Source organism: Bos taurus, chromosome 14 (assembly GCF_002263795.3).
Source record: "Bos taurus isolate L1 Dominette 01449 registration number 42190680 breed Hereford chromosome 14, ARS-UCD2.0, whole genome shotgun sequence".
Taxonomy (NCBI): Eukaryota; Metazoa; Chordata; class Mammalia; order Artiodactyla; family Bovidae; genus Bos; species Bos taurus.
In genome coordinates, this window is record NC_037341.1 from 8,555,760 (window position 1) to 9,083,090 (window position 527,331).

The 527,331-nt window shown below is 45.5% G+C and overlaps 4 protein-coding genes, 1 long non-coding RNA gene and 1 other non-coding gene across 18 annotated transcripts; 4 read left to right on the forward strand and 2 right to left on the reverse strand.

Annotated features, from left to right (window-relative positions):
• The first annotated feature begins 2,661 nt into the window (after window positions 1–2,661).
• Window positions 2,662–32,388, forward strand: TMEM71 (transmembrane protein 71). 8 transcript variants are annotated; one of them, XM_005215338.5, is made up of 11 exons: window positions 2,662–2,825; window positions 4,243–4,324; window positions 5,754–5,814; window positions 8,282–8,494; window positions 10,386–10,558; window positions 19,041–19,226; window positions 23,352–23,427; window positions 27,611–27,672; window positions 27,797–27,857; window positions 30,064–30,125; window positions 31,334–32,388. In XM_005215338.5, exons 2-11 carry the CDS (start codon window positions 4,279–4,281, stop codon window positions 31,360–31,362), a joined length of 969 nt encoding a protein of 322 aa, XP_005215395.1. In that variant the 5' UTR covers window positions 2,662–2,825; window positions 4,243–4,278; the 3' UTR covers window positions 31,363–32,388. The 8 variants fall into 8 exon arrangements, 7 of the variants coding, with proteins under 7 accessions (XP_005215395.1, XP_010810240.1, XP_005215397.1 ...); XM_010811938.4 differs by having other exon boundaries at window positions 30,064–30,121; XM_010811940.3 differs by lacking the exon at window positions 2,662–2,825 and adding an exon at window positions 2,832–3,567 and having other exon boundaries at window positions 30,064–30,121.
• A 13,463-nt stretch (window positions 32,389–45,851) lies between these two features.
• On the forward strand, window positions 45,852–116,911 carry DNAAF11 (dynein axonemal assembly factor 11). 5 transcript variants are annotated; one of them, XM_005215336.5, is made up of 12 exons: window positions 45,852–45,989; window positions 57,657–57,824; window positions 65,929–66,006; window positions 74,546–74,718; window positions 77,769–77,995; window positions 83,476–83,667; window positions 85,355–85,432; window positions 88,844–88,909; window positions 90,839–90,908; window positions 91,701–91,796; window positions 110,596–110,681; window positions 116,511–116,869. In XM_005215336.5, exons 1-12 carry the CDS (start codon window positions 45,980–45,982, stop codon window positions 116,686–116,688), a joined length of 1,422 nt encoding a protein of 473 aa, XP_005215393.1. In that variant the 5' UTR covers window positions 45,852–45,979; the 3' UTR covers window positions 116,689–116,869. The 5 variants fall into 5 exon arrangements, with proteins under 5 accessions (XP_005215393.1, XP_059749266.1, XP_010810238.1 ...); NM_001075904.1 differs by having other exon boundaries at window positions 45,907–45,989; window positions 116,514–116,911; XM_059893283.1 differs by lacking the exon at window positions 85,355–85,432.
• Window positions 68,709–68,780, reverse strand: TRNAC-ACA (transfer RNA cysteine (anticodon ACA)). The gene has a single exon. It is a non-coding gene; the product is annotated as a tRNA-Cys (tRNA).
• Window positions 116,912–182,294: 65,383 nt separating the features above from the next.
• KCNQ3 (potassium voltage-gated channel subfamily Q member 3) lies at window positions 182,295–474,251 on the forward strand. Of its 2 annotated transcripts, NM_174374.2 has the most exon segments (15): window positions 182,397–182,807; window positions 429,149–429,239; window positions 430,855–430,981; window positions 435,900–436,072; window positions 442,134–442,289; window positions 443,539–443,649; window positions 445,484–445,579; window positions 446,967–447,061; window positions 453,139–453,165; window positions 463,802–464,004; window positions 464,819–464,921; window positions 467,445–467,576; window positions 469,465–469,563; window positions 471,333–471,417; window positions 473,490–474,251. In NM_174374.2, coding segments are annotated over 15 exon segments (2,601 nt in total). In that variant the 5' UTR covers window positions 182,397–182,421; the 3' UTR covers window positions 474,207–474,251.
• Window positions 418,975–421,152, reverse strand: LOC112449604 (uncharacterized). The gene is made up of 3 exons (XR_003038201.2): window positions 420,880–421,152; window positions 419,299–419,393; window positions 418,975–419,145 (listed from the first exon to the last, which is right to left on the reverse strand). It is a non-coding gene; the product is annotated as an uncharacterized lncRNA (long non-coding RNA).
• A 21,274-nt stretch (window positions 474,252–495,525) lies between the features above and the next one.
• On the forward strand, window positions 495,526–519,824 carry HHLA1 (HERV-H LTR-associating 1). The gene is made up of 15 exons (XM_059874520.1): window positions 495,526–495,604; window positions 496,750–496,809; window positions 498,349–498,408; window positions 500,519–500,599; window positions 501,092–501,175; window positions 501,541–501,624; window positions 504,850–504,933; window positions 505,142–505,198; window positions 505,307–505,415; window positions 510,311–510,678; window positions 511,811–511,879; window positions 512,151–512,279; window positions 516,154–516,310; window positions 518,504–518,586; window positions 519,781–519,824. Exons 1-15 carry the CDS (start codon window positions 495,526–495,528, stop codon window positions 519,822–519,824), a joined length of 1,548 nt encoding a protein of 515 aa, XP_059730503.1.
• Window positions 519,825–527,331: the final 7,507 nt, after the last annotated feature.

Consider the following 527,331-nt stretch of genomic DNA (forward strand, 5'->3'; position numbering starts at 1 on the left):
CTCAGTCATGTCTGACTCTTTGCAACCCCATGAACAGTAGCCTGGGAAGCTCTTTTGTCAGTGGTGATTCTCTAGGCAAGAATACTGGAGTGGGTTGCCATGCCCTTCTCCAGGGCATCTTCCCAACCCAGGGATCAAACCCAGGTCTCCCACATTGCAGGCAGGTTCTTCACTGTCTGAACCACCAGGGAAGCCCAGGAACTGCTTACAAATACAGAATCTCTATTGCTACTTTAGACCTACTCACTTCTACAAAATCCCCAAGTGATTCACAGTACATTAAAGTTTCTGAGACACAGACTTAGGACCAAGTTTTATGAAATGTTATGTGACCAAAAGGTTTCCAAGGAATATTATTTTCATAAATGATGAGAACAGGTGTTTTTTGAGTAGTTTCAAAGCCCATTATTGCTTAAAGAATTTATAATGATTTCTATTTTGAAAACTTATATTTTCCAGAAGCTTTTTTTAAAACTACTTTAAAAAAATTACTTTACAACCATACTGAGGCATGATTGACATAGAAAAAGCTGAACATATTTAATGTACACAATCTAAGTTTAGAGATAAATATACACCCACGAAACCACCACTAAAATCAATGCCAATAAATATATATCCATCACCTTCAAAAATTTCCTCCTGCTCTATTTATCTACTATCTATGAATCTATCATCTGTTTTGTGATAGGTCACTTAACATAAGATCTGCCTTCTTAGCAAGTTTTTAAGTATGCGATGTAGTATTGTTAATTGTAGATATTATGCTGTTCAGTAGATCTCTAGGACTTATTTATCTTTGCATAAACTTTGCATCTTTTGACCAACACTCCCCTGTTTTCTCCTCCTCCCAGTCTCCGGCAACCACCATTCCACTTTTATAAAGCTCACTGACCTGGTTGTTGGCTGCATTCTTGGCTCATGGATTCAGGACAACTTTTGAGACAACTTTCAGATCCTTCTCCAACATGACAGCTTGCTCCATCCAAGTGTGTAAGACAAAGTGGTAAGACAGATGCCTCCAACTTTTGTAACCCAAGCACAGTAGTGGCAACCCATCAGTTTTGTCTTGTTCTATTTAGAAGAGGCAAATTATTCATCTCGGCCCCCACTGAAGGGGAGGGGATTTTGCAAAGGATTCTTAGGGGACAGCTTTGAAAGCTGCTGACCACGGACTAGATGGACTTGCCTCCTAATAGCTTTTCCTGCCTGGGGGTGTTCTACAGAAGACTCTGCCTTTGGCATAACCTCAGGGGAAAGGAAACCCCCAAGAAAGAATGAGATTGACTTTTGTGCAGCCTGGTGACTGGTGCCTCAGAAGGGAAGCTGATTTACAGAAAACAAACAAGGAATCCATCTTGGACATATGAGCTGAGGACTCACTTAAGTCTCATTTTTTTAAACCTCATTTAATGTTCCAGGCCATCCAGTAACATACGTATTATTACATTTATAAACGTAATGAGAAAGTTACAACTCAGAGGTTAAGTCATAAACTGGGGGCACAGCTAGTATGGCAGACAGAGTTTATTTGTCTGTCTGGGTGACTCTCCATTACCCTATGCAACTCAGTATTGATGGAAGTTCTATTTCTTTTATCACCGACAACTGCAGGCTTTGTAGAGACCCTACAATAGCATCTGGTGTTTCCCTGGTAGTTCCAATGGTAGAGAATGTGCCTGCAGGACAGGAGACCTGGGTTCCATCCCTGGGCCAGGAAGATCCCCTGGAGAAGGGAATGGCAACCCACTCCAGTATTCTTGCCTGGAGAATTCCATGGACAGAGGAGCCTGGGAGGCGGGGGTGGGGGGGTGTGGTACAGTCCATGGAGTTGCAGAGAGTTAGACACGACTGAGTGACTAACACTTTCATGTACAATAGCATAAGAAGTTTTATAATAGCTGAAGAGTTTTCAGCTCCAGAAACATTTAAATATAAAATTTAAAATGCCACTCACAGTTTCTTGAAAAGTCCAACCTTTGTTGGATAAACATATTGGCACTGCAGACACTTTCAGAAGATCAAGCTCTGGAATTTGATAGTCTTCTGAATTGAATAGCATCAATGTCTGGTCACCAATAACGATTTGGGCAAAGCATTACAATGCACTAAATGCATGCATACTAAGTTGCTTCAGTTGTGTCCAACCCTTTGCAACCCTATGGGCTGTAGCCCACCAGGCTCCTCTGTCCTTGAGATTCTCCAGGCAAGAATCTTGGAGTGGGTTGCCGTGCCCTGCTCCAGGGAGTTTTCCCAACCACACACGACTCATACTGAAAATGGCCAGAAGATGATAAGTGAGAGGTGCTGCTTCTCTGAAAGTTTTTCTTTTTTTCTTGCAGCTGGGGTGATGAGTTGGTGCAGAAGAGCATCCCTGGTGTGCCTGTGATGCGTCCAGCTGGTCTGATTCATCCCCCACTGCCGGTCTAGGAGACCGCTTTAATCTTCACCATGTTCCTCAGCGTGAGCGCCACTGATGTGAGTCGCACAGGAAGTGTGACCTCATTGTGCCTCTCAGCCTCTGGTTACGCAGGCTGTTTTTAAAAGAAAACAAGAGCAGTTGTAGGCTGCTTTCCAGAGAACTACATGCCCTTCTATTCTCAGAAACAGCCAAAAGAACAAGTGGCTACTGAAGACAAAAGTTCCCTGCAAAAGCCTGCACAGGGAGATGTGTGCAGCTATCTATTAGGAGGAGGGAAAGACGGGGTTTCTCTTTCTTAAGAGACTTCTGCACCTGTTGATATGCTGGCATTATTTTCAGCTGAAGACCTGCTAAGTCCTGGATCTCTCTGCTGACTCTCAACCACAGGAAGCATCATATTTCAGTAACTATTTTTCATTTATCAATTAGAAGAAGAGGTTGGGAACTTTCTTTGGAAGGAAGACGGACGGACGCATGGGCAAATTGCTTTACAGGACAGAGGAGTTGCTTTCGTAGAACTGATAGATAGGGTCTGTTTTCTTGAAAAGTCTTAGAGCTGCACCGGAAGTCTTTTTCAATGTTACTAAGATTTGATTGACTGTTAGCTAACCGTAGCCTGTTGTATTTCCATTAATAAGATGTAGCAGTAAGACCTTACTTTCTGCTGTGCAACGTGTTGGCTTAAAATTGAACTTGATGATTGGGGGAAATTAACATAGGGTAACTTGGGCTGAACAAAAATGGAAAGGACTAGTGACATTGTACAGTATTGTAGAGCAAACAGTATTATTTTATATTCCAAACCATTGAAATCTATGCGTATGCTTTGATTTAGAGATCTTTCAGGGGATGGCAGAAAGTTCTCCTGATTTCTCTTAAGGTCCCTATAAGGCAGGATCTATATTATCTGGCAGGTTTTGTGTCTAGTTTATTGAAAGAATCAATTTGAATATATAGAATTATTCGGGTTTGTTTTAATTGTGTGACAGCTACAGAAACAATCCATTAGTAGTTACCACATTTGAAAAAAATGTGAATAGAGATGATGAATCAGAGAAGAATTTTGTCTTACCTTACTCTGCTGCTAGGATAATAATGTATACAAAATTGAATGATCAGTGGAAAGCAGATCCATGCGATGAGTGGTAAGTGATGAAAGTTTACATAATATACACACTTGTATATGTGTTTAATTTGTAACTGAGAAAGTAAATTATATGTTCATAAAAGGTGAGTTTTGAAATCTGCCCAGCAATATACTATTTTTAGTGCAATGCTTCTTATGCTACTTGGAAATGTCCAGGCTGATAGTAATGATAAAGACCACCAGCCCTCTCTGTAGCTACCTGTCAGTGGTTTGAGGTGTTAGGCAAAAGACGGTCCCCAATCTTCTAGCATTGTTTGAACTTGATAATGAGGTTGAAGTGTGGTGGACGATAAAAATACAAATACATCTATTTAGAGAATTCTAAAACCAATCTTTTTTTTTTTCGGATTTCTTGACCAAATAATTAATTTTCGTTATTTTATTTTGAATACAAGTCAACCTTTGTAAGTTTTGCTTTCCCAAATAAAATGTTATCTTTATTTACAGAAAAAGATGATTTAGATGCACTGAGTGAGACAATGGAAAATGAAATATAAAATCATCGAGGCAGACACAAACTCAGTGGTCCTTCAACTCTGCCTTCATTTCCATTTATCTCTGTATTCTTTCAGTAAACAAATCTGACTAGTGCAATGAGTAGATGCCATCTGTTTTGGCATCATCTTTCTATTTTTAATACATAATCCACCTTTTTTTTAAATGTCTTGTGCAGAAAATCTGTGAAGTTTGAACAAGCAGCCGTCCCAAGATGTACCAAATATCTCAACTGATGTCAACACCAGTAGCAAGTAAATGTAAGAGAACTGCTCTACGCAATTATCTTTTGAACGATTAGATTCCTTTTAGCAATTTCCCTGCTTTGATTTTGCTGATACTCATACCATTAACCATCTGTCAGTAGCTTGTGCTTCTTAAATGCCAGCGTTCACTTTGGCAATGATTTTTACTTCATTTCTTTCCTTGAGAGAAATGTGGTATTTTTCCTTTTAGTAGGAAAAAAAAAATCACTTTTTTAGATGCCTGTTCATAAACATGAAAGATTGTTTATCAGCTACTATTAAGATGCAAAACGGTTTGTCTATAAAAAAAATACTGAATGATTTTGATAGCTACTTACAGAAAATATGGGCGTTGTTAAAACGGTAGTGGTTTCAAATTTCTTCCTTCCTCTTGTCATTTGTTTTTTCCCCAAACCCTGCTTCTAACCTTCCTTCACACACCTACAATTTTCTCCTTCAAATCAGCCAACTCAGTCTGAAAGTCTAAGCTCCTTTCTTTGTCTTAGATATTAATTATCAGTAATGGAACCAAGTTTCACTGAGGCTGTCTATCACAAGTATTCACACCATTTCTATACAATATAAAATGCTGCAATAGCATTTAGAATATTAATCAACTGCAACTTTTCCCAACTGAAATGTGTTGCCAGCCCTTTGGTTAAACCGGAATGAATAAATGCACAATCTTTTTAAAAAATTAAGAATATTCACAGGTGTCATACACTGGAAAATCATTTCTAGAAAACAGACATTTTTTCCTCCAACAATGTCTTCTGCTCGTTATTTTGTAATAGAAGTGCCTTCAGATGCACTAATGAGAGAGAATCTAGGCAGATGATTGAATTCCTCAAATGAGTAAGCTAAACGAAACAGCACATTGGGTAATTGATTTGGGTTTTCGACAGCTTCCCACAAGATGTTTTCTTCCTCCTTTTCATGGGTCAGTTTGATGCTAATGGTTTATTATTTTTGTTGTTGTTCAGTTGGTAAGTCATGTCTGACTCTGCAACCTCATGGCCTGTAGCCCCCCAGGCTCCTCTGTCCCTGAGATTTTCCAGGCAAGAATACTGGAGTGGGTTATCATTTCCTTCTCCAGGGAATCTTCTCAACCCAGGGACTGAACCCTGAGTTTCCTGCATTGGCAGGTGGATTCTTTACCGCTGAGTCACAAGGGAAGCCTGGTTTATTACTGCCTCGTCCAAACTAAGGAGTCTCTCAAGGAGTGTTGAAGGAGAGATGAGACAGAATATAGAAACCCCTGGATTAGGTCTTGCTCCCGTAGAGTCCTGAGAATGAGTTATGTTAGTCATGAGTCACTGGAGGGTTGCACCTGTTGAAATCTGCCGAGGCTGGGACATCAGCTAGTCACACCCTCCACTGTGTGCAATCATGCATGTTGATGCAGTGTGATAAATTTGTATTTCTCTCTCATTTGCTTATGCAGATTCTTCCCAGTCGGAGAAAGAGTATGCTGTAGAGCCGTCTCCCCCATGCATTCTCCCAAGGTATTCTAGGGGACTTCTCTTGTGAAACATCAGTCAGATTTTTTTTTCTGTATGCATTATTTTGTTGTATTCTTGACTTGGTGATCCAGTAGCTAAGACTCTGTGCTCCCAATGCAGGGGGCCCGGGTTACATCCTTGGTAGGGGAAGTAGATACCATATGCCACAGCTGAAAGATCCTGCATATGGCAACTAAGACTTGGCACAGCCAAATAAATAAGTAAACAAATAAATACTTTAAAATACTGGAAATTCCCTCTCAGTTTAGTGGTTAGGACACTGTGCTCTCACTGCCATGGCCTTGGGTTCAATCCCTGGTCAGGGAACTAAGATTCCACAAACCGTGTGGTGCAACCAATATATATATATACTGGTTTTAGCTTTCATCCAATTTTGATATGGAAATATATTTCCAGTCTCATGCACATATGAACTGAAAACTTGCCTAACCTAACAATGGAGATTGGAAGGGAGAGGAGTGTGTGGGCAAATGTGAATTGCTCTTGTTTGGTGCATACCAAATACTGATGTATTGTTACTTTTTCTCTTAAATTGATATTCTCTTAAATATACTTTTACTGCCTTATTTTATAAGAGCCATGAGAGTCTATACCAAAGCACAAGCCAGCCAAATCTCATGTTCCATGAAGACATGCTGAATCTGCCATTTTGTTCAAGTTCTGCAAAGAAGTCTCTATCTTTTCCTTCCTTTGCTTTTCTTTTTTCCCTGGTCTCTCTGTCTTTTATTCCTTACACAGGCATCAGTTGATGTTTCCTTTAACATTTTGTGAATCATGCCAGTAGTATGAAGGAATCATGCAGTGATATTAGAACCCGCCCCCTCTTATAAATTTCGGGCCTCCTGCTACAATCAAATGAATCAGCCAGAGGAACAAGCAGCTCTTATGGAAAGAGCACGTGCCTTAGAATCAGATAAACCCAGATTCAAAATCTTAACTCTGACACTTACTAGATGTGTCAAATACCTGATATATTTACCATTCTCCATCTCTCTCTCTCTCTCTCTTTTTTTTTTTCCTGCTGTACTATGAAGATACCAATCTTTAACTTTTAGGGAGGTTTGTGAAAAGCAGATAAAGTGTGAAGTAGGGGCCAAGCTCATAGTAAGTTTTCCATAAATAACATCCATTTAAAATAGTGTTTTGCTAACTTTAGTGCATGTAAGTGTGAGTAGTCTTTTTTCTTTGATGGCACCAGTTATTTTTCTAAGTTTTTAAATTTTTTTATTGACGTATAGTTGATTTACAATGTTGTGATAATTTCAGATGTACAAGAAAGTGATTGAGTTATATATATTTTGAATATATAGATATGTGTATATTCAGAGTGAATATTCAGAATATATATATATTCTTTTTCAGATTTTTTCCCTTAGAGGTTATTACAATATATATATTGCTCAGTATATTACACAGTACACTATCTGTGTACTATAGTACACAGATTTTTGGTTATCTATCTTACATATAACATAAATAAGCTTTAAACTTAAAATTTTTTTCAGAATTTCAGTAAAGGGTGAGGCACAAGGTTGCATTTCAACCATATAGGCATGTGATTGTTTTTCAAACCTAAGGCAATTACAGATGAGCCTGACCAAGTAGAGGACTTCCCTGGATAGCAGATCAGGGAAGGTAACTGTGTGATCACGTATGCAGCTGATCTGAGGGAAATTGGCAAAAGCCAAAAAAAAAAAAAAAAACACAAAAAACTCTTTAAAAAATATTTGTGTATTTATTTGGCTGCATCAGGTCTTAGTCGCAGCTGCCAGATCTTTCCTTGTGGTGGTCAGACTCTCTATTGCAGCACACACGCTTAGTTGCTCTGTGTAGCATGTGGGATCTTAGTTCCCCAACCAGGGATGGAACCCATACCCCTTGCCTCACAAGGCAGATTTTTTTTTTTCTCTTTTGCAAAGCAGATTCTTAACCACTGGACCACAGAGAAATCCCCCAAAAGATCTCTTTGACTGCATGTTCTCCTATAACTCATTAGTGTCTGGTCTGTGTAGTTGCAATTTCCCTACTACAGTGACAAGAGTAAGGATGTAGCAGTTGGAGGGCTCTTCAAAGAAAGGGTGGGGAGTGAAAGATGCTTGGAGCTTCCAGCATCCCAGGTAGGCTGTTTTGCAATTTCTTACATCCAAGAAAATGGACCATGTCAAGGACGGGGTGGAGGGGGCATCATATCTCAAAGAAACCAATTCACCCTAAGTTTTCATCAAAGTGTTTAAAACAGGAAGAAGCACTAAACGTGCTGTAGTTCAGTGGTCTCACAGGTGAAGAGATGAAGCTCAGAAGATTAAAAGAGACACCATCAGAAGTGCAGAAGTAGTTGGTCATCAGGAAGGCAAAGAGGTGGTTTTCCTTCATGGTGACTACATGTGTGGTTTGTGTGTGGCTGGATGAACCGGATACAGGCTGAAAGGGCTTAATCGTCCCCCTGTAGCTCTGTCTGTGATTTCCTCAATGGTGACAGTCCCTTTGAGGGCCACTCCGGAGATCCCCTGACGGACTCCCCGTTCACCTGTCGACGAAGTCCCAGACTTCTCACCAACGGCTACTACGTCTGGACAGAAGACAGTTTTCTCTGCGATGAAGATGGAAACATAACCCTGAGCCCCTCCCAGACCAGGGTTCTCTACAAGGAGAACTTAGTCAGGTAAGTAGAGGAGGTTAGGTCAAAGGATCTGCATTCCAACCCATCTGTCAATTATTCATTCACTGGTTCATTGAACATTGTGTATAAGCAGCCTATTTCTGCTCCACATCATGGAAGTACACGGGCTCATAAGAAGCAGGGGTGGCTGACTCATGAAAACGAACAAAAGTTATGAACTGGGATGTCCCTGATGGTCCAGTGGTTAAGACTCCCCGCTTCCATGGCAGAGGGTGCAGGTTTGATCTCTGGCCAGGGAACTAAGATCTTGCATGCTGTAACGTGTGATAAAAAAAAAAAAACACCTTTTTTGGGGGGGGCTGGTGTTTAAAGTAATGAAGATGGGCTTCCCTGGTGGCTCAGTGGTAAAGCATCAGCCTGCCAATGCAGGAGACATGGGTTTGATATCTGATCCCGGGAGATTCCACATGCAACTAAGTTCAGGTGCCACAACTATTAAGCCTGTGCTTTAGAGCCTGGGAGCTGCAACTCCTGAGCCTACGGGCCCTAAAGGCCATGCTCTGAAACAAGAGAACCCACCGCCATGAGAAGCCCTTGCACAGCAACTAGAGAAAAGCCCGCACAGCAATGAAGACCCCGCACAACCAAAAATTAAAAAATCAATTAAAAGAATGAACTAGTTTTTTTTTAAAAGTAATGAAGCAATAGAAGTGCTGGGATAGAAGCCTGGATGGAGGGTAGCGGAGTAGAGAAGGAAGAGAGGCCCATTTTCTTTGGCGGGATAGATTAAAACGAGCTTCCTTGAGATGAAGATGGTTGATTGGATGTTAATTAAGAGGGATGTAGAAAAGAGGACTACCTGAGAGAGGGTACAGGTATGGAGGCCTAAGAGACCCTGATACAGTGTGAGGAATGGCAAGTCGTTTGGAAGAAACACAGTTTACGGTGGAAAGACTGCTCTCCACGAGAGGAGACTAAACCCAGAAGCAGGGCTGGATGGAGGGGGTTACGTTCCAGCCTGAGGAATCTGGGCTTTATTCTGTAGATTGACAGGAGCCCTTGACAAACTGTCAGATTCATCCTTAGCAAGATAACACTGCTTATAAGGTAGAGGATGGATTGTTGGATTGTGGGGAGTGGGGACACATGGAGAACCAAAATCTTTGGAAATGCAAACCCAATCAGGTCACCACCATCTGCTTGTCCTTGCCATACTTCAGAGCCCTTTATGTTAAATTCTAACTCCTTCACGTAATAGTCAAGGTTATCATTGGCCCTCTTTTTACCTTTCCTGCCTCAGTTCCTAGCATGACTCAATATGAGACTGTTTGTTTGTTTACCCCAGAAAGCCTTCCTTGTCTCCAGATTAGCAATACCTCTCCTGGTGCTCTCAAAGCAGCCCTAGTTGACACTGCCAGAACACACGTGCACACAGCACTCACCAAGGGCAGAAACGATGGAGCCAGACTGCCTGCGTGTGCATCCCAGCTGTGTCAGCTACTAGCTGTAAGACTTCAGACAAGTTATTTAACTTCTTTGTGCCTCAGTTTCCTGATCTGAGATATGGGGTAGCAGTAGTACCTACCTGTGAGGCTGTTCCAAGGATAATGTGAGTTACTGGGCATAAATCACTAAGAAAGACACCAAACACAGGATGAGGTCAATGAAAGTGTTCACTATATCTGCATTACTTTTGTCTTTCGACCCAAGGTTTTGTCTTTTATCTCAATATCCTTGACATTGATGCAAACGCCTGGCACATACAGGAATCTAAGAAACTTCTCTGGAATTAATAGAGGAAAAAAAAGAAATGCGCTTCATGGACCTGGGCGACAGACACGGGTCCCATGTGTCTGCTTTCACTGAATTCTCTGCTTTGCCCGTGAGTTGACTGCTACTTGTTATTCACCTTACTACTTTCATTTCTCTCCAGAATATTTAGAAAGAAAAGGAGAATCCGCCGTTCTTTTTCTTCTCTCTTCAACCTCAGTGCCTCTGAATCCTGGCTGCGTGGAAGTATCTTTGATGATGTTGACTCCTCCCCCAGTGAGGATGTCTGGTTGGAGGGGGTCAGGAGGCTGGAAACAAACCACTGCAAAGAAAATGGTGAGTTGAACCTCTTTTTTCCATGGTGAGGTAGCATTTCCAAATGGGCAGTAGCAACTTTTAAATAATCACCTAAAGTCCTCTCCACACTACTCATGTGATCCAAATGTATTTATCTGCATCTCATGCAAAATAACCTAATTTAAATATGCAAATTATTAAGCCAATAATACCTGGAACATATCTGCATGTCTCCAATGGATCTTTTCTGTACAGGACATGGATAGACAAAGGTTACTGGAATCAGAATTCAAGTCCTAGTTTGGGCACACTGTGATAGTTACTTAACTTTGCTAAGTCTCAATTTCCTCATTTTAAAAATAAGATATGTATACATGCTGCTGCTGCTGCTGCTAAGTCGCTTCAGTCGTGTCCAACTCTGTAAGACCCCACAGACGGCAGCCCACCAGGCTCCCCTGTCCCTGGGATTCTCCAGGCAAGAACACTGGAGTGGGTTGCCATTTCCTTCTCCAATGCAGGAAAGTGAAAAGTGAAAGTGAAGTCGCTCAGTCGTGTCCGACTCTTAGTGACCCCATGGACTGCAGCCTACCAGGCTCCTCCGCCCATGGGATTTTCCAGGCAAGAGTACTGGAGTGGGGTGCCATCGCCTTCTCCGATATGTATACATAGTGTAACACATATACATACTCCTATCGAAATTTATGCTATATGCATAATTAGATATATAATATATACATATTATATGCTGCTGCTGCTGCTAAGTCACTTCAGTCGTGTCCGACTCTGTGTGACCCCATAGACGGCAGCCCATCAGGCTCCCCCGTCCCTGGGATTCTCCAGGCAAGAACACTGGAGTGGGTATACATATTATATAGTACACATTATATGATATTAATATATCTAAATATGTATGTGTAGATACATATATAAATATAGTGATAGGAACTCAAAGCACATCTTTTTTATGGTTATATATTTTTATTTAATCAAGAAATATAATAAATGTACTTGTATGTGTACTTATATACACATACAAGTATTTTTAATACTAATTCACACCATATACAAAACCCAATTTGGGGTGGATATTAGACCTAACTGCAAAAACAGGGTCTATAAATCTTCTTGAAGAAAACTTAGGAGACTATCATCACAACCTTTACCAAGCAGATTTTTTTTTTTGGATAGGACCCAGAAAGCACTAATCAGAAAAGGGAAAAAGAAAAGTAAGATAAACTTAAAATGATTTTCTGAAGACCCAGTTCAGAAAATGAATACAGACAAAAACCATTTTACACAGCATATTAAAGAGTGGCAATGGACTGAAGAAAATGGGAATGGCTAGGAGGAAGCTGCTGTGTTACACAAGGGGCTCAGCTCGCTGCCCTGTGATGATCTAGATGGGGGCAGTGGGAAGGTGAGAGGAAGGCTCAGTTCAGCTCAGTTCAGTCACTTGGTCATGTCCGACTCTTTGCGACCCCATGAATCGCAGCACACCAGGCCTCCCTGTCCATCATCAACTCCCAGAGTTCACTCAAACTCAGGTCCATGAAGTAGGTAATGCCATCCAGCCATCTCATCCTCTGTCGTCCCCTTCTCCTCCTGCCCCCAATCCCTCCCAGCATCAGGGTCTTTTCCAATGAGTCAACTCTTTGCATGAGGTGGCCAAAGTATGGAGTTTCAGCGTTAGCATCATTCCTTCCAAAGAACACCCTGTTCCAAAGAACAGGGCTGATCTCCTTTACGATGGACTGGTTGGACCTCCTTGCAGTCCAAGGGACTCTCAGGAGTCTTCTCCAACACCACAGTTCAAAAGCATCAATTCTTAGGCGCTAAGCTTTCTTCATAGTCCAACTCTCACATTCATACATGACCACAGGAAAAACCATAGCCTTGACTAGGCGGACCTTTGTTGGCAAAGTAATGTTTCTGCTTTTGAAAATGCTGTCTAGGTTGGACGTAACTTTCCTTCCAAGGAGTAAGCATCTTTTAATTTCATGGCTTCAGTCACCATCTGCAGTGATTTTGGAGTCCCCAAAAAATACAGTCTGACACTGTTTCCACTGTTTCCCCAACTATTTCCCATGAAGTGATGGGACCAGATGCCATGATCTTAGTTTTCTGAACGTTGAGCTTTAAGCCAACTTTTTCACTGTCTTTCACTTTCATCAAGAGGCTTTTTAGTTCCTCTTCACTTTCTGCCATAATGGTGGTGTCATCTGCATATCTGAGGTTATTGATATTTCTCCTGGCAATCTTGATTCTAGCTTGTGCTTCTTCCAGCCCAGTGTTTCTCATGATGTACTCTGCATACAAGTTAAATAAGCAGGATGACAGTATACAGCCTTGACATACTCCTTTTCCTATTTGGAACCAGTCTGTTGTTCCATGTCCAGTTCTAACTGTTGCTTCCTGACCTGCATATAGGTTTCTCAAGAGGCAGGTCAGGTGGTCTGGTATTCCCATCTCTTTCAGAATTTTCCACAGTTTATTGTGATCCACACAGTCAAAGGCTTTGGCATAGTCAACCAAGCAGAAATAGATGTTTTTCTGGAACTCTCTTGCTTTTTCTATGATCCAGCGGATGTTGGCAATTTGATTTCTGGTTCCTCTGCCTTTTCTAAAACCAGCTTGAACATCTGGACGTTCACGGTTCACGTATTGCTGAAGCCTGGCTTGGAGAATTTTGAGCATTACTTTACTAGCGTGTGAGATGAGTGCAATTGTGCGGTAGTTTGAGCATTCTTTGACATTGCCGTTCTTTGGGATTGGAATGAAAACTGACCTTTGCAGTCCTGTAGCCACTGCTGAGTTTTCCAAATTTGCTGGCATATTGAGTGCAGCACTCTCACAGCATCATCTTTCAGGATTTGAAATACCTCAACCGGAATTCCATCACCTCCACTAGCTTTGTTCGTAGTGATGCTTTCTAAGGCCCACTTGACTTCACATTCCAGGATGTCTGGCTCTAGGTGAGTGATTACACCATCGTGATTATCTGGGTCGTGAAGATCTTTTTTGTATAGTTCCTCTGTGTATTCTTGCCACCTCTTCTTAATATCTTCTGCTTCTGTTAGGTCCATACCATTTCTGTCCTTTATTGAACCCATCTTTGCATGAAATGTTCCCTTGGTATCTCTAATTTTCTTGAAGAGATCTCAAGTCTTTCCCATTCTGTTGTTTTCCTCTATTTCTTTGCATTGATCACTGAAGAAGGCTTTCTTATCACTCAGAGAAAAGGAATATATGTATACACATAGCTGATTAACTCTGCTGCACAGCAGTGGGAGCACAGAGCCCGAACCACTGGGAGTTACATTACTCTCTTTTAACAAAGAACAGGCTCAGAGCTTTCCCCTACAAAAGTATTTAGTGCAAATTAAATAAGGTCTCATGTTCATTGTACTTGTTCTTACATTTACTTTTTCTTTAGGGCATTTAAATGAGTGATATAAAGTTTCCTTTAAAGTAAAAGACTAAGGTGAAACAGTCTAAGAAAATTTGAAGTGGCTAGGAGTTAAGAAGGCTCTGCTGCTGCTGCTGCTGCTGCTGCTAAGTCGCTTCAGTCGTGTCCAACTCTGTGCGACCCCACAGATGGCAGCCCACCAGGCTCCCCCGTCCCTGGGATTCTCCAGGCAAGAACACTGGAGTGGGTTGCCATTTCCTTCTCCAATGCAGGAAAGTGAAAAGTGAAAGTGAAGTCGCTCAGTCAGGTCCGACTCTTAGCGACCCCATGGACTGCAGCCTACCAGGCTCCTCCGTCCATGGGATTTTCCAGGCAAGAGTACCGGAGTGGGGTGCCATCGCCTTCTCTGTAAGAAGGCCCTGGGAGGTGGCAAAAATCGGGTGAACTATCCGTGGATGTTTAAAGTTTGGGAATCGCCACTCTAAAGGCAGAGTTTCACATATTTGGAAATTCACATGTTGTTTTTCCCATTGCTGCCTCTTCAAAATATGTCCAAACAATCCGAAAGCAATTGGACCGCAGCAGTGCTGCACGTGCATGAGGTATCTTGTTAAAACTCTCATGGTTTCAGAATGTCTTCTAAATATAACAAAATCAAGTACCCCCACCCCCAATCAGTAATTAGTCAACCCGGGTACACATGGGGCTTTGAAAGCGCTCATCTCTGCTGTCAACTGTAATCAAATCTTCCCCAGACTTCTTGTTTTCCAGATTTACCCAAAGCCCCCTGACTTTTATCAGCAAATCCTTTTTCTCTGGAAACATCGCCGAGTTAGAAGACTCGAGAGAAGAATTCAAAATTAAATTGTTCTGCCGTTTTCTCTCTGGGAAATGGATGCAATCAAAACTTACTTCCTCTGATTTTCTTTTCCTTAATTTTTCAGGCTAAAATGGGCTTTTTTTGTGGTGTTGGTGTTGTTGCCTATTTTGTTTATCCTCAGCTCACCCCTTCCACAGCTGCATCCAGACACCTTTCCTCATTAGCTGCAATTCATCTTCTAGCTCTGATGTTTCGTGGCTGCCCAGATCCAATGCTGCAATTTGGACTGCATCCTCAGAGTCCATGAGTCATACTGATAGAGGATCCAGGATCTAGACAGGGAGGACTCATCAGGGCTTCCAGCTCTGTTTCTGCCAGTCCAAAGAAAGAAAGATACGATGACCTCAGACAAGGCACCCCCGTCTGAGGTCTACAGTTTTCTCTTAATCTAGTGCCTTCTCCATAAATGTCTTTGATGGCAACATCTGTACATGGCTTTGCGTTTCCCTCTATAGCAAATGATAATGCCTATTTTGTATGTAAGGATAGGGAACTTGCTTGGAAGAATTAGATTCATCCTTGTAAAACAGAAGCCAAAAAAAAAAGAAATCAGAAGCCAACCACACAATTTAAATAAACCAAGAGAAACAGAATAAAATTAATATCTTCAAATATAATCCCAAAGAATTATTTATTGATACGTTCTCTGGATTATGCAGGGCTTCCTTCATAACTCAGATGGTGAAGAATCTGCCTACAGTGCAGGAGACTCAGGTTTGATCCCTGGGTTGGGAAGATCCTCTGGGGAAAAAATGGCAACCCACTCCAGTATTCTTGCCTGGAGAATCCCATGGACAGAGGAGCCTACTGGGCTACAATTCATAGGGTCCCACAGAATCAGACGTGGCTGAGCGACTTTCACTTACTTACTGCATGATGATTCTTTCATTTATTATTTTTAACATGTTTTCTATTTAATTTTGGCTGTGCTGTGTCTTTGTTGCTGCCCATGGGCTCTCCTCTAGTTGCAGCAAGCTGGGGGCTACCCTAGCGGCAGTGCGTGGGCTTCTCACTGTGGTGACTTGTCTTGTTTCGGAGCACGGGCTCTAGAGTATGAGGGCTTCAGCAGCTATGGCATGTGTACTCCATAGTTGCAGCTTCTGGACTCCAGAGCACAGTCTCAATAGTTGAGGCACACTGGCTTAGCTGCTCTGCAGAGCGTGGGATCGTCCCGGGTCAGGGATCAAACCTGCGTCTCCTGCATTGACAGGTGGATTCTTCACTACTGAGCCCCCCCCAGGAAAGCCCCTTTCATTTATTATTAAGGTTAGAGGGGGAAAAAATGTCAGTGAAGGGAAGTGTGAATTGGGGGAAAACCATGTCTTTTCAGAGATGAAAATTCCTTGATCATTTTTTGTTAAGACTCTTTTGTCTGTAAAAATTTTTTTATCTTTTTTTCTCTTTTTAATGCCATCTCTTCTTTTAGAATTTTCTTTTAGAAATTTCTGTGCAATATTTCCAGAATTCTACATGAGATACATTTTTATCTCATCTAACTCTCAGCAGCAAAGCGTAAGTTCAACAGAGTAGCTTTGGGCAACAGCTCAGGAATATTTTTACTGTTGTCACATCCTCATCACGTCTCCCCAGATCTTAGTTCAATGCCATGCTTGAATACATAATCAGCCACAAAGGTACCAGTTCCTTCTTACTTCCATGTGAATATGACCACATAGCTTCCTCTCTTTTTTAAAAACAGCTTTATGGAGATATAGTTGAGATATATATATATATATATATATATATATATATATATATATATATAAAATATATAAAGACTTCCCTGGTGGCTCAGATGGTAAAGAATCTGCTTGCAAAGCAGGAGACCTGAATTTGATCTCTGGGTGGGGAAGATCCCCTGGAGAAGGAATTGACAACCCACTCCAGTATTGTTGCCTGGAGAATCCCAAGGACTGAGGAGCCTAGAAGACTACAGTCCACGGGGTCACAAAGAGTCAGACATGACTGAGTGACTAACATGCCACACCACACACATTCTATACGATTGTGCCAATTGGACATTTACAGGAGGTTTTTAAGGTCAATATTGGCTGTCTCTGATCTTTACTCAAGATATCAGAGCCCAGCGTCCCTCCAATACTGCAAGATTCAGAGTAAGAGTAGTATAGTCCATGGGGTTGCAAAGAGTCGGACATGACTGAGTGACTAAGTTTTGTAGAGTTTTGGGTGGGGTTTTTTTTGGTCTTTTGTGTGTGTGTGTGTGTGTGTGTGTGTGTGCGCGCGTGCTAAGAAAAAAAAATCTACCTTCTCAACACATTTTGAAGTACATAAAATACCACATTGATATCTATAGCCACATGTGTGGCAGAGCTCTAGAACTTATTCATCTAGCATCACTGAAACCTTATATCTGTTGAACAATTCCCCTTAGCCCCCTGCCCCCTCACCCCCAGCAGCCACCCTTTTATTCTCTGCTTCTCTGATTTTGACTATTTTAGATACCTCGTGTATAAGTGTAATCATGTGGTATTTGTCTTTCTACGACTGGCTTATTTCACTTAGATGAACCTCCTAGTTCATCCGTGATGATGCAAATGGCAGGATTTTCTTTATTCATTTGCCTATTGATGAACATGGGTTCTTTCCGTATCTTAGCCATTGTGATTAGTGCCTCAGTAAACAAGGTCCAGGACCTCCTCTGCAGTCTGGGCGTTATTGGATGCTCGGCATGGTTCACTTCCTACCATTTCCTTTTTCTGTGACAACAGGCAAAGATGCTTCTGCAGACTGCTTTATCAAGAGGCAGCAAGTTGTGGGCGGGAGGGTAGGAAGGAGCCTGCAGGGTTGGCGGAATTCCCATGTCCAAAAGCATCAGTTCATTGGTTCAGTATCCAGGCCTGTCCTGTGTATATGGTATCACAACATCCCTGGGCTTTATTCCTTCAGATACCAGTGATACCCTATCCCTTTTTCCCTGCTGAAGCTGTGACCATCCAAAATGACTCCAGACATTGTCAGATGTCCTCTGGGGAGAGAAATGACTTCTGGTTAAGAAGCACTGCTATATGAAGGCCCCAAGAGTTCTTGGAGCTCCTCAGTCACTCCCAGCTTCTAGAACAGGGCTGGGACTCTCTCCACCACTCACACCGCTGAGTGAGCACCTCAACACACAAAGCACCTCTCAGTACTCCCATCCTCCAAGTTGCCCACAGGATAAATCTGAGCTCCTGAGTGAGCATGACCCATGAGGCCCTTCATGATTTTGATCCCCATTGAACAATCCCAAGTAACTCAGCTGATAAAGAATCTGCCTGCAATGCGGGAGACTCCAGTTTGATTCCTGAGTTGGGAAGATCCTCTGGAGATGGGATAGGCTTCCCACTCCAGTATTCTTGCCTGGAGAATCCCATGGACCGAAGAGCCTGGCAGGCTCCAGTTCATGGGGTTGCAAAGAATTGAACATGACTGAGTGACTAAGCACAGCACTAACAATCCAGCCAGAACCATCTTCCAGGACTGCCCACGCTCAGGGGCTCCTGTCTGGCCACAAAGGACGGCTTGTTCTTCTGGGAGCCCACCATATTCTGTGCGGGGACTGATGTCTTTCTTTCTTCTTTCCCTTCTTTCTTCCCCTCCCCCTCCTCCCCCTCCTCCCTCTCCTCCTCCCCCCTCCCCTCGCCCTCTGTCTGTCTCTTCCTGGCCTTTGCTCTTCCTTCTGTCTCTCTGCAAGTCCTCCTCCTAGGCCTTCAGATTTCCGCTCAAGCACTCAGACACTCCCTCCCAGGCTCCATCTGGACACCTCCTGCCAGGTTTCCGTGCAGTGATGACCTCTTTGCCTCCTAACTGTGATCCGGTGTGCCTGTCCCTCCCCAGCCATGGATGGCACACAGCACTTGTCTACTCTGACTTCTGACGCCCAGCCTCCCGAACTGTGTCTCATATGCAGTTATACAATAATTCTGCACTGAATGACTCCACAGATCCGCCTGCCCCAGGCCCGTGAAGCTTTGGCCTTCCCCTCAATGCTGGCTCCCCTTCCCAAATGTCTCGGGCTTGGCGCCTTCTTGGGGGGCTCAGTCACCCGTGGGCTGCCTCCGGCTCTCCTCTCTGCTGTCATTTCCCCTTCGTCACTTTATGCTCCATGGAAATAGAGGTTAGAAAAAAATGTTTCTGCTCATTCAGTTCCAATTCTCTGTGCTTCTTGAGACTATTGCTGTGATCATTAGAGTCATGGAAATCACACACACACACACTGAACCCCTCTGCTCTTCCAGGAGGTGATTTTGACTGTTCTCTGACTGATGACTGGGAGTCACAGAAGCTGAATGCAGAGTCTGTGAAAGCCTCCTTTTCTGGCCCTGTTGCCTCTCAGAGACCCAGAGAAAACTCCTACGACTTGTCTCCTCAGTCCCAGTGGACGGCTTCTGAACGTTTCCAGGAAGAGGCGTTGGATCATCCAAGTGAGTTTTTTTAAACCTTTGCTGCACCCACATAATTCCTCCTTTCAGGGCCCGGAAGTGACTAATGTCCCCTTAGGAGCTGGCATCAGCCTGCAGCCAGGTGATGCATCCACAGAGGAGGTGACTGACCTGGAGGAGTCATCTCAGAGGTACTAGAAGGACTGGATTTGCGGTGTTTTCTTTGTTTTTTAAAAACCCTGAAGACATTTGGGAAAATGCTAAGTGTGACTAAAGCTGAGTCGTGCTCATACATAGCTGTCCGTGATCATCGTCTTCATATCTAGCTGTGTGTTTGATATATGCTAGAAGAAGAAAATAAACAGGAGAAAGAACATTCTTTCATGATATGCCCCTGGCAAGGAAAGTCAAAAGATACCAAAGTCTTGATGCTTGCTGTCAGTAGTAAATCTGAAATAAATTCAGCAAGCATCTCCCTTAATCTCTATGCTAATACGGGTGGACCAGGTTTGCACAGTGTTGCCTCAAGGTGCTGTCTTGTCCCCAGCTTGCCAAGTTTCAAAGCCCAGTTCCCACTTCAGTTTACCCAACACTCCAAAACGTCACATTTTCATCTGTAAAGGGAGATACTCATAATTCCCACCCTGTATCGATAAATGATTGAAATAATCCTCATCAAGCACTTAGCATCATGTGCCATGTGTACTAAGCGCTCCAAAAATGTGATGTTACGATTACCTAAGATGGAAGGTGAAACGAAAAAATAATGTCTTCTCTTTCTTCGCCTTCCTCAAATCTTGAATATTTATCTCACTGACCACTTCTACTCCCAAAGACCAACGTGCCCTGCTTCATTTTGTTCCCATTGCAGCTATTAGATAGGTCTTGAGGATTTTTTAAATTCCCTTTCCAGGGGTCAGGATGACCGGGACAGCATTGTTTATTGTTTAAACAGTTTCCAGCTGACAGTTTCATGTCCCACCTCCTCCAAGGAGTCCACCCTGTTTTCTGGGGAAGAGATCTTCAGTGACCCCTTTTTGTATTCCTCCAGCTCTCAGGACTCCCCTCTCTCTTGCCCATTTCTTGTACTGTTCTTGAATGTTTACTTTTGTATCTCCTCCATCAGGCCGTCAGCTCTTTCAGGATGATGGTGACCATACCTCAGGCATCTGTAGAATCCCAACTGCCCATGTAGTGCCTGGCACAGAACAGGGGCTCCAAGACAGTGGTGGGCCAGTTAAATGAGCTGTCTTCATTTTACAGAATAGAATACTCAAGTTCCGGTAGGCCAAGTCAGCCTTTGCACGAGTTCTTTGTTGTGTCTGGAATGTCTCCCACGGGCTATATGCCTGGAAGACCCCTACTCTTCCTTTAAGGTCCTGTTAGAGGAGACTGCCTCTGTGGGGCCTTCTCTGCCCCATGCTGGTGGGTGGAGGTAGCACTTGGTTTCCCCAAGATGCTGTAGCACCCGGCACCATGTATCTCTCTCTTGGGGCCATCTTCCTTTGCTTCACTTGGCTATAAAGCCCTGAGGGGATGAGGTCTCCATCTGATGGAGATGATGCTGTTTTATCTCCTTCATGTAGGTTTTGAGTGTGCAGATTGTTTGAGGTACTGATCCATATGCTAAAGGTATAAGTGTGCCTGGCATCATTTTATCAGTCAGGGTTTTTTTGAGTTCCAGCAGAGGAGAACCCAACTCAAAATGGATTGATCAGTCATTGAATGTATTGGTTCATATTAATAAACATTCCAGGCAAAGATTCCAGGTCTCTGTCAGTCTCTTCAAGTCTCTTTTCCTCTGTCCACTTTATTTTTTGAAATGCTCTTTATTACTCCATGGTAGTTCTGCTGGCTCTGTGCCTGCAACTTCCCCCAGTCAAAGTCAGCAGAAACAAACTCTAGACTTAGGACAAGAGGGCTGGCTACCTTGGTTCTGGAAGGGTCCCAATTACACAACAAAACCTATCCCTTTGTCACTAAGTATATGAAGATCCAGGGGATTGCCAGGTGATGCTAGTGGTAAAAAACCTGCCTGCCAGTGCAGGAGATGTAAGAGATGTGGATTAGATCCGTGGGTTGGGAAGATCCCCTGGAGGAGGGCATGGCAACCCACTCCAGTATTCTTGCCTGGAGAATCCCGTAGACAGAGGAGCCTGGCAGGCCTATCTATGGTCCATAGGGCTGCAAAGAGTCGGACATGACTGGAGTGACATAGCACACATGCATGCATGTGAAGCTCCAAGTGGATTGGAGCGCATCAAAGGCTGGGAGGGAAATCAGTCTGTTCACTGGAACCACACACTAGGAGGAAGGGAGAGGGGACTTCTCAAGGAAAATATGGGCACTGCTGCTGAAGAACAGCAAATAGATGCCAGCTATTGTCAATAGTCTGATGGGAAACATAGAGAAATAAAACAACAATTTTAATTCAGTGTGGAAAGTTTGTTGATGGAGACATGCATGAGGTATAATGGGATTTCAAAGACAGAGCAGCTAAGGGCCAAGGGGGAGGTGAAGACATCCAAGACTTCCTGAAGGAGTTTACACTTGAGCCAAGCCAAAATTCATGCTAAGTGAATGGCTACTGATGGAATGAAGCAATGACCACCTTGTCCACAATCACAACGCATGTCTTTACAGAACTTGAGTTTAAACCCAGTCTTCCTTCAGTATTCAAGTCTAGGGATCTTTGCAGTTTGTCAACCTACACTTATTTCTGGGAGAAAATATGTTTCAAATTCCACATGAAATCAGAGGAGGCTAAGAATAGAAACACTTTAAAAGATGGTTAAGTGTTTGATTGAACCCACAATAACTTATTTAAATCTCTGTATATATTAATATGAAATACTGTATATGTGCAGTGATGTCATTCACAACTGCTATATTTTGCATTTGCCCATCTTCAATGTTTCACCCATATTATGGACTAAGCAGGTTCTTGTTAGCTGACTCAATCTCAATTCAGAACGTAAATAGCAAAAATAAATACATGCAGAGCTCAAAGTCCTTACAAGTTTTAAACAACTTGCAAAATTGAGCTTTGGAAGCATTTGGCAAAAATGAAGCTGAGATCTGTTCTATTTTCCTTTAGATCTTTACGTGGTCATCCTTAAAGCAGCTCCGATTCCTTTTAGGCGGTTAAAATAAGACTCAGAGTCACAATTGGTTTAACTCTTCCTTTTTATAACTGCTGGATGATTTGCAGTCATTTCCACCATGGCTCAGTAGCGCTGAAGTATTTTAAGACAGCAAAGAGTTTTGCAAGGACAAATAGTTCAGACTATTTATTCTCTTGTTTAGCCCTTTAGAGACTCCCAGTATGCCAAGTTGCCATTCTTTTACCCACCCTATTTCGGACAAAACATGATGTTCTGGCTGGACGTGGTTTTTCAATCTTGGCTCTGGCAGCACATAGCTCCGTGACCTTGGTTGAATTTCATCACTTGAAATTTGGTCTTCTCATTTGCAGAACTGTGATCATGGTTCCTGCCTCCCAGTCTGGTCATGGTGATGAAATGAACTGATGTATGAAACCTCTTTGTGAGTTATAAGGCACTCTACAAAATTTAGACTTTAATATTATAATCATCATCCCAGTTAGATTTCTGACATTAGCATCAAGTCTACAAAGCCTTTTGCCAACATTGAGGTAAAAGGCAAGCTCCAAACTGTCTATGTAGTACAATCGCTTATGTTTTAAGTGTTAGGGAAAAACTGATAATTTTCAGAAAATTTCTAATGAAAGGCCCTAGACAGCATTTGATAATTTGATCTTATTGCCATGCCGTGCCATGTCACTTCAATGGTGTCCAACTCTTTGTGACCCTGTGGACTGCAGCCCGCCAGGCTCCTCTGTCCATGGGATTTTCCAGGCAAGAATATTGGAGTGGGTTGCCATGACCTTCTCCAGGGGATCTTCCTGAACCAGGGTTCAAACCTACATCTCCTACAGCTCCCACATTGTACGCAGATTCTTTTCTGCTGAGCACCAGGGAAGCTCTTAATCATATTACTTAGGACAAATTACTTGAACTGACACACATTTAAAAACATTTTTTTTTTTTGGTGTATCAAAAAAAAGTTTTAGTATGATTTTGTTGTTCCAAGACTACTTAATCAACAATGATTTCTAATTCATTTATTTTTTATTTTTCCTGTTAGAAACCAGTTTGTTACGAGAGGTCTCCTTTCAAGCAATTCTGCTTGCTGCATGCTTAATCATTTCTGCCTGTGCAAGGTAATTTAGCTTTTTATGTTCATGCAGTGGTGTTTCATAATTAATGAAGCTGTAATTGATTGATGATTTCCTTGCCTTATTCCACAAAGCATTTTAGGTAGCTCTGCGGTTAAGATTTGTCCATTTTTCTGTCCATTGGCTTTTTATCTACTACCTCCCTCTTCCCATTATCTCACAAAACACACCAAAGGCAGTGGATCTTGCTAGAAATTGGATTTGTACCATGCATTATCCTTTGCTTAAATCCTCAGTGACCCCTTGTTACAGATATAATCTAAGTCACCCTACATGGAGTTCAAGGGCATATGACATCCCCACTAGGGCACTTGGAGTTCCCACTGGGACTCCATCTTTCCCATTATATTTTCATAACCTCACATAAAATGTCTTCTCAGCATCTCAGAGGACATAATGCTCTTGGCTGATTATAGGCATGTTTCTGTTCTACCCTCTGTCCAGCGTGTCCTTCCTATTCTTTTCTTACCCAAGTCTCCAGGGCAGTCATCAAGTCCCTTCTGTGCTAAGCCCACTTGGGCCTCAAGGCCTTTGCACTTGCTATATATTCTGCCTACTACAGTCTTTTTTCCCTGGAGAAACAATAACTTGTGCCCTTACTTCTTTCTGGTTATCTGTTTAAATGTCACATCGGCAGAGAGCCCTTCCCTGACAACCGTAGATAGACAGAATACCATTCTCTATCACGCACATCTCGCTTGGCTTTTCTCCAGAGCATTTATCATGACCTGACCTAGTCTATGTTCGCGGATTTAAAAGTTAATGCTCTATCTCTCCCTACAAGATTGTAAGTTCCCTTGAGAACAGAGATACTGTGCTAGGGCCTCATCGATACTTGTTGAACCAATGAAACGGGAATGAATGATACACCCTGGGGTCTTGTGGTCCTTGCGCTCCGGTTAGTGCGTGCTGCTTCTCCTCAAGTCCTTCCTTTTGATGGTCAAGTGCCTCACATCACTTGGGAGAGTTATATTTTTAAATACAAAGTCCTGGATCCCATCCCTGGAGATACCAATTTAGATCTAGTGAGAATCCGCACTTTAAAACAGCTTCCCAGATAATTATGAGGTTTGGAAAGTATTTTTAGATCATAATGGGACCAAATGAACAAAAAGGGGTGGGGGGCAGTCCTGTAGTTAAAAATAATGTTGCAGAATTCTGTATTATATATCCCAAGTTGGGGGAAATCACGGTGTACATTAGCATAATAAAGGCTCAGTGAAATAACATGGTGAAGAAACCTGTTCAGCTTTGCTTAACTTAGCTTTTCCCAAACTTAGCTGATCATGGAGACTTTTCTTTATTTCACAGGACTATTAATGGAATGTTCCTCTTAGGTTAATTTATGTAGAAACTTCCCCCTTAAGAGGAGAACTTGACTGCCTTTGGAAACTCGATTCCAAAGAATAGTGTTTGGATAGAGGAGGAAAAGGAAACTTGACAGTTGAGAAGCCTGACAAACACTACCTTGATATGGTAAGAATGGCATTTCACCTCTAGGGTCTTCTAAACCCCAGTCTGAACATGGAGGTTGTGGTAGTCTAGAAGCTAAGTCACGTCTGACTCTTTCGACCCCAGGGACTGTAGCCTGCCAGGCTCCACTATGCGTGTAATGTTCCAGGCAAGAATTCTGGAGTGAGTTGCCATTCCCTTCTCCGGGGGATCTTCCCAACCCAGATATCTAACCTGTGTCTCCTGCACTGCAGGTGGATGCTTTCCCATTGAGCCACCAGGGAATCCCAATCACAGGAAAAACCCACCTTGAGGGACACTCCACATTATCTGACCAGTACGCCTCAAAACTGTCAAAGTCATCAAAACTGTGGAGAGTCTGAGAAATTGTCACAGCCCAAACTAAGGAGACATATGACTAAATCTCATGTGATATCCTATGTAAGATGCTGGAAAATGGATCAATTAGGGAAAAGCCGTAAAGTTCAAATGAAGTGTGGAGTTGAGTTATTAGGGAGGTACCAGTGTTGGTTCCTTTTAATTATGACAAAGGTACCATGTATTGCAAGATGCTAATGACAGGGGAAGATGGATAAGGGATATTTGAGGACCCCCTATATTATTTTTTTGCAACTTCTCTGCGTATCTAGTTATTCTAAAGTAAAAAGTTTAGTTAAGTGATTTTGTTTTTTTTTCAAAAAAGCACTCTTCCTATGGGCAATAGCGTGGATGAACCTCAGAAATATGATGTAAGTGAAAGATGACAGACACAAGTGTATACACAAAAAGTTCCAGAAAAGGCAGAACCAATCAGTTCCTATAGATGTAGGCATAGTAGTTAATTTGGGAGGGTAAAGTAGGAAGGATCAATACAGGAAAAATTATGAGGTGTTAGAAATATTTTATTTCTTGATTTGAGTGATTACAGGGTTTTTGTTTTTAAAATAACACTAAAAAACCTTTATATGCTTTAATGTACATTTGTTAAAGCTCATTTTTTTTTCAGCAATAAAGTCTTTTTAAATTAAGGTATAAGGAAGCTTGGGACTGGTGCACTGGGATGACCCAGAGGGATGGTATGGGGAGGGAAGAGGGAGAGGGGGTTCAGGATTGGGAACACATGTACACCCGTAGCAGATTCATGTTGATGTATGGCAAAACCAATACAATATTATAAAGTAAAATAAATAAATAAATAAACACACACAAACTCATCTAAAAAAAAATAAATAAATAAAAGGCAGTGTCTCTCCATAAAAAAAGATTAAGGTATATACATTTTTTTAAGATACAATGTTATTGAATACTTAACAGTTTACAGTATAGTGTAAACATAATTTTTATATGCACTGGGAAACCAAAATATACACATGATTTGCTTTATTATGATATTCACTTTATTTCAGTGGTCTTTGAAACTGCAATATCTTCAAGGTACACCTGTACTGATTTTTTTTTTTAAGCAGGCAGTTAATTTGCCTGAATTCAAACTCTAAACTATTTCTCTTGCATAGGCAGGCAGCAATTAAAAATCTTTGATGAATTATTTTAGCCTTAATTTGAGTGCCTGAAGTTTCCCCATATATGTTTTGGTAGCAGGTCAGCAGTGTTGGAGTTTGGAGATTTTGGCAGTTTATATGTAGAAAGCTCAATTTTTGAAGTTTTTAAAGTGCCTATAAAGAGATGTCTGAAAGGATATTTGTCAGATTTTAATAATGCTTCAGGGTGGTGGGATTTTTTTCATGATATTTTCCTTTTGCCTTTGTACTTATTTGTAATATCTTTCAATATTCATATTTTGAGCACAAAACTATGAAGATATTATTCTTTAAAAAGAAAAAAAATCCACTCCGTGATACCATCATCCATTAGATTGACAAAAACCTGAAAGTGTAACACCCTCATTTGTCAAGGTTATGAAAGCTTAAGCATACAAATTTTCTCCTTTGTTTTTTTTCTAGAAGTTTCACACTTTTGTGGCTTACATTTCGGTCTATGACTCATTTTGAGTGGAGTTTTATGTTAAGGTGTGATGTCTATGTGGAGTTTCATGCTTCTGCATGTCCAAACAACTCGGCAGCATTTGTTGAAAAGAGTCTCCTTTCTCCATTGCATTGCTTTTGCACTTGTGTTAAAAATCACTTAACTTGGGCTTTTCCGGTGGTTTGGTGGTAAAGGAGCCACCTGCCAATGCAGGAAACACAAGTTTCATCCCTGGTCCAAGAAGGTCCCCCGTGCCTCGGAGCAACTAAGCCCCTGAGCCACAGCTACCGAGTCTGTGTTCTAGAGCCGAGGAACCGCAACTCTTGAGCCCATGTGCCACAACTCCCGAAGCCCCCCTGCACACTAGAGCCCACGCTCCACAGCAAGAAACCTACAGCACCGAGAAACCCACAAACCACGATGAAGAGCAGACCCCACTCGTCACAGCTACAGAAAAACCCACAGGGCCATGAAGACCCAACACAGCCAAAAATAGATAAATACAATTTTTAAACATTAAAAAAAAAATCACTTAACTTGTATCTATTTCTGGGCTTTCTATTCTTGTCCATTCAGCTATATTTCTATCCTTTTGCCAATGCTGCACTGTTTCAATTACTGTTGTTCTATAGTATATCCTAAAATCATTCGTCTATAGCGAGTCTAAAAGAACATCTCATGTGTTGGAAATATATAATCAGTTTGTTAAGCCTGAGCAATCCTGCTGTTTCAGGTGGTTTCTGGGAGGAATCATAGCCAGTGTCTTCTCGTGTTCCTTGGTGATAATCATTGCTTGTAAGTAACCATTTCCCACATCACTGCTCTGATTCCCGTATTTTATTCCAGTTTGAGGCATTTAAAAATATTTTCTCAAAATTGAAAAAATAATAATAAAAATATTTTCTCTTTCTCCTCCAAGATGTTGTCAAGTCATCCTTTTTCAGCCTTGCCAACTATTTCAAAGCCACCACGGGCACTTGGTAAGTATTTCTTGTGTTATCCTTGTTTGTACAAAGATAACCATAATCTGACATCTGAGAAAGCTTTCTGCTGAGCAATGGATGGCAATGACTACATGCAGGAAAAGTCCTGACTCTGTCCTGAAGAATAATTTCTATTACCAACTTGTCTCCTAAATACTTATACCAAAATAGATAGAATTAATTTTTAAGGCAACAAAACTTAGGAAATAATATGAGTTTTGAATTTTTTTAAATAGTCTTTGAAGGGATTTTATAGATTATATAGCTCTGTACTTCACAAATACCTCATATTAAAAGGGCTTTATCTTAAAGTTTCCTAAAGAGCTGGCAAACTGCCCATGAAATGATCTCAGTTACAAACTGATTTCTCCACCATCTCTCACCCACTTAACGATCCCCCTGTACACTGACTGCATGGTTCAGCATATTTCAAAAGGTTACTGGGGTCTGGGTGAGACGCTCACAGAATCTCAAACAGTCTCCAAAGCGCCCTCCCCTTGCAAGACGGATTGTCTTAATTACCTTCACTTCAATATGGCTCTCAGAGGCAAAGTCCCAGAGCTTGGAGGCTGAGGTCTGTAATTCAAATTAGTTTACTGGCCTTCGCTCTTGACACTCTGTTGCCCTATTTATGAAATCCTTGTATTTAACTCTGAAATCACAGTGGGGCTTAGCAAAGATTTATTTTGTTTTGGACTCCAGCCAATATTGATTTACTGACACCCTGAGCAATGTTTTCCTTCATTTCCTGGCATTCCAGGTTTCTAGGGACAGGCGTTGGTAGAGCTAAGTTTTGTCTAACCTGATAGGTAGAAAATTGGGTCCTGAGGTCACCAGAGAAATCCTTATTCTTTAGCCCTTGAAAATTAATGTTGTTGCTGTTCAGTCACTAAGTTGTGTCTGACTCTCTGCAATCCCATGGACTGAAGCACACAGGGCTCCTCTGTCCTCCACTATCTCCCAGAATTGGCTCAAATTCATTAAATTAGTGACATTTGTTTGAAATCTTCCTAAGAGGGACTTACCTGGCGGTCCAGTTGGGGAATTAAGATCTCACATGCCACATGGCATGGGCAAAAATTTAAAAGAAGTAAAATAAAATAAAACCTTCCTGAGATACCCAATTTTCTCCTTCTAGCTATGGGGCTGCACACAGGCCCACCTCACACGAGGTTAACTGTCAATGTGCATGGGTGCTCAGCTTTTGGTGCAGGCTGGACTGGACTAACATATAATGTCTGAACAAAAGACTCAACGGCAGAGTTGTTTTGTAACCCAGCTCACAGAAATGTCAGATGGTGTACATTGTATAAATCCATTTTCTTTGGGTTTCAAGATGAATATGTACAATTAATCAGAACAAGTGTCATCTTATTAGAAAGCTCTGTAATGAGGGCAGAGTTTCTCAAAGCACAGCACTGGGGACATCTGCTCTAGAATCAGCTGGGTAGTTTATTTGAAACCAGTTGTATGGATTCCAATTCCAGACTTCTGAATCCAAATTTGTGGGGGAGGGGCTCTTTATTTTTAATCACCTCTTCAGATACTTCTTTGCACATTAACTAAGAAAGTTTTGGAAAGATGGTCTGTAAAAACCTTTATCCCTTGATTTCTAAAGTGGCATTGCTTAACCTAACATTATCTTCATTTAGAACTCACAATGTGTTCTGCGCTGAGCTAGGTGCTCAGCAGACGTTTACGGAGCCTCTGCCAAGGGTCAGACACCGTTGCTGAGTGCCAGGGTTACGATGCCAAGGCCTCAAGATTTGAGTCTAGTTAGAAGGACTTGTGAAGGGCAAGGTGAAGTTGTGTTTTTAAGTCAATAAGTGCAAGTGTAGAGTTAGCACAGAGGCTGTGGGACTACCTGGGGCGATGTTTGGCCAGACCAGGAGAGATGAGGAGGGTGGGCAGGGAAGGATGGATGGATCAGCCAGTGTCTGAGCTGCAGGGGTTGTCATCTGTTGCTTTAAGGACATCGCCCATTGTTCTGTGCTCCTCCTAAAAGAAATTATATCAAGACCAGGATGATACTTCCATTTTAAACATTCTCATCCATAGTTTCATTTATGGAACAAGATCACTTCTTTGATTACTTGTATACACACTTGAACTTGTTTTTCTCTCCTTCCCTCTCTGTTTTTTTTTTTTTTTTTTTTTACCCTGTTTCCCACCCTTCCGACCTCATATCCACACACTCTTGCAGTCAAGATCTGAAAACAAGGACTATTGACTTCATTTCCGTATCTGATGCCTTGAAAAGAGTAGGTACTGTACTCCATAAATATTCATTGAATGTATTTGCTGCATCATTTCTTAAAGTACTTCCTTTAGAGCCAAGAGCTCTGAGCCTGTACATTAAAGATTTTGCAACTCTCTTCCTTACATATAAACATATCCAGAAACCAATCAGCCAAAGACATGATTATTAGCATCAAGAGTCAAGAGTGACTCATAAGTTTCCTCTAAGAACCAAGGATAAGAATCTGAGGGAGGTGAGGACAAGTGCTGTACTTGGTCCAACATCCTGGGGCAGCCCTTCCATACCTGTCCTGCACTGCACATAGTTAGATAGATAGCATGCCGTTTTTTTTTTAACATTTTATACTTCTCAAGTCACATCTCTCTTCATAACATTATGCAGTTCTTACTCAACTGCCTTCTTGTTTAAAGTCTTTGAGTTTGGGGACTGTCTGTACTGCTCACCATTGGCTCAAAGGCCTCCTTTCCAATGAAGGTCATCAGAGGTACCCATGTCACCAAAAACAAGTTAGCATCAGAAGGGTCCATTTTGCATTTATGACGTCATAGTAGCAAAATGGGTAACATCTCTTTTCCTACTTTCCCATGCAGGAATGGATGTTTATATAGTTGGTGAATGAGTGAATCAATTTTGTTATTGTTTAGTTGCTAAGTTCTTTGCGACCCCATGGATTGCAGCTCTCCAGGCTTGTCTGTCCATGGGATTCTCCAGGCAAGACTACTGGAGTGGGTTGCCATTTCCTACTCCAGGGGATCTTCCCTACCCAGGGATAGAACCTACATCCCCTGAATTGGCAGAGGGACTCGACCACTGAGCTACCTGGGAAGCCTCCAATCAACTTTAGGGAGTAGAAATACAGGGAAAACTCACTTGTTACTCTGTAGGGATTTCTATCCTAGAAGGGATGGGGAGAAAAGAAGGACAATATAAAATAGTAGTTAACTAAGTACCAAGCTGGATTTAGGGACAAAAAGCCCTGTAGCCTGTCCCAGGAAAGAGAGAGAACTGAGAACTGGGAGTAGGAAGGAAAGACCTGGGGCTCCCCTGTCCTAGTTCTGATTATTTAAGGTAGCTGCGTTTGTGTGTGTGTGTGTGTGTGTGTCTGTGTGTGCCTACACATACACACACTCACTCATGCAGTAATTCAAGTAGATACTGCATTTCTTGTGTATGTGGATAAATGATGAATTTGTTTTCTCCTTTCTCTGATCAGGTTTGCCAAAATCTGACAACCATTCATGAGGGCCTCTGATGAATGTCTTCAATCTGAATATCCAGAAATTGTCTGATTTGTGGTCTGCTTGGAATCAACTGTTTATTGGAGAGAGTGAACAATTGGATAGTTGAGGGAAAAAAAGGATTTTTATTTGGTTATGTTGGTTTTTTCAAAAAATCTGTTTTGCCCTCACAATGATAGTATGCTCATGAAAATAGCATTAATTTGTCTTTCCTTTGCAAACACTAGCAGTTGGAAGGGAAAGGACTGGGAAATGTGACAGAGAACAAACCACCTGGATGAATGGTCTCCTATTATACCTTATACCTTAAGGCAATGGTTCTCAAACATTAGTTTTTGTTAGAGAAGTCTATGAGGAGCTTATAACAAGGCAGGTTCCTGGGCCTGCCTGTCTATACCTATCCTTTGATGAACTGCTGCAGTTGAACAAAGAAAGGGAATTTACATAATCAACACTGACTCGAAAGTAAATAAATGTGGTCTGTACATAAAATACAACGTAGAAAAAGTTTGCTTTTTCTTTTTTATCCTTGGTTCTCCCCAAGGAAACCTTGTAATTGAAGGTGGTGACAGTAGATAATGGTTGATGGAAAATGGGCAGGAGAGAGCCATTTTTTAGACAGTTCTTCTTTTGAACCAATTTCTTTACCAAGTTTTCAATCATCCTGGGACTCATGACTACTTTTCACTCAAATTGAAATTCAAGCAAAGATACAACAACAACAAAATCCTTTAGGGGCAAAATAAAGGCAAAACACCATAGTGCTTTAAAATATGTAAAAAATGGTATGGTTACACATGCATTATAGGAGATGTTCCCTCTCCATTCCTCTTGCTTCATATATATTCCCAAAGCAAACGTGGCCTGCAATTCAGACTTACTTTGTATGGTATCCTTTAACTAGAAATTTGTATGGAGAAAATTGCCTGTGTTTAAAATGGTAAGGTCAAAGTATCACTTTTTCTATTGATTGTACTTAGTGTATTTTTTTGTGGAAAAGTATTATACTAATAAATAAAAGCAATCATCACTGACTTGTTTTGATCAAATACTGGTTGATATATTGCTCTGAAGGTGTTTTTTGGATGTAATTAACATTTACAATCAATTAATTTTAGGTAAAGTAAATTCGGAGAAGGCAATGGCACCCCACTCCAGTACTCTTGCCTGGAAAATCCCATGGACAGAGGAGCCTGGTAGGCTGCAGTCTGTGGGGTCGCTAAGAGTCGGACACGACTGAGCAACTTCACTTTCACTTTTCACTTTCATGCATTGGAGAAGGAAATGGCAACCCACTCCAGTGTTCTTGCCTGGAGAATCCCAGGGACGGGGGAGCCTGGTGGGCTGCCGTCTATGGGGTCGCACAGAGTCGGACACGGCTGAAGCGACTTAGCAGCAGCAACAGCAAAGTAAATTACCCTTCATCATGTAGGTGGGCCTTGTGCAATCAATTGAAGGCTTTAAGAGAAAAGACTGGAGTTTCCTGAGGAAAAAGGAATTCCGCCTACAGATTGCAACAAACAAATGCTGCCTGCATTTCCAGCCTATAGACTCAGGACCACAATATCAACTTTTACTTGAATTTCAAGTTTGCTGGCTTGCTTATAAATTCTGGACTTGTCAGCCCCCACAACTGCATAAGATAATTCCTTAAAAGCTCTCTAGATAGATAGATATGTCTAAATATATCTATAGATATCATACCATATGTATTAATATGCCATACTGGTTCTGTTTCTCTGGAGAATCTTGACTAATACAGCAGGTGTTATAACCAGCATTTGATCGATAACCTTAGTAAAGTTTGGTAACTTTCCCCAAGCACCCAAAGGGTAGGGCAAACTCGGGTCTGCGTGATTTCACAACCCTTACTCTTCCCGCCGCTGATTGCTGCTGAGAAGGGTTATAGGGGAGAGACATGCACCTTGAGGATCAAATATTGCCTGAATCACTCTCTCTGGAAATTCCAACCCAGGAAATATTTTCCATGAGTCGAAAGATTAAGTGGAAAGAGTTATCTTTCAGGGACACCCGTGACCTTTACCTTTTTTCCCCCACATGATATGGTTTGTATAGTATTTTATTTACAATTTTTCAGAATTATTCAACCTCTTGATTTACTTTTTTAAAAATTAAGGGTATAGTTGCTTTACAATGCTGTGTTAGTTTCTGCAGTATAACAAAGTTAATCACCCATATGTATATCTGCTCTCTCTTTGTGTTTGTGTGTGTGTGTGTTTGTTTCTGTTTGGATCTTATATCTCAAATCTAGTCCTGCAAAGATTTGGTGTGAATGAGATGACAGAGAAATCATCTAATGCTGTCTGGTTTGCTTTAGGACCTCTGCTTGTAGAGGTTTCTTTAGCTGCAGTCAGCTCACATTGGAGCCTTTACTTTGTGCTAGATGTCTTATCTTCAGTTCAGTTCAGTTGCTCAGTCGTGTCCAACTCTTTGCGACCCCATGAATCGCAGCACGCCAGGCCTCCCTGTCCATCACCACCTCCCGGAGTTCACTCAGACTCATGTCCATCGAGTCAGTGATGCCATCCAGCCATCTCATCCTCTGTCATCCCCTTCTCCTCCTGCCCCCAATCCCTCCCAGCATCAGGGGCTTTTCCAATGAGTCAACTCTTCGCATGAGGTGGCCAAAGTACTGGAGTTTCAGCTTCAGCATCATTCCCTCCAAAGAAATCCCAGGACTGATCTCCTTCAGAATGGACTGGTTGGATCTCCTTGCAGTCCAAGGGACTCTCAGGAGTCTTCTCCAACACCACAGTTCAAAAGCATCAATTCTTCGGTGCTCAGCTTTCTTTACAGTCCAACTCTCACATCCATACATGACCACTGGAAAAACCATAGCCTTGACTAGACGGACTTGTTGGCAAAGTAATGTCTCTGCTTTTCAACATGCTATCTAGGTTACCTGTAATCCTTACCATAGTCCATAGTTGGGTTTCAATTGTTACAATAGGCAAATCCATGTAATTCCTAATGTGGTCCAGGCAGCTCTCTTTCTGCTTGTAACCATGCCATTGGCTATCTCTGACCTCCAAGCTTTTCTGCTTACCTGCCTCGGGCTGACGAGGGACATGTGCCAGAAGTGAGGGACAGTCATATGATCCCACTAGTGGGGGTGGCTGGGAAATGCAGGGAAGCATTTGGATCTTTGGTGAGCTCAAGCAGACCCTGTGAGATCTTCATTTTAAAGAAGAGGCAGGTAAATTTCACAGAGAATGCATGACTTGTGCACCCCAGGTCTTTAAGGCTCCTGTATAAACTCTCCTGCCAAGTAAAAATCTACTGTAGTTACTTCAGAGCAACTCAAAACGATCTGCATATGCTATAGTGGATGCCAACCATCTCCCCCTCCTCGCCAAAAGGAATCCCACTATTGCTCATACAATACAGCAGAGCGGACACCTGCTAAGTTGGCATTCTTTGCCTCAATGCCACATTTCCCTACCAAGCTTTGATGAAGGTCTGATCATGTATTAAAAAATATCTATCCCGCAGTGATGGTTGTATCCCCTCCATCTGTCCCACGCTGGGTAAAATCTGCTACAGCTGTAAGCGACACCTGCTAGAGAACCAGACGGGGTACCTCGGGGGTTGGGGGTACAATTTAGCAGGTGGATGCTAAGAGCTGGCAAACACTCTACCAAAATTTTCTACCATCCTTTTGTAGCCTTAAAAGAAAGAAAAACAAAGAAAATGCAAGGCAGGATGAGAGATAAAGGCTGGTACCCCAGGATTTTGATTTTCAATGCAATTGGTGTGGTGAAGAGAGAGTGACCCGCCCACCACCCTAACCTGAATTGCACTAGCATATTTCTGTGTGGGTGAAACTGACATTCAGGCTGTAAATGATCTGCTGTGAGGGAGGTGGCGGAAGCTCTATGCCAGGGACTCCCTTTTTCTCCCCCCCACTTTTTTTCAGGGAAAGGAAAAATCAAGGACCACATTCTAGATCTTTCCACCTTCCCCATTTCATTGTTTCTTCCTCTGCTGAGTCACATCCTTTGAAAATCAGCAAAATAGTTTATAGCACGATATTCCTGCTCTGGAGTCAGGCTGGACCTGGGGCTGAGTTCTGACCGGGCTGCTTACCTGTTATGTCACTTTGGACAAGGTGTTTAATCTTTCTAAGGCTGAATTTCCTCATCCATAAAACAGGATAAAGTATTATTTAATTCCTAGTATTTGTATGAGAAGTAAATGATTGCATGCCAGCAAGGCACTTAAAATTTGACACAGAGCTTAGGTACATGCCAAGCTCTTCCAAAGTGGGATCTGCCATTGTTAGCAACAGAAGTAGTAACATTAGTAGTTGGGGGGGTGGGTAACAGTTTTTCTGATTTCTGGGACCATGTGAGTTTTTCAGTTAGTAGATGAGATGGTATAAGAATCGGGTGAGATGTGGGCTGAAGCTTGGCCAAGGACATGTCAATCTGGCTGAATAAATGCTTCTTCCAATATTTAACACAAGGTGGAGTGATTATAAAGCCAATAAGCCTTAAATTTTTTTTTAATATTTATTTTTCTTTATTTGACTGTGCTGGGTCTTAGTTGCAGCATTCAGGATCTAGTACCCTGACCAGGGATCGAACCTGGCCCCACCTGCTTTGGAAGCAAGACTCTTAGCCTCTGGACCACCAGGGAAGCCCCAACAATTGGGTTTTGCAGTTAGACAGAGATAGGTTGGACTTGGCTACTGTCATTTATGACCTTGTGACGTTGGGCCTGTACTTCAGCTTCTCTGAACTCCAGCCGTAAAACAGATACGTTCACGTCTCATGGTTGTACAGTATAGGGGTGGGTGGTGGTGGTGGTATCACTTTAATGACAAAGAGGAGACAGAAGAGAAAATGAGCTTATATCTTGGCATGAGAAGGGATTCACTTTAAAAATAACCGGCTAAATTTTCTTCATTTTGTAAGCGCTTCACCCTCATTTCATTTAAATAAAAAAAGAGAAAATTCAAATATGCAAAAGAGAAAAGGCAACCCGGGATTCCTCAACCCAAAGACAGCCACCGCCAACATCTTGGTGTTCAGCCAAGAAAACTGTCTTGATGGCAAGGTTGATGAGACATGGAATCAGGCCCCCCAGAGAGGAGGACTTTGGACATGGAAGCAGCTACCATCTGGGGTCAGTCGTGCGGCCATTGCCCTGATGGAAGCAGGGAGCTCCAGCGATGACAGGCCCAGCCCCCTGCTGTGCTTTAGTGTAAGGGCCATGCCATCAGCTGTCACCCCGCAGGAAAGTTATCTCTCCCCTCCCCCAACATGGGGGGCCAAGATGGCCACATAATGGAAGTGAGTTTTGAAGAGCCTTTATCAAAAGGGAAGCAGGAATAAATGAAAATCTAGTGCATTTGGGACGCCACTGTGCCCTCACTCCCTTTCTCCCTCCCTGTTTTCAAATCTTAACCCCAGTGGCAGCTCTGAGCTCCACACAGCTCAGGGCTCACAGTTTAATGGGTGAGGCAGACACAGAGGCAGTGACATCATCAACCTGATGGGCAATAAGACAGAGGGGACTCCAGGTAGCCATGGGGACCTGAAGAGGGTGGGATGCTCCCACCTCCGCCTGTATCATAGAGTCTCCCAGGTGTCCTCTACACCCCCTGCATAGCACTCAGTGGCGTAAGTCCAGCATCTGTCGTTCCTCATGAGTATAAGCTCCAGTAGTGCAGGGACCACTTCTTTCCCCAGTGCCCAGCCAGGGCGACTAGGGAGGTGCTCAGTGAATACTGGAAAGACAGATGCTGGTGAAAGAACACGTGTCCTAGGGGTGTCTATAGTGGGCACCAGCTGTCTTGTTCTGTCCAGTATCCCTTCTTCCCCCTGTCTGGTTCCTATAGCACCTTTCTTAGTCACCCCTACCCCAACCCATGGGTTTCACTGGGGCTGTAATCCCAAGCCCTGGAGGAGGTGGAGGTACAGGACACAGCTTGGCCAATCAGATTCTTTTTCTCCCAGGGACAGAGGTGATTAGAAGCAGGCTGTGAGAGAGCCTGGAAGGAGGGCTGCACTCATCCTGTGGCTGGGTCTCCCCACTCCGGTTGCCCAGTTCTTTCCTAGAGTCTCTGAGAAACCTCAGTGTTTTTCCAGTAGAGACTTCCTTTTAGCTGAAGTTAGTCCAAGTACATTCATCTTGCTTGGTAGAAAAAAAAACCTAGTATAGTCTTTTTTTCTTTAAAAATTTCAATTGAGATGAATTTCACAAATGTAAAATAAATCACATTAATCATCTTTCCGGCTCACTATCTTTCTACCTCCTTCATTGCTATCAGAGTCAAATTATATCAGTCCTGACAGTCTGTCTGTCTCCCATCTTCTATCATGTCATTTTTGTTCTTCTCCACCTGGGGTTCCATGTGTACATACTCAGTCATGTCTGGCTCTTTGTGATCCCACGGACTGTAGCCCACCAGGTTCCTCTGTCCATGGGATTTCCCAGGCAAGAATACTGGAGTAGGTTTTCGATTCCTCCTCCAGCCGATCTTTCCAAACCAGGGATCAAACCCACGTGTCCTGTGTGTTCTGCATTGGCAGGCAGATTCTTTACCACTGAACCACCTGGTAAGGCCAAGATTCCTTGAGTTGTCATTACAGTCATTCATTTGCAGTTATTTATGTTCATTGTGCTTTCCTGGTAAAACTGCATCTTTGGTTATATCCAAGGCGACATCTGTTATGCATCTTTGCCCACACACTGAACATGACTTGAGAAAGACCATGCAACCAGGCCTTTCTTTAAATTCATGACCACAACCCTCAAAGTGTGCTTGGTGTTGCCTGGCAAGCACCATACCCCATCCTATGTACGGACTCTCCTACTCTATAGGTGACTATTTCATACCTTGTCCTTTCCCTCAAATCTTTAGGATATCTTTCTGAGTCTCATTCTTAGCTGATGTCCTTGCTTCCTATTTTGCTGAGAAAATAGAAACAATTATGAAGACACAACTAACCATATCTATCCACCTACCAGCATCTGTTCCTGCTCTCTTCCTTCCTGTTCTCTGGATGGAAAGTCCTTGCTGCTATCTAAGACCAACTCACTGCTCATGCACTGAAACCCACCCCCTCTTATCTATTCATAGAAAAGGCTCCAGGAATTTTTCTCCCTTCTGCAGTAGCAGCCTTGATTATGCTGTCATAACTCCTGCCTTAATTAAGCCTTTGATTGACTCCACACCCCTTAAAACCCTCTTCTTCCATTTCTCTGCTCCTAGTAGTAGAACAATTCCTTAGTAGGCTTGTCTTCTGTACTTATTTGTCTCTAATTCACCTCCTCCAAGTCTTTCTTGAACTCAATCAAGATTTCACTCTAACCATCCATCATAGCAGCCCCTGTCAAAGCTGCAAGGACTTTCAATGTTGCTAAATCCAGTGTGGGTCTCATTTGACTTGAGCTATAGCAGCATTTCACATAGTCGCTCCCTCCTTCTCAAAGCACGTTTCTTACTTGGCTTTACCTCCTACCTCACTGGTTTTGTCTCTCCCATTGAGGCAGTCTGAGCACGGGTTGGAAGAGAATTTCCAGAGACAGATCATTTCAGAAGGCAGTGAATTTATTAAGAGCAAAGAGCAGAGATAATGTAGGCACTGTGAGCACAGGAGGGTGGCACCTCCTGACAGGCCAGGGAGAGCTGATGCTTTTCATGGGTTAGTAGCCAATTTTTATAACCTCAAGAGAGAGAAAATTTCTGCCAGAAGGTTGACGTTAGGTAATCGGTTAGGGTGCTATAGGGTGACTACTGAGGTGGGCATTCTTGCCTAATTTGGGGTCAAGAAGCTGGCTGGTGATGATCAGGGGGTCTTTTGGCAATGGTTGCAAAGGGGCTCAGTCAGCTTCGGAGTGACCTTGATTCTGGGCTCCGCTTCTGTGGCCTTAGTACCAGGCCTCGAACCTGTGGCCTTGGGGCAGGACTCCACAGCTCCTTTGCTAACTCTTCCACATACACCAACTTTCAAATTTTAGAATATCTTCGGCTTTGTCCTTGGACCTCTTCTCTGTCTAAACTCCTTTCCAGAGTGTCTCATCCATGCATGCGAGTGTAAGCACCTCTACAAACCGTGACCTCTCCAACTCTGTCTCCAGCTTGGAGCTCTGCTCCACATTCACATACTCAGTTGACCTCTCACAATTTCCACCCAGATGTCTAAAATACACCTCAATTTTAACATGTGCAAAACAGAGCTTCCGAATCCTACCTCCTCCAGATCTTCCCTATCCACTGACTTCACCATGTCAGTTCATGGTAATTCCATTTTTTGGCTTTCCCAATAAAAAGTCCAACAGTCCTCCTTGACTCCTATATTACTTTGCTGGGGTTGATGTAATGACGTGTCACAAACTAGGAGGCTTAAAGGACAGAAAAGTATCTTCTCAATTGTTCTGGAGGCTAGAAGTCCAAAATCAAATGTCAGTAGGCTTGGTTTCTTCTAAGGGCAGGGAGGGAAGGATCTGACCCTAGCTTGTAGACAGCCATCTCATCCTTGGGTCTTCACGTGGTTTCTATTTGTGTCTATGTCCATCATATTTGTAATAAAAGCCTTGCAAGGTCCTGCATGATTGTCAGCCTCCTTCCTGCCCCTTAGCCCTTGTTCTTTGCTCATCTGTTCCAACACGCCAGTCACCTTTCTCCACCCCTTTAGCAGGGCAGGGTTCTCGCCATCTGAGAGCTTGACCTCTTCTCTCTCCCTGGGAAAAATCTTCCCTTAGTTCTTCATGTAACCGACTCCTTCTCATATTCAGGTCTCTTCCTAAATGTGACCTATGTGACTGCCCAAGTAGCCCTCCTCCGAACTCATTCCATCTTCCATTTTTCCTTCATAATCCACATTATCATATCAAAATGTCTTATGTAGTCTTTGTTTACTTGCTTACAGTCTGTCTTCCCCTATGTGTATATAATTTTCCGAATGGCCAAAACTTTTAAATCTCAGTCATCACTGTATCCCCAGCCCTAGGGATTCAGTACATGCTTGTTAAAAGATAAATAAATGAGTTAATGGGACCCTTTAATGCCCACCCAGATGAAAAATTTTTTCACCAACTACATAGTATTCTTGAAACAATTATTTGAGTACACACAGGCACGCACACACACACACACAACACAAACACATTCAGGTAGGCAAAAGGAGACAGAGCAAATAAAAGATTATATTAAGATCAGAATTTGGAACAGACAGGGTCAGTCCTCTGTTCATGTAATCAAGGCCTTTGAACATATACTTTTCTCTAAGTTGAAATGGGAGGTTATGAATTCTAGAAGATTTTGTGGGCAAGGCCTCTTTCTGCCTTAGGACAAATGGTGCTTGTGTGATAAGGAAGGTGAGATCATTTCCAGCAGCTGCCACCCAACTTGCAAAGGGTTGACTGATATGACAAAGTCTTTTCAAAGAACATACATCAAAGGAGATGACTGACAGTGAAGTAAACATTTTAGAACTAGAGTAATTAGGAATATATTAGCAATTAAAATAAACTTATTATCATTAGCAAAATTGGCAGTTACTTGCAGTTTCCCCAGGGGCCTCATTTCAAGTTTATCTTTGTAGATTACATTAAGGGAGGATTAATGTTTTTTGGGATACAGTTTTAATTTTTGTGGATTTTGATTTTTTCATATCCCTGTCCATAGCTAATAGAGCTCAGTGGTTCTCAAATAAAAGTCTTATTCATCTTGGGACTTCTATAAGCTGAACCCAGGTGTGCTAACACAAACCTGAACAAAGCTGCTGCTTAGCCAGTTCTCAGAGAAAATTAAATAAGTAGATACAATTTTTTATTTTCCTCTTGTATACAATCTTTTAGGCCTTCACCCCTTGCTAGTGCATGTCTTCCAGAAGGTACTAGAAAATGACGGAATTCCTGAGCTTGAAGCAAATAAATAAACTAATCAGGGAAAAACTTTGGTCACCAGCCTTCTGAGATCAATGTTTCTTCCTTCTACGGACATATGTATTGATGGTTTGCACTCTTTGGATGGTAACAGAGGCAGGATTGAACCCTCTATCTTCTTTACCTTTTGGTTTCTGCTCATTATCCCAATTAGTGGAAGGGTATCTATTAGCATCATAATCATCAAAGTTGTATCAGTTAGGGTTCTTTGTTGACAGTAATGAAAACTGACCCTGGCAATAGAACAAAAGGGTAGTGTGGGTAACTCTGGCTTCTATATCAGGAAGCTGGCACCTTAAATTACCCTCCAACAAGATCCAGAGGAATAAATATGGAGACAAAACAAATGTCCACTTCAAACATAAGGTTATAAGTGACAGCTGGGAGCAAGATTCTACTCTGTGTTAGAGACGCTTTACTCAGAAGAATCTGGAAGACTTAATCTCCTCCCACTGAGGCTGGAGAGGGTCCAGAAACAACTAATGTCCATGGGGCATTGCAGGATGGAGCTGGGAGGCCGTGGGGAAAGATTGGGCTGGGGGCAAGTAAGGAAACATTTCAGGAGATCAGAAAGGGAGAGGGCATGCCGATGACCATCCAAGAGGGGCTGGCCTCATGGGAAATGAAGAAAATATTTTATTCTATCTTTCAGACCCTGAGCTCACTTGTGACCTGCCACTAGTAAGACTGTGCTCTTCATGGCAATGACTAGCTGAATCTGAACCCTTTCCCATGGGTGCTGTAGGATGTAATAGAAGGATTACCCAAACAGCTGTATACTCATCTGCTCTGACAGTGAAGGATTTCAGTTTAATTAATGGGCTTTAAAGCGCACATCAATGTTTTATACTGCTTTCCTTTTCAGGTGAGAATTAATTATTGGTCTAGTTAAGCAGAAAGAGAACTCACAGGTGTGGAATTTTAGACTCTGGAGACCACCTAATGGGGCCAAGGAAGGTGGGCTGATCTGGGCACAAAAAGAATGGACGGCACATAGTCTTGGAGTCAGGGGGAGACTTGAGCTCTGTGGTGTTTCGAACCCTACTTCTGGGAGTTTCCCATGGGCTGGGCCTCTAAGAGCAAACAGAATCAAATGCTGTTTTTTTGCCCAGGCTTCCCCGATGGCTCAGTGGTAAAGAATTCGCCTGCAATGCAGGAGATGAAGAGACACAGGTTCAGTCCCTGGGTCAGGAAAATCTCCTGGAAAAGGAAATGGCAACCCACTTCAGTATTCTTGCTTGGGAAATCCCATGGACAGAGGAGCCTGGGCGGCTACAGTCCATAGCGTTGCGAAGAGTCAGACATGACTGAGCATATGAGCAACACAGACAACCTATTGAATGGTCTCAGTTTGTATGAGATTAGTGCTCAAGGACACTGACACCTGCTTTAATGAGAAAAAAGCCTCAGAGGACTGAAGCTGCTCAAAAGGATGTTGAGAAACCACTGAGTCCAGATTCCTGCCTAAATGAGGCATCTCCTTCTACAGAATTCTGCACAGATCAATCAAACATATTCCAATCAAGTAATTGCAAATAACGAACTTCATTTATTTGGACACCATTAAACCATTCCAAAAACATGCAGTGGAAAGGACCTGTCCACCCTTTGAATCTAGGTGTGTTTCCCCCCACTTTGACCAATAGAGTACAAGGGAAGAGACTTGTCCATGTCCCACAGCAGTCGTGACCACCGTTTCAGTTGTCTCCTGCTGTATGAAAATTACTCTCAAAGTTATCTCATGATTTTGTGGGTGAAGAATTGATGTAGGGATCAGCTGGATGATTCTCCTGTACCATGTGGCATTGATAGAGATCAGCCACTTAGTTACAGTTAGAGATGGATAAGGTCCGAGACAGCATCACTCAATATCTGCCATGTGAACAGGGAGAGCTGGAAGGCTGGGGCTTGGCGGGCAGAGGTACCTATTCTTGGCTTCTCAAGCATGGCGGCCTTGGGGTAGTCAGACTTCTTATGGGAAAGCTCAGGACTCCATAAGTCAGTGTTTGGCAAAGTGGAAGCTTCATGGACTTTTATGAACTAATTCTGCAAATCACACAGCACCTCTTTCTCTGTACCCGACTGGTTCAAGTGGGCAGAAGCATGTCCAGATTCAAGGTGAGGGACAGTGACACTGCCTTTCAATGGGAGGAATGTAGACTAATTTCTACCCATCCATGTATGCTTTATTGCTGAGTCATGTCCAACTCTTTGTGACCCCGTGGACTGTAGATCTCCAGGCTCCTCTGTCCAGGGGAATTTTTAGGTGAGAATACTGGAGTGGGTTGCCATTTCCTCCTCCAGGGGATCTTCCTGATTCAGAGAAAGAACCTGCGTCTCCTTTGTCTCCTGCATTGCAGGCAGATTCTTTACCTGCTGAGCCATTGGGAAAACCCAATTTCTATCCATGCATGTTTAAACCTTTCCATCCACCACTGGGAAATTCTGGATTAAAGAAGAAAGAAAGGAAGAACATGAAACTTTAAGTGCTGGTAAGCATGGATGATTGGTTTACTTGTTATAAAGCTGCAATGAGGAAATTCTTCAGAAGGAAAATTAATGCAAAGTTAATTAATGCAATGGAGCTGTAACCAAAGTATTTGTTACACATCATAAAAATACTGAATTATATAATAAGAACCCAATAACTTTCTAGGTCAGTGTCCTTGGAATTTAGCCAGCACAAAAGAAGTAGGAGGCCTGTTTTGCTGTTACCAGAATTTTTTAAAACTCTCTTTAAAATTTATTTCCACTTAAATATAGAATATGTTGCAGCAGTTTTCTCAGGAAGTCCCGCTCATCTTGCTACATTTCCAAGAGCCAAAGAAACAAGTCTATTTTGAATAATGGTTTGCATAAGCAGACACACACCAAGGCTTTTTAAACTACCACGTTCATTTGGAATGAAATGAACTTGACTTCACTTGGAGCTGTCACACTGTGATTTATTTCCCAATTTCCCTTCCTATCAGTGGACTGTAACAATCAGAGCACACTGTACACCTGTCCTGCATGACCCATGGGTCCTCTGATTCTAAGAAACACAGTGTCTTGTGATGCTGGGTGGAGAAAGAACACAGAATAACCACCCCAGCCTGGCCCATAACATATTATGAAGTAAATATTCCTGGTTTCCCCATTTTATCACCCACATCTCTTCTCTATTCCACCAGAATGTCAGTCTAAGACCTTCCTCTTATAAGAAGGATTTCTTACCCTAGACTTCTGTAAAAATGTCTCAAGATGAAGAAGTTATTTCAGAGAATGGGGCACCTTTCCTGGGTAGCCTGCTTGATCCCCTAAATACTGAGTCAGCTGTTTTTTTTTTTTTTTTAAGTGTCTTTCATTCACTTGAATTATTTCATTAAAGCTTCACAATGATCCTTGGAGGTTATTATCAGTACTCATCGAACAGGTGGAAATTAAGGTTAAGAAAGTTTAAGGTCACACCTCTGGGAAACGGGAGTGTGGGCCGATTCCAGTGTCAGTTCAGTTCAGTTCAGTCGCTCAGTCGTGTCCGACTCTTTGCAACTCCATGAATCGCAGCACGCCAGGCCTCCCTGTCCATCACCAACTCCCAGACTTCATTCAGACTCACGTCCATCGAGTCAGTGATGCCATCTAGCCATCTCATCCTCTGTCATCCCCTTCTCCTCCTGCCCCCAATCCCTCCCAGCATCAGGGTCTTTTCCAATGAGTCAACTCTTCACATGAGGTGGCCAAAGCAGCTTTAGCATCATTCCTTCCAAAGAAATGCCAGGGCTGATCTCCTTCAGAATGGACTGGTTGGGTCTCCTTGCAGTCCCAGGGACTCTCAAGAGTCTTTTCCAACACCACAGTTCAAAAGTATCAATTCTTCGGCACTCAGCTTTCTTCACAGTCCAACTCTCACATCCATACATGACCACTGGAAAAACCATAGCCTTGACTAGACGGACCTTTGTTGGCAAAGTAATGTCTCTGCTTTTGAATATGCTATCTAGGTTGGTCATAACTTTCCTTCCAAGGAGCAAGCGTCTTTTAATTTCATGGCTGCAATCATTATCTGCAGTGATTTTGGAGCCCCCCAAAAATAAAGTCTGACACTGTTTCCACTGTTTCCCCATCTATTTCCCATGAAGTGATGGGACCAGATGCCATGATCTTAGTTTTCTGAATGTTGAGTTTTAAGCCAACTTTTTCACCCTCTTTCACCTTCAAGAGGCTTTTTAGTTCCTCTTCACTTTCTGCCATAAGGTAGTGTCATCTGCATATCTGAGGTTACTGATATTTCTCCCGGCAATCTTGATTCCAGATTCCAGTGTGGAAGGCCTTAAATCAAATACAAAGAGAAAAGAGCAAAGGACAGGCTAAGGGGACTCAGGAGGCAGCTCCCCTCAGGAAACAGAGTGTCCTGTGGTTCTGTGTTTAGTTTGGCCAGCTGATCTGTGGTCAGGGAAGCAGTTTGCCGAGATGGAGGATGGGGCCGTGGAGGAGGACTAGGTCTGGGTTATGGGACACCCGGATCTTCTCTGGGGCAGACTCTCCTCCCAGCCCCTCCAGAGTCGGGAAACGCGGCCCCGCCTGGCCCCGCGCGGCCTCCGTAGAGTCCCCGTTGCCATGGTTCCCAGGTGCGGACGCGCGGAGGAGAGACTGCGAGGCGACCCGGGAGTCCTGGCGGGTCCTGGTGGAGCTTCCCGGGCCCGAGACCCTCGAGGGGCGACATGGGACGGAGTAAGCGCCCCCTCCAATCTTCCGCTCTCGATCGTCCCCATTCTAGGCATCGTCCCGGGCCTCTCGGGACTCTCGACGCCCCTTCTGCCCGCGGATCCTAACCCCTCCGGCCCTTGGCCCTCTGCAGACCCGGCTGGGGCAGGCCCTGAGCCGACTGGCTGGGCTGCTTGGCCCCGGCGAGACCCAGGTTCCCGATCTATAAAGTGGGGCAGGCGTGGGGCTGGGGGAGAAAGGCATGGCACTTGATGGAAGGGCTCGTGGCAAGTCTAAGCGTCTTGGCGTCAGACACGCCCGGTTCGAGCCCGCGCGTTCCCTTGCCTGCAGCGTGGGCTAGTCGCTGTCTCTGAGCCCCACTGGGAGCAGTGTAGCCTCGTGGTTGAGGGACCCGACCCCATGGCCTTACCTCGTGCACCTTCCTGCCACCAGCTGTGAGACTTCCTCACCTCCAAAATGAAGGCAGTAATAGCATCTGTTTACAGTCAGTGTTGTAAATATGATTATGAATATACCAAGACACTGTGAAGTGGCAGAATTAGCAGTTACTTATATATATTTTAGATTGTACCAATTATTTCAGGCTGAACTATTCCAATACCGACACTATCTTTGACCTTTCCAAATTGCACTTTTATACAGTTACCCTGAATTTATCACTTGTTGTAGAAGTGTCATAGTGAATACTTCTAAATCAAGAGACTGTGGTAGATGGTGGGGTATTTTCCCTGGAAGAGCTGACAGTCTGGTGGTGGAAAGGGGATGGTGATTTTAAATGTTTACACTGTCCCAAATCTTGAGAGTGTTATTTCTTCTCCCTTCCCTTATCCTCATCCCATTGTTTTCTTTTTGCTTATCAATATTTTTTACTTTTCCGTGGATTATCCTTTGCCCTCTGCCTTTGAATCCTGTCCACTTTCATTTGTTAAATCATTAACATATCAGACTCATACTGTAGTTCCTACCCTGTGGCTCAGACGGTAAAAAAAAACCTGCCTGCAATGTGGGAGACCTGGGTTTGATCCCTGGATCAGGAAGATTCCCTGGAGTAAGGAAATGGCAACCCACTCCTGTATCCTTGCCAGGAGAATTCCATGGACACAGGAGCCTGGCGGGCTGCAGTTCACGGGGTCACAAAGAGTCAGACATGACTGAGCAACTAACACTGATACACCTCGTGTCAGATGCTGCGGGTGCAGTGGTGAGCAAAAGAGGAGGGCCAGCCCTTTTGGAGCTTCTCCCTTTGAGGAAGAAAGCCAACGCTTATTTTAGAATATCAGTCACAATGGAATAAAAAACTAAGATACAAGCTCCTTGGCTTTTACTGCTCTTTCCACAGTTCTGAACTCTCTACCTCAGAAGAAAAAACTTGAGCTTCCGAGAGAAGATGGTAATAAGGGCTTATGATCGTCATGTTCTTGCTGCCTTCTAGGCAATGTTCTGAGTGGCATCTCTGTGTCAACTCCTCGAGTTCTCACAAAAATCTTGTGAGACAGACACTACCTCCATTTTGCAGTTGAGGAATCTGAAGAACAGAGAGGTTAAGCAACCTGCCGATTGTCACACAGTCAGCAATGTATCTGGGATGTGAACCTGAACAGAGCTGGCTTTCTTTAATCTGTGGCTACACTGTCTCCTGAGAATAAGGGAAGGTCTGGTGAGGAAAAGAGAGGCCGTGGTGTGAGCTCTCATGTTGAAAGTCAAAGAAAATACTTTTAGTGTTGATGTCTGCCCAGAGAGAGCAAGGTCAAGCCTGGGAGCAGTGAGTGGGGGAAAATGAAATAATTAGTGCCTCTCTGCACTAACCTCTCACTGCAGATTATGATTTAGAGAAAAAAGAACTCCTTTCTTAAACTTAATATTGAATTCATTTTGTATTGATACTACTGTGACTATCAAATTAGGGTGGCTAGTCTCCTGAGATGTGATCTGTGTATGCATTTGCCAGGGGAAGTTAAGTACCCTCAAAGCCATAGGTTGTTATTGCTGGAAGGATGCTCAGCGGTCTCTAGTTCACACCATCTTTAAAACTTTATAGATGGACTCTGTTATGCAGAAGGTTTAAGCATCTGGTCTCAAACTTTATACTTGTTATGTGATAAGTTAGCATTCAATTTGAGGTCCAGCTCAGTGGCTTTTCATAGTGTCCACATTTTCTTAAAGGCACGTAGAGGAAAAATCAGTTTTATATTATTTCCTCTCAGTTCACCTTAAATAGGAAACTCCAGTTAGAATCATCTTCCTAATGCATTGCCTGTTATATTGTAGACTTCATCAGCTGCTTGTAACAAATCCTTTAAATCGCGTTTCCTACTTTTAAGTCTTAATTCATTTGGTGGACAGTGTTGTTTACCATTAATTTCAAGCTCTCTCTATTTTTTTTTTTTTGACCACACCTAGCAGCATGTCCAGTACTCTTGCCTGGAAAATCCTATGGACAGAGGAGCCTGGTGGGCTGAAGTCCATGGGGTTGCTAAGAGTCGGACACGACTGAGTGACTTCACTTTCACTTTTCACTTTCATGCATTGGAGAAGGAAATGGCAACCCACTCCAGTGTTCTTGCCTGGAGAATCCCAGGGACGGGGGAGCCTGGTGGGCTGCCATCTATGGGGTCGCACAGAGTCGGACACGACTGAAGCGACTTGGCAGCAGCAGCAGCAGCAGAAACATGTAGGCGGAGAAGGCAGTGGCACCCCACTCCAGTACTCTTGCCTGGAAAATCCCATGGATGGAGGAGCCTGGTGGGCTGCAGTCCATGGGGTCACAAAGAGTCGGACACGACTGAGCGACTTCACTTTCACTTTTCCCTTTCATGCATTGGAGAAGGAAATGGCAACCCATTCTAGTGTTCTTGCCTGTAGAATCCCAGGGACTGGGGAGCCTTGTGGGCTGCTGTCTATGGGGTCGCACAGAGTTGGACACGACTGAAGCAACTTAGCAGCAGCAGCAGCATGTAGAATCTTAGTTTCCCAATCAGGGATTGAACCCAAGCCGCCTGCATTGGAAGTTCAGAGTCTTAAGCACTGGACTACCAGGGAAGTCCCAATTTCAAGCTGAGATATGTTGTTGATATCATATGGCTAGTTCATCACACACCTATGAATAATTGAGAAATGCTTTTTATAAACATTTTAGCTACACCAGAAAAAGCTTTTTGATGAAAGGATGCTTCCAAGAAAAGCATCCTTTAAAGAAATTGCATAGATTTACATCAGTCAATTCAGTTCAGTTGCTCAGTTGTGTCTGACTCTTTTCGACTCCATGGACTGCAGCATGCCAGGCCTCCCTTATCCGTCACCAACTCCCAGAATTTACTTAAACTCATGTCCACTGAGTTGGTGATGTCATCCAACCATCTCATCCTCTGTCATCCCCTTCTCCTCTCACCTTCAATCCTTCCCAGCATCAGGATCTTTTCAAATGAGTCAGTTCTTTGCATCAGGTGGCCAAAGTATTGGAGTTTCAGCTTCAACATCAGTCCTTCCAATGAATATTCAGGACTGATTTTCTGTAGGATGGACTGGTCAGATCTCCTTGCAGTCCAAGGGACTCTCAAGTCTTCTCCAACACCACAGTTCAAAAGCATCAATTCTTTGGCTTTACATACTAAGCACATAAAACAAAGTTTCAGAAATAAGAAAAAACAATTATGGATAAATAGAGGATTTTTAGTTTGTTTTATTTTTTATGGAGTGAGTGAAAATCCCTTAGTCATGTCCAACTCTTTGTGACCCCATGGACTATACAGTCCATGGAATTCTCCAGGCCAGAATTCTGGAATGGGTAGCCTTTCCCTTCTCCAGGAGATCTTACCAACCCAGGGATCAAACCCAGGTCTCCCACATTGCAGGCAGATTCTTTACCAGCTAAGCCATAAGGGAAGCCCAAGAATACTGGAGTGGGTAGCCTATCCTTTCTCCTGCAGATCTTCCCGACCCAGGAATCAAACTGGGGTCTCCTGTATTGCAGGTGGGTTCTTTACCAATTGAGCTATCAGAGAAGCCCTTATTTTTTATGGAAGACCTAATTTTCAGACTGAACTGTGTACTAAAGACTGTGCTGATTTGCTTAACTTTGTTTTTAACTTAATTTATTTGACAATATAATGCTTTACGGCTGGAACAGTTATTTCCTTTCTGTAATTATTCATTAATGTAACTGAAAGAGGAATGGTTTGGCACATGTTCTCTGCCTTAAGAAAATTAAAATAGTTTGACTATTATATTCATTTAAGTTTATATGAGTGGTCACAGTGAAATTGCTCAGACAGCGCACTTGAACATTGATGATTTAAACTTGTGCATAATTTGTCTTTATCCAGTCTTCCTTGGAGAGTGTTCCATAAGCCTGCTGAATGCTTTACCTGCATAGGATGCTTAATCCTCCCTGTAAGAGTCTGAAATAAGTACCACAGAAGCCCTCTTGAGACAGGCCATTGGAAAAGCTTGGTTAAAGTGCTTAGTCATAAATAGGAGGCATTTTAGGGCTTCTTTCTGCAGCGCTGATAGAGTAAGTGGTATTGGAGTTAACCTTCCTCTGTAAAGAACTGTGAAATTGGGCAACATGAATAAGGTAGCTGTTTTCAGGACATAACTGTGCCCCTTGCGAGAAGGGAAATGCAAAAGTTGTGCCCCACTGTTACCCCAGTTTTCTGTCTAGAGGAACTTTCCTGCTGAGGTAAAGGGAGATAGAATTCAAGCAAACTTCTTGAGCTGGGGAGGCAGAAACTTCTGAGCTGCTGAAGTTGCTATAATCTGGGGGGCTTTCAGCTGAGAATCAGCAATAAAATGAGGAACTCAGTCCTATTACTGTAAGGAACCAAATTCTGCCAGCAACTCAAATAAGAAAACGGGTCCTCCCCTGGAACCTCCAGAAAGGAATGTAATCCCCCTGACACCCCAATATCAGGTAGGCGAGACCCATATCTGACTTCTGGCCTGCGGAACTGTCAACAGCTAAGTTTGTGGTAATGTGTTACTGCCACTGTAGGAAACCAACACAGCTGCTTGAAGGTTCTCGTGTGCTCATTCCAGCATCTTTGTCATCTTGGGATCTGTTTCTCAAAGAGGAAGCGGATATTTGGGACCTCTTTTCTTTCTTGCTATAGGCATTTAGTGCTATAAATCTCTTCGAAGTTATGTTTTAGCTGTACCCCACAGATTTTGATATACTGATTATTTTCTTCATATTATATTCTGTTCAAAATACTTTTTTTCCTTTCGACTTCTCAATGACAAGTTTAAAAAAACAACATTATTTTCCTGTATTTTGTCTTGGTTTTTAGTTATCATAGGCTGGAGGCTAAATCCTGTGCCTGTGACCCCAGCGTGTCTGGAACCTGAAGGCTCTGCTTCTCTAGTGATTTAGTCCCTGGCCTGGTTCTCAGCTCTCTCTGTCCTTCACTTTCAGGGAGAAAACCTCTTTATTTGCTACCAGTATAGGAGTCTGGTGTTTACAATCAGCTTTTAATGTTCGGTTGTGACTCTCAGCCTTACCTTGTAAATTGTGTTTTCAGTGGTAGCCACCCCAACACAATCTTCCTTTAAGTTACAATTTCCCCTGTATTTCTCTAATGCCTGATTGCATCACTCTTATCCGTGTGTTCCCTTCCACTAGTATCCATGTTTGTTTCCCACCAAAATTCATAAGTTGAAACCTTGACCCTCAAGGTGATGTTATTAGGAGGTGAGGCCTTTGGGAGGTGATTAGGTCACGAACACAGAATCCTCGTATTGGGCTGATGGTCCTTAGGAAAGAGGACCCAGGGACTGGCTCGCACCTTCCGCCATGTGAGGTTGCTGTCAGTGGGGACCAGGCGCAGAGTGCTCTGTGCAAGGCAGCGGCTGCTCTTGTGTACCACCTGCGGTGTCCACTCTTCCAGGCTGGGTTCCCCAGGAGTCAGACTTCTCAGTGGAGGCAAGTGTGCAGGAAGTGTATGAGGAGGTGTCATTGGACAAGAAAGCCAGGTCCAGCAGAGAGGGAAATCGGGTTGGGATGCATCTTAACAAAGGCGTTAGCTAACCAGCCTGGAGCTTGTGAAAGGAGCTCTGAACTTGGACCTCTGGTTTTTCCCAAGTTGGGTTGAGAGGGCTGGGCCTTTATAGCCCCATATCACTCAGGCTTTCCTGGGAGGAGGGGCATGATTTTGGTTGAGATGTCTCTGCAGCTGGGGTGACTTCAAAGAAGGTGGGCAGCTGAGGGCTGCCCTCCCAGCAGCAGGAAGTCATCTTCGGGCCGGAAGCGGGGAGCTGGGCCTCATGGCATCTGTCACGGCCTGTGGTGTGCTTTCCTTACTGGTACATTTGCCAAATGTCTACTTGCGTTTCAGGATTCAGCCCAGGCTTCTCCTCCATAATGCCCTGTTTGACCTTCTTCTGTCGCTCTGTAGCATGGGTCACTCCCTCCTCTGAACTCACAGTACTTTCTGGATCCTTCTGTCCTTGCCTTGTATAGTCTGTCCGTATTTGTAACTGTCAGTGCCCTAACTGTGTGGTGGGATCCCTGTGACCACCAACAATCAGATAACCCTGAGTCAGTGAGAAGAGGCAGGGCAAGTGACTGAGAAATCCTGTTTCTAAAAATTTCCATGGAAAACAAGAAAAGGAAAAAAGTTTAGATGCTACAAGATGAAATCTTTACCTATTTGTGACCCCGTCATTTGGGTTTCCCTGGTGGCTGAGTGATTTAAGAATCCACCTGCTAATGCAGGAGGTGGGTTCAGTCTCTGGGTCAGGAAGATCCCCTGGAGAAGGAAATGGCAACCCACTCCAGTATGCTGACCTGGGAAATCCCATGGACAGAGGAGCCTGTTGCACTACGTCCATGGATTTGCAAAGAGACACGACTGAGGGATTAAACAACAGCAACAACCCCTTTCTATGTATTTATGTTAAATCTCTGTTTCATGTATGTGTCCGCTGGTTTTTCAAGATGTTTAAAAATTCTGCAGAATCTGCTTTAAGCATACATTACTGATTTTTCTGTACCCTGGCAAGAAAGGGTGAGTTGTTTACAAAACATGATACAAAGCCTGAAGGACAAACACTGCATTGTTGGCTTTGTGAGCTTCTAGAACCTTGTTCTAGAAAAGCTCTGTCATAGCAAACACAGCGTGACAACCTCTGATATTCCTGAAAACCTCTCCTCCTGCCCTCTGCCCTGCCCACCCTGTAGGGTCTTTTCATGGATGCTCTCTCGAGGTATCGAGAACCCAGTCATATTAAGGAATTGAAAAGAAGCCTCTGCACGAGTTTCCATTAAACCTTTTTCTTTTAGTGAGATGAGTATGAATCTGTGGTTATAACTGTCAGTATCCTTCATCAACCGCTCATTCAGATATTGGTTACAGCCTTCTATAGGTGAGATACTTCTCCGTGTCTATCTGTTGCTGCTGCTAAGTCGCTTTAGTCGTGTCCGACTCTGTGCAACCCCATAGACCGCAGCCCACCAGGCTCCACCGTCCCTGGGATTCTCCAGGCAAGAACACTGGAGTGGGTTGCCATTTCCTTCTCCAATGCATGAAAGTGAAAAGTGAAAGTGAAGTCGCTCAGTAGTGTCTGACTCTAGCGACCCCATGGACTGCAGCCTACCAGGCTCCTCCATCCATGGGATTTTCTAGGCAAAAGTACTGGAATGGGGTGCCATTGCCTTCTCCGGTGTCTATCTGAGTCTTGTATTTTACTGTTTGAATTTTCCCCAAGAAGGAAATGAAAGCAATATGTTTTATATAGTAAGTGCCTTGGCATGTTCTCCTGTACCATATGATTATTGTTGTTCAGGCACTAAGTCGTATCCGACTCTTTGTGACCCCACGGACTGCAGCACACCAGGCTTCCCTGTCCTTCACTGTCTCCCAGAAATAGGCATTGTATTACCATCTGTCTTGAGATAGTCTTATGGGGATGCATTAATGCTTCCAAAGCCTTTTTAAGTGCCTCAAGTGATTTATTCATAAATGCAGGGCTGTGTTATTTGGAGTAGGGCTTTCTAAAGGTACACAATACTGCTTGGAGTTAAAGAATGTTTGGTCTAAACTGTACATAAAACTGCAAAATGTTTTCTCCTTTAAAAGTCTGAAGCACTATAATCTCCATGCACCAGGTAGATACTCTGACACATTGCTTCTCGGGGACCCTGGTTTTTGTACTGATGTTTGCCATTACAGGTGAGGCAGTATTGTGGAACAATTTCCTGAGCACTCTGAAACAGTAGGCTGCACAGTGGTTTGCTTAATGTAGAGGAGTTCAGAAAAGGGCCTCTGGGAAACTCCAGACCTTCACAGTTCTACCTTCCTTTGTGATTTTCCATTTTCTTTTAATCTATCCTAGTTGTGTATAATTGTTGCCGTTGGGCAAAACTACTCAGTATGCTGAATGAACCTTAGCCCCCCCTCTCCCATGTGTGTGTGTGTGTGTGTGTGTGTGTGTGTGTGTGTGTGTATCAATTTGTTATTTATGCCAACTCCTCCACCCCTCCACACCGCTTTCAACTAGGAGTGATTTTTATCTTCTTAATTCTCATGATTAGGAGGTCTACATAATTCCTTCCTAATATCTACATGCCTCTGAAAGGGAGGATTTGATAATTGCACACAAATGATCCCTTTAACACACATAATAGTGTAATAAAAAGGATCTCTTAGATTTTTAAGACACGGGCAGCAAGAGAACACAGGAAGGACATTCGACATCAGTGGGAACTCAGTCAGCAGTTGGAGGGACCAGCAAGTCTCCAGGGTTGGACAGATCAGAAAAGCCTGCACAACTGTAGAGCAGGAGAAACCTGTGACACCTTTCATATCCCCAAGAGGCAGCACGTGGCCTGTGCAGATGCTGGTGTAGCTGCCTCAGGCCGGAGACCAGGCGAGGCTTCTCCAGATGCAATCAGAATGCCCTGCACACATTCACCTTAACTATATCCTTGGATGACAGCTCTTGCAGGGTTCGAGTTAGGCTGTCTTCAAGCTGGGTACCCAACCAAGCCTTCAGCCAGGGCAACTGGGGAACTGGGGCAGGAATATAAGTGGAGGCACATGTATCAAGTTATACATCAAACTGCTAAATAAAACGCATCTTCTTTCCTTGACGAGTATACCTTCATAACAACCCAGAACGCCACATTCAGTATATGTTTCCCAAGCTCATTGGATTCTGTGCCAGCTCCCTTGCCCACACCTCCCTCCTCTTGCCATCCCTGGCTCTAGCCTGGTCCTTCCTGCTGACATATGAGGGCAGACACTCCAGCCAACACTTCCAAGCCATCCATGTCCCCAGAAAGCAGCCACTCCTCGGACACCTCTGGGTGAAGGAGTGCGTGCCCGACAGTGTGGCCTGCAGAAGCAGCCAGTGTGGGACTTGGAGGCAGAGGATTTCCTTGCTCCGCCCGGGGGCAGTGGTCTGCAGGGGAGGGCACGGGCTCTGGAAGGGCTCATCCTCCTGGCCCATTGACTCCAGGTCTAGTGGACGCAAGGCCTCAAAGTCCACTTCCTGCCCCATGGATTTGTGTCATTTGAGTCACATACACACCGTTAGTCATCAAGGGTCTGTCTGCATCATCACAGTGCGTCACTCCCATGTTTCATCAAGTTAGCTGACGTAACATTGGTAGTGTCATCCCAACCCCTTAACCCACGTTGCATCCTTGTAAAGAGCATTCTTAGACATCAACTGCAGAGGCAGGTAATACGGTTGACTTTACACAGCAGCTTTGATGTGTCCTCAACTTGGCTGTCCCCAGCTGATTCCAGCTGTTAGAACCAACTTTGGTAGTGGGAGGTGGGAAGAGTAGTTTTAATTCCCTTCTCTTAAAAATTTGGTTTTCAGAACATGTATTGTCTTTCTTTTCCTTGACTAGAGCAGTCTTTTTAAGCCAGTTTAATGACAGCAGTGGTGTCCAGAGATGGCAGAGTGCAGCCCGCGGTAGGGATCCCAGAGAGCAGGGCTGCGGAGGCTGCCCCTTTAGCCTCCTACTTGCCTCTCTGGCCTGCCCCCTCCCAGGACCTAGCTTGCAGCCAGCTCTGCTGTTGCATGCTCAATCGCTCAGTCATGTCCAACTCTTTGCAACCCAGTGGACTATACCCCACCAGGCTCCTCTATCCATGGGATTTCCTAGGCAAGAATACTGGAGTGGGTTGCCATTTCCTTCTCCAGGGGATCTTCCCAACCCAAGGATCGGACCTATGTCTCCTGTTTGGCAGATGAGTTCTTTACCACTGTGCCACCTGGGAAACGAATCTCTCAGCCTCTGCATTGCCCTGGTCTTTCTTCCAAAGAACGGTCATTACACGCACCCCACCTCTCACCACTGGATGTGGCAGGGGGTTCAGCTAACTGCACGCAAATGATGGAGTTCGTACATGTTTTGACATTGTTTAAAAAAGGCAGACTTCACCTGTAAGGATGTGACGCAGAAGAGGGGCACCTGGAGAGCTCTGTCTCCACTAGAGGAGCTTGTACGTTCAGGAAGCTTGAGGCTTTTTGAGAGGCTCTTTTTTGCTCACGCTTGGGGCAGTGGAGCATGGTGGTTCAGAGCACACCATCACTTGGCTCCAGCACTTACTATAATAGCTGGGCCCTGGCAAGTTACTTAAACTCTCTGAGCCTCAAGTCGTCATCTAACAAATGTAAATAACAATGGTCCCTACTCACATGTTCATACACACGAAGCATTTAGGACAACTCTTGGCACCCTGTAAATGGCAAGAGGAGAAGCTTTATTATCCTGTGGGATGGATGTGATTATTTCCACATTCCACCTAAAATGTAAGGGTTCAAATGGATTCATAGTTTTTTTTAATAGCACTGGAAAGTACAAGTATTCTCTATTGTGATTGCCTCCTTGTTTTTATTATATATTGGGTTGGCCAGGAAGTTCATTTGGGTTTTCCATGTTACAGAAAAAGCTGAACAAACTTTTTGGCCAACCCAAAGTTTTTACAACCCAACTGTGAAGAGGATTCGTATCCTGTTCTTGGCTGCAACCGTGGACACAAGTGTTGTCCCCAGTCCCTTGGCACCACCATCATCATATGTTCCTGGCCTGTGGCATCAGGCCAGCCCAGTGCTATGCATCACTCTTGTCAGGGGGGAGTGGGGCTCTTGCAACCCCTCCCTCTGTGATCAGCTTCTTTCATTCCTCCTGGAAACAGATCCAGTGGTGGTTGCTTTATAAGATTGCCCTGTAAAATCTAGGGTTATTTCTCTTCTGTCTCTTCCACTCTAGTTAAATAAATACCAGGTGAATGAATGAATGAGTGAGTGAACCTTTCCTTACGGGATGGTTGTGGCTATTGAATGGAGATGCTGTCCTGTTTCTGCCCTGTCAGCCGTGCCATGCCTCCGTCTTGGATTACTTAGTGGGTCTCACCCAGTTTGATGTGATACCACCTCAGGATCCCAATCCTCATGGTCATTACCAATCAACTTGGTCTCCATCCATCCAGCGAAATGTACGTAGATTCCAGCATAAGACAAAATGGATCATCGCCTCTTTCTTCCAAGTTACACTAGTGTCATAAAAACTTCCAACAGGAGGCAGCACTTCTCTGATCTCTTTCCTTCAGAAAAATGACTTGGGCCTGGAGAATTCACATCTCACTGCGAGGAAAACCCAGTGCATTAATAGCTTAATATTAATGGGGATGGAGATGTAATATGTAACACATTTTCTTTCAGTCACAGAAGATCTCATTAGACGGAATGCCGAGCACAATGACTGTGTAATTTTTTCCCTGGAGGAACTCTCCTTGCATCAGCAAGAAATAGAAAGACTAGAGCATATTGACAAGTGGTGCCGGGATTTAAAAATCCTCTATCTTCAAAATAACCTCATCGGAAAAATTGGTAAGTCTTCAGGACTTTGTTCTCATAGTTTCTTTAACATTTTGAATGGCAGAATATTGGCAAATGCAGTGTTATTTCTTAGAGGAAGAAAGAGAATTGCATGGAGGAATAGACGCAACCATCTCTCAGTGGTTGTTGATGAAACTGGTTCCCCGAGCCTTTCTGTGCCCGGTCTGTCTCTTTTGCCCCGGGGATCTCCATCGAGGAGTCAGGAGGACCCGTTGATGGCTGAGAACACATTAGTTGACCTATTCCTTTAAAACCTGATTTTTAAAAAGTGTCAAAGAGAGGAATCCAGGCATTTGTCATGAACCTGAAAGGATTATGTGAGAACTGAGGAAATCCTTGTCAGATCCCAGCCTGGGATAGCTAGGTCTACTGCTATCATGTATCAAGAAAGTCCGTGTGCCAGGAATCGTGCTCAGGATTGGGTATTGAGAGGGGTTCACAATGACAGCCCTGTTTGCTGCTCCAGTTTGGAATGAAATGAGAGGTAAAAATAAACAGGTAGATGGAGAACCCAAAATCAGCAATATAGCTAGTAAAAACTTGAGAGTATGGCTTACTCTTGCAGTGTCCCCAGAATTAAACATACACACCACCCAGCTGCATGCAGAACTCGATCACCACAGGCTTCCCTGTGTGATTTGTGGCAGGAGGGGGTGGAGACCCCAGACCAGGAGAGAGTGGACGGGTACGCCCAGTTCCTTCTCCCATGAGGTGAGTCGGCCCTCCCCATCCAATTGCCACCCCCACCCCTGGGAAGAATGAGTTAAGGGAGCAGAGAGAAGAGAAGCCTGTGGAGTCCCACTAATGGGGGGTCCTGCCACATGGAAACAGGAGGAGTGCCCCCCCCAACCCTGAGAAAAGCCACAGAGAAGCTTAGTGGTATGAGCACGTAGATCCAGGTTTGAACCCTGCCTCTGCCACTAAAAAAACTGTGCCATTGGGCAAGTCAGTTAACTGTTGATCTGTGTCTTAGTCTTGAATCTGGAAAAGGAGCCAACAGCATCTGACACACAGACATGTGTGGTATCAGAGCTGAACGGAACCATGTGCCTAGGCCTGTGCCCGCCTCACCATCCACCAGAAAGAAGTACCTGGCCCCCAGTGGTAGCATCGCTGTGGTTACAAGCTCTGGTGATGCAGTTAGTCACCTGAAGCTTACTGGATAACCAAAAATGGGCTCTAGGGAAACAAAAAGTCTAGAATTTGCATACTTTTAGAAGATTTATTAAAATTCATTATATTCCTTCAGATACTTATTTTTGGCATCTTGTACTTTACCAGAAATTAGAAACTCTGGCACATTGTCCTATCAAAAAGGCTGTTACAGAAAACCACCTGCTTTTATCACGAGGGCATTAGAGAGTTGTCCTAATTGTGCCTCTCTAAGAGTTCCCGAAATCTTCATCTCCACAGCTGGTCCGTCACAATCACTAATTAGCAGCATAGTGTTTCAGTCCTTTTCAGAGCTGTGAGAAAGCTTGAATTTTTGCTTCCAAAGTATTCTTAAATTAAACATGCTGTTAAATCCTAATAATGGGATTTTTCAGCACAACTCCACCCATAGGCGTTTAGGTGCTAATTTAGCAAGTACAACTGTTTCTGGAGGATTCAGACGTGCTCTTGGGCCCTAGAGGGAGCAGTTTGCAAAACACTTGCCTTTGCTGAAGCTCTGTTCTTCCCAGGGAGCTCCAGACGGGCTGGCGGTGGGGTGGGGGGTAGGTTCTGCTTGGTGTGGCTCCAGGGGTCACCTGAGGCCTGTCCGGGGTCTGTTAAAATGGGGCCAGGGTCTCACCCCAGACTTACTGACTCAGAGCCTTAGAGGATCTGCTCGCAGAATCTCCATTGGTCACAGTCTCTCCATGAGCCTCAGGCCTGGCCAGAAGTTGAACGGCTCAGGGCGGCCTGAACTGGGGGGTGGGTTTGTTCAGTTCAGTCACTCAGTCATGTCTGATTCTTTGTGACCCCATGGACTGCAGCACATCAGGCTTCCCTGTCCATCACCAACTCCCAGAGTTTGCTCAGATTTATGTCCATCCAGTGGGTGATGCCATCCAGCCATTTCATCCTCTGTCATTCCCTTTTCCTCCTGCCTTCAGACTTTCCCAAAAGTCAGGGTCTTTTCCGGTGAGTCAGTTCTTCGCATCCGGTGGCCAAAGTATTGAAGTTTCAGCTTCACAATCAGTCCTTCCAATGAATATTCAGGACTGATTTCTTTTAGAATTGACTGGTTTAATCTGGAAGTCCAAGGGACTCTCGAGAGTTTTCTCCAACACCACAGTTCAAAAGCATCAGTTCTTCAGTGCTCAGCTTTCTTATGGTCCAACTCTCACATCCACACATGACTACTGGAAAAACCATAGTTTTGACTATATGGATCTTTGTCGGTAAAGTATGTCTCTGCTTTTCAATATGCTATCTAGGTTGGTCATAACTTTACTTCCAAGGAGCAAGCTTCTTTTAATTTCATGGCTGCAGTCACCATCTGCAGTGATTTTGGAGTCCAGGAAAATAAAGTCTGCCGCTGTTTCTACTGTTTCCCCATATATTTGCCATAAAGTGATGGGACCAGATGCCATGATCTTAGTTTTTTGAATGTTGAGCTTTAAGTCAACTTTTTCACTCTCCTCTTTCACTTTCATCAAGAGGCTCTTTAGTTCCTCCTTGCTTTCTGCCATAAGGGTGGCGTCATCTGCTTATCCAAGCTTATTGATATTTCTCCCTGCATTCTTGATTCCAGCTTTTGCTTCATCCAGCCTGGCATTTCTCATGATGTACTCTGCATATAAGTTAAATAAGCATTACTTTGCCAACAAAGTTCCGTCTAGTCAAGGCTATGGTTTTTCTAGTAGTTGTGTATGGATGTGAGAGTTGGACTATAAAGAAAGCTGAGCACCAAAGAATTGATGCTTTTGAACTGTGGTGTTGGAGAAGACTCTTGAGAGTCCCTTGGACTGCAAGGAGATCCAACAAGTCCATCCTAAAGGAGATCAATCCTGAGTGTTCATTTGAAGGACTGATGCTGAAGCTGAAACTCCAATTCTTTGGCCACCTGGTGCGAAGAGCTGACTCACTGGAAAAGACGCTGATGCTGGGAAGGACTGAAGGCAGGAGGAGAAGGGGACAACAAAAGATGAGATGGTTGGATGGCATCACCGACTCAATGGACATGAGTTTGGATAAACTCCAGGAGTTGGTGATGGACAGGGAGGCCTAGCGTGCTGCAGTCCATGGGGTCACAAAGAGTCAGACACGACTGAGCAACTGAACTGAACTGAGCTGAACTCCACATGTAAGTTAAATAAGCAAGGTGACAGCTTTGACGTACTCCTTTCTCAATTTGGAACCAGTCTGTTGTTCCATGTGCAGTTCTAACTGTTGCTTCTTGACCTGCATACAGATTTCTCAGGAGGCAGGTCAGGTAGTCTGGTATTCCCATCTCCTGAAGAATTTTCCACACTTTGTTGCCATCCACACACTCAAAGGCTTTAGCATAGTCAATGAAACAGAAGTAGATCGTTTTCTGGAATTCTCTTGCTTTTTCTATGATCCAGCAGATGTTGGCAATTTGATCTCTGGTTCCTCTGACTTTTCTAAATGCAGCTTGAACATCTGGAAGTTCTCGGTTCACATACTGTTGAAGCCTCACTTAGAGAATTTTGAGCATTACTTTGCTAGCATGTGCGATGAGTGCAATTGTGTGGTGGTTTGAACATTCTTTGGCATTGCCTTTTTTTGGGACTGGATTGAGAAGTGACCTTTGGTAGTCCTGTGGCCACTGCTGTGTTTTCCAAATCTACTCACATGTTGAGTGTAGCACTTTCACAGCATCATTTTTTAGGACTTGAAATGGCTCAGCTGGAATTCCATCACTCCACTAGCTTTGTTTGTAGTGATGCTTCTTAAGACCCACTTGACTTTGGACTCCAGGATGTCTGGCTGTGGGTGAGTGATCACACCATCATGATTATCTGGGTCATTGAGATCTTTTTTGTATAGTTCTTTTATGTATCCTTGCCACCTCTTCTTAATATCTTCTGCTTCTCTTAAGTCCATTCCATTTCTGTCCTTTATTGAGCCTATCCTTGCATGAAATGTTCCCTTGCTATCTCTAATTTTCTTGAAGAGATCTCTAGTCTTTCCCAGTCTATTGTTTTCCTCTATTTCCTTGCATTGACCACTGAGGAAGGCTTTCTTGTCTCTCCTCGCTATTCTTTGGAACTCTGCATTCAGATCGGTATATCTTTCCTTTTCTCCTTTGCCTTTCTCTTCTCTTCCTTTCTCAGCTATTTGTAAGACCTCCTCAGGCAACCATTTTGCCTTTTTGCATTTCTTCTTCTTGGGGATGGTTTTAGTCACTACCTCTTGTACAATCTTATGAACTTCTGTTCATAGTTCCTCAGGTACTTGAATCTATTTGTCACTTCCACTGTATAGTCATAGGGATTTGATTTAGATCATACGTGAATGGTCTAGTGGTGGTTGTCCCTACTTTCTTCCATTTAGTCTGAATTTGGCAATAAGGAGTTCTTCATCTGAGCCACGATCAGCTCCTGGGGATGGATTTGTAGGTCTGGTTATATAAAGCCTTTGGGTGGGAACTGATCCCAGGATGGTTTGGCCTAGAACAGTAACCCCCTGTTCCAGGCACCTAGGAAGCTCTGTATATTTTTCCTTATAGAGATTTTTGGGGTTTTTTTGTTTTCTAATCAGTTTGGCCCATTGTCCTTGATTTAATTTAATCTAGGAAACCCTTACAAAACAAATCTTAACTTTTCTTCTACCAGTTAGCATTTAGAGGTTATACAGTTTAGCATTTAGTGGGTTATACATATAACAAAAATGGAGAAGGAAAGGTATTTTATTGTGCAGTTTTAACAATGATAACTTTATGTATTTCTGTTTGGGGTATGGACTCTATTACAATCTTTGGCACCTCTGTTATAATCTTTGGCATCTCAGTTCAGTTCAGTTCAGTTCAGTCACTCAGTCGTGTCCAACTCTTTGCGACCCCATGAATCGCAGCACGCCAGGCTTCCCTGTCCATCACCAACTCCCGGAGTTCACTCAAACTCATTTCCATTGAGTCAGTGATGCCATCTAGCCATCTCATCCTCTGTTGTCCCCTTCTCCTCCTGCCCCCAATCCCTCCCAACATCAGGGTCTTTTTAATGAGTCAACGCTTTGCATGAGGTGGCCCAAGTATTGGAGTTTCAGTTTCAGCATCAGTCCTTCCAATAAACACCCAGGACTGATCTCCTTTGGAATGGACTTGTTGGATCTCCTTGCAGTCCAAGGGACTATCAAGAGTCTTCTCCAACACCGCAGTTCAAAAGCATCAATTCTTCGGCGCTCAGCTTTCTTCACAGTCCAACTCTCACATCTATACATGACCACTGGAAAAACCATAGCCTTGACTAGATGGACCTTTGTCGGTAAGGTCATATCTCTGCCTTTCAATATGCTATCTAGGTTGGTCATAACTTTCCTTCCAGGGAGTAAGCATCTTTTAATTTCATGGCTGCAATCACCATCTGCAGTGATTTTGGAGCCCCCCAGAATAAAATCAGCCACTGTTTCCACTGTTTCCCCATCTATTTCCCATGAAGTGATGGGACCAGATGCCATGATCTTCGTTTTCTGAATGTTGAGCTTTAAGCCAACTTTTTCACTCTCCTCTTTCGCTTTCATCAAGAGGCTTTTTAGTTCCTCTTCACTTTCTGCCATAAGGGTGGTGTCATCTGCATATCTGAGGTTCTTGATATTTCTCCCGGCAATCTTGATTCCAGCTTGTGCTTCTTCCAGCCCAGCGTTTCTCATGATGTACTCTGCATAGAAGTTAAATAAGCAGGGTGACAATATACAGCCTTGACGGACTCCTTTTCCTATTTGGAACCAGTCTGTTGTTCCATGTTCAGTTCTAACTGTTGCTTCCTGACCTGCATATAGGTTTCTCAAGAGACAGGTCAGGTGGTCTGGTATTCCCATCTCTTTCAGAATTTTCCATAGTTTATTGTGATCCACACAGTCAAAGGCTTTGGCATAGTCAATAAAGCAGAAATAGATGTTTTTCTGGAACTCTCTTGTCTAGAGCTCTACAAATCTCTGATGATCAAATACTCGGATATTGGTTTGAAACTCTTGTCAGCATCAGTATCGCTTAGGATGGTATAACTGCTGAGAGAAGGTTTTTGTTCAAAAATCCTCATTGAAAAAAATGAGTAAACTGAGGCTCGGAGAGGTGAATTTTTATTCTCAGGTCTATGGGAACAAATATGTGATATTTATAAATTTTAGATGAATATTGATGATGATAAAGGTGATGGTTATAAATCATCATATTTGACTGTCATAATATCCCTGGAAAATGGTGCAGAGGAAGTGTTGAGTGAGCCTGCCCTGATGCATGTTTCTTAGCAGGATTTTCTGTATTCATGTCATCTTAGAAAGGACTCTCCTCTAAAAGTGCAATGTAATGATTTAGTGCCAGGCTCTGCAGTCAGATTTCCTGGCTCTGCCACTTAACCTTGAATAACTGGATTAATTTTCTGCACCTTGATGTTCTCATTTGTATAAGGGAGACAACAGTAGTTTTTACTTCATAGGGTTATTAGGAAGATTAAATGAGATAATATGCAGAATGCTTAGAAAATTGTATGGCTTGTAATAAGCACTCAGCAGTGTAAGCTATGGTATTATTTAAGCTGTTTTTAAGGGGCCCCCCTCAAGAGATTCCTTATGCTTTTGCTTTGCCTATATGGGCTTACATATTTATTTAAAACCATAATCCTGTATCAGAATGATTTTGACTTCAAGCAAAGGTAAACACAACTCAAAGTGACTTAGCAGTAAGGAAATTTATCCTCTAACCCAACTATTAACTCTAGAGACTGTCCAGTCTCCAGGGTTGGTTGGCCAGTTCATTCTCTCTGCTGCGCCAGCCACTGTGGGCTTCATCCTACAGCTGATTCCTTCAGCTTTGCAAGATGACTGTGAGTTAGTAAAGACAGTGTTTCCATTCTCGCCTGAAAAATCCCATGGACAGAGGAACCTGGCAGGCTACAGTCCAAAAGGTTGCAAAGAGTCAGACAAGACTGAGCGACTGAGCACACAAACAGGAAAAAGAGAAAGGCAATTCACAAGCATGAAATACAGGCATTCCTTCTCATCTGATCAGGAATACAGGGTGCGCACGCCCTCTTCTGTACCGCAGTTGCCAGGAGACTGCCCTGGGCAGGTTGACTTAAGCCTGGCCTCCCGAGCTGTCACTACCAAGGAACATGGGATTGCCGTGCACTGGGCCTGCTTGGTTAAGCCTAACCCCAGAGTTAGGGCTGGGTAGAGACATGAGTGGCACCCCACTCCAGTACTCTTGCCTGGAGAATCCCATGGATGGAGGAGCCTGGAAGGCTGCAGTCCATGGGGTCGCTGAGGGTCGGACACAACTGAGCGACTTCACTTTCATGCATTGGAGAAGAAAATGGCAACCCACTCCAGTGTTCTTGCCTGGAGAATCCCAGGGACGGGGGGGCCTGGTGGGCTGCAGTCTATGGGGTCGAGCAGAGTCGGACACGACTGAAGCGACTTAGCAGCAGCAGCAGAGACATGAGTAGAACTGGGTTCCCTCAGGAAGAAGAGAGGGAGAAATGGATGCTGAGTAGGCAACCAACCATGTCTGATGTACAGATACAGGTTTGGAAAAGCAACATGATTTTGGATAACCATAATGGAGAAGGCAATGGCACCCCACTCCAGTACTCTTGCCTGGAAAATCCCATGGACAGAGGAGCCTGTTAGGCTGCAATCCATGGGGTCGCTAAGAGTCGGACACGATTGAGTGACTTCACTTTCACTTTTCACTTTCATGCATTGGAGAAGGAAATGGCAACCAGATCCAGTGTTCTTGCCTGGAGAATCCCAGGGACGGGGGAGCCTGGTGGGCTGCCATCTATGGGGTCGCACAGAGTTGGACACGACTGAAGTGACTTAGCATAGCATAGCAATGGTTCTTAGATTCTTGTTGTCATTTTCATAACAGATTATGTAAAAATGTCTTTTATATCGAAGGTTAACTAATTCCATTATATGTATGTTTCAGAAAATGTTAGCAAACTCAAGAAACTTGAATATTTGAATTTAGCTTTAAACAACATTGAAAAAATTGAAAATCTGGAAGGTAAGAACTTTCTTCTAATAATGTATTAGTAATTAAAATTGATACTTAAAATTAGACTTAAACAGTATTGCTTAAACAGTAGATAGACTTTTCAAATTAACATTTTTACCTCAGTTTTATATTTGTTATTCTTGTTGGAAAAAGTCAGACGATAATAAGATACATAAATTCAAAAGTGGAAGTCGCTTTGGCCCCTTCCTAACCCAGCTTCCTTCCCCGAGTCAGTGGTATTAACCCTCTGGTGTATAGAAGGTTATTTTACTACATTTTGCTTTCTATCAGTGGGATCATACTATGAATATTGTTTTCAAAATGAATTTCTTTCATGAAATTGCCTTGTTTTTCTGATATCCGGGAAAGGTGGGGAGGTCTGGGTAATGGAATGATTGTAGACGGAGTTATCCAACCATTGATCTGCAGATGGACACTTGGGTGGTTCCAGCATTTTGCTCTAACAGCTTGGCTGCAGTGAGCATCTTTCTACATTGCACTCTGTGTACATGTGTAAATTTTTTTCTAGGGTAGATTCTTAGAAATAGAATTCCTTGGTTTTAACATGCATAGTTTTGGAAAATATTGTTCTCCAAAAAGGTTGCATTGATCTCCACTTGTGCTGGTGGTCAATGTGAATACCCATTTCCCCCCAGCTTCACTAATGCTTTTTATAAGCAATCTTTTCTTAATGATCAGAAGACATTGTTCTCTAGCAAATTTTAAAATTTGTACCTCACTTATTATTATTGATCTTCCATATAACCTTTCAGATGTTTATTGAATATTTATATTTTTTCTTCTATGAATAACTGTTTCATAGCTTTTGGCCATTTTTTCTACTGATTTTTCTTCACATGCTCTTATACATTCCAGATGTTAATACCTTGTTATATATGTTATAAATCTTTTCTCTTGAGTCTGCTACTTTTATTTCAATCAAGATGCTGGTATTGTTCAGAAGTATTATTTTTGAAATGGGTATACTCCAATTTATCAGTCTTTTTCTTTCCTGTTTATGATTTCTGAATACAAATATATTCCATAAAAGTTCTAAGTATAATAATTTTATTCTTTACATTTAATCTCTCTAATGTACTTCAGATTTATCATGTAAATGTTTCTAAATGGAGATATTTGGACCACTTAGTACTTTGAAATTGAGACATAATTTATGTAACAGTCTATGGGGTCACAGAGTCAGACATGACTTAGTGGCTGAATAACAACATAAAATTCACTGTCTGAAAATACACGATTCAGTGATTTTTAGTATATTTGCAAGGTTGTGGACCAATCTGCTGCTGCTAAGTCGCTTCAGTCGTGTCCGACTCTGTGCGACCCCATAGACGTCTGGCAGCCCACCAGGCTCCCCCGTCCCTGGGATTCTCCAGGCAGGAACACTGGAGTGGGTTGCCATTTCCTTCTCCAATGCATGAAAGTGAAAAGTGAAAGTGAAGTCACTTAGTCGTGTCCAACTCTCATCGACCCCATGAACTTCAGCCTACCAGGCTCCTCTATCCATGGGATTTTCCAGGCAAGAGTACTGGAGTGGGGTGCCATTGCCTTCTCCGTGTGGACCCATCATCACTATCTAATTCTGGAACATTTTCATCACCCCCAAAGAAATTCCCATATTCATTAGCATTCACTACCCATTCACTTCCTATCCCAGCCCCTGACAACCCCTCATCTGCTTTCTGTCTCCATAGATTTTCCCATCCTGATCATGTCATGTAAGTGGAACCAAACAATATATGGACAATATTTGGTCTGCTGACTTCTTAGCCTAATGTATCCAGGGTCCATCCATGTTGTAGGATGCATCAGTACTTAATCCTTTTAAGGGCTGAATAATATTCTAATAATGATAATAATATTCCAAATAATGATAATGATATTCAATAATATTCCAATACGGATACACCTCATTTTGTTTACCCTGTTCATTAACTGATGCATATTTGAGTTGTGTCCACTGTTTGGTTATTATGAGTATAGCCTCTGTGAACATTAATGTACGAGTTTCTGCATAAACATATGTTTTCTGTTAGTTTAGTATACCAGGAAATGGAATTTCTGGGTCATATGGTAACTCCGTGCTTAATTCTGTTTTCAGGAGCTGCCAAATGTTTTCCAAAGCAATCACACCATTTGCCATTCCCACTAGCAATTTATGAGGGCTCCAGTTTCTCTGCATCCTGATGAACACTTGTCATTTTCGGTTTTTATTTATTTGTTTTTGTGGTAGCCATTCTAGTGGGTGTGGAGTGGTATCTCATTGTGGTTCTGATTTGCATTCACCTAATGACTAATGAGTTTGGGCATTTTAAAAAATGTGCTTATTGGCCATTTGTGTGTCTTCCTTGGAGAAATCTTTATTCAAAATCTTTGCCCATTTTCTAACCAAGTTATTTGTTGTTTGACTGTTGAATTGTTAAGACTTATTTTTATGTTTTGAATGCTAGAGTCCAATCAGATAAATGATTCGTTGATATATTCTCCCATTTTGTGGGTTTTCTTGTCAACTTTCTCATTGGTGTTCTTTGGAACCGAGTGGTTCTTTCTTCTTAAATAACTGTGTGTGAAGTCGCTCAGTCGTGTCCGACTCTTTGCGACCCCATGGACTGTAGCCTACCAGGCTCCTCCATCCATGGGATTTTCCAGGCAAGAGTACTGGAGTGGGTTGCCATTTCCTTCTTCAGAGGATCTTCCCCACCCAGGGATCGAACCCGGGTCTCCTGCATTGTAGGCAGACGCTTTACCGTCTGAGCCACCAGGGAAGTCATTATGTCAATGTGTAAATAACTTTATTGAGGTTTAATTGATGTACAGAACCCTGCACACGTTTAATGTATACAGTTTGTTGAGTTTGGACCTGTGCACACACACGTGAAACCATCACCACGATCAAGGTAACAGGCATGTCCATCACCTATTTTCTCTGATCTCCCCTAGAACCTCCTTTAATCTAGTAGAACCTCTTACTAGATTCATCTTCCATGTCGCTTCACCTGTATTCCTTATTTAAACCCCGTTGTCTTGTTGTTCTATGTTCTGGGAGGTTTCCTGTGTTACTTTGGAGGCTTCTATTTTGTGCTGTTATTTTTTTCCCCTCAGTGTCTAGTAACACTCTGTGTCTGCTGAAACCGCAAAGGGTTTGGTTGATTAGGTACCTGTGTGGGCTTACTCTGCAGTTGTGAGGTTGTGTTTACACATCCAGCCTCTTGCCTAGCTGGCAGCACCACGTGGACTCGGTATGAGTGGGCAGGGGCGTGGAGCAGGCAAGCTGCTCTCCCCACTCTCCTCCCATCTGCCAAGAGCTAAAATTAGGAGCACATTGCTTAGGTTATGTTGGATTTTAGCCTATTTGTCTCACAGTGTCGACATTGGTATTTCAGTGGCCTTCGAGGTTGTATATCAATAAAGACATAAATATTCGTTATACATTTTTAATGTTCATCCTCAAAACCTACAGCGTCATCACTAAGAAAGTCCCCAGACCATCATCAGTGCTGGAGCTGAGATGGTTGTTTCCATCACTGGCATCTTTCTGCCTTAGGAATGGGGCCTTTGCTCCCTCTCAGATACCACTCTCCAGCCTGCTTACCATAGTCACATGTGAACACATGAAATAACAAAATCTGCCTTATATCTATGTTCTGTAGTAGTGAAGTGTCAGTCTATGATGTCAGAGAAAATTTAAGCTCTCGCTCTCAGTTGACTTGTCCAGGGCTTGTTCTTTTACTTAGCAAAGAATCCGAAAGGAGGTGGAGAGTTCTGGGTTTTGCGGTGTGTGTTGGCCACAGACCACTAGAGGGCAGCATTGTCACTATCGTCTTGGAGCTTTGGGAGCTTGGTCCGCAGTGGACACTTCCTCGTTTGGTGCTCTGCCTTCCAGCTCTAATACAGATGCACTGGGCTCAGGGTTGCCTGTGGAGCTGGGCAGTAGGCAGGGATGGGTGCCTTATCTTCTGGCAAATGTGTACTTTTTGTTTAATTTAAATGTTTGAGGTAGAGAGGAGGGTGTATATACGCAGCTCACCTACTTGAGTCAATCTCAGTGTGATCTTAAACGTAAGCTGGGTTTTTGTTTGTTCGTTTTGCTGGATGGCAAACCGTAACTGTATCCCTCTTTCTTTTTTTTCTTATTGTGGATTCACCAGGATAGAATCAAGTGCCTATTTTTTCCCATCGCTCCTCCTCACCCACCCTAGCCTGGGAAGACAGGAGGGGCTTCTGTGAGGGTCAGCTCTCCCCCTTGGGAAATCACCGTGTTGGTTTCAGCGACGTTCAGACCCCTGTGGTCCACTGAGCTGGATCTTCTCAGCACAGAGGATAAAGGGTGGGATTCAGCTGCAGGCAGGGGTACCCTAACTCCAAAGAGGAGGTTTTCTCTGGCTGGCTAGTTCAGCAGGAATTGTTCTTTCAAATGGCAGATGTGGCTTAATTGCTTATGTGTAAGCCTAGCAGAAGAAAAATTAAGATTCATCACTTTGAAAAACATAATGAACATTTGGAGGGTTCTGCATCTACAAAATTACAGCAAAATCCAAAAATTATCTGAATTTTTTAGTTTGTTGGAGTCTTCCAAATGTCAGTCTTTTATTATATGGAAGAAACTGTAGTGAAAATATCTCTCAAGTGTCCTAAAGTAAACTTAAGAAATACCAGGCAACCTGTATCTTAAGTCAGACTACCCCAGATATATCCTTTACACTTCACAAAATCCATCTGACATTTTCTTTTTGCTAATATAAACAAACCTACAGGCACAGAGATATAAACTTAATTATATTTATTTGTCTAGTTGCATATTCATTCTTCATATAGTGGCTGAGTTCACATTATTATGATTTAATGACTGAATTATCAAGTATATTGATGTGTTTTAAATAACTTTATTTTTTGGCACTTGAGGTGTTTTTAATTATGTTTGCTCTTGTGAATAGAACTGTTCTGAACAGTTTTGTACAAATTACCTGTTCCCAGTTGATGTATTTGACCAGGACCTTTTCCTCCCCAATGAAATTCTGGATCAAGAGAAAAAAAAAACAAAAACACCTAAGAGCCTATTTTATGTATTGATAGGTTGAATGCTGAAAAAATATATATATTTGTATATGATAACCTTGTCAATATATTTAAAATTCAGTTTTGAAGATAAGAAGTTACTGAGTTTCCTTCACCTATGTAGCTGAATCTCAAATATATAAGAGTGTTGAGTTGTTCTTGTGTATTTTAGATATTCATCTTTTTAATAATTCATATTTTACCTCAGTAATACAACACAGTGACGTCAAAGTGTATCACAGTGTATCAAAGTGATACAGTCTGATACAAAATGAAACAAATCATGTCTAATACAAAATGGTGATGACATCAATAAACTCTAGATGTAAAGAAGGCAGAAAAGCTGTTTTGAGGAGTAGAAAGTGAGAGAAAATGTGGAGAATTCAGTCTGGACATGTTGAATGTGGAGTATCTTGCAGACATGTAGAAACAGGAGTGTGATGTTCAGTTGGATGGTCAGATATGGGTTTCTTGTTTGGGAGTCATCAGAATCTGGGGTTAGTAAAACCAGTGAACATGACTACTGTCATCAGGACCATAAGGAGAGGGGAGTATTGGGTCATTGATGGAAATCCCCACTGATGGGGTGGAAAAGCCTGTAAAAGATCAAGAGGAATAAACGACATTATAAAGGAGAACAAGGAGAAAGTAGTATCCCTGTTTCAAGACAGTTGGAGGATTTATAAGGGACAGTCCATGATCAGTCCCATGATATGCAGCAGACTCTTCGAGTGACATAGTGTGTTGAAGAGGGTCTATTAGATCTGTCAGTGGGACGGTCTTTGGTCACCTTTAGAGGAGCAAGTCTACTAGAATAGTAGAATGTTGGAGGTGGAAGCCAGCTACTGTGGGCAGAGCCCACGGGGATTGAGATAGAAGAACCAGTGAACGTAGAGTCAAGGTGGCTTGCGATGTCTCAGCAGGCATTGCCTACCTCTGAGTTCTGCCTTCCTCTCTAGATTCACTTCTTGGTGCCTTTGCACATTAAAATTTTTTTTCTGCAATTTTCTTCTTTATTCCACACTGTACATAAGTTTAAAGTGAAATACCATGGGTATTTTTATCACTTTATCCTGAAGACCTGGGTCAGCAACTTATACATAGGTACCCAGTAACTTCTGAATAGATGGATGGATGAATAGAGGGTAAGAATCTATATCTGGAAGCGCTAAGTTAGAACTAACTTATTTGGAAGAGACTGGTTTTGGGTATGACTAGAGAGGAGGGACGGAGAAGGTGATGGCACCCCATTCCAGTACTCTTGCCTGGAAAATCCCATGGACAGAGGAGCCTGGTAGGCTGCAGTCCATGGGGTTGCGAAGGGTCGGACACAACTGAGTGACTTCCCTTTCACTTTTCACTTTCATGCATTGGAGAAGGAAATGGCAACCCACTCCAGTGTTCCTGCCTGGAGAATCCCAGGGACGGGGGAGCCTGGTTGGCTGCCATCTACGGGGTCGCACAGAGTTGGACACGACTGAAGCGACTTAGCAGCAGCAGCAGCAGCAGCAGCAGAGAGGAGGGACACGTGGGATTCTAGACAAGGTGGAGACAGGTGCTAAGATCAATAAGAGGGTGAGAACACTGTCATTCAGTGGGATTGGCTCCATCATACAGCCTTTAGAAATGAGAAGCACCTTGCCATCAGCGACACGATTGCAGAGCTCTGAACCAATCTGAATTCTGATTGAATTCAGAACCAAGCTGGTTCATATTGGTGAAGTTAATATAAGATATCAAGAACTGAAGTTTACCCTAAGTTTTATAGCCACAAAATGATGACAGAAAAGCAGTGTATAATCAGGAAGCCTGTAGGAAAAGTGGAGTATGTAGAAGTTTGAAGAAATGAGCACAGAGCAAGATAGAACTGGGTTGTCAGCTGGCGATGGTTCTCTAGATATTGATGCCTACCAAATCTGCCATATTAATCCAGCACCTGTGAGCTGGTCGCTTGGGGAGACAGCCTTATGTGAACCTCTCCCACAGGGCCGCCGTAGAAACGAGGTCAGCTCTTCTTTGGCTGGTAGTGAGGAATGGTAAACTCACTGCCCACGGAAACTGTAGGCACGTGTGCTAAGAAGCCACGTGAGAACCAGGCAGGTGATAACTGGGCTGGTTCTCATCCTGCTGCTGCTGCTGCTAAGTCGCTTCAGTCCAACTCTTTGCGACCCCATAGACGGCAGCCCACCAGGCTCCCCTGTCCCTGAGATTCTCCAGGCAAGAACACTAGAGTGGGTTGCCATTTCCTTCTCCAGTGCATGAAAGTGAAGTCGCTCAGTCATGCCCGACTCTTCACAACCCCATGGACTACAGCCCACCAGGCTCCTCCATCCATGGGATTTTCCAGGCAAGAGTACTGGAGTGGGGTGCCATCGCCTTCTCCAGTTCTCATCCTAGCTCATGGTTATCAAAGCTTCCTAAGTGGCAGGCACTGTGCTAAGTACTTCACATGAATCATCTTTTATTGTCTTCACAAGCATCTCTGAATCGGGTACCAATACTATTGTAATTGCAGATGAGAAGACTGAGGCTTGTGACTTTTGCAAAATCACACAGCAAGGATGTGTCAGAGTTAGCACTTGAACTCAGGTCTGTTGAATTCCAAGGTCTCCACTCCTAACTACCAAGTGCTCATGGAATTCAGATGAGAGGAGTCAATTCAAACTTGAAATTGATTCAAATTTCTATATCATCTGGCTATCTGTGGGTCCCATTTACTACAGAGTCTGCTCAGTGACTCATCCTTTTTCCTGTCATCCCTCTGAGGACCACACTTGTTACATTTGTTCACACCTTCGGTTCAGTGCTTGGTGATCTTGGAGCCATTGCGTCTCTTTGGTGACTTTATAAAGATGAATTCTGAGGCTTGATTTTATGAAATGCCTTCTGTTTGGGGGAATTCTTGCCATCACCCTTTGTGTTGAGATGAGTCCTAACCACTGTACCTGGTAAAATTCTCAGGGGGCAGATTCCAGTGCCTTCTTTAAAGGGACGTTTGTTCTGATGCAGCACCCACCCCAGCAGCAGCTTATACCTGACCTTCTTCACCCCAGTTAGTAACTGAATCCAAATGTCAACAGCCCAGAGTTTGCAGATGTGGGCGGGAAGAGGATTTCCTTCGACCTGAGGGACTCAGGGATTGAAAGTAAAGGGAGACACAGAAAAGTGAATCAAGACTAAGCCTTTTTTTTCTTTAACATTAAACAATTTTATTTATTTTAATTGGAGGATAATTACTTTACAACATTGTGATAGTTTTTGCCGTACATCAGCATGAATCAGCCACAGTCATGCATATGTCCCCTCCCTCTTGAACTCCCTCCCACCTCCCTCCCCACCCCATCCTTGGTCAGCAGTGCAGTTAGTGAACAGACTTCAAATACCTGCAGCTGTTACTTCTGTGATGTGCTACTGTACACGTTTTAGTATCTGGGTGATTTTTCGGGCTTTGTTTTCTTTTCCTTTCTCCTACCAGGCTGTGAAGGGCTGACAAAGCTTGACTTGACGGTGAATTTCATCGGAGAGCTGAGCAGTGTTAAAACCCTTCAAGGCAACATCCACCTGAAGGAGCTCTTCCTCATGGGAAACCCCTGTGCTGACTTTGACGGCTACAGACAGTTCGTGGTGGCAACTCTTCAGCAGCTAAAGGTATGCTTTATCTCCATGATATGAAATTCTCATAAAAAATGAAAACAAGAAGCTACACAGTGATTCCTGATTTATTCCCAGCATTTTCAGAGAATGTGTTGTTTTAGAGAATGGAACATTCCAGAAAAATCAAAATGAATTCTTTGGCTCACTGAACTTTAAAAGTTTTTTTAATAACTCTAATAAAGTTTGGAAAAATAAATGGGCATATTTTTCTCCTTTCTCATTCAGAATGCACAGAGTTGAATTGAACTTTCTTGATGAGTTCAAGTCATTGTTATAGAGGGCGTCCATTATCACTAAGAGCTCACCAAAAGCTCAGGGCTTTTGAGGTGGCTACATGGGCTCCATCCCTGGGTCAGGAAGATCCCCTGGAGGAGGAAATGGCAACCCACTCCAGTATTCTTGCCTGGAGAATCCCATGGACAGAGGGGCCTGGGTGGGCTACAGTCCATGTGGTCGCATAGAACTGGACACATCTGAGTGAGTTCATACTCTTAAACTCCTGTGCCTTTTTTTTTTTTTTTTTTACACTATTGCTTTTTATTAACTCACTCCCTATGTTAATTCTCAAGCTCTCATATACTTTGGAATACTTAGACAGGTTTTGTGTTCACTGCTCCCCTGTCCCCGCCGTCCCCCTGCCGAAGTACCCCATTTGGTGGGTCTGATGGGCACCCAAGAGTTTGCATTCAGAACAGGCTCTCAGGTGACTCTGATGCCACTGGTCCAGGGACCTCATTCAAGAACTGCTACTTGGTGTGTGAATTTCTTCTGCCGCATCTCCCCATATCTGATAATTTTGCAAACCAGGAAACAACACAGTTTCTACAGAAATCCTACACCCGAGAACATTTAAGTAATAGTATTAATGTTTATGTGTTATAACTCCAAGAGCTCCTGACCTGCATGTGTTGGTCTGAAACCTCTCGACTTCTCCGGTGAAGTGTGGAACTGGCCTCTGTATGCAGAGGGCAAGGAGAGGCTGGAGAAAGGGGCAGCCTCTCCGGAGACAGACTGGCAGGTGGTGGGTCTAATAAGCAAGGAAGCTTCCTTACCAAGCTTGTTCTGGGCAACAAGATGAGTAGGGCTCTGCACCTGCCAGCTAGACTCTCACAGGTTTGTAGAGAGGCCTTCACTGGGTTCAGTCCAGAGGGTCTCAACAGAACCTTCCGCTCTCAAGGCTGCGCCCCTGGAACAGCTCCTAGTGTGGGAACGATGGGCAGAGCATACCTTGCAGGACAGGGGAGGGTGAGGAGCCTGTGATCGTCCAGGTCCAGCTCGCAGGCCAGCAGTCGCATCCTCTCGGTGACCCACGCCCCCAGCAGTGGGAGCAGCATTTTGCCTCTGCAGAGAACTTGTGGAGACCCTGGCTTTCTCCCAGGCCTTGTCGTCCATCCTCAGAGGACATTTGTGTTTAGACTGCTATCTTTCTGTGTAGGCAAAATTGCTGGATTAATAGAACGCATTTTTTTTCCCTAATGTAAAATGTCTTTGATTAAAAGAATAAGCAACTCAGATAATTGAATCTAGAACATATATTTAGAATGAGTGATATAGTAGCTCAGACATCGTCCAGGCCAGTTATCATTGTACAAGCACTTCCTGAAAAAATGAACTGATGAGAAGCAGAATTTTAGAGACAGGGATGCTATGCGCCCTCTCCCAGGAAGGGTGTGGGGCCGTTCCAGCTGGGCCTGGTCAGCCCCGCAGTGTCAGGCTAGGAGTGTGTGAGCCACCAGACAGGAGCCTGAATCATGGGTCAGGGCTGTTCCAGGGGCTTGGCACACAGCATTTCTGATGCTCCTGGACCCTTGCAGGGAGGTGATTAGAAGCATCCTGAGATGAGGAAGCCTGGCCTTGGAAAGCTGGGGCTCCTTGTTTAAGGGGACACACCTGACAAGTGGCCTCAGTGGGATTTGAGCCTAAGCGCCCACCATTCTACAATAGCCACACTCCCTGCTTCTCTCTGGGTTAATGTACAGGTCTCAGGTCAAGTCTTTCCTCCCAGAAAGACTGTGTGATTCAGCTGCTGCAACAGGCAACAGCCTCTCTTTGGAAAATGGTACTCATAAATGTGTTTACTAGTATTTAAAAATAGGCTGATAAACTTCAGAATCTTTTTTTTTTTTTAATTGAGGGAAAATTGCTTTTCCCCCAATTAAAAACACAACAATGTTGTGTTCCTTTCTGCCCTACAACACCGTGAATCAGTCATAATCAGGCATATCCCCACCCCCGTGGGCCTCCCCGCCCCATCCCTTCCCACTCCTCTAGGTCATCACGGAGCACTGAGCTGAGTGCCCTGTGCTGTCTGCAGCTCCCCACTGGCTGTCTGTATACACCGTGGTGTATATATTTCAATGCTACCCTCTCAGTCCATCCCACCCTTGCCTTCCCCCAGCGTGTCCACAAGTACATTCTGTACATCTGTGTCTCCATTCCTTCACTGCAAATAGATTCATCAGTACATACCATTTCGTTGAAAGCTTGTTACCTACTTTGACAAGAGTTGTCCTAACAGATGTCGTATTTCCTAGGGCTATGATGACAAAGTTCTACAAACAGGGTAGCTGTTTGTAACATTCCTGAACATCAGGAATTTATCTCATTGTTCTGAAGGCTACAGTTGTAGATCAAGATGTGGGTTGGTTCCTTGCCCATTTGCATTAGAGCTCAGTTTTGTGTAATATACAAGGCCCCTTCTCATAGAGAGCATTTGGGACTTCACCTGAGATATTGAAATTCTTAACACAATGAGCAGTTATAAAATTAATATATTTTGAGAGCTTGTCATTAATAATCAGTTTCCACAGAAGACCTACTTATTGTTATTACCAGTAAAGATGCTTTGTAAACGGTATTAATTGTGTGAAGTAAAACACTGATTATATTTCCCACTAATTACTTTGCTTTCAATTCCGTATCACTAAGGTGTATTATTTATTATTTCTAGTCTTGCAAGTAAAGTCCTCTTGGGGCTGATTCAAATTGCAACCTTGGGATAAATGCACTGTGTTGGCTGGTTTTTGTTGTTGTTGTTGTTCCAGTGGTTGGATGGTAAAGAAATTGAGCGGTCAGAAAGGATTCAGGCACTACAGAACCTCCCAGTAGTTGAACAACGAATCAGAGAGCAGGAGAAAGCTTACTGTCTTAAGCGAGCCAAGGACAAGGAAGAGGCTCAGAGGAAACTGGAGGAGGAGGAAAGCAAAGGCGAGATGGGGCGAAGTCACACAGGCTCTGGCGGACACTGGCACGCGGACCTCAGTGCTACCCTGTGGGTAAATGGAGTGTACCTTCCGGTTAACTCACGTTAAAAGCAAAACTTAGGTTAAAAAGTTCTCTTCTCAAGGTGTTTACAGTACCACTTAGAGTCCAGTGATTGATTTGAAGAATAAATTATGATGTGAATTCTGGGGAAGACCATGTATGATCATCTTATTGATTATGACCATTCGGTGAGGTTTTCTTCCCTTGAGGCGGGGTGGAGGGGGAGCCTTTATAAACTAGCAGCTTTAATTCTCATCTAAAATTATCCTCAGACAAATCTCTCTGAAAGATGCACAGGAAAGCTGAATTAGCAGGTGTACTTTGATTTATAAAGTAGGAATATTTTAGAAAAGTTAAATGCAAATCATGTTATTATAAATTGAGCAATTTTGATTGCAAAAGATGTTCTGTTTTGTGAATTATATAATGAATGCATTTTTAATGTGATTAATATGCCCCTAATTGGTCGTTTTTACAAACATTAATTTTTCATGCTTGCTTATTTTAAGGGAATTGCAACTGTACTCAGTTGATTTGATTCCATACAATGAAATCTTTCAATATTTTGATAACAGAACCTCTTAAACTTGGGAAAATAATAATTATAATGTATTTCAGATATACATAAATGTTAAACAGATAAACAGGCAGCTACAGCTATTGTGTGCACCACATCCACACTTATTAAATGTTAATAGTTGGCATGTTTGCCTTTTTTTGTTTTAATAAATAGAATATCGATAGAGAAGCTCCTTCAGTGTTTCTCCCCCATCCCTCTCCTCCTTTCATCCTGTGGCGTCCACCATTCTAAAGTCAGTACTTTAGTAGTGTTTGGTATAATGTCGATCCCACTGTATTGTCATATATTTACCCACATAATTATGTAAAACTTAATACTGCTTAACCAGGAGTAGTTTTATGTTTTGTTTTGGTTTTTTTTTAGCATGAATGATATCTTTCTACAGCTTTGCTTTTCATTCAGTATTATGTTTTTGCTCTTTACACATATGAAGACACATAAGACATTCATTCTAGCTGTGGAATAAAATTCCATTGACTGAATAAATCACAATTTATCCCAGAGCGGGCATTCAAAATATTTGACAGTGAATAATTCTTTGGCCGTGACAGATCAGAATAAGCACCAGCTCCAGCAATCTGTGTGGCCCTAGTTTGAGAACATGGGAAGGAAGGAGGAAGAGAAGGAGGAAGGGAGTGAGGCAGGAGGAGGGTCAGCTGAAGATCAGCCCTGATGCAGCCATTCCTCCTTGGGTGGCTGTGTAAGTGGTTTTCCATTTCTCATTTTTTTCACACAATGGTGCACACGTCTCCTTGTGCAAGTACGGAAGTTTCTGTAGTGTATATTCAGCAGTGACATTGCTGCATATTAATTGTAAACATCTTTTCAGCTTTATCGGAGAAGGCAATGGCACCCCACTCCAGTACTCTTGCCTGGAAAATCCCATGGATGGAGGAGCCTGATGGGCTGCAGTCCATGGGGTTGCTAAGAGTTGGACACAACTGAGCGACTTCACTTTCACTTTTCACTTTCATGCATTGGAGAAGGAAATGGCAACCTGCTCCAGTGTTCTTGCCTGGAGAATCCCAGGGATGGCAGAGCCTAGTGGGCTGCTGTCTATGGGGTCGCACAGAGTTGGACACGACTGAAGCGACTTAGAAGCAGCAGCAGCAGTTTCAACTTTATATGCATTGCCCAATTGTTTTTTAAAGTGTACTAATTTAAACTCATATATCAGCAGTATTGGAGAGTTCCTAATCTTTTGTCAATAGTAGATAATGTGGTTTTTAAAACATTGGCCAATCACATTGGTTGTTAAATAGCATCTCATATTTTAATTTGCATTTCTAGAAGTAAGAGTGAGTTTCAGTATCTTAAATGTCTTCTTATATGGTTATTAGCTATTTAGATTTCTTCTGTTCAGGACTCCCACCTATCTTAAATAAGTTGTAAGGTTTTTTCTTACTAATTTATAGCTCTTTTATATTCTAGATGCAAATTCTTTAGTGGTTATGAGGTTTGCAAATACCTTCTTGCAATCTGTCTGTGACTTGTCTTTAATTTTGATAAGTGCTTTTGTTTTCTAGAATTTAGACATATTAATGTAGCTAAACCTATTTTATACATTTTAATCTTATTTATGAAATTTTTCAATACCCCAATGTCATATCTATCTATCCGGGGTTAACTTTTGGCAACAGTGTGGGGTAGGGTGCTAGTCATTTCCCGCACAGGATTGTCATGGGCATAGAATTCAGCCCATGTATTACAGTGCCATTCTTTTCCTGGATTATATTCCCTGCTCTTATGAGTTATGGGCCAATTTCTGGACTCTCTAGATTCTTCCATGGGAGTACTCCCACATGGTTTTAATTTCTATAAATCTTGATTTTTGCTAGGAGATATTCTTCTGTTTCAAAATCATCTTGATACTTCCCATCTCTTTTTTACTCTTTTGTGAGAATTTTAGAGTCAGGCTTTCAAACTCCGCCCAAATCCCTAGTGTAATTTTGATTGAAATTGCATTGAGTTTATACATTCATAAGCGGAAAGTTGACACCTTCAGGACATTGATTCTTTCCTTGCTGAACTTTGGGATAGCTCTGTTTATTTAGACCTTCGTAGTCCTTCAGTAAGTTTTTATAATTTTCTCTATAAAAACTTTACATTATTTCTTATTAGATTTATTTCTAAGTATCTTGTAGAGTGGGATTTTAAAGATTGATTTGTTATTGGGTCTGTCTGATGTGTATAGAGGCAAATAGCATCAAGAAATCTTGTTGGCGCTAGTGGTAAAGAATCTGCCTACCAATGCAGGAGACTTAAGAGGGACAAGTTCGATCCCTGGGTCAGAGGATCCCCTGGAGAAGGGAACGGCTACCCACTCGAGTATTCCTGCCTGGAGAATCCCGTGGACAGAGGAGCCTGAGGGGCTACAGTCCTCAGGGTCACACAGAGTTGGACACAACTGAAGCAACTTAGCACTCATGCAGTCTTGCTGAACTTTTTAAAAAGATGCAGTAGTTAGTCTGTAGATCATCCTGTATTTTCTATGTAGAAAAACACATTTTTAAAAAATAAATAGTAACTTTAAAAAATTTTCCAATCCTTCTACCTCTGCTTTTTATTTTTTTAATGCTAAGCCTCCAGGAATGGGTGGAATAGCAACAGTAAGAATGGGTATCTGTATCTTGTTCCCGGCTTTCAAAAGAATGTTCCCAATTCATCATCATTAAGTATAGAGATTCCTGGGAGGCTTTTGAAGAGTTGAGTTAGTTTCCTTTTATCCCAAGTTGATGAAAAGCTTTTATCATCATGGATACTAGGTTTTTGCTAAATGCTTTTTCTGTATCTGTTGAGATAAGCATATTTTTCTGTTGATGTGTTGAATTAACATTGATAGATTTTTCAAAATTAAACCGTCCTTGAAGTTCTAGAATAAACTCACCTTGTCCATATTTTATTTTCAGTTTGTTATTGAAATATAGCTGATTGACAATGTTATGTAGTTTTAGATATACAGCAGAGTGATTCAATAATATGTGTGTGTGTGTGTGTATTCTTTTTCAGATTATTTTCCATTATAGATTATTACAAGATATTGAATATAGTTCCCTATGCTACACAGTAGGTCCTTGTCTATCTATTTTATATATAATAGTATGCATCTGTTAATCATGAACTCCTAATTCATCCCCCACCCCACCTTTCCCCTCTGGTTACCATAAGTTTGTTTTCTGTGTCTGTGAGTCTGTTTGCCAAACAAAAATTTGTAATGAGAATGAAACTAGTGATTTCAGTGATGGTTAACTAAAATCTTGTAGAATATTATAGATTCCTTTTTTTTTTTTCCCATACCATAAAGAACCATGGCTATATGACAAAGCACTTATTTTCAGTAATTTGCACAATTTTGTTTATTAAACTGTCTAGTTGCATTTTATAATACATAAGGTGTTTAAGCAGAATTTTACTGTATATTCTGTTTGTACTCTTTAAATTTCATATTTTGGTCTGTCCTTTTAAGAAGCATTTTATTTGAAGGTCACCTAAATGAGCATTTTGTGTTATTTCAGTAACAAGAATAATAACAAAATCTAACATTTAATGAGTCCTTACCATTTGCCGTCCTGGTACTAAAGGCTTCTTGTACTTGTTTTCATTTCATATCATTTTGTAACAGTGCAAATTCTAGGGAGAGCTGAGGGGGGAGAGCCTATACCTGTTGTGTACTGCTCGAATGATATCCTTTTCTCTCTGCTAGAACAGTCTTCTGTCTCTCTAGCGCCTGACACACAGAAAGACATTCAGTAAATACTAGCTGAATCCTTGCTGAATAATGTTGACTGTCATGGAATAATTCTTTGATGCCCTATGGAGACATCGTTTACTTCTCTGACAGTCCACAAAACATGAATGGAAAAGAGCATTCCCATACCGTTGTTGTTTAGTCACTCAGTTGCATCTGACTCTATGCAACCCCATGGGCTATAGCCCACCAGGCTCCTCTGTCCATGGGATTTCCCAGGCAAGAATCCTGGGGTGGGTTGCCATTTCTTTCTCCAGGGGGTCTTCCTGACCCAGGGATCAAACCTCTGTCTCCTGCATTAGAAGGCGGATTCTCTACCACTGAGACACCAAGGAAGCCCTTTACCGTATAAAGGTACAAAACCCAAAGTCATCCATGAAAAATGGGGTGGATAGAGGCCGTACCATGGGCAATGTCACATAGCCCACTGAAGAATTTTAGACATAGAGAATCATTAAAGAACCTGGAATGTGCTTAGTTGCTCAGTCGTGTCTGACTCTTTGAGCCAGGTTCCTCTGTCCATGGGATTCTCCAGGCAAGAATACTGGAGTGGGTTGCCATGCCTTCCTTCAAGGGATCTTCCCAACCCAGGGACCCACACTGAAGGCAGATTCTTTACTGTCTGAGGCACCAGGGAAGCCCCTAAAGAACCTGGAAGACGTGATCAAATTTTTTAGAAAGATTCCTCTGGGAGCAGTGTGAAGGATGAAATTGAAGGGTGCAAGACTGAAAGATTGATGACCAAGGCCCAGTGGTCCCTGAGTTTGTTTCATCATCAGAACCTCCCATGACATATTGTAAAGCAAGAGTCCTAGGCACCCCTCCAAACTCACTGGATAGACTCTGGTGGGAGCCTGGAGATCCATACTGTGTATGAAGCTCCCCAGATGACTCATATCAGCCCAGTCTATGAACCATTGAATCTGATTACTGCAGCATTCCTGGTGGTGGGTAAGGTGGGCCTGTCCCAGTGCTGTGGCACTCATTTCTCCGACTTGGCTCAGATAGGCTTTCTTTCAGACACATTTTGTTATTCAAAGCTAAGAAGATAATGTATTAAAAAAAAACAAACAAACATATAAGGTGTTTCAGGGGCAGTGTTCAGGATGAAACTCAGGTATCCATTACTGGTCTTGATGGGTCCTGTGTTTGTCCCTAGCCCATCTTTTGAAGAGAGTAAAGACTACATCCAGGCACCAGAAATAGAAGAAGGGCAATGCAAGGGAAAGGAATTTGATGACAGAGAAGACGACCTGGAATTCTGGAATAAGCCCTCTTTGTACACTCCTGAATCTAGATTGGAAACTCTGAGACATATGGAAAAACAACGGAGAGACCAAGAAAGATTAAGGTATTCCATTTGTTCCTATCATCAAGAGTGATAGAATATATTTTCATGATTGCAATTGTTTTATCCATCATCTGTGTTAAATCTGTGCTAGCTATCACACACAGACTTTGCTTTTCCTAATTTTAGCTTTTTGTTGACATGTATCTACTAACATTTATTAATATCAGATTACCTTCTTTAGGTTGTTGTGAATAATGGCATTTTAGGTAGAGTTTTGTTTGTATGTCCCTAGCTTTTTAACAACTTTAAACGTGTCAAATATTATGGCCTGGTTTAGAGATACCAGTCCTCCAGGTCATTCTGTTCAGGTGCTGTGTCTACCCCATCTAATGAGTTTCTGAGATGTTTGCCCTTAATTGTCCGGGATCATGGAGAACAAGGGCTTCCCTGATAGCTCAGTTGGTAAAGAATCCGCCTGCAATGCAGGAGACCTGGGTTCGATCCCTGGGTTGGGAAGATCTCCTGGAGAAGGGAAAGGCTACCCACTCCAGTGTTCTGGCCTGGAGAATTCAACGGACTGCATACAGTCCATGGGGTCACAAGGAGTCAGACATGACTGAGCGACTTTCGCTTCACTGTGGAGAACAATGTAGCTCATGGAAACGTGAACTTAATTGGACCTGGCAACCCAGTTACAATGCAGAAAAATGTGAATAAATGTCTATTACAACATAAAGTTAACTGACACAAAATCTCTATTAAAAGAACAATAGAAGTCTAAGGCAAAGAATCGCCTGTAGTTCTGTCATTTTAACACATCTGTCCATCTGATCTAAAACTTGTCCGTATATGCCTTTTTAAAGTTTTTATGTATTTTTAACAAGTGTTTTAAATAAATATAATTTGCATCCTACATTTTCTTTCATGTTATTCCATGAATTTTTCCTCTTTACTCCATTCACCTCCCTCCTGTCTCTACCCTTCATGGTAATGAGAATTAGTTAGCAGGCTTGGGTCCAGCCCACCTCTACAATCATATGAATGATTTCTGCAAATGTGGGATTGGGGATCTTTTTTAAGAATAAAAATGGACTTATATTTTATATGTTTGTTCTCACTAAATCGTCATCAACAGTTTTCTACAACTTTTTAGATGACACTTTAGTAAAGAGTGAACACGTTTTTTAATAGATGCACAATATCTCATAGTGTGAACGTACCACAGTCAGTCTAATTATTCCTCCATTGACGGACATTCACAATGGTTCCAGCGTCTTGCCTTTGCAGATGATGCTGTGATAGGCATCCTTTCACATAGATCCTTATGTACTGGTATTTTTATTTCTATAAAATAGGCTCTGTTTGGCATTTTAAAAACTATAATTTTAGCTAAAGTAGAAGCTGTATACACAAATGGAAAATTGACAGTTAGCTGAGTAAATCATGCATAAAATAGACTCATTTAAACATTCATGGCTATTTCATAAAAAGGAGTTTTCTCCCGCATTCAAATGATCTGGCAAATTGTCTTGGTCACATTTTTGCTTTACAGATATGGGTATAATCACACAGAAATCTGGCTCGATTGTCAGCTCCCAGCCATGGACCTCATCACAGTGAATTGATGTATTCACAAATACGCCATTAATTTTTCTGAAACTGTCTCACACATTAATTGCTTTTATATTATCTTTGTGTATTTTTTTTCTCTCCCCTGCCCCTTGTTCCCACCACCCCCAATACTAAGTGAAAAGAAGAAGAAAGTGAAGCCACCTCGGATGTTGGTCACCGAGGACGGGAGAGCCCTGAACGTGAATGAACCCAAGTAAGTGGGATCAAGTGGAGACTTGAAGATGCAAAACATGTGGTATTGGTCATACCATGGCTTCATGGACACATTTGCTCAGATATCTGACCACTCTAAATAAATCAGAAGAGCCTAATGAGAATGTCATTTTGTGCATATTTAAAAGCAGAGTGTCATTATGTTTTCAAGTACATAATGTTACGTTTCATTCTCTCAGCATACAAAAAGTGATCTAGACAGAAGGAAATCTTAGTTATTTCTGTATCCCCTGAAACTTTGGACCGTGTACAAGTTTTTCCCCCAAAATTTCAAGTGTCCCATTGTTGTGTTTTTTAATTTTTAAAACTCTGCCGTGAACAAGCTAGCTGAGAATCCTGATCACCTGTACACCTACTTTATACTCTGGAACTCATCTGCAGAACTTTCGAGAGCGAAGACAAGAAATTGATATAAATTCCTCAATGGAGTTGATGAGAGGGAAAAATATTCCAACTAGAAATCCTCATGTATAATAGTATCTTTTGTTGTTGTTCAGTCACTAAGTCATGTCCAATTCTTTGTGACCCTGTAGACTGTAGCCTGCCAGGCTCCTCTGTCCTCCACTGTCTCCCAGAGTTTGCTGAAATTCATGTCCATTGAGTTGGTGATGCTGTCTAACCATCTCATCCTCTGCCGCTCCCTTCAATTTTGCCTTCAATCTTTCTCAGCATTAGGGTCTTTCCTAATGAGTGGGCTTTTCACGTCAGGTGGCCAAAGTATTGGAGAAGCCCGTAGTAGTATCTAGCTATTTAAAAATTAAAACTAGAAAGCAGGCAGAGAAGGCCTTTTGTAGTCAAAATGCAGGTCAACAAGCCTGTGAACTCAATCTTGTTGGCTTCATTTCATTACTCAAAATGTCTGTTTGACCATTTCAAATGGAACCATTTGTTGTGCCATTACCATGATAGAGGTGGTACAGTCCTGATCACTCTTGGGTGTCGTTAACTCATCTTCACAGCAGTCATATGTGATAGGCGATATTTCTTCTTCACAGGTCCAAAACCTGAACTGAGAGGTGAATGACTCACACAAGGTCACATAGCCAATTGGTGGTGTGTCTGACTTGCCTGTGCTTGCCTAATTCTAGTGGTGTCCATTATCAAGTTTGTAATCTCACCCCAACCCCACCACACACACACACACACACACCCACCCACACACACACACACACATATCCACCCACCTTCTTTATATAGCAGGCATGAATACATGATGCTAAGCCCTGGGGATGCAGAAGTGAATATGACAGATTTCTGCCTTCAAGGAACTTAAAAATCTAGTGGGGAGACAATCCCTCTTCAACCTACAGCAGGGCTTGAAGGAAACCCTCTGGACTCTGTATGCTCCTAGTAAGACCCCAGAAGCTTCTTCAGTCCCATCATTTTTATATTCTGCATTCACGATATTTCTATATTCGGTCACATCTTTTCAAGTCTCAGCCATGTGCTCGATGTAACACATTTGACCAAACTGATCATTCCTTTCCTTCTCAAAGCACTATCTTCCCCTTGCTCCTGATTCTTTGACCCTCTGACCTTCTCATCATCCTCTGCTTTGCTGACCTCTGTCTGTCTTGTCTCCTAAATGCTCTGGGGCCAGCTCCTCAGCTGTCTTCTCTTTCCTTATCCTCTCTCTTAAGATCTCACCAAATCCCATGGCTTGAAAGATGTTTTCATTCCTCACAAGCAGACCTGATCTCTTCCCTGAGCTCGGGACTTATGTATTCAGTTAGCTGTTTGAGATCCTGTGTGGACATAAGTGAGGTGTGGTAGGCTCATCCTGACTAAAGCAGACGTCCTTGCTTCCACGCCCACGACCACTTCCCATCAGAGCCTGCGTGCCCGTCGGTGTCCTCTGGCTTGGGAGTGAGCATCCACTGGGTGTCAAGAGCAATACCTCAGATTCATCCTCCATCCTTCTCTCCCTCATGTTATCAGTGAGCCCACGAGCTCTTCCTCCAGAATTACCAGAATCCCACCCCTTCTCGTTCACCCCCTCACCACCTGTATAGCGGACGTCAGCCTCCTCTTCCCTGGACAGTTACAGTAGGTCATTGAGTGCTCTCCATGGTCATTTCTAGGCCACCTACCACCTTTTCTACTCAGCGGAAGAGAGAGGGGGAAAAGAGGGATAGGGCACTCAGTCCCCCTCTTAAGGAAAGCTCCTAGAAAGATGAACATTTTCCTTCAGAACTGAAGCATATGATCTCATTCAGCAGCCAGGAAAGCTGGCAAACGTAGTCTTCACCCTGCAGAGCCGTATTTATCACTCAAATCAGGGGTCCTGTTACCATGGGTAAAGCAGGAGCAGACAGTGGGGAGTGAGTATCAGTGTCTGCTGCAGAAAAAGTGAAAGTCACTCAGTCGTGTCCTACTCTTTGCGACCCCATGGGCTATACAGAAAACCTCTCTGAAATTACTTTCCAAGAGATACGTGAAGGGAGAGTTTAAGTTGGTGGCTGGAAAATGGGGCAATAAGCAATCAAGGCAGATGGGAAAACACCTATAATAAAAGTCCCAGAGATGAGATCAAAAATGCATGGGTGATCTGTGCACCCGAAGGAGTACCCCCCGTCAGGGCTGCTGGAAGTAGTGAGAGCGAGCAGACCCCTGCTGGCAGCAAATCTAGGGCTAGTGGTACATCTTCCCAAACAATTTAGCCTGCATTCTTTAACATCGTTGGGTTATGTACTTTACAGAATACGGCGATAACTGAAATACTTAGAATGAAATTGACCAGGTAATTCTGAACAGTGCATCAGCAGTATGGAAGTTACACCTAGGACTCAACCTCACGGTCCAGCTAAAAGACTTGGGGCTTTGAGATCCTGCCTCCCAGATTCATGTGACCTCTTTCCCGGCTATGTCAGCCCTCTTTGAGCCTCTGTTTCTTCTTCTATGAAATGGAGGTGATGGGTCACAGGCAGCACTTCTGGGGAAGTGGAAAGGTCACCAATGAAAGAAGAAAAAAGAAGACAAGACTGTTTAAAAATGAAGGAATCGTGTGCTGGATAATGGCAAGCAGATGCAACATGTGGTCCTCCGGCAATAATTCCGCGTTTCAGTTTGCTTCTAGCAAACAGGAATGAAGAGGGGAAAAGAAAACTTTAACCACCAGATGTCTCTGTCTCTGCACCGATGCTGATTTTTTGTATCTAGTTTAAGATTCTCATATGGAAACCATGTAAACAGAAATAATTTATAAATATGTTGTAGGCTTCTGTTGAAATTGTTAAACTCTCAGACATTTTATTGACCAGCCACAAAAATAAGTGTGCCGTTGAAGATGAGGATATAGTTACTAGTAAATTTCCTTTTAATATTGGGATGGGGTTATCAAGTATTGCTAAAGACATCCTTTTTTTTCCCCCCTAAATGGATTGTTCCTTAGACTTGACTTCACTTTGAAAGATGATGAAAAGCGTAACCAGATTGTCTTGGACTTGGCCGTGTATAGGTAAAAACATTTTATCATGTGTTTAAAGGGTGGCATTTCTTTCTGTTTTCCTTCTCAATCACAGTCTCTTGAGTTCTGAAATGCGAACACCAGCCTCTTTTTCGCATCCTGAGTCCTGGCTGGTTTCACCCACCACACTCCCTTCCTGCCCCTTGTCCCTGCATCCTGACTGCTGCTCTCCCCACCCCAACCCCACCACAGCTGTCCTTGGCTGTGACACTCGCTCCACCAGCCCGTGTCACCTTCCACCCTTCCTTGCTAAAGTCACTTAAAGACACTCAGCCATCTGCCTCAATCCTCAAAGATGCCAGGTTCTGCCTCACTCCCTCTATCCAACTGCTTAATTCGGGATCTACATACATGGTGTTTCTGCTTCTCCAGCCCTTTCAGACCCATTGATACCCGAGGGCCGCCGTCCAGGCGCCTCCCTCTGCCTGTGTTGCTCTCACCCCAGGTCTGCCGCCCCAGGGCCTCTGTGCAGGCGCCTCTCTCCCACTGCTTGTGTCCCTGTCACCTTAGGTGTCCTCATGACCTTCTGGCCTCCATTCAGATGTCACTTTATCAAAGAGGCCTCTCTGCGCACCCCGACCATCCAGTCTAGACCAGTACCTGCCTGCTCCAGCACTTCATTCCACCTTGCCCTGCTTCTTGATTTCCACCTGACGAACTCTAAATTTCCTTGTAGTTTGAAAACTGTGACGTTGAGGCAGAAGCCTGTGTGTGTTCCTCCCTGTTCATATCTCCAGCACCTAAAGCAGCTCCTGACACCTGTCAGGAGCTCAATAACAGGACTGAATGAATGAATGATTACTGATGATGCAGTTGGTGGACGTTTACACTGTAATAAAGGCGTTTCTCTTTTTGAGCGATTTTGCTACATGCTCTGTCTTATTTAACCTCTCAGTAATCCAGTGACCTGGGAGGGATTGTTATCCTGGAGTTACCCAAGGTGGGTTGGGGAGTGAGTCTTGTCAAAGTAGACACAGTAATTGCAGAAGTCAGAATGTGACCCCTTAGGCCCAGGCCCAACACTGTGTTTTTTAATTGAGATAAAATACACATAGCAATCTTAGGAAACAGGTGCTATCTGTATCCTCATTTCACAAGTGAGACTACAGAGGCTTAGAAAGGTTAAGGCGTGTGCTCCAAGATAATGGAGCGGGAGGGAAGGGGAGTCAGTCCTCCCAAATCTGCGTGGTCAGTCTGCGCCCATCACCCTGTATTTGTCCTTCCTGCCTCACTGAATGTTTGTGAGTGTTGAGTCATTGCCATGTTTTCACACATTCACAATCAGTATTTTGACATGTATAAAAATAATCATTTGGCCAAACTTCTCATTTGAATGAGTGGTGTGGAATCTAAACCTTTCCCCTCTTGTGGAGTTGAAAACGATGGCCCCTCGATCCTGGGGTCACTGTCACGGTTGGGGGGGAGGTGGGGTGCTGGGCTTTCTGGGCAGGACACACCTAGTGGGGAGAAGCTGAACCAGCCTTCCAGGATGGTCGTGTAAGGACAGCTGCACAACTGGTGTGGAAATAGAACAGAACTCAGCCCCAAGGAAGCAGGAGCTTAGTGGATTCAGCATCCCTGGCTATTCACATTGGTCTTAGGGGCTTAAAATAAAATATTCATGAAAGAGCATGGCAAGCCATTTTCTGTGAACCTCTGGTATTTCAGGCTGCAGATATTTTGGGGCGAGGGGCAATCAATGCCAAGTGTACTTGTGGGTCTAAAAATGAAATTGCTGATATGTTGGATTTCCTGCGAGATCTGGGGATTAGTTTAAGATGGATATTCTAAGACCTGTGTATCATGGAAACTGTGAACTTTCTTCAGTTAAAATGGCCCCATAAGTGCAACCTCGTATTTGCTCTTCTTTAAACTTAATGTCTTTGAAAAATTACAAGACTTGATTGTTGAATTTTGAAGGTATATGGACACCTCTTTAATCGATGTTGATGTACAGCCAACTTACGTGCGAGTGATGGTCAAGGGAAAGGTAAGTGTGACCCTGTAGGCTGTTACTACTGCAGAACTCAGCCTAAAACCAAACTAACTTGCCTCAAAAAAAATTTTAAGCCATTTTAAAATAGAAAAAGAGAAACCCAGTGCTATTTGCTTTAGACACACGATTTTACAACAGAAGGGGTATTTAGCAGAAACGGTTGCTGACCATGGCGTACCTTGATAAAATTAGTATTTTTAACCTGTATCTATTTAGTTAGAGTTTTCCCAGACGTGATAAGATGGTCTATATGGGTAGCCTGTGCTTGAAATTGTATTTCAATATTATACACATTTAAAATGGTTAATGATTTCATTCATGAGAGTGAAAGTCACTCAGTTGTGTCCAACTCTTTGTGACCTCACGGACTATACAGTCCATGGAATTCTCCAGGCCAGAATACTGAAGTGGGTAGCCTTTCCTACTGTAATTTTATCATTTTTGAAATAGCATGTTTTGCCGATTCTAAGTATTCATGTGAGATAGCCTAAAGACTTTAAAAATGGAAATATGTTGATATTTTATGATAGGACGTTTTATCTATAAGTGCTTTATCAGCCATGTTATCATAATTGGACCAATTATGATTTATGACTGATAATTGTTCTTTAGCCACTCATTAAAATTGGTAAAATAGTTTGTGCCTATGGAGTATAGCCCCATATATTATTTTTTTCTGAATAAGTCTAATTAGATTTTTGTTAACAATTGGTAAATTTTAAATATGTAACAAAAATGCCTCTTAAAGGAACTCCCTCGTGTAATATGCTTCCTGTCTACTCTCAGCCATTTCAGCTCATCCTCCCTGCAGAAGTCAAACCTGACAGCAGTTTTGCTAAAAGATCTCAGACCACAGGGCACCTGGTCGTCTGCATGCCCAAGGTAGGCAGCACCATTTACATCCATCTCAAGTCTGGATAAGTTTGTTCCTGAAGGAACCTGACCTACTAGGGCTCCTGATGACTTCTGTTCAAGGTCCTTTTGGCTGAGAGAGCCAGAAAATCTTCTCACTCCAGGTCAGGTAGGAGAACAAAGGTCAGCTGACTCCTCCTGCCAGCAGTTCTTGTCTCCGCAGCCTTCTTCTGCCTCTCAGACTAGAATGAGGATAGAGTTGGGGGGTGTGGATCACAGGGACCACTGAGCATGTCTGTCGCATGGCAATCAGTGCTTTCCTTACAGATAACTTTGGGAGGATATGTATTGGCCTACCTAACATAGGCCTTGGGTCCCTAAAAATTAAAAAAAAAATGTGATTGAATTCCAAATACTGAGCTTACTGGTTTTGTGACTTTGGGCCACTTATTAATCTAACGCTGGGCCTCTGTTTCCTAACATTGCTCTTAAGAAAGATAATGACGCTAGTAAGGATTGAAGGCAAAAGGAGAAGGGGGCAGCAGAGGATGAGATGGTTAGATAGCATCACCAACTCAGTGGACATGAATTTGAGCAAACTCTCTGAGACAATGGAAGACAGAGGAGCCTGGCGTGCTGCAGTCCATAGTATCACAAAGAGTCAGACATGACTTAGTGACTGAATAACAACACAGAGACAGATAATACACATAAAATTCATAACACTGTGAGCACTCAGTGAATACTGATGTCATTATTATTTTTTGTATTATTTTTATGAAACAGACTAGATAGTATTTTAACTAAAACTCTTTTTTGTCTTTTATTTGAGGGAAGTGTTGTATATGTATTTTTTCCAGTTTTTTAATTTGAAGTATACTTGATTTATAATATTGCACTAGTTTCAGGTATACAGCATTGATTCAGGTTTGTTTGTTTTTTGCAAATTACTTTCCATTATAGGTTTTACAAAATGCTGAATATAACTGTGCTTTATAGTAAATCCCTGTTGCTTGTCTATTTTATGGATAGCAGTTTGTATCTGTTAATGATATCCTCCTAATTTGTTCTTCCTCCTCCCTCTTCTGCTAAATGTCTTATAGAGAAAAACATATATATCACTTATGTTTTTCTCTAACATAACATATATTGAGTTATGTTAGACTCATATATAGACTCAACATACAGAGTCTTGAAAAAAATGTAAAGGAATCTATATACAAAACAGGAACAGACTCACAGACATAGAGAACAGAAGTACATGTCCTTTAGATATGGCTGACTTCTGAAGACTGACAGCTTCCCCTCACCTGGCTTTCAGACTCCTTAACCTTGATCTCAGAGCTGAATGTCTGAGACAGAAGCTCTTTAGAAGCCAGAAAAGACTTAACAGGGACAGGTGACAACCCTGAAAGAACTTAAGGAAATTAAACTTAAAAAAATCATTTGTCTGTACAGAAAGTTTGGATTCCTCAATACAGACTCTGTGAATGAGTTAGGATGTTTCATGCTGCAAGCTGCAGGAAACCGCAAACAAAACTTTCACCATAAAGAAGCATTCCTACATCTGGAAGGTAGAGAGGGTTCAGGCAAGGGAAGGTTAAGACCCTTTCTGATGTAGCTTTGTCCTTAAGCCAGCTTCCTTCCTGACCTGAGCACTAGCAGTAACTAAGGTGACTTGATTTCTTGTTCTTACCTTGCATGAATATAGAGAATCAGAGAAAGACACAGAGAAAGGCCCTCTCCTATCACCATGGAATAAAAACTCTTCTTCACTGATTTGGTCAATTTAGCTGAAGAGTCCAACAAATCTTGATGAGCTTGACTATGGGCAGTGGAACATCTCTGGTCAAAGAGATGGTCATCCTTTCTTCATTCCTATTATTATATGTTTGGTTACTATTATCTCATGCCATGGGCTTCCCTGGTGGCTCAGTGGTAAAGAATCCGCCTGGCAATGTAGGAGACATGGATTCTATCCCTGGGTCGGGAAGATCCCCTGGAGAAGAAAATGGCAACCCACTCCAGTATTCTTGCTTGGGAAACCCCATGGACAGAGGAGCCTGGCAGGCTATAGTCCATGGGGTCATAAAAGAGTTGGACACTACTTAGCTGCCAGACAACAAAGACAGTCTTATGCCTTGAGCTGAGGGTGGGGTCAGCTTTGCCCCAGTCACTCAGGTTTCAAAGCGGGAAGAGGAGGTTCTTTTGAGGAAGAAAAGGGACCCGGGGGGCACAGAGATTATAAACTTGATTAACCAATAAGGTTTCTATAATGATTTACTAATCCTTCATTATCCCAAAGCCAGTTTTGTAACAGATTGATTCTGAGTAATCAATTATGTATTTTTACTCTGAGGCCATAAGACAGCAAATACAATTTGTTGTCAAGCAATAAGACAACAAACACGACTATAAGAATCTCATTGTCCTTGTTGACAACAACAAATGAAGGAAATGCTTCTGTGCTGATTAGAATATCCTATAGGGAAATCTAAGAGATAACTCAATTACTTTGGTGTTTCGACAGAGACATTTGAATGACACTGTGATCAGCACTGTTCTTTCTTTCTTGTTTTTTTTTTTTTTTTTGGAAATTTCCATTGTGAGAAGCCACAGATTAAAAGGTAATCGCTGGTTTCCTAAAAGAAAATCAAGATGTGCAATTTGTGTACCTTTTACAGGGTGCCAGGCCATTGATCAGAAGACCTCTGCTCTCTTTTCCCATGAATCTTTTAAATAAATGCAGCATTCTATTTCCATTACCCTTTCTGTTTTTATATCAGTTTAAATTTTTCATGTTAAGTATATATGCAAAGCATAAAAAATGGCTTATTAGAGAAAAAGCATTCTAGAAATGCTTAGTTGAAGATGGATAATTTACACAGAATCAGAAGATTTCTTTTTTTCTCAGTAATAAACTGAGTAGCATTTTTTCCTTTGAGATATGTACTTTTTAAGATTTTAGGGACTTCCCCAGTGGTCTAGTTGTTGAGACTTGGCCTTCCAGTGCAGGGAGTGTGGGTATGATCCCTGGTTGGGGAGCTGAGATCTCACATGCCTCTTGGCCAAAAATCCAAAACAAAAAAAGAAAAAATAAACAAAAAACAGAAGCAATGTTGTAACAAATTCAATAAAGACTTAAAGATTTTAGACTACTGTGTTAAAGTAACATTGATGTCAAGCTATCCCTTTCATTAGTCCTTTGAAATTGTAATTAAATTATTAACTAATAATTATTACCTTTTATAATTTCTTTTATATACCTCTGTCATTATTCCTCCTAAAACATAGCTAGTCGATAAAATCAACCTTTGGAGAATACCTACTTGCCCAGAATTAGTTGTTTTTCATTTATGAGTTAGGTATTTGCAAGGACTATAAAACTCAAAGAATAAAAGCTTTTTTCTTAAAAAATCATCAAAAATTAAAAATAAAAATTCTAGCTTCACTTATGGTTATTATTGAAAATAAGTATTACTAAAAATTAGCATCTTCATAGTTCCTATTGATTTAAACAGTTGAAGTACTGAAGTTTGACCCACTGAACCATCTTGTGTGTCTAGGAATTGTCGGTCTGACCCGCATTATAATGACTGAGGCATATTCTTAGAGTTTTAAAGCATAAAAATCAAGTAGACACTTAGGTATACTTTTGATTCATTCATAGGAAGCAGTGTTGTCAATATATTAAGTGATAACTCAGTACTTCAGATAACTCAGTACTTCAGGAAATATCTAAAATTGACCTTGGTAGTTTATAATACTTGGATACTGTAAATTAATGAAAAGAGATCAAATTTGCTGTTTAGTTGTTCCTTCTTTGTAATAGTATTTGTAAAGATTATTTGTGAAAAGCCAGTCTATTTGATGATTTCTGTGATGGGACGACTGCAACTATGTTTGTGGAAATTCAGCAATGAACTTTGTATACGTTTTTTCAAGGATGCAACATTTGTAATGGAACCCACAAACTGCTCAACTATTTCTTATTAGCCACTTCACTCAGCATATTGTCAGAGATGTCAAATGGATCTTTTTCCCTTTCCTGCCCCTGAATGAGGCTGGGTCTGTACAGACTGCGTGCTGATAAGCAGGCAAGTTTCACGTCTGTTCTTTGTCACAGGGGTCGTGGCTGAATATTCCCCTGCTGACCTACTGGTGGGTTCTCCCAACTCAGCACCACACCCAAAGGCTCTTATCTCGTGCTAGCTCCATGATACCAGATGCTTCCCAACATCTGGTACGGAGTCTGTATCTGTGGGTTGGTATAATACCCAGACATCACAATCCCTACCATTCCCTGTAGAATTCCCATCTCCATTGGCCATCATTATAACTTAACTTGTGGGTCCCGCGTCTCCCTGAAGGCCATCTCCTCCACTGTGATTTCAAGGGTTGATACCTTAGCTGGAAGAGTTGGCTGGGGTTGTGGATGGAAAAGTACTCTGGCTTTCTCAGAGAGTGGCATTAGGGGACTTCCCTGGTGGTCCAGTGGTTAGGAATCTGCCTGCCAGTACAGGGGGCATGGGTCCGATCCCTGGTCTGGGAAGATTCCACATGCTATGGAGCAGCTAAACCCGTGGGCCACAGCTGAGCCTGTACTCTCGAGCCCGAGAGCTACAACTGCTGAAGCCTGAGTACCTAGAGCCCGTGCTCCAAAACAGGAGAGGCCACCGTGGTGAGAAGCCCACACACCGCAGTGAAGAGTAGCCCCTGCTCGCCGCAACTAGAGAAAGCCCGAGCAGCAGTGAAGACCCAGCACAGCCAAAGATAAATAAAAGTTAAAAAGAAAGAAAGAAAGTGACATTAGGGAATAGGAGGTCAACTGCCCGGGTAACAGAGGAGGACGAAGCATTCTGCGTCTCATGAGGTTTTTCTCAGTCCCGCTCCACGGGTCGGTGGCATTTCCCGCTCGTTTCCAGAACTGTTTTATTCCTTAATCTTAGCTTTTGGGATCCGTGTAGAGAGTCTCCGTCTCCAGTGCCCCTCGCCATTTATTCCATTAGGTATATGCATTCAAGAAATGTGGACTCAACGGTGTCATCCGTCTACCAGAAATTCACTATTCTTCTTTGGGGAAGAGTCATTAATCCTTTTCTCAACACAGCAGCCAAATGATCATTTTACAGTGTGTGTAAATCAGACCAAGTCATGTTTTCTAGTCAGAGTTAAAAGCAAGATCCCCCCAAGAATCTTCTGCCACGATCCCTCTGACATTATCTTCTGCCGCTTCGCCCTCTCATCATTCCAGCCACCTTGGCCTCCTTGCCATTTCACAAATATGACGAGCATCCTCCTACCCTGGTCCTCAGTACTTGCTGTTCTCTCTGCTAGAATGCCAATCTCCCAGGTATCCTCATGGTCTGCTCCCTCCCTTCTCTTGGGTTTTTTTTTTCAAGTGTTATTTCACCCTGAGTTCTTTCCTGATCCCAGTATTTAGCAAGCTTTCCCTTTCCTACCTCGCTGTTCTCTATCCCCGGTTTCTGCTGTATTTTTCTTCATAAGAATGTGTCACCAGTGGACAGTCATGTATTTAAATGTTTCTTTGTCTGTCTCCATCAACAAAAATTTAAGCTTCATGAGGATAGGGACTTTTGTCTGCTCTTATTGCTACTGCGTCACTGGTACCTAGAACTGAGCCAGGCAAAGAGTAGGTGGTCAATAAATTTTTGTTGAGCAAGTAAATACGTTAAAGCAACTTTAAAATACATTTTAATATTTATAACAAGAATCTCCCCTAATTACTCTTCTCCCTCCTCAATCATTTTCTCATTATTTTTCCATGCATGTTATTCCAGGTTAACTTTCAAATAATTTCATTCAATTCTGCCTCCAGGAATGCCATTTGAATTTTTATTGCTGTTACCACTTAGAGACAGTGAAAAGAGATGGTCTCTGGAGCCAGAGAACCTGGGTTAAATCTTGATACTTCTACTCAACAGCTGCATGACCTTGAGCAAATTATTTATCCCTCTGTGCCTTAGACTCCTTGTCCATACAATGATATTAATGATCAGTGACACCTCTAAATGTTGTATTGAGGATTATATAAATGAATATGTAAAGCACCTAGGTGACCTCTTGGGGCATAATACACCCTGAGCTCATGTTACCGTTAATTAATATTATCCATTACCCTGATAGCTCAGCTGGTAAAGAATCTGCCTGCAATGCAGGATATCCCATTCAATTCATGGGTCGGGAAGATCTGCTGGAGAAGGGATAGATTACCCACTCCAGTATTCTTGGGCTTCCCTGGTGGCTCACCTGGTAAAGAATCTCCCTGCAGTGCGGGAGACCTGGGTTCAATCCTTGGGTTGGGAAGATCTCCTGGAGAAGAGAATGGCTACCCACTCCAGTATTCCAAAGAGTTGGACATGACTGAGCGACTTTGACTTTCACTGTATGTATGATTTTAGTTCCTATTCTGAGTAGAATTATTCCCTGTCAGATTTTCTGAAAGTTTATGCTTGTCCTTCGATATATTTTCTTAAATGTGTGGTTAGACTCACTGGTGTGTCCATGAATAGTCTTATCATCATCAGCCTGGGAGTACCTGGCATATGATCTCATCACAGTCCAACTTAACAAGATTTAACTGAGACTTTGCATTCACAGGGAAACTTGCATAGTCATTCAATTAAACTCCCATCTAGATTCTCATCTGACAAGTTCCAGGAGCATTCCAAGAATATGCTTCTTGATTTCCTTAGGGTGTTCTTTCAGAATAATTAACTGAGATTAAAGAAGGTGCCATCTGAACTGAACAGCAAAATATATTTACAGCTTCACTTGGTGAACATCCTGCTTGATTCTGCTTTATTGAGCACAGGAGACGAAGGTCACATATTAAAGGTCAATATTACAGACCATGATTCTAGAAAACAGTCTCAGATGCCCTTTCCCTTATTATTTGAACACATTTCTCAGTACTTTATCTCTACTCAAATATGCTTATGATATGCCCAACATAAACTCAGTCTTACTCTCTGAATGTTAATTGCAAGATGGTCTAGAGTGAGGGCCACCTGGTCATCTTGCTGGGTTTTTCTGTTCGTACTTCTACTCTTGTAGAACATTCTCTCTCTTCCTCAGTTCATTCCTAAAAACTTGCAGTGCTGAAAAACTAGAAGCATCAAAGGATAATTTCCACATACCCCACACATCATACCTTTCCCCGCTTGGCCTCCTTGGCTATCCTTATCCTATGAATGAACTGTCTGTGCTCTATCTGAACTCTCCAGATATGTGTTAGCTCCTATTTCCACTTGCCTATGAAAGGCAATTGACAATGCTCTCTTCTGCATCTTCACTGAATTTTCTCCACACACAACTTATATTAGAAAACATGCTAAAACGTCTCCCTTCTCCAAAATAAAACAATACAAAATAAAAACATCCCCCTCCACTTAACTGCTCTGACCTGATTCACAGCAAAACTCTAAAAGAAGACATCTATATTTTCTGTTCCAATTATTTTCTCACAGTTTCTAAAACTAACCCTAATGAGGTATTCATCTTTTCTCCAGCGTCCCCACCCCCATCCATGAAACATCTCTTTTTGAGGTCTCCAGCCCTCTCTAGGTGAGTAGATCCAGCAGGCAGCCCCCTTCCTCTTCTTCTCTGACCTTTCAAGAGGCTTTTACACCATTAATCAGCCCCTCCATTTTTAAACAGGTGTTCCGTTGGCATTAGACACACCTCTTTGATTCGGTTCTCTTCTTAGGTCGTGCTCACTGGATGGTCTCTGCCAATGGATGCTTCTTTGCTGGTGCTTTCTCCTGCCCAGGCCTCTGAAAGTTGGCATATCCATCATTCAATCCTGGAACCTCATTTCTCTTCTCTACACTCACTTTCTACATAGTCTCATGACTGTCAGTAACATCTCTAGAGCTCCACCATCTGCTAGTTGCCAAGTAGGTCATTAGGAGTGTCAGTCACACTAAAGAAAATTTAGGAATATAGACTACATATTTTAAAAACACCTTGACAGTGATGAGATAATGAACAGTTACTGCCCACTGATCGAAGGAAAGACTAAGAGAATAAACCATGCTTTCAGTGACCACACAAGGGTGAGAAGAAAAAAGCCAAAGTCCAGAGCCTAGCAGGGAAGCTATGCGAGGTGGGCTCTAGGAAGCCATGCCCACTTTGAGATGCGACTCCAAAGGACCGTACCCAGAGGAAGGTGAGTGAGAAGCCAGCCAGGCCTGGAAAAGTCTCAGCCTGTCTAAACAGCTATCAAAATGGCCCCAAACTGGGCCGTGAATTTGAGCGACAGCAGTGAGTACCATCCACACATGCCTGGCAAAACCCAGGCATCTAGGCATTAGCATCATCTGTGGACTCAAATTATAGGTAGATAGGTAGTAGGTAGATAGTTTTTTTTTAAGTACATATTCAGCCCACACTGAAAATTAAATGAGGTGTTCACAGAGACTTGAGTGGGATCCCAGTAGTAAGTTACTTGGTGTTTTGGAATCTGACTGCACCAGTTTCCTACTCTTCCTCCTTAAGGGAAACCTGAGCATCCCAAAGTTATTGTTGTTCTTGCTGTTCAGTCGCTAAGTTATGTCGGACTCTTTGCAACCCTATGGAGTGCAGCATCCCAGGCTTCCCTGTCCTTCACCATCTCCCGGAATTTGTTCAAACTCTTGTCCATTGAGTCGGTGATACTCTCCTACCATCTCATCTGTCATCCCCTTCTCTTCCTGCCTTCAATCTTCCCCAGCATCAGGGTCTTTTCTAATGAGACAGCTGTTCGCATCAGGTAGCCAAAGTGTTGGAGCTTCAGCTTCAGCATCAGTTCTTCCAGTGAATATTCATGGTTGATTTCCTTTAGGATTGACTGGTTTGATCTCCTTGCTGTCTATTAAACTGTGAGACACAGACTCACATTTGACCTGTAAAACACTTTAAAATTTGTGGCCTCCGTGAAAGTGGAAGCTACCTGAAAGATATTAGTACAGTGGTTTATTTGAGAAGTAAGAGGGTGCTGAACAGGAATTAGGGGAGGCAGGCAACCAAGAGAAGTGCCAGCAACCCCAGGGGGAAGCTCTGGGAGACTGTGCAGAACATGTCGTTCTTGTTGAGTCTCTTGAGCCATGTCCAACTCTTTGCAGCCCTGTGGACTGTAGCCCACCAGGCTCCTCTGTCCATGGGATTTCCCAGGCAAGAATTCTGGACTGGGTTGCCATTTCCTTTTCCAGATCTTCCCAACCCAGAGATCGAACCCTTGTCTTCTGCATCTCCTGCATTGGCAGGGGCATTCTTTACCACTGAGCCACCAAGGAAGCCCATCTGCTCTGTGAAAGTGTAAGAGTTAGTTGCTCAATCATGTCTGACTCTATGTGACTCCATGGACTGTAACCCACCAGGCTTCTCTGTCCATGGGATTTCCCAGGCAAGAAAGCTGGAGTGAGTTGCCATTTCCTTCTCCAGGGGATCTTCCCCACCCAGGGATCAAACCCGAATCTCCTGTCTTGGCAGGTGGATTCTTTCACCACTGAGCCCCCCTAGGAAAACCGAAAAACATATACTTCAGAATAACTCTACCTAAGGGGTGATGGAACTGGGACAGTAGTAACCAACCCCTGAGAATATGTGGTTGATGGCTGTCCCCTGTCGTGGGAGGTGGAGAGTGGGGTGATATAAACTAGCCAGCACTTCTGAACTATCACTGGCCCAGAAAAAACAAGAATAATCGTGAACTTGTCCAAGTAAATGTAGGATATTTCCCACTGAGACGACGTCTAGTAACATCACAAAAGGATATTTTCTTTTCTTTTAAAACATCCTTATCATTCTTGATGTTTGTCCTAACCTAATAAAATATCATTTTCAAGCTTAGGTTGTGTGTGTGGATGATCCTCCACGGGAAACTGTCAGATAAGATTGCGCTTTTCAAGTATAAAAGAATTTTGAAGGAACTGTTTGATATTTAGATTTGTTCTCCTTTTATTTCAAAGCCATGAAACTGTGTGCAACTGTCAGTATTGATTGTACATATAAATATCAGTAATTACACCCTTAAAATTTTTCCTCAGATAGGTTGGATATCTTTGGAATCAAAGTCAATACTCTTATCCTTCCTATTTTTCTGATAAGTTTTTCAAAAATCTAAATTTTCTTTGCTGCCAGTTGTCTTTATTTGAGATAGAAGGTACGTCAAAATAGTTGACTTATACAGGTATTTTTATCTGTTCAAAGAATTTTAAATAATGTACCAATGGTAATTTATATATTTTCTAATTAGGACTAATGACCTTTTTAAAGAGAAAAAGAAGTAGCTTGTATTCTTTAAAGGAATCTTTTTTTAACGGGCTCAGTGAATTATGTGCCTTTCTTAGTGAAGTCAATCAGAACACAGTTAACAAATCATGAAGTTGTTAAAATGTCAACAATAAATCTGGGTACGTATATTAACTTCCTCTAATGCCAGAGGAAAATAAAAAAGTCTTATTGATCCTGAAGTTTTATATTAAGAATATTCCTTGCTAGGAATTTGAACTTTGAATATTTAAATGGTCAATGCCAATATTATAGATAATTGATTAACATGAATGCCAGAAATATATAAGAAAGTGAACAATATACAAGTGTCCATTTCTTCTAAAGTTGAGATATGCTTTGCTAGATAATAACCTGTTTCAGTTGTGAGGGACCTCACCCAGTAACTGGCTCAACCCCCCAAATCAAACAACTGGCTTATGTCAAGGCAGGTTGGTGTCTAATGGGCTTAGACAGTTTGGAAGTTTTATAAAGAAAAAAAAGTAGAGACATTTTTAGAAACTACTTAGGAGGCATGGGTGAAGATGTTAAATGTGTGTACTGAAGCAAAATAATAGCGGAGGAAAAACATACTGCATCCATAAATAAATTATATGGAAGTTATTAATATCAGATGAGGGAATTATTTAGCAGGTTTGGCTTGCCACAATGTGGAAGTAAGGTGCTAGAACTCAGAAATGGAAAACGTTCTGCAAAATTCTGAAAAACTTTAGACAATGAATGTTTAATGACTCAATTAAAATATTTATTCAATTTATCAAAAATTTATTAAGCACTTAGTATAAATATAAAGCCAGGCCACCAGGCTCCTCTGTCCATAGGATTTCCCAGGCAAGGATACTGGAGTGGGTTGCCATTTCCTTCTCCAAGGGATATTCCCGACGCAGGGTTCGAAGTCCATGGGGTCACACACAGAGCTGGACACGACTTAGTGACTAAACAACAGCAAAATGAATAAAGTACAGTGCAAATTGCTGTGGAGTGAAAAATAAATGAGAGGTCCTTCCTCCAGTCTCCTCCTTCTTGAAGTCACTGACCCAGACCGGCCCTCTGCCTCAGTTTCTAAGTCCCAGTTGCAAACAAGCTCAGATACTTGTTAAGTGACTTAGCTTTTCATTCTTCTGCTTAACTTGAAATGATGTTCCTAACTCAGAGACAACTGTCATAGTCATAACTATGGGGGTCTTCTATGGTTCCCTAAGTCTCTCCTTCACTGTTGGACCCAGCGCAACAAGAGCCAGCATGCAAGAAGCTGCCGCCCACAACACCCCTGCCTCTCCCTCATTTGTAGACAGAATAGGCAGGAAGAAGCAGCTCCAGGGGTCTTTGCTCTTAGTTCTAACCATTCGTCACTTATTCAAATATTCTGTACATGTTAATGAGTACCTACAGGTGGCTCAGTGGTAAAGAATCCGCCTGCCAATGCAGGGGACGTAGGTTTGATCCCTGGGTCAGGAGGATCCCCTGGAGGAGGAAATGGCAACCCACTCCAGTATTCTTGCCTGGAGAATCCCATGGACTGAGGAGCCTGACGGGCTACAACCCATGGAGTCTCAAAGAGTCAGACGCAACTGAGCGACTGAGCATGCACGCACTGTGCTCTAGGCAGTGCTCTACCCTCTACCTAGGGTAGAGTCTTAGAAATGCAAAGAAGAAGGGAGACGAGTACTAAGTTAGATACCTCAGGGATATCTGGCAGAGTCAGGACCGAGGCTATGGTATCTTCCTGCTGTGTCACGTTGAGCTGAGGACGTAATGAGGGCACAGTGGGACCCGTTCCCCTGTACCCATTACCTTCCCTCACCCACGGGTCAGTCCTGAGACACAGTCATCTCTCTAAAGTATTATTCTCAAAGTCCATAATCTTATAGAAATAGCTTTAATTATTTTGAGTAATGTTTCAGAAGGATTCAAAAAGTCATTATTGCCTTGAAAGAAGTGATGTAGGTGGTACAAAAAGGACAATTATTTGATTTATAAAGATTAGATTAAAACTTGAAAAGAGGAAAAGTATGAATGGGGAGAGCCTACTAATATATACTTTTTATTTCACAACCCCCAAATATATATATGTTAGTTTATTCACATTGATATTTAATATAAAATGTTTTTAGGGAAGTTGAGTAGAATTAAATAAAAATATGTAAATTACAAAGCATTACAGAAGTTAAGTGCAAACAAAAGTCAGTAGAGTTACATGGAATCAGAAAGCATGAGGAAGGAAACTTTAAATGCAGAAAATCTGTAGGGAAGTTAATGGTTGTAAAATTGGCTCCTCTATCTCGTTTATAAAACTCTAAAAGACAGGAAATATATAAAGAAAAGAATGAATAAAGCTGTATTAGCTGAATTCTAGCAAAATTAGAGTGGTTATGACAAAACTAATATTGGATATGATAAAATTTAAAGCACAAAAGCATTTAATGGGACAAAGCTTATTCTGTAGTAACAAAAATAGTATAAAATAAAGATTTAACTATATTTATTAGACTGTACATTATATAAAATACAAGTTCTCCCTGGTGGCTCAGTGGTAAAGAATTCACCTGCAGGAGATGCAGTTTTGACCCCTGGGTGGGGAAGATTCCCCTGGAGAAGGTCATGGCAACCCACTCCAGTATTCTTGCCTGGGAAATCCCATGGACAGAGGACCCTGGCGGGCTACAGTCCATGGGGTCACAAAGAGTCAGACATGGCTGAAGTGACTTAGCACGCACACATGAGTTAAAATAGTAGAACACGTTGGGACTTTCCTGTTGGTCCAGTGGTTAAGACTTTGCCTTCCAATGCGGGGTGAAAGTTTGATCCTTGGTCGGGAAGCTACGATCCCACATGCCTGGCAGCCAAAAAACCAAGACATAAAACAGAAGAAGTACTGTAACAAATTCATAAAGACTTTAAAAAATGATCCATATCAAAAATCGTTTTTTAAAAAAAAATGTAACACTATTAAAATGTTAATCTGTACCTGTGTGCATGTCCCAGAATTGAATTTTCAAGCTGTTGATTACATTTCCCTCTGTGGATTCAGGAAGCCAGTTGGGCCACATTATGTAATTTATTAGACATATTTTGGTTCTTACAGCTTTTCCATTAGTCATCCCTAAACACACTTTGTACAAATGAGTAAGAAGCTTGAAGTTAATGAGCATCGTTTTCTAGAGAGGAAGTAGCACTAGGGCTGCAAAGAGAGAAACCACACTGCACTATTTCAGTACCTTGGACCTCTGAACCCACGGTCCTCTGCCCGGAAAAACTAGATCTCTTATCAGAAGAGTTTTTCTTGCTATTCATATGAATATTGATGTTAAGATGAATGTTGGTATTAATATGAGTGTTGGTGTTGATATTTTTCTCACTGCTGATTTCTTAATTCCCTCTAACTTTTAAACTTAAAAGAACCTGTGAAACTAAATGAGCTGAAAATATCTTTAAAATAAGCAACACATTGAGATTCCTGTACACAGCAAACTCCCATGAAGAAAAGTTCCAAATTTGTGATGCTATTTGCATTTCCATAAACACAGAGAATCTCTGTCTGAGCTTATTATTATGGGACAAATAACAGTGTTAGAAATGGGGGTACTTTAAGACTCTAATTATGCATATGCTCCCATTCTGATTAGTGCATTTATAGCACAAAGCAATACAAAACCTGTGCTTTTGGCTCCAAAGCTTTTATTCTTAAGGTTGACATTTTCATGAATTTTAACTAACACTGGTTTCATTTGATGTAATTGAAAAAAGTTTTTTAAGTGCTCAGATGCCACTGCTCTGCAGGAAGCAGACTCCAAGACAGAGATTCTCATGTAAAATGTTTATTAGGGAGCAGCCTAGGGATCCACTCCTGTGGGAGGGGAGGATCCAGGATTGGGAAGAGGGAGAAGCTGACGGGTGATGCTGGCCTGCCAGAGGCCCCAGCTGATGCCACAGTGAGGTCTGAGGCTCACGTGGTTCTTTGGAGTCGTCCTGAATCAGGCTAAGGGAGCAATCTTATACCCTACGTTGACCAGAGAGACTGAAACACAGGCTCTGGGTTCTCACACTCAGTGCCAGGCCCCAGGCATGTCAAGGAAGGAGCAGAGAGTTCCAGAACTGAAAAGGCCATGTGGTCAAGGCCCACAGATAAATTAGGGGTAATTGGTATGGGTAGATGACCTTCACTCCTACAGAAGAGTTGAGCAGCTCACAGTTGGGTTTGGGGCTCACTCTGGCTTGGTCAGTAGAAATTAACATTACTCTAAAGATGAAATAAAGTGAACACTTTGATGTCTCAGTTACACTAATTGTATCTCAAGTCCTCAAGTGCTCCAGGGTCAGCCTGGAACATCCCCATCATTAGAGGGCATTCCCCGGGGAAGCACTGCCCTCCACACGATGCCACCCTGCCTCTCAGAGAGAGGGTCTGCTGCCCCCCATCCCAGGAAGAAGGTGCCAGTTCTCATTACCCCAACACCTACAACCTCTTCTGTTCCCCTCACTGGGAAGCATCTCTGTTTAGTCTCCTCAACTCTTTCTTTGCCCTCTTATTTGACATTATTGTGGTTTAGTAAACCAGTGTGTGTATGCTCAGTTGCTTCAGTCGTGTCTGACTCTCTATGACCCCATGGACTGCAGCCTGTCAGGCTCCTCTATCCATGGGATTTTCCCAGGCGAGAATACTGGAGTGGGTTGCCATTTCCTTTTCCGGGGGATCTTCCTGACCCAGGGGTTGAACTGCAAGTCTCTTGCATTGGCAGGCGGATTCCTTACCACTGGGCCACCTGGGAAGCCCCTTAATGAACCCAGAACTGGCATCAATAGAAACTGAAAAGTATTTCCATTTCTTTAAGTATCAGCCAGGAACACAGGGGAAATGTTTGTATCCATTACACTAATTCAATTAGAGAAAAGAAAAAAAAAAAGTTTTCACATTAAAATAGTGTAAACATGTCTACTCTGCCACATGAACATTTGAAAATATATCATGGGCCAGCAAGAAATGAATGGAAAACAATGCAATTGGCAAGAAATAGACTTTAAAACATAACAAATACACCATTTTAAGATTAGCTTTCTCCAAAACAAATCTCATTTGATGATAATAAAAACCTGCTGCATTGGGCAAACCTTTGCGTGAGTCACCTCATCTAATTATTTAGTGAACACTGCATTGGCAGCTTTTGTTGTTGGTTCTTCCATGGTTTTCTTCTACAAGTTTTTGCTATGCAGAATACACCTTTTTAAAAAATGTTTCAGAACAACTCTTCCAGCCTTGTAATTTCCTGTGTTTGGAACATGCAGCTCTCGTTGTTGCTGTTATTTTCCTCTCTTTTGAAGTCTCAGCAAAAGTCTGCCCATCACACAAACCATCAGTGATGCTTGAAGGTATATTTTCCCTAGTGGGATGTTCAATACATATAATGAAAGGGTGGAATTTAAGCAGATCTTTTATTTCTGCATTGCACATAGGCCCTCCCATGAGGTCTATGGGGATGGGACTGAAGTAAATCATACATACACAAATTGAATTTTTATAAAATATGGTAGAAAAGTATACAACCACACTATCCAAAAAAAAAAAAAAAACAACTGGTCTATATACCACCATGAAATTAAAAGACACTTGCTCTTTGTAAGAAAAACTATGACCAACCTAGACAGCATATTAAAAAGCAGAAACATTACTTTGCTAACAAAGGTCCATCTAGTCAAAGCTATGGTTTTTCCAGTAGTCATGTATTGATGTGAGAGTTGGACTATAAAGAAAGCTAAGCACCGAAGAATTGATGCTTTTGAACTATGGTGTTGAAGAATACTCTTGAGAGTCCCTTGGACTGCAAGGAGATCAAACTAGTCAATCCTAAAGGAAATAAGTCCTGAATATTCATTGGAAGGACTGACACTGAAGCTGAAGCTCCAGTACTGTGGCCACCTGATGCGAAGAGCCAACTCATTGGAAAAGACCCTGGTGCCGGGCAGGAGGAGAAGGGGACGGCAGAGGATGAGATGGTTGGATGGCATCACTGGCTCAATGGACATGAGTTTGAGCAAGCTCTGGGAGTTAGTGATGGACAGGGAAGCCTGACATGCTGCAGTCCATGCGGTCACAAGAGTTGGACACAACTGAGAGATTGAACTGAACTGAACCATTATACAACCACAAGGAGATGGATTACCATCAAGGACAATAAGAACACTCACCTCCCTGAGTTTGATGCTACAGCCCCCAGACTAGGATGCATTGCTTCATTTGTTCATTCATCATCCTTGTATTGAAGCATACATATGATGAACAATGGACTGGGCTTTCTGGTGTTCTAACCAGTGTGGCTCATGCAGTCAAGAATCACTAGTCAGATGGGAAACACACGACCCTATCTATCAGTTTGATTCAGTGTTCAGCACACCAGTGCAAAGGTCTAGTAAGGATTGGATTGGAGAATCTGGTTGAGGGTTGAGGCTAACCTGGGGTCCCTAACTCCCTCCCCAAATACAGATAATTAGTCCAGTATGCCTGCCTGGCCAATGGATGGGAGCGGAGCTGGATCCTCAGAGTCCAAGCCTAGTGTTTTTCCTTCATCATCAGTTGCACAGATCTGATCACTGCTGTGTGGCAGTAAGTCTCAGGCAGGATGGAGAAAGGGTGGCCGGTGGCACTCACCTTTCAGAGGAGTGACCCTGCCCTCCCGTGAGATGTGGCAAGTAAATGAAGCATCCCGTCATCTGAGAGAAGGAGCTGGTGAGGGTGGAGGAGAGAGGAATGTACACCCACTGCAGATCTCCCTCTTCCTTGAAAAGGAAGGGTGGAAGTCCCCTACCGTGGTCAGGGGACCAAGGAGAGGAGTTCTGACTTGTTTCTTTTTTCCCTCTGTGCCTACCAGTAATCCCTGTCTCATAGGAAGATTGGCAGGTGGGGGCTAAATAAAACACATACACAGCCAGCTCAGGTGGGCATGTGCCCAGCAGGTGGCCTCCTCCTCTTCCCACCCTCCCTGGACAACAGTCTTCTGTCTCTGAGCTTCCTAAGGGAAGGTGCCGGGTCTGAACGCTCTCTGCTGGAAGTTTGTTGAATTAAGTCACTCAGTCATCTTTTTTGAGACCTTAACATGCTTAGCCCTGAGCTTATTCAGTTTAAAAGATAATGGAGCTACAGAATTTTTCAGATGGAGAAGAGTCCCTTGCGACTGATTTTATCTAATTCCCTCACTCTACAGTGGAAGGAGGCGGGGTCCAGTGAGCTTCCAGCTCAGACCATTTTTGTCCACAGCACATTCACTGGGAGCTCCTCAAAGGCAGTGTCTCTGTCACCCCCATGTCCTCAACACCCCCAGAAGTGTCTGGCATGCATGGGGTTGGCTCTCAGAAAATATTTGTCAAATGAATGAATTCACTCTGTCCCCCTGCTTGGCCTTGGGCAAATGAAGTGTAGCCTGTAGCTTTGCAAGACTAACATGAATAGTTACAATTTGTGGTCTAAGTAGTTCCCCCCCTTATCCAAGGTTTCCCTGTCCTTGGTTTCAGTTATGCACGGTCAACTGTTTCTAAAATATTAAATGGAAAATTCCAGAAATAATTCATAAGTTTAAAATTGTGGGCCATTCTGAGCAGCATGATGAAATCTCGCACCATCTCGCTCCGTCCCACCCAGGATGTCAAAAATAATCCCACTCATTCCTGAGTCAGTATCTGCCTTGGTTATCAGGTCAGCTGTGCTTGGGTTCAGGCCACCCCTATTTTATGTAATAACGGTCTCAGAGTGCAAGACTAGTGATGCTGGCAGCTCAGATATGCCAAAAAGAAGCTTTCAGGTGCCTCCTTTAAGTGAAAAGGTAAAAGTTCCCGACTTAATAAGGAAAGGAAAAAAAACCCATATGCTGAGATTGCTAAGATCTAGGGTAAGAAGGAACCTTCTATCCATGAAATTGTGAAGAAGGAAGAAGAACTCTGTGCTGGTTTTGCTGTTGTACCTCAAACTGCAAAAATTCTGGCCACCTTGCGTGAGAGGTGCTTAGATGGAAAAGGTATTAAATTTCTACAACTGTGTAACATACAATATATTGTTAGAATTGTTCAATTTTATTACTAGTTATTTTTAGTATCTCACTGTGCCTAATTTATAAATTAAACTGCATCACAGGTATATCCATAAAGGAAAAAACAAACATACCCTATGTAGGGTTTGGTGTGTCTGTGTGTGTGTGTGCATGCTCAGTTGGGTCTGACTCTGTGGACTGTAGCCCACCAGTCTCCTCCATCCATGGAATTCTCCAGGCAAGAATACTAGAGTGTGCTAGAGTGTGTTGCCGTTTCCTCCAGCAGGGGATCTTACTATCTGTGGTCTCGGGCACACCCTGGGAGTCTTGTAATGTATCCCCAGGGATAGGGGGGACTATTGTACCTTTCTCCTCTGCATGTAGGGGCTTAAAGTCATAGTCTTTCATGGAATATGCAGTGAAAGTTTAAGTGTTTTTGCATTTGGGAAACATATAGTGTATACTTCTGAAGATGTATCAGAGAGAATGTATCACGGACTGTGCTGTGCTTTTATTTTCAGGTGGGCGAAGTAATCATAGGCTGTCAACGAACATCAAAGCCTGTGAAAAGCACGCCGGACAGCAGCAAAGAGCAGACAAGCAAGAGGTGCCATCCCCGCCCACCCCCACCACCCATCTTTAGCTTTGTTTAGAGTTCTCTCCATTGTCTTTTGGTGGCTAGAATGCACCTGCCCACCAGGTACAGGGACTGCATGTTTAGAAAGGATTCATACCCTGAACGTTTATTCCCCAAACTTCAACTCTTGATTTGTAGGGCTCAGACACAGATCTGTGCGTGTCTAGGTCCCCATTTCCCATGATACTAATAGAAGTGGCAACATCTGCACCACTGACAGCTACGTTGACCAGGCACTTGCTTCCTATGAGGCCAGTCTATGTGCTTTACCCATAGCAACACATTTGATCCTCACAAGTTTTATCCTCAGTTTGCAGACAAGGAATATGAGGGAGGGAGGCATTTGGATTGTCCGGAGGCCATGCAGCTGTGATTCGTTGCGAGGACTCTGCTGAGTGCTGCTGAGCGCTCTGCTCACATTGCCTCTCTTTTATGACTCCCCTGGCCTGTCATAGCATCCAGAACTCTCAGGGCTGCAAAGACTGAGAGATCCCGTTTGTGCCCTCCTGTCAATCATAGGTCATCTTCCTGCCTTGGCTTAAGCTTCTTTCCCTACATGACCCTCACCCTCTCAGGAGAATTTCTAGTAGTCTTGTGAGAGTTGGACCATAAAGAAGGCTGAGTGCCCAAGAACTGATGCTTTCAAACTGTGATGTTGGAGAAGACTCTTGAGAGTCCCTTGGAGAGCCAGGAGATCAATCCAGGCAATCCTAAAAGAAATCAACCCTGAATATTCATTGGAAGGACTGATGCTGAAGCTGAAACTCCAAGACTTGGGCCACCTGATGAGAAGAGGCAACCCGTTGGAAAAGACTCTGATGCTGGAAAAGATTAAAGGCAGGAGGAGAAGGGGGCGACAGAGGATGAGATGGTTGGATGGTATTATCAACTCAATGGACATGAGTTTGAGGAAGCTCCAAGAGATGGTGAAGAACAGGGAAGTCTGGCATGCTGCAGTCCATGGAATCGTAAAGAGTCGGACACAACTGAGTGACTGAACAACAACAATATTCCCCAATGTCAGAAAGCCTAAAGATTCCCAACTGAAGGTTCTAGCTCTGCCCCTAGAAACCCTCGGAACAATGCCTGCCCCCCACAAGTGGTGACAATCCTTAGAGCATTTCAAACAAAGCTCTCATTCCTTCTCAATTCATCCTTGGAATGAACATCTCAGCTCTTTCAACTTTCCTTCTCCTTTTCAAGATTTCCAGACTCGTACCATCCAGATGGCAAAGTCTATTTTGGACGTAGGCAAACTATCTTTGTGATACAAATGTATATGCCAGAATTATCACTATAAAAATACCTGAGCAGGAGCTGTATTTATGTCTTGCATAATACAAGCAGTCAGGCATTCTTTTATTCAAAGACAACTGTCAAAGTTTTGTAGAGGTTTTCAAACATGCGATTTGTTTAAACAACAGGTATGGAGCTGAATTCCTTCTGAAAAGCAGGTTGCTGTTTTTAACCTTGGGAAGCCACTCTCATGCTTCCCAGCTTATTAATTTCCATTTCAGATCATTGTTGTTCAGTTGCTAAGTCGTGTCTGACTCTTTGTGACCCCATGGACTGCAGCACTCCAGGTTCCACTGTCCTCCACCATCTCCCGGAGTTTGCTCAAATTCATTTTGAATCAGTGATGCTCTCTAATCATCTCATCATTTAAAGAGATTCAAGGGTATTAGGACTCCTGTGAATCTTCATGGTCATAATTAAGCCCCAGCAGCATCCATACTTGTAAAAAATCTGAATCTAATTTGTGAGGAATCACAGGGATTGGAAACCAAGTCATTGTCAACGGTTTGGAGCTGGTTTTCAAGACTCCAGGCTAACTGTCATCTCCATGATTATACTTGATGATTAGAAACATCTTAGCACAATTGTTTATAGAAGGAACTCCTGCAGTATTTTCACAAAGCCTTTCTTTTTCATTTTTGTTACTGAGAAAGGATCACCTCATGTCTGCTCAGGATACATCTGTGGGAAGGTTGTTTGTGGTGCTCTTGAATCATTGACAGAATTTATTATTCCCATTATATCAGCCTCTGATTGGGCAACGCATGACCCAAACAGCCACCTAAAAAGGCTGCACGTGGGCATGAGGTCAGACAGCTTGTTGGTTTGGGGGAAAGGCCTCCAAGGGGCAGGACACGGGGCCGGGGGTCAGAACAGGCCCCTCAACCCCCTCTCAGCCTGCGTGGTCCTTTCCTTATGTGGTGGAGACAGTTAGTGGAGCAAGTAGATCGAGGGGAGGAGGGTTTTGTTCATCGGACCAGATGGGATCATGTCTGGGGAGAAGGTCACGGACCCAGTGAACTCTTGTGGTCCTGTGACGACTTCCTCAAAAATGGTTTTATTGAGTACTAAGCGCCTGCACTGTGCTGTGTGATGCTGTGCATTATCTTTAATCTTCAAAATAACTACAAATAAATCCTCCTCCTATTCCTAACATAGCGAGGTTCACAGAGATGGGGTCATTTGCCCAAGGTCGCAAAATTGGTAAGTGAGTGGTGGATCCAGGATTATAAAATGTGGCCCATTCTTGGGCTTGCCTTCTTACTCTCCTCATAGTGTCTTTTTTTTTTTTTTATGGACTTTTAGCCCAGTCTTAGGGTCACAGCAAAATTGAGTAAAAGGCACAGGGTTTTCCCAAATATCCACTTTCGCTACAGGTGCATAGCCTCCTTCATTATCCACACCCTCTACCAGAGGAGAAGGTTTGTTACAACTGATGAAGCTGCCTTCCTGCATCATTATCACCCACATCCAAAATTTGCATAAGAGCTCAGTCTTGGTGCTGTGTGTTCTTTGGATTTCGACAAATATGTAACAGCTTCCCAGGTGGCTCAGCAGTAAAGAATCCACCTGCTAATGCAAGAGACGCAGGAGACGTGGGTTCAACCCGTGGGTTGAGGAGATCCCCTGGAGAAGGAAGTAGCAACCCACCCCACTATTCCTACCTGGGAAATCCCATGGACAGAGGAGCCTGGCAGGCTACAGTCTAGAGGCACAAAGAGTCAGACACGACTGAGCAACTAAGCAACAAGTAAAGAATGACATGGTCCACTTCTGTAGGGTCCTGCAGAGTGGTTTCACTGCCCTGAAAATCCTTGTGTTCTTTAACAGAGGACTCAATCTTTGATGTGGTTTACGCCTACTGGTTTTAGACATTTTCTTTTTTTCTTGCATTCTTCCATAATGATACATTTATTCATGCCGTCTTCCACCTGTTCTTACTAGGTGCCAGAGGTTCTTGTCTGACAGCCAGGTGACGGGTAAAACCTGCAGCGGGCATCTGTCTCTTCAGGCCTCGATGTGAGGCAGGAAGCAGCAGGGGGAAAAATTCCCTCTCCTCTTTATTTTGGGGATGAGTGTGGTCCTTGAGTGCCCCAGGCCTTGCTGTTCACTGCTTTTTACCCCCAGGGATTCATGAGTAATTAAAACCCTTCACACAAACCATTCCTCAGAACATCTGAAGTTGGGGCGCTGCAGATAACCGAATACTAAGTTCACTGTTTATTACTGTTGTCCAGAAACTATAGCCCGAGAGATATGCCCAGAATAGAGATGGGTTGCTTTTCTTCAAAGTCAAGGACAACATAATTATCATAGATGAATTTAGATATTTACTTAATTAAGCCATAGATATCACAGCCTGTTAAGTAAGAACAGAATAATTAAGAAGTAGAGCTATAGTTAATAATGACTGTAATGTAAGTCTTTGAAAACTGAAACTCCCTGCATAGTTTATAGTGTATAATCTGGGACTTCAGAAAATGCCATTTTAAAATCCAATTTGTGTTTTTCTTCAGCAGATTCAGGTATATTAATCAAAATACTTCCAACCTAGGGACTGAACCCGGGTCTCCCGCATTGCAGGCAGATTCTTTACCGTCGGAGCTACCGGGGAAGCCCAGCCAAAGTACAAAGGAATCAAAAAGTCAGATCCTTTCAAGGGCTGAGCAGACTACAGACATGACGGGGAAGGGTTGCCAGAGAAAAAGAATTTACACTTTCCAGAGAAAATCGAACCTCCCTTCCCCACCAGGTTGTGTCTGCTGCAGGAATTTGGCCGGAGGACGTGGGTTTGGAACTCCTGGAGTAGACTGTGATTTTCTTTAACTGAAAGGGTTAGTTGCTCAGTCACATCTGACTCTTCGCAACCTCATGGACTTGTAGCGCCCAGGCTTCTCTGTCCATGGAATTTTCCAGGCAAGAATACTGGAGTGGGTAGCTATTCCCTCCTCCCCGACCTCCTCTGGTCAGGGACCTTCCTGACCCAGGGATCAAACCTGGGTCTCCTACACTGAAGGCAGATTCTTTACGGTCTGAACCACATAGGTCAGAGCTAATTACCTATTTAATTGCAGTATTCCACAGTAGTGAATTTTTTCTACTTATGCAACAGCTATTTATTCAGTGAAGCTGTATGCCAAAGATATAAGGTGAAAGAGACAAAATCTTTGCTTCAAAGATGCCAGTCTGACAGGGGGAACAGGTGGACAGCGAGACAGTTACATGATGACGAGATAACTTTCCTATTGAGCGCTACTCTACGCCCCTAGATATTCCCAGGAAACTTGTCTGTCTGCACAAACCATGGTATTGCTAATGTCTAGCACAGCTACTTGAGTGCTGTAGGCTTTTAATGTATATCTGTCAAATAACTGAATGATTAGTACCGTGATTCCAAAATTATTTCAGAATCATCCACATTGTGGGGGAAACTTGACATAGCTACAGCTTACTGGGTCCAACTCCAAGCCTATGGAATGGAAATGGCCAGAAAAACAGCCCTGGGATTGTGTCATTTGGAGTTTTCTACATGACAATGATCGCGGGATTCCTTGGCCAGCAGAGGGGCTTCTGGGTTCCCTTTCACTCCAGCTGTCGCCACGAGCACTGGGTGCAGGTCCCCACGGGAGGGAAAGAACTGTGGGCTAAGCTTGGCATGCACCTGAACTTGTAGTATGAATGTCCCTGCCAAACCACAGGCTTCCCCGATGGCTCAGCAGTAAAGACCCGCCTGGCACTCAAAGCCGGTACACTGGGACAACCCTGAGGGATGTGATAGGGAGGGAGGAGGGAGCGGGGTTCAGGATGGGGGACACATGTACACTCATGGCTGATTCGTGTCAATGTATAACAAAAACCACTACAATATTGTAATTAGCCTTCAATTAAAATAAATTAAAAAAAAGAACCACCTGAAATACAGGAGATGAGGGAGACACGGGTTCAATCCCTGGGTCAGGAAGGTCACCTGGAGGAGGAAATGGCAATCTACTCCAGTATTCTTGCCTGGAAAATCCCATGGACTGAGGAGCCTGGTGGGCTACCATCCAAAGGGTTGCAAAGAGTCAAACACAACTGAGTGACTGAGCATGCCAACTGCAGCAGGCTGGATTGGCTGAAGCAGCAGGGTCTTAGGAGCCTGATTAGCTCCATTCAGGAGTGAAACCTGCCAGATGTGATTCTATTATTGCTCCTGGCTGTGGGTCTTGGCCTACCGTACCATATCAGTTCTCAAAAAAGTCTTAGGTAAGCAGAGTCTGCCAACTGTCCTGTCCTCAACCTGCCTGTGTGTTAGCCCTGCAGCACCCTTTAACCCTTTATTTCTTCAAGGGTTGAGTCCTGCTTCTACAAGGCTTTAAGCCACTTGAATCCAGGAGCAGTCACCTATACTCCAGGGAGAGTACTTGCCGATGTTTGCCAAACGAATGAATGAATGAGTGCAATCTACTTGAAATTTATTTCAAAATGATATCTCTGTTTCCTTTGCCCTTTTTGTTGTTCTAGAAGCCAGCAAATGGAGAGACTAGAAGTAGACCCCAGCAAGCGTTCCATCCCTGATGTGGCCAACATAGTTCAGGAGAAAAAACACATGCCCAGAAGAGTTTGCGCTGAACCCAAAATTATACCAAGTGAGGAAGATCCCGACTTTGAAGATAATCCTGAAGTGCCTCCTTTGATTTGAAATCTCAGGCCACACTGCCTGTGACCTGCCAGACCCAGATTTGCTCCATACAGAGAGTGTGTATGTATTATTTACGGGGTAGACACAGTTATTTTCAGTATTAGTACTCCAGTGCATTAGCTTCTACTTAGTACATTAATATTCTAAAACCAGTTTACAATTAAAACGTGTACCTTCAAAATGCTGTATAATTTTTTTGTAATAAAGCATTGGTTAGTTAAAATGTATAGTAAATCGTAGAACGATTACAGAAACATGCTGATTGTAAATCCCAGAACCATGGACCTGGGCAGATAGATGAAGTCAAGGGTTAAAGAAAGCACTGATCATTAAACTGGTACCTCTGCTTTATCTAGGAGAAGGCAATGGCACCCCACTCCAGTACTCTTGCCTGGAAAATCCCATGGGCAGAGGAGCCTGGTGGGCTGAAGTCCATGGGGCCGCTAAGAGTCGGATACGACTGAGTGACTTCACTTTCACTTTTCACTTTCATGCATTGGAGAAGGAAATGGCACCCCACTCCAGTACTCTTGCCTGGAGAATCCCAGGGACGGGGGAGCCTGGTGGGCTGCTGTCTATGGGGTCGCACAGAGTCGGACACGACTGAAGTGACTTAGCAGCAGCTTTATCTAGAATATTATTAACTCAGTATTCCAGATACAATACAGGAAAACTGTCATTACTCTGATCATGACTTAATAGCATTTAAACCAGACTCCTCCCCCAACCCCTCTCCCCGCTTCCCCACAGTACACACACACAAATCAACAAATACATAAGTAGCTACTGAGTCCTGGGACCTGCTCTGTTCTCACGGAGTCGGTGGTAAGAAGGCAGTGAAATATGCACAGATGTACCACCTCAGGTGGTGACAAAGCCCGCAGTCAGAAGGAAGTGGAAGTGCTCTTGCCTCCAGAACCAATGCTTCTAAACCAGCAGAGCCCAGAATTGCAGAAACAGGAGTAAAAGTGGCCTGTTAATCATTAGGGGTGTTAGTGAGAGGAACCTCTCGCATTTCGATCCCTGATCCCAGATCCATGCTCCTTGGCCCTGGGAGAAAGACCACCACATGTTGAATAGGAATTCAGAATCTATACTTCATCCTTGGGAACATTATCTCACCCACACAAAGTATTATCACCCAGTTGGCACTGTGGGTGAGTCCGCAAAAGGCCACGTCAGTGTTCTAGCAGGCCAGCTGCTCCAGTGATGAGGAGCGTGGTGAGTCCAGTCATTCCATGGATACAGCTCCGTGGGCATGCTTCATTTGTTGTAACGAGTTCCCTGGTCAGAGGCGGTGCTCCGTGAAGTACTGCGGCAGTGAATATGGCTGCCATTACGTAAACCCACAGATGGTGGTTTTGGCAGAAGTGCTATAGGGAAGGAAGGCAGATTCATATTCGGAGTAAATGTATATTCCAGTGAGAGCAAGGTACCCCTTCTTCCACGATGGATGGAAATGTTCCAGTGTAATCAACCTGCCAGGCAAAAGCAGCTGATGGCCTGTCCCTGGGGTACAGTGCCATATACGGAGTTCACTGTTGGTTTCTGCTACTGTCGAATCGGGCACTTGGATGTCTGCAAATTGTATGACACTCCTCCCATCAAGAGGTGGATTCTCTGATCTCTCATCTTGAATATGGGCCAACCTTGGTGACTTGCTTGTGACCTGTAGCATAATGATAAAATGATGTTACGTGGTTGTCAAGGGTTTCCCAGATGGCTCAGCGGTAAAGAATCCACCTGCAATGCAGGAGACATGGATTTGATCCCTGGGTTGGGAAGATGCCCTGGAGAAGGAGACGGCAACCCACTCCAATGTGGTTGCTTGGGAAATCCCGTGGACAGAGGATTCTGGCAGGCTACAGTCCATGGGGTCACAAAGAGTTGGACGTGACTTAGCGGCTAAACAAGAACAACATGGTTATCAGGGCTAAATCAGAAAAGGCGATATCACTGCCATTTGATTCTCTTGGTACATTCCCTCTGGGGAATCCAGATGCCATGTAAAAAGTCCAACTTCCCTGGAGCTGCCATGCTGGAGATGCCACAGTAGGTGTTCCTGCCCACAGCCCCAGAAGCACTCTCAGCTGATGGCGTCATCTACCAGACCTGTGAGTGGGCCATCTTTGACGTCCAGTCCTGGCCACTGTCTGGCTGCAACTGCGTGAGACAAGCCAAAGTAAGAATGGCCCAGATGCGCCTTTCTAAACTCTGACCCGCAACACTATGAGCAAAATAAAATGGTTGTTGTCACCCTATAGACATAGGGAGAGTTTGTCCTGCAGCAATAGCTACCAGAACCGGATTTGGCACCTGGAAGTAGCACATTACCATAACTAAAACAAAGACTTACAGTCATTGCTTGAGGCTGTCAGAAGCTAGAAGGACCTTGAGGAGGTTTGTGACAGTTGGCTCCCTCCAGGAAGCAGACACCAAGAGAGAGTTAAAAGTGTGAGAGATTTATTGAGGGGAATGGCTTAGAATGCTGAAAAGAGGGAGCTGGAGTAGGAAAGGCTTCAGACTTTAGGTTTTAGATACAGGCTTGACATCCGTAAAACGAGGAAGGGTGAGGATGGAGGAGGATTGGCTAAACGGAGCCTCATACTGCAATGCAGCGCTGAGAACGTCTCAGCCAACCCAGCTGGCAGCTCCAGGGCAAGACGGCCCATAGAAGGAAGACAGGCATGCTGGACAGAAATGGCTGTGCCCGGCAGCCCCTGCCACGTTTCGTGGTTGCAGGGAAGCCAGGGAGAGGGAGATGGCCAGAGCTGGAGAGCTGGAGCAGGTCTTGGAGGTGCTGCAGCTGGAGGCTGCGGGCTCTTTGCTCTCCACGTGGCTGATTCTCTCTAGGAGAAGCTGAGCAGCACCCCTCCATGGCCGATGACAGAAACTCACCTCCAGGTGGCTGTCAGTGGAAAGAGGAAAATGCTTTTTAGTGCTTGAACAAAGGAGACCTTCCTCCTGTAGAGAAAGTTTAGCAAAACTGTTGCCTGGGGGTAACATGGAAAAATGTCCCTGATGACTTATTGGGGTTAGTGAAAGAGATTTCCAAGTAGAATGCCAAAAGTATCCATCAGCTCGTGCCTTTTAGCTGCAAAATCTAAAGGCACACGAAGTCCATTTTCAAGCAGAATTTAGAGGAAATACGAAGGAACTAAACGGACTTCGTTCAAACATAATGAAACCTCGTATAAACCAAAGTGGTGTAAGGTGAAGAAGCAATGGCCTGACGTCGAGATAAAGCACAGATGCTCACAGACACGGTTCACAGCCCTGGCGGCTGGATGCAGAGATGCTGAGTGTGGTTCCTGGGGAAGAAGCTTGGCGGCAGGGCTTCTCTCACTGCCACTCTACATGGCAGATCACTGGAAAAGAGACGCTGAACACAGTAGTTGCTCTTCGCCTTTTCTCGTGAAAGCCAAAATCATCCTGATTTCTTTCATTTAGAGAAAACATACTACGATAGGTCTTTTATAAAAGCAAACTGGCATAAAAGTGAGGGACATCTGTGTACTAGGAGACTGAATGAACACCTTGGCACTCACTCTCATGTTTTACAGGGTTTTTTTTTTAATTTATTTATTTTGGTTGCACTGGATCTTTGTTGCTGTGAGAAGGCTTCCTCTAGTTGCAGAGTGGGAGCTACTGCTAGCTGTGGTGCGTGGGCTTCCAGGGGTGGCTTCTCTCGTTCCGGAGCCCAGGCTCTCGGGCGCGTGGACTGCAGTAGCCATGGCTCACAGAGCTCGGATGTGGTAGTTACGGTGTACGAGCTTAGCTGCTTCCCAGCATGTGGAATCTTCCCAGACCAGGGGTCGAACCTGTGTCCTCTGCATTGGCAGGCAGACTCTCATCTACTGCACCACCAGGAAGTCCCCATTTTACAGTATTAACAACTGAGACTCCCAAAGGTCAAGGGACTGGTCCTAAAATAGTGTAGCAAGTTGTTAAAATAGGATTCTTTTAAAATCATTTTTGACAAAATTTCCAATATGAGTTGTTTTTTTTTTTTTCTACCAAAGTGAATGAAACAATTCACATGACAATATTTTCCAAGGAAATAGTCACAAACCTACTTTCTCTGGTCTTAAAACTGCTCCCTCCCTTTGGGAATGTGAAAAGGGGATCTCAGAGTAGAGGGGCTTCGTGGAGGGTTATATCTTTGGGGATAAAGCTGGAAGATTCTTGGGGTGGTGTTGTATTCTCACTTCATCCTACTGGATGAGGGGCTTTCAAGGGACTTTGAAGGTGAGGGTAGACGAACACATGTCTTTGGAGAGCACCGTCGCCTTTTATGTCCGCTTTAGGGTCCTTCCTTGTAGTCCAGGCTTAGTGAGAAGTTCTCCAGGGAACCTCACTGGAGAGCTTCGAGAAGGGTTTCCCGAAGGTGGGGGCACACAGCTGGTACCGTACTCGTGCCTGAGAAACCTGAGGCTGGGGGAGGCACTGTACACATCTTTCCTAAGGACCGGAAGTGGGAGATGATGGCAGCTCGCACGGCTGTCCATCGGGGCTCCCTAGGGGGTTGAGAAGCCCCACGGCAGAGGCTCAGGGTGTGCTGTTGTGTGCAGAGGGTTGAGGAGGAGGACCCCGCAGCCAGGGCTGGGGCATGCAGGGGATGGACGAACTGGGAACCTCTCTGGAGTTGATGAAAAGGCCTCCAGGGGTAGAAAAGTCAGTTTCAACCCTCCGCCCGGCCGACAGAGCAGCAAGCCTGACCGAGCTGTAAGGACTTATCTACAGCCGTCAAGGTCCTGGCCACTCAGAGTTTGGGGCTCGAGTGGGAAGAGGAGGGAATGGTCACCAGGACCAGAGAGGGTAGCAGACAAGTGACAGGAGCCCCACCTTCTTCCCAGGGAGGGAGGAGGGAATAAACATCTGGACCTTCCTTACTCCCTGGCTACAACTCCCCAGTGGCCAAGCTCAACTGAAGGCCAGGGCCTGGGGAGCCTGCTGGTGGGGACCCCAGGGTCAAGCTCCAGGACACTCAGCGTGGTGGTGGGGCTGCACTCCCCTCCGCCTGGCTTGTCTCACCCTATCCCCCCAACCCGTCCAGGATGGAGCTAGAGATCCTGGTGTCTGGGAGGGGGGTAGCAGGAGCAGGGGAGCAGGATGAGAGAACAACCTTCCGCCAGTTGCTGGTTTCCATCCTGATCAGCCTGAGAAGGCGGCAGGGGAGGGAGAGGAGTTGATGTCATATGAGGGTTTGGACCTTGATGGGGACAATCTCATTACTGAGTGGAGACTGAGGATAGGATTCAAATGGCTGAAGGGTCACCTAGAAATACAAGGAAGTATCACTGGATCTGCTTAAATTTTCATCCAGGGGCAGGAAAAGACCACCCACATTGAAGAAAGGGCAACCTAGAGCATGTGTTGATCACAGCTGCAAGGTGAGCACTCAGTGTTAAGTGTACACTAATCGGGGACTTCCCTGGTGGTCCAGTGGTCAAGAATCTGCCTTCCAATGCAGGGGAACTAAGATCCCACATGTCCCAGGGTAGCTAAACCCGAGTGCCATAACCAAGACTCAGGACATTAAAAAAAAAAAAGTGTATACTAACAGTAACCCATGATGCCAGAATCACTGCCCTGGCTGTTTTTCCAAATTCTCTTTTCATCGCCCTCCTCTCCCTCTGCCTGTGCTCATCTCTCTCTTCGAGAAGGCTCACTACTTCAGCCTTACATCAGCTCCCCCCTGGGGACAGCGGAGGGCGTTTTTCCTCCTCAGTCCCCAGGAGAAAGGACACTGCATGGCGTGTGATGTCATCCTCTGTCTCCAGGACCCAAACACGCCAGTCCCTGCATTTTTTTTTTCCTCCCACTTTTTTTTTTTCCTTGAGCAGCACAAACTGGTCCTTCTGTATCACTGGCCGTCCCACCGGCACCAGCACAGCGGTCATGTCTCTGCATCCGCGCCCAGCTACAGTGACAAGCGCTGCGGCAGAAGCCCCTTGCATGTGAATAGCCTGCCAATGTCAAGAGGAGGCCAGCAACCGTGACTCTGATGGGAGGTGTGTGAGCCATGAGAGACCCGGGTGTGGTGCCCTGGTGCTCGCCCCTTCCCAGAAGGTTGCCCTCTGCCTGGCAGCTGGGGCTCCATGCACAGCGCACACCAGCCACTTTTCACGGTCTGTTGCAGCTTGCCTGACACATCAGAGGGAAAGTGTCACCCCGTCTCCAGCTGATACATGTCAGACTGATGCATCTGCACTCTCACAGCAGACCTCAGCTCAGCGACACGCCTATTTCCTGTTGTTGCTCCTTCCCTTGGGTCTGGTGTCTTCTTTGAGCCTCAGTTGGATATGCTCATGGGTCTCTTCAACGTATGCACGTTTCCTGAGTACCTACTAAGTGCAAGGAACATATCAGGTGCCAGAGAAGGTTCTCCCCTGAGAATATTCTCTCCCAGTTCTCGCTCCCCTCCTGCTAGTAACCTATGGTTCCTCCTCCTTCATCACGTCGGGCCTGTACCCACATGACCCCTTTGGCATGTCCTCTCCATGAGCACACCCTGCCTTTCTGGGACACGTGGGCACACCCCTGTGGCTTGTGCTGCCAGTGCTCTGCCCCTGGAATCCCCATCTCAGGTACACTCCTCGAATTCAACCGACTCGTCTGGGCTATCCGGAATCTTCTCTGGCATTGTCTTCGCTCGTCTTTCCTGCCACTTTATTTATTCTGCTTCTTGTGTTCTGGCTTTTGTTTCATGGATTTACTTTCCAATCATCCAGTTGAGAAAACACCATCACTGCTTCCTATGTTCAACCTTCTTGAGAGTCCCTTGGACTGAAAAGAAATCAAACCACTCCATCCTCAAGGAAATCAGTCCTGATTCTTCATTGGAAGGACTGATGCTGAAGCTGAAGCTGAAACTCCAATTCTTTGGCCACCTGATGCGAAGAACTGATTCATTGGAAAAGACCCTGATGCTGGCAAAGATTGAAGGCAGGAGGAGAAGGGGATGACAGAGGATGAGATGGTTGGATGGCATCACCGACTTGATGGACATGAGTTTGAGCATGCTCTGGGAGTTGATGATGGACAGGGAAGCCTGGCATGCTGCAGTCCATGGGGTCACAGAGAGTCTGATGCAACTGAGTGACTAAAGTGAACTGATGTTCAGCCTTCAGTTGGTAACTCAATCCCATCAATTTTCCTGCAAAAAGAGCTCCTCTAGTCTTCTCCAAAACCACTGTTAGCGTCTGTATGCCATCTCTCTTCATCTGCTGTGTTGGTGTGACCATCCCCCCACAGCCCGTGACTGTTGCCTAGAGAACAAGTCTGAGCCCATCAGATGCAGGCCCCTACCTGCTATGAGGCCACATCTCACACCATGTCCCCCCAGGCATCCAATCTGCCCTCCACACTGAAGTGGTCACCATTCCTGAGAGTTACATGCATGCTAAATCCCTTCAGTCATGTCTAACTCTTTGCAACCCCAGAACTGTAGCCCACCAGGCTCCTCTGTCCATGGGATTTTCCAGGCAAGAATACTGGAGTGGGTTGCCATGACCTCATCCAGGGAATCTTTCCAACCCAGGGATTGAACCTATGTCTCCAGGGTCTCCTGCATTGGCAGGCAGGTTCTCTACCACTAGCGCCACCTGGGAAGCCTCCTGAGAGTCACATGAGGCTTATGTGCACACTGACCCTCTGTCTGTGTCATCACTGACCTGAGGTGGGTGATGTGCTGGGTCCCAGGGTCCAGGTGAGCCCTCTCAGTGTTGGATGGAAGCAGGGTGGTGTTACCAAGGCCCAGAGACAGAGCGGAGGCCCTTCTGGTGAAGGGGAAAGCAGGACCAAGTGCACAAGGCCCCTATTCCTGGCTAAGACCATCAATTGTTGGGATCATTATAAGCACACAGAGACTCTTCAGAGGGAAATTAAATCCAACATGGAGGGCCGTCATTCTGTATTGTCTGCACTGGGAAAGTGGATCCGTCCATGGTCCTGCAGGGACCACTGACTGTGGTGCCAGAGGCTCCGCCTCAGCACTCTGGGTGGTGGAACACTGTTACTGAGTCTTCTGACTTCCGCCATCAAAGGAGAAAAGAACGCCTACCCTAGTTATTACACAACATAACCAACCATGCTTAGAGCCATGAGACAGCCACTTTAGCACGCTCACAGTTTCTGCAGGCCAGAAACACACACCAACACACTGAGGACAACACGTCTTTTCTCCTTTGTGTCTGGAGCCTCAACTTAAGACCCAAAGCCGTGGATAGCTTGAGATCCGGAGGCTGGATGACCCCCGGGATGACTTCACTCACACCTTTGGCAGCTGAGGCTGGCTCTTGGCCAGGACCTGAGATGGCTGAAAGCCAGAACACCCGCATGTGTCTATGAGGTCTGGGCTTCCTCAGCAGTGACCATGAGGGTCCAAGACTGAGCTTCCAGGGAGAAGGGTGACCAAATGCCTGGTATTTCCATGGCCTAGTTTCAGAAGTGACTCAGCTCTCTTCTGCCACATGCTACTGATCAGGGCCACCCCAGAGGCCAGGAAGAGAGGATTTGGTCTCACCATCTCACTGGAGGAGTGGCTGGCTTCTACAAGAGTGTGTGAGATGACAGATATTGTTAGGACCTTGGGAAAATATGGTCTACCACCTGCCCTTCCTCCTCGGTGAAACTCAAGTTCTTTTAAGCAACATTTCCTGCCCCTGAAAGAAAGAGGAGGTGGTTCTTCCCCATTTGTTGTATGAATAAAAGATGTGGGCAACGGTGGCAGGGGGTGGGGAGGCATCCTTAGTTTTACCGCAGGGTCATTTTTATAACGTATACCACTGCCTGCCTTGCCTCCTCGCCTTTTCTTGGAGGTTTCTATAAATAAAAATATTTACAAATCGATACAAGGCCAAATAAAGATCGTTGGAGGTGATCTAAGAGGCCTGTTCAGAGTTATGAATTGAATTCCACTTAATGTTCCTTAGGTTATGCAGATAAAAATAGAAGAGAATTTTTTTTTAAATTTCCTTTGGCCATATTTCTTTGAGACCAGCACTGACATTGTATTTGCCTATCTACGAGTTAATGTTTTTTCTGGTATTATCTCTGCATTCTATCCTTGGGTCTCAGTAGGTGGGTTCACAGGCTGAAACCACTGGCTCTCGCTCCACCAACTGAGGACGGAGCTGCAGCTTTTGTTCCAGGCATTTCTGGGGATCATTCACGGTGCCAGGGCTCCTTTACCCAGTGAGACAGAACCTTCTGGGGACCTCCTCTCTGCCGAGCTCCCATCTCTGCTGCTTTCCTGGGGTCACCGCCCATGCCCCAGGGCCCTGACCCCAGCACCCCCAATAGCTGCCCATGATCCTTTACTAGAAGGGGACCCAGAGCTGTTCCTACTGCACTCCAGGACTGTACAGTCTTTTATTTTTCATTGGAGGATAATTACTTTAATGTTGTGTTAGTTTCTGCCATACATCAATATGAATCAACCATAAGTATACATAGGTCCCCTCCTTCTTAAAACTCCCTCCCATCTCCCCCTCCATCCCACCCCTCTAGGTTGTCACAGAGCACTGCCTTTGGCTGAACTCCAAGACTTTAGATAATAAACTCTAGGCACTTTTTGTCTTATTGTACTTTATTTTATTATACTTTGCAGATACTGCCTTTCTTTCTTTTTTTAATGTTTTTTTTTTTTTACAAATTCAGGTTGATGACAACTCTGCATCAACAATGTTTATCAGCAGCATTTTTTCCAACCATATTTGTTCATTTAGTGTCCCTCAGTCACATTTTAATGATTCTTGCACTATTTCAAGTGTTCTCATTACTGTTTGTTACGGTGATCTGTGATCAGTGATCTTTGATGTTGCTATTGTAATTGTTGTGGGGCGCCACTGTGCCCATATAAACAAACTTAATCGGTAAATAGTGCATGTTCTAACTGCGCCCTTTCCCTCTCTTCAGGCCTCCCCATTCCCTAAGACACAACAATATTGAAATTAGGCCAGTTAATAACCCTACAACAGCCTCTAAGTATTTAAGTGAAAGGGAGCATCTTACATCTCTTTCTTTAAATCAAAAGCTAAAAGTAATTAAGTTTAGTGAGGAAGGCATGTTGAAAGTCAGGGTGGGTTGAAGACCAGGTGTCTTGAGCCAGTCAACCAAGTGTGAATGCAAAAGTACAGTTCATGAAGGTCATTCAAAGAGCTGCTCCAGTGAACACAGGAATGACCAGAAAGCAAAACCACCTTATTGCTGGGCTGTGTGTGCTAAGTCACTTCAGTCATGTCCAACTCTGGGCAACCCTATGGACTGTAGCCCGCCAGGCTCCTCTGTCCATGGGGATTCTCCAGGCAAGAATACTGAAGTGGGTTGCCGTGCCTTTTTCCAGGGGATCTTCCCCACCCAGGGATCGGACCGAAGTCTCTTAAATCTCCTTAATTGGTGGGCAGGTTCTTGACCACTAGTGCCACCTTGGAAGCCTGTATTGCTGATAAGAAGATTTGAGTGTCTAGATAAAATACCAAAGCAGCCACAACATTCCCTTAAGCCAAAGTTTAAGCCCTTCACTCTCTTCAGTTCTCTGAGAGAGGTGAGGAAGTGGCTGAAGAAATGTTTGAAATCAGAAGAGACTCGTTCCTGAGGTTGAAGAAAGAAGCCATTTCCGTAAGATAAAAGTGCAAGGTGAAGCAGCCAGTGCTTTCACAGAAGCTGCAGAAAATTATCCAGGAAATCTGGTATAAGGTAAATAATGAATGGAGGTGGTTATGCCAAACAACAGAGTTTTCAGTGTAGACAAAAGGGACTTCTATTGGAAGAAACTGACGTCTAGGACTTCCATAGCTAGAGAGGAGAAGTCAATGCCTGACTTCAAAGCTTCAAAGGACAAGCAGGCTTTCTTGTTATGGGCTAATGCAGCTGGTGACTTTAAGTTGCAGCAAATGCTCACTTACCACTCTGAAATCCTAGGGTCCTTCAGAGTTATGCTGAATCTACTCTGCTTGTGCTCTATAAAAGGAACAACACAGCTGGATGGCAGCACATGTTTACACCATGGTTCAATGAATGTTTTATGTTGAGACTCACTGCTCAGACAAAGTGCTTTCCAGGTGACGCTAGTGGTAAAGAACCCACCTGCCAATGCAGGAGACACAAGAGACTCAGTTTCGATCCCAGGGTCAGGAAGATCCCCTGGAGGAGGGCACAACAACCCACTCCAGTATCCTTGACTGGGAAATCCCATGTAATAGGGCCCACATGGGGTCTCATTGATAGGATGGCTCGGTATGTCAACCTCACAAGCAAAGAATAAATCACAGTGATCTGTGAGACTGACCAAATTGCCCAAATGGCATCCTGTTATCTCACTGGCGCCTATCTTCTCAAAGCTGCGAGACCACCAGATTCCAGACCTCCAGCTACATGACCATCCCTTCAGAGAATTTTTCATTGGTGGGGTATAAGAAGGACTCCGTCAGAAAGGGAGGATGCTGGTTCTCCTTAAGAGCCAGTCACCCTCTCTTTTCCATCTAATAAATTTCCTTTTTCTTGCCTGACTGCCTGGCTTGCTCTCTTTTTCTCTGCACTCGCCTTACACCATGTACAGAGGAGCCTGGCAGGCTCTAGTCTGTAGGGTCACAAAGAGTCAGACACAACTGAAGCGACTTAGCCCAGCACGGTAAGTCAAATGTTTCTCTGAGTTCTGTGAGCTGCTCTAGCAAATTAATCAAACCTAGGGAGAAGGCAGTGGCACCCCACTCCAGTACTTTTGCCTGGAAAATCCCATGGATGGAGGAGCCTGGTGGGCTGCAGTCCATGGGGTCGTGAAGAGTTGGACACGACTGAGTGACTTCACTTTCACTTTTCACTTTCATGCATTGGAGAAGGAAATGGCAACCCACTCCAGTGTTCTTGCCTGGAGAATCCCAGGGACGGCGGAGCCTGGTGGGCTTCCGTCTATGGGGTCGCACAGAGTCGGACACGACTGAAGCGACTTAGCAGCAGCAGCAGCAGAAGGAGGAAACCACTGGAAATTCCAGTTTATAGCCAGTTGGAAGTGGATTGGCAGAGTTGAGAAGGTAGGCATTGTTGCAAGACTGGCTTGGTGGAGGGGCAGGCTGTGAATGGGAAGTCATCCTTTGAGGACTAGACATGGTTTGTACATCGATGTCCAGATGGGAAGCATCATTTTTTGCAAGCCTAAAGTAATCATGTCTTGGCCTTTCCCAGATGGCTGCCAGCGGTCCCAAAGCCTTAGGTGGGAAAAGCCAAGTGGACCAGCCCGTCTCCCATCTTAGCATGTCCACCTTGGGCTCCCAAGGGTGCACAGCACTTGGACCTCTCTGAACCCAGCTGTGGCCCACCTGCCCCACTGAGCTCCCTGTTAGCTGGCCACACATCAACTCAGTCCTGTTTCCTGGGGTGGCTCCACTGTTTCCTCACTGGCTTAACTTATGGAATATGACGCTCTCTCCAGGTAGACAGTATCAGAATCGGGTTGATATGAAGGCCAGCTGGTGCCGGAGAACTGTTTGGTCATGTGGGGACAAACCTCTCCACACGTTGTCATTGTTGGCCAGAACCATTTTATCCAGCGTGGCCTCAACTGCCCATTTCCTTGGAAGTACCAGACCTCTCTATTGAAATGATCAAATTCCAAACCTCTTCTATCTTAATTGTGTCACCTCCACTGACCAGGGAGCCTTGGAGGAAAGGGTAAGCTCCATATCACTGAAAATGATTCTGTGAGGCTTGATTGGCTCCTTAAGAGGAAGCTCCGCCTCTTAGGCCAAGGCAGGGGGTGGTCTTCCACTTCCACTCTTCCACTCAGACATGCAAAATGAAATCCACCATGAGAAGTCTTCCCCCAAACCCTCATTTGGACTCCTTGCGATGATCATACTCTTTCTGGTAACATAACTCTGGCCTCATTTCTTGTAAACAGCCCTGGTCTTCTTTTGTTTAAAGATTGTTGACTGAAAAGAAAATGCACAACCTAAAGGTTGAGAATCATGTTTTGTCTTATTTAGCTGACTTTCTGAGGACTTCAAGCCTGGAAGACAACTTCTTACTTAGCTCTGAGGGACTGCTTATAGATAAGGTGTTTTGCAACAAAAACCAGGTAGTCGGAACATCAAAAGATTACCATTAAAGAAGCAATCTCAAGTTAATGGGAATATGTAAGAGCCTGGGCTCATTGAAATCATTCCTTTGATGTGTGTCTTAGCTATCTGGGGCCAGTGCCCTGTTCTTTTCCATCCTGAGTCCCCTCAGGGTGCACTGTTGGCATGGCTGCAATGACTGAGGGTTTTAGCAGTCTCAGTGGTGGCTGTAGTGACTTGATAGCTGTAGCATCCTTGTTTACGGGTATGGCAGCAACATTTTTCATTCACAAGACTGTTCACATAATCTCACCCCTGGTAACCAACAGAGCTGCCCTCCTTCATCAGGCAACGCTCTGCCCAAACCTCTTCTCCTGAATTCTGCTGCTGCTGCTAAGTCGCTTCAGTTGTGTCCAACTCTGTGTGACCCCATAGACAGCAGCCCACCAGGATCCTCTGTCCCTGGGATTCTCCAAGCAAGAATACTGGAGTGGGTTGTCATTTCCTTCTCCCCTGAATTCCCAGGCTTTTTATTTAAGTAGGCTGCATTGTGCAAAGCCCTTTCTCTCCTTAGAACTAATCTGGTTTCCCCAGGCTCTGCTAAAGACAGAATTGGCAACAGTCACCATGTTATACTCTAAACCCACCTTCCCTCCTCGAAAGGTTAGTCTATTTCTGGGACAGCCCATCAAGAAAACCCCTCCTACTATCAGGACAAATTCCCTCCCAAGAGGCTCCTTGTGAGAAAAGAGTTAACACAGAAGACCTGAGACTGCTATCCTTAGATTATAAGATTGGCTGTTGCCTGGAGTCTGGGTCCTTGGATTTTGAGAGGGTCCCACCATCCCCTAACTGATAAGAGAGCTCCCAGATGTTAAATGGTTCATGCAGACAGAGTGGTGGGTACTGAACACTGCTTTCCTTCAGGGAGTCTGGAATTTTGGTACATGCCAGGCAGAGGCAGACGAGAAAACCTTGAGTCTTAAGTTTCTAATGAGCATCCCTGGTGGACAACATTGCACAACCTGTCACAACTTGCTGCTGGAGGAATTAAGTGTATCCTGTGTGGTTCCACTGAGAGAGGTTCTGGAAGCTGCAGCTGAGCTCCAGGCTCTGCCCCATGTGCCTCTTCCCTTTCCTGACTTTGTTTTGTATCCTTTGGCTATAATAAATCACAGCCATGACTGTGACCATATGCCAAGCCTTGTGAGACTTCCAAAGTGTGTTAGTCGCCCAGTCATGTCCAACTCTTTGCAACCCCACAAACTGTAGCTCCCAGGCTCCTCTGTCCATGTGATTCTCCAGGCAAGAATACTGATGATGTTTGCCAGGCCCTTCTCCAGGAGATCTTCCCCAACTCAGGGATCAAACCCGGGTCCCCTGCATTGCAGACAGATTCTTTATCATCTGAGCCACAAGCAAGTTGCCAAACTTGGTGGCTTACAGGGATGGCCACCACACTGCTCCATCCTATTTTCTTCCCCACCCCATGATAAGACCTTTTTTAACCACTAACCACTTTCCTAAACATGCCCAGATATGTTGGGGTACCCAGAACACTGGAGTGGGTTGCCATTTCCTTCTCCAATGCAGGAAAGTGAAAAGTGAAAGTGAAGTCGCTCAGTCGAGTTCGACTCCTAGTGACCCCATAGACTGCAGCCTACCAGGTTCCTCCTTCCATGGGATTTTCCAGGCAAGAGTACTGGAGTGGGGTGCCATTGCCTTCTCCTAATACAAACCTAAATACACACTAAGATCTGCTTTATAATGTGCTTTCCCATGATCTAAGTCTCCATTTACATATTTATATTGTATTATACTTCATATGCCTTTATACTGTTTAATTTTATATAAATATAATAAAATTATATATATACAATAAAATTCTCTCAAATTCAGCAATGGTGAATTCAACTAATGTTGACTGAGCCCCTGTGAAACTAAACTAGGTCTTTTCATACTGAGCATCTTCTTATTCCTCATAACAGCATTTAATGAGGTAGAAATCACATACAATCTCCGTTCCACAGATGAATGAACTGAGGCTCAGCGGGGGTGGGATGCTTGCACAAAGCCACACAGCTCATGTGAGCTTGGTCAGCCACTGGATTTAGGCTTGACTCCAAGCCCAGACGGGGCTTCCCCAGTGGCTCAGTGAGTAAAGAATCTTCCTACAGTGCCAGAGACACAGGAGACATGGGCTCAATCTCTGGGTCAGGAAGGTTGCCTGGAGAAGGAAATAACAACCCACTCCAGGATTCTTGCCTGAAAATTCCCATGGACAGTGGATCCTGGTGGGCTACAATCCATAGTGTCGCAGAGTCAGACAAGACTGAGCAAATAAGCGCACATGCATAGTGCCTGATAAGGATTCTGGAGGTCCAACCATCACATCCATGGTCTAGCTAGACAAAGGAAAAAAATACGTTTTCACAATTAGCTGTCTGTAAGAAACTTCCCTGGAGTTTCTACCTGCATCTACTTCTCACTGGCCAAGACTTAGTTAATGGTGACTCTGAAATCCAAGGCAAACCAGAAATGGAGTCTTTGTTCTGCGTGACAATCTTCCAGCTAAAATCAGAGTTCTTCTATAAAATAAAGACTAGAAGTCTCCACCAAATCTGGCAGATGGCACCAATCCCTAGGGGACCAAGCTGAACCACAGCTGGCTAACTTTCTCCACGGCTGTAGTCCAACAGCTTGAACTCAGTCAGTTATTAGGGACTCTGAACCCTGGTTTCCTTCTTTAAAAAATGAAGATAACTCCATCTTTTTCATTCAGAAGTCCTGAGGGTAAAATGAGTTAATAGCGGCAAAGGGTCATCTTTGTTCAGCCACATTCTTGGGCAGGCTGCCCGATCTTGCTGTACAGACATGGTCTGCCCAGGTCCAGGGGGCAAGTCACGTGTGGAATTTTCCTCTGCCAGGTTAGCTGTCTTTAAGAAGCCTTGTAGGTTTGTAGGAGTTCCTACACACTTCTACGTACTTCATGGCCCCATTTTACAGAGAAGGAAATTGAGTCTGGGTTGGTTAAGGAATGCACTCAAGAACGTGACAGTAAGCAGCATAGCTCAGGTTTGAATCACTGCATTCTGTCCCCCTCCTCATTCCTCAAAGGATTGAATGTGCTCATAGGTTTTCATTCTTTCAGATTCCATGAGGTTTCAAACACTCTCTCTTCCAGTCAGATCATTTGTGCAAACTTGTGTCTCCACCTTTGTTTTGAAAATGGCCACTGCCTCTGAGTCCGGTGTGAAACTCAGATCTAACGGTGCAAATCCATGCACCTGCCACTGTACACATTCCTTTTGTGCTATGCCGCACTGATTTATGATGAAAACAGACCAAACTCTGTATGTGTGTAGTGACAAGCTCATAGCTTTACCTCCAATGACATAAAAACAATCCCAAACCCTCTCCTTGTATCCAAACATTTGCAGTGAGCACTGTTTCATTACCATGTCTCTTTAAATCAGCCCCTTATGCTTTTTCCCCCTGTTAATTAGCCAGCTTGCTAAGCTGGCACAATGAAGTGGTGTGAAAGTGTCCCCAGACTAATAGTGCCTCATCAGTGCCCAGGCCAGGCGTGAAATTACCTTCGGAAGTGTTACCTGAATGCAGTTAGCACCCCCTCGGCTCCTGACTTCAGACAAGAATGGGAACTCAGCAGAAATATCAGCAGGGCTGCATTAGGCATCAGCAGAATCCTGGGGTCAGGGAAGGTGAAGTCCTCCTGGTCCCCAGTGCCCTTCCATCACTCTGCTCCCCTCAGCTGTACTATCCTTCAGGCCCTACTGCCTCTCAACTCTCACAGCTCCAGGCTTCTGGAGCCAGTTGTTCCTAACTGGCATTGCTCTGTCTCCAGGTCACCCCTTGCACAGAGCATGTGGCATCTCCAGGAACTGAATAGAGCAACTGTGAGTTCTGCTAATGGGATAGGATCAAGGCAACTCCCTGGCACCATGGAAACACTGCCCTGTGTAAAATGCTGGGTCTAACCTGCCGGGAACCCACCCCACCCACCATGCTGGATGGGAGAGGAACTGGGGGTGGGGCAGAAAATGGGGAAGCTCAGTGAGAACCTCTATATAGAGCTTCTATATAGGTCTTTTGGAGAAGGCAATGGCACCCCACTCCAGTACTCTTGCCTGGAAAATCCCATGGATGGAGGAGCCTGGTAGGCTGTAGTCCATGGGGTCATCGCTAAGAGTCGGACACGACTGAGCGACTTCACTTTCATTCTTCACTTTCATGCATTGGAGAAGGAAATGGCAACCCACTCCAGTGTTCTTGCCTGGAGAATCCCAGGGACGGGGGAGCCTGGTGGGCTTCCGTCTATGGGGTCGCACAGAGTCGGACACGACTGACGCGACTTAGCATAGCATAGCATATAGGTCTTCAAGCAGCTCAATCATTGGTTATCCTCACCTGGATTGTGAACTCCTCCCCAGGCCAATCTGTCTTTGGAAAGCTATGACAAACCTAGACAGTGTATTAAAAATCAAAGACATCACTTGGCCGACAAAGGTCCGAAAAGTCAAAGGTATAGTTTTTCCAGTAGTCATGTACAGACGTGAGAGCTGGACCATAAAGAAGGCTGAGCACGGAAAAACAGATGCTTTTGAACTGTGGTGTTGGAGAAGACTCTTGAGAGTTCCTAGGACTGCAAGGAGATCCAACCAGTCCATCCTAAAGGAAATAAATCCTCAATATTCATTGGAAGACCTGATGCTGAAGCTCCAATACTTCAGCCATCTAATACAAAGAGCCGACTCATTGGAAAAAACCCTGATGCTGGGGAAAATGGAAGGCAAAAGGAGAAGGGGACAACAGAGGATGAGATGGTTGGATAGTGTCACCAACTCAATGGACATGAATTTGAACCAGCTCCAGGAGATAATGAAGGACAGAGGAGTCTGGCATTCTGCAGTCCATGGGGTTGCTAAGAGTCGGACATGACTTAGTGACTGAACAACAAAAATTCTATAAGAGTTTAAAATCCCATTTGAGATGAAATTGACTTATTCAGCTGTTAATCAACTGGAGCAAACTCAGGTCAGTTCCATCTGTCCCATGACCTGAAACAGCCATCTCTAGGATACAGAGGAGGCTTATAATTGATAGGAAAATTGTATTGATAGCTGAGGGAAGCACTCTGGGGAAATAGAGAGCCCTGGTAGACCAGAGTTCCCATGAAGATGGGACCAATTCCTGCTCAGCCACTTACTAGACGTGAAATGTTGGGAATGGTACCCACCCACTTCAAACCTCCATTTCTTCATCTGTAAAATAAGGTTTATAATCATGCAGATCACATAGAGCTGGTGTGAGGATTAAATGCATGTGAAGCTACGGCACGTAGTAAGCACTCCAGTAATAGTCATCAAGATGATGAAAATGATGATGATGGCGATGGTAATTGTGTTGATGATGTTAATGATGATGGTGATGTTGGTGGTGGGATAATGGAGGTGGTGATTATTTTGATGATAGAGAAGAGCAATGTATGTGAAATATTTAATAATTAAAACAGTGCAGTATTGGAACTGAATAGAGTCCAGGGACAGGGCCACCGCATATGGACACTTGATCTCCAACAAAAGAAGAGACAAGAGAGCAATAGGAAAAGGATGGCTTCTTCAATAAACGGCGCTGGATCAAGCACACATCTGTATGGAAAAAAGTGAAACTGATTCCCACTTCACACAAAACTCAACACCTAAGGTTATTTTTATATTGAAATGTGAGAAGTAATATAAAAAGTCTTCTAAAACCATGTCACCTGGCTTGGAACTTCCTGACTGATTAATCAGTCAGGCTGAGCAGGCCATTCACTGAGCACATTTTAATAGTGAATGAGCTAGTTCTTCCTCTTTCATTTCCCTCAATCATGCAGCAGAAACCTGCTTTTCTGTTGTCACAGTAGGGAACTGGCCTGAGCAAAGTTTGGGGTGAGTCTGGACAGGAAAACCTTTCTGCTTGTCCCATCTGTGGCCAGGTCTGTGCAGCAGGCCTGTGATCTGAGTCCTTGCCTCCAGGCGGGTGAAGAGTTTCTTAATCTGTCCTTCAGGACCATTCACATCCCTCCAGACACCACCAACATCCCGGTCTCAGAGTCTAGATTCCCAGCACAGTCCTTTTCGAGATGGTCCTGCTTTGAGAGACGAGAAATTTGAACAGAGAGATGGAGCCGATTCTTATCTCCTATATGGCGCCATCCACCCCTCGTAGCACAGGGGATAAATGAGGGACTCTGGTGGTCCAAAAGCCTGTTTGAGTTGTTGTTTACTCCCTAAGTCATGTCCGACTCTTTGTGACCCCCATGGACTGTAGCCCACCAGGCTCCTCTGTCCATGGAATTTCCCAGGCCAGAATACAGGAGTGGGTTGCTATTTCCTTCTCCAGGGAATCTTCCCAGATCAGGGGTGGAACCCACATCTCCTGCTTCACAGGTGAATTCTTTACCACTGAGCCACTTGGGAAGCCCCCCAAAAGATTGTGGCTAACAGTCTCCCGAGGGCCAGCTACCCACTAAGCATTGGCAAGGAGTATTCAAACCTCGCCTTTAACCTGTGGATCGATTCTACGAGGTCCTTATTCTACAGATACACAGACTGGGGAGAGAGTCACGTTACATAACTGGGATCCCACAGCTAATGGGCAGAAGAGCCAGGATTCAGACTGGGGCCTGGATACCTCCTCAGTACACGGGCTCCGCCATGAATACAGCTGGAGAGGAGGCCGACCATCACAGCCCAAACAGGAACACTGCCAACTCCTGCCTGTATCGAAAGGGAGAAATAAGACTTTTCAGAAGGCCAGTGAGCAGTGCTCTCTCATTGTCTTCCTCATTATTCTGTCCCTCCATAAGATTTTGCTGGAACTCCAGAGAGGAGAGAGACAGAGTTATGCTTGCAGACAAGGGTTGCCACTGTTTGCTCATCAGAACTGATGAAGGCCATCCATCAGCTATGAGTGGTTTTTCTTTTTTTAATTTTTAAAAAACTTTTATATTTTGTATTGGGGTATAGCTGATTAACAAACAAGTATTGTGATAGTTTCAGGTGAACAGCAAAGGGACTCAACCTTACATATACATGTATCCATAATATTTTTATTTTGTATTATAATATGGTTGATTAACAATGTTGTGGTAGTTTCAGGCATATGGCAGTGATTTGGTTATACGTGTCCATGTATTTATTCTTTTTCAAATTCTTTTCGCATGTAGGTCATTACAGAATATGGAGTAGAGTTCCCTGTGCTGTACAATAGGTTTTGGTTGGTTACCTATTTTATATGTAGTAGTATGTATATGTTAATCCCCAGCCTGCTAATTTATCCCTTCCCTCCACCACCCCCCCACAATTTTTCCCCTTTGGTAATGATAAATGTGTTGTCTATGTCTGTGAGTCTGTTTCTCTTTTGTAAATAATTTCATCTGTATCACTCTTTTTAGATTCCACGTATAAGTGATACCATATATTTGTCTTTTTCTAACTTCGTTTAGTCAGACAAATTCGGACAGACCTAATCTCTAGGGCCATCCATGTTGCTGCAGATGGCATTATTTCATTCTTTTCTATGGCTGAGTAAAGCTTTGAGTGTTAAGTAAGCAAGTAAGAACCATTTTCATCAATCCTTACTTTTAGGAAAAGATTATTCTTAAAAATGCAATGTAAAATGTACTGTTTCATCAAAAATGACTTAATTCACAATAAACCAGAAAATTAAGTTCACCATCATATCCTTTTCAAGACATATTTGGTTAAGTGAGGCTAACCTGACACTGTAAAGATGAAAATAATAATAAATAACCTTAGTGAAGCATCTTGTATGGCTTTCATTTTATTGTAGCAAATATCAGTCGAGCACGTGCTACGTTCTGGGTTGAGGATACAGTAATAAACAAAAGGGACAGAAATCTCCATCCTTATAGAGTTTACATTCTACTGAAGGGAGATAGAAAAAAATTAACAGACAAATAAATGAGGAGGCTAAAAATATGGTGTAAGAGGCATGGAGAAAAACCAACAAGAGACAAGGACAGAGTACCCCACAGACTGTGATGTTAAATGGTGAGGTCATTTAAGCAAATAGCTCACTGAGTTGTCAGACTCAGAATGGACTTCTTAGTGGAAGAGGGTACCAAGTCAGTTTAGCAAAAAACGTGAAGGCTCCGTGGTGGGAAAGAGCTGAGCTCCTTGGAAGGGTGACCTGGAGGTCACGTGTCTGGAGAGAGTGATGGACGTGCAGGCAGGGGTCAGTGAAACCGGGTGACACAGCAGCACCAGGGCTCTGTCCACTCTGTTTTCATCCCCAGTGAGACCGGGGTGGATGGGCAAGAACACGGAACGGTGGGTGCTCTGTGTCAGATTTTCCAGAGCCCCACTCTGGCTGCTTGTGGGGGCAACAGGTAAAGCCAGGGACCTGCTAGAAGTGGTGGTGACAAGGCAGAGGGAGACGGTGCTGGCTGGGATTAGGGCCTGGTGCTGAAAGTGGGGAGAAGTAAACGGGGTTCAGCATGTATGTTGAGGAGGGACGTATCAGGGCTTGCAGAAGGAGTGTGTGCTTTTTGAAAGAGAGAGGAGTCAAGGGTGGTTCTGAAGTGTTTGTCTGAGAAACAAGGATGAGTGGACTTGTACAGAGGTCTGGCAGACTGGGAGGAAGTCGTCCTCATCTGGGGGCGGTGGAGGACTGGGGAGTCAGTCTTGAACATGCTAAGCTGCAAAAACCTATTGGTTATCCAAGGTGGGGGTGTTGCGTAGGCAGATGGGGTCTCGAACTCGGCGGGGGGGAAGAATTGGGTGGAAGATATTGTTACTAAAGCTTTGGCAACACCTAGAGGGGGGCCATATTTACCTCACTGTACAAGAAAGGAAGGGGCTTCCCAGGTGGCCCAATGGTAAAAATTTGCCTGCTAATGCAGGAGACACAAGACATTTGGGTTCCATCCCTGGGTTGGGAAGATCCCCAGAGGAGAGCATGGCAACCCCCTCCCGTATTCTTGCCTGGAAAACCCTATAGACCGAGGAGCCTGGTGGGCTACAGTCCATGGGATTGCAAAGAGTCAGACATGACCGAGTGACTAACACACACACACACACACACACACACACACACAAGGAAGGAAACAATCACAGAACTGAAATAACATTCTGGATCATCCAGCTAACGAGTCAGGATATGAATCCAGTTCAGAAACCACCCTTAGTGCTATTAATAAATGCATTCCTGGTTTGATTGAAGATTTTAGATGTAAAGAGAAAACCCTCATGTGTCTCTCTCATGTTTTTTTTTTTTTTAATTTTTCAAAAAGAAAAAAAAAAACCTTTGTAGCTCAGCGCAAGCTTTCCTCCATCTAAGCTCAGATCCAGAGCCAGCTGGCCTCCCACTCACTTGAAAAAAATGTAAAATCCCACTTTCGGAGAGCTTTTTGTTGGCTTGGAAAGCAGTCACGATTCACAGTCCATCCAACAGTGGCTTGTTTTTGGCAGAGGCCCGGAGGAATGATGTCATTCTCCCAGGACAGGGAAAGCCCGGCACGCCTTTGATTTCCCCTTCAAAACCCATCACCATGCCGCTTCCCTGCCGCCAGCAGCTGTGTAAACATGTTTGGAGGGGACATTTTCAAGATGTGGCAAGAATATAAATGTGTTTCTGCCCTATGACCTCAAGGTTCTAATTCTGACCATTTAATCACCCTAGGAAATAATCAGAAGCACATAAAGATGTCTCAGACAACACATAAAGATGTCCATCACAGCCCTATTTATAACACTGGCATTTTTTTAAAGGCATCTCATATCCAACAGAGAAATGATAATAAATGATAGATGTCAAACTTAGTTTTAGAAAGAATTTGAAAAGTCATGGAAAATGGTTCTTTTTAAATGTTAGGGTTTAAAGGCAGGATGCAACACTGCCCAGTCTTCATCTATATTGAAGTGATTTTTAAAAAACAATGGATGGGGTCTTCCCTGGTGGTCCAGTGGCTATGATTCCATGCTCCCAATGCAGGGGGGTCCAAGTTCGATCCCTGGTTGGGGAAGTAAATCCCATAGTGCTCAAGTGCTCAGTCGTGTCAGGCTCTTGATGGCTCTGTGAACTGTAGTTCAGCAGGCTCCTCTGACTATTGGATTTTCCAAGAAAGAATACTGGAGAGGATTGTGATTTCCTGCTCCAGAAGATCCTTCCAACCCAGGGCTTGAACCGGCATCTCTTGTGTCTCCTATATTGGCAGGTGGATTCTTCACCCCTAGTGCCACCTGGGAAGCCTGATGAAAGCCATTAAGCTGGAGATTTAAGAACCTTACAAACCTCAAGCAGGATAAACAAAAGGAAAGTTACACCTAAGCACATCACAGTAAACTACCAAAAACCAAAGAGAAAAAAACAACCCTCTTAAAAGCAAGTAGAGGAGGGATTCTGTGGCTGCCCAGCTGTTAAGACTTCGCCTTCCAGCATAGGCGTGTAAGATCCTACGTACCTGGTGGCCAAAAAATCAAAACATAAAAACAGAAGCAATATTTTAAAAAATTTGATAAAGATTTAAAAATGATCCGTATAAAAAAAATATTTAAAAAAAAAAGTAGAAGAAACAACAGATAGGAAGGGGAGTTACTCTAAGAAGGGCAACAACTCAGGGAAGAATTTGATTTCACCTAGGTGATGATACTTAAGTGGAACCCTGAAAAATGGTATGATTTTAGGGACAGTGTCTTCAAGGTAGTGGGAATGATCAACAAGGCTCAGGCACTTGAAAGTTTAGGACGTACTGTTTTGTGGGCTGCCGTCTATGGGGTCGCACAGAGTTGGACACGACTGAAGTGACTTAGCAGCAGCAGCAGCAGTGCATTCAATCCTGGGAAAGTAGCTCAAGAACAGATCAGAAATCACCTTGAATTCCTCTTCAGAGTTTGAACTTCCTCCTGAAGACAGTGGGGGCCATTGACAGTTGAAAATCAGGATACTGACTACAGAAGCCACATCTTTTCCAAAGAAAGAGGTAGACATTGGGGAAAAGAGAGCCAGGTCGCCTTACACAACACGCATATAAAGAATATAAAAATATTCCTCATCTTTGACCTCGAAAAATAACATAGAGTTGCACATGTGAAGAGAGACATGGGAACAATCATTTGTGTGTGCTTGCTTTGTGCCATCAATAATAAAAATAAGTACTTATAATAAGACACCACAGTGCTATCTTTCACTCTCATCTCTTGGGGAGGCCATTTGTTTACTCCATCTCTTTTTCATTTTAAGCTTTTATCCTGCTTCCTAACCTTTTGCACACTCCTCCAAACAGTCTACTCCTACTTTTTAGCCTGGATTATATTTATCCTTCCAGTGTCAGTTTAAATATAACTTTCCCCATGAACTTTTCAGACAAATGTAGGGTCTTAGTCCCACCTACTTACATTAGTTTTAAAATATTTTCGTGATGGAGATGATTTCATGTTTGTCATAGTGATCTATATCCTAGCCCTACTAACGTGCTAACACCGGCACTAGTCACTTTGCACTCGGCCATTAGTATTGCAGTATTTTCAGAGGGCTTCCCAGCTGGCATTGCGATAAAGAGCCCACCTGCCAATTCAGGAGACAAGAGATGCGGATTTGATCCCTGGGTCGGGAAGATTCCCCTGGAGGAGAGCATGGCAACCCACTCCAGTTTTCTTGTCTGGAGAATACCATGGACAGAGGAGCCTGGTGGGCTACAGTCCACGCTAAAGTGACTTAACTCACATTAGTATCAGGAAGGCTGAACCAACACTTACCAGTCTTGAAGCATCAACACCTAGCAGGAAATCCAGGCTTTATGGGACTTCCCTGGTGGCCCAGTGGTTAAGACTCGGTGCTCTGCAGGGGGTAAGAGTTCATTACATCCTGCATGCCACTCAGTGTGGCCAAATAAATAAGTCCTAGGCTGTTAGAATAGCTACAACCTCAAATATCACCATTTGTTACGGTAAAGAGGAAAAGAGAGTGTGGCAAGCTGAATCCTGGTTTTTCAAGCTTTAGCTCAGAAATCACATCCCAGTTTTGCTTTCTTGGCCAAAGCAAGTCACATGGTTGCACTGAACGCCACAAGGGCAGGGAAGTCCAGCGATATTATGGCCAAGAGAAGAAGTGGGAGTTTTGAATGGATAATGCTCATGACTGCCACTGTGAGTAAGTCTTGCAACAACTAATAAAATAATGTCATAAGTTGTAAGGATTAAATAATGTGTGTATAAAGTGCTTAGAAAGCTGTGAAATGCTACACAAATATTATTTCTTAGTTACTATAGATGCCTAATGTTATGGATGTCATTTAAAGGAACTGCTTAAACAGGACACGGGAGATGGGTGGAAGACTTCATGGGGATAACAACAATTGTAATCAGAGCTAGACCTCAGGCTTCCCAGGTGGCACAGCGGTAAAGAATCCACCTGACAATGCAGGAGACTCAAGAGACCCGGTTTCGATCTCTATGTTGGGAAGATCCCTGGAGAAGGAAATAGCAACCGACTCGAGTATTCTTGATTGGAAAATCCCAGGGACAGAGGAACCTGGTGGGCTACAGTCCGTGGGGCTGCAAAGAGTTGGACACAACTGAGCGCACACAAAATTTGCATATGTAGAAACGGGCATTCCAGGTGAAGGGAAGAGTTAAAAGTCTAAGAGACAGTGGAGTGAAGGGCACATTTGAGGGATGACAGATCTAGTGGAGCTTAAGACGAAGGCATGTACTCAAATAGCTTACCACGGGGAGGAGCTTCCAATGGCCAGCTAGAAAATAAAATGCCAGCTGTGCCATTTTCAGAAGCAAAGGTGTCCATATGCAAGAACCCAGATGCCATGGAGACACAGAAGGCAGCCCAAGCCCAAGACCCCAGTCATGCTAGCAATCTGATGAGCTCATCGTCCTCTTGAGAGCTCATTACACATCCTGGCATGGGCAACATCTCTGCCACTCATACCCAGACAGAACCACCACGATGAGATCATCATCTTTTTTTTTTTTTTTTAAATCACCATTTCAACAGCAGTCATGCTTGGCCTCATGCTGTCAGGAAAGCTGTCACCATGGAAAAGAAAAAGAGAAAGTCCCCAAATTAGTGTTGAATCTCTTCCAAGAACTGTCAATATTTTTGGAAGCCCCCGGAGAACAAATGCTTTCTGGAGGCTGGCAGAATCTGCAGTGTTGAAAAGAGGGTGACTCCAGGCTGACTGATGGGGGCCGGTCAGTGCCACGTTCAGTGGATAACATCTAAGACAGGCAGTCAGCAGCTTGGAGTGAGAATGAAACGCCCCATCTATGGGCTGACGAAGACATGCAAAAACCTCCCAGAAAACTCCAAGCAGGATCCATATTATGTGTCTGTGTTTGTAATCTGAGTATTACTGGCTTTACACTGACTTGTTAAATAGGGCAGAATCTTCAAATGTGCCTGCTGCCCCAAAATCATTTATTTAGGGGTGTCTCCAGGGGTATGGGCTTCCCAGGTGGTACACTGGTAAAGAATCTGTCTGCCAATGCAAGAGATACAAGAGACGCAGGTTTTATCCCTATGTTGGGAAGATCCTCTGGGGTAAGAATGGCAACCCGCTCCGGTATTTTTGCCTGGGAGATCCCATGGACAGAGGAGCCTGGTGGGCTACAGTCCATGGGTTTGCGAAGAGTCAGACACAACTGAGCATGCACGCATGCCATGGGTGTTCCCGTGTTGCTGATCATTGGACAAGTAGAGTCAAGTCTCAAGATAGTACAATGAGGTTTTCTTAAGGGGACTATGAAGGCGTGGGGAAGCTTTAGAGGAATCACAAGGACTGGTAATAATGGGATTGTTTCCTTCAAACTTGGCCACTACCTGCCCCAGGAAAGGCACAGGTGAGACATCTCAGTCAAATATTGTGTGCTAAATCACTTCAGTCATGTCCAACTCTTTGCTACCCTATGGACTGTAGCCCGCCAGGCTCCTCCGTCCATGGGATTTCCCAGGCAAGAATACTGGAGTGGGCTGCCATGCCCTCCTCCAGGGGAATCTTCCTGACCCAGGTCTCTTATGTCTCCTGCATTGGCAGGTGGGTTCTTTACCCCTAGTGCCACCTGGGAATACTACAGGAGCCAAATACTGGGGTTGTATGCTAACCACACTCCCTATAACTGACAGCAAGTTCTTATTGGGAAAAGCACCTGGACACTGCGTCTGCATGTCTACTACAGCCCCCTCCTTGCCCTGTTCAGATCCACTTCTCCATATGTGTTTGGGGAAATCGATCCTCCAGGATCCTGATGGGCTTCTCATCCTTAGGGGCAACCAGAAGGAGGAAGTCAGTAGGACAAACTACTCATCCTCGGGCAGCATGATGGTGGTCACTCATCCTTGATTTCTTCTGCTGGTACCAGCTGAGTATTACCCTCATCCCCTACTCATCTGCTTTGCCTGTAAGGATGCTGTGTTGAATTAAGCATCTCCATAGTTCTTGTGTGTCAGCCTGACAGTCACAGTACTTGCAACCCCCTGGTTTCTGGCAGTTAAGTTCTTCCCCCAGCTTCTGTTGGTGTAGGGTCCTACCACCCCCATTGCTATACCTGCAAGCCAAGCTCTTTCGTTGCATCTTCTGCATGAACCCTGGCCCACAGGGGAGATCCAACACTTTACATGATGCTGGTGCTGACTCAACAGAGCATCCCTTATGTCTGCAGTAAATGGTTTGCCCTCTGAGCCTTCCTGAGAATCATTTGACGGCTCTGCTCCTGTGTAGAAATGGTAAATCAGTTGCAGCCTGCCCACTTCCCTGAACCTTTCTATCCCCCCTTTTACTACCTGTCAAGGCAAGTGTAGTATTTCAACTCCACTCACATTGTGTGCGGGGTGGGGCGGTGGGGGCGGGGGGGCAGAGGGGGTGGGGCGGTGGGGGCGGGGGGGCAGAGGGGGCGGGGGGGCGTGGGGGGCAATCATGTGATGGTGACCACAAAGATGAGAATCAGGAAAGGCTCTGGGGCGGGGCAAGGAGGAGGTTGGTGGTAGCCTGAACAAGAGCTGATGGAACAAGCAGGACAGTCGGGGCAGCTTGAGGCCTTCCTATTGGTAAACCTGTGTTTTTCTCCTTCTTGCGCCATTGGAACTGAGCACAGGTGGGGTTAATGCTGGTCAAAGACGATTAGGACGATTGGGTGACGACATGGAAGCAATCTCTCCCTTTCTCTGAACACCATGTGAACACCATCATTTTTCTATCTCTCTGGATCACTTTCAATATTAGATTTGGTGGATGTTTGCCTGCAGGTTTTAATTTCTCTCCTTTCCTAAACTGTAAGCTTCGTGAAAATACAATCTTTTATTTACCCTAAGGGCCCAGTGCAGAGTCTTGTCCCTGTGTTCAATAGCATCTGTTTAATGAATGAATGAAATAGAGTAAATGAATGAATGAAAGGTCAATGATATTTCTTTATCTGATAGGCTTTTGTTTTAAGTATTTTTCTTTATGTGGACCATTTTTAAAATCTTTATTGAGTTTGTCACAATGTTTCTTTGGTTTTATGTTTTTGGTTTTCTGGCTGTCGAGGATATTAATTGTCTGACCTGGGATCGAACCCATACTCCCTGCCGTAGAAGGTGAAGTCTTAACCACAGACCACCAGGAAAGTCCCTGATAGGCCTTTGTTTTTACTAAATATACTGTATTGAATGTAGTTTTAAATCAACATGAATGTATGTAGGGAGTTAAAAGGACATTCTGCATATTGAATATCAAGAACAAGCTCTGCAAATGGATTTCTTAAGAAATGGACTTTTTATGGTGGTAGCCTGAGAAAGGTTGGAAAAGGAAGCCCAGAAAAGGAAAACCTTTTTTCCACCTCTAGTTCTCATTTATTCATTAATTACCCCAAATTTCTGTTTAAATGCTATTAATGTGTCTCCTAAAATTATCTAGTGATTGACATAATAAGGTAACATATCAGACCTCATGCTGCCAAACCAGCAAACGTGCTACTTTCACACTTCACAGCCAATTTCAGAGGTGAGACTAAGTACTCAGGCCTATTAATGTGTGAGATTTTAAAATTATCCCTGATTCTCAAACAGCATTCACCCAATAGTTCACACAGAATCCACGTGGATGTGGGCTTAGGTGGCGTATCTTGTATCCATGTGGCATGGTCTTCCCAAGACCTGATGAGCTACTCTTTCTGTTTGTTCTTGGACATCCAAGCCCTTACTATTTCACCTTGTTAAGTAAGGAATATTCCTTCCATTTGAGAAATTCTGGAGCCACTAAATCAACTAACACAACTTTTGTCCTGTGACAATAATAGAAGGAAAATGGTGCTCACTTGCAGAGTGGTTGTGAATATGGGAAGTACTCAAAAAATATTAGTTATCCTTTTTCTTTAAAACTGGAAAACTTTCTCTAGTGGTATTTTTGGTGCTGCCCTCAGATACCCTGGGAAGCCCCAGCCAGTTACTAGGAGCGCCTCCCCTTGATTCCTGCATGCACTGTGCTTTTGCTTCTGCTGGCCTGCACCCACAGCTCGCAGCCCTGGGGCTGCTGGAGCTCACTGCCTGCAGGTTATAGACCTGAGAATTGCATCTCCCTTCAGTGGGTTTTAGCCCAAGACTGACTGATGTAAGACATCGAAGCCAGCTCTTTTAGTTGAGTTGGGACAAGCTCTGGAGCATCCCTTATACTCCAGTTTCCTGCAAGGTCAAGTTGAAGACTTGGCCTGACTTGCACCCTCTTGGCTTCTTTCCTCTTGCTCTTGTTTCCCTGCTTCCTTTACCAGTTTCTCCTGGGAACATGTTCTTGCAAGTTATCTGCATGGGAATCCTCCTGTCAGTGTCTGCTTCTGGTGAAACCAATCTAAGTTGATTTCATCAGATGGAAGATGCATTTAACAAAACAAAAGGGTTGGTCATTATATAGCCTCTCCCTGGATGCGACGAGGCCAGGGATGCTGCTGCCAAGGGCTGAGTGGTAGCCATGTGGACCTGAGCAAGAAGACTGCCAGAGAAATAGAGGGGAGGGGATGGGTGCAGAAAGGAACACATTGTACAATCCGCAGAATCAGAGGACTGCAGGCAAAGGCAGAGGGGAAAGGGCAGGTAGGATCCAAGGATCGCTGCACAGCCAGGGCTTGAGAGACTGGATGGATGGTGAGCTTTGGGAAGCAAGTAGCAGGAGATGGAGAGGAAGGTTAGCTCAGGTGTGAGTCTGTCATGCTTGTGGGACATCCAGGTGGAAATCCTTGTCACGGACACAGAGCAGGGAAGTTCCAGGCAGAGGCAGTGTGTGAAGCTCAGGGTGCTAAGTATATGTATCTGGGCTATGGAACTGTTAAAGCAGTAAATATAAAAATCCAAGGGAAAGGAAACACAAGAACAGCAACATAAGACAAAAACTAGTCCTAACCAAAATAGAACTCTGAATCCCATGAACTAAATGTCCTTCCCAGTAATTTCTGATCCCCTCTGCTCCACTCATTAATTCAAAGTATCTTTCCCTAGTTCATCTGATGGTCTCTTTAACCTTAACATTATTTTCATTGTTGATATCTGCCTGGTGTTGTTGTTGTTCAGTCTATACATCGTGGTGGACTCTTTGTGACCCCATGGGCTGCAGCACGCCAGGCTTCCCTGTCCTTCACGATCTCCCAGAGTTTGCTCAGACTCATGTCCACTGAGTCAGTGATGCCATCTAACCATCTCATCCTCTTGTCCCCTTCTTCTCCTGCTCCTCAGACTTTCCCAGCATCAGGGTCTTTTCCAATGAGTCAGCTCTTCGCAACAGATGGCCAAAGTATTTAAGCTTCGGTTTCAGCATCAGTTCTTCCAATGAATATTCAGGGTTGATCTCCTTGCAGCCCAAGGGACTCTCAAGAGTCTTTTCCAACACTACAGTTCAAAACCATCAATTTTGGTACATACATTTTCCTTATTGCCATTTCACCTCTATGAACCTCATTTCTCACATCTCCAAAATGAGGGGGCTATGTTATAGGGTCATTATGAGGATCCGTGGAATTCGTTTTTTGAGTTGACTAACATATCCACATGATACAAGCCCAGAAAATGTCGCTGGCTCATCTTCCCATCCACTGGTGCACTTGCTGTCATGCTCACATACATACGATGCTTTGCAATGAAAAAATATATACAGGACTTTTAGGGGAAAAAAAACAACAAAAATGAGGGTTATAACCAGGATTCAAGTCTGAAAATTTAATTTAATCAAGCTGGTTTTCACCCCAAATGACTTTGCTGATGAAATATGGGATTGGCAAATGATCAGGTGGCTGGAGGAAGTAAAAGGGATTTCAGAAGATAGATCACCCCTCAGAAAGGGACACTGAAATACAATTAGACTGTGAGGTTTTGTAAAAGATGCTGAAAAGAAGGAGGAGGGCCAGGAAGAAGCCACACATCACTTTTTCATAATTTTTTAAATAGAAGGTCAAGACATTTTTTCCACTTTCTGTGCATATGAGACCATTTGTGTGGTCATTCTTTTAGGACAAGTTGACAATTACAACATTTTTTTTTAGTTCCACTCTCTCCCTCTCCCTTTCCCTCCCATGTTTGTTGAAAGGAATAGTTCCCTGGCCTACATGTGGAAATCACGTGGTGGGGTTGGGGCGCCCTATTTATCTTTGCATCCTTGGTGCTTAGAAAGTGCCTGGTAAATAGACATTTTGAGTCAATAAATGTCTGTTGAATGGTTGGATGATTGATTGAATGAATGAATGAATAAACAATAACATTCATTATCCTCCAGAAGATTACAATACGTTGCATAGAAAAAAGCGTATCCTTGGAGAGAAAGTTAGACAGCCCAGGCAGATCGAGGACACAGGTTTTAGAAGAGCAATCTGTACTTCATGTGGGAATGATGCTGAGGTGGGTCGTTAGTCTGCCAGGGCTTCAAATACTGTGCTAAATATGACATCTGCATTTTATATTTGTTCCCGGGTGTGTTTTACTTCCTTGACAATGCTGGCAATATCTGGAAAATTCTTAATATTAAATTTGAACTCCAGCATGTTTGAGCTGGAAAGCCCTGCATTTCTTGGAGATGTTGCGAATAGTCTCAGAAAGCGCTTTCATCAAAGTGAATAACTTTGCAATTGAAGGGAATTTAGAGAGCTATTCACTGATCCTCTGTATGAAAGGTGAGGAAACTGAATCCCAGAAAGAGGAAATGATTTGTTCAAGACCTGAGTATATAGTCCTATACATGCGATCTTGACTTAGTTTTGAAGCCTCAGCTAGAGGCTGGTTAATTCTGCGTCCTGAGCAATGAATGGTTTAAGTCCATACCCCCAACCATCTTTCTTACAGGCATCCCACACTCTCCATCACAATATCCACCCTAATCGCCCCAGGGTCTGGTCCAACAATCAGGGACAGCCCCGATGCCCAAGAACCCACTGAAATTATTCAAATGAGCCAGTCCTAACCACTCTCCCCCTGCCTCACCTGTACTTTCCCGAGGAACTTACAGTCAGGGTTCTTGCCCTCCGATCCCTCCGTCTCTCTTTCTGGTGACTGACTCCACCCTACAAGGATAATGCATTTATTATTATTGCAATAACGAAGGTGTTGCATCTAGATGGGGAACTCATAGGAAGCAGAGGGGAGCAGTAGAGAAAGCTGCACAAAGGAGGGTGCGTGTCATCCGGGACAAAGGACTGACGAGAAAGAGAAAACGAGATAGGAAAGAAACCCTCCGTGTCGGGGTAGGTTATGTCTCCACATTACAAATTCAAGTCAAGCCCCAGCAACTTTGCAACTGCAGACGTTTTCTTCCCTTTCTTTCCAGGAAGAAAAATAGCCCTTCTATTTTCATCTTTGGAATCGCCATTTGTCATTCTCAAGGTGCCTCGGTGCCTTTGTCTCTGGCGTCAGCTGGCAGCAATGTTGCTAAAAATAGCTGGCAGAGGGAACCGCTCTACACACTGAACATTAAAAATAGAAAGGGAAGCACTGGTGTGAATAATGCATGAGAGAGAATCCCGCTTGCGCTGGCCTCCAGGGTCTCCAGGGGACTGGTTGCTGGGCAGGGCACCACCAGGCAGGGGGGATCAAGGCATTTGTTTTGCTCCTGCTTCAGAGAACAGGCTGCCTGCAAATTACAGGTCGCCCCTCGGGCTGCCTGGGGGCAGGGAGGGATGAAAAGAGTTGAAGGCTCTGACCAGCATTCTGGAATGCAAATCTGGTGTCTAATTGGTAAGCACAAATTTAAATGCCATCCACAGCCAGGACAAAGGAGGACGGGGATCTGTGAGTGGCAGAGAGGGCATGCCCTATCTAAAGCCATGGAGTTCCTTTTAAAAATACGCTACTAGGGACTTCCCTGGTGGTCCAGTTGTTAAGACTCTGTGCTCCCAGTGAAGGGGGCCTGGGTTTGATCCCTGGTGAGGAAACTAGATTTCACATGCCACAATTAAGATCCAGTGCAGACAAATACATTGGGGGGAAAAAAGAAAAAAAAATATATATATATATTTGTGTGTGTATATATATATATATATATATATATACATACACACATACTGCCAGCCAACCAGAATTGGTCTGCAAGGGGAGTTTGTTTCTGAAATCCCCAGATTAGAATTTCTGCAAAAATCTAACAGCTGCTCAAAGTCAAGACCCTATTGCATCAGCCAGAGGGGAGCTCTCCCCACCTCCAAGAACATGGTGAATTCCTCATCAATATTGATGAATAACCAAATGCTCTTAGAACCATACACAAAACCTCCCTTTCCTCCCTTTACACTGACTCATTTGCCACCACCAGACACTGGTTTTATTTCTGGCAGTCCCAGGCTGTCGGCATGGAAATAACTCAGAGATTGGTCAGTCCAGGGCAGGGTGCTGAAATCCAGAGACGGGAAGAGGGTATCTCAGGTCAGGGTAGGCTGACTTGCCCCCTCACTGCCTCTGATCTGCCTTCCCCACCATCCTCCTGCAGGGTGTTTGGGGTCTTCAAATCCTTCTGCAATAAGAATTTTGTTCCCAAATGCCAAACAAGCCTTGGTGCAGGTAGAATCCATCGTGTCTGACCCAGCATATACCTCGGAATGGTGAGCCGTCCCTTTGTGGCCCTGAGCTGTGGGACAAGAGCAACCTGTGGACACCCGGGGCCAAGGGTCTCTGTTGCATTGGTCCAGGAAGCTGGGTTTTGATTTGATCCAATGGAGTCTCCCTAGCTTTCCTAAAGAAAGGTCCCTCTGCTATTAGAGAGATCGCCTCTCCTTTCTCAGGGCAGGACCCTCATTCTCAAATCAGCATCCTCACCAAATGGCGAAAATCACAACGTTGGAACCAGGTTGGGCTCAGATCCGGTCTGCCCTTGATCGTCTGGTGTCTCTAATATCTCTGGGCTCCTGTTTGCTGCTCCTGAAGTGGAACCAACAACACTGCTTGACCAGGGCTGTTAGAAAGCCAAGACCACGAATGAGAAATGTTGACCACAGTGACCACACACAACTGGCGCTGTGCAGCCGGGAGTGCTTCCCTTCTCAGAGCTCTGCCTTCCCCTCTGCAAGGTAAGCCTCCCTGACTCTCAACCGAGAGCAGGCTTTGAATCCCAAGTCTGTCTCAGTGGCTCTGGGTACTGGGCATCCATTCACTTGTAAATGAAGATGGTCAAACCTCCCTTAGGAGTTGTGGAGGTCAGTGAGATAGCGGGATCGAGGACAGTTGTGGTTTCACTGATCCTTCAAGCCTCCAGGATGGGAAAACTTGTCCTTGTAGGGGATAGAGGACCAGCATGGAATATGCTAAAGTTGGTGGCAAGTCATCTTTTATTGTCCTGTGCTTTCCCCATTGTTCACTTATTCAGGTATTCTTTTACTCACTCACTCATTCTTGGATTTATTTATTAATTCATTTGTCAAAGCCCAAAACTGACAGTCTAGGCTGGTCCTCTGTAGCTCAGTGTATCACCAGAGCAGAATGGGACACGCTCCTGACTTTGCTGGGGACCCCTAGGAAGTCAGGCCACACTGGCAAGTATCCATCAAGAACCCTGAAGATTCCATGGGCTTCCCCTGTCCTTTTCCTGTTTAGATTTCCCCCCACCATCCAGTAAAGTGACTGCGATAGACGGACCACTGCTTGCAAAGATGTGTGTACATGCTTGCTCAGTCGTGTCCGACTCTTTGGAACTCTATGGGCTGTAACCCACCAGGCCCCTCTGTCCATGGGATTCACCAGGCAAGAATACTGGAGTGCGATGCCATGCCCTCCTCCAGGGTATCTTCCTGACCCAGGGATAGAACCCTGGTCTCCTGCATTGCAGGCAGATTTTTTTTTTTTTTTTTTTAACTGCTGAGCCACCAGGGGAAATCCGCTTGCAAAGATGACCATGACCTGATGCTTGGAATATGTGGATGTCACCTTCTATAGCAAGAGGGGCTCTGTGGGTGAGATTAAGTTAAGCATCTCGATATAGGGAGATAACCCTGAATAACTGGGGTGGGCCTTCAGTGTAAGGACAAGAATGCTTATCAGAAGAAGTCAGAGAAGGAGAAGGTGACATTGGAAGGCAGAGGTTGGAACAGATTGGAGCCATATGGCCAAGGAACGCTGGCAGCCTAAAAAACATGGAAGCATGTTTGTGTTGACTAAAAAATATAGTCACAACCTTAAAGTAGAGAGTTATTTTATTTGGTGGGAATATTTAGGACTTCGAGCCGGGGAGACAGCATCTCAGTAGCTCCGAGAAAATTGCTCCAAGGAGACAGGGAGGGAAGTCAGGCTGTATATAAGTTTGCAACAAAAGGAGCAGGCAGTCTGAACATCAAAGAGCAGGTAACAGGTTAAGGAATTTAGCATTCTGTGTATGGGAAGCTGCAAGCCTGGGGCTCACTGCATTCATCCCTTTCACATGCACCTCAGCTCTCTGGGGCCAATCCTCTTTCCTTGTCCACCTTAAGGAGTGGCAGGTGGCTGCTTCCTGCATTCTTCCTGCACCTCAGTAATCACCATGGGGTTGGTGGGTGGTAACATCCACTGGATCTCAGTTTTGGGAGTCTTCACATTTGGAGGCCAGAAATTGCAGATGGCTGTGATTTCTTGTTTATTGGTGTGGCAGGAGATATTTTCATTCCACATTTGAAAACAGAGAGAGAATACAAACACCCCTTCCTTATTCACACTGCACCTTACAAGACAAATTAACTGGATTCAGATACAGTGAGAAGAGACTCAATGAATCAGCCCCATAGGATTGGAGCCAATAGAACTGCCTGGAGCTACCTAGGCAGGGACCCGATGCAAATAAATGACACAGCTGATCTCGTGTGGACTTGGCCTGCAACAGCTTGGAGCGGGGCTTCGGTTCCCAGCCACAGACTGGGGCTGAGTCGAGGCTGTGAGAGCACCAGGTCTTAGCCACTAGACCAGCGGTCAGTGACAAGGGCCCTGGCCCTTTGGCTTTGCAGAAAAGAATTTCCAGAAAGACAGAGAGTAATAAAGCAAGTAGAGTATTTATTAAGAGGAAAAAGAGTACAGTGGAAATACACACGGGGGGACTTGGGGAGAGACAGAGTCACTGAGTCTCGCCCTCATGGCAGTTTGAATTACTTTTATGGGACATTTCTTCCCTGTTCCCTTTGGTCAATCCTTTCGAATTGCCTGGTTCACAGCCCATGTTTGGTATATCTCAGGATCCTCTGATGTGTGCGCACGCATGCATCTCTTAGCCAAGATGGATTCTACCGCAAAGGCCTATGGGTAGCCTGGCATCAGTTAGCGTCACTCCCCTTTGACCTCCAGGGAGCTTTTTTGTGCATGTGGGGTCGGGGAAGTCTCCTGACTTCAGGAATGAGAAGTCTGTGGTCTGGGCAGGGCCCAGCCCCCTTCCTTAATCGTCCTGCTAGTCTCATCTTGGAGTTTTGGTTCACAGCGAATGAATCTCCAATCATTTCACCCTGATGGGCCCCATCTACCGCCTGCCTCACAATGACTGCTGCTGCTGCTAAGTCGCTTCAGTTGTGTCCGACTCTGTTCGACCCCATAGACGGCAGCCCACCAGGCTCCGCCATCCCTGGGATTCTCCAGGCAAGAATACTGGAGTGGGTTGCCATTTCCTTCTCCAATCGCTCAGTTGTGTCCGACTCCTAGAGACCTCATGGACTGCAGCCTACCAGGCTCCTCCATCCACGGGATTTTCCAGGCAAGAGTACTGGAGTGGGGTGCCATTGCCTTCTCTGTCACAATGACTAAGCAAAAACAATATAGAAGAAAAAAATACACTCACGAAATGAACACAACATGCAGAATCAAAGATCTCGGCCTATGAGAAAACATAACGCAGAAAAGGGAAGGGAATGTGTCATCAGGGTTTCATGCTATAGAATGACTTGATAAGAATATGAATTTAAAATGTAAAAGTTCAAACAAAAAATAATAAAACAACAGCAGGAGATGAACAAAGAAAATTTAGACATAGGGTCCCAGTAGGAAACAGAAGCACACTGATGGGATTTTGAAGATAATTTAATCTAGGGTCCAATTACAGGGAGAGGGATGTCACTCAAGTGCTGGTGACAGTAGGGAGCTGTGCCCAGCCCCAGGCCCGCAAGGGCAGGGGAAGAGCCGGTGTCATCAGGAGCATGAAAGAAGGGCCCCACCCGCCGCAGAGGACACTGAGAAAGATGGATTGTGAGCTGGGTGCTGGCTGCATTGAATGAAATTGAGGTTTTACAGCTGAGCGTGAAGAGGAGGATGTGAACTAGGTAAACACAATAATCTCTGCCACAAATAGACAACCTTTCTTCACTCTGCAAGTGCTGAGCACATTGTGAAGGATGAGAGGGAGGAGAAGAAAAGAAAGGCGAAAGTGACGTAGATGCCAATATTCAAAGATTTACAGTCTGATATGGAGACAAATATGTAATCGATGGGTTTCTTAGGGTCTCTGCTGCCCTCATTAAAGTGTGTCTAAGAATTGATGTACATACACTATCATATTTACAGCAGATAACCAACAAAGACCTGCTGTAGAGCACAGGGAACTCTGCTCAATATTCTGTAATAACCTAAAGGGGAAAAGAATTTGAAAAAGAATAGATATATGTATATAGATATACATAGATGTATATATGTGTGTGTATTTATATATATATATAAAAGACTGAATCACTTTACTGTACACCTGAAACTAACACAACATTGTAAATCAACTATGCTCCAATATAAAATAAAAGTTTAGGAAGAAAATTATTTTGAGGTTAGTAAGCTCCAAAATCACTGCAGATGGTGATTGCAGCCATGAAATTAAAAGACGCTTACTCTTTGGAAGGAAAGTTATGACCAACCTAGATAGCATATTGAAAAGCAGAGACATTACTTTGCCAACAAAGGTCCATCTAGTCAAGGCTATGGTTTTTCCTGTGGTCATGTATGGATGTGAGAGTTGGACTGTGAAGAAAGCTGAGCACCGAAGAATTGATGCTTTTGAACTGTGGTGTTGGAGAAGACTCTTGAGAGTCCCTTGGACTGCAAGGAGATCCAACCAGTCCATTCTGAAGCAGATCAGCCCTGGGTGTTCTTTGGAAGGAATGATGCTGAAGCTGAAACTCTAGTACTTTGGCCACGTCATGCGAAGAGTTGACTCATTGGAAAAGACTCTGATGCTGGGAAGGATTGGGGGCAGGAGGAAAAGGGGACGACAGAGGATGAGATGGCTGGATGGCATCACCGACTCGATGGACGTGAGTTTGAGTAACTCCAGGAGTTGGTGATGGACAGGGTGGCCTGGCATGCTGCGATTCATGGGGTTGCAAAGAGTCGGACACAACTGAGTGACTGAACTGAACTGAACTGAACTGAAGCATAAAGAAAATGAATGATTGATAACTGGATATATATCAAGTTGTCTTGAAACCAAATGTTGAATCCTTTTTTAAATCAGGATAGGATACAATTTAGGGGGTATTTTTCAAATGTTTTTATAGCTGTTCTAGTCAATCATGTTGTATCTTTTTGCCTTTTCATACTGTTCATGGGGTTCTCAAAGCAAGAATACTGAAGTGGTTTGCCATTCCCTTTTCCAGGGATTTTGATGCTTTTGAACTGTGGTGTTGGAGAAGATTCTTGAGAGTCCCTTGGACTGCAAGGAGATCAAACAAGTCAATGCTGAAAGAAATCAATCCTGAATATTCATTGGAAGGACTGATTCTGAAACTCCAATACTTTGGTCACATGATGTGAAGAACTGACTCACTGGAAAAGACCCTGATGCTGGGAAAGATTGAAGGCAGGAGAAGGGGACAACAGAGGATGAGATGGTTGGATGGCACCACCGACTCAATGGACATGAGTTTGAGCAAGCTCCGGGAGTTGGTGATGGACAAGGAAGCCTGGCATGCTGCAGTCCGTGGGGTCACAAAGAGTCAGACACAGCTGAGTGACTGAACTGAACTGAACTCAATCACGTGTAAGTACATCCTATTAAACCCAAACTGATTTAAGATTTTTTTTTAAAAGCATGTCTAAGAAGACAGGGCTCGACAAAGAGGGCCTTTGTCTGCTGAGCCTGGGGTTTGGTGGACACACATGTCTTGAGGGGAGTGGCCTTGTAAACATGGAGATTTTCTCCAGGAAGCCTGGAGTGGTAGAGAGAATAATAAAGAAGGGGAGAGAAGGTGGGCCATGTCTGGGCAGCAGCAGGTCTAGAGTTTGGCAGGAATAGAGGAGGGGAGATAGGATAGCAGAGATGGGCCTGAGATGCCCATGAAAGGCTTGTAGGCTGCACTTTCGTTAAAGTCTCTAATAGGTGGAAGGGGCCAGAGGAGCCGAGGCACTGCGGTCAGCCACTGTCACCTCCTGACCAGCAGGCACCCTCTTCTCTCCAGAAATAGCACCAGGATTCCCTTTTAGGAAACACCTCTCGTTCCATTCAAGTGGGTTAGGAGCCATTGCCCCCTACCTATCCCATAGCTCACTGGGAGTCACAAGGTCCAGGCCTGTTCAGCCAATATAGTCGTCTTTACCCTGGTCACAGGGATGTGAGCTAAGCCAGTCCAACAGAATTCAGTCTTCCAGCTTTATTGGGACTCAGTGTGTTGAGGGGGTGTGGGATGACCTCTGCGGGGGTCACCAGGCTGGGGGGAATAGAAGCCTGGCCAAGCTCAAATGAAAGTCATCTCGGAAAAGAGCTGAGGTGAGAGGAAGGAGGAGCCAGTGCTTGTTAACTCCTTGTGAGCCCTGGGCGCAGCTGGACCGGGACCCCTGAACTTGGCAGCCTTATGAACCCAGGACCCCTGAACTTGGCAGCATTATGAACCCAGGACTCCTGAACTTGGCAGCCTTAATCCATAAAGCATTCTCTGCTTAAGACAGTTGAGGTACAGTTTCTGTACTTGCCACAAGAGTTTTGATTGATACAGTTGTTGTGTAGAACAAGCCTTGTAGAGAAAAAAATAAAAGAACAAAAACAATCTATGCATCAGAGAGCAGTGTTAGGGACTTTGCTGGTGGTCCAGTGGTTGAGAACCCACCCTGCAATGCAGGGGATGCAGGTTCAATCCCTGGTTGGGGAACAAAGATCCTACAATGACTGAGCTCGTGCACTTTGGATCGTGCACACCACATCTAGAGAGCCTGCACGTCGCAAGGAAAGATTCTGTATGTGATGCAATGAAGACCCTGCATGCCGCAACGAAGACATGATGCAGTCAAATAAAGAAAGAAATTTTTAAAAAAAAAAGAGAGAGAGAGCACTATTAGCAACGCTGGGAAGTAGGGTGTTCACACCAGTGTACCTGCATTGCCTTGTTTTAGCATCAAGATTCCTGCCTCCCAGGATCCCCTCTGTCCCTGACAAATCCAGGTGGTTAGTTCCCATCAGGTGGTATGCTATCCATGCTCACTGTGGAAAAGGGACCTACTTTCAAATATCTGAAGGATTCTCACATGGAAGAGAAGAGTAAATAGTTCTGTGTGGCTCCAAAGAGTGGAGACAGAATAACTTGGTAGAGGTGAGAACAGTAAACGGCAGATTGCAGATTCTTTACCATCTGAGTCACCAGGGAAGCCCATTATAAAAACCACTTTTTCTAAATATTCAGATGGTCCTAGAGTGGAATGAGCTTGCCCTGGAAGGGGAGTCCAGTGGAGCGGTCATGTCTGGCCCTCCATGGATCAAGCTGGATGTGAACCTTGGCTCTGACCCTCAACCACTGCGTGGTTTGGGGCAAGTTGGTTAATCTCTAAATCTGCTTCTGCAAGTTGGTGGTAACAATAGTATCTTTCCAGGGGGCTCCCCAGGTGGTGCAGTGGTAAAGAATCTGCCTGCCAATGCAGGAGACTCAAGAGACGAGGGTTCAATCCCTGGGTCAGGCAGATCCCTTGGAGGAGGGAATGGCATGTTCTTGCCTGGAAAATTGCATGGACAGAGAAGCGGTGGGCTACAGTCCATGTGGCAAAGGGTCAGACCCCACTGAGCACAGCACAGATTCCACTAGTGTCCACTTCACTGGGCTGTTGCAAGGAGTCAGTGGATTGAAGCCGAATGAGTCCCAGCAAGTTCTGGTTTTAAATACTGAGAAGTTAGGAGGTCTCTAATCATTAACAAAGTCTGGACCACCCCTTAGTGGGGTGACCCAGGGCGAGTCAAGGACAACAGATGCCTGCAAATGAGAGGGTCTTTTAAGACTTTCTTTAAATTTTCTTTCTAGGCAGAAATTTTGTTTTGATTTGATTTCGTGTAAAAGATGTTGCTGATATGGCCACTTCAGAGATGGTTGCTTGTGATAATTTTTGACAGACTTTCCTTGAAAAGCTCTTGAGGGCTTCCTTAAAATACATTTTGCTGAGATTGAAAATGAGTAGCATCTATCTGCTCCCAGCTGTCTGGACCTGGGGTTGTTTCTGCCTCAGACACTTTTATGAAATGACTGTTGCGGGGACAAAGTGTGTCACTTACTGGCCGTGGCTCTGGAGGAGGAGGCTTGGGTCAGGGAGCTGCTCCTCAGCAGGCAATGGGGGTGTCCAGCTCCCTCACCTCCCACGGGAAGCATCTCCTGGGTAGGGGTTGGAGGCAGTTCAGTTATCATAGTGTTTCAGGCCAACACCATGGCTGAGAAGATAAAGAAGCACCCTTAATTTCTTTTCAAAGTTTGGTATTTAAAAAAATTAGGTGTCACTTTCATACAGAAATGTGAGCACACCATTAATGTCCATCTTGATTTTTATAGACGGATACCCCTGTGTGACCACTGCTAAGGTCAAGATGTAGACATTTTCATCACCTCGGAGGTCCCCTCATCCTCTTCCCCTGACCTTACATCCACCCACCAGTTGTTGTTATTTAGTTGCTAAGTTGTGTTCTACTCTTTGTGACCCCATGGACTGTAGCCCGCCAGGCTCCTCTGTCCATGGGATTTTCCCAGGCAAGAATACTGGAGTCAGTTGACATTTGCTTCTCCAGGGGATCTTCCCGACCCAGGGATTGAACCCACATCTCCTGCATTGGCAGGTGGATTCTTGGCCCAGGGAAGCCCACCCACCAGAGGTAAACACTATTCTGACCTCTGAAACCATCCATTAATTTTGCCCATCAGTGTTCCCTGTATCAGTGGATTTGTACCGTGTATGGTCTTTTGCATTTGATTCTTCTAATGCACCCAAACATGTGGGATTCTCCTGTGTTTAATGCATATCTGATGTTTGCTCTTTTACATCACTGTGTAATGGCCAACTCTACATCTGGATGATCAATTTCCAAGATTAAAATCTTAACTCTTACACAAATGTAAATTTGCCATTTATTCATTCAACTCATGAATTAATGAGTGAATCAGTACAACATTAAAAACACGTTCCAATGAGCATTTGATTTTTTGACATTTATATTCAATACCAGATAGACTTTGTTGGTATTGCTGTGAACAGGAATCATTTTAATTCCTATGAACAGGAAGCATTTGTATCGTCATCTGTTTTCCATAATCACTACCCTTTCAGAGTTGTAAAGTCACAGAGTTAATAGAAAAAAGTTATTAATATATTCCCTATACACTCAGAAAGCCTCTGGACTACACGCAGCACTGAGCTAGAAGGTTATCCAGGGTTCTCTTTGGCTCTTTTCCAAGTCTAGGAAAATATTTCCTGACAGTAAGAACAGACTTTAATTTATTTATCCATTTGCTCATTGATGAGCATTTGAGTTATTCACAGTTTGGCGTTGTTATGAATAAAGCCACCATGAGCATTTTTTGAATGTTCTTTTTTTGTGGCCGTATGCATCACTTCTCTTGAGTACACCTAGGGGAGGAATTGCTGGTTCATAGAAAAATTGCACATTTATCTTTTTCAGATACTCCCAGTTTTCTGAAATAATTGTACTGTTTTAAACTCTCGCCTGCCTCCCAGATGTGTCTGACAGTTCCTGTTGCTCTGCTTCCTTGACAGCCTTTGGTGATGTCAGTATTCTTCATCTGAGCCATTCATGGGTTGTACAGACACCATCAGTTTTTATCACTTAAGTCAGGACTTTTTTTACTTCCATGTGTATGAGAATTTTGTGGTTGAGGGGAGAATGGATCCATGTATATGCATGGCTAAGTCCCTTCACTGTTCACCTGAAATTATCACATCATTGTTAGTTGGCTATACCCCAGTACAAAGTAAAACTTTTTTTTTTTTTTTTAAAGAATTACCTGGGCTGTTCATTTAAAATGTAGATGCAGAGGTCCCAGCCCCTGTCCACAAGTTTCGATCTAGTAGTTCTGGGTGGAGCTCAGAAATGTGCATTATGAACAAATACTTTATTACTACGGCTGTATTATGAGAAATACTGACTGTAGTGAAGCTTTCCTGTGTAATTTGTGAGTCGCTGCTATTGCTTAGCATTTTTCAGAGTTCATCCTGCTGGGAGAGAGGCTGAGAACACAGTTAGTTCACGGATTTTTGACCATGAAATAATGATAGCCACTACCATTTACCTCACTTTTCAACACAATCCTCCAAAATGAAGCTCAGTTTTTCCATCTTGCAAATGGGAACACTGAGGTTTGTGGATCGGTAAGAGAGAGGTAAGGAAATTTGCCCAAGAATTCAACATAGAGAATCAAGGATTAAATCCAAGGATTGCCCTATCCCTGATCAGTAAATTTTCTAATACTAATGATTTTGGCACCTTTTTGTTTATTTTTGCTAACAGAGGATCTTTTTCTACAAGATAAAGTCTCTTTTTAAAATTTTTAAGTTTTAAAAATTTAGTTAAAATTTTTATTTACCTATTGCTTTAAAAAATTGTAGTTGATTATAGTATAGTGTTTCAGGTGTACAGAAAAGTGATTTAGTTATACACACACACATTTTCTTTTTCAGAGTCTTTTCCATTATAAGCTATTATAAGATGTTGAATATAGTTCCCTGTGTTATACAGCAGGCCCTTGTTGTTTATCTAGCTTACATATAGTAGTGCATGTCTGTTCATCTCAAATTCTTCATTTATCCCTCCCTCCCTGCTCTTCCCCCTTTGATAGCCATAAGTTTGTTTTCTATGTCTGTGAGTCTATTTCTGTTTTGCAAATGTGTTCATTCATATCATTTTTCTATATTCCACATATAAGTGATACAGTATGAGTCAAGATAAAGTCTTAAGCAAAATCCCAAGGTTTGAAACAGAGCATAGTCAAGCTCCAAGGGTAGAAGCGAGGGCTAGGAGCACAGCACCCTGCCTGCGTGACGTCTCTGAACCCTGGTTTTTTATTTCTACCTGCTGTTGGCCTTCAACCTCCCCCAGGTCCCAGCAGAATGGCTTGTGAACCACAGGCCCCCAGCCCTGTCCCTAAGAGGCCCTGAGCACAGACACGTCATTTATGCAAGATTCCATTTTTATTTATTTAAGAAAATATCCACCCCTGAAATCAGGATTCTCTTTTCTTTAAACGTAAGTATAACCTGAGAGTAAAATGTAACTTGGGGTGGGGTGAGGGCGGGCAAGTAGATGACCCAGGAGGTAGGAAGTGGGAGTCATGGTGATAGTGAACCGAGAGCAGAAAAAGCAAGTGGCAAAGTGCAAAAATATCTAGCAGGGTGTTGCCTCCAAAGCCCAAATAAACCGATTTGCATGCTGGTGTTCTCTCCTCCTCAGATGGCAAGCTGAGTAAAGTTAGAGAACATTTTTAGCATCCTTCACCAGGCTCATGGCCTTTCACTGTCCAGCTGTGTGACCTTAGGCCCATCATGTCATCTCTCTCATCCTTGGTTTTAACATCTGTGCCATTGTATCAAGAGCGCCGATCCCAGCTGGAAGAACGAGGATCAGGGGAGGTGCACGGCGCCCGCGAGTATTCTTGACCATGGGGGATGCTCAGTCCAAAACGTCTCCTCCCCTGGACCACCCTGCCTACACGCTGGGTCAAGTGAACACCCTGCAGACCCACCAGCCCTTTCAAAGCTGTTCTGGTGACAGTGGTGTGACCTTCCTCTCTGCTCTCCCGCTGGGAGCGGGATGAGCCATCCCAGGCTCTGCACAGGCAAAGGGAGGGGGGCCAGGATGACATCAGTAGGAGGGCCTGGAGAGAAACACATGAGTGCGTGCAGCAAATTCTATAAACACAGGAGGATGAGATCATCGTAGCATCTATTTCAGGAGCAGAAGCAGCACTCCAGCCAGACACAGGGCAGGTACGTGGAAGGCCGCAGTTGCAGCCGACTTGTAATAACGCTGCTCACTCAGATGCATTGATCTCTTAGTGAGTGTGTGTCAAGCACTGGGATAATCAGTGTGCACACATGGTCTCATTTATCCCCATGACAACCCCAAGGTGTAGGTGTGTGCCCTGGTGTGTGCCTGGCTTCCACATGAGGGAATTGAGGCACTGGGGGCTATGGACCTTCTCCAAGGTCACTCAGTTACAAACAACGTGGTCGTGCTCACCTGGCTTCACACGGCAATACCAGGTGGGGTGTAGGCTTGGTGGCTGTCACAGAGTTTCACATGCAGTGGCCTAAACCAGCCAGAAGTGAATTTTTCTTATGTGTCAGTCTTAATGGAAGCTGTCAGGGACCAGGCCCCTTTGACCTCATCTCAGCCCTCTCTAGAGATGTGGCCCCATGAGTGTGGTCCCTGAAAACTCACCATCACTCTTCCTCCCAGATGACAGGAAAGGAGCAGTGGGGAGAGGCACCTTGCCTCCATCTCCTCTGCTCTCACATCACTGGCCTGTACTGGCTTAGCAGGTCTTATTGAGCACCGAGAGGGCTATGTGAATGTCTGTCTTAAGTTGAAATTGACTGTTGCTATTATTCATCTAACGGTAAAGGAGGCAGCATTAGCCCATGGCCACTCTGCTCCTCTCATATTCAGAGGTCCTGGGCAGAATATGACTAGGACTTTCACATCTGAGACAAAACATAAGCTGCAGCATAAACATTTTTCAGGCACCTACTATGTACAAGAAAACACGTCAAGCCCTGAATACAAGACTTAACAGCTGTAACCCTGCAGACAAAGAGGACAGTGTTAATCGAGTACCTTAGTACCTGGAACTGGTCTGGCCCAGGACGTCATGTCCTACAGTTGTCTCAATGCAGCTGTTGACAAGTGAGGGTATTGAGGCTCAAAGAGAGAAAATGACTTGCTGAAGTTCGTGTGTCTAGCAAGCAGTCAAGGTTCAAAATTCCATAGTTACTCTGGGCAGGTTACTTAACTTCTCTGTGCCTATAACTTCCTCATCTCTAAAGTGAACAAGATGGTACCTACCCCACAGGATTGCTGCAGATGCTGGATGCTCTAATGTACTTAAGATGCTGGGTAGAAGGTTTGGCTGGTAGCAAACTGCAGGCAAAGAGTTAGATGTTACTGTTGTTATTAACATTATGGTTAATATTGTGCCTGCTGAGTCGCTTCAGTCGTGCCTGACCCTTTGCGACTGTATGGACAGTAGTCAGCCAGGCTCCTCTGTCCATGGGATTCTCCAGGCAAGAATACTGGAGTGGGTTGCCATGTCCTCTTCCAGGGCGATCTTCCTGACCCAGGGATCAAACCGATGTCTCTTTTGTCTCCTGCATTGGCAGGCAGGCTCTTTACCACTAGTGCCACCTGGGAAGCCCATCATTAATATTAGTACTAGTGTTAACTTTCCATTCTGCCCAGCCTGCATCCAGTCCTAATCCAAGTATGATAAATGCTATACTAGGCTGAGTATGTCCATGATGACGGTAGAATTCTTTTGACTCTAAAACATGAAAAAGATTTATAAAGGAAAAAGAATTTGCGGGACTTTGAAAGAAGGGTAGGATTTTAACAAGCAGAGATGAACAAGGCATTCCATAGAAAGAGGTGAGCTTGGCAAAGGCATTTAGAACTGCATTGGCAAGGATGTCCTGGGATAGTGAAGCGGGACAGGTGAGACAGCTGGGTGGGAGACTAGGTAGGATGGGGAGTGGTGCTGGGGAATCACAGAGCTAATTTAAGGAGGTTGGCCTTTTACCTGAAGGCAATGGGGAGCCCCAGAGGGTTTTGATCAGCTCCGGGCCAGAAGAAGATTGTCATGGCAACAGCTCTGGGGAAAGACGAGCGGGTGGAGAGGCCAGCTCAGTAACTAGTGCCATGGTTAAGGTAAGAGGTAATGAGGATCCAAATTAGATCTACGGCTTTGGGAAAGGCTAGGAGGGAAACATGAGGACAGTGCATGGAGGGGGAATTAAAGGATCACAGTGGCTTTGCGTGTAGATGGTGAGGCCAGCAGAGCAGTGAAGCTGGAACACCTAAGCCCACTATCTGAAGCACAGGGTCCTAAGCCTCAGAGCTACGATGGGATCTGCCTACTGTGACAAATGATAAAATGACTTCTTTTTTTTTTTTTTTTTTCTAGCTGCTTCTGGTTAGACCTGAAACTATTCATTCACTTGTTCACTTGTTCGTTGGTTAAGTCATGTGCTCAGGGTTTCTGTTAAGCAAGTCCAAACAGTAAAGAGATCAAATGTGCTTTAGACAACCATTTCTATGAGCAAGGTACAGGGTAGGCTCCTGTAACAAAGAAGTCCTGTTGGAAACCGGACATTGATATTCCCCCCAAAGTCATATGTTGAAGTCTATTCCCCCAATGCGATGGCATTAGGGGTGGGGCCATGATGTGATTTAGGTCATGAGGGTGGAGCCCTCATGAATGAGATTTGCTGTTCAGTCGTTCAGTCATGTCCAACTCTTTGCGCCCCATGACAGCATGCCAGGCTTTGCTGTCCTTCACTGTCTCCCAAAGTTTGCTCAAACTCATGTCAGTGATGCCATCCAACCACCTCAGCCTCTGTCACTCTCTTCTCCTCCTGTCTTCAATCTTTTCCAGCATCAGGGTCTCTTCCAATGAGTCAGCTCTTTGCATCAGGTGGCCAAAGTGTTGGAGCTTCAGCTTCAGCATCAGTCCTTCCAGTGAATATTCAGGGTTGATTTTCTTTAGGGTTGACTGGTTTGATCTCCTTGCTGTCCAAGGGACTCTCAGTAGTCTCCTCCAGCACCACAGTTGGAGAGCATCAATTCTTCAGCACTCAGCCTTCTTTATGGTGCAACTCTCATATCCATACATGACTACTATAGAAACCATAGCTTTGACTATATGGACTTTGTTGGCAAAGTGATATCTCTGCGTTTTAAAACACCATCTAGGTTTGTCATAGCTTTTCTTCCAAGGAGCAAGTGTCTTTTAATTTCATGGCTGCAGTCACCATCTGCAGTGATTCTGGAGGCCAAGATTATTAGAGTAAAAGACACCTCAGGGAATTCCCCTGCCCCTTCCTCCATGTGAAGACACAGCCAGGAGATGGCTGTCTATGAACCAGGGAGATGGCTCCCACCACACATCGAATCTGCTGGTGCCTTGTCTTGAATTCCCCAGTCTCCAGAACTGTTAGAAATATATGTCTGCTATTTATAAGTCACCCAGTCGATGGTATGCTTTTACTGCAGCCCCAGCGAACTAAGTGAAAGTGAAAGTCGCTCAGTCATGTCCGACTCTGCGACCCCGTGGACTATGCAGTCCATGGAATTCTCCAGGCCAGTACTGGAGTGGGTAGCCTTTCCCTTCTCCAGGGGATCTTCCCAACCCACAGGCCCCCAAATACATTGGTTTGAACAAGCCACAGTTAATTTATCTTCCTCAAAAAAGTTTAGAGTCATTTCAGGGAGAGTGTGAGGGCCTGATGGTGAAGGGAGATGAGCCTGCCTCTAACTCATTCTGCTATCCTCAATAGGTAGCTTCTATCTCAGGATCCAGAATCGATGCTCCAGCAGCCACTGTTGTGTCTACACTCAAACCAGCAAGAAAAGGGGAGAGAAAAGGGAGGGCTCCTTTTCCCTTAAAGACCACGAGGCAGAAGGTGAATGCATCGCTTACATTCACATCCCGTAGTTGGAACTTGTTCCCATGACCGCATAACTGCAAGGCAGGCTAACAAATGTACTCTTGAGTTGGGTGTCCATGTACAGACATAAAACCTACCAGCATGGAAAAAGGGGAAGCTGGCAAACAGATACAGTCTCTGCTACTCTCCTACATCCTAAACGCAGGGAACTTAGAAGGGGCTTAATCCACTGGTATTGTAAGTTAATGAAAAGATTCTGGGACTATCAAGATGAAATAATATACTTCTGTTTTGAAGGAGCTCTTAGTCTATAGAGGGGGCCAGACAAGTAAAGAAATAAAAGACATTGAATTGTTGTATTGAGGGGGATTGCTACCTACATGGGGCCTGGTTTAAAGAGTCACAAAGGAGAAAGACACATTCATCTGGGACAAGAGAGGTCAGAAGAGACTTCACAGAGAAGGTGATGCTCAGCTGAGTCTGGAAAGATGAGTCGATGTTTGTCTGGGGAGCCAGGTGAGGAGAGCTGTTCAAGGACACAAAAGTAGAACCTCAGCAAAGACAAAAGGATTTAGAAACATCCTGGTGTGTTCAGAGATGAGCATGAAGGATGTGAGGGAAATGGCAAGAGAAGAGGCTGGAGGAGGCAGGTAGAGGCCAGCTCTGGGAACTCTAGTCTTTATTCCATAGGGAAAAGTGACCCGTTGGAGTTTTATGCACAGATGTTTAAGGTATCAGGGTTGTGTGTGTGTGTGTGTGTGTGTGTGTGTGTGTGTGCACAATTATATTTACATTTTTGGAAAATTGCTTTGGGTACATTTTGTGGGGGACGGACAAACAGTGAGGATAAGACTGGTAGAAGGGAGGAAAATTATTGCAGAAGCTTTATTTTTCTTGCTAAGCCTTAAAGCCTGATGCAAATCCAACTTAGTCTAATATACCTCATAATACTTCGTACATAAAGCTAGAAATATATTATTTGAAATCAATTAAGGTTGCAATTGGCTATTTTAAGACCAAGTCTAATTGATATATATATATATTTTTTTTTCTGTCATCAGTTTTATTTCCAGGGCTCAAATTTTCACTTCCTTTGTTTGTGTCTTCACCTCCTTGCTGAAGATTGTAAAGATGATGAAGATATTTAGAGAGGAGTTGTATACCCTTGGGGAGGTCTCCTGCCTTCCACACATTAGCTGAACTAGGAGGGGGCGGGAAGGGATGATCCCCAAGGCTCCTTCTATGCTCTAGGAGAGTCTGTAGCATTCCAATCATGGAAACCCTGAGAAGTAAGGAATCCAAGGGATTATCCCCCATCTCATTTAACTGTGAAGAAACCGGGCTCAGAGAGGTTCGGTGATATGTCCAAAGTCACCCAGTTAATTGGCAGTGACAGAACCAGGGGCCAGGGTGTGGGTCCTTCTCAAGTCTTACCCACGAGTAAGGATCAAAACGCACAGCCTAGACAAGGGCCTCCCTGGCGCCAGCTGAAATGACGCCACCACCACCTGCAAGGCTTCTTCCCCTCCTAAATTTCTGTGATTTATGGAGTTTACCATAAGAGCATTTTGCAGATATTCTTCTACGAGTGCTTATCACACCATGCAGTAAATGCTTACCCAGTTATTCATGTGTTTATTTAATGAGAATTTTCTGGTCTCATTATAATCTTCACAAGGAGCACTTTCAAGGATAACACTAGATACTCTGGTGCTCTCCAGTTTTTGACTTACAAATAACGCAGTGAAAAACTTCATTGAATCTAGGTAGGCATCTCTGGTCATTTCCTTAGAAGAGATTCTAGATGGAAATTCTCTACCTGGATGTCTGATCTATGTTTCACAATTAACAAGGTCAAGCTGTAATCTTGACTTACTGCCCTTGCTCTGATGCCACATACACACACGCGCGTGTACACACACACACTCCTGCTTCTTCCATAATCTTACTCATCAGTAAATGGCACCACATTGCACCCAATTACTTAAACCAAAAACCAGCTAGTTATTTTCAGTATCTTTCCTCCATTTAGCCTCTTGTTCAGCCCATCGCCACATCCTGTCAGTTCTGCCTGCCATCTACATCCTAAATCTATCTCACATCATCTCCCCGTCATCACCTTGGTCCAAGACCCCAGCATCACTCATGACATCTGACATAGCCCCTAACCCATCTCCTTCCATCTAACCCAGACTTCTTATATTCCATCTTCCATATGGCAGCCAGACTAATATAAAAATGTAAAGCAGTTCATGTCATACATCCACACAAAATTCTACAATGGTTTGCATAGAGATTTAAGGGAAAAAATACAAACTCTTAACTACAGCTCACAAAGCCCCCTGCCCACACTGCTGATCCCATCTCCTTCTATGCCCTCTCCCCAAACATTCATTTATTCCATTACGTGAAAGTTATCCTTACAAGAAAGGCAAAAAACAATACATGGAGATGTTACAGACAGTGTGAGAGGTGGTAAGTGCTATGGGGGAAAGAAAGGCAGGACAGAATAAGAGGGGAAAGACAGGGGTTTCAGGAAGATTGTAGAACACAAGTTTAAGTAGGATACAACATTTCAGCAGCTCTTCTAACAGGTGGAGTTAGCCACCCAGATACGAGGGGGAGAACTTTCTAAGCAGAGAGCATCCATTTCCCATACAGTAGCCATAATAAAAAAGTGCATCTTACATTCCAGACAGTAAGTAAGAAAACACACAAGAAAACTGGGGAAAGTTCAGAGAATGAGCCATGGTTTTATAGACTTAAAATAGGATCATATGGAAAGACTGTCTGAGGACTACTTTGGGCTCCTTACTGCATCTAATGCTTCTATCACCCTGATGAGTTAGGTCCTGGCAGCCTCATTGTACAAAGGAAGAAACTAAGAGCAGAAGGATTTTAAATAACATGACCACACGGACCCAGCTAGTCTTTCCTTCTGTGTATCTCCTTGGCGCTCTGTAGCTCTCGTCACGGCACTTGGTCAAATGGTCGAATGGTCTTATGGTCCCTTGGTCAAACGGTCTTAACCATGGCTCGTTTAGTCACGTGACTTTCCTGCAAGCCTGTGAGCCCCCTGAGGGGAAAGCTCAATCTTTCTCATTTAGCCCAGAGCTGGAAGCACCTAGCACGGTGGCTCACACTCCTCAGAATCCAATAACACGTGCTAAATGAATGCATACATGCCTGACCCCAAGTTCAGACCCTGTTCTGATCGGCCCTAAGTCTGAAGTCCTGAACCACAAATTATAGTATTGGCCCCATTGGAGTGTGTTGATTTGAAAAACAGTCACAAATTCTTTGACACTCTTTCCATTGAGTTATTGTCCAAATCTGAGGGGCTTTTAACTCCTCCAGCCAATGGAGTATGTCGTGACGCTGTGTGACCCTGAGGCTGGGTCACAAAAGGTTCATAAAGCTTCCACCTCACTCTGGAACCCTTGCTGCCTGTTGTCCCAAGGGGACCACGTGAAGGCAGTCTGGCCAACAGTCCTACTGGGGTCCCCAGTGAAGAGGCTGTCCTGGAGGTGGATCCTCTCACCCCAGATGACCCAAACCCACTCATTGAGTCTTCCCAGCCGAGGCTCAAACATGGCATAGTAATAGGCCAGCCATGCCATGTTGGTTCCATAGCCAGAAACACCTGGAACATGAAGGAAAATCTTATGCTCATGTTGACTTAAGTGCTGTGTTGACAGTTTATCTGCCTTACCTGAATGTAAGCTTTCTGAGTGCAGGAAGTTTTGCTTCCTTCATTCAAAGGTGTATTTCTGGCACCTAGGAGAGGACATGGCATATAGTAGCTGCTCAATGGCTGTTTATGAAATGAATGAAGTTTTAAACATAGAAATAGAGGAGCAGGGAAAAAAAAAATACAGCTCTTAGCTTCTGGCCAAAGCTAGGAGGGAAGCATGAAGCTTGTAAGATCCCCAACGATGGCACGATAAAACCATACGGATGCTTTAGGAAAGCCTGGATCTTTCTGAAACAATTGACTGCAATCATTTTTACTCTTGTCTTACCCTTCTCCGTCATTTTCCTAGAGAGTGAGAGATTTTTCCATGATTTAGTTTATGTCTTACCTCATTCCTTGCCAAGCCTGGAAGATCCTAGAAACTCTTTGTTGCTCCAGAAATATTTAGTGAATGAGATCTCATGCATCCCAAACCACAGAGCCAAGTTTTATATCCGTGAGTGTAATACAAAACTGAGCTCTTAATTTGGAAAGGAAAGAATCAGCTACTTAATATGCAACGTCAGCAGCCTTGTAGATTTTATGGTTCCAAACAGAACTGTGTGTCCCAAAGCCCAGTCGATTTCCTGTTTATTATCACATTAGACCTATTTCAAGGCAGATGGAAAATTTGAAGGACATCTCCAGCTATTAAGACTGGCATAAATCTTTCAGGACAGCATATAAATACATAATACTTCCTATTAACATTTTTTTGAAATTAGGGTCCCTGTAATTTCTTGATTAAGCAGGAGCTCTTTTCTCATGTAATTCTGCTCCTTTCAGTCAATAATTGGGCTCCCCAAATCTATAGGGCTTGGCAGGAACCCCTGTTGATGTCAATCCTGCTTTTAAGACAGGCTTTGTTTAAAATTCCATACAAAGATCTTTTTTGGTCCCCTCTTTGACCTTCACTCTGCCTGCATGCCTTTTTTTTTTTTTTAACATTTTTCTTCTATATTTTAAGATTATTTTTTCTTCTGTTTGAGCTTGCAGCATGCAGGATCTTAGTTCCTTGACTACAGCTCGAACTCATGCCTCCTGCATCGTAAGTGGGGAGTCCTCACCCTTGGACTCCCAGGGAGGTCCCTGCCTGAATTTTTTTTAACGTTTTATTTTGTATTAGGGTATAGCTGATGTAACTTAGCAGCAGCAGCATACTTTCAGGTGAACAGAGAAGGGACTCAGTCATATCTATACATGTATCCATTCTCCCCTAAACTCCCCTCCCATCCTGGCTGCCGCATAACATTGAGCAGAGTTCCCTGTGCTTTACAGTAGGTCTTTGTTGGTTATCCATTTTAAATATAGCAACGGGTACCTGTCCATCCCAAACTCCCTGACTGTCCCTTTCTCCCACTTCCCACCCCTCCACTCGCAACCATACGTTTGGAGAACTATTTTGAATTAAAAGAAGATAACAGCTATCACGTAAGTATACAACATGCCAACAAAGAAAGGTATATGACATTTGATGGATTGTTTCCATGTATTTTTTAAGAAGGAGAGTTTCCAGTCTGACAACCACTCCGGGTGACATTCACAGAGAAAGCTTGAGACCAGGGAGGGAAGTACAGACCCGGAGAACAGAGATCCTCCCACTAGAGTAGGCTGTGTCCAAGCGTGGCCTGTATGAGGTCTAGGAGATGGGAAACAGATTGGACAGCACTGATCCCCCGGAAGTGGGAGCCCGAGAGTCTCTTCCCCATTCTCTTAGTGCTTTTTGTCTTTCCTCTCCTTTTATCCATCACCATTATCACAATCCGACTTGCCGCTACCATTATGAACTGCGCCCTCTTGTGATAGGTGCCGCGCACTACACTTCGCGTAAGTTCCACAGCTTTCTGTGACCCGCCTGGTCCCCCACACAGGGAATTTATGGAAACTAGGCCAGGACTTCCACTGACAAAGCCTGTTTGGTGTGGTCTCAGAAATTGTACAAATTAGCACCCATTTAAAAGGGAGTCTGAAGTCAAGATTTTTAAAACAGTGGCTGTTCTTCCATTGAGGAACAAAGATATTCTTTTCATATTTTTTCCCAAATTGACTTTTCTAAAGAAAAATCAAGACACCACTGAGTTCTCTTAATAAATAATGCAATGTCTTACTTGTGCTAGATTATCTAGTCTTTCAGTAGTCTTCTTAGGGAGCTTTTAGTACAGATATAATATTTCATATAAAATATGGGAATGATAATAATAATAAAATTAGGCTCAAAGAAATTAATAATGAGTCAAATAGCAATAAGAATGCGGCCCAACAATCATCTTCAAGGGAACAAGTATTTCTTTGGGTTCCTGTAGTTAACCTTGGACTTCATCACAACCACACGAGATAGACGTTATTAACAACTCCACTCTCCTGAAGAGGAAAGTGAACACGAGGGAGCGTTCATAGCCTCCCGAAGTCCACTTAGCCAGAGAGCGCCAAGGCTGGGACTGAAGCCTACGTCTTCAAACACTGAAACTGGTGCTATCACTGCCCTCCTGGGAAACACCTGAATTTTAGCACCAATGTTATAGTCACATTACCTGGGGAATACCTTCTCTCATCATGAAGAAGAAATTTCTGGTTATGGAAACTCCATCTTCTGAGATTTGGAGAAAAATCTGAATCTTGGCTCAGCCATTGTTCTCTGTCTTTGGGCAACCCATATATATCTGTGTAAAACTGACCTCAGTGGGCAGTGGTGACAATTAAATGAGGTAAAGAAGGAAAGGTGCCTAATAGCAGAGGGCTTCCCAAAGAACATGCACGAAGTGATTATTCAGCATGGAGATTCCTTAGAAGGCTACGTGCTGGAGATATTCAAGCAGAGACCAAAGGACTTGGCTATAGATTGAACTGGATTCACAACTTATTAGCCAGGTTCATGACCTTTCAGTGGAAGGTAGAATATCTGTAGTGGGCTCATGTTATGAGCTGAATTGTACGCCCCCCAACAAGAATTCGAATGTTGGCACCCTAACCTGCAGGACCTCGGAAGTGACAGTATCGGGAGACAGGGCCTTTAAAGAGGTGATTAAGTTAAATGAAGCTCTTAGGACGGGTCCTAATCCGATATGACCAGTGTCCTCATAAAAAGAGGAAATTTGGACACATAAAGAGACACCAGGAGTCGGCACACACAGGCAAGAGAACATGTGAAGCCAGAGAGTGGCACCAGAAGAAATCAACCCTGCCAACAAGTTGGTCTTGGACTTCTGCTCCAGGACCATGAAAAAACAAATTTCTGTCCTTTAAGCCAGCCAATCTGTGGCATTTTGTCTTGGCACTGCTGGCAGACAAGTACAGCTTGCAATCAGCATGTTTATAAGCTATAGAATAGCAGATATCAGAAGGTATATTCAGTCAGACTAGCACTGTTTCAAGAACTGTCCATTTCAGTGGATTACATGTATATTACATTACCTAGTTGTAATGTAATGTTAGTCACTAGGTCGTGTCCGGGGAGAAGGCAGTGGCACCCCACTCCAGTACTCTTGCCTGGAAAATCCCATGGACGGAGGAGCCTGGTAGGCTGCAGTCCAGGGGTTGCTAAGAGTCGGACACGACTGAGCGACTTCACTTTCACTTTTCACTTTCATGCATTGGAGAAGGAAATGGCAACCCACTCCAGTGTTCTTGCCTGGAGAATCCCAGGGATGGGGGAGCCTGGTGGGCTGCCGTCTGTGGGGTCGCACAGAGTCGGACACGACTGAGCGACTTCCCTTTCACTTTTCACTTTCATGCATTGGAGAAGGAAATGGCAACCCACTCCAGTGTTCTTGCTGGAGAATCCCAGGGACGGTGGGGCCTGGTGGGCTGCCGTCTGTGGGGTCACATAGAGTCGGACACGACTGAAGTGACTTAGCAGCAGCAGTAGCAGGTTGTGTCCGACTCTTTGCAACCCTGTAGACTGTAGCCTGCCAGGCTCTCCTCTGACCATGGGATTCTCCAAGCAAGAATGCTGGTGTGGGTTGCCATTTCCTTTCTCCAGGGGATCTTCCTGACCCAGGGATCAAACTTGGATCTCCTGCATTGCAGGCAGATTCTTTACGGTCTGAGCCACCAGGGAAGTAGTATATTACGTGGACTGGGTTGTAATGTAAACTCTGGGTCACTATCACCAGAGATTGAGTAACACTGAACTTAACACCCAGAAGTTCTCTTCTAATTCAGATATCATAACAATTGCTATTATCATAATTAATATGTTAATATTCATAGTGTATCAGTTAATATGGATTAATTGCCTCTAAGTACCAAAGGTTTGCAAATGTTAACTCCCTTACTCCTGAAACATCCCTTTAAGGTAATCATTATTCCTATTTTACAGATGAAGTTGAGACATTGATTATTTAACCGGTCCAGGGTCAAACACTTAGCATTTTTCAGAGAAAGGATTCCTGCCCAGAGAAGCCTGTTTCAAAAGCCTGCATTCACCGTAGGCAGCATCACTGGGCAGCTACCCATAATCCTCTGTCCAGTTACTTAGCACCCGAGCATCAGCTTCCCCTCTGCAAAGCGTTCAGGGATGGAAATTCAGAAGACCTTGGACTTAACAGGCTCCGCGCACGTGACTGACTGAGGATACAATGGACCTTTTATGACGGCAGTAAGGACCGGGAGCGCTCCTCCAGTTGGCATGGAGCTTTTCTCACTGTCAACTAGTAAACGGAGTATCGTGATGTCTGTGGGGGCGGATAATGAAGCACAATGGTCTATTCCATCAGGAGTAGAAGGAGGTGAGAAAATGGCCCCAGAACTCCTTGTCTGAAGACCCTGTGAATAGCGCTCTGCCCTCCTGCGCAAACAGGCTCCAGGCCAGACACTCTTGAACGCAGGTACATGGGCTCATTAGCAGGGAAATGGCAGCGGGTAATTGGAATATGTAAATGGCATGGGCAAACAGGGTGCTTTAACAATCAAGACCTGAAGAGAAAGAGCTTAATTTGATGGAGAGGAAGGAACAGACTGCCCAGGGAGCCAATTACTGGAGCCAGAGGATGGATGCTCAGCTTAGCAGGGGACCCACAGTCAGGAGGGAGGGCGGCTGGGACATTGGGTGGATGTGCTTCTGCCTCTAAAATGCCAAGTGACCCGGTGACGCAGCCCTGCCTTTTTCCAGACGCCAATTCTTGAGAACTCTTTACACCAATTCTTGAGAACTCTTTTTGCTAAATACCTCTTGCCGCCACCCCCCCTCCTCTCCAGGGCCTGCCACCTCTTTTCTTCTGGACCTCAGCATCTATCCGATGGGCTCCACCAACAGTCTTCTTACTGCTCCTGGAGAATTAATTCCTCCCAGTCCCAACCTTTCTTCTACAGAGTCGTCACAAAGTCGTTTGTGCAATCACCTGGGGTCACGTGAGCCTATGCTTAAAGCACCTCTTGGTCTGCAGGTTTATAAGCCTGGTGCACAGGCGAGAGAACCTGCTCCATTTATGCTCGCTTCCAGCCCTCTGAACCTCTTGCCCTAGAAACTCCCCACTATGTCTTGATGGAGCCTTTACATATGCTGGGCCTTTCACTTGGCACAGAACTCTCAGCAAGTAATACAACTTAGGGGTTGAAAGTATAAACGCTAGATAACCTGAACTTGAATTTTGGGACTGACATTTTTTGCTGTGTAACTTTGAACAGAGTACTTAACTTCTCTGTCATTTCATCGTGGTTATCTCGCATAAATTTGTTGCTGGGATTAAATAAGATAAACCCAATTCCAGGCATACAGCAAGCAGTCAATAAATGTAAATAATGATGATGATGGCAACGATTGTCTATCGTGAACCAGGTTATTGAAATGCCATGACAATACAGAGATGAGTGAATTGTTTTGCATAGCTTGTCTCATCTTTTCATCTAAACATGGAATTCATTACTCAACTTTCGTTTCTTTTTTCCTCCTGTTTCCCACAGGTAGAGAGCAATACATGAAACAGGCAATCAATAAATGCTCACTGGAAAGATGAATGAATGAATTCATTAGATGGATGAATTGACTATTTTACCCAATATAATTCAGTTCAGTCGCTCAGTCGTGTCCAGCTTTTTGCGACCCCATGGACTGCAGCACGCCAGGCTTCCCTGTCCATCACCAACTTCCAGAGCTTACTCAAACTTGCGTCCATTGAGTCAGTGATGCCATCCAACCATCTCATCCTTTGTCATCCCCTTCTCCTTCTGCCTTCAATCTTTCCCAGCATCAGGATGTTTTCCAATGAGTCAGTTCTTCGCATCAGGTGGCCAAAATATGGGAGTTTCAGCTTCAGCATCAGTCCTTTCAGTGAATATTCAGGACTGATCTCCTCTAGGATGGTCTGGTTGGATTTCCTTACAGTCCAAGGGCTCTCAAGAGTCTTCTCCAACACCACAGTTCAAAAGCATCAATTCTTTGGCACTCAGCTTTCTTTATAGTCCAACTCTCACATCCATACATGACTAAAGGAAAATTATATACAATTATTTAAAAGAAAAAGTCAAAATGACATGAAGAAACATGCAAAGTAAGTTTAAAGGTTAATGTAAGAATGGCAAAGGCCAGGCAGGAAAAACAAATATGCATTCTCCCTGAGAACAACCAAAACTAAACCCTTTGGTTCTTGCCATCTGGGTTGAAGCGGAGTACCTTTTGGCTCAAAGCTCATTCATTCCTCATCCCTCCTGATTTGAGTTGCCTTCTACAGACATGTGTCCAAATACCTTTGAGTAATGTGAACAGTTACTCAAACTGGCTTCCCTGATAGCTCAGTTGGTAAAGAATCCACATGCAATGCAGGAGACCCTGGTTTGATTCCTGACTCAGGATGATCCACTGGAGAAGAGATAGACTACCCACTCCATATTCTTGGGCTTCCCTTATTGCTCAGCTGGTAAAGATTCCACCTGCAATGCGGAAGACCTGGGTTCAATCCCTGGGATGGGAAGATCCCCTGGAGAAAGGAAAGGCTACCTATTCCAATATTCTGGCCTGGAGAATACCATGGACCACAGTCCATGGGATTGCAAAGAGTTGGACACAACTGAGTGACTTACACTTTCAACGTGAGCAGTACATCATAGGCTACAAAGTTCTGCCTTATCATGGGTCCCTGAATGGTGTTCAGACCATTTTGCGGATGAGGAAACTGAGACCTGATAAGTTCAGCAACCAGCCCAAGGTCACTAAGCTCAGAGTCAGAGTTGGGACTGGAATTTGAGTCCAGGTCTAAGATCTGTACTTTAAGCTGCCCTCGGCCTCTGGGTGTCCTTTCGCCACTCCCATCTTATTCATTCCCAGGAAGTCTTCTCACTTGCAAGGAAGCCCTCATGTAGAGTGGTCTGAAGTTTAGGGGAAGGAAAACAAACACATGGAAGAAGGGAAGAGGGCAGCACATTTGAGGATTTGCTATAGCTGGGTTTTCAAGAACAAAAATACATATAGGGAAGGCGTGGGATCTTTCCTTTTCAAACACATTTCCTCTTGGCCTGAGGTTGTTAAAAGACCTAAAATTGGAGCTTGTCCTGTCTCTTCCAAAAAAAGCAGCGTCTCCTTAGCTGCCAAGACCTGTCTCACTGGCTCCTCCCAGAGGTAGAGTTGTAACAAGCAAGGGGCGGGGGGGTGGGGGGTGGGGGTGGGGTGGGGGGTGGGGGGTGGGGGGGTGGGGTGGGGGGTGGGGGGGTGGGGTGGGGGGTGGGGGGGGGTGGGGGTGGGTGGGAGGTGGGAGTGGGGGGGGGGTGGGGGCATGCAGGATCTGATCAGAAGCAGCTTTATGAGGGATTCTGTGAGAATGAAGAATGTGTGCTCAGTCCATGGAAGGTGATGTCAACAGAAACATAATGGGCATGGGAGGCAATTCCATATCCATTGAGGTTATATTGTCCCACCCACAATTAGAAGGTCCAGTGCAATCGACCTGCCATCAGGTGGCTGGATAGGGGAGGGGGGAAAGGGGAGGAGGGAAAGGGGAGAGGGGAAAGGGGAGGGGGAAGGTGCCCTATTGGGGGCTGTTGGGGGCTGAGCTTTGGTCTTCGATGCAGTAGTGCTAGTCACCGCCAGAATATTAACAAAGGGTACTTCTGGGTACAAGACAACAAATTATTATCATTGCCTTTTTGTTGATCTTTATTTAATAATTTATCTACAACTATATGTACTTCTTGTGCAATAAGGAAAAGTAATAATATAAATAAAAATATAAATAAAAGTAATAAAAAATAAAGTAAATTTTAACATGGTCTAAAACATAAGGTGTTCTGGGAGCTGCGTGAGAAGGGAGGCAGAGGCTCCCATTTACCCGTTCCTGTGAACCTGAGATCCTGCCCTGCTCATTGGATCACAGTCATGGGCTTCCTTGGTGGCTCAGTCGGTAAAAAAATCTGCCTGCAATGCAGAAGATTGCCTATAATGCAGGAGATCAGGGTTCGATCCCTGATCAGCAAGATTCCCTGGAGAAGGAACTGGCAACCCACTCTAGTACCCTTGCCTGGGAAATCCCATGTACAGAGGAGCCTGGCAGGTTACAGTCCATGCAGTTGTTAGACACAAATAGTGATAAACCACCACCACCACGATGGTAACCATCACTGGAAGTGTTGTCATCTCCTACAAGCACATTTCTGTTCATTTTGTTACCACATGCTTAACCCTGGGAAGGAGGATTTACAGAGGCATAAACTGAGGTTCAGGGAAGGTCTCTTAATCTCTCTCCCTCTTTCTCCTTATTTATCTCAGCAAGCCTGCCTGTCTGCAAAGGGGAAAGAGTTCACTGGCTGTACAGAACAGTGACAGGAAGACCAGGAGAGGTGAAAACAAAAGCAAAGGAATGGAGTGGGGATACAGAGAGGAAAATGTAAGAACTAGGAAGTGACTGGGTTTTCAAGGTGACAAATCACGCAAAACCAGGAGGGGGCGCCCTGTCATCTGCACCACGGCCCATCCAACCCTTGAGGATGGAGGCTCTATCACCGAACTACCAGCATCCAGCTGATACCTGAGGCTCTTGGGACTTCAGGGTTCAAAAACAATTCCGTCCAGTGGGATGTAGGATGCTTGCTTTCCATTATCTGGAATCTTGCTATTGAGGGTTGAGATTACACAGTTTCCCAAATAGCACTCAGAGCGCACCCAGATTTTTTGTGATATTTCCAAACTCCCTATCTTCACTGAATTAGAAAACCGTTGAAGAAAATCAGTTTCCAAACTCCCTTGCAGTTTCCCTATAGTTAGACTTAATTGGATCAAAATTATGCATTTAATATTGACTTTACTTCACCCTTTTGGGGCAGCATGAAGGTAGTCCTTGCACTTGATCTTAAAACATTAATATTTGACAGTCTGCAGCTCTTATCAAAATAGGAGTCTTTTCAAGTGCCTGAGGTTTGAACTGTCATTTTGGAAATCTGAACTTTTGATTAATTGCACAGTAATGAATTCTGACATCTTTTTCCTATGTGGTTCTTGACTACCCTTTTATTCTTATCTAGGGAGGCTTTTTAAGTGTTGACAAATTTTTTTTGTCACTATGTTACTAAAGTCGCAAGAGAACTAACATTTCCTAAGATTAAAGACTCCCATAATGGTAAAAGACAAAAACAAAAATCTCAGACCCAGACATACAGTGAATGCTTCATTAGGTGCCAACCATTGTTCTGGGGTCTTTGCATTCTGCATTCATTTATTCATTGTTATCTCATGCTGGCAATAAGTATTGAGAGGTTACTATTATAAATAACAGGCGTTCTTCTAGGATGCTGAGCCCTTGCATTTGTTTAGAGACAGAATAGTAAACAAAATGCAAATATGACCATTTCAGACAGTGATAAATGTAATGAGTAAATAAAACAGAAAGGGATTGGGGGAGAAGGGTAACTTTATACAAGGTGTTCAAATACAGAGGGCAGAATTTTTCTAGGTAGTTGGGATTGGGCTGGGGCAGAAAGTACAGGCATGTGTTGGTATTTGGGGGGTGGAGGGTAAAAGATGTCAGGGAGCCCACTTCAGGTGTCCCCCCTTCTGTTTGGGACTTTTCTCACCGGAGGGGATTCCCTTTCTCCATACTGTTCCTCCTTCCCAGGGTTTGCACTGACTGGTTACTTACATGTTCCAACTCATTGTTGAGCATTCATCTATTCATGAACTTTTATGGGGGTTTTGCCATTCATAGAGTCCCGTTTCCATCTACCAGTTTATGTAGTCTTCACAAAACTCACCCCACAGCCCACTGACCAAGGAACAATTTTTGTTCACTGGGTTTTGATGACTTCTTTTATATAAAGTTCTCATATTAGAGACACTTTCTGGACAAACTATTCTGTTGCACCAAGCAGTATATTTTTGTGCCTGTACAACACCATTTTAAGGGCTTCAGCCTTGCAGTACAGTTTAACTCCCCTTTTTCTAAACTCCCTTCTTGAAACTTCAGCCTTCTTGGTTCTGAGAATTCTGAGGCTCTTCCCTATGACAGTCATTCATATAGGTCCCCCCCTCCTTCTTCACCCCATACATCCACTCCGTTTTTTTGCTGCCCCTCCCCAATCCCTCTCCCCTCCCCCATCCCTTCTCCCTTCCCTCATCCTTTCTCCTTTTCCCCATGCTCTCTCTCCTCCAGGCCCCTGCCCTCCTCTCCCTTTCACTCTCCTTTCCTCCAAGCGAATCCAGAGCCCCAGTTCACATGCAGGCCTTCAGATCACTCCATTCTGTACTCTAGGGGTAGATCCTAGGCTTGGCCTTGCTCACAGCCCCTCCCCTCCACCCAAGCCAGCTTACAAGAGGGAAAGAGGGAAAATCAAAGGAGGCGCCAGGTACTTCCCAGGGGGCGCTAGTGGTAAGGAATTCGCCTGCCAATGCAGGAGACTCAACATACACAGGTTGGATCCATGGGTCAGGAAGGTCCCCTGGAAGAGGGCATGGCAAACCCACTCAAGGATTCTTGCCTGGAGAATCCCATGGACAGAGGAGCCTGATGGGCTACAGTCCATCGGGTCACAAAGAGTCGGACACGACTGAACTCACTTAGCACGCAGCACAAGGTACCAGGGCAGCTGGAATGAAGGGTTTCCTCTAATGGTGGTGGGCACGGTGGGAGGGAGGGAGGGAGTCAGGTTCAAAGGGCAAGACCCTAGTGAATTAACAAGATATAGTCCACCCCCACCCTCCCTCCCCCTCCTCCTCCTCAACTGAGGCCTCACCTTCCTCTTCTCTCCCTGGAGCTCAGGAAGCTCAAGCCGTCCTTCACCTTCGCACTTACTGTTCTGCTGCCTGGAAGGCGCTTCTGGACATTTAACGTAGTTGCTCCAGCTTGCCATTTCATCTCGCCTCCAAAATATCACCTCCACGGTGAGGCCTCCCGGGGACAGACAATTTAAAGAAATTCCCCGCTTCTAGCCCTGCACGCCTATTTTCTTTCCTCCTTGAATTACCCACGGAGGAAATTATGCCGTTCCCGTGTGTTTCGCCGTTATTGTTTTCTACCTTTCGAGAAGGCAAGCTCTCTGAGCACAAGGACCTCACGTGGGTTTAGTCACTGAATGAATGAGCAGAAACTCAGAGAGGGAAGGACCTGCCAAGAGCACAAGTTAGGAGCGAAACCGATTCCCCGTGTCCTATTTCTTCGCCCTCTGCTCTCGCTAGCTGGCGGAGGTGCCATTCAAGGGCCAGGGGCGTGAGGGCGGAACGAACCACGAATGCAGAGCCACGAGCATCGCTGCCCCCGAGCGGGTGGGTCCCCGGTGCGCTCCGCCTTGGCCACCCCAGCAACTTGGATTTTACTTCCCAAGCCAAGAAGCAGGGTTGGGAGGTGACTAGAAAAATCTGAAGATGCAAGAACGGGAAAAAGAGACCATGACCCCCCCTCCCACCCACTCCGTCCCTCCTGCTCTTTTTGTCTTTTCCCTCTACGCCCGGCTCCGGGAAAGCCCCAACGCCCACGGGAGCGCGGGGAGTTCCGCACCGCGGCCGCAGCCGCGCGCACCGGCGATCCCGGGCCGCGGGGCGCGCGGGGTAGGGGCGCGGGGAGGGGCGGGGCGCCGCCGTGGGCCTCCGGCCGCGACGGGGCGGGACAATGGGGCCCCACCCCGGCGAGGGCGGGAGGGAGGCGGCGTGCGCTCGGCCCGCGGCGCGCTCGCTCGCCGCTGCTGCCGCCGCCGGAGCGAGGCTGAGGCTGGAGCGGGCGGGGAGGGGCGCCGGGGGGAGCGCGGAGGCGGGAGGAGGCGGCGGCGGCGGCGCGTGTGGCGGGCGGGAGGGAGGGAGGGCGGCTGGCCCCGGGCTTGTAAATAAACTGCGATGCTGTCTCGGGCTCGCCGGCCCGGGTGCCGCCGCCGCCGCCGCCGCCCGGGAGCGCCGGTGCCGGGCCCCAGCCGCCGCGCGCCCTAGCGCCTCCGCGCCAGCCTCGCGCGCCCTCGCCCGCTTCCCGCAGCCCCCGGCCCGCGCCCCTCGGGGTCCCGCGGCGGAACCGCGCGGGATGTGACCCTTTCCCCTTGCCCCCCGGGGCCCCGCCTTAGCCTGCTTTTGGGAGGGGGGGCTGGTGGGGAGGGGCGCGCGGATCATGGCATTGGAGTTCCCGGGCTTGCAGCCGCCGCCGCCGCCTCTTCCACGCAGCCCGAGCGCCCCTTCTTCCCCGAGCAGCAGCGGAGAAGGCGAAGCGGCCGGCGGGGGCGAGGCAGATGGGGCTCAAGGCGCGCAGGCCGGCGGGGGCGGCTGGCGGCGGCGGCGACGGGGGCGGCGGAGGCGGCGGGGCCGCTAACCCGGCCGGAGGGGACGCGGCAGCGGCCGGCGACGAGGAGCGGAAAGTGGGGCTAGCGCCGGGCGACGTGGAGCAAGTCACCTTGGCGCTGGGAGCCGGAGCTGACAAAGACGGGACCCTGCTGCTGGAGGGCGGCGGCCGCGACGAGGGGCAGCGGAGGACCCCACAGGGCATCGGGCTCCTGGCCAAGACGCCCCTGAGCCGCCCAGTCAAGAGGAACAACGCCAAGTACAGACGCATCCAAACTTTGATCTACGACGCCCTCGAGAGACCGCGGGGCTGGGCGCTGCTCTACCACGCGCTCGTGTGAGTACCGGGCCTCTCCGGGCGCCCCTCGGAGGCGGTGCGTGAGGTGGAGGGGTTCGGGGTGCGGGTTGGAGCCGAGGACGGCTCTGGGGCTTCCAAGTCCAGGGGCGCCCGTCCACCGAATTGGAGAGCAGCCTGCCCTCTGCTGTGTATGCCTGTGTGTCTGTGGACCACTCTCAGGGTGTTGGACACCTGGGAGTTGAACCCCAAGGCTTAAAAAAAAATCCACGCGTGGCTCCTCAGCTGATTTGGGGATCGAATTGGTACCTCTGTGCGCGCGCGCGGGTGCGCGTTTGTGGCACCATCTCCGGATGTTGGTAGCCAGGCTTAAAAAGAATTCTGTGGTTTTTCTTAATTAACGAGGAGGTTGAACGGGATAAAGCGGATCCTCCCATGCGCTCTGTGTTTCTGCTTGGGGTGGGTCCCTTCTACTTGGGATCGCTGCTGAGTTTAGATGATACATCCTGCAGTTGGGGATGGGAGTGGTACACTGCCCACAGTGGGGTGTGTGTGTGTGAGTGTGAGCGCGGCTATCGATTGCTTGCTTGTGCTGCCCTTTTTCGGGCTCCATTCTGGTGTGGAAAGGAACGTGGTTTGCTCCATTTGGGACTGGGGCTGGCCAACATGCATCTTTTGGGGTTCTTTTTAGGGAAGTTAATGAGAGAGAGGGATAAAGGGGGAACTATGATTCTCCGGCGGCTCTAAGCCTGGAATGAGGGGTGGGGGCTTCACCTTGCCAGTCGATGAGGGCCAGGGATAATTTTGGCTGAAACATCTCCATAATTTGGTCTTATCATCCCCTCCACCTCAACTCCTTCCCGTCTCTTGCTGTGGCCGGGCCAGGGCAGAGGGCGTGTGAAGGGGCCTGGGCTGAAGCTTTGCCCCCAAGCATCCTTCCCCTGGAAAGAGTCTCTTTCAAGCCAGAATGTAAATGCGTGATGGGCAGGAAGATGGAACTTCTTTTGCGCCCAATGCTCTGGATAAAATATCCTGCTGTGTTTGGGGAGGGTAGGATGACAGTGGTGGCTACTTTCCCAGGAGGAGAAGTCGGGGTTGTTAACATGCACCCCCCCGCCCGACTCCACCCCCGACCCCCGCCCCACCCGCGCCGGGGTGGCAGGGCACTTCCAGGTACCCCTTGCTTCCTCTCTGTGGCTTAGTCATTCTGATGGCTGCTCCTTAGGAAGCTGTACCATTACCAGGCTTTTGACGGGGAAGTGACCAAGACCTTGACCCTTCAGCTTGTACTTTTAGCAGTGAATATTCCTCCCTGTCCTTCTCCAGTTGACCGACGACTAATGGGTGGAAAGGAGTTCAGGGAGCCTTGGAGTTAAACACTACCTGCCAATCTTCCTTGGTTGGAAAGGCAGTTCCAGATTTGACCACCAGGTGGGGGCCTCCGCACAGGACCTCAGGCTTGGCAACAGGTTTCATCCGAGAGGTTCCTGAAGCCTGCCTGAAACTGAGGCACGAAAGGCATCCAACCAGGAATATGGGTTGTTTTTTTTTGAGGGTCGGGGCAGGGGGGAATGTAGCCTTTGGCATCCAGGTCTGCGTGTATTTGCAGGTGTTAGTGGCTGGAGAGAAGGGTTAGCAATTGCTCTTCTGTTTGCTTTCATCAGTTGATAAAAAGGGATTAAAATATATTCATCTCTGTCTCTAGTGCTGTATTTAGTCAAATTGAACTGATGATAATACTGGAATATGCGATAATAAGGCATACAAATTACTTGAGTGCACACAAGCATGCACAGCCTTACATGTCCTTTTGACATAAATGGCGTTCTGTACATACTGGCTGCCTTCTGAACCTGGGGTCCCACTGGAGTTTGTGGGCTCTCTCTTCCTTCACCCTTCCCAGCCAGCACTCTTGCCCCTTCTTGGACATTCTGGGGAGGGGATAGCTTAGGCCCGATTTTATCCTTCTCTAGAATTATTCCATCACTTGGAAGCAGGTGTGGGAATGGTGTATGTAACCTCAGTTTCCCAGAGAGGATCCAGGAAAATTTTACATTGTGGAAGAAAGAAGAATTGCATACCTAGCGAGGTACTTTTGCACATGCAAATTATTTATTTCATTTAGTTCTTGTCGCAGTTTCATGACGTGGGAATTGTTACCTGTATTTGATGGATGAGAATATGGAAACCAAAACAGATAGAACCATTTGTCCAGGGTCACATGGTTGAGTTTCTGGAGCTCACATTTGAATGCTGGGGGTCATCTCTTGTTTCTAAGCTGGGATCCCAGTTATGACTCTCTGCCAACAATTTCAGGACTCTGGGTATTTCACGAGGCATCCCTGGGTGCCCCTTGCCCCCTTGGTAACAGACGACTCTGTCATGTCTCTGCCTCCCCTTCCTAGCTCATGGTTGGCAAATGGCTGGAAATGGATCTGGAATCGAAGGAGGGGCTGCTCAAAGCCCAGGGAATTGCAGTGTTGGGGAGACAGAACGTGGCCTGTGTGGTGCCAGGGTTGGAATTCTGATTAATCGGGCATTCCACAGGAAAACCCTGTCGGGTCGGGTTTGGGCTCCTGACACTTGAATTTCAACTCATTAGCGGAGGCACTGTACACCTTCCCTCCCGCTGAGGAGCAAGCCTAGTCAAGTGAACAAAACCAAACCTTTCATTGATGATTCAGGATTTTGCAAGGCCCTGAAATTTGTGCTTTAAAGCAACCATTATCTTATGCTGGGCTGTGGTTAATGGCACAAGAGAGCCAGGATATTGGGCTGATCGTGGTCTCATAGACTAGTGCATGCTTAAAAAAAGCAAACAAACTCAAAAATGAACCAGACCCATGAGATGTTATTTCTTGCTTCTATCCTAAAGGCAGAGAATACAGCAAATGTGAACATCGAAGACCTTCCACCCCCATCCCACCGCCCCTGCTCCCCTTGTCTTAAACGCCCATCCCTTGCTTTTTCCTGGCTACTCGCTTTCACCCTGGCTGAGTTCTTGGGTCACCTCCTCCGGGGAAGTTTCTCCCTGACCCGCCAGCTGGTTAGAATGGGCTGTCCTTGGCAGCATCCTAACCGTAAGATTCTGCACCGGACTGATCTGCTTGCTCATCTCCCCCACACGGACTGAGAGCTCCTTTGAGGAGGAACTGTGTTGTTCCTTAGCAACCTCAGTCCCCTGCAGGTTTGCTGGGCTCCTGGTGGATACCCAGTAAGCATTTGCTGAATGGACGAGTGAGAGAATCCTCTCAGGTTCACCGAGACTTTGTTCTGCATGGTGTGTGTTACAGTCTTCACAACAATAATAAGTGGTCAGCATCGTGGAAGGTCAATGATGAGAACTGCGCTCAGAAGTTCTAAGGTGGACAAGGGGTAAAGGAAAAGGTCGGAGACCACACTCTGAGCTCAGCAAGGCTGATCTCTTTTCTGTATCTTAAGCTGCATGGCTGAAAAGGATTCTAACATTGTTGAAAATGGGCTGGACTTGAAGTTCACCTCTGGACTCTGCCTTCGGTCTCTGAGGGAAGAGACCCGCATGAGCATGCACCTGCATGAGCCAGGTTGTGCAAGACCCATAAATTGGGGGTGATCACACTGCCCCATCACCAGGTTGGTTTTTAGGCTAAAGAAAGTAGGGTGTATGAATGAAATGAGCCTACTAGTAGGCATGAAGCATTTATTAGTTGATTCTGAACTAGAATCTCCTTATAAGTCATACCCTTCTGCCACTGTGGCTGTCTGGGGACTCCCACTTCCGGGCCTGTTAGTGGGAAGTTGCTGGCTTCATCTTGGCATATTGCTGGATTGGCACCATACTGTCATCCAGTCCTGACTGCCTCTCCCGGACCAGTAGGGGTGATCAGTCGCCCACCTGTTGATAGACCAAGGGGAAGTGCTCATAAGAGAGGCACACTGATCGCATTCTGAGGTGGATTGGCCCCAAGGCTGAGAGGTGGGGCTCTCAGACACAGCAGCTGCTCTGGAAGGTAAAGAAGGGCCTGGCTGGTGGACTTAGTGTATTGACTAAAGGGTCTGCAGTCCTCAAGGTGGAGGAGAGATGCTGGCCTCTCACCGAGACCCCTCATTAGTAAGGCAGAGTCTTCGCAAATCTTTGAAGTAAGAGAAACTTAATTTCCCAAACTTGCTTTGCCTCTTACAGCTGGTATGGTCTTGGGAAAGTTGCTGGATCTCCAAGTTTCAATTTCTTCATCTAAAAAATGTGATTAATGTAGACTTTATTGAGCTAAGAGCACCTTACATAGAAGAAATGCTCAATAATAGATAGTCATTTGTGTTATTAATGTTACTCAGTCAATATAAATGCCTTCTCTGTGCCTGGCGTTCTTCTAGACATTGGGATTATAGCAGTAAACAAAATCCAGCAAAACAAAACAGTCTAATCTCTGCCCCTATAGAACATACAGTCTAATAATATGTTAGTAATATTTTAATATAATTTAACAATAATGTTAGTATTAGCAGCCATCTCAGAGCTTGGCCATCTGGTCAACCTTCCATCCCAGGCAGAAGGAGTCCCTTCAACAGCAATTCCCCCAAATGCTGCTGCTGCTGCTGCTAAGTCGCTTCAATCGTGTCCGACTCTGTGTGACCCCATAGACGGCAGCCCACCAGGCTCCCCTGTTCCTGGGATTCTCCAGGCAAGAACACTGGAGTGGGTTGCCATTTCCTTCTCCAATGCATGAAAGTGAAAAGTGAAAGGGAAGTCGCTCAGTCATGTCCGACTCTTAGCGACCCCACGGACTGCAGCCCACCAGGCTCCTCCATCCATGGGATTTTCCAGGCAAGAGTACTGGAGTGGGGTGCCATCGCCTTCTCCCAATGCTACCACTTACTAACTGATTACTGATGGGACATTGTTTTTCTTTTCTAGACAATGCTGGATTCAGTTCTCTCAACTATTGTGTTTCTCTGGCTCTGTTCATCCCATTCTCCTCTTTTTCTGCCTCCATGTAGCTCATTCTTTCTCATTTCCCACAAGGTATTGGTCTTCTTAACCACCTCAGTTCATCCTCACTTTTTTCCTTACCCTACTAATTTCCTCTTTGCATTTTCTTCTTCAGTTTTGTCAGTTTCCTTCTTATTATTGAGAACCAAGGATTTTGAGTTCTCATTCTTTCTTAAAATTTTTATTTTACTGTGATAAGAACACTTAACACGAAATCTACCCTCTTAACAAATATTTAAGTGTACAGCATGCTGTTGTTGACTGTAGGTACAGGGTTGTACGGCTGATCGCTCCCCTTGCTTAACCGACACTTAATGCCTGTTGGCTGCTGCTGCTGCTGCTGCTGCTGCTAAGTCACTTCAGTCGTGTCCGACTCTGTATGACCCCATAGACGGCAGCCCGCCAAGCTCCCCCGTCCCTGGGATTCTCCAGGCAAGAACACTGGAGTGGGTTGCCTGTTGGCTGGTCACCCTCTATATCTCCCTCCCTCCAGCTCCTAGCAACCACCATATCACCCTTTCACTCCAGGAATTTGTTTTAGATCCTCATATAAGTAGCCTCATGCAGCGTTTGTCATTCTGTGAATGTCTTATTTCACTTAGCATAATGCCCTCAGGGTCCATCTGTGTTGTCACATACTGCAGAATTCCCTTAAGACTGAGTGGTATTCCATTTTCTTTATCCATTTATCTGTGGATGGACATTTAGGATGTTTCCACATCTTGGCTAATGTGAATAGTATTTCAATAAGCATAGAAGTGCTAATATCTCTTTGAGATCCTGATAATAATATTTTGAGTAAATTCTCAGAAGTGGGGCTGCTGAATCACATGGTAGTCCTATTTTTTAATTTTTGGGACACCTCCATGCTGCTTTCCAGCTGCACCATTTGCTTTTCCACCAGCACTGTTTGTTGTTGTTCCGTCACTAAGTCATATTTGACTCTTTGTGAGCCCATGGACCCATGGACTGCAGTAATCAAGGCTTGCCTGTGCTTCACCAGGGGTTTGCTCAAACTTACCACCCTGAGTTTGCTCAAACTCATGCTTCCCAGGTGGCTCAGATGGTAAAGAATCTGCCTGCAATGCAGGAGACCCAGGTTTGATCCCTGGGTCAGGAAATCCTCAGAGAAGGGAATGGCTACCCATTCCAGTATTCTTTCCTGGAGAATTCCATGGACAGAGGAGCCCGTCACAGAGTCAGACCTGACTGAATGACTAACACTTTCACTTTCCAACAATATGTAAGGCTTGCTATTTCTCCACATCTTCACTAATACTTGCTGTGTTTTGTTTTTTGTGATAATAGTCATCCTGACAGGTTTGAGGTGTTCTATATTGTATCATTCTTTCTCATTGGTAAGAGCATGGTCTTTGGAGTCAGACATGGGTTTGCTATTTCCTTGCTTTGTGACCTAGAGCAATTTGCTCAACTTTCTTGGATTTCAGTTTATTTCTGATATGTAGATAATAATGCCTGCCCCTCAGGGTTGCTGTGAAATTTAATCAAGGTGATGATGTTAAGCCCCTAAACATTGCATTGTGTTGATTTGCAACCTCAGGTGAAATCTGAAATTGGTCGAGTACATGGATGGTAAGGAGAGACCCAAGAAAGAAGCAAGCCACTCTGGATGAGTAGGTGTTGGGCTTAAGAATCAGAGAACTTGTACATGGGGCTTGTCATGGGCAGCGAGAGAGGTAGATATTTACACTGCCTTCCAGCATCTTAAAGGTTTATATAGAGGCCTTTGTGGGATACAGTAACATATACCATCCAGATGGTTTCAACAACACATGCTCACTCAAGACTGCACCCTTCAACATGGCTCCCACTGTGGCAACAGTGGGCAGAGGATAGAGTCCCAGCGCTAGAGGGATAAGGAGCCAGCTCATGGGTCACATCCTCTCCATGACCCCCACCAGCACCATGGTTCAGTTCAGTTCAGTTCAGTCGCTCAGTTGTCTCTCACTCTTTGCAACCCCATGAATCACAGCACGCCAGGCCTCCGTGTCCATCACCAACTCCCGGAGTTCACCCAGACTCACATCCATCGAGTCAGTGATGCCATCCAGCCATCTCATCCTCTGTTGTCCCCTTCTCCTCCTGCCCCCAATCCCTCCCAGCATCAGAGTCTTTTCTAATGAGTCAACTCACCATGGTAGACTTCAGTAAATGTTGTTTCTTTCTTGCTTTTCCTCTCAACTGTATTTAATCTGCCTTCTTCTTGCCCACCACCCCCCCCACCAAAATCCACAGCCCCCTTCCCTTTCTAATAATCTCATTTGATTTTTCATTTTATGAACTCCTTGATCTCTTCCTTTCTCTTTTTTATGACACTGTCAAACTGTTCAAGCAGAATGAAGAAGCCGAGGGGTGGACACAGCAACCCACAGCATCAGGTCTCTGGGAAGCCATGAGACTGTATGCTGGGAACAACAAGGACCACAGGTACACCAGGTTCACTTTCTAGGAAACAGGCTAACATCAAGTGGCCGTTCATGCTTGAAGAGAAGGTGCCCAGTATCTCCCTTTCATAAATGCATGACAGATGCTCAGAAGTTATGTGACTGACCCAGGATCTTGAAACTAAGGTGGTGGAGTTGGGATCACACAGGAGTCCTCCACCCACTAGGTGGCGCTCTCTTCGCCACGTTACCATTCTCCTCTGGAAGGAAGGTGGTGCACCAGAAGAGTAATGGAAAGGTATCGACACTCTCGCTTTCAGAGTGAGGCAATTTAGAGCTGCATTTCTGGAAAGTTCCCACGGGAAACCAGTGCAGCTGGTCTGTAGCCCACACTTTGAGTAACACGGCTTCTCAGACTTTGATATAAGTGTGTATCAACTAGGCATGAAGGTAGGTGGTGGTGGTTTAGTCGTGAAGTCATGTCTGATTCTTGCGACCCCACGGACTGTAGCCCACCAGGCTCCTCTGTCCGTGGAATTTCCCAGGCAAGAATACTGGAGTGGGTTGCCATTTCCTTCTACAGGGGACCTTAAGAGAAATCTGGCAGATTGCACCTGAACCAAAACCATTCAACTTGCATGTAATGAGGGCAACTGACCCTACCCTTCTCCTGAATAATTCAGTGGAAATTTACAACATACGTGCAATCATGCCTAAACTGACCTGAAACTAATCATGAAGAAATAACAGACAAAGTCAAATGGTGGGACACCCTGCAAGATATCTGGCATGGTCTCTTCCAAAGGGTCTGTGTGATGAGAACAAACAAAAATGAGGAAAACTTTCTGTTTAAGGAGGCTGAATGCACATGACAGCCAGGTGCAATGCTTGAAAATCAACAAGTGGACTACATCAGATTTCAGCACCGCAAAAGAAGGGATCAACCAAATGAAAAGGCAACTATGATAAGGGAGAAAATATTTGCAACCATGTATTTGATAAGAGGATAAAATCCAAAATATATAAATAATTCGTACAACTCTGTAGCAAGAAAGCAAATACTCTGATTTTAAAAATGGGCAGAGAATCTGAATAAATATTTTTCCAAGAAGATATACAGATGGCACGTGAAAAGGTGCTCAGCATCATTGAGCATCAGGGGAATGCAAATTTAAAATGCAGTGAGATACCACCTCGCACCTGTCAGAATGGTTATCATCAAAAAGACAAGAAATAGAAAGTGTTGGTGAGGATGTGGAGAAAAGGGATCCCTTATGCACTGTTGGTGAGAATGTAAACTGGTGCAGCCACTATGGAGAACAGCATGGAGATTCCTCAAAAACTTAAAAATAGAGCTACCATATGCTCCAGCAATCCCACTTCTGGATATATATATCCAAAGGAGATGAAATCAGTATCTTGAAGAGCTATTTGCAGTCCTGTGTTCACTGCAGTATTATTTACAATAGGCAAGATATGGAAACAGCTTGAGTGCCCATTGATGGATGAATGGATAAAGAAAATGTGATATATACATGAGATGGAATATTTTCCAGCCGTAAAAAGAAGGAAATCTTGCTATTTGCAGCAACATGGATGAATCATTAGGGCATTATGCTAAGAGACATACGTCAGAGACAAGTACTGTATTGTCTCACTTATAAATGCAATCTAAAAAAATTGAACTGAGCACTGGAGATCAGATTGGTGGTTGTCGGGGGCAACCAATTGGTGGTGGTACAGGAAATGGATTAAGATGGTTAAGGGGTAAAGACTTTTACTTATAAGATGATAGGTTCTGGGTTCTAATGAACAGTGTGGTGACAGTATTTAAAAATAACTCTGTTGTATAGTTGAAAGTTGCTAAAGAGAACAGATCCTAACACTTCTCACCAAAATAATGAATAAATAAACTGTGTAAGTTGTTGGTTGTGTTTATGTGTTTGTTGTAGTTATCATTTCATAAGATACATGTGTATTTAATCATCATATTGTGTACCTTAAATGTACACAATGTTACATGTCCATTGTATGTGAATAAAGCTGGAAAAAGCATAAGACAATGCAATTCATGACTCTTGATTGGACTATGAATTAAAAAAATGAATAACAATAAAATATTATAGGGACAATTAAGCAAATTTGAACATGGAGTCCATATTCGATGATATTTTATCACTTCAGTTCAGTCGCTCAGTCATGTCTGACTCTTTGCGACCCCATGGACTGCATCACGCCAGGCTTCCTTCTCCATCACCAACTCCTGGAGCTTGCTCAAACTCATGTCTATTGAGTTGGTGATACCATCCAACCGTCTCATCCTCTGTCATCCCCTTCTCTCCCTGCCTTCAGTCTTTCCCAGCATCAGGGTCTTTTCCAGTGAGTCAGTTCTTCCCATCAGGTGGCCAAAGTATTGGAGCTTCAGCTTCAGCATCAGTCCTTCCAATGAAGAATCAGAGTTGATTTCCTTTAGGATTGACTGGTTGGATCTCCTTGCAGTCCAAGGGACTCTCAAGAGTTTTCTCCAACACCACAGTTCAAAAGCATCAATTCTTCGGTGCTCAGTTTTCTTTATAGCCCAACTCTCACATCCATACATGACTACGGGAAAAACCATAGCTTTGACTAGACAGACCTTTGTTGGTAAAGTAATATCTCTGCTTTTTAATATGCTGTCTAGGTTGGTCTTAGCTTTCCTTCCAAGGAGCAAGCATCTTCTAATTTCATGGCTGCTGTCATCATGTGTAGTGATTTTGGAGCCCCCCAAAATAAAGTCTCTCACTGTTTCTATTGTTTCCCCATCTGTTTGCCATGAAGTGATGGACCGGATGCCATGATCTTAGTTTTCTGAATATTGAGTTTTAAGCCAACTTTTTCACTTTCGTCAAGAGACTCTTTAGTTCTTCTTCACTTTCTTCCATAAGGGTGGTGTCATCTGCGTATCTGAGGTTATTGATATTTCTCTCCGCAATCTTGATTCCAGCTTGTGCTTCATCCAGGTTGGCATTTCACATGATGTACTCTCCATACAAGTTAAATAAGCAGGGTGACAAAATACAGCCTTGATGTACTCTTTTCCCAATTTGGAACCAGTCCATTGTTCCATGTCTGTTTCTAACTGTTGTTTCTTGACCTACATACAGATTTCTCAGGAGGCAGGTCAGATGGTCTGGTATTCCCATCTCTTTAAGAATTTTCCAGTTTGTTGTGATCCACATAGTCAAAGGCTTTGACGTAGTCAATAAAGCAGAAATAGATGTTTTTCTGGAGCTCTCTTGCTTTTTTGATGATCCAACAGATGTTGGCAATTTGATCTCTGGTTCCTTTGCCTTTTCTAAATCCAGTTTGGGTTCGTGTATTGTTGAAGTCTCAATTGGAGACATTTGAGAAGACTGTTGGAGACTGTTGGAGAATTTTGAGCATTACTTTGCTAGCATGTGAGATGACTGCAATTGTGTGGTGGTTTGAACATTCTTTGGCATTGCCTTTCTTTGGGATTGGAATGAAAACTGACCTTTTCCAGTCTTGTGACCACTGCTGATTTTTCCAAATTTTCTGGCATATTGAGTGCAGAACATTCACAGCATCATATTTTAGGATTTGAAATAGCTCAAGTGGAATTCCACCACCTCCACTGGCTTTGTTCATAGTGATGCTTCCTAAGGCCCACTTGATTTTGAATTTCAGGATGTCTGGCTCTAGGTGAGTGATCACACCATCATGGTTATCTGGGTTATGAAGATCTTTTTCATCTAGTTCTTCTGTGTATTCTTGGCACCTGTTCTTAATATCTTCTGCTTCTATTAGGTCCATACCATTTCCGTCCTTTATTGTGCCCATCTTTGCACGAAATGTTCCCTTGGTATCTCTAATTTTCTTGAAGAGATCTCTAGTCTTTCCCATCCTGTTGTTTTCCTCTATTTCTTTGCACTGATCACTGAGGAGGGCTTTCTTGTCTCTCCTTGCTTTTCTTTGGCACTCTGCGTTCAAATATGTATATCTTTCCTTTTCTCCTGTGCCTTTAGCATCTCTTCTTTTCTCAGCTATTTGTAAGGTATCCTCAGAAAACTGTTTTGCCTTTCTGCAGTTCTTTTTCTTGGGGATGGTCTTGATCCCTGCCTCCTGTACAATGTCATTAACCTCTGCCCATAGTTCTTCAGGTACTCTATCAGATCTAATCCCTTGAATCTATTTCTCACTTCCACTGTATAGTTGTAAGGGATTTGATTTAGGTCATACCTGAATGATCTAGTGGTTTTCCCTACCTTCTTTAATTTTAGTCTGGATTTGGCAATCAGGAGTTCATAATCTGAGTCACAGTCAGCCCCAGTCTTGTTTTTGCTGAATGTGTACAGCTGCTCCATCTTTGGCTGCAGAGAATATAATCAATCTGATTTTGGTATTGATCATCTGGTGATGTCCATGTGTGGAGTCTTCTCTTGTGTTGTTGGAAGAGGGTGTATGCTATGACCAGTGTGTTCTCTTGGCAAAACTCTATTAGCCTTTGCCCTGCTTCATTTTGTATGCCAAGGTCAAATTTGCCTGTTACTCCAGGTATCTCTTGACATCCTACTTTTGCATTCCAGTCCCCTATAATGAAAAGGACATCTTTTGGGGGTGTTAGTTCTAGAAGGTCTTGTAGGTCTTCATAGAACTGTTCAGCTTCTTCAGCATTACTGGACAGGGCATAGACTTAGATTACGATGATATTGAATGGTTTGCCTTGGAAATGAACAGAGATCATTCTGTCATTTTTGAGATTGCACCCAAGTACTGCCTTTCAGACTTTTTTGTTGACTAGGAAGGCTTCTCCATTTCTTCTAAGGGATTCTTGCCCACAGTAGTAGATATAATGGTCATCTGAATTAAATTTGCTGATTCTAGTCTATTTTAGTTCACTGATTCCTAAAATGTTGATGTTCACTCTTGCCATCTCCAGTTTGGCCACTTCCAGTTCACCTTGCTTCATGGACATAACATTCCAGGACATCAAATTTGGACATTATATATCTGAATTTAATTTCGTGAGTGTGATAATTTCTTTATGGTTATGCAGATGAAATTTTTTTAAAGAGGTGCCTGCTGTAATATTTAGTGGTGAAGGGTCGTGGTACCTGCAACTTGCTTTCAGGTGGTTCAGCACACATGCACACTAGGTAAATGTGTGTGTGAGTGCACAGTCCATGTGCACACAAGGGAAGAGAGAGGAGGCCAACAGGATGAAGAAATTAACATTGGAAAATCTAGGAAATATATGTATATGTGTGGGTTATATTTCCTTCCTAATTAAAAATTTTTGATAAAAAGTGAAAAATACTTTTATTTTTAAAACAAAAGACCAAATACCCACAGACTGCACAAAGCATGTACATGAATCCAGATGAAGGTTCCACCCCAGAAAGCGATACCATTGTTCTGAAGGCGTCAGGCATCATTGTAAAGTGATTCTATTATGGAGTCAGACCTGAAAACCTTTAACTGAGCTGAACAGGCTTTCCCAGATTCATAGATTCTGTATAGACAGTTCCTCAAATTTCCTCTCCACTTTGGGCTTTTTAAAAAAAATACTATTTTTTTAAATTAAGAAATGTTTATTGAATATAGTTGATTTATAGTATTGTGTTAGCTTCAGATGTGCAGCAAAGTGGTTTGATTATATATGTGCTGTGCTGTGCTTAGTCACTCAGTCATGTCCAACTCTTTGTAACCCCGCCAAGTGCCTCTGTCCATGGGGATTCTCCAGGCAAGAATACTGGAGTGGGTTGCCATACCCTCCTCCAGGGGATCTTCCCTACACAGGGATAGAACCTAGGTCTTCTGCATTGCAGGTAGATTCTTTACCCTCTGAGCCACCAGGGAAGCCCAGGAATATTGGAGTGGGTAGCCTATCCCTTCTCCAGTGGATTTTCCTGACCCAGGAATTGAACTGGAATCTCCTGCATTGCAGGCAGATTCTTTACCAACTGAGCTACCAGGGAAGCCCTTATACATACATACTCAGATTCTTCTCCCTTATAGGTTGTTACAAAATATTGAGTATAGTTCCATGTCTTTGGCTAGGTGATGGGAAGCATCCAGTAGAAAGGAGCAGATTAGCATGCTATGGCCATTCATTTCAAGGCCACACATACCTACTGAAGTGCCAAGCTTTGTAAAAGCCAGAACACTGAGGGAGATGAGCCATGTATAATTCTTTCCCACCAGAGATAGAGACTGGAAACAACTCGTGTAAATAGTCCAGCAAATGCAGTAATGGAATGCAGATGAGGAATCCAGGCGTGCAGAATGGGGAAGGGACTGTGGTCTCTTCTGTTAAGGGAGACTTCTCCAAAGGAGGTATAAACAGCAGGGAGAAGATGAAAGAACCTACTCATAGTCCTGTTGACTAATCTCCCCCTTCTGCTTGGAGGACAGAAGGCTACCTTCAATTAAATTGAATACTGAATTACTATTCTTGCATTATTTGGAGGCTCCCTCTTTCATCTGTAGTCATTAAAAATATTCCATTGATGTCTAAAATGTTCATAAATCAAGTGTGACTCTATGGTATTTTGCCGAGAACCAAAGTCCTGCTCTCTTTCTCTTTTTAGCTTGGGTTTTGAAGTTTTGACAGAATGAAAGCAAAATTTGTCACATCTTGAACCACAGAGCAGTGTGAAGAAAAGCAAGGAAAATATCTTCAAAGGTGGATTGAATAAAAACCTATTTTAGACACAGTGACATGCAGTTTTGGTGGGGGGTGGCCAGAGATGACTGAGTTTGTTAGAACTGTGTTGGACAAGTTGTTTGAAAAGCTGCATTAACTGTGTGATTCAGATGCCTCCCTTATCTCATAATCTGAAGATACTTTCTGTATAGGATTGATGCAGACTCCCATGAGGCAGTGTATGAGGAAGCACTTTGGAAAGTACAGGGGGTGTGGCATTCTGAGGTAGCATCTTCCTAAAGCTGCATAAGGAGCAGACAGGTCCTGCAGTTGGGTTTGGAGCATTTGCCCTGGGACAGATTTCCCACATTTCTGTCTGTGTTGCATCACCTGAACATTGCTGCGTATGTTAATCAGGAACCCATCGATGGTTTGACTTAGCATGTGTACTGTAGGGATGTTGGCTTCCCTAGGATGACCACCTTTTAGGAGAATGAAGAGGATGCAGTTTGGAGATGACAAGACTGAAGTCGAAAATGACAAGACAGCAGTCAGTACCAATTTGGCAGGTGTCTTAGGACATAAAACAGACCCAATCCAATTGTACCCTGTTGGGTGGGACTTTTCATTCAAACCATAGAGACATTTGTCTGAAATGTTTTCTCGAGATAATAAAATGGGTTGTAACTTGGGAACAAGTTTGCTTCTTGCATACAATTCATGAAAAATGAGAGTCAGTACTGATGGATTTGGCTCATGGGACTTCCTGTACATAAGCCCTGCTTGGCTCCTCCTGATATGGGCTTCTGTCCAGGCTGATGTCCTCAGATGGGAATCTCTTCTTCCTCCTCTCCATCCTCCTCTCCTTTAAAAGACATAACATCATCTGGACCCTGTAAGAGTATAACAGTCCAGTTTGTTATTGTTGTTCAGCAACTCTGTGTGTGTGTGAAAGTCACTCATTCGTGTCCAACTCTTTGAAACCCCATGGACTATACACTTCTCGGAATTCTCCAGGCCAGAATACTGGAGTGTGTAGCCTTTCCTTTCTCCAGGGGATCTTCCCAACCCAGGGATTGAACCCAGTTCTCCCACATTGCAGGCAGATTCTTTACCAGCTGCGCCACACTAAGTCATGTCTAACTCCTCACGATCCCATGGACCACAGCACGCCAGGCTTCCCTGTCCTTCACTATCTCCCAGAGTTTGCTCAGGTTCATGTCCATTGAATTGGTGATGCTGTCTAACCATCTCATTCTCTCCTGCCCTCTTCTTTTGCCTTCATTCTTTCCCAGCATCAGAGTCTTTTCCACTGAGCTCTTTGCAACAGTTGGCTGAAATACTGGAGCTTCAGCAATATTCCTTACAATGAACACTTGGGGTTGATTTCCTTGGGGCATATTAAAGTAATATATTGATAATAAGCATCTATATCATGTAGTTTATTGTATTCCCTCTTGGACAATCCTACCAGGACACTTGCTTTAGAAGTGGCTGTTAGCAGGGCCCTTCTTACAAATTTGCCAAATCTGCTTCTCCTATCAGATCTGATCAGATCAGATCAGTCACTCAGTCATGTCCGACTCTTTGTGACCCCATAAATCGCAGCACGCCAGGCCTCCCTGTCCATCACCAACTCCCGGAGTTCACTCAAACTCACGTCCATCAAGTCGGTGATGCCATCCAGCCATCTCATCCTCTGTCGTCCCCTTCTCCTCCTGCCCCCAATCCCTCCCAGCATCAGAGTCTCTTCCAATGAGTCAACTGTTCGCATGACGTGGCCAAAGTACTGGAGTTTCAGCTTTAGCATCAGTCCTTCCAAAGAAATCCCAGGGCTGATCTCCTTTAGAATGGACTGGTTGGATCTCCTTGCAGTCCAAGGGACTCTCAGGAGTCTTCTCCAACACCACAGTTCAAAAGCATCAATTCTTTGGCGCTCAGCCTTCTTCACAGTCCAACTCTCACATCCATACATGACCACAGGGAAAACCATAGCCTTGACTAGACGGACCTTTGTTGGCAAAGTAATGTCTCTGCTTTTGAATATGCTGTCTAGGTTGGTCATAACTTTCCTTCCAAGGAGTAAGCGTCTTTTAATTTCATGGCTGCAGTCACCATCTGCAGTGATTTTTAGAGCCCAGAAAAATAAAGTCTGACACTGTTTCTGCTCTTTCCCCATCTATTTCCCATGAAGTGATGGGACCGGATACCATGATCTTCGTTTTCTGAACGTTGAGCTTTAAGGCAACTTTTTCACTCTCCACTTTGACTTTCATCAAGAGGCTTTTTAGTTCCTCTTCACTTTCTACCATAAGGGTGGTGTCATCTGCATATCTGCCGTTATTGATATTTTTCCCGGCAATCTTGATTCCAGCTTGTGTTTCTTCCAGTCCAGCGTTTCTCATGATGTACTCTGCATATAAGTTAAATAAACAGGGTGACAAAATACAGCCTTGATGTACTCCTTTTCCTATTTGGAACCAGTCTATTGTTCCATGTCCAGTTCTAACTGTTGCTTCCTGACCTGCATACAAATTTCTCAAGAGGCAGATCGGGTGGTCTGGTATTCCCATCTCTTTCAGAAGTTTCCAGTTTATTGTGATCCACACAGTCAAAGGCTTTGGTATAGTCAATAAAGCAGAAGTAGATGTTTTTCTGGAACTCTCTTGCTTTTTCCATGATCCAGTGGATGTTGGTAATTTGATCTCTGGTTCCTCTGCCTTTTCTAAAACCAGCTTGAACATCAGAAAGTTCACGGTTCACATATTGCTGAAGCCTGGCTTGGAGAATTTTGAGCATTACTTTACTAGCGTGTGAGATGAGTGCAATTGTGCAGTTGTTTGAGCATTCTTTGGCATTACCTTTCTTTGGGATTGGAATGAAATCTGACCTTTTCCAGTCCTGTGGCCACTGCTGAGTTTTCCAAATTTGCTGGCATATTGAATGCAGCACTTTCACAGCATCATCTTTCAGGATTTGGGATAGCTCAACTGGAATTCCATCACCTCCACTAGCTTTGTTCATCGTGATGCTTTCTAAGACCCACTTGACTTCACATTCCAGGATGTCTGGCTCTAGATGAGTGATCACACCATCATGATTATCTGGGTCATGAAGATCTTTTTGTACAGTTCTTCTGTGTATTCTTGCCATTTCTTCTTAATATCTTCTGCTTCTGTTAGGTCCATACCATTTCTGTCCTTTATCGAGCCCATCTTTGCATGAAATGTTCCTTTGGTATCTCTGATTTTCTTGAAGAGATCTTGTGTCTTTCCCATTCTATTGTTTTCCTCTATTTCTTTGCATTGATCGCTGAAGAAGGCTTTCTTATCTCTTCTTGCTATTCTTTGGAACTCTGCATTCAGATGTTTATATCTTTCCTTTTCTCCTTTGCTTTTCACTTCTCTTCTTTTCACAGCTATTTGTAAGGCCTCCCCAGACAGCCATTTTGCTTTTTTGCATTTCTTTTCCATGGGGATGGTCTTGATCCCTGTCTCCTGTACAATGTCATGAACTTCATTCCATAATTCATCAGGCACTCTATCTATCAGATCTAGGCCCTTAAATCTATTTCTCACTTCCACTGTATAATCATAAGGGATTTGATTTAGGTCATACCTGAATGGTCTAGTGGTTTTCCCTACTTTCTTCAATTTAAGTCTGAATTTGGCAATAAGGAATTCATGGTCTGAGCCACAGTCAGCTCCTGGTCTTGTTTTTGCTGACTGTATAGAGCTTCTCCATCTTTGACTGCAAAGAATATAATCAGTCTGATTTTGATGTTGACCATCTGTGAGGTCCATGTATAGAGTCTTCTCTTGTGTTGTTGGAAGAGGGTGTTTGTTATGACCAGTGCATTTTCTTGGCAAAACTCTGTTAGTCTTTGCCTAAGCCAGTGTTGTATCTGGAGTTTCTTTTTTTTTTTTTTTTAATTTTTTATGTGGACCATTTTTAAAGTTTTTTTTTTAATTTGTTACAATATTGTTTCTGTTTTGGCTTTTCGGCAGTGAGTCATGTGGGATTAGCTTCCCAACTAGAACTCGAACCCACATCCTCTGCAGTGGAAGGTGAAGTCTTAATCCCTGGAACACCATGGAAGGCCCCCTGGAGTTTCTTTGCCATTAGATTCTTTGTAAACCTGCCATAGCAGTTCAAGTCCAGTTCTGTCTTTATGGATGTCTTTTGTGGGGGATGGGGTGAAATATTATCTAACATGACTTGAAAATATTGAGCCATTCCAGGCCTTCTGTACTAATGGAAAATCACTCAGCACTATCACTCTATATATCTCCCCACTCCTTCCCGTTCCTAAAACCCCAGCTTCCACTTTATCTCACCCCATGCCTATCAATTTCAGATGCTTCCCCACCTATAGTGAGGTTAGTCCAGGAAATGAAACCTTAGAAGTCAGCAAGTCTAATCAAATTAATCAGTAGGTAGTTACTTAAGGGAAGTTTGTGAGATGTTTGGACCTGGAGACAGGCACTGGGCAGATGACATAAATCAGAGGCGATCAGAATTGTAGAGAGGAAACTGAGGTGCAGGGCAGCGAGAAACGTGCCTAAGGCCACTTTGATGGCAAAGGGAGAACTTGAACTCAGATCTTCTTTCAAGGCTGGCTTCCACTCAGCCACATCAGCTTCCTTCGTGGTCCTCCGGTGGCTGTGTAGTGACGGAGAGGTGTTACCACAGTGTGATTTCTTTCGGTTGCACTGTCTTGTGATCTGGATCAAATACAGTAAGTCCCCTACATACCAGTTCCATTCTGAGAGTGTGTTTGTAAGTCCAGTTTGTTTATATAAGTCCAACTAAGTTAGTCTAGCTACCTATATAGTTACCTAATTACCTAATTAGCCTATATGGCCAACTACCACAATTGGGTGTATAGTACTATATTGTAATAGGTGTATAATACTTTTCACACAAGTAATACATTAAAAAATAAACATTTTTAATCTTACAGTGCAGTATCTTGAAAAGTACAGTAGGACAACACAACAGCTGGCATACAGGGGCATGTTTGCATTGAAAGATCGCAGCTTGAAGGTTTATATGTAGGGGGTCTTACTGTAAGCAGGAGAAAGAATAAAGCCAAGTGCAGACTAATCAGGCATTCATTCACAGGCCTCTTGCCAAGGAAGGCTTCTCTTCCAGTTGAAATTCCCAATGCCTCCCTCCCCTTTACTCCACTCCCACCCACCCCCCCAAATCCAGCCCTTTCCCAAGAGTCATAGAAAATACTCTCTGATCTCCCTTGAGCCCAGCATTGAACTGGGGCATTCAAAACCCATCATATCAATCGTAACTAATGTTTTTATCCACCTGGGTTGTTATACTGTCACCTGTGGGGCAGCACCATGGTCCATTCATGGAAATCTGATCTATTGTCATTAATAACAGTCACTGACATTTATAGGCTTATTTCCCTGTGCCGTGTTGGGTTAAGCGCTCTTGATGGCTTTTCTGAGGTGTGCCTGAGAGCCCAGTCCCCAGGAGATCAAAGCTCTCACCCTGAGCCCTGGGTTAATTTGCTCTGTGGTCTCCAACAAGTCCTTGTATTTCTAATAGCCTCAGCGATTCATCTGATGAATGGCCCTCAAATTCCCAGCCCTACACATGATTGAAAGGGTTAAATGAATGAGTTCATGGATGTACTCAGCAAAGGCTAACACTGCATCTTACTCTGTGTCCTTCCAGAAACTCCCTGAGGCAAGGTGCTCAGTACAAGTGGTTTATTTAACTCAGGGTTGTGCCATCTTGTTTTATTATCTCCCCTTTGAAGAGTCTTCTTGGACATTTTTCCCCCCCAATTGTTCCACCCATGATGTTTTAATTACAGATACACTGTGTATCTCTTTATGTACTTCATGAATTTCTGGGCTCCATATATAAAAAGAGTATGATTTTTTCCCCCAACCCCACTTTCTAGGAATCAATTTCTCCCCCTTAGAGGCACTACCACCTCTATTGAGAATGCATGATTTAGGAGATATTCCAAGAAAAGTCGGAAAAATATTGGGCTGGCCAAGAAGTTTGTTTGGATTTTTCTGTAAGATGTTACAGAATAAACTTAGAATGAACTTTTTGGGCAACCCAGTAAGTAAAATTGGAGCACGTGGGGGAAATAAGACAGGAAAGAGAAAGGAGACTGTAAAGATGCATTTATCATCAAGCAGGTTACCATGGGGGTTAATTAAAGCTGGTCCTCCCGGGGAACCTTGGAATGCAGCATAGAACAGTGGAGAATTATCAGCAGACTCCATCCATCATTGGCTCAGGGCTTATCCCAGGGGTATTACCTCTCAGAAAAAGCCCTGAGACAAAAATGGGAGTGTTCACCAAAGGTATTTGTTTGCAGAAGGTCACCTTTGGCAGATGCTGGGGACCTGTGCTGAGGAGGGGGTGGGGGGCATCGACAGTAATTACTGTACACTGTCTAGTTCTTAAGTGAAGAAAATATCGGAACTTGAGGCTCACAAATGTTTCTGTGTCTTTTGCATTGGTTCTTAAGTAAAGGAAGTCTTGTGGCCTAAGGGTCATGGTAATTCTGTAGTGTTTTTCCCCCTCATTAATTTTTCATTTAAGAAAGCCAGGAAAAAAGAATGGGAATAGAAGTATTTGTAAACGTGTTGATTCGTGTGTGCTCAGTCATGTCTGACTCTTTGCAACCCCAGGGACTGTAGCCTGCCAGGCTCCTCTGTCCATGGACATTTCTAGGCAAGAATACTGGAGTGGCTTACCATTTCCTTCTCCAGGGGATCATCCCAATCCAGGGATAGAACCTGTGTCTGCTGCATAAAGCAGATTCTTTATCGCCGAATCACCTGGGAAACCCACATTGATTCAGTGCTTGGTATCCGATGATACCTAAGCTTTTTGACCTCCTGCTGTGTGTAGGATTATAGAGTTCTCACCATGAAACCTGATTTCCCAGGTAGCGCAGTGGTGAAGAATCCGCCTGCCCATGCAGCAGACACAGGTTCTACCCTTGGGTTGGGAAGATCCCCTGGAGAATGAAATGGCAACCCACTCCAGTATTCTTGCCTGGAGAATTCCATGGACAGAGGAGCCTGGCAGGCTAATGGGGTTGCAAAGAGTCAGACACGACTAAGTGACTGAACACACACCATGAAACTAGGCCCTTATCCTTTGGGGGATGGGACTGCATCCTTGTTGAAATTCTAGTGTGTTCACATTTTAGTAATTCTCCCCAAATAAAATGGAGAGTTATTTTAAATAAGCACAGAGAACTTTAGTCCTGTTGACACTATCATTTGGAGTGACTTTTTAATACTTTCAAAGAATGAAGAGTCTTACTAATATATAACGTGAGAAACATTAGCACTTTCAAAACAAGATTAAAATAGGTATTCTGGTTGCTCTTGCATACACATCTTTTGTTGAGAAGATGGCAGGGTCTTGGTTGTAAAGGGCGGTGCTGTGACTTCCACCGTTTGCTTCAGTTCTGGTTTCCTGGGAAAGTAACTAGCATCCACCTTCAGGATTCCAGAATGTTAATAGGAATGTTGAGATTTCGTCTTGAATTCCTGTAGGAGTTATGTGCCATGGTTTCAATACCTTATTTGGTTGGGAAGAAATCTCATTGGAAAATCTTCATCCTTTTTGTTTAACATATTGTTCCTCAGTTTTGTCTGACTCTTTTGTGACCCCGTGGACTGCAGCCCACCAGGCTTCTCTGTCCATGGGATTTCCCAGGCAAGCATATTGGAGTGGGTTGCCATTTCCTTCTCCAGGAGATCTTCCTGACCCAGGGATTGACCCTGAGTCTCCTGCATTGCAGGTGGATTTTTTAGCATGAGCCACCAGGGAAGCCCTTTGTTGAACATATTTGCCTCCAAATATCCATCTGCTCAGCAAATTCAAGGTATTCTTTTTTATTTAATATGTATTTGGCTTCACCAGGTCTTGGTTGCAGCAGGCAGGATCTTCAGTGGTGGCCTGTGAACTCTTACTTGCAGCATATAGGATCCAGTTCCCTGACCAGGTATCAAACCCAGGCCCCTGCACTGAGAGTGCAGAGTCTTAGCCACTGGACCACCAGGGAAGTCCCTAACTCAAGGTATTCTGACTCGTCATTCAGCTGACATTGACTTCAGACCTGGAAGATGCCAGACCTTGGACTAAGAATAGGGGATACAGGGTTGAATAAATTAGTTTCTGTCCTTTCTGTCCATGGTCAAGTAGGTAAGTAAATAACTGCAGAGTGGTGTAACACTTTAATATATGCATATGCTGAGTCTATGTGAAGCTCAAGTAAAATTGTCAGCCTTGTTTAAATGAGTCAGGGCAAATTTCCATTAACAAGAGGTAGATTTCATCATACATATAGGGTTGAAGATGGTGTTTTCCTTTTCTGATGTGCAACCCTGATCATAACTGTGTTACATGTTTAGAAATCAGAGGTCTGATTTATTCTCACACTAAAAGAAAGATAGCCTTCTGGGTGGCTCAGTGGTAAAGAATCTGCCTGCCAGTGCAGTGGGTTTGATTCCTAGGTTGGAAAGATCCCCTGGAGGAGGAAATGGCAACCCACTCCAGTATTGTTATGTGGGAAATCCCACAGACAGGGGAGCCTGCTGAGCTACAGTCCATGGGGTTGCAAGAATCGGACACGACTGAGCGACAGCACATGCTGCAGCATGTGCTAAAGGAAAGGTGTTGAAATTGATCAAGAGAGAGTGGGATGGTAGGGCCTAGCACTGAACAAACTTGGAGTTGAGCCATTTAAAGAGGCTGAAGACTTGTTTTCTAGCTGTACTTTTCCTATGTACAGATAGTCATTCTTTGCAGCCCAGGGCCTCACACAATGCCTGGCCCACCAGATACTCAGATTTGGGTAAATGCACACAGTGCTAATCCTGAGAGGTATACAGGTGAAGAAGCGGAAGTGGATACAAGGAAGACCTGACTTTGAATCCCAGCCATGATGTGTTTTAGCCGAGTGACCTTAAGTGAACCACTTAACCAATCTAAACCTGTTTCCTCACCTGTAATAATAGAACTTGCTTATTCACGTGGTTGTTTTAAAGATTCAATAAAACATCTGTAATAGAGTCCAGAGCCTTGGTTTGGGCTTATGGTTGGCATCAGATAAATGGCTGTTCCCTCTTCATTCTTTCAAACTCCTGTTAAGATTAAAATGATGTCAGCCAATGAAAGTGATGTCGAAGTTAATATCATAATTTCTACCTTAAAGTTAGGCTCTGGACATGATGAAGTTCTGTTACCATTTGTGAGTTCTGCCTACGATCATGGTGAAAGAAGGAGTTTACATGAAAAGAGAAAAAGAAGTGTATGAAGACAAGAGTAACTCTGCCTGACTCAAGTTTGCTAAGGAAGCAGAGATGTTGAAAAAACACCTGCCTAGCTACAAAACGCCTGACCAGTACGCCTCCAAACCTGTCAAGGTCATCTAAAACAAGGAAAGCTTGAGAAACTATCACAGCCAAGAGAAGCTTCTGGAAATGTGACAACTGAATGAGATAAGATGTCCTGGATGGTATCCTGGAACAGAAAAAGGGCAGTCAGGTAAAAACTAAGGAAATCTAAATACATTATATGTGTTAGTGTTAGTCACTCAGTCATGTCCGACTCTTTGTGACTCCGTGGACTGTAGCTCATCAGGCTCCTCTGTCCATGGGGATTCTCCAGGCAAGAATACTGGAGTGAGTTGCCATGCCCTTCTCCAGGGGATCTTCCCTACCCAGAGATCAAACCTGCGTCTCCTGCATTGCAGGCAGATTCTTTACCGTCCGAACATTATCAGTTCAGGTCAGTTGCTCAGTTGTGTCCGACTCTTTGCAACCCCATGAACTGCAGAACGCCAGGCTTCCCTGTCCATCACCAACTCCCGGAGCTTACTCAAATTCATGTCCATTGAGTCGGTGATGCCATCCAACTATCTCATCCTCTGTCGTCCCCTTCTCATCCTGCCTTCAATTTTTCCCAGCATCAGGGTCTTTTCTAGCAAGTCAGTTCTTTGCATCAATCCTCTTGGATTGACTGGTTTGATCTCCTTGCAGTCCAAGGGACCCTCAAGAGCCTTCTCCAACACCACAGTTCAAAAGCATCAATTCTTCAGCGCTCAGCTTTCTTTATGGTCCAACTCTCAATTTATGGTCCAGTCCGTAAATACATTATGGGTTTTAGTTAATATTAGTGTATCAGTATCAATTCATTAATTATAATAAATGCATCATAATTTCCAAGAGGAAATTAGTCCTGAATACTCTGAAAGGACTGATACTGAAGCTGGAACTTACACTTTGGCCACATGATGCGGAGAACTGACTGACTGGAAAAGACTCTGACGCTGGGAAAAATTGAAGGCGGGAGGAGAAGGGGACGACAGAGGATGAGATAGTTGGATGGCATCACCGACTCGAAGGTGTTAGGTGACACTGAGTGCAGATTATATGGAAATTACCTGTACTGTTCTCTCAATTTTTCTGTAAATTAAAACTGTTCTAAAAAGTAAAGTCTATTTTTAAAATATCGGTTGCTGGGACTCTGTGAACTGAGGCACTGCCTTTACAGAAGTCCTCCAACCTGTTATATAAACATGGAAACTCAGCCTCAGGCAGATGAAGTCATGTCCACCGTGTCCACAGTTAAGAGCTGAGACTTAGACTCAGTTTCGAGTTTAGCCTGGCTTCTCTGTTACTCTTTCATCTGCCTTTATTGTATTAAGTGATGCCCATGAAATTATGATTTCCTCAACAAATGATGTTCAGATTACATCAGATGTTCAGTGCCATCATCTGCATGGGACAACTGAGCCAAGCCTCTTCTGACCACTTCCTGGGTCACAGTTCAAGGGGCAGTGCATTTTTACCTAAGTATCATGGACCAAGGTAGGGTCACCTGCTCCCTCTCCTTTGGACCAATGAAGTGAAGTCCAGGGGACTACCGTGAGTGACTTAGACCCATCCTGATCCACTTACTGGAATCTGGTACCTTTGCTGCCAGACGGAATGAGATTCTGTTAGGAGGAGAAAGGTGAAGGATTGGCTTCTGGGTAGACACCCAACCCGCCTGCCATACTGTGGTCACCAGGAGCCTGTAGCAGAGGCTGGACTGATGGCTGACATCATCATCATGGTCTTCTCTCCCCATCATGTCAGCCCCCAAGTCCTGCTGGACTATCTGCCGGCCTGGCCTTCTACAGAGGGGGCTTCTGGGTTGTCCAGTCATTTCCTTTCCCACCCTGAGTTGTTGAGGGTGTGAAAGGCGGTTCTAGAGACTCTGGACACCCTGCCCATTGCAGTATCTCAGGTAGCCTACTGAGCCAGAAAAAAGGACTGGAAGTTTTTTATTGTGTCTGATCGAAGCTACTGTGGTTACTGTAGTTGGTTGTTGGGGGCGGGGTGGAAGGCAAGAAATCCCAGGAGCCTTCTCACTCTGCGGTCTTGCTCCTGACTCACCATGTACCTGGAGTGAGGTTTTGTCAGGTCAGAGGAGGCCTGAGGGAATGAGAGGGTCCGGGACCAGGAGATGGGATGTGGGGCTCTTGTCCTGGGCTCTTTGACATCATTTTGGAGGCTGGACCATAAGATAAGAGTGGATGGATTGATACGGCTCCCACCTTCAAAGACGTTATGGTCCAGACAGGATGCGGACTTGCTCATGACCACATAGGAAGGCTGGGTGACCTTGTAGCCACAACATGGGCTCTGTGGTATGCCAGCAGATCCTCTTTGCCAACTGTGTGACTTCCAGCAAGTTGCTTAATCTTCCTGAGCTTCAAATTCTTCATCGGTAAAAATGGGATAACTGGACCTGCCCTGCCAGACCGCTGTCACCCATAGGGTGGCATAATGGTTGTGAAACAGCTGGTTCCAGCCTGTTGATGGTAATAAAAGTGTGAAAGTGAAAGTCACTCAGTCGTGTCTGACTCTTTGCAACCCCATGGACTATACAGTCCTTGGAATTCTTCAGGCCTGAATACTGCAGTGAGTAGCCTTTCCCTTCTCCAGGGGATCTTCCCAACCCAGGGCTCAAACCCAGGTCTCCTGCATTGCAGGCGGATTCTTTACCAGCTGAGCCACCAGGAAAGTCCAAGAATACTAGAGTGGGTAACCTATCCCTTCTGCAGTGGGTCTTCCTGACCCAGAAATGGATGTGGGGTCTCCTGCATTGCAGGCAGATTCTTTACCAGCTGAGCTATCAGGGCAGCAATAATTCTTGTGTGACTTGTGGGCACACAGGCTAAAAGTCAGAATACAGATTGCTGTGGGTTGGTTCTGAGATAGGATTCTAGCAGGCTTCCTGGAGGAGGCAGCCTTTGATCCAGGCATAGGAGGATGCAGTGGTATCAGGGTCAAGGTTAGGGCTGAAGATAGAAGGAACAACTTAGGCAAAGTCCTGGAAATGAAAAATGCTGCTGAGTAAGGTGTGAGTGTTTCCTAGTGGCTGTACCTGGGGGCACTTTTGTGGGGGAAGGGTTGCATAGCTCAGTGGTGAGAGGATGAAGTAGGAAATGTAATAGGAGGGGTCAGATTATGTCTAGTCTGTGAAATTGCTGTGCAGCCTGGGATAAAAAACTCCCATGTCAATGCTTTTCTTCTTCCCTGCAAAATTAGGTAGTTGGATACATTTTAGGATTTTTTGATGGAGAAGCCGTTAACCTTATGGGTGACACTGTGTCTCTTTGGGCAGCGAAGTAATAATTTTGCAGAATTTTCAGCATTCTGGAGCCTGCCCACAGACACTAGTAGAGCTCCCAGAGGTGGACTAACCCAGACACTCCCAGGCTTTTCCAGACGTGCCGGTGGAGGTGCTGCACCCTCGGTTAAGCACCAGTAGCCTCCAAAGGCCATGCCTCTGGCTAATGCTTTGGTCTCAGACCCCCTGCCTTTTACACCATCAGTGATGAGTCAAAGCAGAAACACGGACGTAGGAGGTGGGACTGCTGCTGCCAGCGCCCCTGTCCTCTCAGCAGGCCGCTGCTCACCCGTGCCTCCACAGAAGACCCTCAAACACTCACAGGCAGGTCTGGCTCAGTCTCTTGTGGGGGTCACTGCACCTTTCCCGGGGTCCTGGTGCCCACAAGGTTTTGTCTGTGCCCTCCAAGAATCTCTGGTGGGCATGAGGCTTGATTTTAAATGTGAGTGCACCTCTTGTTTCGGCTTCTCCTTCGTCCTTGGATGTGGGGTATCTTTTTTTGGTGAATTCTAACTTCCTCCTGAGATGGTTGTTCAGCAGCTAGTTGCGCTTTTGGTGTTCTTGCAGAAGGTGAGCACACGTCCTTTTACTCCACCATCCTACACATGTGCGGTTAGTACAGGGTTTTTTATGACTTCAAGAAAGCCTAAATGGCTTTTGGGGCTGAAACAGTTTGGCTCAGGTAAAATACCCACGTACATCATTTCAAAAGTTGGGGAAAATGAAAGTTACATAAAGTACACACACACATGCTCACACCCCTCAGTCCCCATGTCCCAGAGTTTGGAACATTAATTAGTGTCACTGCATGGAATAAATTAAGCTGGGGACCTTGTGGATTCCATCTGGGAAAAAATAGTGCTAAGAAATGCTGACTTCAGAAATGGCAGAGCAGTGTGCTTGTTACAGGGATCTCACCAGACACAGACCCTCTCCAGGCAGGGAGCTTGCCCTTCCAGGAGCCTGGGCACTCTGGCTGAATGGGGAGGTAGGCTGTGGATGACAGCGTGCCTTGTGTTTCAGATGCGGAAGGTGTTTTGGAGCAGGGTGTCTCAGCCAGGCCACGGGGGTGTGAACCCCAGCTGTGTGACCTCAGGCAGATTACACTTCTTTGGATCTCAGTTTTCTCATCTGTAAAGTGGGCATATTAATAGTACCTACCTCAGAGCATGGTTGGGAGGATTTCATGAGTTAATAAAGGTAAAACATGAAAAGTACCGGGCACGAAACATGAGTGGCATGTGTCTGGTGTGATGATGATGATCTGTCAAGGCCTCTAGAATTCTTACTGTAAACTCAGTAGGTGCTCAAAGACTCAAACAGAACAAATGAATCAATCGAGGTAAGAGTACAGGGAGTCAGAATGGGCCACTTAAGTGGGAAAAGTGCAGCCTCTTAGTTACATATTATTTTTCTAAAAATGTAGTTAAAATATAAAACTTAAAATGTACCATTTTGGCCATAAGGCTATAGATTGATGGTTTAATGTGCAACCATCACCATCATCCATCCACAGAACTTTTTGTCTTACACAACTGAAACTTTACACCCATTTGTCCAAATCCATTATGGCTGCGGGAGAAGGAAATGGCAACCCCCTCTAGTATTCTCGCCTAGAGAATCCCGTGGACAGAGGAGCCTGGTGGGCTGCTGTCTATACGGTCACAGAGAGTCGCACACAACTGAAGCAACTTAGCATGCGTGCATGCATTATGGTTGCTGTAGCAGCAACACCATAAATTGGATGGTTTAAACAGAAAGAATCTACTTCTCACAGTGGTGGAGGCTGGGAAGTCCAAGTGTCTGGTCATGGTTCATGACAGCTGGCTTGTTGCTGTGTCTTCAGCAACAGGCAAAGGAGCTCTCTGCAGCTTCCTTTATAAGGGCACTAATTCCTTTCATGAGGGCTGCACCCTTATGACCTAACCACTCCCAAAGGCCCTGCCTCATGTTAGGGTTAGAATTTCAGCATAGGAATTTGGAGGGAGCACATTCAATCTGTAGCCCCATTAAACACTAACCCCCCATCCGTCCCTCCCCCTGACCCAGTCCCCAGCAGTTACCATTTTACTTTCTGTCTCTATGAATTTAATTACTCTAGTACCTCATATAAGTGGAATCATGTACTATTTGTTCTTTGGCTTATTTTACTTAGTATGATGTCCTCAAGGTTCATCCATGTTGTAGCATATGTGAAAATTTCCTTTCTATTTTTATTTTTAAAATGTAAACACACACTGTGCATGTTTTTAATGTCTATATTTATTTTTACATTTTATTTATGTATTTGTTTTGAGCTGCCCTGGGTCTTGATTGCTATGCGCGGGCTTTAGTTGTGGCGAGCGGGGGCTGCTCTTCTCTGCGGACTGCAGGCTCAGTGGTTGTGGTGCACGGGCTTAGTTGCCTTGCAGCGAGTGGAATCTTCCCAGACCAGGAACCACACCCATGTGCCCTGCACTGGCAGGTGGACCCTTAACCACTGGGACCACCTGGGAAGTCCTGTTTATTTCTATTTATTTGGCTTTGCTGAGTCTTTGGTGTGCACACAAAATCTTTAGTTGCAGCATGTAAACTCTTAGTTGGGGCATTCTCTGATCAGGGATCGAACCCATGCCCCCTGCTTTGAGAGCGCAGAGTCTTAGACACTGGACCACAAAAGGGAAGAACTTCCTTTTTAAAGGCTGACTGATATTCCATTGCATGTATATTCCACATCCTGTTTGTTCAGCTATCAGTGGGCCCTTGGGTTGTTTCTGTCTCCTAGCTCTTGTGAATGATGCTGCTGTGAACATGCGTGTCCAAAGCCACATTAACGCTCTTAACCATTACCCAGCTAGGTCTGAGTGTCTCTGGCACCTCGGGCCAATTTCATCCATTGCTTCTTGGAGTGGAGAGGAAGGACCATGTGAATACTGGGTACTAAGATGACCACTGGCTAGCTGAATCGCATTGGGCAATTGCCTCATCCCTTTGGGCCTCCATTTCTTCATCTGCAAAATGGGGATACTCACATTTCCTTCCTTATAGTGTTGAGAGACTAAATGAGTTAACATCTATAAAGCACTTGGAACAGCACTGACACTTAGTAAGCTTCATAAAATGGAAATTCCTGTTATTTATATAACATTCCAGCCACATCTCACGATTTTAATTTTAGTGTGACGTGGTGTTAGTCACTCAGTCGTGCCCGACGCTTTGTGGCCCCATGGACTATAGCCCGCCAGGCTCCTCTGTCCATGGGATTCTCCAGGCAAGAATACTGGAGTGGGTAGCCATTCTCTTCTCCAGGGGATCTTTCCAACCTAGGGCTCAAACCTGGGTCTCCTGCATTGCAGAACAGAGTCTTACCATCTGAGCCACCAGGGAAACCCTTAGGGCTCAGTGGGTAAAGAACCCATTTGCAATGAAGGAGACGCAGGAGCTACTGCTGCTGCTAAGTCGCTTCAGTTGTGTCTGACTCTGTGCGACCCCATAGACAGCAGCCCACCAGGCTCCACCGTCCCTGGGATTCTCCAGGCAAAAACACTGGAGTGGGTTGCCATTTCCTTCTCCAATGCATGAAAGTGAAAAGTGAAAGTGAAGTCGCTCAGTCGTGTCCGACTCTTAGCGACCCCATGGACTGCAGCCACCAGGCTCCTCTGTGCATGAGATTTTCCAGGCAAGAGTACTGGAGTGGGTTGCCAGACTCAGGAGACTCTGGTTCAATTCCTGGGTCAGGAAGATCCTCTGGAGGAGGACTTGGCAACCCACTCCAGTATTCTTGCATAGAGAATCCCCTGAACTGAGGAGCCTGGTGGCCTACAGTCCCATGGGGCCTGAGTGACATGGACATGACTGAGTGACTAAGCATGCATGCATGACCTGGTTTGGATGTTAGGAAGCAGAGGCTCAGAGAGGTTAGGTCACTTGCCCAGTGGCACACAGCTAGTAGACCCTAAAGCTGCATGGGAACTGGGATGGGCCTGAGTACAAACCATATTTTCCTTACCAGTTTTTCCTTGAGCCTTTCTTCTTGAGCTGTAGGGGACCTGGCACCCGCTCATCCTGCCTTAAGCTCTGCCTTGAAAGGGTTTGCCATGAGTACCCCAACCAAACTGGGCTGCATTGCAGGCAGGAGCCAGGCGTGATATGGTCTCTTTGAATAGGCAGTGCCAGGTTTGCTGCTGGCCGCGAGGTTCGTGTTTAACAAACACTGCTGACTAATCCCCTTGGCCTTGCAGCGTCCAAGCTGAGTTCCAAACAAAACCCAGATCTAAACACGGGCATGGAATGTGGCTGTTGGAAAGCTGAGCACTGCTGACTTCTGTGGGGAATCCACACACATGCCTGTGGTGAGGGTTCTGTGGGCTTCCCAAGTGGCTCAGTGGGTAAAGAATCTACCTGCAGTTCAGGAGATGCAGGAGACCTGGGTTCAATCCCTGGGTCGGAAAGATCCCCTGGAGGAGGGCATGGCAACCAGCTCCAGTATGCATACCTGGAGAATCCCATAGACAGAGGAGCCTGGAGGGCTACAGTCCATAGGGTTGCAAAGAGTTGGACACGACTGAAACAATGCATGCATGAGATTCTGTGCTCTAGTTCAGTTCAGTTCAGTCGCTCTGTCGTGTCCCGACTCTTCGCGACCCCATGCACCACAGCATGCCAGGCCTCCCTGTCCATCACCAACTCCCAGACTCTGCTCAGACTCATCTCCATTGAGTCAGTGATGCCATCCAACCATCTCATCCTCTGTTATCCCCTTCTCCTCCTGCCTTCAATCTTTCCCAGCATCAGGGTCTTTTCAAATGAGTCAGCTCTTCGCATCAGGTGGCCAAAGTATTGGAGTGCTCTAGTTGGGCCAGGTCAACTCGACTGCCATTTATTTACAACCCTCGCAGCCTATTAGCAGAATTTAGCCAGAATCTGTTGTGTGTGGATGCTAGTCCAGGTTTTAAGTCAGTGGTTGTCTCTGCTCAGAGATGGCAATAAACAGATCAATAAGAATTGACCTGTTATGGTCCAGTCTTGAGGAGGGGTTGAATTCCATCCCTTTTGGAGAGAATCTCCATCCTCTGTACCCTCCTGAAACTCTGCTTTTCTGCTTCCACCCCCTTCCCTGTTCTCGTTGCCCATGGAGGGGCAGAAACAAGAGGAAGGTGATTAGGTATGGAGCGAAAGTCAGGTTGTGAGACAAGTCCTTTATCTTGGAGAAGAAAGACCATGCAAGGTTCTTCTGCGTATTCAGCTTCCAGCCTGTCACCCATTCTGCACCTGCCTTGTGGGCCTTTGCCCAGGGATATGGAGTGAAGTGCACACCTCTGAGCCTAGGGTCCTCAGACTTTATATTCACAAACCATTCCTTGCATCTTGTTATGAAGTCTGTGGCTGGCACTGCTGAGCGTCAAGTGGATTGAATAGTGCCCCCCATTTTCCAGGGGGTCAGGGGAGCACTGTTATAATTCAGTGGGCAGAGCATTGGGGTGGGATCTGGACACTTGGCAATAGCCCTGGTGTGAACTTGGACGAGTCTTGGGCCCATGTGGGACCTTCATTTTTCTATCTGTAAAACTTTAGGGCCTTTACAGGCTCTGGCCTTCCATGATGCTAGCTCTGTCTCTCACTTTAATTGGGAATTGGTCTTATCATTTGCCTCTCATGTGTAGCACTGTTTCTCCCACCAGTCCCTGATTTCACTTTGGGAACTTTATTCCACCCTGTTCTTAGCCATGTTGTTTGGTCAAGAGTAACCTCATGCCCCACTCCAGAATCATCCAGTCAATCTGCTTTCTCTGACCCCTGTGGATACAGGAAAATGCTTGCCACCCCGTCAGAGCCAGTGGGAGGAGAAGGTGGATCTGAGGACTTGGGGAAATTCCCAGAAGAGGTGTCTTCTCCTGTGGCATGAAGGTGTGAACTTTGGAGCATCTGCAGTCATTTTGCTAACATGAGTAAGGGGTCTGGAGAAGTTGGGGAGGGGAAGGAAGTCACCAATTTGCAAAGCCCAAGACTGAAGGCTAAGCCATGTGAGATGGAGTGGGAATCCCTGCTTGCAGGCTGAAAGACAGCTGGTTGGAAAGGCTGGTGTGGTGGGGGTGGGGAATTGGAGGTGGCTATAGAGCCCACAGGAAACAGTTGAGATTGTCCTCAAGGCCGCTGGGTTTCCCAGCAGGGTGTGGGATGATCAGATGTGTGTTTTGTAAGGATGACTTTGTTGCTGGCTGCAGAAGGGTCAGCGTTTAGGGATGCATGTGGCTCTTAGCTGTCCCAATATGGCAGCTACAATTCAGAATGGGGCCACTGACCTTGGCCTTGGAGGTAGGTGCACATGGCATTCTGACCCATTGGATCTCTGCAGCATCTCTGCTAGACTGAATCGCATTGTCCCCCTTCTGTAGTTTAAAAAGACACTTTCAGATAAGTCCAGTGTCTTGCCCAGTGTCACACAGCCAGGCGCCAGCTGCAAAGCCAACACTCTCCCCACTGTCAGTCTCTCACCGCTGGGCCTTTCTTTCTCTCACCCTGTCTCTGAAACCTTCAGCATCCTTCAAGACCAAGGCTGACATTTGTGTTCAACATGATTTCCTTCCTGCTAACAATAAATGTCAGACTGAATGATGGAAATGATTCAGCAAGAAATAGAATTTGAGGGGGAAAAAAAGGAGCTGTGTAAAAACATTTGCAAACGGATTAAAAATTGGAGTCCACCAGCTCATGCCAACCGTACTTGGAAGTTGGGGAGATATTTTTAGACCATGAAATCCAAATGGCACAGATCATGGGTTGGAAGGATGGAAATGCGAAGTATAGTTTGCCTCTAGCTGTGACCAGAGTTTGCTGCTGACTTTCTTGTTAGCTATAAAATAGCAGCATCCCAAATGCAGAATCCCCTGAATACACAGTATTTCTATTTATTTATTCTTTTCCCCTAAATGTACTGTCTTCCTCTTTTTATTGCCTCTTTCTCCTTTCACATCAGGAGTCCTGGGGCTCAGCCACCTGTTCTTGGAGGCCTCTGGAGAGACCTACATGTTGTTGGCTTTTGAATCGTCTTCACATTTTTGGAGGCTAGTGAAAGCAGCCCCTTTTGAGCCAGCTGCGGCATCCCAGGGAGCTTGTTGGCTCATGGATCCCAAAGGAGTTCAGGAGCAAGACCAACAGGAGATGGGCTTTACCTGGGGCCCAAGAACACCTGGATCGGGGGCTGGGGGACTGCCCTGGCACCAGCTGTCTCTGTGCAGTCTCTGTGCAGACTCCCCATGTGCTGGGACTGTGGTACCCCTAGCATCTGAGCTTTATGTCTCAATCCCTAGAGAGGGACTGCCCTTGCTTCTTTAGTTCTCAAGTTAGGGACGCAGGCACCCACTGCTGGATCCCCCTTCTCAACCTGTGTCCTTGGGGGTTGGATCACAGGAGAGCAATGACAGCTCCTGCAAAACAGGGACCAGAGACGTTCCCAAGAAAAGGGAGGCGGGCTTGTCAAAAGTCTCACGATAGATTTCACCAGATGTCATTTACGGCTCACCAGGCACTTTTCCAGATGCTTTACCTATGTTAATCTCTTTTAATCCTCACAACCACCCCATGATGTGGGTGCTGCTGCTAAGTCGCTTCAGTTGTGTCCGACTCTGTGCGACTCCATAGACGGCAGCCCACCAGGCTCCCCTGTTCCTGGGATTCTCCAGGCAAGAACACTGGAGTGGGTTGCCACTTCCTTCTCCAATGCATGAGAGTGAAAAGTGAAAGTGAAGTCGCTCAGTCGTGTCCAACCCTCAGCGACCCCATGGACTGCAGCCTACCAGGCTCCTCTGCCCATGAGATTTTCCAGGCAAGAGTACTGGAGTGGGGTGCCATTGCAGTTACATGGAAAATAAGAGGAGGGTTTGATTGCCCTGCAGGGTTCCTGGGATGCCAAACGAGATAGCATTTTTCAGTTGCTGAGGACAGTGTCCAGCACGCACTTCCTTTCCCTTCCTTTTGAAAGGTCTTCAGTTATTTTTATTTTGATCAGAGGAGTGCATGCACGTGACCCCAGCCCCGAATGGCACTCATAGGTTTAAAACGCAGAGCCACAGTCCAGTCTTGCCCTGTGCCATTCCTGCCCCACTTCCGGAGGCAAAGCCCTCTCCTCTGCCTCTTCTCAGACCTCCTGGGGGTTCTCGCCACATCTCTCAGTCGTGAGCTTGTGCTGCTGTCTTTTGATGAGTCAGCTTTAGGCATTTTTATTGATTTCCTGTTCTATCTCAGATCCCCCTGGTTTACGCTTTCTTTTCTTCTCTTTTCTCCCCCATCCATGTCCTCTGTTCCTCTGGTCCGCTACCTCTCTCTCCTCCTCTGTTGCATTCTCTCCTGCTCTCCAGTCATGTGGTCCTCCCCCCTCCCCCACCTTCTTCCTCCTCTCTTCTTTTCCTGTTTTCCGAGAATGTCTTCTCCGTCTCTCTCTCCCAGAAATCTTTCTTAGAAAGTAGCTTTATTATTATCCTTTCCTTCTCATCCTGCTCTGTATTAGAGTTATTAATTATAGTCACATTATCACTGATTTTAAAAAGTGTTCTCTTGGGCTTCCCTGGTGGCTCAGTGGTAAAGAATCCACCTGCCACTGCAGGGGACACAGGTTTGATCCCTGGTCTGGGAAGATTCCACATGCCACGGGGCAGCTAAGCCTGTGTGCTACAGTTACTGAACCAGTGCTCTAGAGCCTGCGAGATGCAACTGCTGAAACCCATACGCCCTAGAGCCTGTGCTCTACAACAAGAAGCCACCGCAGTGAGAAGCTCGTGCACTGCACCCAGAGAATAGACCCTGCTCGCTGCAACTAGAGAAAAGCCCACGCAGCAACAAAGACCCAGCACAGCCAAAAAAATATAATAATAAATAAATAATAAAAGCCCTTGGCTTTAAGCTCCACTGTGCTATAGCCTCTTCTTTTTTTTTTTTAATTTTAGCTCCTTTTATTTATTTGTTTTTGGCTGTGCTGGGTCTTCACTGCTACTCGAGAGCTTTCTCTAGTTTCAGCGAGTAGGGGCTACTCTTCCCTGCAGTGCAGAGGCTTCTTGTGGTGGCTTTCTTGTTGCAGGGCACAGTCTCTAGGCGCACAGGCTTGAGTGGTTGTGGACTCAGTAGTTGTGGTGCATGGGCTTAGTTGCTCTGTGTCACATGGAATCTTCCCAGACTTCCAGGGATGGAACCCGTGTCCCCTGCATTGATTGGCAGGTGGATTCTTACCCACTGTGTCCCCAGAGAAGCCCTGCTGTAGCTTCTTACCTATAAAAAGAAATAAATCTTTTTCTTCCATACATTACCTTCCAGAGCCTTCAGGCCGCCCCAAAGCGTAGTTTTTGCTTTTCGTTTTGTGAAGGAGCGCACTGAGGGTCCCTGGTGTCCAGGATGGACTCACTGTCGCAAAGGAACGTGAGAGCCACATGCGGAAGTTTGTTCAGGACCGGGTCCCATCAGACTGCCTCCCATTTCCCTCCAGCGGGGCGCCTGATCCTAGGAAGGGGTCAGAAAATGTGTGCTGAATGGGATTGGACAAAAAGTCGCATCCCTGGTGATCAGATACATGGATATTCCTCTCCAACTTTTCTGCTCTGATTCCTTGAGGCCACATACATACACACATCATCCCACGTGTACCAGTCTCATGCTCTGGCTTTAAATTCATCTCCTATGTGTTTTTTATAGCTTTCTATAAATCCCAAATTCTGTTTGGGAGGCAGCCCACTTGTAACGAGCCCTTGGAGGTTTTTGTCCTCCTGACGCCCTGCGTGATTCATGGGCTTGGAGATAGAGAACCTGCCTCTTGTACTGTCAATATTGGATATATGTGTGTGCGTGCACGCTCAGCCGTGTCCGACCCCACAGACTGCAAGCTCCCAGGCTCCTCTCCATGGGATTTCCCAGCAAGAATACTGCAGTGGGTTGCCATTTCCTCCTCCCTGGAATCTTCCCGACCCAGAGATCGAACCCACGTCTCTTGTGTCTCCTGCATTGGCAGGTGGGTTCTTTACCACTGTTGCCACCTGTGAAGCCCAAAATAGCTTCTTTGGAAAATAGCTTTCAGGGTAGCAGTGACTCCTCTGGAAATTACCTGGAGTTACCTATGGGCTGGTTAAGTGTCAGTGATTTCATGTTCCCTGGGCGTCTCTGCTGACACGTGAACACATGGTTTTAATGGTGTCCCATAGCTCTGGCGGCTCAGATGGTAAAGAATCTGCCTGTAATGCAGGAGACCCAGGTTCAATCTCTGGGTCGGGAAAATCCCCTGGAGAAGGGAATGACAGCCCATTCCAGTATTCTTGCCTGGAGAATTCCAGGCTGCTGACAGAGCAGCCTGGCCAGCTACCGTCCATGGAGATGCAGAGTCGGACACAACTATGAAACTAACACACACAGATGTATAGAATTTTGGTGCTGGAAGAGACCTTTGGGATGAAGAATCTGAGCCCAGAGAGGGGAGAGGGTGTGCCTAAGGACACACAGCTGACTAGTGGCAAAGGACCCCTGGGTCTCTTGAGCTGTCTTTTCAGCCCCTTTGCTCTGCCTGTTTCCAGGCAGGTCCCTTAGGTCAAGGTAATATATGTGCTGATACAGTTGCCAAGCTGTTTTGTAGCACCATTCCTGATTTAGTTATTGATTGGACACTAGTCTCATTCAGTTCAGTTCAGTCGCTCAGTCACGTCTGACTCTTTGCGACCCCATGGACTGCAGCACGCCAGGCCTCCCTGTCCATCACCAACTCCCAGAGTTTACTCAAACTCATGTCCATTGAGTTGGTGATGCCATCCAACCATCTCATCCTCTGTCGTCCCTTTCTCCCGCCTTCAGTTTTTCCCAGCATCAAGGTCTTTTCAAATGAGTCGGTTCTTTGCATCAGGTGGCCAAAGTATTGGATTTCAGCTTCAGCATCAGTCCTTCCAATGAATATTCAGGACTGATGTCCTTTAGGATGGACTGGTTGGTTCTCCTTGAAGTCCAAGGGACTTTCAAGAGTCTTCTCATAGTTCAAAAGCATCAATTCTTTGACACTCAGCCTTCTTTATAGTCCAACTCTCACATTCATACATGACTACTGGAAAAACCATAGCTTTGAATAGACAGACCTTTGTTGGCAAAGTAATGTCTCTGCTTTTTAATATGCTGTCTAGGTTGGTCATAACTTTCCTTCCAAGGAGCAAGTGACTTTTAATTTCATTGCTGCAGTCACCATCTGCAGTGATTTTGGAGTCTAAAAAAATAAAGTCTGTCACTGTTTCCCCATCTATTTGCCATGAAGTGATGGAACCAGATGCCATGATCTTAATGAATGTTGAGTTTTCTGAATGTTGAGTTTTAAGCCAACTTTTTCACTCTCCTGTTTCACTTTCATCAAAAGGCCCTTTAGTTCTTCCCTTTCTGCCATAAGGGTGGTGTCATCTGCATATCTGCCGTTATTGATATTTCTCCCAGCAATCTTGATTCCATTGTGCTTCATCCAGCCCAGCATTTCTCATGATATACTCTGTGTGTAAGTTAAATAAGCAGGATGACAATATACAGCCTTGACATTCTCCTTTCTCAATTTGGAACCAGTCTGTTGTTCCATGTCCTGTTCTAACTGTTGCTTCCTGACCTGCATACAGATTTGTCAAGAGGCAGGTCAGGTGATCTGTTATTCACATCTCTTTAAGAATTTTCCAGAATTTGTTGTGATCCACACAAAGGCTTTGGTATAGTCAATAAAGCAGAAGTAGATGTTTTTCTGGAACTCTCTTGCTTTTTTGATGACCCAGAGGATGTTGACAATTTGATCTCTGGTTCCTCTGCCTTTTCTAAATCCAGCTTGAACATCTGGAAGTTCACGGTTCACGTATTGCTGAAGTCTGGCTTGGAGAATTTTGAGCATTACTTTACTAGCGTGTGAGATGAGTGCAACTGTGTGGTAGTTTGAGCATTCTTTGGCATTGCCTTTCTTTGGGATTGGAATGAAGACTGACCTTTTCTAGTCCTGTGGCCACTGCTGGATTTTCCAAATTTGCTGGCATATTGAGTGCCGCACTTTCACAGCATCATCTTTTAGGATTTGAAATAGCTCAACTGGAATTCTATCACCTCCACTAGCTTTGTTCATAGTGATGCTTCCTAAGACTCACTTGACTTTGTGTTCCAGGATGTCTGGCTCTAGGTGAGTGATCACACCATCATGATTATCTGGGTCGTGAAGATCTTTTTTGTATAGTTCTTCTGTGTATTCTTGCCACTTTGTCTTAATATCTTCTGCTTCTGTTAGGTCCATACCATTTCCATCCTTTATTGTGCCCATCTTTGGATGAAATGTTCCCTTGGTATCTGTAATTTTCTTGAAGAGATCTCTAGACTTTCCCATTCTATTGTTTTCCTCTATTTCTTTGCACTGATCGCTGAGGAAGGCTTTCTTATCTCCTTGTCTCATTGGCCACCATTAAAGCATTGCCTTGACCAGCACTTAAGATTGGTAGATCGATGCCGAGACTGGGACTGGGGAAACTGCTCCAGAGCCTTTAGGAATAAACATGTACCAGAAGGTCACCTGGTGCTTTCTTTTCTTGCTTTGAGCGTAAACCAGTAACCTGCTTGTCCCTTCCATGCCCTCAGCCTGTAAGGAGCTCAGCATTGGCACAGATGGCTGATTAGGTCCAGTTCAACTCTGTAAATGCCTATGAAGTGCATCATTGTGCCCACAACATCATGCAGAGTACCTGGACGACAGACTTCTTCCCTGGAAAATTGTGGACTGTTTTCCAGGCAAATGGAGAGGGCATGGAGAAAAACAGCCAAGTTCTGGCCTGTTAAACAGAACCCTGGGATTAAACCAAGCTTTCTGAATGACTCTTGACCAGATAGATAATTCCTCTGAATCTCTGTTTTCTCATCTGTGAAATGGGGTCATTGCAAGGTTTAAATAGGACTCTGTCTGTGAAATGCCAGACACGTGGTCATTAATTCATTTGGTTCGGAGGACTAGGGAAGATGTATTCACGGTTTTACTGCTTATTGGGGAATTTTTCTTATTTCTTTTGATCATGGTCACCATGCTGCAGCTAACTCATTCAGTTATTTTCACTCAAGAATATTTATCGTGGGCACTGTGCTTAGTGTGTGGGGTGGGCCTGGAAGGTAATATGTCTGCCCACAATGGACTCAGCACCATGGGGGAGCCAGATAGGGAAGGCAGTGGGGCGCAGAGAGGAGGGTACCTCCAGGCCAGGGGTCACCCCTGCCAGTTCTCATGGTGTCCCCTCCTCCGGGTCTTGGTTCCACGCTCGATCCTTTCTCTCATGCTCTCGACTACGACCTGACTCTTCCTTTCTGAAAAGCCAGTTCTTCAGTTCTCCATAAAGTGACAGTGACGTGAATGTGATGCTGTAACACCCTGGTTCACAACCTTTGGGCCCGGGGTCTACTTCCCGTGATACCAGTCCATCCTTTCACCTTTCCGAGCCTTGGTTTGTTAGTCTGTACAATGGGCCTGGAGTCATGAGAGTTCCAAGAGGCTGTTAACTGAACACTGAGCCTGTTATCTGAGACCTTCCCAAGGTTTTAGCCCAAGGCCCCTTCTCAGCAATTAAGTTGTTCTGAGAGTAAAACTCACTAAACCTAAACTCACTAAACCTAAAGAAAAGGTTACTTGGTCATCTCCAAACTACTGTCACTTGCAGTGTTCCACTGAATCCTCATGGACGGATGAAAGGGGCAGGAATTGTTATTTTCTCCATTTACATAAAAGAAACGAGCTTGGAGATGCTGAGCAATGTGAACGAGGTGCTGTGTCTGATTGGATGTGAGTTGGGTGTACCAGTTGCCATGCTTTTCACCATCTGCCGTCCTAAAGCCTGTGTTTCCCCAACAGTAATTGCACTCACAATACCTGGCATTTGTCTGATGCTCACCATGGTGGCCTTGGCATTCTATGGAACCTTGTTTCTTTTAGCTCTCAGTTTGCACAACCCCACAAAGTGGGTTTTATTCTCTGATTTCTTTATTTTTACTATTTGGACATGACTTGCCCAAGTTCAAACCCAAGCTGTTGGCCTGCATGCAGTGCTGTCTTTTTATGATGAATCTATGCCTAACTGTTTTCAGTAACATTAATGATGCTGTTATATCTGGCATGGAGGCTCTCCACCAGGGATAGGGCATGTGACCTAGATTGTAGCGTGAAATCATGTATTGGAAGTCCCAGAGTTTGTGTACAGAGTCTGAAAACAGAGCTTAATGTAGGAATGAGTCGTGGTGGCTGGATAAGAGTGGGAGGGAGAACACAGGGGACAGATGAGAAAATTCTAGAAAGAGCCTGGGTTAAACGAAGAGAAGAAACACTGAATCATCTCCATGTTATCATCAGAGCGTGAGCTCTGGAGCCAAACTGCCTGGGTGCAAAGCCCAGACTGCCTGGGTGCAAAGCCCAGCTCTGAAACTGTTACCGGCTATGTCACTTTGGACAAGTTACTAAGCTTCTCTGTGCCTGTCAGTTTTCTGATCTGAAGAAAGGGGTCACAAACAGAGCTTGTCTCCCAGACTTGCTTTGAGCATTAAATGACTTGGTATTTACAAATATCCAACTGAGAATATTGTCTGGCACTAAGCTATGAATGTCATGGTTAAGTAAACAAGAACACATAGGTGGGGAGAAGAGTCTTAGGCGCAGGGTGACCTCAATAGGGTCCTAACAGGTACAGGAGGAGAATCTGACCCCAGGATTCCTTGGGCCTTCCCAGCGAAGTCCATACTGCTTCCCTTACAGAGCATTGCAAGGGGATTGCTGGAAAATTGAGGAAACAAAACAATATAAGATAACCATCTTCCTCTTGGTTTTCCTTCCTTTTGGTTCTCTCCTTTGAGATGAGCATCCCAGTGAGGGATGTATGTCTGTGTCTGGGGTGAGGGGTTTGGGGTGCTCGGTGGGGAAGTGGAGGCAGTGAGGAGAGATGGTGGTAGATTTTAGACCAAGCCCCTTTCCTCCATGCCTTCCGAGAACCCAGGCTCTCAGTCATCTCCGACCAGTGGGCATCTGAGTCCCGGCCCCTTTTCAGGTCCCTTTGATTCTCACTAATGCTGTTTTTCAATTAAATTATTCTTAGCTCCGGAATCTACCCAATTAAAGAAGCAATTTTCTGTACTTTCCCTGGAAGCGATGGCTTACCTGGTTTGGTGGTGCCTTTAGCAGTGAACAAAGCAGAATGAATACTCCTGGGCCACCTGCTCTAATTGGTAGTGCTGCGGGGAGGGGTGTGTGTGTGATTTCTGTCGTGGGGTGGATTTCTACAAAAGCTGACAGTGAAACAGACTAGTCAAATGCCAGGTCTCCCCCCACCTCCTTCCCACCTTTATTTCCAAAGGTTATGCCCAAGCAGGGCTCAGCGATAGCTTTGCGATTTGTAATTCTAATTTCCTTGGAAATAGGGCTAAATAGAGCATTTGTCATTCCTCTCCATGTGGATTATCAGCCACAGATGAGGATTTATGGCTTGAGCCTCTCCTGCCTCCAAAGACCTGTCTCCGGGGCAGAGATGTGATGGCTGAGCAGATGAGGCAGAGGGTGTTGGGGGTGGGGGTGGGGACTGGGTGTTCTTGGTTAAAAATACCTCAAATATATTTTTCTTCTAAATCCGGAGAAGAGAGAAACATACGCTGCTAGAACTTCAGGTTGCCTGGTTATGAATAAAATTCAAAGCAGGATGTTGAAAGGAGCAAAATGCTCTCCGCACCAGGGCAGGGATCTTCTGCCCTGGATATTTATTTGGGGAAGGAAAATGAGAAAGCTTTGCCTTCACGGGGTCAGTTGAAGACTAGCACGTGGGGCTCTCCAGACTGAGAGATAGAGCAGGTTTCCCAGGTAGCTTGTGGGAATGGAGAGAGGACCTGACCCATTGTGGTTGAAGCCAGCATTTGAGAAGTTTAGTGTTGGACATTAGAGCCTGGTCCTCCAGCCTTTTATTCGTTCTACAAATAGTTTTAGCTCCTACTGCATGCCAGGCTCTGTGCTGGCACCTGAGGAGAAGACACGAAGTACCACCTGCAGTTACAATCAATCATATGTTCCCTGTGGCTCAGATGATAAAGAAATCCACCTGCAGTGTGGGAGACCCAGGTTTAATCTCTGGGTCGGGAAGATCCCCTGGAGAAGGGAATGGCAACCCATTCCCATGGGAGAATCCCACAGACAGAGGAGCCTCATCCATGGGGTTGCAAAGAGTCGGACATGACTGAGCAACTAACACTTTTCACTTTTTCACCTCCTTATGGGCTTCCCAGGTGACGATCGTGGTAAAGAGCACACCTGCCAATGCAGGAGATGTAAGAGACATGAGTTATATCCCTGGGTCGGGAAGATCTCCTGGGGGAGGACACGGCAACCCACTCAGTTTTCTCGCCTGGAGAATCCCATGGACAGAGGAGCCTGGTGGGCTACAGTCCATAGACTCCCAAAGTCAGGCATGACCAAAGCAATTTAGCACACACACCCACATACACACGCCCTTATAGTGTTTGAATGTGGTGATGTGAAAGTCAGGACTCATTTCCACATCTAAGTATTATCTTAGGAATTTTGTTGATAATTCCACTTGTTATTGCCTCAGCAGGGTGAAGCTTCTCCAAATTAAAGTTAATTAAAAGCTATCTAAGAACTACATGGACTCAAGAAAGTTTGTCTTACTTGGCATTTTGTCAATAGAGTGCATATTATTTGAAAATCTAAATTATAGAATATAATGCGTTTGCTGGAATGAAGGCAAAGAAATTCTATGGCATAAATACATAATTGTTATGAATTGTTTTTTAAAAAGTCATTTAATAAATTGACTCTGCTCTTCTTTCAGGGGCCAACTCTTGCAGAGCTGGGGCAGGGGTGTGGAAGCTGGTGGAGATGGTAGAGACTTGACTCAGGCAGAGTGATGAGGAAAAGCTTGAAGCGTAGACCAGTTTTAAGGAGCCATCTTTCTGCATCTGGGTTCTTGAAAAAATGATCTATGCTTATTTGCCTTGGGCTTCTGTTTGTTACTCAATCTGGGTTTGGATCCAGGTTGATTTTGGGCAGATTGCTCTGTTTCTTTATGTGTAAAGCAGGGATGACAAAGATATGCTTCCAAGATGCTGGGAGATGAAATGGAGGTAGCCTGCCCTGGCTTAGTTCAGGTTGACGTGGGCTGACATCCTGGTTTCTGTACTTGCTTACGGTTACCTGTGTTCTCTGAGCTCTAGTTCCCCACCTGTAAGGAGAGTCATCGCTGCCTCTGCCTTTTTTGTGAGGATCACAGTCAACTGACGTGGGAACACTGAGCTTCTTTTGTTCCCTCGACTGAATACCCCCACACCTGTCCATGCACTCATTTGTTCATTCACTGTTTTATCCTACAGAATTGTCTTCTTGACTGAACGGCCTGTGGGAATTAAGTTCCCTGTCCAAGAATCGAACTCGTGTGCCCTGCAGTGGAAGTGCAGAGTCTTCACCACTGAACCATCAGTCCAAACCTTTGCCTTTGTGGAATGAGCATTCTAGTTGGGGAGGCTAATGATTTGGGGAGGCTAACATACCAAATGTGAAAATTTTGCGGTCTGTTACACAGTGATAACTGTAGAGGAAAATAGAACAGGATAAGGGTGATGGAAAGATTTGGCAGCTTTAAAATACCATGGAAAATAGTATATTTTTCTTCCCTTGTGGCTCAGCTGGTTAAACAATCTGCCTGTAATGCGGGAGACTGGGGTTCGATCCCTGGGTTGGGAAGATGCCCTGGAAAAGGAAATGGCAACCCATTCCAGTATTCTTGCCTGGAGAATTCCATGGATCGTATAGTTCATGGGGTGGCAAAGAGTTGGATATGACCGAGCAACTTTCACTTTCACTGTCAAGTATATATGTTAAAAAATAAGACAATCATTTCAACATAGTCTCATCACCACCTTCTTTCAACTTTCATAAAGTAGTGCCCAGCCTTTTCACATGCATTGGTTGAGTTCCTCAGGTGATTTTTGGACAATTAGAATGCTGTGTGGAGAAGGCAATGGTACCCCACTCTAGTACTCTTGCCTGGAAAATCCCATGGACAGAGGAGCCTGGTAGGCTGCAGTCCATGGGGTCGCTAAGAGTCAGACAGGACTGAGCGACTTCACTTCCACTTTTCCCTTTCATGCACGGGAGAAGGAAATGGCAACCCACTCCAGTGTTCTTGCCTGGAGAATCCCAGGGACGGGGGAGCCTCATGGGCTGCCATCTCTGGGGTCGCACACAGTCAGACACGACTGAAGTGACTTAGCAGCAGCAGCAGCAGAATGCTGTGTTGGGGAGCAGAAATGAAACCATCCTTGTTGACTTGAAAAGAAAGCTGACCCAAAAGGCAATGTCAAAGCCATTGACTGTACACATCCCTTCTCTCTTGAGTCAGAACTAGCTCACACATCAATGGGGGTGGTTTTCCACAAGCAGATGGCTTGTGGGAGCTCTTCATGAAATTGGAGATGGGTAGGGGCTAAGGATCCAGAGAAATGGCAGCCCTGACTTTTACAACATCCTGGTCCCGACTCTTAAGTGAAAGGATGAGATGAACACCTAGAGAGTTCGGGATGCCTGCTTAAATTCTCCTCCTACAGCATAAGACTCTTTGACCCCTTGGCCTCTGGGCATTGAAACAGCCAGTAATTCTAGTACCCACATGGGGATTCTTGATCCACCACAGAGAGATGCTGCTGCTGTTCTGTCTCACCTAGAATCTGGGGTCCGGTATTGCTATACCTGCTGGTGTGTTCTTTCTGTTCAAGTGCTGACAGTTTATTTGCAGCATCAACTGGACCATTAGTTCAACAAATACTCTGTAAGCACCTTATCTGTACCTGGCACCATGACAGCCACTGGAGATGCAAGCAAAAGAGACAAAAATTCTTACCCACATGGAGGTTTCAGTCTAGCGGAGAAAACAGATGTTTAAATGAGAGAGAGTCGTCACCCTGGCTACACTGTTCTTTGTGGAACAGAGGGGCAAGTCTCTGAAGGAAGGAGACCAACCAGGAGGTTGGTGAGGACGTTGTTGGAATAACATTACAGTGTAAGAATTCAACATGCCATTAAACCTAGTTGAAGTGTTCAACTTTAATGTATTTAAATAAATTCTTGATTGATTTAAACCCTGGACTTGAAAACAACCTCCAATATTTTGACAGATTGCAGTTTGGTTTGGTCTTGGGTTTTTGCTGTGTTCATTCATTTTCTGCCTTAGGCCCTTGATGTCTCAGCTGGTCACATCTCTACCACCAGGAAGCTGGGTTGCCATGGATTCTTACCCTAACCCTGATTAATTCAGTTCTGATTCACTCACCGAACATGCGCTGAGGTCCTGCCATGTGCCCCATCCCATGCCAGGTGCTGCAATAAACAGAATGTGGTCCCTTGGGAACATGAATTTCCGTGTTGAGTCAATAGAGAATCAGCGGGTAAATTTGGGGTGTGAATCGAGTTAAGTTAAATGAAATCAGTAAGAGCTTTTACCTATGGTTCTCAGTGAGCAACTCCATGAAGTAGATTTTATTAAAATCACTTTAGAGAAAGTGAGACTGATGCCTAGAGAAGTAAAGTTACTGGTTCAAGGTTGTAAAGTTTGTTGTTGTTCGGTCACTAAGTCATGTCTGAACTCGCTGTGACCCCATGGACTGCAGCATGCCAGGCTCTCCCATCTTCCACTGTCTCCCGGAGTTAGCTCACATTCGTGTCCATTGAGTCGGTGATTCTATCTAACCATCTCATCCTCTGCCACCTCCTTCTTCTTTTGCCTTCAGTCTTTTCCAACATCAGGGTCTTTCCCAATGAGTCAGCTCTCCACATGGGGTGGCCAAAGTGTTGGAGCTTCAGCATCAGTCCTTCCGATGACTTTTCAGAGTTGATTTCCTTCAGGATTGACTAGTTTGATCTCCTTGCAGTCCAAGGGACTGTCATAAGTTCTTCTCCAGCACTACTGTGGGGAAAATAAATGCGATGTGACTCCAGGGTCCCTGGACCTGCTTAAAGACCATAGTGAAAGGGCTTACCATGTGCCTGGTTGGAGCTCTCTGTGAGGTGGGGGGCTGCCCCAGCTGTTGCCTGTCTGGGCCCCGGCAAGAAGGATGTCTTCAGTAGAGCCATAGAAATGAGGCATCCCCAGATGTGCTCTCAGAACGACACTTACTCTTCTTTCCTTCCAGTCTGGGGACCATGGGTCCACCTGCTAAGGAGGACAACCAGCATGCCTCAATCCATATGTCCAATTACATGAGGATACCCAGGAGCCTGTATGATGGAAGGGGTCAGATCCTGGGGAGAACTTCTGGCTTTGTTGGACACGCCTACAGTGAGCTCTGGGGGCAGTGGGGCCAGGAGATGCAGGAGTGACTGAGGACGCCCTGGAGATCACATCTGGACAGCCAGGGTATTGTGCCCCCTGATGGAGAAGGCGGGACCTGGAGGGGTGCTCGGCCGGAACGCGGTGGCAAGAGCACAAGCCTGCAAGTAGATGCCGGACTCCTCCCATCTCCAGTCTCACTGGGCTCTGGGAGAATATGATTCTGGTGTGAGTACCAGCAGGTGCTGGAGCCTCTCCTGGTCTAGTGATGCCTGTAAGTGGTCCATGAATGTGACGAGGACACACTCTCTTAGGGGACATAGGAGGGAAGAACCCCAGGGTGAGGGGTTTCAGGGAATACGAGTGGCCCCTGAAGGGAGGCTGGGCTGAACTGGATCTGGTGCTACCTGGGGATAGTGTGAGGAAGGAAGATTCTAGGGCCTAATCCCATCAGATGGAGCATGAGGAGTTATCGTCAGGCACACAGGCAGGGCCTTGGCCAGGAGTATGCACTGTGTTCATGCAGTGAGGGGAGAGTGGGCAGGGCGAGGAAGCCCCAAAGTATGCAGCCAGGAGAGTATATGACTTGTGAGGAGTAGACTGTCCAAGCTGCCCCCACTGAGCCGCCATATTGATGCTTGGAGGAGAGTGGCATTGGGCACTTTGGGATGGAAAGGGGCTGCAGAGAGGAGGGTAATTGAGCTATTTTCAGATGTATTCTTTTATCAGCTTTTGAGAGTGTAAAGGGGAAAATCTTCCCACTGATGCCATGTGGGGAGAGGCCGACTGCAATGAGCGAATACTTCCTCTTGTCAAAGCCAGTTGTTCTGAATGCACGGGGAGGAGCTTGTGGCAATGGTTGATTTCTCTACCAATTGCCTGGCTTCTGTAGGTGTCTGTCTGCTGGAATGGGGTGGTTCTCAGTGCTCAGGACTTCTGTAGACACCAACCATGACAACTGGAAAGGCTTGGGCAGATCCCCTTGTTCATTCAGCTCCTTGATTGCAGACAGGAGAAAACCAGTCAAACCCAGGGAAGGGAAGTGACTTGCCTGAAGTCACACAGTTGAAGACCCAAGACTCGCGCTTGAGGCCTTTTGGCTCAATTCAGTGACCTTTGATTTATTTAGTCTGGAATAGATACTGAGATTATGTTTGTTTTTGAATCTTTTGGGGGTGATTCTGATGTGTAGCCAGGGCTGAGAACCCTTGACTCAGACTAGTTCCAAATGACGCTTTTAAGGGAAGGTCTGGGTGGGGATCTAACCAAAGCACACACCGAAGATGACCTCTAAGTAGAAATAGTTCATGAAAGAAACAGGAAATCTCTCTGGTTGAAGTAGCCTCTGAATGACAGTCAACTACTCAGGCCAAGGTAAGTCCCTTACATTTTATGCCCACTCCTTGGCTCAGGGCATGGCAGGGAGTAGGTGTTTGAGTATTCAGAACTGCTTATTGAATGAGGGAAAGAATGAATGAACAGGAGCACTTGATTCTGGAAGCGATCTAAGGCAGTGAGTGAGTAGAGTGATTGGAAAACTCCCATTCTTTCAATACTTTCTCCTTCGATTTGATGACACAACACTGGGATGAAGTTTGAGAGTGGGTCTAGACATATTCTTTGGAATAAGAAAAAAATCAGTGTTTAAGAGGATAGGGCATGTATTGAGTGGTTGGAATCTTAAAGTCAAGATTACTCTTCTGTTTTCAGTAGTTCTAGTTAGCTGGATGACTGTGGCCATGGGATCACGTTTTCTGTGTTAGTTTCATCATGTATCAAATAAGGATATGGTGCCTCTATTTCCTGCCTCATTCAGCTATTCATTCAGTACACATGGGTGTGGCGTCTGCTGGGAGCCACCCGTGGGCTAGGTGCTGAGGCTGCAAAGAGAGTGAGGCAAGATGCCTGCTTGCCCAGAGCCCTTCACGCCATCCACTCCTTCATTCCTCGCTGACAAACACACGTTGAGTGCCCATGGTGTACTTGGCCCTGTGCTTGCGGGGATCAAAACTGATGGATCTGGGGCAAGTGCTTTCAAATAGAGTTTTAAAAAATACAAAGCACTGATCCAAATGCCAGGGTCACCCCCTGTTGAATGGCATGGAATGGCTAACCCATCCTTCAAGAACTAAGCTTGAAAATCCCATGGAGGTCTTCCTGACCTCCCTCGGAGGTCCCTTCTCTCACTGCTTTTATCATATCATAGACTGACGTTCTGTTTGGATGTCTGTTCCTTCCATCATTTGAATATACTAGTTTTGTGCCGGTGGTGTTCTAAAATACATTTAGGTAGTATTCCTGGTGAGGCATGTAGTTTTATAAAAGGTAATTTACACATACAATTCAAGCAGGTTGTACCTTGCTGTGTCTTCCACTTTCAAGATATGATAAAGGAAATCACGAACTTCATAGCTTTTTAAGGGTTAATCATTTTTTAGTGAGCTTTAGAAAGCTTGTGTGTGTGTGTGTGTGTGTGTGTGTGTGTGTGTTTTCTCTAGAATGGTGGATGAGAAGGGAATGCTGACTAATTTCTGTGTGCTGGTTTCCAGGGACCAGAGGCTGTGGTTGCTATTTCAAAGTGTTTGCGTTAATTATGGTAATAATGTTTTGTAAATAAGTTGCCTTCTGCAAAAGTGGCTTAGGTGTGCTTCCAAGGAATTTTGGACTAGCTGTGGCAGCCATTCCCAGTTGGAAGAGACTTCTCTGGAGGCAGGAAAGAATGAAGAGTGAGCACAGCTAGCAGAAGGACTCTGCTTTACAGAAAGGATCAGAGAAAGGAGTGGGAGGTGGAAGGGGAAATGCTACAAGGAGAGAGACACAGAGCGAGGCAGATGGAGCGAGGGAGGTGGGAAGCGCTGGGGTGGAGGGGGGCCTTGAGAGCCGACATGCACAGACAGATGGAGGGGGAGACCACGCAGCAGAGGGACAGACAGAGGGGGACACACACATGTTGGGATCAGGGGCACAGAGGCAGACACCCTGGGAGAAACTGGGGAGAGAGAGAAGGAAAGAGAGACACAGAGAGAGAACCCAGGGAGCATCCTCAGGCTGAGGCATGATTGCTAGCTAGATTGTGGCCAGGAAGCCTTGCCTATAATTAGTCCATGGGGGATTTTTAATAAAATCTTTAAAGTGATTAAAAGCCATTTTATTGAAAAGAGATCTTGGCCTGTTTGGTATAGAGAGACCAGCTTGGGCCACTTTCTCCCTTGTGCTGAACTGCTATTTCGGTTGATCGTGTGTGTGTGTGTGTGTGTGTGTGTGTGTGAGAGAGAGAGAGAGAGAGAGAGAGAGAGAGAGAGAGAGAGGGTGGGGTCGGGGAGTGTTGTGGATTCCTTCTCTCCTTTGCTTCTGCCTGTGACTGGGCCTGGGAGTGTTCCCCTCCCCATGTAATTTGGGAGAGAGTGTGCACAGAGCCCAGCAACAGCCTTTGGTTTCTTTGGCTTTGCTGCTCAGACCCCAAGTCTTGCTTGCACCAGGGAGTTATTTTTATGCTTTAAATTGCTGTTGCTGAGAACAGAGGCAGCTTGAGGCCATTTGTTTGCTCCTGGGACTTCTTTGAGAATCAGATCTGGTTGGAGTTTAAGGGTTAATCAGGAGATCGTACAGTTATCCAAGAAGGTGGTCAGAATGTTGTCTTGCTGTCTTGTCCTGGAGTCAGCGACCCTCACCTGGCTCCTCACCATGATGTCGTTGGTTAGATTAAAGGAGACAGAGCAAGGAAGATGAGGTGGGGCTTCCAAGGCCACTAGTTCAGTCCTTTCATTTTGTAGATGAAGAAACCAAGGCACTGGAGGGGGACAGACTGGAAGCTCAAGGTTCTGTGTGTGAGGCTGGTGTTCTTTTTCCAGTTGAGGGAAGAAGGACTTGTTGTTCAGTCGATAAGTCATGTCTCTTTGCAACACCATGGACTGTAGCACCCCAGGCTCTTCTGTCCTCCACTGTTTCCTGGAGTTTGTTCAGATTCATGTCCACTGAGTCAGCAATGCCATCCAACCATCTCATCCTCTGCCACCCCCTTCTCTTTTTGCCTTCAGTCTTTCGCAGCATCAGGATCTTTTCCAGTGAGTGGGCTCTTCGCCTCAGATGGCCAAAGTATTGGAGCTTCAGCATCAGTCCTTTCAATGATTTTTCAGGGTCGATTTCCTTTCAGATTGACTGGTTTGATCTCCTTGCTGTCCAAGGGAGGGAAGGCACTTAAGCCATGAACCTGCTGAATGACCCACCGCCTTTCCTGTGGCAGGCATCACTAGTCAATCTCAGGCATTGCTAGTCAGTCTCAGGTGTCACTAATCAATCCTGATCTGCTCCTGCCAGAGCCTTCTCAAGCAGTGTTTGGGGGGACACCAATCATCATTTAGATTCTGCATGCAGGACGAGTCCTCTTTCCCCTCCTTACACCATAGAGTGTTCCCCTGCTGACCTGTGTTTGTCTTTCTTATGTGGATAGCTTTATAGTAATAATCTGTGGTCCACTACCCATTGACTAATAATAACACATCTAATGTTGTTACAGGGAATCTAATCCATCCATTCTTGGAGTCCAAGTGCTGTTTGTGTGTGAGTGTGAGGAAGCAGGAACGGATTAGAGTCCTGTCTCAGTGGTTATTGATGTCTTTGCTTTTCTATTTCTTTCCTTGAGGGCAAGAGACCTTAGGACAGGCAGAGCTAGAATTCGAACCAGAGCCAATGACTCCAAAGCCTGTGATCTTTCCCAGCCCGGGATGTGAGCTCCTGCCTAAAGCTTGCTGCAGAATCTAATTTTGCATAAACGGCTCTTCGTCTCACGTGCTCATCTTGTCAGTCACTCTGGGTGCCGCTTCGGTGTTTGTGTTCCGTCACACCTGGGCATTGTTTAATGAGAGAACTCATTTCCTTCTCAATTTCTCTGTGTGTGTGTCCCATTGTGGTGGTTGAGAGAACCAAAGCCGTCTAAATGAATTCAGGGATTGTCTGAGAATCAGAGAACAAGGGAAGCAGGCAGTGAGGTGAATACGGCCGAGGATGGAAAACACAGCTTCATCAAGCTGGCAGGAGTTGTGGCCCCCTTCAATCACAGGAACGTGACCACGCGTGCAAATGTGCGGGACAGACACCTTCGCAGGTTCATAGTCATGCCATGGCGGGTGTTCAGCCATGACAGAGGAGTCCCCCAGAGCTTCCTCTAGAGAACACACTTCTTGGTGCATTAAAATAACTCCCAAGGTACACAACCACTGTCTACACATGGGAGGTTTTGGGGTCATGGCTGTAGGAAGGGACATGTAACACTGATTATAAAAAAAGTGTATGCAGATATTGAAGAAAGAGATGGGTAATGAACAGATACCATAGTAACATCTGCCAGTAGGTGTGCCTCTGTGCTGTGCATTTCCCTTACAGTTTCTCCTTTACCTTCCTAAAGACCTCTCAAAGCAGCTATTATTATCATTAAATCTTTTTTTCATTTATTTATTCAGTTTTGATCGTACTGGCTCTTCATTGCTGTGCCTGGGCTTTCTCTAGTTGCAGCGAGCAGGGGCTGCTCCTCGTTGCAGTGCATGGGCATCGCTCATTGTGGTGCATGGGTTTAGCTGCTCTGTAGCTTGTGGGATCTTTCTGGATCAGGGATCAATTTGATCCCTGCATTAGCAGGCAGATTCTTAACCACTGGAGCACCAGGGAAGTCCCATTATCATTTTTAGGGTGAGGAAGTTAAGGCCCAGTGCATTTGATTGTTTCAAGTCACCCAGCTAGCAAGTGATGGAGTTTACATCTTACTTCTCCTATTGGGTGGTTACAGGAGAAAAGAAAATGTGTATGATGATTTGGAATGGAGCCTGGTGTGCAGTAAGCCTTCTGTTCAATAAGCTGATCTATTTATCCTAGGATGGTATATTACATGTCTGTCTATGAGTGCATGGCATGTGGCTGATATCTAGTGAAGGGCAGGTCTCTGCTGCAGACCCACGTGCTGCTCAGCTTTGTGGGCAGATGTAACATGGATCGGAGGATCTTTCTTCACCCACAGCTGTGCTCACAATTTCTAATCTCCAAAGGTGTCTGGAATCCCTAAAGTAGTAGGATCTTGAGACAAGATCATCCTGTATTACCTGCATCATGCATGTATGCTCAGTCGCATCCGACTCTGCAGCCCCATGAACTATAACCTGCTAGGCTCCTCTGACCATGGGATTCTGTCCTGGGATTCTCCAGGCAAGAACACTGGAGTGCGTTGCCATTTCCTCCTCCAGGGGATCTTTCCAACCCAGGAATCAAACCTATGTCTCCCGCATTGGCAGGTGGATTCTTTACCCCTGAGCCACTTGGGAAGCACAGGGTCGGCTCTAAACCCAATGACAAGTGTCCTTATAAGACATACTCAGAGGAGAGGCACGTGGAGCGTAGAGGAGAAAGCCTTGTGAGAGTCAAAGCAGAGACTGGAGTAGTGTGGCCACAAGCGGAGGAACACCTGGAGTCACCAGAAGGTAGAAGAAGCACAGATTCTCCCCTGGCGCCTTCAAGAGAGGCTGTCCTACCCACACCTTGATTTTGGACTTACGGCCTCCAGAACTGAGAGAGAATACGTTTCTGTTGTGTTAACCCTCCATGTTCATGATCCATCGTTATGGCAGCCCTAGGAAGCTAACTGTTGGAAGGACTGATGTTGAAGCTGAAATTCCAATACTTTGGCCAACTGATGCGAAGAGCTGACTCATTTGAATAGACCCTGATGCTGGGAAAGATTAAAGGTCGGGGGAGAAGGGGACGACAGAGGATGAGATGGTTGGATGGCATCGCCAACTCAATGGACATGAGTTTGGGTAAACTCCGGGAGTTGGTGATGGACAGGGAGGCCCGGCGTGCTGCAATTCATGGGGTCACAGAGTCGGATACAACTGAGTGACTGAACTGAACTGAACTGAGGAAGCTAAAACACTTGTGGTGTCTCTATAGCCTTTCTACCAGTGGGGCATAAAGATGACAAGGGCAAGTGCCAGGAGCCCTGGGCTTTGCCCTGGCCTGCCACCAATTGGCTGTGGCCTTGGAGCAATCTGTTTTTCTTTCTGGACCTCAGTCTTCTTGTCTCCAAAATGAGGAGTGAGGCTGCAATCCTGGGGGATGCTGGGACTGAGTGGTCAACCTTTGGAAGAGAATGGAGGCTGAGGTGCAAGGGGACACATGAGGAAGGAGGCAGGGTCCAGGACATGTCACGTGGGCCAGGGAGTCTGCACCCACCTGTGTCAGCCATGAATCCTGCCCTCTCCCTCTTAGCTGGGCCTGACGCTGAGGTAAGGATGGGGGCTGCTGGTGGAAACTGGTTGATTCCAGGCTGAAACAGGATTGTGATATGACAGAAAAGAAAAAGACAAATAACAAGCCCTCTGTTTGAGATCATTTGGCTGCAAATGATGGGAGACACATTTAGGATATTCCTGCTGTGGGTTTTTTTTTTTTTTGAAATCCCAGAAATAATTCTTTTGACCTAGTTTTGGTCGTGCTCAGGATGTGGTTATAGTTAACAGAGCTGAAGTATAATGCGCACTTTCAACGTCCCTGAGTCACCTTCAGGGCTGCATGTCTGTTTGGGGCTCTGTGTCAGTCAGATAGGAGAGGGTGGGGTCAGGGTGGGCAGGGGGTGTCAGGGGTACCAGACCCCCTGAAACCTGAGAGATCAGTGCGGCTCAGGGGTCAGGGATATGGACTCTGGAGTGAATCTGCAGCTCTGCCACTTGTGGCTGTGTGACTTTAGGTGTTACCCACCTCTCTGAACCCCAGTTTACTCACCTGCAGAATGGGGTGACTTTACCCTCCTGAAAGGATTCCCTTGTTTCATCATCACAACAGCTCTGCGAGGCCAAAGCCGCTAGTGACCTCATGTTATGGATGAGGTCTCAGGTCCCTGGGACTGCAGAGAGGTTGGATGACTGCCTTATGGTCACATCTCATGGGCATGAGAATTTCCAAGCCAGGACCCTGGCCAGAGTCCACACTCTCTATCTGCTTCTTCCTGCCTTTCCTGAGGGGTGTTCAGTAGTGACTGTTGCCTTTGGTGGAAGAAGCTAAATCTTGCATGGTCTGGGACCCAGGTTTCTGGAAAGTGGCCCCGATTCAGTGGAATGTGGACAAAGTCCCGGAATGCTGATGTGTGCCAAGTGGTCAGCTTGCCATCCATTCCTGGGAATGCTTCCTTTCGGTCCCTGCCGGCAGTGGTGGTCTAGCCTGGCAGGCCCCGAGTTGTCCGGAGGTCGCGTCCACTATGTCTGCCCCTTCCACACAGCAGAAGAGGTAGGGGCACGTGGTAATACCTCCATTTTGTCAGATGACATTGAACAAAGAGTGTGGCCTCTCCCTGCCCTTGGAGAAGGACCTGGCGTCTTCACCGTGGGGTGACTGGGATGTTAGGGCCCTGGAAAGGGGCTCCCAGCTTGACCAGGCGAGGTCTCCTGGCCCCCTGCCTATGTATCCGGTCTCACCTCCCTCCCACCCTCCTCCAGGGCCTGTTCCTCTCACTGTGGGTTGTTTCATGACTCTGTGCTTTCGCTCATGCTGTTGCTTCTAGCGGAAATGCTTTTCCCTCTCGTTCTCCACCATCTACCCCTAAAGGTTCCTTTGATTCCTCACACCTTGGCTTAAAGATCTACCCCTTCTTCTCCCAGGCAGCTGAGATTCTGGTTGCAGAGACAGACAGACAGATGAGTAAATGGACACAAAATTGTGCATTGTGACTTGGAAACAAAGATGTTGGTGAAACGGAGGGCTGTGGGAGGAGGCATCTCCAAGGTGCAGCTGTCGGGTGAGGGGCCGGTTATGCCCGGGGATGCTGTGTGGGCAGAGTGGCTGGTGGAAGAGAACCGTGTTCCGAGGTGGGAAAGCGTCTGTGTTCTGAGAACTAAAGGCCAGTGGAGCGGAAGTGCCCTGCAGGATGGGGAGAGCAGGACGCAATGAGTTTGCAGAGATCCACCTGCAGGATTGGGAGTTAGATTTAATGCAAACACACAATGTGTGCTGCGGGGTGAGCCCTCTGGCTGGTGTGTCTGTTCTGGAAGAGGATGTGAAGATGAAGGGAAAGGGAAGGGCCTGAGGTACCTGGTGGGTCTCTGGTTGGAGCAGCTGGGTCAGATGGTGGTGCCGTTTCCTGAGAAGAGCCCAGTTTGGAGGTGAAATCCGGCGGTGTGTTTGGGACTCTTAAGGTGTTCATGGTGGGTGACAGCTGGCGGAGGCCTGAAGAGGCAGTTGGGTGGAGGGCAGAAGCCCTGAGTGGAGGTTCCCAACCTTTCTCTCTTCCTAGTGTTGGTGGTGCAGCCCCAGGGCTCCGGGGCTCATGATGCTGTTGGCAGACAGACGGGGGAGGCAGAGATGGCCAGGGGCACTAGTCTGGTGGTTTGAACCTGGGGCACTCCGGCTCCCCTTAAGGAACCAGGGTCACGTTTTCCCGTCTTCAGGATCCAGGTGTCTCCCTCATTCCCTGTTTGAAAAAGCACATTTCACCTGTGATTCTGCTGTCAGATCTAGGGCCCGTGACTCATATCACAGTATTATCTTTCCCATGTTTCCATTTGTTCCTGCTTTATTTAGGCTTATTCCTCATTTTCCGGTTTTGGAAAACATTTTTTTTTTTTTTTTGCTGAAGACAGAATCACCCATCGAGATGGAAAAGACCACCCTGCCTTTCATCTGTTGCTCACCCACCATCTGTCCCAAACCATCCCCATCTTGTTTTCCTTCCTCCTCCACGAGATTGTGCAGCACAAGTTTGGTCATTCCTGGTGTTTTTCTTCTGCTCCTTCTGGGTTTGCATCTTCCTCATGCTCTTCTACAGATTTGAAACACTTTAAAAATAATACTTTTATTTACTTTTGGCTGTGCTGGGTCTCCGTGGCCGCGTGAGCTTTTCTCTAGTTGCTGTGTGAGGGCTTCTCCTTGCAGTGGTGTCTCTTCTCGTGGAGCGTGGGCTTTAGGCTGGGAAGGCTTCAGTAGCTGTGGCTCGTGGGCTCCAGGGCACAGGTTCAGTAGCTGTGGCGTGCAGGCTTTGTTGCCCCAAGGCACGTGGGATCTTCCCGCACCAGGAATCAAACCCGTGTCTCAGGCTTTGGCAGGCGGATGGTTTACTGTTGAGTCACCAGGGAAGCCCAGATTTGGAACACTTTTCAAAATGTCTCCTGCGTCTCTTAGCTCCTGCTCCTTCTACTCCTCTGCCCTTTTGTAACTGGGGCTTATGGGAGAGCCTTTCCCAGTTCCCAACACTGGTCTCTTGGGACTTCTGATCCAACAATTTGTGATGAAATTGTTAGAATTTCATTTTCTTAGAGCTTTTCTTGGGCCAGGGTGAGTTCCCATTTTACTGAGACCGTCTGTGTGCCAGTTGCATGCCTCGATAGATTTAGTCATCAAATATCTTAAAATATGTGACTGTTCATATCCACAGATACTGTATATTCTATCCCTGCATATACACATATCTCAGCAGGAAACTTTGAAAATATAGCAAAGCACTTCTCAATATGCACATTGACTGCATAAACCTTTGAAACACTCCCCTTTATCACTTTCTCTCATGTGTCCCATTTGAGCAGTCCTGCATTCTAACTTAACATCATATTTATCGTTGGAATTAAAATGCAAATGTATTTCATGTTAGGGCTTCCCTGATGGCTCAGTGGTAAAAAATCGGCCTGCCAATGCAGGAGACACAGATTTGATCCCCCAAAGAAGGAAATGGCAACCCACTCCAGTATTCTTGCCTGGAAAATCCCATGAACAAAGGAGCCTGGCGGGCTACAGTCCATGGGGTCGCGAGAGTTGGACACAGCTTAGCAATTAAACAACAACAATTCCATGTTAACCCAGGAAACATTTTTTTTGAGGACCTACTATGTGCTGAGTTGGGGGCTAGAGTTCCAGGGGGAAATGAGGCCTCTTCTTGAGAAATGAGGGGCCTTCTTGCTGTGTTTGCAAGTGTCTGAACCTCCATCGGGGAAGCAGGAGTTCTCTTTGTAGCCTCGAGGAATGCAAATACACAGACAGCCCAGAAACATGAGGCTTCTGCAGCCTCATTTATCAACACGCCTCGAGTACACTGTGGTTTGGTACAAATTAGTTATTCATCAAGGCAGAAAGCAGTTAAATAAACACAAGTGTGCTTGCCCAGAGAGTCTTTCCCTCCCTGAGTCTGTTCTGACCATGATGACCTCTTTGATGTGCTGTCTGGGTTCTGCTTAATCTCTGTCTTCTTTTGAGTGAAAAACACAGCCCACGCTCTTCCGGATGTCAGCCTGGGAGACATCCATCCTGGTGCTGGATGCTTGCTTCCGGCTTGCAGTAAAGGGACAAGCTGCAGATGAGACCACGTCGGTCTCCTACTGTGACGGCCCAGACGGGCCACCATCATCGGTGCCCATGACACTGCGGTGACAAGAAGGATGCTTTCTGAGACACTTCAGAATTTACCCAGCCAAGCATTCGTCCCCTTGGGTGGGTGCCCACGTACTTCAGCAGGCAGCTCTGTTTGCGTTTTTTCTTTGAAGAGAGAATTGAATGTTTGGAAGAATACAAACTCTGTAGTCAGATAGTCCAAGGATCAAACACAGCCTTGTCAGTTGTTGTTACTAGTGCTACGTTGCCTTGGGCAGACCAGTTAAGGGGCTTTTTGAGCCTCAGTTTGTGTCCTCTGTGTAATGGTCTAATAATACTGACCATCGTATCATAGGCTTGTTTGGAGGATTAGAAATAAAGCTGGTGTGTGTGTGTGTTACTCAATTGTGTTTGAGTCTTTGCAGCCGTATGGACTGTCACCCACCAGGCTTCTCTGTCCATGAAATTCTCCAGGCAAGAATACCATAATGGGTTGCCATTTCTTTCTCCAAGGGATCTTCCAGACTCAGAGATCAAACCCACGTCTCCTGCATTGCAGGTGGATTCTTTACTGTCTGAGCCACCAAGGAAGCCCATCTAATGCTGTTACAACACCTGGAGGAATCCCCTGTGTGTATTAGCCACTTGAAAGACAGGTCCCCTCCTTCTTACCAGCGGGGGTCACACAGCTGGCTTCACTAGTGGAGGTGGCTGTGGTTGTGACTGCCCTTCTTCCAGTCTCCTTGATGGTTTTCTTGGCAACTACTTTAAGAAGGATCTTCTGTCCGGTCTCAAAAGTCAGAATCTCAAGATGCTTTTTAAATTTTACTAAGGTAGCTTTCGGAGAAGGCAATGGCACCCCACTCCAGTACTTTTGCTTGGAAAATCCCATGGACGGAGGAGCCTGGTAGGCTGCAGTCCATGGGGTCGCTAGAGTCGGACACGACTGAGCAACTTCGCTTTCACTTTTCACTTTCATGCATTGGAGAAGGAGATGGCAACCCACTCCAGTGTTCTTGCCTGGAGAATCCCAGGGACGGGGGAGCCTGGTGGGCTGCCGTCTGTGGGGTTGCACAGAGTCGGACACGACTGAAGCGACTTAGCAGCAGCAGCAGCAAGGTAGCTCTAGCTTCCTCTACATCTGTGACCAGCCAATTCAGAAATCAAGACAAAAATTCTAATAAAAGTTTTAGGGTGTCTTAAGACCTGAAAATGGAGGTTTGAAAAATGCATTGTGAAGGCTTGGATGAGAGAGCTGAGTTACTTGGCAGGGAGTTTGGTAGGAGAGGGGAAAGAAACGTCATCCTTACACAAAGAGTGCCCCCATGCCATAGCTCCCAAAGCATTTGGCTTGGGGTCCAGGCGGCATCTTTTCCAGACCTTTCTAGACTAGTCCCTTCTCAGTTATCCTGACTCCCCATCTCATGTTTGTGCTGTGGTGCTGGGCTTGATTCATCTTTCTTAACCCTCACATAGATGCTGTAAGGCCAGGGGCTGCCAAGTGAATTTTATACATGAGAAAACCATACCTTCCGGTCTGACTTGCTTTATGCCCCCTGGCTTTTAAAGGTCGAATTTGGACTTGAGCTGAGTCTGACTCCAGACGCTGCCCTTAGCCGTGGTGCTGCTGCTTCCCTAGCCTTTCCTGCTTACAGCTCTTTTCTTTTTATATTTAGAAATGAGGAGGCTAAAGCTCAGGGTAGGGAGTAAATTACTTCTTTTAAGTTCACAGCCAGTTAAGACACAGAACCAGGTTAGGACCAGAACTCCTGACTCCTGCACCTGCTTTTTTTTTTCCTGCTCCCGATGGTGCCTCCCCCGAGTGCACCTCATTAAACCCACACAGGAGCCTGAGACGTCTCCTCAGCTCTATCACAGATCCCTTCTCTCTGGTTGCCAGGGAATACTGGTCCCCTTCAGCGAGCCTGTGATCTGAGGTTTTATGTGTCTTGTCCTCGGGCATCAAAGAAATTGTTTCCTCCTCCTCTTCCTGTGGGACATTCAGTGTGTGTGAATCATGCTATTACTCAGAGAAAACCCCACATCAACTTTGTGATTCCACACCACCAGCTGCCAGAGATGCTCAGTGTCTCTGTGTCCAGGGCAGTCCTTAAGATCAGGATTCCTGTCCCGCATACCGGGTGATTGTGGGTTGTCTTCCCTGGGAGACAAGGCAGGATGGCTTAGTGGGGAAATAGTCCCTTAGCCCATGACCCAGCAGTGTTTTGACATCATGGACCTTGGGTGGGTCAGGGTCCTTCCCTGGGCCTCCAGTCCTCACTCTGCTTCCCTCCCAGGTGGCTGATGGCTCTCTAGACCTCCTTCCATCTCAAGTCCAAGGGTACAGAAAGGGAATGTCTCTTTCTCACTGTGGTCCAGAGTTTCCAGAACTGAGTTTCCGAATGGCCTGGCTTGGCCTGCATGCTCTGCGTGCTTTGTGCTAAGTTGCTTCAGTTGTGTCTGACTCTTTGTGATGCTATGGGCCATAGTCCACCAGGCTCCTCTGTCCATGGATTCTCCACGCAAGAATACTAGAGTCGGTTGCCATGTCCTCCTCCAGGGGATCTTCCCTACCCAGGGGTTGAACCTGTGTCTCTAACATCTACCTGCATTTGCAGGTTGGTTCTTTACCACTGGTGCTACCTGGAAAGCCCAGCCTACATGCTAGGAGGATTCCTATTGCTTGGATCCCACTAGGAAGCAAGGTGGTTTTGTTCAGACATATCCTTCTTACTCAGCACTGAATGAATGAATGAATGAATGAGTGGGTGCCTGGAATGGATGGATGAATAAATGGTTGAATGAATGGACTTTGCCCAGGCTTGAGTCACGTGACCACTGCTAAGGGACGAATTCACCCCCTGCCCAACCACATGGAGCTGTGTGTTTGTCATCAGAACAGGGGGCATATGTAGCCTGGTCCAGAAAGTGCAGATGCTATCTATGTGCTGAGTATTTTGTTTGTCTCTCCAAATCTATTCTGCACCTGCTTGGAACCCACAGGAGACTGACCTTGTGAATTTCATCAGAGGCTCCCTTACCTGGACTTCTGCTTGCGTGCAGACAGTGGAGGCCACAGTGGGAGATCAGAGGGTGAGAGCTGGGGCGAGAAGACTTGGTTCCCTCCCGCAGGGTTGTTGTGGGCCACAGCTCCTGGTGGGAGCCCTCTCCCAGTTACAGCTTCCCTCGTTGCTTTCCTTTGCCTTTGAGGCCCAGGGTGATAACAGCTCTCTGTTAATTCCAGGTCAATTCCAGGGAGCTTTACCCTCCCATGTAGATCTCCCTAAGCCCTGCCCCTGTTGTAAATAGTCCCTTATTGGTCCACAGAAAGCACCCAGGGTCCCTGTGCCCTGTCTCTACTGGGACAGGAGGCTCTGAGGCTGCTGCTGTTAGCAGCTAGGAACCAGGTCCCGCAAATGCGGGAGGCTACGACTCAGGCCCTGCAGGAAGGGAGATCTCACATTCATGGGGGAGGCCGAGGGACCAGCGGCAGACCTCATCTCACTGCGCTGGGCCAGGCTGCAGTGGAGGCTGAGAAATCCCACCAGACTCAGGCCAGCAAAGAGATCAGGCTGGGGAGTGGGGCTGGAGGGAGCCCCAGGTTCGAAGATGGAAATGAAGGTCCAGGGGCAGCCACCCGGGGTTGAGGTCCAGGCAGCATGGGGCTCTGGAGGAGGCTGAGAGTCCATCCAAGAGGCCCCCACCCATGACCTGCAGCTGCTCTAGCTTTGGGGGCCTTGAGTGAAGTTCATCTGCCCTGATGAGGTGATGTGATCCATCCGGAGCACCCCACAGACCCTGGGGTTCTGCCTAGTGACTCCTCCTACAGAAGTGGCTGCAGCCTCTCTCAGGTGGTGGTTTGGAGCCTGAAGCTGCAGCATTGTCCACAGCATGGTGGTGCATCCCTGCCTCCCCCAGACTTCCTGTTCTTCCTTCCGGATTCTTCATACCTCTCATTTCTCATTTGCCTATTCTGGCTTAACCATTATGAACGGAATCTTGCAAGTTATTCCAAATCCTTTGTCAAACAAGGAGGATCATAAATTCCCGACAAGCAAAATGTCTGTCTATTCCCTCCATGTATTCTTTTGCTTCACACCCGCTTTGGTTTTTATTTGCCTCCTGAAAGGATGCTGCCCGTTGCCCCTCCTTCTTTCCCAGGAGTGGTCCACGGGGTAGGACATGAAAAACTGCGTCGGGTGCGGGGGCTGAGCTCCTAAGGAGTCCCTTTCTCTCCTTCCTCAGCTCTGCTGCACCTGACTACGTCCTCCGGCATCATCGATTCAGCCATATCAAATGCGACAGGGCTTCTCTGGTAGAGAAGCTGCTGGAAATAGCTGCATTTGACACGCTGGGGCTGGTGAGGGCTGTCATCCCGCCCGCCTGCCTGTGCTGCTCTGAATGTTAAATCTGTGGGGGAAGGGAGGCCTGGCATTTCCCAGCTCAGCCCGAGGGTTCCCTCCCCCCCCTGGGCTTTCCGGGGCTTCCCTGCTTTCTCCCTGATGCTCCTCCCTCCTGCAGCGGAAAGCTTGCCTTCTGGGGAACTGGTGGACTGCAGCATCCTGGGAGACTGGTGGATCTGGGCTGGATACCTTACCCCCTGCAGTGCAGATTCCCCATTTGTAAATGGGGATGATGCTAGCTCATGCCCCCCGAGGCCATGGTGAAAATTAAATAATGGGGGTTAAGCTCTCAACAGGGCGTGTTGTAGGAACTTGATCCAAGGTAGATGCTGCTGTTGTTACTAATAATTATTATTTTGTGTCTTGGGACCTGAGCCTGGTAGTTGCAGGGGGTGCCTTTGCAAGCTGTACCCAAGAGGCTGGGACAGGCATCTCCTCGGGATGAATAATTCATCACCAGTCTCCTTTGCTCCCAAAGCAGCAGCTCCTGGCACACACTGCAGACGGATTCATTTGTCACGGGTGGGCGTGCGCTGGAGAACAGATGGGATTCCCCAGTCACGTGGCCCTGCAGACGGCGTGACACCCCGTCGTGCTGAGGAAGCCCTGCTTCTTGGAGGAGGAACTTCTCCAGCTTCTGAAAATGGATGTGGCGAATCCGCTGCCCGTGCCGAATGTGGGAAAAGCTTTGTTCTGTTCTGGAAGAAAGTGGGTATTTTCCATCCTGCTGCATCCTTGATGAAGTCTGACAGTGTTTGTTAACCATTGGGATACACTTGTCTCCTGGGAATTATAAGATCAATTTATATAATTATTCACCTTATTCACCCTGGGTTCCAGGCCCTGTGTTAGGCATGGGAGCACAGGTAAATGGAGATCCACACAGAATGTTACAGAAACCCAAAGAAGGGGGTTGCTGACATAGTCTACTGAATAAATGACAGCTGACTGTAAGGTACTTTAACCCTGCCTGTGGCAGTTAGGGAAGGCTTCCTGGAGGAGGTGATGATTCAACTGAACTTGGAGGATAACCTGGAGTTTCTAAATGTAGGAGGATTTTGAGGCACACATGAGATAGCATGTTTTTTTTCAGAAAACTAAACACACAAATGTTTGAAGGATAGGCGTGAACTCAGTAGAGGTCCTGGCATGCCTCTCTAGGTCTGCACATCATCCATCCAGTAGGAGCCAATAATGGGTTGTTGGGTAGGAGGGGAACTTGGTTTTATTTGTATTGTGGCAAGAGTACTCTGACTTCATGGGGCAGAATGGACTGAGGAAAGATCAGTTGGTGCATTCATTCATTCACTCATGGTTCATCCACTCATCCTTTTTTTTTTGTACAGCGAATATTTCTCAAGTGCACAGTGTGTGTGACACTGAGAGGTGTCAGTGGGAGAGGAGCCCAGCTGACATGCTGAGAGGCGAGGGGTGGGGACGCCAGCACCACCCATCGGGTCAGATCAGTATCACTTTGCTTTAAATACACGGAGTCAACAGGACGGAGCTCTTGGTCCAGTCAGAACCTGCAGCAGGGCTTTGTTGCGCACTTGGAGTCCCTCCGTAGATGCTCTGTGCAACCCCGGGGGTGCTGCTGGACAGCGACAGCTGGTCCTCTCGGTGGTGTCCTGAGGCTGGGGAGGTGGCCACGTGTCCTCTGTTTGCTCCCAGAACCCCCTTGGGGCATCTAGTGCTTGTTCTGTGCATTTGCCAGGTTTCTTTCATGGTGCCACTGTCAAGATGCATAAATGCACGCATGCACACACCTCTTTTACCTTTGGAGAGCTTGAGTGGTCAGTGACACTTGCAAGAACAGTTTCTATTCCATGCCTAAAACATTTCCAGAACCCAGTGGAACCCTGCTGGAGATGCCTCAGTAGTCCAGTGAGGCACAAATGTCCAGTCCACTCCCCCCCTGCCCAGCATCTTTGCCACAAAAAGGTGTGCTTTGTGGATCATCTGAATCAGGATCGCCAGGGATGAGGGATAAAAGGCAGGTTGCTGAGACCCAGGCAGACTAAACTCAATTAGAATTTCCTGGGGGTGGGGAGCGAGGGAGCTTGCATTTTTAAGCACCACCTCTGGTGATTCTGAAGCTCTTTCTGGTCTGAGAAGCACCATTTTAAAGCACAAAGTGTTTTTTTGGAATCAGGGAAGGACTATTCCTGAATGCCTGCCGTGCGCCAGGCATGGTGCTCCCTCTCATGCAGTGGGCTGATTTCCTTCTCAGTCCTTCCCCTGAGGGTAGTGGACGGGGTCCTCTATAGTATGCAGTGAAGCTGGGCTTCAGATCCCAGTGGCCTGAGGCCAGTAGATGACTTCATCTGAAGCAGTCACGGAATCACTCCTGAAAAGCAGGTGGTGATGTGGTTGACTGAACAGGACGGAAGCTTGGGGCATAAGCAAGAGCGCCATTCACCTTCCACTTGTCCATTGCAGCCCACTCCTGGGAGCTGGGCCTCCGTCCCTCATGGAACCTCGGCAGGCCCGTGGCTTATGTGTACACTTTGTTGTTGTTGTTTAGTCACTAAGTTGTGTCTGGCGCTCTAGAGACCCCGTGGACTATAGCCCACCAGGCTCCTTTGCCCACGGGATTTCCCAGTCAAGGGTACCGGAGTGGGTTGCCATTTTGTTCTCCAGGGCATCTTCCCAACCCAGGGATCAAACCCATATCTCCTGTGTCTCCTGCATCAGCTGGTGGGTTCTTTACCACTGAGCCACCAGGGGAGCCCGTCTGTACATTTAGAGGCCCCAAAGCCCTGCAGTCTCTTAAAATCTCAGGAATGATGTCACTTCAGGAAGCGGTGTGCCTGGTCCCGGGGCTGCCACTGTGAGTGTGAACATGGAGAGGAAGGGAGGTGGGGAGCAGAAGGCCTCTTCTCTGTGGCCCTGATGTTTCTGTTTTTTCCTCTCTACCGGTGGCAGAGTTGCTTGGAAACAACAGGAATTACTGCTCATGTCCTTCATTCCTTGGTATCTGTGAGTTTCTTGGGGGAAGGGCTTCTCTGAAGTTTTTTGTGAAATATTATCACAAATGTTGGAGAAGGAAATGACAACCCACTCCAGTATTCTTGCCTGGGAAATCCCATGGACAGAGGAGGCTGGCAGGCTACAGTCCATGGGGTCTCAGAATTGAACATGACTTAGTGACTAAACAACAATATTACAGATTTAGTAGCTTAAAACATTTATGACCTTTCAGATACTATACGTCCGAGTCCTGGCATCTGTGGTTGTGTTCTCTGCTCAGTATCTCAAGGCAAAGTCGAGGTGTCACCCAGTGGTTCATTCTCATCTGAGATTCTGTTCTCTTCCAAGCTCACTCACTGTTGGCAGAATTCAGTTCCTTGAGGTTATAGGACTGAGATTCTGCTCTCTTCCTGGTGGTCAACCAGGGTCATTTGTCATCTCCTAGATGCCATCTGCTTCCCTCCCCTGAGCCTGCTCCATCACATCACACCTGGCTCCTCTCTCATCTCTTTTACAGGCTCAACAGGTCAGGTCAGGCCCACCCAGGATAATCTCCCTTTTGAGTAACTTAAAGTCAACTGGGACCTTCTGCTGTGAAAGGTGAACTAACAATAGGAGTGCCATTCCCTCCTATTCACAGGCTGCTGACACTCCAGAGAAGGGGATTCTAAAGGAGGTATACCTGGAGCCATCTTGGAAGTCTTCCTACTGCAGGGCCCATGCTTAATTTCATCCCTGAATCCCCAGTGCTGGGCACGGGTCCAGGGCCAGATACCTGCTTTATTGAAGGTAAGGGAGCTGCCTGGAGGACCAGAGCAGCACAGAGAGAGCATTCCATGCACCCAGAAACATACCCCAGCCTGCAGAAGCAGAAAACTCAGACTTCCTGCACCAGGATCTGACAAGTAGCCTTGAGACACTGTTGGATTCTTGCAGATATCTCCATAGAGTATTACGCTGACACTTTTCTAGGGAGAATTTTATGAAAACCAGTCCACATTTAGCATTTGAGAAGCTGGTTGCTGAATTTAGTCCATAATGATTTAAAAAGTAAAAAAAGATTCTAACCTGCCATTTGTTGGTGTTCTTCAGTCGCTAGTGGTGTCTGACTCTTTGCAGCTCCGTGGACTGCAGCACGCCAGCCTTCCCTGTCCTTCAAACTCATGTCAATTGAGTCAATGATGCCATCCAACCATCTCACCCTCTGTCTCCTCCTTCTCCTCCTGCCCTCAGTCTTTCCCAGCATCAGGGTCTTTTCCAGTGAGTCAGCTCTTGTTATCAGGTGGCCAAAGTATTGAAGTTTCAGCTCCTGCATCAGTCCTTCCAATGAATATTCAGGGTTGATTCCTTTAGGATTGACTGGGTTGACCCTCTTGCTGTCCAAAGACTCTTAAGGGTCTTCTCCAGCACCATAGTTCAAAAACCTCAGTTCTATGGCACTCAGCATTCTTTATAGTCCAACTCTCACATCCTTACACGATTACTGGGAAAACCATAGCTTTGGCTATACGGAACTGGTTTAATCTGTATAATATTTTTTTCTAGCCATTTAGTCTAGAGCTTCAGTAAGTGGACGGGTGGGTGAGCAAGTACGTGAATAAGTTCATTATCTCCAATTTAGCTTATTTACTCACTCATTTCTTCCCCTGCGCACAAAGCAACTTCCCACAGCCAGCAACCAACATCTCTTTTGAAAGCCCACTCACCCTGCTGCAATGGGTATTGGTGCTAAGAAGCCAGACAGTCCCTGGCTGTACTTGAGCTCACAGTTCCATTGGGTGTGCTTGGCGGAGGACTGCTTGAACTTGAGTTGCCTAGGGAGCATGTGAAAAGTACAGTTTCTTCACTCTGCTGCAGCCTCACTGAACTAGACCTCCTGGAGGTGACCCTAGGAATATGCAATTTTTGCAAGCTTCTTGGATAGTTAAGGGCAGTGGAAGTTTGAGACTCACCAGCCCAGTGGTGCTGGGGAGACAGAGCGGCAAGCAGACACTTCCCTGCTGTGTGTCAGTTGCTGTGATGGAGGAAGGCGGTGGGGCAGGATCCGGGACATTATTCCAAGGAGAAGGATTAGCATCAGAAGGGGCCAGCAGAGAGAGAGAGAAAATGAAAATAGCCAGGAACGAAGTACTGTGTTGCCTGGGTTCTCAGATTGAAGTGAAGCTGGTCCAAGGCACCACCCAGTTCTTTTTTTTTTTTTTCCCTTTTCTTGTTTCCAGTTTTTATTCATCATATATATATATATATATGTTTTTGACTGCGTTGCATGGCATATGGGACCTTAATTCCCTGACCAGGGATGGAACCCAGCCCCCCCTGCGTTGGCAATGTGGAGTCTTTTGTTTCCTTTTTTAATTGAAAGATAATTGTTTTACAGTATTAGGTTAGTTTCTGCCATAGGTCACATGCATCAGCCATGAGTATACATATGTCCCCTCCCTCTTGAACCTCCTTCCCACCTCCCCCCATCGCACCCACCTAGGTTGTCACGGAGCCCTGTTTCAGTACCCTGAGTCATACAGCAGGTTCCCACTGGCTACCGTCTGTTTTACGTATGGTCGTGTATGTATGTTTCCATGCTGCTCTCTCCGTTTGTCTCACCCTTCGCTCCACCCCGCCCCACCCCATGTGCCCAAGTCTGCTCTCTATATCTGCATCTCCACTGGGCAGCGTGGAGTCGTAACCACTGGACCCCGGGCGGGTCCCACACCTCTCAGCTCTTTAGTAGAAGTGCTGCACACATTGACTTGTTCTGAATTCATTTTAACCTGCCTGACTCTGGATTAATCTAGCTGTAAACCTCTGCTTTCCAAGGTGGAGAGGAAAATCAATCCCTGATTTCGTTTGGAGAGTCGTTCTCTTTCTCCATCTGGGAGAGTACAGGGCCCCTCGTGTTCAGGAAGGGACTCCCTCTGCCTCTGAGAGGCCAAGAGAATGGGGACCACTTTGAGAGGGCAAGTCTGCAGAGCTGGGGGCCGGGCCGTTTGCTCACTAGCAGGGCTTGTTGCCTTGGATCTGAGGAGTCCCTGCCTCGCCTGGAACCAGCCCTGACCTCACCCACCCCTTCCTCCCACAGTCGGCGCCTCCTCTGAGAAAAAGGGTGAGGATACAGCCCGGGTGGAGGCGTTGACGCCTGGCCTACACCTGGGCTGCGGAGCAGAGGGGCCCAGCCTGGCTTGGTTTATAGAAAAGGGAGGAAAAAGAACCCCTCATTTTCTTCCTCCTTCATAAGTTATTAAATTCTCTTCCCACGCATGAGATCGTCTCTTCCCCTTTCTCTCATCACACACACACAGTTTTTTCACTTGAAGCCCACGGAAGTGGAGAAGTGTTGCCCTAATTCCTGAATCCAAGTTGACTCGTGAGATCAGTTTGTGTATTTAACGGTTATTATCTCTTGCCCCACCCTCCCGAGTTCTGACCCATTGTTTAATGCATGGTGTTTCTTATTCTTCTGGAGTCCTGAACAGAAGAAATATACTAGTTTAGTATTGGGGTGTGTGTGTGTGTGCGTGCATGAGTTTCTGTGTGTGTGTGTGTGTGTGTGTGTGTGTCTCTCTCTCTCTCTCTCTCGGTGCGTGTTTGTGTTGTGCACTGAGCAAATGGGGCTCAGGAACAGAGTTGTGAGGGAGATGATGCCTGCAAAGTAGGCAGGGCCAGATTTTAAAATTAACGTTTGTTTTCTTTTTCCTTACAGCAAGGGGAAGCCTTTGGAACAGAGCTGGTAATGAGTGAATAAACTCGCTCAGTCGTGTCCCACTCTTTGCGACCCCATGGACTGTAGCCCGCCAGGCTCCTCTGTCCGTGGGATTCTCCAGGCAAGAATTCTGGAGTGGGTTGCCATTTCCTTCTCCAGGGGATCTTCTCAACCCAGGGGTCGAACCCGAGTCTCCCACATGGCAGGCAGATGCTTTATCCTCTGAGCCACCAGAAAAGACAAAGAAAGTAACCAGCCTTCCCTGACCGGGAAACAAACCCAGGCTGTGGCAGTGAAAGCACTGAATCCTAGCCACTAGACCACCAGGAGTGGGTGACCCCAAATACTGAAGTTCTTCTGTGCGGGTTTGGGGAGTAGCTGCCACCCCAGGCTCTTGAGTCCCTAACCCCCTCTCTCACCCCTACTCCTCTGTCCCAAACTCCACATCAGTCCAGAAAGCAAAGTGTTAACTACTGGCCCCCGAGATGCTCCCCACCACGGCTGCCACCTGTTCCAATTAGTCAGTATCCAGACAAGACCCGGGATTAAATATTCGGCAACAGCACCCTTTCTTCAATTAGAAGGTTTTAATCCCTACCATAACTGTGTGAAATTGGAAAATTTGGCGTTATTACTCCCAATTCACAAGAGATGGAACTGTTGCACAGAGAATTGAAATCACGCATGCCTGGCCAGCCATCCGGGACAGCTCTGCCTGGTGTCTTGTTCTCAGAGGGTGAGTGGTGCCTCCGGTGTTGCTTCTGCTGACCTGGAGCCTGTTTGAGAGTGAAGTTTTCAGAGGAAGTGGCCTTATCTCCAGAAGGGGCTGTCCCCTGAGGACCCCCTCCCCCGATGGTGCCTTTCCGGAGTCCCCTCCGCCGACCTTGTTGCCACGTCCTATTCCTGCCACGTGATGGAGTCTTTCCAAACCTCAATCCATATGTTTGCTGCATAAACAAGTGTTGGTTGAAGAAATGATTGAACCCGGTTGCAGCCTTGATCTTGCCTTGAAACAACCAGGGTTGTTTTTGAACTTAGTCTCCACCCTAAATGACCCTGCAAGGCAAGACCTCTGTCTGCTCATCGTCACACCCCACCTGTTGTCCCCTGGCCCTGCAGTGAGTTGGTGCTTAGTCAGACTTCTCTGATGGGAAGTTAATCTCCAGTCAACCACGTCTTAAAGTTCATCTTCCAGATAGTAGGAAAAGGAGACTTAGTAGGTCTCTTAATAGTTTCCTGAAGCTAAATGTAAGTAGGGCTCTTTCAGAAGCAACCTGTACTTTTTGGGCAGGGTGGGGAGGCTAGACAGGGCTTCCCTGGTGGCTCGGAGGTACAGAACCTGCCTTCCAATGCAGGAGACGTGGATTTGATCCCTAGGTCAGGAAGATCCCCTGAAGGAGAAAGGCAACCCACTCCAGTATTCTGGCCTGGGAAATCCCATGTATAGAGGAGCCTGGTGTGCTATAATCCGTGGAATCACCAAAGAGTCAGACATGCCTGAGCATGCACACATAGAGGCTGGGTGATAGAAGGAAGGTTGAGTCGGGGCTGCAGGACTTGGGGAATCTCAGGGCTGTGTTCTGTGGGAATGGTGGTTTCAGGCACCTGGACAAGTTTACCCTGCACTTGGTGAACTGATGGCTGTGGGTGGGTCCTCTGTGTGTTCAGAAATAGCGAATATCTTGTCTCTGGCCCCCTCCTGAACTTTTTGCCCAGTGACAGCTCCATGGCAGACTTTTGAAGAATAGGAAATTAACCAAGGACACGTGTCATCTTACAGAGTGTGGAAGAGCCCTTTCCATGCTCCCTGCTCACTGCGCAGTCTCCCCTGACCCCACCCTGCCCTTGATGTAGCAGGTGAATACAGGTTGTGCCGTCAGAGAGATGTGCATCCAAACCCTTGTCTGTCTGTAACTGAGTCACGTAGGAGCCGTCTCTTTTCCTCATCTGGAGAATCAGGACAGTGGGCTTATGGTGAAAACTAAGATAAATAATTGTCACGTACAAAGTACTTGGCCTTTATATAAACTGGTGAATATGAAGTCTCTTCCTTGCCTCATCTACCATACAGTGACTACACAAGAGTTTCAGTTCTCATCTCAGGAGGGTCGAACCAGAGAAGCAGAACCAGTAGGAGATATCTATTGAGAGATTTATTGCAGGGAGTTTAAGTGAGTGTGGGGGCTGGCAGGGCAACTCTGGAATCCCAGAGGAGTTGTCAGGATGGGCAGGCTGGAGCTCGCTGCACTGGTGGGATTTCCTCTTTATTAGGGACGTCTTGCCTCTGCCTGTAAGGCATTCTAGCTGGCAGAATCAGACCCCCAGGTCACCTATAGAACGCGTGCATTTGTGCTCAGCTATTTCCGACTCTTTATGGCCCCATGGACTATAACCTGCGAAGCTCTGTCCTGGGATGTTCCAGGCAAGAATACTGGAGTGGGTTTCCATTTTCTATTCCGAATTATCTAGAATAAGCTCCTCTATTTATAATCAACTGATTAGGGATGTTAATCACATCTATAAAATACCATCAAGGAAGCACTTTGTGTTTGATTGAATAACTGGAGACTATACCTGGGCAAGCTGACATTCACAAAACCACCCCAGTTCCTAGCCTGGGGGCAGGAGAGTCAGGGCATGGGGGAACTTTCTCAAATGACAGAGCTTTCACCCATCCACGGCCACTGGTCTGCAGGGCACCCCTTTGTCCTGCTTTCCTCCTCCCTAAACTAAACTCTCCTGTCCAAGTCTTTCTATTTGCTGTGAATTTTGTGGAAGAGAAGGGGATGTGGGGTGAGTCTGAGCCTTGCTGGCCAACTTGCAGATGGACTGAGGGGTTCCTGGTGGTATTTGGCTGCAGGTTCTGGAAGGGAGGTGATTTCGCAGGTTTTGGGGAGAAGTGATTCAGGAACCAGGCCAGGAGGAGAGGACAGTGTCCTGCTCACCCTCCTGCCCCAACCCCTCACGGCTGTAGCTGAAAACTAAGCTACTGACATCCAGCTGAAGGATGTTCCCCGAGGTGTCCAAAAGTAAAAATGAGGCTCTGTTCTCTGCGGGAGGAGACAGACACGGGAATGGCTACCCTAGAGTGGTAAAGATGGGTGCTTTGGGAGCAAAGCAGGAGAAGATTATGACCCCCAAGGTTTGGGTCTAGAAGCTTCCAGGAGAAAAGACAGCCCAAACTGAGTCCTGAAGGATTTATAGATATTGGCCAGTAGAAAAGCAATTATGATCATTTTTTCCCCTTGAGGCTCTTAAAGGATGACATATGCACAGTTTGGGGTGCATTATTGGGGTTCTGCATAAGGTAGTGTTTCTGAAGCTTGGGAGGCAGGCAGGATTCACGCTTGCAGCCCCTGCCTGCATGCTGTTTAAACACCCAACTGCTAATTAATGAACCCAAAGCCCTGGCTGCTTGAATGTGTCAGACATGGCATTTGGAGCAAGCTGCTCCCCAGAGAGCAGGGATGGACTGCGGGTCTGAATGGAGAAGGCTCCGGCTGGAGCGGGCCTTGGTTCCACTATGGGCCTGGAGCGCTCAGAGCAGCCAGCACCCTGGTCAGGACCCAGGAGCTCCCAGGACCCACATGAGAGCCCCAGGTCATGGCTCTCTCTGAGATAAATCGTCTGGACATTTTATTGCTCTATTTTTTTCTTTTTTTTTTTACATTGGTTTGTATTGGACTTTAAATGTCATGTTAGTTCAGGTGTGATTTAGTTATACAGATACATGCATCTGGGCTTCCCAGCTGGCGGTAGTGGTAAGGAACCCATCTGCCAATGCAGGAGACTCAAGAGATGTGGGTTTGATCTCTGGGTCAAGAAGATCCCTTGCAGGAGGGCATGGCAACCCACTCTAGTATTCCTGGCTGGAGGATCCCATGGACAGAAGAGCCCGGTGGGCTACAGTCCATAGGGTCGCACACGACTGAAGTGACTTAGCACGCACACATACGTGTATTAGTACCTACTCTTTTTCAGATTCTTTTCCCATGTAGGTTTATTTCAGAGAATAGAGTAGAGCTTCCTGTGCTGCACAGTAGGCCCTTGTTTATCTGTTTTATGTATAGTAGTGTGTACATGTCAATCTCAATCTCCTAATTTATCAGTCTTATTCCCCCCGCCCCACCCCCAACCTTTCCCCTTTGGTAACCATGTTTCTTTTCTGAGCTTGAGTCAGTTTCTGTTTTGTAAATAAGTTCATTTGTATCACTTTTTTAGGTTGCCCGTGTAAGTGATGACATATGGTATTTGTCTTTCTGTGTCAGATTCACTTCACTGAGTATAATATTCTCTAGTCCATCCATGTTACTGCAAATGGCGTTATTTCATTCTCTTTTTATAGCCGAGTAATATTCCATCGTATATTGGACTACTTATTTTATTTAAATTTTTTTTTTCGTTAACAGTCTTTGTTTCTAATGCAGGTTTCAGTTCAGTTCAGTTCAGTCGCTCAGTCGTGTCTGACTCTTTGCGACCCCATGAATCGCAGCACGCCAGGCCTCCCTGTCCATCACCGACTCCCGGAGTTCACCCAGACTCACGTCCATCGAGTCAGTGATGCCATCCAGCCATCTCATCCTCTGTCGTCCCCTTTTCCTCCTGCCCCCAATCCTTCCCAGCATCAGAGTCTTTTCCAATGAGTCAACTCTTTGCATGAGGTGGCCAAAATACTGGAGTTTCAGCTTTAGCACCATTTAATGCAGGTTTAGGTTTACTGAAAAATTGAGCAGAGAATGCAGAGAGTTCCCATAGGTCCCAGGCCACACACATTTTCTCCTATTTTTAACGTCTTGCATTAGTTGATACATTTATTACAATTGATGAACTAGTAGTGATACATTGTCATTCACTAAAGAGTGAAAGTGAAAGTCGCTCAGTCATATCTGCCTCTTGGTGACCCCATGGACTATACAGTCCATGGAACTCTCCAGGCCAGAATACTGGAGTGGGTAGCCTTTCCTTTCTCCAGGGGATCTTCTCAACTCAGGGATTGAACCCGGGGCTTCCACATTGCAGGTGGATTCTTTACCAACTGAGCCACAAGGGAAGCCCAAGAATACTGGAGTGGGTAGCCTATCCCTTCTCCAGCAGATCTTCGTGACCCAGGAATTGAACCAGGGTCTCTTGCGTTGCAGGCAGATTCTTTACCAACTGAGATATGAGGGAAGCACTAAAGCCTGTGGTTTATGTCATGGTTCACTCGTGGTGTTGTATAGCCCTGTGGATTTTGCCAAATGCACTGTGATGTCCTGTATCCATCGTGACAGTGTCATACACAGTCGGTTCACTGTCCCCATCTGCCCCAGTCCCCTGTCCCCACCTGCCAGAAGTCAGATGGCGCTTGCATGAAAGAGGATGCCAGGCTTTTCCCTGAGCCCAGGACACCATTCGTTAACAACCTCTCAGGTCATTCTGGGCTCTGCCTGGAGACCTGTAAAAGACCAGACCCCATAATAACAGCCTTTGTTGTTTTTGTGAATTAAAATGTTCTGGTCATTGGTGTTCAGCTGTGGTTAATCTTGTTTAAGGAAGAATTACTAATAAGAGGATGCTGTCTAAGTGCTCACCAAGCAGAGCTGTTGTTTGCCCCCAGATCGGATGCTGAGAGGGATGGTCCCCAGTCCTGCTGCCCTCCTCTGTCCCGGCCCCGGCCCCGACCTTCCTGTGCTAATTTTATGAAGCTGAGTTTAGGGTGTCCAGTTCCCCTGTCCTCTGCATTGGTGTCAGAGGTCTGGGCATGCCCCACTTGGAGCCTCAGCCCTGCTGATGTGAAACTAACACATCATGACCTGCCTCTCCAGGTCGTGCTGAAAGAGCACAGGAGACTGTGTAGGGAAGAGGGAGGGAAAGGGTCTAGAATTTACTGCCATCACGTCCAGGCACAGTGCAGCCCTGGATGTGAACACAGCAGCCAGAGCCCTGGAGGGCCTTGCTGGCCCGTTTCTCCAAGCCCTGCTGCTTGTGGACTGTCTCTCCCCACGTGCGTGACTGTGATTGATTTCCTGATGATCATGCTGCAGGAGGGCAGATCCTGGCAGGAGAGCACATCTGCTGCCTCCCTGAGTCCTCGGGCTTCCTCGGCAGCCAGAGTCAGGACTGGCGTGGCGCCGCTGCACGGGGACCCTCTGTGGCATCACCAGGACAGTGTGGGGAGAGGGTGGCTCCTCGCCCGTGCAGCCTCTGCCACGTGCAGCCATCCTGGGAGAGCCTGTTGTTCCTAGTTGATCAGGTGTCTCTTTTATCTGGGTTATGACACAGGCTGTGTCCTTGAACACAAGGCCGTGTGAAAAGCCAGACTCTGTACCTGGAAATCAGACCTGGATTACACACGAGCCATGAACCTGGCCCTGAGCCGTGAAGCAAACGGGTAACATTGGAGGTGGAAGGGAGTGGAGCTGATTCTTAAGTTCAACCCCCTCATTTCACCGAGAAGGAGGCAGATTCCACAGAAGAGGCGCACAGTTGGCTGCCAAGTGCTAATAAAGGGCTGCCGTATTATTAAATGCATGGTTGAGTAGCATTAATATGTTTGCCTCTTGCCCTGCACACAAATCCCCTTCACCTGACCGATTCCAACTGGCTGTTTAGCTCTAAGTGCAGCTGCTTCTGGGAAGCCCTCCCTGACTGCCAGGTCCGGTTCTCCTGCTCTTCCTTAGCATGTATCTTCCCATGTTTTCTTAGCCTGTTTGCACGGTTGTCTCCTCTGCTAGATATGAGTGCCTGGAGGGCAGGGCCATGTCTTGTTCTGTCTCCAGCAGTGCCTGACTCGTAGTGTAGACAATAGACTGCTTGCCAAGGGAATGAATAAATGAATGGACAAATGAATGATTGGGTGCTGTTGTTCAGTCGCCTGGGTGTGTCCGATTCTTTGTGACCCCGTGGACTGCAGCACACCAGGCCTCCCTGTCCCTCACCGTCTCCTGGAGTTTGCCCAAGTTCACATTCATTGCATCGGTGATGCCGTCCAGCCATCACATGATGATTGCGTAGTTGAAGCCAAATTTCAACTTGATGTTGGGCCTGAACAACAGAACCTCTTGAGGCTAGTATAATTTTTTTCAATGAACCCAAGAGAGATGGAAGACGTGATTTGGTTGTGGATCCAGGATGACTTACTGAGGAGAAGTAGTAGGAACAATACAAAGAATGGGATCAAGTGCTAAATTATACCGTCAAGTCCAGAGAAGGCGTGCTGCCTTCTGCTCTCTTCCTTGATGTTGGTGCTGAAATTGGGATGTATATTCATTTGTTCCTTAGTGAATATTTATGGAGTTCATATCAGATACTAGGCTGGAAATTCAACACCAGGCAAGAGAGAGTGTTCTGCCCTAATGGAGCTGGAATCCAGGGTGGGGCAATTGTTGGTTGAGTTAATATAATAAGTATTGAAAGGAAACAAGTAGAGTATTTAAGCCCTAGTCCCTGAGCTGGGCAGCTTTGTAGATACGACAGTCAGGAAGGGTTTTCTGAGGAGTTGATCTTGAGATCTTATACCAGGGAGTTAGTTATCTTTGTGTGTAGAAAGAACAATAAATGCAAAGGTCCTGAGGCAGGAAGGACTTGGCCTATTAGAGAAACTTGTTAAAAGGCACTGGGTCTAGGGATTTCCCTGGTGGCCCCCTGCAATGCAGGGGACCCGAGTTCGATCCTTGGTCAGTGAACTAAGATCTCACATGCTGCAGAGCAACTAAGCCGGTGTGGCAGAACTACTGAGGTCATGCCACAACTAGAGAGCCTGAGCAGCGCATAGGAAAGATGCTGCTGGAGACAGCAAAGGTCCTGCGTGCCACAACTAAGGCCTGATGCAGTCAAATAAATACATACTTTTTTTTAAAGGCACTGGTTCTACAACCAGATGGCTAAGGGGAAGGGTGCCAGGGGATGAGGTTGGACAACCTGCGGACCATGCAGGAAGAGCCTTGGATTTTATTCTGAGTGGATCAGGAAGACGTGGGGGGAGTTGGCCCGTTTTTCATTTCCTTTGGATTTCTCAACACTAAGGACTGTGGGAAGACAGGTGAAGAATGGGTTGCAGAGGGACAAAGATTGAAGCTGGGGTACCACTTCACAGTTCCAGATGAGACGTGATGGGCTTGGACGGGGCGTCGCGTTCGTGGTCATGATATCTGATATTTATTGAGCAGATATTCTTTAGTGACTCATGTCAAGCTGCCAGGAACTTTATTCCATTGGTTCCATTACTGTTCCCAAGTCATGTTGAGACCTTGGGAACAGTAGGCTTAGAGAAATCACTTGCTCAAGGACACGGAGCTGGAAAATGCAGAAGCCAGGACGCTCTTCTCGGAAGCTGAGTTGCCAAGCCTGTGCTCTTTCTCGCCGCCCATATGGGATCCGGATGGGATGTGTTTGGAAGTGGGTTTGATGAAGCTTACTGCTGGGCTGGATGCGGGGAGGGGTGGGAGCATCTCCTTCAGCATCTGGGAGACAGGGAAGTCTAAAGGAAGACCAGGATTCCTCTCTGGATTTTTTGTTTTGTCATCTCAGCTCAGACCCTTGTTCCCTCTCCCTGGGCCTTTGAACTTGTCTCCTGCTCCATCTACTGCCTCTGCAGCCCCTCGCACTTGCTCATCCCACTGTCCGGACACTGATGGTGCCCTGTATCCCTTCTGCCTAAAGCCTGTGTCGTGCCTTTCCTTAGTGCTTCCATCAGCTACTCCATCACCCAACATGAGTACCATGCCAGCGGGGTCCTAAAATGGTATTTCTTACTCTTCCTTCCTCTTTGCAGCCACAAACCATGTGACGCTCTTTTTTGTTACATAAGCAAATCCTTGTTGCTTATCGATTTTATTTTTTGGCCTTGCCACAAGGCATGTGGGATCCCAGTTCCTTGAGTAGGAAATTCCCCCTGAATTGGAAGCACAGAGTCTTAACCGCCGGACCACCAGGGAATGCCCATCATGTGATGCTCTTAACCAGTCTGTTTCCAGAGTCCATCCAGCTCGAGCACAGGGCAGGTGGTCAATGCAGGAGCTTGAACAGGTCAACCAAGACACTCCGCTCTCCTGTGTCATCACCTTCGTACCTGTTGCTCTGGGCCAGAATACCCTTCCCTTGACCTCTCTGTTCATTGCCGACCCGCACAGCCTCTAAAGCCCGTCCTGCATTCCCGCTGCTCTGGGAGGTTTTCTCAGATGACCAGGACTAGTTGTTCATATCCTCCTCATTATAAGGTTACCAAGTGTAGAGACTGTTTCAGCATCAGTGATTATCTCCACTAGGAGACAGACTGATGGTCGTGTGGGAGAGAGGGAGTCTGGAACACCCCTTTCATCAGCCATGCTGAGCACCTGCAAAATCAAGAAGGAAGCAGAAAGGGCCTCCTGAGAAGTCAGGGCTTGTCCCCTGCTCTCTGCTGACATGTTGATGGACTGCGCTCACACTCCGTGTAGGGCTTGCTGACTGTCATTGGAAATAAACTTGCCTTCACACAGTGATTACGTACCTGGTATGTGCCAGGTACTGTCCTAGGGACCGGGGATACAGCCATCAGCAAAGCTGATTAAAACCCCCAGCCTCACAGAGCTCGGGTTTCAGTTAGGGTCGGGGGAGAAAAGCAAATAGTAAGTAAAGGAAACAGGCTGGGTGGTCCTGTCACTAGGGAGGAAAACAAGCCGGGGCCAAGTGCAGGGATGGGACGTTGCTCTTGAGCTCTGGGTGACAATGAGGCCTTATCTGAAGGGCCTTGAAAGCAGAGCTTGTGGAAAGAAGGAGGGGCAGCAAGGAGAAGGACACGGAGCCCGTCGTGCTGATGGAGGAAAGGGCCTCTCATGTTCCCGGAGTGGCCAGGAGACCAGCATGGTCCAGGTGGTGATAGCATGAAGCAGGACATGCAGTCAGAGAGATAAGAGGATGCTGAGGTCGCCAGGACCTTGGAGGCCTGGACCTTCACTCTTGGGAATTCACGATGCTACTGGAGGGTTCTGAGAAGTGATACGAGCTGACTTTAGGTTTTAGTAGCATCTCTGGCTCCTAGGCTGAAAGGAGACTGTCCAAAAGAATGTTTCCATTTTACGGAAGAGAAAACTGAGACTCAGAGAGACAGTTTATCTAAAGTCCAGTAGTTGGTGAAGGGAGAGGCCCTGGGGACCTAGAGATGGATAGGGTCACCCTGTCTTGTCATGTCTTAGCATCTCTTGTGCACACAGATAGAGATGTCATAATGGCCCTGCAGGAGGTGCCCCTGAGGTTGTTCCATCTTTATGGATGCTTGCTATTTTGGGCTGTCTAAGGGGTTATGAAATCTTAGGATTGTTTTGGTCCCCTTTCTCTCCCTTTTGCTAGCTCTGTGGGCCTCAGATGTAAAATGGATCCTGAAAGCCAGGACAGCAAGAATGGGGTAAGAGAAAGTAGACACCAGGTATATTAGGAGAGTCATCTTCAAAGGGCCGGCAGCTTATTGCTTTTCTGCTAATAGAATAGCTTCCTGTGAGAGCTGCAAAATGTTCAAATGCACTGGGAAAAAATGACCAAAAAAAAGTCTGAGGCTTAGGATGCTCTGCGGCACCCAGAGGTGAGAGCTATTTCTGTAACTCATTACAAGAGTTTTTACTGCAGCGTTGTTAATAAAACTTGTGAAGCAGGTTGATTCTACTGTGCATACAGAGACAAAGCCTATGAATAAATGAGTAAGTCTTCTATGCATGGTACACGATTGGTACTTGCTCCAGCACCTTTGTGAACCTCCCGTTATTTGGACAGAGGTCTGGAGAAGCCTTCTGTCTTTTTCTTTGGAGGCCTTCTTGTTCTGTTGCTGATTTCTAAGACGGCTTGGCTCAAAGGGAACTTGAAGGTTTACATCTGCACTGAACGCATCTTCAGGTGTGTGCAGGCAGGTGTGTGCAGGTGGTTTCACTCTGTGGTCAGAGGAGGTGTGAGCCAGAGTTCACTGTTGCAGCCCGTCACTCACCATCTGAGGGATGTGGTCTGAGGTTCAGCTCCTTCCTTTTGGGGCTGATGCCAGCATCACCTGGGGTTCTGAGAAAGCCCATTCAGCCCATCGGACACGCTCTGTGGTTTGTTTGCTTCCTTCTTTCACTCCTGGCTCATCCGCCCAGCCTCTCTTTGTCCCTTTCTCCATCCTCTGTCCTGTCTCTCCCACCTCTGCATTTTTAGCATCATTCAGTCTCTTCCCATATTCAACTGCTTAACCTGTACTATTTATACTGTTTGTATAAATAGAAAAATTAAAATAGCATTTTAATAGAGAAAAGGCTTATGCAAGTAACCTTTAGTAAAATGTTGAATTCTTGGGGGCACCCTGAATAAGATGCTGACATTTGAGATTTTTTTTTGTAGCAGAGGAAAGTATATATAGAACATTGAGGAAATGGAAATAATGGGCACATTATTTTAAAGAATGCTATTTTAAAAAATAAAAACCACTATAACTTGATTTCTTCCATTCTATTCAATTCTAATACATTTTCCAAAAATGCATAAAAATTCAAAGGCAACATCAAGAAGCTACAAAATTGAGAGAGGCCATATTGGACCCAAAAAATGAAAATAAAAAATGAACTGAAGAGACAAATAAAGGCAGAGACCTGAAGCTATTTGCTCTCATGTTTTGTTTCAGCAGAAACTGTCTGCAGAGAATAAAGACTGGATTCTGGACTTGTGTTCGATTTGAAGACAGAATGATTTCTCTCAAAACAGTGATTTTTCAAAACTGATGTGGAATCGGTGTCAGTCTGGAGTTTGATCCTCAGTGCTTGCCCCTGACTCCGTCTGTTGCCCCCTGCTACTCCTGAGCACCCATTGATTGAATATTTGCCATAAGGCAGACATTATGTCCTGGGCTTGTTAAGTGTTATCTAATTTAGTTACTATACCGATCTATTTTACAAAGAGGAGATAGGAATTTTACTGTCTTGTTGGGTATCTTATCCCAAAGCTTGGGCTGGGCATGAGATCACAGTAGCTTAGACAGAGGATAGATAGAAGCGAATGCCTGGGAAGGTACGTAAGTGATAGTGTCCGAGGACTTTGAACCCAAGTTAGTTGTGACAGCAAATACAGGGAGGAATGAAGTATGATGGCCTTGGTTCCAATTGTAGCAGCAATGACAGAGCTGCTGCTGCTTCCCAGGATGGGAGACTGGGGATCAAAACTTTGGAAGGCAAATTGGGAGTTTTGATTTGAACTTCTCAGAGATGCCATTGAAATATCCAGGTGATGTCAGGTAGGTGCTGTGAGCCCTGCCCTCAGAGGAGGGAGCAAGCTGAAGACATGAACTTGGGAGCCATCCGCAAGTGGGAGCTCTGGATGTGGATGAGCTCACCCAGGTGAAACCACAGAGAAAGAGAAAGGCCGCAGACCTGAGGGAGTAACGCAATCGTTTAAAGGTTGAGTAGAGGAAAATAAGGGCTTCCCAGATGGCTCAGTGGTGTAGAATCTGCTTGCAGTGCAGGAGACACAAGAAACATGGGTTTGATCCCTGGGTTGGAAAGATCCGCGGGAGAGGGAAATGGCAACCTGCTCCAGTATTCTTGCTTGGAAAATCCTCTGGACAGAAGAGCCTAGCAGGCTACAGTCTGTGGGCTCACAAGAGTTAGACATGACTTAGTGGCTAAACAGCAACAGCAAAGAGGAAAATAAGCCCACAGATTTAGGATCTTAGAAAGATGTAGAGAGAAAATTAGGATAGCTAAGTGTCATAAAAACTGGAAAGAAGAAAATGTTTTTGGAGACAGAGTGGTCAATCTATCGAATGCTACTGAGAAAGTCTAATGTGAAGAAAGAGATGGGTCTCTTGGATTAGGAGACATGGAAGACACTTATGACTTGAGTAGTTGGTTGAAGACTGAATGGGAATTACTATCCTCCACGAGACAGTCTCACCAAAGAGTCTTAACCTGGTTCTGATTGGAAGGAAGCCACCAGTCAAATCGAGAAGGTTCTGTGTGACAACTGGCTTGACTCTTTAAAAATGTCAGTAACATGAAAAACACTCCCCAAACCCAAGAAACTATTCTTGATTAAAAGAGAATAAAGGAACATAGCCAAATTCAATCATGCACCTTGATTAGATCCTAGAATTTAAAAAAAAAATGACTTGAAACACTTTTGAGACAATTAGAGAAATATTAATGTGGATTTCATGTTAGATGATATTATGGAATTTTTGTTAATTTTCTTGGATGTGATAATGACATTGTGGTTATATATGAAAATCTCCTTTTATTAGGAAATGCTGAAGAATTTAGAGGAGCAGTTATTATATTAGTGTCCTATTGCTCCTGTTAACAAATTACCACACATTTCATGACTTAAAGTAATACAAACTTATTAGCTTATCATTCTGAAAATTAGAAATCTGCAGTGGGTCTCATGGAGCTAGAATCTAGATCCTATCAAGGATACCAGGCTAATCTCTCCATCTTACGGTCAAGTGATTAGCAATCTAATTCCATCTGCCATCTTAATTCCCCTTTGCCGTGTAACCTAAAATGTTCACAGGCTCTTAGAAGTAGATGAGGACCTCCTGGGGAGGCTGTTATTCTGCCCCCCACGGTCATGATGTCTCCAACATTTTCCAATGGATCATAATTTTAAAATTGTACAGAGAGCATAAGTGACCAAAATGTTAACATTGGATAAATGTTCTAGGGAAGGGCACATACATGTTTGACGTTTTCTTTCAACCTTTTTGTAAGTTTGAAAATTTTCAAGATAAAAAGTTAGAGGGAAAAAAAAAAATGAACGGGCAGTGAAGATGGAAGGGATCCTGTGTAGACCCGTTGGTCAAGAATTTGGGCTGAGGTGAGGCTGCAAGTCCAGGGAGGTGGAGGAAGCGAAGGGATTGCTTTGGTTATGTGATTTGTTTATGTAGGGCTGCCCTGGGTCTTCACTGCCGCGTGTGCGCTTTCTTTAGTTGAGAGGAGTGGGAGCCACTCCTTGGTTGTGGTGCGTGGGGCTCCTCATTCCAGTGGCTTCTCTTGTGGAGCCGGGCTCTGGGGTTCGTGGGCTCAGCAGTGTGGCTCCTGGGCTCTGGAGCACAGGCTCAACAGTTGTGGCACACGAGCTTACTTGCTCCGTGGCATGTGGGATCTTCCTGGATCAGGGGTCAAACCCATGTCTCCCGCACTGGCCGGCAGATCCTTTACTGCTGAGCCACCACAGAAGCCCTGTATTCTAGAGACATTGTCTCAAAGTTTACAAAATCACTACAACCACCCTATGGGAAAATTTAAGACTTTCTTCTCTAAAATGTACACTTGGACTCCAAGACTCCTCTTTAAGCACCTTGCGAAAGATGAACATGCTAACATGAGAGATGCACCAGGACTGGAAGAGGTTTGCAAAAAAGTTTTCCAAGCTCTCAGAATGACATTGGGTCTTTGTTGTTGTTGCTGTTCTGGCAAGATCGCTTCTGACAGCTTTGCACTCCCTCAGCCGGCTGAAGCCTCCAGGTCCCAGTGCTGCCGTGTGTGACCCCCAGGAGCCAGGAACCGTGTGCACCGCCAGAATTCTGACTCCTACAGCGAGCCTCGTCTCTTTGGAATTTTCCCAAGGTTTTTGGTACCCAGGCTTTTGCAGGAAGTAGGGCTGGACAGATCTGAGAGCAAACTTGAAAAGCCACAGGGAGAAATTTCTCCCTCTTGACAGTATGATACATGGAGTTACTGCCTTGCCAGGTTTCCATTTGACCATCTCTGTGGCTCTGAGCAGATCAGGTTTTTTTTTTTTTTCTTTCGGGTTTAAGTGGCGTGCTTTTCTTCCCCGTAAATTCAACTTCTGTAAAGGTTGGTTCTGGGTTGCAGAGTCTCACTGCTCAGTGTAGGTAGCGGCTAGAACCTGGAGACTGAAGGGTTTGTTATCGTCATCTGTAAAATGGGGCCAATCGTGAAGATGAAATGAGACAACATGCGTAGCACAGGGAGCAGAGGACCTGGGTCAGAGACGGAGGTCACGACCACAGCCTGTGTCAAGGGTCTCTCACGCTATTTCATTTAATCCTCCCTACAATCCCAGGAATAGATCCTAGAATTAGCTCCATTTAGCAGATAGAGAATGTGAAATTGCCCAGATTAGGTCATGTGCTGAAGTCCAAACAGATCATATTGGCAAATCTGGGGCTGACCGCAGGTCTCTGACCGTGGCCTGGGGCTGGCATCTGTGAAACCAGCCTGCTACCTTAGGGCATCGCTGAATGTCAGTCCTCGTCTCACATGTCCCATGAGTATTCCTGGGCTCTGGTGAGATGTGTCCTTCCCTAGGAGAGGCCACTGATGCCTTTGTTGGCTTTGAAGACCCTGTGTGTCAACCTCTGTAGGGATGGACCCAGTGCTGACCTGAAGGTTATTGGGAGGAAGCACTTGAGAGAACACTTGTGAGAGCCCCTGACACATCACAGAAGTTCCAGAATCCTCGATGAGTTGGCAGTTTCCTCAGGATGAGATGCTGGATAAACCCATCGTTGTTGTTGTTTAGTCACTAAGTCTTGTCCAGCTCTTTGCGACCCCATGGACTGTAGACTGCCAGGCTCCTCTGTCCAGGGGATTTCCTAGGCAAGAATCCTAGAGTGGCTTGCTATTTCCTTTTCCAGGGCATCTTCCCTAACCAGGGATAACCCTAGGTTATTACTATGTGATGAAAAGCCTCTCCACTTTCCTGGGTTTGTTTTTATGTTTCTGAATTGTCTTGAACTAAGATGCTTGTGTGTCTGTGTGTGTATGTGTATGTGTGTGTATTAGTCGCTCAGTTGTGTCCGACTTTTTGCAACCCCACGGACTGTAGCCCGGCAGGCTCCTCACTCCATGGAATTCTCCAGACAAGAATACTGTAGTGGATTGCCATTCCCTTCTCCAGGGGATCTTCTGGGTCCAGGGATTGAACCCAGGTCTCCTGCATTGCAGGCAGATTTTTTTACCACCTGAGCTACCACCAGGAAGACCCTGAGCTAAGGTGCTTGGGCAAGTTAAAAAAGATCTATCATCGGATACAAAAGATACATTGAATGGACTAGGGGACCACCTTGATTTGAGCTGCATTATTTGAAATCAGATTTGAAGCTACATCTTTGCTACTGAGTTAGACCCTCCTCCCCCTGCCTGGGCATCTCTCAGGCCTGGTGTGGGTGGGGAGTTACAGGAAAGTCAGTGGGGACCAGGAGGGGATGTTAACGGGGCCCCAGTCAGTGCCTCACGCCCATCCATGCGCTCCGAATGGGTGATGCTTGGGCTGACTGACTGAGTTCAGATTGGTTGCCGGGAAGCAGGCCCCAGTACCAGCAGCAGGAGATCAGTTCCCACATCCTGTGACACTGGAGCTGGTTCTTGGTTGTGCTCTGCGCTGCGTCTCTGGGCAGAAGCACAGTTTGTCTTCCCGGAGCATCCAGGGAGCCTGGGCCAAGGTGCACTCCACCACATCTTAGCAACAGATGGAATCCCTCCGTGGTGCTTGATGCTGGTTAAACAAGCAGATGATCCAATTTGGGGACCTTTCTGACTTCGGGTTGTTTAATTAACAGGGGCCTCTCAGGCTGCACCAGTCCCTGAGTTGCTCCCGCCACCCCACGGTCATCACACTTTCAAGGACCCCGTCAAATCATGACGAGGAGGCTGGACAGCTGTGGCCATGTTTTAAGTATTTAATGCATACTCTGGATCAGGCCATCAATTTACATATATTAGCTCTTCTAATTTTGTAAAACAAGGATTCTTTGGTGATGGGGACTTGTACTATTTTTATCACTGTTTTCTGAGACAGGGAGAAACTGAGTCATATGCCCAAGGACTCCAGTGGCTGTAAGTGGCAGGAATGGAAATTGGTTCCAGATCTGGCTCCCCTAAACCCATGACTCAATAGCGACCTTCCACTGAAGCCTTTCTTGAGCCCCAGGGTCAAAGTCCACGCTCTCTTCTCGGGGCTCCCCTGATCAGTGCCTGAATCTTCCCATGGTATCTGCCACCTTCTTCCAGGCCTGGCAGGGAAGGATGCTGTGCAGTGGCTGGCACAGGGAAGGCCCTCAGAGCATGCACGCTTGTTTTCTTCCCTTTGGCAGGCAGTACCTGAGTCAGGGTCAGGGTTTTTAACGCCCACAGCCTGGTGCCTGCCACGTGGCCCATATTTGCTGCATGCTTGTGGCTCCTTTAGGGTTTCCCAGGTGGCTCAGTGGTAAAGAATCCGCCTGCAAATGCAGGAGCCACCGAGACGTGGGTTTGATCCCTGAGTCGGGAAGATTCCCTTAGAGAGAGTAATGGCAAACCACTCCAGTATTCTGGCCTGGGAAATCCCATGGAAAGAGGAGCCTGGTGGGCTGCAGTCCATGAGGTTGCAGAGTCAAGACACAACTGAACGCTGAGGCTCCTTTGCCTGAACACGGACTTAAGTCTGGCTGGAGCTTGTATCACACTGGGCAGATCAAGGGGCACGGTGGGTACTTGGCACACCCTGGCTGGACAGATGAGTCAAAGAATATATACACCATGAGTGAGGAAGAGTTGCAGCCAGCATCCTCATCATGACAGCATTTTTACAGAACATCTAACAAGAATGAAGGCCTCAGTGGTGGAATGATCAAGAGCCTGGAAGACCTGGATTGCAGTCCCTACATTGGCACTGAAGCATGATAGCCTGGGAAAGTATCCCAGGGTCTCCTTTAACTTCTGTCCTTTGACCTCTAAATCAAGGATTACTGTCCTGAGTTTAATAGGTGTTTCTGTGGCTAAGATGAAATGTTTGAAAGGAAGCCCAAGCGTGGTGCCTGACACAGGGTAGGCATTTGGTAAATTATTCAGGTCATTCCTGTTTTCAGCACGTGTTTACCGGACATCTGCTATGTGCCAGACATTGTTTTAGATCATAGGTCAGCAAACCGTGGGCTGTAGGCCAGATCTGGCCCACAACATGTTCTGTTTTTGGTTTTTAATTGCTAGATTCTTTAATGTCAGATGGTCTCAGTAAAGCTAAGTTCTTCCAGTTTATCCGTATTCTTTCCAAACTAAACATGATCCTAAAGCATCCAGTATCGAGGCTCTTTAAACATACTCGTTCTCAGCAAATGCCATGGTGTGAAAGTGACCAGTTCCTGCACACAGGTCGGGTACACCGTGCCTCTCTCGTCCTCTCAGTTTTACATTCTGTGGCAATTTGGCTCCCACATCATGAGCACGCTGTCAGATTTAGTGACCTCATCTTTCATCCATGACAGCCTTAATGACACTCAAATCAATCACCACAAACCCTGGTTTTGTAAATAAAGTTTTACTGGAACACAGTCATGCTCATTTGCTTACATACTGTCTGTGGCAGCTTTTCAAGGCAGAGTTGAGTAATTGAAACAGAGACATCACGGCTTGTAAAACCTAAGATATTTCCTCACTGGTGGTGGTGGTGGTTTAGTCGCTAAGTTGTGTCCAACTCTTTTGCGACCCCATGGATTGTAGCCCACCAGGCTCCTCTGTCCTTGGGATTTCCCAGACAAGAATACTGGGAGTGGGTTGCTGTTCCCTTCTCCGGGGGATCTTCCTGACCCAGGGATCACACCCTCATCTCCTGCATTGCAGGTGGATTCTTTACTGCTGAGCCGCCAATTTGCTGACCTCTCTTCTGGATGTTTGGGATACAGTCACAGATGATGACAAAGACGACACTCTGTGCTTCTTACATTTGCTAATGTCAGGGGTGAAAAGTTCAGGAAGAGAATAAAGTGATGATGGAAGATGGGGAATCAGAGAGGACAGTTATTTATTTGTTTGTTTATATATTTATTTCTTTTTACTTTCTGGCCATGCCATGAGGTCTGTGGGATCTTAGTTCTCCCACCAGGGATGGGACCTGTGCTCCCTGCAGGGGAAGCTGGAGTCTTAACTGCTGGACTGCCAGGGAGGTCCCAAGAGAAAGATTATTTAGGTAGAGTGTCCTCTCTCTTGAGGTGACACTTACAAAGCCCTTCACTTCTTCACAGATAGAAAACTTCAGCAGAGAAATGAGATAGCAATAAAAACTCCAGAAGTATTAATTAAGTACCTCCTATGTGCTCCGTGTTGTGGACCTAGAATTGAACAAGACTGGAAAATTCAGAATGTCATGAAATGTGCATTCTAGAGTATGTGGGACACAAAGACAATAGAGAACTACCAAGAATTTTGTAAAAGACGATTAAATTAGAAGATGAAAAAGCTGTGGGATAACACAGACTTGAGTATCTGGGTGGTAAAACTGGGGCTGGGACATTGTCATAGTTTTAAAGGGAGGAATCAGTGTACATGTCATTGGGAAGGTGACATCTGAACAAACCATTGAGGGAGATGAAGGAGTGAGCATGCAAGGTATGTGCAGTAAGAAGAACCTTTAGGGCAAAGGAACAGCTGGTGTAGCCCTGGGGTAGAAATGTGCCTGGCATCTCTGTGGAACAGTGAGGAGGCAGATATGGCTGGGTCAGAGCTGGGAAGATGTGAAAGGCTAGCAGGTGAGATCAGACAGATAATGGGCCTTGAGCAGGGTTTGGCAGGGGCAGCATCATGCCTCTGTTTTAAAGGTCAGAGAAAAAATGGTGAATCCTTCTCTAGAAAATTTTAACCCAACACAGGAACCGAAGATGAGTTCCAGAGAGTTCCTATTGGAGACAAGTCAATAAAATTGACCCAAGAGCTAAAGACCCACTGTTCTTGCAGAGAAGTGACTCAATGGAGGTCTGAGAAATTATACTGTAACTAGATCTGTTTCTCTGGGGAAGGTTGGGGGGAAGCTGGACGCTGAAGGCATGAAAATGACCTGGCTTGGAACTGCTGGGTGACCCAGGCCCACAGTGGTCTCTGACAGGCGGCAGACTGCACACACAAAAGCACACCCCCACCCGTGTGGCCTGCGGACACACATCTTGCTGCTCACGTGTCAGTGTCGGACTGTGTGTTTGGTGGGAGCTTTAAAGTGGATTTTTCTTTTTCTGGCTCAAGAAAACACACCTCTCCTAGCATGGGAGGCAGTTGCCAAGACAGCAGCTCTCCAGGCACCGTGAGCATCTGTTTCGGAAGCAGTGAACGTCCCTTGCAAGACTGGTGACTCCAGAGCACTGCTCCCCATGTAGAATCTGCTGTAGGAGGCTGGTTGGCCCTGGGCTGAGAATAAGTCCCCAGGGGCTTGGAAAGAAGAGCCATGGGTAGCTGTTTTTGAGTCTCCTGCCGCGGGCACGGGGAAGATGTTTTCTCTCTTCTGGTTGCTGTAGACGGTCAGGGAAGGATGCTTCTGACTGCTTGCCTGTGGTTGCACTGTGTACCCACCCAACATCAGCCTCAAAAAGCAGCGGGGTGGTGCTTTAGCACCATGAGCTCCTGAAATCCGGATCAGCCTACGGAATCGATTTTATCCGCATCTTTCCCCAGCACCTGCTGGATGCGGGGGCGTGAAGTGCTTTTGAGCTGAGCACACAGGGCGAGTCTGGGGCTTTGGTATCCCTTAGCTCAGCACAGCCTCACCATAACGTCTAGAACAAGGAGAGAGCTGCCTTTGTCCTCCTCTCCGCCTTTTAGGCTTGTGGAGGTTATGCGCCTACCCCAGCGTCACCTAGCTGGTGAAAGGTGGAGGGAATGTTCCAGATCTTGCCTCTGGATAGTGTCATCTTCAGGGCTGGTGTCTGAGCCGTGGAACAAATGCACCTCTGTCCAGACAAGCATCTGGGCCATTGCCACTCCCAGGGTGTGCCGTGTCCACTGTCAGCCGAATCCAGAAAAGGAGGAGCTGGGCTTTGCCTCTGGGGAGTTACAGCCTGTAATAGAAAAGAATCTGAAAAAGAAGATATTATGGCCGTCAAAATATTCGTTCAGGTTTTTCCATGACAAATATGTGTGTATACACACACACACACACACACACACACACACATATCGCTGATTCAGTTTGCTGTACACCTGAAGCTAACAGCAATATTGTAAATAAACTACATTTCTATAAAAATATTATCAAAACCTAAAAAAGATAAGATAAACTTACAAAACCAGAGGTTGTGCCCCAAGTGGAAATACACGCTTAATGACTTTATCACCCTGCATTCTGAATGACATCGCTCTTTTCTGAAATTGTATCCACCCACCCAGTCCCAAAGGATCAAGGTATTCCACCCTGGAGGATGATGCTAGTGTGTCCTGAGATTGTGGAAACCAAATATTTAACAGTAATGACATTTTAGGAGCCTACTAAATGTTTGGAATTATGTTGACCCCTTAACTCATATTATCTCATTAAAAATAATATATATTCATATTTTATTGTTGTAAAGATACCAGCCTAATGTTTTTTAGTGTTAGTCACTCAGTCGTGTCCAACTCTGTGACTCTATGGACCTACCAGTTTCCTCTGTCCATAGGATTTTCCAGGCAAGAACACTGGAGTGGGTTGCCATTTCCTTCCCCATAATGTTTACTGAGCACTTAAAGTATGCCAGGCAACACTCTAAACCCTTCGGGGGTGTTGGCCCTTATAATCCTCAGAGTCTATTTAGAAGTACAATTATTGTGCCCATTTTACAGACGAGGAAACTGAGGTAGAGAGAAGTGCTCAGAGTCACAGAGATAAGGTGAAATGGAAGTGGCCTTTAAATTTTGGCTTGTAGACTTGAGAGCTTGGGCTGCCTTTTCCCCTTGTACCAGCATTTCTCAGAGCTCACGTGAGTGTTTTAAAACACCTGGGGAGTGTTTTAAAACCTCAAATGCCACTCTCTCCTCTCAGAGATTCTGTTTCATTGGTCTGGGGAGGGGAGGGCCCAGGCATCAGTAACTTTGTTGTTCTAGCTTTAATAGCTTTTCTATTGTGATTACAACATGCATGAAAAAAAGGCATAAGACAAATTTACAGCTTACGAAATTAATATAAAGGCAGCAACTGTGCCACCACCCGGACAAGGGCATTGCCAACCTCAAAGCTCCTGCACTGCCCCTTTCCACTGGCACCCAGACTGTCCCCCAAAAGTAACCATTACCGTGACTCTGGCAGGAATCAGTTTGTTTTTCTTTAGTCTTTTAATACTTAAGCGTTCTTCCCTAAACACTATGGTTTCTCTTTACCTGCTTTGACTTTATGTCACTGAACCGTAGAGAAGGTGTTATTTTGTGTCTAGGCTCTTTCCTTCAGCTGGGTGTTTGTGAGGTTTATCCATGTCATTAGGTGTCACTTGAGCTCATTCATTTTCATCATTGTGTGGTGTTCCCTTGTGTGACTGCAGCATCAGTCATCGTTGATAGACATTTGGGTTGGTTTCTATACTGGATTATTACAAGCAAGGAATGTACAAGAAAAGTTAGGAATTTTCTTGTATGTGCTTTTTGGTGCATATATGTATCTGTGTTTGCACGGTCTGTAGCAAGGAGTACAATTATGGGCTCCAGGGTCTTTGTCTTCAAGTATAACCCCTAATGTCTTCTTCCCAATGCAGTTGTACCAGTTTGTACTCCTGGCAACAGTTTCTATTATCACCCATTTTTAATTGTAGCTGTTCTGATGGTGCTGTGGCTCCAGCTTGTATTTCTCTGATGGCATATGGGGTTGCTCCCTTTTCACTTGGCTAATTGCTGCTTGGACGTCTTCTTTGAGGCATGGGCACTCCAGTTTCTACATCACTTTCCCATTAAGATGCCTACTTTAAAAAATATTCTGGATAAAAGCCTTGTATTAATTATATGTGTAGCAAATCTCTCTCTCTTAATGGTTTTGTTGCTATTGTTTTCTTTTGTGAACAAAGGTTCTTAATTTTAATGCAGTGAAATTGATAAATTATTTCCTTCATGAAAACACCATGAAGATTGCTCCATTATTTTCTTCGCTAAGTTTTATTGGTTTACCTTTCATTCCAAGGCCTATGATCAACATGGAATTAATTTTTGTGTATAGTGTGAAGTAGAGATCAAGTTTCATTTTCTTTTTAATTGACACCAGATTTTTTAAGGAATATATCTCAAAAAATCTGTTTTTATCAGCTTATGTATTAGTATTTATTTGAATTCCCCAGCAGAGTCCAAATTATAGCCTAGAATGAGAACTACTGCTCTGTGCTTAAAATCATGTTTCTTGTGGGACATTTGGGAAAAAGTATAACATCTCAAAGAAGAACATAAAAATCTCTACCTAATCCCAGAAGAAGTCAAATGCATTAATTTCATGAAGACAGCTCTCCTGTCTATTTTATTTGACAATACCTGGAACCAAGCCAGATACTTAATAGATACTTCATCAATATTTTTTGAAAGAAATAAAGAGTAAATGAATGAGTGAAAGCTTTCTTTTAATCTCCCTCCATCTTTTGTGGTCTTTGCATATTTGTACAGATTTTGGTCATGCTGTACATGCTATGGGCAACATGATTTATCCACCGAACAGTAGGTCTTGCTTATTTTCTAATATTAATTTGTTTTCTAATCAATGATTTTTGATGGTTATCTGGTATTTCATTATGTGTGGAATGTTTTAAATCAGTGTCCTGTTGTTGAACTTGTGCATTACTTCCAGTTTTTAATTAGTACAAATAACTTCCTTCATCCTGAAGTCCTCATGTGCTTTCCAGTTATTATCTTCAGAATGCAACCCTAGGAGTAGATCACAGTGTGAATATTTATAAGTGTTTTTAAACTTACTATCAAATTGCTTTAACATTTTTTTTTGCTTTAACATTTTTTTAATCAATTTAAATTACTCCAAGCAAATGATGGCAATGACTCTTTCTCAGAATCTTCAAAAATACTGTTTCCCAGAATCTTCAAATAGACTTGTACCATCATTTTTTTTTTTTTTCCGATATGGGCTAATTTGATGGATAAAACATCGTATCCCATATTTACTTAAATTTTCAATTTATTTTGAGTGAATTTGAAAAGGCTATCTGTATAATTCTTATGGTTTCTTTTTTTAGCTTACTAATATAAGAGTTTTGTTTATTATTAAAGGCATATATCTTTTGGTTATCAGATATATTGTGAATATATTTATCAAATGGTAACTTTTCTTTAACATTTATTGTTTTTTCTTCTTGTAAAGTTTCACATTGTTAAGTACAGAATCTGTCTTATCAAGCTTTTGTGTTATGTGTGTGTGTGACTTGATCTTTAAATTTCTGCCTCCTAAAGCCTTATCTATACTGTCTTAGTGGGACTGTCTTTAGGTTTGCAATATTAAGTAAGATGTTTCCTATTAATTTCAAATTCATTTACTGCCTTGACAAATTCTTTCAATGCTACTAATTAAAGAAAACAACAGGACAGATATAAAGCTTGGTCAGTTGCCATTGGTCATCTGTGAAGATGATTATATGGATTTTTCCCTTTGACTTATTAATGATGACTCCCATTAATAACTTTTCTAATGGCAGACTCTCTCTCATGTTCTTGGCACAAAGGCTGTACTATTTTGGGGTGTACTGAACATAATGTCCAATTAGGACATAATAAGTTTTGTTCTTTTAATGTGCCGCTCGAGTCTCCTACTAAGATTTTATTTAGGATTTTTGCTTCTGTACGTATTTGCAAGAATGCTCTTTATTTTATTTTTGTTCATTTTCAACACGATGCTGTGCTTTCTGAAATGGATTGGGAGAACTTTCATTCACTCCTGAGAGCTGAGGAATGAATCACGAGGCATTCCTTAATGGTTTAAAAGAACTTGTAACTTTTTATTGTAATCTCTGCTGTGATGAGTTTTTAAATATCTTGAACTAATTTTGGTAATTCATATTTTTCCCTTAAAATCACCATCTATTTCATCAACTTTTAAAATGTTAATAGCACAGAACTATATATAAAATGTATTTCTGTGATTTAAACATGTTTTCTGTGCTCATAAATGCTTTCTATTAAAAGTTTTGTCTATGTTTAACCACCTTTTCAATTTTTGGTTTTCACTTTTACTCTTAATTTATGCATTTATATTTTTAATTCCATTAAGCTCTTCCATATAGTTTAAAAAATTTTAGTTGCAAGCTCATTCCATTTATTTTAATCTAGCCTCCTCCAGTATTAACAGCATTTAAGGCTATACATTTTCCTCTGAGAGCAGCTTTGGCTACTACCCTTATATTCTGATATGAGGTGTGCTCATTATCATTTTATTTTCAATCAGACAATATGCTTCCCTGAGAAGATATCTATTAAAATCACCTAATGGATATTTTTAGATAATATAAGCAAGCCAATAGCTTCCCCTCCCACCCCCCAGCCCCATCCCAGAGTTCTGTATTTTTCCTTTCACTTTGTCACTTTTTAAAGGTATGCTTCTGATAGATAGCAAATGGTTAGATTTGGTATTTTTCTTTTACCCTCAGAGTATTGTAAAGATATTTAAATCTGTTTGCATTTACCAGTATTGTATATTGGGTTGTCTGTCATCGTTCCCATCTTGTTTTATTCTTGCTTTCTGTACATTATATTTCCTTGCTGTTTCCCTGGTATTCCAATTTTTGTTGTTGGCCTAGCTCTGCACTTCTTTTACTCTAAGGTGGGTCCCTTGGTCTGACATGACGTTATGTGGGATCGGGTGCTGGTCAATCAGACATGCTGTAAGTTCTTTAATAATGAGGCTGAGGCCCTGAGGGCAGGATAGATATACCCATACTTAGAGTATGTATCTATTCGTGCTAAATGGAATGGCTGTCCATTCTGAGTAGATGGCTACCATGTATCCCCCTTGCCTCCCAGTGGCTGGTGGATCTTCTCAAATGCTGGTGGTGTATGGGGGTCTCTGTGTTGGTTTCTCCCTTGGCAGGTTGCATCCCTGGGAAGCATATTCTGAGAAGGATATTAGCCTGCAGAATGTCTATAAGGGAATGCTCTTGAAATTAGCATCTGTGGAAAGAAAAACAAAGAAGTGTCCTTGAGCAGGTGGAGAAGTAGGGGCCTCGGTTCTTTAATCTTTCACCGAACACGGCCTCTTTGTGCTTGTGTGCTTATTAAGTTGTCTCCAACCTGGAATCTCAAAAATGCCAGCACGTGACTGCCAACTGTTTATTTTCCTTCTGCCTGCTCTCTGATTGGAGTCACTCATTCATTCTTTTGTTCCTTCTTCTTTTGAAACATGCTATGTTGAGTCTCCACTGGCCACGGTGCTGGGTGATGCACGCACAGAGGTAAGCCCCCCATGGCAGCCCACGTGGATGAGGAGACAGACGTGGAAGTAGTAGCCTGTGGTGGGCATGTGCCGGGGAGATAGGTCCCTGAGTCTGGGGAGCAGGCCTTGGGGAAGAAAAGCCTTTAGAAGGTGAGCTCTGACTAGGGATTTGAAGGATGCATGGGAGTTTGTCAGGTGACACATCCAAGCTCTTGTACTGATTTCAAGTCTCCCCAGTTAGGCTTTTTCTCTCATCAGGGAAGCTCAACAAAGTCCGTCACAGGGACCATAGTTAATGCCTAATGCAGAAACACTGTAAATATTTTTCCTCTGCTCAGTCATTTAATCCTTATCTTTCAGAGGAGAAATGAGGCCCAGAGAGGTTGCAGGGTTGGCCCAAAGTCACACAGCCCGGAAGTGACTGAAGCACTGTTTGGTTCCCTGTCTGGTGAGACTGAGAGGGAAAGTTGGAGCGGAGGCTCAGAGACCGATCTGGGTCATATTGGAAAACAGACAAGAGCAGTCTCTGGGTTCTTCTTCCTCCAGGAGCGGCTCTTCCTTCCCCAGCCCACCCCCCGATCCCACCCACCAGGGCCTCTCTTTGTATCCCTGCACGTGCTGTCTGTCAGCACCAGCGTAGATGCCGTGGGCAAGAGAGATGAACAAGGTGTGGTTCCTGCCAACACCTGTTGAAACAGTAAGGAAAACTTTATTTGAAGGGATTGCAGTAGGAAAGAGAGATGGGGCTAAGCTCTGAATGAATATAAGGAGTAGAGGGAATTCCTGGCAGACCAGTGGTTAGGACTCCACACTTTCACTGCCAAGTACACAAGTTTGATTCCTGGTCAGAGAACTAAGAGTCCACAAGCTGTGCGGTGCAGCCAAAAAAAAAAGAGAAGTGGGGCTTTATAGCCAGAGGAGGGGCTGGGATGGAAAATTACTAGAAGAAGAAGGCATCAGAGATAGGGAGATTCTTGCTAAACCCACCCAAGAAGATTCTTACCAAAGGCAGACAGAAAACTTAGACATCAAAAGTGGGGGATGAGAAACTTGATCAGGTATCACGAGTCGGGGGGCCCTTGTTAAACAGACTCAGCAGGTTTCTTTACTAAGACCGGGCTGGGCAGGCCGAAGGCCGGACAGAGGTCAAGGTCCAGGGGCTAGCCAGACTCAAGTCTGGTCAAGGGGAGTCTTTGTCACTAGTGGGTGTCATTTGACAAGCAGCTCAGTAGGTTCATTGAATGCATGAATGCAAGGATGCTGTGCTGTCTCAGTCCTGAGTGAGTGGACGTGAGTGTGGCCTCCACCCTCCTTCTCCTTGCCTCATTGCCCCTCCTGAGCCTCAGGCCCTCTCTGACCTCTGCTGTCCACTCCGTCCCCCTCCAGCTTCCTGCAGGCTGTCAATGTCTGCATCTCCCTCCCCACCCGGCCCTGTCACCTTGACAATCCCTCACTCTGCAAATACAACACGCTGTGCGAGCCATTTTGTTTTTGCTAGAAAATGTATGTGGCTCCCCAGCCCCCATGTGCCATGTTGCCTCTGCAGCAGCTGGAGTCGTTACCCCATAACGTCACTTCCCTTCTGCCTCCACCCCCACCTGCCTTGTATCCTCATAGACCAGGTCAGCACCTGGTCGCCAAAGAAAAGTTGCTGGATATCTGGGCAAAGAGGTCAAGGATGGTTTGGGGATGGGGTGTTTTTAGCTGTGCACTCTCAGAAGACAAGGGGTTAGATTTTTGTCTGTTTGGAAGGAGGGAGATATAGGGAGAACTCAGTGCTTCTCATGAGGATGCTCTGGGCATGGAACCAGACTTGGTGCTTTGGAGACCCTGAGTCGTTTAATCTTCCCAGCAGCCCTCCAAGGCAGGTACTTGGTGTAGCTCCAGTTCATAGACAGGAATACCAAGGCTCAGAGAGGGTAAGCAACTTACCCCAGGGAGCCAAGCTGAGAAGTGGCAGAGGCAGGATCTGGGTGCAACCCACGAGAGCCCCTGGGCCTAGCTCTTCCGCAGGATCAGGGTACCAAGGATGCATGATGGCCTGTCCCCTGCCACCCCCCTCCTACCCTTGCCCCCAGCGCCTCATGTAGTAGCATGTCTTTCCTCTGAAGCCTGGCCCACTGTCTGTCTCGTTTCAAAAAACCTGATGCTCACAATGAGGTGGTTCAAAACCCTGTAAGATGTTCTGGTATGTGAATTAGATCTCAGCTCTAAAGCTGTAATTTTTAAATCCTGCAAAGTTTTGAAACGATGCATTCCGGTACCCCCTACCCCTCCACATGGCGTTGGTCATTCTGGAATGTGACTGGGATGACCTCCCTGCTGGCCGCCACAGCAGAGGCCCTATGGGGGCGGGGGAATGATATGCTGATGCATTAGCACTTGGCTGCCCAGCTCTGTAGTGTCCACTCACATGCCTGGATGTTCTCGCTCCGGGTCTGGCGTTTGGCTCAGCCTGACCACAGTCAGGGCGCACCTAGACCTCTCTGGTCCTCCACTGTGAGTGAGGGATGGTGTCTGGCTCCTGGGCCTCAGGCCTGGGTTGAGGCTCACAGATGCTGGTTTTATCTGCGCCCCCTACATCCACCACTAGGATGTCAGCACCGTGAAGCCAGCATCTGCCTCTTTGCCCACTGATAGAGCCCACAAACCTGGATGCCCTGCACATAGTAGATGCTCCATAAACACTTGGTGGATGAGGGAATTTTAGCTGTAGGCTGACTGTGACATAAGCAGGAGGGAGCCCAACAAAGCATCTCCATCTATAGAAAAGGTCTCTCTTCTGCCAGCATAACAGCCCTGGCTCTCGGAACATCTTGGGGTCCTGCGGCCTGGGAGCCCTAGCACCCTCTGTAAGACATGACTGCACATGTGATCAACACCTCTTTGGGAAGGCCTGTCACTTCCTGGTGGAAATCTGTGCCCCCGATGAATCCAGAACCGTGAGGCTCAATGAGTGTGTGGATGTGTCTGGTGCGGTTCATTGGTGAGGACTCAGATGGGGAGTTTCTATGCCCACTGGTCCAGGCCCGTGTGGGTGGCTGTCTGGCACAGGAGAGGAGTTCTAGTGTCAGATCAGTCTAGGCTCCTGGCGTGCCACCCCTCAGCTGTGGGACCTTCAGCAAATGACCTAGCCTGTCTGAGACCCAGTTTCCACGTCTGTAAAGTTAGCAGTCATAGACCGAGCTTGTGAGGGTAGTGGGTGGATTAAACATAAGTAGGTGACTCGTGGGACTTCACTGCTGGGCTAATAGCTACGACTCCGCATTCCCAATGCAGGGAGTCTGGGTTTGATCCCCGGTCTGGGAACTAGAGCCCACATGCCACAACTAAGAGGCCCCAGATGCCGCAACAAAGATGCTTCCATCAAAGATCCTCCAACAGAGATCCCTCGGGCTGCAGCTAAGACCTGGTGCAGCTAAATAAATACAAATAAATAAAATATTTAAAAAAATAAGTAGCTAACTTGCTCAGCACACAGAGACACTTGACAATTATTAATGCTTTCTGGTGAATATGCTTCTTGACAGCTCTGAATATCCGTCTTTCCTTTGCTCCATTCTCCCTGCTTTACATCTCAATCCTCATTGCAGGTGTGCAGGCACGTTCCCCCTTTGCCAAGTCTTTCTGCTTGCCTTCTTTTTCCATAGCAAGGGGGTGTTACTTTTCTGCCCGTTTTTCCCTATAAAGCCAAGCTTTGGCTCTATGTCGTGATAAGCCGGGACACTCCCTCCGAGCGCTGGGAGATCCAGGGCTGGTGGATGTGTGTGCCCCAACTCTGTGTGCACAGGGCCTGCCCGGGGGCAGCATGGGCGTTCGGGGATAGTTCCTTTCTGAACATTTGTCTCAGTCAGCTGTAGGACTGCAGTCCCTGGGGAGAAAAGCTGCAAGTCTTAAGTCTGGTGAATGTGGCTGTAATTCCTGCAGCCATGGTGTGTATGAGTGTGTGTGTGTGTGTGTGTGTGTGTGTGTGTGTGTGTGTGTGTTGGAGGGGAGATCCAGGGTGTGTGTGTGTGTGCAGAGGTCCCTTTGACGTGGGGAAGTGGGCCAGGCAGGGGCAGGCTCTTAGTCCCCGAGGATGTCTCGTGTGGGCACTGGCCCCTTCTTCATGAGGCCTCTGATGCTGAATTGGATCCACCAAAGTCAGGAAGATCACTTCCTGCCTGAGAAGGTGACCACATGTGTAAAGTGGAGTTGAGATGCTTGTCTCATTCTCATGGAGTGAGTTGCGAGTCTAGAAGGGACCCCTTCTATGTGGTAGCTGGACACACTGCCCTGGCCTTGAAACCCCTCCTAACACCTGGCTTTGTGGGATGCAGACAATCCTTTTCATTTCTCTGCTCTTCAATTCTCAACAGTAACAGTGGAGACCCTAGAATTTCATAAGTAGTTCTTGAATGAAGGAGATAAAGGAGGCAATTTTTTTCTTATGCCCAGCTCAGTGTGTGGCATATAGGAGGTATTCAGTAATCACCGTCTGTATTCTTTTTTATCAAACAAAACATATGGCCATACATCTTTACATTGTCTTAATTACTATTATCAGTGCTGGTAATAATACAACTCCAAGATTTGTTTGGCCTTTATGTAATCATAGGTGGGATAAGCCAAAAAGAACATTTAAAAAAAAAATGCCAAGATTTCTTTAGGAGCTCCTCAAAAGGAAGCCAGGGGAATGTAATGGAGCCCCAGTAGTAATAGCAACTAGCAAATACTTAATTTGGTGTGATATGCTCCTTGTCTTTGTCTCTGGAACAATTAGCTGGATGAAAAAAATAGCTGTCTGCCCTCAGAAAGGGAACATAATATGCAATTAAAATTAAGGACTTTCTATTTGAAGGGACCTGTTACATGATATTATAGGAGGAAGCAATCGAGGAATATTATTGTTTCGCATATTTAGGAATCAGGGTAATTAGAAGATGCCAAACATTGAGGACCAGCTGGAAAAGGGCCCGGGGAAGGGAGAAGGCAGGAAGCCCCCCGCCCCACCTCATCAGGCATGGGACATCCCTGGGGGGTGTTTGTGCTACATACAGGAAATAGGATGCCTTGCTGCCATCATCCATGAGGGCTTGCATCTCGGGGGCTGTGGCTGTGGAGAAGAAACTTAGACTCTCCACAGAATGACCTGGTCTCACATTCTCGTACTTCTGTTGAATTGCTATGTTATTTTTCCCTTCCAAGCTTTGGTTTCCTTCTCATCCAAAAAACAAGAAACAGGCTACTCTCTTTGAACACATAGGCTTGTTGTGAGGTCACAAATGAGATGATACTCATAATTATTGTTCTTATTCAGCCACTAAGTCATGTCTGACTCTTTTCGACCCCATGGACTGCAGCACACCAGGCTCCTCTGTCCTCCAGTAACTCTAGAGTTTGCTCAAATTCATGTCCATTGAGTAGGTGATGCTATCTAACCATCTCATCATCTGCTGCCCCCTTTCTCCTTCTCATACTTATAATAGGTTTCCTAAAGTGCTTACAAGGAATAAATCTTTAATAGATATTTTTATTATTCTGTTCATAGATGTGATGAGCTGCCCACGCATGACAGAGAAGGTGAAAAGCAAACACTCAAACCAGGCCTCAAGTAGTACCTGTGTCAGTAGGATGCTTCTGGCTACAAGTAAAAGATAGCTCAGCCAAGGGGACTTACACACTAGGGTATTTAATCTCTCACAGAACACGAAGTCCTGGCTTAGTTAAGTCATCTGTTCAATGGCTTTATGGTTCCCATTGTCAGGGGATAAGGAGGAGTTACTGATCGGTGGGCACAGAGTTTCAGTGAAGCAAGGACTAAGCTCTGGAGAGCTGCTTACAACGTGGCACCAGGGGTCAGCCATAATGTATGTCATTGTGCTACGCTCAATCTCTCAGGTGTGTCCGACTCTGCGATTCCATGGACTGTATCTGCCAGGCTCCTCTGTCCATGGGATTTCCCAGGCAAGAATACTGGAGTGGGCTGCCATTTCCTACTGCAGCCAATCTTCCCAACCCAGGGATCGAACCTGCATCTCTTGCATCTCCTGCATTGGCAGGCAGATTCTTTATCAAAGCACCATCTGGGAAGTCCCACTATATGTGTTCTAAACCTAAAATTTTGTTAAGAAGATAGATCTCAGGGTAAGTGTTCTTACCACAGTAAAATATGATTAAAATTAAACTCATCTCACGCCCCACAAAACCCCCAAACAAAATAATATCAGCCACAAAACTTGATGGGGTTGGAACCAACCTCTTTGGTGTCTGAAAAATCACATTTACAAAAACAATATGTTTTTCTAGATCAAGTAACTTAAAGAGAAATGATCCTTTCTCTCTCTCTGTCAGTTCTCAGCATCTAAGCTTCATTGTCTGAAATTCTTCCATTCCTTTCTTCTTGTCCCTCAAATCCCCGAGTTAATGAGACCACACTCGGTGTGCCCAGGCCTGGGTGGATTATTGGGAGAACAACTCTGAATTACCAGCATTGTATTTGGAATAGGGCTTCCCTGGTGGCTCAGACGGTAAATAATCCACCTGCAATGCGGGAGACCTGGATTGGGAAGATCCCCTGGAGAAGGAAATGGCAACCCACTCCAGTATTCTTGCCTAGAGAATCCCATGGACAGAGGAGCCTGGTGGGCTACAGTCCATGGGGTCACAAAGAGTTGGACACGACTGAGTGACTAAGCACAGCACAGCACAACTATATTCAGTGTAAAGTAAACAGCTGCTGATTGTAAGATAGACCACCAATTTAGCCACACCTTCAAGAAGAGAAATTAGAAACATTAAATGTACACATCAACGTAAGACATTCTGATTTTGGAAATACAGTAATGTGAGGATAAAGGAGTGTGTCTCTCAGAAGGGAGGAATTAGACCTCTGGCTGTTGGAATAGGAATTTGGACGGATGAATTGGAGAGAAAGTTAATTTGGCACACTTAGCAAGGTCAATTAGATTCAAACGCACTGATCGACATGGGTGTTCCATGTGGGTCTCATGCGAGGTGGGCCGTGGGCTCCATGCTGCATCACACCCCTGCCCTCAATGAGCTCACAGTCAGTCCCTGAGGCTGATGTCTAACCTGGACACCCTTCTCCAGTGTGGGGAGCACCAGGATGAGGTGAGCAGGGAGTGTTAGGTGAGCCCGGGTGAGCAATTACCTGGCCCGGGGGTGGAGGGGTCAGCAGAGAATTCCTAAGGGAAGTGGTACCTGTGGTCCGTCTCCAGATAGAAGGAGTGGGCCAGGAGGAGAGACTGCACAGGTATTGTGGGGAGAGTGGAGAGGTGTGGCCAGGAGGGCCCAGGAGAGGGAGAGAGCAGTCCAGGAGAGGGCACAGGATGCCCTATGGGGAGGCTCAGGTCTTACCCAGGACAGAACAGAACAGATCAGCAGGGAACTGAATCTTCCTGGCAGCCTCTGTGCAAAGAATGGGTTTCAAGCAGCGGTTCTCAAAGTGTGGCCTAGGAACCCCGGGGGTCCCATTCCAAAGAATCCAGGAGACCAAACTATTTTCATGATCATCCTCAGGACGCATGCGCCTTCTTTAGTCCTGTTCTTCCGCAAGCGTACAGTGGAGTTTCTCAGTGGCTACCTGGCTGGTTTGATCGAGATGGAGTGGATGCAAAAGCAGAGATGAGAGTCCAGCAGTCTACTCTTGAGTCAAACATCAAAAAGAAATTTAGCAAAAAGGCCAAAACAGTGCTGTTCTTCTGTGTAGTGTAGTGACTATCTTGTAAAATACAACTATTTTTCATACAAGATATTTATGCTAACATGTGATAGGTTTATTATTATTTTAAATGAATTAAACGTGTGTTAAACTATCTGTTTTAATTTCAAATAGAGTGAAATATTTGATCCACATGAACAGAAGCTCTTTGGGCTCCTCTATAATACTGCTATTGTTATTCAGTTGCTCAGTCACGTCTAACTCTTTATGACCCACTGGACTGCAGCACGCCAGGCTTCCCTGCCCTCTACCATCTCCCAGAGCTTGCTCAAACTCATGTCCATTGAGTCCGTGATGCCATCCAACCATCTCATCCTCTGTCATCCCCTTTTCCCACCTTTAATCTTTCCCAGCATCAGAGTCTTTTCCAATGAGTTGGCTCTTCGCAGCAGGTGGCCAATGTATTGGAGCTTCAGCTTCAGCGTCAGTCCTTCCAGTACTGAAGAGTGGCAAACTGAATTGATAAGTTAGTTCACTTTCTGGGAAGGTCTGTGCCAGGAAATGCCAGCAGGGGCAGTACTGGGTCAAGGCTCCTCTGGCCCCAGAGTAGGAGATAATGGGGGCCGGAGGCAATGGAGGATGGAGATAACTGCAGCCCAAGGGGAATCTTCCTTTAACAAAGGTTCTCCGTGGTCAGTTCCAAATGTCAGCTGGTGCCACTTGCTGAAGCCCCTGCCCTGGAATCTGACACTTGTGTCTTTGATCTCATCTTTGCACTGTCACTGTGAGACAGATGCTGGCAGGCAGAAAGCAGCTTCCCCAAAAACACACAGCAAGCTGGGCAGAGCCAGGATTCAAACCCAGGACTTTGTGACTCTCCAGGGAGGTGCAGCCCTCATCCATAACAGGACACGTTCATTGATGAGAAGTGTTTGAGGCCCCAGCCCCTGATGGCCTCTCAGAGCTATGGGCCCCACTGCCCGTGGCTGCCCTGCAGGGTGGTCCCCGATGGCGTCTGGAGAACAGGCTGACCGTGGTTGGTAGCACACTGTGGACACTGGATCTGGCCAAGAGAGCTCAGCTGGGGAGGTCACTGCAGCCTGGAGGGGCTTCTGGGAGGAATAGTACAGCCAGTGATGCGCTCATCCTTGGGCATAACCACTCCAGGAAGCAGGGGAGGGGAGGATTCATCCTCACAGCAGACTCTCTTCTCTCCATCATTCAGCAGAGCTCACTGGGTACCGCTTATGTGTCAGAAGCCAAGCTTGGTCCATCGGAGGAACCCAGAGAGGAGAGAGAGGAGAAGGAATATTTGTTAATTTCTTACCATGGAGTCAGCAAGCAAAGGTTAGATCTGTATGGAGTCCCTGGGGGATCTCAGCCAGGAAGGCTCATCCTGCCACTTGCTGGCTGTGTTACCTTGAGCTTGTGACTGGACTTCTCTGTACCTCCCAGTTTCCTGGGAGTAAAATGGAGATGGTACTGAAGTACTCGCCTCATAGGGTTGGCGTGAGAATCAGATGAGTCAGTATATAAAAGCACTTAGGTCTGGCCTGGCAGCTAGAAAGCACTTGACACATGTCACTCCTGACATTTTATTGTATTGCTCTAAACACGTTAAGATGACTCACCGTATTAACTTGTGTTAGCCACATAGCACGTCTTATCACGTCATTCTCACTGCGACCCTGCATGTTAGGTATTTTGTAATTGTCCCGATGATCTTGATAAATACACAGAGGCTCAGAGAGCCTGACTTGCCCCAAGTGTAGGTCTCCAGGACCACCTCTCTCCTATTTATTCATACAGTGCTGCTGCTGATGCTAAGTCGCTTTAGTCGTGTCCGACTCTGTGCGACCCCATAGACGGCAGCCCACCAGGCTCTCCCAGTGGCTGACTTTTCAGTGTCACTTCTGATGCTGGAGGCCTGGATGTCCACATGCCTTTGAACTCAGCCTCCTATTTTCATTATGAGGAGCCTCTCTTCTTAATGGGAGAGGCCTACACCGGAGCTGGGAGACGGGAAAGTAGGCGTTTGCTGAGCTCATCTTTGGGAATGAGAAAGGAAAGCATGCAGGTCCTTCCTCCACCTGGAAGAAAGATTCAGGACCCCAGCCCGAGGCTGTGGCCATGGCAACATTGGGAGATTCTACATCTTTGCTCATTTTCCTGTGCTTTCTTTCATTTTCTCTCTCTCTTCTTGTCTTCCTGGTCCATTAAAGAAACTGACCTTCATGGAGCACTTTCACCAGAAGCAGGACCTCTCAGTTTGCATGCCTTTCCCCTTGCTTCCTGGGGCTTCCCAGGTGGCTCAGTGGTAAAGAATCCACTTGCCAACACAGGAGAGAGAGAAGGCAGGGTTCAATCCCTGGGTCAGGACGATCCCCTGGCAGAGGAAATGGCAACCCACTCCAGTGTTCTTGCCTGAAAAATTCCATGGACAGAGGAGCCTGTGGGCTACAGTCCATGGGGCCACAAAGAGTCAGACACAACTGAGCGACTCTGCGCACACACACACACGCACGCATTCCTTGCTTCACAAGGAGCCCAGGACTTGTACCAGGGAGAGGGATCCATGCTCCCTGAGTGCTCCCTGCCAGGCTCTGTCCCGAATGCTTTTATGTCTTCACCCACTCCAACCTCAGAACAGCCTTGTGGGAGCAGGCACTGTCAGGGTGCCCATTTTACAGATGAGCCACTCGGGGCTTGGAGAAGTTCAGGAGGGTGCACAGGGCCACTTGCTAGTCAGTGTCAGCTGTGAGACAGCGTCAGAGGCAGCAGTCTGATTCTGGACCCCAGTGCTAAGCTACAGTCTTGGACGGAAAAGACCTTACTACAAGGGAAGCAATAAGGGGCTTCCCAGATGTCCCTAGTAGTAAAGAACCCGACTGTCAATGCAGGGGACATAAGGGACACAGGTTCTATCCTTCTGTCAGGAAGATCCCCTGGAGGAGGGCATGGCAACCCACTCCAGTATTCTTGCCTGGAGAACCCCGTGGACAGAGGAGCCTGGAGGGCTACAGTCCATAGTGTCACAAAGAGTCAGACATGACTGGAGTGACTTAGCACTCACACACAGGGAAGTAATAAAGGGCACTCTGCATTTGGGACGGAACCTCTAAGACACGGATGGGATGGGGATGACGGCAGCTCAGACCAAGCCTCTCCAAGGCTAGAGATGTACCTGCTGTTTGATCCCAGGCTGCATGGTGAAGTGAGGAGACTCAGGGCTGGGACCCAGCAGGCTGGGCAGGAGCCCTAGCAGTGGGCAGGCCTGGGAATCTCTTTCTTCCAGCCTTGGCCTTGGCTTTGTGTCTACCCTGTGCAGAACGATGACCTCTTCAATGGTTGCAGGTGCCCCTGGAATAGCTGTCAAGTCTGGATATCAGGCTAGGGCTGAAGGTGGGTGCTGACCACAGTGCAGGGCGTGATGTGATGGCCATGTGCAGGGCGAGACTGAAGAACCAGGAGACCTCTTCTGCTGAAATTTACTCTGAACTTCCTGACTCTGCACCTTGGAGCCACTGCTTGGGAGGATCCAGCCTGTGCTTCTTGAGCCTTAAAGGAACAGGGCTTTATCTTTTTCATGGGGCATGGTTGCTTTTTGCCTGGTTTTTCTGATTTGGCAGACTTTCCCAGAGGAATGCCACCTTCCATGCCTCTGGAAATGTTTCTTCCTGCTTTAAGCAGTGTGCGCTGTTAGAGCCACATCTAGTCTTTAACAACTCCTGTTCTTCTGTGGGGACCAGTGTGCTGAAGGTGGCCATAAAGACACTTACATCCACATCAGCCATTTCCACCTCATCCCTTATGACTTGGCTCAGGCCTCTCCTCCTCCAGGAAATCTTCTCTGATTGCCTGGGCTAGTTTTAGTTTGGTGTCTCCTTCCTGCATTTTGTTGCACCCTAAGTGCCCAGATTCTCGCCATCACCGTACTTTACTAAAGCCTCTGGCTTGCATGCCTGCCTCCTACCCTAGGCTGCAGGCTCCTCACACCGTGGCCTCAGCGCTCAGGAAATATTTGTGGTATCAATTGGACAACCCTAGCAGATAGGCTGTTAGTCCCATTGAGAGCCTTGATAAGGTTTCCGAGAGAATAAGCCACTTATCCAAATTATTATGTGCGGGCTTTGGGATTGAGTATCATTTCCAGTAGGTCAGATGACAGTTCCACACAGCAGCCAAAGATGCCAGAGGAACACGGCAGCCTGGGGATGACAAAGCCCAGTGAAGCAGCCAGTCTGTTAATGGGCATTAGATGCCTACTGAGTGCCCTCCTCACACAGAGGGAGAAAGAAACCTCAGGTCCTCCCTTCAAGGAGAGTTGGCTTGAAGATGGAGGAGCTAATAAGTAAGGCATGGATATGAGAAGATTGAGCTTCCCATGTGGCTCAGTGGTAAAGAACCTGCCTGCCAATGCAGGAGACGTTAAGAGACATGGGTTTGATCCCTGGGTTGGGAAGATCCCTTGGAGGAGGGCATGGCAACCCACTCCACTATTCTTGCCTGGAGAATCCCATGAACAGAGGAGCCTGGTGGACTGCAGTCCATGTGGTTGCAAAAAATGGGACACGACTGAAACGACTTAGCACACACACGTGTGCACACACACACAAGAAGATTACCATCGGCACAAATGTTTCTGTGGCCGAAGTCAGTGACACGCAGCTGGACACTGCTGGCTACTTTCCCAGGACAGCCTCTGGGAAACGAGGGGTGTCAGCAAGGGTCTACGAAGTGGGAAAAGCAGAGAAACCTACAGGAGTGGTTGAAGAGCTTGAACTCGGGAGCTTATTTCCGTGCTTAGCCAGCCATGGGCTTTGTAATCTTGGAGAATTTCCTTGACTTCTCTGTGTCTCAGTTTCCTGGTCTGGTGACCCTGACCTCCTTGTTGGGCAATGACGAGGAGTTAGTGGGACCAGGCTTGAAGAGCACTTTGCACGGCATCTGACATGTTGTAGAATGGTTCAGAAAAGCCGCCTCTTGTTAATAGAAGTTAGTTACCGCATTAAGATCTACACATCTCACATGCAATGGTACAGGCATATCTCAAAATCAGCAAGTAAAAAGCGCAAGCTCAAGGGCATGAGAATTCCGAGATTTGATCATCTGAGGCTGTGTGTATGTGCATGCCCACTCAGTCCGATCCTTTGCAACTCTTTGTGACCCCATGGACTGTATAGCCCACCAGGCTCCTCTGTCCATGGAATTTCCCAGGCAAGAATACTGGAGTGAGTTGCCATTATCTTCTCCAGGGGATCTTCCCAACCCAGGGATCAAACTTGTATCTCCTGTATCTCCTGCATAGGCGGGCAGGTTCTTTACCAGCTGAGCCATCAGGGGAAGTCATCTTGTTAATAACACAGTGTTTATTTTCAGCAGTACCAGTAAGAAGGCCATTCCTGGCAGTGGGTTCAGCTCCTTGGCATCATGTCTTGGATTGGGTCTTCCCAACCTTGCCACCAACTGTGTAACCGAATCCCCTGATGCTCCACAGCTGAATTTGGCCAAGCAGCCTGCTCCCCTTTTCTTATTGATCGGGGCTGTTTGAGGCCACAAAATAGGCCGCTATAATGGCACAGAGAGCTTGCCAGATGGAGCAGACTAGTGGCTTATAAATGCCCCCTCCCAGCCACTGACCCACCAGGGGACACACTTTCCAAGTAGGCATCAGGAGAGCATCACAGGACACAGTTAATGTTGCCTGTTTCTTCCATGGGGTCAAGTTTCTGCAAGAAGATTCATTCATTCATTCATGCATGCATCCACCCACCCATCCCCCTTCCATCCATCCATCCATATATCCTTCTATCCATTCATTTGGCAGACATGCATTAAGTGCTTGCTGTTGCTGGAACACTGTTCTAAGCATGCATGCAACGGATATTTTTAAAGTACTTAATTGTGTGTGGCTCATTGTTCCTGCCCTCCTGCAGCTCGGTGCACTGTGAGGTCTGAGCCCCTGGAGACCATGAGTAGGTGGAGGGGGCGCCCAGGTGGGTGCTAACAGAGTCATGATGACACAGTCAGCCTGGCCGGGTGTCAGAAGAGGCTTCAGCCTGGCCTTAAAACACAAGTGGGATTCAAGCAAGAGAAATTGGAGAGAATAGCCATGCTTGCAGAGGGACCAGGCAGCATGGGGAAGGCCTGTAGTTGGGAAATAATAGTAACTGTGGTAATTACAAACGCAGACATTTATTGAGAGCCTAGCCATACCTCCTGCCTTCCTAAGCCCTGTGCACACTGTATCTCAAGGAGTGCTGAACGCTGTTTCTGGCACACACTTTTAAGAATGTGTTTCTGGAACCAGAGTGTCTGGGTTTAAGTCCTGGCACCACCTCCATTTGCTGTGTGATCATGGACAAGTTACGAACTTGCCTTCATCTTTAAAAACGGGTAATATAAGCATCTTTTTGTGTCAGTATGGACTTGTGGATGTTTATTTGTTACTTTGGGTTATAGTTTAATTCTACATTATTTTGTTACTCAAATTGTTTCAGCTTCAGCCATTGAGAACTCTCTCAACTGGCTCCTATGTCCTTCTGACATATGTCTGTTGGTGTGGTGTGGACGTGTGTGTATGTGTGTTTGTATTTGAGCACTATTTAATACTCCAGACTCATCTTGTATAGTCCATGCCCCAGCCCTAGAATCAGCCCTTTCTCTGAAATTCCCAGTTCCTTTTATTGAACAGTGGTATTAGAAATCAAGATCTGGATGGTGGATGAGCTCACCGCTGTTGGGGTATCATTGCTTCCAGACGAATTTTCAGTGCAGAAAATTCCAGATGATTTATGTAGAGAATCCCCTCAAGGAGCTGGAGCATAATTCCCCATCTTCTAATTGTGGGCTTCACATAATGATTTCTTTCCCAAAAGAGGAGCCTTTTTTCAGTGGACAAACCTGATGAACATGAGCCCAGCCGGCTGATCAAGATCAGTACCAACATTGCTGTAATGTCGATAGCTGCCCCCTTGATGTGCTGTGATGAGAATGGCACTTTATCTCCCCAAACCCCAGTCTATACATGATGGCACCACTCAAGCCCCAATTGAGAGTCACTCAACAAAATGCCTGACTAGTTCCCATCAAAACTGTTAAAAGATGGGCAAGCATGAGCGAAGTCTGAGAAGCGTTCACAGTCTAGAGAAGCCTAAGAAACATTAACGAATGTGCTACGGTATTCTGAATGGCATCCTGTAAGAGAACAAAGGACAAAGTAAAGGGACAAATGATGAACTCTGAATAAAGTATGATTTCAGTTAATAGTGATGTATCAATATTAATTCATTCCTGGGGATAAATGTGCCATAGGTGTCAACAGTAAGGAAACTCAGTTTAAGTAGATATACGAGAGTGGTGATGGGCAAGGGAGGCCTGGCGTGCTGCGGTTTATGGGGTCTCAAAGAGTCAGACACGACTGAGCGACTGAACTGAACTGATGAGAGCACTCTATATCTGTACGTTCTCCGTAAATCTGTAACTATTGTAAACTGAAAGGTTTATTGTAAAATGTAGGCAATACTATTACTACCAAATGAGGTTCTTGTAAAAAAGAAATAAGATGTTATGTACCAAACACCGCATGTGTGTGGAGCAAGTCCTCAATTCATGTTGATTCTTACTGTCATTATTGTTCGTTTCCCCACATCCCTATGAAGGGGGGCTGTTGCTCCAGGGTGTCCCTTTGAAGGAGGCCCTGCAGTTTATACCTTGTACAAACTCAAGGTTCATGTAGCTGAATGTCAAACTCTGAGCCTGTGAATAATCTCTTACTGTGCACCTACTGTGTACCCAGTGTGTGTGTGTGCACACTCGCGTGCGTGTGTGTGTGTGTTGCTTAGTCGTGTCCGACTCTTTGCAACCCCATAGACCGCAGCCCCACCAGGCACCTCCGTCCCGGTAGTATGTTCTGTTTCCCTGGGAACTGCACATTTTGATCCTCAGGTATGCTGTTCTAATGGAGCACAGTGACATGTGAGTATATTTCATTCTGACAAGTGACTCGCGGAAAGGCATTAGCACAAGGTACAAGATGACCCCACAGCAATAGGTCTGCCAGAAGTAGTTGTGAAACTCCGAGATCACTACTGCCTCCAACTAATCTCAGTAATGCTTCATTTTGTTTGATATGATCTTTGAGTTTGAGCTGGCCAGCACTCAAAGTTTAAGAAAAATCTGTGGGGAAAATTATTAGTTGGAGAAAATCTATCCAGTAACTTAGTTTGTCATGCATGCTAGGACTGTGTGCATGTGTGCTCAGTCATTCAGTCGTGTCTGACTCTTTGTGATTCTGGACTGTAGCCTGCCAGGATCCTCTGTCCATGGAATTTTCCAGGCAAGAGTACTGGAATGTGTTGCCTTTTCCTCCTTCAGGTGGTCTTCCTGACCCAAGGATCGAACCCACATTTCCTGCATCTCCTGCATTGGCAGGCAGATTCTATACCACCAAGCCATCTGGGAAACCAGACCACTGTTATTCCTTTATTTTAGACTCTGAGATCTTGAGCAGGGTGATATCTTGTTTTTCCAGATCTTGCCAACAGGCTTAGTAAATGTTGGGTAAATGAGTGACTGAATAAGTATGTGAGTGACTTTATTACTGATATACCTTAGTCCAGTTCTTTAGATAGCAGTGTGTTGCAGGAATTTCATTTAAGAACTTTTTTTCTGCTTCTCTGCAGTGAACAAAGGGTCTCATAATCTGGCTGAAGAAGGAAAAAAACACTAGTATAGGAAATATCATGATCAATGTGAAGGAGAAAACCATTGCATTCAGTGATCTCTGAGAAGACATTGGGGATTGACTGGGAGGAGAAGGTGGCAGGCACTCAGTAAGTCTCACATACCAGTGTTTGCTTCTTATATTTGTGCCTTTGCTATAATGCGTCTTTCTTTTATCCCCACAATGCCCTCCTGATGGGTAATTCCTACACATCTTTTAAGATATGCAACTCAGAAAGAAAAAGAAGGAAAACTTCCAAATTCTTTTTATAAAGCAATCATAACAGTGATGCCAAAACTCAATGAAGACTGTACAGAAATAGAAAACTATAGTCCAATTTCACTTATGAACATCAAAGCAAACATCCTAAATAAAACATTAGCAGAATTCAGCAGTGTATTAAAAAAATATCCCATGATCAAATGGAATTTGTTCTGGAATTACAGCATTAGGAGATCTGTAATATTTTTCATCTTAGTAAATTGACCTAAGGAGAACAAGCACATGACCATCCTGATAGATGCTGAAAAGGCATTTGACAAAATTCAGCATTTAGGTCTTGAAATCTTTCTTAGTAAAATTGGAAGGCTCACAGAAGTTGGGTAATACAGTCAAGTCACACACAGTTGCAAAATGGCAGAGGCAGCCTGGAAACCCAGGGAATTAATCTCCAGAGCCCTTCCTCCCTTCAACCATGGTGCTTCATTTTGAGGTAATATGAAGTAGATATTGTGATAGGAAAGACACAAATAGCATCCAACTCTTAGATTTCTTTGTGGATAAAACTTTAGGAAAAAAAAGGATGCCTCAGATTATTGTAGGAATGAAATGATTTCACACACGTAATGCCTTGAGTATACTGCCTAGTGCAGAGTCGTTGCCCAATAAATGTTTGCTCCTTTTGCCTAGGGGGAAACCCGACAGGAAATGGTTTTAGCTCTCACCTATTAATGTATTCAACATGGATTATTATCCACTTAGTGTGTGCAGTCTTTATACTCAACTGTGGTGGGCTGCAGTTCATGGAGTTGCAGAGTTGGACACGACTGAGCAACTATAGCTGGGTATAAAAAGGAATGCCTGCTTCCCTGGAGGCTCAGCTGATAAAGAATCCACCTGCAATGTGGGATCCACCTTCTGCTCCTGACAACCCTTCAGCTCTACCATCTCCCACCTCCTCTGCCTCCCTCCAGTCAGTAACTCTTCTTGCCTGTTCACTCGATGCCAGCCCTTGTGTGCCAGCTGTTGGACTATACTACTGTACTTTTCACAGTACTCTTCTTTAAGGTTTAAAAAGGTTTTCTTTATCTTTTGTGTTTTTTTATGGATTATTTGTGTGGAAAGTATTATAAGCCTATTACCATACAGTACTATATAACCAATTGCGTTAGTTGGATACCTCGGCTAACTTTGTTGGATTTATGAATACACTGTCAGAATGGAACTTGTTTGCATATAGTAGACGTAATTACTTTATTAAGTATCTAGTATGTACCAGGCCTGTGCTAGGTCCTAGACATACAGTGATAAGCCACGTACACCTGTATCTTCCCTTCTGGAATTGACAGTCAAGCAACAGTGACGCTCCTTCCAGCCCAGGCTCTCATCACTTTACTTCCCTGAGCCCTCCTTGGATAGTAAACAAGACTGTCTCCCCCTGGGATGATAGGGAACTTTTTCCTAGTGAAAAGGCAGCTTCAATGGAGAAGCCTTAGGGAATTCACTGTGGCTACATAGTGTGAAGTCATCAGCCCAGAACAAAAAGCTATCTGCTGTGTAGGTGTGTTGCCAACACTTAGAGATACCTACATTGGGCTGTTTTTTCTTTTCCTCCTAAAGTAATTTCCTCTTTAAGTGTTTTCAAATTATATCGTCTCGAGTATCACCTTTCACAATGTTAACCACATCCTGTGTCATAATCTGTATTCCTCCTGATCTGAAATGTTTTAATTCAATTTTTGCATTATGTCCGATGTGATGAATTAGAGCCAGAAAGGCATCGACCAAGTGTCAGGAAAGACAGATTGAGGAGTTGAAACTAATGGCATTTGGGGACAATATTTTTCCACAAATATCAGAGTCACAAATGAAGAGGTGAATTATGTTGCAACCAAGAGCAGTACACAAACTTCAATGATACATGTGACTTAAAAAAAAAAAAAGAGAGAGAGCATTGCACCTGAGTTTAGATTCTTTGTGAGATTCTGGCTTTAAATATAGGGTCAACTGAGGACAGAGTAGAATAGTCCAGCATGAAATCCACCAGTCCCTGGCACTCAGAAAGTGCAGATGGGGTTGGGGGGAGAAAGGAAGGCAAACAGAAGAAGCACAAGCAACTGGGATGTGGCAGTTGAGATGGGTCAGGCATGGAGCATGGTTTGGAAGAAGCAAGAATGAATGATCTAAGCACACAGGAGCCGTTCTCTGTGGGGTCGCTGTTCAGCCCTGGACTAAGACTCCCGGATAAAAGAAGCCATCCAGGTAGATGGTGGTGGAGTGCCATTGAAACAGAAGGTCCCCCTGGGGCAGCACATTTTGAGAGATGGCTCAAAGGAACACAGGGGCTTCCAGCACTGATGAATCCTCCTTGAGGGTTGCTGCTGCTGCTAAGTTGCTTCAGTCATGTCCGACTCTGTGTGACCCCATAGACGGCAGCCCATCAGGCTCCAATGTCCCTGGGATTCTCCAGGCAAGAACACTGGAATGGGTTGCCATTTCCTTCTTCAATGCATGAAAGTGAAAAGGGTTACATCATTACAAATGCTTATGAGCCTTTTATGGGAATATTTATCTGTATCAGAACTGTATCCTATAAGGACTTCCCTGGTGGCCCATTGGCTAAGACTCTGCACTCACAAGGCAGAGGGGCTGGTCAGGGAACTAGATCCCACATGCCACAACTAAAGATCCCATATTTCACAACTGAGACCTGGCACAACCAAAGAAATAAATATTAAAAAAAGAAAAGAAGGATAGGTAGAATTAAAAAAAAAAAAAACTGCATCGTATGTGCGATACACACACACTCACACATATATACACGTACACCATGGTCTGGTAGCCTCTTCCAAAGTGTGTTCCCAAGGACACTAATCCTTTAGGGAAAGAAGGGTTCATTGGCACAATAATTTGGGAAGCAGCCATCATTTGGAGAGTCATAGTGCTCATTAGCTTATTAATGGCTCTGAGAAGTCCAGCAAGTCCAATTTCATCTAATGTTTCCCAAACTTGATTGCCACATGGAACTCTTTTGCATTTGGGACTTTTACCTACAAATATCCTCCAGAATTAGTGGTCTACTTGGCATCCTTCGAAAGATTTGGATCAGAGATGCTTGGCATATCTTGTTAGCTCTCCTGCAAGTGGCCAGGTTTTGCTGAATGAAAGGCTTGCTTCTGAATGTGACATCTCACCCTTTGCACTGCTTTTGCCTGATATATTCCTAGTGCTTTGTGAGGGTTGGCTAGAGGTCATGTATCCCCTTGTGAAGTTCATGTTTCCTGTGTTTGCAGCTTCCCCTCCATGCTTCAGTCTGTGCCTAGTGGGCTTCCCTGCCTCTCGCCCCCTCTTCATTCTAGCCTCTAAAACCCAAAGCTGCACAGAGTCTGCCACACTTGCACACTCATTTCAAGTCTCATTAGCATGATCATAAGCCCCCAGCCTTCACTTTACATTGCCCAGCTCAGTACATTTGCCCTCCTGCCAGCTGTGGAACTGAAGACCACATGCCCTTCAAACCTGCTTATCTTTACACTTCCTTAGTATCTTCTTTGTCAGGCACACTCCTGTTTGCCTGGCTCACCTGGCATCCTGCTTTCTGGCATCAGGATACCTTGGTGACTGTTTCCATTTGACAGTGGTTCCCAGGACTTTCTCAGAAATAAGCTCCAAGTACAGACCCCAGGTGGAGAATGCAATGGCACCCCACTCCAGTACTCGTGCCTGGAAAATCCCATGGACAGAGGAGCTTGGTAGGCTGCAGTCCATGGGGTCGCTAAGAGTCGGACACGACTGAGTGACTTCACTTCCACTTTTCCCTTTCATGCACGGGAGAAGGAAATGGCAACCCACTCCAGTGTTCTTGCCTGGAGAATCCCAGGGACAGGGGAGCCTCGTGGGCTGCCGTCTCTGGGGTCGCACAGAGTCAGACACGACTGAAGCGACTTAGCAGCACAGACCCCAGGTAGAGCATTTGCCCCTGCGAGTTCTCTTCTCCTGTTTGTTTAAGCACTGATATCCCCCAGGGGAGCTGGACTTCTCAAGGGCACAGTTTTTGTTTACTTCTTTCTGTTTCCACAGGAGCCAATAGGTGCTCAGTAAATGTTTGCAAATGACTTGGTAAAGAGGAATTTTGGCGGGTCCTTCAAGCATGATTTGAATTTGAATCAGACCAGATCAGTCGCTCAGTCATGTCCGACTCTTTGCGACCCCATGAATCACAGCATGCCAGGCCTCCTTGTCCATCACCAACTCCTGGAGTTCACCCAGACTCACGTCCATCGAGTCAGTGATGCCATCCAGCCATCTCATCCTCTGTCGTCCCCTTCTCCTCTTGCCCCGAATCCCTCCCAGCATCAGAGTCCTTTCCAATGAGTCAACTCTTCGCATGAGGTGGCCAAAGTACTGGAGTTTCAGCTTTAGCATCATTCCTTCCAAAGAAATCCCAGGGCTGATCTCCTTCAGAATGGACTGGTTGGATCTCCTTGCAGTCCAAGGGACTCTCAAGAGTCTTCTCCAACACCACAGTTCAAAAGCATCAATTCTTCGGTGCTCAGCCTTCTTCACAGTCCAACTCTCACATCCATACATGACCACAGGAAAAACCATAGCCTTGACTAGACGAACCTTTGTTGGCAAAGTAACGTCTCTGCTTTTGAATATGCTATCTAGGTTGGTCATAACTTTCCTTCCAAGGAGTAAGCATCTTTTAATTTCATGGCTGCAGTCACCATCTGCAGTGATTTTGGAGCCCCCCAAAATAGTCTGACACTGTTTCCACTGTTTCCCCATCTGTTTCCCTTAAAGTGATGGGACCAGATGCCATGATCTTTGTTTTCTGAATGTTGAGCTTTAAGCCAACTTTTTCACTCTCCACTTTCACTTTCATCAAGAGGCTTTTTAGTTCCTCTTCACTTTCTGCCATAAGGGTGGTGTCATCTGCATATCTGAGGTTCTTGATATTTCTCCCGGCAATCTTGATTCCAGCTTGTGTTTCTTCCAGTCCAGCGTTTCTCATGATGTACTCTGCATATAAGTTAAATAAACAGGGTGACAATATACAGCCTTGATGTACTCCTTTTCCTATTTGGAACCAGTCTGTTGTTCCATGTCCAGTTCTAACTGTTGCTTCCTGACCTGCATACAAATTTCTCAAGAGGCAGATCAGGTGGTCTGGTATTCCCATCTCTTTCAGAATTTTCCAGTTGATTGTGATCCACACAGTCAAAGGCTTTGACATAGTCAATAAAGCAGAAATAGATGTTTTTCTGGAACTCTCTTGCTTTTTCCATGATCCAGCGGATGTTGGCAATTTGATCTCTGGTTCCTCTGCCTTTTCTAAAACCAGCTTGAACATCAGGAAGTTCATGGTTCATATATTGCTGAAGCCTGGCTTGGAGAATTTTGAGCATTACTTTACTAGCGTGTGAGATGAGTGCAATTGTGCAGTAGTTTGAACATTCTTTGGCATTGCCTTTCTTTGGGATTGGAATGAAAACTGACCTTTTCCAGTCCTGTGGCCACTGCTGAGTTTTCCAAATTTGCTGGCATATTGATTGCAACACTTTCACAGCATCATCTTTCAGGATTTGGAATAGCTCAACTGGAATTCTATCACCTCCACTAGCTTTGTTCGTCGTGATGCTTTCTAAGGCCCACTTGACTTCACATTCCAGGATGTCTGGCTCTAGGTCAGTGATCACATCATCGTGATTATCTGGGTCATGAAGATCTTTTTTGTACAGTTCTTCTGTGTATTCTTGCCATCTTTTCTTAATATCTTCTGCTTCTGTTAGGTCCATACCATTTCTGTCCTTTATCGAGCCCATCTTTGCATGAAGTGTTCCTTTGGTATCTCTGACTTTCTTGAAGAGATCTCTAGTCTTTCCCATTCAGCAATTAGGGACTTCCCTGGTGGTCCAATGGTTAAGAATCCACCTTCTAATGCAGGGGACACAGCTTCCATCCCTGATCTGGAAACTAAGATCCCACATGCCCAGAGGCAACTAAGCCTGCATACCACAACTGAGACCCTATATATATATATATTAGGTAGTAGAAGAGTTTCCCTGGGTAAAAATGTGACATTCTTAAAAAACAGCAGATCCTGTTTTTGTGAATCATTTGGTATACCTGAACCAGGATGTGGAAGTATCTTATTGTATGGTTTGCAAACACATTTTGAAGGTTCTTAAAATTATAGTTGTTTTTCAGTATGAAATTAATAGTGCTCTCCTTTGAAATATTGGAAAATACATAATAGAAAACAGATTGATAAAGAAAAATCACCCAAGTCACACATGAAAGAAAAGGCGCTCTTAATATTTTAGAGTCTCTTGAAGATATTTTCCTTGTTCAAACTTTCATCACATAATTCAAAATCCTCCTCTTTTCATTTACATATAACATTAGTATTTTACACTGTTATTATTTTAATATTGGCTAATGTAATTTTGTTAATGTAATTAACAGCTGCATAATATTCTTTCTACTGTATTTAGTGTATAGATTAGTGTGTTCTACTATTATATTGTTATAAATAATGCTGATGGACTTTACTGGGCTTATATCTCTGACTTCGTTTTAGACATATAAATAAACAACTTAAAGGTATAAATTTGCCTAAATTAATTTATGAAATATTATCACCAGTGTACTCTTCTGCCAGAGTCCAGCTCCAGCAGCCAGGGAATCAGCCTGAAGGGATGAGTGGTGTCGGCGGGAAATGATGTAGCCTCTGACTCGAGGTACGGAACTACATGTTTATTTCAAGCATTAGGTCTTCTTTTATACTTTTTCAAAAGCATTAGGTCAGAGATTTTACATTTTTAGCTCCCCCTCATCCAGATTTGTGATCTCCTTGTTGCCCTTCAAACAGAGTTCCTGCTCCAGCGATTCTCTCAGAATCGTGTTTACTTGTGATTATAGTGTATCTCATGCTTATGTCTGGGCTGCATACCACATTCCTCAGTTTATTTCTTATCTTTCTAAATCCTGCTTGCCCCTGGTACCTTAAGCTCACTATCTCCTAAAAAGGCTTCTAGCTATTCTTAATTATTCCTAAACCCTAAGCTCAGCAAACTTCTTTTGCCATAAACATTTCCCTCACAAACAGGTCTCAGATAACAATCCTTCCCATGGCCTCAAGCTGCGACCTACGTGCTCATCCTGGTACATTCTTTGTAAAAATCCTTGAACAAATGTCAATGGTTACTTTATAGATTATTTTCTGGGCACAACTGCAGAAGGCTTTGTGCTTTCTCGTGTTTCTCTCAAGAACAATAAGCACCTTAACATTCTTTCCAGCCAACTCAACCGAAAAAAGGAAAGAACAAGTCAGAATCACAAAACATAACTCCTTCATCCCGGGACCGTGCCTGCAGGATGAGGAGAGGGGGTTGGGGCCGTGCCTCCATTTTGTCAGTAATGCCTAATGTGGCTCCTGACACTCTTCCTTGGAATGCAAGGAGATCAAACCAGTCAATCCTAAAGGAAATCAACCCTGAGTATTCATTGAAAGGACTGATGCTGAAGCTCAAATATTATGGCCACCAGATGCAAAGAGCTGATTCATTAGAAAAGACCCTGATGCTGGGAAAGATTGAAGGCAGGAGGAGAAGGGGACAACAGAAGATGAGATGGTTGGATGGCATCACCGACTCGCTGGACATGAGTTTGAGCAAACTCCAGGGGATAGTGTTGGGCTGCCATCTATGGGGTCACACAGAGTTGGACATGACTGAAGCAACTTAGCAGCAGCAGCAGGGGATAGTGGAGAACTGACGTGCTGCAGTCCATGGAGTGGCGGAGTCAGACATGACTTAGCGACTGAACAGCAATAACACTTCTCCTTAATCAATAACTAAGTGTATTGTTTTACTGCCTTCTTGACTTTTCTACTTTTATAGGTGAAAAATAAAGTTTAACATTTCTATTTTTTGATAACTATTAATATTGACTATTTTAGACATTTTGTAGTCTGTTCAGGTCTTTTTACATATATACGTTTTAGTGAGATTTTCCACAGGCAAATTTCACAGTCTGAGAAACAGTGTTGATATTGTAAGACACTCTTAAGACATTAAAAAAATGATCAATATTTGTTACATCAGGGACATCATTACTTGTTTCTCTAAGGACCCCTGATATGATTAGGAATCACTGTAGACTCTTTCACCTTGTTAAACAAGGCATGACTGGATTTGTCTCAAGGACTCTGAGGTGTGTGAACAGTTTCAGTTGGTAGCCTTGTCACCACCCCTTGACCTCCAACCCACTAACCTGTCCAAAGACCCCAGTGTCCAAGGGCCATCGTAAACCCACCACAGTGAAGGTATCATTGATGGCTTGACCCAAGCAAAGGGGGCTGAGGGGACAGCAGACCCCTTTCCCCAGAGCCCCCAGCAGGACGCACCCTGAAAAAGCAAGAGTAACAAGTCCATCCAAGAAAGGGCAACGAGCAATACATCAAGCTGAAAGCAATTCTGAAGACTAGAAAGTAGCATATGTAAAGTAGATGACTAGTGCAAGTTTGATGCATGAAGCAGGACAACCCAGAGGGATAGGGTGGAGAGAGATTTGGGAGAGGGATTCAGGATGGCAGGGACACATGTATACCAGTGACTTACTCAGGTTAATGTATGGCAAAAAACCCCAACCCATCACAATATGGTAAAGTAATTATTCTCCAATTAAAATTAATTAATTTTTAAAAAAAGACTAGAAAGTGTTGTGTGTGTGTGCTGGGTCATATCCAACTCTTTGTGACCCCATGGACTTTTGCCCGCCAGTCTCCTCTGTCTGTGGAATTTACCAGAAAAGAATACTGGAGTGGGTGGCCACTTCCTCCTCCATGAGACAAAGTGTTTAGTTGTCAAATATTAGGTGTGAATTGCCTAGCAAGATCTGAATCAGAGATAAAACATTTCTCCCTCTTAACTTTCAACCAAGAAGCAAAGATTTTTCTGTTTTTTTTTTTTTTTAATGTTGATTTATTTGCTGGGTCTTCGTTGCTGCACGGGCTTTCTCTAGTTGCAGCAAGCGAGGAATACTCTCTAGTTCCAGTTTGCGGGCTTCTTCTTGTGGTGGCTTGTGGGCTCCAGAGTGCAGGCTCAGTGGTTTTGGTTCACGGGCTTAGTAGCTCCTCAGCAGGTAAGGTCTTCCCGGATCACTGATCAAATCCGTGTCCCCCCCATTGGCAGGTGGATTCTTAACCACTGGAAAACCAGGGAAGTCTCAGCTGCTTTTGAAAGGGTGGGTAACTTGATTGAATGCACCACTGCTATTAAACTGGCCTGTTTGTGACGCTTCATCATCTTCTTTGACCCTTACAATGATACAGTGCTGTTCCCCACTGACGGATAAACCAGGGCACAGAGAGGTCACGTATGGAGCCAAAATCAGAGAGATAACAAACATGATGGGAGTTAGTGCAGAGAGTCCATTACCTAGTATACTGGAAGCCGAATTCCAGCAAGGAACAGGGATGGTCCAGACCTCCTGTCCTCACCCTAGGGCTGGTGGTGTCTGGCTGCATGTGTCCCGTGGAGGGTGAGGACTGCCTGTCTGTGCCATCATGGAGTTGGGGCGGGGGAGGGGGCCTTAGACTTTGGGAACTCACCGACCCCTTTATGAGTCTCTTGAAAGCGCTGAGTCCTTATCCAGGAGAAATATGCATTCACACGAATTAGTATATTCAAGGGTTCACACTGACCACACAAGCACAAACGTGGATCCCGAGTGAAGATGGTCTGATGTTGATCGATTCCCATATTTGAATTCCATGTCAGTATTACCTGCACTGTTGATGAGTTGGCTTTTCCCCCATGGCTCAGAGGGTAAATAATCCATCTGCAATGCAAGAGACACAGGGTTCGATCCCTGGGTCAGGAAGGTCCCCTGGAGAAGGAGAAATGGTAATCTACTCCAGTATTCTTGCCTGAAAAAGCCCATGGACAGAGAAGCTACAGTTCATGGGGTCACAAACAGTCAGACGCAACTGAGCACATACACAAGCGAAAAAGAAAGCATAAATGGGCTAGGCTCATCCATTCTCTCGGAACACCTCCAGTCAGGGTTGCAGGCTCCTCGCCTCCTCACCTTTGGAAGCACTGGGATTGCATTTTTTCCCGAATCAAGTAAGTCTGTCATGCTCAGTTCAGTCAGAAGTTCACATTGATTATAGAATTCTTGAGCTGAAAGGAACCAGAGGCTTCTCTTTGCACATGTTACCCAACACGCCTTCTTGGGTATCCCACTTCCTCTCGACAATGCTGGGTTTTATAACAGAAGCTTTCTGTGGCCGAATGACTCTGGACTGACTGAAAGCATGCTGACCGGGATTCTCAGTGGAACCACAGTGACGCCCAAAGATGGATCTTAGGATGGAGCATTTCTCCAGTCGGTGCGACCTCAGAATGCATTCTCTCTAAAAGCATCCTGCCAGTGTGATGCTTCTCAGGGAACTCTGATTCAGCTCAGCTCCCTTCCTCATTCTGTAGTGGAAGAAACTTAGAGGCACTGAGGACAGGTGTTCACCAGAATCCTCCTTTCTTCCTGCAAGAATCACTGTCTCCTTACCAGACCCCCCACAGGGGATGAGACCTTGTCTCTAACCTCACGAGATTCTTTTCTCATGGGGACACTGTTATTGTTGTTGTTCAGTCACTCAGTTGTGTCAGACTCTTTGCGACCCCCTGGACTGCAGCACGTCAGGCTTCCCTGTCCTTCACCATCTCCCAGAGTTTGCTCAAATTCATGACCATTGAGTCAGTGATGCCATCCAATCATCTCTTCCTCTGTTGCCCGCTTCTCCTTCTGCCCTCAATCTTTCCCAGAATCAAGGTCTTTTCCACTGAGTCGGCTCTTTTCGCATCAGGTGGCCAAAGCACTGGAGCTTCAGCTTCAGCCTCAAGCCTTCCAGTGAATATTCAGGGTTGATTTCCTTTAGGATTGACTGGTTTGATTTCCTTGCTGTCCAAGAGACCTCAAGAGTCTTCTCCAGCTCCACAGTGACATGTATACAAATTATGATTGGACTCAGCCAGTATGCAGGGCTGAGGTTTGGAGCACTGGAGACTAGTGAGAGGCTGGACACAGCGCAGTGAGTTGGGGCCTGCTGCTGCTTCCGGTGCCCTAGGGCCTGCCCCTCGCCTCACATTTCATTTCAGTTGCAGCTGCCGGGGCAGCCCAATGTGAGCTCAGAGTTGCAGACAGACCTGGCATGGTCCACAGTGCAAAGCAATGAATGACCCTGGTGCCAGCCCAGGAGATGTGGGTATGGGCTCCCGCTTCCTGCCCATCATGCAGAGAATTCTGGGAAATTCTGTAGGCATCTCAGGTGGTCTCAGAGACCCGAGCCTCTGATGCTCCCAGTACATGCTCGTGGTGGTTGTGCTTCCTACCTCCCCTCTTTGCTCCCTCACTCTTACTTCCTGGGGTTGCCTCCAGATGAACCACCCATCTCACAGCCTTTTCTCAGGCTCTTCTTTTGGGGAAACCCAAACTGAGAGAGGACATAAAAGCAAGTGGGTGATGTTTTTGTTTTAAGTTGAGTGACTCTTAAAGCCAGATGGTCTGGCTGGGTGAGTAACACAGTATTCTCTGGCTTATTTAAAAAGGGATGGTTTTCAAGATGTTCTTGGTGTTCCCTTGGATAAGTGACTCAACTCCCAGAATTTCAGGGCCTCTTATTACTATTATTATTTAGTTATTTTGGATTTACTTCATTTTCTCCCAAGCTACAGTACTGTAGAACCACAAACCTGGCACTTATTTTTAAAGATACTTAATCCAATTTGAAACTCATATTTAAGCTTGCCTCCAGATCATTTCTCTTGTGTGGCCATCGCCCTCTGTTTTCCCTCTTGTAATGGGGAAACCACTGCCTCACAGGCCATCCCATTCCTGGGCTATCCCTCTACAAGTCAAGTCAACGAATGTTTTTGTAGCATCTGCCAAGTGCTAGATTCTGGGGGTTTTGAAAGGAGCCTTAGTCACCACCCTGGTTCCTCTAGATTGTAAAGCATTTGAGAAATTACACAGAAATCAGATGGGAGTGTGGCTTAGCTTTGGTTTCATTGCTAAGTCGTGTCCAACTCTTGTGACCTCATTGGCTGTAGCCCACCAGACTCCTCTGTCCATGGGATTCTCCAGGCAAGAATACTGGAGTGGGTTGCCATGTCCTCCACGGGATCGTCCCAACCCAGGAATCAAATCCAGGTCTCCTGCTTTGCAGGCAGATTCTTTACCTACTGAGCTATGAGGGAAGCCCTGTGGCTCAGCTTGGTTGATAATAAAAATTAATTTGGAAATGGAGCCTTGTCCTGAGCCAAAGAGCTTCCTAATATTTCTCTTTCCAGATATAGACTGTGGGACATTCCTAAGGGGAGAAACATGTCTACAGACTGAGCATGCATCTGGCCAAGTCTGTGAAGAATTGGGGTCTGCCTGGCTGCTCTCATGTACAAGGACGCAGATCCCCTAAGTGGGGGGATGCTCTTGTGTGTGGCGTTTAAAGCATCATCCCTGCTTTGTCGAGAACCTTTACGGTGCCCAGCATCTGGAAGGATAGGAGGCAGGCACAGGATGGTGTGAGAAGTCGGAGAGAGGAGACCGTAACGGTGCTGCTGAGCCCAAAACGTTAGTTCTTTGGACATCATTTCATCTGGTGGTACTCAGCCTGAGGCGGTTTTGCCCCCAGCGCACATTTGACCATATGTGTGTGTGTGTGTGTGTGTGTGTGTGTGTGTGTGTGCATGTGTGTGTGCGTGTGTAGACAGTTGTGATTTAACTGGGAGAGGGTGCTACTGGCATCTCATGAGCAGAGGCTGCTCAGCATTCTCCAGTGCCAAGGACAGCGCCTGCAGCAAGGCAGTCTGTTCTTGTTTCAGTCGCTAAGTCCTGTCCAACTCTTTGCAATCCCACGGACTGTACCCCGCCAGGCTCCTCTGTTCACTGGAGTGGGTTGCCATCTCCATGTCCAGGGGGTCTTCCCAGTACAGGGATCAAACCCATGTCTCCTGAGTCTTCAGCATCGGCAGGCAGATGCTTTACCACCTGGGAAGCCTACAGTAAGTAATTACTAGGCCCCAAATGTCAGGAATGCTGAGGGAGGTTCATGAAACCCTGCTTGAACCCAGCCTCCTGCCCTCATTTCACACATGTGGAAACAGACCCTGGAGTGTGACGTGATAGGCTGAAGCTACAGAGGAGCCAGAATCTATACGTCTGAAGCTACAGAGGAGCCAGAATCTAAGTGCCCGGCCTCCAGATCCCATGCTCTCCCCTGAGCGCCATACCCCCTTCCGAGGACAGTCCCCCAGAGACGTCTGCTTGGGGAGCAGACAAAGGAAAAAAATCCAGGAAACAACACTAGACCATCTGGTGCCACCCCTGCGTGGCCAGAGGACAGGCCTGCCTCGCAGGCAGGGCTCCCCCGTCCCCAGGCTGACGGGACCAGGCAGGAGGGGCTGTGATGGAAGGTGGGCTCAGGTAGGAGCCTCGACCTGGCAGCCCAGGTGGGGCGGGAGGGCACCGGAGGGGGCTGGGGAGGTTGCCCAGCAACCCTAGTGCCGCTGCTCAGGACAACCTCGGGTGAGCAGCAGTGGGGCTGCTTGGGCATCAGCATATGGTGCCTGCACGTGTCGTCGCTCAGTCGTGTCCGACTCTTTGCGACCCCATGGACTGTAGCCCGCCAGGCTCCTCTGTTCACAGAATTTCCCAGGCAAGAATACTGGAGTGAGTTGTCATTTCCTCCTCCAAGGGATCTTCCTCGTGCAGGGATCGAACTCGCGTCTCTCGCATCTCCTGCATTGGCAGGCAGTTTTTTTACCACTTGGCCCTACAGAAGGAGAAAGTGAGTGTGTGTGTGTGTGTGTGTGTGTGTGTGTGTGTGCATTATCATTGCAGTGGTTAAACTGCAGGTTCTGGGGTCAGACTGGCAATGAATCTTGGCTCATCCGCTTTCTTCCTGCTCAAACTTAAAGGAGCCACTTAACCTGTCTTTGCCTCAGTTTGCCTGTCTGTGAAGTGGGGAGAAACAAGTCCCTTCCTCCTGTGGCTGTGGCGAGGATTAAAGAGTGCTTAGTTCTTTACAGACTTTCAGTATGTGTTAGCAGTTATTATATCTCTTGCCCTGAGAACCACAGCATTTGGGGACCAAAGGGGCTTCAAAGATATTCCACAACTTCCATGAATACACAGGAACTGAGGTTGGATTTCACAGCACAGAACTCACTCTCAGCTCAGGAGCAGACCTTCTGCCTCAACCCAGCATTCCTCCTCATATGTTTTTATTGTAGAAATGTGGCTTTCAAAGGACACTTAATTTTTTTTCCATGATGCCAATCTGATGACAGGGTGAGCAGCCTCAAAGCAGGTGTCTCTTCTGCTGCATTTTGAACAGCCAGGAACTAGCATCGGGGGAACCTCCTCTCAGTGCCTGGTGCTGTGCTGAGGGTCATGAAACACACCAGCGACCCTATGGTGTCCCCATGTTGCAGATGAGGGAGTGTGATTGCCTGAGTTATCACCCTTATAAAGGGATGCACTCCCATTCTGAGTCAGCCTGCCCTCAAAGCCCTGCTCACCTGGCTTCCTGGGCCCAGATGATCACTGCCTTTAGCTGTTCCATTCCGCTCCGCTCCCCACCCCCGCCGCCCCCGCACCAGGAGCCTAGAGGACCATCGGAGAATTCATGAAGTCTTTGGTTCCTGAAGGCAAATTGAGGACCAGCGTGGTTAAGGAACTTGGCTTAAACATTTCTAGCAGTGAATGTGCCTCAGAAGTCAATGAGCCCAGACTCCTCGGCTGCAAGAGACAGTATCGTCACTGACACCAACTTATAAGCACTGAAAGAATTATGTTAACTCATGTCAACAGACCATGTGACAGGCAGGCACAGTTGAAAGCACTCAGAATTTATCAATATTCCCTCTCACTTTCCCACTTTTTTCTGCATGCCAGCTTCACTCTTGCAGCACAGCTTTCCCACAAGAGTGGAAACATGCTTGCTACCAGCTCAGAAATTCTCCTTCTAATTGCTTTGGTCTCTTCCTCTTCAACTCTCATTGAAAATTCCCAGGGAAGAGTTCTCATTGGCAGGCTTGTGGTCACATGCCAGTCTTTGGACATATCATTGTGGTAGAGGTGGGGCTTTATGGTTGGCCCTCCTTGAGTATCAGGGGCATCTCCCTGATGTCTGGAGGGGCATAGCCAGCTCCATCAGGCTGGTAGTTCTCCAAACAAACCTATGATGGTGTGGGGTGCTGGGGGGTGGGCATTGAGGGTCCAGCTGGCATCCCAGCCCCTACTAGAAATAAGGAGAGAGAGCTCTTACTGGATGTGTGATCCGTGCTCACCACAAGTAGCAAATAGCCTTGAGGTCTTTTAATAGCATCATTTATGCTCACCATGCCCACAGCTCTGCATTTAGGTAAAAGGAAGCATTCTAAATCCTGACCTCTGTCTGGTTTCTAGAGGCACTTTGTGACATTTCCACAAATAGATCAGTTCTTAATTAAGTAGTGTAAAGAACAGGGTGCAGTGTATCTTCACCGTGAGCTTTTTGTCACCCTGAGGACCATTTTAGAACTGGCACTGTCACTGGTTTCCCTGCCGGGTTGTATCCTGGGGATGGTAGTGGAGATGATGTCAGGGTGACACTCCATGCAGGCTGTATGGGTGCTGAACCCTGGCACCGAACCCATCCCCACGTCAGCAGGCTGTCAGCTGAGAAATGTAAAGAGTAGAGGCTACCAGAAATTACTGGGGGTGCACCACCCACTCCACAAGCCCAGTGATAAAGGAAACAGTTAAGGAATTAGCTAGAAATTCAGCCTACAGTTGGGAACATCCAAGGTCTGCAAGGCAGGATGGCTCTCGGTCCAGAGCAAGACCAGGCTGCCATCTCATAGAAGCTAGGAACATCTTTGAAGACAGAATTTTCTAATCACAGTGGGGTTGGCTCACCACGGAAGTGTGAATATGGAGAGTCTGGGGAGCCTTGTCTAGGGAAGAGAGTGTGCTGACCCGAGAATGTGATCTGGTTTTAGCCAATGTGTATCCTTGTGATAGAGATGGAAATGTCAGGCTTGGTAGAAGCTCAGCGCCAGGAAACACTCAAACAGTGTAACTAGCGCCTTCTGTTTTGATTCCTGTGTCACCAAGGCAACGTCTGGTTTACAGCTGGTCCTGACCTAAGGAATATTTGTCTGGTATCTTTGCCAATTGTTTTCCCTGCACGGTAATCATTTGATATGCTGGTTTGTATATCAGTCTTTTTGAGTCTGGTTAATGTGAGTCTGTGTAAGGGATGGGGGAGGCTTAGAACATGGCAAGTAACTAATGCTAAATTTTGTCCTGTGAGGTAGCATGGCAGCCAGCTACCTCTCCTATAGAAATCCTTCCTAGCTTTTCTTCAGACATGGACAGTGGAAGTTCATAGTGCTCAGCACAAGTTGGGCACTAAAAGGAAAAGCAGATAAGCTTTTGTATCTCACAGAGCATACACATTTCAGGCCCTCTCCTGTTCAAAGCCCTGAGCTCAGTGCTTTAGGGAATACAAGACAAGGAGAACACGGTCACAGCCCCAGGGAGCTAGGAGACAGATGGGGCATGTACACTCACAGGCACAAGGCAGTGATAACCTCCACCTGTTGCCCTTTTAGAGCTTACTGTGTTATCTCTTGCCTATGATCTCACCTTCTTGCTATAAAAATCCAAGGTTTGTTAAGACAGGTATTGTGAAATCAAGCTACACATGAAGAAATGAGACTAAAAGAGATGACCAGGTCTGCCCAAGGTCCCTCATCAGTGAACAAGCCAAGATTTGAACAGCTTTGTGTCCACCTTCCCAGTGTTAACCCTTTCCAAGTGCCAGTAGCTGTTCCTTGTTGTCTATCACTTTTTTTTTTCTTACAGTTCTTCTGCATGAAAAACCTTCCATTCCCTTCTTTCCGCCCTCTGCATTCTCCCAGATCTGCCAGACAGAATGCTGCTTTCTGTACTCAGCTCTCATGCTGTCCCCCGTGAATTCAGACTAGCATTTATCGGACATCATGTTAAGTGTGAAACAGGTCATGACGGTGGGAAGTGAGCACAGATCCCCAAACTCCCCAAGGAGAAAATCATCCTTAACTCTAGGAACTGTGATAGAGCTGTCAAAAGCTCACAAAATCGCTATGCAAATCTTGACACATGAGTCACTGAGTATTTTTGCCCTAACAGGTTAAAATAGCATAATCTGCATTGAAATGAAAAAATGACATCAAGGAAATAAAGATGTAAGCATCACCACTCACTAGCACCATCTTGTGGTAGATCGTCACTCCCAAAGCTGAAGTTTCAACCCAATCCCTGCCTTTCTCTTGTTCAGTTGCTAAATTGTATCCCACTGTTTGTGACCCCATGGACTGTAGCCCACCAGGCTTCTCTGTCCATGTTTCCCTCTAAACACTATGCTGCCCGTGTGCCCATGGGCAGTACCTGCCTTAATCATAGTAGCTCTGGGCAGTGACTTTCCTATGTGAGTCTTGCTTTGTGTTTCTTAAATGACTAGGGTTTCTCAACATCAGCACTATTGATATTTTGAGCTTGATGATTCCTCGAAGGGGACTGTCCTGTGCAATTATAGGATCTTTAGCAGCATCTCTGGACTCTCCTCACTTGTTGCTGGTAGCACCCCTGCCCGCTTGTGCCAACCAAAAATGCTTCCAGACATTGCTAAATGTCCCTTTCAGGGAGAGAATTATCCCTTCGTCCCCTGGCCCACTCCCATTGCTGCCACCCCTGGTGAGAACAGCTGCCTTTCAGCTCGGCTTAGGAGTGAATCTCAGATCAGGTGCTTCCTTGCTCTGTGACTTTAGGCAAGCCACTTTGTTTAAAACTGAGTTAACAGCAGTGCCACTCTTGTAGTGCATGGGATTTTTATTAGGATTCAGTGACTTAATTCATACAGTGAACCTAGACCATTACATGGCCGGGGCTCGCAATCCCCATGCACGTGTGGACATGTCCTGCCCCACCTCTGTCATGGCCCCAAAAGAACATGCTCTGATTTAATGGGTTATCCTGTTTGGAATGCCTCTGATTAGATGCCAGCTTGTCTTCACAATCTCTCCCATTAAAGTGAAATGAGACCCAGGCAGTCTCACCTCACGTGCCACCCAAGTCACCAACTTGCTGACCCTGAGTAGGGTCACCTCTCAGGGCATCAGCTTACAGATTAAGGAGTCTAGCTGAGTCTTTTCCAGCTTCCTAGGTGGGAGGATGGGAGAACTCCATGGAACTAGCTAGTTCAACCTGCTGCTTGTCCAGGTGAGACAGCCAGCCCGGTCAGGCGCTTCTGCAAGTGTCGGGTTCCTTGGCTGAACGCAAATAGCTTCTTGTGGGTAGCGATAGGAGGGGAGGGTGCTACATGTCCCCTCCCTTCAGCCTCATGGACGCACGGTTTGTTACAGTGAAAGCAAGTCTAGGACTAAATTCCACCAGCATGGGGACATTGTCTGCCACACATATAAAAAGCAAATAAATTAAAAGCCTTGCAAGCTGTTTGGTAGCCTGGAAAGTCAAGACATGGTCACTTTGAGGTGGCCATGAGGGTATATTGAAATAAGACCTGCCAGCCTTGTGGTCTAATCAGATGGCCAGGCCTTTCATGAGAGGCAGGGAGATGGATAAGCCAGGCTCTGGACCTGTGATGTCCAGAAGGGAGGCCCCATTCTTGGCACCAAGTCAGGGTTAGAATCCATACCTATTAATTTGTGGGTGCTTGTTTCTGAGAACCATAGACTCTAGAGACAGAAGGGATCCTTAAGATCACCCAGCCCAGTGGCTACCTACCAACGCAGATGTCTCCAGAGGCCTGGCAAACAGTTGGCATGTGTGAACCAGCCAGCTTAGGGCAATAGAGAGTGATGGCAAAACTGCCAGCATCCCTGCCCAGAGGGGCTTCAATCCATCTCTGTGAAAACCAGACTGGGCGCTTGACCTGGGCGGCTGCCCTCCTCTTTGGCCCATCCTATCCTGTACAGAATTCCCCCTCCTCAGCATCTCCATAAGCGTTGCCAGCTTCTCTTCCCCAAGAGCAGCTGTTTTGCAGAAAGAGACTCACTGACTCAGAGGACAAACTTGTGATTGCCGAGGGGAAGGACGGAGGAAATGGGGAGTTAGGGAGTTCGGGATGGACATGTCCACGCTGCTGTATTTAAAATGGATAGCCAACAAGGACCTATTGTACAGCACAGGGAAATCTGTTCAATGTCATGTGGCAGCCTGGTTGGGAAGGAGTTTAGGGGAGCGTGGATACATGTATACATATGGCTGAGTGCCTTTGCTGTCCACCTGAAACCATCACAACATTGTCTGTCAATCAGCTTTGTTGTTCTTTAATCACTACGTCTTGTCCCACTCTTTGCAACCCCATGGGCTGCAAGCCACCAGGCTCCTCTGTCTATGGGATTTCCCAGGTGAGAATCCTGGAGTGGGGTGCCATTTCCTCCCCCAGGGTATCTTATCACATCTCCAGGGATCAAACCTATGTCTTCTGCATTGGCAGGTGGATTCTTTACCACTGAGCCACTGATACCCCAATACAAAATAAAAAGTTTAGAAAAAAAAAAGAAGCAGCTGTTTTGTCCTTGAGGCAACTTGACCCTCAGCTCATCCCCCTACAAAGCACAGGCTGGAAGGAGTAGCTTCCTTTTCCTATCTCCTAGGTTCTGGCCTGCAGGTTGAGCAAGAGTGGTTTATGGGAGCCTTGCAGCCCTCTTGAGTGCTGGTTTGCGTTCCAACCTGGGCCCCTGGGAGATTTTCCCCAGCAAACATGGAGGAATTTGCTCCTCGGTTTTGGAGTTGTACCATCAGGGGCATCTCAACTCCCTACATGTCCTAGGTTCCCCTCATTAGACTTGCAGAAGAGGCGAAAGCAATGGTGAGTCAGGCTTCTTCACCGTGATGGAGAGCTTGGTGGAGAGGGCCCTAGCCTTTCCTGACAGCACCGCCCTCCCCTGTTGCTGGAGGCTTCTCAGAAGACGGCTGAGTCATCCTGACCTTTGGAGATGCTCCCGCCCCTGCCTCCCTAGGCTCCAGCTCACCTCGAAGAGGCTGGCATTTTCTCAGAGTGAGGTGATGCTTGCATGAGCAGAGGCCAGAAGCAGAAATGGAGCTGGAGAAAACCAGTGTGGAAATGCCAGTCTGCTCTTTTTGGAACCACAGCAGAGTTCCCACATGGCTTCAAGTTCCAGACTGACTTGTAGAGTAGCCCTATGGGGTCCTCAGTGGTGGGGAGAGTGGGAACAGCTAAGGTCATGCCATGCGATAAGCATCACCACCATGCTCACTATTAGTCACCAGCATTGTGACATCACTGTGATTATCACACCAACATCACCGTCGCCACCGTTACCCACGCCATCATCTTCACTGTTGTCACCAGCACCTCTGTTTTCACATCGTCAGCATCATCAGTTATCATCAACATCTTTGTCACTGTCGTATTTTCACTGTCACATCACCATCACTTTCAGTGTTGTTATAGCCTTTAGTGATAATGAATAATAATTTACTGAGCTCTTATTCTTGTCATGCATGCATGCAAAGTCACTTCAGTCATGTCCGACTCTCTGTGACCACATGGACTATAGCCCTCCAGGCTCTTCTGTCCATGGGATTCTCCAGGCAAGAATACTGGAGTGAATTGCCATTTCCTTCTCCATATTATTCTCAAGTTCTGGGCGGATGGTGACTGTAGCCATGAAATTAAAAGACGCTTGCTCCTTGGAAGAAAAACTATGACCAACCTAGACAGCATGTTAAAAAGCAGAGACATTACTTTGCCAACAAAGGTCTGTCTAGTCAAAGCTATGGTTTTTCCAGTAGTCATGTATGGATGTGAGAGTTGAACTATAAAAAAGCCTGAGCGCCGATGAATTGATGCTTTTGAACTGTGGTGTTGAAGACTCTTGAGAGTCTTAGAGTCCCTTGGACTGCAAGGAGACCCCACCAGTCCATCCTAAAGGAAATCAGTCCAGAATATTCATTGGAAGGACTGACGCTGAAACTCAAACTCCAATATTTTGGCCACCTGATGCAAAGATCTGACTCATTGGAAAAGACCCTATTGCTGGGAAAGATTGAAGGCAGGAGGAGAAGGGGATGACAGAGGATGAGATGGTTGGATGGCATCACTGACTCGAGGGACATGAGTTTGAGTAAGCTCCAGGAGTTGGTGATGGACGGGGAAGCCTGGCATGCTGAGTCCACGGGGTCACAAAGAGTCGGACATGACAGAGTGACTAAACTGAGGCTGAGACTCCCTGTACTCTAACCAACACCCTAAATGTGTACCCCAAAAGTCCTCAATAAATTTGAAAAGACAATTACAGAAGATTAGGATCCATCCATATGACCTGATTTTAATTTAATTTCCTCTGTGAAGACCTTATCTCCTAATAAGGTCACATTCTGAGGACTATGGGTTAAGACTTGACACGAAATTGTGGTGGACACCGTTTAGCTCATAACACCAGCCACCATCTGCTTTGCAGGATGTGGAAACTGAGGCCAAAAGTAAGGAAGGGTCTTGACCAAAGTTCCAGCTCTGTATTGGACCTTAGAAGGGACCGTTTTTTCACCCTCAGCACACTGTTCCCCGCCTCCATCGCAAATAACAACATTTTCTGAAACCCATCTGCTGCTCACCCTTGGCCGATTTCTCTCTTTACTGGGCGAGTCCTCATCTTCCCCCATCCATCCCTCCAGGGCCTCAGGAAAAGGCTGGAGCAAGCAGGCCTGTCCCTGTGTGGGTGTTGCCTCTGCCCACTCCGTGCTCCTCTTGAGCTGTGGCGTGCGGTGATCCTAGAAACAGTGGATGGAGGCCAGGGAACACGCTGCCCTGATTTATTAGTTTTTTTTTTAATTAACTAGGACACACACTATTATTCTCCATTTATTCTGTCTGGGAGGCCTCTAACTTTGCTTCTCAAATCAGTGAAATAACGGGGGAGCACAATCACGGGATAACTCAGTGGGGGCGGTTGGGGGGGTTACCATGACAACAGCTGGAGATCTGGGCCCCATCCCCTGTGCCTTCACTCTCCAGCTGGGAGACCCTGGGAAGATGGCTATGTAGCCTCAGTTTCCTCATTCTGTAAAAGAGGGGCTGATACATCATCCTTCACATAATTATTTAAGATAATATACGTGCTGAGAACTTGGCACCATATTTGGCACCTAGTAGATGTTCAAAAATGGTTCCTTAATAAAAAGGGAAATAGTGTTTGGTAATTATCCTTGATTCTCACATTAAACTGTGTTCACTTGCCTTTTCCTCAAGGGTGGTCCTTTCTTAGAGATACAGTTAACGGGGTCACGAGAAGATGAGAGAAGAGTGATCTTACAGGGATAACTGAGGGCCAGAGGCTGTCTGCCTGCTTGCATGCTAAGTTGCTTTAGTCACGTGCGACTCTGCGACCCATGGACTGTATCCTGCCAGGCTCCTCTGTCTATGGGATTGTCCAGGCAAGAATACTAGAGTGGGTGGCCATGCCCTTCTCCAGGAGATCTTCCAACCTAGAGATCCAGACTTCATCTCTTATGTCTCCTGCACTGGCAGGCGGGTTCTTTACCACTAATGCCACCTGGGAAGCCTAGAGTCTGTCTATGCTCAGCCATTCTTTCTTTCTCCTTTTATTCATTTCACCCAGTTAACAAATATCTACTGATTTTGAGATGTTATGTCTAGAGATTAGGGGTTCAAAGATGAAAAAAGGTCGCCTCTCTCAAAAAAATTTTTTTTCTCAGTTTTGCCAAGAAGAACACAAGGAAAGACATTATCATGAGATAAAGATATAAAAACTGAAGTGTATGCAAACTATAGAGATAGAGAGTACGTCCATTGGTCATGAACATTTGGAAATATAAAGCATCAGAGAGAGCTTCCAGAGAGTGGGTCGACATCTGACCGTATTGAAAGGTGTGTGGGATATTTCCGATGGAAAAATCCAGAAAAGTGTTACAGACTAAGGAACAGGGTGAAGAGCCAAGATGTGGAGGCATAAAGCGGTGTGAGATTTCAGAGACCGCAAGCAGAGTGTGGTTGCTGGAGCATAAACTTGGATGCGGAAGTAGCCACGGGCCAGCAGGCTGGAGAGGTTGTCGGGGATCAGATCGTGGGAGCCATAGGTGCTGAGACCAGGAACGTGTGCTTTCCTGTGTAAAGGATGCAGGCATATTGCGTCGAGTGGGACGTGACACAGCCATGTTTCCAAAGGCTGTTCCTGCAGCTGAGTGGTAGTGGAGGTGGGCAAGGCTCAGAGTGTTAGTTGTCTCGGTGGTTCATCTGGTTACAGCGTTCAACTCAGCTAGTGCAGGGACATGACAAAAGGAGGAAATACTAGAAAAAGGGAGGTGAAATCAGTGACTTGGTGGAAGTGGATTAATTGAGGAATAAGTCCAAGTTTTGAGTCAATGACAAGTTCAATGATGTTTCCATTTCCCAAAATAAGCTAGGAGCAGGTGTGGGGGGAGGACAGTAAAGTTTGGGACATGTCAAGTTTGGGGCTGTTTGTGAGACATTCAAGGTAGATACCACCAGGAGTTAGAACCTTCCCCAGGATCATTGATGGTTTCCAATTGTAGTGCTGGAAAACTCTTGAGAGTCCCTTGGACTGCAAGATGATCCAACCAGTCAATCCTAAAGGAAATCAATCCTGAAGATTCAATGGAAGGATTGATGCTGAAGCTGAAGCTCCAAAACTTTGGCCACCTGATGCGAAGAGCTGACTCATTGGAAAAGACCCTGATGCTGAGAAAGATTGAGGGCAGGAGGAAAAGGGGGTGACAGAGGACGAGATGGTTGGATGGCATCACTGACTCAATGGGCATGAATTTGAGCACACTCCGGGAGATGGTGAAGAGCAGGTCCATGGGGTTGCAAAGAGTCGGGCATGATTTAGTGACTGAATGACAACAAGATGGAGAACCCAGGAGAAAGATAAGACTGTGGGTCAGATTTGGTGAGTTCAGGCATATACATGATCAGGTGTGGTGACAGTGGGATATTTAAATGAGAGAGTCCAGTAGACAGTTGGTTAAATGAATCTAGAGCTCAGCACAGTGATCAAAGCTAACAAGAGAGATTGGAAATCATCAGTATCAGGATTGCAGTTGAAGATATGGGAGGGGAGGGAGAAAAGATGGAGATTATGGAGACTGAGTATTCCAGAAACCCACTGCTTATAAAGTATTGAAAGCAAGACAGTTCTGGTATTGGGGGTGTTGATGTCCCAGGAGGGTGGGAGATGCTACAGGGCCTGGGTCAGGGTGGTACATACTGGGCACCATAGTTGCAGGCGGCCAGTTCCTCAAGTACAAGACCCTGTGGGAGTTCTGCTTTGGAGGGATATATGCTCACCCTGGGGAGAGCCTGGTTCAAGGCATTGTGTCAGATCTGCCACGTGGGGTCATAGCAGAGAGGTTGATAGTGAAGAGGGTGAAGTCAATCCTTGATGTCGTAGCCCCACCATAGAGTCAGAAACTTCACTGCTAATGGGACAGGCCAAAGCTCATCTCAGTCTTTTTCTATAAAGGGCTAAATAATAAAGTAAATGCTTTAGACTTTGAGGACCATGATCACTGTCACAGCTACTCAACCCTGCCATTGTGTGTGAAAGTAGCTATAGATAATCCATAAATGAATGGGCATGGCTGTCTCTAGTGCAGTTTTTATTTACAAAAGCATGTTACAGGCTGGATTTGCTGGGTTTGACCCATAGGCCTGCCTTGGATCAGTCAACTTCATGTCTCCTCTTTCCTAAGGCCATGAGATTTCTTCTCTATCTTCCTTCTATCTGTAAGTTTGGGTGGGTTTGGTTTGGGAGGAAGAAGGCAGGTGTCTGAGTAGTCAACCATGAGTGTGTGCCTCTGTATGGAGCACAGTTTTTTTGTTGTTGTTTAGCTGCTACATTGTGTCCAACACTTTTGCCTACCATGGACTGCAGTCCACCAGGCTCCTTTGTCCACGGGATTTCCCAGGCAAGAATACTGAAGTGGGTTGCCATGTCCTTCTCCAGGGGATCTTCCCAATCCAGGGATCAAACCTGCATCTCCTGCATTTCAGGTGGATCCTTTTACCACTGAGTCACCAGGGATGCCCCCTGGAGCATAGGGGCTGATACAAGTGGAAACTGCCCTCCTGGGGGCAGGTGAAGCCTCACCAGCCTGTGATGGGCGGGGAAGGTACATGCAGGAGAGGAGTACTGGGAGCTCTGAGTCCTGCAAACACGCTCACTGCTCTCTGAAACAAAGGGCCCGGGGTGCTCCATTCGGAGCCAATCTAATCACCTTGCAAGTGGCCCCGTCTGCACTTATCTGTGGGCTGCATGGAGAAATGTAATTATTTGGGGAATTTCCATTCCTAGAGATGGGTCATCACCGACTGTGGCCAAAAGCCTTCACAGCAGGCCTGTTTTTAATTGGTTACATGGAGGTGGCCTGCACAGTTCAGAACCAGCATCTATGGATAAAGACGACATCTTCTGCTCCAAGAGTCCTATGCAGATGCATCTGAGCTGAGCAAGTGACCAGAGAAACACATTTGGTCTGTCTGTCCAGTCTCCGCCATCTGAAGGCCTGGCCTGTGTGGCCTGTGTGCTTTGGCACATCACCATGTGGGTGTGATCCCTGGGTCAGGAAGATCCCCTGGAGGAGGAAATGGCAACCCACTCCGGTATTCTTGCTTGGAGAATCTCATGGACGGAGGAGCCTGGAAGGCTACAGTCCGTGGGATCACAAAGAGTCAGACATGACTGAGCAACTGAGCATGCACCCCAGTATCTTTGAGATTTAAATATAGGATAGTGCCTACTTATCTTTATTTCACTTATACTGGGAAACCCAGTGAGTTCTTTTCTGTTCTCCCAACACCTCTGCTGTTTGTCAGGGGAGGGGGTGGCAACAGGCAGACGTCTGTGTCCGTCACCTGGCTCTGAGTTACCTGCTCCAGTGGACTGTCCACCTCAGTCCTGCCTTCTCTCAGTGCCTGCTCCCCTCTCTGCTCTGAGCCAACAGAGATGTCCCACTAAGCCTCTTGCCTTGATTTCTTTCCAAATCCCTCCCTGGGAGCATGGATGAGGAGAGTTGAATGTATGGAGAATAAGGATATTATCAGAGATGCGAGAAGTGAACCATGTACTAAGCAGCGGACCATTAAACTGTTGTTAGACATCCCTGCTGTTTGACGGGGCTTCCCAGGTGGCTCAGTGGTAAAGAATGCACTTGCCAATGCAGGAGACACAAGAGATGCAAGTTCTATCCCTGGGTTGGGAAGATCCCCTGGAGAAAGAAATGGTAACCCACTCCAGTATTCTTGCCTGGGAAATTCCATGGACGGAGAAGCCTGGTGGGCTACAGTCCATAGAATCATAAAGAATAGGACATGACTGAGCGACTTAGCATACATGTTGTTTGATGAATGCATCCCCAAGAACTGCTCACTGGCCAGACATCTATGTGAGTTCTTCCCTCCCCAGGCCCATTTCTGCTTCTCTCTCTCCTCCTTCTGCTCTGACTCCCTTCTCTGCTCACTCACTGCTACCAAACCATGCCCTGAAACTATATCCAAGCCATTATCCAGAAAATGTGCTAGAGGAGCCCTTTTTGTGCCTGTCTTTTCACCTATAAGGTAGACATAATAATAATACATTGGGACTTCCCTGCGGTCCAATGGCTAAGACTCCACACTCCCAATGCATGTGGCCCGGGTTCGATCCCTGGTCAGGAAACTAGATCCTACATGCTGCAACTGGAAGATCCTGCATGCTGCAACTAAAGACCCACAGCAGCAAATAAGTAAAGTAACTGAATATTAAAAAGTGATAGTGACACTTTTCCCATAGGACTGTAGAGGGGATTTTAAGCAATGATGTTGGGGAGGCAGGTCCTGCTGGGAACCACCTGCCTAGGATGCTGCCTGTGATGCTAGATTCTTTGTCCATGTATAATAGCCCTTAAAGAGCAAGTAGGATTGCATCTGGTACACTGGTGTGCTGGTGTTCTTGGCAAAAAGAACAGCCTGGATGTAAGCACAGAGGTACACTGGTGGACGGAGTGTTCTAGAAATGAATATAGGTAAGTTTGGCTTGGGTGGAAATAATGCGAAGTCACAAAAAAGAAGGGGAAATTGTGAGGGCCTTGCTGAGGTTGTGGGTGTGTGAGAAGCTTGCATTTTATCCTGTGGGAGTCAGCGTCCAGCCTGAAAGTGACATCGGACTGTCTGCTTATATGCCCCCTTCTCTGTCTGTGGAGGGAGAGCGGATGGAAACAGGGAGACCCACAGTAGCCCAGGGAAGGGGTGGCCAGGGCCTCAAGGGGAGGAGGGGGTAGCAGAGGGAGAAGACAGTATCCATGGCAAACCTGAGGCTCCTACAAGACAGCTGTACCGGCCCAGATCTTAGCGGAGTGAGATGGTGGTGCCAGGGGCCAAGTTTTAACTGGGCAAGATGGTGGTGCCAAGGCCAGGTTTTTGCAGGACAAGGTGGCAGGGGTCCATGGCCAGGGTTTTAACAGGGCGAGAAGGTGATGCCTAGGCAGTTTTAGCAGAGTGAGATAGTGATGCCAAAGCCAGGTTCTAGCAGGGCAAAGAGGAGCCCTCTTCCAGATTTTGGTGAGGTAGTAAGAACCGGGAAGGACCTGGGAGGCGTGGGGTCCAGCTGGGGAGATGATGCACTGTTTATCAAGTAACATGAGTTTCTGTGAGTCCTGAGCACGTCTGTGCTCTACACAATGGGACGGCTTTATGTCTCCATCCAACCAGCCATTCAATAACCACTACCTACCCCAGCGGCTCTCAACTCTGCCTGCACATTTAAGTCATCTAGAGCTTTTTGAAAGCAAAGACAAGGTCCCACCTTAGACCTTTTGAATCTGGCCTCTCTGTGGGTAGATCTCACATACTTCTGCTCATTTATTTATTTTTCAAATGGTGCCCAGGTGCTTCTTATGTGCAGCCTCTGTTGAGAACCACTTGTTAAAGAGAATGTGGGTGAAGAGGAACTTCGTACAGTTGCGAATGGGTAAAGGGTCTTCAGCCGGTGTGGATGGAGGTACCTGGAGGCTGTGAGCAGTTTGAAGCTTCTTCAGGAACCAGCATGAACTGGTTTTCTCATTTGCTGTAAATAACAGCAGCTCATAGATTCATTAAGATTTCCGTCTTCCGCTTGGTGCTGAATGTAATTTCAGAGGCTCTGGCTCTGAGCAGGCGGGGCTGTCAGGATGTATTAGCTTTCCTTCTGGAAGATCAAGTCCCAGCTACTGCTTTGAATGTGAGCTGCTTCGTGCCCTCAGAATTAGGCGGGGTGAAAGGGTCAGGCAGAACTACCTGGATTGTGAACAATCTGGGTAAATTTCAGACTGGAAAGTGACTCTGGCTGGTGGGCAGTGGGGAGCTGGATGTCCTGGGTTTTGATGACACTGTGACCTTGGGCAAATCAGGTCATCTTCCTGAGCCTCAGTTGCTTTATCTGTAAAACAGGCAGGTAATGCCATTTTCATAAGACAAGGCCGGCGTTCACATGAGACAGTGATGCTCTTGACCTGTGTTTAACCCAGTTGTTCCTTGCGTCAGGCCTATGCCAGTAAGCGTTATCATCTTCATTTAAGCAGATGAATAAACTGAGGTCTGAGAGTTCGGTGACTTGTCTGAGGTCATAGCTGATAAGTGATAGAACCAGGAATATAACCTTGCTATTCAGACTCCGGAGCCTACCATCTTCATCACCAGATAAAGTGATGTGTGAGTGTGCTGGAAACCTGGAAACTGTACAAATTCAACTATATATTAAAAATTCTAAGAATATTATACTTTCAAAATTGACAGCTTTATTTTTTGTTGGAAAGAAGATCTTGTGTGTCCATTGGAATCATAGCAGGCATCTATTCACTTTATTCTGTTTATTCATTCAACATGTAGTTCAAGAAAGGAGCTAAGTTTGTCCAAGTTTGGCCACCATCAGGGCTGTGGGGGCACTTCCCTAGCAGTCCAGTGGTTGAGAATCTGCACTTCCATTGCAGGGGGCGCAGGTTTGACCCCTAGTCAGGGAACTAAGATCCCACATTGCTGTGCAACCAAGAAAAGGGAGGGGCTGTGGGGATGGCAGGGGGTGGGAGGGATTGTTTCCAATGAGCTGAGAGGGTAAGACTGATGTTGGCCTAAGTAAACTCTTCATTTTGATTCAAGTCTTCCATTGCAGAGTCCTAGGCAGCCTTCACACCCCCGTGTCCCTGTGTATGTTGTGATAAATCCACCCTGACGGGCCAGACCGTTAGAGCAATGGAAAATCCATTACATCATGCTGCGTCAGTGATCCAAGGATTATACATGGGCATGAGAGGAGGATGCGGGGTCCAGAGGGACTGTAGCCGTCATCCATCACTCCCGGGCAGTGCAGCTGCTTCATGCTCAGCAGCTCCTGAATTCATGGACCATCAGACCAGGGTCACGCCGACTACCGAGACCTGCAGAGTCCTGGGCAGCTTGTCTCGGATCAGCGCGGAATCTGCCTCTGTTCTCTCTTCTCATCTCAGGCATGTTTTTCCAGGCACCTGTGTGTTGATTTATTCTTTCAACTCACTCACCAAATAAGTCCTGAGCCTGCTGGGCACTAGGAGACGAGATGAGTGAGACCCTGCTCTCAGGGCAGAGTGCGGGATGCGGGATGAAAAACGAGCCCACAGATAGATGGTCGTCACTGTGCCTGCTGTGGCTTTGCAGTTAGGGCAATGCGAAAGGGGAGGCTCCCCACTCAGCTCAAGCTCTGGGATGTTGGAGAGTCACCCCAGTGAGGGGACCCAAACTGTGGTTTCATATTTTAGGTGCCCAGGACTGAGAAGAAGGTTTCCAATAGAAAGTGATGGCAGACCATCACATCAGCTGTGTGATCTCAGGCTTGAATGTGGTACCCAAACTCTCGGAGCCTGAATTTCCCCAGTAATCTGTAATCTCTCCATTTTATGAGCAGAAGTGACTTTGGCTTCTGTGGCATTTCCTGACACTGGGTTAAATGGAGAAATACTGTTGTTCAGTCACTAGATGGTGGACTTCCCTGGTGGCTCAGACGGTAAAGAATCTGCCTGCAATGTGTGCGACTCAGGTTCGATCCCTGAGTTGGGAAGATCCCTTGGAAGAGGCCATGGCAACCCACTCCAGTATTCTTGCCTGGAGAATCCCCATGGACAGAGGAGCCTGGCGGGCTACAGTCCATGGGGTTGCAAAGAGTCGGACACGACTGAGTAACGCACTAAATGGTGTCCGACTCTTTGCAACCCCATGGACTGCAACACGCTAGGCTTTGCTATCCTTCACCCTCTCCTGGAGTTTGCGCAAACTCACATTGAAATATCGTCATCTCCTAAACGTGTCTTCACCTCCCAGTCTGCCTGTTCACTTAATTTCCCTGGTACTGATTGTCTTGGTTCACCCCATCCTTTGACTTCTCAGGGGCATTTGGGGAACATAGTTCTATCTTGTTAAAATTCAGTCTCCCTGAAACCTTCCTCTTTGATCTTTAGCATTCATCTCTTATTGCATCTCCAACTCTTAGCTGATTCCTGCACTCATGCCCTAATGTTTTTCCTGCCAATCCGAAGCACTTCCCCAAGGACATGGGATCCTTAAAGAGCAGGATCCAGGGTTTCTAGGGGCCATGGATTCAGGGTCAAATGATGCTTCTGTGTCTCACATAGAACAGGCACTCAGCAGAATGGTTCCATGACTGCGTGAGTCACATCCCTTTCCCTCATTTTGTTGTGGTGGCAGCTGAGATTCAGAGAGGGTGGGTGACTTGGCCAAGGCCACACAGCTAGGTGGCAGCGGTACTTGGTCCCAGGCTGCGTGACATGTGGTGAGTATGTGTGTGGGATGAATACTCCCTCTGTTGTACTAGTACTCCTTTGGGGTCATGCACTGAACCTCACAGTGGCCTGAATGGCCTGTCTAGGAAGAACCTCTCTTTCCACACTTTGCAAATGAGGAATCAGAGTCTTGGGACATCAGGAGCTTGGCCACAAGTCACAGAGCTGAGGAACTGGCAGAAGCAAGATTCTAACCAAGTCTGTCTGACCTTAGAGACTTTATTCTTAACCATTATTTCTCATCTCGTTGCTAACACGCAACTCTATGAGGTGGTGAGTAGTCTGTGCCAGTCAGAGTGATTGCAAAGAAGGTTCAAGGCAGACAAGGTGAGCCGACTATTTAAGTACAGGCTTTCAGAACAGAATGGGGCCAGAACGAGCTGCTTAAATTGGAGAGTTTGGATAAAATGGGCCTATTTCATCACCCCACCTCATCTGGGGATCCATGTGGCCTTCTAAAATACCACTGTATTCAGGAAAAGAAAATAAACAAAGAAACAGTAACTCACATGTATAAAGCCTGAAACAGGTTCCCTGTTCCAGGGTCATTGTTAATAAGAATATTTGAATAACAATTTCCAAAATTACAGACTTCCTAAAAGTATTCATTGAACTACAATTCAGGCTCCTTTAAGACAGTTCCTCTACTGCCTCCCAAAGATGGGGAACCATTCAGAAGCATGAATCATAGGCCAATAACGTGGGATACATGAGAGGAACTATTGCTAGTTTATAATTCAGTTTCAGCCTGAAATGAAGTTTAATAATACATAGAGTGGCCTCATTTTCCTCTTATTAAAGTGAAGGATATGACTTCAGGGAGAAATTAGCTAATTGAATGAAATATTTCAGATATAAGAAAAATAAAGGGTATGGCTTGTCCTTGTAAAAGGAAAAACAACAGGAACTGAGCTGTTAAGGAGAAATGTCATCTTCCAGCTCGAAGAAAGTACTTACAGAAGAGAAAGGAAGCTGCGTTACAACCCTGAAGACCCCAAAGAAGAAGGAGCCAGGGAGAAGCAACTTTTATTTCAAGGTAAATAATGGATAAGTCAAACCCTAGGAGTATGAACTTTTACCTTTTTAACCCCCTAGAGTCACAGCCCAAGTCCTTTTGGCCACGTGTCACGTAAAGCTTCTCTAACTTTTATCCCTTCTGCCTCCTGAATTCCATCAGTGTTCTGGAGTCACCAACCAGAAACCACGACCTCACCTTCCTCTCCCAGGTAACCGTTTGTCTAGTTGATTCTACTACGTAAGCATCTCTCGATTCTGTACCAAACCACTGTTCTCTCTGCATCCTCCCTGCCCTATTCCATACCTTCGTCGTATTTCACCTGAGCTCTTGTGACAGCCTCCTAATTATATTCAATTTCCTATGTCTCTGGTTTCGCCTTCATATAGCCAACTAAGCGAATTTCCTAAAATCCTAACCTGACTCTGTCTTTTATCTTCTTAAAATTAGATTCTGTAGTGGGTTCTTCATCACTTTTAGTATAGCCTAAACTCCCTAAGAAATCCAATTTACCTTCATGGTCTTCTTCCCTATTCTGGAACTCTGTCTCCAACCTAAACAATTTCCTGTGAATGTCTGGACACGTTTTGCTCTGTCACACCTGCATTGAACACTTATCTTCTTGCCTGCTATGATGGTCATTACCTTACTTGTTCATCTGACTGGTCTTGTTTAAAGACTTTTTCTCACATCACACCCGCTTAGGACTCCCAGCATTATTTTGTTGTTTGAATTAGAGTAGAGGAAATATGTAATTTTGCTAATTGTTTTGAAAAACATTTATTGAGTTATTCTTTCTCTCACTTGTTCCTGAAGCTACCTTCCCATAAATGAAGTGCGATGTCACTGGGGGCTCTATTCATTTCTTTTGCTGTTATCTTTACCCAACAACCCTTGTAATGCAAGTCATAATTCTTATACCTTATTTTTACTATTAAGATACTTAACTATTTTTCAAGTTTTATTGAAATTTAGTTGACATTTATCACTGTGTAAGCTTTATGTGTACAGCACAATGGTTTGATTTACATATATTATAAAATGATGACCACCGTAAGTTTATGACCATCCATCATCTTACTTAGATACCAACGAAAGAGAGGACGAAAAAAGAAAAAAAAGTTTTTCTTATAAGAACTCATAGTTTTTCTCTCTTAACAATTTTCACTATCATTTTCTTTTAGGGAAAGGCCTGTCTCATTACTCTATTTTTCCAAACATTCTGGGATATTCTCCCAGGTTTACTTTAGAATCTATCAGTTTAATCAGATCTCTCCACCACAGTCTTTGGGTTTTCGTAAGAACTATAATGCACTTAAAATTAATCAGGAAAAGACCAAGATCTTCATAGTTAGTCTTTTCTTCCAGAAACATGTTTTTCCTTTGTTTGCCTTCCTACAGGTCTGAATAATTCATGTTCGAATTTTCTGTCCCCTGTTGTTTGGTTGCCAGAGTTATTATTGGTTTTGCTAATTTCCCTGAAATTATTTTTTCCATTTTTATCTTTCCTGTATATGTACTGTTTGGGGCACATGTATTTATTTTTATATTCAGCCATTTTACAGCCTGGGCTCTTATTTGTTTATTCGTTGTAATGCTTGGTTTGATTGGTTTGGTTGCTGTTTGTTTTTAGCTGATTTGCTTGGGAGTTCTCATCCAGACATGGATTTCAGAGCCAGTGTGTCTGGCTCTCAACTTACCATTATCTGGAGCAAACCGACCTCTTGGTTTTTCATTTTCCTTATTTGTTTATTGAGTATAATGATTGCACCTGCCTCATTAAGGTTATTGTGAAGATTCAACTAGCAACTTTATGTAAAGTGTTCACCAACGTTGAGTCCTTTTGAGGCTCCATTGGATATTCCTCTTGCCATTACTGGAGGTAGACGGTCGTGTTAGTAATGGGACACACAAAAGCACGAACTATTTCTGGTTTCAAATTCCCCTGACTACGCCTTTTAAAGGGATAATATTAAATTACTTTGATGATACTGTGGGTCCTTGTGCATGCCGTTAGTTGAATCCCCATGTCATAGCTCACCACTCAGACTGTTTCTCAGGTCAACAAAATACTCTTCCATTTTTGGTTTACTAGATTTTTTTATTTCAAGAATGGACAGTAAATTTGATCAAAAGATTTACCAATTCAAATAATGAAATGATTTGCTGATTTTGAACCCTGATATAAACCCAGTTTAGTCCTTGTAGGTTATTCCTTTGGCATCTTCTTCTGCAGTCCACATGCTACTATTTTTCTGAAGGATTTTTTCAGCCGTCTTCTTCATGGAGATATTTACCTTTGGACATACTCAGTTCTTCTCTCATTGCAAATGATCTTGTAATTCCCTGTTCCTGTGTTCATAGAAGCTAGGTTCTCTGACATCCTTTTGCAAAAGCCCTTTCTACTTTTCTAAAATACCATTCAGTCTCCCTTTTGCCAGAGGTGTCCTCTTTGTAGAGACTTCCGGATAACATTCTCTTCCACTCTGGTCATGCTGTTCTTTTTGTGGGCTTTGTTTTTGCTATTTCCTCCTCTTTATTCATGTCCAGATAAGGGGTGTCTCTCCAGGCCGGTGTTTGGCAACAGGCAGACTTCCATGGCCTGCCTGTGGCCTTGCCCGCTGCCACGTGAGCGATGGCAGGGGGGCACCTGGGAGTCTGGTGTGCACAGCCCTCTCTGGCCCTAGGGCTGGTCTTACAGGCATTCACTGTGCAGTGTTGATGAACTGGGAGCTTCCGTTCCCAGGCAGCCTAAGCTTTCTGTCCATCTGCAGTGGTGCAGCCCACGAAGAGTCCCAAGACCCAGGAACGAAGCCCCCAAACTGTTCCTGTCTCCATCCCCAGTGGCGTGTTTCTCCTGCAGTAACCGCATCCCCCAGGATGCTCTCTGCTTTGTCTTTTCCCTGGAGATGAAAATATTGGGAGAAGAAAGTGACAGAATGCAACGTCGACCGAGTCATAAAGCAGCACATACAAGCAGACAGGGGGCTGCCCACTTATCTGGGATGCAGAGCCTGCTTCTCTGCCAGCAGAGAGGAGGGTTCAGTGTCTCCTGTGCAGTTTCCTAGGGTACAGTAGGCAAGTGCTGCAACCTGGGTGGCTTAAAACAACAAGCATTTATTATCTCACTGTTTTGGAGGCTGGAGGTCTGAAATCAAGGTGTGGGCAGGGCCATGCTCCCTCTGAAGGCTGCAGGGAAGAATCCTGCCTTGCCTCTTGCTGCTTCTGGTAGCTGCCAGCATTTCTCAGTGTTCCTTGGCTGGTAGATACATCACCCCCAGTCTCTGCCTCGATCTTCACATGGCCTCTTGCCTGTGTGTTTTGTCTCTCCTCACTTTATAAGGACACCAGTCATTGAATTTTTTGTCTATGGGCTCAGTCGTTTCCAACTGTTTGCAACCCCATGGACTGTAGCCCTCCAGGCTTCTCTGGCCATGGAATTTTCCAGGCAAGAATACTGGAGTAGGGTGCCATTTCCTACTCCAGGGCATCTCCCCGACCCAGGGATCGAACCTGCAACTCTTGCATCTCCTGCATTGGCAGCCAGACTCTTTACCACTAGCGCCACCTGGGAAGCCAGTCATTGAATTTAGGGCCCAGCCTAATCCAGTGTGAACTTATCTTTTTTAAAATCCATCCTGTGTTTTGTAGTTCAGACGCCATTCTTTGTATAGATTTTATTTATTTATTTGGCTGAGTCGGGTCTCAGTGGCGGCACGCAGGATCTTTCCTTGCAGTGCGTGGATGCTGTAGCTGTGCTGTGTAGGCTCTGGAGAGCATGGGCTCAGTAGTTGTGACTCTTGGGTTTAGTTGCTCTGTGGCATGTGGGTTCTTAGTTCCTTGACCATGGATCAAACCCACATCCCCTGCATTGCAAGGCAGATTCTTAACCACTGGACCACCAGGGGAGTGCCCTGCTCATCTTAACCAGCCACATCTTTGGATTCTGAAGTCCTGGGTGCACATGAATTGTGAGGGACACTGTTCAACCCGTTGCTCCTTTTTGCACATTTCAGGCTGGTCAGGCCTCTCTTTCCTAAGACACTGTCTGCCAAGGTCACCAGTATGGTTTCTCAGTCCAGCTCCTTCGACTTGAAATGAATAACAGTGAACAATTAGTGTTTCTATGTGCCAAGCACTTTACACGTTTGAATTCACTGAACATTGTTAATGAAGAGTCTCTACTAACTCTGGCAAAGTCAACTTACCCTTTTTGGTTTTTAGTGTGGTTATGAAGTAGGAAATTTTGCCTGTTTTCTGGGTCCTTTTTTGTGTTTTGATAAGGAGTGAAGTGAAGTGAAAGTCTTTCAGTCGTAGAAGAAGACTATAGATGTTCCATAAAGGTTTGTTGACTAAATAGATAACTTTAAACTGCTAGGTTAGATGTCTTATTAAATACAGACATAAGTGACTCTGATGCAGTTTGTTCATAGTGAATCTTTGCTACTTCCCATGATCAAAAGTGATCACCATTTGTCCTCCGATAAAAACCCATTACTTTAATAAACCCTGAAGAATTTTTCAAAAAATCAATTCCAAGATTTATTCAGATGAAGTTTTCCAAATTCACTTTTAACCCTTAAAAAAAAATAGAAACTATTCAGCTCATATTCCGCTTTTGTGACTGCAAGCCATCCAGTGGTTGGAGCGATGAGTCACTTACACATGTTTAGATGTGTTTCAGGCACCCGGGAGTCCTGCTGATCTCAGCCCTTGTGTTCCATCATCAGGCTGTCGGTAGGACCTGGGATCAGAAACCTCATCCCTGGATCTTACCTTTAGATGGGCTTTCGGAACTCAATTTCCATAGCCCCCTGCCTGAGTCACCCCAAGCCCATAATACAAAAATGGGGGAATGGCCCCCAGCCTAATCAGCATGCGTAGCTGTGTGTCTATGACGCAGTCCTGCCTCGAGAGGCGCCTGTGCAGTCTGACCCCTCACTTAATGGGGATGGGAGCTGAGGAACATGCCTAGCTTCATGTCTGTTAGTTACATGAGCAGACAGCCAACGCAGGCAGTGGGGTTCACCTCCTGGCACCCCATCATGCCTGCTCCTCCTATAGATAGATGACTCTTGCCTGGACCCTCACCATGGTGACCCCGGTGGAGTATGATGTCCCTCACTTCCATGGAGAACAGAGTGAAAGAGACATGGACAAAAGATCCATGCTGAGACGCAAAGAAGCCCGCAGTGGAAATGGCTGCTGGGGGATTGTAGGGTGGAGGAGACGAGCCTGGGGTGCCCAGCTATTCAGACAGGCTTGCAGCTAGTAAATGAGAAAAGGCAATCATCAAACAGCAGGATGGCCATGGAAGGATTCCCGGGTGAGGACACAGAAGTGGCGTGGCCAGTCCCAGCTGGGCAGCAGCCACTCAGGGGGACTGGGCAGGGTACCTCCCCACCCTGCTGCTTATTGCCTTTCCCACTGAACGTGGGTGACACATAGACTTATTACCTTTGTTTTCTGATTGCTTTGAACTTAATGACATCCTGGGGCCAGCACATTTATTCTAATAGTAACTCATTTACGTGAGGGAATCTGACTTTCCTATTAGAGGTTATGATATAAAGTTTCCTTTTCTAATGTTGTAATTGGATTTAAGTGGAAAGGAAAGCTGACTTTAAAATTATAAAGAAATCATGGTGTGAGTAGTACCTGCTGGGTGAGGCAGAGACGGTGATCAGCTGTCTGACCCACCAGCATCTGGAAAGGTCTAGAAGGTTCTGAGGTCCTTCCAAGTTTACAGTTTCACAGCCCCAAGTTCTCTATGATACAGCTGGGATTCAGATGCCACGGAAGAACCTGTTCTCCAGGACTTGGTGATCAAAAGGATATGAATTTGTCCTGCCTGCTTGTACTCCTTTAGTTCACTTTTTTGTTTGCAAAAATCCTTATGCGACTGCCAGTTCATTCCTTTAACTGGAATGCAGTAAGGTCGCCAGGTCTCTGACTTGTGATCCTTGCTATTGGGGGTTGCAGTTTGCTTGGCAATGATGCTGGAAGCTGGCTTCATCCTCTGAGGCACACCTGTCAATGCAGGCCAGTCTTTTTGGGATGCCAGAGGGGAGATGAATTGTTCCTTAGCTCACGGGCCTCTTCCAGTGTGTGCATGGCTCCACAAGGTCACTGTGCCCCTGGAAAGTTGCCTCTAAATCAAATACCAGGAATCAACATAAGAAAGTATAAAATAGTGCCAGGCATACAGTAGGGCTTAATAAATATTTGTGGAATGAATGAATGAACAGTGGGAGATGATAATAGTTAGCGGTTCAGAATCTGGAGTCAGACAGATCTGGTCTAGAATCCTGTTTCTGCCACTTAACTAGCTGTGGAATCTTGAGCAATTCACTTAACCTCCCTTAGCCTCAATTTCTCTGTCTGCAAAATGGGAGTGATACCGTTGCTATGTCATAGGGTTATTGTGAGACATACAACTTATATGAACAAGCAAACCATGTTGATTACTGTACCTGTCCCATTGCAAGGCTTCAGTAGATGTTACCTGTTGCAGTTATTATTGCTTTCATTGATGATAATAATGATTATAAAAATAAACACAGGCAGTTCTTGAATTACATGAATTACATTTTGCACACCTGCCCCCATATGAATCCTTAACAGTAGATTTCCCATTTCTCCTTGTTAGTTATCAATATATTCTTCCTGGAAATGCCTCCCCAGCTTGTCCCTGTCTGTTTTTCCTCAACTGCCAGGCCCCTCATCCCTGCCCTTTCCCAGCAGGCTGAGTCCACCATCCCATCCTTTCCCAGCAGGGTGAGTCCATTGTCCCATCTCTGTGCTCTGGCAGCCTCTCTCCAATCGCAGTATCATCATGGATGCTGAGACATCTTTTCATCTGCTGTCCTCCTCACTGGACCAGGAAGGACTATCATTGGAGTTACTGGTAAAAAAAGAAAGCCCAGGGACTCCAGAGACCATGGAGAAAGCAAGGGACCCAGACTCAAAGCCAAGTGGAGCCACAGAGTCCAGCTCTCTGTTTTTTCAACCAAAATCCCAGGACTGCTCTGAGTTCCCTGGAAATGTCCTGCCTTTCTTTATTCACTTGTCTTCCTGCCTGGGGCTTCTTGCAGGCCTGGCACTGAAAGATCTCAGGAAGCCTAAGAGTTTGTTTCTGGGACAGGAGGCAAGTGTTGATATCCTCAGGGAGCCAAAGGAGGAAACAGGCACTCATGGGAGGAACCAGCTGGCCTGGGGAGAAAAGAAGCTGATGGAGACATTTTTGTCACCAGGAAGCATAAAGACAACCCTACGGGAAGCTTGGGGACATGTGTGATTCTGCAAGAGTCACGTAACTTCTCTGATCTTCTATTTCCTCAGCTGTGAAACTTAAGGCTTGAATTAGAAGAGCAGTTTTCCAGCTGTGTTCAGTAGAGTTCAAAGCACTCTCCAAGCAGGTTCGGCCCCCGGGATGGAGAGAAGGGAGCGGACCCATGGCCAAAGCGCTTGCCCTTCTTAGCCTGCCAGTCATGGATGTCCCACCCCTTCTGACCCTGCCAATCACAGACGCTTCTGCTTTCTTACACAGCCGATTAGAATAGCTTTGACTAAAAGTGTTTTACATATTGTACTTTCCTCTAGGCTTTTCCTTTTTACAAGATAGGACTATTTGGCCTTTAAAAAAATTTAAATGCCTCTGAATAAGATCATTTATATCTCTCCCTTCATGCTCAGTAATGTAATGTATGACACTAAAAATTACATTAACAGTTGCGAAGACAGGAAGCGGAAGGGGCAGATAAAGAGATGGACATTTATCAGTGTCTTCCATGTATTCAGCACCACTATAAATCTGTAAGTGACCGATATCTTGGTCCAAAGCGGATTTTTCTTTTACATTTGCCTCAAGGCTAACGTCACTGAGGGACAGATCATTAACTTTGTTGTTAAATGAGCACTTATGAGTGAGTGCATTGTGTCGTGCATTGGACTCTGGGAATTCTGTGATGAGCAAAACATTGGCCCTGTTATTACAGAGCTTGCAGTCTTCTGATGAGTCTTGGATCTGGAAAAGATGTTTAGAACATGAGATGACTAAGCCCAGAGAAACGAAGTGATTTGGTCCAAGTTACAGGCAGCAGGTGACACCCCTAGAATTAAGCTCTGAGTTTCCCAAAGTGATTGTTACAACCTACTTCACTTCTACCTTCCCAGTTTATTATTTATTACCAAGAAGACCAGTAAGTCTACCTTGAATTAGTCATAATCTCAAAGGGCTTATATAGCTCAAAAACGAGCCAGTGGAGCGCTTAATGTTGCCTGTGGGAGGAGAAATTGAAACAGCTTCTCAGTCCGTACTTGCTGTAACTCCTCACTGCCACGTGGTGTCACTGTTGAACACAAGTCCTGTGCTGTCCAGTGGCTGCTTGTTTACACTGGGTAGGAGCTATTGCTGGCCCAAATCCTAGGCTTGCTTTCAAGATGTTGTAAACTCGGCTTCCAAGGTTGCACCTCTTTAATTCCATGCTTATGTTCTCACTCATTGATTGATGAAGAATAAATCTATGACTGGATTAAGTTTTTGTTATTTTGTTGTTTAATCACTAAGTCGTGTGTGACTCTGCAACCCCATAGACTGTAACCCACCAAGCTCCTCTCTCCATGGGATTTCCCAGGCAAGGATACTGGAATGAGTTGCCATTTCCTTCTCCAGAGGAACTTCCTGAGCCAGGGACCAAACCTGCGTCTCCTGCATTGGCAGGCAGAGTCTTTACCACTGAGCCTCCAACAAGCTGCATGTAATATGGTACCAACCTCCCCCCACAAATTCTGTGGTTCACATTTTAAATGAGTGTCACTGACCAAGACTCCCCCCCAGCCTCTGAGCCACTTTGTGTCTTGTCTTGGATTATTCTCATCTAGAATCCCAGGGACTCTTCGTGCAGATTATTTCATCACTTCCCAGTTCAAGATATAAAGGTTGCTGTCAAGGGCCTACCTTTGCTAAGTCAGGTAATATTCCCTTATCTTCTTCCCCGAGAGCAATGTGTATGTCAGCAAGACCTAAGGGATCTCATTTACGAGACTCTCCCCCTGAATATCAGTCTTTCTGAGGTTACCAGTTCCATCTCTCCAGGAAGATTCTGTTACCCTTTACATTAATCTGTGCGTGTACTTGATCCCTTCAGTCGTGTCTGATTCTTTGTCACCCTGTGGACTGTAGCCTCCCAGGCTTCTCTGTCCTTGGAATTCTCCAGGCAAGAATACTGGAGTGGGTTCCCCTGCCCTCCTCCAGGGGATCTTCCTTATCCAGGGAGTGAACCCATGTCTCTTATGTCTCTTGCATTGGCAAACAGGTCTTTACCACTAGTGCCACCTGGGAAGCCCAACTTCTGCTTCACACTAACTCTTCCTAGTTGGTCTGATGCCTATAGTAATTCCTCCCTGGTTTGAATTCAGAATGTGCATATATTGGTATTATTTGCCTCTGTCACACCTTTGCATATGCAATTGGAAACAGATTTGTGTATTGGATAGAAAGACCTCTCTGAGGCTCTGGGGGTGGCACCCTGCCCTCCTTGAAAGTCATCAGATGGCCTCTGTGTCTCTGGGCTCCTGGCCTCTGCCAGCGCTGAAGCCAATTTGAGATGGACAGTCAGAACTGCCAGGAAAGTGAATGATTTCTTTGGCTAGCTTCTTCTTAGAAGAAGTAAAAGAAATATGTCAGTTTCTGAAGGGAAGCTGTGAAAGCTTAATGGAAAATATTGCCAGGACTGGGAGAGAGCACAAAAAAACAAAAACACAGACAGGCTGGGAACAACCTCCAGAAGCCAACAGAACATTCATTTGAGGGGAAGAAAGAACCATTTTTTTCAAATACCCACACTTGGGTTCTGTGCAGAATGGCAGAAAGAACACAGATGTCAGAATGGGAATGGTGTGTGTTCCCGCGCTGTGCTTTGATTGATGTGGCCTTGGTTGAGTCATTCAGCCTCATGACTCAGTTTTCTCATCTATAAAATGAGAGCCTATTTTGCAGGTGTAAAGAGACAACCCAGGGAGGTCAGCTTAGCACATTGCTTGGCAATAAATTAGAGATTTGGGTTTCCCTGGCGGCTCAGTGGTAAAGAATCTGCCTGCCAATGCAGGAGGCAGGGGTTCAATCCGTGGGTGGGGAGGATCCCTTGAAGAAGGAAATGGCAACCCACTCCAGTATTCTTGCCTGGAAAATCCCATGGATGAAGGAGCCTGGTGGGCTACAGTCCAGGGGATCACAAAAGAGTTGGAGTTGGACATAATTCAATGACTGAACAACAATAGCACCAACAGCAAATAGTAATTTGCACTGTCCAATGTCAAGAAACTCCATTAGCCCACAAATAAAGACCACTGAATGAAGGGTTATTATGTTGACCACGGGCAGAGTTAAGGGAACAAAGGAGGAATACTGAGGGCCCCAGAGGTTGGCAACTGCAGAAACTGTAACCACCCCCAGGATGAGGGGACATAAGGAGGAAAGCGTGTTGCTGGACTTGATTAAAAATAGCCCTGAAACAGAATGTCAAGACCATCAAAGGAGAGGCATTAGGGAAGGTCCTTGTCTGGTTGTGGAGGTGGAGTGAGCCATAGGAGAGTGTCAGAGCAGATGGCAGTCAGCATACTCTGGACAGAGACTGACCAGAATTTAGGAACTTGGTGGGTTCCTGGGACAGTCAGTGTGGTCTTATCTCTAGAACTGAGTTCAGTGTTGTATCAGTTTGTGGTCATATCTTAGAATGTATGGGACTGAATGAGTTGATTTTAAAATGCTTTGAGGTTAATTTGTGTTGCATGTCAGGTCTGGTTCAGTTTATCCTTTCTTAGGGTCATCGTTCATTTTGCTAATTGGTTTCTGTTTTATTTCTCACTCCCATTAGCCAAACAGTACCAGAAAGCAGCAGCAAGGGAGCCCTGGCGCGGCAGTCTGCAGAGATCAGCCTCCCAGGCACTGGGCAGGACGGGGGCAAATGTGGGGAACCAGCATCCTTACTTGCATGCTTAACCCCCTTCCTTTCTTCATCCCCTCCCTTGTTTCTCCATTTCCCAATTGACATTAAAATTCCTCTTCATCTGTGTCCCCAGAATCTACCACTCTTTCCTCAAATCATTTCACACTTTGGGATTAACTGCTCTAGGCCTTTGGAAGTTATAATTGTATGAAGTGTGAAAGTGTTAGTCACTAAGTCGTGTCTGACTCTTTGTGACCCATGGACTGTAGCCCACCAGGCTCCTCTGTCCATGGGATTCTCCAGGCAATAATACTGGAGTGGGTTACCATTCCCTTCTCCAGGGGATCTTCCTGACCCAGGGATCAAACCTAGGTCTCCTTCTCTGCAGGCAGACTCTACCATCTAAGCCACCAGAGAAGCCCATAATTGTATATGTATTGTATAAATATAATATATATTATATAAACAAAAAGTTTATAATATATAAATAATACATTATTATGTATTATGTAATTGAGCATTTGTATATCTTAGAAAACTTTTTTTTATTGAAGTATAGTTGATTTACAGTGTTGAGTTAGTTTCAGGTGTACAGCAAAGTGAGTCAAACACACACACACACACACATATCTTTTTCAGATCCTTTTCCATTATAGGTTATTACAAGATATGGAATAGTTCCCTGTGCTATACAGTCAGTCTTTGTTGTTTCCCACCCCTGTTTTGTTTTTTTGTTTGTTTGGTTTAAACCTTTTTATTTTGTAGTGGAGTATAACTGATTAACAATGGTGTGATGGTTTCAGGTGGACAGCAAAGGGACTCAGCCATACATATACATGTATCCATTCTCCTCCAAATTCCCCTCCCATCCAGGCATAATACTGAGCAGAGTTCCCTGTGATATACAGTAGGAACTTATGTCTTTATACCCAGAAGTTTCAGCCTCTAAATCACCACCATCCCACAGAACTTTCTTCTGCATGGCCCAGGATGGTAGCCGTTACCACATCAAGCTTGACTATCAAGCTGTGACTATTGTGAATAATGGGTTGGATTTTTAATCTTTGTTAATTTTAATTAATTTGCACTTAAATTAGAGGCTAAGGTTAGTCTATTAGATAAATAGCCCTAAAAGAAGTTCTTTCTATTATCTGCATTTTAGAAACGAGAAAACTGAGCCCTTTGATTTGGCTGGTAAATGATGGAGTCAGGTCAGGAACCCCGTTCTCACTGGCCCCAAAGACACTCAGCTCTATACCACAACTGCTTCCTCTGCCAAGATACCCTTCTTCTCAGCCTCTCAGCCCGCCGCTCCTAGTCATCCTTCAAAATCCAGTTCAACTCGCCTCCTCCACGAAGTCTGAATAATCCCCAAGCAAAGTCTTGAAGGCATGTCACCATTATACTTAGTCAATATCTCAGCCAGTGTACCTTTCGCATTGTATAGCAGTTATCTGTTTAGTTGCTTACATTTCTTTTTTATACATTTAGCATTATTTATTTATTTGGCTGCATTGGGTATTAGTTGTGGTATGGGACATCTTCGCTGTGGTGCACAGACTCTCTAGTCATGGCACACGGGCGCCACGTGTGGGATCTTAGTTCCCTGACTAAGGGATTGAACGCTCATCCACCGCATTGCAAGGCAGATTCTTAACCACTGGACCTCCAGGGAAGTCACTGCATTTCTTAGTAGAGGGTGAGGTCTTTGAGGATGAGCTCATAGTAGGTGTGATGCATAGTAGATATAAAGAATAAATTTAGCCCATGAGTGCTTTGTGGTCAGTGCTGCCTCCGTGAGTTTCATAAGCACTGAAATGGCAAGGCTGTAGCCTGGGCTTATTGATGTTCATCTCATCGGTTTCCTTCATAGGTTTAAATGCTATGGATCAACAGGATATCTGCTGAGAGAAAATTCAGGCCTGCCCGCCTCCCTCGGGGGCGATTGATAGCTCTGTCTGGGAGTATTTTAAGCCTGCTGTCCTCTTGACTTGAGTCTTTCTTTCCCGAGACATCACATGCTGCCCGGCATGCCTGCCCAGCAGGGTGGTGGGTCAGCGGTGCCTGAAGACATGATATGATTCAGTAGGTTCTCCCGAGCAGCATGTGGAAATGGCCAGCTGCCTTCGGGACAGACACAGACATCCCTGGATGGCCAGGAAAACCGAGAGCCAAAGGACCGCCAAGCTGAGGAGTTCTGGGGTGGAAGAATCCCTTGGTAAAATTGGATAGAGGCATTTAGACTCGCTTCCCAGGACAGCATTGTTACAGATGGGTTTGAGAACTGGGAGGGCAGGAGGGAAGGGAAAGCTGAGTTCTAGGAAACTGACTCCAGAGACCAGAGAACATTTTGATGGTGTCTGTTCATAACTAGTTTGTGGTCAGCTCTCTCAGGAGAGGGGACTCAAAGGAAATGACCTGGGTCTTCATGACTTTGTCCCCTGTGGCCAGGTCTGCCTTGCCCCCAGAAATAGGGCCAAACTCCTTAGCACTGTTTTCCAGGGGCAGCAGAAGGTCAAGCGTCCGATGCCAGTGAGAGCCAGGTGGATGATACCAGGAGTAAAGTCGCAGTTTGGAGAATCTGGCCAATTTGAAAGTCCATGGCTGTTCAAAGGCAACAGCCACTGCTCCACCTGACTGTTGTCATATGAGAGAATAAGAGTCCTGGCTTTCCCTTTTCTGTTAATAGCAAAGGGGAATCACGGATTTTGGTGTAAAATCTAGTTTCTTAGTTTGTGGACCAAGTAAAGGTTACCTCTAGGTCAGATTTGGTTCAAGGGCTGTAATTTCATGACCCCATCACCTGCTCCATGGCCCTGGATTCCTTCACATACTCAACTCTTTTGCCGCTTTGACCAAGGTGTGACTTCTGCAATACTCCATCCTCATTCGCGCCTCGGTGCCTTTGCACATGCTGTTCTTCCCTCCCCAGATTCCTTTTCCCTCCATTCAGACATTAAGCCTGAACTGGTCCTTCCAGAACCAGCTCAAGTGTCACCTTGTTTAGAAGTCTCCCAACACCCCAGGCATCGGTTTCTTTCTCTGGCTCCCTTAGCCCTGGTTCCACTTTATCTACTTTTTTTTTTTTTCTAATTGTACTGATTTATTTTTGGTCATGCTGGGTCTTCGTCACTACACAGGCTTTTCTCTAGCTGCGGCGAGCAGAGGCTACTCTCTAGCTGGGGTGCATGGGGTTCTTATTGCTGTGGCTTCTCTTGATGCTGAGCACGGCGTTAGAGCTTGCGTGCTTTAGTAATTGGCATTCCCGGGCTCTAGGGCTTAGCTGCTCCGCAGCATGTGGGATCTTCCCAGACCAGGGATTGAGCCCATGTCTCCTACACTGGCAGGCGATTTCTTTACCACTGAGCCACCAGGGAAGATCCCCACTTTATCTATTACATTTGTTTCTCTATATTCTAATTTGTGGGTTGCCTCTTGAGCTCTGGGGCTAGACATTCCTCATAGCCTGCTATCTGCTGGACCCCTTTCCCTAAGTGCTTCACAACAGGCAAGACACCAGGTGTCCTGATTGGAACTGATTTGTAGCCTCCCTTGAGCTTCATCCCATTGATATGTCTCCATCTCAGTAAAGGGCAGCACCCTGATTCAATTACCAGGCTAGAAATTAGAGGGTCATCTTAGATTCTGAATAGATTCATTTCCCTCCTTTTCCTAGTCCTGTCAGTCACCAACAAAGACCTCCTTTCAATATTTCCATTTATTCGCCATCCCTGTGACTTCCCTGGTGGTTCAGTGGCTAAGACTCTGTACTCCCAATGCAGGGGGCTGGGTTTGATCCCTGGTCAAGGAACCAGTGTCCCACATGCCACAGGGCTACTAAGCCCCTGCGACACAATGAAGATCCAGCGAAGCCAAAGGAAAAAGAAAAAAAATGAGAGACAAGCAAGGTATGATGATGGGAAAGGCTCACCACATGAGCTGTGGGTTTGGAGTCCATTGGAAGCTGGGGCAGCCACAAGGCATGTGAATTCCAGGGTATATCTGGGCAGAGACAGTGTTTGGAGGGAGGATTTGGGTATCAGAGGGGCATGCCATGTGTAGAAGGAAAGAGACCAAGGGAGCCCGTCACTGTTTAGTCTGACTTGCTCAGCACGAGCTGACAACAAGCTTTCTTGTGAGCAAAGTGGAAAGGAAAAAAAAAATGGCTCAGCTAGCAACATTCTCATTCTTCTTTGTCTGGCGTAGTCCTTTGTTATAACAGCAAATGGGTAGAAATAATTAGCAGCATCCTGAGGCTGTTGTGTGCCCTTGCTCATGCTTCCAGATGATAAAGTCCTTGTTCACCGTCTTCTCTGATCTCCAGAGATCAGATGCCTGCCTGGGCATCAGTGGCACCATTCCTGAGCCCCTCCAGATGAGGCCACTAGGGTCCTGGAGGAGAATTAATACACCCAAGGCTAGGCAGGGGGAACCATTACCTGAGATTCAGTTTAAAACCTAGTTTCTCCGGTGGAGTTCCCCCAAGCTACTGTTTCAGTGTGTGATGGGTCGGGCCGTCATCCCCTGGTATTCTTGGAAACCGACTCTTCACCGCCTGGGTGGTGAGCCTGAGACCCAGCCTGGCTCTGAGGTCACCGTCATGGGGTCCCGGGGTCACGGTGCCAGCTGCGGGTGGGTCCAGGTCTGGACTTGGCTCTGGCATCTCAGGTCCCTGAAAGGTCTCCGGGGCACCTCTCAGCAGGTATCCGGCTTTCAAACCTGCCACTTACTCACAGCCTGTGAGCGCAGCAGTGTGCCTGCCTTCCGCAGCCCTGCAAAGACAAGACAGAAATAGCCCTTCCTACCGGGAACGAAAACAGAAATGGTGAAGCAAACCCATGTATTCTTATCTCGGTGCGGGCCACTCCTGTCATATGGACAGAAGTTGCTTCCAACGTTCTGCCACGTGAAATGGCAACAAACGACTTTCCCAGTCCGGAAGGAAAACGTGCAAAACAAAAAGCTCACTTCCCGTGATGGATGATCTGTGGTCTATTCTTGTCTTTTATTTTCTCTCCCTTTTGTTTCCTTTCTGTCCGTTAGTAGATGCATTTTTCAATTCATCCCCGTGGCGATAGGACCCTGGATTTTGTGTGTGTTAGTATGCCACTGGCATGTTAGAGGAAACAGGTTTTCCTGCCCGCAGATGACTTCCTGTTAATTGGAGAGACAGACGTATAAACAGTTATTGACAAGCAGGGCTCATAGGTGCTGGGACGGAAGAATGCCCAGAGAGTCCTGAAAGGGCAGAGAGAAAGGGTACGTGGTATCTTTATAAGCCGGTATCCCCTCTGCCAACAGGCAAAGCGATTCCATCATTGCCTAGCTTTGGGCTCAATTCTTTGACCTTATAAACAGAATTTAAATTGCTTCATTTTTCAGAGAGGCAGGAAAGGACTGCTTGATTGACACTTTTTAAAAAGTTGTGCACCCGATTCTGGAAGAGGCAATGGGACCTACAGGCCGAAAGCCAGGGGCACCTCCCTAATTATATTCCATTTTCCAAAACGAGGACAAGCCGTTCCTCAGATCTCGGAGCAAGATGCCTCCAAGGGATTAAATATTAATAGGATCCTTCCTTCCTTTTTTCCATCCTTATCTCATTTAAAAATGCATTTTCCCTTCTCCCACTTCATTTATTTATTCATTTGTTCTCTTGATCCATCCAATCAGAATTTGCCTTGAACGCTACTGAAAGAGGGGGTTCACAGATAAAATAGCAAATTTCCCCAGGGGTCTTAACCCTGGATGTTCATGAGAATCTCTCAATGATCTAGCTTCCTGACAAATACAAATACTCTGGAACCGCCTCCAGGTTAGATTTTTAAGTGATGCAAGCAACATGTAGAGAAGTGTGTAGTCTGGTAACGTTTGTGTGGGAAACAATTTGGGGAGGAAAACAATATGCATATTTTTTTGTGTGTCTGCACAGAATGTGTCTGGAAGAATATATAAGAAGCTAGAAGCCTTGGTTGCCTGTGGAAATGGGAACAGTTGTCTAAACAGCAGGGTAGGAGGCAGACTTTCTTCTATATGTTGTTCAGTTCTGTGCCATATGAACCTATTTCCATTTCAAAATAATTTTAATCAAATTAAAGATTAAAAATAAATAGGTGAATGAAATAATTGGCAGACCTTTCTTCCAGTATGTTAAGATACCCCCTGACCTCAGCTTCAGTGCACTAGCCCCCTCGACTATTTGCAATTCTCTATAAATGAGATGGGTTCTCTGTGGCCTCTGCATTTTCTGGAGCAGATTCCTTCGCCTGGTACAGAAACCTTCCATGCCCACATCCAGATTTCGGTACCCACCATCACCACCTTTTTCAGTTAGGTCCAGCCCCACCTCTTTGTTTCCAAAACCTCCCATGCTCTCCCCATCATCATCCTCTCATACAGGGCTACAGTGTCTGTTGAGCTGTAGAGGGCGCCCATCAAACCTCATACACCAGTGAAAAGATACCACTCCTAAAGTGTTACCTGTTCAGTTCAGTTCAGTCGCTCAATAGTGTCCGACTCTTTGTGACCCCATGGACTGCAGTACGCCAGGCTTCCCTGTCCATCACCAACTATCGGAGCTTATTCAAACTCATGTCCACCAAGTCAGTGATGCCATCCAACATCTCATCCTCTGTCATCCCCTTCTCCTGCCTTCAATCTTCCCAGCTTCAGGGTCTTTTCCAATGAGTCAGTTCTTCCCATCAGGTGGCCAAAGTATTGGAGCTTCAGCTTCAGCATCAGTCTTTCCAATGAATATTCAGAACTGATTTCCTTTAGGATGGACTGGTTGGATCTCCTTGCAGTCCAAGGGATATCTCTTGCAGTCCAAGAGTCTTCTCCAACACCACAGTTTAAAAGCATCAATTCTTTGGCACTCAGCCTTCTTTATAGTCCAGCTCTCACATTCATAGATGACTCCTGAAAAAACCATAGCTTTGACTAGACAGACCTTTGTTGGCAAAGTAATGTCTCTGGTTTTTAATATGCTCTCTAGGTTGGTCATAGCTTTTCTTCCAAGGAGTAAGTGTCTTTTCATTTCATGGCTGCAGTCACCATCTGCAGTGATTTTTGGAGACCCCCAAAATAAAAGTCTCTCACTGTTTCCATTATTTCCCCATCTATTTACCATGAAGTGATGGGACTGGATGTCATGATCTTAGTTTTCTGAATGTTGAGTTTTAAGCCAACTGTTTCTCTCTCCTCTTTCATCAATAGGCTTTTTAGTTCTTCTTCACTTTCTGCCATAAGGGTGTGTCATCTGCATATCTGAGGTTATTGTATTTCTCCCAGCAATCTTGATTCCAGCTTGTGCTTCTTCCAGCCCGGCATTTCACATGATGTACTCTGCATATAAGTTAAATAAGCAGGGTGACAATATACAGCCTTGTACTCCTTTCCCTATTTGGCACCAGTTACCTGTAGTGTCCCTAAGACCTGGCACCTTCAGTGAGATCAGTTCTTAGTAGATGAAGACTGGATAGTGACAGACTGATGAGCACTAGAAAGTGAGTATCTGCTAATCGCAATCACCAATTACTGAATCACACCTTATCTTTAAGACTCTAAGGCAGAGGTCCTCAAACCATAGCCGAGGGCCATCCCCTGTCACTGTAAGCCCAAGTTTTACTGCCACACAGCCACATCCATTTGTTTACATGTTGTCTGTGTCAGCTTTAATGTTACATGAGGGATCTGAGTAGCGGCAACAGAGACTGTGAACTTCTCAGATGGCTCTGTGGTGAAGAACCCACCTGTCAAGGCAGGAGGCACAGGCTCAATCTCTGGGTTCGGAAGATCCTCTGGAGTAGGAAGTAGCAACCCACTCCAGTATTCTTGCCTGGAAAATCCCATGGACAGAGGAGCCTGGCAGGCTATAATCTGTGGGGTCACAAAGAGTTGGACACAACTGAGCAACTGAGCAGGCATGCACGCATGCCAGAGACTACAGCCCACATGGCCTGAGATATTTAATCCCTGGACCTTTGCAGGAAAAGTTCCACTCGCTGGTCCAAGGCCTCGTTAACTCCTGCTACAACCCTCCAGTCCCACTCAGCTTTGCCCTCAGATTGCTCTCCCCCTAGGTTGGCCGGATCATCATAGTTTGCAGAAGGCTGTCCTGCTTTTAACACTCGGAGTCTCATGTCTTGGGAAACTCCTTCATCCTGGACCAACTGTGATGGTTGGTCTCCCTATGCATCCCCTACTAGCCAGAGGCTCCCCTAAAATGATCCTCCCTTACCACAGAGCCAAATACAGGCTCCAATATAATCTCTTGAGAGCAAAGCATAAACACTTGTGATGTCAGAATCAGAGCTTACATAACTGAAGATACACTTTTAGGAGAAGATCAAATACCAGGACAGTAAGTTGCTTGTAGAAGTCATGGGTACTTTCACTGCTTCTCTCACTCATACCCTTCGAGGGGATCTGTACCACATCATCAGTCCTGGATGGTGGCTTTAGAGTTGGGGTGTCAGGGTGGCTGCCAAAGGTCAGAAGGCATTGTAACCTTTCTCACCATAGCTTCTGCCCAGACCCACACAGGACTTGGAATATAAGACAGAAACTTTCATCACATGGAGCTACAGAAATGTGGAGATTATGTGTTATAATGGCATAAATTATCCTATGTGACTGATCCACTGATATATAATTTGGAATATATTTATGACATAGTTTGTTACTGTTGTTTAGTTGCAACCGAACAAGTTGTGTCCAACTCTTTTACGACCCCGTGGACTGTAGCCCGCCAGGCTCCTCTGTCCATGGGGATTCTCCAGGCAAGAATACTGGAGTGGGTTGCCATTTGCTTCTCCAGGGGATCTTCCCAACACAGGGATTAAACCCTCATCTCCTGCGTTGACAGGTGGATTCATTACCACTGAGCCACCAGGGAAGCTGATATCTAGTTAGCTATTGTTATTACTCGCCCACTGCAGATCCGGAAGAAACCAAAATACACAAGGTCCAGCCTTCAACCAGGAGCTCTTCATCTTCACCCCAGTGAGACTCAGATGATTTCAACATTTTATCATTTCAAGTAGCAACAGATCAATCAAGTGTATCATTTAGGAATTTAAATATGTGAAAACTCTAGAACTCTTCACTGTGAAAGCAATGAACAGTTTCAGATGTTTAGGCAGGACTTGGGTGTGATGGGGCTGTCTGGGGACATGAGGTCTTAAAGTCTCCTTGTGGAGCAGCCCCTCCTCTGTCTGTGTCAGTCGGGCCCAGACAGTCTGCACAGGATATTTTCATCGTTATCTCCCTTCTGTTGTCTGCAGCCCATGGAGACCAAGTCATCTTTTTAAATTTTATCTTCCAGGACAGGCTTAATATTGTTGGATTTTTAAAATTAATTTTGTCCTTATGGTCCTCGTCTGACCTCTGCTACTCAGTTACACGTGGCACAAGTGAATGGATCATCCCAACAATTGGGAGATCCTAGTTCCAGGGTTCTCTCTTTAGGGTCTCATTAGTTTCTCTGCATCCAGTTATGTAGAGATAGCATTTTTCACATCTTTTGTTTAAGTAGTGAATGCCTTTATTTTCCCCAAGTGAAGTCTCAAAGTCTCATGTGAATTTTCTTTTTTTTTTTTTAACATGATTTCTTTTGTTTGGCGGGGGAAGGGCTACGCAACATGTGGAATCTTAGTTCCCCAACCAGAGATTGAGCCTGTGCCTCCTGCACTGGGGCAGTGGAGTCTTAACCACTGGACCACCAGGGAAATCCCTCACGTGGCTTTTTTTAAATTTAGTGTTGGGGGATAGCCAATTGACAAACAATGTCATGATAGTTCTAGATAAACAGCAAAGAGACTCAGCCATTCATATACATGTATCCATTCCCGCCAAACTCCCCTCCATATAGGCAGTCACATAACATTGAGTAGAGTTCCAGGTCTTTATTGGTTACCCATTTTAAATGTAGCAGTGTGTACATGTCCATCTCAAATTCCCTAACTAACTTTTCCCCCTCATGTGGATTTTTAATAAATAAAATAGATACACAGTCCATGGAATCCTCCAGGCCAGAATACTGGAATGGGTAGCTTTTCCCTTCTCCAGGGGAGCTTCCCAACTCAGGGATCAAATCCAGGTCTCCTGCATTGCAGGCAGATTCTTTACCAGCTGAGCCACAAGAGAAGTCTTAATAAGTAAAATAGATAGCATGAATCTTATATGCAATGATAGATAAATGCATTGGGGACAATATTATCTGAACTAAGTGTTGGTTAGATGTGATTGAGAAACAAGTCTGAAAACTGTAACAGAAGTGTAAAAATGAGTTCAGCTTAGTTAACAAATGACCTTTCTTATGATGTAGATTTAGGTGACCTGACATAGGGATTATACTGGAAAATAGCAACAGCAACAATAATAAACGGTCCTCTGTGGATATTTCACATCCACAAGCTAAGTTTCGGTGATGGAGAATGGTTTTTGTTCGTCCTTTCCCAAGCTGTGCTCATCTCTCTCAGTATCCAAAAGGCTATTTGTGTTCAAGATGAGGAAGGCCAAGAAATTAACATTTATTGTGCTCTTCCTAGGTGCTTCCACTGTCCTGAGGGCCTTGTGTATATTACCAGCTTCCATGAATCTTCAACATTTTCATCTGAATTTGCTGTCTGCGTTTCCTCCCCTTCCACCCACTTCAGTCTGGCTTCTTTTTACCACCATCCTCCGAAACAGTTCCTGCCAAGGTCTCATGACACTAAATCCAGTGGACGTTTTCCAGTCTTCATCCTACTTGACACCTCGGCAGCATTCAGCACTTGCGGAAATTTTCTCTTCCTTCATCTCCCTGACATTAGGTGTCCTGGTTTTCCTCCCGCTTCTCTCTCTGACTATTGGTTTTATCTTGGAGGGTACCCGTCTTTCCCAGGAAGAACTTGGTCCCTGAGAAATCGGGACTTCAGCTCTTTTCCATGCACATATCACTCACGATTGTGTATCTGTGTGTCTGCTCTCACTCTGAAGGTCCACTTGCCTTCTTGCTATTGGTATTTAGATAAATTCATCTTTTCTCTAAAACTTGGTTCTTTTCCAGTATTTTCTAACCCAGTGGGTGGCAATTCCAACCGTTCTCCACCAGCAACTTACAAAACATCCTTAACTAGTCCCTCTTTCTCATCCTCTGTATCCAGTTGCCCATTGAGCCCTCTTGCCTCTAAATCCAAACATCTCTTGAAGTCTTTATCTTCTCCATCTCTAAGGACACCCTGGGTTCAAACCATAACCTCGAGTCTGGATGATTTCAGAATGGCCCCCCCAGACAACCGTTCTTGCTCCATCTATTTGAATCTCCACCCAGTAGCCAGAAGGATCCATGTTAAAATGCAACTTGGGTTGTGTCTCACCCCACCTCCATCCCACCTCCAAATGAAACACATCAGTGCCTTTCATCATTCTTGGGACAAAGCACAGCATTCTTACCAAGACCTGCAAGGAGTTTCTGCCTGGAATGGCCTCCTCCTTCCCCTGGTGCCTCATCCCTCATCACCCTCCCCACCAGGTATCAGTCCTTGGCTGAGGATACCAAGATGAGTAACTTGCTTTACTCATCTTTAATTTTTTAGCTTAATGACTAACCAGAGTCGTGGGCAGGTTTTCTGTATCAGGGGTATGGATTGTGATTTTCTCCCTCTTACTAGGATTTGATATCCCTTATATGCAGAATCTAAAAAGAAATGATACAAATGAACTTATTTACAAAATAGAAATAGACTCACAGACTTAGAGAAGGAATTTATGGTTCCAGTTGGGAAGAATGGTGGGGGAAGAAGAGATAGTTAGGGACTTTGGGATGAACATGTACACATTGCTATATTTAGAATGGATAACCAACAAGTTCCTACTATATCACACAGAACTCTGCTCAATGTTACTTGACAGCCTGGATGGAAGGGAAGTTTGGGAGATAATGGATACATGTATGTGTATGGCTGAGTCTCTTTGCTCTTCACCTGAAACTATCACAATATTGTTAATCAGCTATACTCCAATACAAAATAAAACTTCCAGAAACACTGAAAAATAGTCCTGTAGCTCTGGTATGAAACAGCATGGACTAACTTTCTTTTTTTTTTTTTTTAATCAGTATTTATTTATTTCTGGCTGCTCTGGGTCTTCATTGCTTTGGGGGGACTTTCTTTGGTTGTGGTGAGTAGGGGGCTACTCTTTGTCATGATGCACAGGCTTCTCATTGCAGAGGCTTCCCTTGTTCCAGAGCACAGGCTCCAGGCACGGGCCTTCAGTAGTCGCAACACCCAGGCTCAGGTGGTCGTTCTGACTTAGTTGTTCTGAGGCGTGTGGAATCTTCCGGGACCAGGGATCAAACCCTTGTCCCCTGCATTGGCAGGCAGACTCTTATCCACTGCACCACCAGGGAAGGCCTGGACTTTTATAGATGACTTTGAGACAGGCTTTGACATTTTCTGAGTGTATTAAAGTCTACTTTAATGTACTAAAGTCTACTTTATACAAAATCATTTTGCACAGATGTGGAAACTGAGGCTGCTTCTAAACAAGCAAGGAAGAGTCTGTACAAGAGACCGAGAACAGAGCCCTGTCACTGGGACCTAGCTCTACTGGAGGATGTTGGGATTTTTCTGCTTGCTCCCAAGGATGTAATCACAGATTGAATAAGAAACTTGAGAAGTCGAATATCTGTTTTGGAGAAGTCTGCAATTTAACAAGGAGGCAAAAGAGAGAGATATTAATAGTATAAAAGAATTAAAAAAAAAAAAGAACACTTTGCAGATGTGATTAAGTTAGAGTCTTTTGGGGTTTTCTGGCTGCATCAGGGTTTAAATGCCCCACAGCATGTGGGATCCTAGTTCCCCAACCAGGGATCAAATCCACGTCCCCTGCGTTGGGAGGCAGATTCTTAACTGCTGGACCAGCAGGGAAGTCCCTAAATTAGGGTCTTGAGATACAGAGATTGTCTCAGACTATCCTGATGGGCCCTAAATGCAGTCACAGGGACGTTATAATAAGAAGGAGGTGCAGTGAGGTGTGACACCCAGAAGAGAAGAAAGCCATGGGACAAGGCAGGGAGCCGAGTGATGTGGCCAGGAGCTGAGACACGCCGGCAGCCACCAGAATCTGAAAGATGCAGGTGACGGATTCTCTCCTGGAGCCTCCAGAGGGAGCGGGAGGCTGACACCTCCATTTCAGGTCAGTGATGCTGATTTTGGACAGCTGGCCTCCAAAACTCAGAGAGAATTCATTTCTGTTGTTTTCAGCTGCCAAGTTGGTGATGCTTCGTGACAGCAGCTGCAGGAAACTCCATGCCCAAATGCCAGTAGTATAAATCATGTGTGAGAAGGGCTCACCCTTAGAATCTTTGCATTTTTAATTAGCCCCCACACCCCCTCCTCCGCCCCCCACATCATGATGCTCCCAGCTCTTGTCTCTTTCTCCAGCCTTCTTGATGCATATTCTTGCTAAAGGAGGACTTAGTCAGATATCCTTCCTATAACCTTGAATGAGAACATAGCTGAGTGATTTGTTTTCCAACCCACTTCTTTATAGCCAGTGTCTCTGTAGCTCAGTCAACATCTTCACTTTTCAGAATCCTATTGAATCCACTTCTGTTGCTTGAAAATCAAATATTGTTCTGCCATGTTGAACCTCTGCCTTTTGCATTGTGTTGTGAGTCCTGTAATCATGTACCACGCACAAGGCCTTCCCACCTAGTGTTGTGAAGGATACCATTCCATTGTGAACAGCTCTTAAGTATTCCAACTGTGTCGCCATGCTGTTGAGGTGGGTCCATCCACAGACTGATAAATTGTGTGGAAGAGTGGGTCAGGGACTGGGCTAGCTAGTTCAACTCAGAGATCTGTAAGTATTAGTCCCAAATAGAGGATCTCAAAATCCAGAGAGCAAAGTTGATGCATCAGACCAGAACTCTCATACAATATGCTGCCTTGAGAAACAGGTAGAAACAAAGTACTTTGCAAATAGAGATGCGCAAACAACTGATACAGAGAGCTGTAGAGAAGCAAGGGCAATCTGGGAATTTGTCGGTATCAGGCAATAGAACCAGCACAGACAGAGGCGATGAGAGTCTCTTACAGAGTGAGGGAAAAACAGACGGTCCAGAAACTGGAAAGCGGTTCATATTTAATGGGAGAACTACCTACAGGAAGTTAATGGAGGAGAAGTGACTTTTACAAAACAGAAAGCCTCATCCCCTGTATCATGTGTGTGCTAAGTTGCTTCAGTTGTGTTTGACGTTTTGCGACCCTATGGACCATAGCCTGCCAGATTCCTCTGTCCATGACATTCTCCAGGCAAGAATACTGGAGTGGGTCGCCATGCCCTCCTCGAGGGGATCTTCCTGACCCAGGGATCGAATCTTATGTCTCCTGCATTGGCAGGTGGATTCTTTACTGCTAGCGCCACCTGGGAAGCCCATCCTGTATCACACAGCAGTTGTTTAAAAATGGTAAGTAACACGGGAATGTCAACGAGGATGAGGCGATAAGATGTCTCACATACTGTTTGCAGGATGCTGAGTCAGTCCAGTTTTATTAGAGAACAACTTTACAAATATGTTAAAACCATAAAAATATCCACATATCTTACCCCAAGGATGCTGCCTCCAAGAGTCTATTCTAAAGGGTTAAGATGAAATATGGAAACATGCCATGCATAGAGATGTTTATTACAGCAGCATTTATAATGTGAAAATCACCAAATAACTTATCGTCCAAGAAGAAGGGAAAGCAAAATAAATTGTTGTTTCCAGAACTTACAAGGTGGCAGCCAGGGAAATTCTTAAAAGATTAACCATTCTGAAGTGTATCATTCAGTGGTATTTAGTACATGTAGAACGTTGTTTGACCATCACCTTTGTCTAGTTCCAAAACATTTTTATTACCCTAAACAGAAATCCCTTCCCACTGCCTTCTCCCCCCCAGTCCCTGGAAGCTACTGCTCAGCTTTCTGTCTTTATGGATTTACCTATTCTGGCTGTTTCATATAAATGGAAATATACAACCTATGACCTTTTATACCTGGCGTCTTTCACTTAGCATACGGTCTTCAAGGTTCACTGTATTGTAGCTTGTATCAGGGCTTCTTTCCTTTTCATGGCTGAATAACACAGATATGCCATTTTTGTTTGTCAATTCATCCATTGATGGACGTTTGACTTGTTTCCACCTTTTGGCTGTTGTGAATATTGCTGCTATGAACACTTGTATGCAAATTTTTATTTGAATACTTATTTTCGACTCTTTGGGGACATACCTAGAAGTAGAGTTGCTTAGTGTCCTTTTATTTTTTTGAACTTGTGTGTCTTTGGTCAGGTCTGTATGCCTCAACTTGGCTTCATTCCAACTATTAACTTTGGTTTTACACTCAACCCCTTTAATGCCCACATTAAGCTCTTCCTGTCCCTCAAAGGCATTCCTTATGGGTGTGTGATCACTCTTGCCCAGTCTATGGACTGTTTCAGTGGCCATGGGAGAGGACTCTACAGAAATTTTAATACCATGGGGAAATATTTCTGTCATAGAGTTAGAAAGGGAAAGATCAGGTTATCATATCTATAACACTTTTTCATCAAAACAAAGTGTCTAATTCTAAGCCTAATCAATACAGCTTGAACTATTTTTCCACGGAAGATATTCTTAAAAACACTGTAGAAAATTCTCCATACACAGGCTGACACTTGCTCATCTCCATGGAGTACTCAACAGAGAACACAAGGAAATCCATAGAGCCTCAGCAGAAGACCCAAGTTCAAACACCAGATTGGCGACTCCCTAGCTGTGTCGCCTTGGACGGGTACACCAAGTAGGTGTTAATAAATGGTCATTATTATTGAGTTATGGCAGACGTGGCCTTTTCTTGATTTTATTGGATTGGCCAAGATATTCCATTTGAGTTTTTCTGTATGCTATTATGGAAAAACCCAAAAAGACTTTTTGGCCAACCCAACATTATTTTTGAGGTATAACTCACATCCAAGGTTACCTCCTCATCACTGGACCAGGAATGCCTTCCTAACCCCCAGAGTCACTTCCCTCAAGAGAGACTCCCTGCCCTCAGCATCAGCAGAACAGATTCCTTACCGTGTCTCACCTCTTTGCTTTATTTATTTTCTAAGATCTATTGGTGGCTCAGGCAGTAAAGAATCCACCTGCAGTGTGAGAGATCTGGGTTTGATCCCTGCATTGGGAAGATCCTCTGGAGGAGGGCATGGCAACCCAATCCAGTATTCTTGCCTGGAGAATGTCTATGGACAGAGGAGCCTGGCGGGCCACAGTCCATGGAGCTGCAAAGAGTCAGACATGACTGAGCCACTAAGCACACAAGATCTGTTAAATCAACAGATTTACTTTCGGCTGTGGTGGGTCTTTGTCGCTGCATGCGGGCTTTCTCTAGTTTTGGCGAGCGGGGGGCTACCCTCGAGCTGTGGTGCACGGGCTTCTCACTGTGGTGGCTTCCCCTGTTACAGAGCACAGGCTCTGGGGCGAGTGGGCTTCAGTAGTCGTGGTGCACGGGCTTAGTTGCCCCGCGGCATGTGGGATCTTCCCACACCAGGGATCAAACCCGTACTCCCTGCTCTGGCAGGTGAATTCTCAACCACTGGACACACTAGGGAAGCCCTCGCCTCTTTTCTTCATGGCACACGGTCCAATTTGTAACTCTTCCCCATCCTCTTATCTAATGTGAGTCTCCTCTGACTCTGGGCTCTGTGAACGTAGGGGCCACTTCTGCATTCTTAGTGTTGGGCACAAAAGAGGATGCCGGGCAGATACTTATTTGAATAATGAGTAAGAATCAAGAGATTGGGGTTCCAGCCCTGTGCTTGCTCGTCTTGTGATTCTGTACTCATCTTATCATAATGATTTAAGGAACCGCTTTGTGAAGGACGACGTCAGGGATGCACCAGCCCCCGTCTTGTAGAATGAAGTGCGTCACCTCCCACATGTGCGTATGTCTCTGTTTCCAGAGCACTTTCAAACCCAGGATGATGTCTCCCTGATGACTTACCCCATCCTGACCTGGCACAGGGCACAGATGGCAAGGAGGTGACAGGGACCTCTGGAGGAGTCTTGGGGGTCAGCAGCCCACCAACCACGCTGCTTGACAACTCAAGTGAGACCAGGATGGTCTCCCACCCAGCACTGGGGTCCGTGCCAGCAAAATGCTGAAGAACATACGGAAAACAGCAAATCACTTTATTTGCTTGATTACGCTGTTCTTCCCTCCATGTGTGTGTTACTTGTTGGGAGACATGTAGGAAAATATCATAGTAAAAGGACAGGATGTGAAGTCAGAAATACTGAATCCATTCATGACTTCATTTTTTCCATACAGTAAACATTTTGCTAGCTAGAACCTGCTTTGTACCCTGACACTGGACTGTATCCTGGCAAGTCAAAGATAAATATTGGTCTTTTTACCTCTCCAAGCCTCCATTTCCTCCTCTGAGCTAAAGAAAGGCCCCAGGCAAATAACTAAAAGCAATGGAGCAGATGTTCAATAGGAATTTCTATAGTATCTTCCACCAAGAAAAACACAATTTCAGAGAGCTCTCGTGTGTCCTTTCTCCTGATTTCTTCCTTCTGTTTTATTTCCCATCTGGGACTCCTTCCCAATTGTTGCCTTCCTCTCTCCTTTCTCTCCCTGGGTTGCTTTGCACATCCCCCTTCTCTCTCTCCCAGCCCGACTCCCTCCTGCCAACGTCTCTTCCACCCACACTCTGCAGGGACCCCGAGGCCTTTGCACAGCCTTGTGGTCATCAGGCCAGGCTGATGGCGTGTACCAGGCCGGCTCTGCCCATCAGTAGGGCAACCTGCTAAGTGGAGGTCACGGGCACAGTTCTATTTTGGAAGTGTCAGGCCCGCAGAGCCCTCGTCATCCTGTGTTGAGGGGAGGGAGGGCTGGTAGCGCCTGCCTTGGTGCCTGTGGTGGCCTGGCAGGCATCTCGGGGGGAAAGCAGCCCAGTGCCAAGCAGCCCTGGCAGAGCATGAATCTTAGAAATGGAATTCTTCTCGTGGATGGGAACAGGGGGAATGCAAACACCACAGGCTGGTTGGCGAGGGAGTTGAGCGCTGTGGGAAAGGAAAGGAGAGAAATACCCTAGAGCTGTACTACTGAGGAGGAGGGGTCGGGAGATGGTGCGAGTGTGCCAGGGGCAAATTGCACTCAGTCTCAGGTGGCACTAGTGGGTAAAAAAACCCGCCTGCCAATGCCAGTGACATAAGAGACGCAGGTTCGACCCCTGGGTCAGGAAGATTCTGCTGGAGGAGGGCATGGCAACCCATTCCAGTACCTTTGCCTGGAGAACCCCATGGACAGAGGAGCCTAGCAGGCTATAGTCCACAGGGTCCCAAAGAGTTGGACACAACTGAAGCGACCTAGAGCGCACGCACCCTCAAAACTAGGCAGGGGACAGACGGGGCTGGGCACAGGAGGGTGGTGGCCTGGTCTCTCCTGAGCGCAGACTGAAGGCTCTCTTCCTGTTACAATTCAGAAGCAGGATATTGCCCTGCTTAACTTGCCTGAGGATGGAATAAAGCAGGGGTCCCTGAGCTCCGGGACCTAATGCCTGAGGATCTGAGGTAGAGCTGATGTGATAATAATAATAATAAAGTGCACAATAAATGAAATGCACTTGAATCATCCTGAAATCATCTCCACCCACCTCTCAGTGGGAAAAGTGTCTTCCATGAAACTGGTCCCTGGTGCCAAAAAGATTGGGGACCAATGGAAAGGACCAGAAGACAAACCTTCAGGGGGTGCCTGCTATTTAGGAAAATCACAGATAAATTAATTCACTTGCTCTGTAAATGTGCTCAGTTCCTCAGTCATGTCAACTCTTTGTGACCCGTCACCCCTGGTGACTGTATCCCACCATGCTCTTCTGTCCACGGAATTTTCCAAGCAAGAATACTTGAGTGCATTGCCACTTCCTTCTCCAGGGGATCTTCTCGACCCAGGGATTGACCTTGCATCTCCTGCCTTTCCTGAATTGGCAGGCAAGTTCTTTAGCACTGAGCCACCAGGGAAGCCCATGTCTGTCATTTCCTTTATCCTAATTGTTAATTGCTTATGGCTTCCCTGATAGCTCAGTTGGTAAAGAATCTGCCTGCAATGCAGGAGTCCCTGGTTCGATTCCTGGGTTGAGAAGATCCGCTGGGGAAGGGATAGGCTACCCACTCCAGTATTCTGGCCTGAAGAATTCCGTGGACTATATAGTCCATGGGGTCACGAAGAGTCAGATATGACTGAGTGACTTTCACTTTCTTTATGGAATTTGTTAAAGCTTGTCTGATCCATGATCTCCATTGACAATCATATATGTGTACACATGTACAGATGTGTATATTATATATATTCACACACTCATGTATACATACATGTACACGTGCAATCATATGCATGTGTATATAGGTATATGCTGACTCATGTACATGCATATATACATCTACACTCACATGTGTGTGTTTGTGTGTGTTTATTTATGTGTCCTATCATCAACACATCAGGTAATATTATATACACTTTGCAGATGTGATAACTAGGCTTGGATAGGAGGCTCCCTTACCTGGTCTAGAGTTGAATGGGAATCAGATCACAATCATTCTTATGCCCAGACTTGGGTGTGTTTCTTGTCCTCTGAGTTATCGAAAAGAAATAGAGAAAGAAGATCAGCAGACAGGCCTGCTGGCTCTTACAGTAAAATCCAAACCTGAAGACCAGCCTCTATGCTGCTGCAACCAGGGGCTCTGTTGACCAGACACGACCAAGGGCCGGGAATAGCCCGGGCGACCCCTGTCCTCATCTGCAACATCACATCCCTGCCGATGTGATGCTGAGAGGGACTGTGAGGGCATGGTTGTGATGTTGATCGCATGAGAACAATGCTTGCCTCCCTTCCAAATGGAAATTGGCAGTGCTGGGTCCTATTTTGGATTCTGCACCTCTCTTATCTGTCTCCCCAGGGCTTGGGAAAGTGAAGAAGTACTCAAGGAAATCACAGATTCCCAAGTGCGATCTTAGGAAGCCAGTGTCTGTGGCTCAGCATTCTTTGCTGTCTGTGCGACAGACCCTTTTGGCAGTCAGCCTGTGGTATCCTCAGCAAAATGTGTTTTAAATGCATAACATAAAATTAATAGGATTACAAAAGAAGCCAATTAGACTGAAATGCAGTTATCAAAATTCAAAACAAACCATTTTTGAAACGGTAAGATATGTGCATCTTTAGTAATACATTAATTAACGAGATCCGGCAAGAAGCCTAATAAGTACCATAATTGCAAAGTAGTGAAAACAGCGAATGTTATTTTGAGCTCTCTGCTACACTTACGGTGTGATATCAGAACATCTGGGATTTCTATTAATGACAAAGTCATGGGCACTATTAATACTCCTGTGGTCTGCCTGCTTTTATAATTGAAGGACATCTTATGGTCTTGGAGGACAGATGGGTTTTGGTGTGATTCAATTCCTTTGATTCATTTGAATCCCCGCTCATTGCATCCCAGTCTTGAGTAAGCCCCGCCCTGTTTCAGAGGGATGTCACCCCTCACCCACCGTCAGAGATGAAGCATCCAGTGGAAAATGGAGAGAGGAGCACTGGTAGGAGCTGAAGGCAGGGGGAGGAGTCTCATTTTCAGAAACCAGAAGATCTTTGTCCGCCCTGGTTCCCAGAGAACAGGATCATGGGGCTCCCAGGATGGTGTTTAACCCAGCCGGGCTCACAGCGGGGGTGGGTTGGCGGGGGTTTCTGGGCTTGTCCTTTGGAGGCTGTCAGCAGGGACTTTTCCAACTTCAGCGTCTGTGAGTCTGCGAACTCAACCCATCTGCTCGTTTGGGCTCCTTCTCAGCGGGGCGTTCTCGCATGTGTTGACAAAAAAATCTTTTGACATGTAGAAGGTTAGTAATTTTTAGATTTCGTGAAAAGACGCTCAAAAATCTGTCTCCCCAGCCGGTCTTCCCCTTCCCTCCTTCTCTATTGAGTCCTCCTTCACATTAATTTGGCAGCCTTGCAGTTTCTTCTCTTAATTCTTTTTAGGATTTACTTTGCAAACTTGGGAGTATGGCTCCCCATGTATCTGCAGTGCTTAGCATGACCCGTGTCTATTCAGGGTTGAGCAAACACGAACAATAACGATGGCTTGGACAGGTGTTCAAGTGGAAGGAGGGCTGGATTGAGATCAAGAGGCCCGAGTTTGAATCTGTTCCTCAAAAGCTGTGGGACTGTGGGCAAGTTGCTCAACATCTCTGAGTCCTAGTCTTTTTCACCTGTGGAAAGAGTCAGTAACATCTGCCTTAGAGGTCATAAACTTAGAAAACACAGAAGTGATGAGCATACTGCCTAGCATGTAGTAAATTTCAGTAAAGTCTCTTCCTTTAAAAAAAATACTGTTTATTCCTTTTTTGCCATCTTTAAGCCAGTTCTCTTGTATTTTCCTTCAGTCATAATTGTTGTCTCTCATTGATATGGCATGTTCATTCTGTGCTAAGAAGATGAGGAAACTGAAGGATCATTAATTAGGTACCTGCCCTGTTCCAAGCACTGTGTACATTACAGCATCTTGGTCTCATAGCACTGCTGAGCCAGGCATTACCATCCGCTGTATTTTCCTTGTCCAGACTTGACAGAGTTGAGTGATTTCACAGTCGTGTGGCTCTGCATGGCAGAATGGGATCCATCCTGGTTCTGTCTGGTTTTCTTTAACATTTTTCTTTTCTGTTTTTTTTTTTTTTGTGTGGAGGGCTGTGTGATGTTTCAAAAGAAGGCAGGTGTGACCTCAACACCGAGTAGGCTAAAAATGCCTGGTGGAAGTGAGATAAGACACTCATTTTGAATCAACATGAGGAAATAGTTTTAAATGTCCATTGTGCCTTTAACCAGAACAAACTGCCTTGCTGGGGGTGCTAAAGGGGGCAGCCTGCAGGGGACTGGGCAAGGTGCTGGCTTAAAAAAAAAAAAAAAACTGAAAATGCGCAACGTGAAAGTTAAGTTTTATTTGGGGCCAAATGAGGGCTATAGCCCAGGAGACAGCGTTTCAGTTAGCTCTGAGAAAGTGCTCCAAAGAGGTGGGGGGAAGGTCTGTATAAATGTGATTTTGGTGAAGGGGGAAGTACATGCAATCAAGCACATATTTTTGCAGAAGGTTTCTGCTAGTCATGAGGAGCACACACCACCATGAAGGAATGTAGCGCTCGTAAAATCAGCTCCTGAGAATACCTGACTATATGAAGAGCTACCTGTTCTCCAGGTTTTCCAGAGCACAGTCCCAGGTTTCTGCTCTCCACCCTAAACTCCCCTCAGGGGATGCTGGAGGTCAGCAGCTACAGCAGCCCATAATTTAATCCTTGTAGAGGTAGATGGCAAGTGCCCATGGCCAGCGCCAGTTTGTGGTTGACAGGGGCACCCAGATGCCCACTTGGCTTCCGGGTAAGGAGCGTCCATGACTGGACACTCCAGAGCTTCTGTCCGTGGCTCGGCCCTCCCCAAGTGACCTTTGCTGAGCCCCTTCCAGCTCAGGGCCTCTGCTTCCTCTTCTGTAAAATGGGTAAAGGGCGCCTGCCTGGTGCAGTGGCCGTAAGAGTCCCGTGAGCTAGACCAGGGCAGGTGCCCAGAACAATTTCTGACCTGTGGGGAGACCCAGTCAGTATAGCTTCGAACGTTATTTTCCCTCTTGTGCATAAATTAGGAAAAAAAGAAATGGGTTCTCTTACAGTTTATCTGAAGAGCAGCGTGAAATGCCAGGCCTTCTGTGGGGCGCCATCCCTCGGGCTGTTGTGTAGATGAGATGGGGTCCGTGGAATGGCTGCACCTGGTCAGTGCACTCTAAGTCACAGGTGGTGGTGGTAAGATTTTCGCTTTATTATCTGGGTTCCGTAGGTGGAGCCAAAGGGGGTTCCGGTTGTCACCAGTGAGAGCAGGTGCACACAGGGAATGTCCCATCCATCCTCCCAGCGACCCCAGACCCTGTGGGGCAAGTGCTGGGCCCGTAGGGTGGAGTCAGTGACCTTCCTGGTCTCTTCTAGGTTCCCAAGGCTGCTCAGCAAAAACCAAGGTGCCTGAAGCTCCTCGGTGTCCTCTCCTGGCTTTTCCTTCCTGCCCCTCTCCCTCTGCCCCACCCCTCTTCCCCCTCCGCCCCCCCCCCCCATCTTACCCCACCGCCCCACCCAAGGGATAATGCAGTGAATTCATTGTCTGCTTTTATTTGAATTGAAAGAGCATGTAAAGAACCCGTCAATAGTAGCAATCACCCATTCACATTTGTCAGGCTTTGTAGTTGAGGAAGCATTTTCCCATAAGCCCTTTTGTCTTTTCACTGCGTCACTCAATCTGCAGATATTTATTCAGTTACTACTACGTGTTAGGAATTGTGCAGGCCCTGGGGAGGCAAAGATAAATTGGATCCTGCCCCTGCCCTCAACCAATGCCATTTCAAAGTGGGCTCATTAAAATGAAATGACTCGGACTTCCCTGGTGGTGCAGTGGTTAAGAGTCTGCCTGCCAATGCAGGAGACACAGGTTTGATTCCTGGTCTGGGAAGATTCCACATGCTGCAGGGCTACTAAGCCCATGTGCCAACAACTTCTGAGCCTGTGCTCTGGGGCTGGAGCCCAGGAGCCACAACTACTGAAGCCCTCACGCCCTAGAGCCTACGCTCTGCAACAAGAGAAGCCACCGCAATGAGAAACCCTCACACCGCAAATAAGTAAGTCTTGTAATGTAATTAATTTAAAAAATAAAATGAAGTGACACACGTCCTGACTCTACTTAAACGCCTCCAGCAATGACCCCCATTCTGCTCCAATTAAAGCTACACCTCTTTGGGACTTCCATAACAGTCAGCTTTGCCTTTGGTTCATTCAACAAACCAAATTTTTTCTGTAGAGAAATATCCAGTAAAAATATGCCGTGAAAAAACGCTCTGGGAAATATTTCTATAAAGATATAAATAAGTTTTTCAGACAAGAAGGCAACTACTCAACTCTGCCGTCGCATCATGAAAACAGCTGTATGCAATTCTTAAAGGAATGGGTGTGGCTGTGTTCCAATAAAACTTTATTTATAAAAGCAGACAATAAGTGGATTTGACCCACAGGCTGCAGTTGCCAGCCTCTGAGTCCTGACCTCCTTGTTTTACAGATGAGGAGACTGAGGCCCAGAGAGGCTCAATGTCTCGCCCATGGTCAGAGTTAGAAGGGAAGTGGTGCAAACTTTGTCTTTGGTTCCCCACAGCTCTTAGAAGGGTGGTCCTAGATGGGTGTGTTTGGAAAACAAAATGTCCCCGTTTCTGTGATGAAATGCCTGCGACCAGGACTCCCTGCATATGGAGATTCTCTTTCAAGCAGTTGGAAATTGGAAAATTCTTAACTTGGTATTTTTAGAAAAATGGCCTTTTCCCAACCATACGTTTTCAATCTGGCAGTGTCAATATCCATTGCCAGAGTTTTAATTGAAACATCGAGTTAAAGTTCTCTCTGATAACTTTGGCAAAGCTGCATAATAAAGTCTGCTTAATTTTTTTCCCTGAAAAATCACAGAGCTCAGAAATCTTGAACTGAAAATTGAACTGCAGGTGTTCAATCAGAAGTTGGGAAGTTTAGAGAAAGTGGTTCCTTAGATAATGTGTCACTTGGAGACAACTTGACAAAATTACCCACTTCAGAGAAGGTGATGAGTTGTAAATTCTTGGGATAGATGTGAGTTATAGAGGGAGCCCATTCTTTTGCTTTGCCTACCCCCACTCAACCTTGCCTTGACCGAATGTGCAAAATCAGAGATCCCATTTTGACAAATACTTACTGAGTCCCAGCTCTATGTCAGGATTTGCATTAGGTGGGGCTGTGATGGAGAGAGGGCAGGGGTCATGAAGAGGAGAGAAATATGCAAAAGGCACCCCACTCCAGTATTCTTGCCTGCAAAAACTCATGGACAGAGGAGCCTGGTGGGCTGCAGTCCATGTGTTTGCAGAGAGTCGGACATGACTTAGCAACTAAACAACAATAAACTCAAGAGTCTTAGAGTCTAATGGGGAAGACAAAATTTGTGCATTACTTGAGATAATTCTAGCTGCTGTAACAGGGCTTTAGCCTAAGAGGTAATTTCTCTCTGATATGAAGTGCAGCCTGCCAGGCTTCCCTGTCCGTTACAACTCCCGGAGTTTACTCAAACTCATGTCCATCAAGTCGATGATGCCATCCAACCATCTCATCCTCTGTCATCCCCTTCTTCTGCCTTCACTCTTTCCCAGCATCAGGGTCTTTTCAAATGAGTCAGTTCTTCACATCAGGTGGCCAAAGGATTGGAGTTTCAGCTTCAGCATCAGTTCTTCCAATAAATACTCAGGATTGATCTCCTTTAGAAGGGACTGGTTGGATCTCCTTGCAATCCAAGTTACTCTCAAGAGTCTTCTCCAACACCACAGTTCAAAAGCATCAATTCTTTGGTGCTCAGCTTTCTTTTCATTAAAGAGGGCCAATAATCTTCCCAAGAATTCTGACACACACTAACATTTAAAAGTTACTGATGTGGACTGTTAAAAGGGTTTAGGATTGACAAGCAGCTATGCTTGAGGTTTTGGAGAGGATTTAAGGTTATGCTGAGGAATTTAGACTTTGCTCTGTAGGGAGGCACTGAAGGTTTTGATCAGGGGAGTGACATGTTCAGTGCATTGCTTTGAGAAGGTTAACCTCCCGGCTGTGAGTGAGAAAGCCTTGCACACATCCAGGAAAGGCACGCTAGGATTCAGTGTGATAACACATGTGAAGAACTTACATGGTGTCTGGCACGGAGGAAGGGCACAGCACATTTCACTTGTGCTGTTTACTCCTGAGCTGAGATGATGCCAGTAGGAAGCAAAGGGAAGGAGTGTGGCCGAACTCCAGTAACAAAGACTGAACATAGTCTGAGACCCTGAGTGAGTGGCTGGTTTTGTTTCTTTACATGTATCCCTGATTGTGGATTACAACCACTTCTTCGCATTCAGTGGAATTTGAAGGGGGTCCTTAGTATCAGAACCACAGTCCAGTCTGCAGAAAGTGCCTTGGAGTCTTCTGATGGATCTGAGTCCTGGTATGAAACCTGGGTTCCTTATTTCCCATCCAGTAGTTTGATCCCCTTGCAGTCCAAGGAACTCTCCAGAGTCTTCTTCAGGACCACAATTCAAAAGCATCAGTTTTTCAGTGCTCAACCTTCTTTATGGTTCAACCTTCACATCTGTACATGACTACTAGAAAAACCATTGCTTTGAGTATATGGATCTTTGTTGGCAAAGTGATGTCTCTGCTTTTTTAATATGCTCTCTAGGTTTGTCATAGCTTTCCTTCCAAGAAGCAAGTGTCTTTTAATTTTATTTCACCTCTGATGCTGGGAAAAATTGAAGTCAAAAGGAGAAGGAGGCAACAGAGGATGAGATGGTTAGATAGCATCAGTGGACATGAATCTGAGCAAACTCTGGGAGATAGTGAAGGACAGAGGAGCCTGGCATGCTGGAGTCCATGGAGTCCCAAAGAGTTGGACATAACTTCATTACTGAACAACAATAACAAGCTTTTGTTTTCTTCAAATCATCCATTTCCACGTGGAGAAAACATTTTCCTTAGCCTTCCTTTCCAGTGTCCTTCTAACAGTGTTAATAAGTAAACCCTCACATTTCAGCCACAGAACACAAGATTTCAATTCAAATATTAACTCCAGAAGATGCTTTCCTCCAAATGATGATCCAGGGACCCTGGCAGTTTGCATCTTGTAGCCCTGCCTGTCATCCTCCAGAACACAGGTTCCCAGAATGTGTTCCTGGACCAGTAGCATCACCTGAGAGCTTATTAGAAAGGCAGATTCTCAGGCTTCTTGCCAGACATGCTGAGTCACAGTCTTAGGTGGGGCCTAGAAATCTGGACTTTCACACACTCTGAGGGATTCCAAAGCAACTCAAGTTTGAGAACCACCCCTGCTCGAGGCCTCAGGAGCCCTCTGTTTCTCATCTGAAGTGGGAGGCTGGGAGATGTGGGTTATTATTTTTGTTGTTTAGCCGCTCAGTCCTGTCCGACTCTATGAAACCTTATGGACTGTAACCCGTCAGTCTCCTCTGTCCATGGGATTCTCCAGGCAAGAATACTGGAGTGGGTTGCCATTTCCTCCTCCAGGGGATCTTCCCAACCCAAGGATCGAACCCGGGTCTCCTCGGCAGGCCCATTCTTTACCACTGAACCACCTGGGAATCCTGGAGCTGTGGGGAGTGGGTTTTTGCACCAGGTTCTGATGGATACAAGTCATGTTCTCTCCTGGTCCTACTGGAGAACACCTCCTGCAAAGTGGACCTGGGTTTGTAGTCTGAACATCCCAGAAGAATAAAAAACAGGTTGTGATGAAGAGCTTGCAACATGCCGCCTGTCTTCCCATCAGTAAAACAGACACAGCAATGCTGTGTCACTGAGTGACTGTGAGAATTCTTTAATAAATGTAATCTCGATTCCTGGCTCAGGAAATTTTCGTCCCCTACCCATCCCAACCCTGAGTCCCCAAGAGGATCAGGAGACATTAATTTTCCATCATTTATGCTGTTTGGGAACATGTTTGTTCTTTAAAGAACACTTCCAGAGAGATCCATCTGCCAGTCAGCTTGATCAACAAAGGCTTTGACCCTGTACGCAATGATTTGAAGGTAGCACTGAGTCCTTATTATCTGGAAGCCACTTTAGATAAATGGTGTCATTCATTGCTAACTCCGCTTTGAGACGGATGACATCTAACTCCCTTTTTGACAAAGGTGAAACCCAGGGCTCTGAGATGTAAATTGCTGGTGAAGGTGCCCAGCTGGTATGTGACAGCTGAAATGGGCCGCCTGACTTCTTCTGCTCGACCTGCTTGCCGCCTTCGGGCTGTAGGAGAGACAGGAAATTAAAAGGTGATACTTCAAACCCCAAAGAGCTCCCAGTCTAGATGATGACATCAGACAGAGACAGAAAAAGACACTGACATTAAATGTGCCAGTGTTTCATTCCTCACCTTGTTCTAGGGAGGGGAAAAAAAAATACACGGAGATTTAAGGCAGACTGACTCATAGAACTCCATTAAAAAGCCAGATGAGCTAAGCAGATGAGCGGTAGACACAGAGGCCATGGTGTGCTCTGACGTCAGTTCACACCGTTTGCGTGTGTCACAGCTGAAATCTGCCGTACTGATGCGCAGGTGTGACACACACGCTTCCGTGGGAAATGCCCCTGTCTCCATGGTGACTGACTGTGTGTCTCAGACATTGTCTAGGAATTAGGAAGACATTGGAGACCGCAAACCCTGTTGGAACAGTGGGATCTGTTAGGAATGCTATGCTTTCTTGCTCTTGCTTTGAAATTCAGTCTCCCAGGAGAGGCAGAAATAACGGATGGACTCATCACCAAGGAATTAAAGTCGTGCCATTAACACTCCTCTCCTGAGGTCCTAAGCATGCTGGTTGACAGAGGGTGGCCTTGCTATTAGGAACAAATACAAATTTCCTGTCTGGAAATGCAGAGCATCTATTTCATCCAGAGAAAGAGGATAAAAAATAAGACAATATGGCCACTCATATCTTAAAACCACCAAATTCAGTAGAAATTAGCTAAGCTCTCTAATTCCAGAATAGCTTAACAACATCAATAGGTGTGACTTGTCGAGCATCTACTTTGTGCTGGGCACTATGACAGGCCCCTGTGCCTTTATTATTACCAATCCTTTCTCCAGCCCTGCATGGTGGCTATTCCCACTTTAAAAATGAGACCATTATGGCTCAGAGAGGTTAAGTGTTTTAACCAAGGTCACACAACTCACAGCTCTGTGTAAACCCAAGCCTGAGTTCTTTCCACAAGAAGAAGAAAGAACCCTTTTTTCCCTTTTGCCACGGTTCTCAACTCTAACCTTAGGAACTTTTTAAATTTCTAGCTAATAAAGGATTATAACAACTCATCCTTACTGCATTCTTACTGAAGAATTGATGCTTTCGAACTGTGGTGCTGGAGAAGACTCTTGAGAGTCCCTTGGACAGCAGAGAGATGAAATCAGTCAATCCTAAAGGAAATCATCCCTGAATATTCATTGGAAGGAGTGATGCTAAAGTGGAAGCTCCAATACTTTGGCCACCTGGTGTGAAGAGCCGACTCATTGGAAAAGACCCTGGTGCTGGGAAAGATTGAGGGCAGGAGGAGAGGGAGGCAACAGAGGATGAGATGGTTGGATGGCATCATCGACACAGTGGACATGAGTTTGAGCAAACTCCAGGAGATAGTGAAGGATAAGAAAGCCTGGTGTGCTGCAGTCCATAGGGTCTCAAAGAATTAGACACAACTAGGCGACTGAACAGCAACTGAAGTTCAGGCTATACTCTAAGGTGACCCCAAATGTTCAGGATCTCCCATCTGGAGGGAACACACACTGTCTGGGGGATGAGGTTGGCTCTTGGCACGGGCACTGGGAGCAGTCGGCAGTGGGAGCCCATGGTGAAGTCATGGATGTGTCTAGAGGCCAGCTGAGCACTGGGACAGCTGTTCTAACCCGGGCCATTAAAGGAGACAGAGGCCATCACAACCTCAGCCTCCAATAAACAGAAGATCCCCACCCTGCCGCTTACAAAAGTCCTAAGACCTCTTCCTGACTTCATTTCTGTCTCTATTCTTGGCCTCTGTAGTCACTCGTCTCCTCCAGTCTCATCAAGATTTTCTTTGGGCCTGATGATGACTTTAACATTTACAGTGTGCGTAGGGGGACTTCGGGCTCCATCTGCCTCTGGCCACTTGAAGTAATCAGTCAGCAAACCAGCCTCAGCCCCAGGAGACCTCCTTAGCAGCAACCTGCTGGGCCATCCCCTTGAGCACAGAACTGGACAGTGTGGTGAGTCAGGGTAAAGCAGTCAAGTCAGTCTCCCTATGGGAATCCAGGGCCTTGGTCCACAGGTAGGGTTCCAACTCCAGGAAGCCAGCCCTATTCGAGAGCTGAAACAGCCAGAGTGAGTGGTTTTCTGTTACCATCTGAACTAGCAGGGAGGTTAACAGCAGACCAGCAGGATGAGGGCTTGATGCCAGCTCAGTTCTGACTCGGTGGGAGACCAGAGCAATGCTAGGAGCATCAGCTAGGGGCCAGAGAGATTAATGCCAGCTCCTCTTTGTAGTAAGTATGGGATCTTTGGCAAGTTCCTCAGCATCTCAGGACCCTTGATTAAAATGCGGACAATGATTATTGTTGTTTAGTCTAAGTCGTGTCCAAGTCTTTACAACCCATGGGCCGTAGCCCACCAGGCTCCTCTGTCCATGGGATTCTCCAGGCAAGAATACTGGAGTGGGTTGCCATTTCCTCCTCCAGGGGAACTTCCCAACCCAGGGATCAAACCCAAGTCTCCTGCATTGGCAGGTGGGTTCCTTACCACTGAGCCACCAGGGAAGCCTGGGGACAATGATTGCACCCATTCAAAGATTTGATGGCCAGATTAAATATGGCAGTGTCCCCAAAAGACTTAGGTCTTCTGTCGTAAGAACTGGATGAATGGTGTTGGTGTTTCAGTTTGAATTAGGCTCTGATGTGTAAAACCTAAGCAGTGGAATGGTGAGATGTTTCTTTTTCCCCCGTTTTAATGAAGTCTGGGTACAGCCTCTCCAAGGCTGGTGTGGCAGCTCCAAGGAATTAAAGGGAACCCGAGACACCTTCTGTCTCGGCCCTCCTTAGCATGTGCCTCCAGCCTCAACAGCACATGGTGATACAGGATGGCTGGTAGACGACTCATCCCCTGATCACAGCCTGGTGGTTTCTGCCTCTTTAACTCTGTAGGCATCATCCTCCCTGCCTGCAAGGCCCTTTCCCCACCTAGTCATCCTGGACCTTTCAGCTCAGAGGTGACCTCCCCACAGAAGCCTTTGTTGATACCACTAAGGACTTAGACCTATCGTAACAGCCTATATCGATCTGTCCCCTGTCCATCCCTCCCCTGGCATAGCCTGACAATGAGATCCCTGAATCCTGGAGCCTTGCCAACTCCTTCCTGAGTCCGCAGTTCCTAGCACAAGGCCTGGAATAGCGAAGCTGCTCCATCAATATGGATGAGTGGAAGTTTGAATGAAGGAGGTGGGTCTTGACCACCCTGTACCTTTCTCCAGCATAAGCACTCTTGAGAAGCATGTCTGTGGGAGACACTGAATTATCCTTGTGTTCCTGATGCCCCAGAGGAGAATTTAAAGGGTTGGCGATTGCTTTGTTTTGTTGATTATTTATGCTTATTTTTTTAAATGGCCATGCAAAGTTTGTTTCCTTTAAATAAATATCGTTGAGTATAAATCTTTTAAATTTTTAATGAATTCACAGTTGTCCCTAATATTCAAAGAAAGTGCAAAGAGTAATTCAATAAACACTTATGGATCCACCGTCCAACTTGAGAAATAAATTAATATGAATGTGGAAGTAGAAGCCCCTTGTGTACCCCCGCCCCTAATCCCTCTGCAGAAGTAACTACTATTCTAAATATAGGGTTTATCACACTTATGCATTTGCTGGGACAAACAGGAGGTGAGTCAGGATGGTCAAACAGGGTTGATCCTGTCATTTAAAAGAATAAAGATTCTTTATTCATCATGGATTTTTTTTGCATTAATTTTGATTTTTAAAATATTGCATTAGATATCTTGATTGCTGAGATCTTTGACATCCCCTAACATTTTCATTGATAACAACTTTACTGAGATATTTACATAACCGTATAGTTTACCCGCATAAAGTGTGTAATTCAAAGTATTTTTAAAATGGTCATAGAGTTATGGAACCATCACCAAAATCAAATTTAGGGCATTTTAATCACCTCAAAGGAAATCTTATAACCATTAGCAGTCTTTCCTCTCTCCAAGCCCTGGTAACTGTGAATCTATTTGCTTTTTGTATGGATTTGCTCATTTTGGACATTTCATATAAATGGATATTTCATGTATCCTGGGCATAGAAATGTGTCCAGCTTCTTTCATTTATCATGGTAATTTCAGTATTCATCCATAGCATAGCATGTGTCAGTACTTCATTCCTTTTCATTGCTGAATAAGATTTCATTGCATTCATCCACCCCATTTTATTCATCCATTCAGCAGTTGGGTTGTGCCCACTTTTTGGCTGTTATGAATAATGCTGCTATGAGCATCTGTTTCACAAGCACCCCCTTAATTCTGTGTACAGGTAACTGTCATATTACCCGCACACCGCCCCCCACCTGACCCAGTCCCAGCCCTGTTACTCCGTATGAAGTTTTGTTCTGTGGCTGAAGTGAAAACCGGAAGACCAGCATAATTCCCCAGGCAGGGTGTCGACATCAGTGTCCAGGGCTGTGCAAGTGAAGGCTGGAAACAGGAACCTGGGGGGCAGCAAAATCAGCTTTGATCCCCACTCCCCGTACCCCGCCCCGGCAAGACCCCCACTGCAGTCTTTCCTGTGCTCCCAGTCACATCTGCTGCTGCCAGCTGAGTCCCCACTCGGCTTGCCACCCACACATCCTGCCACTTGCCTCTTTTCTGCAGAAAGCAGAGGGAAGACTGCACATTGCCTCTCTTCCAAGCTTCAAAACATCCTCCACCATTTGGGAAGCCTGCTGCAGAGCAGGGGGGATGAGGAGGCTGGCCAGTCAGAGAACAAAGGATGCCTGCAGGGCTGGGGGTGCACAGCCACAGCGAGAATGGGATAGCAGGTCATTTGGCGCAGGGCCATTGAGCAGAGAGAGGCTCTGCTGGGCAAGGGAGAGCAGACTTGATGAGGCAGAGTCAGCATGGGTGAAAGTGGCTACACTAGGTAGCTGGAGATTAAAAGGAGACTGCTCAGCCTTCAGGGAGAAAACTCAGACATCAACAAGGATCCATGGCTTCAGGCCATCACACCCCACTCTGAATGCAGAACTGAATTGCTGACCTCCTTAGAAGAGATTTAAATTTTAAGATTGTTGGGAATGGTGACTGTATGGGATTTCTTTTTGGAATGACAAAGTATTCTGGAAATAGATAGTGGTGATGGTTGCCCAACTTTGCAAATATGCTTAAGATCAACAAAATTTACACTTTAAAAACATGACTCCTGTGTTATGGGAATTATGTTTCAATATTAAAAGAATGAAAGAAAGGATAAATGAGAGGATGAATATGGGATTAGATGGATATATGGATGGATGGTTGGAAGGGTCAAAGGAGAAATGGGTAAGCAAAGAACTATGGAAGCTTCAAGCAGATAACATTTTTATTTTAGCTGCTGGTTTTCCAATGGTGGGAGTAGGATGGGGAGCATTCCATGGTGAAAAGCAAGAAAATATCATGGATTAAAATAATTTAATTTCCTTCTATTATTGACTATTAATGTATTATTTATTTTTATTCCATTATAGTCAAATATATTTTGTATGATTTCAACCCTTTTGAATTTTGAAACTTATTTTATGGCCTAGCAAATAGTGATCCTGGAGAATGGTCCATGTGCACATGAGAAGAATTTGCATTCTGCTTTTGTTGGAAAAAATGTTCTATAGATGTGTGTTGGGTCTGGCTGGTTTATGCTGTTGTTGACCTCCTGTATAGTTGTTCCATGAGTTCTTTGTACGTAATTAACATAGCAGACTTAACATCTTTGTCTAGTAAGTCTTGCCCCTAGGCTTCCTCAGGGACAGTTTCTACTGACTTGTTTTTCTGTTCATCAGCAATACTTTTCTTGTTTCTTTGCATGGTTTATTTTTTATTGGAAACTAGACACTTTAAATAATAAAATTTGGCAACTCTAGAAATCAGATACCCTCTCAATTTCTTGTTGCAGCTGTTTATTTTTGTTGGTATTTGTTTAGTGAGCTTCCTGAATTAATTCTGTAAAATTTATGTTCTTTTTCATGTGTGGTCATTTAAGTCTTCAGTGAGCTTGCTGCTGCTGCAGCTAAGTTGCTTCAGTCATGTCCCCACTCCAGTACTCTTGCCTGGAAAATCCCATGGACGGAGGAGGCTGGTGGGCTGCAGTCCATGGGGTCACTAAGAGTCAGATGTGACTGAGCGACTTCACTTTCCCTTTTTACTTTCATGCATTGGAGAAGGAAATGGAAACCTACTCCAGTGTTCTTGCCTGGAGAATCCCAGGGACGGCGGAGCCTGTTGGGTTGCCATCTCTGGGTCAGTGAGCTTAGTGATCAGCTAATGATTAGGCAAGGATTTTCTCAAGTTCTTGGAACCAGTAAGCTTCCCTGCATCTGTTGAGGGACTCGGATGTGTATTAGGGAGTGGCTTCATTATTCAGGCAGGCAGATTATAACTCCATCTTGGTTTCACTTTCTGCTTGTGTAGTCTCCAAATCAGCCAGAAGTGAGGACTTAGAGCTGTCTCAGACCTTTCCGGGGTGTGAGCTAGCCCGGGGCATATGTGCATCCCTATGCATGTGCTGGGTTCCCGGAAGTATTCAGGAAACCTTGTGACCCAGATTTCCCCTCTAAGGTTTATTGGTTGCATGCATGCTCAGTCACTCGGTCATGTGCAACTGTTTGTGACCCCATGGACTGTAGCCTGCCAGGCTCATCTGTCCATGGGATGTTCCTCACAAGAATACTAGAGTGGATTGCCATTTCCTTCTCCATGGGATCTTCCCGAATCCAGGGATCAAACCTGCATCTTCTGTGTCTCCTGCATTGCAGGTGAATTCTTTACCACTGAGCCACTGGGGAAGCCCCAAGGTTTTCGGTTAACTTGTTTCCCCCAACTCCTGTTACCATCTAGGTTAGCTGCAGTGTTGAACAATTTCCACTGATTGTTTTTAACAAAGCACTCTCAGAAAAAGAAAAAAAAAAACCTCTTGCTGGGCGAGTTCTGAGTTAGATCCAATAAACACAGCCTTGCAATGGGATTTTTCAGGAAACTGCCAGACAGCTCATGTAAAGACCGTTGTCTGGGAACCAGGCTTTGAAGGCCCTGCAGACCCATTCTGTCCTCTCCAGAGGCTACCAGACTGATGGTTTTCACTGTGATTTGAGGCTTATTGGTTTTCAAGGCTATCATGCGGCTGGAGAGGAAGAAACGGGACTAAGGCACATTAAAATGCAATGAAGCTTGCTCTTCGTACTGAGATTCAGCTGTTTTTCTTGAATAAATACTTTGATTGCTCTAAGCCTGTGGTTAATTTCCAGAGGTCTAAAAGTACATTTTCAGAGAAGGCAATGGCACCCCACTCCAGTACTCTTGCCTGGAGAATCCCAGGGATGGGGGAGCCTGGTGGGCTGCCGTTTATGGGGTTGCACAGAGTCGGATACAACTGAAGTGATTTAGCAGCAAAAGTACATTTTGGTTTTCATTGGTTGCATGGAGGAAAGGACTTGAAGTGGTCCTCATTTTGCCATTACCTGAACAGTATTTTCCATTCATTTGTGCTTAAAACCTTTATTATCAGCCTTTTGGGAATGCAAAGAGAAATAATATGCACGTCTTGCCCTCAAGCTGGTGCACCTCATTGTCTGTATTCCTAGTTTGTGCAAGTGGTTTTTTTTAAATTGTTTATTTGTTCCTTAAAGACCCCTGTAAATTCTTTATTACTTGCTCACCCATCACTCGTTTGCTTAAAGTGGAATGCGTCTACTCTCCATCACCAGGCAGTGGAGAGGACATCCCTTCCCTGGTTTATTCCATGCATCCCACTCTCCTCTCTCTAACTGTATCCTCAGTTGTCAATGGGTACTTGAGTCTGATTCAAATGCAGATTCTAATTTAGATCTGGACTGAGTTCCAAGATTGTGTTTTTACAAGTTACCTGGTGATGATAGTCCCTGGACCACACTTTGAGGAGCAAGGTCCTAAATGTTTACCCACACTGACCACCAGAGCCCACCCCCTACATCTCCTTGATAGAATATAGCGCCCATCTGCTTTCTTCACCTGGCCTATTTATGCACTTGAACTTTCATGTGTGAGTCGCAGTGAAATCCTGTGGGGTTTCCTTTAGGGCTTTCGGAGTGGAGGAGACACTCATCTTCTACAGCAAATACTTGTGAGGTTGTGCCCAAAGGCCAGGAATAGATGGAGGGAATTTCCAGGTCACTGTAAAAATCAATCACGGTTGAATTCTCTGAGTGATGTACATTGTTAGCGTGGGTGATGCGGAAGCCAGGAGAAATCTGAATGATTCCAAATATGCCCAGTGTCTCCTAAACACCTTTTCTGAGAGAAGAAGGAGGAGGAGACATGAGTGCACAGCAGAAGAAAGGAAGGCAGAGGAAAAGGGCAAACCCATGCACTGGAGACTGTGTGTTTCAGGAGAGCATCTTGCTTCCAATTTCTGGCCTGTGTCCTCTGTGCTTCAGTGTCTTCTTTTGTAGAATGGAGATGACATTAGTACCTGCATACAACCACCTGTCCCACTGTGGGTGCTGAGCTATGATAGTTCTTGGGTTTTTTGTTGTTTTTTTTTTGGCCATACTCCATGGCATGCAGGATCTTAGTTCCCCAACCAGGGATCAAACCCACACCTCCTGCAGTGGAAGCATGAAATCTTAACCACTGGACCACCAAGGAAATCCCTGTTAGCTCTTGTTTTTATCACTAGGCTCTTTGCTAGGTCCTTGCCACTCTTGACGCCATTTAATTCTTGTAACTCTCCAAGGGAAGCATTGTGACCGCAGTTTATAGACTTGGTCACCAAAACCCAGAGACGATGACCCATCCAAAGTCAACAGCTGGGATTGGAGCCAGGAGTGGGGCCCACGTCTAACTTCCAAGTCCTGCTGTTTTGCTGCTTGGGAGTGAACCCCACATTCTGCTAGGATGCAAACCTCTGGGGAGACCTTATCACCCAACACAGTGTCTGGCACACAGGTGCTGTTTCTGCTTAAACAGATGAGCAAGTCAGTCCCGGAAAGGGAAGTGTAAGAGCCTTTGTGAAATCTTTCTTTGAAGAATGGAAAGGTACTTTTCCAGAGATGATTTGTTCTACTGGTGAGGATGGCAGAATGGAGTGGCAGATCTCTTAGAAGCCAGTGACAAAGGCAAAGGGGAGACGGCAGTGTTATACCTGGAGCAGTGTCACTCGTTAAGCTGTGATTAAAAGAGGGCCATTGGGATCCATCATATCAGAGCACACTAAGGCATGCTCCCAGGGACCTCGAGACAGAGATGAGAGATGAAGCCAACTGGGATCCCATGGAGCCTCCATGGTCCTCCCCATCAGAGAAAAACCACGTGTGCTTCTTGCCTCCTCACCATTCAGTGAAAGCAGGTTTGGGGAGAGTGGTACAAATTCACATCTTTCTGCTGATCTTATCTGGCCCGGAGGTTGATTTTGAAATATCTGGGGCAGTTGCTGAATAACAGTTCACAAGATCTCCCCTGATAAAGCTTTTCTCTGCCAAAATTTTGGGAGATAGTGAGTGGCAATGAGTTTGAGATCACTCTCCCTGAATATCCTAAGGGCAGCTATTGCATTTTTCCAGGTAGGAGTGACCTGTGGGCAGAGGTCACTGATCTTGGGGAGGACTTGGTGCCCTTTTGTGAAATAACAGGTGTCTCAAAGAGCCTGAGCCCAATTCCTAGTCTACCCACTCCTCTTGAAGACGGTGAAATGGCCCACGGATGGGCCAGATGTCTTGATCAGAGATTGTCTTTATAATCTGTTCACATTCGTGTATGATTCAGCTGTTCATGCCCTCAAACCTCTACTCCATATTTTGGGTAGGTCTAACCCTATTTAAGGGCTTCGCATCTGGCCCAGTGGGAAAGAATCCACCTGCCAGTGCAGTAGGTTCAGGAGACTTGGGTTCAATCCCTGGGTCGGGAAGAACCCCAGGAGGAGGAAATGGCACCCACTCCAGTATTCTCGCCTGGAAAATCCCGTGGACAGAGGAGTCTGGTGGGCTACAGTTCATGGGGTTGCAGAGACTCAGACACAACTGAGCAGACATGCACAACCCTATTTAAGCCCACTTGAGAAACTTAACTCTATGAAATATTTTAAATATATATGATGTCCCCACCATATGAAATGATAACCACTGACTGCTACATAGTTAACTTAAGCCTAAACACATCACATTCATAGGAGATACTCCATGGGGTCATCCTTTCTGTTTCTCTTTATTAAAGAATTGCTGAAGATCCAGCCAGACTGGGTCTACAGGCTCAGATTGTGCTGCCAGGAATCCCTTTGTTTCCCTATGTCTCAGCTCTGCTTTTCTCCCTTGGAGATTCCATTCTCTGCTGGACTCTCCCTACGATGATGTCCTAGCAATGAGCCATCCTAGTGAAGAAAGATACCAATGGTTTCAGCAAACATCCATCCCTCCATTGCCTCTAATTGAACTAACTTGCCATCACAGTGACAAGATGGGGAAGGAATCAGTTGATTGCCTGGATCTGGGGTCTGTGCCCACATCTTTTGGGGGTGAGGAGGGTCCATCCCACCTGAATCACAGGGACTGATTGTATAGAAATGGAAGGATAAGTAAAGAATTCTGGGGTACCACCATCAGAGGAAAGGTCCCCACAGATCTTGTTAGAATCTGAGCTGTCTCTTCGCTTTGCCCTTGGTGATGGATGGAGTTCAGAGAGGGGCAGAGGTGGTATAGAGGGCTTCCTAGAGGCCAGTTCAAACGAGTCTTTTCTCTACTGAGTTTGTTTTTAATGGGGGTGGTGGTGTTGGTGAACCAACACAAATAGGATGGATAGTCTCTCTTTCTCCAAGTAAGCACATAAATAAGCATATGAGAATCTACATGGCTTATATATACACCAATATATAAGCATGTTCGTATTCTTATTTAAGTGCTCACTTGGAAAAAGATTACACTGTCAATCCTGTGCTGTGTCTGTATCTAATGCAGAAATGTACAGACTGGAAGAGGTCTGTGGATCAGTCTTGGGAGCGACTAACCTGGGGTCTGACATCAGAAGAGTAGGAAAACTCTGCTGTGTAGCCTTCCATAAATCGTTTAATGTCTCAGCTCCATCACTGTAGTGTAAGGATACTAGTAACACCTACTCCTGCGGGTTGCCATGCAGTGAGTTAATGTTTGTGAAGCACCTAGTAAGTGGCGTGTAAGTGTTTTCTACTGTTATTTTCATCTCCCCCTCCTTGTTCCAAACCATCATGCTGCATAGAGCACTCTCGGCCTTTTGTAACCATTTCTCTTACCCTATTCGCAAGCGCAAGTGAGGCTGGCAGTGTGAATTAGCAAATAATGACAAGGGTGTGCTGTGCACTTGGCCTCTACCTTACCTGGGGGACCTGGTGACAGCCCTCAGCCTCCTTTGAACCCCACATTCTCTCCTGTCCAAAGAAAACATAAAATGTACCCCGGTTAATGTCTAGGTTTATTGTCAGGCGAGACTGGATAAAGGAGAGAAAATGCGTGTACTCGGGCAAAAACAAGACTTTTACTGGGGTTTCATGCAGAATTTGAGGTCTCCGGGAGATCACAGCTAGATAAAAAGGCAAGTAAATATATAACTATACAATAGTGTAGCAAGAGCTACACCAGGTGATACAGAGTCTAATGACAGTTAGCATTACAGTGACTCTGATTTCTTAGGCAATGGCCATTGGCACATAATTTATGGACTTTATGAAGTAGGTGCCAATATTCTCCTTCTTTCATAAATGACCAAAGTGAGACTCAGAGTTTAAAGCAGGTGCACAGAGTTGCACTCATCCATAGGCTGGTGCTTATCACCTCCATCATGTCCTTCTCCAAGGTGCTGAATACCCCCTTGGAGGCGGGGATATTGGGCGGAGACCTGAGGGGTCTGCTTAGTTGGCTAGGAAAGACAGAGGTGAAGGAAAGCATGCCAGGTGAAAGGGGCAGTGTGAATAAAGGCAGGCAAGGGAAAGAGAACTTGCTGTCTCAACCCTGAAATGGAACACTCCGTTAAATAATCTGATGTAATGCCTGTCATGGCAAATGCACAGACTGGAACAATCGCTCCCATATCTCCAGCCTCTTGGAGGGAGGGAACAAATGAACAACGGGCATTATCAGGGCTGTGATCAGCCTTGCCTCAGCAAAGAAATTGCTCCCCTCTTGCTAAATAATGATTTAAAGTGTTGTTTATATCTCCAGCTTCATGATGGCCTCATAAAAGAAGCCAACACCCAGCAGTACCCAGAAACTGGGACGTGAAAACTGCACACTTTTCTGCAGACCTCCAATTTCTCTTAACTTTATAGCTTCTTCATCAATTTGCTACTTTGGACATAATTCCCCTCCACACTCCTTCTCACCTGGAAAGGAATGGTTTATTGGAAATATCCCATTTGGCTATTTTGAAACAACGATTTATTTATTTCCTGACTTTGTTTAAACCCCCGTTTGCCTGTGCCCAAAGGACTCTGAGCATTTGTGCAAAAACTGGAAAATGGGACAGGCAGCCTGTTACTGTAAGCAGCTGGGCTCCTCTGAAATAACCAAGGGCCCCTGGCCATGTCTCATGTGGAAAACTGCCCAGGGCCTGAATGCTCAAGGTCAGCAGATAGGGAAAGATACAGAGATCTTCTTGTCTCTCGGCCTACATTCTGGAGGGATCCTGAGTTTCTCTTCATTCACTCATTCATTCATTTCTTCCTTCTTTCCTTCATTCACCAACTGCTCACTGAGTGTTTTGTGTATAACAGACACTCTGCTAAGTTAAGTGACTACTGAGATTAATAAAATTTAGACCCTATTCTCTCACAGGTGACCAGCTTCTCTTACAAGAAACTCACAGGCTGCCAGCAAGCAAGCAGTGTTAACTGACCAGAAAAGGTAGTTCATGGTTGCAACACCATGTATGTTGGGGAACAGCTAAATAAATTGCAACAGGCTTATCCCATGGAATCTAGGCAGTAGTTATAAAGAATCAGGCAATCTGCCCTAATATGCTTAAGTATCTGAGACACGCTGAGGAGGAAAATAATACATCAAGTATAATACGGGCATGTGAAAGACATATAAACCCATGTCACTTTGATGATTAATTTGGGAGACCAGTAGTAGAAGCAACTCAGTTATTTTCTTGGTGGGCATGAGAGGGGTGGTTAAAAACTCCAGAAGTTTTTGAAGTTATCTGCAACCTTTTTAATCAGTCAGTGTTCATATATTTAGAGTCCATTTGCTAAACACAGCATTAAATGCAGGTATAGGCTACAGACATAATTCTCACAATTCCCTCCTTTTAGGAGAGAATTTCAGGGAAGTTTTCCTATAGGCGAGCACAGAATAGGGCTTTGACAAATGAATAGGAGCTTTCCAGAATGATGAATGAAACGACATGCTGACAGCCAGGAACAAACTGCAGGAGATGGCGTGAGAAAGGTGGGTGTGAATAGGCCCCTGCAGGACCGGGGTGCTGCAGGAAGATCAAGGGCTGAAGTGCTTTGAGGAAGAACCGAATTCATCTCAACCTTCAAACATCAGCCCTAGGTCCTTGCAGAGAACTCCTGACGCCTGGCCAGTTCCAGCTTTGGCCCAGGTAATGTAAACTCGGTACGAATAATATGGGAGAAACTTATGTATAGCTCCTTTTACAAGTAAGTCCCTGTTCTAAATGTTTTACGTATGTCATTTCATTGAATTCTCACAACTGCTGTATGAGTAAAATATACTAGAATTACCCCCACTTTGCAAGTGAAGAAACTGAGGGATAGAGGACTTGAAATTAATCACAGAGGAAACACATCTTTCCCAAGGCATTTTACGGACACCACACCAATTATATAGCTTGAAGTGACAGTTTACATCCTTCAGGAGAAAAAAACATTCAAGGCCAGTTGGGGGGAGTATGCATATTGTGATTGCAATTATGTAAATAAATGCATATAAGAAATACTGACAGAAGAAATAGCAACGAGATACGGTAGCGGTGAGGAACTTTTTCCTCTTTTCATTGGTTACATTCAGTGCTGTGGTTATGTTTCTTTTACAATAAAAGTCATGCTTCTATAAATAATGAAAAGACTTTTACCTCCAGGCTCCAGAGTTGCCAATAAATGATTATGGGGTGACACAGGCAGAAATGAGAGAAGTGCCATATCCAGGCTTCAGGGCAGGCTGGAGAAGCGAGCAGAGAGGATGCTGGGCTCATGTCTGTGCAGGGACTCAAGTTGAGGGTGCTCAGACCAGACCTCAGTCTCTCACGTGCACGGTGAGGGGCTGGATCTGCATTTCCCCCAACACAGATCTTGTCTATAAGATGTTTTATAAAGTGAATGGAGAAATAGGACCCTAGAGAACATCGAATCACAGAGTTAAGTTTTTCCCTTTTTATTTTTTTTCTGTCTTTCTGGTTAAAAGGAGAGAGTCTCATTTTGATAAAAGTATATTTTCAACACCACTCTATCCTTTAACTAGTTACCTTTATTTCCTTCCTTCAATTCTTCCTCTCTTTCTCCCTTCCTCCCTGCCTTCTTTTTTTCTTTCCTTCCTCTTTCTTTTTTTTCTTAAACAAATAAACAAAAAAAGAGCAAGCCCTGGGCTCAGCATGTTAGCTAGGCAACAGTGTCTGGTTCTGATTTAGTCACAGTCTTTTTGTTTATTTCATTGTACTTCTTTTTATATATTCCTTCTAATTATTGCAGGTAGTAATATACTTTCTTTTTAAAAATACATATGAAAATATCTTGTATGTGAAAAATTCAAGCTCAAGAAAAAGAGGTGATTGATGGTACAGGTGGTGAGTAAACATGGAGAAATCACGACTGAAGCTTCAGAACCTTGCAGTATCTGCTATCTCTGCTTGTGTTCCGTTCTGAGACTCTCGGTGTTAGAGGAAGACCAAGAACCTCTGTCCTTCATCAGTCGCTCATCCATGTTTGAATCTGCACAGTGAAATCCAGGACAATCATCTTCTCCCTTAAGCTACTGCTTTCTTTCCAGCAGCTGGCATCTGACGATTCAGCTGATGCTTTTGATGAGCAGCATCTGATGAGTTGACGTCACTCATCTGCCTCAGATTTTCAGTGAAGGGTGAGCACACGGACCCAGGGCAGCAGGCATGATACCTCGATTGTAAAGGGCTTCCCTGGTGGCTCAGCGGTAAAGAATGCTCCTGCCAATGCAGGAGACTTGAGTTCAATCTCTGGGTCAGGAATATCCCCTGGAGAAGGAAATGGTAACCCACTCTTGTATTCTTGCCTGGAGAGTCTCATGGACAGAGAAGCCTGGTGGGCTATGGTCCATGAGGTCACAAAGAGTCAGACACGACTGAGCGACTAAACAACCACAACAGATTGTGAAATCCACTTATTTTCCTAGGAGCTTAGAATCTGGATACAAGGGGAAATCCTAGATGTTTCTACCCTTACAGGTTCAGTAGTGAAGGAGAGGAATAAATGGAAATGAACCGTTATTGAGTACTTGCTGTGTACATTGAAACACTGGTAACTTCATCTTGCTGTGATCCTGAGGCTCATGGAGGTTAAGTAATTTACCCAGGGACACACAGCTATGAAGCCGGGAATCGGGTTCTGACCCCAAATCTCGGACTCCAAAGCTATTGCCCTTTCCATGAAGCAGCTATTGGTCTTATTTGATGACGCTTCTGATGCAATTTTTATATATTAAAAAAAGGATTTACTTTCTATTTACTACTTTTTATCCTGCTTCCTTCTGAAACCCCTCAGAGCCCTATATGTGTTAGCTTTGGGTCCTTAAACCTTTGCTTGGAATTCCTTCCCTACTTCACTTTCCAAAGCAAAGTCAACTGCCACCTCCTCCAGGAAGCCATTGGGAACAATTCCAGATCACGTTGTTCTTTCCCCTTTCGAGACTGCCCGTGTGAGACTAGAGACTTACCAGACTCACGAGGTTGTTTCTTGTGCAGGATGTGGGGATTCAGATCCTGGCTTTGTAAGTTTGAGCAAGTCACTCACCCTTCCTGAGCCTTAGGCTGTTAATCCGTAGAATGGGCTCCATAATCTAAAGGTAAACCTCATGGCCCATTCTCAGAATGCAACTGACATTTATCAGATAGATTCTTCTCTTTCTCCCGCCTGGTATCTTCTCATCCTGATACCTTTTATCCACTACTACCAGGGTTCCTTCTAAGAATTCGATTGTTTTATTCCTCTTCAAAAATATTCAAAGACTGCCACTGTTTCCTAATGTAAAACATCACGATAGAAAGGAGGTGATATTTCAGACTCACTTTCAAAAAGCTGTTTGTCCCAGGGACTTCCCTGGTGATCCAGTGGCTAAGACTCCACACTCCCAATGCAGGGGGTGCAGATTCCATCCCTGGTCAGGGAACTAGATCCTGCATGCTGCAACTAAGACCAGATAAGTAAATAGTGCAGCCAAATAAATAAAGATTTAAGTTGTTTGTCCCAAGGCAAGTGTCTTTTCTCTCTGAGATTTATGATCTCATCTATAAAACTAGGAAAGTGAAGGCTACCCCACAGGAGTTGAGTAAACCGACTGCCTATAAATGAACGCAAACATTGTTTTTGTTCCCCATAAAATACAATGTCAGGTGTTATGATAAGCCCTGGGGATTCTAACACAAAAAAATTTGCTCAATTATTCTTTCATTCTAAATGTTCATTCTGTACATGTACCTTTGCATGGCACTGTCCTACGTGCTGGAGATCTGGCAGTGAATGAAAAAGGTACAGAATTTACATTTTTAGTGTGTCTATCTACTTGAATTTTCTGTGGTAACCCACTCCAGTATTCTTGCCTGGGAATTCCCATAGGCAGAGGAGCCTGGGGGCTATAATCCATGGGATTGCAAACGAGTTGAGTGTAACTGAGCGACTAAACAACAATCATTTATTTAGTCAAGAAAACAAAGAAACAGATCCTTATAAAACCATTCACTGTGCTGTTGGAAGTGGTGTAGTACAGAGGTTAAACTTGCTACTCTGAAATCAGAGTGATCTAGTTTCAAATTCCAGTTCTTCCATTTATAAACTGTGTGGCCTTAGCTAAGTCTCTTGACATCTCTAAGCAGAAACAGGGCCTGTATCACGAGGCTGTTCTGATCAGATGAGACAGGGTATGCAAGTCGCCAACACATCCTAGATGGTCCATGGATGTCTGTGTCCCTCCCAATTCCTATACAGAGTGGGACTGCTTTCTATCCACCTCCCCCCATAATTCCCTCCAGTGTCTTACACACAATAAGGGTTGGGTAAATGCCTGTTGATTGACTACTAAAAAGTTATTATATAGGAAGGCAGGTGCGTTAACCACCACTCAGGTCAGCATCTCGGATGTACTCACATATGGGGAATTTGCCATTCTTCATGACTCAAGTATAGATATTTCTTTCCCACTAATGCATGGAAAAAGTGAGATGAGTTTACTTCCTGTCTCGGAAGAAATTTGGTGCTTTTGTAAGTGGTTGTGCAAAGAGGAATAAGTTCTAAGCAAATTAAAATATCCTTGATCTGTTTAGATGCCCTTGACTGTATAATGCTTGCTATCCTGCTGCTGCTAAGTCGCTTCAGTCGTGTCCGACTCTGTGCGACCCCATAGACGGCAGCCCACCAGGCTCCCCCGCCCTGGGATTCTCCATGCAAGAACACTGGAGTGGGTTGCCATTTCCTTCTCCAATGCATGAAAGTGAAAAGTGAAAGTGAAGTCGCTCAGTCATGTCTGACTCTTAGCGACCCCATGGACTGCAACCTACCAGGCTCCTCCATCCATGGATTTTCCAGGCAAGAGTACTGGAGTGGGGTGCCATTGCATTCTCCAAATGCTTGCTATAGTCCTGAGTAAAGTTAGTTCAATTCCCTCTTCAGTTTCCACTTCTGTGAAACATGGAAATAATCCTTTTTCTTTCTACCACTCAGGGTTTTTCTAAAGACAGAGGGAGGTGATGGATAACAATAACTAAAATAACACAATGAAATTTAAGATAATATCATTGGATAGCCTCTTGGTAAAGCAATAAGAATTTTACGTTGTACTTAGAAACAGATGATGTGAGTTCTGGCAGCTTTCCAGCTGTGACCTTGGGCGACTTATTTAATACCACTAAGTCTATTTTCTCATCTCTGAAATGGTTAGAATTATTCTAGCAATTTCGTAGGATTGTTGTGAGAGCTAAGGAAGTTAATAGATGGAAAATCCCTGATACAATGCCTGGCACATAGTAGAGTCTTGTTCACTGATTCATTTGTTCCTTCATTTGATCAACAAATATTTATGGAGAGCTTTCTGTGTGTCAGTGCGGTGTGCCAGGCTCAAGGCTAAATGCTTGGGGTGTGTCAGAGGAGAAAACCAACAGATGTCTCTGTCCTCTTGTGGCGGGCTGGGGGGCACCAGGGCACTATTGCTTGTCAAGGGCTGTGGCCTCCTGTGATGCCCTGGCAAACAGGTAGGTATTTGATGCCTCTTTGGAGAAAAGTCTGCCTTACTTTCTGGGATTAGTACACAGAGGATGTGAGCCTGGTGAAAGAAGGAGCTGCGTGTGCGTGCCTGCTCAGTCATGTCCAACTCTTTGTGACCCCATGGACTGTAGCCCGCCAGGCTCCTCTGCCTGTGGAATTTTCCAGGCAAGAATACTGGAGTGAGTTGCCATTTCCTCCTCCAGGGGATCTTCCTGACCCAGGGCTCGAACCCGAGTCTCCTGCATTTCCTGCATTGGCAAGCCAATTCCTTACCACTGGTGCCGCCCGGGAAGCCCCCAGAAAAGGAAGAAGATGATAGGAATTAAAAATGATGGGCCACTGGTTTCCTTCTCTCAGTCTGTCTGTCTACATTAAGACAGCGTTCCTGCAGTGTTTCCCAACCCACCTGGACTTGGTACCCTAGACTCAAGCTGCAAAATTTCCTTTAGACTTGTCATTTCCAGGGTGATAAAACAAGTAAGAGAGTCAGGATTTAAATGCCGGTCTGAGAGACTCGAAGGTCATGATTTGAAAGGAAATGGGAGGAGAGAAAGCTGGCATCTATTTGATGACCTACTTCATGTCAAAGATTCTTTGTGTTATGATATCGGACCTTTAAATGTTCATGACACCTCAGGTGTTATCTTCTCAACTTAGAAAGTGAAGCTCAGAATGTTTACATGACTTGGCTCAGACCGCTCATCGATTACAGTGTGGAGCTAGGATTCAAATTCAGGAACTGCCATGTTATCTTTAACAGAGAGTTTTTTATAATCAACTTTAGCTGGTATAACTAGCCACCTATAGGGTCCAGGCAGTCATATGAGCCTGCCTTAAATGTCACATTTCACCGGAAGCCAGTGTAAGGCTCACCCATGGCTCTGGCACATCGCAGCCCTGGGCGTGATCCTTCTAGTTTCCCAATCTGTTAGTTTCATGCTAATATCCAAGGCTTCCTGGAGAACTAACAATCTCTGTCCAGCCTCCTCCTTTCTGAAATGACATTTGAGTCCCATTTCATCATCCCTGACAGCATCAGCTTCCTAAATCAGTGGTTTTCATGAAATGTGCTTTAATACTCCAAGCAATAACCTTAGAGGTACTTACAGAGGTGTTAAATTGCCTCAGTCTCTCACAAGCCTTTTATTTATTCATGGGTTAGAGTGTCGTTGATTATATCTTCCTGGATTTAGCAACTCGCCAAGAGAGGGTGTCTTTGCGGGAGTTACCAGTCCATGGAATCAAACGGAGTGTCAGGGAGGGTTGGACCAGGTCAGGGACCAGGTCACAGGGCAGCCTTCTCCTGTGTTCACGCTGCCAGGTGGCTGGACCATCCTGCTCCCTGAACCAAGCCCCTCGCTACTCGGTGAAGCCCTTGCCTGTTGCCCAGTCCAGGCTCTGGAAGATGACATGTGTACTATGTGCATGCCCAGGGCTGGGACCACGCAGACCCTGAGTCAGAATCCTGCTCTAAGGATAGAATCTTGGGCCATATTTCAAGTAAATATTCCTAACTTTCCTCAGCTGCAAATAGAGTTGAAAATACGAATTCCTGTTTCATAAATGAGACACATTTATTAGCTCACAGGTCTCTGCTTAGAGCATCACATTTACCCCTGTCTGAAATCATCTGATATACGGGTCAATGTGCCATCGTCAGCCTCTCCTCTTGACAGCTGCTCTTCAGAGTGAGGTCCACTCTGGACTCACTTAGATGCTTAGAGCATCACAGGGCTGAAATCCAGGTGCTGATCAGGTGCATCCTCACCTGGGTCTTGGGCTCCTCTTTTGAGGCCATTTCAGTTCCTATGCTTGTAGGACTGAGGTCCCTGTTGCCTTGCTGGCTGGCGGCCGGGGGCCATTCTCAGCTTTCAGGGACCACCCACATTCCTTGCCATGCAGCCCTCCTCATCTTCAAAGCCAACAAGGGAGAATCTCACTTATGCCAAATCCTTCGCAGGCTTCAGATCTCCCACTTCCTCTGACCTCTGTTTCCAGATTTAAAGGGAATCACGAAGTCAGGTCCACACAGATAATCTGCCTTTCTTAAAGTCGAGTGTGCCATATAAGATAAGCCAAGCCATCATATTCTTAGTTCCTAGGACTAAGCAGACCCCAGGGAATCTTGGGGGTCACCTTAGATTCTACATGCCATCACAGGCTTATACAGGGGTGTGTGAATAGACCTCCTCGCTTGCTACTTAGTACTGAACAGGTGCTTATTTTCTTGTTTTCATTTTCAGTGTTAATCTTGTTCTCAATCAGGCTTCTGTTTTCTCAGTATCAGCTCAGCTTTCTCACTCTTTTAAGTTACAAGAAAAGGCAGTTGAATCTCTGCAAACATCAAAGATTTATCGGTTCTTTTGTATGTTTGGATTGAATAACCTGATGGAGGTCGTGGCTAAGCTGGAACCATTTGGGAAACAGTGGTCCCATTGGAAAGATTTTCAAAATGTTCACCTCAGGCAGAATCAAATATTTTTCCAGATGAAAATAGTTTGCCCTTTGCAATTGTGATTCTGAAACTGGGCTCAGAAAATTCTTCCCAGTAGGAATGGAGGTAAAGAAAAGCTGGAGATAAATCTACCTTCTTTCTCGTTTGGCCACGTTAGTGTTGGTACATGGTGCATGGAGAAGAATTGGGCTTTTCTGATGGATTCATCCACAGAAGAATCTCATTCATCCACTGCTTCCCACCAGACCTTGGGCTGGACCACAGGGATACAGCTGTGAGGAGCCCAGAGTGGACCTCAGTCTGAAGAGCAGCTGCCAAGAGGAGAGGCTGATGATGGCACATAGACCCGTATATCAGATGATTTCAGACAGGGGTAAATGCCATCAGGAAATGAACAGGGTGGGAACTTGAATAGAATTTGTATCCTACTGTTGTGTGAAAATTGACTAAATCCTAATTATGTTGAATTGGCTCATGGTGCTTTTCAGGTCTACTATATCCTTCTACTTTTCTGTATTCATTCTATGAAGTTTTCAGAATTTGACATTGAAACTCCAACTAAAGATCTTAATTTATCTACTTAAAAAATAATTGTAATATATCATCGAACTGTATGTAAATTTGTTCTGTATTTTCCAAGTCTCCTGTCAATTTGTTATCATGCCCTCATAATTTATTTTTTAATATAAATTTATTTATTTTAATTGGAGGCTAATTACTTTATTGTAGTGTTTTTTGCCATACATTGACATGAATCAGCCATGGGTGTACATGTGTTCCCCATCTTGAACCCCCTCCTACCTCCCTCCCCATCCCATCCCTCTGGGTCATCCCAGTGCACCAGCCCGGAGCACCCAGTCTCATCCATCAAACCTGGACTAGCGATCCTTTTCACATATGATAATATACATGTTTCAATGCCATTCTCCCAAATCATCCCACCCTCACCCTCTCCCACAGAGTCCAAAAGACTGTTCTATACATCTGTGTCTCTTTTGCTGTCTCACATATAGGGTCATTGTTACCATCTTTCTAAATTCCATATATATGCGTTAGTATACTGTATTGGTGTTTCTTATTCTGGCTTGCTTCACTCTGTATAATAGGCTCCAGTTTCATCCACCTCATTAGAACTGATTCAAATGTATTCTTTTTAATGGCTGAGTAATACTCCATTGTGTATATGTACCACAGCTTTCTTATCCATTCGTCTGCTGATGGACATCTAGGTTGCTTCCATGTCCTGGCTATTATAAACAGTGCTTCGATGAACACTGGGGTACACGTGTCTCTTTCAATTCTGATTTCCTCGGTGTGTATGCCCAGCAGTGGGATTGCTGGGTCATATGGGAGTTCTATTTCCAGTTTTTTAAGGAATCTCCACACTGTTCTCCATAGTGGCTGTACTAGTTTGCATTCCCACCAACAGTGTAAGAGGGTTCCCTTTTCTCCACACCTTCTCCAGCATTTTTTGCTTGTAGACTTTTGGATTGCAGCCATTCTGACTGGCATGAAATGGTACCTCATTGTGGTTTTGATTTGCATTTCTCTGATAATGAGTGATGTTGAGCATCTTTTCATGTGCTTGTTAGCCACCTGTATTGTCTTTTTTGGAGAAATGTCTGTTTAGTTCTTTGCATGCCTTCATAATTTAAACAACAAAAAAAAGAAAGAAAAAGAAATTAACAGGGTGGTGCCTTTGGAAGTGGCTTAGAGAGATGCTAACTATTTGAGTTGGGGCTCAAGGAGGCAAATGTAAGGAAAGGCATTTTGGCTGAGATCTGAGTGATGCAAAGGAACCAGCACCACAGAGCCCAGCAGAGCATTCCAGGCAGGTGTTGAGTACATGCAAACATCTTGAACCTGGATGTAGACAGTGTTCAGGGAATGACTAGTACAGAGTGAGTGAAGGGGAGCAGGCTGGTCAAGGTGGTGGATGACTGGGCTGAGCAGCATCACTTAGGGCTTCACAGGACATCCAGGCGCTGCCTGTTTCTCCAGGGCAGTGTGATGGGCAGACGCTGGAGGGTTAAGAAGAGTGGAGTCTGACTTACTTTTTTTTCTTTTTTAGCGTGTTGTTTTGTTGGCTGTCCAGCATCTTTTACTTGTTTGTTTTTTAGATACAATTTCATACCACAACTTTTTTGTACTTCCCAGGCAGCCCTAGTGGTAAAGAACTCTCTGCTGATGCAGGAGACACAAGAGATGCAGGTTCGATCCTGGGTCAGGAAGATCCCCTAGAGAAGGGCATGGCAACCCACTCCAGTATCCTTGCCTGGGGAATGCCATGGACAGAGGAGCCTGGCGGGCTACAGTCCATGGGGTCACAGAGAGTCAGACACGACTGAAGTGGCTGAGCACACACGCGCCCCAACATGTACCTTTTTAAAGTGTACAATTGAATGATCTTTAATATTTTCACAAGAGTGTGTGACCATCACTGCTTGGTCTGATTTACTTTCTTAAATGATAGTTCTGGCTGTTGTGTGGATGGTATGGAATGAGGTGAGGAAGCTCCTTCGGGGAAAATGAATGGTAGTTAGACCAGGGCAGCAGTGATGATGGGGGAGCACAGATGTTTCTGAGGCTTCCAGTTTTCCAAATTGGACACACGCATAAGCTGTGAGGTTGGACAACCTGACTTTGGATCTGCCCCTTTCTACTTACCCTAACTATGGACAAATCACTTCATTGAGCTGAGCCTCAGCTTCCCAATCTGAAAAATGGGAACATGAATAACCACCTCGTGTGTTTACTCTGAAAACCAAAGAAGATGAAATACACACACGTCCAAGCACAGCGCCCAGGAAATGGTGTGCTCTGTGTCGGTTTTCTTTTGTTTGAGATCACTCTGTCCCACCCTCAGAAGGCAGCCCCACTTGAAGGGCGGATCTCAAGAACCCTGTTCAGGCATTCCCTGTCATTCAGTTCAGTTCAGTTCAGTCACTCAGTCGTGTCCGACTCTTTGCGACCCCGTGAATCACAGCACGCCAGGCCTCCCTGTCCATCACCACCTCCCAGAGTTCACTCAGACTCACGTCCATCGAGTCAGTGATGCCATCCAGCCATCTCATCCTCTGTCGTCCCCTTCTCCTCTTGCCCCCAATTTCTCCCAGCATCAGAGTCTTTTCCAATGAGTCAACTCTTCGCATGAGGTGGCCAAAGTACTGGAGTTTCAGCTTTAGCATCAGTCCTTCCAAAGAAATCCCAGGGCTGATCTCCTTCAGAATGGACTGGTTGGATCTCCTTGCAGTCCAAGGGACTCTCAAGAGTCTTCTCCAATACCACAGTTCAAAAGCATCAATTCTTCGGTGCTCAGCCTTCTTCACAGTCCAACTCTCACATCCATACACGACCACAGGAAAAACCATAGCCTTGACTAGACAGACCTTTGTTGGCAAAGTAATGTCTCTGCTTTTGAATATGCTATCTAGATTGGTCATAACTTTCCTTCCAAGGAGTAAGCGTCTTTTAATTTCATGGCTGCAGTCACCATCTGCAGTGATTTTGGAGCCCCCCAAAATAAAATCTAACACTGTTTCCACTGTTACCCCATCTATTTCCCATGAAGTGATGGGACCGGATGCCATGATCTTTGTTTTCTGAATGTTGAGCTTTAAGCCAACTTTTCCACTCTCCTCTTTCACTTTCATCAAGAGGCTTTTTAGTTCCTCTTCATTTTCTGCCATAAGGGTGGCGTCATCTGCATATCTGACAGAGTTAATTTCCTAAGCCTGGAGTGGGAGAACTTCTGGGGTTTCATCCACCAAGGGAAAACCATTTTTCATGGAGATGGGAGGATTGTCACCATTCTGACTCCCTTGCCCCCAGGCTGTGTGGTCTTGGGTGGGCAAGTCACAGCTCTTCTGAGACTCCGTTTTCCCATTTACAAAAGGACGTCTCTGTCAGCATTCAGCTGTGGAAGCCTGGGGGAAAAACTAGAGGTGACAGTCCTTACTTGTAAGGTGACCTTATGTCCTGGTTTGTCCAGGTCTGTTCCAGTTTTCTCTCGCTGTCCCAGCATAATTATTAATAGCTCTGTCTTTCACGGTCAGAAGTGGGCTGGTTTGGACAATAAACTATTTGGTCAATCAGTTTATCCACGTCATCACTTTTCCCGCAGGTCAAGTTAGACCTTTTCCTTTATTGCTTCAGCTGAAATATTGAAAAGTGCCAGGTTCTGACAATTTAAGAGCAATTTTGGAGATCTTCCGGGTGTTTTTTAATTATTAAAAGAATATTTGCTTCTCTGCCTTTAAAATCTAGTCAGCATAAGATGTGATTCCATTGTCTATGTATAACTAACTTATGTTATATATCTGTATTACATTTCTATACATTATTAATAATAGCAAACTTTTCTCTGTGTCCTCAGGCTGAAGCTAAAGAAAATGGGTTTAGGGGGTGGGGAGCAGGGTGAATTGGTATCTCTCTTAAGCAATAAGTAAGGGTGATGTCTTCATGTGTGAGATGAATGGAAGGACACATGATGGAGGTCTCTGCTTTTTTTCTCCTACCAGAAGTCTAAATGGGGAGGGACTTCCCTGGCCATCCAGAAGGTTAAGACTGTGTTTCCACTGCATTGGGTGTGGACTTGATCCCTGGCCAGGAAACTAAGATCCCACATCCCTCATGGTGTGGCCAAAATATGAAAATAATTAACTTTAAAAACATCTCCAGTTGACTTTTTAAAAAAAGTCTAAGGGTGGAAACCAAAATTCCACTGATGCTTTTAGAGTAGGGTGTCCAGGTGATTTATTAGTTCAGGTTTGACACTTACAGGGCTTCCCTGGTGGCTCAGATGGTAATGAATCTGCCTGCAATGCAGGAGAGCTGGTTTTGATCGTTGAGTTAGGAAGATCCCCTGGAGAAGGGAATGGCTACCCACTCCAGTATTCTTGCCTGGAGAATTCCATGGACAGAGCAGCCTGCCTGACTACAGTCCATAGGGTCGCAAAGAGTGGGACAAGACTGAATCACTAACACTTTCACTTTTTTGATGCTGATACTCAGAGATAACCCAGAATGTATCCTAGATGCTCTGGGCTAGCTCACATGCCCTAGCAGAATATTGAGGTTGACCTGGCGACTCTCTGGTAAACCTAAGATTTAATGTTTTCCAGCCAGCATCTGAGTAGAAATAACTTTATGAAATGGACTCATGGAATCCGGATTAAATAGCAAAGGAAAATGAAAATAGGGAAGAAGAAGATTTACTTCTGAGAACATTCAAATCCAGTCATGGAATATGCTTCTGGTTGCTATTTGGCAGAAACTGATTTTGAAAACATGAGTTTTTTTGTTTATGTCTGATGTAGTTTTGCTTCTCATTAAAAAAAATTTTTTTTGGAATAATTTTATTTATTTGTATTTGGCTGTGCTGGGTCTGCCTTGCTGCTTGGGCTTTAGTCTAATTGCGATGAGCAGAGGCTACTCTAGTTGCAGTATGCGGGCTTCTTATTGCCGTGGCTTTTCTTATTGCAGAGCATGGGCTTTAGGGTGCAGCCATGGCTCCTGGGCGGGCTCTAGAGCACAGGATCAGAACTTGTGGTGCAGGGGGTTAGTTCTTCCCCGACAAGGATCGAACCCAGGTCTCCTGCATTGGCAGGTGGATTCCTTACCACTGAGCCACCTGGGAAGTCCCTGCTTCTCACTTTTGGACAGACTCCTGTTATCTCAACTGGTGCTGTGACTATGTTTCCACCTGGGTATGGGTAGTATTAATTGGGAACACTTCGGGTCACCAGTAAAATTGGCTTAGAGGAGAAGATTTTATTTTTCTCACATAACAAGATATATGAGGCAAGCAGCTGCTGACATTTGTTCAACAGCTTAGCAATGGCAGAGCCAGTGTCTGAATGATTGTCTTGGCTTTTACCTCTTGTTGGTTACGTAATCATCATAAAACATAGCACATACAAGCATTAAACCCTTGTTACAGGACAGAAGGAAGATACAGAAAGCCTTTTATAAGGAAAAGCCAAAAGCCTTCCTGCCTCATCTCATTGGCCAGAACTATGTCACATGACCACCCAATCTACAGGGATGCTGTAGAATTAATGGAGTTAATGTTTGAGGCTGTTCTTAATAGAATAGTGTGTCCGTTAGTAATGAAGAGAAGAGAATAAAGGCTGTTAGTTGACTCAGAACATCTGCTACAAGGGTACATGTCAGTGATGATATTGTTACTTGTTCAGTTGCTGAGTTGTGTCTGACTCTTCGTAACCCCATGGACTGCAGTATGCCAGGCTTCCTTGTCCTTCACCATCTCCCAGAGTTTGCTCAAACTCACATCCATCACATTGGTGATGCCATCCAATCATCTCATCCCCTGTCACTACGTTCTCCTCCTGCCCTCAATCCTCCCAAGCATTGGAGTCTTTTCCAATGAGTTGGCTCTTCACATCTGGTGGCCAAAGTATTGCTACTTAAGGACCGTATTTTAGCAGCTGGGGATATAAACATGTTCTGACCAAGTGCTTGCTTTGTGCCCATGGTTTTGATTGCTCAAGTCAAAATAGTAGTCAATGCTCTTAAAGAGTTTAAAATTAAGTTCTTAGTTCTTATTGTGTCCATATGACCTAGCCCAGTTCTAGAAGCATAGTAGACCCTGAAGACACGTGATGCAGAGTTTATTTGTGGAACAATTAGCAATGAAAGCATGGAACTATTGACTGTTGAGTCTGTGGTGCATAAGCCAGCATCCCCTGGGAGCTTGTCAGAAATGCAGTCTCTCAGGCCCCACAGAATCAGAGTGTGCCATTTAACAAAATCCCAAGGGATTCCTGTGCACATTAACTACTGAGATGCTCTGGGATTACAGTAATGCTCCAAGTATTGATAGCCTGATCACATTTGCGGAAACAGGAATACAGATGGACAGCTGCACAGGTAGGTTTTCCTGTGGTTCAGGGAGGCAGCAGTCACCAACTTTTTTGGCATTGGGGACCAGTTTCTTGGAAGATAATTTTTCCATGGACCAAGGTGGGACAGGGTTTCTGGATGATTCAAGTGCATTACATTTATTGTACACTTTATTGCTAATCTAATGCCTCCACTGATCTGACAGGAGGTACTGGTCCACGGCCCACAGTTTGGGAACCCCTGCAGGGAGGAATAAGCATATGCTAAGGAGTCGTTTGTCTATGCTTTAGACCCACACCTTTCCATGTCCTGGTTGGAAAACCTTCACTGACTTCCTGGTGTCTGAAACTCCATCTCACCTGCTGGAAATTATTGGAATGGTTATTATTTCCCACAAGGAGGTTGTAAGGGATGGGACATCCCAAGTGTTGAGCACCGTGTTTTATATGTTATGGGAGCCCAGTCAATGCAAATTTCCTTTTGAAAAATGTTCAAAGTTAGAACTGTCATGCGACCCTCAGGATCATTGCCACTGAGGACTGAGGGAAGGAGCTGAGGACCACTGTGGCTTCAAACCATAAAGCAGAATGTGATGGAACAATGGAAGGTGCCCTGGAATATGGGAGAGAGTTGGAGAGGACATCACACATCGAAGGAAAGGTTTAAACACATCTGCAGAGGGACCCAGCTGTCTAAGTGCACGAGTTTCCCAGGGCTGCCGTAGCCAAGCACCATGCATGCGTGGAGAACAACATATCCCCTCCCGCACGGGTCTGGAGACCAAAGGTCCAAAGTCCAGGTGTCGGCCGCGCCATGCTTTCTTGGAAGGCTCGAAGGAGGAACCTGCCTTGCTGCTTCTAGCTCCTGGGGTTTCCTGGCCATTCCTGCAGTTCCTTCTGTGGCTTGTAGATTCGTCACCCTGGTGTCCTGGCCATCTGCTCCCTGCATGTCTTCACCTCTTCTTCCCTCTGGGCGTGTCTGTCTTTGTGTCCAGATTCTCCTTTTTTATAGTGAAACCAGTCCTATTGGGTTAGGGCCCACCCTAATGACTTCATTTTAACTTTATCTCCAGGAAGACCCAATTTCCAAATAAGGTCACATATTGGGGTAGTGGGGATTGGGACCCGACATATCTTTTATTGTTGTTTGGTCGCTAAGTCACATCCGACTCTCCACAACCACGTGGACTGCAGCACGCCAGGCTCCCATCCTTCACTGTCCCTGGGGTTTGCTCAAATTCACGTTCATCTTTTAATGGGGGACAAAGTTCCACCCAGACTACTAAACAAGGATTCTTGGTGAGAAGTGGATGCAATTCTAGAGGGGATAGGGGTGGTTGAGGCTATACAACCTAGTATTGCCTATAGGACCACAGCATAACGTTAAAAAAGAAAATGAAGGGGATTTCACTGACAATTTGGTGGTTAAGACTCCATGCTTCCAGTGCAGGGGGTGAGACTGATCCCCGGTGGGGGAACTAAGATCCCATGTGCCACATGGCACACCCCCCTTAAAAATGTATAAGAGTATCAATAAATAATAAAAGAAAACCAGATTTGAAAACCACCAGAAAAATGTAGTGCTTTTTTTTTAAACCAAAGACTAGCATGGCCATGATTTTTAGGAATCGTGTCTTCCCATTGCTCTGGTGCCTGGTATGCCTATGTGTGTGCTCAGTTGTATCTGACTCTTTGTGACCCCCTGGACTGTAGCCCACCAGGCTCCTCTGTCCATGGGATTTCCCAGGCAAGAATACTGGAGTGGGTGGCCATTTCCTCCTCCAGGGGATCTTCCCCACCTAGGGATGGAACCTGTGTCTCTTGCATCGCCTACATTGGCAGGCAGATTCTTTACCACTACGCCACCTGGGGAGCCCCTGGTGCCTGAGGCTTGAGATGAATTGTCATCTCTCTGCTTTCAAAATAATGTCACAGGGACCTCCCTGAGTGAGTGGCAGGAAGACACACTGTAAGAAAATCTCCTGTGACTTAATATGGAGAGAGATTGGAGGGTTGTTGTGTTTTGTGTGTGTGTGTGTGTGTTTCTCTTCTGTCTGTGGTGGCGGCAGCAGCTGTATCTTTCTCAGCGGTGACAGGCTGAGAAATTGGAAGATGAATTTCGGCTGGGCGCGTGGGTGTGATTTCTCTTTTCTCGGGGGCGGGGAGGGGGGCCCTTCATCCTGGAAGGTACAGAGCTGTTTTTATCCTGGCCTGGGAAATTGAAGAAGCAACTGCCAGTGTGCAAATGAGAGCTTTGCAGCAGCCTCCAGAGGTCCTTCCTGCTGGCAGCCCTGGGGAGGTGCCAATTTGAGTACTGATTGGATCCCCTGCCCCCGAGGGGGGCAGCCTTGGGGGAAAGTGGGGAGGGGCCTTTGGTCTTGTCACCTGTAAACAGGTGAGACAGATCCATCATGGCCCTGAGGCAGAGAAGCAAACAAGTTTGTTACTGACAAACCTGGCTTCCCAGATGGAAAGTGAGTAATCAGACCCCATCCTGCCCTTCCCAGAGCCTGCAGCTCTTCTGCATTGGAGTGTTCTGTGAAAGATGCCAATTATGTGCATTAGTATACTCACCAGCTCCCTCCCTGCAAGTCTCCTTATAGGAGATGGTGGCATATCCTTAGTCTTAATGCAGTCAGCCTAAGGCTTCTGTCTACCCTGCCATGTTTCGTCCTGGGGCAATACTGTATTTCCTTCCTTATGCAATATATTTAGTGACAAGAACATGCCTCTTGGAAGATCTAGGCGTGTCCCTTCCCGCCCCCTCCATCCACCCACCACCACCCTCTGCTCTTCCTGAATGCTCCTTTCAGTCCTGTTCATTCCCATGGCTTAACTGACCTCCTGCTAGCTCTCGACTTTCAAATTTCTAGCTCCAAACCAGATTCCCTTAGAAATTCCAGCGTGTGTTTGCTGACTAGCCAACACCCCCTGAAAGCTGCCCCACAGGCACCTCAGACACAGTCTTCAAAATTAGTCTCATTACCTTTCTTCCAAAGTTTCTTCTGTACCAAAACCCTGCAGTAAAAAGCAATGCCATCTTATCCATGCTCTCCTCCACACCCTGCGGCCTCTGTTGCTCCATACTTTTTACTGAAGCTGTGAAGTCATGTTAGCTTTAAGTCTTCCATGTATTTTGCGTTGGCCTCCTCTTCCTGCCATTGCCGCTGGCTTGGTTGAGTCCTTCATCAGTATTCTCCTGGGAAAATCTGTACCAGCAGCACCTTTCATGCTGTTCTTCACCCCACATTGAGAAAGATCTTTATGAAACAGGAATGTGATCATAATTGCATGTAAAATGCTTTGTCAGGGAGGAAAAACTTTTCCTATATCCTCTCAGTTTCTGTACTTAGGACCTGCAAATTAAACTGACAGATGACAGATTAGCAGGAAAAAAGGCAGACTTCATTAACATAAGATCACAGGCGCTTGCAGAAAATGTGGCTCAAAGAAGTGATTAAAATGGAGGGCTTATACACCAAGTTAATAGGAAAAGGATAAGGGAAGAAAATGGGTTTCCCTACTAGCTGAGGTGGTAAAGAATCTGCCTACAATGCAGGAGACCCAGGTTCAATCCCTGGGTCAGGAAGATCCCCTGGAGAAGGTAATGGCTACCCACTCCTGTATTCTTGCCTAGAGAATTCCATGGACAGACCATGGGGTTGCAAAGAATCAGACATGACTGAGTGACTAACACATTACACAAAGGGGAGAAAGGATACTTACTTTAAAAAGTATGACTTTGGAGAAAGAAACGGGGGAGCCTGGTGGGCTGCCGTCTATGGGGTTGCACAGAGTCGGACATGACTGAAGCGACTTAGCAGCAGCAGCAGTAGCAGCAGCAGGAGAATAGATGGGAGTTGTGACAGTTTTGTGACAATGTTTGTTTATGCAGTTTCTCATCCCAATACTGATTTCTAGTCTCTGGTGATAGGAATCAGTCTTCCCCTGGTATAGGAAACCTCCTTTGAAAAGGGGAACTTAGGGCATCTGTATTCTTCTGGAAGACTCTGCTTTTAGGTAGATGAGGGTGGGGAGTTCAGACAAAGCCCTTATTGCATCTTTTGATTCTCAAATGTCTTCAGCCTAAAATAATTTTGAATGCCTCCGTGTACATTCTGGCACCTTCATTGTCAATGGCTCTCTATTATCTGCAAGATAAATGCTCAGCTCCCTAACAGGATGTATCAAGCTGGCTAGGATTTGACCTCCATTCCTGTGGTTCCTTTTCACAGAAGTCCTTTCCTGTCTCCTCTGCCTGCCTCTCTTTCTTTCCTTTTAAGAGTCTGCTGAGGGCTATCTGTGGAAAGACCCTTCCAGGCCTTCTCAGGCTGGGGAAGGTGCCTCTCCTCAGCTGTACCCTAAGGCTCTCTCATCCTCAGCTTTGACCACAGTGGACCGAAAATATGTCTGTTTATCAGATAACAGTAAAAATGAGCGCTACCCTTTCCGCATGTTCACTGTCTATACGCTTTTTTGAGTGTTCCCATGAAGTAATTGATTTACAATTCACAACAGCTCTCTGACACGGATACTAGGTTGTGAGCTTCTTGAAAGAAAGGGCTGTTGCTTTTGAGATTGTGTGTCCTCTGTGACCGGTTCTACACCAGGCACATAATAGGTGCTCAGTAAACATTTTCTTTCATAAATGAGTGAACAGATGGGTGGATAAGTGAATTCTGTGTTACATGGTGTCTCTTTGTCCATATTCTTTAATAAAATTCATCGTTTGTCCCTCTGAGGCCTGAGTAGTTTGAGCTCTTGAGGAAAAAAAGCCCACTAGGTTAGAAATCACGTGAACTTGATTTGTGTAAATCAAATCAGTTTCCCCAGAGGCAAAACTGCCTGGGTTTTAACTAAATGTATGACAACTTAACGGAAGCTCCCTCTGACTAATTGCCATAGCTTTGGTTTTTTCAACACTATTTTACACCAGCGGAGTTTTCATCAAAATTAGCTTACTCACTGTTGGAGGAACTAAACACAGTCTTCTTGGATTTAGTATTTTTGTTGTTTTTGTTAACTTCTGTGTGAACTCAGTCCTGCTTCTTAATTTCTCACCTTCTCCGAGTCTGAGCAATATCTACAGTTTATGCAACACGGAAAACTCTGCTAGACAGAGGGTGATGGGCTTGTAGTCTTCTTATGGGCAAATGGATGAACTGGAATGCCCATGTAATCTGCTATCCATAATATAAAGTCTCCCACAAAACCACAGGTGATGCGGGTCGGGAAAAGAGGAATTCCCTTCTAATATCAAAACCCTTTTGTAAATAAAGGTTTGTATAAAGTCAGTGATTTTGATCACTCTGAGAGTGTTTCCAAAAGGTGGACCCAGAATCGTATCCTCCGTATGGAGTTCACTTTCACTGATTTGATCTGGTCCGGATCGACAGTGGAATCTGTTTTCCTCTGTTTGGTCATAGACTCAGCTCCAGGAGAACATTCATACTTGATACCCCTCTGGATTTCTCAGGTGATCAGCCTCAGCCTGTCTCTGTAGACCCTTCTGCAAAACGGTACTGTCTGTAATAGCTACCACTCTAGTTAATTTTTAAGAACACCATGCCTAGTGTGGTGTTCTTAAATTGGACACAAAATTGGAGCATTCTGGCTCTGTGCTTCTTGGAAGTTACTCTAATTTGGGCCTTGACCACTTGTCAATTTATTACTTTAATATTGATTTATTTATTCTTGGCTGCACTGGGTCTTCCTTGCGCACGCAAGCTACTCTCTAGCTGTGGTGTGCAGGCGTCTCATTGTGATGTTTCTCTTGTCGGGGAGCATGGGCTGTAGGCTCTGCAGGCTCACTGGTCATTGCACACAGGCTTATTGCTCTGTGGCATGTGCGATCTTCTCAGACCAGGGATGGACCCCATGCTCCCTGCTTTGGCAGGTGGATTCTGAACCACTGGACCACCAGGGAAGTTCCTGTTACCACTAAGCCATGATTTCCTAACCTGCCTCTGCACTTGTAGACACACACATACACGTTCTTGTCTACCAGCAATGGATGAAAACACCCCATAATATGGTATTCCAACTCACCACTGCATTCTTAAGAATACCTCTCCGACTACTTCTAGCACAGGAAAGCAGATCCCCAGGGTAGGAAGAAGCCTCGACATCACTTGTTCTAGGCCCCCACGTGCCAGTTGAATCTCCTTGCTGATGTCCATGGAGGGGAATACCTTACTTCCAAGGCGGTCAGTGCTCCCAGGGGTCAGCTCCAGCTCTAAATTCCTCGTTTCATGCAAATCCCTTCGGCCTGGACTTAGGCTCATAACCAGTGGCCTGCTGGTAAATATTTCAAAACTTCTCTTAAAGAAAAACACTTTTTGTAGCATTTGCCATTTTCGATGGTGTTGATACTCCCACTGTGGCCAGGTTCAGGCGACCAATGTAAAGTATCAAATCAGAGTTGAGAAGTGAAGTGAAAGTTGTTCAGTCGTGTCCAGCTCTTTTCGACCCCATGGAGTATAGCCTGCTAGGCTCCTCTGTCCATGGGATTCTCCAGGCAAGAATACTTCAGGCAAGAATGGGTAGTCATTCTCTTCTCCAGAGGATCTTCCCAATCCAAGGATCAAATGCAAATCTCCTGCATTTCTTTACCACTAAGCCACCAGGGGAGTTGGGAAGGACTGCACATAATTGGCTCTTGCAAAGCAGTGTGAAGAGGCCCCAGGACACCACTGCTACCCAGTTGGCATCACATGTAAGTGGAGTAAATATCTGCTGTAGCATCCCAGGTCTCCGATGTGAAGCCCATGCATTCACCTCCCTGTCTTCTCTGTATCCTAAATTGCATCCAATCCTACTTGCTCCTGATGAGTTTTTAGCAGCACCTAAGGCTCTGCATTGCCTTCCCAGCCACCAGTTCCCTTTTGCTCCCAGAATATGAGTCCAGTGATCTTTCTAGACTGACCACCTGACTTCCTCTGGCATGTTTCCATTCTGGCTCCAGTTCACAGAGGGACACAGCACTAGTTACTTCTATCTTTATCTCATTCCATCCCTATTAGAGATGTGAAGATATTTTAAAAGTTCTTTTCATTTGGACACAATATTCCTGGCTGTGACTTCTACCAACAAAGCGTATTTATTTTTTCCTCCTGGGTGCTCACACAGAACAAGCCCTGCTGTGGCTCATCACTTCCTGATTTGCAGATGGGACAAACTGGGGATCTATTCTGTCTTAACTTTAGCATGAATACTTTATTAATGCAGCCTCCTCTTTTCAATTGTAAACCCAGAGAGGACCCATGTCCACTCTATTTATCATCATATTAGTGCCTGGCATAATGCTGGAAATATTGAAGATAGTCCATAATGAGAACTGCCCATTCCTTCAGGCCTTCATTCATTCATTCATTCTGCCAGTTGATGGCAATGGCACCCCACTCCAGTACTCTTGCCTGGAAAATGCCATGGATGGAGGAGCCTGGTAGGCTGCAGTCCATGGGGTCGCTAAGAGACGGACACGACTGAGCGACTTCACTTTCACTTTTCACTTTCACGCATTGAAGAAGGAAATGGCAACCCACTCCAGTATTTTTGCCTGGAGAATCCCAGGGACGGGGAAGCCTACTGGGCTGCTGTCTATGGGGTCGCACAGAGCTGGACATGACTGAAGCAACTTAGCAGCAGCAGCAGCAGCCAATTGATGGAATTACCATTATGCACAGTAGGTGACTATAAGCAGAATGGAAAGTTAAGACAGAGCATTGTTGAAAACTCAAAAAATATCTGCATCCACTTGTTACTGACATGTACACACTGCTATATTTAAAATGGATAACCAACAAGGACCTCTTGTATAGCGCATGGAACTCTACTCAGTGTTATGTGGCAACCTGGATGGGAGGGGGATTTGGGGGAGACTGAATACATGAGAAATGCTGGACTGGAAGAAACACAAGCTGGAATCAAGATTGCCAGGAGAAATATCAATAACCTCAGATATGCAGATGACACCAACCTTATGGCAGAAAGTGAAGAGGAACTAAAAAGCCTCTTGATGAAAGTGAAAGTGGAGAGTGAAAAAGTTGGCTTAAAGCTCAACATTCAGAAAACGAAGATCATGGCATCCAGTCCCATCACTTCATGGGAAATAGATGGGGAAACAGTGGAAACAGTGTCAGACTATTTTTTTGGGCTCCAAAATCACTGCAGATGGTGACTGCAGCCATGAAATTAAAAGACGCTTACTCCTTGGAAGGAAAGTTATGACCAACCTAGATAGCATATTGAAAAGCAGAGACATTACTTTGCCAACAAAGGTCCGTCTAGTAAAGGCTATGGTTTTTCCAGTGGTCATGTATGGATGTGAGAGTTGGACTGTGAAGAAGGCTGAGCGCCCAAGAATTGATGCTTTTGAACTGTGGTGTTGGATAAGACTCTTGAGAGTCCCTTGGACTGCAAGGAGATCCAACCAGTCCATGCTGAAGGAGATCAGCCCTGGGATTTCTTTGGAGGGAATGATGCTGAAGCTGAAACACCAGTACTTTGGCCACCTCATGCGAAGAGTTGACTCATTGGAAAAGACTCTGATGCTGGGAGGGATTGGGGGCAGGAGGAGAAGGGGACGACAGAGGATGAGATGGCTGGATGGCATCACTGACTTGATGGACGTGGGTCTGAGTGAACTCCGGGAGTTGGTGATGGACAGGGAGGCCTGAGGTGCTGCGATTCCTGGGGTCACGAAGAGTCAGACACGACTGAGTGACTGAACTGAACTGAACTGAATACATGTATATGTATGGTTTCAGTCCCACCTGAAACTATCACAACATTGTTAATCAGCTATACCCCAATACAAAATTAAAAGTTTTGTGTTTTTTGTTTTTTAGAAAAAAGTATCCAAGTCAAGGTATTTGAGTGGCGCATGGACTGGGGACTGGCTCATTTTTCAGCTACTTAGAGAAAGGATTGTTCTGTTCCCTTTGGATCAATTAGCCATAATGAATCTAATTTTAACACTTTTCAGAGCTAGAGAAAATGGCAAAATGAGAAGTTTTGCCTTGAGTTTGGTTCTTGAGGGTACGGTATGTTCCTGCTGATTGACAAACTGGTGCATCGGACTCCATTAATTGAGACCGATTAGTTGGTGGACGGGGCGCAGGTGAGAATTAGAGAGAAGCAAGGAAGAATGCTCTTCAGAAGGATGTCGCCTCACGTTCAAGGGCATCCAGACTCTCAGAGTCTCCACCACATGAAGGGAGGCCCAACAGCCACCAGCCTGAGCCTGGGCTAATCAATCCATCAAATTAAATTTTAAAAAGCGGTTAATCCTGTTTATATTTGTGTGTCTGAATTTTAATTATAGGCCATCTCCATGACTTTCTGGAAGGGTACAAGTGTAAATTTTGAGTCTATAAGTTAAATCTTTTAGAAAATGAAATATTATTCTGGAGCTCAGAATTGTTATTAGATTTTAATAATTTATTTTGTATGTGCGTTTACCAAACATGTATTCAAGGCTTGCTGTATGCCAGGCATTGTGCTCAATACAAAAGTAAATAAGTTTCCTGCCTTCTGTAATTAGCCTCTCAAAGCATATACCGACTACATCCACATCTCCCAGGCTTTATTAAAATTTCAGATTAACCCAGTCACATTCCACACATACTAATATCAGAGCTTATCTGGGGAGTCTCAAAATGTGCATTTTAAAATACGTTCTGCAGGTCATTTTCATGCATTCTAAAGTTTGATGTCATTCATTACAGTAAATGGGGGCTGGTGGTTCAGAAGGTAAAGAATCTGCCTGAAACGCAGGAGACCAGGGTTTGATCCCTGGGTCGGGAAGATCCGCTGGAGAAGGGAATGGCTACCACTCCAGTATTCTTGCCTGGGAAATCCCATGGACAGAGGAGCCTGGCGGGCTATGGTCCATGGGGTCACAAAGAGTTGAACATGACTGAGACCGAGCCATGACTGTAAACACAATGGTAATAGTTTGCATTTATGCTTTTTTTTTTTTTAAATGATTGCAGCATCTTGGGATTCCTACACTAAAATTCCTCCAACACCTTAATTGTAAGTAACAGAAGAGATAGCACATCTGGCCAAGGTGCTGAACTCCTCTCCCACCAGCTCTTCCTGCTGCCCCTGCTCTAAGGGCTCCTACACACTCTTCTACTTTGTACACGTCTCCATGAAAGTACTTCTCATGTGAGATTACAGTTCATGTCCGGAGTCACCTGCCTCCCTGCTGGACAGTAGGCTCCTTGAAAATGAATAGTGTCTTGTTTCTGAAATCTGAATCCCCAGGCCTCCCACATTGTTTGGTTCTTCAGTTCAGTTCAGTCGCTCAGTCATGTCCAACTCTTTGCAACCCCACGGACTGCAGCATGCCAGGCCTCCCTGACCATCACCAACTCCCAGAGTGTACTTGTTAGGTAGTTAGAACAGGAAAAAGGAGTCCAGAATGGCGGTGGCTAAGAGACAAGGGAAAAGCCCAGGGCACCATAGATGTCAGGGGAGTGTGATCTCCTCGATTGTCACAGCTCTCGGACAGTCATGTTATAGTTCTTGGACATATCAGTTTTATTTAGAAAATAAAGGAAAATACATCCTCCAGGCATGAGGGCATACCGACCCAAAAGATGCGAAGAGACAGAGAGAGAGAGCATGCGGGGGAGAGAGACAGAGACCCCTGGCCCTTTGGCTCCTCTGTTTATATGTTTTTCTCCTCCCCTGGGCCTGCCCTATGTAAATTGGGCCAGCCAGGAGTGCTGTTTGTTCTACCTGAGGTCCTCACTCAGGTCTTCGGACCTTCCTTTGTTCTATTTTCGAGGGCTTTTCCCTTGTCTCTTAGCCATCGCCATTCTGGACTCCTTTTCCCTGTTCTAACTACCTAACATTCTCAAACTCACATCCATTGAGTTGGTGATGCCAGCAGGTCCTTAAAAGTACTATCTCCTTCCCTTCCTTCCTGTCTGAGAAGTGAGTTTCTCACCATTGTCTGTAGTATCTCATGTAATGCGTTTTGTTGAATGTGTGGATTTTCATGTTTGTGAATTTACAAACGAGATCGACAAAGCACCATAACACACAGTATGCCCTTTGATGAGATAGCCAACAATGATCACTGATATCAATATGCGGCTTTCACCAAGTGTTTGTCAATTACCAATCACTCCTGTTCACGTTCATGACTTTTATCACATCCAAGCTGGTATTCATTTAATATTTTCCTCTTGAGGTAAACTCATTGGTTCTTGCTCCCATATTCTTTTGGGCTCCAAAATCACTGCAGATGGTGACTTCAGCCTGAAATTAAAAGACCCTTACTCCTTGGAAGGAAAGTTATGACCAACCTAGATAGCATATTCAAAAGCAGAGACATTACTTTGCCAACAAAGGCTCATCTAGTCAAGGCTATGGTTTTTCCTGTGGTCATGTATGGGTGTGAGAGTTGGACTGTGAAGAAGGCTGAGCGCTGAAGAATTGATGCTTTTGAACTGTGGTGTTGGATAAGACTCTTGAGAGTCCCTTGGACTGCAAGGAGATCCAACCAGTCCATGCTGAAGGAGATCAGACCTCGGATTTCTTTGGAAGGAATGATGCTGAAGCTGAAACTCCAGTACTTTGGCCACGTCATGCGAAGAGTTGACTCGTTGGAAAAGACTCTGATGCTGGGAGGGATTGGGGGCAGGAGGAGAAGGGGATGACAGAGGATGAGATGGCTGGATGGCATCACTGACTTGATGGACGTGGGTCTGAGTGAACTCTGGGAGTTGGTGATGGACAGGGAGGCCTGGCGTGCTGTGATTCATGGGGTCACAAAGAGTCCGACATGACTGAGCGACTGAACTGAACTGAACTGAAGCAGTAGTGTCTGTGAAGTTATGCACCTGATGTGCGCAGTTATGTTCTTTTCAGATCCACATTAAGTACATAACTCAACCGACATTGCAGAAAGGTCCCTCGTATGCCACCCACAGGTACATTCCACACAGTAGAGAAGCCTTCCTGTGGCTGACTGCACCAGAGTTCCTGGTTCAGATGTTAAGCCATTCTACATGTGACTCTGATCTCTGGTGGCCTTGGCTTGAATGGCTTGGAGCGGGGCTTGGGTTCTCAGCCGGAGCCTGGGCTGGGTCACAGCAGTGAGAGCACCAGATCTTAGCCAGTAGACCAGTGGTCAGTGACAAGGGCCCTGGCCTTCGACTTTGCAGAAAAGAATTTCCACAAAGATAAAGAGTAGTAAAGCAAGTGAACTATTTAAGAGGAAAAAAGAATAGTGTATGTGTGGATAGACACACAGGCGGACCCAGGGGGAGAGACAGTTGCTGAGTCTTGCCCTTGTGGCAGTTTGGATTACTTTTCTGGGACATTTCTTCCGGGTTTCCTTTGGCCGATCATGCTGATTTGCCTGCTTCACAGTCCATACTTAGTATATCTCAGGATCCTCCCATGTGTGAGCACGCATCTCTTAGCCAGGATGGATCTTACTGAAAAGGCTTATAGGTATGGAACATCCCTTGACATGACTCCAAGGAGCCTTTTCTGTGCATATGTGGTTGGGGAGGTCTCCTGACTTCAAGAAAAGAAATATGTGGTGTGGGCAGGACCCAGCTTCCTCCCTTAATTGTTCTGCTATTCTCATGTTGGAGTTTCGATCCATGAGGAGTGAATCCCCGATTGTTTTACCCTGGGTGCAGGCAGGTTGGTGGGGGGAGGGTAGAGTAAGGGTTGGGGGTATATGGGGGGGTGGGGGTGGGGGGGGTGGGGGCTGCGCAGGGGGTGGAATCTGCCTCCTACCTCAGCACTTGGCTTTCTCCTCTACTATATCCAGGAAACAAGACACATCTCCCCGCCTCCAGACTTTGCTTCTCTCGGAGTGCTCCTGAATGCTCTCTCCCCCTCCAACCCAAAGCCCACTCAGAGTACCTTCCCTTGTTCTTAGCCCACCCTGACCTCTCCCATCTTTGAGTCTAACAAGACCTTTCAACTCACAAGCAGTGATATACCAAGTATTTATTTCCCCTGCAAACAGTAGGCTTCATCACATGCTTATTCACCCAAGGAATATTTGGGGTTTTTTAATATTTATTTTTTGTTTATTTATTTGGCTGTGCAGGGTCTTAGTTGTGGCACGTGGGATCTTTGTGATCCTTTTAGTTGCGTGCGGCATGTGGGATCTAGTTCCCTGAGCAGGAATCGAACCCAGGCCCCCTGCTTTGGGAGCACAGAGTCTTAGCCACTGGACCATCAGGGAAGTTCCCACGAGGAATATTTATTAACTTGCTATGAATATGGTATCTTGTAGAAATTAACTAATTTTAGGGAGCATTGTTTGCTTGTATGGATTTGGTCATCAAGGGCTTTTTGGGGTGGACTTTTTGACCAGAGGAGGAATTTCCTTCATCATAAAATATCCTTGATGTTTTTTAAAAGAGTAATACTTTAGGAAGAAAAGTCCATCAGCTCAGGTCCCAGAGTACTTATTTCAGTCTGCTTCTGTGTTCACTTTGTCATGTCCCGAGAGTCAGCTTACCTTAGCCATGGTATTTTATGAATGCCTTGAAGATTCCTTCCTTCAGTTTTGGGAAGGAGGTGGTGGCTCTGGTCATTGTTGCTTATTTATCCCTAACTGTCCCCAGACCTTGGATCTCATGACCAAGCAGTCAGTCTAGGCTGCACAGGCCTGCTTACGAAAATAAATTCAGGGTCTGCCCATCTTTCTGCTTTTCCTTAGGCCTTGAATGGCAGGGGGCAGGTTTGGAGAAGGCATTGCAGACCTGAGTGTTTTGCTCTCAGTCAATAAACGAGCTCATCAAGTGGATCTTAGAAAAGCAGTATCTGGTGAAAAACAGAAATGTATTCGTGAGGGGGAGTGTGGTACAATGGAAAGAACCAGAAAACCAAAGAAAACACCAACAGGGTCTTGATTCTTGGGCCAGAACCCCAGGTATCCTCCTGGGAGACTTCAGGCAAAGGGCTGGACCTCTCTGGGACTGGCTCTCTTCATCTGTAAAATGCAAGAAATACATTGGATCAGTCAGGGAGATTCTTGCTTTTCTTTAGCAGCAAAATCCTTCATTCTGTTTTTAATTACATTTTGTGTTGAGCCACAGTATCCATAAGCAGATAAAAAGTAAAATGCTCTGGTTTAAGAGAATTTAGGCCAGGGCAGGGAGTTAGTGTCTTTCCCTTTCTCAAAGGAATCCAAGAACCAGAATGATGTCATCAGATTTCCATTTACGTAGCTTACTATGATTATTTTATGGAAAACAGTTTCAGGGCGCCAAGACTGCAGGCTCAGGGACCATTTATATGAGGTAGTTGTCGTGTATAGGCAAAGAGGGAAGAGATGGGAAGTAATGTAGCTCCAGTGTAAACAGCGCTATTGCCCAGAGATGGAATGGATGTAAGCGGAGGAAGCCACCCAGGCTCCCGGGGAACAGACTGCTGCCCACCCCCCAGCCCTGTCAGGTCCCCAGTGTGGCTGATGAACCAAAACGTCACCAAGATGAAAGGAAGGACTGAGAAGCAACCCAGAACAACAGGATAGGGCTTCCCTTGTGGCTCAGCTGGTAAAGAATCCGCCTGCAATGCAGGAGACCTGGGTTCAGTCCCTGGGTTGGGAAGATCCCCTGGAGATTAACCTGGGAAGATCCCCTGGAGAAGGGAAAGATTACCCTCTCCAGTATTCTGGCCTGGAGAATTCCATGGACTGTATAGTCCATGGGGTCACAGAGAGTCAGACTTGACTGAGCAACTTGAAATGTAAAAAAAAAAAACAAAAACAACCCAACAGGATAAGTTGGTAATTGAATAGTTGCCCTCTGAACCTTCTCATCAGATGCGGCCTGAGATTTTGGCATCACCTGGGAGCTTGTCAGGCCCCACCCTAGACCTGCGGGATCAAAATAGTTAGTAAGGTCCTCGCAATGGCACCCCACTCCAGTACTCTTGCCTGGAAAATCCCATGGACGGAGGAGCCTGGTGGGCTGCAGTCCATGGGGTCGCTGAGGGTTGGACATGACTGAGCGACTTCACTTTCATGCATTGGAGAAGGAAATGGCAACCCACTCCAGTGTTCTTGCCTGGAGAATCCCAGGGACAGGGGAGCCTTGGTGGGCTACCGTCTATGGGGTCACACAGAGTCGGACACAACTGAAGTGACTTAGCAGCAGCAGCAAGTAATTCCTATGCACACAAGAGTCTGAGAAAGCCGTTAGTGGAAAACCATTTCCGGGACAGATGAGCCTGCGCTAGCTTCCCGGATGTTCCATTTGCTGGTGTTGACTTCAGGCAAATCGGCCGTTTCTGAATTGTCTCATCCACATCATAGAGGCAATGATATTCCCTTCACAGAGAGTTTTGTAGGACAGACACGCTGTAAAGTAGAGTTTAGCCCTCAGCTTACTACTGGAGCAAAAGTTGATGGTCAAGAAAATAAAGGAAAACGATAATCACACACACACACACACCCATTCCTCCATGGTCCAGGACTGAAGAAAGGAGTTGAGAAAGAGGTGCTGGGCCACTGTTGTGTCTCTGGTGTGAGTTTTCTGTTTTCTCTCTTCTCCAGTGAGGGAAATTCATCATACTTTCTGAGGACAAGGGAAATGTTTTTAAAAAATTATTTCCAGGAAAATTGTCTCCGTTTCATAATACATAGAACAAGCATGGATTTTGAATGGAAACATTTGGATTTTGTCCTCCCTCTGTGCTTCCTGCCTGTGAGGAAGGAAGGGCGTGCACTGATTCACCTTAGTTTTTCTCATCTGTAAAATGGGGAGAATAAAACCTTACAAGGAGTAAATGAGATAGGATGTGAAAGGAGTCTAACTCTTTTTATAAATAGCCCTTTCTCCCTCGTTTTCTTCCATGATTGTCTTCTGTCTATTATTAGAGGACCCATTTTATAAAAACTGTGGTTACAATTGTGGCATGGGAGCATGCATTCATTTAACAAAAATTTACTGGATGTTCGCCATGTGCCAGGTGCTATTATAGATGCTACAAATGCAACACAACTAGGTCTGTTCGTCTTTCTAGTGTATGCCTCACCTGGGGTTTACACCTGTGCTAGACACTATCCTGGGCACTAGGCAGGCAGCGTGCCTGGAGTTTATTCATTTTTCTGTTTCCTTCCCCATCCTGTAGATTACACCAGGGCTATCTGAATGGGACAGAGATTTATTCTCTACAGGAAGTAGGCAAAAGTCTGTGGTCATTTTGATGGCATTCACAAAACCTCCCTCATGTAGGTTTCAGGGATAAGATTCATTTAGCAAGGTCTTTGCATCCTCTATTGAAAATGCACCCACAACCACACACTTGGCTAGGCAAATTAATAACACAAACTAGACTGAAAATATTTAACCTCCTTAGGAGAACAAGCTGTTTTTCAAGGAGACTGGCAGGTCCATTTGCATGCAAACATTTAATGGGCTGCTTTTAAATGATCCTTATCTATTTATTGAAGCAGGTCTGGCCAGACCTCTCCTTGGCATCTCCTTGTTAGCTGTGAGTTGGAGCCTCCACCGCACATGATCTGGAAATCATCAAAATGCACTTAAATGGAAGATGCTCAATACTTGGAACTTTCAGTGTTTTTACTTGGACCTTTGCCCCCAAATCGCTCAGTCAGTCAGCTTTGACTGAGCTCACCGTTACAGCCAACCATGAAGAAATTGTCATTACGTGTATGTTGCACATAGTAGGTGATCAATAAGCAGCGTTAGATGAATGAACGAAATCATTAGGTTTATTTCTTCTTCACCCTGTCTGAACACTCTCAGGATTCCTCTCCAGTGGTATGCTGCTGAATGTTTAACAAGCAACCCCAAGCAGGGGCCCCATTTTGCAGCGTTTGCTGGTTTCTGTGGTGGAAATAATCCTGCTCTGATACATTTCAGACTACCAGCATGACATCACTGAACACAGAGAAGGGGTGGGCACCCGTATGGACTAGTTCTACCAGACAGAAAAAAAAGATGTAAATAACCTCAAGGGCATAGATGGTGAGTGAAATATAAAATAATTTGCTAGTGATGAGTTTTGAGCATTTATTACCTTTTTAGTACAGTTTATGGGAGAAGGCAATGGCACCCCACTCCAGCACTCCTGCCTGGAAAATCCCATGGATAGAGGAGCCTGGTGGGCCACAGTCCATGGGGTCGCTAAGAGTCGGACAGGACTGAGCGACTTCACTTTCACTTTTCACTTTCGTGCATTGGAGAAGGAAATGGCAACCCACTCCAGTGTTCTTGCCTGGAGAATCCCAGGGACGGGGGAGCCTGGTGGGCTGCCGTCCATGGGGTCGCACAGAGTCGGACACGACTGAAGCGACTTAGCAGCAGCAGCAGCAGTACAGTTTATTTCACTGTAAGCGTGTATAGTTTTTAATAACAGCGGAGTTAACCATGGCTTGAAAAATTACTGAGAATTTGACCATCGGCTCTCAGGAATCTCATGAAGTGGGCCAAATGCTCCCTGTTTCTTACTCGTTCCACATGTGCAAGCTCTGGAGTGACAGCTCCTCTTCCCTCTCCGTGCTGTCTGGGAGAACCGGGAACTACTAAGTGGTTCATAAGATGCAAATAAGCAGGTGATGGGTGTGCCCTCTCTCTGCTGAAGCTCCAAAAGCACTCTGCTTGCACCCCATTGGAGGCGTTTTCCACCTGCTTCTGTTTGTGTTAGGAGCTATTTGTGTACTTATCCCTTTCACTGAGGTCTATGCAATCAACAGTGTGTGAAACCTGGACGTCAACTGAAGTTCCCTGTCCTTTGGGATCCAAGTGGAACTGATTCTAACACTCTCGCACCCAGGTGGGAGCCTGCTTCCCTTCACCCAGTCTTATTAAGTGCTGAGCTGTGTGTATGTTGGCCTGTGGTCCTCTGGCTTAGAAATCTGCATGTGTGCATGTGCGCTAAGTCACTGCAGTCGTGTCCAATTCTGTATAGCCCTATGGACTGCAGCCCACCAGGCGCCTCTGTCCATGGGATTCTCCAGGCAAGAATACTGGAGTGGGTTGCCACAGCCTCCTCCGGGGGATCTTCCTGACCCAGAGATAGAAGCCACATCTCCCGCATTGGTAGGCAGGTTCTTTTACCACTAGCACCACCCGGGAAGCCTAAAAATGTGCACAGATAGCATTCCGTGAAGGGCTCAGTACTTCTTCATTGACACGTGTAGCGTCTCAGCGACCTGGAACACAGCCCCTTTCCCTGGATGTCCTTCTGAATACTATGCACATGAGGCAGTTGTACACATAGCAGACCCCCTCCAAGCTTCTGGGCTGTATCCGAGTTGTGTTTTGTTATTGCTGATGTTGTTGTTGTCATTGTTCTACATTTTCATGGGATTCGGCCCTCTGGCCCTCTTCCCCTTAAAGCTTCCCATCTCTCCCTTCTCTATCTGACAACTCTTTCTTGAAATGCTACTTCTCTCCATGGATCATGTAAGGAGTTTATTATGTGGAGAAATGTGGCTATGTATACTTTTTTGCATATCTTCAGACTCACGTTTACTGAGAATCATGGACCCCCTTTTACAAGCCTCCCCTTTGTCTCACACTGGGTTCTCTAGAACCTGACTAAGCTGTAGAATACAAGTGAATAGGTGATTTCAGCAAAGTCCAAGGAGGGCAGCCTCCACCTGATTCCACAGTGAGCCCAGGGATGTGAGTTACAGCTCAACATTGTCCTGACCCAAGACCCATCAGTCATTGGCTAAAGCCCACTCCACCCACCTGGCCACTACATTCTGCCTTCTGCTTCTGGCCACAGGTAAAGCATTTCCAGCAGCCCATGGGCAACTTCCTCCAAGACAAATAGCAGATAAGACTTGTTGGATGCAGAAAACTGAGAAGGAGTAGGAGGCCCGTGGTTAGAGGATCTGGGTATGGACAATGTCTGCTACAATCTTTTAGGGCAAAACAGAACTGCCCAAGCTTTAGCATTCCTGTCTTGGTTTCTCTTTCCTATAAAGAGAAGAAGGCAGACTACAGATTTATTTCCCTCATCTATGAATCATGGACAATCCTTGGATATTATTGCTGTTGTTCGGGAAATGTGGGGGAGATAAGCATGTCCAACCAAAAATTTTAATTCACAGGGTGATGTTTGCAATTGATCATATGTTTCCAAGAAAGGGACCTCAGTGCCTGTGAACCAAAAGAGGTCAAAAGGGCTTGGAGCCCTGATTTTGGCAGGGATTCATTGATGAAGGTCAGCAAGTCATACGCCCATTCATTCAACAACTTTTCCCAGAGGGAATTCCCTGGTGGCCCACTGATTAAAAATTCACCTGCCAGGCTTCCTTGCTGGCTCAGTGGTAAAAAAAATTTGCCCACCAATGCAGGACACACCAGTTCGAGATTCAATCACTGATGGGGGAAGATTCCGCATTCCACAGAGCAACTAAGCCCATGTGCCACAAGGACTGAGCCTGTGCACGAGAGCCCGGGAACTGCAACTACTGAGCCCTGGAGTCACAGCTGCTGAAGCCTGCACACTTAGAGCCAGCACTCTGGAACAAGAGAAGCCCGCGCACCACAAATGAAGGGTAGCCCCTGCTCCCACAACTAGAGAAAGCTCGCGAAGCAGCGAAGACCCAGCACAGCCAAAAGTAAATGATGAATAAAATAAATTATTTAAAAAAGAGAACTGTTCCCATAAGACCAGCTGTGCCCCAGGTACCACCCCCAGGTGTTTGGGGGTACAGTTCAGTTCCATTCCCTCAGTCGTGTCTGTCTCTTTGCGACCCCATGGACTGCAATACACCAGGCCTCCCTGTCCATCACCAACTCCCAGAGTTTACCCAAACTCATGTCCATTGAGTCGGTGATACCATCCAACCATCTCATCCTCTGTCGTCCCCTTCTCCTCCTGCCCTCAATCTTTCCCAGCATCAGGGTCTTTTCAAATAAGTCAGCTCTTTGCATCAGGGTACAGGGAGATGACCAAGAATGACACGTTCCACCTCTCGTCCATCTCAGCTCAGTCTTCTCTCCTGTGGCATGGGGTAAATCACCCATCCTGGCAGATTTGTAGGGAAGAGGGATGAGGTAATGACAGGAAAGTGCTTTGGTAGCCCACATGTGGCTGAGTCATTTTTGCTTTCCCAGGTATAGCATTCATCAAAACAAGGACTCTTTCCAGTAAGGTGATAGTTTAATTCAGTGCATCACAAATGGTGTCAATCACATGTGTACAGGGGGAGGGGAGGGGATACTGCCAAGGCTGGGCAGACATCCCTCCCCATAAAGCCACTCTTGTTTTTGCAGTTAGGTATTTGACTTCTGCATGAGTTTTTTGTTTTTTTTTTTTTAAGTATAGCCTAGGGTTTCCCAGGTAGCTCAGATGATAAAGAATATGCCCACAGTGCAGGAGACCCGGGTTCGATCCCTAGGTTGGGAAGATTCCCCTGGAGAAGGGAATGGTAACCCTCCAGGCAAGTTCTTGCCTAGAGAATTCCATGGACAGAAGAGCCTGATGGGCTACAGTCCATGTGGTCCCAACGGGTTGGACATGACTGAGTGACTAACACACACACACACACACATAAAGTTGATTTACTATATTGTGTTAGTTTCATTTGTGTAGCAAGATGATTCAGTTCTGTATATTTATGTGTATATATAGTACATAAGTAATATATATACACACATATATTTTCAGATTCTTTTCCATTATAGGCTATTACAAAATACTGAATATAGTTCCCTTGCTTATAGTAAAACCTTGTTGCTTATCTATTTTATATACAGCAGTGTGTATCTGTTAATCCCAAATTCTGAATTTATCCCTCCTCACCTTTCTCCTTTGGTAACCACATGTTTGCTTCTATGTCTGTGAGTCTGTTTCTCTTTTGTCAATAAATTAATTTGTATTATTATCTAGATTCTACCTATAAATGACACCACATATGATATTTGTCTTTCTTTGACGTACTTCACTTAGTCTGATAATCTCTAGGAACATTCACGTTGCTGCAAGTGGCATTATTTCATTCTTTTTATGGCTGAGTCATATTCCATTTTGTGCATATACCACGCCTTCTTTGTCCATCATTTATTCATGGACACTTCGGTTGCTTCCGTGTCTTGGCTATTGTAAGTAGTGCTGCTGTGAACATTGGGTTGCACGTGTCTTTTCGAATTAGAGTTTTCGTCTTCTCTGGATACGTGTCCAGGAGTGGGATCATGTGGCAGCTCCATTTTTCATTCTTTAAGGAACAACCACACTGTTCTCCATAGTGACTGTACCAATTTGCATGCCCACCAGTAGTGTAGGAAGGTTCTGTTTTCTCCACACCCTCTCCAGCATTTCTTCTTTGTAGACATTTTGAGGGCAGCCATTCTGACCAATGTGAAATGATACCTCATTGTAATTTTGAAGACTTGTTTTTAAAGAATTCTACTCCTAAAGGAAGAAAAGATGAGAAGGAGGGAGGGAGTGAAGGAGGAGAGAGAAAAATAGAGATATTGGCCTGGCTTATTTAAAGTCTACTTCAATTGAGGGGCACAAAAGTCTACCACATATTTTTAGGAGCACATGAGTGGTAAGTTGCTTCAGTCATGTCCAACTCTTTGCAAACCTATGGACTGTAACCCACCAGGCTCCTCTGTCCATGAGATTCTCCAGGCAAGAATACTGGAGTAGGTTGCCATGCCTTCCTCCAGGGACTCTTCCTGACCCAAGGATCAAGCCCAGGTCTCTTATGTCTCCTGTATTGGCAGATTCTTTACCACTGAGCCACTTGGAAAGCCCTTCAGGGGCACATCTATTGCTTAAATGATGGTCTGTGTCTTAGTATTAGAATAGGAAAGGATCCGCAGAAATTCTTCAGTTTCTAGGACCATGTTGTCACTCAGGAAATGTGACTTGCCCTAGGTCACCCAAGTGGTTGGGGTAGAGCCAGGACTGGAACCCAAGCTCTTGACTCCAGAGTGAGGTCTTTTCACCACCGCTTCCCTCCATACCTTGCTTTATCTTTAGTGAGGACAACTCCACAATCTTCCAATGCATTAGCAAGGTACCTTGGTTCTGAATCATTCTGCATCTCTTTCCTTCTCTCTGTGCGTTTTTTTTCCTTGTCCTCGTTTCAAGGAAAAAACTTGGTATCCTCATCTTTAAAGAGAGAGAGAGAAAAGAATCCCATTTGAAGTGTCACACATGACATATTTCCCACGTCATCCCATAGCTCGGACTCCAGCAGCATTGATTGCTCAGTCCCCATCAGAGCCCTGTGAGGTCACGGGAACCTTGATAAATGCATCTGGGGTCCTTGTTACTGTGGCCAGGATGGTTTTGGAAACCAGAACTCTCAATGGCCTACCAAGGAGGCCAGCCCACGAAGGACACCATCTCTCTCTCCACGTCCTCTGAGTCAGTGGCCTGTGCATAAGAAAGGGACACACCAGGGATGAGCTTTGCCAGCATCTCAGGGTTGGAAGGGATGACATATGCCTGGCAGGAGTTGAGTGTACCAGTTGTGGGTTTGGGTCTTTGAGTCCTGATGTTGGCATGATAGCAGCAGCTGTTCTCAGATACGGAAAGATGAAAAGGCCAAATTGGCATGCTTTCCCCAGGATATGGGCTCCCGGGGATAGGGGAGTGGGAACCCTAAGCCAGAATTCCTTACTGTCCCCCAGAGAGGGGTGGAGTAGGGGGGGTGGAGGAAGTTGTGGAAGGAAGAGTGGCTCCTCCATCAGTGAGGTCCATGTGCCACGGGTAGGACTATCAGGCATTCAGATGGCAAAGCTGGAAGGGATAGTTAATGCTCCAGCAGTGGAACTCAGTTTCCAAGATGATCACAGCAGCTTGAGATACAGGCTGAGTCTCAGAAGATGACATTGAACAAAGACAAATGTAAAGCCTGTACTTATGTCTGAGGTCAATTACACAAGCACGGATAGATGATCTGTTGTTGTTCAGTCGCTTAGTCATGTCCAATTCTTTGCAACCCCATGGACTGTAGCATGCCAGGCTTCCCTGTCCATCATGATCTCCAACGTTTGCTCAAACTCATGTCCATTGAGTCGGTAATGCCATCCAACCACCTCATCCTCTGTCACCCCCTTCTCCTCCAGCCATCAATCTTTCCCAGCATCAGGATCATTTCCAGTGAGTCAGTTCTTCACATCAGGTGGCCAAAGTATTGGAGCTTTAGCTTCAGCATCAGTCCTTCCAATGAATATTCAGGGTTGATTTCCTTTAGGATTGACTGGTTGGATCTCCTTGCAGTCCAAGGGACTCTCAAGAGTCTTCTTCAGCGCCACAGTACAAAAGTATCAATTCTTCAATGCTCAGTCTTCTTTATGGTCCAACTCTCACATCCATACATGACCACAGGAAAAACCATAGCTTTGACTATGCGGACTTTTGTCAGCAAAGTGTTGTCTCTGTCTTTTAATTGTCCGTCTAGGTTTGTCATTTGATCTATGATTTTATAATAAATGTGCAAAAGTTCTTAAAATGAGATTTCCTACCTTAGTTTTTCTTCTCTTACACATCCAAATACATGCAATGTGTGTCTCCCTTTCTCAGCCTTCCCCCCCAGATAAATGTTATGCCTTAACTTGCAAAGCTTGATGCTGGCTCTAGAAGTTGGGAACACTAGAGACAGTGAGCCCAAGCTTGAGGTTACTCCTAACACTCAAGGCTAGTGAATGGTCTTGCATCTTTCCCTTCAATGACTGACCTTAGAAATAGGTGAGAGGAAGGTGGTCTCAAAGCCCCAGGATGCTGTTGAGTGTAAAATTTGCAGCTAATAAGCTGAAGCCCCTGAAAACTTATTAGGGTGCCCTTGACTGCCCTCAGTCGCTACGGAGTGGTGCATGCACTTGGCCACCTCAGTGCCCAGCACGGTCCACTAGAATAATTAGTTCCCTGATGATGCTTTAAGCATCTGGGGGGCAGACCTGATTCTTGGGCCACCTCTGTACCTTGACATGAGACTCAGTACAGAGGAATTGCTCAGTAAACGTGTATTGGAAGAAGGACCGAGTGAGTGAATACAAAATCCAGGAGCATTTAAGGATGAACATGAAGCCCAGGGAAGGAAGGAAATTGCTCAAACAATCAGCCGTGATGGCTGTTGTTTCTACAAGCGCAGCTGGGCAAACAGATGCGTCTCCCCATGCTAACGCCTGCATGGGCACTCTCTCTGTCTCTCTTTTTTAATCTCTCCCCTTTTGGAAACTTGAAGCCACTAAATGTTTCCATTCTAACGAGATTTTCAAAAAGAGAGAGGAAAAAATGTCTAGAATAATCAGGGCTTGTGGCATGCTTGGGGGGGAAACAGCAGGGGCCCGGGTCTTGCTTTGTGTCTCAGTGTTTGGGTCTCAAACACTGGAGCCATTTGTAGGAAGGTGCTAATGGAATAAGAAAATATAAGTTGTTTACACCTTTTGGTTTGGGTTTGAGAGGACTGATTTTTATCTCTAAATAAGAAAGGTTTCCAGGGCATGGTTAGAAAAGTAAGTAATATGCCAGTGACACGCTGGCATTCTTCCCACTATCTTTAGCCTGAAGGCGGTTGAAAGGTTGGCTTGGCCACCATCTAGGTGAGGAAGGTGAAAGTGAAAGCGTTAGTCACACAACGTTTTTGCACCCCATAGACTGTAGCCCGCCAGGCTCCTCTGTCCATGGGATTTCCCAGATAAGAACACTTGAGCGGGTTGCCATTCTCTTCTCCAAGGGATCTTCCTGACCCAGGGATTGAACCCAGGTCTCCTGCATCGCAGGCAGATTCTTTACCAGCTGAGCCACCAGGAAAGCCCTTGTAGGTGGGAAAGGCGAATGCCTCCTTGGGATGATTTCACAGCTGCTGGGAAGACTTGCTCCATTTTCTCCTAGAACCTCCAGCGGGAGGTCTCACAAGAAGTAACTTAATCCTCAGGTGCTGCATGCTAAGTCTCTTCAGTCATGCCCAACTCTGTGACACTGGACCGTAGCCCACCGCTCCTTGGTCCGTGGGATTCTCCAGGCAAGAATACTGGAGTGGGTTGCCATTTCCTTCTCTAGGGGATCTTCCCGAGCCAGGGATCGAACCTGAGTCCATGAAGTCTCCGGTTTAGTAGCTGAATTCTTGACCACTGGTGCCACCTGTACAAGCCTTTATCCCCCTTTCAAATGCAAATTTCAGGTGCCACTTTATACCTATCAAATTAGCAAGTCAACCAACAAACTGTAATTAATAGCCAATGCTGGCAAAATTGGGTAACAATGGATGCTGTGTGTTCCTGGGGACAAAGTGAGCAACCCTTCAGAAAAGTAGCCTGGCAGAATATTTCAAGAATCAATTCAGATATTTGAAGCCCAGATAGTCTAGAGATTATTATGAGGAATTGATCCTAAAGAAGGAAAAGCTTTATGCATAAAAACATATGCCATCGTATAACTTAAAATAACACAGAATTGGTAGCACCCTAAATCTGAATATCCAGCAATAAGAGGATGGTTGTATATATTTCAGTGCACTGATGTCATAGAAAGTGCCTCTTCCATTAAACATGATTGTTTGAATATTTTATAGCCAAGTGGAAGAATATTTATACTTTAATAAGCTAAAAATGCAGACTATACTGTTGAGACAAAGCGAATATTGAAAATTGTGTATGCCTATGTCCTTGGGCTGCAAAAGGGACAGGAGAAAATGAAAACAGCTGATTTATTAGGCTTAGAATTGAATATGGTGATTCTTTTATTTTGGTTTCCATTGTGTGCTCTAGAATGTCTTCTATGAAATGGGTCTTAAAAGCCAGGAAGACCAGAGCTGCACAGGTGAAGGTGTCTGACGGCAGGCACACACAGTGACCAAGAATCCGTGAGGGGATGGAATGTGTTGGACCTGCAGGGAGAAATGCAGACACAAAGGTTGACAGCAGCAGCGGAGGTTGGAAGACCACGGGAACAGGGGTGACTTGGAGGGGAAGGAAAGGAATGCCCCAGAGCACGGGCTTAGATGCTAGGCTCTGGATTCAAGCCCCAGCCAAGTCCTTACCAGGATTCCTTATGGCCAGACGAAAGAGGGTGAGGAGGGTCTGGACAGAAAATGCTGCCATCCACTGTGAGCCTGTGAAGACATGCCCTCTCCTCCTGGAAGGAGGGAGGGGTGGAGAGAAACTGTGGAGCCTGTCTGCCACTTGTCCCCTCACCTTCTCACCTTCCACCTCCTGCACCATGGGGCCCCTCCCGCAGGCATAGGGAGGGACAGCTGAGGAGCCTTTGCTGGCCCTTCCCATGCCTCTGGATGAGAGAGAGCTCACCCTCCACCTCGTGACATCTATGAACATGGCGATTCTAGATAGCTCCTGCTCTGGCCTTCCTGGAAGCAGATGCTGTGTCTGATCCCAGCAGTCTTGGCAACATTACCATGGGCCACGCGGACTCTCCGCTATAGCCTCGCAAGGTGGACTTTGGTGTTACTGATGCACAAGAACAGAAGTTAAGATAAACAGCTCTGCCTGGGCCATGAAGAGGGCATGGCAATCCACTCCAGTGTTCTTGCCTGGAGACTCCCATAGACAGAGGAGCCTGGCGGTCTATAGTCCATGGGGTCGCAAAGAGTCAGACAAGACTGAGCGACTAAGCACAGCACAGCCTGGGGAATAAACACATGAAGAGGAGCGGCTGGGGATGAAGTACTGTGTTTGATTCTGAAATGCATGCTCTTTGCCCTGCTGCACACAACCTGTAGATCAGGGCTTTGTACACAGTTGTCGTTTAGTCAATAAGTCGTCTCCAACTCTTTGCAACCCCATGGACTGTAGCCCGCCAGGCTCCTCCATCCATGGAATTTCCCAGACAAGAATTCCCCAGGCAGGTTGCCATTTCCTTCTCCAGGGCATCTTCCTGATCCAGGGATCGAACCTGAGTCTCTTGCATTGGCAGTGGGTTCTTTGCCATTGAACTACCTGGGAAACTCATTGTAGACAGTAGGTGCTTCCAAAATGGTCATGTAAGAGTTCTGCACTCCCAAGTCCGACTTGTTCTCTGATGGGGGACAGTTTCCCCACACCAAATAATTATCTGACATCAACCGAATGTCCTATAATTTAACTCAGTTCTGACACTGTCTACCTGGAGAGAAATCAGATTTCACAAGTTAAGGGCTCATCCTGATAAGACTGCCCCCCATCCCTCAGCCCCACTTCAGATGCCAGTGGCAAGTTAGGTGGCCACCTGTGCTTCTGGCCGACAGGTTATAAACTGGAGATTCCCACGACCTGCTCCTTGTGTTTGATTCACTGACTAGAGTGACTCACAGAACTCAGAGAAACATGTGACTTATTTTAAGATCATCTGTTTATTATAAAAGGATTTAAGTCAGGCACGGACCATGGAAGAGATGCATAGGGCAATGTGTGGGGTAAGGGCTTCCCTGGTGGCTCCAATGATAAAGAACCATGTGAGAGACCCAGGTTGGATCCCTGGGTAGGGAAGATCTCCTGAGGGAGGGAATGGCAACCCATTCCAGTATTCTTGCCTGGAGAATTCCATGGACAGAGGAGCCTCGTAAGCTACTGACCATTGGATCGCAAAGAGGCAGACTCAACTGAGTGAATAACACATATATACATACATGTACAGGGTAAGGCTGTGGAGCTTCCATGGGCCTCCAGGAACTACTCTCTCCACATCTCCATGTGTTCCAACCCTGAAGCTCTTTCAACCCAGTGCTCTTGCGTTTTTATGGAATCTTCACTACATAGACATGAGTGATTAAATCAGTGGCCATTGGTGATGGAGCTCAAGCTCCAGGCCCTCTGCCCTCCCCAGAAGTCGGGGAATTGGGACCCGTAGTTCCCACCCTCTAATCACTTGATTTCTTCTCCTGGCAACAGCTCCCATCCGGAGGCGCTTCCCAACAGGCACCTTGCTGACATCACAAAAGACACCCTGATTGTGCTCCCCACTAAGGAAGTTCCAAGGGTTTTATGAACTCCATACCAGAAACTGGGATATGACCACATACATATTTCTCATTATAAATCACAATCTCACAGCATAGTCGGTGCTCTGCAGGGGTTTGATAAAATTAAGCATCCTCTTAAGGTTTAGCATCATTTCAGTGCCCAAGCAGGGGTCTATGGAAGGATGGACTTAGACCTTAAAAATACCACCCCGGGTGTGAAACAAGGAAGATTTTGTTCACAAAGCTGACTGGACTTTTAGTTGAGGTTTACGAATTTTTAATTATGCCTTTGTTTTTCTTAACCCTGTAATGTCATGCCAAGGGCTTCCCAGTGGCTCAGTGGTAAAGAATCCGCCTGCCAGGGCAGGAGACATGGGTTGTCTCTAGTCAGGGAAGATCCCACATCCCACAGAGCAACTAAGCCTGTGAGCCACAGCTACTGAAGCCCGTGCACCCTAGACCCGGTGCTCTGCCGCAAGGGAAGCCGCCGCAGTGGGAAGCCCGCGCACCCTAGACCCCATGCTCTGCCGCAAGGGAAGCCACTGCAGTGGGAAGCCCGTGCACCACAGCCAGAGAGGAGCCTCCACTCACCGCAACCAGAGAACAGCCTGCAAAGCAAAGAGGACCCGGCACAGCCAAACATAAATAAATAAAAAAAATTATATTTAAAAAAGCCATTAGTGGGCAGACAAGACACGCAAGAAGAAATGCCTGGTAACATACCAAGAAACTTCAATAGATGTTTCCAGAGACAGATTCACCATGAAACTAATGAAATTTAAGCTGTAACTCCGGTTCTTATTTTTTAAATCATATTTGTCTTCTTTTCCCTAAACTTTTACTTCTTTTCTTCCACAAATGACCCTATTTTATCCCTTTATTAAATACTGTGATATCTATCTCAACAACAATGAGATGGAGTCCCTTACTTTTAAGTTTTAAATATTTTTTTCTGCACTGCATGAGACACGTCAGACATCTTCAGGTGGTACCAACTGAGTTCCATTGCCCTGGGCTCTTACTTTAAATCAAAAGTTGGGAAACTTTTTCTTTAAAAGTCAAATAGTAAATATTTTAGGCCTTTGGGCCAGATAGACTCAGCTGCAGTTACTCAGCTCTCCTATTGCCTCACAAAAACAGCCACGGACCATATATAAACAAAGGAGTGTGGCTATGGTATAAAAATTTATTTATAAAAATGGCAGCTGCCTAGATTTGGCCTGAGGGACACAGTTTGCACACATCTGTGGATCCAGAGGTTGATCAGTTCAGTTCAGTTGCTCAGTTGTGTCCGACTCTTTGCGACCCTATGGACTGCAGCACACCAGGCCTCCCTGTCCATCACCGACTCCCGGAGCTTACTCAAACTCATGTCCATTGAGTTGGTGATGCCATCCAACCATCTCATCCTCTGTCGTCCCTTCTCCCACCTTCAATCTTTCTCAGCATCAGGGTCTTTTCCAATGAGTTGGAAACTTATCCAGAGTTTCATAGGGACAGAATATAGATAGATCAAGATATAGATATCGATTTCTGTGATTTTTTGTGATTATGATATTCTTGCTTAATTTCAAGGACAAGGAAGGTTTTTAAACACAAAATTATTTTTTCTATATTCCAGTAAAGCCACTTTTTTGACCCTATGAACAGAAGACTATAGGGAAAGAGGTGAAAAGCTTGCATCTGAATGCCTGCTATTTGCCTGGATTCATAGCAGTTTATGTATATGGTTCTCTTTTTATTTACATGACCATCCCATAAGGTAGGTTTAGAGGGTCCCTAATTCCACAATTAATAGTAATCAGTGAATATCTACTTAAAGGGTATCTGCTGAAAATGGGTACTAAACTTCATACTAAACAGTGAAGAAAATTTCTCATTAGTATGTGATCACAAAAATATAATTAAAATACAAAAATGTGTTTATTGTATCTCAGGTCACAAAATTTAAATTATAATTGCAACTATGCTCTAATTTTTACAATGCACAAAGACTCAGTTGAGTGTTAATTTGAGGTTATATTTTCTTTGCCAAAACTTGATGATAATACAACATGACTTCACATTTTATTCTCTCAACATTTGGGGGGAAGGATTGTATGGTGTTTTTCACCCTTTGAAATATCATTTGATCTGTCTTTAATTGTTCTAGTAAGCTTGTCGCTTGTTAACGGTTTTGCTGTATTTAGAACAGCTCTTCATCATCATATCCATCAACTTCACAAAATCCTGCATCCTTTGTAAGCTCTGCCTTTTCTTTTTGCAAATGGTCCATACTCTACTGTTGGATGATGTCCCTGATGGAGAGACAGAGGCTGAACTGCAAGGCCATGATGTGCAGGATACAGGCTTCTGTTAGACCGTCAAGGATGTTTGCACGGAGACTTCCTTAGAGAGGTGGTTTTTAGTTATGAGAGTTTTTGCTGCCCTGTGCAATCTCTGAGCTACAAAGACTGGGATAAGGAATAAGATAAAGAAAATCCCTTGATTTGTCACTTGCGTGTTCTAAATGAGAAACTGAGGTTCAAAAAAGTAAACCTTCCCTGGGTCATCTGATTTCTAGGTGGTGAGCCAAGATTCAGATCCTTTGGAGCCTGACTACAAGCATTCCCGTTTAATGGCAGACAGATGGGGACTGAAAGGAGAAGAGTCCATGCTTTCTTCCCTCAATCTAGGACCTTGGCGAGCTACCTGGCTCTTGAAATATGCCTACGGGGAGCAGGGGCCATCAGGGGTCTTGGGGAACTGCCTAGAGATGGAACCAAGCTTTTGTCCCCAAAACTGGAGACCAGAGGAGAGGGAAGCTGAACTCTCAGTGCACCCCCAACCCCACCCCACCCCCAGCTCTCCAGCTGGCCCTGCCCTGGCCCGTTCCCTGCAGAACCTCACTCCAAGCCCCATGGTCATTCTCAAAACAGCGTCGGTCCTAGCATCTCTGCCCCCTCCTCCTGTGGTGACCCCACTGCCTGAGCCTGAAGGCTGTGGTCCTCATCTGTAAAACGGGGCAGGGATATAGCGGTGACAGTGTCCCCTCCTGGCACTGCTGCTCTCCAGAGTACAAGAGAAAATGACACGCCAAAAAAAATCACCAGGTAAATCCTAGAGTTTTCACTCTCTTGGGTTCCCCTTGAATGAAGTCCTTGAGGGGGTATTTGTCATGATTTCCGGTGGGTCCAGCTTTGTTCCTACGAAGGGAGGCCAGGCTCGGGTGGGAAGAGGCTGGTAGGAGATGGTGTCTGGTTTGAGGGCATGTCAGGACCCTTGACCTCAACTGGTTTTATTTGGAAAGACGGTCGGGACCCTGCAGACAGAAGGGCAGCTGTTGACTCTCCCCAAGCCTCCAGCAAGAGAGAAGAGAGAGAGAAAAGTGGTGTAAAGGATGTTGTTGTTGTTCATTCGCTCAGTTGTGTCCAGCTCTTTGCAGCCCCATGGACTGCAGCACGTCAGGCCTCCCTGTCCTTCACTATCTCTCAGAGTTTGCTCAAACTCAAGTCCATTGAGTTGGTGATGCCATCCAGCCATCTCATCCTCTGTCGTCCCCTTCTCCTCCCACCTTCAATCTCTCCCACCATCAGGGTCTTTTTCAATGAGTCAGTTCTTCGCATCAGGTAGCCAAAGTATAGGAGTTTCAGCTTCAACATCAGTCCTTCTAATGAATATTCAGGACTGATTTCCTTTAGGATTGATTGATTTGACTGGTTTGATTGCTGTCCAAGGGACTCTAAAGAATCTTCAGCACCACAGTTTGAAAGCATCAGTTCTTCAGCAGTCAGCCTTCTTTATGGTCCAACTCTCATATCTGTACATGACTACTGGAAAAATCATAGCTTTGACTATGCGGACCTTTGTCAGCAAACTGATGTCTCTGATACAGAGAAGAAACTCACATGATGGAGGAAGTAAAAGAATAATTGGCCTCCTGAGATGGCTGAAAGGGAGGTTGGTGTGCTGAGCCACTGGCATTAGAATAAACAGATAAAATGATCCTAGGATTTTTTCTTCAGATGATCCTTAACTGCAGCCCCTCCCCCAATTGCATGCACAACCTCTACATATATTTATATGATGGTTCTGACTGTTTCACATTGTGTTATGATTTGTCTGTGTTACTCACAGTTACATAGGGATATGTACCCTGTGTGGAGTATATGTTAAGAATACTTGTTGAATGAATAAATTAATTTTGAAATACTTAAAAAAAAATCGGTGAGGCATGGAGAGAGAGAGAGAGACAAAACAGAAAGAGAAGGGAAGAACCCGTCTAGCCACTGCTCTCTGTCTTCCATCCGTGAGACTGATAATTCCACCCATGAGTCTGGAATCCAGTTCATATCTTCAGCGTAAAGTGCAATGTGCAGGAGACCAAAGAGTGCATCCCCTTCTCAGGTAAAGGAGGGCTTCCTTGGTGCTTTCCGCTTTATAAATTAATGATTGTTTTCAAATCTCAGCAAGTAAATTCCCCAGGTTGCCGGTACTTTTCAATCCCTGGAGATGCAAGAAAATACCAACTTCCGACGAGTGTTTGCTGCCCCCTGCTGGCTAAAGCCTGGTTCTCCACGCCCCCCTGCGAATGGGAACCAGGCTGAAACTGCGTATTGGTGACCGGTTAAGGTCGAGTTGTCCCCTCACCTGGCTCTGAAATCACAATTAGAGCTTAAAGGGACTTAAGTACCTAGCTCCGACCTCTCCTCTAAACTTTAGACTTGAATTTCGATCAGCTTACTGGATATTCCCACTTGGGCCTCAAACAGTAGGTCCACAGCATGATTTATCTTTGCTGGCTTGTTGGCTTCTGTATACATACTCCTGAAGCCTTTGAAAACCACGTTGTCCACCTTCTCACCTCCCCCCATTGAGTCTCCTCTAGCTTGGCCTCCCTGTCTCACTGGTGGAGATGCAAGGCCACAAACTTCATTTTAGCCAGGCTTGTTCTTAACAACCCCTCAGCATGCCGTATCTTCTCCTCTTTGTCATTCTCAGCCCTCGAGACCTACCCATCTCCAACTTCTGGCTGCTTTCTATTGCTGGGAAGTTTAGCAGTCTCATGCCTTGAGGGTTGCAACTTCCACCTCAACTGGATCTGTAAGATATTTCACTAGACAGGCAGTGCCTGCCTTGGGACGAGTTCTCATGCTGGGTGTTAAGATGGTGCGCTGTATTTATGACACGGGGCAAGCAGTGATTACAATATGATAACGGGCTGTGATCAGTGCTGGAATAGAAATGCCTCTGGGTGTTCTGTGATCCCAAGGGAGGGGTCACATGAGGAATTGTGCAGGCAGTAGCTGGGAGGCTCTAGGTGTGCCCGGTACTGTCAAGGTGTTGAAAGTTAAATTGCTTAGTCGTGTCAACTCTTTGCGACCCCAGCAGGCTCCTCCGTCCATGGGATTCTCCAGGCAAGAATACTGGAGTGGGTTGCCATTTCCTTCTTCAGGGGATCTTCCTGACCCAGGGATTGAACCCAGGTCTCCCGCATTAGAGGCAGACGCTTTAACCTCTGAGCCACCAGGGAAGCCCTGGTGTTAGCAGGGAAGTCAAGGTGCTAGCAGGAGGTAAAGGGGCACGTCGGGGGAGTGGGCAGGGAAGAGGAGCATTGAGAAGAGGGCTTGAGGAAGCACAGTGATTCTGGGGGTGGGGAAGCAAGAGGGGCTGGGGAAGGTCGGATCATAAAAGGCTCGCACCCCTTACTGAAGGAGAAGATTGAGTGGGGTTTAGTATCCTTGAACTCTCTGCACATGTACATGTTGTTCACATTGCCTAGGGGTCCGTGCTGCCAGTCAACACACACAAAATGGAGAATGTCCTGGATAAACTGGGACATATGATCCACGCTAGCTAAGACTCAGAGAGCCTTCCAACCCACTGACCACAGCCTCTGGGGTGCTTCCTGCATTGTTTTCCCAAAGCCTGTGGACACTCAGATGATAACTTCAGCCAGACTCTCATGGGGTCATTTGTCCTGTTTCCCCCACTGGGCTAGGAAGTCCTTGAAAATGAGGGCTAAGTTTTTTATTCATGTGTGTATAAAATGCTCCTTCAGTGCAGAAGTTGCAGAAGACGCAGGTTCGATCCCTGGGTCCGGAAGATCTCTGTAGTCTTTTTACTGACGACACAGTTATCCTGCTAGTGATGATTCCTTCTGATGAATTTCTTTATCGGTATAACGGGAATGATCATATCTACCTTGGGAGAAGGTTGCGAGGATAAATGAGCTGATAGGTGTAAGGTGGCAGATGGTAAGTGCTCACTAAAGAGTGGTGTTGGGTGTTGAGATTGTTACCATCATCGTCGTCATCATCATCGCCAGAGACTTGAATGAAGAGGAAGCAGGTTCCACACATGTCATGAATTTAAAATGACCAAACAGGAGGGAGCTGAAAATCTCATTTGGGTTCCTAGACAGGGTTGGAGACAGTCAGATCTGCAGGTCAGCAGGACTGTTGATCAGAAAATGCAATCAAGATCATCAAGGGGTGGGACCAGCACTCTGGGCCAAGCCAGCTCCAGGAGCAGACATCTCCAAACCTCCTTGTATCATGGTCCTCACCATCACACCATGAGTTGGTTTTCTGTTTGTCAGGACCGTCAGCTCAGGAGGACAGATCCAGCTTGTTCATCATTGAATTCCAGCTCTGCCTCCCCCAGTGCCTACCATATACATATTCAACGGATGGATGGATGAATGAATGCACGAGTTGGGTACCCACTTACATAAACAAACCGAAAAGGCATGGATGGGGGCCTAGCAGGACAGAGCGCCGGATTACACGGAGCAGGAGAACTTGGAGTCTATGGCACCAAGACTCCCGCAGGCATTAGTTTCCCTCTTAGACACCAGGGTTTCCCCCGTGGTTCAGATGGTGAAGAATCTGCCTGCAGTGCTGGAGACCTATGTTCAATCCCTAGGTTAGAAAGATCCCCTGGAGAAGGGAATCTTACCCACTCCAGTATTCATGCCTGGAGAATTCCATGGACAGAGGAACCTGGCGGTCTATAGTTCATGGAGTTACAAAAAGCAGGGTCACGATGGAGCACCTAACACTTTCACTTAGACACCCAGAGAACCTGATGCTGACCATTGAACCAGAGTCCCCACCAAGAGGGACGGAGAACCTCTTTTCTTTGCTGAAATGATGAAGCGCGCGCGCGCGCACACACACACACACACACACACACACACACACTGTCTCTCCACCACCCTCACTCTCTCACACACAGGGAGTTTATAAATACAATCATCTCAGAGGATTGTTTGCAGTTAGCTTCTGCCTGAGGCAGGGGCATGAACCAGATGAGCTCTCAGTGACTTTTCAGCGAGCAGCTCTGCATCACGGTGGCTTGGATTCTTTCTAGCATGAAACACACTTGATAATTTTAGAAACGATTCTGAAGATCCCCCAACTGAAAGAGATTATTTCCTTTAGTAACTACTGACTGTAAAAAATAATAATAATAATAATAATCTGAAGATAATGGTAACAGAGACTTTCATTGAATTTATCAATCTTCAGATGAATTTGTTTTTATTCTAAGAATATTTTCATATGTTTGAAGGTCATAGTCCTGTGTGTGCAGGACCCATTATTAACGTAGTCACATTCCAGTTGATCGACCAAAGCTTGCGGTAACTTTGGTTTGTCAGGCAATCTGTAGTCCTCTAGGACTGGAACCAGATGCTGTAACTCAAATTTTGACTGTTTCCACTAACTTGCTGATAAAGTTATGCATGTTGCTCTCTCAAACCTGGTTTCCATAACTGTAGCATCAATTCCTAACTGCCTCACAGCTGTGTCACGAGGTTAAATGGGATAATGTAACAAGTCCACTCCTATGTCCGATGGATGCTGTAGCTTCATCCTGGCTATTACCCTTCTGCCTAGCCTCGGCACAGTCCAGAACAAGGCACTTCGTTAGTTTCTTTTTCCTTCCCTTCTAGGTTCCTGATTGTCCTGGGGTGCTTGATTCTGGCTGTCCTGACCACCTTCAGGGAGTACGAGACTGTTTCGGGGGACTGGCTCCTGCTGCTGGTGAGATGTGCACCCAGCGTGGTGCTGTGCTTCTGGGGCAGACGCTCTGGTGGGCCCTTCAGCGGTGAGGACAAGGAGGCCCTTGGGTGCAGTTTCCCCACAACTGCCTTTGGTTTCCTGGAGTCTCTGGCCAAGTCCAGAAGTAAGAAAAAGCAATGACAAGGTTGATGAAGCCTTCCCGGTGCACAGGTGGAGCAGGGAGCGAATAGCCATGTGTTATTCCAGATTAGAGAACAGGGGGCACGAACAAAGTCAAAGCAGAAACCAAGACCCAATGGCTAAACGATAACACCTTCTGATATGTAACGCAAAGGCGTGTTTGGTTCCAAACCCTGCCTCTGCTTTTCCTCCTTAAACCCTGAGGACCTCTTCCTTCAAGGCCAAGTACCAAATCCCATTTCTACATGAAAACTCCAAGGCCTTCCTCCTGGGCCCCTGCCCGTTTTCACCGTCCAGTCTGTATCCCGCATGTGGTGGACAGCGTGTAGGCAGCAGTCTTGGGCAGATTACCTAACACCTTTGACTCAATTTCCTCCCATCCTTACCCACGGTATGTAAAAATGTAAGGCAAGGAGCACAGACCAATGGGCTGAGTGCAGCATCCATGCCCAGCCGGGAGGTGGCTTCCAGGAAGAGCTGGTTCCTGCTATGACCCCAGACAGCACTGGCCAGCTGGCCCTTTGAATGACCATGCCTTGGATAGGATCAGCCCACCTGTTTAGGGTGAGGCCCTGCCCTCTGCACAAGGGAAGGATGCCAACCACCCCCCCCCGCCCCCAATTAGGGGGATCTTGCTATTTCATAAACGCTAATCTGGTGAGCTAAGCGTGATGCCCGTGGTATCTGAAACATCAGGTTCCTTTTCAGGGCAGGTCTGGAGCTGAGACCCGAGCAGGTGAATCCTGGGAAGCCACCCAGTTCCAGGAACTAAGTTTCAAGGATTGTTGCAACTCCCCAAGAGCCCCAGGGAAGTCACCAAACAGAAGGAGCAAAGTGTCTCTGTCTGATCAGCAAGGGAGGCCTGGGAGGGATGGAGCAGTCTCTGTGTCCCAGGGGAGTAGAGTAGCACAGTAACACCCTGATGGGCGTGAGCTCTGAGCCTGATGATCTGCCTGGAATTCCTTCTTGGCCACTTTTGGCCTTGAAACATTAATTCAGCCACTCCTTCCCTGGCCTTGGTTTCTCAAAATATAAGCTGAGGGTAATATTATAAAATACCTCTGTGATTCCTGACCCCGGAGCTGCGCTCAATAACCACTGGCCACACTTAGCAATACCAGGGGCCAGACAACTCGTGGACAATTCCATCAATTCCTCTCCTTTCAACTCAACTGAACTTCTTAGGGGCTTTTTAGTATATTAAAGGAATTTGTAAGAAACGATCCATTACGGGAAAAAAAGCATAGAAAAAAAGGCTTAATGTTCAGGACAGCCAGCTAGTGAAGACAGGAGCTGCCCCGCACTGAATGGGGGTGATCAGCCTGTCCTAACCCCTCCGTCCACCAAACCGGCAACCACAGAAATCCAACTCTTCAGAACTTCAGAACAGAAATCGCTGGTTCCGGACAACTGGGTCCGAGCTAATCAGCGTCTCTCCATATGTTCTTCCACGCAGGAAACATTTGCTATTTTCATCTTCGGAGCCGAGTTTGCTTTGAGGATCTGGGCTGCCGGCTGTTGCTGCCGATACAAAGGCTGGCGGGGACGACTGAAGTTTGCCAGGAAGCCCTTGTGCATGTTGGGTGAGCCCTGACCCCGGGCCCAGGGGCTCCTCGGCCCCCTCTTTGGGTGCATTGCTTCTCGGAAGCAATTTTAAGCAGACACAATTCGTCTGGGAAACCCTACACATGGTGGGGGTCGGCCTTACCTCTCACGCTCCCTTCAACCCTCCAGCAGGTACTGAGTACCTGCCCCTGTGGCTTCTTTTTAGAATGAGTCCGCAGGGCAGGGATTCTTCATGGGAGTTGGGATCGGGGGGTACTCTCGGCATTTGGAATGCAAAGGTGCAGCCATTGTAGGACTCTGAACATCCCCAGTCCCTGTGAAGCCACAGTTGCCAATTGCCTTCCAGTTGGCTGCAGTGGAGTTAGAAGGTGTGGCACGTCCATTGCTGGTTGGGAGTTACTTCTGTAGGATCACATGATGTCCATTTTACAGAGGTGGAAACTGAGGCTCACGGTTCTGAGGCATTCTCCAGTCACACAGGGAGTAAGCAGCGGATTCCATCCTAACACCCAGGTCTGCAAGAATCTACCACTTTGCCCTCCCAAGGGAGGGCAACACCACATTGCTGTGTCCTGACCCAAAAGTTGCTCTGGGGATGTGTCATGGATACCCCTCCATCCGGATATAGGCATTTTCATAGCAGAGATGGTGGAAGCTCTCACACACTCCTATTGGTGCAGGATAGAACCCACCTCCACACCTAGCCCACCTAGGGGGAAACCCCTAGGTTCCCATCTGAAGATCCTACCAAAGTCATAGAGAGACAGGATGAAATCTGCCTGCAGTGATGCTTAGGAATCTTGGAGCTTTGAATTCCTAGAAGTAGTTAAAGTTAGAGGATCATAGAATATCAGGGCTGGAAGGAACCTTCAGGAGCATTTGGCTGAACATGCCTTCCTGTCTGCTGCTCCAGCTCCTTTCATAGCAGCCTTTATGTCGTTCCCCCAGATTTTACTTGCATACCTCCAGTCACAGGGCACTCACCACCTCTCAAGGTTATTCATTCCATCTTAACTCCTCGGACTCTCTTCAGATGTTTGAGCTCAGCCATTCTGTCCCTGCTCCAGCAATCTCTGTCCTCAGGAAAAATGTGCTTCATGGCTTCAACTCCATCTTACATCCCATCTTGTTAGCATCACAGACCCTCCCCTCTGAGCTGCTGCTTCTTCTTCACTGCCCTTTTGAAAACTGACCCCCAGGACAGAATACAGCCCTGTTTGGTATGAATGGCCAGCCCAGGGAGGAAGAGCTTGACCATTGCTCTGTCCTGGCTGCCAGTTTCCCTCCGTATCACCTGGGACTAAGTTGCCAGGTTTGCAGGTTGCCTCACACCGAGGACAGTACCACCCTCACCATTAGCTGAAGCCCTTTTTCTTCTTCCCATCTGCTGCTGAGGCTGGAAAGCTGAGGTTTTTGTCTAGTGCTCAGAATTTCGAATGTAGGTAGGGTGTGTGTGTGTGTGTGTGTATGCATGCACACACGTGCAGTTTTGGAGAACTTTTCAGTTACTTAATTTTTTCCACATTTTTTTCTCTCTTCCTCTGTCCTCCTTCCCTGTCTACCTGTGTCTTAGTCTGTTCAAGCTGCTTTAACAGAATACCACACAGAGTAGCTTATAAATAACGGAAATTTATTCCTTACAGTTCTGGAGGCTGAAAGTCTGAGGCTGGGGTGCCAGCGGGGTCAGCTTCTGGTGAGAGTTCTCTTCCTGGTTCATAGACACTGTCTTCTTGCTGTGCCCTCACGAGGAGGAAGGGGCTCTCCAGAGTCTCTTTCTTCCTTAAGGGCACTTATCCCATTCATGAGGGCTCCACCTCCATGACCTAATCACCTCCCAGAGGCGCCCCCCCGCCAGCACCATCACACCAAGAGACAGGACTCAATATATGAATTTGAAAGGAAACAAACGTTTGGTCTTTCAAAACCCCCAACTTTCCTTTGCCTTCCTCTTTCCTTCCCTATCCTTCACATCTTAATTCATTATTGACCAGGGGATTTTTGGAGAAACTAATGGCGCTTTTATTCTGGCCAGCCAAAATTAATTGTTATTTCACCAACACTTTGTGCATCGTTATACTCAACAGTTACACTTGACACACCTGTGAAGTCTTCCAGTGTTTGTGAAATGTTGTCTTCAGTCTACTCTTGAGTGGAAGCAAAGGCGCATTCTCCAGCACTGTGAGTTTCATTTTCACTTTCTGTATCAGAATCAATCACTGAGGTTTTCTTGTCTTTTGTTGGTCTGCTGTTCACGTCACCTGAATCAGAGCTACATTCTGAAGAACTATCATCTTCTGAGACACTGGTATATATGTCACTCTGATAGTCAGAGAAAGTATCTGCATAAAATTCACCAAAAAATTCTTCTTCACCCAAAATTTCACGGTGCATCATTTTTAAAAACTTTATGGTAATAAATTTGCATTTGTAATATACACAGGGTTGGAACAAAAACCTAATGGAGCAAAATGTGAATGATAATGACAATATAAGTTGTATAATGAAAGCTTGATCAATTTTAAGCTCTAACAACTTTACACAGTGATGTTAATTGTTTCCCTCTTTAAGAGCATATTGATAACATCTCCAATCAATAATGTTCAGATCACAAAAGATGTGTTAATACGTCTCTGGTCAATAATGTGTTAAGCTGACTTCTTTTTCGTCTTTGGAGTGACCTCTCCAGTGCTGACCAGAAGTCTTTGTGTGTGTGTGTGTGTGTGTGTGTGTGTGTATTTTAGCAGGGCATGGAGGGGGTGACTTTGAGATTGACGGTGCCCAAATTCTGAGGTCTCTGCCAACTTAGAGCAGTCCTAGTATATGGAGCCCCACTGGAACAGGAGGGTTTCCAGCAGAATAGTCTCACGACTCTAGGATCATAAGGGAGCTCCAGCTTTTGTTCTCCTCCTGTCCCTTCTGGAGAGATGAGACTGGCCCTCAGCCTCCACCATCCTGGCTGGCTTCTTTCCTGATGTTGCTGCATTTTCTCTTCTGCTCATCTAACTTCTCCCATAACGTGGCCCTCATAGGTAGAGTTGTTTTGCTCTGTTTGACCAGAGGGTGGCTATCCTGTGCACGTGCATCATGTCCTCCTCATTTGAAACAGCCTCAGACCCTGCCCTGTCACTGTGGCTGAGTCTCTCTGGGCTGAGATTTGCTGCCCTAGTGTCAGAGTGTCATAGACTCATGTCACATTTACCCTGCGTCTAGGTTTTGTTTTATTTTCTGCAAACCTGAAAAGTGGATATCTTTACACAGACAGAGAAGCCCAACCAAGGATATAGATATACTGGTATCCAGATGTCTGACCCCTAGTTTTCCCCAGAGTTTAGGCATATATGGGAGACACTTTCACATGGTCGAAAGGATGCCAGCTTTTTTGGGCAGACATACTTGGTGTGGATTTAGGAACCTAATCCGAGCAGGGTAGCCGGCACAAACAAAGGTACGGAGATGTGAGAGACCACAGTGAACCCAGAAAACCACACGTGCTTCTAGAAGGTTCCCTAGGGCCAGGTCACAGAGGGTTTTCAGAAGCTTGGACTTGGCCCATTGGATAAACATTCCAAGTGTCTTCCTTGTACCCTGATGCTCTTGCAAAAACAAACCAACTAAACAGTTCTGTGGTTGACATCTTTTGAGAAAGGCTAGACTTCATTGGTAAAAGTGACAGCCCCAGGACATAATAGTACATTAAAGGCCCTGAGAGTCCTGCAGTAGTAAAACCTGTTTAATTGATTCTTTTTCTAATTTACTGGATCACGGGATCCTTTGTGCTTGCTAGTCCCCTGCAGTGCAGTGGGGACATAATAGATCCTGGAGCTGGGGGGAAGAACATTGAAGGGAATGCGAACGAGACCAGGGCCCTCTTCCTTCCATCTTTGACCGTTTACCTTCAGGAGCCAGCTTGGCCCTTTGAGAACTGCCTCACCCCCTTGGCCTCTGCTTGCAGCTCTGGTGGACATTTCTGGGTCTCCTCCTGACAGCAGCCCCCCATGTCTGGGGCGGGTCCCATGCTTTCCTGCACCCTACCCCAGGGTCTTCTCTGAAACTGAGAGAGGTCACTGGGCAGTGCAGCTCAGAAGTGTGGGCATGTTGATGACGCCCTCGGCCAGCAGGGGGCGGGAGCCTGTGGACAGAGACCCCAGCTCCCATCTTTCAGAGGGATGATGGTGGGAGGTGTTCTGCCTACAGCTCTGAGGTTCCAGCAGCAGCAGCAGCCCCCACAAGACCTCTGCCCTGGCCTTTCCCCTGCCTCCCTCTCCCCTCCCTTCTGCTTCCCGAGTTCACCTCCCTTTCAGTCACCCGCAGCCAGGACCCTCTCAAAGCTTGCTTGCAGGGGAAAGTGAAAGTGAAGTCTCTCAGTTGTGTCGGACTCTTTGTGACCCCATGGACTATAGTCCGCCAGTGTCCTCTGTCCATGGGCTTTTTCCAGGCAAGAATATTGGAGTGGGTTGCCATGCCCTGCTCCAGGGGATCTTCCCGACCCAGGGATCGAACCCCAGTCTCCCGCATTGCAGGCAGATGCCTTACCGTCTAAGCCACCAGGGAAAGGGGAAACCCACAGTTAAACAGCATCTGAGCTTCAGACCACCTCTTCACCACCTGGGCAGCCCCAATCCCCTCTCAGCCAGAGAGGGACCCCCCAAGGACCACCGCTGGAGGGTCTTGGAGCATCACTTCCCTGGGATTGGAGTGAGCGCTGGCATCCTGCATCCAATCCCAACTCGGCCACATCTGGCTGCTGGGCCCTGGAAAGGGGTTCACACTCAGAGCTCCTGTTTCCTCACTCATCGCAGAAGAACACGTATCCCACGGGTATCACGATTTAACACGGCACCTGCCCGTCTGTGGCCAACAGTGCAGTGACGGCTCCCACGCTCTGGCCTGACCTCCTTCCCCCCTCTTCCCTGCCACCCTCCACCCTCTTTCCAGACATCTTTGTGCTGATCGCGTCCGTGCCTGTGGTTGCCGTGGGAAACCAGGGCAACGTCCTGGCCACGTCCCTGCGGAGCCTGCGCTTCCTGCAGATCCTTCGGATGCTGCGAATGGACCGGAGGGGCGGCACCTGGAAGCTCCTGGGCTCGGCCATCTGCGCCCACAGCAAAGTAAGTGCCGCCGAGAAGCCGCTGGACCACCGCGCTTGCTTCCTTCCTACCCCCATCCGGTCCACGGCATCCCCTCCCAGACGGTGTCCCCGGGGGGTCCTGCCACCACTGATGGTGGTGGGAAGGAGGAACGTAGACACAGGTGGACCAGATTCAAACAACACTGGCCACTTCACTCAACCCTCTTTGACCGCAGTTTTCCTCTTTCCAAACACAGGGATGATAATGCGGGGGCCCCTAATGCAAAGCAGTGTGGGGTGGAAGGAAGTCACCCAGGCGGGTTGGAATCCAGACTCTATTGGTGTGACTCTGGAGACTTCCTGTAACCCCTCTAGGCTTCCCTGGTAGCTCAGATGGTAAAGAATCTGCCTGCACTTCAGGAGATCCTGGTTCAATTCCTGGGTCAGGAAGATCCCCTGGAGAAGGAAAATGGCAACCCACTCCAGTATTCGTGCCTGGAGAATCCCCTGGACAGAGGAGCCTGGCGGGCTGCAGTCCATGGGGTCGCAGAGAGTCGGACATGACTGAGCCACTGACACACACTGTAATCACTCTGGGTCTTCTCTCCTGTGTTTATAAAACAGAAATGATATGCACTCACCTCGTAGGGTGAAAAGACTTAGAATACACTCAGTTCATAGATATGGTGGCTCAGCTGCTGTTGTTATTATGTAGTCAGAAGCACAGTGCCTGGACTTGGTATTTGATACAGATTAGCTCACCCCAGGATCAGCACTGTTCTTATCTCAGTTCAGGGATAAGGAAGCAGATACGGAAAGAGAAAGTGAGCTGCCCAGGCTGTCTGGCTTCAGAGCCTGTGTTCAGTGGCTTGCTAGTGGTAGCTCTTGCCTCTACAAGGCAGATGAGAAGCTAAGACCAAGAGGCCAATGTATCTGGAGCTGCCATGCTCTGCATTTCTCTCCTATGGTTAGCCCAAACCTTTGGTACCACTTTATTTTAACATCCCTGCCTTGGCTGGACCCTGGAGAAATGAAGGAAAACCTTTGAGTGGCAGGAAAAAAACACAACACACTCAGAAGCCAGTTCGGGAGAGATCAGAGCAAAGGGCTCCTGAGATGTGTGTTCCTTAGAGCAGCAGTCTCCAGCTTTTTTGGCACCAGGGACCAGTTTTGTGGAAGACCATTTTTCTATGGACCGGGAGTGGGGGTGGTTTGGGGAGGATTCAAGTGCATTACCATTTAGCCTGTGCTTTATTTCTATTATTATTAAATCATCAGCTCCACCTCAGATCATCAGGCATTAGATCCTGGAGCTTGGGGACCCCTGCTTTAGGGGATAAAGTGAAAGCTGCCTTCACTGAGAAGAGAGCATCTTCTTCTGCCAATCTTGGTGGGTACAGTGTACACGGTTGGCACCTGGAGCAGACCCCCGTTCCTGGGAGGATGTGCTCAGCCCTTTAACTGCTCTGAGAGTTGGCTGCCAATGTTCCCAGCTGTCCCTTCCCTGGAAAAGCACAGGAGAGCTGCCCAGCCCAGGAGCTTATATTGTTCTCAGCTTCCGCCTCCCCCATCAGGGCGGCCCACAGCCAGTGACTCACTGACACCAGGATCCAGCCCTGTGGGGCTGCTCATGCTGCAGAGCTTCCCGTGGAATCAGGCTGAGGGAGGCTCCAGCATGGAGCACACCCTCACTGAGCTCTTTCTTCTGCCCTGTCCGGCTTCTCTCATTCCCTCTGTTCCAAGACCCTCCCTCAATCATCATGCTTGTTGTTTAGTCACTCACTCATGTCTGACTCTTTTGTGACCTCTTTGACTTTAGCCTGCCAGACTCCTCTGTCCATGGGATTCTCCAGACAAGAACACTGGAGTGGGTTGCCATTTCCTTCTCCAAGGAATCTTCCTAACCCAGGGATCGAACCTGCATCTCCTGGCAGGTGGATTCTTTACCATCTGAGCCACCAGGGCAGCCCTCACATGCTCCTAAATCTCCATCTCAAACTTTGCTTCTGGGGAACTACACCAAAAGCAGGGAGCCCGGGCCGAGTTGCCATTGAGGAGCTCAGAGTTTTCCTTATAAATCTTAACATCATCTGCCACCCAACCTGGGCAAGCCCAGAATGCCCCTGCAAAGCTCCTGGATTCCTCCCGTTCAGGTACACACCCAGATATGTCAGCATCTCATAGTAGAATGAATAGAAGCTTAAGAGTCAGACAGCAGCTCAGTGCAAATTGCAGCTCTGCCACCTTCGAGCCGTAAGACTTTAAGAATGCTGCTCTCTTTTCATGAGAGCTTCCTCAGTGGTTAAAATGTGAATACTTCCGGCTGCTCACATGAGCCAAGGTACGTGTCAGTACCTGGCGAATAATTAGTGCTCATTAGTAGTAGCATGTATTATTCCAAACAGTACAAACAAATAACAGAAAGAAAATGAAATACTAATTTAAAACACTTAGAGTCTCACATCTGAAAACGCAGTTTCTTCCCATACATGTTTTATTCCCTGTCTGCTCCACTTCTGGCCACAGGCTCAGGGAGACAGGGCTTTTTTTTTTTGAGAGAGAGTTCTTTCTTTCTTTCTTTCTCTTTTTTTTTCTTTCTTTCTTTCTTCACCTGAACTATTTTATTATTTTATTGTTATTATTACTATTTGGCCATGCCGCGTGGTGTATGGGACCCTAGTTCCCCAACCAGGGATCCAACACACGCCCCCGGCATTGGAAGCATGGAATCTCAATCAGTAGACCACCAGGGAAGTCCCTATTTTATCTGTTATCAGAGGACGTGTTAGCAACACCTAAGCTGGTGTCCATGCAGCTGAACTGATTCACGGCTCTGGTGGAAATCAGGACTGAAAATGGCTGGGTAAGGCCCTCGTCCTGTGTTCCTTCAGATTAGAATATACGACAGTTGGCTGTTTGCCATGAATACCTGAGAAAAGATGGTCCACGCTGCCGGACCCCACACCTGCAGCTTAGCAGGTGGAATCAGGACAGAATCACAGGTCTGCAGCCGGAGACCAAAGGCAGATGGAGCAACTGCTTGGCCAGCTCCGTGCCCCATCTTTCCCCCAGCAGTCCCGGCTTGACGAGCCCTCAGCCTTTCACTGTCCCTGAGCTCCAGCGTGGCTGCAGGCCTGGCCTTCACTTCCAGAGCAGGCAGTGTATTCAGAAAGTATAAGCGCTTACCTGGATTTGAGTCCAGCATTTACTAACTGCAGGAGCTTAGACCTGTTCCTTCTCTGAACCTGGTGAACAAACACCACTTCATTTCTTCATTCATTCATTCAAAAAAAAGTGTTCTCTGGGCCAAGTTCCATGCTGGACACTCCTGGGAACTCAGAGATGAAGAGGGAGAGCCCCACAGGGTAGGACTTTAATGCTCTTACTAAAGTTGGGATCGGCCAGACTCTGCTTCCAGAACAAATAAGCCCTGGAGTCTCTGTTCAGTTCAGTTCAGTTCAGTTGCTCAGTCGTGTCCGACTCTTTGCGACCCCATGAATCTCAGCACGCCAGGCCTCCCTGTCCATCACCAACTCCCGGAGTTCACTCAAACTCAGGTCCATCGAGTCGGTGATGCCATCCAGCCATCTCATCCTCTGTCGTCCCCTTCTCCTCCTGCTCCCAATCTTTCCCAGCATCAGGGTCTTTTCCAATGAGTCAACTCTTCTCATGAGGTGGCCAAAGTATTGGAGTTTCAGCTTTGGCACCAGTCCTTCCAATGAACACCCAGGGCTGATCTCCTTTAGGATGGACTGGTTGGATCTCCTTGCAGTCCAAGGGACTCTCAAGAGTCTTCATGCCTTAACACAAAAATGTGGGCGTCTTCTCATGCACACTGTGTCTGATGTGGGTCGAGTGGCCTTGGCTTGTCTTGGAAATGAGCCTTGAGTCACTGAGGCAAGGGAAGGGGGCCTGCGAGCATCCTCTAGAATGGACCTAACACAGGAAGTAGTTCCCATCATTTCCACGGGCTGGAACCCAGATCCTCGGCTGCCACTTGACTGCTGGGGGGCTCAGGCGTGTGCAGGAGCCTGCGGACGTCGGGGGGCAGCCACTGCCACGGAGCGGCTGGCGAACATTGCATCAAGTCAGAATTACCTTGAATGGCCTTTGAGGGACTGCAAGGCACAGTGGGGACTCATTTCCCTCCCCAGTGACCACTGTGCCAGCTCTTCATCCCACACAGCCGGGACTTCCATACGCACACGGACAGCTGTTTCTCTGGTTCAGCATTTGGAGGCAGAGAGTATGAAAGAATGTAGTCACACTGGAATCACACTCAACAGGGTGAAAGGTTCGTGACTAGGGAAGGACCATCCACTTCGTCCTTTCCTTCTCAAACCCCGGTGGAGTGGACACTCACGGAGGGGAAGGGCTGCTGGATTGCCTGCAGCATCTCAACCAACCTCTGTCTGCTGTGAACTCACACGAGGGCACCAGGCACCTGATGCTGTGGCAAAGGTCAGACCTATAAGCGAATGAGCATAACAGAGACCTAACATCTGTTTAGAAAATGGTGAAGACGTAGAAGGGAAAAAAAAGCTGGAAATGAAAGCTCGCTCTAGTTGGGGGAGCAAACATCCAGAAAGCTCTCATAATGGAGATGACACGAGTCTTAGGTGCCCCAGTGCTCTCGGGTTGGGCCCCCGGGGAGGGGCCCGGAGGACAGAGGACCAGTGTGAGCAAAGGCTCAGAGAGATACGATGGACCCAGGAGGCCCGCTGATTGGCCACGGACGGTCGGATAGATGAACTCTGTCCATGTGAACGGCTTCATTCTCCGTGATGACTTAGCAGGAACGTCAGGCCTCATCTCCAGACTGTGTTTGCCCATGACCTTGACTTTCATCTGTCCAACCTACCAGGGTAACCCTTGGAGATGGAATAGAATGAGAAGGATAGGAAGCACCTCAGGGATCATCATGGTCAGGGTGTTTGAAACTTCAGTGGTTTGCCCATCTTTGTCATGTCTCTGTACCACCCTTACCATTACCACTCCTAACATTTTTTCTTTACATCAGCTCTGTCTTGTTTTCGAGGATACCCCAGTCTATCATGCGATCGTACCCACGAAATAATGGTTTTATGTTTAATTTATGCTAACATGGTTTAAATCGGTATGTGATTCAGTTCAGTTCAGTTCAGTCGCTCAGTCGTGTCCGACTCTTTGCAACCCCATGAATCCCAGCACGCCAGGCCTCCCTGTCCATCACCAACTCCCGGAGTTCACTCAAACTCAGGTCCATCGAGTCGGTGATGCCATCCAGCCATCTCATCCTCTGTCGTCCCCTTCTCCTCCTGCTCCCAATCTTTCCCAGCATCAGGGTCTTTTCCAATGAGTCAACTCTTCGCATGAGGTGGCCAAAGTACTGGAGTTTCAGCTTTAGCATCATTCCTTCCAAAGAAATCCCAGAGCTGATCTCCTTTAGAATGGACTGGTTGGATCTCCTTGCAGTCCAAGGGACTCTCAAGAGTCTTCTCCAACACCACAGTTCAAAAGCATCAATTCTTCGGTTACTTCTTATTAAAAAATGCCTATCTGTATTTGAAGCATCTGTGGCACTTTTTGAAACTCTGTGGTTCAGTCCCTTCATTTTAAAAATGAAAAAACTGAGGCTGGGGAGGAGAGGTCATCTGCCCAGAGTCACACAGTCAGTTAGTGGCTGGGCTGGGCTCCCATCCACACCTCTGTCCCCTCTGCCAGGATAATTCCCCCTCGCTGTCTGCCACTTTCCAAGTGGAAAGAGCTTTATCGTTGTTCTGCCCAATCCTGCATAGAATAGGGTCTCCTGAGTCCCGAGCCTTGTCTCCGAGGGAGCGACCCATCCCTCCTGCCTTCTTGCCTCCCCATGAAGCCTCTTGAGCGTGATTAAGTGACCATAGAGCTCTCCCTCTCCTTCTAGAGCCATCCCCTCATTTTGTTAATGATGAAAACAATGACCCCCATTTCCCAGTGATGGGAGGTGAGGATCAGAGAAGGTGAGTAACTGGCCCATGTCCCAGAGCTGGTAAACCTGCACTCCAGCTCCAGTGTGTCTGCCTGCAACCTCCTCCCAGCCTCCACGCAGTGACCCCTTCCCTGTCCACTGCTTGCTGTCCCAGGAGCTCATCACCGCCTGGTACATCGGGTTCCTGACGCTCATCCTGTCTTCATTTCTCGTCTACCTGGTTGAGAAAGATGTGCCGGAGGTGGATGCCCAAGGAGAAGAGATGAAAGAGGAATTTGAGACCTACGCAGATGCCCTGTGGTGGGGCCTGGTGAGTTACCACCTTGAAGGCTGCCCTGTGGGGGTCAGTTGGAAGGTGGGAAGGGTGTGGAGGGCGTGATGTGAACATGTGGGGTTGGGCAGTTGCATTCTTCAGCACAGGGAAGAGGAGGGCGCCTCCATTTAGGAACCCCCCCGGGAGACGTACCCAGCAGGGTGGGCCCTTGGAAGGAGGGCTTTTCCCTAGAAGTCAGGGCTCTGATGAGTCTCATCCCATGGTCACTCAGGGACCTTACCTGTCATTAGCCAGGCTGGGCTGTGCAGACTCAGTGGCAGATGCAGACGTGTATACCCAGACCCTCAAGCACACCTAGAGACACATGGCCCCACCCTCATCGGGCATGTGGTATTAAAGCATTGTTTAAGCACTTTACATTTATAAACACATTTTAAGTGCAAATAACTCCTATTATTAGCTCTCTGGTGGTTCAAACAGTAAAGAATCCACCTGCAGTGCAGGAGACCGGGGTTCAATCCCTGGGTTGGGAAGATCCCCTGGAGAAGGGAATGGCTACCCACTCCAGTATTCTTGCCTGGAGAATTCCTTGGACAGAGGAGCCTGGCGGGCTACAGTCTATCGGATGGCAAGGAGTTGGACATGGCTGAGCTACTATAACACTTTCACTTTTTCAAATTCGAGAACCTGAGGCTTGAAGGGGTTGAGTCACTAATTCAAAGCTCTCTGAGCCAAGTTAGTGCTTAACCTGGGATTTGAGCTCAAGCATTTGAGTTCCAGAGGCCACACTCTTAACTACTCCTGTAGCCTGCCTTCTCTGTTCATAAGTAGACGTTTGCTGATAACCTACAAGTGTAAATTCACAGAGGAATATTCAACATACACCTGGACAGACACGGGCCCAGACATTAGACACGCACACCTATATACACAGTACACATAAATACATGCACAAGAGCACATACATTCAGAATCATGGCTATATACAAAGTCATGCATTTGCAAACATACACATGAATATATATGCACATATACATGTTTGCAATTCTTGAAGTACCTGTTGACTGATTGACTATAGGGAAGAAATCCTTAGCTTAGAAACAGATGTGGTCTCAAGGCTCCTATATAAGATTGCTGGTCATTAGCACCTTCTCTCCCACGGGAGTGCTATTCTAAATGGGACAGTGCCGCAGTCAGTACAAAGGCTTATGGGTAAAGCTCGGCTGATACATCACTGACCTCCTCCCCGCTGGGAAGCCCCGTGTCTAAACGCTTCTCTTTTCAGATCACACTGGCCACCATTGGCTACGGAGACAAGACGCCCAAAACGTGGGAAGGCCGTCTGATCGCAGCCACCTTTTCCTTAATCGGAGTCTCCTTTTTTGCCCTGCCAGCCGTGAGTGCTCTTACTGTTCTCCCTCGATGATGGGCAGGATCTGTCACTGCCTGGCCCCAGCTCAGCCATCCAGACTCATCTTCCACCTTCTCGTATCCTGATTTCCAGCCCCATCAACTCAATAGCTGTCCTGTCTCTGCCACAGGCTGTGTGGCTCTCTGTGCCAGGAGTGATCCCCCCAAACACCTACTCCTCTTTCAAGACTCAGTTTCCTTTAAAAAAAAAAAAATTATTGAACTATAGTTGATTTACAGTGTTGTGAACATCTGCTGTATAGCGAAGTGACATATCTACATATAGGCATTCTTTATTTAAAAGTTGGGGTATAATTGCTTTATAATGCTGCGTTACTTTCTGCTATACAGCTAAGTGAATTGGCCATATGTTTACATATATCCCCTCCTTCTTGGACCTCCCTCCCATCCCGCCCTTCTAGGTCATCACAGAGCACCAAGCTGAGCTCATATTGTTTTTTAAAGCATTCTTTTCTATTATGGCTTATCGCAGGATATTGGATATAGTTCCCTGTGTTATACAGGGACATGTTGTTTATCCTCCAGACGCAGTTCAATGCTGCCTTCTTTAGGCTGAGTTCAGCACTCCCTCCTCTGGGTATCGCTCTGTAAAAGCATTTCTGAGTCCACCTGGGATTTCAGATTCCAAATCTGCTTCCCCGGGAGAATGTGAGCCCCGTGGGGGTTTGATTATGTCTTTCACCCCATATTCCGTGCACATAGCGAGCCCTTTATATTTGTGAGTTCCCTTCTCTGCCCTGTCATCTTCTAGTTTGTGTAAAAAAATGCATTTCCCTCAAACTCTTGATCCCTGGTAGAATAACTTCCCCAAAGCCCAGTGCCCAACGGCGTCATAACAACAGTAATAATATACAGCATTGTTGAACTTGCTGTGAACTAGATTCACGCCACGTGCTTCCCCTACACTGTCTCATTTAATCTTTGTAAAAACATTTGGAGTTTGGTGTGCATTTCTCCCCATTTTCCAGATGAGGAGACAGGCTTCACTGGGTCAGTTAGGTTTCCATAGTCACAGGGCTATTGGGTTGTAGAGCCAGGCCTGCTCCTTCAAGCGTGGCTCTTAATCACAAAGCTTGCAAAGAACCTTCCGGTGTAACAACCCCTCTTCCTTGCCCTTCATCTCCCATCCTTTTGATACTGAGGCTCTTTGTCCATGGCAGCCCTCCCTTCGTCCATTGCAGCCATCCAGTGTTTTTTCCTAAGATGTTTGACCTTGGGAAGATGACCTTTCTGACTCTCAGTTTCTTTATCTATAAAAGATAAGGGGCTGTGGGCATGGGACATGGTCTCTCAACTTGAAAGGGGTGTGCCCCCCCACCCCACCCCCCTCACGTGAGAGTTTGACCTAGAAATCAAAACAGATCACAATTCGGAGAAATGCCAGCCAGAGTAAAAGTCTCACGTGACAATTCAAGCAACTGAAATATTTTTTAAATTCCACTAATATTAACTGGGAATCTGTTGCGCCTCCTACTCCTTACTAGGCAGTCCCTGTTACGTCATCTCATTTTTTCCTCACATAACTGTGAGGTGGGTGCTGCTATCTGACTTCCCTGTGGAAGAACCTGAGATGCAGCAGAGAAGAGGCTGGCCAGGGCCTCCCTGCTGGGAGTGGCAGAGTCGGGGATTGAACACTGACTTCCAGGCCCCACTTAACCCGGCCCCCACTACCTGGAAAACGAAGACGGGATCTTTTCTTCTCCCCTTCGCTCGGTGTCATCACTGGGGCCTGAGAGTCGGGGTGGGGCTCCAGGAGAGGCTTGGGGGAGCTGACCTCAGGGCCTGACCTCTCCCTTCAGGGCATCCTGGGGTCCGGGCTCGCGCTCAAGGTGCAGGAACAGCACCGCCAGAAGCACTTTGAGAAAAGGAGGAAGCCCGCTGCTGAGCTCATCCAGGTCTGTCTGCCTGGGGCTGAACTGGACGGGGGCCACGCATCTGGGCATGTGTCTGTGTGTGTCTATGTGTATGTGTGTGTGTCTGTGTCTGTCTATGTCTGTGTGTATGTGTGTGCATGTGTCTGTGTGTGTGTGTGTGTGCGTGCACGCACATCCGTATGATTCTAAAGGAGTGGGCATACCGTGATCTGGGATAGACCCAGGACCAAGCCTGCTTTCCACAACTCTGGGTATTGCTATGGTTTATCTCTATGACTAGTCACTCTGTGTGTCCTGAAAGTGACCATCCCATCACTCTCCCATCCAAGTTCTAAGCCAGTCAAAGACTAGACACAGGACTTAGACAGGCGCCCGCCCACCAGCTGCTTCACCCTTGACGGGTGAACTTGGCCTGGACTTGGGTCCACACTAGCTTTTCTCCCCTTCTATTCTCACCAGTCTTGAACGGGGAACCCACAAGGAAGAGTCAGCCTAGAGCACAGGTGCGTGGCCAATCCGCTGCAAGGAGATGTGGGCCCTTACCTCTGCTCGTGATAGAGAGCTGATAAGTCCAGAGAGGGAGAGATGCCCGCGTGTGCACAGTGCCGACCAGTTCACCGTTTACCCCCAGCCAGCAGACGGCCAGCGTGCGGGTGCGGTCTCCTGGGCTGGGAGCTGGGACAATAGTGAGAGATGACAGGAGGGGCAGAGTGCTCCCTCTTCTCCTTCAGAGAGAGTTCTTGCTTCGTGGTTTTACAGGCTGCTGGGAGCAGAGAGAACAGGAAGGGAGAGTGTTCTGGCTCTGGCTGGCTGCCTGGGACAGACCGTCCGCATGGCCTCCCATGACACTGCCTCCAGTTGTAGTGAGTGTCCCTGCGGGGCTGATGCAGGATGGTGCACGGTGTTATCTTGCAGCTTGTAGTTTCTAAGGCAGTTCTGGTCTCCAAGAGTCTGCCCTGTTATCCTCCCCGCCCCCAAACCATCACGGTATACAGAAGATCTAGTGCATTAGAATCAAAACCTTACCTGCCAGACTGTCTTTTGCACCCAGAAGTGGCACAAAAGACTGTTTGTCTTCCCACCTTCTTGAGAAATCTCAAGGAATCCTGCAACAGCAGGAATCCCTGCTCCTTTCAGGGCTCTTAAACCCAGATTCCCCTCTCCACGGTAATTCACTTCTCTACCCTACCCGCTACTACGTCGATTTTCTCCATCTGAGATGATAAGGTCAAGGAGGTTTTTCTTCCCATAGGAGCTACAAAAGGCCAAGAATCTGGCTTCCCTGGGTATGACCTCAGTGTGCACTGAACCCTGAGGTGTCCAGGGCTGACTGTTTCAAAGTTGTGGGATTCTGAGTGACCTTCTGGGTGACACCAGCTCATTCCCACCCCTCGTATCTCCTCCCCAGGCCGCCTGGAGGTACTATGCTACCAACCCCAACAGGATTGATCTCGTGGCGACGTGGAGGTTCTATGAATCAGTCGTCTCTTTTCCATTCTTCAGGCAAGTGGCCACTCAGCTGAACGCTCAGGGCATGACTCACCACCCTCTCCGTGGGTCTGTATGTGTGCTTGTGGCCTTCATGGTTCCTGGAAGACATCCTGGAGGGCGGTGGTTCTCAGTCTGGGCCTCATGTTAGACTCATTAGAGCTTAAAATATCCCAATGCCCAGACCATCCCCAGGCTGATTAAATCATAATCCCAAGGGGAGGAGGCAGGTACGGGGGTGCAGCCCAGTATTTTTTGAGGCTCCCCAGATGACCTCAGGATGTTGCCCAGGGTTTCCAGTGTGGAGTGGCTGAAAGAAGGTCCGGTCAATGTTGGAGCAGGGTCAGTGGCTGAGGAAGTGAGGAGTGGGTGCAATGGGCTACCCTGGCCATCCTGGAGGCCAGGATAGTCGTGCCTTTCACCCTCAGACCAGAAAAGGGCAGGGGAAGAAGCATCTGGGGGAGTCCTCTGGGGGCCCAGAGATGTTTTGTATTCTCAGAAGTGAGAAATTAAATGAGAGTCTTCAGGGAAAAAAAATTACATTCCATTTCCAATGGCCAGCGCCTATGAAAAGGGAAGGGAAATGAATATTTATGGACATCCAGTATGCTCCTGGAATACAAGTTGACATTGATTTAATACTCACAGGCACCCTGTGAAATAAGTCAGAGGTTCTCAGATGTTAAGATGGGTTATAATCAGTGGGGGATGTGGACATGCGGATCCTGCATCCTTCAGCGGTTTTGTGCTGTGTGCTTAGTCGCATCAGTCGTGTCTGACTCTTTGTGATCCCATGGACTGTAGCCCACCAGGCTCCTCTGTCCAAGGGATTTTCCTGGCAAGAATACTAGAGTGGGTTGCCACTTCCTCCTCCAGGGGGTCTCCCCAACCCAGGGATCGAACCCAGGTCTCCTGTGTCTCCCACATTGCAAGCAGATTTTTTTACCTCTGAGCCACCAGGGAAGCCCTCAACAAGTTTTAATGGCATTGGAATAGTTGAAGCCTCTCAAACAGGCATCCCTGGTGATTTTAACACAGGAGCCCTTGGAGACAGGCTGGGTGGTTGGTGTCACCAGGCTCCTTTTGCAAATGAGCCAACTGGAGCTTAGAAACTTTGGTCATTTTGGCCAATATCAGCCACATCTAGGTCCTCCAAGCCTGTGGTCACTACTTGGGTTTCTGAAACAGACTGCACCTTGCCAGGTTTTAGATCCTGAGCTCAGAGTTTTAAGTGTGTGAATGGAAGGCTGGACTGCTAGGACCCTTGAGCTGGTAGGAGAAGTAGAGGGACGCTCAGACTCATACCTGGAGTGGGAACCCCCATGCTCTGCAGCATGTTTCTGCCATACGTCTGGGTTCACAGACCATGACATGACCCAATGCTGGACTAGTGACTCCCTCCCACCTCCCTTTACTCTCATTATGGGACTTGTGACCAGTCTCTGAACTCGGCCTCAGTATTCCCTCCACCTCCATCACCAGATTGCGGTGAAGATTTAAGGACACTGAGGACATCGAGGTCTATTGACTCATTTCCCCAGCATAAAACCTTCCAGTGGGTAACCATGACAAAGAGAAGAGGATCCAAAACCTGACCGTGACCCACAGGGCCCCAGAACCTCAGGGCCGTGCTTCACTTCCCCAGCTCAGGGGCTATGGTGCTGTCCCAAGAGGGTCTAGTGGTACATGGCACCTTCTAGTCCAGGCATTCAGCCTAGCAGTATTTTTGAGCTTCTTGTATATGCTAAGGTTGGGCCAGACCATGAAGGTCACACATGACTCATGAAGGACTCTCACCTTGATCCGGAAAGGGAAGAGAAGCCACTGAAGGCAGAGAATGACATGATCAGATATGTGTTTCAGGAAAAAGACGAGAAGGGATGTGGAGGACGGATTGGACAGGCCCAGGATCAGGAGATCAGCTAACAAATGATTGCAGGATTCAAGGGAAGAGGAAATGAGGGCTTACAGGAAGGTAATAGCAGTAAGAAGAGAGAATGGAGGGAGGACCTGAAAGGGAATAAGCAGAGGCAAAGAAATTCAAGGAGTGATGAATTGTAGAGCTAAGGAGATGAGAGAAAACAAGATTCCATAGTGGAATGGTAGAGTTGGGTTTACTTTATCTTCTTACTTGTAATTAGATTTACTTACCCTGAAGATGGGCTTCCTAGGTGGCGCTAGTGGTACAGGACCTGCCTGCCAATGCAGGGGACAGAAAAGAGACAGATTTGATCCCTGGGCCGGGAAGGTCCCTTAAAGAAGGGCATGGCAACCTGCTCCAGTATTCTTGCCAGGAGAATCCCATGGACAGAGGAGCTTGGCAGGCCACAGTCCACGGGGCCACAAAGAGTCGGACACAACTTAGCATGCAGGTATGTGCCCTGAAGATGCTTTCTGTGATTCCTTCTGATTCTAGAATTCTATTCTGTGTGTGTATGAATTGGTCAGTCATGTCCAGCTCTTTGCGACTCCATGGACTGTAGCCCACCAGGCTCCTCTGTCCAGGGAATTCTCCAGGCAAGAATACTGGAGTATTCTTGGGTAGTATTCTGGGGTGGGTAGCCATTCCCTTCTCCAGGGGATCTTCCTGACCCAGGGATCAAATTTGAGTCTCCGACATTGCAGGCAGATTCCTATTGTAGCTATAATCATTTCGAGTTTGGGGTAGTATCAAAATTCCTTAGGAGAGCAAGAGTCTTAGAATGGGCCAGTCGCTTCTCCTGAAGAGAACAGATTGACCTTGAACTCCAAAACCAGAGCTTGTGAACCACACTGAATGCTGAATCAAGATGATTTCTGTTTGCTTTGCATCCCGTGGTCTTGGCAATAGGCCCATTCTTTTGGGTTGATTTATTATAAATAAGGCATTGTCCTAGCTGTCAGAGACTCGGAGGAATACTTTGTGCTGTAGACAGCTGCTGTGATATGGGAATGGCTTTTAGACTAGGAGGGAACATTTCTTTCTTTTTTTCAAGGACAAAAGTATAAAGCCACTAGAGAATTCACTTGGCAACCATTCTGAAACAAGGCAGTCCCTTGAGAAAAGAATGTTCCCCATATTCCAACCCATTCCATAGGTTTCACAGCAAAATAAAAAGTAGCTGATGGTACACTGGTATGTCTTCACCTGCTTCCTAAAGGTTTTTTATTTGATTTATTTTTAAAAAGACTTTATTGAAATAGACTTCATATACTACAAAAGGATTTCACATACCATAAAAGATACCCATTTAAAGTAACAGCTCGGTGGGTTTCAAAACATATTCACAAAGTTGGGTATTGGTCACCACAGTCTAATTCCTGGACATTTTCATTATCCCCCAAAAGAAACCCGGTGCCCTTTAGCAGTCACCCCTGGTTCCCTCTTTTACTGCAGCTCCTGTAACCACTCATTTATTTTCTCACTCTATTCTGCCTATTCTGGATATTTCATATAAAAAATAAAATCTTGGGACTTCTCTCGTGGTCCAGTGGCTAGATTCTGTGCTCCTAATACAGTGGGCCTGAGTTCGATCCCTGGTCAGGGAACTAGAACCCACATGCCATGGCCAAATAAATAAATATAATAAATAAATAAAATGTTATGATTTCTTTTACCTAGCATAATATTTTCAAGTTTCGTCTATGTTGTCTTGTGTATCAGAACTTTATTGCTTTTATGGAATAATATTTCACAATATTGACCCCATTTTATTTATCCATTCATCAGCTGATACACACTTGTGCTCTTTCTACTTTTGGGCTGTTATACCCCCATGAACATTCAAGTACCAGTTTGTGGATATGTGTTTTCAGTTCTGTTGGATGTATACCTAGGAGTGGAATAGCTAACTCTATATTGACTTTTTGAGAAGTCGTCAGACTGTTTTCCACGGTGGCTGCGTGATTTTGTGATCCTCCAAAAGATCTTGAAGGATGCAGTTATGTAGCCCATTTCTAAAAGTAGTGTCATATCCATTTCCAGCAAGTGTAGTTCTTTGTTACTTTGCAAGAATATGTGTGTATGTATACACACAAGTACATATTGATATGTGTATGTATATATTTGTATGTTTTGGGCTACCAGTGATGAATGATGGTATGCCTTTTTTGTTTTGTTTTTATGATTACTTAGAATTATATACTCATTACTTTTGAATTTCAAAGAACCTTAGAGACTTTGAAGTCCAACCCCAATTTTGGATAAGAAGAAACAGAAGCCTCCAGCTCAGGAACTTGCTCAAGGTCACACATGATGCTGGGCACAGGAGAGACCAAACCCAGGTCTTCTGATTTGCTGGCCTATGGAGACGGAGGCTTCCCAGGTGGTGCTAGGGGTAAAGAACCCGCCTGCCAGTGCAGGAGATGTAAGAGACTCTGGGTTCAATCTCTGGGTCAGGAAGATCCCCTGGAGGAGGGCATGGCAACCCACTCCAGTATTTTTACCTGGAGTATCCCATGGACAGAAGAGCCTGGAGGGCTACAGTCCATAGGGTCGCAAAGAGTCAGACACAACTGAAGCAACTTAGCCCAGATAATGGTAGACCTAGTAGAAATGAAGTGAAGTGAAGTCGCTCAGTCGTGTCTGACTCGTAGCGACCCCATGGACTGCAGCCTACCAAGCTCCTCCGTCCATGGGATTTTCTAGGCAGAAGTACTGGCGTGGGTTGCCATTTCCTTCTCCAGGGGATCTTCCCCATCCAGGGATGAAACCCGGGTCTCCTGCATTGTAGACAGATGCTTTACCGTCTGAGCCACCAGGGAAGTTCCAGTAGAAGTAGGTGGTGGGAGGCTAAGGTACAGGAAGAATCTGGGGAGTAGGAGGGGGGCAGAAAGTAAGTTACACATTCTCATGTACAAGCAGAGAAGTGGGCAGATGTTAAAAATCGGATGTTGTTTACCGTCAACAATAACGAAAAAATCCATGCACACTTATCAGTTCCCTAAAAGTGATATCAATAACAGAATTGTCTGTAGCTGCACTGCCCTACATGGTAACTACTTATCACAGGTGGCTGTCTAGTATCTATGGCTAGTGCAACCAAGAAACAGAATTTTTCATCTTCTTTCATTTTAATTTCAATGACCATCTGTGATTAGTGTCTGTCGTTGCAGCTCTGGAATCATTAGATAGACAAAAATGGAGATGAAACAAAGGCCCAAGAAACAGAAGTTGCCTGACCAAAAAGACTCAGTTAATTTACTGTATAAACAGAACTTGTTTTTTTATGAGCAGGGTCAAGATTATTGGAGTTCTTAGAAATGGAGAAGAAGGACAATATGCAGTACTCTTTCTCTAGGGCTGAATAACGTTAGACCCGTTTTCATAAGTGCTGTGTGCACGTGTGCACATGCTAAGTCGCTTCAGTCATGTCCAATTCTTTGAGACCCCATGGACCGTAGCCCGCCAGGCTTCTCTGCCCATGGAATTCTCCAGGCAAGGTACTGGAGTGTGTTGCCATGCCCTCCTCCAGGGGATCTTCCCAACCCAGGAATTGGTCTCTTAGGTCTCCTTCATTGGAGGCAGGTGCTTTACCACTAGCACCACCTGGGAAGCCCTTTATATGTACTATCTCATTTAATCCTTGGTTCCCTGATCTGTCCCCACCACCTAACAGGTCACCTAAACCCAGCACAAGGTGTGGCACAGAGTAGGTGCTCAGGAACCATTTTTGGATGAATAAATCAGTAGTCCCCATCCTTTTGGGCACCAGAGACAGGTTACGTGGAAGACAATTTTTCCCCAGACTGGGTGGTGGGGTGGGGGTGGTTTCAGAATGATTTAAGCACATTATATTTTTCGCGCACTTTATTTTTAATCTAATGCCACCACTCATTTGACAGGAGGTACCAGTCCGTGGGCCCGAGGATGGGGAACTCTGGAATAAATGAATGAATGGCTGAGAGGGATCTTGGAATTCAGAACCAGGCCCGTTAGGTTGCAGGAGAGGTCTAGGGTCTGCCTGGGGAACCCCAACTCATTCATGCGTCCCCCTCTATATGTGCCATTTTGCCTTGCTCCTGCATCTTCAGCAAAGGAAGCTTGCAAACAGATTTTGGGGAGAGGAGAAGCAGTTGCATGTAATTTATGCTTTATTTTCTTCTCCTCATAGGAAAGAACAGCTGGATCCAGCAGCCAGGTACGTTTGTGATCATGAATCCTCTTCTTCCCATCACTGTGTCGGGACAGAGGGTCCAGTTGTGTATGGCCTGGGGCCCCTGGGCAGTTGTGCTGGTCATGAGATAGAGTTCTGGGGTTCGCTGCAGTTGCTGGACACCATTTTCCTCTGCCAATTTCATGTAAATTTGCTCAAGAACAACTTAATTGTGATCATAGCGGTAGCCACCTTTTGGGTGTTTCTCCTCTGGGCAGTGCCTGGAGTCCTACATATGTGGTCTCACATGGTCCTCACGTCACCAGTGAAAAATCGACTCTCATGCTTTCATTTATGGGTTGAGGAGGTTGGGTGTTAGAGAGGTTGAGTTACGCACCTCCTGAGTCACACAGCTACTGAGTAGTAAGACCAAAATTCAAACTCAGGTCTGAATATTCAGACCACGTTATTTCCACTATAACTTGCTTCATTTGCTTCTTGGGCTCAAAAAGTGTGAAAGTGTTAGTCTTTCCGTCATGCCTGATTCTTTGTGACCCCATGGATTGTAGCCCTCGAGGCTCCTCTGTCCTGGAACTCTCCAGGAATGGAGTGGGTAGCCATTCCCTTCTCCAGGGGATCTTCCTGACCCAGGAATCGAACCTGAGTCCCCTTCATTGCATGCAGATTCTTTACTATCTGAGCCACCAGGGAAGCCCTCAAAAAGTAAATCACAACTGTAATTCACAATCCCCAGTAAACCATGCTCACCACAGGCTGCGGCAGAGACAGAGGGAGCTCAGCCGTCTTCTTTCTGGTTCCTTTTCAAAAACATGTCACAATATCAGAGGAGCTATGGCTCCTACTGGAAGTTATAAAGAAAGACCACCTCTTGGAAACAGTTGAACTGTTTGCATACATGTCATCCCTTGGTATCTGCAAGGGATTTATTCCAGGACCCCTCTGTGGATACCAAAATCCATGGATGCCCAAGTGCCTTGTATCAGAAGCCACAATATTTGCATATAATCTTTACGTGCAACCCACTCCAGTATTCTTGCCTAGAGAATCCCATGGACAGAGGAGCTTGGCGGGCTACAGTCCATGGGGTTGAAAAGAGTCGGATACAGCTGAGCAACTAACACTTTATATGAATCCTCCTGTGTACTTAAATCATCTCCAGATTAGTTAGTGCAAGCACTCTATCAATAGTAAAAACAATGTAAATGCTATGTAAAGAGTTGCCCAAGTGTGGCAAATTCAACTTTTGCACTTTGAAACTTTCTGGAATTTTTTCCCAAATGTTCTTGAGCCACACTTGGTTGAATCTGTGAATGCAGAACCTGCAGCTATGGAAAGCTGTATGGAATACAGCTATTCTGTATTTATAAAACAGAAATAATGATAAATGTAAATATGCATAGTATATTTTTAAAATATGTATTGAAACTGTTATTGTGGCAAACTACTTGTAAGGCCTCTCAGTCCATCTCCTGGACACCAGCTCAATCTCCAGAGCTGACAGAATTTGGGCAGAAGTGGTGGTAGCACCCCAGACCAACTTGTATGGGAGCCACTTGAGGACAGTGACCCTTGGGAATCTGGATCAAGTGGCCTTGAATGGGGCCCACGATGCCTCATCACACACATAATCCCACATGAAAGAAATGATTATAGACAGCGCCAGCTTGCTCACAGACACAGACACGGCTTGGACTCTGCCTCCTTCACGCAGGTTTTCAAATGGAAGGAGTATTTCTTGCCTGGAACCAGTCTGGACTGTAGTGGGTATTTGGGTGTAGAGGAGGGGGCTGGACAGCTGACAGAGTCAGGGTGCATTTGCTAGAGAACTTGCAGCCATTTTGTGTCTCAGAGGCAGAGCAGGAAGATAGCTCAGCGATCCTCTTCTAGATACTTTTTCAAGAGGACAGGCTCACCCCAAGTTCCAAAACTCACGAGCAACCAGGAGTTATACAACCTTAAGACTCTTCAACAGGGCTCCCTGCTCCCTCCCCTCTTGTGATCAACAGGGTTTCAGATCATGCAGGTGAATTACTCACTACAAGTGAATTATTCAATCTACCATTACTGCCTTTCCTATGCAGACACGAATAGAATTCAGCCAGACTGGAACATACGTGTGGAATATTGTTGCACCCTAGACTAGGAACTTCGGTTTATTTGGGGCTCAGATAGATGCTTTTTGCCACATTGCTGGGCATGCTTCTCCCATGATTGAAAATCTGAAATCATAATGCCATCTGTAGAAGGCCCGTCAAGTTCCAGGCCACTCCACTTTCATTGTCATCTAATTCCCAATTAAGACTTCTCGTTTTTATGAAAAAAGAGCACAGGCGAGATAAACTTTCGTTCACAGTTTTCCCCCCGCTTGGAGAGAAAACAAGGTATCAAAGCCGCAAAGATTTGGCACATGAATGATGACAGTTATTTATAGAACTGACAGTTGCCTTCTCTGCCTTTCTCAGGATAGCCCGTAGTGCCAGAGGCGCCTTCTAAAGGGGGGCCACTGCCCTTGTGTAGGGCCCCCTTCTCCCATGTCTAAAGATGGAAGGAAGAAATAATGAAAAAATAAGAGACAAAATAAAGATTTTAAGCCCTTGTAGGTGGAATTGACTTGCTCTATGCAGATTACAAGCCTGTGTTCATTGAGCTCACAACAAACAGAACAAAACAGATTGACCACTTCTTCAAAAGACTTTTCTCTTGCCTGCAATGCAACTGTACTCTTGGTTTATCCATCACTCATCTGAAATCTCCATCCATTCATCATCTGTCCATCTGTCCATTCCACCCATCTATCACTCACAATCCATCATGCATCTATCCATCATCTATCATCCATCAACCATCCATCATCCATCCATCCGTCCATCCATCCATCATCCATCCATCTGTTCACCCATCCATCTGCTTATTCAATGAATATTTATTAAGACCTCCTGTGTACCAGAAACCCTTTTAGGGAATATGGCTATAAACAAGAAAGACAAGGTCCCCAATTATTTACTTGACAGGGTGCCTCTCCGTTTTCCTGAAAGTGACATGTCCCAAACTCAACTTGTGTTCTTTTGTTTTTTTAATTTTTGTTAGTTTATCCAGGACACACATGCCCACCAAAGATGGCATGAGGAAGCTAGAGAATGTAGTCAAGTTGGTCCCAAGCAAAGCTGTTTACTAAGTACTGTTTGCCTTTGGTATTCTTTAACCTCATCTATTACGTTGTCTATCTTCAAGTTCTCTGTGGTATCACAGCTTCCATGACACCACATCCCCACGACCTCATCTTATTTTTGTACCCTTGATGGGAGGGGCAGGATTTGCATTTAAAAGTACCACTCCTAGGATTCTGTTTGTCTTTTGTTCATATGAACACTTTTGTGAGTTTTAATGTGCAAAAAAATGGACCCAGAGCTAAGCTTGAAAGTAGAGACAAAAGAGATTTTAATTGAATTGAAAATGAGAAAAATCTAGACTGGAGCAGAAAAGGACTCAACGCTGGAAGGAGTATATAAGGAGGAGAAATGGGAAGAGAGAGGATTCAGAACCTGGCTGGATGGTATAACCACTGAGAATTTTTCCCAATGGAGAGAGTCTAAATGACTTTTTAATTTTAATTTTTAAGTTTTCTTTAAAAAACATATACATGGTTCATAAGTCAAAGTATTGTAGAAGTAGGGACTTCCCTGCCAGTCCAGCAATTAAGACTCCATGCTTCCAATGGCTTCCCATGTAGCTCAGTTGATAAAGAATCCTCCCTCAATGTGGGAAACCCCAGTTCAATTCCTGGGTTGGGAAGATCCCCTGGAGAAGGGATAGGATACCCACTCCAGTATTCTTGGGCTTCCCTTGTGGCTCAGTTGGTGAAGAATCCGCCTGCAATGTGGGAGACCTGGGTTCGGTCCCTGGGTTAGGAAGATCCCCTGGAGAAGGGAAAGGCTACCCACTCCAGTATTCTGGCCTGGAGAATTCCATGGACTGTGTAGTCCATGGGGTCACAAAGAGTTGGACATGAGCGACCTTCACGTTGACTTCCAATGCATGGGACCTGGGTTCCATCCTTAGTTGGAGAACTAATATCCCACATGCCATGCAGCATGACCAAGATAAAATGAAATACACAGTTTAATAAATAATAATAATATAGAGGCAAACCATGAAATGTCTTAGTACAACTTCTGTCCCTCTCCACCCTATTCCACTGTCCACTCCCCATAAATAATTTCTTTTTCATTTTTAGGTATCTTTCCAGTGTTTCTTCAGCAAACACAAACCAAAATTTATATTTTTATATTCCAACTTCCAAAAGTACTTTAATAATGATACTCAATTTAAGTTATTTGAGCTGTGAGGCAGATCCTCACCATTTACTAAAATCCACTTCATGCCACAGTCTTGTATGAAGTGTGTGTGTGTGTGTGTGTGTATCAAGGAAAGGGACTGCCACAGTCCCTTAGATTTCTTCTCCAAACCTGTTTTGTCCCATTTGCTCAACTGAAAATAAATGGCGTCCCCATAAAAATAAACGGCGTCCCCACCCACCCGTTCTGTATACAGCCAGAAACTTTCTCTTTCCCTCACGGCCACACAGAACCCATGGAGGAAGACGGGCATGGCTCTTCTCCAAAATAAATGTCCGAGTTCTGGTCTCCTCTTGTTCCTCAGTGCAGTCTCCCTGGTCCAGACCACCAGCATCTCTTGCCTGGAAAACATAAGGCTTCTTCATTGCTCTTTCAGTTTTTCCTTACTCCCCTCCAATCCATTCTCCATGGAGAGGCCACTGTGTTTCCCTTTGCGGGGAAAAATGTGTTTTACTGTGGTAACACACACATAAAATTTGCCGTCTTAACCATTTTTAAATGTCCGTTTAGGAAGTATATTCACGTTGTCATGCAACCAGTCTCGGTACTTCTCAGTCTTACAAAACTGAGACTCTGTGCCCATTAAACACCTGCTCCTCATTTTTCCCTCCCTCTAGCCCCTGACAATCACCATTCTCTTATACTTTCTGGGTTTGACTTCTTTAGAATCCTCGTGTGAGTGAAATCATATAGTGTTTGTCCTTCTGTGATGGGTTTACTTCACTTGTGGCATAATGTCCTCAGGGGTCATCCATGCTGTAGCTGGCATCAGAGTTTCCTTCCTTTGAAGGCTCCAGTGAATGTCTATACTGCATTTTATTGACCCGTTTATCCATCCATGGACATTTGGGTGGTTCCCACCCTCTGGCTGTTGTGGATAATGCTGCTATGAACATGTATGTGTATATTTTTAATGTAAAGTTGATATACTCTTTCCTTCTTAAAACTCTTTTGGTGTCTCCAGGTAGGCTTAGAATGATAGAAATTCCTATTTTCTCTTTCTATTTTAGAATCTTATTTTCTTTTTTCTTTGGCTGCACCCTGTGACTTGCAAGATCTTAGTTCTCTGACCAGGTATCAAACCCACAGCCCTTGCAGTAGAAGGGCAGAGTCCCAACCACTGGACTACCAGAACTGTCCCCTGCAGTGGCTGATCTTGATGGCAGGCATCCTGTTTCTATCCTAAGTTCCCTCAGGGCTCACCATCTGGGGTGGCTCTAATGTAATGGTTTGATGGCTGCAGCATCCTTTGTTAACTGCTAGAGAAGGTAGCATTTTTTTTTCATTGATGCTGGTCAGGTTTCTAGCAATACATGTATCTGTTTGCCTGTCACGTGACTTCTTGACCTTATTGTAAGCTAACTGGAGGCCGAAAATCATACCTACTTTGGTCACTACTGTAACCTCAGCAAATTACCAAGAGTCTAGCATTTTCAAGGTGCAGAACACATTTTTGTTGGGTAAATAAATGACATGAGCTCTGTTTTACAGGTGAAGATAAAACCTGAATCAGAGTTAATGCCTTACCCAGGTTGAAATATTAACCACAGAGCAGCTATTTGAACTCAGTTCTCTTCCTCCAGAGGCAGCGCGCTTTCCACTCTACAGCAGCTCCTTTATCAGCTGAGGTTGGATGCATCTTGTTAATCAGAAGCTCCAGTGTTGTTTTTTCTTCCTTCCTTCAGTCAACATCATAATGATGCTGTAAGGGCTTGCTATGTGCCAGGCACTGTGTTAGGTGCTGGATAACTAGACAAAGGGCAGTTTCTGAACAAATAGCTTACCCTTTTCATGTCTTAATGGCAGCTCCATTGACTTTGGGTGGGATAAGCCTTTGTTGTGGGGGCTGCCCTGGGTGCATTATAGGAAGTTTAACAACATCCCTGGCCTTGACCCACTAGAAACCAGGAGCACCATCCCCCCAAGTTATGTCAATCAAATATGATTCCAGACTTCACCACGAGTCCCCTGGGGGCAAAATCACCGCTGGTTGAGAACCACTGCTACAGTGAGAGAGTCCCTCGTAAGGTGAAGATTTCATTATGATGGCCAAGTGCCGTGGTTGAGAAAAGCCTCAAAACAATGCACAGTGAATGATTATCTCATTGACCCAAAAGTGGAAGCCGGCCTGGGGACTGCTGCTTGGACCAGGTTTCCAGCAAAATCAGTTATTTGGATAAAAGATAGGATGAACGTTTTCCCAGGCACAGGTCACAGCTTGTGCTGAGGCTGGGAAGCATGAATAGGGGAATGCACAGAGTTTAACACAACTTAAATTCCGTGTAGTCAAAGCTATGGTTTCTCCAGTAGTCATGTGCAGATGTGCGAGTTGGACCATAAAGAGTGCTGGGCGCTGAAGAATTGGTGCTTTTGAACTGTGCTGCTGGAGAAGACTCTTGAAAGTCCCTTGGACAGAAAGGAGATCAAACCAGTCAATCCTAAAGGAAATCAACCCTGAAGACTCACTGGAAGAACTGATGCTGAAGCTGAAGCTCCAATAGTTTGGCCAACTGATGCAAAGAGCCTGGGTGCTGGGAAAGACCCTGATGCTGGGAAATATTGAAGGCAGGAGCAGAAGAGGATGACAGAGAATGAGATGGTTGGATGGCATCATCAAACTCAATGGACATGAGTTTGAGCAAGCTCTGGGAGATGGTGAAGGATAGGAAAGCCTGGTGTGCTGCAGTCCATGGGGTTGAAAACTGTCAGACATGACTTAGCAACTTAACAAAGAGTTCCCAGAGCAATAGCCCAGGGCAAGGACTGTATAATCTTGCCAGGAAAGAAAAACCTCCGTCTCTAGTCTGTATTTCCAGTTTTCCCAACTCATGTTTGGAAATTGTTTGTCGGCCCTTAACAAATCAGAGACCTTAGCTTTCCAAGGAAATCTGATGTCAGCTTCATGGAGAGCTTTTCTTGTAAGATCTGCAAGCCTTCAAATACAAGGCCTGAAATATGCACTAGAAATCCATACAGAGAAGGGCCGAGGTGGGTTTTGAGTTTCAGGGATGAACTTGGCCTTGCATTTGATTATCCTTTAGGGTCTTGGGTTTCAGGCAACACAATTAAAAGTAAGCTGATCACCCACTTTGCTGGAGGAAGAATTCCATAAGCCTCTTAGGTGTTATGGCTGTGAGTAACTCAGAGCTGAGATTTCTGACCTATGGCTAACGCATCTGGATTCGTAATACTATTGGAATTTGTCTCATAAACTGACCTCTGTGACCAATGGGGTATTAAGTGAACATGGCCAAAGCAACTCAGACTGTTAGAGATAGAAGTGAAGCATTTAAATGCCAGATAAGTGAATTCTCAGTACTCACAGAGACAGAACCAAGCAATCTCTTTCATTATCTAATAGTCAGCACCTACGCTGAGATTCAAATCAGGACAGAGTGATGGCCATTACTTTTGTCTCGCTTAGTTTTTCAGGAATTAAGCTCCTCATATATTGATACTTATCTCCTGCTGTGGTCAAACTCAGTGACGGTGGTGAATGTTTCAGACTACCATTAAGTACAGTAAAATTATATATATATACATATATCCTGAGAACTCACCTCAGTTCATTAAAAAAAAACCCACTATTTTTTTTTGTGGCTTAGGAAATATTATCCATCCTTTTTACACATGTCATTAGCCCCCTGCTGTTTCTGTGGGAAGAGGATTATTTACCGAGATAACGATGACAGCCAGCATTTATTGAAAGCATCTCTCGACCGTCCGCCTCCCAGACAGTCAGCTAAGCACTTTACGTGCATTCCCTCATTTAACCCTTACGCAACCGTGTGTAACGCGGGCTGATCCCCATTCTTGTGCACGAGGAAGCTGGGACCCAGACAGCATGAGTTCTGTGTCCTAGGTCACCTGTTTTTTCAAGACGTTTCCCCCCAGGTCAGTTTTGCCCCAAAGCCCCGAACATCAGGATGTACTGAGCAGGGGTGTGGGTGGGTTCAGAGATAAGCAGGCAGAATCCTTGCTTTTCCAGGGCTGCACAAGCCAGTGGGGCAGGCGGGCATGGGCATGTAGAGCCTTGACACTGTATTAAACCCAGAGACAAACACAGCCTGTCTCGGAAGCGTATGGGGAGTAGTTTCCAAGAAGGGACACTTGGGCAGTTTTAAAGGGCTGATGGGAATGAGGTCAGCTGAGAAGGGAAGAAAGAGCATGGCTGAGTGCACCAAGGCATGCAGGAGGGGACTTGGGGATGGGCAAGGGGTCTGATGCGGATGGAATAATGGATCTGCTTGGTATAGCAAAGACAGGTAGGCAGGGGCCAGGAAGCAGGGGGCCTGAGCAGTGACTGTCCTAACCTCCCTCTTCTTAGTTCATGGCTGGGAAAGCCTTCTGTGTGTCTTCAGCGATTTCCTGCCTTGTTCTGTATTTTTAGCCTCCGGATGCTGATTTCGTCTCCATTAGTCATAACCTAGTGCTGGTCAGGAAAGCCACTCTGAAAAATCTGGACCGGCTCAGGAAAGATGGAGCCATCTGAATTTATCCTGATGGGTGGGTTATTAATGTAACAGTGTTGTGGGACAGAGAACAGTCAGACAGAGTCAGGAGTAACAATGACTCATCCATATATTCATTCATTCTTTCATGAATCAAATATTTCTTAGTGCCTTCTCTGTGCCAAGCTGAAGGCAAGAAGCATCTTGGACAGTATCACGTGCAGTGGTCCCCAGATCTCTCCTAAGCAGGGTGTGGTTAGGCTCACTTAACCATGAGAACCAGGTGTTCAGAGAGCACAGGGCACCCGCTCAACAAGAGATGTTCCCACCTCTGCAGTCCCAAGGCCAGGACCACCTCACTACACCAAGCTGCAAAGATGGCAGCAGCTTCTGGTGTGAGGCACGTGACTGTCATAACCAGACATCAACGTTAGAAATACTCAGTTATCTCAGGCTGATGAAAAGCTGATTTGACAACCCACATTCATATTCATTCGTTCACTCACTTCTCCCACAAGTACACACACACTTGCTGGGTGCCAAGTCCCGTGCGGGTGATGAGGAGAAAGAAGCTGAACTGAGTGTATCGATGTGTGACACACACTAGGGCTCTTTCTGGTCTGTGCTGCACCAAAGGACATCATTCCTGTGTCCACTCGGGTGAGAGGCAGAGGTTAAGAAACGGAAGGAGAAATTGCTGTTTATAGGGCACCTGTGTGCTGGGCTCTATGCCAAATCCTTGACAAACAGCATCCCATAGCAACCACGTCAGGTGGGACATGCTTATCCCTATTTTAAAGATGAGGTAATTGAGGTTTGAGAAGGTCACAGATTTGCCCAAGGACACGGAGATGGTTTTTGCACCAGGACAACTTTCTATTGGATTTATTGGCTTTTTTCTTGTGCCTAGAAGACTTTCAGCTGTATGCTGAAGTTCCCTGACCCTTTCTCAGAATAATAACTTTGAATTTACAACTAAAATGCAGACAGTTACAAAAGAAGCTGATTATGTTGAAATGTAATTATCAAAATAAACTTTTGAGATGCAGTCAATACGTGTGTTTCTTTGTGATGAATCTAATGATGTGATATCGTGGCACGTAGAATAATTCTGTAATTTTGATGCAGTGATGAGCATAGCAATACGTGAAGGTAATAGGATATAAGATGATCTGTAATTTCTTATAGAAAGTCACAGGATACGGCTGGGGCATTGTGGGTATTACTGGGGTTCATTCATACATTCATAATTGAAAGACATGCTAAACTTCGGTTTGAGATTCGTGAATGAAAATCTAATTAGTAAATTTAAAATGCAGTGCTTTTCCCATCCAAGCTCATGGACCCCACCCCCCAAAAAGCTCTGTCCATGGTGAGGGGGAGGTGTCTGTGGACACCAGGTTAGGGTACCTGCTTTGTGTCATTTACGTCATTCAGTTCTGTTTAAGGAACACTTGATAAGGCTTAGCCTCTGTGGGTCACCATCTGGGCACCATGGAGTGGTACCGAGGAAGTTGCTGATGCAGAGGAGGTGGGAGTGGAGGAGGACCAAAGCTTTGCTGCCTGCTACCAGGAGCTGGCGTTTTATATCCTGGATCTCATTTAAGCTGCACTTAAGCATATGAGGAAACAAATTCAGAGAAACACACCAGAGATGTACTAGCTAGTCAGTTGCCGAGCTATCATCTGAAGCAAGCCGTGTCCCTTTCCAAGCAGCTCAGTCAGATTGAGCATCGGAGGCGCAGGTCCTATTCCCGCGCGGAGGAGGATGTATACGTCTTGATGGAGAGGGACGGGAGATTACGAAAGCCTGCACTCAAGGAGGAAAATTGTTCACTTTTGCTTATTTTGTAGCCAAAAGCTGGGTCTCTTGGATCGGGTTCGCCTTTCTAATCCTCGTGGTAGCAATACTAAAGGAAAGCTATTTACCCCTCTGAATGTAGATGCCATAGAAGAAAGTCCTTCTAAAGAACCAAAGCCTGTTGGCTCAAACAATAAAGAGCGTTTCCGCACCGCCTTCCGCATGAAAGCATACGCTTTCTGGCAGAGCTCTGAAGGTAACCCCTTCCTCTTCCTAACCCTGTGTCCTCCACGTCTTCCCCCTCCGTACCCTGCGGAAGAATCCTGCAGTCTACATAATAGCCGGCTCCTGCTGCCCTGAACCAGCTTCTGGCTTGTTTTATTCTCGGCCCCGGGGCTGTGATAGGTTCCTGCCCTCACCCTGGGCGCAGAGGGCCCACGTTAGCTGTCCCTCCGGGCCGGGGTCACCATGTGTGCCTGCCCAACCCCTGCAGGGATCCTTGAGACACACCGCATGGTTCCTAAGGGTGGCCTGTGATGAGCGCATTGCTAAGAAGGTCACGTTGAAGGATGGAGGGGGCCAGGGCAGAGTAGTCTGGACACCTGGGGACCTCCACATCCCAAGGGGGTGGGGAGAGATATGGGAGAAGTGTCTTGTGGGGGCTGTTGGAGCGAGTGCCCCTTTCACTTACCAAAAGGGAGGATGAGCAGGGCTCAGAAAGTGACCTCCCAGCTCACGGTCACAAGGATAAAGTCTGACAGAGCCAGAGTCTGAACTCAGGTGTGTGACAAACACCTACGTGCATGCCCTTGGCTGCCTCCAAAGGGGCCACTTGGGAACTCTGGAACACACACCACCCTCCCCGCCTTCTCCCCCAGGCAGCCGTCCAACACAGCAGGCACTTACCAGGCTTCTGGATTATGGGAGGGAGATGCTGAGAAAGTCTGAGTGACGTCACCCCTGGAGAGCACATCGGGGGTTCTGAAATGGAAATAGAGGCTTGGGAGGCTGAGTTTGAAGGGCTCTGTTGAAGTGGTGGCCTGCCGTTGATATGGGTGTCTCCCTCTCAGATGCCGGGACAGGGGACCCCACAGCGGAAGACAGGGGCTACGGGAATGACTTCCTCATCGAAGACATGATCCCCACCCTGAAGGCTGCCATCCGAGCCGTCAGGTAAGCACCTCCTCCCACTTTAGGCCTCCCAGGCCCCAGCTCCTCTCCTCCAGGTAATGGCTTTGTAAAGTGGTCTTGGGCTTTGGGAAGGTGGGCAGGAAATTTCTCAACCCCTGGGTCAAGTTCAGAGAGTATGTCAGTTCTCTAAGTGGGGGGTGCTGCCGAAAGAAAAGTGATGACGACATTAGCAGGTCATTAGCAGGTTGGAGACACTGGTGATCCTCTTGTCTGCCTTTGCCACTGCTCATTTTATTTTTAAACATTCCTATGGGAGTGTGGTTACTTTGGGCTTCTGTGGTGGCTCAGCGGTAAAGAACCCGCCTGCCAGTGCAGGAGCCACAGGAGACGGGGGCTCGATCCCTGGGTCAGGAAGATCCCCTGGAGGAGGGCATGACAACCCACTCCAGTGTTCTTGCCTGGAGAATCCCATGGACAGAGGGGTCCAGCGGGCTGCAGTCCATGGGGTCTCAAAGAGTCGGACATGACTGAAAACTTAGCACACATGTGGTTGCTTTACAGTGTTGGGTTAATTTATTTTAAATGCTGTTGGTGAGGGAGGGTGTGTTGACATGAAGTTTTCTTCTTTTATAGGCTTCTGACTCAAAATAGCTTTTCTCCCATCTGTCTTCATTCATTTAGTTCTTTTTAATTAGCATTTTCAACATGATAATCAATTATAGGATTTTTTAGTCTGTTTCAGACGAGACTTATAATTCACCCTGGCTATTTCTATGTTGCTTGAAATGCCATAAGAAAATTAAGAAAATATGTTACAACTTCAAGAAAACTTTGGAATGTGAGTTTATAAGCACTCCACCATGATGGTAGTGAATTCTAGAAACTAAGTCAGAGTCACTAAGAACTAGTTATGGTATTTTCAGATTTTCAGTCCAATAGAGCAGGAAGGACAAAAGTTTATAATATGTGGCCCTCAGCAAAGCTGTTGACATGGTTCTTCATGACATCACTCTGTACAATGTGCCAGAAGTATGGCTGGATAAGAAACACAACTTCCTGGATTCTTAACTGGTTGAATGATCTTATTCAAAGAAAACCAATGAATGAGTCTGTCGGGCTCAAAGGAGGTCTCTGCTAAGATGCTTCCTGGTCTGGCTTCTGCTCCATCCTTTGGAGTACTCTCATTGATGCCCTAGTTCAGAGGTTGGCAGACATTTTTTTGTGAAGAGTCAGATATGTAGTAAATATGTCAGCCTTTATGATCCCTAGGTCTCTGCCGTGTTTAACTTTGATCTTGAAGTGCAAAGGAAGCCATAGACAGTATGTAAACGAATCACTGAGGCTGTATTCCAACACAACTCTATTTTCAAACACAGGCAGTGGGCCAGACTTGGCTGCAAGCCACAGTTCCTGACACCCACCTTAGGTAGAGCTGTGTAATGGGCAGGCTTAGAAAGTGACATAGAATTGGAAAGGTTAGTGACTTGAATGGTACAATTGATAGATCAAAATAGTGTTTAGAGGCTGAAGTCATGGACTATGACAAACAAAATGAGTCTTGAATGCACCATTAAAAAAAGCTTATACAAGTATGAGATGGGAGGACCTGGGTTGTGATTCGGTGTTTTAAATTGACACTATGTTCAGCAAGAGTTGACCTCGTGAGGGAGATTTCAAGAAGATTAATCACCTAAGGTGACTTTATTGATTCCCAGGAAGATGGAGGTGAGGATTCCAAGTTCTGGGTGCCCCACTTTATTAACAGCCTGAAAAAACTTGAGGAACCAAAGCTAGCTTTTCTCTTCCAGGAGCTGATAAGCCAAAGGATTAAGGAGGCTATTGAGGAAGAGATATGTCAGCTTTCCTCAAATAGGAAGCAGTGTGACACAGCTGTTAGGACCATGAGCCTTGTCCCCATACAACCCTGGGTTTCAGGGAAACTCTGACATTATCAGCAAAATGGCCCTGGGAAGAGGCTGAAGTTCCCTCGGCCACAGTTCCATCATCTGTGAATCGATTTATTAGAAAATTATCAAAAATGAATCTAGCCCCGTGTCTGGCATGTAGTGAAAGGTGAAAGTGTTAGTTGCTCAGTCATGTCAGACTCTTTGAGACTCTGTGGACTGTAGCCCATCAGGCTCCTCTATCCATGGGATTCTCCAGCAAAAATATTGGAGTGGGTTGCCATTCCTTTCTCCGGGGGATCTTCCAGACCCAAGAATCAAATCCAGGTCTCATGTACTGCAGGCAGATTCTTTATCATCTGAGCCACCAGGGAAGCCCAATGTGTAATAAATGTTAGCTTTTATTGTCACTGTGAATTTCTTATTATTCATATGAGTGAAAGGCATAGTCATGAAGAAGAGACACCAGGCAGCCTAACTCAGTGTGGTTCCAAGAGGTGGAACCAGGACCAGGAGCAGGGACTTCTCATCAAGTTGTGTCTTTCTGGTTCTTTTATTCCCACCACCACCCCCCACCCCACCCCAGAATTTGTTCATCTTATATCATAAGTTCCTTCACTCTCCACTCCTGATGCATAAATGTCTCTACTTTGCCTGGCAGAATTCTACAATTCCGTCTCTATAAAAAAAAGTTCAAGGAGACTTTGAGGCCTTATGACGTGAAGGACGTGATTGAACAGTATTCTGCAGGGCATCTCGACATGCTTTCCCGAATCAAGTACCTTCAGACAAGGTAAGGCAGCATGCCTGGAAGGGTGGTGCCCTCCTGGCTGCTGAAGAATCGGCCAGGGAGACCGCAGAGCTGAGGGCAAAAGGCATCCACGAATCCGCAATGCAGGGGAGAAATGTTAAGAACAAAAACACTCATCAAATAGAGACATCAAGGCCAACCAACGTGAGATCAAATGAGCTGGGAAGAATTTCTGTGAAATTGACATGGCTAAGATTAACAGTCTGATCAGGCCTCAGGGAGAGAAAAAGCATGTGTCTTACTTATCCCTAACTCTGATCCTTTGTATATGCCAACAAAATTCAGATTATCTAAAATGAGTCTAGTTGGCTAGTTCCAAATATAAATTTTTACTCAATTAAAAGTTCGTCAAGAGTTAGTTGTAACAGTGAACGTATGGAAACAGCATTGATTCCTAGCTAATAATTATCACCCTTTTTGTTGATCACCTGGGCATTTCACATGTATGTCTCCAATCCCTTATAACCCCCTAAGGTTTTGCATTAGAGCTGCCATATATCAATGAGAAGACCAAGATTTACAGGACAATGATCTTGCCCAAAACTACCCAGCTAGTAGGTGGCAAAGCTGGAAGTGAAACCAGATCCACCTGGGTACAAAACTCCTGTCCTCTGTAACACACCTCCATTATATAAATAGTGATTAAGAAAAGAATGGTACCTGATCTCATTAAAAAGTTACGCCACCATCAAATGATATTTTTACAGTCTATATAGTAAGATAAAAATTTTGTGATCTATAGTGGATATATATGCATAATATGATTACTAATAGCACGTTCAGAAATATATACATACTTGTACATATTTATATACTTTGGCCACCTCATGCGAAGAGTTGACTCATTGGAAAAGACTCTGATGCTGGGAGGGATTGGGGGCAGGAGGAGAAGGGGACGACAGAGGATGAGATGGCTGGATGGCATCATCGACTCGATGGACATGAGTCTGAGTGAACTCCAGGAGTTGGTGATGGACAGGGAGGCCTGGCGTGCTGCGATTCATGGGGTGGCAAAGAGTCGGACACGACTGAGCGACTGAACTGAACTGAACTGAACTGAGATACATATATCGTGGAGGAGGGCATGGCAACCCACTCCAGTATTCTTGCCTGGAGAATCCCATAGTTAAAGGACCCAGGCCGGCTACAGTCTATAGGGTTGCAAAGAGTCGGACACAACTCAAGTGACTTAGCACACACGCATGCACAGGGTCAGTGGAGGAGCAGTTGGGTTTGCAGAAGGACGTAGAGAGGCATGGCTCCTTCTGAGTGCCACGGTCCTGGGCTTGTGATAAGCCTCCCAGGCTGTTTCCATTGAGCACGGGGCACCGTAGCTCAGTGCCGGGTGGGGGGATGGTATTTGTCTTCTGTTGTGCTCAGGGTGACATTGATGGGGGGGCTATAGGAGCTACTATTAAATTCATCCCTCTAGTAGCTGGAGGAGCCTGCCAAGCTGCAGGGAAAAGAGGGCACAGCTGAAAACAGAGCCTAGGGCTTAGCAGGAAGACCTCCCTGACTAGAGGTTTTGGGTGAAATGAAAGAGCTGGAAGACCAGACCTGCTGCAGCATACCTGACATTTTCTGTAAGAAGGAACAGGAGGCAGCTGTCACCCTGTCTCTGTGGTTCGATTGCCTCTCTCCTCTGGGATGGAGAGATGCTCTCGGTACACTGGGCCAAAAGAAAAAAAAAAATGATGATGCATTAAATTAGAAAGTCTTTCTCCTTTCCTCTGTCTTTCTCTTTATGCTCTTCTCTTTTATTTTCCAAACTCGCAGCTGATGACAGAAGAAAGAGAATACATTGCTTTCCTCTCTTTTCATACAAAGCTCTCTGTCATTTAATCCCCCCTCTTTGTGTGCTCTCTTTCAGAATAGATATGATTTTCACCCCTGGACCTCCATCTACTCCAAAACATAAGAAGTCTCAGAGAGGAGCCGCCTTCACCTACCCATCCCAGCAGTCTCCCAGGTGGGGCCCGGGGGCATTGACTGATGGGCTGTGTGGTTCCGGAGCCCACACCACATTCCCATGCCCAAATCCCCATGCCCAAGTCTCAGCTGGGTTCCTTTACCGTGGGGGTGAGGTTGCCATTCCCCCAAATAAGATGAAGAGAAAGAGCCTGCAGCCTATTCCGGCCTGTGGCCGTTTGAGAGGTTTCTGAATGAAAGCCTTGCAGCCACACTCCTTTGTATGGCTGCTGAAAATGCAACTGACGGTTTCCTAGTTAGAAAATAAAAAGAGACTTGTGAGGTTTTTTTTTTTTTTTTTTTTTTGGAACCGAAAGAATACTTCATGTTAGCAGAGCCCAAGGCATTCCTCCTGGCCAGCTGTTTTGGCTTTTTTTAAACTTTCATCAGCCCCAGAGACTGAGAAGGAAATCAGCTGTCCAGCCCCAGAGCAGCTCTGCTCTCTCTGAAAAACTGTCTGAAAATTGTCCTTTTATAGGTGATGAGCCAGGATCCTTTAGAAAGCCCGCTGCCTGCATTTACACTTCCTTATTCCCCAGTATCTTCAAGGCAAGTATCAATAACATAAATGAGTGAAGGGAGGTAGGTGTAAGAAATACCATGCAATGTATAATAATAAGGCTCTTTATCATTAAGGAAGGAAGAGTGTAAGGCGGGCGAACAGAGCATCTAATCTTGGCTTCAGTTCTGGGGCTAGGCAAGGGGTGAACCACAGGGCCCTGAAGAACCTCAGGTCTGCTCTTGCTAATTTTAAGAAAGAAGATCCTCTGTTTCCAGATACTCTAGTTTCTCAAGAAAAGCTGAATATTCAGATCTGATGTGCAATCCTCCACTTTTGAATGGCTCCAATGTTTAAAACCCTGTGCAAGCCAAGGAAAGCACTGGTGGGCTGGATTCAGCACAGAGGCCACTGGTTTTTGACATCTGATTTAATTCAAGACTGCTCCAGGACCTCCCTGGCTGTCCAGTGGTTAACACTTCACACTTCCAATGCAGAGGGTGCAGGTTCGATCCCTGGTCAGGGAACTAAGATCCCACATGCCGTGCAACACAGCCAAAGACTGAAAAAAAAAAAAGAAACACTGTTTTACCCAAACCTGGCCAGGGACCTAGAAGGAGTAAGTAGCCTAGAGAAAAAACAATTGCCTAGAAAGTACCAAGCATGAATGGTTTCAAGCAGTAGCTAGACTCCCTGAAAGTTCTCGTCTACATAGGACAATATTGAAACAAACTGGAATTTAGGCAGATGTGAACTGTGGTTGGCCAAGGAGCAAATGCAGCATGTCTCAATCCTGTTCCCTACGAATATCATCTTTGGCATCATTTTCCAGATTTTGCATCTGTTTTCCAGTATTAGCTAAATGGAACAGATGAAATATTGGTTTCCAAGATGAGACAACCATGCTCCATCATCAACCAGTGTCTGTGACGGAAAGGCCAAGGAACATAATTTAAAGCAATCAAGCACTCTGGGCACAGTTAAGTGGTGTATTAAGTTAAGCTTGACACAGAGCTTCCTAAGAACAGCGTAATAGTCAGCTTCACATTTTCCTACAGTCAACATGGTAAGTATGAGACATCCCTGGTGAAGGTAGGAAACGCTGGCCTTTCCCAATGCCCGTGGGCTGCAGAGTTCCATGGGCTCTTCCAGACTCTGTAAGCCTGAGCACAAGCAGGGTAGTCCCAGGGACCACGGCCCACCTAGCTGAAGTGACCTTGCAGAGCAAAAATAGGTATCATGATCTTACAGCATTATGGGCTCTTTCCTAGGAATGAACCCTATGTAGCCAGACCATCCACATCAGAAACTGAAGACCAAAGCATGATGGGGAAGTTTGTGAAAGTCGAAAGGCAGGTAGGTCCTTCCTTTCTCCCACCAAGAACAAGTATGTGGAATTTATTTTCAAATGTCATTTTTTTTTCATAGGGAGATAACAGACTTGAGTATCTACCATTCATCAAGGAATCTGGAAATGAAATCATTGATTTAGCACTTTACTGGCTGGGTGATCACTTGCAAGTGAATGAATTGTTCTGAGCCTCAGTTTCTTCATCTGTATAATGGGGATGTTAACACCTCATGAGGTTGCTTTGAAGATTAAATCAATTGATACCTGTAAATTACCTAGAATAGTAGCTGGCACACAGTAAATGCTCAACAAATGGTAGCTACTATGATCATGAACTTCATGGTGTTTAGGAACGTTAGTGCCCTTCTCCACATTTTCGGTATTTTTCTGCATTTGTTATCCTCCTTCCGTGAAAACCTGGGTCAGTGTGTGGCCTGTGTGAAGGGGCCCGGAGGAGGGCAGGCTATGGGTGGGGTTCATTCAGGGCAGAAAGAAACCCATTCAGTTACAGCATCCCAGGAAGTCCACCTCTCTTTTCTTCAGTGAAGTGGCTTGTATTTTAGCATTGTTTGGCCAACTTTACCTGGGAAGCCCACCTTCCTGGTAAAAAAAATCTGCCGGCAATGCCTGAGGCCTAGGTTTGATCCCTGGGTCAGGAAGGTCCCCTGGAGAAGAAAATGGCAACCCAGTCCAGTATCCTTGCCTGGGAAATCCCATGGCAAGGCAGGCTACAGTCCATGGGGTCACAAAGAGTTGGACATGACTTAGCGACTAAACACACAATACACCCAACTGCACTAGATAAATAGCACCGTCAATTTTCTTTAGGATTCCTATCAACCCTTTTATTTTATTCATAACCCAAAATTGGATATGTGCAGAAGAGATAAGAGAAAATTTGAATAATTACCCTTTTTTAGTGTGTCAAGAATATCCTTTTCTGCTGTTAAATTTTAATTTGTCATCTCAGCTCTTCCGTTTACCTACTCTGATGTTTGATGAGTTACTTCATCTCTCTGTGCCTCTATTTCCTCAACTGAAAAACAGAATAATAGTATCCACCTCATAGGGCTGTTGTGAAAATTAAATAAGTTAAATAAGAAAGTTAATATGAAAAATTAAATAACTTTAAAGTGCATAGTAACTGCTAGAGAAGGATTAGTTATTATTAAGACTTGGGTACCAACTCAGCCATGACCTTGCTCTATGCTTTGTGTCGTCAACTATAAGAGGGAATGGTAGACCTGCCTTCAGTCCTTCCTGGTGAGTTGTGAACTGTCAGAGAACATCCCATGCACACGTGCATGTACACTTGTGTCTGTACACGCATGATGATTTTAATATGTTCTCAATTTTGTAGGTAGGAGCAGGTAGATGCAGCTGATCTCAGCATACCTTCTACTGGCCTCCAAGGCCCCTAGGGAGCATCTCTAGTTCTGAGAAGCAGAATTCTTGCTAACCACTGCCCTTGTACCCATGGGGCTTACGTCCCCAGGTAGGGGGAATGTGCGCAGACAATATAGATGCTTCTTTAAGGGAATGTTTACAAATCAAGAACTCCTCCTCCTGGATCCAAACAGGAGCAGCCAGGCCATCTTCTCCTTGGGTAAAACTTATCCTCACACCATGTCTCTTGCTTCCAGGTTTCTGGAAAGCCCTTACCCTGTTTTTTTAGATTAGCAGAAATCCGTGCAGGCTTCACAGGTGGCACAGTGGTGAAGAATCTGCCTGCCAATGCAAGAGACACAGAAGACATGGGTTCAGTCCCTGGGCCAGGAAGATCCCCTGGAGAAGGAAATGGCAACCCACTCCAGTGTTCTTGCCTGGAGAATCCCTTGGACAGAAGAGCCTGGCACAGAGTTGGACATGACTGAACGACTGAGCACACATGCACGCATCCATGCACAAAGCTCAAAATCAAGAGATACAAAACAGTTAACTGTTATGATGATTATGCTTTATGGCAGGAACCGTCTTCCTTTCTGGAAAGTAAATGCTATGGTTTTTCCTCACCACCAATAACAAGTGCCCGCCGGCCTGGAGAAAGCAGTAATGCCCAATTCCTTGTGTTTTCCAGGTTCACGACATGGGGAAGAAACTGGATTTCCTGGTGGACATGCATCTGCAGCATATGGAGCGGCTCCAGGTGCACGTCGCCGGCTTCTCCCCGAGCAAGGGGGCCTCCTCGCCCGCCGAGGCCGAGCAGAAGGAGGACCGCAGGGATGCGGATTTGAAAACCATCATCTGTAACTATTCCGAAACGGGAGCCCCCGATGCCCCCTACAGCTTCCACCAGGTGCCCGTCGACAAAGTCGGCCCCTATGGGTTTTTTGCCCACGACCCCGTGAACCTGCCCCTAGGGGGACCCAGTTCTGGAAAGGGTCATGCGACCCCCTATGCGGAAAGGCCCACCGTCCTGCCTATCTTGACGCTTCTCGACTCCCGAGGGAGCTACCGCTCCCAGGTGGAACTGCACGGCCCCTGTTCGGACCGAGTCTCCCCCCGGCAAAGGCGCAGCATCACCCGGGACAGCGACACGCCCCTGTCCCTGATGTCAGTCAACCACGAGGAGCTGGAACGCTCGCCCAGTGGCTTCAGCATCTCCCAGGACAGAGACGATTATGCGTTTGGCCCGAGCGGGGGATCGAGCTGGATGAGGGAGAAACGGTACCTGGCCGAGGGTGAGACGGACACGGACACCGAGCCCTTCACACCCAGTGGCTCCCTGCCTCTGTCGTCCACGGGGGATGGCATTTCTGATTCGATATGGACCCCTTCCGGCAAGCCCACTTAAAAAAGGGGTCGTGGGCTGGCTCCTCCTTGTAATGTAGACAGACTTTGTATAGCTCACTTGCTCTCACACCCGCCACATCCCCGTGAGATCACCAGGGGCTGCATCACACGCATGCATGTGCGTGGTGGCCCCACCTGGGCGGGGGCTTGTCGTGGCCTTTTATGTCCCCCGGTCACCACAGTGAAGCCACTTCCTTTCAAGCATGGTTTGCATGACTTTACACTATATAAAATGGTACCGCTAACCTCTTTAGGATACACATTTATCCGCTGTTCTTACTTTGAATCATGACTGGACCAGTACAGGGAGAAATTATGGATGAGCCGTGCCGTGTGTCTGTGTGGTTGGCTGCTTTGGGTTTTGGTTTGGTAAGCAGAGAAAGTCGTTTCCGTTGCTTCTCACTTCACCGCCCCTTTGTGTAAAACACTCCAATGATTAGTTGTTTTCTTCAACAAGCCAATAGTTCCCTCAACAAAAAAGCATCATGTACCAAGGAGGTTGCCTCTTGAGCTAAAATGTGAGGGCAGGAATGAGATAGCATCATATCTGCCAAACTAAGAATTACAAAATTATTTTATTAAGGAAAAGCTGGGAAAACCTTCCAAAGGCTCTCAGAGGACTTGGTCTGTCGTTGTCAACTCTCATGCCCCAGTTTCCTCATCTATCAAAGGTGGTGGCAAGTGTAACATTTCGGATGAGTTGTGAATAGGCAGGGAGAAAGCAGGCACACACACGCACATTAAATAGTTCCCAATTTATGTAGCCAAAGATAACAAAATGTGTCAGCAGTGGGGCGCCCCTCGGGGCGGGAGTTAAGTTCAGGGCCTTCAACACGAGGTTCCAATTCACATTCCTCCCTGTGACACTCATACAAGATGTCCAAGTCACATAGGAACTGGAGTCAAGAGGGCACACAAATTATCTGGTCCAGGACTTTCCTTGTAAAAATGAGAAACCGCAGGCCAGGTAAAGAGAGATGACTGGGATGCCCCCATCATCCCCCAGGAGAGCTGGCTCAGTCAGCTGGCTCTCTCCAGGCCCTGGTCCCCTCCTGCCGACACTGCCCTGCAGTTTACACAGTGGGACCAAGATGCTGGTACCCTGTGTTGTGTAGAAAGTGCTCATGAGACTGTTTATCCAAGTGGGAGGGGAATGTCTGCTTTTATTGCAAAACATGTTTGATGCTTTGCATTCTGGATCCAGAAAAAAAATCAGTACCAGGAAACTACAACATTTTTGACATGCAAAGAGGCAAAATTTCCAGAACCATCCAGTTTGACCCCTCTAGATATTTGAAACCACATGTAGCCATAAGACTAGCTAAAGTGTAAGCAGACAAGCTGAAGTGCACTGACCTCCTGTATAAGTATCAATATGAAGCAGAAGCCATCCTGTTAGGAGATGTCGCTGCTCTCTGAAACACGTTGATGGGAAAGAGTTCCGTTAGGCTTGGGCTAATTAGCTAAATGACTCCACCGCAGTGTTATTGTCTCACTCTTCACAAGTCTAAGGGCCGTTGTAGATGGTTGCCATGGTGACCATCAAACCGATTGACGTGGAATGTCTGCATCCCACCAGTATTCTCTCTCGCATTGTTGTCGAGAGCCAGAGTGGCTGTGGCAGGTTGACGTCAACAAGGTTGACAGTTTCATCATTACCTAATGCAAGGATTTTGCACTATATTGGAGAGAGGAGCTTCTTCCTCAGAAGTGGGTTTCTTTCAACCACATGTCAACAGGTATCTCGTAAAAAGCTCAGAGTACAGTGATAATGAAGGGTCAGCCCCTGACTTTAGGACTTACAACCAAAGCCTGAAGTCCTTGGCATTGTGAATGGTAGAAAGGAAGTTGTACATGAAGAGTCCCATGAATAGATGGGTGTTGACCTTGAAGTCCCAGGTAGGAAATACAGAACAATGAACACATACATCAGACATGAAGCCCGCTCCCCTAAGGTTTGCTATTGGACTTTCTGGCCATTTGAAGGGCAAAGGGCGTGGGTCATTCGATCCTTCTTCTGGCCCCTATAATATGGCTGCAAGTGCCACTGGAGTGCATGACCCAATAAGCCTTATGTTCCTTCCTTAGGGCTTGGTTCTTGATTCTGATATTCCTGAAATCTTTCATCAAAAATGACTGAGCCATCTAACATGCCAATTATTTTTCTAACTTATTAATACCCCTTCAGAACATACTGGTCTCAGTATCGTACAAGTAGAGGCATTTTCCAAGAACTCAATGGAGTTCCCAACTGGAAAAGTGAGACTTTCTCATCCTCATGTTAAAAATAGTCATCATGGATCCAAAGTTAGATGATTTCCTTAGGTTCTTTTAGTAACTGACAAAGGACTGGAATTTGTATTTTGTTCCAAACCATAAGAAGGCATTTAGCTTTCCTGCTGAGTCATAAGGCCAGGATGGCAGAGATTGGATTTGTGTTGATTATATAGCCCCAATGCAGTATCAGGGTAGACAAAGGCAAATTAATCTTCATGAATGAATAAATGAATAAATGATAAGAATCTTAAGAGCTATTTTTCCCATCTAAGAAAACAAAAAAAGAAAAAATTATTTTCTGGATTATTCTGCTTTGCTATTCTCTTTAAAAAAAAAAAAATTCCAGAAATGCAAACCAAACCCTATTCAAGTTGCCTGCCCACAGACGACATCATCAACATGGCTGTCATTGATGAAGTAGAAATTCAGGGTCTAGGATTAAACATAGGTTATAGGGAGAAACAGTATGTGCTTCCACAAACATCTTTTTGTCAAACCAAGAAGCAGAATGCTGGAATAATCCAACAGAATTGGTAAATAACCATTACCAAGATTACTGGTAAATTGAGATTATTCTACCAAGATTATTCTACTTCACATATACCAGTGGTTTATCTGAGATTATTCTACCTCGGATATACCAGTGGTTCTGAAGAAACTACAATGGTTCAGCCAAACTTCATGAAATAATGACAAATTAATTCCATTGTAAGAATTAAGTATGACTTTCTCAAGGGAAACTGTGCAGCATGTGCATTCAATCTCTGTATGTTACAACATGATATATGCAAATTTTAAGGTCCTCTTTTAGTAGTATCAAAATTAATTAGATAAATCCACTTTCCAAATGTTAGATTAAAGGTGATCCTATTGGCTGAGAAGAAAGTACTAGAGATCACTTTTGAGTTTGGAGTATCAAAGACTAGCACACAAGCAAATTCTGGATGTATTTTTATTTTTAATTGTGAGAGGAAAAGGAGGGGGGGAACATCAAATTGAGAAAGTTCTATTTACTAATTGTGTTTGTTCTGGAAGCTGAGAGGTCAGATTTATTAGATATAGCATTGATGTTATAAAGCTCTAATTGTCATGAAAACAGAGCCAGACGATCCCAAGGTATACTATAGGTCAGTGAGTCCATTAATCAACAATATGCATCGAATGCTTATTTTGTGTAAGGCAGTTAGTTCCTAAGACACTGTGAGTTGAAAGAATAATTACTTATAGACATTATTAATTGTTAATGCTAATATAACAGGAGCTGCTCATAACTGGCCAAGATCATTGTCATAATTCTATGCCACTCAAATAAGCGTGATAAAAACACTAATTTGTTTGTTCATTGCCAAGATTTATTAAGCACCACTGTCTTCTAGGCACTGCACAATGCACCAGAAATTCGAGATAAGAAAAACATCAAAATCTAGGACTCTAGTGGCCTTGAATTATTAAAGGTCCCTTCAGACTGTGTCTACCAAAAGTGGAAAGAACCTCATTTCATCCCTGCAGACAATTGTATATAGACAGGAATGCTTCCAAGGTTGGAATCAGTGAGAGCTTGAACATGGAAGAATGTGAAAGTAAAAACTGCATCGAAGTGGTAATGACCCCATCAGCTCAGGAAAGGCCAAATGGGTCCTACGGGGACTTTAAGTTCCATGCTTTGGACTTTATGGCTCCAGATAAGCTGTGGAAGGAGAGTTTTTAGAGCATCTGAGAAGGTTCTTGGAGAAACCTTCCTCACCAGATTGCTGCCATAATGGACCCCAGGCAAGGAACTGAGGCAGTTCCATTTCGTTGTGTTGACTGAGAGATGCTTATCGTAAGGACCGATATACAGCATCTATTTCAAGAGAAAAGCTTCTAGAAACCTACAGACCAGGTTCTTCTGGGCCAAGAGAAGAACTGTGTCCAGTGTCCTAAGATGTCAACTGAATTTTGAACAGTCTGCCATTCTCAACCCAGGCTTCCTCCAGAAGATGCCAAGTAACTGCTCTTGGTTTTCCTAGAATCCACACACAAGAAACCTAGAACCACAAGGACTTTCTTTGCTTTCTGAACCCCAGGCACTCCGAGGAATCGGCCCCACTGCCCTCATTTGTCTTCCAAGGCATGTTTGTTTCAGGATAAACTTTTGAACAGACTGTAAATCCTTTCTTTGTATTGAAATCAACCCAAAGTTCTTGTGTTACTGATACTACACTATTTAAACCTGAGCCTAAATCAGGTAGCAGGTAGCACAGTGCCCAGGTCAGAGGCAGATACTGTCTGCATAGACTTAGTGCTTTAGGAAACAGGAGTGGAAAATGCCAAGAGCTTGGGAGGATATAGAGATGCCCTGGATGAAAATTTGAGTCATGTTCAAACATGGCTTTTCTGGCAAATTTTTATTTTCAAAAGAGCTAATTCACATAGATAAAACCCTTAGTACAGAGACTGCCATATGCGGGTGACTACCATTCATGTTCATCTTTTTACAGTATATGTGGATTCCATTGCCTGAGTCTTTGGTGTAACTCATGAACTCTAAACTTACGCTAGAAGATCTTTTTCCGAAAAAACAGTGGTGAAGATACAACACCAATTTGTACACGACAGGATCAAGCGCTTTCACAATTGCCATTTAAATAAGGACATCTCTAGAAATAAAAATGCTTCCTTTCTCCATCAAAATAAGGAAGAGCAGGAATGTCAGAAGGAGGAGACCAGGACTGTTGGATCCCAGTGTTCAGGTCGTGGAAGTTCCCTGGAACACACTGTTTGTAGGCCGTAAAGTCAAATAGGAATAATTAAATATAAAGAGATGAGTGGTTTCAACAAGGAAAGTCAATTGTGCCATGATATTTGTGAGACAATGAGTGGAGAGCATCCAAGAAAGAGTTTAAATTTGCTGAAACCCTCCCCAGGGGGCTTTGTTCTCAGCTTTGAACAGTCTCAGCTCCAGCATGCCTGCAGGGAAACTGTGACTAGTATTTTCCTCTATTATCATAGATGCAGGAAAGTAGAATTTCATAGACTTCTAGATGCTCAGAATGAGAAGAGACCTCAATTACCCAGAAAAACCACTTCTCTTTTTGTATCAGGAAGCAGAGGCTCAGAGCCAAGGAAATCACATTTACTTGATCAGTGACTAAATGAGTGATCGTGTCACAGAATCTGGAACTCAGATCTCCTACCTCCTAGACCAGATGTCAGAGATCAAAAACTAAGAGTAAAATACCCAGTGAGAAGAGAGCATTGCTCTTGAGCCCAGGAGATGAGAGAAAACTTCCCGGTCCACTGGAGCAACTGCAAAAGTAGACACATGTTCGAGACATCTTCCCGTCTCGAATATGACTGAGGATCCCATGCCTTGAAAGATGACATCATTCCTTCTTCCAAAACCCTGCTGTCGTCAAAGGCATAGAAATACCACTGCTGCTGTGAGCAGTTGAGAAAAGGAAAGAAGAGCCCTCCTCCCTTCCCCTCCCCGACCGCTCCCACTTTATCCCCTCTGTGTCCTGCCACGCATAGACCGGTTCATCTCTTTGGTGCATCGCTTAGACCCATTCAGCTTCAGAGTCATGTCTCAGACTGCATCCTTATCTATAAACCCATTTACCAGGATTTCTCCTCGGGAAAAAAAAAAAAAAAAAATTATCGAGTTTAAGAAATGGGATGTGATTTCTTTGGGCAACTATTTGACCCCAAGTCACCAGGTCTGCTAAAATTGTCCCTTTGCATGGGGCTCTCTGGGTCTCTCCTGGGCACAGCCTGTTTGCTCTTGCTTTGCCCAGAATGTCTGTCTTGTTCATATCACAGCCTAGTATTCTGGTGTCTTCACCTAGACTACAAAGAAGCAAACAGGATTTAACTGCAAATGTCTTATGTTCCTGTAACTAGAAAATTGTTTTAGGAAATGAACAAGGCTCTGTCGGCTCAAAGGAGGATTTCTGTAGTGATTTCCACTCAAGCTGTGCTTGGGATAGATTTTCCAGAATTCAGCAGGGCTGCCCCACAGCCCTTGTTAAACCCAGTAGCAGGATATTCATTTCTCCTGAATCAGGCAGAACCAGGAGCTCCTAAGAGATAGAAAGAAAGATGGTCAAGCTCTTGGATGGCAATAGGTGACCCAGTGTTTTTAAAGACTGTCTGGGGTTGAAATAAGTTTCAGAGAGAAATAAATCAAAAATGGGCTCTCTGTAAGAATAACCTGACTTATAATTGAGCAATCAAAAGCCTTTCCCACAGATTAGGAATATATTTGTAATTCCTCTTAGACTTGTCAAATGGACTATACAATTTGACATCCCAGAGTAAGACAAAATGAGAGCATGTTTTCTTTCAACATTCTATTCTCTTCCTCTGCCCACAAGACTGTGGTCAGGGAAGGGGGAGAGGGGAACGTGCCCTGATCTCTCACTTGGGGTAGCATGGGACATCACAGTTCTCTCTCTTGAGTTCCTGCAATCCTCATCACAATCCCGCCGGAGAAGTGTTACCATTTCCAATGGTAGAAGTGTTACCATCTACGATGGTAGATGAGCAAGCTGAAGCTGAGAATGAGAAGCCCTCAACAAAATCCATGTACCTGCAAAGCCCGTTGTTTCTCCCCATCCCAAGTCTCCCAGGTCAATGGAAATGCTCTCAGACAGGCCCTGGGATCTTCCACAAATCCTTGCCCTCCTCCACCCTGTCACCTTTCCAGTTGAATGATTGCAGTCCCGTTGGGTCTCTAGAGAGAGGAGTGATTCTTGCCTTGACTGTTCTCCTTGCTTTTTGGTGGTCCCCCCTGTTCTTTTGAGTGGTTTTACATTCCAGCTGTCGGTGGGAGAAAATAATGCCACATAAATTGTCTGTCTGGTTCATGTTGGAATCCACTAGCTCCTGGAGTTTGGTATGGCTACAGATAATCCCACAAGTTCCCCTTGTTCTTTATCCCCAAGGATCTCCTTTCATTGTTTTAACCAAACAAGTTCAAATGTCCCTCCCTCCTGACTCTGGTCTTCTGTCTCTAGACTGCCCCTTTATTCCAGGGCTTTGAAATCCTGCAGAAACAGTTGGGTCTTCAGAAACACTCTCTGAGATGCCAAACGCTCAGAACAGTTTTTCTTTCTCCATATGAAAAGATCAAGGTTCCCGGGGGGAAGCCAACCTGATCTGATAATTGAGCTCTTATTTTCCCTCTGAATCTTGTTCTAAGGGACGGGAGGATAGCTTCACCCTCCAGAGTTCCTCTGAGGGTTCAGAGTTTGGGAGGCCAAGTTCCCAGACTGGGGGCCACTATCTTGTCGGGTGTCAGAGGCTTTGCTGTTAGAAATGTGAGGTAGGCTCTGACGCATCTTGAACATCACCTTAGAAAGATGCGCCGGCTTCATCAGACCTGTCAATCCTTCCCCGTTTTAAAGGCAAATGCTTTCCGCATTGCTTCCAGTGCGATATGGTTCTTCTTGTACTTTTTCCTCTTCGTAATGTAGGAGTGATGGAAAATGCCAGTCTTTGAGGAGCACATGGAGGTTTCCAGCGACATGAATCCACTGGATCTGATTTTGGATTGTACTTTCTTTAACCCCCTTTTACGGCATAGAATTCTGGTGCCTTGCTCCCTGAATTTGTCTCCATGCTAACAAGTAGGCTTTCTTCACATCCTGGCTTACACGGGAACACAACTCTTCCACAAGTGGCCTTTAGTGCTCTTTATAATATGATTTCCTGTAATTTTTAAACTGTATGTGTAATTTATATTCTGGCTGTGTCCAATCTTTGAACAACTTTACTAGGTTGATTTCCATATATATTATGCAAACAATTCTTACTTGATTTTTTATGTTCTATCTTAAATAAATACTGCACCACTTATTAATAAATAGACATTTCAATGACCGTGTGGCATAATGTTCTTTGCTTCATTAATGACACAGAGTGACAAATGAGGACAGTTCTTTGTTTTGGGTTTTTTTTTTTTTTAGTATTTATTTATTTATTTGGCTGTGCCAGGTCTTAGTTGCGGCACACAGGATCTTCGATCTTCCTTGCAGTATTCGGGTAATTTAGTTGCGGCATGAGAACTCTTAATTGCAGCTTGTAGGATCTAGTTCCTTGACCAGGGATCGAACCTGGGCACCTTACATGGAGAGTGGAGAGTCTTAGCCACTGGACCACCAGGGAAATCTCAAGACAGTTCTCCTTTGGAGAAGTTTCACCTCCTAGACCATGTGGAAGGAAGACCATGCAGGTGACTCAGAGAGACTGTAAGTCGACGGAGGGGAAATGAGTGAAGCTCATGTCAGATTGTCTCCCTCTATCGTCAGTACAGCTGGAAGGGATGATTTCTCTTGAGAGACAGGGTGTTGGAGCAGGGAACTCTGGGGGCATTACTTACCCTTTTTCTGTCTTGGTTTATCATCTGTAAAGTGAGGAGGAAAATGTGTGCCTTGAGGGGTTATTATCCTCCTGAAGGACCAAGCACTCAGCAAGTCTTCCGTGAGTGAAAGGTTTTGACTCTATCTGATACTTGCCTCCCTGGCTGCCTTAATTGGGTTTCCATAAGAATAGAGACAGGATATTGGGTGCGAGTAGTTTATTTGGGAAAAGTGGAGAGACTGGAACAGAGGGAGAATGGTCAGTAAAGAATGAACTCCCCTGTGGGTAACTGGGCTCATTTCCTCCAGGAACTCCCTGTGAACCCACGTGAAGTATCCCAAAGAATTCTTCCACCTGAAGACAGGCGTATGGGCATTCATCCACCGAGCCCTGTTCTTCCCTGGTGGAGGATTGCCCCGGGGCGTTAAATGCCCTCCTCTGTCAGTTTCCTGGGCTACAGCTGAGCAAGCTCCCCAGGGCAAAATCTCAAAGGCAAAGGAGCAGAGACGCAACCAGCGGAGGTGATAAGCTGTCTGAGTGCTGTGACCACAGGGCAGAAAATAGGCAGGGTGACCTCAGCATGTGGCACCTAAGTCTGCCTGAAAACCCTCCATACACACAGGGAAGCAAAAACCCAGCCAGGTTGCCACAAACCACTCTAAGTCAGAGGACAATGTTGGCGAACACTGGGCAAGCTGGTCATGGCAGCCACGAACTTATTCATTATTAAAACAATGCCTGTAACTTCTAGGAAGCAGGTATAAGTTCTACTAGAAGGTCATCCTTCAGTTCCAAGGTCCACATTTGTTATCGCGAAGGCCTGAGACTGACCTTGCAGTTGAGAAGAACATCCAGTCTGCAAACATGTGTCCCTCCCTCAGTGAAACATACCCACCTCCGGTCTCAGGTGACTGAGTCAGTATGACAGTCAGAGAAAGAGCCTAAAAATTATATCCCTGAGAAAATCCCTTTCCATCTGCACACATGGAGCAAAAGCCCATTCACAGCCTTGCATCCCAGGTCTGCCCCGGAGCCAGTTATTGTTCCTAACAATATGGGCTTCCAACAATGAGCTCAGGCAATGGACAGACCCGGGACCCAGTGGCCTCCCCACACTGAAGATGTGTAAGAGGTCTCCCCTGAGAAAAGTCCAATTGTCCTCGTATCCTGCCTCCACATCAAGTATGAAAACATCCCCAGCAATTTATCTTCTGGTTCCGGGCAGGTCAGCCCCAGGCCAGCGGAGGGAAAGGGGGGTTAGCAGAGGGAAATAGAGAAGCAATAGAGATCAAATCATGGACAGCCTCCTGGGCCATTATAAGGACACTTGCTTTTACTCTGAAAGTAAAAGACAGGAAGTTAGTGCAGGACTTTGAGTAGAGGGATGACAAGATTTGACGGATGCTAAGTAGGGCTTCTCTAGGTGCTGTATTGAGAATACACTGAATGAGGCAGGGGCAGAGGCAAGGAGCTTAATCAGGAGCAATCCTAGCTTAGCAATAATCCAGGCGAGAGCCAAGCATGGCTTGGACCAGAGTGATGGAGGTGGGAAGAATGCGTTTTAAGTGTAGAAATGACAGGATTTGCTGATAGAGTGAATGTAAGGTGTAGAAGAAGGAGAAGAAGCCAGGGAGATTATATAGATTTTATCTGAGTGCCTGGAAGAATGAAGATATCATTAATTGAGATGGGAGTAGATTAGAGAAGAGGCTAGTTCTTGCAAATGGCCTTTTGCATATTAAATCTGAGCTACATACAAGGCATCTAGTGATATGTTCAGTAGATGGTTGAGCATGTAGTTAAGGGGTTTATTTAGGGTTGAAGGTTATCAATCTACCTATCCATCAACTTGACAATTTACATATACCATTTGAAACCATGAAACAAGGTGCTAGCTCCTTGTGAACAAGTATAGAGACAAGCAGACACCTAAGGACTGTACCTACAACATCAAGAGCTCAGGGAGACGAGAAGAGGCTGAGCAGAAGCAGATGACGAAATAGAAGACAGGAGACTGTGCTGTTGGGATGCCAAGGGCAGACTCATCTCACGGAGACAATGACCTACTGCTGCCACCGAGTGCCACTGAGAGGCAGTGAGCGGAGGGCTTAGCTGTGCAGGAGTCACAGAGACCTCGACAAAGGCAGTTTGGGTGGGGTGCTGGTGTGATGTCTGATTGACACGGCATTGAGAGAGAGGAGAGGAGAGGTGATGGGGGTGTTGAATAGGGTCAGCTCATAGTGACCACCGTAAGCATACACTTCCATGGTATTAAATAAATTCATGATGGCGTGCAACTATCACCACCTCCCATCTCCATAATTCTTTCCATTTTATAAAACTGAACCTCTACACCCATTCAAGAGTAACTCCCTTTTCTCCCTCTCTCCAGTCCCTGGCAACCACCAGTCTACTCTCTATCTCTCTGATTTTGACTATTAGTACCTCATACAAGTGAAAGCTGAAAACATTTGTCTATTTGTGCCTGCATTTTTAAGTCTGGGGAAAATGAGAGTCAGAGACTTCAAGCAGTTTGCCCAAGGCCACACAGCTAGTTAATCACTGAAGCAGAATCAAGGTTGTGTTTCTTCCTGTTGCTTCAGCCAGAAATGTTATTGTTAGCAACGTAGGTGTGTTTCACAGGAATCAACCCAAACTTCAGAAATGCAAGCTTTCTAGGCAGATACTGGGTAACAGTTCTCAAAGGTCTACCATGAACCAGAGGCTGTGAGCACCTTCTCAATGACCATTCAGTCCTTCTGACTGCTGTCTGCAGTGGCTACTGTTGTAATCCTCATTTTGTAGATGAGAAACCTAACTTTGAGTTAACTGATGTCCCTAAACTGAAATGTGCAGTCCAGGAGGGCAGAGATCCCAACCAGCTTTTTTGGAGCGCTCACCCCAACACCCTGAAAAGGCCTGACACATAAATGGCGCTCTCGCACTATTCTGTAGACATCATTCGTCCCCCAGCCGGCCTGAACAACTGTGGGTTCTGGGTTGAAGGATGCTCTAGGTACACAGTACCTGCTCTGCAAATACAAAAGACTAATACAAAAACTCTCTTTCCTTAGGGGAAAGAGGATATCAGAGTAGACTTTCTGGTGATGGGTGTGTTTGAAGTGAGATTAAAAGGATCAAGTAGGGACTTCCCCAGTCAAGAGATACCTGGAGTAACAGGCAAGGACTGATGCTAAAGCTGAAGCTCCAATACTTTGGCCACCTGATGCAAAGAGCTGACTCATTGGAAAAGACCCTGAGGCTGGGAAAGATTGAGGGCAGAGGAGAAGAGGGTGACAGAGGATGAAATGGTTGGATGGCATATTAACTCAATGGACATGCTGCTGCTGCTGCTGCTAAGTCACTTCAGTTGTGTCCGACTCTGTGCGACCCCATAGATGGCAGCCCACTAGGCTCCGCCGTCCCTGGGATTCTCCAGGCAAGAACTCTGGAGTGGGTTGCCATTTCCTTCTCCAATGCGTGAAAGTGAAAAGTTAAAGTGAAGTCGCTCAGTGGTGTCTGACTCTTCACGATCCCATGGACTGCAGCCTTCCAGGCTCCTCCATCCATGGGATTTTCCAAGCAAGAGTACAGGAGTGGGGTGCCATTACCTTCTCCACAATGGACATGAGTCTGAGCAAACTCTGGGAGATGGTGAAGGACAAGGGAAGCCTGGCATGCTGCAGTCCATGGGATCACAAAGAGTTGGATGTGACTGAGCAACAGCAAGGGCTTTCCCTGGTGGTTCAGTGGCTAAGACTCCATGCTCCCAATGCAGGGGCCCTGGGTTCCATCCCTGCTCAGGGAACTAGATCCCACATGCCCCAACTAAAAGATCCTGCAGTCCTCAATGAAGATTGAGTGTGACTAATATGTGGTACAGCCAAATAAATATTTTTTTAAAAGGATCAGGTAAAGTTTGGGGTGTGGGTAGGTGAAAAGAGCTTATAACAATCAAAGAGCTCTTCACATGTGGAAGCTGAAATCCGAATTTATATCATTTTTACACATGAGTATGCTTCTTATTTTGCTTGTTTTCAACCATTTTAAAAATGTAAAATCATTTTTTTGTTGTTCAAGTCACTCAGTTGCATCCGACTCTGTGACCCCGTGAACTGCAGCATGCCAAGCTTCCCTATTCAAGCTGGTTTTAGATGTTCAAGCTCATTTTAAAAAAGGCAGAGAAACCAGAGATCAAGTTGCAAACATCCACTGGATCACTGAAAAAAGCAAGAGAGTTCCAGAAAAACATCTATTTCTGCTTTATTGACTATGCCAAAGCCTTTGACTGTGTGGATCACAATAAACTGTGGAAAATTCTGAAAGAGATGGGAATACAAGACCACCTGACCTGCCTCTTGAGAAACCTGTATGCAGGTCAGGAAACAATAGTTAGAACTGGATATGGAACAACAGACTGGTTCCAAATAGGAAAAGGAGTACGTCAAGGCTGCATATTGTCACCCTGCTTATTTAAATTATATGCAAAGTACATCATGAGAAACGCTGGGCTGGATGAAGCACAAGCTGGAATCAAGATTGCCAGGAGAAATATCAATAACCTCAGATATGCAGATGACACCACCCTTATGGCAGAAAGTGAAGAGGAACTAAAAAGCCTCTTGATGAAAGTGAAAGAGGAGAGTGAAAAAGTTGGCTTAAAATTCAACATTCAGAAAACTGAGATCATGGCATCCTGTCCCATCACTTCATGGCAAATAGATGGGGAAACAATGGAAACAGTGGCAGACTTTATTTTGGGGGGCTCCAAAATCACTGCAGATGGTGACTGCAACCATGAAATTAAAAGATGCTTACTCCTTAGAAGGAAAGTTATGATCAACCTAGACAGCATATTAAAAAGCAGAGACATTACTTTGCCAACAAAGGTCCATTTAGTCAAAGCTATGGTTTTTCCAGTGGTCATGTATCGATGTGAGAGTAAAGAAGTACTGTGTGTAAAGAAGCACTGGGTGTGAGAGTTGGACTGTGAAGAAGGCTGAGTGCCGAAGAATTGATGCTTTTGAACTATGGTGTTGAAGAAGACTCTTGAGAGTCCCTTGGACTGCAAGGAGATGCAACCAGTCCATCCTAAAGGAAATCAGTCTTGAATATTCATTGGAATGACTGATGTTGAAGGCTGAAAATCCAATACTTTGGCCACGATGCAAAGAACTGACTCATTTGAAAAGACCCTGATGCTGGGAAAGATTGAGGGAGGCCCAGGGTGCTGCAGCCCATGGGGTCACAAAGAGTTGGACACGACTGAGCGACTGAACTGAACTGAAGCTTCCCTGTCTTTCACTATCTCCCAGAGTTTGTTCAGACTCATGTCCAAAACCATTTTAGTCTTTATAAAAATAAGCAGAGGGGCTAGGCTTGCACTACAAAATTCACAAGCAACATCTAGCTGTTTCCTTAGAAGACTTCTGCTGGCCCACAGGACAGGTGATGCTTGGCTTGCAGATCTTAATGGCAGGAAGGGGGAGTCTTCTGTTCCGCTCCTTCAATGCACGTAATTACTGTCAGAAGAGGTTTCCTATCCGACCCTGAATCGGTGCTTTGTCATTCCCCTCACGGGGTCTATTCAGCCCATAGCACGGGTATTTTTCTCCAATGGAGCGGATCCTGTTTCACCATCCTGACTTTTTGGTAGGATTTTTATTCTTTTTTTTTTTTTTTTCTTTCCCTCTAGAGAATTCAAAGCAAAGTTATCAAGCCTTTCCCCACCCTGACCCTCTGTATCTTTCACTAAAAATTCATATAAATCCCACTGCTCCGATTTAGCTGTTAATCTTGCAGGCTGCTTAATGTCTCTGAAGTCACTTATCCTGTTTGGGAGACAGGTAAGTCATCTACTGTAGAGATTTGAAAACCTTTCACTTCCCTCTGCTCCCCAAAGCACTAAGCCAGATAAGAAATGCATCTGCTCTAATTCCTTGGCTTCGGGCTCCTGGGGCCTGAATGATAGGCGAATAGTGTCTATGACCCAGCCCCTGTGCTGCACTTAAGCTAAGGCTCACAGCTGATCACAGTCAGTTTCTTCCTATTTTTTCCCTTAAGCTAGTGATTAGCATCTTAATGCAGTCACCAGCTTGGAGGATGGCTTGTCCTCACATCCATGATAAAGAAAAGGTATCTTTAATCCAAAGAATTGGAAGGAGAAGAAAAGAATGCCCTGGAAAATGGCTGGTGGCAGCGAGGCCGCAGCTCAGAAACTATTTTCTTATGTGTGTTAGTCGCTCAGTCGTGTCTAACTCTTTGCAATCCCGTGGACTGTAGCCCACAGGGCTCCTCTGTCGAAAGGATTTCCCAGGCAAGAATAGTGCAGTGGGTTGCCATTTCCTCCTCCAGAAGATCTTCCCGACCAGGGATCAAACCTGGGTCTCTTATGTGTCCTGCAGTGGCAGGCGGGTTCTTTACCACTAGTGCCACCTGGGAAGCCCCAGGAATTGTACTTGGAAAAGATTATCCCTTCCACTAGACTCCCAAGCAAGCAAAACTTTTTATTAAAAGAGAGAGCAAGCTGCTTTCATAACTGTACGGAGGGCAGGTCTCACGGTCACTGGTCATTTCCAGAAATTGCCAAACTTCTTTGATCATCAGTAGGTGGTTCCATGGTAGCTGTCAGGAATAGAGAGTGTTTGGGTGAGGGAAAAAGAATGTAGGAGAATTTTCTGCAAGAAAGCCCCAGAATAGATGAAGTTAAAATTGGTACTTGAGCTTTGTGTGTTGTGGCAACTTCTTGTGAGTGTTAGCGGAGATAAAGTTAGTACTTTATTCCTGTGAGCCTGGTTTTGGTCTCTCAAGGCTTGGATCTTTAGCTTCCAAGGCCTGTTTCCTCAAGGGTGTTCTTGGCCCTTTTCCAAAATGGCTGTACTCCTGTCTTGCCATATCAAATGGACTGTCCTAATGTACTGAGAACATGCTGCTCCCTGTGTGGCCTGTCCATATGAGATGGAACGTGAGTTTTCACCTTGACACTGACATTGTCATCTTTCTGTATCTGACTGGGCATCTTTTGGCTGTCAAGTCCAGTGAGAAAGGTTGGTTTCCTTGGCGGGCTGAACTAACCTTGGTTGATTGGTGATCCTTGCTAATCGGAAGTAACGCAGTATTTAATTAAGATTCCAGCAGCTTCATTCTTGGCCCTCTTGTTTCCAGTTACAGGGCTAGAGCCAATAAAACAAATAACTTGAATTCATTTCACAGCTGTTTTGGGCAGATTCACGGATCATGGATCCCAAAAACTCTTCTCAGTGCTTCTCCCAGGAGTGTGACTGGACTTACAATGCTTCTGCCCGCCAAAATGCTTTGACATAATCAGCAGTTCTGTTTGTTTCCAACCTCAGCCCCTTTTCTGGCACTCTGGGCTGGTATTCTGAAGGGCGGGGGAAGAGAGCAGAATGTGGTGGAAAACAACACAAACGTAGACCCCAGTTCTCTCGCTTTGAGCCGTGGGACCATGACTAGGGAGCTCCCCCTCTGATCCCTGGGCCTTCTCTTGTTTAACTGGAGTATCAGTGTCTCCCTCATGGGACGTTTGAGAAGGCAAAATAGCGGAGATGAGAGTCAAAAGTGGAGGCTCAATAAATTCTGCTGTTGGAAAGGAAAAGAAAGGAAAACCGTCTTCTTTACCCTCTTAGGTTCCTAATCTGGGGCTCTGCAAATTAAAATGACAAAAAAATTAACAAGAGGAAAGGTCTATTTCATACACACATCGCAGGCGGGGGACAGGAGTGGGCTCATAGAAATCAATGAAAACTTCCAAGAGGTGGTCAGACCCTGAGGCTTCTATATCATTTTAACAGAAGGAAGTTAAGTTACTGGGGAAGTGGCAAGAAAAGGAAAAATGTTTTGAGTTTCTAGGGTGCTAAACTGTAGGAAAGTAAGTACATACAGAAACTAGGTAAGTGTTATTTTAGTAAGATTTTTGCAGATCCATCTTTTAAAAAAATATTTATTTATGTATTTGGCTGCACTGGGTCTTAGCTGCTGCATGTGGGACCTTTGATGTTCACTGGGTCATGCGGGATCTTTAGTTGCGGCATGCGGGATCTCATTCCCTGACCAGGGATCGAACCCAGGCCCCCTGTATTGGAAGCATATAATCTTAGCCACTGCACGACTAGGGAAGTCCCTGTGAAGGCCTGTCTTGATGGTAACTTTCCATTCTCTTCATGGCCATCCAACTCCCCCAGGAGAGGGAATTTATGGCAGACTTTCTTCCTTTAATCATAGAGGGGAGACTCAAAAAGGCTTCTTTCTGCACCTGTTGATTCTCCATGGCCTTTAGCTCAAAATAATCCATATGCCCAAGTGGCTTATTTTGAGGTCACATATTCTGACCCTCTTCAGGACATTACTATTGTCATCATATCATTACACGACTAGCTTTCAGGCCAGTGCCACTGAGGAAACATTGATTGATTATGCAAAACTAGCCATGGGAAACAACAAAGTCCTACTGCACAGTACGAGAAACTGTACTCAATATCCTCTGATAAAACGCGATGGAAAGGAAGATGAAAAAGAATGTACATACGTATAATTAAATCACTTTACATCAGAAATTAACACAATACTGCAATCAAGTATACTTCAAAAAAAGGGGGGGGGGAGAATTTCAAAAAAAAGCAATAGGGAATGCAGCAAAATAATGATGACCCAGTTTTATGGTAAATTTCTGGATATCTGAGCCAGTCTTTGTATAATATAACTTTGAGGAGTGTAATTCTATTCGCATGGGGGATACTGTCTTTCTTACTATTAGAGTACCACCATCTTTTTTATAAGTTTTATCTTTATTTATTTGATGCTGCTGCTGCTGTTGTTGTTTTTGACCCTATCACTACGAGACATGTGGGATCTTAGTTCCACGACCAAGGATAAAACCCATGCCCTTACATTGGAAGTGCAGCATCTTAACCGCTGGACCACCAGGGACGTCCCCCACCATCTGTTGAAGTAACCAATACTTTTATTTATTTGTTAAGCATTTACCTAGCCCTTGCTCTGCACCATACATCATTCATTGCATGTTACAAATACAACATGTTTGAGCCCCCATGGCAGCCGAAGGGTGAGGAAACAGAAGAAGACAGAGGTTTAATAACTTGCACGGTGGGAGTGACAGAGCCAGGAAGCCAAGTCAGGCAGCTGGGCTCCAGGGTCTGTGCTTGCAACACCCATACCATGAGCTCCATGAGGTTTTTGAGTGAGTGAAGGTGAAGTATCTTGACCCAGATGACACTTGCCAACTCAAGATGCAAGTCAAGTCTGCGTTACCTTAACCCTTGCGCCTCCCTCTGCTCCGGTATCCCCTGGTGGCACAGGCTCTCAAGGTGGGAGGCAGGCTGGGGGGTTGACCTCCTGAGTGTGACTGAGAGGCGAAATCCAGCCAGTTCTGCTGGTGTGAGCTAAAAAGTGGGCAGAACCTCCCCAGCCCCCACCGACCACTCACGCTGCCCCCGTCTCCCTCCAATTTCTCAGTTTTCCTCTCCAGGACTGAATGGGAGTGAGAGCAAAAAAAAGGAGCCGCTTAGGGACTTCCCTGCTGGTCCAGGGGTTAGACCTTCCAGTGCAGGGGGTGTGGGTTTGACCCCTGGTGGGGGATCTAATATCCCACATGCAGTCAAGAAAATAAACACACATTAAAAATTAAAATAATTCATTCATCCATTTAATTTTTCTTAAAAATTAAGTATATATATTTTTTAAAAAGGAGCAGTTTATTGGGACCCTCAGCGATGTGAAAATACTTTAAAAAGGAGAAAGAACCATCTGAAGGTTACATGGTGAGACTCCCACCTCATGTGTTGAATCCACAGATTCTGTTTAATTCAGCAGAGAATTCACTGAGCAGCCACTCCAGGGCTAGCTCCACAAGTCTATGTTAAAAGCAACTTTCCTTTTATAAAAAACATCTCCCCATCTCCAAACTAGGGTAATTCCAAATCTTACATGAGATACGCTGAGGAATGAGTCACAGTTTCTCTAAAACTGACATTTAACTGAGCGTCCTGTATTTTTATTTGATAAATCTGACAACCCTACTCCAAATGCATAATTTGGTCAATGACAAAGAATAAAAAACTAGACAGAAGAAAAAATGCATTTTTCTCACAGCAGGATCAATAGAAATTGTCATCTTAAAGTTATAAATGTTACTATGTTTACTCTTAATAAATGGGAAAGAGCAGTTCACACAATGAAACAGGAGTCAACCGAAAAGCGAAAGAGAAGTGTCTATTATACAGATGTGGATAATTATTTTTCTATTATGAGAAATAGAATGTCCATTTATTTATGTCTACTCACTCTGTATGTTTCTGGTATGATGTGGGGACCTGGGATGGACAAGGAGGAGGAAGCAGGAAAGGAGGGGAAAAGAGAAGAGAAGAGAACGAGAAAGGAATTAAACTTCCGAAGTTTTCACTATGTGTCAGAGGTTGCACTTGATCCCATATTTCATGATCTGATTTAACCTCCACAAAGTATCTCCAAGGTTGCTATGACTCTGTTTTACACACGAGGCTCAGAGAGGTGAAGGACTACTTTCGCAGTAGCTGAAGCACCAGAGAAAAGACTCTCCATCTAGTCTGTCATATTGTCCACCCACCCCTATCTCCTTTAATGGAGAAAATTATATGTCCTGGACTCACCAGTCTCTCTCCCCTTTGTCAATTTGTCTATGCAGAATGTACCACAGTTGACCTTGAGTGTGAATTAGCGTGAATTAGTTACTCGTGTGCCCGTCTCCTCCAAGTTACTGAACAGCTTTAGGCAAGTGGCATGTCTGATCTGTTCCTGTGTCACCAGCCTGCCCAAGATGACTGGCATATGTATAGAGAGCCTCTATGTGCCAGACACTGGGTTAAATACTTGAGATTCATATCTTAAATTGTCACAAAGATCTTCTGAGCTAAATTGTCACGAAGACCTTCTCTCTTATCCCCATTTTGCAGATGAAGAAAACTGAGCTTCAAAGAATAGACAGATTTAATAGACTAAAAGGACTCTAAGGAGTCCCTTGCTCCTTTTAAGGCCTGTCTCTGTCCAAGCTGACATCCAAAGGAAATACCACTAAAGTATCTACCAATAATTAGAAAGCAATTTAGAAGACTTCCCTCTAAATTGGTGGTCCAGTGGTTAAGAGGCTGTACTTCCACCTCAGGGGGTGTGAGTTCCATCCCTCTGCAGGGAACTAAGATCCCACATGTGTGGACAAAATGTAATATAAATTAATTAATTTAATTAAATAAAAAACAAGGTCCCCAGGTGTTGTTCTCTCTTAAAAAAAAAAAAAAAAAAAGGCAATTTAAATGTTTACAAGAATCTTTCAAGAAAATTCCAAAGAAGGTGTTTCCATCAATAGACAACTAAACTTCTTAAAATAGAATTTGCCGTGAAGATTCTTAATTCCTGAGGCAATTTCCCCAAACCTGGTGCACTTTCTCTTGACTTTTCTCCCCTTCCCCAATTCACCTACCAGCTCTATTCTATTCTTTGCCTCTAGCAAATGGCTTCTTTTTTCAAATCAAGTCTGTACAGCCCATATGAAAGGGTAATACATTCGTACCTACACATGCAGATTGTGTAGTCGTGAAGTGATAAGATGCGTCAAGCAGCATTCTGTGTGGTGTCTGGCACAGAGAAAGCACTCAATAAATTTTCACCATCCTTTCTATTAGTCTCAGCTTTGCAGGTTTAACTGTCATATGATTCTGCATAGCAAATTCCCTGATGAATGGCTGGCACACAGTGCTACAGAAAAAGAAAGAGAGTGTGAACACTCATATGGACATGTGTATTAATACAATTTTCCTATTTATAAGCTGCAGTGATGCTGTATTTGAAGGGTATTTCCCATCTATGTGCTACGTGCTGAGTTACTTCAGTCATGTCCGACTCTTTGAGACCCTATGAACTCTAGCCCTCCAGGTTCCTCCATCCATGGAGATTCTCCAGGCAAAAATACTGGAGTGGGTTGCCATGCCCTCCTCCAGGGGATCTTCCTGATCCAGGGGATCTTCCTGATCCGCATCTCTTATGTCTCCTGCTTTGGTGGGCAGGTTCTTTACCACTAGCACCACCTGGCAAGCTCATTTTGCATCTAAACAGTCAGAGAACCCAAGGAAGAGACACTGATTCTCCCTAAATATGCATGCACCCCCTGCTCCGTGTTCCCAGACTTCCTGCAGTTATGCAGGACCACACGAGCAATTCTGGTGGAAAGCTGTCAATAAAAGCGAGCATGTCACTTCCTGCCAGAGCATTTAGGAGTCGGGGTGTAATCCTCCAACTCTCTCTTCCACTGCCACCGTGAGTCAATGACTAAGGCGGCCACAGGGATGGAGAATGTCCAGAAGGTGAAGCCTCCACTATCCGGGGCACCTGAGTGACCCTGCAGGACCAACTTCCCCACCGATGTGCAGCAAGTGCAGACTGTAAACAAGAAATCAACTTTTGTGGTTGATTTCAGCCAGTGAGGTTGTGGAGTTAATTTGTTACCTCTGCATAACCTCACCAGTCAGAACCATAAATGCCTTTTATAGACTGTTATTTCTAGTGATGCCCCATGTGGTGTTCTCAATATTACTTCCCTGGTGGATATTCTGCACCAAGGTGGTTAGTAATTCAGCTGGTTTCCTCCACGTGCTTGTGTTGCTTGCTTCCAGGTGGGCCAGAGTATCACAAACATGCCAGGCTTCCTGCTACGTGGTCCTCTGGTGAGGCTGTGCCTGGATCTCACTTGTGTCCTGTCCCTTTTCAACACAGGTGGGTCTAGTCAAAGGTCAAATGTCTTGGTCTATAAACTCTGTTTGAATATTCATTGTTCTTTAGAGAATTGTAGCATCCAGTGTTTCAGCCCAGAATCTTAAATGATCAAATTTACTACTGCCATTAATCAAAATGACAATAGCGAATCCCCCATTTCTGATTTTGTCCCTCGTCCCATTTATTCTGTTGCATTCGAGTCCCATTTATGCAACAGAATGCTCTTCCCCTCCACAGTGACCACTCTTGTCCAAAGCATCATCTTCCCTTTGCTGGAGCTTCCAAAACCAGCTCCCTGCTTTTCCTCTTCCTCTCGTCTCTCCATATACCATTCTCCACTCACCAGCCTAAGGCATTCTCTCAGACATTTCATTAAGCCACTTCCCCAGTTCATCCTTCATTTTTTCCTCCTCCTCCCAAAAAGTATTCAATGACTTTCTACTTCTTCTCTTTGGGTAGCTTCCTCAGTCCTTACATGCTCTACATGATCCAGACTACTTCCCCGGCTCCAGTTCCTACAATCCCTTGTCTCCATCCTTTCTGCTCCATCATGTTGGCCTTCTTCCAGTCTGTAAAATAATACTCTTGCCCATCTCAGATCCTGGGCTCAGACTGTCATCTATACACTGACTAACCCTTGAGCCAGCTTTGTCTCTGCTCTAATATGCTCACCTTTCAGATCTCAGTGGAGCATCGTCTCCCAGGGATGGCTTTCAGATCACTGAGATTAGATCAGGCTCCCTGTTCCATGCGCTCCGAATGCCCTTCAGCATAACTAGCGTTGTCTGAAATGACATCCCTGGGTCTTCCTTTCCTTCACGTCTGCCCTCCCTACTAGACTATAAATTCCGTAAGGATGGACTCTGTGTCTATCTGTTCCATCATACTCTCCCAGTATCTAATACACACAATGTCTATTAAAATCTAGATGCTTAATGGCATGATGAACTATTAGCATTGCTATAGTTAATCCATAAATATTTAATGACTAAATTAGTGAATGAATGAGCCAAGTACATGTTGGATTTTAAGCAAGTCCACAATGCAATTTTCTCATCTTTAAAAGGCTTATTTTGGATTAAGTTTTCTCTGATATTATGTCTGTGTTATAATTTCTCTGATGAAATCTTTTTGTTTGACTTTAGTGTCTTCCTTTAGAGGAGAAGCTGAGAAGGAAAATGTCATGACTTTCCTACCTACAACAGGTAAATGAACAGGTGTTCCTTCCTAGGACAAATACAGCATGATGCTGCTCCTACAAGGAATCTAAAATCGTCAGACTTAAAGGAGCAGAGATAAGAAAGGTGGTTGCCAGAATCTGGGGTGAGGAGTGGAGATGGGAATAGGATGACTGGCCAGAGGTGGGATTTAGGCACATCACTTAACATTTCTGGACTTCAATTCCTCATCCTTCAAAGGGAGTGATGGATAAGATGACTTTTAAGGATGTTATAAATTTCTGGGGCTGTGCTTCCACAATACCATTTTACTCATGAAAACTTTTATTCCAGCATCTGGAAATAAACAAGTTAAGAAGGAAAAAGATGGGACTTGGCTTGGTGCAACAGGTAACTAGACCAGTCCTAAAGCCTGACTCATGCTGTAACACAATGACCCATTTTCCAGTTTCTCTGTGCCTTGGTTTTTCCATCTATAAAATGGGCACAAAGCACCTGTCCATTGGAATGTGACATGAAAAGTAATCATTGCAACAATAGTAGTAAATGATGCAGTATGATTAAGTGGCATCTAGTCCAAAACAGCTGACCTCTCAGGTCTCAGCTTTGCAGGGATGTCTCCTCCATCCCAGAGAACAGGTTGGGTTCTCTGATAGAGGTGTTCCTAGCACCTTGATATTCCCTGTTTGACTCTTCTCACATGGGATGACACGTGAGTGTCTCTCCTCCCTCTAAACCACAGACAATAGGCTCTGCAGACACGGAGACAGGGTCCTTTCCCATTGACTTATTTATACCAAACACCTAGCATTCTGCTTGGCCCTAGGTGAATGTTTATTGAAAGAATAAAGAATGAATGAATGCCTTTGGTATTTCAAGATTTCCTTTGACATTCTCTTCTTTGGCAGCATGAAATTTGCTGAGTGGGCAAGTGACTCCCTCTTCTGGAAGTAGGTTCTGACTCTTTATTACCAGGGCTTGGTTGAGCAAATTTAAGCAAGTTTCTTCTGCTCTCTGAGCCTCAGTTTCCCATCCCAGTGAAGAGAAGGGGTGGATTAGATGCCCTGCATGGGAATCAGCTTGTCTATTGATTAAAATGTGCATTTCTAGAGCACGTCCTGGAGAAGGCAATGGCACCCCACTCCAGTACTCTTGCTTGGAAAATCCCATGGATGGAGGAGCCTGGAAGGCTGCAGTCCATGGGGTCGCTGAGGGTCGGACACAACTGAGCAACTTCACTTTCACTTTTCACTCTCATGCATTGCAGAAGGAAATGGCAACCCACTCCAGTGTTCTTGCCTGGAGAATCCCAGGGAGGGGGGAGCCTGGTGGGCTGCCGTCTATGGGATAGCACAGAGTCAGACACGACTGAAGTGACTCAGCAGAGCACGTCCAGTTCAAGGAGACTAGAAGCCCAGGGGTGGGGGAGGGATTGCAGTGCATTCAGCGATGCTGACCTTCACGACATCAGAGGGCAGTTATAGTACAGACCTCTGAGGCCTCTCCAGCAGCGTGGGGTTGGGGTTGAATGCTCCATTTTTCTCCTGAAGGCTTTTCTCTTCCCAGTGTCCAGCCTCAGAGAAGAAGAGAGGAGAGAAAAGGGGATCGTTTTTCTTGACACTACAGGTGAGTACTCCCTCCTCACACACAGCCCAGTGCTCCATGAGAGGCCTGGACCACTGAGATCACTTCTCCCACCATTGGACGCCTCCCCATTTCCAACCCCCAATACCAGGGATTCCCTGGTGGCTCAGATGGTAAAGAATCCGCTTGCAATGCAGGAGACCCAGGTTAGATCCCTGGGTTGGGAAGATCCACTGGAGAAGGAAATGGCATTGTGCTTTAGTATGTTGGCCTGGAGAATTCCGTGGACAGAGGAGCCAGGTGGGCTACAATCCATGGGGTTGCAAAGAGTCAGACACGACTCTTTTAGTGAACGACTAACACTTTCACTTTCACTTCTCAACCCCCACAACAGGGCTGCAGTCTCTCTCCAATCCTCAGATCACTTTAGCCACAATTATTTGAACATTAAGTAAGAGTTGAAAAAGACACTGTTTGCAAAAACATAAAAAGCAGCATTGAGCACTATTTCTACCTTGTCACATCTCTCCACTTGGCTGCACGCTATCAATATGTGGGCAATTGGTGGATGGATGGATGGATGGATTTAGGGGCTGATGTCCATGCTGTGTGTGCAGTGCAAAGTCGCTTCAGTCATGTCCAACTTTTTGCGACCCTATGGACAGTAGCCCGCCAGTCTCCTCTGTCAGTGGGCCTCTCCAAGCAAGAATACTGGAGTGGGTTGCCTTTGCTTTCTCCAGGGGATCTTCCCATCCCAGGGATCGAACCCGGGTTTCTTAGTTTCCTGCACTGGCAGGCGAGGAGTAACCCCATGTCCAAGGGAGAAATATCAGTAACCTCAGATATGCAGATGACACCACCCTTATGGCAGAAAGTGAAGAAGAACTAAAAAGCCTCTTGTTGAAAGTGAAAGGGGAGAGTGAAAAAGTTGGCTTAAAGCTCAACATTCAGAAAACTAAGGTCTTGGCATCTGGTCCCATCACTTCATGGCAAATAGATGAGGAAACAGTGGGAACAGTGGCTGACTTTATTTTTTTGGGCTCCAAAATCACTGCAGATGCTGATTGTAGCCATGAAATTAAAAGACGCTTACTCCTTGGAAGGAAAGTTATGACCAACCTAGATAGCATATTGAAAAGCAGAGACATTACTTTGCCAACAAAGGTCCGTCTAGTCAAGGCTATGGTTTTTCCAGTGGTCATGTATGGATGTGAGAGTTGGACTGTGAAGAAAACTGAGTGCTGAAGAATTGATGCTTTTGAACTGTGGTGTTGGAGAAGACTCATGAGAGTCCCTTGGACTGCAAGGAGATCCAACCAGTCCATTCTAAAGGAGATCAGTCCTGGGTGTTCATTGGAAGGACTGATGCTAAAGCTAAAACTCAAATACTTTGGCCACCTGATGTGAAAGGCTGACTCATTGGAAAAGACCCTGATGCTGGGAGGGATTAGGGGCAGGAGGAGAAGGGGATGACAGAGGATGAGATGGCTGGATGGCATCTCCAACTCGATGGACATGAATTTGAGTAAACTCCGAGAGTTGGTGATGGACAGCGAGGCCTGGCGTGCTGCAATTCATGGGGTCACAAAGAGTCGGACATGACTGAGTGACTGAACTGACTGACTGCATTGGCAGGTAGATTCTTTACCAGTAGCGTGAGCTGAGAAGCCACTGATGTCTGGGAACTATTAAATCTGAATCTCTGAGGATGAAATCCAAGCATCAGAATTCTAGAATTGAAAACAAAGTCTTTCTGGTGAGGCCAAAGGTCAGCCAGGATCCAAGCCTCTCTGTTAGACAATGTCATTATTTGTATTATATAGGACATTGAGAACTCCTGCAGTTTCCTGGAGCTGATATACACGAGCCTCCCCTGCCAATCTCTACTCTCTCCACATGCAGAGATAAACTATTCCCTAAAATAAGTGTTCCTTGTATTTTACCCAGACTTCTCCTTTCTACTCTTGCTTGTCCCTGTGTATGTCCTTAGCTGTCACAGGAACTGCCTTTTAGCTTCCAAATCCTTGTGCCCAACACAGAGTGTGAGTTCATGTCCAAACAGGAGGCGCATCTGCCTGAATGCTGGAAATGAGGAACTTTTTCTGTTGCCAAGAAAGGCCTGCTGGTGACATTATCTTTGAATCTCTTTCAGAACTGCCTGCAAGGTCAGTCGATCTGTCTGCACTTAACCTCACCGAGCTGGTGAATGGGATGCTGAATAGAGCTTTAAAAGGTAACCATTTTTTTCTTTTTTAAGCACAATCCAGGTCCATTTTTGTTTTCTTCCTGCCTCACTTCTGGACTCTCCATGACCTGGGCAAGACCCATGCTGTTTCTGCGTATCTCAACTCCCTTGTGTTCTGAGTGGAGGATGTGTGTCCTACTTAACTCATGATGAGATTGAAAACATCCAAATGAAGTAGGAGGCCTGCCAGCATTTTGAGAGCAAGATGAGTTCCAAACACAGCACCTGTGTAGTCATCGCTAATCATAGCTATATTGTGAGAGAATTGCCAGTTTAAAGATAGATCAAGAAATTTAGTCAAGGGACATGTATTTTTGCATTTTGGGGTTTGCTTTGATTTTTATTATTTTCAATGTTCATTATTTTATTTTTATTTGTTCATTGTGTTGTTAAACCTCTATAATCGATTTAGTAATTTCTATTACTGTTCAGTGTTGTTGGTGGGCATTTGCTCTTTCTTTATCTTGGTATCTTTGGCAGATAGCAAGAACTTCTTCTCATTGTTGAGTGTCACTTCCTACAGTTCATTCGCCTTCCACAAGTTTTCTGTGGCCATTTATAACAGTAAGTGCTGCCGGCTCTTCTTTTATTTTTAATTTATTTTATTGAAGTATAGTTGATTTACAGTGTTAATTTCTGCTATATAGCAAAATGATTCAGATATATAGATGTATATGTACGTTCTTTTTCACATTCTTTTCCATTATGGTTTATCACACAGTATTGAATATAGTTCCCTGTGCTCTACAGTAAGACCTTGTTGTTTATCCATTCCATATTAATAGTTTACTTCTGCCAATCCCAAAGTCCCAATCCATCCTTCCCTTCTCCCCTTGCCAAGTTCTTCTTGGTGTTAAGAATGGTAAGCGATGGACAGGCAGGGCCAGGCTATGTGTCAGGGTTGCTGTGTACTTCATTTCTCTTCACAGTTTCCAACCTGAAGACTGTGGATCCAGCCAACTTCCCCACGCGGTACTGCTACTGCTTAAACAACCAAACCAACGATTTGTCAGGTTGGTACAACTCATCATGAGGCTTGCAACTGATTTTGCTTGTTCCCTTTTCTATAAGTAGAATTTTTTTTCTCCTTTGACTAAAATAAGAAAATGCCATGATATCTATTATGCTTAAATACATGCACATTCATTGTTCCAGAGATTTCCTTTCTTGGTTTCCTACCAAGAAATAGTTCTGTCTGTGCAGAAGGGCAAGAACAAAATGTATCATTGTTTAAGAGCAAAATCTGAGAATGATCTAAACACCCATCATCAGGAAAATGGTTGAATAGTCTGCTGTATAATTAAATCTTGGAAAGCAGCCATAGACAGTACATAAATATGTGCATGTGACCAGATTTGGTCTGTGTATGGAAATATTTCCATGACATTTCCAATTAGAGAAAGGAACTTGCAAAATAAATAAATTGAGTAAAATAGCACTGATGAAAAAATATATGCCTATCTGAACACCGGGTGGGTGATTACCTCCAAAAAGAAGATTAGAGTCTGGGTTTGAAATAGAAGAGTGTTGATTAAGGGAACCTGGTATTGTCTGATTTTTTTTTTCAAAGGCAGTATATTTATGTATTTACCATGTTTTCTATGATGTTTTATAATCTTATTTAAACTAATCAGCAGGTCTTAAAAAACATTCTATTCCAATGAATATAAATATGAATTTTCTTTCATATGAATTCATAATATTCATTGAAAAAAAGTACCATAATTTATTTATCTCCTCCTGATGCAAATTTTTTTTACAGTTCTCAACAATGCTGTGATGAGTACCTGTGTACAATCACTTGGAGTATTTGTCCAATTATTCCTATACGATAAAGTCTTCAAAATAGAATTGTTGTCTGACAGGAAGGGGGTCTTGTGATGATTCACATCACTAAACATTCCTCTAGAAATCTTGCATAAGTTTACACTTTTATCAGTGATGTTTGAAAGTGTGTGCTTTTCCTCATCCTTGTCGACACTGAGTACTGAGACATTCATAAGTCATCACCAATTAGAGAGACAAAAAGGAATTTCCCCCTACTTCCTATTACATATGAAAGTAGTCGATATCATTCATCTACATGTTGTTAATCAATCAGATAATTCAAATTTTCACCGAAACAAAGAATGTCTTCGAGTCAGTGATAACTGATTTTCTTCCAAGGCTAGGACCTGACTGTGGGAGCAGCTCTAAAAGGAGAGTTGACAAATGTATTGAGTAAGAGATGTGTATGAGCAGTGGTAGAAATTTTCAGAAGAGCTGGTGCTTTAGCACAAGGCAGGCCTCAGCTCGAATTCAAGCCCTGCCACATACTCTAAGACCTTGGGAAATTTCCTCATCTCTCTGAAGCTTGCACAGAATTTGAACTCCATCCTTGGTGTCTGGGCTCCAAAGCCATGCTCATAGCTTCTATGTGATATTAGTGTTGTTGTTGCTCAGTCACCAAGTATTGTCTGACTTCGTGACCCGACGGACTTCAGCATGCCAGGCTTCCCTGTCCCTCACCATCTCCCGGAATTTGCCCAAGTTCGTGTCCATTGGTGATGCCATCCAACCATCTCATCCTCTATCACCCTCTTCTTCTTCTGCCTTCAGTCTTTGCCAGCATCAGGGTCTTTTCCAATGAGTCACCTGTTTACATCAGGTGACCAAAGTATTGGAGCTTCAGCTTCAGCATCAGTCCTTCCAAAGAGTACTCGGGTCAATTTCCTTTAAGATTAACTGGTTTGAGCTCCTTGCTTTCCAAGGAACTCTCATTATATGATGTATGTGCTATTAATAGTGGACTGAAATTGTGGATTGCAGTTTCTTGGTCTGTTTATGAGTCTCTCTCCCCCACTAATCTCAGCTCCTGATGGGCAGAGATGGGGTCTTACACAGTCCTCCAGTGCCTCAGTGATGTCTGGCACATGGTAGACACTCAGTGAATGTTAGACGAATGAATTAATAGCAATGGAGACTTTTGAGAAATAGAAAATAGATGGCATGAGAAATGAAGTACTTCCCCTCTTCAGTTTTTACGTTTACCAATGTGACTAGGGACAGACTGGTCTAAACAGACATTACGAAGGAGGCCTACCTTCTTCATGGCCAAGTGTCCACACTATGTAGGTGCACCACGGCAGCACCCTCCAGGAGACCAACCGTGAACCCACGAGGCATGGTGATGACATGGCACCGAGACTCTAGCTCGGAGGGTAGCACCCGCCTCCCACTGGCCTCACATGATACATACATTTCACCAGTTGTCACATTTCCTTTTCATACCTCTCTGAGTTCCATATTTTCAATGCTCTGGGTTCTATATTTTCAAAGCTCGCCCCCAACCCCAGCTCATAGCCCTATTACTGAAAACAATCATTTATGCAAGGCATGATGGGAAACTATCCACGGGACCTCAGAAGTGTCTTTCAAAATTCACTGTTTGGGGCTCCTAGAATAAATACTCCTTGCTGTAGAAGCCAAAACCTAGCTGGGTCCTGGAAAGCGATAAATGGACAGCAGAGGAGGAGGCAGCTGTATGCGTAACGGGAACTTTCATCGGTCAGTGGCTCCCGCCACATTAAGACTTGCTCAGGATACACTCAGAGAGAGATTTTATAGCTTGAAATGTGGTAAGATTGTCTCAGTCTCCTCCCATCAGACTTTTTAACACGGAGGGCAGCAGAAGAGCTTCCTTGGTCTGTTTTGTGTAGAGTTCTTGTCTCCTTTGGTAGTCTGCCATTTATAATCCACCACTAGATTTGATACCGTTTTGAAAATCTGAAGTTACTTAAATTTACATCCCATGTCTGCAGAACTGCTTCCTATCCAGTGAATTTGGTGTTCTAAATCAATGAGATGAAATCGTGAGGTATAAGGGAAACAAATCAGAAAAATTACTGATCTTTTCATTACTCAATACTCTGGTCTTGCACAGCTCTTTGGTACTGGCAGAGAAGGGTTTGGATGGTGGGGGGCAGGAGGGAAAGGGGGTGCGGTGCAGGCAGGGAGGGAAATGGGAGAAGAAAGGAGATTACAGTGGTAGATCCAGAAGTTTTCTGCCTGACTAAAATTAAGACTTAAAAAGAAACTGGTAATATTAAAAATGGTTGTTAGTATTCCTCAATACACTGAACTAAATCAAACTTGTTAAATTTACTTTGAAAAATCCACATACAATGTACTTTTCCTCTCACGTCTCTGAAACTTAAACCGAGCTTCAGAAATGCAACCTTGCTCAATCTGTCTTGCAGATTTCACCGCCCTCCTGGTGGACATCATTGGAAATTCCAGCAGCCACCTCACAGAGATGTTTAAGTCAGCTTCCATCCTCTCAGGTCTGCTCGTCTTGAAAATGCTCGGCAAATACTGAGATGTGGCACTCAGCATGGAATACGAAAAAGCAGGGCTCCCAAATCAGGAGTTAGCCTTGTCTTCCTGTAACAACTGGAGCTAGAAATTTCCAACTTAACTTTCATTTCAACCAAAGACTTAACAGCTTCAGGCCCATTGCTAAGTCCTGCTGTGTCCTGGTCTGTCTTGCAGTGAGTCAAACGAATGAATCCGACTGCATCTTCATCTGCATGATGACAGGAAAGTCAGGTGAACCACCGGCAGCCATTCTTTGACCAGCTCTCTAAGCTGAGAATTACACGCAAACTCTCTAACAGGTAAGCCCAAGATTTGACCCTGTTGCTGTGGTTTCTGCAGGACGGAATCTTTCTGACTTCTGGGAGCTGGTGGAAAAGTCCCCTGTTATCAATTACACATTTACCAGCAACATATCTGGTGTTCTGGGTGAGTGTAACCCTCCCAAACTCCTACAATAGAGTCTCCAGACCAAGGTCCCAGCTAGCAAGCTGAAGATTGAACGCTGCCCTCAGGTATTTTATTTAGCTGTGTTGTGTTAAAATCAGAGGATTTTGTCACTGAAATTTTTTTGGATTTCTAGATTTTTTTTTTTGTCAAAAGACCTGGCAGCCCTGGGTCCTCCCTCTCACCCCTGGCAGCCAGCAAATGGAGTTGACCTGCCATCCTCTCTGTTAGGAGAGACGCTTTTCTCTTCTTTTCCATAGCCCTCACCTCTCCCTGTTGGCTTGCACTTCTTTTCTCATATAAAGTACCTGACTTTTGTACATATTTGAATTTGTGACCCTATTGTAAACACTGCCACTCCATAATACCCAGATGCCATCCAGATACAAGATACCATCCAATCCCAGATACCATCTTCTGCCCCTCCATACTCACACCTCCCCATCTTCCTGCATTTTCTCTGGCACCAGGTGGCATTTTGGGTCACCTTAAAGCTTTCTCTTCTACACTTAGCTGTAATTTCTAGCTGAATAACGTTTCTGCAATGTGGCTGATCTTCCAAGACTATTTTCTACTGCTCTGATGATCTTAGTTCAAGTTCTCATCATCTACCTTTACTATAGCAGCCCCTGAACCAGTCTCCTTTGACCCAGTCTCTTATTTCTCTGCAATATCCATCCATTCCCAAAATAGTTATAATATAATTGGGTTATATCTTTCTACTGCTCAGAACTCCTAATTCAGCAGCAGAGGATCCGAAATCCTTAGCAAGGAGTATACATTTCTCTATCATCAAGCCCACACTCATCTACTCTCTTTACATAAATCTCTTGCTAAAACTCTATTGAAACCCCTGCCTCTTCTTGCAGATGGCATACATTTCCACACCTTTGGAATTTTGCTGTTATCCCAGAATGGAACTTCCCTACTTTTCCGTATTTCAGAATCCAATTTGTCTGTCAATGGCTAACTCAGCTACTGACTCTTCTTTCCAACAAAATCACCTAACCAAAATTAGTCTTCTGTCCTCTGTAATCCTACAACACTCATTTGGACTCTGTTACTCCAGGTTGAGTCACAGACGACTTTATCTGTGTGTCTCCTCAAGGACTGACACTTGAAGGCGAGGCTGAGCCTCCTTCAGCTCTGCGTCTGCCTTCCTCTTGATGCCTCACAGTGCTCTTTGTGCACAGTAGGTTCTTCATCAGTGTCCTTGGAGTGAAATGAAGTTTGCAGTCAACCTCCAATTCCACTTCACAAGGCTGCCTTGATTGGTATTTATTGTAGGTAGGGTGTGAGGCTGTGCTAAGTCACTGCAGCCATGTCCAACTCTTTTATGACCCCATGCCCTGTAGCCCACCAGACTCCTCTGTCCCTGGGATTCTCCAGGCAAGAATACTTGAGTGGATTGCCATGCCCTCCTCCAGGGGCTCTTCCTGACCCAGGGATCAAACCCACGTCTCATGTCTCCTGCATTGGCAGGGGGGTTCTTTACCATTAGTGCAACCTGGGAACCCCTTATTAAAGGGCATCTCTTAATTATGGAAGTTATCAATTTGTGCTTGATAAAGAGATGCAATGGGCCATTGGCAGGTTCCTTTCAATTCTGAGAACAGATCTGAGGGTTATGCCAATCTCACTTCTTCAGAGAGTCCTTCCATGACTTTCCACTCCCTGTCTCAATTAGGTCTCCCCTTTTGTGCTCTTTCTGTAAATTTTCCAAGCAACAGCTGCTTGGGAAGAGAGACTGTGTTGACCCAAAGTTGATGTGCTTGACAGCAGTCACCTGTCTCAGTGATGGTTTGATTGGCAGGTACTCATCCCCATGTCCATTCATCTGGGAGCAAGGGCCAGGCTTCTGGTGCATGTGGAGTGATGCTGAGCCCAGAAGTAAGGCAAGAGAGAGGAAATAAGGTTGCAGGGCCACCTTCTGCAATTGCAGTGGTTGTGCCCAACACATAGCTGCCTGCCAGACAGGCAACTAGGGGCTGAAACCCCACCTGTCTGCAGGCCAGCCTTCGTCTACCCAGAGGATGAGATCTTATGGGCTACTGGGAGCCTGTCCTGTTCTGACATGGGCCCCCATTCCCTAAGCCACCCTTTCACTGAGGGTGAACACTTGAGTCTCTTCCTCCTTCTCTTCATGGAGCATCCAAGGACACTGGGGGGAGGGGTTCTTCCTCTGAATGAAGCCTTCCTTCTGTCTTTGTAGGGGGCTTCTTGAGTGGCTCAGTGAGTAAAGAATCCACCTGCCAATGCAGGAGATGCAGGTTCGATCCCTGGGTCGGGAAGATCCCCTGGAGGAGGGCATGACAATCTACTCCAGTATTCTTGCCTGGAAAATTCCATGGACAGAGGAGCCTGGGGAACTACAGTCCATGGGGTCACAAAGAGCTGGACATGACTGAACTGGCATGCACGCACATGCTGTCTTTGTGGGAGCCCATCTTTCAAGTGGTTTCTGCCTGAGAACCCCTAGTTCCCAGATTTCACCCCTGGCCCCTAGTTATACCCCCAGGGCACTTAAGCAAACCTAAGCACTCTTCCAGGGACCAGCATCAGAGCCACGGAGGAGCAAAGGGCTGCCAGGTGGGCAAGGACTCTGACGGGAGTCAGGTTCTGTTCAGGAAACCTGTCAAGTGTCTGATGCTTTTGGGTCTGACAGCTTTGCATTTTGTGCACAGGGCTTTTTCCTGCAGTGTTTTCAGAGCTTGATATTTCAGCTTAGTTTCAGCTCACTGAAGGAGAAACCCTCTTCTTGGTGATGTCAGGTACTGTTCTGAGTGATTTTGAACCTCTGTACTGTGTATTTACTGTCCAATGATCTTCCAGTGGCTCGACAATTCTTTGTGTCCAAAATATCAGCATAGTAAAGCTACTCTTGAGTGTCTCCTTAAATGTGCAGCTACCACGGCGTCGGCCCTGACTTCACAGCTCACACCCACAAGCCAGCAAACACTACCGAGGACAAGCCCCCCACGTGGAGCCCAGAGGGCTGGAGTGTCCGCTCTGAGGACCTCTTCTGGGACAGACACAACGCCTCCTTCAGAGGCAGAGCAGACCTTGAAGACAAACGTGCTTCCTGAGTGTCACAGCAGAGCCACAACCAAGGCCACGGCCAGAGCCACAGCCACCCTGGACATGCCCTCTCCCACCCTCCCAGCCTCCAGTAAGATTTCTCACCCTTTCCTCTCCTGTCTTGTTTGCCCGCCCACCCCAGTTCCCTCTGGGCTCAGATAAATAAGTGAAATCCTTCCTTTATCTCTTCTCCACTAACCCCTTTCTTTAGCATCCCTTAAATAAGAGATGTGAACCAGTCTGGGTCTAATTCTTATAAGCAAAGGTGACGAATATCACTGGCATAATGTCTTTCTAATGTTTACTTTTATAACTTTTAAAATTTTGAAGTAGTTCAACATTCACAGTTGCAAAAATAGTACAGAAGTTTCCTGGTGCACTTCATGCAAGCATCCTCCAATAGTAATATCTTACATAATTGTATTATATTGTAACATCAGGTATTTTTATTTCAGCAAAGTGGTTGGGAATATCTCTCCTGAAATTCACACCCTAATGAAATGAAGTGAACTCAATATTTTATGGTAGGCAGGGTTAGGCTGGATAATGATGCCAAGAATATGTTAATGACTTGATGTCAGTGTAGAAAGCTGCTGCCAATGACTTGCTGAGAAGTTCTTCCTTTCCCATCACGTCTGTGGACACTGATCAGTGGTATTACCACTAAAAATGTAAAAGGCACGCTAATCTTATTTGGAATAAGATACAACTGAGATAACTCTTTCATTAAAAGACAGTTATGTCTCAATGAGCTCCAATACTGGACCAGAGTCACCAGAATTCATTCACTCATTTACTTGTCAATGCATGTGTTTAATATCAGACCCCAGGCTAGCTGTTAAAAAGAACCCCACAGCTCTATCAATGTTCTCTTTCTTTCCTGACCTCTCAGACCTGGGAGAGAGGCATAGGCAAGCAGACTGATTAGTTGTTATTCAGCCTACAAAGAGCTATTATTCTAGAGAACCCAGAGAGAGGCTCCCCTGAGAAGGATGAGAATTGATCAAAGTCAGGCAGGCAGGGAAACAAAAATGAGGAAAAGGAATCAGCTTCACTAACTAGAAAAGTTTGTAGTAATATATCTGCACCTAGACAGTTATACAAAAGAAGAAAACTTTCTGGTATAACATGAAAAAAGATGTGATTACAGGTGGCAAGGGAAATCATAAAATACCTAGCTATCACCCTAACAGGGAAAGTGCTAGTTTTATGTAAGAAAAACTACCTAAAACTTTAACAAGAGTAATAAAAGCATGTTTAAATAAAGTGATATATCATGTTCTGGATGAGAAATCTGAATATTTTTAAAATGCCAACTGTTTCCAACTTAAATTATAGAGTTAAGATACTCCCAGGAGTTTAGTTTTGTAAAAACTTGAAAAAAAACTTTTTTGATTCCTACCATGGGAATTAGCAAGTGAAAACCATCTGACGAGTTTTGTTTAAAAGACCAACAAGAGAAGGCTTGTCTTAATAACCATCCTGTGATATTGTCAGGCTGCCATCATCACCACCATCACCTCCATTTTAATGGTAAAGCTAAAAAGAGTTTGGTAACTTGCCCCAAAGTTCACAGCACAGAGGAGTTGGGGACAGAATTTACATCTCCAGGTCTCCTCACCTTAAACCTTGTAACCTTTCCACTATGCCATATGATTAGAAATGTATTGCTTACATTTCACAGAGTCCACCATCCCCCAAACACACACTCTAGCTGATTGTTTAGTGACCTAGGAATTTGGAGAATTTTTTTCTTGATTGGTACTTAGGAAAACGAAGTTTAGTTTGGTCCCCTTATTCCAGTTCAGGACAGAGCTGAAGTCCCTGGATAATCTATATTATGCGTGCACATTGCATATACCCTTTGATTATATGTCAATGTCTTGTCAATTTTACATCTGAATCAAGGCAGTCAAGCATGTACATGCCCTGTTACCCTGCAGCTACTAGGAAGGTGGCCAGAACTCCAAGGGTCACGGCCCACAGACAGGCACAGGCTTCCACTCTACCCACGCCCTGGGCTCAGGTCACCAGCGAGAAAACTCCTGGAGGGCCTCCCTGGGAGACCCTTGCCTCCTTGCCTACATCTCCTAAGGCCGAGGAGACGATGAACACAAGGAGCCTTTCCCAGCCTCCTGCCGGGACAGCAGCCGCAGTTGGCAGCCCGATCCAGACCAGCCCGACCTCAGGTAAGACAGATTGCTCACTCCTGCCTCCACTGTTGTTGTCGTTTAGTTGCTGAGTCATGTCCGACTCTTTTGTGACCCCATAGACCGTAGCCCGCTAGTCTCTGTCAGATTCCTCTGTCCACCTGTCCATAGGATATCCCAGGCAAGAATACTGGAGTGGGTTGCCATTTCTTTCTCCAGGGGATCTTCTCTACCCAGGGATCAAACCTGTGTCTCCTTCATTGGCAGGTAGATTATTTACCACTGAGCCACCAGGGAAGCCCCCTACCTCTATTAATTACATATAAATATAATGATATGCACATTAAAATATAATCACAATATGAGGATGGCCTGAAACTTTGTTGTCTGATTCCAATTATGTGTTTCTTTATGTATTTATGTGTGTATGCATGTGTGTGTAATAAATATACACAGAAAATTAAAAATAGACCAAAATAAGACTGAAAAGAAATTCACAACATGTTAACCTTGACTGTATCTGGGAAGCAGAGAGGATTTTGATTTTTCATCACTGCAGTGTCATGAATTTTCCATATTTTCTACTCCTGTAACCAGACAAAAGTGGTTTCTGTGCTTTCTAAAATTCTGTTTATTTGTTTTTGGCTGTACTGGATCTTTGTTGCGGCTCGGGCTTCTCTCCAGTTGCATGTGGTACGTAGGCTCACTGCAGTGGCTTCTCTTGTGGAGCTAGGGCACGGGTGTGCTTGGGCCTCAGTAGCTGCAGCTCCCAGGCTCCAGAGCTCGGACTCAGTAGTTTTGGCTCACGGGCTTGGTTGCTCTTGGCATGTGGGATCTTCCAGAATCAGGGATTGAATTCACATCTCCTGCATTGGCAGGCAGGTTCTTTACCCCTGAGCCACCGGCGAAGCCTGGTTTGTGAGTTTTTAAAATGACTTCTTCTGATCCCTGTAGCCAGATGCCCTTGTTATAGGCAACTGTGTTCAGTGGATTGTAGCATTCTTCACAGCTGTGCTATTTCTAACTGACTTTTGCATCCTCAGCATCCTACCAGACACCTGGCTTGACAGGCAGCAGGGGATGAACAGGGCAGGACTGGTGTCAGGGCACCACTTCTGCTCAGGCATCCTTAGAAGACAGCCAAGCTCACCTCTCTCTCTTCTCATCCCAGGTCCATCCACCCCTGGCACACAGACTCCAAGTCCTACCAAGGCTCCAGCCCCCAAATATCCACAGGCAGGTAAGAATGTGGCCTTGCAAAGGGCAATGCTATACCCCAGGTGGGAAGCGTAGTTTAAGGGCAGTGGCATGAGGTGATGGGGGTGTCTGCAGGCAGACCAGGCTTGCTATTGCACTTTACTGGTTCTAGAAGGAAAACAGGCAAGAGAACGAAGTCTTGCTGTGCTGTTAAATGACCCTGTAATCTTCACAAATCACTTCCTCTTGGTTGACTACAATTTCTCTCTAGATTTGAGAGTTCCTTAAGATGCCATGATTCTCTGGTTGTCTGTATAACCCAAGACCATTTCATTTTGACCTTTGTGAGGCCCTTGTCACCTATGCAGGTGACCTCCCTGCCGTGTGGACCTTTATACCTGGTGAAGAGTCAGCCTTGATCCCAGGAACCCACCAGTTTTCAAGTATGTACCAGCACCTGTCACTCCTCTAGCTCTTGTTTGTTTTGGGTGAAGCTGTGTACTATAATAAAAAGAGGTTTGTTTGATAAATTTAGATTCAGACTGCTGGGATTAAATCCTAGCTCTGCTATTTACTGGTGAGGTACCCTCCTGCACTCAATTTCCAGAATTCAGTTTTCTCTGCTGTAAAGCGAGAATGATAATAATTATTGTGGGCACTAAAAATGTCTTTCCTCTGCAGGGTTTTGTATTGAGTAAGATAATGTGTGTGGAAGTGATTTGGAACCGGACAGCACCATATAACTTAATTCAAACAACTTTTATTGAATGAACGCCCATTGAAAAAGTGCTGTACGCTTTGCAAATGGAAGCCATTCTGACAATGAGCATGATGTTAGCAGAAAGAGAGGAAGGAGGAAAGGATGACTCCAAAATTCAACCCCTGGGGCTTCCCTGACAGTCCACTGGTTAAGACTATGCTTTTCCAAAGCAGGGATGCAGAGGGCGTGGGTTCGATCCCTGGTCGGAGAACTAAGATCCCACATGCTGCATGGTGCTGCCCCCCCAAAAAATAAGTTATATTACTAGGATCATACAATATGTAACCCTTAATGCAATTATACTTCACTTAAAAAGAAAGAAAGAACTGGGATAACTTTAACAATAAAAAGAAAAAAGTGGTAATTCCCTGGTGGTCCAGTGGCTAAGACTCCTTGCTCCCAACGCAGGGAGCTTGAGTTTGATCCTTGATCAGGGAACTAGATTCCACATGCTGAGGCTAAGACCTGGTGCAGCCAAATAAAAAAATAATTTGTTTTAAAAGACTGTTACAGTTACTTAAAGAAATTGACAATCATTATTATCAAATAAAATAACCCAAGGATTTTCATCTGAAAAAAATTAAATAAAATGACCCTTAGAAGCTCTTTTACAGCCCATGCAAACTAGAAAAACTTATATTGGTGTCATCAAGCCCTATTATCATTTTTTATTTTTCATGTTTTAATCTTATTTTTATATCTTTTGAAACATGTTTTTTTAATGTAGGCAATACATGCAGATAGAATAAAATTTTTTAAATTTTTAATTGAAGTATAGTTGGCTTGCAATGTCACATTAATCACTGCTCTAAGGCAAAGTGGTTCAGTTACATACAAATATGCAATATATATATTTTGTAATATTCCTTTCCATTATGGTTATCATAAGATATCAAATATAGTTGTCTGTGCTATAAAGTAGGTCCTTATTTTTTATCCATTTTATATATAAAAACTTACATCTGTCAAGCCCTAAAAAAAAGAAATATTCGACTCCCAGCTGTTGAGTGTCATTAACTTCTGTTCTGTTTGAAAGGCCATCCCTGTATGCACACTTCTTTTGTTTGTTTTTTTTAACTTTTTATTTTGTATTGGAGTGTAGCAGATTAACAATATTGTCACAGTTTCAGGTGAACCCTGAAGGGACTCAGCCATACATATGCATGTATCCGTTGTCCCCCAAACTCCCCTCCCACCCGGGCTGCCACGCAACACTGAGCAGAGTCTTCTGTGCTCTAGAGTAGGCCCTTGTTGGTGTGTACTTCATTCTTACGGAATTCAAGAGAAAACCCTGTTCTGGGATTGCATGTGGGTTTTCAGGACTCCTGACAGAGGTTCAGAACTTGGGGTTTCTGTGGTCTGTGCTACATTTTCCCAACTTTTGAAGGTCCAGCTCTCTCCTTTGTTTCCGTGGAGCCAGTTTGCAGAAGATAGAAATGGATACAAAGTGAGTCTTTCAAAGGCTGAGTTCTCAGGTCCCTCCCGTTCCTGGATGCCTTTCAAGACTACTTTCCTGAATGTTCCCGGACCATCCAGTCATATGTCAACACGGCATTATTAAATTGCTGGACCGTGCATGTCTCCTTTTTCATATCACCTAAGATCTGCCTTGCCCTGCTCTAAACCTGCAGTGAATGGTGAATGGGCCTTTCAGACAAAGATTTGATTATGCTACCATAGGAACTTACAGCCCTTTTTTCTCCAGGTTCTAAAGAAATGCATAAGAGGTGCGGATGGGGGCAGTGGTTGGACTGAATTTTAGAAAATGTGTTGGCTGTATCTCTCTGGATCTATCCCTGGAGAAGGAAATGGCACCCCACCCCAGTATCCTTGCCTGGAGAATTCCACGGACAGAGGAACTTGGCAGACTACAGTCCATGGGGTCACAAAGAGCTGGACCTGTCTTAGTGACTGAACAATAACAGTCTGGATCTATATCTGTATCTGTTGTTGTTCTTTAGTCACTAAGTCGTATCTGACTCTTGTGACCACATGGACTGTAGCCCACCAGGCTCCTCTGTCCATGGGATTTTCAGGCAAGGATACTGGAGTGGGTTGTCATTTCCTTCTCTAAGGGATCTTTCCAAACCAGGGATTGAGCCCTCGTCTCCTGAATTGGCAGGTGGAGTCTTTACCTCTGAGCCACCTGGAAAGCCCATCTCTACCCATATTATCTATCTCTATATAGCTCTAGCTACCCATCATCCCACCCATCTAATGAGGAAGGTAAAGTTTCTCGAGGAATTTTCAGGAAAGCATCTCTGATTTCCTCCAGGAATCGGTCCCTCACCTTTCTTCCTCTCTAGGATCTCTCACAGCAGCTTTGATAGTCACGGTGAAGCAAGGCCATGTTCACCTGTTGGTCCAGAGCTACCCGAGACCAGGGGCGAGACAATATTCACCCAGCACAGACCCTAACAAAGGGAAGAGAAGTGAAGTGAAAGTCGCTCAGTCGTGTCCAACTCTTTGTGACCCCGTGGACTGTAGTCCATGGAATTGTCCAGGCCAGAATACTGGAGTGGGTAGCCTTTCCCTTCTCCAGGGGATCTTCCCAATCCAGGGATCAAACCCAGGTCTCCCGCATTGCAGGCAGATTCTTTTTTTTTTTTTTTTTCACATTTTTAATTTTTAATGTCAAGCTTAAAGAAAAGTTCCAAAAATAATACAAATAATATCCATATAACCTCTGCCCAGATTTTTCACTTGTTCTTATCATTTCACCCCATTTCTTTATTATTTGTCTGCTCCCCACCCAAAAAGTTTTTTTCTAAGCTCTTGGAAGGCCTGCTGCAGATATCATGGTTTTTATTCCCATGAAGTATCCCACATACTTCAGTACATATTTCTGAATTTCCTAAGAGTAGGGATATTCGGTTAATAACTGTAATAGTACAGTTGTCAACTTCAGTAATTTAACATGGATAAAATACTTTTATTAAATCTACTGTCTGTATTCTAATACTGTTAACTGACCCTCAGTGTCCTTTTTAGCACTTTTTCCTTCTAGTACAAGATCTAGTCCAGGATCAGATATTGCATTTCATTGTCATGTTGATAAAGTCTCTTTTAATCTGGAACACTTTTACAGCCTTTCTTTGTTTTTTTATGATATTACTTGTTAGGATTTGTCTTACATACTGCGGTGCTCCCATGTTGGGTGGATATATATTTATAATTGTTATATCTTCTTCTTGGATTGATCCTTTGATCATTATGTAGTGACCTTCTTTGTCTCTTTTCACAGCCTTTGTTTTAAAGTCTAATTTATCTGATACGAGTATTGTGACTCCTGCTTTCTTTTGGTCCCAATTTGCATGGAAAATCTTTTTCCAGCCCTTCACTTTCAGTCTGTATGTGTCCCCTGTTTTGAGGTGGGTTGCAGGCAGATTCTTTACCAGCTGAGCCACAATGGAAGCCCAAGAATACTGGAGTGGGTAGCCTATCCCTTCTCCAGGGTATCTTCCCAACTCAGGAATCCAACCGGGATCTCCTGCATTGCAGGGAAGATGCATGCTAAATGCTTGTTGATGTGACTGGTCTGGGATTGCATCTTCCAGGGTGTCCTGAGCCGCTCCCTAAGGAGGGGGCTATGACCGCTGCTCCCCTTGCGCTGACAGTGCAGAAGCTCAACCCTTGTCTGATGGAGCTGTGCCGCTTCTTCCAGCAATGCCTCTGCACGAGCCAGAAGAGCGAGCCCAGGATGGAGGCTGGGAGGTATTCTTTGCATCCAGTACTTACAGGCTTCTAACTCTGCTCGGCTCCTCTGCAGGCTACTAGGTGGCCAGGCGTTAAATAACTAACACACAGGTGACAGCAGTACCTTGAGGAATGCACTCCCCAGTAGGTCTTCTGCTGTATTGTCACCTCCTTGAGAGCCAGAATGGAACCCCATTCATTTCTGGGTCCCCAGAGCCAAGGCGGGTGGCCATGCCACAGTGCAGTCAAGTGTTGTCAAGTTGACTTGCTGCATCTGCTGTTACAAATCTGCTGGAATTGTGTTACATTGTGTTACATCTGCTGGAATAATTACAGAGGACTTTGAGTGGCCCTGAGCCCCAATGCCCTCAGTTCAGTTCAGTTCAGTTGCTCACTCGTGGCTGACTCTTTGCAGCCCCATGAACCACAGCACACCAGGCCTCCCTGTCCATCACTAACTCCTGGAGTTTACCCAAACTCATGTCCATCGAGTTGGTGATGCCATACAACCATTTCATCCTCTGTTGTCCCCTTCTCCTCCTGCCCTCAACCTTTCCCAGCATCAGGGTCTTTTCAAATGAGTCAGCCCTTCACATCAGGTGGCCAAAGTATTGGAGTTTCAGCTTCAACATAAGTCTTTCCAATGAATATTTGGAACTGATTTCCTTTAGGATGGACTGGTTGGATCTCCTTGCAGTCCAGCGGACTCTCAAGAGTCTTCTCCAACACCACAGTTCAAAAGCATCAATTCTTCAGCACTCAGCTTTCTTTATAGTCCAACTCTCACATCCATACATGACCACTGGAAAAACCATAGCCTTGACTAGATGGACCTTTGTTGACAAAGTAATGTCTCTGCTTTTTAATATGCTATCTAGATTGGTCATAGCTTTTCTCCCAAGGAGTAAACATCTTTTAATTTCAGGGCTGCAATCACCATCTGTAGTGATTTTGGAGCCCAAGAAAATACAGTCAGCCACTGTTTCCACTGTTTCCCCATCTATTTGCCATGAAGTGATGGGACCAGATGCCATGATCTTAGTTTTCTGAATGTTGAGCTTTAAGCCAATGCCTTCAGCCTGGTATGATTTATTAGAAGAGAATAATCAGAGCATTTTGTCTATTGTTTAGTCACTAAGTCATGTCTGGCTCTTTTGTCCTGGCTTTTCTGTCCATGGAATTTCCCAGGGATTTTCCTTTCCCAGGTAAATTGAAGGTGATAGAACCTGGGAAATCTTTATTGCCAAGCTCTACATGAGCAATTGCTGCTCCCCAGAAGCTTCCCAGATGGCACTAGTGGTAAAGACTTCCCCGTCCCAGTTCAGGAGACATAAGAGATGCAAGTTCAATCCCTGGATCAAGAAGATCCCATGGAGGAGGGCATGATAACCCACTCCAGTATTCTTGCCTGGAGAATCCCATGGACAGAGGAGCCTGGTGGGCTACAGTCCACGGGGATGCAAAGAGTTGGACACAACTGAGGCAACTTAGCACAGTACAGAAAACACTAGAATCACAGAATGATAGAAATCGAAGCAATTAGAGAATGTTTAGCCCAGCCTCCTTGTATATCAGGTGAAGGATTGACAGGGAAGTAGATTCCCAGAGTCCGACATCGAGCCAGTGATACAACTTGCACAGAAAACTCTTCTTCCTAATGATATGTGTGACCTTTTCACTGAAGCCCTTTGGAACAATTTCTATAGTCACCAGCCAAGAGCAGGATGTTGTCTTGCTAGGTATTGGCTGCATGGTTAACTCTAACAGACCTGTACTCTGACCACCTCACACAAAAATAGATGATATTCATCACTGATGGTACCATTACCATCACTAATGGTAATTCTGGCACCATTGCGGAACTTTGCAAACAGTGTCTCCTGTCTTCCACAAGATACCCTAAGAGTTTAGATTCTATTATTGTCTTTTGTTTATGTATGAAAAAACTAAGGCTCAAAGAATTAAGTAATCAGCCTGAAGTCACATGTCCTGGCAAGTCCTGATGGTAGAAGAATAAGTCTTTCTGACTCAAAGTCTGAACTTTTTCTTGTGAAGACTCATTCTCTACCTTTCCTCCCACAGCCTATAAAGATGGAGAGAGAGAATTTTTTGTTGTGAATAATTAGCCATTGTGACTTTCTTTTTTAGATGGTTCTCTTCTAATATCCACAAAGGGTAATAATTATTCTCGACTGTGATTTCGATCTTTAGGTATTGTCTTGACTACTATTCCTGGTTTCTGAAGAATGCAACATACATCTGTCAGAGGGTGAAAAGGGTGTTCCATTCACACAGTAAGTATACAGCCAGACTATTTTACGAAAAAGGTCTAGAACTCTGCCTTAGCACAGGATCAGTAGGAGGAGGTGTAACTCATTTAGCGATCATGAATCCTAGACAAAAAGTCTAGGATATTTCTGAGTTCCCTTCGCCTAACAGTTTGAAAAAAAAAAAAAAAAGCAGGAGTCAGCCCAGCAAAGCATTGTGTCTTTCTGTGTGCTCTTGGGCAAGCTTCTTCCCCTCTCTGAGTCTGCCTGTAAGCTCTAAAGACAAAGACAAATGAAACAGAAGAGAATCGCCATGTAAGCACTCAAATGCCTGACCAGAGCAAAGTGTATACACATGATTCAAGAAAAAGAAGCAGCCTGACCTGCTGCAAGCGGGGTGTAGGGCACCTCCATCCTTGTCCTCAGGCATCCTCAGAGGCCAGACGTCTTCATTTTAATTTTCACTCCTGCTGACAAAAGTGGCTGATGTAGTTTGTCTGTTCCCCAAAGCAACAGTGTGGCCATTTTATTGTTCCGTCTTTCTGAACTGTCTGGTCAAGGGAATCTGGCTTCCTAAAAATCACGGAACCAAGTTGAAGTCTGAAAAACCCCTGCGAAATGTAATTCAAATATAAGCCGAGTGGCCATATGGCCGTGCATTATATTACAACAGTCAAACAAAATACAATGCAGTCCTCCAGTCCTCCCTTGTGGCTTTTATTTAACTAATTAATTTATATTTGGCTGTGCTGGGTCCTCATTGCTGTACAGGCTTTTCCCTAGCTGCAGAGAGCAGGGCTACTTTCCAGCTGCAGTGCGCAGGCTTCTCATTGCAGTGGCTTCTCTTGTGGATCTCAGGCTCTAGGGCACGCGGGCTTCCATGGTTGCGGTTCCCGGGCTCTAAGGACACAGGCTCAATAGTTGTTGCACACGGGCTTAGTTGCTTCGTGACACGTGAAATCCACCCGGACCAGGGATCGAACCCATGTCTCCTGCTTTGCCAGGCAGATTCTTTATCACTGAGCCAGCAGGGAAGACTGGAAAGTGGAGTCTTGATCACTGGACTGCCAGTCCTTGCACGAGCTCCTTCATTCTCTGACATTGACTCTGAGTGATGCCCTGTCCAGCGCACTGCCACATACTGGCCCTCTAGGAACAGTCTGAGCCAGAATTTATTTCTCTGTAGCATTCCCTTCTCTCTCTCTCTCTTTTTTCTTCCAGCCTTAAAACAAAAATGCCTTGAGAACATCTGCAAGTCTGTTTGAGGTTTTGAAAAAACAACAGGGTCTCACAATACCCTGGGCGACCTCTGTTCACCCCGGGCCCTGGCCCAGGCTGGCAGCATTTGCAGAATTCACCCAGGCTCCAGCTCCAGATCATCAATTAATTGAACACGGGTCTTTTTGGAAGCAGCATCTCTCTCTCTCCTGTGTAAGGTACTGAAGGTAGAAGAGCGTGTGTTAGAGCTCTCATAGTCAGGGAAGTGAGGCCAGCCTCCTTGCCTGCCCTAGTAGCAGCGCTCAAGGAGCTTGTGAAAGTCATGGAAGCCTAGTAGCTGTGCTCAAGGAGCTCCCACGATGACTGAGACTGAAGAGATGGTGTGCAGTGTGTGAGACTAGCACGAGCAAACCAGCCCAGGCACCGAGGCTCTCAGTACCCAAAGGGACTTAAACCTGGGGCTTCAGGAAGACAACAAGCACAGATGAGGAAGAATGAACCCATCCTCTGGAGAGAGTCACATATGATCTCTCTGTGCAGTTTATCCAAACAGCTAATCTACAACTAATCGGACTTGCTGTACTATGAATCCAGTTAATCCTCCAAGCCCCTTAAGTAGGAGGTGATGAGAACCTTCCCTCAGGAGGATATGAAAGCGTTGTTTTGTGGATGTCTTGTCTTGATTTATCTTCTGTGCATCCCCAAGGCTACTCTCAGACTGGATGATGCACTAATGGGACTCACAGAAGTCAGAAAAGCTGGTATAGTCACCCTTCCCACTGATGCCAGCAAAAAGAGATTAAGGTCAGCTAAGGGAAAAGGCACAGAGGGCAGAGCCCAGACACAAGCTTCCAGCTGTCCTCTCCAAGTGGAGTCACATAGACCGCACGGAACTCTTCCAGCAATGATATATGGGATCATTCATGGAATCTTGTCAACCAGGAAACTCATCCCAGCCATGGAGTCCAGGGTTTTTACTGGAGTAACTCTCATGTGGGAACATGAAGAGCCCATGTTACTCAGGCTCCAGCTCCTCCATGCATCAGGCTAACACTGTCTGACCCAAGGCCTCTGCTATAAATCACCCTGTGAGCTTAGACTACCTGGCATGATCTAAAGTCCCAGGTAGAAAAAAATACTCTTTTAAAAATCTTTTTAGTTTTGTATTTGGGATATAGCCAATTGACAACGTTGAGATAGTTTCAGGTGGACAGCAAAGGGACTCAGCCATACATACACATGTATCCACTCTCCCCCAAACTTCCCTTCCATCCAGGCTGCCACATAACATAGAGCAGAGTTCCCTGTGCTACACAATGGGGCCTTGTTGGTCATCCATTTTATATATAGCAGTGTGTACTCCCTAAGTATCCATTGCCCCCATCTCCCTCCCCTGGTAACCATGAATTTTTTTCTCTAAGTCTGTGAGTCCATTTGGAATATTACTCAGCCATTAAAAAGAAAGAGATATTGTTATTTGCAGCAACATGGATGGACCTAGAGATTCATATGGAGTGAAGTGAGTCAGACAGAGGAGGAGAGATGTTGTATGACTTCCTTTGTATGCAGAATGTAAAAAGAAATGATACAAATATACAAAGATACTCTTGCTGCTGCTGCTGCTGGTAAGTCGCTTCAGTCGTGTCCGACTCTGTGCAACCCCATGGACTGCAGCCCACCAGGCGCCCCCGTCCCTGGGATTCTCCAGGCAAGAACACTGGAGTGGGTTGCCATTTCCTTCTCCAATGCATGAAAGTGAAAAGTGAAAGCAAAGTCGCTCAGTCGTGTCCGACTCTTAGCGACCCCATGGACTGCAGCCCACCAGGCTCCTCCATCCATGGGATTTTCCAGGCGAGAGTACACCAGGTGGTATATTTCAAGGGTTAAAGGTTGTCTTTTCAAGGACCAGACCTTTCTTTGGAAGATGCTTGGTTTGAATGCCCTCTTGCATCAACCCTCTACTGCAACTCACACAATGAATCATCTCCCTCTTTGGATCAGGTCCCTGTATGCAATTTCCACGTCCATTATCCCAGTAAATGTCAAGTGTTTCTGCAGAACATTACTAAGCTCTCTCCAGTGGCCTTGCCTGGACCCCTTCATTCCACACTGTGGAGACAGCTTCCCTCCACCCACTCACCCTGGATGCTGCTGATCATCAATTCTCCCTTCTTTATGATCTATGCCCGCCCTTCAGTGAGAAGTCACTTTTCATGTAGCATCCAAGTGGAGACAGTTCTTCCCCATCTGAAGACCCTCGAGTACCCTTGCACGACCAGTGAACAGTATGTTCTTTAGGGATAAAAGCAGACAGATGCTTTCCTGTCTGGACAAACACAAAAAGTTTTACTTTTAATTCTCAGGACACTTGAGGGATCCTCAAAGTCATTCAGATGTCAAACTCAGAAATGGCTGTGATCAGGACTCCTGGAGCCTACAAAGGTCCCTTTGTTTGCAAAGCTGATGAAGATGCAATAAATGTACTAAAACAAAGGTGCACATGCCTGGATAGGAATTAAAAAAACAACAAAACACAGCACCGCTCATTCTGTGTGGGTGAATCTGACCTGATCCTCTGATGGATCAAGTTGATATTAATTAGGGACCTTTAACAAGAAAGGATCCCTGAGGTTCCCCAAAGAGTTATTTATCATAAGGGAAAGGACCTGGACCAGAGGGCCAGGAGGGGCCAGGATGTCAGACCATCTTGCCTCTGCCTCCCCCACAACCCCCAGGAGAGGAGGGTGAGGATGACTGGGAATCCGAGTGGCTCAGTTCCTCCTCCCCTCAAACCCCCGACTGTATCGCGCCCACAAACAGCACTGCCGGACAGGCTCCTCTGGGGGAGGGGGATTGCGGAGGACTGTCCAGCTCTGTTTCTTGGACCTTCCTCCAGGAGCTGGGAGGGTGCCTGCTAAGGGGCACACAGGAGGGTCCTCTGCCTCTGCTCCCCCCAACCCCCTTCACCAGCATGTGCTCCTCTTCCCTAAGGAGACTTTGCTGTGAGACAGTGCATGAGTCAATGAAGTATGATGTAAGAAGCGAAAGAAAAAATAAGAGGATGGAGCAATGAATGACTTCATCCCCACACTTGGGCTATCTGCTTGTGGGGAAACTCCGTGTGGAACCCATTACCCCAACCTCTAGGGATGGTGACTACGGTTGACCACAACCCTTAAAAGTCCAAGCGTGGGGGACCTCTGAGGCCCATGCAGGGGGGACAAAGCTCAGAGGGCTAGTTTGCTAGGGTCACACCTTCTCACAACAGCAGCTGCTGCAGGAAGTAAAGGGGGCCCAAGGGACACTGACCAGAGCCTAGAGTCCACGGTCTCCTGGAGGTTAAGGGGAGGTTCAACCCTCCCTGGCTGAATAAGCCCAGGTGTGGGGGGTGCTTAGGGCAATGGGGGAGCCCAGGGGAGTGCACCTCCATACATGTGCGGCTACCAGAGGTTTGAAAGTGAAAGTGAAAGTCACTCAGTTGTGTCTGACTCTTTGCCACCCCATGGACTATACAGTCTATGGCTCTCCAGACCAGAATACTGAAGTGGGTAGCCTTTCCGTTTTCCAGGGGATCTTCCCAATTCAAGGATCGAACCTAGGTCTCCCGCATTGCTGGTGGATTCTTTACCAGCTGAGCCACAAGAGAAGCCTGAGCATACTGGCACGGGTAGCATATCCCATCTCCAGCGGATCTTCCCAAACCAGGAATCCAACCGGGGGCTCCTGCATTGCAGGCGGATTCTTTACCAACTGAGCTCTCAGGGAAACCAGAGGTTTTCTGATGAGATAAAAGAATGGGACAGTTACTGTGCCCTAGCCAATGAAGGAGACGGTGAAGCTACACAAGGAATATTGCTAACCAGGATTCTTTTTTTTTCAGTACATTAAATTTACTCAGAAACACATTCTAAAAATGTACAATTTTTCCTTTTTTAACAAAGTATAATAAATTCTTTAAAAATCCCAAAACAGAATACCTGACATATAAAATTCAAAATCAAATTAGCAGAATATTAAACATTTACAAAAGGATATCTTTAAAAAATATTTATAGTTACATGCAATTATGTAGAATTCACATATAAAAAATGGCTCAAAATGGAAGAATTTTCCTTCATTCCTGAAAAGAAAATACATCCAAGAGAAGCTGTGAAAAGGCAAAGCACAAGTACATTTCCGTGTATTTCACCCATGCCTGAAAGACTAGCAACAGAAAAAAAGAAAGGCGGAGGAAGGGGGATGAGCTTCCCTGGAGGCTCAGTGGGAAAGAACCCGCCTGCCAAAGCAAGAGACACGGGGCTTGGTCCCTGGGTTGGGAAGATGCCCTGGAGAAGGAAAAGGCAACCCACTCCAATATCTTGCCTGGAGAATCCCGTGGACAGAGGAGCCTGGTGGGCTACTTTCCATGATGTTGCAGAGCTGGACAGGACCAAGCAACTAAACAACAGAAACAAGGCGAGGGGGAGAGGAGTGTGTGTGCGTGTGGCTTAGTCCACCAATTTCGGAACAGGTGCCCTCTGCGGGGGGCTCATGTGAGCGAGGAAATTGGGTGCTATATTAATCTTTAAGCTCCCATTCAGTTCAGTTCAGTCGCTTAGTCGTGTCCGACTCTTTGCAATCCCAGCACATCAGGGACTGTAGCACATCAGGTTTCCCTGACCTTCGCCAACTCCCGGAGCTTGCTCAAACTCAAGTCCTTTGAGTCGGTGATGCCATACAACCATCTCATCCTCTGGTGTCCCCTTCTCCTCTTGCCTTCAATCTTTCCCAGCATCAGGGTCTTTTCCCATTAGTCAGCTTTTCACATCAGGTGGCCAAAGTATTGGAGTTTCAGCTTCAACAACAGTCCTTCCAATGAATATTCAAAACTGATTTCCTTTAGTATGGACTCGTTGGATCTCCTTGCAGTCCAAGGGACTCTCAAGAGTCTTCTCCAATACCACAGTTCAAAAGCATCAATTCTTTGGCACTCAGCTTTTTTTATAGTCCAACTCTCACATCCATACATGACCACTGGAAAAACCATAGCTTTGACTAGACAGACCTTTGTTGACAAAGTAATGTGTCTGCTTTTTAATATGCTGTCTAGGTTGGTCATAGCTTTTCTTCCAAGGAGCAAGCGTCTTTTAATTTCAGGGCTGCAGTCACCATCTGCAGTGATATTGGAGCCCCAAAATATAAAATCTGTCTCTGTTTCCACATCTATTTGCCATGAAGTAATGGGACCAGATGCCATGATCTTAGTTTTCTGAATGTTGAGTCTTAAGCCAACTTTTTCACTTTCCTCTTTCACTTTCATCAAGAGGCTCTTTAGTTCTTCTTCACTTTCTGCCATAAGGATGGTGTCATCTGCATATCTGAGGTTATTGATACTTCTCCCATCAATCTTATTTCCAGCTTGTGCTTCATCCAGCCTGGCATTTAGCATGATGTATTCTGCATGTTATATAAGCAGAGTGGCAATATACAGCCTTGACATACTCTTTTCCTGATTTGGAACCAGTCTGTTGTTCTATGTCCAGCTCTAACTGTTGCTTCTTGACCTGCATACAGATTTCTCAGGAGGCAGGTCAGGTGGTCTGGTATTCCCATCTCTTTCAGAATTTTCCACAATTTGTTGTGATCCATACAGTCAAAGGCTTCAGCGTAGTCGATAAAGCAGAAGTATATGTTTTTCTGGAACTCTCTTGCTTTTTTGATGATCCAGCAGATGTTGGCAATTTGATCTCTGCTTCCTCTGCCTTTTCTAAATCCAGCTTGAACATCTGGAAGTTCACAGTTCACATACTGCTGAAGCCTGTCTTGGAGAATTTTGAGCATTACTTTGCTAGCATGTGAGGTGAGTGCAGTTGTGCGATAGTTTGAACGTTCTTTGGCATTGCCTTTCTTTCTGTTGCAGGCTCCCATCCAACAGCCTTTTCCTTCTTATGCCTGAGTTCTGGAGAAAACTTTGCTTTTCACCCTTTTCCACCAACAGAGAAGGGAAAGGCCAAGGATCCAGGGAAATTGTAGGCCAGTGAACCTTAATCAGGGGTGATTTGGACCCGCAGGGAGGTTTGTTTGGCAATGTCTAGAGACGTTTTTGTCTGTCACAACTTGGGGAGGGGAACTGCTACTGGTTTCTCATAGGTGGAGGCCCAGGGATGCAAGCAACACACCCTATGATGCACAGGACACCCGCACAACAGAAAATCATTTGATCCAAAATATCCATAGTGCTAAATTGAGATACCCTGTTATTGGCTATGGGAAGAAAATGAGCTTCTCAAATCCCAAGAAAAGTCCAGAAGAACACCTATGGTGACTGTCATTATGCCTTGGCCCTAAGCAGTGGTTATGCTCTGGAGATGCTGAAAAGGTGAATTTTTGCCACACTGATCCATTGACTCCCATTGTTTTATTAGAGATGGAGTGTCTTCTGTGCTAGTAAGAAAGGATGGGCACCGCATAGCTTCATTCCTCTGTGCACATGAGACGCTGAGCAATAATTGACAATCTATAAAGAAAAGCTTCAGTGCACAAGGACAACTGCTTATGTGAAGAAGCCCTCAGTGGGTTTTGTAAAGGCTCAGTTCTTCCCAGATTAGACTGTTGGACGGGCCCTGGTTCTCCAGGAGGTAGTGATGGAGGGAACAGCTTACGGGGTTCGCAGCCAGGCTCACCTGGATGCCAAGAATAATCCCATCGTACTTGAACTCAGACTAATGCATTCACTGTTCATCCCATCTGTAAAACAGAGCTAGTGCTGCATCCCACTGCTATTGGGATGAAAAAGACAAAATCTTGTAAAAAATACTTGCAGTACGTAATAGGCACTCAGTAAATGTTATTGTTCCTTGTTAAATCTGGAAAGGAAACAATTCCCAACAGGGCTATGAAGGAAAGAGAAGGAACTAGGATGTAATGGGCTCTGTTACCATCCACTCACTGTACCTGGCTCACCTCATCCTCATGGTCCTGGTAGGATTATTCCCCCATGGATGCAGAGCCAAGGCTGAGCAGTAACAAGCTCCATGCCCTACTCCGAATGAGTAAGCAGAGCGGGCAGGGAACCTAGGATGTCTGATTATGAAGCCTCATCTTGCCCTACCCCACCGCTTGCGCAGAAAACCCCTAAAGGTATCATATTCCCAGGCCCGAGGCCAGAAACACAGAAGAAGAATCACCCCAGAGATCCTCTCACTGGGAAATTAACTAGAGCAGACAAAGCAGGCCCTTCTCCTGAAGGAGGGCCCGTGTGAGTTTCATCAGAGCTCTCCTGATGACCCCAAGACATAATCTCTGGGCCTCCAAGCCTTTGAGGTGAGCTGGGGGGCGTGGAACAGGGGAGTCATTGTTCTCTAATTAGAGCCTGGGTCTCTTCTGAGGCTCGGGGTGGGCCCTTTAATATGGAGCCTTCACCTGGTCCAAGCCAGGGCATTATAATTCCTCCTCCCCCACAGAGGCAGCCCACCTGCCAGGTTCATGAAAGGCTGTCCTCTTGATATGAGGAGGGGGAGGAGGGTTGCATGACGAAGGGTCTTTCCCTGGGGTATAAAGGACTCAGTCCCCATC

Excerpts from the sequence above, each read along its gene's own strand:
- TMEM71 (XM_010811938.4), top strand. The coding sequence starts at position 4,279 with ATGTACCAAATATCTCAACTGATGTCAACACCAGTAGCAAGTAAAT. Across the intron at positions 5,815-8,281 it reads CCCCCATGCATTCTCCCAAG|CTCTGTCTGTGATTTCCTCA; the intron begins GTATTCTAGGGG and ends GTCCCCCTGTAG. Across the intron at positions 10,559-19,040 it reads AAACCACTGCAAAGAAAATG|GAGGTGATTTTGACTGTTCT; the intron begins GTGAGTTGAACC and ends CTGCTCTTCCAG.
- DNAAF11 (XM_005215336.5), top strand. Across the intron at positions 74,719-77,768 it reads CAACTCTTCAGCAGCTAAAG|TGGTTGGATGGTAAAGAAAT; the intron begins GTATGCTTTATC and ends TTGTTGTTCCAG. Across the intron at positions 88,910-90,838 it reads TTGGACTTGGCCGTGTATAG|GTATATGGACACCTCTTTAA; the intron begins GTAAAAACATTT and ends TGAATTTTGAAG.
- KCNQ3 (XM_015474407.3), top strand. The coding sequence starts at position 182,422 with ATGGGGCTCAAGGCGCGCAGGCCGGCGGGGGCGGCTGGCGGCGGCGGC. Across the intron at positions 182,808-429,148 it reads CTGCTCTACCACGCGCTCGT|GTTCCTGATTGTCCTGGGGT; the intron begins GTGAGTACCGGG and ends CTTCCCTTCTAG. Across the intron at positions 445,580-446,966 it reads CCGCTGCTGAGCTCATCCAG|GCCGCCTGGAGGTACTATGC; the intron begins GTCTGTCTGCCT and ends TCTCCTCCCCAG.
- HHLA1 (XM_059874520.1), top strand. The coding sequence starts at position 495,526 with ATGCCAGGCTTCCTGCTACGTGGTCCTCTGGTGAGGCTGTGCCTGGAT. Across the intron at positions 511,880-512,150 it reads CCCCAAATATCCACAGGCAG|ATAACCCAAGACCATTTCAT; the intron begins GTAAGAATGTGG and ends CTGGTTGTCTGT. Across the intron at positions 512,280-516,153 it reads AGGAACCCACCAGTTTTCAA|GGTGTCCTGAGCCGCTCCCT; the intron begins GTATGTACCAGC and ends TGCATCTTCCAG.